Below are 520,137 nucleotides of genomic sequence, written 5' to 3'. Positions count from 1 at the left end.
GGGGCAGATGCTGGTGCTGTGCCCGTGCTCACCTCAGCTGAGACTGTGGCTCAGGCAAAAACAGTCTGTGCCCTGATGGTCCCCAGCTTCCTGGCATTTGGTGTTTCCTAAACCAGTGTTTATTCTCCAGGAAAGGGAGGTGAAATGTCCCAGCCCCCCAAGACAACTCCATCTCTGGGATTAGTTCTGTTCCCAGCCAGTTGTTAGCTTATTTCCATATAAAGTGTATTTGTGCCACTGAAAGCATCCAATCCACCTGAGGAAATGAGCTGTGTAAGAAATACTCTTGGCCTCAATGTGTGTGTTGAGGGCTCATCCTGCAGCCCCCCTCCCAGGAGCCGGGATGAAGGGACTAGGATGGACAGGATGTGCCTTTTGAGCATCCCATGGCAAACGGCCCCATTGCCCAGCAGTGGAAGGGGAGGCCGTCGGTGCCCGTGAGGTGGCTGGAGCACCCCTGCCACACACACCTCATTCTGCCTTCCCAACCCTGGTGCCCCGAGAATGGGGCAGGATGTGGCCCTGCCACCCCCAGCCCAGCAGCAGCGGCGGCGGCATGCCAGCCCCCTGCCCTGATTATTGTTGGGTGTCGAAAAAGACATTGAAAAGCAAGGAGGAGAGCTGTGAAGAGGGTCACTTTAGTGGCTCTTTTTTTTTTTTTTTTTTCCCCGAGAAGGAAGTTAGAAAAGCAGAGCCCTCAAAGCCGCATTGAAAGGGTGACAGAGACAGGATAATGCGTAAGATGGAGGGAAGGAATCTCAGAGCACTCGCCACGGTGTTTTAATGATCTGTTAACAATTACCCCTTTCAGGGGAGAACATATGGTAGATGGTTTGCTTTAAAAAAAAAAAAAAAAAAAAAAAGGACAAAAAAGAAAAAAGAAATTACTTCAGAAACTTAAATGATGGTGGAAAATGGTGGGGATTGCAGTGAAGAGCTGGGGGAGGGAGGTGTAGCCCCCAGTGTGAGTGGACGTCAGATGATGGGAGGATGTTGGATGATGTGTCCCTGAGCACGGGGGCTTTGCCAGAGCCAGGGACCCCCGAAAAGTGCCGGTACCAAGGAGTGGCTGCGGCAGGGTGCCTAAAGGAGCCATAGTAGCTTTGAAGAAATGTAGTAATGAAGGAAACTGATAAGGGTGCTGCTAAAACCTGGGAAGCTGCTGAGATCCTGGGACACGTGTGTGTATGTGGGGGAGGCAGCCCCGTGCCCCCCAGGTCTTCAGCGCCATGCCACCAACCTGCAGCAAGGTCTGGGACCCAGCTCAGACCCTTGCACGGCTTCAAAGGACTTGGCAGTGCTTCACAGGGCAGCTGGGGATGGTCTCCATCCCCGAGGGGTTTTGTGGGCAAGACCCCCGTCCCCCGTGGGCTGCCCTTTGGGCCGTGGACTGGAGCATCCCCCCCCCCCAGCTCAGGCTCAAGCCCGGCTGCGGGCAGGGCTGGTGCTGAGCTGGTGGTCCCTTCCCTGCAGCTGGGGGCTGGCGTAGCCACACAAATGGCTAAAACGCTCTGGATGCACCCAGGTGGGTGAGTGCTTTGAGGTTTCCCTGCTGCGAGACGACTGCCTCTGTCCCACTGTTACTGCCTCTTGGCATGAGGTTAGATCACGGCTCACCAAAATCGCATTGCCAAGGGCTGATACAGGCTGATGGTAACTTGTCTTGCAGAGCTGGGCTGCAGCTAAAATTATGGGTAACAATTGCACAGTGTTTTGTGTGGAAGTATCCAGATTATTTTTCCTTTTTGTTGCAAATACATCATTTCTCATTCAGATGCAGAAATCAGGCTGGCTGCTCACCTTCCCAGAGGTCCTGGCACAGGCTGGCAGGAGGGGCTGCACCACTCGTGGGCCCCCCAGGTTTGTTATACACCTCAACTCAGGGAAGAAAAGGATCCCTTCTGACCATAAACTTGTCTTCTCAGCACTGCAGTAGTGCAGAGCAGAAGAAGGCTCCCATTCAAAGGTTGGGGACTCAGCAGATGGACCCCGCTGCTGGATGGAGGGTTGGGAGAGGGGTACCAGCACTGGGAGCCGGGGTGGGGTGTGTGCAGGGGTAGCTGGGGAAAGCTGGGACGGAGCAGTGAGGCTGCCTGGCAGGGACACCAGGGCAAGGCATGCCAGGAGAGGGGCACAAAGGTGCAGGGGTGGGAGTGAGGGGATGGTGGGGCTGAGGCAGAGGAAGGTGGGTGAGGAGGGATGCTTCTTCCTGAGACTGGAAGGAGGGAGGAGATGGGAAGAGACCGGGCTGCTAGAAGGGGGGTTGGGGAGGGGATGGGGTCGCGCACTGGGGGTGTGGGCAGGTGAGCTATGGCAGCCTGTGTTGCTTGGGTTGGTGTGGGGGCTGCAACTCCTGGGCCAACTGGTACCAGAACTGTTATTGCAGCACTGCAGGCTGCCAGATGTATACAGCACAGCTGGGAACGGTGCTGGGAGGAGCGTGAGCTGGTCTCGGGGCCAGCGAGCAGAATATCCACAGCACACCTTTATGAGTCGCATCCCTCCTGCCAGCAGTGGTTTGGCTTGGGCAGTGACCCAGCACTGTGCTGGGCACATCGCCCAGCAGTGACAGCGATGTGGCAGCAATGTCAGTTTGCAAAGGAAGGGTCAACGCCCCTGCATCTTGCTCTGTCTCATGTTGAGGGCTTCGATGAAGCTCTGGAGAGGGGTTAGTGGTGTGTGGGTCCACTGGGGCACCTCTGCCCTTGTTTCCAGGCCAGGTGGGAAATTTCCTTTCAGACTCCTGACTTTCAGCAACTTTTTCACTTGTCAAAAGCCAGCTGTGGTGCTTTCTGGTATGTTCAAAGTTTGACTGGTGGAGCTTCTAAATCAGAGAGGAAAGCATATCTTTAATTATTTTTGGAGGCTGGGAAGCACCGTCTGTCTGATGGGCAGCTGGGGGGGCGGTGAGGAGTTTCAGAGGGAGTCAACGTGGCCAGTCTGCACCACTTAGAACCTCATCATGGATCAAAATGCCAGGAGTTAGCTTTTTGCCCTTACAGGAGAGAAGTGCCAATCAGGAAGATGAAAGTCTGAGATCAGCCTATCTACGGTCCATGACTATTTATTGATGGCCAATGGAGGGTTGATGCAAATGGTTATTGAAGTCTGCGTTGCCTGACAGTGCTTGAATGCCTGTTCAGCCCCCGTTGTGTTTCATTCAACCATCAGAGGAATGTTGTGGTGGTGATGGCTTCGGCAGGATCTCACCAGAAGCTTGTGAAGTTTAAAGCACTTGGAAAACCCGAATGGGAGAACGTGCTGGATGTGTAACCCATCCCATCTGGCCAGCCTCTCGTCAGGGTAGAGGAGAAGCTTCTTTCTGACAGGGAAAATGGGCTGGGGCAAGGAGCTGCTTGCCAGGAAGGGGACAGCGGGAGCAAGGCTGGCAGAGCTGGGAATGGTTGGAGGTGACTGACTCCCACGGAGGTGAGGGCCCTCTTTCCTTACCTAGACAGATACTTGGATGGTTGGATAGATACTTTAAGGTAACAGGTTTCACAGCACCCACCTGTAGGCATCACAGCCCATCTGACTGACCCTTTTGTACTTGGTATCTGTTCCTTGTCTTTCCTTTCCGTGTTATTTCTTTTCCTTTCCTCTCTCCTACCCAGAGATAATCCAGGTTTTTGCTATGCTTGAAATTGTTTCATTCTGACCCAAAATATGTTTCAGTGTCAGAACAGCTGTCTGCTCTTGCAGCCCTGTGAAGCCATCTCCTGTCAGGCTGTGTTTTGAGGGCACATAAACGTGGAGAGAGGTTTATTGCAGGGCAGGATTGCCCACTGGAAACTCTTGGGCTTGCTTTCCCCTGTGTGCTCTCAGGGCTTCTCCTCTTCTGGCACAGTGGCGGCATCCCTCACCCCAGGGCTTGGTTGGGCTGTTCCTGCCCCTGAGTAGCTTCAGCCCCCAGCTCTTGCAAGTCGGAGTGTGTGAGGTGCGGAGCCTGGCTCCCAGAGGGGCTGGAGGGAAACCCGTCAGCTCTGTCATGGATCAGGCCTTTGAGGCAGAATTCTGCAGCACAGGGGGGGCAAAGGCTGCTGGATGGTTATGGAGGGGAACAGTATTTGCAGCTGGTAGGATTTGTGCCAGCGCCAGCTCTAACCTTAGGCAGAGCTTTCTCCTTGCACAGCCCCTTCTGCCTTGAGCAGAGCTCACTTTGCCTCTGCAGAGAGGGACACCCGAGGTGGGGGGGACATCCTTTCTGGTGTCCCCGGCCTTGGCGTGTACTGGTTGCTCTGTCACAGGAGTCCACGGAAGGCACGGTTCACAGGCGGGATGGTTTACGGTGGCAGAACGGGCTTTGCTGCCCTTTCCCCAAGCGGCCTTTGCCGCTCCGCCCGTTCCCGGCCCCGGGGAACCGCTCGCTCAGCGCTCGCTGGGTCATTCCTGATTTCCCAGGGGAGGCTCCTTTCGTCCTGGCGGGGACCTCCGGCCCCTGCCCGTCCTGGCCGGCCGCCTCCCGGGTGTGTCCCCGGCACCGCGGCGCTCCCCTCGCCCGGGGCCGGCTCCCTGCCCGGAGCCGCGGGGCTGCGCCCGGCCGTGCGCCCCGTCGGGCGGCTCCAGCGGCCGCGCTCCCGGCGCCGCTTGTCGGGGCTTTCCTTTCTTCTCCTATTTATTTTTTTTTTTAAATACATTTTTTTTTTTCTTTTTGCGCCCCTTCTCCTCTCCCTCTTGTAGGAAGAAGGGAGGGGGAGGGAGGAATGGAGAAATATTGTTTGAATTCACAAAGGGGGGCATCTGGTGCACCTTGCGCCTGGCATCTGTGCTCCTTGTGTCCCGAGCAGCGCGCTCGCACCGGGGCGAGGGGCAGGAGGGGCAGGCGTGCATCTGTTGGGCGCCACAATAAAGTCACAAAACAGAGGCGCGGAGCCGGCCCAGCCGCGCTGCTCTCTCAAAGGGGGAACGCGGGGCTGCGGCTCCCAGGTATTATGCGCCGGGTAGGTAGGGCCGGGGCAGCAGCTGCTCCGGCTCTGAAGGGCTGCGCTCCGCCGAGCCGCTCGACATATGGCACCGCAAATCACGGTACCTCCTGAGCAGCCCCGGCCGGGGGGCGGAGGGGGGGGGCGGGGGAGGAAGGGGCGGCCCCGCCGCAGGTGCCTCCGCCGTGCGCTCGCCGCCACCGCCGCGGCCCCGTGGGGAGGAGGCGCGGGCGCGCACCGGCGGCCCCCGGGTAGGGCGGAGGGCGCGGAGCGGGCGGCGGCCGCCCCCCCCGGCCCTGGGGGAGCGGGGTCGGGAGCGGGCCCTCGGCCTTATCTGCCCTCCCCGCTCCCGAGCAAACAGCCCCCGGCGGGCGGGCGGGCTGCGGCCGAGCCCCGGCTCGCAAAACGTCCCCGACGCCTGGCAGGCGAGAGATGCGCCGGGGCTGGGCTGGTTACCATATGTTTTCAATAAAATAAGACAAATAGGGCCGGGAGATAGGGGTTGCAGTAAACCTGTTATAAAGCAGCATAAACTAGGCCAATGTAAACGGCAGAAGGGCCCCTCCTGGAAGGGCCGTTGGGTGCCAGCCCCGTGCCGGGGCGGCCCGGCCAGGTGTGAGCGGGAGCCCGCCGCGGTGCCCCCGGAGATTTTTATCACGTTTGTGGTAATATGGTGCTTGTTATGCTAACTATGAGTAAACATACCCGGCCGGGCTTTGTGGTGACAGGAGGGAGTTATCGGAAAGTGGCAGTGGGAAGGTGATTTAACAATAAAGTTGTCTTGTTTGCCAGCAGGTGATGTCTGCCCCCAGCCCCGTGATTAATGCTTCCCAAAGCACTCCACTTTACAATCTCTTGTAATTATTTATTAAACGAAATCTATTTATTATTATTTTAGCAAACAGCGGTACCAGGTGGGGCTTTCTTTTCCTCTTCAGCTTTTGTTTGAAGGACGTTTGAAGTGGGCAGTCTGAGGCTTGGAAACTCGCTCGCCAGATTTTTTTGTCATCCAATTGCACAGGCACAAAAAAAAAAAAAACCAACCAACCCCGCCGGGCCCTTCCTATTCATCCTCCCCTGCCCTCCGAGCCGCCCCTCGAGAAGGGGCGCCCGAGCCGCCGCGGTGGCCGGCCCCCCTCGGCCCCGCTCCCCCGCCCTCCGAGCGCCGCCGCCGCGGGGGAGCGGGGCTGCCTGCCCGCCGCGCCGCGCCCCTGGAGAGGCAGCGCGCACCGCTCCGCACCGCCCCGCACCGCGGCCGCCCCGCCGGCCCGGGAACCGTGCAGGGCCGGGGGAGCTGCCCCCTCCCCGCCGCCGCCCCGCCGGCCCGGCCCGGCCGCTCCCGGCGCCGGGATTCCCGGCCGGGATCCGCCGTGCCGCTTTGGTGAAGGAGCGGGGGGCTCCCGCCCCACCGGGGCTGCGCCCTCCCGGCGGCCCTGCCCGCACCCCCGGGGGGTGCCGGGCCGTGCGGGGGGGGCCTGCCCCGCCGCCCGCGGCCCCCCGCCCTCCGCCGGGGAAAGGTGTCCCGGGCCCGGGCCGGTCCCCGCCGCCCGCCGCAGCTGGTGCGCAAAAGTCCCCGGCACGTTTTGCGCACCGAGCCCCGGCGGCGGAGCTGTCTCCCCCGGGCCCAGGGCCGGGCTGGCGGGGCGGGGGCGGCCGGGGCCTGCGGGGGGGAGCCCTTCCCCCGCGGGACCCAGCCCCCCTTTCCCCGGGGGGAGCAAAGACACGGCGCGGGGCAGCAGGAGAACAGTGTGTCCCGTGTCCCCCCCCGGTGCCGGCGCTCGCCGTCCGCGGGGCAGCGCCCGCGGCTCCGCCACTCGGTGGCCGAAGGGCGGGTCGCGGGGCTGTCCCCGGCGCTGTGGGGGCGAGGAAAGGGGCCGCGGGAGGCGGCGGAGTCCCCTCGCTGCCCCCCTCCGGGAGCGGGGGGGTTGGGTGTCTCAGGAGCGCTCCGGGGCGGCGGGAGGGGGTTGTGGCTCTGCCGAGGGGAGCGGAGCCGGAGCGGGGCCGGGGCCGGGGGGATCGCCCAGGGCTGGCACCGGGAAGGGGGGGGGACCCCGTCTGGCCCGGCGGTGTATCCCCGGGCACCCCGGGGCCTGGCGCTGCCCCGCTTTGCGCAGCCGGGTCCTCGGAGCCCCCTGTCACCGGCGGGGCCGCCCGCCCCGACCCCTGCCGCAGCCCCCCCGCGGAGCCCCGGCGTGCGCGGCCGCCCCGGCCGAAGTGCAGCCCCCACTCCCCCCGCCCCTGCTCGGGGTCGGCAGCTCGGCACGGGGGTCCCGTCCCGGGGGCGGGGGCCGGGCCGGGCCGGGGGGAGAGGGGGCGGGCGGGGGGTCCCGGGGGCGGCGCGGCGCGGCGTGGGAGCCGGCGGGGTCTCGCGTGGCGGGGCCGGGGCAGCGGGCGGTGCCGGTCCCGGCACGCTCCCGCCGGGCTGATAAGATAAAAGCGTGCCAAGGGGTGGGTGCGGGCGGGGGGGCGCACACGCCGCCCGGCCGGGAAATCCCCATTGTCTGCCGGCCCTATATATATAGGGGCTTAACGGCAGTCGTGTGCCGGCCGCGCAACCCTTCCTGCCCGCACTCGAGGGAAAGCGGGGAGGGGGGAGCGGCGGGGGGCGAGGAGCGAGAGCCGCTCTCCCGCCCCGCAGCCTCGTCGGGGCTCAGCAGGTCCCGCCGCGGGAGAGAGGGCTACCCCCGGGCTTCCCCCGGGCCGGCCGCGGCGCCGCCGCTCGCCGCCGGCGACCGCGGGCTCGGGTCGTCAGGATGGCCCCGCAGAGCGACCGCTCGCCGGCCGACGGGCAGCCCTATTTCGGCGGCGCCGAGGCCGCCCCCTCCGCGGCCGGCGGCGGCTCCGCGGGCAGCCGGGGCGCCTCGCCGGCCCGCACCCCCCTGGCCCCGCGGGAGGCGGCGGCCCGCAGGAAGGGGAAGGCGCGGCGGGGCCGCGGCAAGGCGCGCAGCGAGGGGCTGCTCAGCAAGCAGAAGAGGAGCCGGCGGATGAAGGCCAACGACCGGGAGAGGAACCGCATGCACCACCTCAACTCCGCCCTGGACGCGCTCCGCAGCGTCCTGCCCACCTTCCCCGACGACGCCAAGCTCACCAAGATCGAGACGCTCCGCTTCGCCCACAACTACATCTGGGCGCTCACCCAGAGCCTCCGCCTGGCCGAGCAGGGCCTGCCCGAGCCCCCCCCGCCGCCGCCCCCCGCTGCCGCCGCCGCCGCCGCCTCCCCCGGGCCCTGGGACTCGCCCTGCCCCACCGCCCCGCCGCCCGCCGCCCTGCGCCGCGGCCCCGCCGCCTTCCCCGCCTTCCTCTGAGCCCGCCGCCCGGCTTGCCTTCCCCCCGCTTTTGGCCTTCAGATAACCGGCGGGGCGGAGGGGGGGTCCCCGCGCTGCGCGCCGGGGGGTGGCGGGCGCCCCGCTGCACCCCCCACCTCCCCCCACCCCGTCCCGCTTGGCTGAAGCGCAGCGGGAGCGGGTGGACAAAAACAAATCACGGTTTTGTACTCGGAAACGGTAAATTATATTAATTTGTCGCTATCGGTATTTATTGATTATATTTCGTAACAAATATATATTTTGTATATAAGAGTATTTTTGGCAGCGGTGGTCTGGCTGTTTGTACCGGGGAGGGGAGCCGCGGCTGTATTTTGGGTTTGGGTTTTGGGTTTTTTTTGAAGAAGGAGAATAAAGTGTGTCGCGGTCAGACCTGTGCAACGCCGTGTTTTTTCCACCGAGGGCTCCCTGGGGCTTTCAAAATCGCGCGCAGCCCGCGCCGGGGAGGGCAGCGCCGGCCCTGCGGAGACTTGCGCGGGGCCCCGGGCGGTGAACCCGGTCCCGGGGCGCTGCCCTGCGTGGGGAGGAGCGGCGATGGGGAGCGGCGCAGCGGGGTCCTGCGCCTGTGCGCACGCCCGTCGGGGCCCACTGGCGCATTTAAAACCAGCCTCCCGTTGCAGATGCCCTTTCCCCGCAGGGCTGGGGCCGGCCTGGGTGACACCCTGTCCCGCCGGGCAGCCGTCCCGCTCCGCCCGCCGCGTCCCGGTAAGGTGCTCCTGGCCGCAGCCCTCCCCACGCAGGCGGATTTTCGACGCCAGGCTCGGCGCTGGGGCTATTTTGGGTTTGTCCCCGGGGCACAGCGCTCCAGCTCTCGGGGCGGAGGGGGTGTCCCCGGCGCAGCGTTGCTCCAGGCCGACCCCATCCTCCCCGGGGGAGGGTTTAGCCGGGGCAGGCGCGGGGCTCCGGGGGCAGCGGTCGCTGTCGGAACCTGCAGCCCGGGGTGGGGGGAGCGTCGGGGCGGTGAAAAACGCAGGAGGTGGGAAACGCAACACCTCCTACGCCACGGCAAGGAGAGAGGAGAAGCCGCATGAATCCCGAGAGCCCTTCCCGGCCCTCTCCTCCCTGGGACTCAATTTGTAGCGGGTAGATTTACGGCCGGGCCGCCTCCCCGCTCCGCGCTGCCCCAGCGGGGCGGCAGTCGCTAGACAAAGCGGCCCGCGAGGCCAAAAGCCCATTGTGATGCTAATTGTTCTCAGCTGAGCCCGTTTGCCCGCGGCAAAGAGACGCTATTGAGGCAATTTGTAGAACAAAAGAAATTTGGTTACTCGAAACAAAGACGCACGCACAAACACCCCCACTTACCCCCCCCAACACCCCCCATCCCGCACCGCAACAAAAGAGGCGAGAGTGAAACCTGACCGGGTACGCGATCGCGGGGGCCTTATCCTGACTCCCCCCCCCCCCCAGCCCTCCCGACGGGGTGGGGGGGCAACCGCGGGGGCGCCCCCTCCATCACCCCCCCCCCCCCCCCCCCCCCCTCCGTGCTGCTCCCGCTGCCCGGGAGCCGTGGGGCGGGTTGGGGTGGGGGAGACCCACGGGCGTGGGGAAGGGATGGAGGATGGTGGGTGCGGGGCGCGGGGCGGTGCGCGGTGCGCGGAGCGGTGCGCGGAGCGTCCCCTGCGCCCCGTCCCCGGGCTCTGGCCATGGTGCTGAAGGCGGCGGCCGGGCCCGGGCCGGGCCTCCCCGCGCCGCTGCCTCCTCCCCACAACCCCCCAACTCCCGGCGCTCAGGCTTCGGGATCTGTCCTGGCGGGGCACGGGGTTATGGGGGATCCCTCCCCGTGCGGACCCCCGCCCCCTGCGTCTCTCTTCGGTCTCGCTGGACTCTGCCCGGGCGCAGGGTAGCGGCGGGGTGCTGCGCATTCCGGTGGGCTGCGGGCAACGTCGCCCAGTCTTGTGGCGACGGGAGAGGCCAGCTTGGCCCTGGTGCTAACCAGACACCCTGCAGCTCAGAAAACGCGTGAGGTTTGGTGGGTTTTGGAGAAGCAGTGAGCTGTTCTTGTGAGCTTGATCCAGTCTCCGTCAACAAACTGTCCCGGAGAGAGGAGCTGGAGGTGCCCAGTGCACCCGGGAGAAGGCAGCGAGAGCACCACGGTGCCAGTGCTGACAGGCAAGGCGAGCAGGTCTCACTTTCTACTTGAGCTTTATTGGAGATCTGCCCTTTCTGCTGCCTCCTGGGACCCGCTCATCCATGCAGAGCCCCACTACTTCGCCTATTCATTGCTTTGAGAAGCAATATGCACACTGCTGGAGGAGCACAGGCCGTGGAGCAAGGTTGAGGACTAGGAAAAGGCAGTGTGTGCCTATCTCTGTGTGTACCGTTGTAGTCCTGAACGTGATCTATCTGCGTCGTAGATCAGATAGGCAGAATGAAAGACCTAATAGTATTCCTCCCCCTTCCCCCCTTTCTGGCTGAATTGCGTATTGTTTTCATACTCTAACAGTCTGCAAGTGCTCCAAGGCCTCCGTGTGTGGCCACAGGCAAAACACCATGATTATTTAAGTGATAAAATCATTTAATATTTTCCCTGCTAGTCCAGCTCCACTCTGATATCTCCCTAGAGGAGATACCACCTTGCCCTAGCTATCTGCGTGCACTGTGGGACTGAGGAGGACAACACCACACTCACTTATTCTGCAAAAGGAGCATTTTTGCAAAAAATTACCAAAGGGAGTTCAGGGTCTATATGGGCAAGAAAAGGGGCAAGAAGAGCCTGAGAGTCCTGTGAAGAGCAGGTATTACAAAAGTCTCCAAAGATGTCTATACAGCTGTATTTTCAGAAAGTGGTCACTTTAGTGGGTTTTACAGCATTGCAGATTCTTTTCTCTGGAGGTTTAGGATGCTTCTGGTCTTCCAGCCGTGGGGCTGGGGGGGGGGGGGGGGGAGGGCGGGCGGATTTACTACCTCTGGAGAACTAGTGACTTCTTTAGGGGCTTGAATGCATTTTTTTTTTCTTTGCCTTCACATTATTAGGTTAATCATTGCTTGAACTGGTTGCTATGGTTTTGGCAAACCCATGGAAACTTGATAATGAAGACTGAAAGACTCCTTTTCCATTTATCTTTTCTCTATGTTTAGTGCATGATGGTCTCATTTCTCTTGACGGGGCTGTCCCAGAGCCAGTGCCCGGCCTTTATAACCACGGCTGCTGTAATGGCCTCCGGACTTTTTGATGTGGAAGAAACAGGTGGCCGCTGGGACTGTGACCGTTTCAGAGACGCAGGCTTGTGTCCTCGCAGGCAATGGGTTGAAAACAAACTTAGCCCGGGCACTGCCTGGTTTGGTTGTGGAAATCCCATGCAAAGCAGACTCAACTTTCATTTTTGCAGCCAAGGGAGACCCCCTTGCTACAAGCTGATATTTTTCATGCCCCCAACACTCAGTTTTAGGTTTCTTTCTGTTTAGACAAGAAGATGTTTGAAGATGTGATATTATCCTCTATTATAGAAATAAGGAGGCTTTAGATCTGTCTCCTCCTGGACCTTCCCTCTCCTCCACAGCTGCATTTTACTGATGAACTCTGGCTGTAGGGATATTCAGCAAACTCTGGCCATGCCTCTGAAGTGGAGTCTCCTGCAACTGCCTCACCAATGCTCTGCTCTGCTCAAGGTTAAAATGGGGGATTGAGGATAACAAACAGTTGAAAATGGAGCCTGTAAATTATTTGCAGGGCTCAGAGAGGTCAGGCTCATTGCCAGGGCCAGGGAAGGGGAAACATCGGGGTCCTTCCTCAGCGACAGGCTCGCCCCCCTCCTCCTTGCTCCTGGCCGGCTCCCTCGTGTCTGAAGGCAGGCTGGCGAGAAAATGAAGGTGATTCCCATAATCCCAGGGCAATTCCTTTGACCTCAGGCCTCTGCTCTGTGCTCTAAATACAGCTTTAAGTGAGTTGCCTCCTGCCCTCTCACATTGTCTGCCTCTGACATTGCAGTCAGGTTTCCTGGTGGAGGAGGCAGCCGGGGCTGCAAACCACTGCCTGCCTCCTCCATGCTGCTGGGAATCAGTGGGGGCTCCTGCAAGCAGACCAGACCCTCTCGCCTCTTCCAACGTGCACTGGGGTGCCCTGGTGCTCCTCAGAGGTGCTCCTGCACCAGGCCGTGGCAGGATGCTTGGCTGCGACTGCACGCCCGTCCTCCCGCACCGCCCGCACGTTTCGGTGTAGCCGTGCTCGCCGGCAGAGAAAAGGCGAAGAATCGGGATTCTTTCACATGGTCAGCCCTCAAAAGTCTGCCTTTCGCCCCCTCCTCCCAGCTATAATGACAATCCAAAGAGTTCCTGATAGGGTTTTAAAAGATGCTTATTCATTCACTGTCCACCAAGCATGAAAATCCAGCTCATTTGTTCATTTGTTGCCATTCTTCGCCCAAACGACCCCACAGGGGCTGAAGCCTGTTGCCGAAAACTTGTCACTCACACTTTTAACTTCTTTTTGTTGTACTTCTCTTTATTTCATTCTTCTGGGTCCCCACCTCCGCCACCACCCCACCCTCTCCTCCGGTCACAAAGGCAAGTCTGGGAAGCTCTTTAAAGCTGCAGTGCCCCCTTTTAAAAATCAATACAAAAAAAGCAATAGCTGAAAGGAGATCCCAAGTTTGTGTAAGGAAGGGGGAAACTCCATCCCGTCTGCACAGCCCAGACAGAGAGGGTGGGAGGGGAGGACGGTGTCGGGTGCCAGTGCCCCCAAGCTGCCTTTGAGCCCTGCCTGGGGTTCATGTTGTGCCCTCAGCAAAAGAGTTGGGCCTTCTGCATCAAAGGAGATGTAACCTGAGGTTTTAAGGGGCTTTTAAGGAGAGGGCAAAAGCATCAACCGAGCAGTGAGCTCCTGAAGGAGCAGCCACCATCGTGGCCTCTCTCCCTGCAGTGTCCTCTCCTCTGCTCAGAGCTCTGCAGCACATGACTGATGTGGCAGCTCTGCTTTCTAATGAGACCGGCCTGGTGCGCATCGTCCCTTTGGAGCTGTGGGCTTCCTAGTGCAGAAGAAAAGGATAAATCAATGTGTATGTGTATTTGGAACTGGGCTAGACTGCCCTGACTAACTGAGCAGGTCCTATCTGCTTGTGAATCCAAGTCCCTGGCTGGCAAGTTCTCAGCATAGACTATTTAGTGACACTCTCCCGCCCTGGAGGAGGAGGAGTGTGGTAACACCCATGGCATCTTTCTTCATTTCTGGACATGTCCTTGGGTGTGTTTTATGGCAAAAGCTCAGCGTTGGCTTTGCTCAGGTCATCCTGCCTCCCTGGTTGTTCTCTGGCCTGGGACGTCCCTAGAAAACCCATACTGGGGCAAGCAGGAGGAGGGAGTTTTTCCACCAGGTGCTTGCTGGCCCCTCTGCAGCTCCTTGCACCCTCATAGCGGTGTTCACTGGGACACGGGCGAGGGCAGGATGCTGGGGATGAGCCATTTGGGACCACCTCAGCCCCCTCACCATCATCACTGGGGCTCCTGCCCTGGTCAAAACATGGGGCTTCCCTCCCTGAGAGGGACACACAGGTTTTGTGTCTAATGGTCCCCACAGACATTTCTGATTGTGTTTAACCCTTGCAGCCAGGAATTGCGCAGCTGCCGTCATGAAGAATCGCTGCCTTTTGTTTTCATTTCAGCCAGAGCTGTGAGGCTTTACCTCATTTTCCTGGGGCCTCAGATGTGATCTTTGCCTGGACTTTGTGCAGCTCTGCCTGGAGCGAGCCCTGGCATGAGGAATCACATCTCCACCTTCACCCTGAAGTCTGTGGGTGAAATGTGGGCTCCTCGCCCAGGCTCAGCTTGTTATTTCAGATAGCAATTGCAAGGAAATTATCTTCCCTTCCTACGTGTGTACACAAGTGGAACTTGTTTCCTCTGTTCCTCAGAGCACCACATCCTCAAGTCTTCAGTACCCAAATTTCAGTGGAAAATGCTGCCACCAATATACCCAGCTATAAAGGCACCTGTTTGCCCACAGTCCCCTCTCCAGGGCAGGGGCCATGGCAGGAGCTAAAGAGAAAAAGAAAAACCCTTTCCCTGTCACCTCCCAGGTACCAATCCATCATCCCTAGACCCTGGGCACCAGTGGCCCAATCCCTCCCACTCCCTCCCCGGGCAGGTTGTTTCAGCCACCGAGACCTCACGCTCGCAGGACAGCAGGAAGATTAATGGGGCAGGTGCTGGTGCCCGGAGCCGGTCCTTGCCCTGATAAGGTGGGAGCTGAGATAGCGCTGGGTCAATACTCAGCGGTGGCCACCTGGAGCTGTGGCTGGAGCCACCTGAGGGGCTCCAGGGAGGAGAGGACACAGGGGGTCCTTCCCTTGGCGCAGGCCAGCTGCGTCCCATGGGAGACCCTGCCGCAGCCCCTTGCTCTGTGGTGGCAGGGACCCCCTGCTCCTGGCCGGACCCCCAACCTCCCCCCCGGCCATCTGCTCCCCCTGCCCGCTCCCGCCCATCAGCTTTCACCGTGCAGCCCGGCTCCCGGGGCAAAGCCAAGGTTTCAGCCTCCCCCGCCGTTAATAATTCCCAAGGGAGCGCGGCGTTCCCATTTATCACCCTTCCTTTAAAACCCAGCTGTTATTTATGTGCGTGCCCCCCCCCCCCCCCCCCCCCCCCCCCCTTGCCTTTCCCAGTGCGCTGCATCCCGCGAAGCCCCAGCGTCCCTCCCTGCATTTGGGCAGGAGGGAGTTTTGCACATGTGGGGGTCCCACCATCAGGTCCCCCCTCCCTGCTTTAGGCACCAGAGCTTGAAGATGAACAGTACCACTGGCTGCACGTGTTAAAACTGTGAAAGGGCACCTGTTGCTGGAAAAACCGCAACCCAGGGTTAGCCTAACACTTTTGTGGTTTGAAAAAGCTCCTCTAGTAATAAACCCTGATGTACTTCATCCTCAGCTGCTCCTGGAACTGGGTTTTGTTGAATACTTGGTGGTGGGTGGATGCCCCGGAAGGAGTCTGACAAATGTTATTAATATTTTCTTTCAGGAGCAGCATGCTCCTGGCTGCAGGTTATTTATCCCCTCTGCTCTCAGACTCTGTAGCTGGGAGATGCCCCTGCCCTGCCCGGCTCACTTTGGGCCACTTTAGCTTTGTCTCAGTGACGTGGGAGACTTATGGATGGGACCCTGGCAGTGCAAATAGCAACTGTCTTTCTAACTACATTTTTTGCATGCACTTCAGCAGCGTTACCGTCCTGCAGTTTGGCCTTTGCAGTAACGCAAGAGGGCTTTTTTGGAGGGTTTTTTTGTTTTCCCATGGTCTGTCCCTGCTCTGCAGCGGGATGCTGCGCCGTCCTGGCTGCCCCACGCCAGGCTGCACGGCCGATTAGGGACCCCCTTTGTCACCTAATTGGATTTTTCTCCCCTTGTTAGCCCGCAATGAAAATGTCATGGGTGGCAGGGAGGTGCCCATTCATCTCAAATTAAATTCGGTCGCTTCTCGGGCGAGTCGCGCCGCTATTCACCTCACAGCAGGCAGCTGCTGCTTGCCGGGGGATGCAACTGGGGGTTCTGCGCCTGCAGCCACTTTGGGGCCGGCTGTGATGCTGGGGAAAGGGGAAAATACCCAGGCTTGGACAAACACAGGAAAGGCTGGGGTCCACGCAGCCCTCGGTTTCTCTCTCTGGGTGGTCCCCATACCTTGCTGGGGGATTTCTGGCCGCAGCCGGTGTGTGGGTCGTGCATGGCGGTGCGTTGCCAGGAGGTGGTGCTGGGATCCCGCGCCCTTGGCCTTGGCCGGACATGGGCCAGGATGCTGGGCTTCAGGCACGCCGCTTTTTCCAGGGAGCGGTTGGTTGTGGGGGGCTGTGAGGAGAGGGGGGAGGTGATGCTGGGTCATGGCTGGCAAGGCAGAAGCCCTCTGCAAGGTCCCGATGGAAAACCAGGGAGCCACAGATCAGACTGGAAAGGACCCTTCGCCGGGACCAGCATATCGGGGAAGTCACAGAAAAGGACAGACCACAACTTATGCCTAAAGAGCAATATTTTGGGGAGGTTTTTGGTCCCTTGCTGCTTTGATGTGGCCTACACCTGCCCGTGAATGCCCAAACTGCGGTGGCAGGGCAGCGGGGGAATCCCTGGGCACACCGTGCTGCAGCCAGCACAGGTTAGAGAGGTGAGCTTTTGTGCTCTGGGCTGTGACAGAGTGTTTCATAAATGGCAATTAAAGACCTGTCAGCCCTGTAAATGCAGCCACAGAGGGGCAGCTCAGCTATAAAAGCGGGGCTCGGGTCAGGTCTTCTTGGCCACAAGGCACTGGGAGCAAGAAAGTGATATAGAGGTGGTGGGAAATGGCTCTGCCATGGGGTGGGTCTGAGCCGAGTCCTCAGGCCGGCCAGGGGTGAGCCCACATACGTAGGTGCTACGTAGTTGCCAACATGTGTTGTTAAATAAGAAAGAGCAGGGTTTTTTTGAATACACCATATGACTAGAGAAGGTGAACTTATTTGCGGCAAACAATGGCGTTGATAACTTTTTCCGTTCTTCGCTTTCCTGCGAGTAAACATCTATTCTTACTTTTATAAAAGCATTCAGTGGCCAGGATTGTTTCTGTCCTGACTGGATGCCTCCCAGCCGGGGAGAGAGCTTTCCTGTTGCCTGCCCAAATTCCTCCTCAGTGATCTGCTAAAGCCCAGGGCAGCTTTGCCTCTCCCTGACCGTGCTTGCACCCGAAAACCTCCCTAACCTAAACTTAGCAAAAAGCAGATGAAAGAGTTCTGGGGCTCCCCAGGGAAAATTAATGATCTGCAAACAGACGGATATTCTCAAAATGTTTTTTCTTGCTCTCCTCCCCTCTCCGCTGTTGACATATATATTTGGAGAGACGCTTGGAAAAATGTGGCCCTGGGCATAGGGTCCCTGGGGGAGCTTTTGGAGTTTGCAGGGGTTCACCAGGGCTGCAAGCAGGCGACGGCAGGGAGGAGGTGGAGGAGGAGGGGATCCATGGGAGCATTAGGAAAGGAAGGCCATTAAATTCCTGACTCGAATGGCTTCTGCCAAGGCTGCCTGGAAACTGGGGTCCTCAAAATCCACCCTATGGGAAAGCAAAGCCAAGCGACCCAGGTGAGCTCCCCGCTGCCTTGGCCCACAACCCGATTCCGTCAGTGGTTGAGCTGTGAAGCCGGGGCTTCTGCTCCAAGATATTTTTATTGCCTGGGAACCGGGTTGAGGAAAGGTGTGGCCTGGTCTCTTTTTTTTCCTTCCCTCCCCTCCCCTTTATTTGGCCGCATCCAGGAAAACACAGGGGATGGCTTATGTTTTGGAGCAGCGCGATGGGCTCTGCTCTGCAGACGTCTCCATCCAATTCACAGGGCCACAGAGATGCTGCTCATCATCCTCTTTCCCCCAAACTGTTATTTTTTCACATCCCCTGATGGCGTTAAAAATGAATGCATCTGGTTCCTCTAGACCAGAAGGTGGGGGAACCCTGGGGAGGCCCAGGGGGGGCCACGCTTCCCGGCTCCCTGCAGGAAGGAGCTGCTGCTGGCAGCCTAAAAAAAGGCTGGTGCGTCACGGCCAGCGGTTTCTTGGCACATGCTGGGAAACCCCGAATATGCTACGGGACAATACATCAAGAGGGTGAAGGAAAACAATAATATCTCAGGAAGTAGCCTGGGATACTGCAGGGGAGAAGCCTGATTTAGTCCGTTTCCTGGCCTGAAGGTCTGGCTGTCCTGGCTGTACCTGTCACTGGAGGGGCCGAGTCAGACCGTCTGCAGTTCTTTGCACACTTCTTAAGTTAGTTATTTGGTAGTTATTTATTATTTCGGCAAGTTGCTCAGTTTTTGAACTTGCACTATTCCCAAGCAGCCTGTCTCAGGCAGAAATGAGCTTTGCTGCTGGTGAGGGGGGAAAACCTGGAGGAGGCATCTGAGGGGGGAAAAAATATGCATTTCTTATAGCACAGGCCAAATTTGCCTCCCATGGCCACTCACCCTAGCTGGCCCCCTGATGATGCTGTCACCTCTCCTTCCACCCCTCCTGGCTTTGGCACAGGGACTCCCGTGGCAGGGCAGTGTGTCTGGCCCCTCTGTTGCCGGCATCTCTCCTGCTCGCTGCTCATCCCCAACTCTCACCTCTCATTGTTGCACCCAAACCGCTGGCCCCGGTAAGGCCACGATGATGACCTGGCTTTTCTGTAGAAGCAGGGATTTGCAAAAAGCAAATTAAAAATACAAGTGGGCGGGAGGGGAGGGGGCTACGCTGCCTTCCCCACTACTCCCCCTGTACTTTTCACCCGGGTGAGGTCAACCCCATAAAACACAGATGGGGGATCCCTGTGGCTTCTTGATTACTGTTGGTGTAACCCCTCGCAGGAAAATCTCACCAGTGGAAAGAGAGTTTGGCAAGGTCTGAAGAGGGGTCAGAGAGCAGCATCTGTAGGGGTTTTTGCTATAGGGCACTTTGGAATAGAGCACTGTTTCCACCCTTGGATCCCTGCACTCCTCTGGGATACTCCAGCACAGCCCTGCTCTGTAGGACATCTTGGAGGGGCATCTGCCAGGTAAGGGTTAGCCCAGCATTTTCATATTTCTAGAGGCCAGATTGTTTTCCCAAATCTTTACATATTAAAAAAAAATATTTTAAAAAATTAAGATTAAAAAAAAATTTTGACGATGGAGCCCGGCTCTCCGGAGCCAAACCACGTGGCCTCCACCGGAGCAACCGGGGATGGGTTCCCAACACGTTCAGCTCACCAGGCAGGGTTTTAAAGCCTTCATGGTTTGGAAAGAAGAAATAGGTAAGACAGGGGTACTTCAGCCAATAATGCACAGCAAGACACTTTTGATCTAGTATTTGTATTAAAATAGAAGTTAAAGAACCCTTCCTCAACACATTACTCTTTATATGGCTTTCTTGACTTTGTTAACTCCAGTCAGCATTCCTAAGTAGCTTTTTTTTTTCCTGATTTTTCAGCAGAAAAGTGTTTTCACCTGGACTAAATGGCTCTGCTCCTGCTCTGTGGGAGTCTGGGGGCTTGTAAAGGCTCCGACAAGCCAGTGGGCTGGGTTTCAGGACTGAGCAGCCCGTGGCAGGCTGCACCAAGCCTCTGCCAAGGGGTCCCCACTACACCTCCGCTTTGAGTGCGTGCAGAGGGGTTTCTTCATGTCCCCAGAGGCCAAGAAATGCTTATTGTCCAGACAGAGACTTTTTCTGCCCTGCTGAGATGGGATGGAATGTCCTTTCCTGTGGGGGGGATGCACCCAGAGAGGCCCCATGCGTTCCAGTAATTCCCCCCAATTACTTTAATTTCCCTCCCCACCCTTTTTCTGTAACTCTGCCATGCTGTTTGTGATGATGAAAGGTATTTTAATTCTCAAAGTAAAAAACAGACCCTGGAAATCAAAGTTTCTTTTTAGAGCTTCTTGGAATCGGAGTGGCTAGGGGCTAATAAAATCCCGAGTTATGAAGTGCCACGGAGGCTGAAACCCTCCCGCTAGTCCTACAACGAGGGCGAAACAGGGACCCATTCATCGCGGGGCCATCTTCTACGGAAAAGCCGAGAGGGGAACCCAGTGATATATGCGGCACTGGTGGAAAGGCGAGGAACAGGCTGGGCTTTGTTGGAGGTGCCGCAGCCCAGGCTGGGTGGAGAGGCAGCTTTGGTGATGCTGGGATGTGCTGGACCTGGCTGGGACCAGGCTTTGGATCTGCTGAATTGGTGGCAGCCGAGGGAAGAGCCGACGGTCCCGCAGTGGTGCCAGGGCTTCCTGTGGCAGGAAGAGTGGCCAGAGCAGCCGCTTTCCCTGCGCTTCAGGACTCGGCTTGTACCCGAGCTGAGCTTTATTTGCCTGACAGGGCAAATAAAGAGGCTTTTTACCCTGAGTCCCTGCCCTACAGTTACCGCAACAGACTCAACCTGCCAGTGAATACTCTGCGGTGCAAAGATAAGTTTTGGTCTGTGTTTTGAGGACAGGCAGAGAAAAGCTGGGTGCGTCAATCCTGCACTGGTTTTAATTGCCTGGTGGGGCTGGATGCAGGGTTAACCAGGGCACAGTGACATATAGTGCCATGAATATGCACAGTACAGGGGCAGACAGCACTGTGAGCCCCCTGAAGGCAAACTCCAGCAGGGACAAGACCCCTAGATCAGTTATTAGTTGCATCTGCTTGTGTTGAGCTCCGAGGGCACTAATTAGCCTCACCACACCCTTGGGCTGGCTCTATTTAAGCCTAGCCTGGGGTTATTACCCTTTTCCTGCCTCTGGCTTGGTGTGGAGGTGAGTTTGGGGAGAGAACTGAGCAGTCCCTCACTCCTGCTCCATGGAGGTAGGTCAGCTGCCATGCTGAAGGACTGTTCCATGAGGTCCCTCTGTCTCCTACAACCTAGCTGTTTTGAAGGTTAAAGCCCCTTCCTAGGTCCTTGTCAGCCACCTAATAGAGGAGCAGCTTTTTGGTGGGAAGAGGCTGGGTGGGGAAAAGCTATTGTGGATCAGTGGAGGAGAGGGTTTCATCCAGCAAGTGCATTTTTGGGAATGGCAAGCCATGCCTGATGTGAGGCCTGTGGTGTGGGGGAGCAGGCAGGTGGGATGCTTTGACTGGATCTTCCTCTTCCTACTCCTGACTGTGGCTGTGCAGGCAAACCTCTGGGGTGAGGATGTGAGGTCTGGGCTTGAAGCAGGATGGCTTTGCCTCTGCTGGCCCTGCTCAAGTAAGGATGTAGTGTGGGGAGGGGGGAAATGCTCATTTTTCCATTTCCTCCCCAGCCCTGGTTTGAGTCCCTCCTCTCTGCTTGGCAAAGGGCCTACCTGCCCCTTGCACCCAAAGGAACATGTGTAGGTTGTGTGTTTGGCTGCGGCAACTTGAGCCTGAAATGGATGAAGGTTCCTGGGGAGCCTTCTGTGGGGCGAAGAGCCAGGCGCCCAGGCTGGGCAGCCCTTTTCCAACCTGACCTGCTGTACGACTGCATTTCCACCATGGTCAGTGGAGATGGGGAAGCTCTCCTGGAGAATGGGTAGGACCCCAGGTGTTCCCCCTGAGAAGCAGTATTGCCAAGGCACCGCTTGGCTGGTGACCTCCAGGTTTCCTTTTCTGTTTTTTGCCATCTGCATAAACACCCAGGAGAGGTTTTCAGCAGCTTATCCCTCTGTTCCTGGTGTGCTCCCGTGGGCCTTGCCTGATGTGCAAGGAGCTGTGCTTTGAAGCAGGACGTAGAGGTAAACTAAGGTAACAACTTGTCAGTTGGGTTGACATGGTGATCCTCAAGTTGCTAAATTACCGTGGCTTATGATATCCCACTTAATGCAGGAGATTTACAGTGCATCAGTTTATATAACCACCTTTCCAGACCCTTCCCCATCCACCCCTCCTCAGAGCCAGGCAGTGCATACATGGGAATGGATTTGCCTGGGAAAAATGTTTTGTTCTATTGAGAACCCCAGGGGCTATATTTTTTTTTATTATTTTAGGACATGATATTTTTCCTATATTCTGTTTTTGGTGTTTTAGAAATTTGGCATCGGCCAAAGAACATCGCCTGGCCACGCTTTGCAAGGTTGAGCATGCCTCTTCTGGCACAGGGCTGCTTTCTATGGTGTGGATGATGCTGGACAAATCTGTTGAGCAGAAGGTGCCAAAGGAGGAATTAACCTTTAAAACACACACAATGCGCAGGCAAAATATTCCTCCCTAATGCAGCGCTTGGGATCTGGGCAAATGACAATAGCAGAGCAGTGGGGCTGTGTGGGATGCATGGCTGGCCTGACCTGCCTGTAGCAATGGTCCAGCCAACGCAGGCAGGGCTGGGGAAATGCTGGGAGCCACTGAGGAAATGCTGGGAGCTTTTTAAAATCATTGTATTGGCCAATGTGTCTCTGGTTTCCCGATGGGTCTGATGTGTTCCCCTATGGCTGAGCTGGACATAAGGATTTCATGAGCAAAAAGTTGGATTCACGGATTATTTTTTTTCCCCACTACTTATTGCATTAAAAAATTTTTTTGGTAGCAAGTGGGGAATGCTGCCTGGCTGAGCAGAGGTTGCTCTGCGATGTGCCCACCACCAGCAAAACCTACCTGGCAGAAAGGGTTGGGGGAAAAATTAAAACTGTTAAAACACACGTGTACAAAACACCACCTTGCAGGTGGGCTCAGCTCCTGCCAGACAGGCAGTGCCCATCAGGAACTGTAACTCGAGTGGCATTTGGGTCTGGTGACAAGGACGGGAATCCGGGAGCCACTCTCGTGAGGGGCTGCGGGGCAGGTGCAGAGGAGAAGCACCATATGTTAAACAGCCCTGAGGAAGCTTTCAAGCCTCTGTTGTAAAAATCTCCCGTCTTTCTCCCTGTATTTAATGCATCTTTGTATGGACACTAATTCCTCAAGTATCCACGCCAGAGTTGACTTTTAGTATGTTTGTCCAGGCAGGCTGCCAGCGAACGGTTCCTACAAGGCTCCCAAGCTCTGACATTTGTTAACGCTGCAGTAAATCACAGTGGCTCTTTGGGCAAGGTTTTTCTTGACAAAACGGCGGAGGGGAGAAAAAGAGAGAAGAGACCACAACAAAATGCAAAAGGCTTATTTAAGCCAGAGAAGAGTAACCAACCCGAATGAAGCAGATGGGGGACAATGAGGGAAGACTCCAGCTCTGTGCCCTCTGCTCCCCCCGTCTCCCCTATTCATCAGTGGGCAATAACTGAAAGGGGAAAAAGCATGAGGTTGGTACTTTTGGCTGAGGAATGTGATGAGGGAAGCCTAGCCAGCCAGGTCAGTCATGGAGAAATGTGTTGAGATGCAAAGGCCTCAGGGGGAAGTGACTGAGCTGAAGCTTGGGTAATGGTGGGATTATAATCCTAAAATCCCTTGTATCAAGCTCCTTTGGTTACTCTTATCCCCCTGCTGTATTTTGGGGGAGAATGTGTGACATGGCCCCTTTAGCAGCTGGGTTTTGGGTGGGAAGATGGTTTTGGGGGGAATAGCTCACTTAGTGTTATTGAACGGGAAGCTCTCACCCCAAAGCAGCCACCCCTGTGGCAGCATCTCCATCCCAGTGTGGGCTGCATCCTGTTCTGGTGCTGCAGCCCCTCTCCCCACGCCTCCCCCCAGTCCTGCTGCAGTGTAAGTATTTATTTATCCCTGCCAGCCTTCTGTCTTCCCTCTTTTCCCCAGCTTATTTATGGCCATTGCCTTTCAGCTCCTGGCCACTGCAGCCTGAACTTGGCCATTATGTGCAGCTCGTTGTGGAGGCCATCAATCTGCGGGGCCAGCACGCAGCCTGATGGACTTCCCTCATCATCATCAATTTTCCCCGCTGTGCTGGTGCATCCCTTTGGATCTGGGGCAGCTGCACATGTGCCACTGGTGGCCTCCCCGCTCCCACCCTGGACACCCGCCTCATCCTCACAGAAGCCTTTTGTCCCAGGATGCCCACAGGCATCAGGTGGGTCTGCTTGGTCCAGATGTCCAGGTGAGGCTTGGGGTAGCTTCAAAGAGGTGATTGGAGTGCATTGCACAGAAAAAAAATAATGTTATTTTGCTCTAAATAAGCATTGCAGAGCCCTGCTTAGCTAGCCTGACATTTAAGAAAATTCTCTATATAAATTTGGCAGGAAAGTTGTTCCTATTCTATATCTTGGGTGCAGGCAGAGGTGGGCTTTGCCTTTGCAGATTGATGCCTTCAAAGTGGCTGCAAAGCCGAAGCTGCTGTATTTCTTGCCCTCGGAAGGACTCCCAGGGTGTTTTGCCCATCACACCATGTGTGGGTGCTGTTGAAGCATCGTGCCCTGACATGCAAGTGGCTCTGGTGTGGGAGGTGGCAGCTCTTTAACAGCAAAACTACCCCCCACACCCCCCCCGCCCAGTTTCCGAGTGGTGTCGGGGAGGATTGCGTGGGTAACACTGGCTGCAGGGACGTGTTTTGGAGGAGAGGCGAGAGACACTGCTGAGCTCTCCCTGCCTGGCGCCAGCAATGCGATAGCTCTTGGACTGTGCCAGTTTTTGGGAGGTGCAAATCCCCCAGAGGAATGGCTCAGGCTGTTGGGAGATGACACCCAGCTCGGCTGTGCCATGTGCCCCCCAGGGCTATGGAGCGTTGGGGTGTCTAATGCCTCCCTGAACTGTCCCAGCCACCCATTCCTGATTGTTAGGGGCTGGAAAGCAGATGGAAACTTGAAGGTTATTCTCAGAGTCTGGATAGCTTTGTCCTGATTAACCCAGAATAAGTCAGACCTTGAAATAAGGCACTGTTCAATTAAAAAAAAAAATAAAATCAGGAAAGCTGCTCCAGCCAGGCTGTGATTGGCGCTCCACAGTTTGCTGGGTGCACTTGTCCAAGGCTGAGGGATGCTTTTTGTGTCTGGACATTGATTCAAACTGGCGCGGGGCCAAGGGCAGCTTTGCTCTGCGTGGGAGCAGTGCTCCTATGGGACGTGCTGCTGCCCCTTATCTCTACTAGCGAGTGGAGGCTGCAGCTTTTGGGGGAGCCAGAGAGGTGCCTGGGGTTGTTTGCCAGAGGGATCAAAGTTGCTCGGGCTAAAACAATGCAGGGTTGGCTGCTGATCAGACAGAAGCATTGCAGAAGCTTAATTTCATTAGGAGCGCTCGTCAAAGCCCCTGGTGTCCTGTGGATGCTGGGAGCAGCTCCTGGGATGCTGACCCTTGCCCACAGCCAGTTTGAGAACATTATCGTGGCGCTGCTGCTGCTGCTTTGCAGTGGGTGACACTGGACTGTCACCCTCTGACCCGTGAGGGGAGGTGTGAAAGCCCAGGCTGAGTCTCGCTCAGCTGCCTCAAGTTGCTGCCTCATTTGAAAATCACCGGGTGGCCATGGTGGCCTGGCTGGGGGGCGGAGCAGTCGGTGGCATGCCTCTCCTTCCCACTGGTATTTTTAGGGGTGGCATTTAGACTTGGCGCAGGTACAAGCAGCCAGAAAATGCGTGGCATTTCCTCTTCCTGACAGGCAATCTGGGGAGGCTGGATGATGTCTGTGGTCCTGCTGTGCTGGCTGTCCAGAGGTGACTGGTATGAAAAGCAAGGGCACTGAATTAATGTCACCCCCCTATCCTGCTGCCCAAGGAGGCACTGGGGCTTGGTGAGGGTCAGTGCTTGTGGGTCTGGCCAAAATGGGGTGGCAGGGTGTCCAACAGTACCTGCCACGCCTCTTCCCCTTGAAGTGATGCTTAGTCCCAGTGTGGGATATTGCATCAAATCACCAAAATATCACTGTTTTGCACAAGGAGCTTTTCCAGGGGGTAACTCTAGCTGCTGGCTGCTATGAAGAGATTTTTTGTTCTTGGTCTGGTATGAGCTGGGAACTCAGAGCTTGAGCCAGCTTCATGCCCCCTATTGAGCCCAACATCTGATGCCGTTGCAGCCTGGCCACCCGCCGGCCCCTCTGCCCAATGCATTTGCCGTGAGCAGAAAAATGTGACCTGCTGCCTTGCCCTTACCCATCTCCCCTCCTCTTCTTCCCTTCTCCTCTCTCCCTTCACCTGGAAAAAAAATCCAGTGTTGGAGACCCATCTGGAGAAGTCTTTTAGGAGGGGAAGTCCATAAATTTCCCTCTGGCTCCCCGACCTTTGGTTTCCTGGGGGAGGTGTGCAGAGGGGGAGGAAGCGTTTTCCCCATGGCAGTGACACAGAGGACTGGGGTCTCCCCTTGCTGAGCCAGATGTTATATAGATCTGAAAATCAGGACTGGTGGTGGGGAAAGGTGCCCAGAGCTTTGCCTTGAAGTCAAGGAGAAGGATGCTGGCAAGTGGGTTACCAAAGCCTTGCTCTGTTCTTCTGGGGACAGTACTGAGGGAAAGAGAAACCCCCTGGCTTTGACCACACACCCCTGGCATGTGTGCAGGAGGAGTGGTGGAGGTGAACCTGATCTCAGTATTTCCATTTCATACGTTATGAAGTACATTGTTGTTCTTCAAAGCAATGTAAAAATCGGAAATGATATTCTCTGGAGCCTGGTGGGGAGGAAACCTGTGGTCTTTTATCAGCCCAGGCTGTGCTGGCTGTCGCAGCAGCCTGTCCCACAGCACATGCGTTTGGGTTTCAGCACAGACGCTCCCCGTGGCGTACCTGAGCCCGAGGCTGAACAATACCTGCTTTCTTCCCGAGGAGCAGAGTGGGGCTGCCCTGCCTTTCCAAAGGGGAGATTTATGAGGTGCTTGACTGCAGGGGACACTGACACTGATTGCCTCTGCTCCTCCCCAGCTTGGGAAGAAAGGGAAGGAAAAGGGTTCATTTTCAGTAAAGGCTGAATAGCAATTGTCACAGTGGCACCTGGCTTTACCCCAGTCTGGGGTAATACAGTATGGTGCAGCACTGGGTAATGTCTCTATCCATAAAAGATGGGTTTCAAAGCTAAACTCAGCTTTGATTTCTAGCAATGAAGTGTTAATGCTGGATCAGTTAACCCAAGCCTTCCTGTCCCCTTCCCACAAAAACCAGGCACATCCTAAGGCAAGCTACATCCATCAGCTTTGACTGAAATCTGCTGCTCTGCTGGCTGCTGCCTCAGGCCAGGAGGGCTCGAGGCCCTGGGGTATTGTGTTGCTAATCCTAATATCACCCTCCACCTGTTTTAAGGAAAAGTGAGGAATGGCCAGCTAGCTGTGAACCTGAAGCCATTGCACGGTGCTCCCCTGATGAGTTATGTGGCTGGACAGGGCTGGGAGGTGTCCCCAAACACAGCCTGAGTAGTGGCACCTCTGACCTGCTTGGTGAGGATACTTTGTTCTTGCTGTAGTTGGCTTGAGGCTATAATGCTACCAGTGTCTTCCTGCTGTCCCTTAATCATGCCTTGGGAAAGTCTGAGTCAGGTTCATCTCTGCTTAGATGGTGACACCCTGCCTGGGGTGAGGGCAATAAACCACCCACCCCAGGCCATGCTTCTTTTTCAGTTTGCTGGAGGATACTGTGGCTCTGCTGAGGAGAGGGGCTCCGAGGAGGAGGATAGTGGTGGGGGGACCCTTCTGAAAGCATCAAAAACCTGTGGCAAAACTGCAAAACGAGAAGGCAGAAGCCCAGAGAAGAGAGAGAGCCTCAAGGCGCCTCCCCCCTGCGTGGGAAGAGTGAGCTGGGAATGAGGGCAGTGGGGACTCGACCTCATCACCCTCTACAACTACCTGAAAGGAGGTTGCAGAGAGCTGGGGATGAGTCTCTTTAACCAAGTAATAAGTGATAGGACAAGAGGTAATGGCCTCAAGTTGCACCAGGGAAGGTTTAGACTAGATATTAGGAAGTATTTCTTTCCAGAAGGGGTTGTTAGGTGTTGGAATGGGCTGCCCAGGGAGGTGGTGGAGTCCCCTTCCCTGGAGGTGTTTAAGAGTCGGGTTGACATAGTGCTTGGGGATCTGGTGTAGTTGGGATCTGTCAGTGCTAGGTTAATGGTTGGACTGGATGATCTTCAAGGTCCTTTCCAACCTAGATGATTCTGATTCTGTGATTCTGTGACTCAGAGTGGGCGGAGACTGAAGTAACAACGCCCAAAGCCCCTCATGTACAAGAGCAGCCCCCAGGGAGCGCAAGTGACCAGGGCGTGGTGGGTCAGTTTGCGTGGACAGGCCGCAGTCCATCTCCGGGGTCTAGATCTTATCTGAGCTAGTTTCATCTTATCATCCTCCACAAGTAGACTGAACCGTGGTCTCCACTCACGTCAAAACCACCACCAGAAAGAACGTGGTGACCCAGAGAGAGCTGCCATGCAAACATGCAGTGGTCCAGGTCCTGGGCTGCAGGGAGTGCCTGAGCCTGTCAATCCTGTTGGAAGGCAGCAGTAACAACACCTGTGTGTGCTGTGATCAGCTGGATGACCTGCTCAGCCTGGTGGTGGAACTCAAAGAAGAGGTCACAAGATTAAGAAGTATTAGGGAGTGTGAAAGGGAGATTGATTGGTGGAGTAGCACCTTGGCACCTGTGAAGCAACAGGAGCAAATGGAGGCTCCAAACAAGGCAGGCGATCCCTCATCCTCTTGCTACCAGGCAGAAGGAGGGGACCTAAGAGGTGGGGGAGGCTGGAAACAGGTCCGTGCTCAAGGAGGCAGGAAAATCCTCTCCTGACCTCCCTCACCCTCCGTGGTGTCCCTTCACAATAGATTCAAGGCCCTGGAACTTTTGAATGAAGAAGAGAAGGAGGAAGAAAATGAGACAAACAAGGAGGAAGACCAAGGTCCACCAAGTGCGGGTTGTTCTGGACCAGGTATTAAAACCAGTTCTAAAAAGAACCCCAGAAGAGTCATTGTAGTGGGTGACTCCATTCTGAGGGGTGTCGAAGGCCCAATATGCAGACCAGACCTGCTTCATAGGGAAGTCTGCTGCCTCCCTGGGCCCCGCATCAAGGACGTCACGGCAAAACTCCCTGCTCTAGTGAGACCCAAGGACTACTACTGTCTCTTGGTTTTTCAGATAAGTAGTGATGACATTACCAGGAGAAGGCCTAAAGCAATGAAGAGAGATTTCAGGTCCTTGGGGAAACTGATTAAGGGGTCAGGGGCACAAATTGTGTTCTCCTCCATCCCTTCAGTTGGGGGGATGGATGAAGAAGAATACAGGAGAACTCAACAGATGAACTTGTGGCTCCAAGACTGGTGTTACCGGCACGGCTTCGGATTTTTCAGTCATGGGTTGGTATACAGGGCACCAGACCTTTTAGCATTAGATGGGATCCACCTGTCCCAGAGGGGGGAAAAGGATCTTGGGGCAGGAGTTAGCTGGGCTCATTGACAGAGCTTTAAACTAGATTTGAAGGGAGAAGGGGGGAAAAACATCAGCCCATCTGAAGTGCATGTATACCAATGCACACAGCATGGGTAACAAACAGGAGGAGCTTGAAGCCATGATGAAACAGGAAAATTATGATGTCGTGGCTATTACAGAAACATGGTGGGATGTCTCCCATGACTGGATTGTGCCAATTGAAGGCTACAAGCTCTTTAGGAGGGATAGACAAGGAAGGAGAGGTGGTGGGGTGGCGCTGCATGTTAGGGACTGTTATGATTGCTTTGAGCACAAGTGTAGTGAAGACAGGGTGGAGTGTCTTTGTGTTAGAATCAGGGGGAAGGACAATAGAGCAGATCTTGTAGTAGGAGCCTATTATAGGCCACCCAACCAGGACAGAGAGGTGGATGAAATATTCTGTAGGCACTTAGGAGAAATCTCACAATCGCTTGCCCTTGTTCTTGTGGGAGACTTGAACTTCCCAGACATCTGCTGAGAATACAACACAGCAGAGCGGGACCAGTCCCGGAGATTCCTGGGCTGTGTGGGAGATAACTTCCTGACACAGCTGGTGAGTGAACTGACCAGAAAAGGTGCCTTGCTGGACCTCCTCTTTGTGAACAGAGAAGGACTGGTGGATGATGTGACGGTTGGAGGCTGACTAGGGCCCAGCGATCATGAAATAATAGAGTTCTCTATTCTTAGAGAGGCCAGGAGAGGGGGAAGCAGAACTGACATCCTGGACTTCCAAAGGGCTGACTTTGTCTTGTTTGGGCACCTGCATGACAGGATCCCTTAGGAGATGGTTCTGAAGGGTACAGGGGTCCAGGAAGGCTGGGCACTCTTCAAGAAGGAAGTGTTAATGGCACAGGAGCAGGCAGTCCCCAGGTGCTGTAAGAGAAGCTGGCAACAAGAAGACCACCCTGGCTAAACAGGGAGCTTTGGCTGCAACTCAGAGAGAAAAGGAGAGTTTACAGCTTTTGGAAGAAGGGGCTAGTGAGTCACAATGATTACAAAGATGCTGTGAGGCTATGCAGGGCAGAAATCAGGAGGTCTAAAGCCCAGCTGGAAATTAATCTGGCTTCAGCAATCAAGGATAGCAAGAAATGTTTCTGTAAGTATGTGAGCAGCAAAAGAAAGACCAGGGAGAGCCTCCATCCCCTGCCAGATGCGGGAGGAAACATGGTAACAAGTGGTGAGGAAAAGGCTGAGGTCCTTAATGCCGCCTTTGCCTCAGCCTTTAATGGCAAGACGAGTTGTTTTGAGGGAATCCAGCCTCCTCAGCCAGAAGACAGACTGGGAGAATGACCCCCCTGCATTCCGGGAGGAGACGGTCAGTGACCTACTGCATCACATAGACATACACAAGTCTATGGGACTGAATGGGATACACCTGAGGGTGCTAAAGGAGCTGGCTGGGGTGCTCGCCAAGCTGCTTTCCATCATTTACCAGCGGTCCTGGCTGACCGGGGAGGTCCCGACAGATTGGAAATTTGCCAATGTGATGCCATCTATAAGAAGGGTCAGAAGGATGATCCGGGAAATTACAGGCCTGTCAGCTTGACGTTGGTGCCTGGGAAGCTGATGGAGCAGCTCATCCAGAGTACCATCTTACAACACATGCGGGACAACCAGATGATCAGGCCCAGTCAGCATGGGTTTATGAAAGGCAGGTCCTGCTTGACAAACCTGATCATCTACGACAGGGTGACCCGCTTATTGGATGAGGGAAAGGCTGTGGATGTTGTCTACCTTGACTTTAGTAAGGCCTTTGACACCATTTCCCACAGCATTCTCCTGGCGAAACTGGCTGCTTGCGGCTTGGATGGGCACACGCTTTGCTGGGTAAAAAACTGGCTGGATGGCCGGGCCCAAAGAGTTGTGGTGAATGGAGTTAAATCCAGTTGGCGGCCGGTCACGAGTGGTGTCCCCCAGGGCTTGGTTTTGGGGCCACTCCTGTTTAACATCTTTATTGATGATCTAGACGAGGGGATCGAATGCACCCTCAGTAAGTTTGCAGATGACACCAAGTTGGGTGGGAGTGTTGATCTGCTCGAGGGTAAGGAGGCTCTGCAGAGAGATCTGGACAGGCTGGAGCGATGGGCTAAGGCCAACTGGAGGAGTTTCAATAAGGCCAAATGCCGGGTGCTGCACTTGGGCCACAACAACCCCCAGCAGCGCTACAGGCTTGGGAAGGAGTGGCTGGAGAGCTGCCAGTCAGAGAGGGACCTGGGGGTGTTGATTGACAGCCGGCTGAACAGGAACCAGCAGTGTGCCCAGGTGGCCAAGAAGGCCAATGGCATCCTGGCTTGTATCAGAAATAGCGTGGCCAGCAGGGACAGGGAAGGGATCTTACCCCTGTACTCAGCACTGGTGAGGCCGCACCTCGATTACTGTGTTCAGTTTTGGGCCCCTCACTACAAAAAGGACATTGAATGACTTGAGCATGTCCAGAAAAGGGCAATGAAGCTGGTGAAGGGTCTGGAGCACATGTCGTACGAGGAGCGGCTGAGGGAACTGGGATTGTTTAGTCTGGAGAAGAGGAGGCTGAGGGGAGACCTCATCACCCTCTACAACTACCTGAAAGGAGGGTGCAGAGAGGGGGGATGAGTCTCTTTAACCAAGCAACAAGTGATAGAACAAGAGGTAATGGCCTCAAGTTGCACCAGGGAGGGTTTAGACTAGATATTAGGAAGCATTTCTTTACAGAACGGATTGTTGGGCGTTGGAATGGGCTGCCCAGGGAGGTCGTGGAGTCCCCATCCCTGGAGGGGTTTAAGAGTCAGGTTGACATAGCACTGAGGGATCTGGTGTAGTTGGGAACTGTTAATGTTGGGTTAATGGTTGGACTGGATGATCTTCAAGGTCTTTTCCAACCTAGACAATTCTGTGATTCTGTGCTCCAGGCTGTAAAAGGAGATTTCTTTGCTGATCCCCCAAGGAAAGGTGCCAACCGACCTACTCCAAAGGAAGATGATGGGGACTTTTCAGAGGATCTCAAGTGGGCAGAGCCTGGTCTGTGTCCAGAAAAGTTGCTTTTCTCTGAAGGACACATCCCCACTTTGTCACAGAGGACCTACAGATGCACCCTAGCAAATCCCCCCTGCAACTGCAAGCTGAGAAAAAAGGTAAGAGGCACAGTCCAAGCCCAACAAACACCACAAATGACCTTTCTGCAGTCCTGTAGTTGCATATCCCGCTTTGGGCACCTTTGGGAGAGCAGCCCCTGTTAAGGCTGCGCTCCTGGGGTGGCAGCTGAAGTGCAGTGGTGATTTATTTGCTGAAGTAGCCAGAAGGGGCTCCCTGGGGCACATGGGGGTGTCCCCAGCTGGCTGTGCCCCCTCTGAATGGCTGCATGGGCTGAAGAGAGGTGTCTTTATCAGAGGAATTGCCTGTGAGGGTTTAACAGTCTTTACTGTGCATTGGTGTGTCCTCCTTCAGGACTGATTTATCCATGACTTTGGCACTCTGGTCCTGCTCTGTCCTCCCGCATGTGTGTGTCCATGCTGGTGTATATAACAGCTTGAGGCTCGGGGGGACATTGCTGGCCACTGTTTTGTAGACAACTCTGCACCTGTTTCTCCCCAACGGTTTAAAGCATAATAAAAGGATATAAATACTGCAGTGACGCTCACACAGGCCAGCTCACAGCTCATGGGTGGCGTGCAGCCCGCTGCGGGGCCATCAGCTGTGCCTTGGCGGGCGCCGTCGTTCAGGGAAGGCAATTTGAACCCCTCGGTCTTGCGGCATCAGGGAGAGATGGCTAAGTTAGGGGTTTTTTTTTAGGGAAAAATAATCCACCTGTTTGACAGATGTGTTTATGAAACATGTATCGGTGCCAGAGAGAGGCTCCAAGGACTGCGTTATCTCTGTGTGGACCTATGGAAGTAGCAGGTTATGTTTTGGGCAGCTGTGCAGTAGCCACAGGGTGCTGCAGATGAGAGGAGACATAGGGAGTTGCAGTGATTTCCCCCTCAGCCTCCTGACAGTGATAGGAGCCATCCTGCACCATTACCTTCTGTCAAAGGCTTTGATTTTGCAATCGGGAGGTGGAGAAAGCAGCCCTGGTGCCCAAGTGTTGCCCATGCCGGTTAAAAGTTACCGGGAAGGAGTGTGCTCCTGCCCACTGGAAGCCTGTGCTGAAATCAAGGGTGGCCCCAGCCCTCATCCCCCTGGACCCCACCTGCTCTCTGCAGCACAAGCATGTAATCCTGTTTGCTGACATCACCCTCGGTCATCAGGGTGACAGATATGACATCAGGGGGAGTGGGGATTAGGCCATCCCAGGAGCAGCAGGTGCCGGTGGCCGCAGGTCCCCTCTGGCATGTGTCCTGGCAGCCCCTGCATGCTCTGGCCACTCTCCAGGGAAGGAGCCTCTTTCCAGGAGATGGCAGCAGCTTTTCGGAGCTGGGACTGTGTTTCCAGTCTGTTTCTGAGGACCAGCAGCTGGGAGGCAGGAGGAATAATGGGGACAGAAGACCCGGCTGGGTGAAAGGGAGAGGGTGCTTGGGGAGCTGCAGCAGTGGCCACTGTGACAGCAGGCACCTGGGCTGATGGCAAGCCTGTTGCCAGTGATGCTCCTGGGGGTCTAACATGTCCTTTCAAGGCTTCCCCATCTCACAGGGACATCACTAAAGTTTGCAGTTATTTTTTTACAGCCTGAAGTGCTTTCTGCCTGAGCTGAACTTCTTATGAGATGACTTTGCTTCTGATTTTTGTGCATATAAAGTATTTGGACACTTTATGGGGCAGCAATTTTTTGTGCTTTGGAAAGTGCCACCTGAGAGCTCCTTACAGGCCCCTGAGGCACATAAGAACCTTCATAAAGGTGTAGGTAGGAGTGGAGGGATGAATACACTGATCTTACCAAGCTGCCATGCGGATGTTGGAGGAGGAGGAGGGTTATAATTTCTTCTAGCTGTCAAAAAGCATGTCGACAGGAGAACTGACAGACCCCAGGCCTGCTGGGAGGATGATGCTTGAGCTTTGCTCAAAAACTATCCCAGAGGTGGGAGAGGGAGCCCAGTTATGGGGCATCCTGCTGTGGAGAGGTCAGCAAATCCAGGATTTGGGGCAAATTGGGCTGGTGAGAAGAGCTGAAAGGTAAAACTGCTGCACAAACAAACTTCCCCCAAATTCCAGGGAAAACCTTAAAAAGAGAATAGCTTAAATAGCACAAGGATTGCATTTTACAGAGATTTCTTTTTAGCTTTTGGTGCTGCCAAGCAACTCCTTTGCTGCAAGCAGAAGGTAATGTTTCCTTCATTCCTATGAGCCCTTCTGGGCCAGAGGAGCAATGTTTTAAGAAACAATGTGGCACTCAAAGCTTCACCAGTGCTTTGAATTAATTTTAAGTAATTGAGTGAATGCCCCATCCAGCCCCCAGGCACACAGAAAGCCTCTGAGGCTGCCCCAGAACCTTCCAGCACAAGGCAAAGGGATTTCAGGGAAGCAAATGGAAAATGCTTTGGAAATTGGTCACAGTGGCTGGAGTTTGCTGTCACTGGGCTCCTCCTGGCAGGAGGAATTTTCTTGTCCCTGGGATGGATGTGACCTCAGCTAAATAAGGAGCTCTCACACATGGCCAAGAACTCAGCTGTGTTTCAGGGTGGAGGGTGGTCTGAGATGGCTTATAATGGCACTGTGGTCTTCACAGGCTCTTGTGGAGGTGAGGTTTACTCAGTCTTGAAGCCTCTACAGCCTGATTTTAAGCTCATTTGCCATGTGTATAATGCAGCCAAGCCATCCCCATCCATGAAAATTGTGTCCCTTCTGCAAAAAGGTCAGTCTCTACAAGTAGTTGCTGGGACATGGCCTACAAAACCCATTTGTGGGACTTTCCTCTGCTGAATGCTATGGTGTCCACAGGCTATTGCTCTCCCCAAACTTCCTGTGAGGTGGCCCCTCTTCCTGTGTCCATCCCTGCCACTGCAGTGGGGTTGTGCACCTCTGGCACCCCATTGTCTTCCCTTTACCTGGGCTGGAGAGCCCCGCTTTGCTTTGTTCCTGCCTGCTCCCTGCTTTGGCTGTTTTGCTTCTACTTTTCTGTGACAAGCAGGTGCCAACAGCCCCCGTTGCTTCCTGTGGCTGCCCTCCTCTTCCTCCTCTGTCCCCACTGGTTGAATGTGCAATAAGACCCAGGGAGGGGAGGGCTCCCCAGACCCAGCTGACACTTTCTGGCCTTGTGGCTTTTTAAGCAGCTCCAGAGACAGCTGAAGGCTCCCTGGGCTGAAGAGACATGCCCTGCTCATAAAAAACCCTGTCAGTCCTGCTGCCTGGATGCCTGTCTGCTGCCCTGTCCCCTGGACTGGGGGAAAATGGGGATTAACAGAAGGCTGGTTCCCAGCAGGGTGCCCAGAGCATCACTGCTGGATGCACCATGGTCCTTCCCTGGGACAGGTCCCCATGTGAATTTGGGCTCCTGTACCACTGTGGGCCTCCTCTGTGGGGAGATGGTCTCACCAGCCAGTGCTCAGGGACCAAAATCCTCTTGCAGCTGCTGGACTATCCTTTCTGGCCTTGTTTTATCACACCCCAGAGGTGGTCCAGGAGGAGGTGTGGTCCTGAGTCCCCCTGCCCTTGGACACATGCTCAGGTGGAGGGTCAAGAGCTCCTTGGATTTGCTTTTGTGCCAGAGATCTGGGTTTGTACCAGGGCAAGGAGGGCTTGTGGTGCTACCTGTGGTGGCTTTTGGAAAGACCCAGGGGGGGGATGAGTTCTTCCATTCTTTCTGCCCTACATCTGTGTGGGGAGATGGTTTAATGGGAAACTTTCTCTAGACTGTCTTATGGTTGGTGAATGTTGTTTGTTTTTTGGAAGTCGCTGCAGATGTGAACAGAATAAGCCTCAAACGCTGACTGAGAGGGACATGAAGGGAGGTAGGTGCTATGTGTATCCACGGGTCAGTCACTGCTGTCCTGGTGCTCTTGATGCCTTACAAGCTCAAAGGCTTTGGGATCGTGGCTTTTGTGTGTGCACGTGCAGTCATTTAATTGCTCTCTGCCTCTGTTTTCCCTTTTGTAAAATGAGGATAATAATATGGAAGTTCTTTTAAAGGGCTTTGAGATTTAAGCCTATGTAATCAGGGACTGCTACTGCTCGTTGTGATGAATCTTATTCAGTGCCCTGCCTTAGGTACCCACTTGTGCAGCAGGAGGTGAAGGTAATGGTTTGGATCTTGGGACCATCAGCAAATCCTTATGCCTTTGATAAGAAGACTAAAGCCCTGCCTTTTAACCAAACAGTGCAATCTGTGTGCCTTACAATGTTTCTTTTTAAAAAAAATTTAAGCAAGTGGGAAGAGAGCAGCCTCCCAAGTGGTGGCAGGGGTGCAGTGGGGCTGCCAGGAGACAGTTTGCGAAGCGAGGAGAGATAAGACGCCAAGTGACAGCCGCTAGTGAGCTGCTTCCAGAGGGCAGGGTATAAATAGACAACAAAGAGATTTGGTGTCAGAGCAGTGCTCGCACCTTCCTGCTGCCCAGCCTGGCAGGCGCGAGCAGAGAAATGCAGCTGGGGAGCTGCACTGAGCTGGTGAATTCTGCCCCAGGATTTAAGTGTGTATTGATAACGTAACGACAAGATAAGGAATTTATCAGCCTGTTATGGACCTCTGTCCATCCGCAGTGGACTTGCTCTGTGGTGCTGACTGCCCATAGCAGCTGGCACTTGGGTGGACCTAATATCTGCTAACTCCCCAGCCAGAACCTGGAGCTGCTGGCTCCTGCTTTAACTGTCCAGACTTTTACACAAGGCTGTTGCCACCCTAAAAAGGTGCCCTGCTTGTCCAGGTTCTATCCCTGGTAATTTAGGGTGTCATCTGCCATGTGCTGCCCCAGGTCCGGGCTTATCCAGCCCTAGCTGCTCTTCCTGCAGGGTGCCTGGGCTCTCTGTGGGGGGCTGGCTCATCCTCTTGCCCACTGGTCATGCTGGACAGACTTGCCTGGGCTTTTCCTGCCCTGTGTTCCCCCCCAGCTGGGCTGTGATGTCCCCCTGAGGTGCTGTTGTCCCCAGATGCTCCATTTCTACCCCATTTCCCACCTCTTCTCAGAGTGGGGACAAAACCCTCAGCCTAACAGTGGTATGGACATGATGGGTTGTTGCAATAAAGTTGTTTTGCCATAGCAGCACCAACAGTATAGGAGTACTGTTTCTTAAAATACTAAGGGTGGTGCATCAGTAGGCAGTAAGTCTTCTCCAAGCTTGCTGACTATTCTCAAAACCACCATAATTTTCATAGCATTCCCCATGGCAGCACTTTGCTGCTGCCTTTCAGGCAGCTTTGTGCCTTTTGGGGTCTGGGTTTGCTTCATAGTTTGCTGCTGGGGTTGGCAGGTTTCAGCTCCCATGATGTGCATGTCCTGCCCTGAGTAGCTTGCGTGGATGCTGCAAAGCACCACCACAAAGACTGCAAGGACTTGGTGAAAATAGCATGAAAAGAACAGATTTAGGCTGGGGAAGGAAAATGAGTGGAAAGACCCATCACAAAATCTGTGTGATGAAAAATCAGCCCAGCCTGCAAGAATTAGAAAATCCAGGTTTGTATAGCCTGTGTAAATCCACGCTAGCTTTCTCCGTGGGACAGTATGGGGAGAGGCGTCTGTGGGGGCATGTGTGGGGCTGCTGGGGCTTACAGTGAGCTCAGTTGTGAGGATGCTGTGGGCTGCAGTGCTAGGGATGGACAGACGGGCCGACAGCGGTATTTGGGGCTAGGAGCACAAAGCAGGGCTGCTCCCCTGTCTGTCTGTCATGTGAAATTCCTGGGATACGGAGGGTCTTTTGTGTGGGGATCAGCTGTCGGCTGGCTGCCTATTTTTAGGGTGTCAGATCCCCTGCTATTCGAGGGGAAGGCTGATGGTGAGAGAGGTGTGTGGGGACACTTGTGCGTGCCTCTAGGCAGACCTCACCTGCACTCCTGCACCTCAGGTAGTGTTTTCTACTGTCATTTATACTGCTCCATGCCTGGATGTAGGTGCATAATGGAGCAGAGCCTCAGTATTTATGCATGGTTGTGTCTGCTGGTGGGTTTGGCCAGCTTTTTACAGAAATGAAGTGGGATATGATAGCAATGCTTCTGTGCACGGGCCTCTGATGTGTCCTCTGCACTGGCCAGCTTCAGCCTGAGCTAAGGGCAGGGAGGGAGAAATCCCCTGGAGTTTTAAACTTTCTCAGGGTTTGGGAAAATACGTGGCCTCACAAAAAGGTTAAAAACAAAAAGACATCTTTCCGTATTCTGCTTGAGAGGAAGGCTGTGTGTCAGCACAGCTTGTATCAGACACTGGAGAGTCCAAGCCAGATGTCTGAGGACGTAGTAAATGGGGTTTCATAAATTCCACTGCTCCACAGCTGTGTACGACGACACATTATCTTCCTGTGCCAGTGGCTCTGTTCTGCGTAGATGGACTTGTTCTTTTATGACCAGGTGTATGGAAGTGCATCCATGTGTACAAATACAGCTTTTTGGGGTTTGTTCATTTGTCTCCAGGTGTGACCTGAAAGCTTTGCTTAAATGTAGCCAGAGACCAGTCATTCATTGAGCAAAACTAGACTTTGCATATTTTTTTTTTAGCTAATGTATAACATAAAGATGTTTTTTCCACTGACTCAGCTCATGGATTCATCATCCACACTGGTGATTCTGAGAGGGAGGAAAAGAGCTCATAGCTGCTCTTTTTAATAAGAGAGCCTTGCAAATGTTCTGACGGAGAAACTGTCTCTGCCAGAATCATGCACACTTTCTTTACATGTGCTAAACTGCTTGAGGTGCAGCTGAATTTCTTTAAACAAAAGGCATTTGTTTAAAAACATTTTGACAAAAGTGTTGCAAATGGATTTTTTTTTTCCATAGGAAGCAAACACTTATGGAAGTGTCTTTACCTGAAGGTGGGGTTTTCAGTTACATGAAATTTAAATGTACATGTTCATTTCTTCTCTATTTTTCTTACAAAAATGTTTGGCTTTATGTTTTTTAATTTAAAAAAATCCATATTTTCTTTTTTGTCCTCTTTCCAGTAGATTAAACAGAGAAAATAAGTACAAAGAAAACCCCTGCAACGATTCACCTGCCTCCCAAACCTGTTGCCAAACATTTTGAAGGCCCTTTCCTGTGGAAGCCTGCTTTCTTCTGCACCCAGCCCTGATTAGAAATTAGTATTCTTGAAAAGGATTTCCTAAAAAGGAAGACAATCGCCATGTTTCCTAAAGCTTCTCTAAAAATACACAACCAAAGGTCTGGGCTGATCAGGGTGTAAATGTGTAGCAACGTGCTATAGTGCTGCAGTTTGGCGAGCTGCTTGGTGCGACTCGGAGTAAAGGTAAGGAAGACTGCAATTGCTTTAATTTGCTAATTACATCCGTTGCCTATCAAGGCTGGAAAAATACTAAAGAAATCCTTTGCTCTCAGGCTGCAGTAATTCCTGCAGCAAGCAAGCCCTTGGTTTTTACCTGTTTTAAAGGATTGCTTATCAAAGGAATGACAAATGCCTGTGATGCTGGGACACAGCAGTGTTGTCTTGACTGCCAAAGCTGCGTGGGATACAGCTCCCGGCTCTGGGTGGCAGCGCTTGCTGTCAGCGCTCTGCAGTGTTACGTCGCATCACGGAAATCCTCCACGTTTGTGGAATGATGGAGGGGTTTTGCTCTCCAAAAGCTGCACTGTGAGGCTTATGTGCCTATATATGTACCTGCTCCCAGCTGGTGGGAGAGCAGCACTGATGGTGCATTGTCCCAGAGGCTCCTGAGCACCAGTGGAGTGGCCTCAACCTCTCGTTGCTTTTATTTTCTTGCTGGTTTCTGCCCCCATCCTGGAATAACCATGTGTATGGACAAGTCTGGAAAGAGAAAGCAGGCTCTGCACCTAAAACCTCTCCTGCATTGAGCCAGGAGCTCGTGGCACACATGTTCTCAGGGCAACTTCTGCAAGAAACAGGACCACCTGGGTGCTCCTTCCAAGCACATGCAGGTTAGCAGTAAAGTGCAGAGTGCTTCAGCAGCCTGCTGTGGAAGTCCTGACCTATGGGGATGTGATGGTCATGGATTGCAGACCCCCTCTGAATAATGCCAGCAACTGAAAACAATAACAGGGGGAAATTAGAACTTCAGGATGGCAGCTGCTACTCTTTAAAAAAAAAAAGGCAAGAGAAAAAGCCCCAAAACCCCAGCCTTGGTCTGGGCAAAGGAACAGCGAGGGCTTGCCAGCACCAGTGGCTTGCAGCAAAGTCTCAGTGTTTGCAGAGCGGTGGCCAGATTGTTACGTTTTTGACTCTAAATGAGGTTAATGGAAGTTACATGTACTCAAATCCCCGTGCGCTACTTTGAAAATGCAGGAGCTAACAGTGGTTATTTATTGATTTCATTTTGTCCCTCTGGCTTGTGTGGGAGGTTGAAAGTAAGAGAGCAGCCGCCTGTGTTCGTATGTGTATGAGAGGGAGGGGGAGAAAGTGTGTATGTGGATACAGAGAATGTGGGGTTGGCATGTTAGGAAGTTTGCAATCCCCAAATTTGGGGATTTTTCCAAGCACCAGTTCAGACAGTCCACAGGGGGCCCTGCCTCTACGTGCCCCTCCATCCTCAACCATGCCGCCATCCTGGGCAGCTTGCTCTGCTTCGCCTGCAAGCTGCCCAGAGTTGCAAAAATTGGCAGTGCAAGGAGGAACAAAGAGCCACTGGGTAAGTTCATTCCACAGGGACACTGGGTCAAAAACCCAGGGAAAAAGTAAACTTGAGTCAACTTAAAAGGTTGATTTTTTTTAAAAAAAATTTTTTTTCCCCCTCTTTCTAGTTTTTCAGAATTGCAGCCCATAAAACTTGGCAGTTCCTCAGGATGGAGGAGGGCGACTTCTAGTTTACATGCAGCAGTCAGTACCCAAGCATGCCCAAAACATCTGTCATCGGTGGAAATGAGCATCACTCTGGCAAGGCTCTTCTTTCTTTGCAGTAAAGAACAAGCAAATTTGCTTATTTGTGGTTAATGCTTGTTCCAGATGGCCAGAAATAATACATGACACACAGCCCCACTGTTGCCCAAACTATTGAAGCACTGTGGAACATGTTTGCAGCACAAAGACAAGCTGGGGAGATTGTTTAGCTTACTGGTCTCCAGTTTGGAGCGATTCCTTCAGCCACAATATAAATGCAGCCTCCCAGCAAGACTAAACTTTCTCATAGAAGAAAGCAAAATTTGCAGAGAAGAGCTGTGCTCCTCTGTCCTCCTCCACTTTTGCCAGTGTTTGCCATCGAAGGGGATACAGACCGTTCACTTGCCACCACAGACCATGTTTTGCCTCTTGTGTTGATGCTGTGAAGAGGTGGGTTGTATGCACTTTGTATGTCATACCTGTCCGCCACATGTATATGGGAATTTTTTCATGGGGTAGATACTTTTGGCAAAGTTTGGCCAACTTTTCCACCCGTGCTGATGCTAAAACTCATGGGAATGGGGGGGACTTCCCATCTCAGCGCCTCAATGTTGGTTTGATTTACCACTCCCCTTGTTAATTCAAGGTGGTTTTTGGTTTTTGCTGTGCAGACAAAGCCCTAACCTGTCAAAACCTTTCTCTGTGAATTTTATAGGCCTGGAGTAGAGGTCTCCAGAGGAGAAAGTTTGCCTTCCTGCTCTTCAGTTTGCCTGGCAGATCTATTATGACGTGAAAGACCTTTTCCTGTGTTGTGAACCGCCTTTGTGGAAGTGGTGATGTGGTGTGAATAGTCTCAGCCAGCATGTGGGGAGCAGGGGGCGTCTGGATGTGCACCCTTGGCCTGTAATGCCCACCTCGATATGGAAATGGGACAGTGGCTTTTCTGGACCTTGTGTCCAAGTCTTCTCTCTTGTGACCTGGAAAAAGTGACCCAGAGAGAGGTGTGATCTTTCAAAAGGGACTGGGAGGAGAGAGAAAGGGACAGAGATAAATATCATCAGTCTCTTATGCCTGAGAGTGACAGACACGTATGATAAACCCCTGACACCCCAGCATCTGTAAAATACAATCATTCTCTCAAGTGTCCTTAAATGAAGAAGCATTTTCCTAGTCAAGCCCTATCATGCCCTGACAGCTTCCAGAAACCTATTTCCCACATCGCCTCATGTGCAGCACCCTTGCAGACAAAGGGTTACTTGCTAAGATGCAGCTCTGTCTAATTAAGAGTAACAGCATCTTTCCCTGCAGTGAGATTTGTTTTTTGAGAATTTCTCACTTGGGAGCACGACCCTGAAATAACTGCCTGGGCCGGACTTGGGACCCTGAGCATTAACCCTTTGCTCCAGCCTGGCCTCTGGGACCTGCTTCCTTTTGCTCCCAGCTGAGTCCTGTGCTGTGATCCAGGCAACTGCCAGCAGCGAGCTGCAGCCAGGATGTCTCAGATGTGCTTTCAGGTTGGAGCAAAAATGAGGCGAAGCCTCCATGTGTCTTATGGTTTTGACCCCAAACAATACACTGAAGGCATAAATTAGGAGTTGGCTCAGGCTCACTTGAAGCTCAGCCCAGGTTTGCTTGAAACGAAGCCTAATTTCTCCTGAAAGCAAAGCTGAGTAGGAGAGGAGTGCTGGGTCAGGAAGGGGGTGCTCAGCAGGTCACAGCAGCCCAAAAAGCTGCAGTTTATCAGCTCACAGCAATTATCAGCCCACAAAAGCAGGACTGTTTTATACAGAGCCGTGCAGATGATGGGCAAAGATGCCTTTGTCAGGTTGGAGCGAACTGGGGATCGGTAGCAGCGAGGATCCTGGCTGCCCGTGGATCTGAACACAGGCACCTAAACATATTCCCCGGGAAAATCTTTATTTCCCCTATTGTTGCCTTTCCATACAGGTGCTGTGTGTCCTGGCCAGTGCCTGCACCAGCTCCTTTAGTTTTTGTGCTCCTCAAGGTAATTCTCATCCTCAGCAGCGCTGTAGCAGGAGAGAAGCAGGGGGCCATGTGGACCCTCATTTCCCAAAAATGGAGAAGAAAAATAATGGAAAAAACTTAGAGAGGGGCTTGCTACTCTCATAGTTAGCAGCTGGGCCCTAAAATGGGCTGTAATCTGGAGGGTCAGTCTGTATTTCCACGACAACAGCAAGCAGCCAAGCTGGGGAAAAGCCTGCAAGCTGAAAAATCAAGCAGAGCTGGTAAGTCTTCCTCTGTTGGTGGACTCAGTTCCCAGGCTGGGGCTTTCAAGTGGAGGTAGAAGGAAATCCATGGGTGGGAGGGCACCAATAGAAACAGGGGAGCTTGGCTCATGCTGCTTCAATGCAGGGAACGGGCAGTTGGTGCTGTGTGAAGGGTGCTAGTGGGATTGGGGACTGTTGGGTGCCCAGGGCAGAGGGGCCCAACAGTGTCTTTTGGCAGCTCTCGCCCCAGTAAAGCCCCTTCGAATTCCAGGCGAGCCTTTTCCACGGCCTGATTTCTGCAGTAATTTTGGTTTTATTGCCTTGGGGAGAGGGTTCCTGCAAACAAGTGAAACGCAAGCAGGGGTGATAAAAGGTGCAAATTGAACTGGCCTCATGCGGTCCCAGGGAAGCAGCAGTGGATGAAGAGACTTCCCACTCTTTTACAGCTCTTTCCTCTTTGTAGTAAATTGGGCTTGAGGTGTTACTGCAAGGAAAACAATATTTTTTTGATGGCTCCATTACAGTTGTGACCGTCCCCTGTGGAGAGCCCTATGGACTGGTGTTTTCTGTTCATTACACCTCCCTTTGCTAAGACCTGGTTTCCTGCTGGCAGTCTCATATCCTCCATCTTTGTTTTCTTTTATTTCCCTAAAAAAATAGGAAGGTAATTATTTTTTTCTTGCACCCTTGCTTATCTCCCAAAGGGCACCTTCCTTACCAATGGAGAGGTGCAAAGGTAGAGCGGGCAGTAAGGTGCACTTGAGTTTTCACCCCCTTAGATCTAGCCTTTCCCCTTTTTTTCTGGAGGAAAATTTTTGGAAAAGAGGAGGGAAGGAAGGAGAGGACCCTCTACCCATCCCTGCCCAGGAGACCCAGGGTCTGATGCTGCACCACATCTCTGGCAGGATGGGATATCTCTCCCCACTTGCCTTTGGCTTCTCTTCAGCTTGGGGTCCTAGCAGATGCTTTGCAGCCTTACCACAAATGTTTGGGAAGAGGAGCCAAAGTTAGGCTCTTCTGGCAGCATTTCCACAACAAATCCCTCGCTCCCAGAGAAGATGTATGTTATTAACCCAAGCTGAGTCCATGGGGGGTCCCCTGGCTGGTGCCAGGGGCTGCTGCTGGGGGCTCACCTCCAGCTGGTGGTGAAACTGGGGAGAAGATAAAGGCAGTGGCTCTCCCTCATCCTTGTCAGCTCTGGTTGTCCACAAAGAGCTGAAATCCTGGCTGTTCTGACAACCAGAGTGGCAGGAGTTCCCCTCCCTTCAGGGCTATCCGCTTTCCATTTAGTGGGCTTAAGGTCTGACTGTCTGTCCCCACTTGCCGTTTGTCTGACCTTCCCGATTTGGCAGTGCTCTTTGCTACTCCTCTTTGAAGGTCTGTGCTCCACCCTGATGAAGGGCTCCTGGTTTTGGAGGCAAGAATGTCCTTCCCGAGACAAGTCCAGGCTGCGAGGTCAACATTGAGACAATGAAGAGGTGACTCAGCTCTTTCAGTACATGTTTCCATGTTCCCAAATGCTGTAGGAAATAAACAGTAAGTGGTTAATATCAATAGTAAGACATATAGAAGAAAATATTGTCCTAACAACATTAGATCTATGGTTTAAGTTGGTCAATGGCAGGAAATTTGGAATTAAGGACAGACGCATGTCTCGCACTTCTCCATTTGCCTTGGGAAATAAAAATAATTCAGGCACAAAGTGAATGAAATGGCACTGGAAATGCCATATTACTGCATTTCCTGGCTTTTATGGTGGGGGATGAAGAAGGAAGAATAAATGAGGTCTTTTGTGTCCTTCAGTTCAAAGCGATGGCAACAAAATCCATCCAGGTCTCTGGAGTCAACAGAGACTGAGACCAGTTTTACTCAGTTTTATCATTGTGTTGTGTAGCCAAGACACTGGAGAGGCTCTTCCTTTGGGGGTAATTATTTTTGCTCTTTTAGTTGAGCAGTTTATTGGGGTGTTTTTGGTTCAGCTCCACTGGGACTACTTGGATGCCAGAGAACAGGTTCAGTCCAAAAAACCCTCACATTTACTGAGGTACAGAGACTTTTGAAGGTTAGAATTATTTCCAAGTCAAAAATCAAAGCAAAGCTATTGGAAGTCCATCACCTGCGGACACTGTCTGGGCAGAAGGTCTGAAACTCTTGGACTATGCCAATAGGTGTGTAAGTCACGTGTGTTCCTACAAAGTCACCTCCCAATGCTCTTGATGGCAAGAAGCATTTGTTCAATGATCAGTTTCATGGATGTCAGTGGGACTGTTTCAGAACATGAACTGCAGGATAAGAGCTAAGAAAGTCAACTGAATAACTGAAAGATTTTGCAGGCTTTAACTGTCAGGAGACAGGTATTTCTGGAAGAAGGTGCTGATCCAAAGTTGTTAAACAGTCCCGTTGACAAAAAGGTAACTTCTGTAGACTGGAAATGCCTTCTTTGTCTTCAGTTCAACAGCTAACCTGGGAGATTTCTATGAACAGCCCGGTTCAGGGCATGTTTAAATTGGTTACCAAAACCCAAGAGAGGGAATAATCAGGTTTGAAAAGGATGTTGGCTGGGTCTTCGGTGTTTTCTCTCTACGTGTCTCAGCATGGAGGAGGGGTGGTTAAAGACTGAACAGAGATAGACACAAATACCAGAAAGGCCTTCGGGCTGGAAATGTGGTGGGCCTGTTACATCGTTTGCTCTTTATCCTCTTTTTTGAAGAACAGTCTGTGGACATTTAGAGATTGTGCTGTTAGTTGAACAAACAAAAGAGATTAATGTCGGGCTGGTTTGTTCTTCCACCCTCCACTCGTCTTGGAATTCATTACTGCCCTGCCACTAACTGAAGTAACATGGGGACCAGCCGTGCACAGCACTGCTGCTTCTGTCCTAATTTCCCCATAGCGGCGGATTTGTCCATGGAGACTACCACGCGCTCACATACATGCACACATGGGCAGAGGAAAGAAGGAGCCAGATTTCCCCAAAACCAGGTTTTCTTCTAAGACAGCTTGGTCACACCAGGATCCCAAAACACAAGGCTAGCATCCATCATAATTCCTTTTTACCAGAATCAAGAAGGGCCAAGGGATGTTAATTTTATGTTTGCCTGTACGTATGTTTGCCTGTATGTATTTAAATGTCTGCACATGCACACATTCAAATGTACATATGTCTGTGGGAAAGGTCTGAGCCTGATCTTGTCTGAATTTTGGGCACAATGCCAGTTGAGTTATCCGAGTCTGCTACAGTCCTAAAAATGACCTTTCTGTGACCTGCTGTCCTTCCTGCCAGGGTCAATTAGAGGAGCTGGAGGAACCACCCTTGAGGCTCCTCTGTTCTGCCACCACACATTGGAGGTACCAGCCTGAACAGGAGCAGATGATGGAAGAGTTGCTGCACGTCTCCAAATGACAGGAATGATGAAAGCAAACCTGCCTCCACCAAGAAGCAGCTGATTTCCCTGCAAGTGCTACAGAGAATCCAGCCTGTCTAAAACGTCCCTCTGGATGTCCCATAGGTGTTAAACCCACAATTGAGTTTCAGCGGTATCCGCTGGCAGGGAGCACTCTGCCTTTGTGTGGGGTGGCAGATAGGCCGTGACATTGGAACCTGTGGGTCTCTGGTGACATAACTCCACACAATGCATGGAGACACCCGTCTCCCTCTATGGAGACCAAGTGAGCTCCTACATGAACTGAATCACTCAGCAGTCCACCAGAACCCCAGGAAGATCCTCAATATGTGGATAATGCACATTTTTTTTCATGCGTAACACCAACTTTCCTCTGCGCTGACCCTACCTGCAGCTGAACAGCATTGTGGTCAAGAAGGTGATGAGGTCCTGGAGACCAAAGCCAGCAACCAGCATGCTGTGGGGTGTGTTACACCCCGCTCCAGCGCTGGGGGCTGAGGTATGCTTCCTGCGCAGATCACCAGTCGAGAAGATTTTGGTATGTGATTTGCAGGGGTCTGGGAATTTGGCTGCCCCTGGGCCATGGTGTCTGAAGCGTTGGTCCAAACAATTGGTGTGCATGCACTCTGTGGCCGCTCGGAAAATGCTGCTGGTGGAGCCAAATTCCTTCCTTCAACTTGCACGCAAACAAGCCACTAATTTCACCAGCAGTTGAATGTGCATATCTGAGGGCAAAATTTGGCCAGAAGCCTTTGGGCAGAAGTTTTAGCATAACCACCAGAAAAAAAAAAGGGGGGGGGGGGGGGAGAATTGCAAGTGGCATTTTGCAGAGAAAGAAGAGGGGGAGGGGAAAAAATGAAATCAAAGCATTGAAAAGCTTTCCACTAACAAAACTCTTCTGAGTTCTTTAAACAGCACAATGGCTATTGATGGATAAAAAATAAAACAGGACAGCATATCCTCTTGAATTTATTCTGGTCCCCATGGACAGCCCCTGGCATTTTTTTCGGAAGAAACTCTTGAGTAAACATGTTGTCCAACGTGGAAAGACACACAGTATGTCATAAAAATAATTTGTAGTATGTTCTGGGAGACACACCAATGCTGTCAGGGCCGGGGAGCTGCTTAGCTTCACTTTGATTTACAGATAAATACAGTGTGTCTGGGGCTCCCAGTTTCTGACTGCGCGGGCAAGCTCCCGATTACGTGCTGTGTTCTAACTCCGTGGTATTAATTGGGACCACCTGGAAGCATGGCAGCAAGAGCGACCTTCCTGATTGCACATGGTTGTAAGAGCTAAGGAGGAGAGCTTGCGTAAAAAGGTGGGGCTCAGCTTCTCCCATCATGGGACTGAAGACCTAGAGTAACATGAATGATAAGGGGAATATTGCAAAATTAGGGTTTTCTGGATATTCCCACACAAGGCGCAGCTGTGAGTATTGAACGTGGCTGTATCTGCCTGGTTTTGGACCGTGATGCATGCTTTAGCATTTTTTGGGTTCTTTGCAGGCTATCAAGGTGAAGAATCAAAGCAGGTGCTCGGTTGAGATATTCTGATATTTTCTATGATGTGATGAAACCTGTGCGAGGACATTTGTCCTTCAAACCCATGGTGCAGCAAAATAAATGTGGGCGTGGGGTGGCCTGGAAGAAGGGATGGGGTTGTATGGAAATACCATAGCAGCAGGTGATTACATTTTGGGCAACGCAGCAGTTCACACTGGTCCTGGAGATTTTATTACTCACTCTGTTGGCTTCTGTGCACTGGTAACTCATGCAGAATGATTGGCTGGGTCTCTAATAGTCATTAATTGCTGGGCTTTCCTTCTGGAAATGGCAGGCATTTTTCACAGTGCTGTTGTACTTCAACATAGGAGCTGGGACATGGCAGGCGTGTGTTTCAAGTGTAATTAAATGTTAGTTTTTGGTACAAGGTGGATTTGGGAGAAAAGCTGGGATTGTAGAAAGGAACAGGGCAGCCTGGAGGATATACCATGGAAAATAGCTTTGCGCTGTTGTTTTTTTTTAATATGTCCCAGCAAGGATATGAAAAAAGTACAAGTGGATCTGCTGGAAGGGTTATAATATTGAAGAGAAAACCTCATGTCCTGCAGATGGAAAGAGAGGAAAAGAAGCTCTGTGTGTGTAGAATGGGGGTGAGGTGAAATCAGCTTGTAAGAACAAGAGCTGCTTATAGGCCATATTTCACCACATTGTCTTATATTGTTCACATGGCGCAGGCCGGCGCTTCCCGGGAACGCGATGGCATGAGCCCTTGCTAGTGAAGAGGAGCTGTTGAGTTTTTGGCCAGGGCTCAGTTTCTGAACCCAGCTTCAAGCACTTCCTGACATGCAGCAGGTTTGGATCCTGACCTCCACCTTGTTGTGGTCTCTGATTTTTCCAGCTCTGATCTTCAGCCTGTGATTCCTGTCTCCTGTTCCCAGTTTTGGCCGGGGAGGTTAATCCTTGGCCCTGCAGCTTGCATGTGAGCGCACAGCAGTGGGGATGTATGCGGTGCCTCTGTGCTTTCCCAGGCAGGAGTGTTGGTCTGAGGCCAGCACGGTCTTTGCTAAGGTTACTGTTCGTTGTTTAGCTTCTGCACTGGTATCTGCTGTGCTAATTCTAGGAGGGATTCTCCTTGTTTGATTTCATGCAAGAAAACACCCAAGGAAAGATATGGACCTTTTTTTCAGCATCCAGAAGTGAACAGAAATCCCTGGGAGAAATGACAGCTCACTGCAAGAAAGCGTGTATAAAGCCAAGAGAGCATCACCTCCACCCTTTGCTGCCAGTGATGCCGTGGGCTCTACAAACCTAATGCAGGAGACTGTTGACAGGGAGGAGGCATTTCAGGTGACACTTCAGGTTTCCAGGGCTTGGAAAGTGGTGTGTGAAAGTGCCCCATCGCCCCCAAGACACCAAACCATCTTTACAATTGTGTCCCTTTGGCCATTGGTGGTGAAGGTAATTTTCACCCAGCTTGGCCATGCCTTGGGCAAAGACTGGTTTCTTTCTTTCAGACCAAGCCAGCTGCCCACCAGCTTTGTTGCTGTTCCCAAATTACTGAACTGGACAGAAGAGCAGTGAGCTGGTGCTTAGCCATCCCCACTGTACTGCCCTGGCTTTAACAGCCCTTGAAGCAAGGGGCTATAAGGGACAGGGGACCAGGAGGATGCTGGTTTACAAAATGCAAGGAATAGCTGAAGTGCTTCTGCATGAAACTGCCATGGCCACAGCCATGGGGGCTGAAGGTCTGGGATTTGGGTTATTTTCTTTTTTTTTTTTTTTCCCCTGGCATTTCCATTTCTTGCAATTGAGCATCTTGGAGAGATTAGTCTGTGGGTTGCTATTCCAGACAGGTTTCTGCAAAGTTGCTCCACCTTTTATGAAGCTTCTCTGACCCCAGCCATGGGCACCCTCCTTGGCATGGTAGGCTGCACCTTGGAGCAGGAGCAGCCACGTGCAGACTTTGCAAGCAAGACCTGAGGTAATGGGGTGGGTGCTCACTGACTGCCTTCACCATGGCTGTCCTTAGCATCATCAATGTGAAAAATGGCAATGACACCTTTCCTCCCCCTTTCCTCCTTTTATTTTTTCTTCCAAAAAGGCTCAAAGACTATGTGCCTTCCGTGGGTCTCCTCTCCACCAGCTTACCTCCCTCCCTGCCCTCAATTGAAGACAGCTGCCAGGAAATATTTCTGCTGTTTGGCTGAAGTGAAAACATATGGAGGTGGGGGGAAAGAAAGCGCAGCATTTACAACTTAATTACTGTCATCTCTGGCAGCTTGGGTCGAGGTGGGGAGAGCGGTGCGTCAAGCATGCAGGCGCATGTGCGTATGGGGTTGCAAGCCCCTCAGAGATGGTGACTTTGGCCAGAGGTGAAGCACCGCGGCCCTCGGGTGGTCCCTGTGAGGAAAAGGCGGCTCGCCTTTGAGCGTGGGCACCGGTTTATCCCAGGTCTTCAGACCACGGAGGTTGGGCAGGTCCTCCCTGTGTGGGTATGGGTGCAGCAGCAGGGCGGAGGGGTCTCTGTGAGGAGAGGCGGGAGCTGCCCCAGGCACTGGTGGTTCCAGACAGTTCCAGGGGGTTCTAGTGACCCTCAGCCCTGCTGGTGTGATGCCTTGGGGGAAAATGATGGAAAAAGGATAGGAATGAAGGGAAAAAGGTGAGGAACAGCCCTGTGAGCACCAGGGTGGGGGGTGTGTGAGGAGGAGGGGAGTGCTGCAGGTGTCGGGGCAGTGACTTCCCTGCTGCCTGTGGAGATGCCATGGTGGGGCAGGTATGCGCTGGTGTACACACTGGGGAAAGGGTTTTAATTTTGCCTTTGTTTCTCATTATCCAAATCTATTTTAATTGGCAATGAACTAAATTAATTTTCCCCAAGTGGAGTCTTTTTTTGCCCTTGAGTGGTGAGGGATCTACCACCCTTGTCTTCACCCATGAGTTTCTACTTCCTATTTTCTCCTTGTCCTGCTGAGGAGAGGAGTGAGAGCAGCTGGGTGGGTGAGAGGCAGCTGGCGACTGTTGACATGCCATAGCTTACTCTTGGGTCACATCATTTATATGAGGAAGAGGAGAAAACAAGCACAGAAATGTGGGTTTCATCTGTGTGGCTGTGGGTATACGTGACAGACTTTGAGGTGTAGGCTCAAGCCCTGTGGACACTAGTTCAGGTTTCTGGGTCCACACAAGGTTTTTAGTTTAGTTTCTTCATTGAAAGCGAGTTACAGGAAGTGTTTGGGTGGGTTTTCAGTTTCAGAGCACTAGATACTTTGATGACGAATGGACAAGTTTGGCGCTGAAGCTCCCATCTTTCTTTAATCATTTGGAAACCCCGCAATGTGTTAATTTGCTGGGGCAAGAATGTGTTTTGTCTAAGTAAGGAGGAAGAAAAGTCACTTTGACACTTGCAACTGATAATGTATTTTGAGACAACCTGTTTTGACTATTTTTGACTATAAGACGTTTGATAGACGTGTGCAAAATTATCTGAAGATAATGTAATTTTATTGCTATTGTGATGTGAATTGAGATGCAGCTATGCCAAGAAAGGTATCCCTCTGTCCAGTTTATTGTAGGATCACATATAGTTTATGACTGTGCAGATTAGCTGGTTTAGGGCTAAAAGAGGGCACTGAAGACTACTTCTTTGTATCATTCATTGTGGTTTTGTCCTAGTGAGGCTTGGAGCATGAGGCAGCTTGTTGGGCTGCTTTGCTGTTAGCATAGCCCTAGCTTTTTACCAGGAACAGTATTTAACTACTTACTGTCTGCTCTCCCAAACACAGCTCCCCACATCAACCCTTGCACGGCTCTTTGGAAGGGCAGTCCCAAGAAATCAGCCAGATGAAGGTATTTATGGAATAAATTTCCTGAGGGAAGGAGGCTTTGATCCACAATGGATGCTTCTTGGCATGGTAGGGCAGGAGTGGAAAAAGGTATCAGGCTGCTGCTGCAAACCTGGCCCTGTCTTCATGGAGGCAGAGCAAGGAGAGAGACCCAATACCCTGTTGTGCGGCAGGCAACAGTGTGGCATTAAAAGATAGATAAATGTGCATGCTGCTGAGATCATACCATTCATACAAATTGCAGGCAATTAATATAAATAGCAGGGGTATGAGCTCCAAGCCAGGGCAGGATTTTTCAGTGACTGTTGCCAGCAATGGTCTGTGAGGACCCTCGCTGCTGCTGAGCGATGTTGAGCCACATCTGACTTAGACATAGCAGTGTGGCCAGCCAACATTTTTTGTCAAAAGACATAACTGTCTTATTTCATTTTTCATTATTTCTTTCTGCATTTGGGCATTTTTTTTTTTATCAAAAACATCACTGTTTTCTTTCCTTTTTCCAAAGGCACCAAACAAACAAGCCTTTAAAGTGAAACAAGCCTGATTTTTCTTTTCCCTCAGGAAACTTGTTTTCCATCTTTTCAGAAACCAGTTCTTGCTAGTCCCTGCTGCTGGGCCTCCTGATTCTGTGTGAGGGGAGCATCAAACAGGGGCAGGGGCCGGGGGGGAGTTATTTACAACCTGAGAGTGTTTGGGAGCAGTTTTGGGTTCACTGTGCTGCAGTTTTCCCACTTTCCAAAATGCCAGTTTCTAGGGAGAACTGCATGAGTTTGACTTGGATCCTGCTGTGTAGCTCCCTGGTCCTCGAGACTTTTTTTATCCAGTGGAGCAATAAGCATCAGCCCTGGAGCTCTCTTGCACACCTGCAGTTATTGCTCATAACTTAACATGTCAGTCCTTATGCATATGTTATTTTTTCACGTCTGCTTTTGCACACGTCATTTGATTTACTCTGCGAAGGAGTCCAAGGACTTGGCCACAGCAGCACAGGAGTCAAAGGCAGAGCCTGCTGGGACGGTAATGTCCCTTGTGAAGTCGGCCAGGGAAACATCACATGCCTGCAAATATCCCAAACAAACAGAGGGCAGTTTCAGAGAGATGTGGGCAGGGGAGTGAAACCAAAACAAACTACTCCTTTAAAATAATATACGGGCCTGGTCTTCGCTACTGTGGACTCTGTGCAAATGTTTGGGCCCAAGCTGAAGTGGCTGTAAAGTGCAGCCACTCAGATTTGATGGTGGTTTACACTTCTTTGCTAAACGTGTGTCCCTACAAGAGGTGCTGGGAAATGGAGACTCAGGAGATGTGTGGGTACTGCTAGGCTATGTAGTAGAGACCCGGTGGCAGGTCTGACCATCTCTGCTGTGTGCTGCTCAACACCTCCGCTCTCCCACATGAGAAATGTGCCTGGCTGAGCCTCTCCATCCAGGCCAGCCACTGTGGTCCTATTCTTGTGTAATGCAGTGCTCACTGCAAGGTCCTCAGGGCTGAGTCTACCCAAATGCTCTCAGCTGCAGTATTGGCTTTTAGGGGTGGGGTTCTCATTAAGCCTTTTAGGATTGATCTTGCCCATCTACAGCACAACTGACAATCTTCTGACCTTCCTTGCAAGCTCTGGCTGTTCACAGGCAATGGCCCCAAGGAAGCTTGTTTCTAACCTTTCCCCAAAAAGCTCATTTTGGTCACATGAATGTTGCTAGGCAGATGAAACCCCCCAAATCATGAAGAAATTCAGGAAGGACACAGAGGCATTACAATAGGATGGTTGTTCTTCTATCAGCATCAGACAAAGCATTAAGAATGAGGGAGGCTCACTCAGTGCTGTCCCTAAGGGCTTCTCGGGTCTCCCTCAGCATTGCTCATTGCATTTCCCTGGATGATACACAGCACATGCCTCTTGCAGGTGTGACCTGAACATAAGCAGGCTTCTCAATGATGCCTGCGTGACAGGAGTCTTTCCAGACCAGGAGGAAGATATGTTCATGGGCAGCATGGGATTCAGGACTTGCAAGGTAGGGGTTTGATAACTCCAGCTTGAAACGCTTTGTGGCTGTTTGTTAATCTTTTTTTCTGTGAACGATAATCCTGGTCAGCAGTTTATCTTAAAGAAATTTACAGAGTAGCCATGTTTCACTGAGGAGGAAAGGGATGAACTCAAAGAATGAAAGGCCACCAAGCGGAAGAGTGGCAGAGGAGGGAAAAAGACCAAGTTGTCTATCCACCAGGCCATACAGCTCTAAAACTATGTGACTTACAACAGAAAGGCTAAAAGGACAAAAAAGTGTCACAGGGACTGTGAGGAAACCACAGATCCCCTATCTGAGGCCATCCTATATGCAGGCTTACACCTGCCCCCGGTGCAGATGATGGACGCCTTCCAATCCTGTTTCTCTGGGGAGGAATACAAGCAAGAAGCCAATCCCAGGCATTGCACTTGCCTGAGAGAGATGTAGTTTGTGCATTTCAGCCTCATCTGCTGTTTCCAGCAGGTCTCCAAATTGGACACGTGGAACAGGACAGCTCAGAGACCTGCTCCCAGACATCTTTGGGGGCTGCCTCAAGGCGGTTGCCACCTCACCTTGCTAGCCCCCAACAAAGTAAATGACAGCTCAGGCTTGTTGCTGTCAATGGCAGCATTTTAACACCCTGTGGCTGTGAGCAATGTTAGCATCCCATGCATAATGTGTCACCAGCCAGGCCCTGGCTGTAACCTAAACCATGGTCGAACGTATCCTTGATTCTACTCTGGCAGGAGACGAGAGGATCTTGTGCCATCCAAATGTTTTCATGCAGGGCACTTGCTTTCTGAAAATTATTTTTGATTTGGGGTAGTGTTAAACAGGTTGAGCAAATGTAGCAGAGAGTCACCCTTAGAAAAGGCAACCTGAAAGGACTTTCCCAGGGAGACAAATCCCCAATCTGGCAGTTATAAAGCTGCTACAGCTGTCAGGATAGGCTTCTAGGAAAAACAACAGGACAGTGAGGCAGGGGTGACAGCTGAACTGGTACAGGTGATGGAAAGCGATGCTGCCTCACCAGGGACTGCGGTGACCATCAGCCTCTCTTAGGCTGTAAAAAAGCAAATTGTATGCCAGTGCATGCTTTGGACAAAGCTGATTTGGGAGCCGAGCGCACCGGGATATCTGCTGGTGAGTGCAACTGGATTTTCCATCTGGAAGGCATGACTGTCTGGCCCAGAAGCCAATTTAAAGTACAAATTAGATCTGGCTGTTTGTCAAAGTCTCCTCCCTGCAATGCAATAAGGACAGGGTAGTTATATAATATAAACCATTCTTGGTAATTTAGTGGTCCTGAAACAACAAACAAGCCAAGGGGGGAAAAAATGGTTTGCAGAAGAATTCAAAGCCGAAGGATTTGGGCTGAGGAATTCAGTCCATATGATCCGGCAGAGATGTGTGCTGCTATTCCTGTACGTCTTGAAAGGAAACTGCCACCAGATCCTCTGCTATTTTCTGTTCACAGGGCCCTACTGATAGGCGTGATATTTCAGCCTCCGCGCTAACCCCCGTGCTCCAAATATGCAGGGACAGTTGTGAGCACAGCCACTGTTCCCTGCTGCCGAGGCAGGGGCACCGGTGGGAGGCAGCTCTCCTCTCGCTGACACGCAGCAGAGCCCTCGAGAAAGGCAAAGCTCTGCGGATGATACGGGTTATGGTGGTTTTGCCCTGCTCCATCACAACATCCACTGACATGGGCAGGAGGATGGGCATTTGCAAGGTGGGTGGTGGGCAGCAGTGCCTGCAAAGAGGGGCTCTTGCGCTCTCTCCCTGCCCACCCCTCGAAAAGCAGAGAAGTGGTTTTTATTCATTGCATTGGTAGCAGCATATGGCCAAAGAAAAAAATAAGTTATTTTGAGCCTGAAGGACATGAACCACCATTACAGTCTAATGTCCTTAAAGGGAAATTGCAAGGGTGTGTTTACTACTTCTTAATACTGATCTAGTAAGTATATATACTTTATTCCCTGCTGTTTGTAATCAGCAACAGGCCTCTCAAATTTGAAGCAGGTACCAGTGTTCCAGCGTAACTTCCAATTATTTTTATTCTCATGCATACAAAGTGGATAGCACTCATTTATTGAGGAGAAAGGAGGGGAATGTTATAATGCATCAAGAGGTGGTTTCAGATGCCTGTGGTAAAAATGGGGGACTTGGATTCTCCATGTGGATACTGAGTTTTGTGGCCAGATGACCCAGCTCTTCCCTCTTCTTGTTGTGATCTGTCACAACAGATTCCCTTTTTGTGAACTATCATAAATCTGGAGTGACTACGCTGACGTCAAGCTGGTGTGAGACATAAGTGGCAAAGCCTAGGGAATCTAAAAAGAGCTTTTTTCCATTGACTTTAATGAGTCTCAAGCGAGAGGAATTGGGCTCTTTCTCTTAAAACAAGTTGCTTTCTTGGTATTCTGCTTTGGACATGCCCCTTGGGTGCCCAGCTTGATGAGGATGCAGTGCCTCGATGGAATACTGCAGCCCTGGGTGTGCCCTGAGCATCTCACATGTGAACTGGCCTTGCCAGGGGTGCCTCTGGTGTGGAAAAGCATCTTTCCATAGTCCCCTTGCGATGCTGCTAAAAGGAGACAAGCCCCCGGTGGCAGCTAAAAACCCAACAAGCTGGATGAGACTTCATAAATGGCTGAAGACTTACTGATAGACCTGTCTTTAATAAGGCAGGTTAACCACCCTGCCATGAGGGTTTACATCAGGTGCTGTGAAAGTGACAGTGGTGGGAGGGAAACCCCCGACGCAGGGAGCCATGCTGCTCTCCACCCAACACCATCAATCTGCTCCCAGACACGAGAGCTCGCATCCTTCCTGCTCCGCTTTTGCTTTGCTGTCCAGCCCGCTGGAGTGCAGGGATGAGCTGTGGGGAGCTGTGGCGTGGGAGGCAGAGGGCACGAGCGAGGGCTCTGCCCCATGCAGGGGAAGCAGTGGCGTCGCGGAAGGACATTAGCAGTGCTCCTTGTCTCCGGGCTCTCCTCTGCGAGCAATTTTCAGGGAAATTGAACCCGACTCCGCTCCATTAGCCGCTAACCTCCCGGTCGCTGGGCCTGTCTTTTGCATTATGACGGAGGGGAGCTGCTTTGTGCGCTGCTGTCAGGGTCTGAACAAGCTTTGATAAAAGACCAAGTGTTGGAGTGAAAGGAAGTATTTACCAAAAGTTGTTTTCAATTTCCTGAGCTTGCTGTATCCATTCCCCTTCACTTCTGGACTCTGAAACAATCAGTCTTCTGGGGGAGCCTCGCTTCATTATTTTTGCTTCCTCCAGTGCAGTTGACACTTAGTCTGGGTTTCCCAGTCCTCCCAGCTCTGATTCGCTAACTTCAAAGTCTGTACAAAGCTGCTGAGAGTTCCCTGGCTGCTTGCGCAGGCATACCCTCCTGCCCTGGCGTTTGGTTTCCTAGACAGAGCTGTGACACAGATCTGCCTGCCTCTGGGTAGACGCGTTTGGCCCCAGGATTTTGGGGTTTCCAGCTCACCCTATAGTGTGCTCACCCCACATGTGTTCACTGGTTGCCCCAGGTTGCTGGCAGCCTGGGCACAAGCCTGATCTACACCTGTCAAAGGTGAAGACTTTCTCTTGTCTTCTCTTGTCTGGTTTTCTTAGTGATGTGTATGTGTGTGTAAATAGGTAATGGAGGATGAACGGGAACTCTGTGCCTGGCAGAGGTGAGGGGGAGGCAGGAGGAGGGTGGGCTTTGGGGTGCATGCAATAGCCCAGCTGGGCAGCGAGGCTGAAGGCATTCAGCAGTAGCTTCTCACTAAACTATTTAATGGTAAATCCAAATGCAAATCAGTGCTCTGACTTATCAGTCCCATGCGTGCCAATGCACCATGGCGAGCACCTCGGTGCATGAGTAACTAACTGAGCATGCAATGCCTGAGCTTGGCTTTAATAAAGGGAGGTTTTCTGCTCAGCAAGGGGCCAAGGGGAGCTGCAGTGGGGAGCTGAGGAGCTTTTCCTTGGAGTCCCAGCCTTGTGCTGGAGAACATTGTGTTCCAGGAATAGCTACCCTTGGAGCTAGCTCTCCTGGTTTCATGACTGAAAATCGCACCCTTTTTTTTTCCACCTGTATGAGCAGATTTTAAGCATGCAGTCTGAGTGCCTCTTCACTGTGACTAACTCTTTGCACTGCTCTCGCCATGCTGAGAGCTTGTAGTGATGGTCTGCACCAGGGATTTCCCAGGGTCACCAAAATGACAAGTGTTTCCAAAGCAGCTTTCCTGGCATAGTCGTGAGCAAAACTCATCTCCCACAGGCTGCTGTGTGAATTTTTAGGCTAGCGAGATATGGGGGAAGAGTACTGCAGGGGTGGAGCCTTTTTCTGTCTTATTTGTAACAATGTTGTTCTTAATTACATGCTCTTTCCCACCCAGGCTCTGCAAGAACCAAGATAACGGTGAAAGTCAGGCTAGCAGAGATGACCATCTCCACAGACTCCAATGGCACTGAGCACAACCCATTACAAATCAGCTCCAGACCAGGAGGAAGAAAACCCAACCAAACCACTGCTGAAAAGAAGTAAAACTTCTCCCCACCCCAAACTTGTCTGTGAAATGATTCTGTTGGGGAAAAATGTTCCTTCCTCCATGAAGAAGGGTGCTGAGCCTGTTTTGCTCAGAGCCATTCGCCTCATCTTCTGACCAAAACGTGAGAGGTTAGTTGACAACGCAGGGAGGACTGTGGGCAGCTTAACTGTGCGTTCACCACTTGCTGCCTGGCACTCTCCTCCTGCAAAGCCTTTTCTCTGTGGGAGGTGAGGGAGAAGGGGTGGTCAGCCTTTAGGGAAGGTTGGCCCCAAACCGTGCAAAACCCGTGTTTGCTTCATCCTCCCTTGAAGGCTCTGACCCAACCTCTTCAGGAGCTGCTGGTGGCTGGGATCCCGCTCCTTCCCCTGGTGCAGCCCAGCTCTGCTCAGTTGTTGTCCCACAGCTCCGGGGACAGGTTCCCACCACTGTGGCTGCATGAAGCTGGTTTGGCTTTGATGGGAGGGAGGCAACAATGATCTCAGGCATTTTAGAGTTATAAAAATATAAAGCCCCAACCAGATACTACTAGCTTCACTTCTTCCTTTTTGCCCTTGCTGTTGTCAAGGCTAGGGGTTTATATCGTGCAGCGAGCGCTTTTGTTTTGTAGGAGACCAAGTGATTGAAAACAGCCATGATATTACTATGCACGGACAGTACATTTTTTCCATGTATTTTCATAACCCTTTTCCCAAAGGATCAAATGTGTCTTTATTCTATAACTCCACAATGGGTTAGAGCAGCTCCTCAGGCGGGAATTGTTCTGCTCCATAGGCTACTTACTACTTCCTATAAACAACTGCCAAATAAGGTAGGTAATACTCAATATTCCTGACCTGACCAGCAAAGTATTTGTAGCTGCATATCAGAGGAGAGATGGGGCTGGAGATGTCAGAGGTGAACTTGGGGTTAAAGATGAAAAAACACGGGCTGTATTGGGTTTTTTTTAATAAAAAGCAAGTGTATGTGTTTGGGTGCAACTGCATTTCCCTCAGAAGAAATGCAGGGAAGCTTTGATCTCAGACTTCTGTTGTACCTTAGGCATCTTTCGTACTGAAGCCAAAGTGTATCTAGTTGAGAATGGAGTTTCATCAATAATGTCATGGCTTATATTTTTAAGTATGCATGTACCTGCTTGCTTTTTGTGCCTAGTAACACTATGTAATTCTATAAATTTTGTCTAAACTTGAGCCATGGCATCAAGACTCCAAGTCAGAGCAGGACCCCTTGGTCCTTCACAGTCTTTGGGATGGGAGGTTTCCACTCTGCTTGCCCTTTGAGGAAGGGCTGCTTGGGCCAGACTGGGACACTGTGGTGTCTCCCATGGGGACTCTAGACCTTGCCCACCCTGTGGGTCCTTGTGGCAGATGCTGTCAAGCTGCTGGTGAGGTGACATTACCCTGCCATGAGCCTGGAAGTCTCCAGGACACAGAGCAAAAGAGGACTAGGTAGGTCCATGACCAGGAGAGGAAAAAAATCCAAAAATCTCTCCCCCCAAGTATCCCATTTTTGTGAGAGCGCTATGATCGTTCCTCATAAGAGCCCTGAAAGCACACATGAGTTTTTCTGTTCCTGCATTGCTGTTTCTCTCAAACAACCCCCCCCGAGATGTCCTGCTCTCGCTGCCTTGCCTAGGAGGGACATGGCTGCATGGGCCTTGGCCCCTTGCAGTGCTCCATCTGAGCAGCATTTTGCAAAGGGATGGTCTGCAGACCCATGCACTTCCACTTGCAAGAGTCCTTTTTTTCCCCCCCCTTTGTTTTTTTCCCCTCCTCCCTCCTCTCCTTTGCGCTCAGAAAACATCTGTTTCCAGATGTTGTTCTTGAGTCTAATAAATGCAGCGAAAGGCCTTGAGTTAATATATTTACAATAGCTGGAGATGTCGGCTGCTAGTTAATGGCTCGTTCGAGCACAACAAGACCCCCACATTTCCTGAGAGGAAAAAAAAAAGAAGAACAGAAAGAAAAAGAGAAGTGGGGTGGGGTTTTTGTCCCTAGTGAATGGCCTGAAAAGGGGAAGTTCTCAGGCAGTTTTGGAGATTACTGGTGGGATCCAGCGTACAGCCATCTCCATGCAGTTGACTTCAACTTCCAGTTAGTGACAGGAAGGGCACTTTTTTTTTTTAATTAAAGGCTTTGCTTAAAGAGGAGGAAAGTGAGGAAGGCCTGCTGCTGTTGCCTACCCCTTTCTAGGCCAAATGAAGACCTGCTGTAGATATCTTGCTGGTTTGAACCATGCACATAGAAGCGAGGACCTCATCCATGCCCAGCTCTTCCATTTCTGGGCTGCGGCGTGGAGTCGTTCATGCCCACAGTACCTACTTGGAGTCAAAGAATGTTTATGATCTCGTGCAATGAGACCACATTGTGGCCTGCGAGGAATCCTCACACATCACGCCCCTTTGTGAGCACTGTGTATCTATTGCAGAGTAGCACTGGGCAACCTCTCTGTAAGGCACTTTGCCCATGTACAAAGGCCCTGAGAAAGACAAAGTGCCAGTACCAGCTACAGACTGACAAACCTGGAGGCTTGAATACCTGCAGGTAACCATGTCCAGCATGACAGTTGACCCAGTGTCACGTGCTAGATGTGAAACACTTTCCTTTATTGTACAGAGGGGTTCAGCTGCTTTGGGAGGTGTATATTGCTTTATATTTGCTCCAGATTTCATTGCATGTTTGTGTTGAGGTCCATAACCGCCTGGGAGGACCTGTTAGAAGTGGTGGAAGTGTGTGGTTACTGTCCTTGTAAGGAATTGCATCAACCTCCCTGAGGAGAGAGGGATATAGCCTTAAGCTTGGCTTATCGAGGACAGTCTAGCTTGCTTGAAGAGTCACCAGTCAGTGAAATCGCTCCCTTTGACTGCAACCGAGCATCTGCTTTTACTCGACGAGTCTCAAGAGTCATGAACTTGCAGGAAGACTGGTTTCAGGCCAGCACCCACCTCCTCTGAGGTTTCTGAGAGAGCTGAAGGTTGGGTCGTGCTCAACTCAAGGAGTGATGAGATGAGTCTACATGCCAGGGCCCATTTCTGGAGGCAGCTTGTTTGACAAGCAGTGCTGCAGAGTCGACATGCGCAGTTGGCTCAGGTTCATAGCTAAATTAGTCCATTTGTATTGGCACGGGATGACAGGGCTCCTTAATGCCTCATGGATAGAAAAATTACGCTCCTGCACATCTGCAGCTAAGGCTTCCGCATGAAATGCGGCTGAGAGTGGCTCCCCAGCCTGCAGCAGCTATGACATACCCCCTAAATGAACAGATCAGCTGGAGAGGGGCTGGCGGGGAGGCAGGAAAAGGCACTTATAGAGTCATTCAGGCGATGCTTGTGTCTGGACAGCAGGATCTCTATCACAAATCAGAGCGAAAGAGCAGAGAGCTCTCCCCAGCCGGTGTGGGGAAATGAAATGTAGACACCCAGCAGATTTCCGTTTTGAGCTTAGAGGGCGCGTTTTTGTGATTTTAGTGCTTGGGCTGGTATAAAGGGGGGAGAGAGAGAGTGAGACAGCCTTGAGTGAAACTATGTGTAACACAGGCAGGTAGCTGCAGTCATCAGTAGTTCAACCCCCATCTTTAAGTAGAGCTCTGTAGGATGCCCTGCATCCCAGTTGCCAGCTGTTATTTCTCCGTGTAGATCTCTGCTTCCCAAACACTGTATCATCAGCCTCTAAGCATCTCCCCCTCATTTCTCACTGTTCGCTTGTTGTGATAGTGGATGGCATCTTAGGTAACTCCATGGACCACAGTTTCTCTCTGGCAGAGCCACAGCCTCAAAGACTCCTTTTCCATTTTCAGAGAAATAGGCTGCAAACACAGGCAGAGCTGGAAGAGACTGAGCAAGGGGTAGGAGAGTGGAGCGGCTGTGCCTCCCAAACAAATAGACACCCTGCGTGTGCTGGGTCTGTGGGTTACACAGCACTGCCCCGCTCATATGAGAAGCTGTTGAAAGGCTGCAGCCATCAGAGGGGTGTTTTCCGTGCGTGGCGGAGCAGCAATGCGAATTTGAGCAGAGAGATGACAAGAAACCTGCTAAAAGAAATAAAGAAAGGATTTCCTGCCTCGCAGACGCTAAAACCCCATTTCGGGAAGTGAGTGGCTGTGAAAGGCATGAGGCCATTCAAAGAATCGGGGCTGTGTGCTACTGGGCCCTCCAAGGGTTTGTCTGATGGAGAAGAAACAGCTCGTGCTCACTTTAACCTGCTCCCAGAAGGTCTGTTTCTTCCAGCCCTCTGAAACAGAGACTGGGCGAGAGATGAATATGAGTTTTCTCTGCCAGTAATTTCCAGCACAGACTGCACGCAAAATCTTCATTTAAAACGTGTAAATGACAGCGAAAGAGCCACAAGGGAGCCAGATTTTAAGAGACCAATTTGCTGCCCGGGTTTTAATGACTGTGCGCCACAACGGGCCCCGTGCTGCTTCGCTGCTGTGTACGCTCAAGAAGGGGATCAAAGGATGGACAGACGGACAGTCAGGGGCTCAGCAGATCCTGCGTGTCACCCTGGAGGATAAAATATTGTATGTCATGCTTGGAAAAATTGGGAGAGGTGAGCCTCCCTTGCTTCCGAAGAACAGAGAGAGGCTTTGTTTCCCAGGCGCGTGGCTCGGAGCTGCCCTACGGCACGTATTGGGGAGACTGTTCCCCGCCAAGGGGGTTTTCTGTTCGGCGCCCCGTGCCTGGCGGGACGTGGAGGAGGTGACGGGAAGCTCTGCTTCACTAGAGGGCCTCAGCAGATTAATTCCTCTGAACGCCCTTGGTGCGCCCCAGGCTCGGCAGGTTGTACGTCCAAATCAAGCCCAAAATGTTCTCCCCTTGTGCCGCAACTTGCCCGCCTGGGGTGTTGCTTCCTGCTGCCCTTTGCTTGCTTTCTGCAGAGTCCTTATCAGCCAGCTCTTGTTTCCAGACCTTTCCCTCTGGTTCTCACCCTGCCTGGCTGCTTTCCTCAGAATATTGGGGTCAAAATATCCCACCACTGGTGCCTCGGGACTGCCCTGGGGTCTGCGTGGGGGACGCGATAGCCCATTTGCACCATCCTGTAAAATGCCCTTCGGCTGCGGGGAGGAAAGACAGACACAGGCTGATGTGAGCCCAGCCTCTGCTTTACAATCTCTTTCCTGCCACTATAAATAACCTCGGTGAGAGTCACTTCAAAGGGAAGAGCTGGCGGCGGAGAGGTGGTTTGGGGACCAAGCGGGACAGGGGCGTCCCACTGCCCGATCCCACCCCGGCGCTTTGCATAAATAAATAAATCATGCAGCAAAGGGAGAGGTGGAGAGAGAGGGCGAGCAGAGGAGGTTACTTTGGGAAGCCGCGCAGCTCGCTCATCCCAGCCCCGTAGTTCGGAGGGAGTGTGTCATGTTACAGGGGAGCCACGATCAGCCAGAGCACAACGTTGCCGGAGCAGCTGAGAATTACCTCTCTCTAATGGGGACTTTCATGTGCGAGCTCCTGGCCGGTCTGCGAAGGAACTGAAACTGGCAGCTTAGAAGGAAACAAAAAAAAAATCTACCAGCGAGCCAAAAGACTGAAACACAGGAGGAAAAAAAAAAAATCCTGATCAGATTTTTTTTCCCCCCTCCGACTGTTTGCTGCAGTTGGATCCTTTTTTTTCTGCACGCCTCTTATGTGTGTGTGGTTTGTTTTTATTTTTTAAAGACCCCCCCCTATCCACTTTTGTCATTATTGCTGTTATTTGTTATTTGCTGGCACTGGGATCCCCTTGGACGCTCTTTTTCTATGCCTTCTGGATTGTGCTTCTCAGAGTAGGAGCGAGGCTTTATTTATTCTATTTATTTATTTATTGTTTCTCAGGACAGGGAGGGAATGTTGGAGGAGAAGAGTTGGAAAGGCATCGGCGAAGCAGCTTTTGACAGGGGGTGCGTGGCTCCCCCCAGGACCAGCGACGGGGAGAGATGCTGCCGCCTCCCTCTCCTGCTGGGCTCGGGGCTGCCCGGCGTCTCCCTGCTCTCTCTGGTGCTGAGCCTTCTGCTGTACTTTCGAACCTCCGATCTGCAGTCCCGGGTGTCCCACTTGGAAGCAGACAGGCCCACACAGCTCCCTGCCTGGCTCTCAGCAGACCAAATGGAGACAGCTATTTTGGGAAGAGTTGACCAACTGCTTGATGAGGTCGGTGTCCTTTCATTTAGCGTGTATAGTTTGCAGTACTATAGATTTGAGGCATGTGCATGCTCACATAGTCCCATTATCTGTTTTTTTTTTTTTCTCCCTTAAAAATGTATTTCTGCACAAGTGATGCTGCTAGATTGAATTTCCCATGCCTTCAGGTCCCTCCCACCTCTCAAACCTGCCTGGCGTTTGCTTCCCTCTGCCCCAGCCCACACTGTGCCTGAAGTCCAGCACTTTGCAAAGGGGGAAACCTCATCCCTGGTCCTGGCAGGGAGGGAAGAACCTGCAGCCCTCTCTGTTTGGTGACTGATGACATTGCCTGCTGAAAGGGTTAGAGCTAGAGGTTAAACCTGGGAATTCACTGTGGGTTTGAGCCCTGGGAGAGGGACAGGCAAGGCATGCCACAGCTGGTGTGGCTACGGGAGGAGGTAACTGCAAACACACCAGTGTTGTGATGGACTGGCTTTGCCGCTGTGCCAGCCCTGACCCCTTCCATGGCTCCTGGCTCAGGAAAATGAGACATGCTGTCACTGCCAGGATAGTTTCTGGTACTGCCAGAGCATCAGTGCAGAGCATATGTCTGCTATGCCCACTTGAGCCTCATCCAAACTCCACTGGAGCCAGTGGACTCTTCCTCTGAGGATGGGGGAAAGCTGTTGCTGAAGAAGCCTGAGCTTCAGCAGGTCTATATAGAGGGCCCAAAAGTGCAGATTTTTGTTGCTGACACCTTTTATTCTGCTGTGCTGATGCTGCTGGGGGCTGCCTGGGCTTCTCTGCCCTGGGCAGGATGAGTATCCTGCAGTATTCCTTGCCTCGTTGGGGCTTTGAAGTGGTTTTGACATATGTCAGGGAGCAGATGGTGGCTCACGTCTCTGAACTCTCCCGGCAGGTCCACACTGACCTGTTCCCACAGCTCTAGGGGACGCTTGGGGCTGCGATTCAGGGCTGGGGCTGTTTCTACCCACCTCTCCTTTTCTCTGTTTATTCCAGCCTTGGCTTGAGACAGGCTGGAGAGATCCCTGGGGCTAGCCCAAAAACTGTTTGTGTCTGAAAAAAATCTTGCGTGCTGCTTTTACCAAATGAGGTGAGGAGTGGGATGATCAGAGTGGTGGCTACTGGAACCTGTCTTGGGGCAATGCTGCTTGGCACCTGGGGGGACCTGGGGACCCCCCCTCACCCCCACTTTCTAGGAGCTGTGAAGGTCTGTGGTGAGGAGTTCAAACCTACAGCTGACAGGCTTGGCTACTGTTTACGGGTCTCGTGGGAGCGGTCCCTGCATCAGCTGGGATTTGCAGTCAAAAGTTATGAACTTCGAGTTAGCAAATGCCGTAGGAGCTCAGGGATGTGGTTTTGAGTGGCCTCTTTGGATGAGGAATAAGGGGGAGACAGGGTCCATGGGGCAATACCCCATAGGAAAAAAGCTTTTTGCGGAGGCAGAAGTGTTGCAAGTGGCTGGACCTGTGCCCCACGGTTGCACCCTTGCGCAGGCACTCCTTCCCTGCCACTGAGCAGAGGATAACGCGTAGCGGTCCCCTTGACGCTGCTGGCATGAGTCTCCTGGGAAGTCACAGTTTATCTCTACCAAGTGATTTGAGACGTGCCACAGGATGCCTCCCGGGACCGGTGCCCGGGGCCGGATGGCCCCCTGTGTCCTGCTGGCTCTGCTGGCCGCAGCACCTTTCTGCCTTTTAATAACCCAGCTTAGAGAGGAAATGGGGCTCTCATGATGCCCACACGCCCAGCAGCACCCCTGTTTTCTGAGCAGCCCCTCCTGAGCCCCTTTGGAGTGGGCCCAGCCCCCCTCACAACCAGTGTGGGGAGCAGTCATGGGACAGGAACCACTGCTTGAGGGGCCAGCACTTGCTCCCAGGTACCACCAGGGTTACGGGTTCCCTGCTGGGCCACAGCTTCAAAAATAGCTTGGAGAAAGGTGCCAGAGCCTGTGGAGGAGCAGAGATGCCTGGTCCAGGTCTCCTGTCCCTTTACACCTGGGAAGCTCTGCTGCCTGTGGGGGGAGGGAGGGCTGTGCCTCCTGGGGAGGAGACCCTCCCCAACTCCACTACACACTTCAGCTAAGCTCCTCAAACAGCTACTTCAGATCTTCACAACTCAGCCAGAGGTACTGGTGTGGGCCAAGCGGCTCAAGGTGCAGGGCGGGGGTCTGCTGGTGGACAGATGGTGGGGTGGCATATGGGGCTTTTGCTTAAGAAAGAAAAACAAATTCCGCTGGTCCTCCTTTTCATTAGGTCTGAAGTGGGGCTAAGTTGGATGGGTGTCCCAGACTGGCTGTTGAGGGACAAGAAGGATGGAGAAAAACAGGAAAGATTAAGGGGAGCTGGGAAAGGATGGGAGAAGAAAAATGAGGAAAATGAGAGACTGGTCTGAGCATGAGGAGAGCGTGACTGGGGGTAGAGGGGCTGTGGCCGGGCTTGCTGTGATGGACATGACAGCAGGATATTCATTCCCCCCTGCTCAGACCCTCACTGCCTCTCACTGCCACATCCTCACGGTTTCCTGGTGTTTCAACCTTAATGGGTTTCACAGCTGCCAGCTCAGTGTTATCCATCACAAAATAAAATAGCAAAGCTTTAAAGAAACCCCGGCTTTGGAAAGAGCTGGTCTGAGCCAGGCAGGGAGGTGGGAGGTGTGAGGAGCCACAGGCATGGCAGCACATTTCTAGCTCTGGTGGCTGTGAAGATCAGCTGGAGGGATGCGAAGAAGTGAAGTCTTCAAGGGCTGATAGAGGAGCTCTGAGGTTATGCTCAAAACCCGTACTGCTCTGTGCTTCGACCTGGAGCACATGGTGCCCTCCAGGCTGTGCCATGTTTGTGCCCAGGTGTGCCCTTGAGGTCCCCAATGGTCTGTGAGCAGCCATGAGGACACCGTACGGATTGCACTGAAAAGTGCAAAATGCCAAGTCCTGTTAGGTGCCCTACTTCCAGACAAGCAAAGGTAAAGCAGACTAGCAGGGAGAGGAGCTGGGTTGGTTTGTTTAAAATGTTAATTTAAAGCCAGCTGGTGGGGATGTTTTCCTGGTGTTGGAGCCCAGTTTTGGAGCACCTGCAGCTGGCTGTGGCAGTGTTACTGTTTTGGTTCAGGATGAGCAAAGAGAGGGCCACAGATGCTTCCCCAGAAGCAGCCCGACCAGTGCTGCTTCACTTGTTACTGTGTAAACCTCTGCCTGGTGTCAGTGAATAGCAGAGGGGAATTTTCTGCGAGGCACAAATTGACTAAGTTTTCCCACAAAAACATCTGTGTGGAATGGGCCAGAAGCAGGTAGTTCAGGAAGAACTTTAGCTCCATGTAGGAATTCCTCTGCATTTAGGGGATATCATAAAATCGTATGAAGAGCACAAATAAACTCACTACTGGCATGTGCAGTAGAGACAAAGCTTTCCAAAGAAGAAAACAAGGTCCTTTCCCATGCTGGGTAACATTTGGTACTGTTTCATTTGCCAAAAGCTCGTCAGGGTGGAGAGCAGGATGCATTCAATGCTGCTGCTGGGAAAAAAAACCACCAGAATTTGTGTGCTTGTGGAAGTAGAAGTGTGTGTGTAACACAACAGCAGTTATCCTGTAAAGCCTGGGGGAAGATCGCCTGCCCCTTTGCACTGTGATGAGTGCGTTCAACCTCTCAGGGGCTTGTGTTGAAGGTATTTGTTGTGTCTTTAGTGACGCTGAAGGGTTTCAGGGGCTGTGCCATGGATGGGGAGGGAGCATTGATCCTCACTGCTTTCTCAATAGGCTCATTTCCCTGGGACTCTTTTCTTACTTATGCAAGCAAAGAAGGGACACCTGAAAACTCCCTTTCCCTCCTGACCTAAAGTATTTTTTCCCTCCTTTGCTTCAGTGTGTCAAAGCACACTGCTCAATTCTGCTTCCCAGGATCAGCAAGATTGCTCTAGGCATCCCCTGCCTTGATCTTTAGCTTAGTGTTTTCCACCCCAAAGTAATGAGATTTTTTTTTTTTCTTCCAATTTCTCTGGTAGCCAATTCCTATTTCCTTTCAACCGTTTGCAATCCTTGAATCTAGATGGTGTTATTTCCAAGCTTTTCGCTCCAGCTGGGAGGGCTCACTGCTTGCTTTGCTCTATGCCACAGGGTCCTGCGATTCCAGGAGCTGGGCCTTTAAGAAAAAGCAGCGAAATTGGAGATAAAACAATAAGAGTTAACAAAACCACCCGCCCTTGAAATCCTCCTGATGGTTGTAATAGATTATCTATTTGAAACATGTTTCTTTTAGCTGTTGGAGATAGTGGTGGGAAATTATTTCACCTCCCCGGGTGACTGCAAACAACTACGTCTGTTAAAGAGCTATTAATCTGCCCCCTTTGAAGAAGTGCCCTCTCTTTCACCTAATCTCAAGTGCCCATCCAAAATAGACAGGCACTTGCAAGGTTTGGGAGGCCACAGCCATGGTCCTTTAATGTGAGAAGAGGTCTTGCTTTCACTGCTCTGTCCACCCAAGCCAGCCCTGTCCTGTCATGCTAGTGGCGAGTTAACAAAACCCACAGGAAAAGCCCGTGCTGTCTCTTGCCCATTCCAGCATGTGTTTCAGCCCGACCCTCCTGGCCTTGCCTTATTGCAGACAGAGGCTTTTTCCCTTTCCTCTGCACTCAGTGATGTGCAATAGCTCCCTAAATACACAGTCCCTGTGTCAGAGTCAGTCAGTTGTGGCCCCAGTGCCGACAAATGGTTTTTCAGCCACTTTCATATGTACAGGGGAAGGTGCAGCTGTTATGTCACCTGAAAACACGACAAGCAAGAGCAAGCAGGCTATGCTGACAAGCCACTCCTCTCTATAAGAAGTGTTTTCAGCACTTCTGCCAGGGCAAGAGGTAGCCAGTTGCTGCTCTGATGTTTCATGCTCTTAGGTGTCTCCCACGGTGAAAAAGCAAACCCAGAAAGGAGATCGCAAACACGATCTTACACGAGCTTACAGAAGTCAAGCTTGCCCTAAAATGGAGTGGTTTTCTGCTGCCTGGGAATGGAAGTTTTCTCTTGGAAAGGCCAGTTTTAGAGGGAAAGCCCTTTTTTTTTGCTGTCCAGAGCAAAGCTGGCTTCTTGTGTTGGACCAGGTGGTATTTTGCACGGTGGTAATGAGGGAACCAGAAAAGGCCAGGACTTCATTTCATTTCACCATCTCAACCCAGAGTTGAACTGAGGTCTCCAGAAGCCAAGGATTTTTTCTGTTGCAGTCAATGTTTGTTTAATAGATTGTGCAGGAAACAGAACTCCAGTGCTCCTAAATTCCTGGTAGGTTTTGCCTCCCACTGAAGGGGGGAAATCGCACAGCACCACTGCCCTTTGCACTCCCTAGGGATGTGCAGAGCTCCTGGGCTCCAGGGCGGCACTGCGACGGCCAGGGATGGAGAAAATACCGAATGCCAGTGAGTGCCCGATGGCTGCATGGTACCCGTACTTGGGGCTGTCCTCCCAGCCCTGCCCAGCAGCACCCGTGCCTCCCTCCTGAGGGGCCCCCATCCTTGAGAAGGCTATTTCAGTTGTCCCAGGTGTTTCCAGTACTCTGACCCTGCAGATAAAGCTGTGGGGAAATGCTATTGCTCCTGTTCCTCTCCCAGTCATACTCAAGTCCTGCTGGGTCATCGCTTCCTTGGTAAGTCCAGTTATGCTGCTCCTCTCCTTGTGAGCTGGCAGAACAACCCAGCCAAGGCTTCTTGCAGCAAGCCCTAATTCTGCCTTCCCTCCCCGCACGGTTCCCTCTTGGCCCCTAGGGTGCCTCTGCACTTGGCAGGCCAGGGATCTGTTGCATATTTCCTTGCAGATTTCTGTCCTAGAAAGGGCCCTGCTGCAGCAAGGGTGTTCGGACCCTTGCTGGTTAGGAAATGACTTTCTACTCCTGCCTGTGTGAACCATCACCCCTCCCTCCCCTGTGCTAAGCCTAATTCCCAAAGATGGGAACCCCACCCGAATGCAGCACTCTTGTGTTCAGACATTTTGGTTGGCACATGTGTAGATGGAAACAGGAATGCATATGTCTACATACCAGTCTGAGTATCCAAATAAAGGCTCCGCTGTCCTATTTGTGCCCATGTTTGACCATTAGCACAAAGTGTTCAATGCCAGGCAGATCTGCGGAGCAGAGCCGTGCCATCTGGGGGTGGCAGCTAGATGGGAACGTGCCCAAATGGAAAGATTCACATATCTATGCTTTTAAGCTGAGAAGATAAAATGCTATATGGGAACTGGCAATTCTCTTCATGTGAAACCCTCTCCTCACCCTGATATCAAATCAGCTCACTACCAAAACATTTCAGTCTACCATGCAAAAAACCCCTCTGAAAATATTCCATTTCTAGTCAGTCACAACAACCCTTACTGATTTTGACTTGCAATAAGGAAGCCAGTCCTTTCAAAGTGAAAAATGGAAGTGTTCCAGCCAGTTCTGCCTTCCCTCATCCCAGGAAGAAATACGTTGCTTTATTATTTTCCTCTCTAAAAGAAATTCTCCCCAAACTGATGCCTTCTTGCAGAAAGGTGCTCACCTGTGAAAATCGAGTAATTTCTATATGATCCTGGGCATGGGCTTCTGTTGAGGCTAACATAAGGCTCTTTCTTTCAAAATGTTGGCCCCAGTTGTGAAGTAGGTCAGACAATAAGAAGGTGCAACTGGGATGAACAGTTGGGCTTGAGGGTTAGAAGGGAAGAAGGAGTGATGCCTTAGCACAGGCACCCCGGCAGCTCAGTCTTCTCAAATAATCTCAAATCATTAACCAAGCACGGTTCACAGGCATTAATGAATAACTTATTTGGATTGATTTGCATTTTCTTCACTAAATCACAGTTGTTTAAGTCTATGAGGGGTGGTGTAGATGCTGTCCCTAAAGTGCATTTTGCTCAGGACATGGGTCAATTTTAATGACATTTCCAGTGCGGGAAGACGGGGTGGACTCTATTGCCCCTTTAAGAGATACAGAGATGGGGCCAGAGAGCAGGAGACTGACACGCCGGCACCATTAGAAATCCAAACTCATTGGAAATGAACATTTTGACATGATTCCACCTTCAGGAAGCTCTTGATAGGTTTTGTCTTGTTCTGCGCTTAGAGAAAAGTTAAGCTTCACAGCCTCTGAAGGTTTCAGGAAATGCTGTTGCTGTTTTCAGGCCACCTTCAGCTGCAGTTTTTCAGTGGGACCCTTTTGTCTGTCCTAGTGTCTCCATGAACATAAGGAGTCTGCCACAGAGGAGAAGAGTACCTGCTTCAGATCTCCATTTTTCATCTGCTGAGAGGGTCTTCTGAGAAACACGACTTTCTCATGAGGACTCAGTCACCTCTTTATTTGCCACTGCTGGCTCTTGATTTTGTAATGTCTGTCAGGAGGACCACATTTGGAGGCCATTACGAAACTCCCTCAGCCTGCTTCCAATCAAACCCCACATTTCTAGTTAAAGACTATGAACTTTAATGTCTTTCTTCGTTCCCAAACTGTTTTGCTCAGTTTTTCCCATCTCTTCCCAAACTGTTCTGCTCTGTCTCTCCCATCTCTACTTGGGCAGCATCCCCCAGTCCCACTTTTCTCAGAATTTGAGGCTTTGGTTTCAACGGTATTAATGAATCAATTTGCTCTTTTTTCTCCCTTGACAGAAATTAAAGTTCCACTTGCCAAGACACCGAGAAGTTCGAGAGACACACCAGCGATGCAACTGCCCGGCAGGTAGGGATCTGGGACGGCTAGCAATTTGGAAGGGCTTTTTTTGTCTACATCTTGTTGAAAGATTTTAAATATGGTGTGGTATTTGAATACAAAGTTACACATACTTGTGTAACAGTGTGCTTGAGGTGTAGAAAATCAATATGGAGATGTGTGTAACAAGTCAGGTACATGTGTAAATACTAACTCTTCATATGACAGAAACAGCAGGAAAAGTGATAGACATCCAGGTAGACATCTAGGTAGTCAATAAAGAGAGGAAGATACATCTAGAGGGCAGATGTTCCCATTCATTTTAGATATCAATTTTGAAGTGGGCAGAATGGCTCTTGGGAGGTGCATCTTCCTTGGCTGATTTGAGAAGGTTTGAGACATGCAGGCTAGACCCAACACCAAAGCTGAACAGCTAAATTTTGGTGAGCCAAAGTGCCTCTGGGGTGAGAAGATTTGAATTCCTTGGTGTTATACAACTATCCGAGGCATCTTGCAGAATACCAGCCTTCTGTTAGAAGCGGCCATTTATCAGGGGGTTGAATGAAGTGGTCACTCAAGGTCCCGCTCATATAACATACAGAAATATTATGGGATTGCTTAATTGCATTATGTTTTTAATCATGCTAATATCAAAAGGCTCTTTGAGACACATCTTCTGAAGTGGTTTCAATACAATAAGTGACAAATTGCTATGGAAAAAACATTTGTGAATGGCATTTCATTCCATTACTATGAATCACTCAGCCTTCCTCATTGTCTTTTGATGCATTTGGCTGTGTACAAAAAAATAGAGAAGTGCCAGCTACCACTCACACCCAAAGTCAGAGTTTTGGAAGAGTTTGAATGTGTGTACCCAAACTGAGTAACTGAAACTCATCTTGAAAAGAAAGAGGCAGAGAAAGTTGTGTCTGGATGAGCATCTGAAAGTGGCATTTCCATTTTCTGTGGTTCTTTGGTTCTCTTTGGTGCCCAATGTGTGGGGTGTTTGACAGTGTCCGGTGGTACACATATCAAGGTGTGTTTAAGTATGGTCAACAGTGGGATAATGGTAAATGAAGGGGGCTGTCTTTGCTGTAGGTAATGTTGTCTTGAGATCAATGTATTTAGACCCATTTACAGACATAGGAGGTATAGTCTCTTGTCAGACTAACATGGCTTTGTAAAGAAGCAGCTTGTAAAAGAGGCAAAGCTATACAGGTTTATGGAAATGAACTATATGGAAAAGAACTAAAGTCCAGGATCCAGACTTGTAGAATGTTGGAAAATGCCTGATTTGACTAGTCCAGATCAGGACTGTTGGACTTTCTTTTTAGTCCCAGAAAGAAACATGAGGAACTATTTTGTTTAATTTTAAAAGACAGTCCAAATGAAATGTCTTGTAAGTATCTCTTCTCCAATGATCAGATCACAACTGAGTTCAACTGTTTTTAAATTTCAACCCTTCCCTATGATGGGAACACAAATCATAGCACTACTCCATTTTCAAGTTCCTGCCTAGACTTGACATATAAATGCCATAAAACCACAGGAATGAATATCCTCCTGGTGTTTCTGATCCAGCTTGGAGAAGGAAACTTAGAACTTGAATGCAGAGCAGAGAAAAAAGAGATTCACTGATTTTTGAGGCCATCTGAATGTGACCCCCTACACCATGTGTGTGATAGATGAATTGCCCAAGTATTCCAGCATCAAGATCATAATATGTGGTTACAGATACCCACATCCCTAGTGAAGCCTCGGCAGCAGTCAGTGCTGGATTTCTTATAATGTTTAGGTACCTGCTCATTCTGTTAAGCTCATAATATTTCTGAAGGACCGCTTTAATTCAGGAGAACAATAATAAAAGATGTCTCATAAAGGTTCAGGCTTCCTTTTCTACCTGTCAAACTTGCTTGTCTTCATCAAATATCCTACAGATACAGAAACTATTTGTAAAAATTTCCCCCACCCTGCCAGCTAATCTGTTGAGGGAAATGAAGCTGTAGTCCAAAGCTGATGTTGTGGCAGGTGAAGTCTTTGGGCAGTGCAGAAATGAAGGCACCTTCAAGTAGCCATTGTCTCATCTCAGACCCTTTGCTCCAGGGTGTTTCCCTTTGGTGTCCAGGCTGATGCAATGCTGGCCACCTGAAAGCACTGTCATGCTGTTTCAATATGGTCTCTCTTCTTTATCCCCAATGCCTTTTTTTCCCTTGTGTTTAAAATGCCCTAAGGACCAGACAATGTGACCCTTGTGGGAGACCAAGGTATTCAGAAGCACTGAGAAGCATCAAGATGTTGCAAGACTTGGCGCATGCCCGTTGCTTCTCAGTGGCCCACTCTACTGCCTATAAACACATCATGTTCCTCACCAAAAATAAACGTTCATCAGAAATGACATTTGAGTTAAACCCTAACTGTGAGCACGGCAAAAAAGGGAAAAAGGAAAACAAGTTAATTTGCTGACCTGTTCAGTATGGATGTGGAGGTCCTGGGCAGGGTCACCCATTGCCATAGAAGACCTTCAGGACAACAGGGGGTTGTGAATGTAAATAGTTTGGAAAAGCTGGGAGTAGGGGAACAAGAAGACTGTGAAGTGTGTGACTGTGCTGCGGCTATCTGAGCACGTGTGATAAGGACCATAGGAATAACATGGTCAGGAAAACAACGCAGCTGTATTTATAACAAACAATAAGGAAATAAAAGTTTCCTTCAGCTGGGAAGCTGCTAATTCAGATCACTTGGACTAGGGCTGGGTGAGACTACCTGTGAGTGAGATGTCGCTCTTTGGCATTGTGTTTTTTGAGCTCAGAGGTTGCAATGGGCTTCTCCAGCGGTGTCTCAGTGGGGATGACACAACCCCCAAGGGTAATTACCCAATTCCTGGGTAATTAGACTCAGTTCCCTTGTCTGGCAGATAACCTGTGTGATTCCTTCTGTCCCCACCATCTGCCAGACTGATCTGGGACAACTTCATACAGGTTGGGAAAGGGTCCTGAAGCCTCAATGGCAGTAATGACTGTACCCAGCTATTCACCACGCCCAGACCCTGTGCCATGCTGGGGCCCAGTGTGGACAGGGAGCTCAGCCCATGTTTTGATCTGAGGTCATTGCGTGCTAGGATGAGACTTGGGGAATTTTTCTGGAACTGAGCAGATGCTGGTGAGACCATGGGTCTGATTTCTAGGATTGAGCCTCACTTCATGACTTTTGATCAGATGAGGGAAATGTTTCTTTTCCATATGGGATGTGGATGTGGCTGAGAGCTCAGGAGAGCTACCTGAGGCTGGAGGATCCTTTCACGGTCAACTGACCTCCCTTGGTTTGTGCCATGTAATAACAAAATGCTGCAAGGGAAGAGCATTGTGTTTGACGTTGACAGGGTGAAACCCTAAGTTTTCCTGGTCTAATCCAGACCCAATTGCAGGTCCAGACCCTGTCTGCCTGGACAGTCTCAAACAGCCAGGGATTAACACCAAAACCCCTTCCCACAGCCTTCCTTGTGGAGGTGGACGCTTGTGTATTTTGTATACACAAGCTCTTTATTAGACCTTTCCCATCTTCCTCTCTTCAGCTCCTATTTTCACAGTCCCCACGTGTCTGCTTTTCACTCTGCTGGCTCTCTGCTCCAGTCTTCAATATCCCTTAAAAAAAAAAAAAAAAAAGGAGGCTGGCTCCTTTCCCTCTGCCCCCGCAATGCTTGTTTTGGTCTGGTTTCTCCTTGGGTAGGTTGGGAGCCCGCAGCACTGGAGGCGGTCAGCCGTGTGAGCAGGGAATCAGCTCAGAGGGATGTCGAATGGCTTTTCCATCCCTGCCTGTGGCAGCACTCGGGGGCAGAGGAGGGAGCTGAGCTGCGGGAGTAGGCAGCTCCGGCCCTGTGGGCTGCCGGGGCCTGGGACTGATGGTCAGAGGGAGGTTGCACAACCCTGCCACAAACCAGCGTGCCTTTTGCTCTTATAGGGGCTTTGAGGCTGGTGTAGGGCAACTGCAAGGATTTTGGCATTGGCCAGGAGCTGGGGTCCTCTTGGCAATGTCTTTGAGGCGTTGCAAGGGAATGTCCCATGGACATTTCTTCTCATACAAAACCTCACCCACGTCCCCTGTCTGCCCCAGCCTGGGGTGCAGGGAAAGCTGCTTGGCCACTCTCTTCAGCTCTGATTGACCTTACAGAAATACCAGTAGAAGCTGCCACAACTCAAAAATGTTGCTGCTGTTTCCCTTCTTGCAGGGTGGCCCACGAGAGCAAAGGTGCAGCAGTAACCCCAGTTGCACCCCGGGGCTGTGGGCCACATGGTGTGCACGTTTGGTCCAGGCATCCTGCTTGCACCCTTGGGTGCACCCGTCCCGTGGTGGCTGGACCCCTCGGCACAGCGGCAGCTGCTGGAAGAGGCCAGCAAGAAACGGCGCGGGGCTGCAGCGGGGCTTTGACTCCCACCCAGGATGTGTCACCCAGAGGCGGCAGGTCCAGCTGGCAGGAGGCGGCAGGATTTCCCACCTCCCGACCCCTGCCTGGCCCTGTGGGCAGTCAGCAGAGGGAGGAAACGTCAGGAAGGGCAGGACCCTGTTGGTGGAAGAGAAGGTGGTGGGGATGGCTGCAGTGGGGCCAGACTCCTGGGCAGCTGAGGCTGAGCCTCGGGCAGGATATTGCATCTAAATGGGTGCATCCATTTCTCCCTTGGGATACTTACCTCCTCCCCAGATGCCTCTGGGCAGGTGAGCCAAAAGAGGGTCAGTGCCCAAGTCATGCCTGCTCACCCCTACCCCACATCCCAGCCAGGGTGTTCTGCCTCTTGCCAGGTTGTTTTCATGGCTGTTATGTTTTCTTGCTGTCATTTTTAATGCGATCCTTTTTCAGCTTGCTGGGACTGCTTGGACAGATCTGAGTGCTCCTGTGAGATTAAAAAGCTGAGCACACTGGTGAGCCCTGAGAGGTGGAGAAGGTGTTTGGGATCCCTGGCATGGGGGTGTGGAAAGGTCACCCTGGCTATTTAAATGCTGGCAGCCACAAGCCATGTCAGTGGCCCTGGCTCAGAGCCACGAGGAATGCGAGGTGGGAGTGTGCAATGAAACACCCATACATGGCCCTGCTGTCAGGAGGTGTGCACTGAACTAGTTGAAATGCTACGGTTTTGTGTTTGACCCCTTTTCAGGAAGATAAGTCAGCATGGCTTTATATGCTGATTATGCAAAAGGTGCTTTCTGCTTTAAAAGTGTCTAAATGCAGCTTTTTGACACTAACCAAAGAATCAGAAAAAAGGACATTTGTCTGTGTCTCAGGCAGCCACTCCTTGCCAAAAGCTTTGAGCTTTCTAAATTACTTTTTTCACTTGAATGCACTGGCAAAGCCCTTGTGGCCAGGCTGGCCAGAGAGCCGAGCTCCGGAGGGAGCAGTGCCTGGGCTGCCACGGACAGGCATCCGGCACCACCGCAGCCAGAGCAGCACGTTGCTGTGTCAGAAAATGTGATTTGCTGGCACAGCATCTCCACGGCACGGCACATCTGGAAGGAAAATTGCAGCATAATCATTGCTTAAATACTTCTCCTCCTTTTTTCCCCCATTATAAGAGATCTCCCTGGGAATTCTATTATTCCCTGAAATTTAAATATGTTGTCCCCATCCACATTTTTTGAGTCCTCCAGAGTATACACACACTTCAGCCTCGAAGGTTGCTCATGCGCCCTGGCCTACTGGCTGTATTTTGGGCTGGGGTTTGTTTGGTTTAGACATACTGTTGTTTCATTTGTTTTGAAGATGCAAACCACACAATGAATTCCACGGATTCTGTGAGCAGTTATGAATAGATGGGGATGAACAATTCAGGAAAAAACAAACAAACAGTTTGTTTGGTCGCTTAACTCTCTCTCTCTGAACACGTAGGCAGCTGTGCTCTTACACAACTGCCTGTAGCGGCTCGAGGGGTCACCCCCACCTTGGCTTTTTGTCACCTGGAGGTTGCCACATCCATGGCTGAGGGATGGTAAGAGGGAGGAAGGATGCTCCTTATACGTCTAAGCACCAACTCATCCAGCTTAGTCTGCATTTGGGATTTAAACTGACTTTATTAAGGAGTATTTAATTGATTTTAATGAACCTGCTGTTGTTGCCACAGTGCAGACTAGGAGGGCTCATGTAAGCCATTAACACAGCTGCAAGTGCTGCCCGGGCTGCAAATTGGCTGGAGGGCTAGCACATCCTTATGGTGCTACCATGCTGATAGAGTTAGGAAGGCAAAACCCTCTGCCTTTCCCTCTTTATCCAAAATATGGTTAGAAACAGTCAATGCATTAAAAAGGGGAGGTGCTGAGGCACAACGATGGGCACAAGTGCTCTGCAAGAGGGTGGCCTGTTTATTTACACCCATCTGCTTGTCTGTATAATTACTTCTTGCTATGTTCAGGTCTGTCTCCTGGATGCTTCAGGGCTTCTCTCTTTATCCTTTTATGTGCTTTCTTATTTAAAACTTGTTATTTTAAGCTTTTTTATTTTAAACTGGCTGGAAGGTGGAGGGAAATTTCCCCGAACACATAGAATTACTGTGGGTCTTTTTCTCTGGAGGCTGAATTCTCCCCAAAGGTGCAAACAGGTGAACCTTTTGTGTCCACGTGTGCATGAGTCCTGGTGGCACAAGCATTATCTTTAATGATGCTTGTATATTATATCCCAAATGTTATATCCCAGCCCTGGATAAGCCATGGCTGTTCAGTACGGCCATCCTCCATCCAAAACCAGAGATAAACTAACCTATTCCCCAGACAAAGGGGCGTAGAGAAAGACGTCGAGGATTAAATGCGTGGGAAAGAGATTTTGGAGGGAGGAATGGATGAGCAGCACAGCACAGATACCCACCGTGGCGGCTTCCAGCCTGAAGCACAGATTGACACAGGAGTAAAGCGTTGTGGCTGTACTGATTTATATCAGGTAACGGTCCCGCTGTGACCTTTACCATTCCTGCCGGGCTGCATCCCAATAACAGGCCCAGGGGCGAATGGCACCCTGCACGTAGACCGGGGCCTGACAGGTTGCCTGTGGGGCGCCTGGGATGCATGTCGAGGGCTGCAGCAGGGAGCTTCTGCATATTTGACGGTTTTGTGTACAGATGTTTGGTAGAAGTGTTTACACCATTGCGTGCCTCTGCTTACAATGTATATGGTACATATGGGCATAAATCAGCGCCTTGACAAAGCAAGGCAAAAACATCCCAGCTGGCTGGGGAAACCCAAAGAGCACATTGCACTGCTACTGTACGGCGACGGCTTTGATTCAGTGTGAGCGCGCTACCGGGGTGGAGGATTTTTCCCAGGCCTGGGCTGTGTGCACATGGCCGGGCTGGTTTGCGTCAGCTGCTGACGCACGTCCGGGCCCCGCGACGTGGGTCTCGCGTGTGCTGCCCATCCTGGCAGCTTTGCGGCGGCCGGAGGAATGAGGCCGAGTTGTACCGGCCGCCAGGCTCGACGGCGGGGCACGGTGCCTGGCGGCATCCAAGCCCCTTGCGCAAAGCGTGGGCGCCCGCCAGCCGGCGAAGAGCACCAAAAATACCCAGGATGGGCCAAGGGAGATGTTGCAGGCGCCAAGTGGCTCGCTCCAAAGCTGTTTGCAAGGGGACTTTGCTCCGGTGCTAATGTTAGCTGCCGCCGTGCTCTTGAAGACAATGGGGAGGTAAAAAGCAGGCTGCTGGCCCAGCTGGTGGCAGGGATGGCTCTGTTTGGCGTCCCTGTGGTGGGGCAGAGAGTGGGGGTTTGCAGCGGGGGCTGCAGAGGCCCAGGAGGACTCTTCTCTGGGGCATCAGGTTTCGTTGTGGTGATACCTGATTCCCTCTTGGCTCTTCCGGGCATCCGCCCGCGCTTTTGCCCGGCTGGTGGGTACCAAGGGCGAGGCTGATCCACTGGTGCCCAAAGGGTGTCCCAGGGTGCGTATCAACAGGAAGAGCAGAGGGGTGGCTTTCCTCCCCCTGGATCGCCTTTCAGCCCCTGTGCCAGGCTGGGGCCACAGGTACGGCTGATGGGACAGGGAGAGAGGCAGTGGTTTAAAAAGGAGAGGTTGCATCATGCGGGGCTGGGCAGCTTCGGGAGGCAGAAACCTCATCTGTTAAACACATACCGCCCGCCCCCCCCCCCGCCGGGGAACATTCAATCCTCTCTTTGATGGATGTCCAAGAAAATACTTCTTCCACATCCTAAACTTGTTAGCACCAGTTAATCATCTTAACCTTCTTCCCCTTCGAACACACACTCCAATGCGTTTCCCATTGCTGGCAGCCGTTAAAGACGCAGCAGCACTTTTTGCACCGGCCTTTGCAGGCAAGCATAGAGCCATTAATTATTAAACACCCCGGCTGTCTCCCAGGTGGAAGAGCAGAAACCCACGTCTCATGCTGAAGCTACTTCAAAGTGTGACTGTCCAGTTAGTTGCTTTGAGGGTGGCTGCCCTTAACACAGCTCTCCCCTTCCAGGAGCTGGACCAGGTCTCTGCCCCTCTGTGCACTGCCTCTTTGACATTCGTAAGCATTGTGAAACTTAAGCTCTGGAAAATATTTGCCTGCATTGGAGCAATGCTCCGACGCATCCCAGATTAATGCTGCAAAATGCCAGCAGCCTGACAATTGGAGGGTTGGAGAGACGTGCTCACGTGCAGGGTCTGTGCCGTGCAGCCAGTAAGGGGAGGGGAGGGGACTGTGGCATGGCACCTGCTAACTGGGCATCTCCCTTTCATTTAATCAGGCTGTTTCTCCCCCTTCCTATCTGGAAACCCCCTTGTTGCCCATTGCACGTCTTTGCTGTGCTTCCCCCCAAATAAGGTTTTGTTTCAGAAAGGGGAAAGGCGATTCCTTGATGCATCCTCTGCAGTGCCCGTGGCTCTGGTGGGGCAATGATGAGCCCTTTGATGCTGTTTGCCTCTTACACATATGGGTTTGGGAGGCAGCCTGCTTGCACAGCCTCCCTGGACCAATTCACCCCCTTGCTCCCCAAACCAGGGACTGGGTGATTCCTGCCTCTGCTCGCCCATCCCGTTCCAAGCTGGCTGCCGAGACTTGGTATCTGTTTCTTCCTCATGCGATGTCTTGGGCGAGCAGCATCACAGCCGGACTGTGCAAGCAGGAGGTAATTAAATCAGCATATTCCCCAGGGGGGCGGCTGATTAACAGCACATTTTCCCCACGCCGGGGGGCTGAGACACACACGGACAGTATCAATCCATCGCTTGCCTCACTCCTCTCCCTTAGGATGTCTGTTTTTTTCTTTTTTCTTTTCTTTCAAAGAGGAGATGAAGATTATATCAGCCGAACTGGAATCTGAACTGACAGAGCTTTGTGCGAGGGACTTGTTTATTATGATTTGGTATTGCTCCGGGCAGCGTGTGCGCTACGCTGGGGACCACCCAGCAGTCCCATCCACACCAGGCTCCCCTTGCTGTGTGGCTCAACCAGCAGCAGGTAGAGGACCTCAGGGCTGTGGGCCATGCTTTGCCTTTGGGAAAGGGTCTTCCTGAGGCCAAACTTGATACTGGGATATGGTGCTGGGTAGAGATGGCCAGATCCCAGTGGCTGCTCTTTGCTTGTCCTGCTGCTCTATCATCAGCCTCTGCTGTCCAAGGGAGGATATGTTGCTGGAGGCGACGGCAGCTGCTGGGAGCTGTGTGTTGGCCTCATCCCTAACGGAGCTGAAGCACACAATGGGCTGGGATTTTTTTTTTCCTTTTTTATTTAGCTTTTAAATATTAGCTCCTTATTAGAGGGATTTTGGCAGTAAGAAGGGAGTATTTATGTCTCCCAAAACAGCAGCCATCGCCTACAGATTAACTCCCCCTTAAACCCTACTGTATACAACACACATGAAAGAGGGGTTGAAACCCCAAAAGCACTACACATAGCTTATGGGTCTGTGGCACAGCCCTGGCCACAGTAAGGGAGCCACATCTCAGCCCTCTTCTCACCAGGGAGCAATGTACCTGGCACTGACCTGTCCAAACCCAGGGAGAAGCTGTGGTATTGCGAGGCTGTTTGGCATCCCCTGTGCAATGTGATTTAACACGGGCTTAAAAAAAGAAGGAAAGGACAGAGGGGGAAAGTGTGTTTTTTTGAAAGACATAGTCTTGTGTTTCTTAGTATACCTCCAATTCGTGTATGTGGTGATCTCTTGCTTATGGATGACCTGTGTGCTTGTAGCAAATGTTTTTGTTTCTGGGGAAATAGGAGGAGATCAGGGTTATTTGGTGTGGTTGTGAATATTTCTCTCCCTGAATTTCAAAGCCATTCTGGATAGAATCCTATGTTCTGCTATTGCGTTAACCTGACGCTTAATGGGCAGGAGTCCTGGAGTTTCTTGGGACAGTGATGGGGAGTGGCTCTCGGGTCCTTTAGGAAGTAAAGCTGCGAACATGTGACTTCTGGATTGAGGGCTGGTGTGGGGCATGCACTGTCCCTGGCCCGTGTGGTTTGGCATACATTCAGCTATTGCCGCCTCCTTCACATGGGTTTTTCCACGTGCTTTTCCCATGCAGCAAACTGCTGCAGACCTCAGCCCTCATTCCTCCTCTTTGCTCTTTTTTTTTACTAGAACAGTGAGGGCTTGCTGTTTTGGTAGGACTTGGGTCTCTTTAGCAGTGGCTGAGCAGCCCCAACAATTTTTATGCCAGGCGTGCAACCCTGCAGTGCATTCTCACCACACACCCCATGTATTTTGGAGGAAATTCTCTCCAAATATAATGCCCTTTTCCCCTCATGCCCTCAGGGCCTTTCCTTTTGGCTGGGAGGAAGAGCTTCAGAGCAACTAGTTCCTAAACTTGGTTTTCCTCCAAGTTATTTTTTCTCTGCTCTGGGGGGAGGGGAAAATATCTCTTTCCCATCTCCACTGCACTCTCTTTTCTTCTGGAGATTATCATGGGATCTCTCACTACCTTAAAAAATAATGACCTGTATGTTTAAATAAGAAGAAACTTTCAGTCATAAAGGTGGAGGTCCTGGCAGAGTTTAGCTAACTTGTTCATTGAGTCAAATTTGCCACAGTGAATAGATGAGAGAATACAGGTGCTTTCCAGACCATGCTCAAAAGGGAGACAGCAGTTGGTTGGGGTTATTTTTTGCCTTTCCAGTCTGATGGCTCTCTCTATAGTGTGTGTTGTGCAGAGCATCTGGTTTGGGCACCGGAGGCGACAGGGAAGGGATCTGCATGCTCAGTTCATTCTAGGTAAGGAAAGCCATGAATCCTTTTATCCCTGTTAGCCAACGCGGGTTGTCTCCATATGTGCATGCTGCCCCAGCCTGGCTCCTACCGGGCACAGCCCTGTGCAGGGGTAGCCAAGCTAAGCAAACCTCTCAGAGTTTGAGACGTGCTAAGAAAGCATCAGCTAGATTTGGATGAATGAATGAATACTCTCCTCTTCCTGTGCAATAAGACGTGCTGAGCAAACCTACTTGGGGTCAGAAATCCCATCACATTTTTCCTTATAAAAGGACTAGCATTAGCCCTGCTCTCCTCCACATGCTCTGTTTGGAAACAAGGCAAGAGCATCAGGAAAGAGCCTGAAGGAAGAATTTATGGTGTCTCTAATTAGTCAGTTTGTTCCATCCTTGAAGAAGAGGATAACGAGCGACAGGGATGCATTGCCAGCCTCTGGAGGAAGAGCACTGTGGCTAGGCTTATGTCCAACTGCTGATAGGGTAATTAGTGGTAACTGGGAGCTATCAATCATCTCGGGTGGAAAAATGTCTTGGTTAAAGGAAAGACCCTCCCAAACATTTTCATAACTCAAAAGGGTGTGAGACAGGGTCTGGAAGACAGTACTGGCAGTCTGTGAGGTATTTGAGGAAGAAGTCTATTAAAAGATAAATTAAACACAATGGTCTTTTGTTCCTCCCCGGGTAGGTGACAGAATTTGCTGTTATAAAAGTTGCAAAGTATTTTGGAAGGAGGAAGAAAAGAGTTAGCAGATGGAAAAGAGGGAAGAATAACAAGAATTAGGGGGAAAAAAAAGTAACAGTGCACTAGCTATTAAAATCAGCTGCTAATTGCAAATATGATATAGGAAGAAAATTAATCTATGCACTTTGACAAGTGAGTAAAACATATCATTTACATTTTAAGTGCACGATCAGATAATTTATTTAAATAATTATTAGCTGTAGTAAGTTCCACATTTCTACTTTTCCCAGACAACCACATTATGAGAGAGATTGTAATTTTCAACAGGAAGTAAAAGTGCCATGGATTTTGTTTTTTGCTTTACCCAGCCATGATTTACTTTGGCCAGTTTTTTCCCTGTGGTTCCTTCCTAATTCTGCAGCTCTCTGAGGAATAGAATGTTCAGGGCCTGAGCGAGTGCTGAAGAAGCGGTCAGCTCCTTGATGGAGGAATGTCATGAATTCTCCTGAATAACCACCTGCAGTTTTCAAACCGGTTTGGATCTACAGAGCTTTCAGACACGACCTTCTGTATTCTTGGCATGGAATATGATGTAGGGTCGGAGCTGCAGAGAGACTATCAAACATACACTCTGCCAAGAGTAGGGTTTTGTTGGAGTGGTAGCTTGTTGCCTTGGCATGTGTGTCTTCAGACTAAGAGTTGCAAGGCGCTTGTGGGAATGTCCAGGTGTTTGAGGTGAATTTCAAAAACACAGAAGGAGCTGAAGAATTAGTAGGGTAGAGCCCCTGGAGAGCAAGAGCTGGGGAAGAAGTTGAGGAGACTCTGCAGTCTGGCAGGGAAACTGTTAAAGGCGTGAGCTGCAATGGTCCCAGTGCCAAGGAGTTATAAGAAGGGATCAACTAAAGAAAATCATAAACGCCTCAGCAAGCTGAAATTCAAGACAGAAGAAGAGTAAAGATGGAAGAATTTAAAATGAATGGGGATGCAACATGAAAATCTAAAAGTCTAGGGTGAGGTGGGACTATCAAGGACACCAAGAAAATGCTGAAGAATTTCATTGTGAGGAGACCCCCCTCCTCACTGGAGCATGAAAGCCGGTCAACCAGACAGCAAGGACACCAGCTTCTTAGAGAAATGCTGCAAAAAATCTCTGAGCCTTTGAGGTCTCATGGAGGACAAGAGACATTTCAGAAGATAAGGGCAAGGCAGGGGTGGTGACAGCGAGGAACTCAGTTTCCCTCTGTGATTAAGACCCTGTGGATGAGGTAAATAGACACCATGTCTTCTGCCTTCACCAAGTTGTCTGCCATTGACTTATGCAGCGAGCTGGAGAGCAGGTTGCTGTTTAAGTACTACACTTCAAGAGGCAAACGGGCTGCTAAGGGAAGCAATGAGAACGACCAGAGGTCCAAAAACCATGGCCTCTTCAGAGAGACTGGAAAATTAGGTTTTGTTTAGTCTAAAGTCAAGAGAACAGGACAGCAGACTTCAAACACATTAAAGGTAACCGCAAAAAGGAGAGAAATAAAAAAAGCTGTTCTTCGAGTTTTCTGTGCATCAGAGGTCATTTACTGACTTAAACAACAACACTGGAAATTTTGGGTAGTCTCTAAGATAATAAATATGGCCTTATGAGTCAGGGCATGGGTATTGCCTGGACCAGATCACTAGGGAAGAGTGCGGTGTCTCCATCCCCAGAGGCCAGCAACAGGTTAGAGAAATATTTGCCCAAATGGGCTAGGTAGAGACTTTTTTTCCTTTGGTTGCTTTGAAGATGTTCCCTCCTTGACTTTGTGTCCCTCTCATTTCCTAGGAATCCTTTAATCTCTGTTTGGTTTGCTCAGGGGAGGCAGAAGGGGAAGAGAAAGGGGATAGTCAAGAGCAGCGGTTTTCAGCTGGCAGTTTGCATGAGCCCGGGGGCACACTGGCTCTTTGGCAGAAGGTGGTGGAGCAGAGTGAGCCTGCCACCATCCGCTTTCAATTTACGATCCAGGGGTCCGCACCGCTACTGGAAAACCCCGAGGGGCCCTCCAGATTCGAAGCGCGAAAACCCACTGGGCGAGCGGACCCTGAGAGCCCTTCCCAGCCCTGTTTTCTCTGCTTCCTGTGGTGCTAAGTGCTTCAGCATGACAGGGACAAATGTGATTGTTTGCTGCTTGGAAAGAGCTTGCTGACCCATGGATGCCTGCCCAAAACGAGCATTGTTCTGTCCTGTGTTGACCATCCCACCACCTCTCCCCCAGCAGTGCTGGAGGTGCTGTGTTCATCCCGGGTGCAGCCAGCACCATATGGGCCATCTGCTCTTGGCCCTTTCCTGCCTTTTGTTTTCACAAGGGGGTCTCCTGAATGTTTGTCAGAATATTTGTTTGTTTTTTGCTGAACCCACACCTTTGAGCACTTTAATCTGCCTAACGGGCTCGCTGCGGTTATGCCAACAGACCAGATTTTCCTTGTCAGGTTCTCCTGGCTCTGGAGGCCAATTGTCTCCTGTTGTCCTTATAGACCTTTCTTGAAACAAGAGGATTCTCGGAGATGCAATTGGAGTCTGTGGCTTAACTCCACTATTAGACCCTCTCTTTTATTTTTGAGACTACTGCTTAATCATGTTGATTTTTCTGTGAGGCTCTGCCTTGTTGTTCGCTTTGGGCATGGCTTCCCATGGATTTCTCCTCTTGGTGCTGTGCTTGAGGCCTTCTCCTTGACAGGGGCTGGTGGCGGTGGTGGTGCGCTGGGATGCTCAGAGTGCCTGAGCAGTGACTTTTATCCTCAACAGCTGCTGATATTAACTGCGGAGTCTCGGTGATGTCATGGGTTTGATTTCGGAGGCGAGCTTGAGTGACTGGCATAACCTGGTGCCTTAGCTTAGCGTTGGTCACATTTTTTGGCAGTGAATCCTGATCGCCTTTTCGCTGTCCAACATTTTTGCAATCCTTTGAAGAACCTCTTGCTGCTCTGCAAGGGTGTAGTGGAGAGGAGGATGTTTTGGGGACAGAGGGGCCTGGCCTTTGCAAAGGGCTCGTGCTCTCTGGAGGGAGTTATGCACTCAGTTTGTCTGCGATTTCTGACAATACCTGAAGCAAAATTTCTGGAGGGTGTGCTTTGGGTAATCACTGTTTTTTAAAATTTTTCTTATTATTTTGAAGATTTCTGTTGTCTTTAATTTCCCCTACAACTAATAATATTGAATTATGGCAATGCACGTGGCATTTGTGCCTTTTCATTGGCAGCTCTCTGAGTTAATGCTCCCTCCACCTCCCCTCGTATCATTTGTCCCCTGATGGAGGTAGGGAAGGTGTCTCTAAAAGACTGAATACACTGGATCTGTTGTGTGAAAACTACAGCACAGCCATCCTTAAAAAAGGCTAAACCCACCATCTGGGCTCCATGCACCCAACTGGGTTCTGCCTGCTCCAAAATGGGGTCATGCTGCGCTGAACACCCATGGACCCACGAACAAGGGGATCCCTGCCACCCTGGGTAAGGTCGTGCTCGGGCTGCTGACATTTTAATCAGCATTTCATAACTAATTGCCTGGCCACAGCTATCTTGTTTTCAATTAACATAGTCCTGAATGTCAGGAAGTAACTGTATCTCTCTAACTTGCTAAGGCTGCCTTCTGGGTCTGTGAAATGGCTGGATTTCTTCACAGGGATGGATTACATGTTTACATCTCCCCTTCTGCCGGAGTGTGTAGTGAGGATGACCCAAGGAAGCAACAATAACGTCTTTATGTTCCCTCTCTGTCCTCCTTGTCTTGTGTATGCTATAGAGCAGAAAAAAAATCCCTCGTATGTGAGCATTTGGAGAAGGCTGGAAGACACCCACATTGCGGACACTGGGCTGCCTGAATGCAAGAAGATTGAGGAAAAAAAAAATAAGCAACAGCATTTGAGAGCCTTTTAAGAACAGACACTTTTCCAGACGTCAGGAAATGCCCTTAAATGGATGGGATCTTTTCAATGATCCTATCAGTCCAGAGAGCATTGCTGCCTCTGAAGCTGGAGGATATCTCTGCTATCAGCAGGGGGTCTCACACCACACTGACCCACTCTAATACTGTCCAGCTTTTAAGATCTGATATTCTGGGACACGGGACTTTCCAGATTAGGATAAATATGACTCACTTACAAAACTAAGCATCCCCTCTTCTGAGCCCAAAGAGGCTACAGTGTGGAGGGTGGCTTTTTATCTCCTTGTGTGTATGAGGGAAAAGGGGTCACTGCAGTTCTGCTTTCGATAATCACTGGTTGAATGGGCCACAGAGAAGGACAAATGAGCAGAGGGCTCTGTGGCATGGCCCTGCTGTTCATCACAGGTGTGTCTCCTATTCTATATATGCAATAGGGTGGCCTCACCCTGTCTGCGGACCATGGCTGCTCGTTTGCTCACTTGGGCTACAGGAAAGGCAGAGCTTCTTTAAGGAAAGCTTCTATCTGCATAAAAGGCAGAGCAGCTGAGAAGGGACAGTACAGATGGTGCTAATTTCCAGAGGCCATATGTTTGAAAGGACCCTGCGTACCCCCACAAGAATTCTTTGTTTTCTCAATGTTCATTTTCAAAGGTGCTCTGGAGGTCTCCTCTTTGCAGGAGGCTGCTGCTTCCTCCCACTCGTCCACTCCTGACACGTTTGCTCCGTCCCCTCCTCCATCGCCCACTGCTTGACAAGCCCCGCAGCTGGATAAACAGCGATCGCAGTCGCTTACAGCCCTCCAGTGCCTTTCAGCAAGACACCGGCACAGAGAGATGCTTCCTGAGATGCTTGTCATGGGCAGACGGTCGTGCTGCAGCCCGCGTGCCAGCACCAGTATCGCTCTGGTCCCGGCAAGATCAGGTTCAAAACACACAGGATCTGGAGGTGCTAATTACAAATGTGGGCTCCCTGTTCTGTGTAAGGCTAAGGAATTTGGTGATCTGGGAGCTCTGGGTCTGTCTGCTGTCTGGGCTTAGCTATGAAATGAGCTTATAAATGTTCACAGTAGCTTTGATCCCTGCTCTGTTGAGTTGTTGTCCCTTCTCTGCTGGCTGATTATGGGAAGGGGGACTAGCTCATGTCCTAAGCAGCACTTGTCCCAAAAGAGCCTGCTGTAAAGATGGGAGAGGAGGAACCCCCATGGGTGTGATTTGCACTTGTGGCTGTCAAGGTTGTTGGCTCTTGGTTGTTTGTGGAGCTCTTTGGAGTTCACCACCATCAAGACTTGGTCCACCTGGGGGCAATCAGGCCTCCTTCTACACCGCTGCCCCCATCTGTTTTGGACTGCAGGAGCTGGGGAGCTTGGGGGACAACACGCAGTGGTGTTGTGGTGACTTTGTTGCAGTTCACATTAGTTTCATAAAGGGTCCCGTGCAGCCTGGTCAACTTGTAGGTTTGCTCCCTTGGCTTACAGGGTCGCCAGCATCCCTGACCAGGGCAGGGCAGCTCTGGAAGACCCCTGGCCAGGGGCAAGCCTGGTGCACTGCATGCAGCGCAGCCGGTGCTGCCCAGGAGGGGCTGGCTTGGTCCGGCCACCAGTGGTTAGAGTGGTTGAGAGCAGAGGCATGAAGATCCCCTCCCTCCTTTGCCCGCTCTTTCCTCTAATGTGCGTTAAATTACTTCTTGTTATATTAAAGACTGAGCCTCTTTAGAAGCTCTGCTCAGCCTTCTCATTAATCACCGTGACAGAACATGACAAATCCACTTTGCTGAAGCATTATTTCACTTTGTAAAATCCCCGGTGCTTTGCAACAGCTTATCCAGCAGCACCTCCTTCCTCCCTGCTGTCCTAGGGACATCTTCCCTCCTCCTCCTCCAGTCCATGCAAGATAATGGGTTTTTTAGAAGTAACTGTATCTGAGGGCTTTGCTTTATCCTGGGTCACACGGACAGTCCTGGCATTTGAAGCCCAGTCCCTGGATGGTCTCTACCGATTGACTTATTGCAGCCAAGACTGTGTCCCTGCAGCTCACTGATGTGTGTTTACACAAGACTGTGCAGCCCCCCCTTTACATAACCATTAATTTTATAGAGGGCATATAACAAAGATGGGCCTCCAATATGTCTCCTGCCTTTGATCTGTGTGGGGTGCGTGGCCTGATGGGCCCAGAGCTGCCGGCATTGCTGATTTACTCTGCTCTGCGGACATAGCTTATGGAGCAAAAAAAAGCTTATGTTTTCTCTCAGCGGTATTACAATACCATTACAGGCTGTGCTGATGTCTGGTCGCGTTCGGTCTGGAAGGGCAGGAATGGCTAAGGGTTTGCTTGCTTTTAAATTTTTCTTTCAACATTAGCTAAACAGTTTGGTTCATGCAATCCATGAGTGCCCCAAACCCGCACAGACGGGTAGGCGGGTTATTAAGGGTCTACAGAGTTGCTAATGGAAATAAAGTCCGTGTATTGGCAAGCTATAAGCATTGACCTTGTGACAGGGTGCTCACTCTGAAACAAAATCTCTCCAAAACAGTTCTCTCACAGAACTTTATTGTCATCCAAGCCAGACTCAGCAAACTCCCTTTTTTTTTTTTTCCTCCCAGTTTGGCATGAATTAGGATTCCTGGATCTCAGTATGACCTTGCCCTCGAAAATCAACTCTCTGATCAGAAACCCTTTTGTTGTTTAGACTTGGCATACCAAGTAGGATAGTGACCTCAGCACCAACACCAGTGATGGGCAATTGACAGACCAACCAAATCCAGGTCCCCCCTGAGCTCCTGTCCTAAATTTGGATGGAGTTGTTTTGAGTTGTTGAGCCTCTTGGCGGTGAATGTTGACCTTAGCTCTCTCTGTTGGTCATCATGAAGGTGCTAAACTTTATCATTTTTTTTATTTTAACCAAAAGGTACCCTTTAGAGGTAACATCTTTCGATCAACCATGATGAAAGCTGAGCAAAAGTCTAAGAGTGGCATTTGACAGTGTAATTTTAGGTCACCAAAGCTTGATAGCCAAACTTTGCCAAAGTCCCCAGTATGAAAGAGTCACACTAAGTGAGAGGTTTCTAGTGTGGGAAGTGTTTGTTCATCCAAAGTCTCCAGTTTCTTCTATGGACTTTCAGCCAGGGGCATTTTCAGGATGACGACGTATTCTGCAGGTGCTCACCGTGACATCCGCCTCCCGTGCAAAGAAGTGGTTGCTGCCTGTTATCTGTCAGCTCGCCTGTTATACTGCTTAGTTTTACTTCTTGGCGCTTTACGTAAAGAGAAAAAAAAAAAGAAAACAGAGTGTCTATAAAGTATGGAAAATGTAGAAACCCCTGACAGTTGTATGGTGTGTCTTGCTTCTCCCACAGAGAGGAAACCACAAAATAGTGAGTCCAGGGGTTTCTTTCCACACACACAATATCTGTCAGGATTTTGAGGAATTTTCTGGGAACTGATGAAAGAAATGTGTTCTTTAAGGCCTGATATATACTGTACAACTGTTCTGTACAAGGGATATGCAGTGCTCCACACTGACAGGTTCCAAAAAGCTTCCAAAATAAAAGAAACCCAAAGGATTTGAGGGAATTTCTTCCAAGAGGGCAGATTGGCTCCTATGGGAACAGAGCCAGAAGCAAAGGGGAAAATGTGCTTGTACTAAAGGGAAAAGGTACCTGATGTGTTTAATAGCTGTAGTTTCCTTGTTAACCTTTTCATGCCTCTACAAGATCACTGATGCTAGTGGAAAATGCATAGGCATTTTAGCAGCAAAGGGCTATTGCCTCCCCAGATTCAATTTTCTCAACCCCAAGGTGTGGGCAGGATGCAAGAGGGAGTCACACAAGTAATGAGTTGCCCATGCTCAGTGATGTCGTGCTCATGGAGGGGACCCCTGTGTGCCAAAGGACCAAAAATGAGTGTAACAGTGTCAAGAGCCCGACTTACATGGCCTTCCCAACACAGGGCTTTCAGAGGCTGCCCTGCACTCATGATGACTGTAAGCAGTGCTGCTAATTGTGGGGATACCTTAATTAATGAGCAGTGAGTTGGTGAAAATGCATCAGCAAATGGGAGCAGCATCAGGATCAACCCTAAAAGATGGTACGATGTGTTTATCTAGCCTTTCTTTCTGGGATTTATTGCATTTAAAAAAAAAAATGTTTATTTTTCTTCTCTCTTTCAGGTCCACCTGTAAGTACCAAACCTCTATGGTATTAGAAGCTGTTGACACAGTTTGCAGGGCATGAACTAGCAGTCTCCTGTCTGTGGTGTCTGATGTGGTAGCCACCTTTGCAGTCCTGGCACCCTGGGATCTCCCAAACAGCAAGTACTGCGGGTGCTCAGGACCCGTATTGGGGTGGGATTACTTTTGGTTATATCGCAGTTTCCAAGGGTGAGACGGAGGGAGCGTGGGGATGGGGACATGGCAAATGCGAGGGCTGCAGATATCTGCGTGTTACCAGTCGGCCCCACGTACCCTGGAGGAATTGACTGTATGCGCTTCACATGCGTTGGATGCCAGACTTGTTTGCGAAAAAGGGAAAGATAGATCGTAAACACATGGCGGGAGCTGAGCTGTAGGGACTTGTTCCCTGCTACTCACCCGGGCTTGCTGAACTGTTGGGTCTTCAAGTATAGCTGCACAACTATCAATTTCAGAGGAAAAATTGTGTTGACAGCTTCCTTTTCAAATGTTAGCTAATGCAAAACCTCAGCACAGACGATTTAGGCTTCAGAAAAATAGCTAGGTTATTGCAGAAGTTTTCTTACAGCTATTAAGAGACCCACAGTGAACCAGAAGCAGCAATGCAAGGAATGAGGCCGTGTATCGACATCTCTCAGGATTATAAAGAAACGCTATATTGTCTCTAGCACGGTCCTTCCAGAGGAAATGGTTTATATTCGTGTACAATAGAGTAACTATACTGGGTTTCTGTAAAGGAACATGAGAAGTTAAACATACGGTAGTCATCTTTTGTCTGTTCACACAAAAATGTCTTAAACAGTTTGCAGATGACGTTCTGAGGAGAAGTAGTTGCTGCACAACCTATTTTCCCCTTTCATCAAGTTGAAATGCTATAGACTGAACTCCCACAGATATATGAGCACAGCCCAGTTTAATGACAACAATCTTCCAAAAAGTTGCACCTTCCAGGCCAAAAGGTCTGAAAGCGTTTTACAGCTGGAAGCCCTGATCCACGCAAACTTTCAGTGATAGCTTTTCCCAGGGGCTTTCAGGACTGGCCGCTGAAGTGAATGTATTTCGGCGTTAGCTTTAGGTTATTGGGAGGAAAGCACTGCTCTGGAGGGGGCTGCAAGCAGAGTCCATCCAGGGCTGTCCCTGCCACTCCACCCTGAGCAAGAATATGTCAACACTAAAGGGATGGGGTGGGCACAAAATTGGTAGTGGTGTTGGTATTTCCATTACTGCCCTGAAATATTAGAGAGAAAACACAGACGTCTCCTGGAGAGCAGTCTGTGCCTTTGCAGGGTGAGGAAGACACACGCTCCAGGCTTTCTCTGCAGCAGTAAGGGTTAGAAACTTAAAACCGTAATGAAAGATTGAAGCCTGGCAGAAACACATGGGACCACCAGAGAAGTGCTGACAATATACGCTACCGTATCCCGGCTTATTGCGACCCCTGAACCTGTCTCTGCACGTAGACTTTCAGGACATTGAGGAATGCTACAGCCAATGGAAATAACAAGAGGAAGTCGGGCAGACCGAGCATCGTTAGCCAAAGTGGAATTTGTCTTGGGCTAACAGCACCCTCATCTCATTCTGGACCTCTGGGGTTTCTGATTGGCTGGTGAGTGAGACTGGCTCAGGCACCGTGAGCAAAAGTTCACCACTGAAGAGTCAAGCAGGATCCTCTATGTCACCATAGGAAATATTCCCCCCTCCCCCCCCATATTTCTTGTGATTAAAACCGCATGGAAACTCAACTTTATGAGCCACAGATCTGGGCTTCTGCCTGGCTGGTTGTCATACACATCATTCTAGATAGAGACCCCAAAGCACTGACAACCCCACATCTCTCTCCCACATTTTTTTCCCAGCTTGCAAAACACAATGTGCCGGGCAGCAGGGTTTAGCCCCCAGTGCCGATGTTGGCTTGAGTGTGGGGATGGGCAGAAATACTCATTAGAAACGCACCAAGCCCTGTTTGTAGTCTAGGGCAACAAGGAGAAAAGCCAGGGAAATGGATGTGGAACACTCCAGCAGCAAAAGGAACCTTCATGCTCTCCTCTTGCCCAGTAGATATTCCCACCATTATTCGTGAACTCAGTCAAGGCTTTGGTGAAGGCAAGGGCAACCCGCAGTCATGTAAGAAATTTGGTGAGATTGGGACTAAACGGGGCAAAGAAAGGAAGGAAATGATGAAATCGTGCAATAGTCCTTGAGGTTCCCGGACTCTTTTGCCGTCTGGACCACATCCGAATGAAAAGATCCTCTCACGGACGTTTTCTCTCCCATTTCTGAACATGCAACATTTCTGTGGCAACTGCAGCAATTCCATACATGAAAAAATAATATTTAGCAGATGGAAACTAAAGAAGAAAGTCAGAGCCCTGTAATTACCTCGTTCTCCATGGATTTGCAGATACCTTCACAGCCCGTGTGGAGAGCTGTGGGTAGAGCCATGCCAAAAGGAGAGTAAACTTCACAAACAGATTAGGAAACCGAAGCAATCAGAGCTGATGGTCAAGGAGCTGTGGAGAGTTTCTTAACCATTCTGTTTCCTAAACCCTTACATGTGATTTCGTCTCTTTATCAAGCCCTCCCTTCAGAGTTTGAAGCTAACTTTGGCCATTTCTATGTATTTTGTTTCAGGGCCTTACAGGAAGACCAGGGCTCCCGGTAAATACTTCATTCTTCTTTTCATTCCCTCATGCCCTCTGTCTGGCAGTACTTTCATCAGTAGGCCTCCAGGGTTTGTAAACTGGGAGAAGATAGTGATCTCGCATAGCAAACCTGATGTGGAACAGCATATTACAAACAGGACAATGGCTCATAACAGAGTAGGGACCACGGGAGCTTTGTAGGACCAAATTTAAGGATAACAGAACCCCTATGAACCCTCCTGCATGTGGGAAACACACTACTTTTGAAGATACCTTTGTCACTTGAGGGTCTGGTTGAAGAGGTGCAGCATGCAGTATTCTTGCTGATGGGCCTTGCTTAGTTAAGCAGGATTTAAAAGGCCTCAGTCACTCTGGGACAAATGCAAAAGTCAATAATACCAGTAGCTGCAACTGAGATAGATAGTCATGAATGAGGAAGGAGTGTGGTTTCAGGGTTACAGCTGCGTGCTTTCCTGGCGATGGCTCCCTGCTCCCCAGGCTGCTGCTCACCTGGAGACTACAACAGCCGTAGCAGGCAGTTTCCTAATGAACAAAATGCAAACTGTGGTGCTGGCTCTCCTCCCGACTCAGGACAGAGGCTGCTTGTTGCCTTCCATGCTACTCTAGCACCGAGGTGGGAGCTGCAGGCGGTTTTGCATGACCTTGTAACCAACCTACATGGTATCATCCACCCGTGAGTGCTCTTTCCTGGCTGCCTGTCACAGACAACCTTTCCTTATAAACATCTGGCATTTATTTGCTGTCGTACTGGGAGCTCCCCCTTCGCTATTATTGCTTGGAGGTCTGTAATACTGCGCAGTCACATACCAGACACGGTGCCGTCATGTACCGCTCCAACACCAGGTACTTGCTGGAGACCTGACACAGCTCAGCCCCGACCTCAGGCTCTTCCTGCTTGGGCACCAGCCACAACAGAGCCAGGAGAAACAAAATCAGCTTTTACCTCAAACCATGAGGGAGATCAGCCTGAGCTCAGCTCTGGAGGAAAACAGCATTTAGGGGACTAAAAGCACAGGAAAACTCAGCATTATGTTCTCCACCAGCCACAGAGTAATCCCAGGCAAGATGCTGACACCAGGAATTTTGCTCACTGCCGGCACACAGAGATAGGCAAATATTAGCAGGACTGAGAACCCGCCTAAAACCCTAGAAGAAAGCAGTTTTGCGTAATATATCATCTACAAAAATTTTAAATCAAGCAGCTGTTTAGTGTTTCATCCATCTGCAAGGGACGCTTTTGCAAAGCATATATTGCTTTTCAATTTATCAAAACATGGGCTGCATGGAAAGGAATGTCCCCAATACTGAACGGTTCCCCAGCTCTGTAGAGGGAAGCAGCTAAACTTTCACCAGGTAGCGGTTTGATCCCAGGCAATAATGTCTGAGTTTGGGATGCATGGCCAAAGGAGCCTCTGCGTACACCCGGCAAACAAATAGAGTTAAGTGCATTCCACTTCCAGAGATTTCAGACTACGTTCACACACGTTGGGACTGAACGTGGTGGAAGGCACAAAGAGGTGGCACCAATGGGACTGATGTCTCCATCTGCAGAAACCAGAACACCGGGTTCACGGCCAAGGACACACTGTTTTACATAAGGAAACCCCAAACATTGCTGAAAATAGAACTGAGAGATTATTATCATGTCATTTTTGCAAAATATAGAGGAAAAGTTACGTGACTGCTGAAGATATAACCAGCCAGATCCTTTGCCAACCAGCTGCTGTCTTCCAAATCTGCACAGCCTTCAGTTTTGGTGACCAGGAATGCAGAGGAAATTGATTTCTTTTTTTAATTTTTAATTGCATAGTTAAATTTAACTTTAAGAGGCAGAAAACTGTCTTGTAGGTAAGTGGCTGAACAAAATTGCCACCGGTCTTGTGTTCATGTGTTTACGAGGCTCTGTTCAGTGTTGTCTGGCCCAAAGTCATTCCCCAAACCACTGTTACGATCGTTCACACCCTGCCAATGCACTGCAAAGTATCTCAAAGGGGTAGAGGACACTGAACACAGCTGCTCATATGTCTTCTTCCAGACGTGCTTTTTCCTGTGTCAGCTTGTTTTCCCACATTTTTCTTTTGCTTCTGGACAGGACCGTATTTTCAAGTTTAAGAGAATCCTGTTTTAAAGTGATAACTCTATAAATAAATAGCTAACACACAGATGACTTTGGTAAAGAAAGAGAAAAATGTGACGGTTGGCTACTGCAGGAAGTCAGTTCCCAGGACCCGGATTTTATGAAGTGTTAGAAATTGGGATTATACTTTGTTAGGCTGAAAATTCTTGCCCTTCTTTTGCTGCCTAAATCATCATATGTAATTTCTGTTGCGAGATGTGCTGGTTTGTTGGATGCACAAGTGAACTGGTGTCTTATACATGTTATTAAATACAGGTTCGGGAAAACGCAAACACACTTTCCTTTCTCTCTAACTTGATCTCTCCCTCTCTCAAAATCCCTGGAGACTTGCACTGCAGCACGAAGCCACGTCTGTGGCATAGCTCATTTGTGCTGTTTTATAACCTTACCTTTGGCCAGTTTCCAATTGCCTCTGATTTTGTCTTAATTGCCAGGGAGACAAAGGTGCGATGGGGATCCCTGGGCGGCCGGTAAGTCGAAACCTCTTGCATGTGCCTTGTCCTCTCCATCCTCTCCCAACCCCTAAGATTTTGGGGGGGCTTTCAGGGTGATCCTTGGCAGGTGTCAGTGTCAGCAAAGCTACCCTCCCTGAGCCCCACACCTGAGGGCCTCTCCTTGTTGCAGGAGGGTGGCCAGCCCTGAAAACTGTGTACGTGTTTCCATCCCCTCTGCTGTATTGCTCAGGCCTTCCTCTGGTTCAGCATCCCCCGTAGCTGGGTGCCTCCTGCTGCCACCTCATGTGCCAGCTGGGCTTGCTAACCATGGGCTTGCTAACATGCACGCCTGCCTGCCACGGGCAGCTGCCCTGTCCAAATAACTCTGCCCTGAACAAAGCGGGCCATCCCCTGCCTGGCTGAGCTGCTTTTTGGAGCTGCTCTTTGCTCGGGCATCCCAGGGTGAGGATGGGGAAGAGGGCTGGGGCAGGAGCTGAGGCCACCCTACTCATCCCAGCCCCATAGCAAGGGTTTTGGGGTGGGGGAGTGTGCCCTTGCCGCTGACGCCTGTGTTGTTTGTGTCTTTCTCTCTCTCTCTCTCCCCCGCACCCTCTTGCATGTGGCTGCGACGGGTGCCACTGACCCAGGGACTAAAAGGGCAACCCGGAGAGAAGGTGAGTCAGCTCCTCCCAGCCCATAGCATCCCCAACTGTCCTCATCTAGGGCCAGCCCAAGCCCCCTGGTCACAGTCATGGCTGCTGCAGCCAACTTTGGGCTTTCATCCCCCCGGGCTGCCCCCTCTGTCCCAGCAGTGTGAGTTTATCTCCCACGTTCCTTCCAGGCCACTCAGCCTCCAAAGATGTTGCATTTCTTATTTATGACAATTTACTAACAGCGTAAGAGCCACACAGCTCTTTCTGAGGCTGGGCACACACAGCTCCCCCCGAGGCTTCCTGGGTTTTAACCACTGAGTTTCTTCTCCGCTGGCAGCTCTGCTTGCCCTAATCAAACTGCAGCTCCCCTCCACCTCCCAGGTTAGCCCGATCCCTGGTACAAGCCGTAGTGATGAAGAAAACGGCATGGCACGCTCCTATTTCTGACATGGAGGGACCTCTTCTTCCTAAGGAAAACTGATGGTGTGGTTCAAGTCTATGGGACACCATCTCACAAACTGTTTGCCATGCAGTGCATTGATGCTTTGTACCTGCAAAGAAGTGGTAGTTTGCAAAGCATCCTCCTGCTGGCCCCCATGTTTGGAAGTGTTTGACATTTCAGCGTTAGTGTATTTTCCCCAGAGCTGTGAGTACCTTCCACCTGTGAGAACAGTGAAATGGAGGTGTTTGGGGTGTGTGAATAGCTGAGTAACAACATGTAGAAACTAGGAAAGGGATGAATATTCACCTGATAGGGGGATCATCCATGCACTGCCATACCATGCCCATTTGCTCCTCTTCACAGGAGACAGAGAGAAAAACACAGCAAGGAAGGGCAAGGTAGTACAGAGATTCTCCTTCCTTGCTTTCAAGCTACTGCTTGCTCATTGAAGCCAACCAACATTACCTAACAGACCAAGATTTCACCGCCTGAAGCCATCCTGCTTTTTCTCTGCGTGTCCTTGCATTTCTCCCTGGCCAAAGCTTTCAACACAAAGGGACAGCAGATAGATACAAACAAACAAGGGAAAACTCTTAATTGCCCATGCTTCCCCAAAGCCTGCGTGAGAGTCCTAGGTCCTTGGCAGGCCTCAGCTTTGTTTTGCAGAGAGCTCTGCTTGCTCACGGGCTGCTTGGTTTATGGGACACTCCATCCCAAAGCTCCCCAGCCCTGGGTGCTTCTGGAGCTGCCTCTCAGGAATATGCCATGTTTTCCAAAGACAGGGACATGTCCTGCCCATCGCACGTCGTGGGTGGCTAGGATCTGGAGAGGCAGCTGTTTTCTTTTCCAGAAAGGACTTTACTGTTTTCATCCACATCCCAACTGAGTTTGAGAAGCACAAAAGCAAGGCATTTCTGGAGGCAGCCAGTGAGCTGCCCACAGCTCCCATTTCCCTGCAGCCCAGCACATCCCTCCTTCTTTTCTTTTTTCTGCAGGACACAGTCCTTCTGGACTCTCAGGAAGGAAACAGAAAAGTTTTCAGGCCATCTTTCACGCTTGTAATGGGGCAGATCCTCTGTTTTGCCAGAAAGTGTTTTATGTGTTTGTAGTTTTCCTTGCTGGGCAGCTTCCATTTTCTGTCACGTCTGAGTAGCTCCAAACAACATCTTTTCTCCCAAAGTGTGGGGCAAGAGCTGGGAGTGACCAGAATGGCAGCTGCCCCATAAGCCCTGAAGGTCTCACACCTTGAACACCCTCATTTAACCCTGGTCTTGATGGGAATATAATTGTCCTTGTATTTTTCTCTCCTCCTCACCCCTTTTCCTCTCCCTTCTCTCTCTGCAGGGTGCTCCAGGAGAAGCAGGCATGTCTATCATTGGGCCTCGTGGTCCACCCGTAAGTGGCCTTTCTCTCTATTTTTGACTGATGCAGGATGTGGGCAAGTTACAGGGAAAGACTTAGGAGGGGCAGTTAAGACACATCATCAGGTGGAGAGAGCAAAAACCCTCTATAATGTGGTTCCCATGCTGAGCCAGCCTTGGTTTTATACTGCTATTATATACTATATATAATGAAATTACAGTTCATACTCCAGAACAAATGAGCAAGCCTTCCCTGACAAAGAAACCATATTCATGTATTTAAAAGGAAGAAGCATATTTCCTTCTTGCAACAGGGCTGCTACCACTTTGGGAGAAAATACGCCCCTTGCCTGGCTGATCTCAGCCTTTGGTTTCATTAGCAGAGGGCAAACCCCCTGATTTTGCAGAAGAGTGGGATCAGAGTTAAGCTGGTGACTAGGGAACTCACAAAAATGGGTAGTTCAGAGTTGTTCAGATGTCTTTGTTAAGTACCCATAATCTTGGAAACTCTTCGACAGCACAGTTACCGCTATCTGGAAAGTGTAGGCAGGATTCTCCACACTCTTCCAGCAAAAGTGTCCCTGCAAGGTGCAACAAGTCAGCCAGACAAAGATTTTTGCAAGGATAGGGTCATAAAAAAAGACCGACATGAAGGGTTGGAGCATTTATGTGCCCTAAATGCTGGATGTTTCTTGCACTCTGGTTCAGGCATCAAACCTCTGCTTTTGTGTGGATGCAGCCAGTCCTCTCCATCCCTGCACAGCCTCCACTGGAGATTTCCATGAAAAACAACCCAGAGATTCAGTTCTCTCCCTCCCAGTGGGCGCTTCCGATTTTGATTAACCTGTGAAGAGCACCGTCCTTGACCTGCAGAGAGGATGGGCCGCCGGCAACTTTTGTTTCACAGCAAAGGTCAAGTGAGAGAGACCTAGGCAGTGTGAACACTTGGCTACATCTGGCTTTCCAATTAACTTTCCAAAAGCCTCCTGATAAGTGTTTCTAATAAGAAACACCTTTGCCGGTTCCCAGGCACGCTGGAGTTTGAGAAGTGACAGAACCAAAGGCCAGGGCACAGATGGGTCTCCCTGAGTGTTTTGTACCCAGTAGACGGTCCATGGCCACGTGGCCAGGCGAGGAGGAAGGGCTGGCAGATGTCTCCATGCCCAGCTCTGAGTGAGACCACCCTATTCCACAAACAGCAGATTTTGGAGGGTGAATGCCCTGTTGCTTTTGCTGTTTCTCACGAGCTGTAACTCTCAGCATTCTGGATAGTGTGATTAAAGTAATTGGAGAGAAAAACTGGCAGTCACTGTCACTGTAGGTCCTGCAGAGGCAGGCACCACTGTTTTCTCGAAGGACACATGCCTGGTCTGCAGGACAATTTTTAATGTCTGCTTTGATTCTGCTGTTTTGCCTCATTGCTTTTGCTGCTGTTTGAGAAAGTGCGGAACATGTTACACCTCCAAAGCAGCAGAAAATTTAGATGGCAAATCATATTTAAAATGGGCTTTTGCCTACACCAGTCAAAGCCCTGAGGTGCCAGGACTGGCACAACTCCACAATTCCACCCCCAAAGTCTACTGTGAAGATGATCCAGTTTCCCGGGGAGCTGGTGATAGGTCAAAAGGATGGCTGAGCACTGAAGACAAACACGGAAACCCTGGCCAAGGGGCCACTCGGAAAGACGTGGGATGACAAATAGTTTCCAGATTTTTGTTTCGAGGTTAAAGTTTTCGCTCGAGCTCAGAGCTGCTTAACTTCTGGCCAGAGAGGGACAGTGCACCGATAGTGGCAGAAACAGACGGTCTCCATGATTTGGCAGCTGCCGGGATTACATACGTCATATGATCAACATTTTAAAAAGAAGACAAGGAAAAACAGCCACCCAACAAAAACAGTCTCTTGGAATAGCTTGCTGCTGAACTGTTGTTTTGGCCTGATACCGTGCAAATCACTCTGCTGTCCTCCAAGGAGAAAGAGGCAGCAGTCTGTAGTCTACAGAGGAAGCCAAATTGCACCATTTCCAGGTTTTCTCCCTAATTCTTTTTTTAGCACTTCTTGTCTGGGGAGGTGTCCAACAGGGAACCAAAATTAATGAATTGTGGCTAGGCTCTTCTTGATTCTTGCCTTTTCAGAAACCAGCGGTGGACAGATCCTTTAATTTATAGCCTATCTTCCCTCCTGGTCACTAGCCAACAGGACCAGGTGGTTTTATATGTATCTTGCAAAGCAAAGCTGACCAAGTTCAACTTTGCAGAACTGAAAAAACAGTGCAAATGCGATGAGGTCCTGCTAGCATTGTGTATAAAAACATAACTGTTCAGTGCAACATGAGGCATTTTGTGGTAGGGGCATCCCTCAGACTCTGGAAAGAGGTTATTTGGCCCCATCCTCTGAAGCGGTAAACCTCCATTGAGTCTCTCTGCAGATAGAGGGAGGCTGGAGGGGACGTAATCTGAGGTGAAGGTTTTCCTTGCCAGTGTGACTCTGAGCTCTCTCCCAAGGGATTATCGTTGCTTCACTGTGGCAAACCTCAGCCTTGCAGCCCAGCAGGCCTGTCCCCTCCTTCCCCTTCCCTTCCCTCAGCTCCACACAGGATCGCTCTGGTTAAGGCAGAGGTGCATTTCTTTCCAGAAGCAAACCCTTGTTTAAACCAAGCTCTTTCCTAGCAAAACCTTGTGGGACTCAAACAGTCTGGTCATGATATCGCAAATTGCCTAAGAAAGCATTTTCTTCCCCAAAATGAAGCACAAAAGACCTGGGCTTTTTGGCATTGCAGCACAGCTTTCAGCAAAGGCAAGATGCCGTAGCGGTCACTCGATGAGCGTGGTACAGGATTTAGCTCATCCTGCTGTTTCCATCTACATGGGTATGCTTCCAGATCTGCTGAAGTCTGGTCCATACTGCTTCCTGACTTGGCTCACACATTCTTTGGGAAATTGAGATAAAAAATCCTTAAGTAAAGTGATATCTTTACTGGATACCCGCAAATCTAGGGTAACTGTGACCTGGGATGTCACAGGTCCCAGAAACTGAAGAACTATGAAAAATTGTCATGATTTTTTTTTTTTTTTCAGTGTTTTTAAGTGGGTGATGAAGAAGCTGACAAACGCATCCCAAGCCAGTGTTTGCTGTACCTGATCCCAAACTGGTAGCCAACACTGGCTAGCCAGAAAGAGGCAGGGGAAAGGACTTGGTGCTCATGTTCCTCTCATCACACTAACTCTCCTTTTTCTCTTAGCTCTCAGAGGGAAAAAACAGAAAAGAAAAAAAAAATCATCTCTTCTCCAGAATTGTTTGTGAGGAAAATGAATGTGCTGGGACATGAGATTAGGGGAGGAGGAGAAGAGGGATGGCTGTATTTAGACACCAGTGACCTGCAAGGTTTGTCTTGCACAGAGCAGCACCCTGCATTAAACACCTCCAGTTTATGGCTGCAAGAATTGCCATAAAATGAGCTCAGCCTCTGGAATATGCTCCAAAAGCCTAGTGTATGGGCTAGGGACACCCATTTAATTAATGTAGAAACTTCAAGGAAACTGCTTGCAATCCAAACTGGACCTGCTCCAGCATTTTCTTGGCCCTGTACAAATTGGAGTGGGGATGAGAGATTTCCCCTCCTTCCCAAGATGCTTTCCCCTTGGAGGGGAGTTAGGTCTTGGATAACTCTTCAGAGAGTTCCAGGATAAATAGGCAGAGGCTGGAGGAAAGTCTCCGTAGAGAGGACTTAGGGTCCATCAAAATCCAGTTTCTCTAAACTGCTGTCTCCGTTTCATTCTTCCCAGGGACAGCCTGGAACAAGAGGTTTTCCTGGATTCCCGGTAAGTGTAACTGCTAATTTATGAGGTACGGATGTGCGATGTTACCAGGAAGCCTCATTAGTGCTTGCTGTATCTCATCATTTCTGTCTGAAACCCAGGACCTGATCTGATATCACTGGAAAAAGTAGTTTTTTCTTAATTATTCGTTCTTCTTCTTTTTTTTTTTTTTTTTTTTTTAATTTTAAATGATACTTAGGGAAAATAAAAACCAACAACCCACACAGCTCCGAAAGGAAATTAATTTAAAAAAAACCCCAAGTGTTAAAATAACAGAGTTGAAGCCAGATCTGTTCGGTAAAAGAAAACCATCCTAAGAAATACCCCCAAAAAAAGAAAATAACCCCGAGGTAGGTGAAATTCCAACCTTAATTGAGCCTTTAGGTGATATTGCAATAGCAGCAAGCGCCTGTGATCCAAACAGGGCCCTGCGTGATGCAGGTCACCTGGGGACTGTGCTAGGCTGAAGACCCTGGTTATGCCAAAGGGAAACGACAAAAAACATGAGGGGGGATTCTTCTCCAGCACTGTCACAGATGGGCAAGAGAATGGAAAACAAGCCCAGGAGAGGACAAAGCAAATTTCATTTCAGTCCTACAGTTGCTGGCAACACTCTCTGAAGCATTGAGGCTGCTGGAGAACTGAAAGAGTTGCTATTTATTCTTATGAATTTATCCTGGACAACTAGGAAGCAAGCCTAAGGCAAACACAAACACCCCCTGCGTCCCTGCTCCCGCCAGGCATCTCAGCTGCTGCTGCAGGACACGCGATGTGCCAGAGCAGGTCTGTGGGGGAGACTCTCACGCCTGGAAAATGGGAGGAATTGGCAGCCTCCGAGCTGTCTGACCGGGCTCTGTGGCTCTGCCCTTTGTGAAAAGGGAGGCTGTGCGCTGCCCCTGGGCTGAGGAGAAGCAGATCTCTCCAGGCCTTTGTGGTCTTTGGCTTTTGGAGGAGCAGAAAACAAATCAGCCCAGCTCATGAGAAAGTGCCGGGTGGGACAGCGCTCTGCAGAGCCTGTTTCTCATCAAATAATACCTTCAACATGCTGCCAAGCTTGCATGTCACCTCTTCCCTGGGACACTTTTATTATTCTATCATTTGCAAAAATTCCTCTTCCCCCAAAGGTGGGTGCCTTTTTAAATCAAAGTCTCGAGAAAACCGCTGATTTTCAACTACAGAACGGTGCAAAATTTGAAATGCTGAGGTTTTTTTGCAAATTGCCCATTAATCCTTCCTTCCTTCCCTTCTTGTGTCCAGCGCTGCTGCTGAAATGGGCTGACAGTGAGCAGGTCCCTGCAGAAGCAATGAGGAAGCTGGGCTGGTACCTAGTGGGCCAGGGCCCTGCCAGGACTCCACGGGAGGACAGAGGGAGTCACCTCACCTCTGCGTCCTTTCCCCAGTCTGTGCAATCTTGTGATACATAGTGCTTGCTGGGTCAGATGGACAGACACCCCAGTGAAAGCATTTCTCATCATTTCTCCTTTTTTATTTCAGGGCCCTATTGGCTTGGACGGCAAACCGGTAAGCAAACAGCTTCTCTCAAGGCTTTCTGTCCTGGCCCCTGCTAGGTCTCACTGTCCTGCCAGCCTGCGTGTTATAGAGTGTGTTTTGAAGAGGATTATTTTGCAATGTCATGCACATGCATGGATTAAAAGAAAATTAGAAGGTTGGCAGGCAGGAGGATACCACAGATGCCTTGGGGGAGATGCAGGAGTCAGGAGTTTAGGGAAGGCAGAGTGTGGCTGCTTCCTTTCTAGGCAAATCTATAAAATAGCACTTCACAAGTGCAACAGCCTGGCTGCTGCAGGGAAAGTCTTAGCAGGCACTCCCACCCTGAATCAGACAGACAGAGCAGGTCCCCTAGGCACCAGCCCTCTGCCTTAGACAGCTGACAGCTTCATCTGAAGTTGACCCTACAGCTTCTTTCTCTTTGCTACCGTGCTGCAAAGAGTTGCAGTTAAAGAGGAAAGGACCCTAAAGATCTCCATGCTGTCCTTAGAGCTTCATTATGATCAGCTGTGTAGTAGAAAGAGAGAGACCTAAGTTCTTCTCATCCTTCAGAGAGCTAGACACAAATATAGCTACTTCCCTACGAACCCAACTGACATGAAACCCATAACTCCAGGCAGACACTGAGCCAAGTTCCCCACCACACTTCCTCTAGCCGTGCTGTAATGGAGAAGGAGCTGGTAGCACATACCTCTGGCACCTGATTTCCTACAGCAGGACCGTTTTTTTGCCATGAGGAACATCGCCCTCAAGAGAAAGCCAGCAGCGTCTCTCTCGTACTGCTCTGGGGACAGACACGTGAGCCCCAGCACTGCATTCAGCTGAAGCTGCTCTGCCAGCCTGAGGGGTGCTTAACCATGTCCCAGCCATGCCCCACAGAGCCTTTGCACCCCCTACTCATCCTCCAGAGCTTTGTTCTCAGTATTTTGGGTATCAGGGAGCGGTGTCCTGTTAAGGTGTGTGAGCAAAGCTCCACATGCACGGTGTGCATCTCCCTTGACAAGGTGTAGTAACTGCAGGTGCCTCCTGAAGCAGGGAGTAAATGGGTTAAGTCAACATCATCTAGAGGCTGCAGTGCCCAAAGCTGATGAATGTCTTCTTTCTTTTGCAGGGTCATCCTGGACAGAAGGGGGAGATGGTAAAAAAAATATATGTTTGTCTGCGGGTGACGCGTTGGTTTGAAATGACGTTGCCTCTCATCTGGAAATGAGCTTGTAGGCAGGGTAGCGATCTTAGTTCAGCTAATGCACTAGCTGCGTTCCTAATTCTGTAACTTCATAATAGCAGTGCTGGGATGCACGTCTGTAATTTTTACATTACGGCTATCAAATTCATCGTGTCACAACAGCAACTCTCTAGTTACGCATGGGATATGTTTTCCTTGCAGTTAGCAATTATGTTCTTTATATATAGGCTGGGAGCTTACATTTTTCATGGTTGGCCTCATAGCAGAAGTAAAAGTTGACGGAAAGATTTCTGAAAACCCATCTGGCAGCTTTCAATTTATCTAACAACAACAACAACAAAAGCGTATTTTTTGTATTAAATGTTTCTCCTCGCCTCTTGAAGGTCTGTTTCATATGTGCATCATACTTAAATGCTTTTGGTTGAAAATGATAAACTTAGGCTGCACTTGATGGAAGCACAAATGCGGTCTTGTTCCTCTCGACATCTCTGATGATGAAATCCCCCAGACATGAATATACCAAGCTAGCAGCTCTGTAGTCACCTTCACTCACTGAAACGCTGAATGTTTTCTCCTGCTAACTCCGTTTTTTGAGTCTGAGTGTCAGTATAACCCTCTGGCAAGCACATGTTGAAGATCCCCCCTCCCTGCTCCTCGGCAGAGGGGTGAGCTGACATCCCCCTGTTGCACAATCCTAGCTCAGGCAGTTGCAGCTCAGGCTTCAGTCCTGGCTGCTTCTGGTTCGATCCCAGTGCCTCGACCGAGGAGACGCGCTGTCAACTGAGGTCCTGGGAACAATAAGGGTGTGTTTTCCTGATGATTTTTCCTCTCTCCTTTTAATAATTCCCCCCCGCGGTGCAGCCAGAACATGTGTGCATTTTCACTCCTCCAGAGTAACAAAGGGAACCCAGATCTCTCTTGGGAATTTTCTCCACAATTGTTTTTAAAAGCTGAGTTTCCACCTACTGCATAAGCTGAGAGTTTTTGTCTTCTTGTCACTGTAAATGGGAATCCATCTCGCATTCACGACTGTGTTTCTTTAAAGGGTGCTGCAGGTCCCAGGGGACAACCCGTAAGTATCCCATCTCTTGCAATCGCACCTCTTCCTAATCCCTTTCCCCCTTGCATGCACTGAACTCCTTCATTTACTGAGGGCTTTTATATCACTTTTCTTTTGTAGGGACCCCCAGGACAAAAAGGAGAAAAGGTAATTTTAATGAGAGACGTGTTGAAAATTAAATGTAAAATGTGAGCAGGGAAGGGACTCGGTGGACTTGGTGCTGCTCGGTCTGACTTTGAGTGGCTGAGAAATACAGCAAGAACAGAGGGCTCTGGGGATAGGGGACAGGAGGGACGGTGCTTGTCGTGTGCAGATTGGCATAGCTGCACTGAATTCAATATAGTCACAATGATTTACACCTTCTGGATCTGACCCCGTGTGTCTATTTTGATCCTCTCTGTTTGTAGTTTAAACTCTTTCTTTTTAATCCCTTTCTTTCACAGGGTCAGTGTGCAGAGTACCCGCACAGGGTAAGTCATTAGTGTTATTATCGTCTGTCCCGTTCCTTCCTGCATGTTAATCCTCCTTCGTTTGAATGGCTTTTTGTTGGAAATATAGATCATTTCATTAACAAGATGCGTCATTGGGGCCCTGAGGGCAGCACTTGGCTGATTGATGTGTTTCACAGAAAAGCAGCAGATAACGTTTTCCAGGAGGGATGTTGGTTCTCCGGTCTGTTCCTGCCCACCAGGGTTGACCCTCAGATAAATGCTGTCACTTGTTTCCTGGAGACCCTCCCATGCTCCTTGCCGGGGTGGGGAAGGCCCGTGTCCTCACCCCAAAACCCTAGGGTTTCTGGAGGAGCAGAGGTCATCCTCTCACACCTTGTGCTGCTGCACCAGGTCCGACCTGCTTCCACAGCCTCCGCTGCAGTTGTGTGACCAGGAGTTTGTGAGATTTGTGGGGAAACTATCATCATTCCTCCCTGTTTCTTCTCCCTCATGCCAGTCTCAACAAGGGGAATTGTTGTGCTCCCTACCTGAAAGTAACCCTAATCACCCCTGGCCACAGTGCTCTGGCTGGTCCCTGGTGAGCTGGTCCCCATGCTGGTCCCTCAGCCTGGTGGGCTTTCTGCCTGCAAAGAAGGAGCAGAGAGGGAGGGTTGATGCCAGCAACCGTTTAATGAAAGCCAGGATGTTGCCCCACTTGCCTCTTCATCCTGGCCTGGCTGGCATGTACCACAGCCAAGAGCGGAGAGAGTACATCATGGGGTTTGAGGGGATTACAGTGGTAAAATTTAACCACCTCTAAAAACAAATGGAGTGCTGAAAATCCACTGGAAATGCATTGGACCGACATCATATGAAGTGGCTGGAATTTGTAATCTGGGTGTACAGGGAGACAGGCTTAAGGGCTTTCTGTTTATTTTTGATGGGCCTCTGGACAATTAGCTGGGCTCTGGTCCCTGGCGCTGAGCGAGCAGGGCCCTGGATGCTCTGAGCAGCAGAGGCAGGGGAGAGAGCTCGGCTGGCAGCAAGGGAGAAGGGGTCCGTAGGTATGTGTCAGTCCCGGTACAATAATAGCTGGTCAGCTGTGTTTATTTAGGCTAGCCGGCTCACTAGATTGTTATGTTAAAAAGAAACTAACAACAATGTTCACCCCAGTGGTGTCCTGGGTTCCTGTTACAGGCCCTTGGCTCCGACTGTCCTCAGTGCTCAAGGTGAAAAGAAGCGGCAGGACCCACAGCAGCACTGGGAAACGGAGATGCAGATTGTGCATCGCTGGGAGTAGCCTGGGCTCAGACCTGGAGGCAAAGGCACACTGGTTTGGTGGGGTGGGATTGTAGGCACCCCGGGGTGACACGCTGGAAAGGGTGGGTACAAAGCCTCACATCCCAGCAAAGCCTAGTGACGTTTCCTTGGCTCTTGTGGAGGTGCTTGTGGTCTCATGAGGCAGCAAGCTCAACATTTTAAAAAGTTCATGAGTTGTGCCAAGGCAGAGGCATGCTCATGGGAAGGGTGACTGTCCTCAGATCAGCTTGAGGGTGGGCTGTCCTGAAGGATCTGGTCACAGGCTGCAATTTCAGGAAGCCAAAGGCACAAATCAACCAACAAAGGTGCAGTTCTCTCTCTTCCTCCCAAAAAAACCCTAGGATGAGCCTTGTAAAAATGCTACACATTTGACTGAATTGCAATTTGCTCTTGATTTACTGGTTGACAAGGTCCTTTGTCAGATATTCTAGGTGACAAAATGAAAAACAACGTCCTGAAAAAACAGAGATGCTGTTTCAGTTTTGTTTTGTCTTTGTTTTCTTAGGAAGGAAATGTAAGGTTAGGATGTATGCTTTGGCTCTTGTTGTAGTTTCCTATTTTTTTCTGTATGAATGGTCTGCACTGCTGAGAGGGACAAGCCCAGGCGAGGGGCTACCCATTGGGTGTGAGCTGGCCACTCGAGCTACTCCAAAATGCCGCCCTGGGGAAGGGTGCTCAGATCAGGGAAAGGGGGGACCAGCCATGCTCCGTCTGCTCTCAGAAATGTTGTGTGTCTAACTGACCCTATTTGTGTCGTGTGTCTTCACTGTCCCCTAGGAATACCTAAGTACCACCCTTGCAGCCCTGCGCTCTAACCAGATCCTTACACTGAAGGTTTGTGGGTAATGATCTGATGGGATTCAGTTCTGATGCAAAGGCACGAGGATGCAGATCCAATATTGCATGCTGCCTTCTGAAAAAAACTTGCCATGGGACACAGAGGGGGCAGGGCAGGAGCTGGGTGGAAGAGGCTTCAGGTTTCTTCTGTAAACTCTCTCTCCCTTGTCTTGTCTCGTCTCTGTTTTCAGGAGTGCTTTTCTGCATTTTCTTCCTTATCCTTCCCAGCATCCTCATTCTGCTTCCCTGTAAGCTGCGTAGTATTTCAGACACACTTCAGCACTTGAGGACCCAAGCAAAGCCAGCTCAGCTGGGTCTGGGTCACTCGTACAGACATGCTAGGCACACCTAGCATGGGGGTGTGGGATTTACAGCAACATCCCCCTTGAGGAGATCAGCCCAGTCCCAAACGCTCTCCTGAGCTATGGGGCTGGCCTCCTGCACTGTCTTTTAGAAAGAGGAGGATTTCCTTCAGATAAAACCAGCCTAGCTGATTTTCCAGCAGCACTGCTTTTGTTGAGATAGCTTGTGGCTCTCTGGATCTGTACATTCGAACACAACTGCCTGATCACAGGGTGGCGATGCTGCAATATTGGGTTGCTGCTTCCCTTTGGAACAGGACTGGATCCTTGCTTTCACTGCAAACACGAGGAACAATGTTTAAAGGGATTAAAGTGCGCTGCTTGGATGTGTATGGTTACTATGGCGGGAGACCTGTGGGCACACCTCTCAGATCTGAGCGCACAGCTCACATGGGGAAACATTGCACACAGGGGCACATTTTTGTGCCTGAGCACAGTAAGCCTCTTTCTCTTCTCCCTGTGTAAATCAAGAGCAGCTTCAACGGAAAACTGATAGGAACAGGAAAGTGGATCAGGCCAGAGGAGCATTCCTGGGCCTGGAGCCGGCATGGTGGGTGCCAGGGTGACAGCAGCAAGTGGAAACTGGATACAGCAGAAGGATGAACAAATGCTCCTGAGCTTTAGTGCATTTGATTTCTGTGTGTCCGGGTCAGCTTTGTGCCCTAAGGCAGCATTCCTGGCTATAAGCAGTCAGAGGGTGATGTTACTGTTAAACACGGAAAAGCAAAGTACAGGCTCCCAAGGCAATACACTGCCCAGGGCTCAGGCACCGAGGCCTGGTCTTCCTTGACCATGATGGTTGTGTCAGCCCAGCTAAATGAACCATGCCAGGACCTGTTTGCTGGCTCTGATGCCTGCTGCTGACTCCAGCTAGCCTCTCCCCACTCACTCCCTTTCACATCCCGAGGAAGGACGAGGCCTGGAGATACACTGTGTTTCTTGTAAGGGAAGATGGATAGAACTGGGAAACCACACTTGGAAAACTTGGAGAAAATGGTCATTTTGATAGTTGCCTCAAATCTGATGATGAGAAATTAAGAGAAAGAGTCCTGTCACGGGAGAGCTTAGCAGAGCCAGTGGGGGGGATATCTTGCAGTAAATCCTGCCTGAGGAGATTGGCAGAGCTAAGTCAAAAATCCCCTGGGTAAGTTTTATTTCCAAGCAGAGAAAGCAGTAAAAGCTCTGGGAGCACCGGGTTGGCGAGTGACCACCCTGCACCCGCCAGGGCTGGCATGTGGCAAGTCCCCCTGTGAGCAACGCACGGCGCGGAGGAGCTCAGAGGTCTGCCGGCAGGTACCTGTGCTGCGCGCCCTCCGTGTGCGGCGCTCACGTGGGGCTTTATTTTCACGGCAATCTCTCTGTTCCCCTCTTCTCTGTTCTCTCCCCTGGCTGCTCTCTGACTCTCGGTGCCCTAATGGCCTCCTTTGCCCCACGACCTTCTGGTTTGATCTTCTTCAGCTGTTGCCTCTCCTCAATTCAGTGCGGCTGGCTCCACCTCCGGTCATAAAGAGACGCACTTTCCAGGTAGACTTCTCCTCCTCGTTGCCTGTTTCTAAGTTTACCCTGACGCTTGCAATTAATCAGCTTGCTACCTGTCTTTCTTCCCCTTAAGAGGGGTTTCCAAGAGGTTCAGGCAGAGCTGAGGGACTTTCTTTGAAGCGAAGGAAATCTTTGATGTGATAATGTAGCTAAAGAGAAATGCAGCGAAGCCAGTTTTTTAAACTAAAAGAAATGGGCCATGAAACAGTTCTCAGGACTGTCAACAAGAAGTCTCCCACCTTAAGGAGTCAGTTCCTGCATATTCAATCTCCAGGAGAGGTTAGAAACCTCTTGCTGAAATGCAGCTAATGTCTGTGAAATTTATCTGAGATGAATGAATAGGCAAATGCTTCTTCTAAGGGCTAGTCTGGTCTGAGACACTTGGGAAAATGTGTTTAAATAAGCTCTTATAATGGTTTCATTAAATTGCATTAAATCTTTGTGTAAACACATTTATTTTGGTTTCCAGGGCTATAATTCATGTTTAGTTTAGTTTATTTTGGGAATGAATTCATAAAATGAATTCTGGACGTATGAATAGTGAATAAGAGTGTCCATAGTCAGAGTTCATGTGGCTTTTAATGAGCCCACTTTAAGCTCCCTCGTTCCATCAATTGGGATTAACTTTCCCGTGTGGACAAACCACTGTAATTACCCCGGTGAAGTGTGCTGGGGACTCTCTATTAGTGGCTGGGTTTTGTCACCTCGCTGCCTGTCTAGACAGTCAGATGCTAGCAGGGAACTGCAGTCTGCAATACAGGCCTTTACCACGAGGTGCCTGGTCCTTGCCCAGCACTGGCAAAATCCTGACCTTATTGCTTGAGCCTGTGGTCTCAGTTCAGTTTCTATCGATTCAGTGTTTGCACCTCACAAAACCCCACGGCTTGCACTGGTTGCCCTTCAAAGTGACAGTCTGGAGACCCAGGCCAAGGACTGACCTCTTGGGAAGGCTTTGAAAGCTGAAGTTCGTATCCAGGATGAAGTGGGAAACTTGAATAGCTGCCCCGCGTCCTGTCGTCAGCCAGGGCTGCAAATTCCCTCTGTCCCCAGAGGCTAACTTCACCGGAGAATTTTGCCATGATCGGTTTTGCTGTTGCTGTGTTCATTCTCAAAGTGCAGCAAAGTGTAATCCACTCCTACAGATCTGCCAGCACCAGGCAATTCCAGGAGCCCAGCATGTGAATACTAAGAAAAAATGCGAGGCTGCAAAATAAATGTTAGCACCGGCGCCTGAAAGAGGAAAATGCTGCTGCTGCTCTGAGCACATCAGCAAGAGCACTTTGCCCAAGGGCTTGGGCTTAGCAGAGACATGGGCTGAGCCGAGACCTGTGTCAGGAGGCTGAATAAGCATCGCATTGCTGGGGCACAATCAGGGTGCCTAACTGGTGTTTAAAAGAACTGAAAAATAGCTCCAGTCAATGGCTAAAAATATAGAATGACATCTGATGAAAATGACACCTGACCTCCAACTTACTGTATCCACTTACCATCCAGTTAGATCTGTGGGGGTCTTGTGCTGAATGCATTAATGAGACTATAATGATGTGGTAATAATGTTTAGCGTGTTTAGGGATCTGCATGGACGGGCACTCACTTAGACAGAGCACGCTCTGTCCAAGGCAGCAAAGCAAAGGTGATGTCAATGGGAGTTTGGGTGAGCCCCTTCCAGCCGCTCCCCATGCTGGGGCAGGGCTCCTGCTCTCCCCAGCCCCTGCCGGGCTGCCAGCACCAGTTCCCAGCACCATGCTGCATTTTAGTGCCCTAAATCTGGAGCATGAACTGGGCTGACAGAGAGCACCTGAGGTGGGAATAGAGGAGGACGAGCCAAAGTGAGACAGGCAAAGTCCTCTTTGCCTTCCCATGGTGCACCCATGGTGGGGGTGCTGTAAGAGGCATGCACCCTTTTGTGCACTCATGAGTGAGGGTGCTATAAGATGCAATGGGAAGGAAGTCTCTGAAGCTGGGCTGAGAGGTCAGGGCAAGAGGAAGTCTAGAAATACACTCCAGTGTTCTCCAAACCTCATGTCTTAATTGGATCCAAATTCTTTGCTGAATTTGAAAGCTACGAGACCATTTACAGGATGGTTGAACAGCACTGAGTATGGAGGATAGGGAAGCTCAGGAAGGATCGTGTGTTCCCTTGCACGGGCCACAAGGTGAGTCAGGATCCACTTACAAAACGGGGGAAAGAGAGGGCACCTTTCCTGTCTGGCCCAGCAGACTTCCCAGCGTGGGCTGCGGGTCGGGCGACGAGGCGGCGGTTCTTTTAAGGAGAAGGGCTGTTGCTCCACACATGACTGAGCTTCCCATGAGCCTGGCCCGCGTGTTGGAAATTTTCTTTTAAATAGAGCTCATGGCAGAAGGGATGAAATTTGCCACTTATTACTTTCATTTATCATTCTAAATAAAGCAAACATCCCTGTATCTGCATGTTTTACTAAAGGCAGCCAGGATAAACAGCACACTTGGTAGGAACACATGCAGGGGACAGATTTCATGCATTCTCCTGCACATGCAAGTGCGTGAGAGCAGACTTAGCTTTACCCAGCAGCAGCGTATAAGGCTGTAGAGAGGATAAATCCAGCAGAGACCCAACTGCATACCCATTGATTTATAATTGAGAAACAATCATGTTTGATTTCTAGCTTCCCGTGGATTGACTAAGGAGAGTTTTTCAAACTTAAATTGGGTCACTAGGAGTAGGATGTCATGATATTTTATCTAGGGAGGAGGAATGGGAGGGGAGCCCATGAGACTAACAGCTTAGTGTGGGTGCCATGGTGCCTTAGGAGTTTGCTGGATTCATCAATTATAGATCAGCAGTCTGGTATTCGTATGTGGCGCTTCCAACCCACTGTCTCCTCAGCGCTGCTTGGTCCCAAGTCCAGGTCCTTTGGGCCAGATGACATTTCTGAGGCATGAGCCACAGCCACCAAATGGCTACTGAGGGGCCTGGGGAGGAACCGGCTGAAACGGCTTCATTTCAGAGAGCTTAAAATGGCAGGTGGCTCTGCACGCACTAGCTGCTTAAATCTTACAAAAACAGGCTCTGCCTGGCGTACATAGGCCTGTTTTGGGCAGGCTCCAGAAATGCCATGATGATCGTGTTATTTTCTCTTGGTTTTGTGGAGTTTCTACTTTTGGTCCTTGGCAAAACAGAGGGAGTGTTGCCCAACAATTATAGCACAGGCGAAAAACAGGCTGAGGTAAGACACTGTGGCTCTGCCTGGAAGCGCCATTGTGGTCATAGGAGGCTTTGCTTCACATGTGACTGTCAAGTGCTTTGGAAAGCGTCCTGAGAAGCTCAGGAGATGTTGGTCCTTGACATATAAACTGTACTTGACTGACTCAATGAAGAAAAAGATCTCTTTGGACTGCTCAGTTATCTGTAGATCCCTTTCAAAGAGAGTTTTGACAAGGTGGCCTCAGATGTCTTTGTAAACCGTAGGGTGCTGGCTCCTGCTGCCTGGGCAGCCCAGCCATCCTCAGCAGGGCTCTCCCTCACTCTCGGAAACCTCTCGTGGCACTAACCTGGGACGTGCTTCTACCTCTTCTGCTTCAGCCAGGCTAACCTGCCTTGGGCCCTTGGGGCGGTGGTGTGAAGGGTTTGCTCTGCCTGCCAATAACCCCTTGTTTTAACAAACCTCAGGGTGAACAAGGACAAGCGGGAATCCAAGGTCCCCCGGGGCCCCCTGGCCCACCAGGGCCCACTGGACCGGCTGGACCCGAAGGAACCCCAGGACAGCCCGGGCCAATTGGACCGCCTGTAAGTCCAGTTACAAAAAAGCCTTCTGCTTCCTCTTTCCCTAGAGCACAGACAATTTCCTCTGGTCTTTGTTGCCTCTTCTGAAGCCAAGATAGCCATGGACAGGAGATTTGCAGGGGATGTGGATGTGTGGGGAGGAAGAAGTTCCCAGGAAGGAGGGGGCGTGGGAGGGAAGGCAGAGGTGTTCACCCTACGCTGCTGCTATCTGGACACGCACGTGTGAGTGGGTGACATCAGGCCCATTTCCTCCTCCTCAGCCTCTGCAGACGGCCACGGGGAGGAAGTAGCACACAGGGTGTAATTGTCCTGCTCACAGCAGAAACCTGACTGATAAGAATCCCTGTGACCTCTTTGAAGTCCTGCCCCCGTCCTGTTCTCAGGCTGGTAGCAAGCAGCCAAAGAGGGCAAAACCAGAAGCATCATTTAAAATAATACCATTGCTAAATGGCAGGGGACAGGGCAGAAAATCCTGTTAATGTGCCTCTCTCTTTTGCAACAGGGCAGAGCGGGAGAACCTGGGAAGCCTGGCAGAGATGGAAAGGTGGGTACAAGAAACCAGCTCCATTCCTGGGAGCTACGGGTAGAAACATACCACGCTGGCCCTGCAGCGACTGCAGCGTGAAAGGAGGTTCCATCTCCAAGAGTTTTCAAGGCCTGCTAGCAGGACAAGCTAGTCTTGTCCTCTGAGGCAAAAGCACCTCTCCACACATGATAGAGGGGGTCGGGTGTCCTGCCAGCATCCTTATCTGTCTTTGAGCTCTGAGGAGCCAAGGGTGCAGTGACTAAACATTTGAACTGCCATAAGCAGGCAACATCAGGTGTGGTGTAGGCATCAGAGCATATCTAGAGTAGTTAGCTCCTTCCGTCTGCTCACATCAGGAAGGCAGCTCCTGCCTGGATATTTTGTTTATTTATATTTACATACACACATATCTGGTATGCTTCATGGTTCATATCAGGTAAACTGTTTGGTTATTTCTCCTTTAAAAACACAAGTGGTTCGTTTGTTAATATATTCTCTCTATTTAGCTTGTCAGAGGAAGCTGCAAATGCCTGGTTTACTCCAGAGCTTCACAACGGGCTCGGAACAAGTTTCCCAAGCAAAAACAGAGAAACAGAAAAGATTCTGGAGCACAATGCATAAGGCAAAGCAGCTTTTTGGTCTTCAGATTCAGCAAGACCAGGCCTGGGGGGATGGAGCACTATGGGCAGGAATTTATTTGGGTGTATGGATTAAGATAATATTAATTTACATGAAGAATAAATTGGGGATATTTGAGCTCACCAGTGCAAATCATCTCTGCAAAGGGGCATTTCCAACCAAAGCAGTCAGCATCTCCCATCACGCTGCAGTCCATGTAATGTTGTCTACATTTGCTGACCTCAGTGTCTGTTTTGATTTTATCTCTACAGGGCTTACCTGGGCCTCCTGGACCAAAGGTGAGACATCTCGCCTCACTTAGAGGTAGCAAGGTGGTAACGGAGGGGAATGCTCCCGGCAAGGAGAGATGTGTACATTTTGATGGGTGGAGGAGAGGGAAAGGAGATTACATCTAGTAGCTGAGAAAGATTTCTAACCCAGCTCGGTATAGCCTTTGGGGCCCGGCCCGTGTGCTGACTCATGGGTTTTGTCCAGAAGACATGTCTGAGTTGCATCTTGACTGAGCAAGGCACGCCTCATCAGCCCCTCTTGCAAAATTCTTTGCCACACACAGCTTTATTGGCTTCTTCCATTCTCAAAGCATTTACCAGCACTTCAGGAACTGATTTTGCAATGCTATTGTTAACTCCACCACAGTTTCCCATTTATTCACTTGCCAAAGTGCGAGTGGGGGGGTGGTTGTTGTTGTTTTTCAGCTGCAACCACCCACCCCCATTTGATTTTATTTGAGATATGTAGCCAGGGTGAGGAGCTAGGAACCACAGAGCTGGGGCACAGAGCTGGCATGAGTTATCCAGCTGCCAGTGCTTATTGCGCTTTTCCTGCTAGGGCTCAGTCTAGCGCAGGGAACAGTGACCCACAGGTCTGAAGGGTCAGGAACTCAGTGGAGTCACTCCAAGCAAAAGGTGAATTTTCCTCATGGAATGCCCTTCCATCCCAGTATCGCCCCAGGAAAAAGCGCAGGGATTTGTCCTTCCCAGGCCAAGCCTCACTTTCTTTTGTCTTTCTGCCTTTTGCAGGGAGACCCTGGGATTCAGGGATACCCTGGCAGAAAGGTAAGGAGGGGACCTCCAGTATTGTTAAACGAATTAAGCTGCACTGATGCCTTGCGGGATGACCGCTGTGAGTCTGTGGACTCCTCTGGAGTCCTCTGCTGAGGCCTGCTCCTGCCAGACACGGGGCTGCAACAGGCCCGCAGATCCCCTGCCATCAGCCACATAAGGAGAGGCTGGACTCAGAGATATCTTTAACTCTCCTGTAGCTATGGTACAGACATCTCCCTGTCTGCGTGCCTCTCTACACCCACTTCCAGGCTGAAATCTACCTCTTGTGCATCCAGACCTGAACAGGAGGCTGGAAAGGGCCAAATTCCTGGCTATGTATTGCTCTCTGGAATAAAGCAGGGCAGAGTCGATCCTGCTCCAGGTTAAAAGGCAGAAGCTGGCAATGCCCGAATGTCTTCAGCAGCAGCTAAGTAACAGCAGGGTTGTCAAGCCCAGAGGGTGTAATGAAGAGAGAGAGAGAGACAGGGGAAAGACACAAAGGAAGATCAAAGGGGAGAGAGGGAGTGAAGAGATACTGCTAAAGAGATGTCAGCTGCAGAAGGGGACGGCGAATGTTCCTAGCAGGCAGGAGTCCTGTGTCCTGTGTTATCTCCACATTGCTTTATGGGTGCTCTGTGAGCAAAATGGCAAGACCTGAGAGCTTTTTAATTAGTTCTGTATAAACCGAGAAGTTTTTGTTATGTCAGGAAGTGGAAATTATAGTCCCCGCGGACCACAGCCCACTCCTGCAGACAGACGCAATTTATTGCCGCTTCTTCCAGTGAACCATCGGTTTTTCCATTAAGAGCCCATCCTGTTCTGAGTGCACTGGGCGGGCGGCTCTCAGCACGCAGGAGTGGTGAGGGGGTCCCTGCAATGACCTCACAGTGAGGGCCTCTCCTACGAGCTCCTCTTACATGAAACAACTTGCCTGGCTAATTTACTTACCAAGTGAAGAGCCTCCACTGATCTTGGAGGAATGAGCCCGAGGTTGTGACCTTTCTCTGGCAAAGGTGGAAGGGATGGATGAAAGTAGGGGAGAAAATCCTCCCTGGTGTGTGGGTCAGGGGAAAAGGGAAAAGAGGGCAAAGAGTTGAACAAAGATGTGAGCTCTGGTATGACATAGGATTGTGGGACCACTCCCTTCAATCCATACATTTTGCACCCTGATTATCTTTCTTGACACAGAATGGTGCTCCTCTCCCAGAGACACTCTGTGTGGGACATTCCTCTCACATCTTTGATGACTTTTCAGGCAACCACAGGCTCCTTTTCTTGCTGCTTACTGTGTTTGCTTCTTCCTCCTTTTTCTTTCTTCTCTTCCTCAGGGTGAGGTGGGCGAGTCAGGCCTGCCCGGTGCGCATGGCCTCCCTGGAGCTACTGGCCCTAAGGTAACCCTTAAACTCAGAGTCAGTGGGGCCATCTCCCAAGGGCAGATAAGTGGCACACAAGCCTAGAGACACCGTAAGGAATACAAAAGGCCAGGGACTGGAGGCAGTTCTCTAGAGCCTGGTATAAACCACGTAAACAGAAAAATTTGCTCCTCTTACAGAGGGGCCTGGGCGATTTTTGGCTGGAGTGATTCCCTGCCGTCCTGAACCAGGGCCAGGTTCAGCCCTGCATGTTACAGAATAAAATTTACCTGACCTTTAGAGGCTTTTGCATTAAGGTTGGGAGAATGAGGATACTCTGGTCCAGGAAACGGTTGGATGGTTCATCTACACCCAAAACATGTAGGAAAGAATTAGTACGGGTGACCTCCAGCATCCACTCCAGCGACGTAAACTGCCTTGCATTCCCAGGAAGGGGTGGGCTGCAGCCAGTGTTCAGACTGCTACCACGTTATGATCAGGAGCCATTTCTCTCTGGAGACCTGAGGCTGCATTTAGCACATGCTCCCTCTTTCAGCTACTTTCTCTTTGGCCCTTGTTGTTAGAACTACACTACTTGCTCGACTTCTCTTTTATGCTCACTGCACCTCTCTGTTTCCTCCCTCTCTCTCTCCTTTGCTGGGCAGGGTGAAAAAGGGGATGCTGGCATAAAGGTAGGCATGAGAAATACGGGTTTCTAACGCGGTAGATCATCTGGGAGATACTGTTCCTTGGGCCGATGGGTTGTAAGAGGAAGTTGGGTCTGAGGCAGCTCTGTGGGGTATTTAATGGAGTACACATCTGTGCTCTGATTAACCACAGGCAGACACTCCAAGCTCAGGCAATAAAAGCAGCCTTTATCCATTTGGTGGAATTCGATTCTTACCAAAGGCATGTCTCTGACTATGAAGCTTGCTAATGATTTGTTACATCTCTCCATTTGATGGGCTAGGTTGGGGTTTCCTCATAAAATCTGGTTAGCTGACGCATCAAATCCTCTCAAACTCTGCAACTCAGGCTGAGGTTTGGCACCAGGCTTTTTTGTCTGTTTCTGGACACTTTTTACAGGCTCATATGGTCTATGCCCAGATGTTATCTATTTGACTGAAATTTACTGTACCCATATATTTAAAGTATATTACTCAATGTAGACTATGCTTAAAACATTACAACATTGGCAAGTGTTCCTGACAGTCAGAGCACACTGTCATGCCATACATCTTAAACATCATGAGAAAAGACTGGTCCTGTAATATTTTGAAAGGCATTAGCAGTGACACATACATTTCAAGTATTTAGTATGTGGCATGAATCTCATTTATCGTGCAGCATATACACTTTCTATATTTTTTCCATCTGGGTGGATTACTATTTGAAAGGATGAAAGGCCCCTTCAGAACTTAGTGTGGATGTGTTACACATCGAGTTTAAAGAAATGTTCTTTGGGAATGCAGGCTCTGGGTTCATAGTTGAATAGAAGAGCAGTGGTTGTCTTCCTACAAGAAAACTCCTCAGAACTACTGTGGTGCATGTAAAGTCCAAAGGTTCCCCCATGTCCATCTTCACATCAGTGTAATTCTGCCAAGCACAAAGGCATTGCTTCTGGTTTGTGCCAGTGTAAATGAAAACAGAATTGCACCCAGAACTAATGTGTTTTGGGGGCTAGGAGTTTGTTTGCTGCTGTTCCAACAGCCAGGTGCTCTCCCATTAAGTTGAACTGGAGGACTGAAGTTAGAGCATGGCCTGGGAGGGAGAAAAGGCTGGAAGGAGAAGTTGTGTTCCACCCCTGCTTATACTCCCATGTTTCCCTGCTAGCAGACACCTGCTCTGCTTGCACTCATGTACAAGGACTACTCAGCCCTTCGTCTGGGCTCTGGCAAAGGCTTGGGCTCCAAGTCTTCCAGTGATGCCTCAGGGTCATCCACAGGCGATAGCCTTCCCTGTTCTGTGTTCGAGAGCAGTGACTCAGGGCGACCCTGGAGACACACTCTTGCTACTTGGGCCCTTATTCATCCCACTTCATAAAGAGTGGAGATGAAACCCGCCGCGTTTTTTGTAGTACTAAATTGCAGCTCCAAAGGGGCACCTCCTCAGTCCCAAAGCGGCCTCTTCTTTCACACAGAGACTTCCATTTGTTATTGTCAGGATCACTTTTCTCTCGACTCCCTTTCTTCTTTGCTCAGAGGGATTGAAAGGGAAGTGCAGAGGTACCCTTAAATCAGCAGCCAGACATCACCCAGTAGCAGCTCCTGAACATCCAACAGCGCGTGCATTTATTGTCTTTGGAAAGTACTTCTTTCTGTTGTCCTCCCACCTAGGAGGATTCCTTGGAAGGCTTTTAATGCTTCCACCTTTGGATCCAGTTACCTGGGCTAGATTTTACCTCCTCTTCGTTTTGAGGAGTCCCGGACAAGCAGTATGATACATAGTTTAACTGTAGTGACCAATTTTACATAGCATATCACTGCTTCTGCTGGCAGTGAAGAACACTTCAGGCCTCAAGAGGCTTGCTGGTTTCTCACAGACACCTTGTTCACGTAATAACCTCTCCCCACCCAGTGACAGATGGGGCACAACATAGAATCTTTCTTAGCTATTTTATTCTGTGGCCACCATATGTACTTTGATCAGATTGAGACCTCTACCTGTGTCCTGTGAAGGTCATTAGACAACCAGTGAACGTGATCACCTGGGTCATTTGAATAAGCATTTGACTCACTGCCCCCCAGCCTAGCCATCACATTCAGCTTTAATGACATTCTTTCTTTTTTTTTTTGAAAGGTCCTTAGGATGAGGCTTTTTCTCATGCTCTAAGGAAAGAACAATAAAGAAACTGCCCACAGCCTTGCTCAGAAAGCCCCTCATAATCTGTCTTTCACAGCAAGGAGCAGCAAAGGAAGGGTCTCTGTTTTAATTGGCAGCCCATAGCCAGTACCACTAACGAGCTGATCTGTCATGATTGGCACCCAGTGGGTATAAAGCTGCTCACACCAGCTGTAGAGCAAGAGAGTGTGAGAGTTTCCTCTGTGTTGGAGGGGAGAGGTGTAGCCTAACTTTTCCAGAGCAAATGAAGAGGTATTTCCTAAATGAGCGTGAAGCTCAGGAGAACTGGGAGGTACTGCTGACTGCCTTCCTGGAGCCCACTGGGGATTTGTGCTAGGCATTTGGCCTTTTGTATCTGCCTTTGGTGGTGATTCCCAGCTTCTGGCTTGGCTACACCATTCCAGTGCTGGTTTTGGTGGGTGGCTGCTGCCTGGCTACGGCACCCAGTGCAGCCCAAAGGGCACCGGAGGACCACAAAGGGATCGGCCCAGTGGGTACTTACTGTGTTACAATGGCTTTCAAATGCATAAGGGTTTAAAGATGTTTGGGAGAGTTGCTTTTCCTGCTTATTCTCTGGCTCTGGGGCTTCTTCCTGCTCTTTAATGGTGCAGTGTCATGTTTGTTGCTCCTGCTCTCTAATTAGCTCTAGTGCTTGTGTGATCCTGCCGGTGCTAGTGGGGGCTGTGCAAGGGAGCTGAGGCTATCATCAGAAAATGCAGGGTGGGGTGGTTGCTCTGTAACTTGCCCCCTGCAAGGGGCTACCTGCCTCCCTCTCACTGAGGTGGCTTTGCTTTTGCAGGGCTAAATTATTAAACAGCTCTTCAGGCAGGCAGCTTTTTTCAGGAAAGTCTCTGGGATGGGGAATTACTTTCACATGGGGCAGCCTCTGAAAGCCGTGTGGGTGCCTCCCAGCAGAAAGCATTGGTCTTCTCTGCTTGGTCTCACTTAAAAAAAACAAAAAACAAAACCAAACCAGGAACGTGGTTGGGAGGGAAGGAGAGAGAGTGGTCCCCACTTCTCCAGTACAAAGCATTCATAATTATTGTTTTATTTTTCTTACAGCTGAAAGTACCATAGTTAAGTATGCTACATAGGGTGGGAGGGGCCCACACTGCTTGGATCATGTATATTATGGTGTTAGTCAGTATTTTACAATATGTTTTACAAAACTCTTCATGGGATGCCACAGTTACAGAAAGTGCTTTTAAAAAAAGCATGTACATATATCCCTGCTGAATAGTCCTTCCAAGCAAGGACTAAACACCCAGAAAAATGTAACAGAAGTATGCAGATTGTCTGAAGATGTTTTATTTTCCAATTACCACCAGAAAAAATTCAGGCTAACAATACAAGGCAACCCTCGGATTCTCTGTTTCTCCAGCTATGTTTGTTCATCCTATAGTCACTGCAGACTGAGTGACTCCCTATGCCCTGCAGAATGCCACGGTGTGGGATGCGGTAGCAGGGTACAGAGACTGTCTTTGCTCCCAGTGCTGTCACTGTGGCACTCCCAGGGCTGGTCCTGCTGTGCACAACAGGCTGGAGAGGTACCACTGGTGGGACTTAGCCCTGGCTAGGGCAGGCAGCTTGGTGAGAGCCAGGTGGGGAAATGGGTTGTGCCCCCTCTCACCCAGCAGGCTTCCTCATCGCCTGGGTGCTCCTCACAGAGCCCTGGGAGGACTCATCTCGTGTCTCTTCCTCTCTTTCTCTGTGTTTCTTGCTCTGCTTCCAGGGGGAGAGAGGCATGCCAGGGCTGCCAGGAAGACATGGCACTAAGGTACCTTGTAAACAGTGGAGTTACGCTTGTCTGCCTGATCTCACCCATACCACTCGACTGTCCCTGATGCGCAAGCATCACCTGGATTTGTGTGTGTGTCTGTTAGTCAGTGACTATCCTCAGGCTGAATTCTTTCTGCTTCTAAATTGCAAAATATAGGGCCTAATTTATGAAGGAAATGGTAGGAGAAGAAGTGTTTTACAAAGCAAATGGCATGCCCAGTCCGATGCTGTCTTGCAACATCAGGATCTTAATGCTTTATGCTAGTGAGAGCAGCCAATTGCTGATGTTTCTAGAGAATTGGCGTTTTGTAAATTGGGAGTCCCAAGTGACCACCGCGATGCGTGCTAGCCCACTGTGGTCAGTGGGGTTATACAAGTGTGAACCTGGACTAATGCAGCGATGAATCAGGGTCAGTGTGTGAGCAAGCCTGCATGTGTGTGCATTGCGGTTTTAGGATGAATACTAGAAAATAACACCATCTGCATTCACCGCCATTTAAAGGCCAAAGAGTGAGGAACAGGCATCCCAACTGCACTGTGAAAGACTAACACGAGCCACTTGCTGCATGTAATCCCTTTCATGACTCTAGCCCATATTCACTAAAACCTGCTGACCCCGAGACGATCTGGAATGCTTTTTTTCCCCGTTTATTGCATAGATTCCCTGATCTCCATCTTCTGTCCTTGTGTTTTTTAGCTTTGTCCCTGATTTCTGTTTCAGAAAGCTGAGAGGTATGATCCTGCTGCTCTCTGGCTCCCCACTCCTCCTTGTTTGAACTTTTCCAAGCTCTTTTCACTTTGAACTTGGCTCCCAGTCCTCCTCTCTGCCTCATGCGCTACATCCCAACCCCTCTCATTTCCTACCTTCTAACACTACTTCACCTCCTCCCCTCTTCTCAGACCTTTGTTATTCCTCATATTTGCTTTTGTAACTGGACTTTTTCACCAGGACCTAACTAATACTAACACAGGGCATACAGACATTTCAGAGCAAAGGGTTGATAGGGAAGACCTGCTTTTTGCATCAATGCTGTCGAGGGAAAAGTGACTGTCCTTGTGGGAGCAGCTGCCTCCTGGGGTTTTGAAGCACCTGTCTCGGATTGCAGGGCAGGCTGGACTCTGTGGTCTCATGGTGGTGGCTTGCTCTGCACTGCAGAATGACGCCTGAATCGCAGTGCTCGAAAGTCTTTTTTTCCCCTAAGGTGGCTGGCTTCAGAGCTCTCCTGAAAACACTTTCTTGCAGGGTTTGTCTTCTGTGATAAAAAAAGAATGAGGGGAAATAGCAAGACCAAGGCTCTGGGGTACGAGCTGGCCTTTTTTGGGAGGCTTGAGCTGATGTATCTGGGATCAAGCTCTGAACTGGGCGTTTGGTCCTCAGTCTGTCTTTACATTCCTCTGTTATTTGATGCTGTTCTGCTTGTTGGCCTTTGCTTCACCTGCAGGACTAAAACTGGGGGGGGGGGGGAAATGTGGTTGTCTTGACCGGGTTGTGCTCATGATGTCTGCCGTTGGAGGAGCTTTCTGGAAAGCAGAGCCACTGCTGTAGGTGAACAGCCTGCACAGGGAAGGAGGATGCGTGCTGTGTGGTGTTACAGCATCACTTCTGAGTTCTGGAAAGGAAAAGATGTGGATTTTGCCTTTTTAGTTCTGCGTGGCTGATACTATTTTGTTTTTAGAAGTTTGTGTCCGATTCATTTCAAACGTGTTCCTGTCTTTCCTCTTTCTGCCAGGGCGCTCCTGGGATGGCCACCGCAGGGATGAAGGTCAGTTTTACACTACACTGCAATGGCTTAAGTAGGGCACGCTTAAGAGCAAGGGCTGGAGTTAGGAGAGCGCAAGGCACAGGAAAATGGTCGGACAGCTCCCACTAAAGGGGAATATCAGAACTGCCGTTGCTTTTGGCAGTTGCTCCAGCAGCACCCCTGCTTCTCCGCACCTCTCTGGGCAGAGAGATTGGTGAACTTGTGATACTCCACAGCAGTGTCGGGATGGCAACAGAACAAAGGGCCAGATGCAGATTTAGGGGGCTAGAAGTTACTCTGTGGATCCAAGAAGAGGCAATGAGACAATGACCTGTTGTCCTGATTCCCTCCAACTGCTGGGAAAAAAACAGAAATAAAGAAGCTCTTTCCAAGGCTGGTGGGGAGAGTTTTCCTCCTTGATGCCACATTGATCCCATATCAACACAGCCTCCCCCCAGTCCCAGCTGCAACCTCAGCCTGCTCTGCTCCTGTGCACACAGAGCTAGGAGGAGGCAAACTTCTTAATGCCAGCAGATGAGTTTTGTTTTATTACACTCTCTTGTATCTGGTAAACCTTCTCTTGAAGTGCTGCAAGGTGGTTAGTCAGTTTTATAAAAGCCACTTGTCCGAGGCTTGCTGGTTTCTTACAGCAGCCTAGGAAATAAAACAAGCACCGGGCACAAATATGTGTTTAAATCATTCTCATGCCCTTATTTACAAGCCCAAGGCCTCCATAGATGAATGTTCTTTCCTCCACTCTGGTAGCTCTAGGAGGATTTGTACTCTCTCCTCTTGGTTTTTCACTTTATTTTCCTGTCTCTTCCCCACCAGGGCGAGCCCGGGACTCCAGGAGAAAAGGTACTCTCAGAAGGCTTTATTCTGGAGCCTGCACTTCTGGTGTGTTTGTGTATTTCTTTTCCTCTCCTGGAGCAGCTGAGGGAACTGAAGAATGGCTTTGTAATTCCCAGTGCCCAAATCCAGGCCCTAATGGCACCTGCCAGTGTAAGCAAAATGGTAGTAGCATACAGCGATGCCAAGTGAGAGAGGGAGTACACTGCAGATTCCCTCCCTCCTGCTCATGTCTGTGTTGATGGGAATACCCTCCGGCTGCCTTCCCCCTTCCCTCCCTACTCCACAAAGCATGCACAGCACACTTTGCTTAGCAAGTATGTTCCCTCTCCCCCTTCCCTTGTCACTTCTGCTTCCCAGTACTTCTGTGTCCACCAGAAGTCTTCCCCTGTTACTGCAGGGGGTTGTTCTTCTCTCATGCACCATATGAACTGCCCTGCAGAGTCTCCCCTGCCTCAGTGTAGCGTGACCTGGTCTGAGTTCCTGTGGTGGGCACAGTACAAAAATACCCCATCACTCTCCATCCCTAAGCAGCCGGCTTGGTTTCTGAGCAGCTGGCTCCTCTTGTTTGAGGCTCGCTGGGTTATGTTACAACATGCGACAGCCATATAACAGACACGTTCTCTGTCTCTTTTCTTCCCCACAAAGGGAGATCCTGGAGTCCCAGGGAGGATGGGCCCCCCAGGTTTGCCAGGGAAGAGGGGGCAGCGGGTAGGACATTGTGTGTTTGGGCTTGGTGTCCTGGCAGTGCTGTGCTGTGTTCCCTGCGAGCGGGAGCTGGCGGGAGCCTGCTTTGTTGTTGCATTGTCATGCTTGCAGGGGATTATGTGTCCTTTTCTGGCTCTTGCCCCCTTGGTGAAGCGTGTTTGTGTGTTCCTGCTTGCAGGAGGTGGGGGGCTGGTGGCAGGCAGGGCAGCATGAGATGCCTGGGATGCAGTTTTGTCCTGGGAATGGTTAAGGACAGTGCTGCATCTTTTGACTCCAGAAATAACACCCTAAACAGAGATTCAGTAATCTGACCTCCCTCCTCAAGAAATCTGCTTCTTTACACCATTGTTCAGGCAGCACAGGATGTTTTCAGTAGCTTTTATAGACATGTGTATTGAAAACTAGTCCTTAGATGAAAAGGCAGAATCAGGGATTCACAGAGGCCTGAGACAGGATTAGAGATTATATCCTCACAAAAACCTCAAAGGCCAAACTTTTTTTGGGTACGAGGTCCTGCAAATGTTTTCCTTCTTTCCAGGGAGGGAAGCATTAATTTACAGCAGCAATATGCATGCTCTGGCAGGGGAGAAGAGCCTTACAGGTGGCTGGAGGCCAAATTACCTTAGAGAAAGGGGTCACTGCACTCTAGAATTGCTTTAAAAAAAAAAAAAAAAGAATATTGCTGCTAGTCAATTATTTTCCACGGAGCCAACAGTGCATGTCTGTTCCTGGAGCATTGGTGCAAGCCCCCTGCATGTCAGATGTGTGCCCTTGAGCTCTGACGAGACTGGTGTGCAGCACCAGCCTCTGCAGGCAACAGCATGGCACCAAGAGGAACTCTTTGCTAGCCTTGCTGGTCTGGTGTGCTGCTGTTGTGGAGAGAGCTAGGCACCAGCTGGGGAAAAGAGGTTTTGAATTGTTGTTTGTAATCTGTACAAGTTGTTAAGTCTTGGAGGTGTGAGCATTGCAGGTAAGAACACACCTTTTTCTGATGATGCATTTGAAACATCTCTTCATGGTAACAAATCTCTGAAAACAGTCTCTGTCCTGGCAAAATGCAGACTCCTGAACAGAACACTGTAGCTGGATTGAATGGGCTAAATAGAACTTAACCTCAACATAAAGACCACTAATTGAACTCCAGTATTCAAAAGATGACCCAGATGTTATGGTAAACTAAGCAAAGTCACTTCAAGTGAATTCTGGATGCCCTCCATTGCTCACCGCCCTGTGGCATCCTCCATAGCCCATGCTGCCTCACACGGCTCAGCCTGCAGGCCTTGCTCTCCAGGCATTGTTTTACACCATCGTCTTTGCCATTTTTGCCACTCCTGTTTTCACTGCTTTTCAAGGCCAGTATGTGTCACAGAGCTTGGCTGCTAACTGACACTGCTTTTAAGAGCATGGTGAGACTGGGATTTGGAGTTAGGGAACAAGAGCAGGAAATGCCCCTTGGGAGAGGTGTGGGAATGTTGGTTGTGAGATCTTTGCCAAAGCAAAGTAATTCACAGTGTAATGGGGAGGTGTGAAAACTGGGATGGACTCAAGCAGTGGACAGTTTCTGTGAAAAGAGCTGAACTCTGCCAGAGCACGAAGAAAGTCCTGCACTCCAAATAACATTCGCCCTGGGCAACAACTTCTCTGGGTTTAAGGAATGGGGAGAGCCTGTGTTGAAAGACTGACAGGAAAAAGGGTTTAGCAGACCAGAGCGATAAGGAAGATGCATGGCGGGGGGTGGGGATCCTGGATCCCTTTCCCATTCACCTTCCCTTGGAGAGAAATGTCAATGATGTGCAGAGATAGTCAAAAGGACAGGAGACAGTGTTCACTGGCCTGAGCAGGTACTGCTGGAGGTTGACTAAAATCAAATCCCCTGGGGAAGAGAAGGAGGATTTGAAACAGGAGGAGCTCATCCTTTGGCTGCTCCTCCAGGGCAGAGAGCCTGCAGAGTCAGCTCTAACCATGTCTGTTTTGCCAACAGGGTGAGAAGGGACGGGCTGGTGACCCTGGGCTTCCTGGACTCCCTGGCACAAAGGTGTTTATCTTCTTTATTTTGGGGGGGGGCATCTCATCCCCTTTCCTTCCTCCCTCCTGTGCACAGCTCATGTGCTCTTAGGTTGCTGTCACAGCAGAGTTCTGCAGAGCTCAGTTGGATGTCAGCCCCAGCCAGGTGTCACACAAAGGATGCCCTTTTGTGAGGAACTGCACACCTTCATGCAGTGAGGGGGAGGCTGTGGTCCTGGGAACGTGACCACAGAGTCCTGTTCCAGTAGTTCCCATTTGAAAGCATGACCTCAGATGTAACGTGGCATTTCAGCCTCCCTCCTGCTCCAAAATCCATGTGTGAGGAGGAGATGGGCGTTTTGGGAGCTGCACGGCCGTGCTCCAAGTTGGAAGAGTAGCCTTGTGCTCGGAGAGACCGAGGGCAGGTCAGCTAAAGCTAAGCTCTGAAATTGTGACTTTTTCCCTGTGCTCCGAGATGTGGATAGAAATCACACCTCTCGAGTCAGGCTTTCACAGGGTGCTTTTGCTTTGGAAAAGGGGCCAGTGCACTGAATGACAGTGGCCATTTCAGGAAAGGATGAGGGTGTAATGGCAACTTGGTGCAAGCGAAGCTTGCCTTGTATCTGCTCTGTGAAAAGGATGTGGTCTGCGGGGCTGACTATCTGGCTGATGACTACAGCTCCAGAGGGAGACATACCAAAAAAGCCATCATCAGGTGGTTTTATCAGCTCAATTTCAACAGTAGAAGAAAACGGTTGTGTTCAAACTGGAGGCTGGGTAATGAGGCAGCTTTATATGGCCCTGGTGAATAAGGGCCGAGCAGCAGCACTGCAGCCAGAGGGATGACGATAGCTGTGACTGCTGGCAGGGCTTGAGGTGGAGCCTGCAGACAGAGCTATGTTGGCCTGGTTCCTGGGCTGCTGGTGGCTCTGGAGCAGTGATGTTTCTGGGTTATCAAGAGGCCAGCTGATGGACCTTGTCTTGGGCCCTGTCTCTCTAAGCCAACAGCTGGGCAAGTGAAATTACAGAGATGGAGAGACTGAACTGTGACACGTGGCTTGTTCTTCCTTGCAACAGGGAGAGAAGGGAAATGCTGAGAATGCTCTGGCGGGAGGTAAAGGAGAACCTGGCCCTCCAGGTCTGCCCGGGCCCCCTGGACCAAAGGTCAGTGGTCTTTCCTCCAGTGCATTGTGTGCTGTGAGGGATTGTGCCCAGCACAAGGTGTGTAGGAAGGTGCAAAGGTAGCATTCATCTGTGACCACCTCTGATTGCCTGCTGAAGGGATATCAGGTTCTGCACGGTGTTTTAGTTTTGTTGTTTTAAATGCTGACGGTGAGAGAATTTGTAAACTGTGCTTCTGGGAGGAAAATACCCTCCTTGTGTTCAAATAACTCCCCTCTAAGCTCTGTGAGAAACCAGTCACTCGGAATCAATGACAGCCTCTAGTCCCTGTGGTACCCAAGGCAGGGTGACGACGGGGAGACAGGATGGAAGCCCTCCAAGTCTCCCCTCCCCTTCCTCTTCTACCTCCTCAAGGAGCAGCAGCAGTAAAATCCTGCTCCTTGGCAAAGGACACCAAGAACAATTAAATCTGAGGTCCTGTCTCAGATGAACTAGGAACAGCCCTCCTGTGCACTTCCTTTGGATCTGAATTGGGTGCTTTCCTTCATGCTGAATACTCCCTCTGCACTGGGTAGAAGAGAAGGGTGTGAAGTCACGGCAGGGGATTAGGGTTACCTGACGAGATGCAGGCATGGCAGGGGTACTTGGCTGTTCTTCCTCCTGGAAATGCAAAGCCGTTAGTGGAGTCATGCCTCCTCCACACAATACAAACTCATCCCTTTCCCTTTCTCTTTCTCTCAGGGAGAAGCTGGTGACGTTGGCCGGCCTGGTGCTGCAGGGTCACGGGGGGAAAAGGTACAGAATGCTTCTGCACAGCCCTGCTCCAGGTTCAGTAGCTGAAAATTTGTTCCTCTATGTACAAAACTTAGTTAAAAGGAGTGTTTTAAAACCGAGCTGTCTAGTCCCAGGTGGTTTCAGAGAACAACACTTCCTGGAGTCTGAGCTAGTGAAGGGATGGGCTTTGCTAACAGCATGTTCTTCTTGTTACAGGGGGATCCTGGTTCACCGGGAGACCAGGGACCCATGGGCCCAAGGGTAGGTGTCCCTCCACTAACACTTGAAGAGTTTTAGCTCTTCAAAGGAGTCTAAGGATAGTGGGACTACACTGACAGTCTAGATTGGGCCTCTGCTTTCTTGACAGATGTTCTCACCGTCACTAAAAGCCCTTATAACTGGGCAATGGCTAAGTTTGAGACAGGCCATTTCTCCACTCCATACCCTCATCAAAAGACACCCCCACCCTAGGGGAAAAAGGTCTTCCAAGCCACCTCAGGGTAAATGCTCGGCTCATTCGTAGGAGGAGGTGGGTTTCTAGATCCCAGTCTGAACTCAGGCCCTTGATGTATCAGCAAAGGGCAGCAGGAGAGTGTTTGATGTGTGCCCAAGTCTGACAAAGAGTCATAATGGTCCAGTCCCTGGATTCTGGCCTCAGCTTCACCACTTACCAGACCTGCCAGCTTTGATGCTCATGGCATGGTGATCTGGGCTTGTCTGGCTACGCTTCTGTAGTGTTTCCTCTATAAAATGTGCTTTCAAGAGCTTTCTTCAACAAATGAAAAACTGCAGGTGGATGAAACAGGCCCCTCCAAGGCCCCTTTTTCAGGGCGACCCACAGCTCTGAGTACCCCATGGGAAGGGCATTCTCCAAGCCCTGGCTAAAGAGCTGGTATTTCGCAGGGCCCCAAAGGAGAGCCTGGGAAGGATGAAATGATGGACTACGATGGTAACATCAGTGAAGCTCTCCAGGTGAGCAACTGCCTTCCTGTCCTATGAGGTGACTGCTGGGTGCTTTACTGTTTCCCAGGGGATGCAGAAAACCGGGAACAGTGTAGGTCTGCTTCCTCGGCAGTAGCAGCAAAAGGAAGTACTTGGTTGTTCCATATGCCCCTACAGCCCGCAGCTCACTGCATGTAGTGTTTTAGTAAATACTTGTGCGCCTTCTTTAGTTGATATAGTAACACTGGTGGATGTAGAGGTCATGTGAATCCCCTCAGGAGTGGCCCGTGACTTGGGGTAGATGGTGAATAAACAGACTGCAAAGCTTCCTCAGAAGTGCACTGATGGTGTGTGGTGAGCGAGCAGCTGTGCCCAGCTCTAGGTTAGCATGGGTTCTACTTGAAAAAAGGGGAAATTGTGGAATAACAGCTACATGGGACAAAACTTGTTTGTTTTTTTACATTTGTTCATTTTGTAGGCTCTTTGCTCATTTGGGCCAGTGTTACATTAGTGGAGAACAAACCACCTCCAGGAAAAAGCTTAGTTTTCCAATGGCTGTTTTCCTTTTCTGATTTTTTTTTAAAAATTTTTTTTCTAGGAAATACGAACTTTGGCCTTGATGGTGAGTTCCTAGCTTTTCTATGCGGTTTTAAGCAAGTAGCTGTAAGTCCATCCGAAGCAGATGGCCTGACAATTTAAGTGCAGCTAAAACATTTGGCCTTTGCTGTTGGGAGCTAAAGTTGGGGCAGCTGACAGCTGAAGGAAGAGCTCATCTTGCCTTATGATCATGGCACTTGAATTCTAATCAGGCCCTTTATTTCTCTGCTTTAAGAGGTAGTACATGTTACTCAGAACAGGGAGTGCTCCAAAGGGGCAGGGAAGAACAAGGGGGGTTGACCAAAGCAGAGAAAAAGGAGGCCTTGGGTGCCTTGCATGAAAGCTTATACTGGCAGTCTGTGGTGGACGCTTTCTGGGGGGAGGACCTATTTTCACCATTGATAAATTGACAGAACAGTCATGTACAAAACTGATCATTTAAACCAGCAGTGACTACAAGCCCTCTGAAGACAAAGAGAGGCAAAGCAGTTATTTTGAACCAAAATAAGGGAGAAAGCGTTCCTGTATTTTGTTTCTCAGGATAAGAAACCTGGTTAGGAAAAAAGATGGATTTTTAAAATGCAGTATGACAGGGCAGCACAGGGGTAAGTAGCCAAACTGCTCCCTAGGTCTCCTTAAAGTGGTAACTGCCAAGACTGATCAGGAAAGCTGCTCAAAATGCTAGGGCCATTTAGCTCTGCTTAAGCTGTGCTCGGGCTCTAAGTCGTAGTGTTTCCTATGATCTCTATTCTAAAATATACTTTTGTAGATAGGAGGGGAAAACCTTGTTAAGTTCATCTCGGTTTCAAGAGCAGGTGGCTGTGGTGATTTTTGTTTCCTACTATGAAAACAAAGAAATACATACATATCTCTAACTCCCTTTGACTGGCCTGCTGCTCACTTGGGACTCTCCATTGCTTGGCTTCCCAAGCAAATACAGTTTTAGTCCCTGGGAAAATTCCCTCACAATTTCCCCTTGAACTCAGAAGATCTGTTTGGTCTCAAAACACAAAAATAAAAGCCCTGTTGATAATCTGAAAATGATTTTTTTCTTTATCTAGGGTCCCCCAGGACTTCCGGGTGTGGCTGGACCTCCAGGGCCACCAGGACAGAAGGTATTTGCTCAGTTCAGGGAAACACAGGAGCCATCCAGGCAGAATTCTCCCCCCCAACCCTCCCCAGTGCTCCTTTTCTCCCTGTCCAGCACTATCAGACTGTCCTGCTGGCCTCTACCACTCCTCCTCATATACAATATCCTGAAAATCTCTTTTCTCACAATGATAATGCCTTATCTGAAAGATGAAGGATCCTTTCTACTTGCCCTCCCCTTTAAGAAGCAGCTTGTGGGAACCGATCTCTGTGCAGGGATTGTGCTGGTTGGGGACTATGTTATAGCGCTGGGGCTGTGAACTATCAGTCAGGATAAACAAGGCTGGTGAAGTTCTTAGGCAGTCACACAATGTATTGTTTCAACAGAGGTTTCCATGTTTTTCTTCTGTGACTATTAGTTACCAGAGTCCTTGCAGACTATTTCTGTAATGCCCACACTTCTCATTGTAGTGCCACGCAGAAGGAGTCAGAATAGCTGCTTTCAAACTGCCAAAGTAACAATTCTGTGTTTCAGGGTGAAATTGGCTTGCCAGGTCCTCCAGGCCATGATGGAGAAAAGGTAAGACATGGTGCCTCTGTGGATTGCTCCTTCCTTTGGTGGTCTTATCTGGAGTTAGTATGTTCCATCTCTGTCACTGACATTGCACAGTTGCTTTTCCCACAGGGGAAAAAAGTATTTTTCCTCACAAAAATGAGCATTAACGGCTTATCAAAGTCCTAAATCATAGGGAGCGGCTGGGGTGGCATGGAAAATCTACTTTGTCCTGCCTGTGACTCCTCAAAGGCGTGAGAGGATGAGCAGTGAAAGAGGCTTTGGGCCAGGGAGTCACTCTGCAAGAGTAACCTTACTCTTGTCTGTAAATGTTTCACTTTGTGTGGATTTCTTTCAGGGACCACGTGGCAAGCCTGGAGAAGTGGGCCCCCCTGGCCCTCATGGGCTACCAGGAAAGGATGGACCACCTGGAATAAAGGGAGAGCCAGGCCATATCGGGGTCACAGGAGAGAAGGGAGATAAAGGAGAGCCAGGACAAGCCGGCTCACCGGTGAGTAAATGGAAGCCTCTTGGAGCACTGCTGGGTATCCAAGTTATGGGGCAAGGCCCTGGGACTTCTTGGATACCTCAGAGCCCTGCGAGGTGGGTGCTAGAGGAACCTCGCTGCTGCTGTATGAAGTGTGCCAATACGGAAGCGAGGTCTTGGCCCCCTGGCAGATGTGTTGTCCACCTTACTGGAGTGGCTGTCCCCAGCCACCTGCCCTGCTCTCTGGGCACTGTGTCACTTCCTCAGCTTGCTGTCCTGTGTATTGTTTAAACTGAAACGCCACTGTAAGCAAGCAGGCCTGACTGACCAGCACACGTGCCCTCCTAGGAGGGCAACTGCATGGGGTAACCCCCTGCATCCCTGCCACTAACTGGAACAGAGTGCCCACTCTCCCAGCTTCAGTCTGTCTCAATTTCTGTGTCCCCAGCACTAGCCGAGAGGGTTTTATGCAACGAGTTTCTGCCTCTCTACAAGATTACTAGGATAAAGCTCTCGCTGTCACAACAGCTGGCTATTGGGGAGTGCTTTCTAGCATGGACTCCAGCAAACTGCATAACCGTGAGCAGAACTTGGAGGCAGGAAAGCAGTACCACATCGCGCTCTGGGGACTGGCACATCCACAATGACAGGAGGATGTTCAGGCATGTGCACGTCTGGTTTCAATACTAGCAAAGCCCTGCATTTCCCTGGTCGCCTAATGGTTGTCTGGAGTTTTCAGTGTGTTTTTGGGATGACTAGAGCCAGCCTCAGCTCTTGCAATGATGTCTCATATGTCTGCCTGACATAGTCTTGCAAAAAATCCACAAATCTTTCTTGATCCATAGGGTCTTGATGGCCCCACTGGAGAGAAAGGCGAACGAGGTGACCAAGGGATGCCAGGACCGTCAGGATTGCCGGGTCCCATTGGACTTCCAGGATTGACAGTAAGAGTGAAAAAGACAGGCTGCTCTTTCCTGCTTGGCAAAGAGAAAACAGTGTAGAGCAACACACAAAGGGTTCCTTTCTCAAAGTGCTGAGTGTCTCGGGAGCCTCAGTTAGGTGTTGAGGTGTCACTGAATGTCCATCAGGTCTCCAGCAGCAGGCAGCGGCCACCTGGGCATCTGCTCCTGTTGCTGTCTGGTGGTTCTGGCTCTGGCAGCTGCCTGCAGAGCCTGTGTGGCTAAGTCAGCTGGGATGCTTAGTTTGCTGGCAGCATGACACCGTTGTCAACCTGCTTGTCATGCTCCCTCCCTTAGAGGCTGTAGTGCAGCAGAGATCCATCAGGCTGCTCTTGGGGAAAGGCAAAGCAAAGTCCTGTGGCACTCCCCTCGCACAGCCATGAGATACCGCTCCTGGGGGCCTCCCTTTTTGTAGGGTGTCAGAGGTGCAGGAGAGCCACAGGTGAGCTGTTTGTGAAGTACATGGTATGTTCCCACTCCTCTGCTGGGGATCTGCTGCTTGCTGGCACGTGGGTGGTTTACAGACAGTTTCTGATGGAGAGAGACTCCAGAGTGCAGCTGGTGGTGACAGGGTCTGTTGTTGTGTGCAGGGAGAGAAGGGTGAGCCTGGGGAGCGTGGAGACAAAGGAAATCCAGGAGAATCGGTAGGTCACCTTTCTCATGTTCCTTCTGCAATCTCAGCAGTAGGGGAGGGAAGATTTGGCAGCAGTCCTTGCTGAAAACGAGCACATCCCGCCCTCTTATGACACACCCTTCATTGAGGACAGCAGACTTCATCTTGAGGGGCTGAACTGCCAGCCACCTCTGGCTCCTGATGCCCTACTTCTCCCTTACACAAGAACAGCCTAGCTCACGACAAGCAATCAATAACGAATGCCTAGGGAAGAATAGAAGGTCATGGAAAGCATAACAAACATTTTCCTTGGCATTTGTGGTGAAGGGATTTTCTGAACAATACTTGCATGTATCTACATATATATATTTTTCAGTAGATTCTGGGTTCTTGAATTTGTTCATTCTCTCCTCAAAGCTCACCTCTAGCTTTTGTAGCTCCCTGCAGCAAGGAGTCCCGCAGGCTATCAACACCCTCTTCTCTTTGTGTGGAGCCAGCCACCTTCTTTCCTGTCTTTTGAAACAGCTGCTAGCTGTTGACCTTGTGCCTCCTTACAGGAACAGTGGTAGAGTAGTGGAATTGGACCCTTGTTTGGAAAAACCTCACTGCTTTCCCTCCTCCTAAATAACTGCATCTGCTGCATAACCCTCCCCAGAGTCCTGCTGCTGCTTCTCAGTCACTCTGTTCTGGATTGCTGCTGCTTCCTAACGCAGTCCTTAGGGGGAGTCCAGTTTTCCAAGCCTGGTAGAGCTCTGCTGCACCCTGTGCCCTGCCTCCCCTCTGAGCAGTTCCTCTTCACCTGCTGAGGGCAGCAGATTAGGACACTGACTTCTCTTGCATTGCTTTCTAGATGTCTGGCCCCCCTGGACCCCAAGGCCCACCAGGACCTCCAGTAAGTATTCAGTGATTCACCTGAGGAGCAAGGCACTGGGAATGAGGATGGAGCAGGAAGTGGCTGGAGAGGGTTCTGGGCAGAGAAAACAGCCAGAAACACTGCAGAGTTGGAACAGGAACATGCTTAGTATCACTTCCAAAACCACCCCCCAGGGTAGGTCAGAGCTACGATGGGCTGGGTGGGTAAAGAGAGAAGGTTATGTTAGTCTGAGATGAAAGAGAAGACAGCAGCAAGATGGGATGGATGGGATTAAAGGGATCAGCTGCAGAAATGGTCTTAATAGCAAGCCTGGCCCACTGCCAGGTTGTTCTTGGCGAGAGCCTCCTCATTACCAGATGAAAACAGTACATGAAGTGCCCTTTACACAAATAAAGAGGCCTTCGGGCTAAACATTTGTGCCCTCAGTGTGACAGAAAGCAAAAGCTCTATGCTGCACGCTGAACTGTGATACCTGGATTTTAAAGCACATCCTTAAACATTACTCATATCTTGTCTCTCATCCCAAATACAGGGTCTTCAGGGCCTCCCAGGACCGAAGGTAAGGCTGCAAAACATTGCATCCTGAAATTTTACTAGAGTTGTCCCAGGTGCAAGAATTCTCTTCAGTAACAACTTCCTAGCTTTCAAATGTTACTTCCACCTTGGTAAGAGGACAAATCCTTCTGGGTATTTCCTTGAAGGAAATGGATTAGCAGCTCTCACTTTAGGACCTAGAAAGCTGGTCATTCTCTCCAGTTTTCATGCAAAGAAGTGGGAAGTCACTGGCTCTTGGAAATCTTCCCATGAGAACTTAGTTGAAATCTTTGTCTGAAGGGTGAAGGTCTGTACAGCAGGATGGGCAGCCTGTCATACAATCCTAAGTAACTGAGCTCTAGCTTAAAATTAGCCAGGTTCTGTACCCTGTAAATTCTGCTGTAATGCCACTCAAGAGCTTCTCTGTTCTTGGTGATGAGAAGCTTTCTAATCTCCATCTAAACGGAGATTGGTTTGCCTGCCATAAAACAGTACCTAGATGAAAAAATATTTGAGTGGAAATGTTCAAGGAGAGCTGCGTTTTTCCTCTGGCATTATTGGCAAAGATTGGAAAATACGGAAAGTGTCTTAATTCTTCTGGTTATGCTTAGAATTTGGCTACCAGGGCTATCTGGGTGCTAAAGAGGATGGTATATTTATCCGGATTCATCTTTTCTCCAAGTGTTGATTACAGATACAGTTATCTGTCTTGTTTGTAACTCACTAGCCACTGCCATCAAGTGTCTGGGAAACTTCCGTAAAATCCAGTTTCTTTAGGGTATGTGCCAAACAGACACAGTCTGGCACAGCACAGACTGGATTCTAGGCAGAGGAAATACCACCCCACTTTCTCCTTGAACAGAGGATCCGTGTAGACTTAATTACCAGGTGCAATGGGATGTCCTGAGCATGGGAGTTTTTGTTCCATCCTTGCGAACTGTAATAAGTCTTTTTGTAGTGGGGAGGAAGAGCATTTTATACCCTTTGCAGACATGTCAGAAATAAGTAGCTTCTCCAGGAGGTTGCGGAGAGCTGGGGATGAGTCTCTTTAACCAAGTAATAAGTGATAGGACAAGAGGGAATGGCCTCAAGTTGCACCAGGGAAGGTTTAGACTAGATATTAGAAAGCATTTCTTTCCAGAAGGGATTGTTGGATGTTGGAATGGGCTGCCCAGGGAGGTGGTGGAGTCCCCATCCCTGGAGGGGTTTAAGAGTCGGGTCGACATAACACTGAGGGATCTGGTGTAGTTGGGAACTGTCAATGTTAGGTTAATGGTTGGACTGGATGGTCTTCAAGGTCTTTTCCAACCTAGACAATTCTGTGATTCAAGCCAAATAGTGCTGTATGGCAGTGATGCTTGGCTGTATGGAAACTGGAGTGCTGTAGAGTGAGCCAGCAATGTGGTGTCTTATAATTGCAGAAGAGTACAGCAAGCAGGCTTACTGTTTCTGTGCAAACTCGGTTCTCCTGACACTTTTATTTCAAAATGCAACCAAGATAATGTTTTAAAATGCCTTGTGAACAGGAGTGGAGAGAAAAAAAGCTGTGGGTCACGTTTTGGATTTAGGAAAAATGAGTATTTTGTTTAATATTGCTTTATAGTTAATAATACAGAAATTAAAAAATACAGTTGGAAAAGGAATGACGAAATTATTTTTCCCCAAATTTTGAAACTGATGCTTTTGCATTTACAAAAGTCTTTCCAAAAAAGGTTTCAGTATGATTTTTCTCCAAAGCTTATAGACACCTGTCATTCGCTTCCAGTGAATCCACATCTTAAAATGTAAGACCACCCTATCGGATAACTTCTGGCTATTCACATTTACCTGACACTCCCTGCAATAGTAGGGAGAGCAACACAGAAGCGAGCTCAGCTTTGACCGTCTTTACACACTGAGCCTGAGCCTCCTCTTGCTGCCATTGACTTACAACAGAGGTCATTTGACTGATACTGGTTTTTCTTCAGACGGGACTGAGAAGCAGGCGAAATCATTGCTCCGCTGCCCCTTGTGTTCTCCCTGCCGCTTCGGCTCTCTCTGCAGGGAGGCATGTTTGTTACGTAAGTGGTGTTACAGTGGGTTTATTTTCTGCTCCATCCTTCCTTTAGGGGGAAGCAGGGATTGATGGAATGAAAGGAGAGAAGGGTGCCCAGGGTGAAAAAGGAGACAGAGGGCCACTGGGATTACCCGTAAGTATCCAGGAAGCAAGCAGCACGTTATGAGCCAAACTCATATCAGCTGTAAAAAGATCCCTCAATAGGAGACGCATGCAGGGATTTGATATGGAAAGTCAAAGAATGAGATGATCTATAAATAACTGTGCCTTTGCTTTTTAAACTTAAACCCTCAATTTCTGTACAGGACCTTCCTCTTTTCGATCTGTTAAATAGATCAGTGATCACTTTAATTCTTCCCGTTTCTGGCAGGATTGGGAAAAACAAACAGGAGCTTTCCTGTGGGTTCTTTGCACTTCAGGGCAATTGGGCAAGACCAGAAACAGAAGTCAAAAAGACGTGGAAAAGGAAACACCTTCCCAGCCGTTTGTCACCTGGGCCAAGCTTTGTACAAAAGCTCGGTGGTTCTGAGTGCATCCGGCTTCTTCACCAGCCTGTCACTTCTGCAATGGAATCAATGTTTCTCCTGACATGGTAGAAGCGTGCTGTACAGGAACTCAGTCACATTAGACTAGTGTTAGCGTGCTGCTTAACTTAGGAAGGAGGAATTGTGGCAGAATTATAAAGAAGTTACAGGAGCTTTAGATACAAACTTGAAGACTTTGTGAAGCTCTTAGCTCACATTTGCTAAAAGCCTCTTCACCCACGGTCTGAGCTGACAGCTGATAATGAGTTAGTGGTAACTTAGTCCCACCCCATTGCTCTGCCAGCCCCCAAATTCTCTCTCCATAAAAAGCAGTGGTGGCAGAGCACACCCTCTTCCTTTGCTGAACCTACTGCCTGGAAACAAGCACTGCAAAGCGCATCTTGTGTACTGTGTGATTTTGTCAACCTGTGTTCGATCACCCAGATCCCTTGTCCCTGACTTTGCCTGAAATGTGCGTGTGTCTGTTTGTAAAATGTTTTCCTCTTTTAGTTGTGCTATATAGCAGTTACCTTCTAGGGCCTGGACGCATCTCTCTAGGCACTCAAGTGAGCTCATCATGAGTGTATTCACTGTGGCTCCATGCAGAGCCAGTGGGGAGAAAGTAATGCTTTTGGAAGGTTCAGATGCAAAGGATTATGAAGCAGTGAGATGCAAAAACCCAGTCCCCATTTTTCCCTGAGAAATGCACATGGAAGCTTTCTGTGTAAACGGTTATCCTCTCAAGTCTGTGGACAGAAGAAGGAGGCCCTTGTGACAGTCTGAGCAGAAAGTACCCCAGCAATTATCCCAGCAAGCTCATCAGTATAGCAGGGAATGTGCTAGCTGGTTCTCCTACAGCAGTGACCCCCATGAGAAACCAGGGTCCCTTGGCTTTTCGCATCACTCTTCCTGAGCTGTGGAGTGGAGAAGACTGGCTCGGAAGTGTCGTCTTAGAAATGTTTTGTCTTTGGATCAACAGTATCAGCTGGCCAACTAGGGAGCACAGTTACTGAGCTGTTAGTAAGAACAGAGAGATATTGTGGACCTTGTATCCCTCCTCAAGCTACCTCAGTCTCTTCATAAGTTTTCCATGCCTGATCCAGTGTGTTTTCAGCCTGTCAAACTAAAGGCAGTGCCAAAGAGGTACTGAAATATTTTGAAGACAGACTCTGTAAAATCCCTCTGCTGGATCTGTTGCCTTTTCATGTGTGACCTAGGGCTTGACATCCTGCCAGAATTTCAGCACATTTCAGCACTGATTGTCTGCAGTAGCCTTGGGCTTCTCTGTATGGCCAAGCTGAGGAATTTGTCATACTCAAGTGGAGGAAAACTCAGTATTTGTTACTTATATTCTACCAAAGCTTTCTCTCCTGGGTACCATCAGAGACAAGACACTGGGCTAGATGGGCCTTGGGCAGAACCACTGTTAGGTCTTATGGATGAGGAAATTCAGGGCAAGAGCCAAGCAGACAGAAAAGTGCCACTTAATCTGATGTAAATCTGCACTGGTGACACGGGAAGATGAGCCACCTGTTTTATAAGCCTCCAAACAACCAGATGTGGAGTGGAGCAAGCCTGCAGCTGACTACGTGTGCACCTACAGGATCTGAGTTTCTTGGTAGGAACTTGAACGGTTGATGGCTCTGCACTGCTTGTAAATGCCTCTGTGACCATAGGCCTCTGAGCCCCTGAGCCTTGTGTCTCATCTGTGTTGCCCAGTCTGCTGCAAAAGTGATGCAGGTTTCAACTCTGCTGTCACATTGTCCTTTTCATCACCTGTCACAGAACAGCTTCTTCCTCGGGGGTTTTCTTGGTGGCACTGAGAGAGGGAAATTTGCATTCTCAAGGGGATCTGAAAGTTGCAGGTCAACATTATATGTACTCAGTGTTTCTATGTTTTTGTTGGTTTGCTTGTAAGTACCATCACCTGTCCTTGAGATCTTAATTTTTGTTTATTGCAAGCATATGTTTGTCTCAAGTCACTGCTTCACTCACCTCTCCCCTCCCTTCTCCTTTCCCCCTCACCCTCCTCCCCTCTCCTCTTGCCTTGTTTTTGTTAATCCTCCCCCATCTGTTCAGGGTGCTTCAGGTTTAGACGGCAGGCCTGGACCACCGGTGAGTTCCATTTCTCCATTACCCTACGTTCCTCCTTCCCAGTATCGTGATTTGTCTCGTCTCTTCCACCACAGTCTTGTTTACACCAGGAATAACCTTCTTTTCTCCAAAGCAGGCTTGGGAGGGGGGTTAAACTTAGACTGAGAAGTGATGTCACATGCTTGTCTTTTTTGATGCTGCGATCCTGGGATCACAGCCTACTTGTTCCACTTTATCCAATAACAAGATGAATGAAACCTCTGCATGGTTCCACAATGCTCTGTTCTCCTGTCCTCTTTATTGTGAGGGGTCTCCATCCTGTCATTCTCCATGGTAGCCTTGCTTGCCGCCTTTTCACGACAGTAGCTCTTTGGTTTTGTCTTAGGCTTGATAATGCCAGTGTGTTTTGTCCTGTGAGCAAAAAGCTTTGTGCATTGTTTTTGTACAAGGCACTTAAGGCTGCGTTGCCATGGGTCACAGGTGTGCTTACAGGTATCTCTCCATAGAGGAGAGATAAGCATCTCACCACGAGAGGTTGCATCTAAAAGACCTTCTGCAGGCAGGACTAGCCCTTCAGCTCTCAGCAGCAGAATGCCATGCAACTTCCACAACTCTGCACATGCTTTCCTTAGTCCCAGATACCTGGGGGTGGGAGCAGTGGGGTGGGTTCCAGTCCAGTCTATACATCTGAGAGGTAGCGACATCTCATAGCAGAGCAGGAAGATGCAAGGGTCCCACCTCTTGTTGCTAACTCGCTGTGAGATGTGAAGACACGCTCCTTGTGCCTAAGCTTCTTAGTCTGTCAAATTCAGAATGAGACAAGAGATGCTAACCTGGTTCTGCAAACCATTCTGCTATTCTTGGGTAACAGCTTTTAAATAGGGGCCAAATATTTTTAATTCCTCTTGGGCAATCACACATCATCCATGTACAACCCATTCGGCTATTTAAAAAGAAAAAACAATTTCTCCTCCTTAGCATAACTGGAAATAATTCAGCTGCTCTGTAACTTCTGAACAGAATCTGAATGGCAGCTTATACACTAACTTGTTTTGGGAAATTGTAGATTTAATTTTATAAAGGTGCAGGTGCGATCTCAATGTATTTCATGATGCATATGTGCAGGCAATTAAGATTTCCATGATGTCAAGTCCTGTGCATGAATCTGAGGAGAGCCTGGTTTTTCTCAGTTCCTTCACTGCGTTGAAGTTGTGTGCTGCATGGACTACTTTTCCACTTATATTCTGCAGATCTTAACTTGTCTGAAAAGCTCTCCTGATCCACATGAGTCATCCTGCTCACATCAGAGGGGTTATTTTAGTGACTAAGGATTGAAAGCTCACATTAAAAAGTGCAAGACTCTTCCTTAAGGCTGTTTGTTAGGAAAAGACTTCCCTGTTCCAGAAGCTTCCTCCTTTGTTCTTCCTAGAAGGCAGGTAGTGGGCCTCAAAATTATCCCTTTATCAAGGCTCTGGGAAGGAGTTGTAGATCAATACCCAAATGGTTAACAAAGTTCTTGCCAACCTAAAAAAGTATGTGATGTAGGGTTAGGAAGGTAAACACCTATCTAAACTATATTTTTTAGGTAGGTGTACTGCACACTGCAAATTTGAAGGCTGTACTTTATCTGGACTGCAGAATGTGGTCTGGGAGAGCTGCAAGAGACCCTACCAACAGGGGATACTCCACAAGAAGTTTGAGGAGTCTATACAGAGTTGAAAGTGCCTGAATCATTTTCTTAGTCAGAAGGACTATTGCCTAACTGCTGTATTGCCCACGTTAAAGATAAGCTTCGGTTGGGCTTTCGTTCCAAAGCCCAAGCAAGTCTCAGCAGCACCGGGAAGTGGGTTTGGTATGCTAGTGGGAGATGGCCCCTGTGTCAAAGAGGTAGCAAAAAGACTGGGTTTTCCTGTCAGCTGATTGAGAGCCTGGTGGAGCAACGTAAATGGCAAAAAGGGAACCGAGGGACTGGGACTGAATGATACTCCTCTTAGTTTGCATCTGTGTATGTGTGCATCTGCCTTCATCTCTGCAGCATGGCGTCTTTCAATTTGCATGACTGACTGGCTGCCTGCTACCAAGTAACCAAATCTTTCGTTTTTGCTCAACTCAACTGACTGCAGGGGGGGAAAAGAAAATAAGAAATAAAGAAAAGAAAATTGCTTATCATATATCTAAATGGCCTTTATTCTGCTACAGCTTTCAGCCTTGTCTGACATAAACTAGAGAGAAAAAATTCTCTCCTGTGGAACTGGTAGAAATGCCTGCTGTAACAATTGTCAAGAGATAGCTTCAAAATTCAGAATAAGGCTCTGTAAAATGGTGCTGGTGTGATCAAACGTAGCAGTTCCCATGCTCTTCAAATTGCCTGTAACAACTACTTCAAATCCATCGCCACCAACACTGAAAGCTGTAGTGGTGCTAGATGCCTTCCACCACCAGACTGTCCTTCCCAGCTGTGCTTTTTCCTAAAGGAGCAGCAGTGTCTCCTGGCTTTAAGGAGGCCCTAGGATAAAAATGTCCTGATGTGTTTTCCTTCCTACAACTACAGGGTACTCCAGGACCAATTGGGGTTTCGGGACCAGCAGGACCAAAAGGAGAAAGGGTGAGTTTACTTCAGAACTGACCAATGCTCTGTAATTTCCTTGAAGATACCACAAGCTCTCTGGGCTAGAGAAGGTCTAGGTTTTTCAAGAGCTGGAACTGCTCTCTCCTTGTGCATATAAGACCCTCAGCTGGACCTCTTTGATTTCTGAGTATCTCATCCTTGGGGTTTTTAGGTGATTTGAAATGCATCCTTTACTTTTTTTTTGTAGTGCTGCTGTAGCCATTGCTGTGCTGCCTGTTTGTACTGAATAGGAACGTAACAATTTCTACTCTTTTGTCTCCATTTCAGGGCAGTAAAGGAGATCCTGGAGTTGTAGGACCAATGGGGCCAGCAGGGCTTCCTGTAAGTATGGGAGCGCTAGGAATATGGGATCTACAGTGCCTGTTTCCTTGATGTGGCTGATAGCTTAAGATGCCACTGTAATACAGCATGTGTGATTTCAGCTAGGTTAGGTGGTAAAGAACCAGCTCATGTACACTGTGGGAGCAGGAGAAAGAGCTTGGTAGCTTCAGAGCAATGATTCAGAATGAGTTCAATGAAGCTGAAGGGAAGCTGTTAATTCACCTGGGTCCTCAAACTACCAAAAGAAGCTGCATGGGACTCCCAGGATACATATCTCAGTCCAAAATGCTGCTCTGAGCACGCCTGCTCTGTTTACCTTTCCACAGCTTGGGTGCCTGCCTTCCACCTGTCTGAGAGGGCCTGGTCTTGTCATTGCAGTGACAAAAGCTGCCTCCAGTGAGGCACTCCACTGTTTGGGATTACTTTTTGCAAAATGGGGCAGGTGTTGGAACTCTACTTTTATGTCATTATGGAGCTGCTTCGTTGTTTCACACAAAAAAGAAAGTTTGCTGCTTTTTTCCAGGACTGCATTCTCTAAACTAGTTTGGTTTTTATCTGACGAACTCTTAGCGTAGTAGTAGTGGTGTTACAACCTGGATGGCCTAATGGAGGTGAAGAGGAGGCTGTCTGCTGGAAAAGTTCTGGTTTGTTAGAAGCGATTGATACAAATGGAAAAAAACAAACTCCTGGGCACACATTCTTCTTTTTGAGTGGGAATACAAAGGGGCCTACTTGTTTTAAAATATTTATTTTTGTGTTGATGTATTTCAGGGTTTACAAGGTCTACCTGGTGACAAAGGAATCCGGGTAAGTTACCAGGCAAATTTCTTGTATTTAGTTACTAATGCTGCCTTCACACAGTGATAGACTGGTTAACTCCTGAGCAACCTCAAGTAGCTAGCATGTAATTCTGTCTGCTAGACCTTCATATAAGTAACTTTACAAACTTGTATTTTAGAAGGTGATACCTGTAGCTCGTATTATCACCTGGGACATTGTGGTACATCTATCTGAAAGCTGTAACAGGGATTTTCTAACGTGTTCATTGTTGTCATAGCTCTGTTCTCACTGAAGCACGGGACTTCATGTGTAGTAGTTAGGCCAACGTGGCATGCTTTAGGAAATCCTGCTTATCTATTTACTGATGTGTGCAGGGATTCACATGAGGGTTAACTGAGGTGGAGCCAGCAAATCTTATTACATTACTTTTAAATTCCCCCTGAAGCATGGGGAAAAAAAAAAAAAAAAAAGGTTGCCCTCTAGCAACCCTCCAGAGAATTTGGAAGAGCAAAATTTGGAAAAGTTAAATTAAATTTGCCTACCTTAAAGGGTCAGACATGAAGTCTCCACAGGCATTGTCCTGAATGGATGTGATGGTGAAGAGTTGGGTCAAAACCAGTAAATGTGAATGGCTGCTTTTCTCTCATACCCCCTGTGTTACAGAAAGAGAAACATTACTAAAAAGTGCATGTTGAGCAGCTCCTTGCTTTTACATCAGGTTTTTCACAACATAAGGAATTTCTTGCCTGTTAAGGCTCTGAATCTTTTTGATAAAAACAGTTGAGAACTATAGTTGAATATAACTTATATTTAGAAATATAAATTACTTCTGTATTAGAGTCTTTGTAAGATTACAATCGTATAAATATGTCAAGCAGTTCAATGTGGTACACGTGTATGTCTTTATGCATGCACTCATAAATACACTTCCTCTTCATAAGACTCTGGTATCACCTAAGTTTATGTGAAAATGTAAAGTTTTATAGTGCATGTGCCCTTGCAGTGATTTCATTATATGAGTTTGCTTCTGATACATAGTGAGTGTTCTCTGTCCTTTATCTGCCAAGTATTTCTGACCTAACTCTGCACAGAATGGGCAGTTTTGGAAAGCAGTAGCCAACTGGCATCTTAAACTAGGGGAGAAAAGTCCAAGTTTCATGGGAGCTCCAAAGTTCTCCCCTTTTTTAATCATTGCATTTCTGGCTTTGCTTCTTAACTTCCTCTTCATTAAGATTCCTTTTGTTTTGTTTGCAGGGCTTCTAAACAAAAATTAACTTTAACTTAACTCCTAGACTTTTTCAGTTGGTTTTTAAACTGGCTATTTTATTTAAAAGAGGGATAGTTCATTAGCTGGAGATAGGATACATACAAGCAGATGAAAACTGGGAGAAACTGCACCTCCTTGTAGACGATGAGTTGGGAAGCATGAGTGGGAAGATTTGCTGGCCCCTTGAAGCATGCATGCACTTTGCCTCACTGCAACCAATATTTTGAAAAAGTGTGAGAAACCTGAGATTGTAAATGGACAAGTGCACTATCTTTGCAGGCGGGATCCTAGAAAATGCCGCTTTTCCCACTGAATCTTTGTACAGGGGCTTCCCCTCACTCCTGCCCCTCTTCAGAAATTGTGAACAAGTTACTAGTACTTACAGGAGTTAATACTGTTTTGGTGAGGCCCATTTATACAGCTGTTATGTCTGAATACCTCCATCCCTTTGAAGTCATTAGAGACATCTGACAAGTATCACTTAACAGAACTGGACTCAGTGCTGGCTCCCCAGGATTTGCTCTGCAGCCCAGTATCCCCAGCTGAGCGCTAGGTGTCCCCTACATTGGGACATACGGCTTCTGGGTCAGAACCTCCTCAGAAGTGAGGAACAGTCTCTCCCAACTGCTGGCAAAACTGTGGTGACAATCAGCCAGGAGACTTCAAAACGAACAAGAAGCTGTGAAGTGAAAAAGAGAAGGCAACGCTCCACTTGTGACCTGTTCCACAGGGGTCTGGGGTACAACACCCGCCTCTTTGGAAGTGGGAGATGTATTCATCTGAAAGGCCTCTCTTTCTTTTAGACAGCAGCAGTATGCACAGCACTTTGATACGAAGATTTTCAGTGTTGAGCACATTAAATGTGAGGATCCACTTTGTTAAGTTCCCAAATATCTTGCCCAAATCCTCTCTGTTACTTTAGGCAGAGCAGTGCTTTTTAAATCCCAGAAATGCTCCTGCTGCCCTTTGTTGGGATCAGTGTAGCTGGGCCTGGACACAGGCGGAGACAGTATGTGGCACTAGGTAGCCATGGGAACAGATGGCCTTTTAAGCAACCCAGCTGAAAAAGTGTGAACCCTGAACTCGTGCTACCAAGCTGATATCCTCACTGTTATTTTAATGCCTGTGTTTTTTTTCTTGTGTGTATGTGCGTCTTCCTCGCTCCTACAGGTCCACCTTTGTCCCCTTTATCCCTTCCTCCTCTTCCGCCTTTCTTCCTGGTTCCTTCCTCCTTCCTCCAGAGCAACCCATGCCGCATTTTCCTGGATTATCCTCTCTGTTCCAGTGCTTGGTTCTGGGTGACTTTTCCTCATTGCCTCTCCTCTCCCATCCATTTCTCTTGCCAGCTTTGGGTTTAACTTTTTTTTGTTAAAGAAGAAACAGCAACCTGTGCTGTCTGATTTTTATCCCTTAATTCCTTTAACCCTCCCCACAAAGACCCTAAATGTATTCCCTGTGCAGCAGCCCTTCCCCTGTTTTATGCTCAGCAGCTTTGAGAATTTCCTCTGTTATACAGAAAGATTTGGTACAGATGTAACTGTCAAGTGGTATGCTATACCCTGCCTTGGCTGACCTACTACGGGTGGGATGTACCCTCCCTTAGTGAGGAGGGGCAACGGGGCATCTGGGCATTCCCTCAGCCCCTTTTGTGGCTGGCTTTCATTGACATAACGCTGCCTCTCCACAAGACAGCAAGCCTCCTCTTTGGTTATGATTTTTTAATTTGTTTCCTTTTGCCCTGGCTCTGGTGTAACTCAACCTGGAGCCTGCAGAGAAATTGTAATATCAAACCATTGTAAGAATCGTACCTTCCTGGGATATGGTCTGTGCTTGCCAAACATGAGGGCCAGGGACTGATCACTGCCCTGTGGCAGTGCTGCTTAGGACTAGCAGGTTTTTCTAGCGGAGCACTACTCAGAGCATCCCAAAGGACAAGCAGGCTGCCGGGGCTGAGTACTGCCTCCATACTCTGGCTCTTTCCTGTTTAGCAATCTTGATGCACCCCAGTGCACAAACCGCTGTAAGACTCAGGCAAGCACACTCGTTCAAAGTAAAGCTTTGCTGTTCTGGGATATGGAAGTAATTTTACATCTTAAAAAAATAAAAAAAACCCAACCCCCACCCCCCTAAAAAAACCCGAAACAAAGCCACAAAAAAACCCACAGAAAAAAACCTACAGCTTTTAAGGAAAAGCTAGCAACCCTGGTGGCAAACTGTTCATTTAAGGGAAAGCTTCTAAAACCGCTCCCATGAATGTGAGTTTCTTTAAGAATGAGAATTCAGAGTAGTAAGAAAAGTACAATCAACACAGGGCACCTGTGCCAGCAGGAGAGCCTGCTTGGGGTCTGCTGCAGGCCTTGTCATCTGAGGCACCGGGCATGGGGGTGCTACCCCAGAGCTCCTGGGGCAGAGGAGGGGCCCTCCCAGGCAGCTGGAGATGGAGATGAGGTGGCACACTGCTGGCCTGAGGAATGTTTGCCCATCCTGTGTGTCTAGGGTCAGCCAGTCCTCAGAAAGTACAATTCAGAGTGAGAGGCACCATCCTGAATGTATGGGAAGCCCAGAGAAGTATCTCCCAGTGATGGTACTGATGGAGGAGGAGGAGTGCTCTGCTGGCTGACTACAGGCCTGTCCGGAAAGCTCAGGGACGCTTGTCATCCCTTTGATGCAGAGCCCTTACAGTCTCTCAGGGTGGGATTTTAACAATGGCCAATGTGTTTATGCAGCTAAGTAACAGCAGCTCCATACGTTGTTTTTCACTTAACATCTCAAAGGGAGATTTCTTTTAAAATGTTTCCTAAATGTTTATCCTTTTTTTAAACTATCGCTGACATTTGTTTGAAATGGATGATCCTAAAGCTTTTGTGTATTCTTTTTTTTTTTCTTGGACTAAACTATTATTTACAGGGGGAGAGGGGCAAGAAAGGCTCTAGAGGGTCTAAAGGGGATAAGGGAGACCAAGGAGCGCCTGGATTAGATGCACCCTGTCCGTTGGTATGTTCTGTTTCATCACATGTATTGTTTTAAGATTTGTTGATGGGGAAGAAAGAAGGAAATCATAACATAAATAATGGTCTTGCAAAAGTACACCACTTGGATAAAGCCGGGCCTGGTTCCCACTGCAGTCCATGGCAAAGCTGCTTTCTTCAGCGGGGAACCGCTGATCCTCTGAGCAATCAGGCTGTTGAGTGACCATGGTTATATTCCTTCCTCTTCCGGAACTCACAAAGGTTTGGGGTACATGGGGGTGCCCCATGTGCTGGGAGCCCAGGGCTTTCTCCCTTACGGATAGAGCCCTGTGTTTCCTTTGCTGCTAGTTATGGCTCTTCTCTAGAGGTGTTTAACGTCATCATGTCTACGTACAGCAAAGCCTGAATGCTGTTTTTCTTGCCTTGGAATAACAGCCAGCTGATGTGATCACCTGGGAGTGACACCGGGCACATGAGCTGCATTACCCAGAGGGAAAGTAAATCTCAGTTACTTTAAGTGGCCTATGTTTCTGTCAAAATATATTGTCTAGAAATCTAGACAAATTAATAAATACAGGAATATGTATACATTTTCATCTAAACTCATATGCTGCAGCAAATACTGCCAAAAATCTGTAGTACTGCCATAAATCCCAGGAGTACTTGTGGATCATGTATCTAGAAATCCAGCTGCTAGTGAGGATAGGAAGAATGGATGATTTCAGAACAGAGGAACCACCATTCCCAGCCTCTCAGATTTAACTCGTAGAAGTATCTCCTGACTCGTAGATAACAGAAAAACTGCGATTACTGATTATGCAGGCAAAACTAAAACTGAAGACAGCGGCCATCTGTGTTCTGGGTATGCAGCAGAGTGTCCCGCGACAGTCCCAGTGGGGGACTCGGCCTCTCCTCCCGTGATGTGGAGGTGACTGGCATTAATTGAAATAACGATAGTGGTTGATTTCATAAACAGGGTCTCCGAGGTTTTAAAGGCGAGAAGGGTGAGCCGGGGTTACCTGGGCTGGACGGCCTGGATGCCCCATGCCCATTGGTATGGCGTACCTTCCCTTTCCTGCATGCTCTTTTGCTTTTTGTATCTTGGTTGTTATTTTCCGATACCTCCAAATAGCTGCATGCCCTGGAAACACGTGGCAATTCCTTCCTTACCTATCTCCATCCTACTTCCTCACACTGCTGTGGTCAGAAACAGGCCCTTGCCTTCATGCTATGATTCACAGTTGCTGTCAGCATTACTTTGTGGCATGAGATAAAATGTAGTGGGAATGCGAATTTATTTCCAACTGCTTCAATTCCTCCTTTGCCTTCACTTTGAGAACTTTCAGTAGACTAACGTGTGAAGACCTGCCTCTGCACTGGCCTGGCTTTCTAGCAAGGAGCTGCAATGCTCATGTCCTTCATTAACTATTTTTAAGTGCTTGTATGTGGCTAGCACAGCCTGAAACTGCTCGGTATTCCCTCAGTCACCCGATACATTAAGATGACTGAAAAAAATAGCCTTTTAGCAAGCTGTCATGGTTTAACCCCAGCCGGCTCCTAAGCACCACACAGCTGCTTGCTCACTCTCAACCCCCCCTAGTGGGATGGGGAGAGAATCAGAAAAAAAAAACCTGAAGTAAAACTTGTGGGTTGAGGTAAAGACAGTTTAATAGGACAGAAAAGGAAAGGAAAATAATAAGAGAACAGACAAAAAAGTGATGCAATTGCTCATCACCCGCTTGTCCGATGCCCAGCCAATCCCTGATCTGTGGTGTCCCCTGACCAGCTCCTCCCAGTTCATATACTGGGCATGACGTCATACGGTATGGAATATCTGTTTGGCTTGTTTGGGTCAGCTGTCCTGGCTGTGTCCCCTCCCAGCTTTTTGTGCACCCTCAGCCTCGGCTGCCCGGGCAGTATGAGAAGCTGAAGAGTCCTTGACTTAGTATAAACACTGCTGAGCAACAACTAAAACATTGGCTTTCAACGACACATTGGTGTTTCAACATTGGTGTTATTAACATTATTCTCATCCTAAATCACACAGCACTATCCCAGCTACTAGGAAGAAAATTAACTTTATTCCATCTGAAACCAGGACACAAGCCTATGTGAAACATTAACTGGACGCTTATCTCCCTCGGTTCCTTATAGACAATTCCTATTTGTGACTCTCCACAGAAGTCAAAATGGTACCCAAGAAACCTGAATTTGAAATTGCCTGGTTCCCAATATCCATCTTACTCAAATATTAAATGATGATTATTGTATTAGTGCCTCATCTAACCCAACTATTGTAGGACAAAGGTATTCAGAAACACTTAACCTCAACTGATTTCTAAGTATCCCATTAACCATCACAAATTTATTAATTTACTCTGAAATTTTCTGAAAATGCAGCATTCTGGTGAGGTTTTTGCTCCCTACACAGTCTAAACAACTCCATAATACATGGAAAGTTGTACTCCCCTGCCCTTCCAACCCCTGTTTGGCATGATTAGGTTTGCTTGAGGATGGTCGTTCCAAGCTTTGTGCTCACTTAAAGGTGTTTGATGCCATTTACAAGGGATGGGATATCAGTTCAACTAGCTGGAAAAATGTGTCCCAGAGAAAAAAAAACACATTTAGTTTGGAAGGTTTTCTTAGTTTCCTGAGTAAACTAGCCCGAAATTGTTATTAAAAGCCTTAGTTATTTGGCCTTTGTGAAGAGCTACCATTAGTTTTCCTTCCGTCATTCCCTCTTTTGGGCGCTGCCACTGTCTCCTGGGGGCAGTGACTGTAATGGTGACCACTTGCAACATCTCAGTTGCTGCTCTGTAAACTCTGGGTAATACAAATAAATACATCTGCCAGTTCCACAGCTGAAATCATACCTGCCCAGAACAGTCCACAAAGGAGAAAAAACATTGAGCCATGTGCTTTGCCTCCCACTGATAACAGCCAGGTTTCAATGGAGTAAGTTTTGGCTGAATAAAACACCTAATTGCAGAGGCACAAGGATTCTACCAGTGCCCTGGTAGACTACCTTTCTTTTTTTGTCTCTGCTCTCAGTTAGGATTCACACCACATGGCCATGTTAGAAGGTACACTTCTTTTCATCACTATTTTTGCTAAGGGAAACTTGCCAGAAGATCTGGTGAAATACAGATGCCATTATTTTTTTATATATAGTGGTCTGGCATGCAAGCTAGCTTGGGAACGTGAATAAGCATGTTTTTTGATCCAACTAGGTTAAAAGCTTAGCATCCAGCTGACACATACATGTGTGTAACTTATGGAGGCTGTGAACTAATGCTTTACAAATCTGAGCTATGTGGAAGGAGATACTTGGTACTAATAAGCATGTCGCATTTCCGTTCTCGGCAAATTCGCCTGCAACAAACACTTCCTTGTGACCCTGGTCTTCCTTTGATCCCAAAGCTATAACTCTCTGGCCTCCCATTCCTTCATACACCTAACTTCCCTTCTCCTCCTGCAATGCACTACACCAGTCATTCCTACCACCACCAGTGTACCAATGGGAATGTCACAATTTACCCAGTAATTAACCTGTAACTCAGTATTTCCATATAGTGGGAGGGAGGGGGAAGAAATATCACAAGGAGACCACAGGCTAAAATATGCATTCCAAAACAATATGGTTGTAGCATCATGGCAACGTTCATTTCACCAGTCCCTTGGAAGTGCATCTCCTTTAAATAGTTTATTTCTCAATATACTACTGTGCATTTGCTTTTCTGTTTGGTTTTTTTTTTTCCTTTCCCCATCTCAAATGGGATGACATGCACTGCAGATTTCTCATGCGGTACTTGAAGAAGTGAGAACTGAGTCATTTGAATGAAGAAATGTGCCTGCATCCTGCATTGTACAAGTTCAGTCTCTGCTCTTGAGCTTTCCTGGGGAATAACAATAGCCCATGAACCTGACACACACTCACGGCAGAAGTATTTGATTTCTTGTGTCAGAGGTGTAGCTCCTTACATCTGAGTTAAGGTGCTCTCGAGCAGATGATCATTGACATAAATTCCTATTTTCTCACATCAAGTAGGGCTGTGCTGAGATGAAATTAATGGTAGTAATTCACAAAAGCATTTCCCAGCCATATAGTCTCAGTCTTTTAGTAGCACAGCCCTTAAAGTATCCAACCTTCTTCAACATCAAAAAAAATATCACAGGCCCACCTTGGGATGTGTAGCCCAAGACTTCAGGGCTGCAGAAGTGCCAGGGGATTTTTGCAGGAATCTCCCTGACTTTACCGAGGCAAAAGTCCCCTCTCAGAGAGTCATCTGAGACATTCTCAACCAGCACAAGCTCTGCCCAGCTGCTTGCCTTCCTCATTTCCGTGGAGCAGCATCTTCTCAGAGGCCAGAGGGGACAGCGGGGCAGTCTCTCACATGATAAAGCAAACCCTTTAACAGACAGGGCAGAAAGGAAATGGAGTTTTTTCCCAGACTCCCCTCAGAACCCGAGGTTAGTGCTGCCTCTCAGGTTTGCTTATAACCTCAGCGTTACAGAGTGAAGCCTGAGGATGTGGACCAGCCATCTCACGCTTATCACTGCCAACTTCCTGCAGTGTTTTTCTGGCTGAACGGGACCTCCTGTGTTCCCTCCATCCTTCAGGGAAGCCTGGCTAAGCACCTTCCTAGGCGAGGAATGAGAACCAGCCTGCAGACCTCGTGTACATAAGTTCCTTGTGTAGCCTGCAGGCAGCCCCCCTCTTCAGCCCCACCCTCGGTTCAAGCTACACTGGTAATGTCAGCCACACGTCCGGGTCACTCCAAAGGGGTGAGGAATATCTTTCAGACTATTCCTCCAGCCCTGGTTCAGACTGTTTGTTGCAGCTCTAATAGTTAACCCACTTCTTCTTTCCTCAATCTCTGCACTGTCTTCTGTGTCCTAAACTGCTATTTCATCCGTCTTTTTTGCAGGGGGAAGATGGCCTTCCAGTTCAAGGCTGCTGGAATAAGGTAAAATAATCCTGGAAATGTTGTGACTGTGCCAAGCTGGCAGTGCTACAGGTCCTGCTGATGTTCTTGAATGAGTCTGGCTAAGAGCAAAAGAGGTGTGGAGGAATGCATGGGATTTCCAGGCCCATACCCCTGAGAAGCAGCAAGCAAAACTCTCCCATGTTTGTATACTGCTGTTTAGTTTTATAGGCTAAAAGGGAGAGAATTGTATTTGTGGCCTGTGAGCTGCCTGGCTTTGAAGTGTTCTAATAGTTGCACAAAAATTAGTTTTCCACCTAGTCAACTCTGTCACCAGCGGCTGGGAGCTGGCACAGCCCAGGTGACCTGGGCGGACGGGGGGGCTGGTGGGAGCAGGGCAGAGGTTCACACCTTGCCTTCAGCAGCGTGAGGGAGCTGCAGCTCGGTGCCCCCGCATGCCCCGCCGGGCTCTCGGCACCCAGTGCTCCTGCTGAGGGGTGGCCTGGCAGCTGGGCTTGGGGCAGACCCCCCTCCGAGGGAGCGGGCTTGTTCGCTCAATTCTGGGCTAGCACTGAAAGGGGGGTGTACGTACCTCTCCCCTCCACTCTCCCTTTGTTTGATGGTGCAGCTGCCACGGGAGTCCCCTCCTGAGGTTCCCGCAGACCCCTCTGCCACTCCTCGGGGTCTAGCCCACCTTCAGTACCTGCTGAGTGCATTAATGCCAAGTACTCAAGCCACGGTGATAGGAAGAAAGACAGCTCGGATCAAACCTCCCACCCTCGCTGCCCAGGGAAGTGAAAAGGATCTCTGCTGAGATCCAGCACCATTTCTTTTCCTCCTGGAGACGCCAGAGCCAGCTCCCCTAACACTGTCCCCCTGTCCATCCACCCCACGAAGCGGTCCTTCCCCCCTGCTGAGCTGTCACTAACAACTGTTAGTGAATTGTCACTAACACCCACTTATGTTTTCTTTTGCAGTGATGATTCTAACCCTGGACTGGCCTGTGTGTGTTACTGTACATAGAATATTTATTTTTATACAGTGTTCTTTTCTGAAATTCTGAAAGTTATGCATTTTTACAAATTATCAAAAAGCTGCATATTTTTTGTACAGAAAATACTAGATCTCCCTTCTTCCCTGTTTGTCAGTTCTCTGTATAATTCTGTGTCTGCATTATGCTTGTTTTGTCATGGAGTACAGCTGTAATATTTACATGATATTTGTGCACACATGATGAATATAGGAACTTAATAAATTATTGCATTAAAAGTGCCCAAAGGAACTGCCCTGTATAGATTTAAAGGTCATTTTCATTTTTCAAGCTGGAATCATTCAAGAATGTTTCAAAATATTGTGCATTTTTATTAAAGTGAAATATAAACAATTTTGTTGTGACTAAATGAAGGTGTTGCTGAAAAACCTCACAGTAGCCACTGTACACCGGGAATGTAGAGATTCCATGATTAATAATTACCAAACAAAGTCTGTTTCTTGATCAGATTCAGACAGCCAAGTGCAGCCTCCCGCCAGCCCCTCTAGAGGCTGCTCCTTGGCTGTGCAGGAACGGTAACACCTCCAGGCGCTGTGGAGTTAGCGTGTACAAAGATATTTTAGCCTCTGGCTAAAATAGAGCACCTCCCATGAGCTGGAAATAATAAAAAATAAAAATAAAATAGAGCAACTCCTATGAGCTGGAATAACCCTCATGACAACGAGCCCTGGTTGGCAAGAAATTCTAACATCTTTCTAAATTGTAGGCCTGCAAGTAGCTTAATTAAAGCCTCATTTAAAATTAAGCATATGGCAGAATACCTTGATGATATCCTAATGAATGTTTATTAGAGAAATCAATCCACATGGCTTTTTAAAATGTTAACCAAATGTCGCATGCAAATTTGCAGAGCATGTCATTATAATTTACATATGTACATCTTAATTATCCTTCTTGACCTACCTTCGTTAATGTCTCAAGTCTAAACTACCCATCAAGAAAAATTATACTATCAAACTAAAGTGAACATCACAACATACTTTTCTTAGAAAATGAGCAGAGGAGTGGAAGCCTAAATCTGCTCCCTAAAAGACATCCACTTCCCTTGGTCCTTCACGTAAGGGGGACAGACAGTTTGCAACCCAGAAGTTTCAGGGGGATGGAGAAGCTATTGGTACTTAAAGATCCCAGCGGAGAAGCACAAGTGGTAATTCATTAGTTAGACTGATCCACTAAAGTCCTGCTCTTTGCATGATGTTGCTGCTACAGAAGGAGTTCAGCACCCTCTCCCACAGCATCATACAGTCTTTACCTGGAGTGCTGTATGTGCAGATCATGGGCTGTGTTCACAACAGCTTCTGGCTACAGCTGTGCCAGCTGAAGTGGTCCCCACCACCGCAGCCACCTCCTATACTCAGCTATTCAACCCCTATACTCAACGATTCATCTGTTTACAAGCTATTAATTGGTTATTTTTTTTCCAACTGCTTCCATACAGCCTTTTAGCACCATCAGAGTAAAACAATAGAGTCAGAGATGTGCTCTTGTATGCAGAGGAAAAGGCCTGTCAGGCACTGCCCAAGGAACTGAGCCCAGCCCCTGACTGTTGCAATCCATTTGTCCCCTCACCCTTTCAGAAATTTATTGAACTTCATCTAAAAACCAGTGAGGTTTCTACTGCTCTGTGTCCCTTGCCTCCCCGACCCGCAGGCCGTTCCCAACTCAGATCACTCTTGCGGTTAGGAAACTCCTTGCAATTTTCAACCTAAACTATCTCCTGATATGTACAACCATTTCTTATGTTAACATTGTCCTTTGGATGAAACTTTTCCACGCATGATGTTTTCATGAGATGCTCAAGGTACTGGAGCTGAAATGGTACAGAAGGAAAATAAACTGCAGCAAGGGATTCTTGTTTGTTTTCTCAGTAATATAGCTCATTAATAGAAGACCCAGCTCTGTGTCGTAAGGCTTTGCAGCTGTGAAGCTTAGCTAATTGGAACAGCATTTATTTAAGCTAACTCCACACAACTCTGGTGTTTTAATTACACACCTGTTAAACACAATAAAGACTCAGTGAGGGTCTTTAGGTTTTGGAAGGTTATAGTAGTGGCAGCAGTGAACTTCTACTCTGGTCTTGTAGCCTTTGGCACACAAGGTAGGTAGTTTGAATGCTTCAGCCTGTTCTAAAAATGCTACAGATCCCTAGAAGAACCTGCCAATGTCTCCTGTTCCCTTTGGTGTCTGTAGCGTCTTTTTGGTTTGTAACTGTTATTTGTGGTTGCACTGCATGGGATTGTCTTTGCTTGGGTTTGCCTGATCTAAAAGCAAACAAAGCACGTGGCTGTTGTGTTGTCTGGATGCAGCTACTGAAAGGTAAAGGCATCTCAAGGTGGTACTGTATCTGGTTTATTTCTTTGGCTGTTTTTCGACTGATATATTTGTAAGAGAGAAAGCTTTTGCCTGAGGCACAGGGGACCTTGAAATGCAATTGCCAGAACTCTTGAAAGTACCTGACTTGTGTCAGCAAAGAGGCAGGGGAGGAGGGGAAAACTGAGCAAAAGCGGTTTGATCTCCTTTACTTCCAGCTTTGCCCCAACATAACTGGTTTGTTATCAGTGGAGATGCTCCTGCCTTACACCAGTGTGAACCAAGGAGACACTGGTGCCACAATTTCCATAGAGTCAGATATTTTCTGTCAGCAAAACACAGATATACACAGAGAGTGTGTCAACACATGCCCTTATCCTTATTACCTTATTCTTCTTCATTATCTCAGATCATTCTGTTTGTGGCATTGGTTTGACTTCAAATTAGCTGCTGGACGCTTAAGGTGTTTATTGTGGGCAGTGGAGTTCCTGACCTCCTGAGACTTGTTTACCTTCCTTTGGTGTAGCCATAAAAAGCAGAACTTAATTCAGCAAAAGGCATTTTAAAACCTTTCTAAGAATAGTATTCTGGAGGAGAGTCTACTGACTTGAAAACTTGTTTACCTTCTACTTTTTACTCCAAACCAGCAGCTCCTTTTGCATCCTGGCAAAAGGGATTGATAGACTTCAGCTGTGAAGAAAACTCAGCTCTTAGACCTCGTTCTCAAGGGCACTGATGTAGCTGATTCCTACAGGTTTCTCTAGGAAGTGGGCACCTAAGTAGGAGTGGCATACCTAAAGGCTTTTGTGAGCTCAGCCGGTGACTCTGAACGCTGGCAGACGGTGCCTAGTGTGGGTGGGTATTTTGGTGATCCCACAGTGTCTCTGTAAGTTTTGCCTCTGTTGGGCATTGAGTCATGAGTGTCTGGCGCAGCTGATTACCAAGAAAACACACATCACCTCCCGTGGCATACATACAGAGAGAGGGAAAGGACCTCAGGTTATTTGCAGCAGTTGCACTAAGGTATAGAAGATGAAAGACAACTGATCTAGCACTGGGGGAAAGGTACGTGTAAGATAACTGTCGTAAAGGTTGGAAAAAGGTGACAAACGTTCCCCGTGGTTGTTGCAGACCACAGCCTGGGTTTTTTGAACTGAAGTATATCAGATAACTGTTTCAGATTGCTGTTCCTACAGCCCCTGATATTGATACAATCTCATCAGCCACTGGGGATAAACCAGAGGTGGTGAATCAGTGAACCTGGGGGGTTAGCTGCTCTTCCCAAACATAAGTGCCTTGCATTTCAAGAAAAACCCAAAGGGCAGAAGCTGGGTTTAAACACCCTGAATCTGACTGTTTAGTTTCAGGGTCCACCCCTACTAAAAGCTGTAGCTGGGTTGTCAATGACTGTTAATTCTGCCTGGCCATTTTCATGTAAAACCATTTGTCTGACACTTCAAGGGTCAAACTCCTTGGCTGATAGCCAAAAAGTGAGACAAGTCTGAGGGTGGAGAAGCTTGAGAAATGACAGCAGAATGAAAGGAGAAGGAGGACCTTCCTGAAGATTTGCTGGAGATGTTTTGCAAGTTCCCTCCCTGGAGCTCGGGAAGAGTTCTTCAACTGCACACCAGGAACCGGTGCCCAGATGCTGCCTGCTGGGGCTGCAGGAGCTCGGCGTGCCAACGCTTTCTGCTTTGCTGTCTGTCTTCTCCCAGAGGCCAGTGGCAGGGTCTGAAAATGACACCATTTATAGTCTTTTTCTTTGGTCATTTTCACTTCATTCTATTATTGTGGTCAGACTCTTCAGATGAAGAATTAGGCTCATTTTCCAGCAGCTGCTGTATAAATGAGTACAAGACTTAGGCAATATTTCGGGGGGGGGGATTCTTTGACTCAAGAAAGAAATCCTTCTTGAACAATTATCTTAAGAAAAATCAGCAAAACCCCCCATGTTCAGTTCAGAGTGCTGCTCAGAGAGGTCATGATAAAACTTTTTGCTACCGTTTCTGGTTACCGGATGACAAACTTTCACCTGTATCGTTGATGATTCCATCTTTAACCTTTTCATCATAAACTTTCTTCTCCTGTTAAATTATAAAGAAATGATGGGTTTTTTGCCAAAAAGGGAAAACCATACTGGATTTTGAGGGCATGAAATATCTCATCAGAGGAGGAAAATATGGAGTGTGGAAAAAAAAAAAATCTGGTTTCACTGAATAATTCCTCTGCTTCGTGTACTTCTGCTTTGGTCTCCACCATCCACACTGGATGTATTTTGTCTGGAGCCCTCCAGAAATATTATTCTGCTGGCCCATTAAGGCCCTTTTTGTGGGTACCTCTCAACAGATGTACTTCCAGATGGGGAAATAAGGATCATGAGGGTTAAATTCCACTGTTACATGTTTTAATACATTCACTGAAGGGAAATAAAGATTCGGCAAAGTGCTGAGGGGTGCAGAGGATGTTTTCCAGCTGTCGGAAGGGCAGAATATACAACTCTGGGTACTTTGCAGCAACTGCCGTGCAAATCTGGCATCCCTTACTCAGTTCCTATTGCTGAAGGTTAAATTCTGTTCACATATAAATTATAGCGTCTTTCCACCACAGCTCTTGCAATTTATTAAAAAAACCCCTAATATTAATTATTAAGTACATATCTTACAAACATGACTCATAACATTTCTACTTCATTGAGTGCACGGGGAATCCCATTCACCCAAGCACTAAAACACATATTTAACTTTGAGCATGTGATTCCCGTTGGCCCAAATGATGCTATTTGCATATTTAAGTACTCTGGTGAATCAGGGCTATTATTATTAGAGTTAATGAATGTGATATTATCTAAATCATTAGGCAGAACTAAATGATAAGCAATTCACATCACAGTTCAGAGAGAAAGCACTGATTTCAAGTTCAAAGTGATGTCTTTTAAATCAGGGCAAGTCCCAGAAAGGCAATAACCTTCATTCAAACACCCTCTGCCAACTCGGCTGGAATAATCCTGACCTTCTGATAAGGACGCCTGTACCCCGCACCCATCTCCTCTCACCAATGCAGTGAAAGTCTACTGTTAAAATAATTCCAGGGTTACAAAGATCAGGGGAAAAAAAATTCTACTTTCTGTTTCATCTGAAGAATTGCAGTTTTTTTCTTAAGACTTCCAACAGATTTATTCGGTCAATAGAGTAGCAGGGGAATAAATTGTTTCAGTTAGGAGCCAGGCTGATGAAAGGGTTAACTTATTTTATTTGTATTTTTTATTTTTACTTTTTTGTGGGGGGGAGGAGGGGAGAACATGACCAGAACTGCAGGCGGTAGGTGTGCTTTTTCTTCTTTTTTAATGAAAAATATTATATATATAGTTTGATAATGTTACTTTTACTTTTCTTTTTATTAATGATTTTGGGGGGCAATTTGTTTGCTCTTTTCTGTTTTCTTGTGTTTTCTTTTAGGTATATTTTTACTGGGCTTTTGGAATAAGTTTGTAAAAATTCCTCACCCAAAATGTCCTAAGGACATTCCGATCATGGTTTTTCTCCCTAAGTTCAGTAGTAAAACGGTGCTCTCCATAGGCAAACCAGTTTTTAGTGGGAATAAACATATCCACACAGGCCACACCTAGGGACCAGGTACCAGTGACCTCTCCCAGACAAAATGGTCTCTCCAAAACTCTCCATTTACATTTACAAAATTCAAAAGGGCTATGTTAGGGACCAGTTGATTGAAAATGGTCTCTTCTGATCTTAGGTGGTCTGTCATAAAGCAATTAGTCTGGCAAGAGTTGCTGTGTCCTCTTCAGTAGCATTCTACGGCCCGAAATCTGAGGTTTAGCTAGAAAGCTCTGAAATAGCAATTAAATGAAACGTTTTCTTGAAAACAGCAAGCTGTTGGTAGTTACCTACTAAAGTACTGTTGTCTCTTGATGTTGTTTTCCCTCCTCTAAATCCAGCAATGCATTCAAGTTCAAGCTTATCTTTAGGCTTTGCTTCACACTGAACCTACATGCAAATGCTTTGCTGAATGAGGGTCTCCCTTTCTTTTACACTTTTTCTGTTTTTTCCCCTTCCCGTTTTTGTCCCTATTGCTTCCAGATGTCTTCATCCCAGAGTGGTTACTTATTTTTCTGCGTTTTCAGAAAATCTGTTGGTCACATTTTGATCATTTTTTCACTCACTTTTATTACCTGTCTTTCCTGCTATATTTCCTCCCTTCTCGTACTCCTTCATTGTCAAACATTTGCCATGATGTTTGCATCAGATCAAAAACATGAATTAAGATTGTAGATGTTTGTTGATAGTTTTGGGAGTTGACTGTAAAGCTTCTATTGATTTAAATGCTAGGCAGCAAGACCAGTTTAGCTTTGTAGCTTTCTTATGATTTTGTTTGCTTGTTGAAGTTGTTTAATAAATTTGTTCTTTTTTAAACAAACTTAGAATTAGTCAGAATATTGCAGATTTTTTTTAAAGAAAAACCTGCTAAACTTTTTTTTTTTCCTGCAAAACATGACTTTGAACTGCTGTCACAGTTTAGTAGGTTAGGCATATTAATAGTAGGTACGAGAAGGACTGGTTGTGAAACTTGTGGAGCGGAACTTGTATTCTTGCTTTCCATTGCACGCCGTTTGTCAGTCCATTGTCTCTGGTGGGGGGTTGCTGGGAGTGTGAAATTCCATTTTGTGATAATTCCATTGTTTTCTCACAGTAATGTTTCAAAATATCGCTTCAGTAAATCTTCCCTTCTACACTCCTGCAAAGATTTGCTTTCACCCCGATGCTGCGCACCACTGGCAGTGCCACAGACCAAGCAGTTTCACCCTTTTGGGGAGCCTTCCCGGGGAAGCGTGCTACCTCAGAGGTGCATGTGGACCATCGGTCTGCGATGGCACCGAAGGCAGAGGTACCCCAGAGAGCGGGAGGGAGGGAGGTGGAGCAGAAGTGGCAAACAAGGCACCGCAGCAGAGGCCTCCCGTGGCCTCATCTAGGCTGCTTCTCAGCTGCAGCACCCACTTAGCCTCCATTATTCTTTCCGCTTCTCTAACTGAAGATGATTACTCTATTAATCCTTCTTGTTCCTTGCCATTTTAAATTTAAAGATGGGGTAAACTGGGGCAGAACACTGTCATTGTCGTCTTTCCCCCCACCCTAGCAAAAGGAGGATTGAGAGCATCCCTTTGATGCAGGGTGGAATGGCCTGACTCCACAACATTCCCATAGTTTTTAATGATGCAAAATTGACTCCAGATGTTGAACAGCACAGTAACGGGAGGGAGTTTCTGATTTATGGGGAAAACCTGCAGATGTCATGGGCTCTTCAGTGGTACAACTCGCAGGGCCTGAGTTACAGGCCATATCTACGTTACTGACCAGTGCAGTATGAGAAGAGTAGGTCTGAAGCACAAAACGGGTCCTGCCAAGGAACTGTCTTGTTTCAGGAGGCTTAATTTTTGTCTGCTCTGGGCTGGCACAGTGGTTAGTGAACGACTAACCCCTGCCATCAGTGGTTCGGACACATGAGGCGTGCTGCTGGAGCTCACCTTCTGGTTCAGTTTCATCTAGCGGGAATGCAGTTTGTATATTCAGAGACTGTTTTGTGCTGTGAGCCGAAGCACAGCACGTGGGCATGATCAGAGATTTGCTTTAAAGGTACTCCTTTGGTCTGGGACGCAGCGGCGATGCAGCGTGCCAGGCTACAGCCTGTGACCTGCTCAGGAGCACGTCTGTGAGGCACCACGCTGTGCTGTGTGAAGGGATTGCTCTCGGCACCCCGGCTTGTGAGGTGGGCAGGAGAGTGTCCCCATCTGTGCCAATTAAACTCAGATACCAGAGTGTTTACTGTTAATAATCAAAGGATATAACTAAGTACTACAGAAAATAAACAGTAGGAAAACCACAGAATAGTACACTTAGTTATTACTACATACAGTTAAGCAAGGCAATGCACCTAATCATTACTACATGATGGGGAGAATAGTGATTAAGAAAGATACCTCACCACTTGCATCCGTTACCATCATCCAGACCCGCAGTCGCTGGGGAGCCCCAGTTGCAGTGAAGATCTGGAGAGCCTGTCCCTGCAAGTGGGAAGTCCTACACGGTGCGTCCACCCCTAGGTGAGGCTTCCAAAGTCGCTGCAAGCGAGTCCAGCCTTATATACCTGAAATCAGCAAGTCAGAATGACTTACACTTTTCTTTGAGCGGAAACATCAGTTTTCATCCTCCTGTTGGATTCCCCCCAAAGCCTGGCCAGGGCTTGGGGGGGAGAACCAAGGGAGTTTCTAACAAGGCCAAACACTTGGGTTCTCAGCCTTGAACAAGGCTGAACAAGGGAAGTTGGATACATTCTCTCAGCATTCCATCCTCACTACTGATTATATTCTGTCTAAGCTATATCTTCCACTAGTGAGCATACATACTTTGTTAATGATCAGATACTAATAATTAATGCTAATAGTAATACAGATTTTACTAATTAACAGATACTAACAATAGATAACGTTTAGTCGTGAGGTTCATCTAAAGGTCAACTTTGTTTCAGGGCCTATTATTCAGGCCCTAGCACTACGCCATCCAGGCGAGTTTACTCGGCCAAGAAAGCTGTGTGGTGTCAAGTAGATACCCCATTAGCATTCGGAAAACTCAGAGCAACTGAAAACCACCTCCCTGATGTACTTCCCCACACCTGGAATGCTTGCGTCATTGGCACTGCCCCTGTTTCTCATCTTTATATAATTTGGACACCAAATTCTTTGATACTGGGACACTTTCTGTCAAAGATCTGCTCATCAGCCAGCATCAGTCAAATGTTATTGACCTAATCCCTGCAGGGGAATGATTTCTGAAGCAATTTGTTGTTGTTGTATATCTGTTTTCCTTGAATTTTACAAGAGAGGCTTTACTTTTTTTTTCCTTTGGTGGCATAGAATGTACAATATTTAATATGCCTGTAGTAAAGTGATGAGTTACGAGTAGATCCTGACAGGGCATTGTTTCTGCGCATCTCTTATAAAACAGTGATTGAGTGAGACATTTAAATCTGAATACACTTTTTACACTTTTTTTATATTGAACTTTTCAGCCTGTATATTAAATATCCAATGTTATTTGACATTCATTAATGTAAGTGCTGTAATATACTTTTGTGTTACCAGTAATTATTACTGTCATTGTGCTGATTCTAAGACATTATTTCAACTCCTTTTGACATAGTTTAGCTAGTGGAATTTTTTGGCCTTGAAGAAATTTCCACACTAAAAAATTGCTAGAATGAAGAGAACAAAGGGCTGGTTTTTTCCCCCCAATCTTTTCAACCTCAGTAGAAGCTTCTTCAGCCAAAATGAGCATTTGCTTTTTCTTATCCACTTTTTCCTGGTAGTATGATAACTATTTGCTTTGTCTTTTAATCCTGGAAATTCTGAATTCCATGTTGACCATTTCTAGCAGTATTTTAGAAAAGCAGAGATAGCTGTGCTATAAGGAGTTACTGATCATAACAGAATTGAAATATTGTAGTTATTTTGTTTTCTTTATAAATATTTTTTCCACTATTAAGTTTTTATGCAAATCTTTTCTCAGTGTGATAAAAATTGAAAAGACACTAAAGGATTAAACACTTAACACGTACGAGGAAAGGGATTCAGTTACATGATTTCCATCTGTATGAATGAAAAATAGCTGACAAATTTTTATGTCAGCACAAAAACTGTGCCTCAGTTTCCTATTGCCTGTGTCCGTTAGCTAATCCAGTGATTTCAATGAAACCACACCTGTCCTTGAAACTAGGGGTACACTTGAAGAACTTGTTGAATTGCAGCTCAGTAGTAAATAAAATTCAGTTTTGTAAAAGTAAGCTGCTGCTTAATTATAGTGCCTTTAAAGCATTTCTACCTTCTTGTAAAAGTTGGAAATTTTATATGTTTAATCACCAAGTATGCATTTATCAGATAAAGAAAATAGTGCTTATGTTATTTGGAGGTGCTGTTTTATATTATGATGAAAACTGCTACGCAAGAGCTGTATATTGCTCTGTTAAATACCTTAGCCTATTCACTACATCATTATGAGAACAAAGATGAGAGATTCCAGGAGGAAGTTAGTTTGGGAAATGGACTTTTGGAAAACCAAAGGAGGGCTAAAAACCCAGGCAAGAGGTAAGGAAAAATGTCTTGGGTTGACGCCATATTTAAAGTGTGATCCCACCGTTTTCCAAGAGGAGTCTGCTGAACTCCCCGTGCCTTGTGTTGAAGCTGTACTCCTTTGTGTCAAGGTTTTAGTGAGGTTTCTATTTTAATTTGCGTGCCATGCTTATTCCAGTACAATCAGCATTTGTTACATGTGATGTACATACTTCTACCTTTTATAAAAGTACCTGTTTTACTTACACATAGTTTCTGTCTTTTGTGAATGACAGCTGATGCAAATAATAAACCATAAATTCAGTTACACGTCGCCTTTCCATTTAGGGATGGTTTTTTAGGTTAATATCCTAAGGCAATCACGCCATCTGCTGTTTTCCAGTCAGCCCCAGTAACTAGGGAACTAGGTGGTGAATTTCAACCGGTTTGGCAGAGGGAGAGAAGTCTCAAAAATACTGTTATCACCAGCTCTGTGAAAATAGACGGCTGGGTAGAGGACAGAGCCCTACTTACTGTCTGTGCTAAGGGAAAGGCAGCAACATCAGCTGCATGATATTACTGGACACTGGGGAATCTGCATGGGAGAAAGACAGCCTGAACCCTCCCACTGCATGAACAGCCTTATTGGAGCTCCTCTTAAGACATGAATTAATCGACCATAAAACACAAAGCTACACAAATTATGGAACTGAGAGAGCACGCACAAACAGAGGGGACAGAGCCAACACCAGAGGAAAGTAGAGACTGACTCACTAGTTATGCCCATGCTGAAATGATCATCAGCTTTGTGTGTTGTCTTGTTTTTCTCAGAATTGAGAGACTCAATAACAAGGCGTACATCTATCTCAAAGTCCAGGAGTCGGCAGGTATTTGCTAAGGGACTCTACAGTAAAATGTCTGCTCAGTTTCTAAGAATCCCTGCTGATGCAGGAGAAAAAAAACCCAACAAATGAGATGACTGAACCTTTGGCAAATGGTTTGGGGACAGCAGAATCTGTCCTGTTCACTCGGTTTTAGCAAGGCACGGTAATAAGGGGGAAGGTGTCTTTGGCTTTGAATGCCACGACAGCACTACACTCCACAGTGATACGTCCCTCTCATCTAACTTTAAGTAACTGAAAATTAGACATCTGCATTGGAGCAAGTTTCCCTTGGCTCCTTTTGCAGCCAAAGGTGAGAAACAGGCAGCTCCAGGAACATCCATCTCTCCCTCCTCGCTCTGCTTAGAGACTGCTATTTACTCCTCCTCCCCTGTACACCTGGGTTTGTTTCTGTGTTAGCCCCAAGGGCACATGTGCACTGACACAGTGGTGATTCCTTGAAATGAAAGTGATTTGCTGAAAAACCTTTAGCTCTTGAGTTGCCAGACAGCAAAAGTGCGTGCCTTGCTCCTGACCTCCTCTGGGTATAGACATAATTAGCCTTGGATCACCAGGCAAAATCCTCAAGGATCTGGATGTTTAACAGTGACTGATGCATTATGTTATATAGAAAAATGAATGTGTTTGGATGCTCCAAGTTGGAAAGGAGAATGTGTTTGAAATGTATGATTTCTGTCATTCCTTAAGGCTTTAAGGTCACTTTTGATTTATAAAAATGCCTCCTGGATGTATATCGTTATACCCTGGGAGAGCAGTAAAATTTTGCACTTGTGCAATGAATGTATGTTTTGGAGGTTTACTGACTGCTGCTTCAGACAAACATGAGACCCAAAGATTTCAGTGCATCTTCCTATATTTATAGGTCACAGTTTGAGATATTTTTTTTTTTCCCCTGAGGGCTCTGTAGTTAGCAGGGAAAACCCAGTTATTTTAACAATGTAAATTGACTGTTTTAAATCAAACTGAGGAACAATTATGAAAGGAAATAAGCAGTGCTGTCCTGTCCTGTGAAGTTTCTCTGAAAAGAACTTGGAGCTTAGTGGTCCTATCCAGGAAGACAATGTGCTTGTAAATGTCACCAAAGAGAGGAAAGGTGTATCACAGCTCCAAACTATACCAAAGAGCGTAAATGCAAAGGGACAAACATCTTTACCAGCACAGGAAAAACTGATCTGACATAACTACAAAAAATCCCTTTGCAACATAGTGAGGATTATGATCTAGTTTTATACGTGAGATGCCAGTTTGCTAAGAAAGTATCCTGCAGTACATATCTGGAGTGATCTGTAGATGAACGACTTGATGATCAAGTTCTACAACTGCCAAAACCAAAACACAATTGCATCAGAAGTCCCCAGGCACCTCCTGGGATCTCTCACTTCCCCACTAAAAAAACTGTGCTATAGTAAAAGCACAAACATTTTGTTGCAAATACTTTGCTTCAAGAAATTCACCTGTGTTACAGATAGAGGCTTGTCTGCCTCTTAGATTGGCAGTGCTTGGTTATCATGTTAATCTGTGGCCAAATGCATCACTCACAAATATATCCCTTTATCCATCCAGCTTTCCTCAAACTCAGAAACTGGGATAGATTTTTTTTTTTTTTTACTAGCTAATATCAAAGTTGCATTCCTTTGGAAGCACAGAGCAACAAGCCAAGAGAATCAGCTGTGTCCTTTCTCGTATTGCCCCCCCAGTTTTCTTAGCTAGAAGTCCTAACCTTCAGAGAGGCCATTCCATATGTGTGATCACCACAACAATTTTCCCCCTACCTTACCCATTTCTAGCTATTATTTCTCAGCTGTGGAGAGGAATCCTACACTGTTCCTCAGTGGAACACAATGTTATTTTCTGGGGTTTGTTCCCTTATTCTTTTTTCCATAATTCTGAAAGATATATTTGTAAATCTCCATTTGTAAAAAACCCCCATGATTATTGTGAATAAACATGACTATTGTACTAAATTAGTATTTTTACTAATGACTTTTACTAATGACTAAAAAATAATTGAGCCAAGACAATGATCTCTGCAGTCTGCATTGATGTGTTTAAGGATAAGTATTAAGGATTAAATCACTCCTTTTTAAATAACAAGGATGAAAACAGTCTTTTAATTTTTTTAAGCTAATAAACAGCATTTAATTTTTACAATCAGTTGGTGTTTGGGCAGGAAAGACCTCTCTCCTTGCTTACATGTTAGCTAATCTGTGACTTCTGAAGACATCCTAACCATCAATCTACCTTAAACACCATGTCAGGACCTGACACACACAAAAATGTTTAATTCTGAAGTACATGGGATGATCTAATTTAAAAAATACTACCGTGAGAGAGTTCTCCAAAAAGTTAGGATTTAGCTTTTCTGTCGTCTTTAAGAAGAAAATCTCACTGTACACAACCTACAAGTGTAATAACCCCATGAGCAGTGTGGAGGAGGGGTTAAAAAATGGCTCAAAGAGGGGGGAGGGGGGGAAGTTAATACAGAAATATAGATTAAATGTAGAACTCAGTTATTATATCTGTTATCTACTGCCATAATATATACACACATCACCTTTGATTGTATTGGGTTATCCTAGTGACATGACAACGCTTACACTGATTTGATAAAATTCCTGGATTATACATGCCCATAAAATAGAGCTTTCAGAATACTTGACATTACTGTACTGCCAGGATGACCCTGGATGCCTGCCAGCCTAAGCAAGAGTAGTAAAGCTGTATCTCTTGGTTCTGAAGCTATGAAATATTCATTACGATGTTTGATATAACAGCTTCTGTCCAAAAGTGAGAGTGCCATAAACAGGCTGTTTTGCCAATAGCTGGAGAGTTAGGCAGTCAGCAGTCTATAAATGCTCCATCAATAGATATGTTGTTTATTTTGACAAAGTAACAGATTGTATTTGCACTTGGAAGTCAACTGGCAGATGGGCTTTGCACAACCTAGCGAGGGCAGACTCCGCTCCTGCTGACTGGGAAAGCTCTCTTTCAATCCAGCATTGCAAATTTTTGTATTGAAGAACGCCAGTTAGTAATAATTCCTCCCTGAACAACTTGATCTAAACGGCCAGAACATAAAGCTATTGTGACCAAAAATCTTGGACTTTCAGGCATCTTCTGCATTACAGAATTTGTGAAGATACCCACCCTGCCAATTCCTCACCGCGTGGTTTAGGTGACCTACTGCTTCACAACTTTTCCGTTGCAGCCTTAGCGTTCAACAACAAACTCAGAGCTGGAGAGAAAACCCCTTGTACCTTAATTGCTCTGGAAAAGCAGGCAGTTACTGCAGAACAGTTTATGTGTGGTAACTCTCTGTTCAAATGCTGCCTTGCTCTGTCTGTTCTGCTCAAAAATTTTTGTTCTCGTGTCTCAAAGCAACTCAGAATCTTCCAGAAATACTTGAAGCAACATAAAACATACATTAATGCTGTTACCGTTTAGGTTAAGGACAAACTGTATCTGCTGGAGAGATACAGAGGTGAAATTCAGTTTATAGTGGGACAGTTAAAAACCACAAAAGCAGGAAAAAAGGCATTACAATTCAGACATCTATGGCTGACTTAAAAAAGTAATTTAAGCCCAGTGGTACACTATGCAGGTCTTTGACCACCTCCTCTCTCACACTTCTCCCAGCACTCCCACTTCCTTCAGTCTCCTGCTGCGGGGAGGCCGCGTTACAGTTGGTGAGCTGATGGCCATTCCTTAGCCATGGCAAGGGTAGCCAAGCATCCAGCTTTTCCCATGCTGGTGCTGCTCCCTGAACACAGAAACTCTGCCCAGGCTGCAACCCCCAAGCAATAACGTAAGCAATAGCAGAAACCAGCTGCAAAATAGGAGATCCTTTCTCTCACACCTGCTCTACTGCCAGGAGCACAGTGACTTGCTCAGGGACGTGACCACTCCTGCGATGTACTGTTCTTACTGACCATGTGAAAACTGGTAGCAAGCTGGTGTGGGTGATAAAGAAGAAATTGAGGGAATTAGATTCTTATTTCAGGGAACACCAAAGCTGTATTAGGAGGCCGCAGCCCCGCACTCACTGGACGTGACATTTGATGACCATGTTCACAGAATCGTCTAGGTTGGAAAAGACCTTGAAGATCATCCAGTCCAACCATTAACCTAGCACTGACAGATCCCAACTACACCAGATCCCTCAGTGCTATGTCAACCCAACTCTTAAACCCCTCCAGGGATGGGGACTCCACCACCTCCCTGGGCAGCCCAACGCCCAACAACCCCTTCTGGAAAGAAATACTTCCTAATATCTAGTCTAAACCTTCCCTGGCGTGATTTTGTGTTATACTATGAAAGGCAAATGTGAAGAGGAGCCCCACCCGTACATCAGTTTATTTCACCTGATCCATCGAAAGGCACATACCTACGTGGTGGATGTGAAAAACACAAAATTAAAGCTGAAAAGATGCCTGAATGTAAGGAGAATGTTGTTTATAAACAGAAAAATGTTTCTGTAAACAGAATGAGTTGTCCTAATGTTGAAAGTTTGTCTCACATAGAAGATACAATTTTTTTTTCCTTTAAATACCTCCTACACGTTTGTGCTTGTTATCACACAGCAACTATTTGATGTTAATCTGTAACAAACCAGGGACGTCTTCAAAAATTCGTGATACTTGTCCTGTGTCATCTCAAATTATTTTTAATTACAAAGCTATGTATCACATGCATGATTGATAGGATTATTGGATGCAATTATTTGTATCTGGAAGCAGAAAAATGTAAATGCTCTTCCTCCTTTTTCACATGGGTTTTATTTACATTGTCGTTCATTTTTATGCTTTGAAAATCTTCTTCGTGTTCCTCCTACCCTCCCAATATGGTTCAATACACTTACAATTCTACAGATATCTTTTTCCTTTGCTAAGTTCAAAGTCTCAACAGGGAAGATCGAAGTAAGACTTCTCCTTACATGTAAAATAATTCAAATTCATACACATGAGTTTTTCTTCCATGGTTTCAAAGAATTTTGACCTTGCTTTCAAGAAGAAATGGGAAAGGGAATAGACTCCAAAGCCTTAATCCACAGAAATGTGTTAGATCTCTTACTCATTGAATGGCTTGCTTAAGAAGAGGAAAGGTATCTTTATTTCCATTTTAATGGCAGTCAAAATAGAGCTGTGGTTAGTGAAATGCTTTACCCAGGGTCGCCGAGCAGCTGAGAAAACCCTGGGTTCTCAACTCACGCCCGCTTTCTTTGGGAGATGGTGTGGTCCACAATTCGTATAACCTGAAGGAATACTTTATCACTTTTTTCCCTACCAAATGCAAGTCTATACAGACACAAAAGTTTACTTTGGCAGAGCCAAAGACAAAGTCCAGGAAGCCAGTGAATCTTTACGATTTTTTGCAGCGACAAAGGGAAAGCTGAAGGCACGACGGATGCTTCTTTTTATCACTCGGTTCTGTTGTTCCCAGCCACCCTCCTAAAGTAATTGTGGCACACGAGATGGAGTGCTCTGGGTTAATACTGTATCTCCTAACGCGTTACAATCACCCCCAAAGATCCTTCAGATGAAATCAGCACAACGATGCAAGATGTTTGTACAGGAATGATGATATAAACCCAATTCCATGTAAAAATATCCCCGAGATCAGTTTAAGAGGTGTAGCCCTGCACTCTTCTGTTTGCATCAGTCTTGTGATCACGTATTTGGCGCTGCCAACAGACATACTGTGAGACTCGTAATACAATCGCTTATTGCGAATCTTAGAGCTCAAGCTCTCAAATCCGTGCAACTGTGGGGGAAAGAAAACATTCAGCTCTCATTTAGAAAGCAAGTTAAGTTTGCAGCCCTCGTGGCCGAGTTGAAAAGCTCGCGAACGCCTTAAACACTCCAATGCAACAAGACACAAAGAGCTGCCGGTACTCTTTGTTACAGCCGTCTTAAGCCAGTTTGGGGATGCTGGAATATTTGGATTAGATGCACCCTACCAAGACGGGTGGGTCACCTTGCCTAAGGGATATAGGGATGGGCGGCTCCTTTCCTAACAAAAACCGGGCAGGGTGGGCGGAGGACCCCGCAAAACCCATCCTCGAGCGTTAGCCCAAGCTGGGACTCCCTTGAAAGCTCTCCGGCTCCAAACTCCTTCATCCCGTGAGCAGGGAAAGGATGGGAAGCCGGGCTTTCTTCCTTTATGCTCCCGACTAATGCAAGCCCAGCGGCTCCGGCTGACTGGGGTCAGGGGAGCCCTTTCTCTCCTGAGCGTGCGTGGGGTGGGGAGTGATGGAAGAGGCGGGGAGGGGGTGCCTGTGGGAAGGCGGCAGCAGCAGCCCTGGGGCCCGGGCAAGGAGGAGCGGCGCGATGTCTGGGAGGGCGGCAGCGATAGGGGGGTTGTTGCAGGCCCGGGCTGCAGTGACTCCTCCTAGAGGCGGTATGCGGAGCAGGAGGAAACCCCTTCCACCCCCCTCAAGAGGAGCAGCCGCCATCGCCATTGAAACATACAATACGGGAAGAGAGCCGGCGGCTGAGGCGGAGCGAGGGCGCGGGCGGGGGGTGGGGGAGCCAAAAAGGGAAGGGGGGGGAGGAGGGGGGGGCAAGGAGAGGAGGAAAAGAGGGGGAGAAAAAGGAAAAAGACAAGGGAAGAGAAGAAGGAGGCGGCGGCGGGCGCCGGCAGGTGAGGGGAGCGGCGGCGCGGGGGGCTCCGGGGCCGCGGCGAGGCCCGCTCCTCTCCTTCCCTCTCCCCGCTCCCGGCCGCCCGACCCACCTCCTACTCCCGCCGCTGCTGCCTTTCTCCGCAGCCGCCCGGGGTTGGGGGGGGGTGGGGGGGAGGAGGGAACCGGCCGTGGCCGTGGCGGGGGCAGCGGCCGGCCGCCGTGAGGGGAGGGGGAGGGGGGGGGGTGCGGCTGTGGGGAGGGACCGCCGCCGGCGACGGTTGGGGCGCGAGGCGGCGGCGCGCGCGGAGCCGGCCCCGGGGGGCGGATGGGGAATGGGGTGGGGGGGGGGGGGGGGGTGTGTGGACGCGAGGCTTCCCCGGGGCCTGCGCGCGGGCCCTGCGCGCCTGCGGCTCTCGTTCGCCGCCTCCCTCCCCCTTCGCCCCGCAGCCAGGCGAAGCCGCGGCGCTTCCCGTTCCGGGAACGCACTTGGCGGCGGTGGCGACGGCCACCACCCCTCGCCGGCGGCGGGTGAAGCCTCCGCGACAGCGGGAGCGAGCCCGCTGAGGGAAGGGTGGGGGGGAGCGTTTGCGCGGGAAAGCCAACGGCCACTCCCCCCCTGCGCCGCGCCTCAGGGCGCCTGCGCGGCCGGCAGCGGAGCGCGCACGCGGCGCCGCCGCGCACCCCCCCCCCCCCCCCCGCCCCTTTCCCGTCGCTCAGCGGCTGCCGGCCAGTCAGCGCGCTCCCTCCTAGCCCGGGCTCCGCTGGGGCCGCCCCGCCGGCAGGTGGGGTCGGTGCGCTGGCCAATCAGCGGGCGAGGCGGTGCCCGCCCACTTAGGGCCGCGCTCCCGGAGCTGCGGGCTTTGAGGGGGAGTGGGCGGGGCGGGCGTGTCCAGGCAACGGGGCGGCGTGCGCGGGGCGGGGCCGCCAGCGGCCGGTAACGGCCGCGCTCCTCAGCGGGAGGCCCGGCCCGGCCCGACCTCAGGTGGCCCCAGGGAGCCTGGTGGTTGACCGGGTTGGCTCACGCGAGCTCGGCAGCTCTCAGCAAGGTCAAAAGAAGACTCGGGTCGAGTCGATGCCGAGGCGCAGCCCCTCTGCCTGCGTGCTGTGCCGTGCCACGGAGGTCAGCCACTGCGGTTTGTCAGGGGAATCTGCAAGGACCCCCGGGTTTTTTCTGGCTTCAGTGTGCCCGTGAAGCTTCATTCAGTAGGAACACGCTCTGTGTTTGTCAGTTTGGTGTGGGATGGGTCCAGGAGATGTACTGCTTGCCCACTGAATAGCGCCATGTTTGCCCATTGGTTGTGCCTTACCGATTTATTCAGGTAACAAGCTTTTGCTTTAGGTCTTGTGAGTTATTTTCACACAGTGGCATTTGCATACGAATGCGCAGTCTAAGTTGACCCCTAGATACAGCATCTTCGGCTTGCTTATCAACTCCTGACTGTTCAAATAGGTCTTAAGCTGGAGATGAGGAAAGTGCAGGCGTGTTGATAGTCCTGCGTGTCCCTGATTTCACTCTTCGCCTGCTGATTTCAAGTTTTCTCAATATTTGGAAATCAAGACTGCTAGACGCCAAGCGCACATGAACCATCCAGAAAAGGTGTCCAGCGCGTCTTTGGTGAATAAATTCAGTAGAAAAGGTTTTGGTACAAAGTCTTGCAAAGGCTTGGGTGTTAATTCTGTGAGCAAGGATACTGAGATCAGCCTCCAGCTGTGCCTGAGCGTTTTTGCCTGTGTGAGCTTCTGGTGTAGCTCCCAGTGTAACGTCCACTTCAGAACCTCTAGTTGTCTGAGGGAGGGCACTTGGCATGCTGTGCTAAATTTTAGTCTGCCAGATGACGTAGCCATCTGTAAAGTACATAAGGATTAGCTGCAATGACAGCTACTTTAATCTGGCTGGGAATTTACCAAATCATTGCTCAAGTATTTAGTAATAATCAGTTGCTACTGTGTGTTTTGTATTTGGTGTAGCTGTTATCTTAGCTTGCCTCTGGCTTGTGTGTGATCTGCGGTGCGAAGAGGAACAGTCAGAATTTACTTTTCTCCACCAGTGTTGCAACAGTTTTGGTGCTATATTGTGCAAACTAAGCTTTCTTTACTGTTTTTTGTGATTTTTTTTTTTTAAGAGAAAAATTTAGATTTGATGTATCGTAGGCATTTTGTACCGCATTGAACTTTCTGATGTGCATCTGTGCTTTCTTGCCAGATCTTGATATGTTAATCTTGAAATTGTTTCCTGGCCAGCTTTTCAAGTTCAGGCTCACTTGAAGACAGCCCCTGTCTGCCGATTGTTCTTACTTTTCTAAAAATTATGTTGTGTCCTTACTGCCTAAAAATGATTATGAGATTTTGTTCTGAGTGTCTGCGTAGGAAGGACTGGAAAGTGTTTTTAAGGCTGCTTTGAGAAAACTTGATCCATCCGGATGTGGTGTGGGATGCAAGTTGCCCAACGGTGAGAGAAATGTCCCAGGGTGGTCCGTTGTTCCAGTGTCCTTGTGCAGCAGTGATAACCATTGGGGTAGAAAATGGGGGGGTGGTGTCTGTAGTGGAAGGACCCTCCAGAGAGTGGCAAGGTGGTAGAGCTCTTTTTCCAGCAGGCAGAAGGAAAATATTGCTGGTTGTTTTGGGCTCTGAAGAAGATTTAATTGACAGAGGAAGGCCCAGCTTGCAAAAGTCTACCCTATTTTCATCATATTGTAGAGATCTCCGGGAGATCTGGTAGCTACTAAATCCCCCATAGCAACACAGGGATGTTGGAGTCATGGCAGAGTAGGAGTGTGCCATGACCAATTAAGGGATTGGAAAAATTAATTGCTTTAAATTGCCCAAGCCTCATGATGTCGTGGTAGCCAGATATAGACGCAGTTCTAACTCAGCGAGGACAGACTTCACATAAATGGCATGGCTGTATTTTTTAATGGAGACTGTAGTTTATAAGGGCAAACGTAGAGACGGTGAATCAGTGGGCAGTGAGGGCACTGATGTGGGTAGACTCAAGCACTTTTCAACTGATAAGCCCTTGATGCTTAGCTGTGTCACCCAAAGAGAACAATTAGGACAGCAGTGCTCAACTTGTAGCTCTTCAGCTGTTGGCAGCTTTGGAGCAGTTCAGGCGCGTACATCACAAACTGCGTCAGGGCTGAGCTGATGTGCATCCTCCAAGGTAAACCAAACCCCAGCCTGGGGCTGGGGCAGCGTGAGCCAGCAGGAGCCGAACCCCTGGGGCCTCGCTGCAGAGCAGGCGTAGCTCTTCTGGGCGAGAGAGCTTCGAGATCCCACGGGCTGACAGTCACCTGAGCCTGTGATCCATTCCCTTAGTGTGCACCCTCCAAGGGTGGATAGTTAGCAACCCCATCATTACTGCGTTTCTTTGTCCAGGTCCACAGGAATTGTTTTCTAGCAGATGTGACTAAGCCATAGCTCGATTTTCCTACCAAAAATCACCTCCCATAGAAGACAAGAACATGCTGTTGTATTGTCATTCCCCAGTATACCCTGGTCCAGGTCAGTTGCAAAGAGGAGAGAGAGAGAGACAGCATTAGCAGAGTTTTGAAACCTCTTTTGTATTTAGGCTCTCACAAAATTCCGCAAACATACCTGATCTGTTACCTGCAGTGTATTTGGAAAAATATTTTGGGATTCTAAAGGTTGCCTTTGCAGCAGGGGAAAAATGGCTGAGACTTGTGGTGAGAGAGAATGGAAAAATTAAGGGGTAAACAGAGATGGAAAGTTCAGTGGGGCAACAGAAGAATGAGCCAGAAGTGATTAATTAAACAGAAATTTATATAATGCAACAGCATGCCCCAGAGCGGTGTGCTTAGTTATACAAATATGTTTTGATTTTTCTATCACAGAGATCAGGTGCAACCACAGTATTTTCTGTGGATGTAAGCTCATGACGTTTGCTTTTTTTTTTTCCCCCCATTGATTTATATGCAGTTGGGATTTGGTACTATAGAAGCAAATATGTGAGAGGTTAGCTTAATATGATTTTGATACATGGTTGGTTGTAGTGTACTCTTTCAGCATGGCTCTCTGTAGGGATTTTGGCGCAGGAGTGAACTCTCAGGTGATGAAACTGTCCTACCGGTATTGCAGGAATCAGATTGTAGCCTAGTGCATACATTTATTAAGTTCCACCTTAAAATGAGTTATTGTTGCTGGTATTACTCATAAGAGAAGGCTGTTCCAGAAGTTCGCTCTTCTGATGGCTAGAAACCTAATTCCCAGCCTACGTTTATTCATTAATTTGAATGTCAGTTATCACGAACTGAAAAGGACACTTCGTAAAGGTTAATCAGTAGCATAACATGAAATTGAAAGTTTATAAAGGGTTTGTCACAAATTACAAATTTCATTGAGCAAGAGGGCTGGAGGAAGGGATCTCAAGAGATCACCTTGTCCAGCTTCCTGTCCCAAGGCAGATCCAACGCTGCCTGTGCCATTTCTGACTTATATCCTCTAACGGATTTAGAGTTGTCCTGGAGGGACGATTCTGCCACCTCCCCGTCTGACCGAGTCCAGTGCTCCGCTCTCTTCCCCGCTACACAGCTTTTGTAAGAGCTGCTCTTCTCCTGGCACTTTTATGGGGAACGCTTGGTCCCTCCACCTTCGAAGCAGTCCTTTAGAGAAACACCACGATCACGTCTCCCCTCTTTGCCTTCCCTTTTAGTTTGTGTCAGACGTCCGATCATTCTTACCACCCTCCTCTGAATCCTCGTTGCTCTGCATGGCTGAGGCACGGTATCAGCGGTAGGACACAGCTCCTCAGCTCAGCGCTGGCTGTCCTCCTTACTTAAACACTTCAGTGCAAGGTTTGCCTTTCTGTAACAGCTCTTTTTTCCCCCCCGTTGTAACCTGCTGGTTCTAATCAGCGGAGCTGCATCCTGGCAGTTGTTCCCTGTCCTACACAGCTGGTTACTCCTGCATCAATGCAATTAATGCATTGCTTGGGAATTTTTTCCCACTTGTATCTGTTTGACATGGCCATTGCCTTTAATCCGCACTTGCAAGTGGCAGTTTATGAGCTCTTTTACCACCACTCGTGATTCCAGGCTGGCAGTTTGCAGGGAACTCGGAGTGGGACGATGAGTAACATCAATTTTGAGGTGTCTGTGTCTGATAGGTTTACTGGTTTAATCTTTCCCAACTTCTGTTATCATGCCCACATAATATATTGCACACAGAAAGAAAAAAATTATCTGGCTGATAGACAAGGACACGCCAGGGTTTTATAGATCACTGCAGACCCTGTGGTGATTTTATTTCCTTGATATCGTGAGTGAAAGCAGTGTTCAAGTTAGGTTATCATAGAAAATGACCCTTGACTTTGGCTGTTATGGATGAGCTGGTTTCTGTGAATGTCTGGCTTCATATGGGACAGGTGACACTCTTTGTACATGCACTTGATTGGTAATAAGCAGGGTAAGAATGAAACACAGATTTCTGTGCCCTCCTGGGATCAATATTGGTAGCTCCCAAGGGCTTGCAGTGGTGTCAAACAATTTTTATTGGTTTTTTGGAAGGCTATTTAAAATGCCAGTTGTGATAAAATTTAACAGTATCACCTAAAGCCATCATAATGTTTTCCCTCCTTTTGTTTCTTTGTTTCACTGAGGTGAATGAATACTGGGAATTAAGTAGCTGTGCCTCCATTGACAGAAATACCATCTGTGGCAGACATGCTCCTCGTTTACTTCAGAGGAGTAATCAGGGTCATAATTAGGCCACCAGGGCACCAATCAAAATGGTGTTAAAAACAATTTTTGTAAACAGGGTTAAAACCTCCTCATTATTTGATTGAGAGTGAGAACTAGGGGTGTAACTATGACCATGTGCACACTTTGAAGTGGAGTGGCTGACTCCAGGGTTTGTCAGCCGTTTACCTGCAATCTCTCAGTTTCCAGAAAAACAAGGAGAAAACGAGAGTTGTTTTCTTTGCTCCTATGTACAGACTAGATTGGCAGGGGAAAAACACATCTTCAGGGAGCTTAATGGACAGAAAAATCTGGTAGCTAGTCCTTTTAAGATGAGAGATTAAAGACCTTCTCTTAGCTCTGTGGAGGAAGGCTTCTGGAGCTCCCAGGAGCTGCCGTGAGGGTGATCTGGGAATTAGGAAAGCGGTGAAGCCTGGGAGCTGGCCTCTGGGGCTCAGTTCCTGAGGCCAGAGCAGTGCCAGGGGAGGCGCTTGAAGCATAGCTGCTTGCCTGCTTCTTCTCCTCTTCAGCCATGCATGTGAAATTCCTTGTATAAAAGACCTGTGAAGAAGCAGTGTGTTTGTAGGTAGGTTTTTCTCTTCTGTGCGAGCAGTATGACTTTACTTACAGGGGGCAACAGTATCTGGTTTTCACCTTATTTAATTTCACCTTATTTTATGCCAGTACTTCTCAGCTGTTTATAACTTGCTAAACTTAACAATCAGCATGCAGATCTTCCATGCTGTGTATGTCTGCCTTGGTGTGATTTGTTTGGGGGGGGGGGGGGGGGGGTTGTGTGGTTTTTTTTAAAGATTAATTTTGATTTTTAAATGTTTTTTCTTATATTCTCCAAACTACTTTTTCTGTGATACTGCTACACTGACAGTGCAGTAGTCAAAAGAAAAGTTACAGCATATGTTCCAGTTATCCAACTTTTAATGAGTAATACCTCAACTTTAACAGGTTTTGAGAATGGGTTTGGATTTTTTCTTCTGGAAGAACAAGATAATGTATAAAGATGTTTCTCACATGCTGAACACCAATCGTGTTTCTTTTCTCTTTCAGCTTTTGGATTGGAGCAAGGGGTTAAGAATCACCAGCAAATTGAAAAGCACAAAGCTGCAAGATGTCGGGCCGAAGTGGGAAGAAGAAAATGTCCAAACTGTCACGCTCAAGTAGGGCAGGCGTTATTTTCCCTGTGGGGAGAATGATGCGCTACTTAAAGAAAGGAACGTACAAGTACCGGATAGGTGTTGGAGCACCGGTTTACATGGCAGCTGTGATAGAGTACCTAGCAGGTAAACCAAGAACCTGATCCTGGAAGTGCTGGTCTCGCACAGAAGCCAGGGATATCCATGGGACGGGATCCGAACGTGTTCAGCACTTCTGAAAATCAGGCTCTGCAAGTGCAGGATTTGCTGAAATTTGCTTAAAATGCTAAGGAAATTAATTTGCTTCTTGAAGAGGCTGAGGATGGAAATTTTCTCCTTTAGAGGCACCATGCTTGGTTGCTAGCTGGAAGGATTATTTTCTTATTGCTTTGCAGAGTGAGGAGTCACATCTAGGTAGTTTCTGTCCAAGAGAAAGCTGATATGAATTAGTCCTTTGATAGATCTTTATGTGAATAACAGGAGAAAAAAGCAAACCCACCTTGTACATCTGTTGTGCTTTTTAAGTGAACAAATTGTTTTGCTGGCTGCATTTCTCCTTGCAGAACAGTGTCAAAGTGTTACGAAATACAGAGGTTGTTAATTTTTATTTTAAAATTCCTTTTGGCTCGCCTAAGTGTATAAAGGAACTGTTTCAGGGTTTAAATCTTCCCATATACCCTGAGTTTTCTTTTCCCTTCATTTCTGAAATTGACCTCAGAGGAAGGGGCAGGTGTCACATGATGATACAATCTTCTGTGGTGTATTGTAATAGTTCAGCCTGTCCTATGATCGTATCTGCTCAGTTTCTTACTTAATTGTGGGAAATAGCACCTTAGCAAATTGTTAACAACGTCCGGCGCAGAGAGGATTCTGGTGCAGGTTACTTAGGTGTTACAGATCAAGACTGAGGTGCATTAGAGAATCTCTGAGGAGTCACAAGCCTGGATGGAATTAGTTGAGTGGGTGGTGTTTCAGGAGCATAGTTTATTGCCAAAGTGGCATGGAAGAAGCTTGCAATGGAATCTGGTTGTCCATATAACAGCATATCAGTCTTTATCTAAACATTGCTGTCTCACTGCTGTCTTTTTTTACACATGAAACCCTGTTCTCACTACCAGACAATAAAAGCACTGTTTTCTTTCAAAGGTGTGGAGAAAATCTGAAATAGCGATAATTTCACTATTAAAATTAAATTTCTGATAATGCCTAATAGCATGTTACAGAAACTTCTGCATTTGTGATAATTAATTGCAGGATGAGAATCAATTTTTTTTCTGAGGCTACTTCTAGAATTGGAGTATTGCTTATGTGGAAGGCATGTAAACAAAATGTTTTAAGCTTGCATTTGTGTTCACCCCTAGCTCCAACAAGAGATAAGTCCAGAAAAGGAACTGGTTTTAAAATAAAACACCGCTGAAAAGCAGAATCAAAATCCAAGATTGTGAGCATCTCTCCCACTTGTTAGATTTTATTTTTTTTTTTACTGTGTAAGAACAAACATATTTATATTAAGATCATGTAATCATAGAGAAAGATCAGTTCTCTAAGTGATTTTTGAAGAAGATCTTTCACTTCGTTAAGAACATATGTATACTCATATTTGCACACTCCAGTTTCATACATTAAAAATGAAGTCTTGTCACTGCAGAAATCTTTCCCAGTGGAGCTGGTGCAGTTGTGCTGTACTGGGGAAGTCCATGACTTGCAGAGCTTATTTAGCTGTCTGCAACATGGCGTGCAGCTCAGGAGGGATGCTTCAGAGCCTGCAGGGAGTTAGGGGGAAAGATGGAGACAGGATTCGTAGCTCCTCTGCTCAACCACAGTGATTTTCAACCTTGTTTTTGTTGGTAGGCCCCTGTGTGTAGGGGGCCTGAACAGGCCTCTTCAGGAATGTCATAAATATGAATTTCTCTATAGCGAGGTGTGTTTGCTTTATTTTATCATCGCTTGTGAATTGCTTAGAAGTCATCTACAGGCTTCTGGATGTCTGGGTATTGCAAGGTGAAAACCACATTTACATGGGTTTTGGAAATTGCACTGACTTTTATAACTGAATAACGTGCTGCACAGTGACTCCACTGACCTTCAGTCTGGGGAGGAATACTTCTTTTCTTTTCCCACTCCACAGGGATCCATAGCATTCAAAGGAGTTTCTAGGATAAACATTTGGAGATGCTTGTTCTGAGCTGTGGCAATTATTACAAGGTGTAGTAATAAATTGTCAACAGCCCATCTGGTATATGCAGCACTTCAGCAGTGCAGACTGAGTTACGGTCATCTTTTTATAACATACAGTGCAGCACTGTTTACCTGTTATCTGAACTAGAACAGTGTATATCTTGGCTCTGCTTCTGGCTAGTAAGTGCAGTTTAATTTAAATCATTAATATGGTAAGGGCAGATTATGTATGGGCCTACACTTTGTTGTAGAAAAAAAGAATGTGTAGTCAACCAGGCAAGAAAATTGCTAGATGTGTAGGCTGGGGGCCCACACAAATTGTAAGAGAATGTTATTTTAAGCTGCATGGTTCAGCAGAGAGAACCCCCTCTCGCTGCAACCCTTTATATATTGTAATAGGATGGAGTAATGTTTCTGAGCAAACACCTATTGCTTGTGGATAGTGGTCTTTCCAAACCAAAGTTTCTGTGCTCTATCCAGAGTTTTGTTTGAAAAGATTACAAAGGTGGATAGTTCAATTAAAAACCGGTGTTGCCACATCTAACCCTGCTGATCTAGTTATTCTTAACATGTATGTGTGAATATAGTCTTTGGTTTTAGGAAGCCTTTAGAAACAAAATGTGGTTTTTCAAGGCTGTGGTCAAAGCGGGTATTATATATCAAACTGGTAACATTTCTTAATGTTATCTGATACTTCCTATTACAAATTCCAGTTTTCTCTCATGGACTTGCAACTATGAAATGGTGGCTACTGAGGCTGAAAGCCTGCATACAGGGGAACTGCTTCAGGCTAAATCTGGAAGGGTGAGAGTAAGGGAGTCTGGTTCTTAAACTGTTTCACAGAAGCAAGTTGAACCATGTTTTATTTGTGGAGTTAAAACATTCACAAGAACTTCTCTAAATGCCCGAGTGCTTCTCTGAGTTTGAGCAGAGACCTGATGTTTTACAGAAGGGGCAGGGTGGTCTCTACCATCAGGGATATCTGCTCTGTTTGGCCAGGCCGTAACTTTGGAAAATCACAGGTTGCTCATGCTCAGCAGAGACTTCTTTGATTTTAATAGCTAAAATTTCTGAAGACTTAGTCCTCACTGAGCATGCTGCAGCCTCGCTCAGCTCCCAGTGCTGCCCAGACTGCCTGTGCATCGTCCCCCCAGAGTGACGCAGTGGGCCTCAACCTCTCAGCACTGATCTGTGACAGGACTGCGCATGGGCAGTGGCTGAGCATGCTTCAGCCTGTGGCTACAGGTGCTCAAGAGCACTTCCCCTCTCACTGCTGTCCCCAGCTGCTCCTGGTCACAGCACTGAGAGCAGGGAGTGGTTTTCGGTGGTCTCAGCAGTACTGGGCAGCACAGGGGAGGAAGCTTGCTGATTTGAAGGCAAAAGCTGCACAGAGGCAGGTGGCAAGAGGTCTGGGACTGAAAGCAGGGAGTACATGAATAGGAGCTGAAGGAGAGGCTAATCCTACTTACTGTTCATGAGGTGGGAAGGGCAGGCTGGAATTTACTGGATAAGCAGACTGGGAGACTGGGAAGAGGTTCCACATTGGTCAGAGAAGGAGACTGGGAGCAGATCATAACATTCTGAGGAGACAATAGTTATGGGAGAAGAATATTGATGGTGGAGACAGAGCTGGGGATGGATCTGCCTAGTGCAAATAAATGGCAAAGGGTGTCCAGAGATCCTGCCAGGAAGCTGGAGAGTAAGTTGGAAAAATACAGGGCATAGGCCAAGGATTGGATGGAAGGAGTGCTGATAATGAAGAACCTAGAAAGGAAGATTGAGCCTGAGTATTACTACAACTGAGAAGAGTAGACAGGAGCCATGGAGACTGTCCAGGAAAGGCAACTGAGATAGAAGTCTCTGGTGTGGATTGCCAAAGAAAGGAGAATGGGCTATGGAGCTGGGAAAGCACGTCCTGTCTGGGATAGGGGCAAGGTGGATGAGGCTAGAAGGGTCAAACGGGACCAGAGCTGTCTGACTGCATTCATCCAGGGCCTAGCATGGACCAGCGATTCTCCTGTGAGCGATCAGCCGCGCACGTGGTCTGTTGGTGGCCTCTATTTATGTTGCCCTGAAGCACTGAGCCTCTTGCCTAGTATCATCCAGATGGTGCATATACATCTTGGGCATCCTTATTGCCATTTGCCATGTGGTTCAGACTGCCTTTGGGCTTTGGTATGTGCTCTGTGTCATGAGCTACTGGATCCCCATTTTTTCCCTTTGTATGCAAGATTGATTGTGGCTGCGCCCCACAGCCGTTAGCAACGCCAAATCTGTGCTTTGGCTTCTCAACTCCATTGTTAAAATGCCAGCAATCACCACAAAGTATCTCAAGAAGAGGTACTTTTACCTCAGCTCGTTAGCTGATGTGAAGATCTCATCAATGTTCTATGTCTTTTTTTTTTTTTTATATATAATCTCTCAGTGCTGTTTTATATCTTAGGCTTGAAAATGATACTGCAAAACGTGCAGCTTAATTCCTATCCAGAAGGTTGTGTTTGGTGGAACAGTGTTGGGCTCCACTGGCTTCACAGTTCAAACTCCGTGAAAAATTGACCTCAGTCCCATTGGATTTATGGACTTTGCAACAGATGCATGCCAGACTATGTTCTGAGTGTGCACAGGGCTGACTGCAGTCATCGTCTTCTAACTCAAACATCAACTGCATGTGTCCCGTAATGCACCTTCCCAAAATGTAGGCCAAGAATACAGATGCCTCTTGATTAGGAAGCAGAAGACATGTGAATGGTGTGCTGGTCAGAGGAACTCATGGAAGATGTCAGTGGAAAACCATCTTCTCTAAATTAGGGTGGAACACAACACCAGCAAATCCTTCCTTCTTCAAAGCACATCAGCTGGTATCCTCTTCTGCCTGTTGTGCTCATCTGCTGTCAAGAGACAAATCGAGCTGATACTTTTCCACTTGCAAAGGGAGGACCAAGGACTCCATCATCTGATATGTCTTTTCAGAGCAAAGGTATTATTGGTAGATCTGTATGTGGTAGCATAACCTACCCCAAAGGGGAAGTGGAAAACAAGATAACCTGTCTGAAATCTTTCTGATTCTGCTATCAGTAGTTCTCATCTATCTTTCTTATCAGTCCAGCTGAGCACTTCACAAAAGCAGGCTGAGCTCAGCTGAACAAATAGCCTTGGCCTGGCTACAGTACTTTTAGTTCCTAGACACTCCAAGTCTGTTGATCCATCAGCTAAAGAAGCCTCTTTTTCCTGTACGTCACAGGATGAGAAGATGCAGTCCCATTCAGGTCATAGCTTGGCTGCTGCTTGTGTCGGCTGGAAGACAGTTATGTTCTTCCTTGGTCCTGGGTGCTTATCAAACAAGAGGAAAGGCTCCTTTAAAGATGCTAGGTGTTATGTAGAGTCAGTGGAGAGTTCTGGGCATTACTCTGTTGACCAGCATTTGATAATTGTCTGAGGCCAAGGTAAACTGTGGAGTCAATAAATAAGCTGGTTTGCTTGTAGCCATCTGCACTGAAAATGTCTGAATTTGAAGTTATGCTTCCAGAGTGGAGTCATCTTTGTGGATTTTGAATCTTGAGGGAAGCAAGATTATTTCAGATTTCACTTTAATTCTTAATGCCTGCTGCTGAGAGCACATAAAGTAAAACCAACTTATGTCTGAGAATATCAAGATGCCTGATTTCAAGAGAGCTTGTTATGGTGTAGGACTTTATTATAGGACCTATATTCTCAGACTAGTCTTAGAGTTTAGGTAGCCTCAGCTGTCAAGATGTTTCTACTTGAAATGTAAAGCAGTTTCTTTAGGGATCTGATATTATCAGCAGGGGATGTGATAACTGAAGCCTCCAGATTTGATGTTGCATTTTGCAAGTGCCATTTTATATTCTTGAGACTATGAGTCCCTGCCTCCAGCATTAGAAGAATATGCATATAAGCAATCATTAGGAGGAGGTAAGGCAATTATTTACCTACGCAAGTAATTAGCATCCTTTAAGTTATATGCATATTCCACAATCTGCCATACATCATCTCTACCTCGGATTCCCTTCTTCCCGGTGTCCTGTGGTAGATGGCTGGCATTTGAGTGTTCTGCCTTTTTTGCTCTTAACATTAGGCAGAGGACATTTGAGTGCACCATCAGGATGCTGCTGGCCAAAGGACCCAGAACCTGGGGGAGTGGGGTGAGCACACAGGTAGCAGGATGTGCCTGTTGTTGGCACATCTGAAAGAACTTCAGTTACCATGCAGGTAAGTCTGTGTTGCTTTTTTTTTGGTTTTGTTTTAGTTTTCCCTGATGCAATTTTCCTCTGCTATCAGCACACATCTGCAAAACCCACTGGAGAAGTCTGGGTCTCTTTTCTTGCTTTATGCTGGTCTGCACAAGGGATGGCAATCTGTTCCTGCTGTCTGCTGCTGCGTTAGCTCCACTGGCAGAGGTCTGGGAGTTGGGTCTGAAACTTCCAGCCCTGCAGCCCCCCTCAGGGGTGAATATAGCTGGATTATGCAGGGTAGTCTCCTTCTTTGAAGTCCAAATCAAACGCTCCAAAGTTAGGAAATGCCAGACCTGAGATGGCTGGCCTAACTTTTAATGTAGGCCCAGTGTGTATTTGTAGTGTGTTATTATTTCTGATTGTTCAATCACATACTGCTTTTTCCTCATAGCACTGGCCTAGTTATTGCAACCATGGTTCTAATACTTCCTAAAATTTAAGTGCTTGTCTTCACAACTTTGATAATGTTTCTTGAAAGTGGTGCATGAATAGTTGTGAAAATTTCCAGCAGACACTGGCTGTCTCTTAAACAATTCACTGTGAACATGCACATAATTCTAAACAGTGGCTTTTACATCTCCATCATTCAGTTAAGTGTATAAGCCATATAGCAGTGAAAACTGGATGACAAGTATGCACTTTTGTTATTCTGAGTGAAAGTGAAAGCTTGTATTTTTCCCATGAACTAAACTTCTTGTTGAAATCCTTTGGATTTTAGCCAGAGAACATTATGTAGATTTCCACTAGACTTTTCATGAAAGTTCTTTTTATAAGTTACCGTTCTTTACTTGGTTGATTAAAAGGAGATATCATTAATGGGACACTGATGGGCTGTAACTTTCTTACCTCTGTTACTGACAGATGTAAATACAAAACCAGAAACCAGAAGACAGGGACACTGGATACTTTTAAAATAAAACAAAGTGTGAATATGATTTTTATGGTTATTTGGAGCAAAACATTCCTTTCTCCTTCCTTCTCAGTGCTTCAGTAGAGTTCTTACATGAGAAATAACTTCTGAGTATGGCCAAACTGTGTAAGTTAATAAATTATACTGATTGCTACAGTTGAAATAAACTCAAAAAGACGTGTCTGTGTTTCGTCTATAACAATTAGAAGAACATCAGTGACTTTAGTCACAGTATAAATGTTAATGCAAATTTAGAGAAACTACTTTTGAACAGACCTCTTCTTCCTGGAGATGTAGAAGGAACTTTCTACCCGTAGTTCACGCATTGAAGCTCTTATGTTGCCTCTGCTTGCCTCTTAAGTCAAACCTTTCATATCTTTTTCTGAAATGAAGCTTCTCACAGATTTTCAATGCACTTCAATGCAGAATTGCAGCATCACCTGGCTAGTTTGTTGGCTTTCAAAGTATTTCTTTAAATGCACCTCAGTCTTTGTCTTACCTGGTCCTGAGAATCCTTGCTGTTTTGTCAGAACTGTCTGTACTAGGTTTGGGGTTTCATTGCATGCGTTTTATTATTACAGGATTACTGCTAAATTTTGGACTGCTGATGTACGTTTTTACAGGGTGTTTCTTGGTTTTTTGAAAGAGAATTCTGACTTGGGACTCGTAAAGAAGCTATGTGAAACAAGCTTAGCATATTTTCTGCTAGCTATCCTTTGGGGAATTAGGAAGGACAAATTATTTTCTGTAAATTTACCAATACGTTGAGTGTGGTTTGGTTTGCCTTTCTGTAGCAAAGACCATATAAATCAGGAAATGCCCCCCCAAAGGTAAATGGATGTTAAGAAGGAATGTAAAATGCGTATACAAGGTGTACATAAGCTGCATTTTTGTTGCTCATTTTTATCTCAATGTGTTTACAGCTGAAATTCTAGAATTAGCGGGAAATGCAGCGCGAGACAACAAGAAAGGAAGAATTGCCCCCAGACACATCCTCCTGGCAGTTGCAAATGATGAGGAACTGAATCAGGTACCCACTCACATTTCAGTGTGAGAGTTACGTGCTGGGGCATGAATGAAGCTGTTGCCACGGAAGGTTAGAAAGAGTTTAGTCTGACACATGAATGAGAGCACAATTATTAGAGCAGAAGAAGACAAGATTGTGCCCGCTTGAATAAAAACAAACAAAAAAGAAGGTTCTGAGATAGCTCATCTTCAATCCTCTGGATATAAATTTTGCTTACTTTAGTAGCCTGTGTGTCTTGTTGAAGTGGGTAAACTTGATGCTTAATTTTTTCCTCGGGGACATCCAGTACTTAAAGAAAATGGGCCATATGGAAGACCTTTTTCCAAAAGCTGTAGAAATGTGTGTTTTCTATTATACTGGCTGTGAGGCCCATCTTGGGTAGGGATCTGGCTCGCTCTCTGCTATTGCTGTCTCCAGAACTGCCTCCCCCTCCATATACCCACATCCCATTAGCACCCAGACTGTGGTTTGCAGTGCTCTGACTCTGAGGATCACTTGTGGGATCACTTCAGCTAAACTTGTTGAGTGAGAAGAGAGATCATGGCATGGGCTGTGAATTGCAGCGCTCAGGGGTGCCGGAAAGGTTCAGTCAGCATCAGAGGATCTCTTCTTGGTTGGCCCCATGTGAAGATGTATGACATCATTCACACTTTGAAAGATTCCTGCACTTAATTTGACTGCCTTAAAAAATGAAACTGGTGCCCATGAAGTCATCTAGCTCTGTTTCCAGTCAAGGGAACTGAAAAGTCAAAACAGAGACCAGGAAGGAGGGAAAAGCATGGTAACGCTAGCAGCCCATTCCCTGCTCCGTGGCAGTGGTCAGCCTGTGGACTGGGAACTAGATCTCCTGTTGTCTGTTAGGAATTAGCCAGACTTTGTCCTCCCTGTAGTATCACAGCCCATTCCTGTGGTTCACCTCTGCAAAGCAGGTTCCTGGGGCTCAGACTTGCTTTCACTGAATCAGTTTCCCTGCCAGAGGGATCTGCGACCAGTCCTTCTTTGAGCAGGGCTGTGGTGCAATCATTTTTTTAAGTAGCCTGCAGGCACTTATTGTCTTCTCTTACCCTCATTCACTGCTTGTGAGTCACCAAGGACAGATGCAGAAAGATCACCACTGGAATAGAAGAGTGATTGATGAGTACAGGAACAAGTTCTCCAGGATGTGCTGGCTGACCTCACTGTCACCTGCCAGGTTTCTTGTTATTGTGGATTTTCTCCCTAATAGTTCTTTGGTCTTGTTTTGTTTGTTTGTTTGGGGTTTTTTTCCATGATAAAGGAACGAGGTGCAATGCTTTAGGAAGTGTGGACTCTACTTACGTATGTGTAATGTAGTTACCAAAAATAGCCTGAATGCAGACTAAGAGAATCTGTAATGTGCTCCTTTACACTGCTTCTCCTTGCAGTTGCTAAAAGGTGTGACTATTGCAAGTGGAGGTGTCCTGCCCAGAATTCAGCCAGAGCTTCTAGCCAAGAAACGGGGTGCCAAAGGCAAATCTGAGACCATTCTTTCCCCTACTCCTGAGAAGAAGGGAAGGAAATCCATGGTGAACAAAAAGAGTGGGAAGAAGGCAAAGTCTGCCAAGGCCCGGACACCCAAAAAGGTAAGCATGAGGCAGATGTGGGATGCCAGAGGTGTGGGAGAGGGAGTGGATCAAAACCAACTAAGGTTATTAGGAGGAATAAATTAGCACTCTGCATTGTCTGTAACAACTGGAAATGGGAGGTAGGAATTGATAATAGACACACCAGGGTTATTTTTTTCCCTAAACTTTAGAAATAAAGGCAAACACAGTATTTTTTAAAATAAACTTTCATAACAAAAACCTTTAAAACTTTGAGGGAAACTTTTCATATCTCTATGCCACCTTTGCAGTACTTTCTTGACAACTGTGTAGAATCTCTTTATCTCCACATTAACCGTGTGGCAGTGAACTCTTAACTTTTACAATAAAGGAAGCTGTATTTTAAAACATTTTCTACTTGAGGGATGTCATGCCCTTGGCCTTGTGCAGTTACCAGGTTACTGTTAAAGATTTTTCACCATGCAGAGAACTTGTCCTGACATGGTACATAATGTCATTTTGACAAGCTCTTTGTTTTATGTGTTATTAGGTGTGCTGTTGTTAATGGTTTTTAAAAGAGTTGAAAGAAGAATAAATGAATCGGACCTTGACCACTGCATCTTCCCTTGCAATTGCCCATCCTCTGTCACCATCCAAGAGGGTTTAATTTGGTAATGCAGTAACCCAGATCAGTGCTCTTGGTTTGTCATTCCAGAGTGTTTATCTTAAAACACTGCTGAATTTTTGGTTGGGTAGGATTAAACAATATTAAGCTTTGACCTAAGCTTTTTAAACTTGTGTTAAGCACATCTTTCTGGAGGCCTCTAAGCTTTAATATATTTCCATAGCTGAGAATACGCAGAAGCAAGTTTTAAAAAGAAAACAGACTTGCTTAATAGGATGCCTCTGAGTACTGATCTCAGCTAACACCTTCCTTTGAATTGGGCACATGCAGAATTTTGGACTTGTTAGGAAGAGTTAGCTTGTTGACATACCTTAAATCAAATATTGAGAGATGTGGACGTGCTCCTGCAGCCCTGGTAGGAACAGATTTCCTGCTCGTGGAGCTAGGCTGCATGAAGGAATGTGTCCCACAAAGGGGATTTTGCACTCAAGCTTCAGCTATTAGTATTTAATTTTGTCCTTCTGACTGCTTGTCTGGAGGTGTGATGGCTTGCTCCTGTCAATATGAATTCAGATGTATGATTTATTAGCTGAGGCTTATGACTTTTTTCGGATTATAAACATGTTTTTTCCTTCAGATTGGAGCATTTGACTGGGTTACTAAGTTACTAAGTTTGATTTAGTATGAGCTCTGCTCTGTGAGCAGCAAAAATAAACTAGCACACACCCACCCATAAATACAACCTTAATTGTTAGTAAAACTACAGATGGATGTGGGTGCCCCGACTCTTAATGTGACTACAAACGTATGTAATGCCTCAGATGAACCTCTGATGTTTTAGCATTATATAAACAGTGAAGACCTCTGTTGTTACATAATTTTGGGGGATTAAAAGGTTATGAATAATATATTGATCCAAGAAGATGTGATTTCTAGTAACTGATCAAATCTATCCACTACTGAATGATGGTAAATGTTGATTTTTTTTTTTTTTTCCTTTGAGAGTTCTTGCTTTTTTCTCCCTCCAAATAGAATAAACAAAAGGACAATGAAAAAGAAGGAGCTTCAAATTCAACATCTGAAGATGGACCTGGGGATGGTTTCACTATCTTGTCCTCCAAGAGCCTTGTGCCAGGACAAAAGGTAATACAAAGTTATAACGGATCGGGATCACAGCAGTAGAGCATAGCATAAATGGAAGGATGCTTTTGATCTAACACCAGTACAAATTCTTCTCTACGTTCTCCCCTAGTGGTCCCAAATTTAAGGCCAAAACTTGCTCAAGCCATGAGCGGGGTAGGAGGTCTCAAAAAATATGTCTGCAGATAAAAGATTTCCAAGAGTAATGCTGGTCAGCCTCTCTTCTCTATAGAAAGACATACTGATTCATTTCTTGGCCTAAGCTGTATTTGAGTTTTATTCAGTTTGGACTTGGCTGCGTTGTGCCTGGCATACTGCCAAACCAGGTTTAACCTTCTAGGCTATTTATTATTTATAAAAGAGTATTTCTGGGCCAGGTTCCAGGATCACCCAGAACTTCCACGTGTTGATTTGTGCCAGAAGCCTGGGTGCTCCATCTGAAAGTGGGCCGTCTGGCGCCGCTCTCTCACTGTTGAAGTTGAGGACCTCACCAGAGCTGCAGGGCGTGCCTGCTTCTCCATCTTGGCGCAGACTGTGACACTGTGCCTGGCCAGAATTACAAAACTGTCGCACCAAAATACCTGCATATCCTTGGTGTCCAGCCAACTGTTGGTCCCATTTTTTTTTTTTCCCCCCCCTTGAGGGAGAGATTTTTGCCTGCCTTAATTTCTGGACCCTTTGAATGAAGCTAGAGTTTTTCTTACAGATTTAACTATGGAGATACAGTCAAGATTTTTTTACTATTATTTTTTCAAATAGCAAGGGCATCTGGAAAAAGTGTTCTTCCTGAAATAGATTCTGTAAACTCCCTGTACTGATGGTGTATCCTGTTGTATGTAGCAGCACTTGAGAGTTCAGCCTGTCTGATCCTATCTCTTGCTAAAGCAGTGATCTGTAATGTGCCAGACACAGAATACATCCAAAAGATTGCTAAAAGCTTATAGATTATAGGCTGGGTAGATGAAACTTCAGTCTCCTTTATTAGAGTTCAGTCATGTCCTAAGTTCCTCCAGAATCTGTGTAGCTTCTCACTTTCTTCTCTAAAATGGACAGTGCTTATTGTTCTGTTTAGGACTTCAGTACTACAGCGTACTTTGGAAGAAGTGAGGAGTGCTGGCCACGTGTTCAGCAACTGTAAAATCTTTTAAAATATTTTTAGGGTTTCTGTCCTGTGTTGTTGCTCAAAGTGATGAGGCTGTGAAATCTAGGGAGCAGCCTTTTTTGAGCACCTTAAGACATCAAGTTTTGGGCGGTTCCTATATCCAGATCCATGGGTGGGTAAAGCACTCTGTATTTTATTTATGCTAGGAACTGAAAGGGTAATTAATTACTTGGGTGGTGAAGCCTTTGTAGATCAGGATAGTGTTCAGCCCTTCTCAGCCCCTACAGTAGTTTACTGAGTGCAAGTGTTTCTACAGGAGAAAAGCTTTTTAATTTAAGTGTTTTTCTCTTTAAACAAAAGCATTTCCAAAGTCGGCCTTTTCTCATCAAAGTGTGATGCTAGAACATTAATTTTCTAGCAGTAGGTTCCTCTGGAGCAAGCTCCCAAGCTGTAGGCATATCACAAAATAATCTGAGAGGTCTACAAATTAATTAATTAAAAGCTAAAAATCAGAATCCTGCATATCGAACACAATAAAACTACTGATCTCTGAAAGACTGAATCCAGCCTTCTTTCATTTTTGTTTTTTGCTATGAAAATGTTTTTGCACTTGGATTACTATGCTAATTTTTTTCTACTCCCTCGTTATTGTTTTACAGCTTTCTCTGACACAGAGTGACATCAGCCATATTGGCTCCATGAAAGTAGAAGGCATCGTTCACCCCACAACTGCTGAAATAGACCTCAAGGAGGAAATAGGTGAGGCTCTGCTACACACAGAAAAAACACATCTAGAGTTGGAACAGTAGCTGGTCTACTAGCTGCCTGCTGAGATCCCATCCTGTTTCATCTGAATCTTCCCCAGGCATAAAATATCACTTACAACACTTCTGAAAATCAGGCTGGATCTGACTAGGTATAACAGGCTAATCACTAATTTATCTTTTTTAACGATGCCTTACGACAATCAAAACACAGATAATTTGTTGAAGCACATGAGCAGCAAAGGTGTAAATAATCATTATTGCAGTCTTTATTGGATTGTTTTTACATTTGCCTTTGAAAATTTGTGACAAAAATTATATATTAATAACAGTTCTAATTATGCTTTTCATTGTAGGATTTTATGTACTTTAGAAATACGCATGTACAAAGCTGTATACTGCTCATGTGAAATAAGGAAATATTATTATTGCTGGTGTACAAATATGGAAATTGAAGCAAGAGGGAGGTAAAAAAGATAGGCAGTGAGTTGCATAGGGTGGCACAGAATCTAGTGGCAGGCTTTTGAATCATTGTTTTATAGTCACTCATCAAGACCTTCACTGGCATCCCAGCTGTGTTTATTTCAGAAAGTAGTAGGGTTTGTATGTTGAGTTGATTTTGGAGGCTGAAAATCTGAGTCCTGAAAATCCCACTCTTCACTATTGTAGCCACAAGTCAGATAGCATTCTTACAGATAATTATATTAAAGTAATTTCCAGTAATAACATCCAGGGGTTTTTAAAACCAATAAAAAGTAAACTTTATCTGTGGCTGGATAGAGTGGTAAATGTAACCATCAGCTGCTGCTGATAGAGGAAAATAGGATAATGTGTGTACAATGTTCTTCTTTTAAATAATGTAGAGTTCTTTTTTTCACACTGATACTTTGAAGCCAAGACCTTTTGCTCTGTGTCCTTGCAGGCAAGGCATTAGAAAAGGCTGGAGGGAAAGAGTTTCTAGAAACGGTGAAAGAGCTTCGCAAATCTCAAGGACCTTTGGAAGTTGCTGAAGGTAAAAAGGATACTACTCTCTCTTTTGGAAACAGCTCGTTTCATATCTTCTTTTCTCTGGGTATTCTGATCTGTTCTTGATTATATATGTACCTTTGCTTATATGATGTAAATGTTTCATCTTCGAAGCTGTTGCTGATATGAACAGCCTGCTTAGAGGAAAAAAAGGAAGAATAGGATACCTGTGTGCTGTCCACATTCTGTCTTTGGGCTTCTGGGTGCCACCATAAGTTACAAGCAGGTTGATGAATTTATCTTAGGTAGTTGCTGTCTGTGGGAGTCCAAAAATTAATGAAAACTTGTGCTGCCACCTATGTGCCATCTTTCCTGTCCTGTTTGTACTGCATTCCTTAGTGAGAATCAGAAACAGCTCTCAGTCTAACTGAGTCTAAGAGGTATAAGAACAGTGATAGTTTACAAATTATTCTGCTTTATGCATAGTTGATGAACAGTATAATCCAAACAATTACCTAACTCTGAACACAAATAAAGATGTGATACGATCTTAAGAACTGGCATGCTTTTTGGAAGAGCAATTCCTGCTCTTCTCCCAGGCACTACAGCTACATTATAGAAATATAAATTACAGAAGAGCTCCCTTCAAATGTTTAACACGTCTGTAGCAGTGAATAGTTTGGGGTTTGAGGTTATGTCTTCCTTTGTCAACAAATTAAACCAATTCACACGGTTTGAAGGTGGCTGGAAGGCGGATGGAGAGAAGTTACAACATATCTTCTAGTGCCTTATTTGTCTTAGTATCTCAATACTCAAGGAACTAAATCCTTTAAACAATCTAGTTTTGGAAAATTCCTAAATGAATAGCCCAGTTTTATAATCTCAAATATCAGGGAAATTTTCATACAAGCTATTTTGCTTCACTTGTGCATTGAATCAAAAATATATAACATAACATCAAAGTAAACTACTTTTCTCTGTCAACATCATTACCTAACTAGAAAATAGACCCCTTTTATGCTGTTAAGGCAGTCCCAGGAAAGAAGATAATCTTAGTTTAATAGACAGGAAGATGTATGCTCTCAAGCATTGTGTTGTGTTGCTGTGTTTGAAACGGCCCCTTCTACTAGTTTTGAGGCAAGTGATAACAAGTGGTTGTTAATCACTGAAGGTCTACTGCAGACACTTGAACTCCAGCCTAATGGGCTTGAGTTCAAGGCTGCTCACAGGATACCTGTGTTGTTTGCAGTCAATTTACTCCCTATGGTTAAAAGCCTGATGTTTCTCTTCTGGTTGAAATTTAAGTAGCACAGTGAAGTATTAGACAAAATTCCTCCATGCCTGCAACAGAATTCCTCTGTGATGGTGGATAAGTGAATAAATCCAAGTTTTTCATCCTTGGGTGTTAACTGCACAGCTAATTTCAGGGTGTTTAACCTGAGATTCCTGGGACCCAGATTTCCAGAAGTGCTAATGGTCACAACTGCAACAAAAGCAAACTGATGCCATGCTGTGGACTCTGCAGGTCCTAGAGAAATATTACACTTTCTGAAAAATTAATCTGATTCCTAATTGGACATAACTGGTGGAGACTGTCAACAAACATCTTTGATTTTCCATGTCATTTTCTGAAATCACCCAGCTGTGAAGTGGGTCCCTAACGCTCTGGAGCTGTAATGATGATGCAGGATACTTGTGCAAAGCATTCAGATAAGACTATGACAGAACTGCAGAAATGTCTATTGGGGGATTAATGATACTGTGTTCAGTGCTAGGTTTTGATACTTTGCATAAAACAAATCCGGAGGCCATGCTGAATGAGAAAGCTATAAAATATTATTGAATAACTGTGTGTTAACCAAATGAGCCCCAGGCTCTTTGGTCTCCAAAGAAATAATAATTGATCACAAAAGTAACGATGAGACAGATTATGATTGCAAGTGAGCCATTGTGGCATATTTTAATTCCTGATGTATTTCTTTGGAGAGGTAATATAATTAAGAAAGTATGTTGGATTGAGAGGTCATTGCAGGGTGGTTTCTATTCAAAACTAAATGTTATATTTTCGTTTGTGTTAGCTGCACTTACTCAGTCTAGCGGCCTAGCAGCAAAGTTTGTCATCCACTGTCACATCCCACAGTGGGGCTCAGACAAGTGTGAAGAGCAGCTTGAAGAGACTATAAAGAACTGCTTAACAGCCGCAGAAGACAAGAAGTTGAAGTCCGTGGCTTTCCCCCCGTTTCCCAGTGGCAGGTATGACTCTTTCTGCATAGGAGGATTCTGTACCGGGTAGCAATGGTATCATTAGCTGTCAGAGAGCTGCTGCTGTGATGGAGAGGTGCCCTCTGTTCTGTGGCATGAAAGGGGCTGACCCTGCCTCCAGAGAGGGCTGTGGCAGGTGCCATCTGACATTTAATCTGAGATTAAAGGAGCCTGAAGTGCAGTGCTTGCATGGAATGACCAGAAAGCCTTTATATAGATAAATTAGCTAAGCCACAGGAAAGCTGAGTGGACTTGCTGTGTTTTCTATTGCTAGGCAGTAATATTTGTTCCTCTACTATGGGCCTGCACCACCTCAGTTTTTATGTCTCTTCATTTTGCTGTGGTGGATCTTAATAAAACTACATTCATACTAGTAAGATTATACCAGCCTAATACTGAAGGCAAGTAACAGTGACACAACCTGAGCTAGGTAAATGTGGGGTGTTCGCTGAAGTCACCTCAAGAATACATGTTAAACAGACTAGTCACACAAACTGTTTTCTTTCAAAAGAAAATAAATGTTTCGCAAATATAGTTCTGCTTTAAAAAGGGAACTATAAAACCAACTGTGAAACTGCACATTTCTTTCTCAATAACTAGCAAATAAAATATGCTTGACTAAGAAATCCAAAGTATTTATCTTTTTTTAAAATTTTGTTCTTTTTTAAACCAACAGTTTGTTAATCTTGCTTGGTCTGTGATCGCAAGAAACCTTACACAAGCCCTTCTAACTGCAGAAGTCGTTCTTTTGTGTTGGATTTTGCATGCTTATGTTTCATTTGAAATGTAACTACTAATTTTGTTAGTAATGCCCAGAGAGTAGAGTACATTGTACAGTCCGGTTGTGTTGGCCTGGTAGTGAGTAAAATGAAAGTAAAACTGTGTTTTGATCAGTGAAATCACCACATGCCACTGAATACACAGGAAGTGAAAATGCCATTTTTACTCATCCACTTTTCAAGATAAAATAATATTTTTACGGATCAGGACAAAAGAATAAATAGAGGAGCAGTGCAATTTTTAATGATTTTTCTTCCTTTATACCCAGATCTTTTTGTTTATAGTGTTCAGTCAAAGCAAAATACAATACATTTTTTTACCACTCTTTAATAATAAAGTTCAGCTTTCGAAAATGAACCATAGCTTTTAATGCCAATGGAAATAGTGTCTATAGACCTCATATCTCCTCTGAGCGTTATCTAAGAATAATCCAATCTTGGAGCATTGGTGTTAGTGCAGATCCTTCTGCTGCTTAGTTCCATTTCACTCTCTGCTGCTCTTACTCTGTTTTCTGTTAGAGTAATTGTAAGTCTTACCAGGTGCTGCTGGTTTACACGTTATTTATGAAAAGACCTCAGAGTTGTCTGGAAGAAGGCAGAGTTTTCCAAATAAGACTTAATGGTTTTGCTGTCATTTTATCCCACCTACACGTCTGCACAAGAAATGCTGGTTTTGCGGGTGGATCAGGAGTTATGCTGCATCAGTTCTGTGAATTTTCATCTTTCCCGTGTCCCATCTTAAGGACTGTTTACAGAAACTGGTATAACGTAACAATAGATGGGATATCTCAATTGTGCCAGGGCTTTTCACCTCTATGGTCTTTTCATTAAAAAGCAGAGAAACGCAGTTTAGATGAAATTACTTGTGCTGTGATGCAGATATAAATGAACTGGAAAACATTTTCAAAAAGTCCTTATCAATAGCTTGCTGTGAGAAAGGTGTATTAGCAGGGTTGCTGCAGATGCTGCCCAGGGACTGGAAGTAGGAAAAACTGTTTGCTAACAATCATTTGGATTACAGTGAATATGGATACAGCAGTTGCTGATGACTAGTTTCCAAGCTCTTTTTTGGATGTTTTTTTTATATAAATATGATAAGTAGTCTGAAATCACTAGCATGAAATTGAGTAAGAAGTGAATAATACTAAACTTAGAAAGGGAAGTAAAAACAAATGCGCGTCACAGTGCTATCAGAGAGGGGGAAAACGAAAAACACTGCAAAGGCAGCTCTGGATGCTATTAAAAGAAATACTGTAATTTTTCAAGTGTAAGGCACTGGGATGGCTTATCTGTGTGTTCTGATGTAGCCCCATTACTGAAGATCTTTTAAGCATAGGTCAGACAAACTTTTTTCAGAAGCAGACAAGTTCTATGTAACCTGCCTCAGAGGAAGGACATGGGTTAGGTTGTGCTGCCCAATTTTTTTTGGCACGGATCTAACTTCCTCTGGAGCATTATCATGCAGTAGAATCTAAATAGGAGTCATTAAACTCAAGAGCAGCCAGCAGTTATGTCCAAAGACCCATCTGAAATCTCAGCTGGGTCTTAGCTCACCTTCAAACAATTCAGTATGTCCCAGTAAAGGCTCATCCAAACTCTTCAAGGTAGGTGGTTTCCTACACGCTCATGTCGCAAACGCTGCATCAACACTCTTCAGTGTTGTGCAGAATCAGCAGAACTATTACAAGCATTGTCAGGCAGTGGAGGAACTCCAGCAGAGAATTCAGGAGAGTGTTCCTCCCTCCAGATGTCAGTGGCAGACACACACACGTATCGCTTCAGGAAGGGCTGCTTTCTAGGTCAGGGAATCTGTTTAGTGTTAGAAAAGTAGAACAATGTGGAGACCGTCCCAAGCATGAGCATAATGCAAGGCAGAGTATTTCATTAGATAGGCATCAAGTTCAAGCTGTAGAACAGTTCTTGAAATTATGCCCAGTATTATAGCAGTCGTGTTTTTATATAAACAGAGATGCAAAGCAGCTGATCTTCATCGTAACTGTGCTCTTTGCGATGTGCTCTCAGCCAGTTCCCTTGTAGCACAGAGATGAGGGTGAAGGAACTGTGCTGCAGCTGAATGGTTGTATGACTTGGAAAAAGGTGTGTGAGAATGATTAAGATGGAAAAAATGCTGCTGCCAAGAAACTTGAATCTCAAGGATGTGGGCCAGGTGCCCCAAGAGATGTCAACACAGTTGAAAAGTCCACTTACTGTAAAGACTGGTAGCTTTTAGATTGTAGGTTAGAGAATATTACCATCAAAATGAATGAATGAATGCGTTTCGGCCTTAATTGGGCTTGGGGTTGTAATTTCAATTATTTTCACTGAAGTTTCAAGCAAAGTATTTTTAATGACAGAGTGAGGAAGGTTTGTTTTGTTTTGTTTTTCTTTCAGTTTTCAACCAAAAAAATAATCTTCTCTCGAACTTTTTAGCCTGCCCAGCATGGCATGGAAAAGTTTAATTCTGAGGGAGAGCATTAAAAACTTTGTGTGGTTATAAAAAATAGAAGCAAATAAAAACTGTAACTATGCCAGCAAGGATACTAATACAGCAGCAGATGAATATTGCTATCAAAATCTTGGGATTTGCTTCTGGGATTTACACATTGCAAAGCTGCAACTGGCACTATCTTAACAGCAGCCTGTAGTTGGTAGGGCTATGGCTTGTTCCTTTCAGCATCACGTGAGCATATGCTTGCACAGTTGGCTGACACTCACTTGTTCTGTTTTCTTCCCCTACCACATAGAAACTGCTTCCCAAAACAGACGGCAGCCCAGGTGACTCTAAGAGCTATTTCCACCCATTTTGACGGCTCCAGCTCTTCCTCCTTGAAGAACATTTACTTTCTGCTCTTCGACAGTGAAAGTATTGGCATCTATGTGCAAGAAATGGCCAAGCTAGACACTAAGTAGCAATGGCAGCCAAATGAAACTTTATTTTTCAACAAACTTGAGTAGCATTAAAAGCATTAGAGGTGGGTTTTATTTTTTCAATGTGGTGAGGAGGGGGAGTGGTAGTAGTGTGATGTGTTGTGACTTGATGAAGAGCTGTGACTAGAGATGAGAGGGGTTTAGTCTGATTTCTTCATGCTATCAGCATCCTCTAGCCATTTATATCACCTTAAGCAATTGAGTTACCATCTCTTTTCAGGAGTTTGTTTAGTGTCCCTTGTTACTTTAGTTTAGAAGTTTTTAAAGAGTAACCTCATTTTAGATTTGTAGTGATAAATTTTTCACACACACACACACACTTTAAAGAAAGCTCTTAAAAATGTTCAGCTCCCTTTTCCCCTCCCTTGAGGGTAGATGGTAAACTTCTGCCTCCAGCCCACAGAGAGAGGAAAAGGATTTTAGAAGTGATGCATGAGGAGCTTCTGTTTTGCTTTTAACTCACAATAATCTCTGTAATTACTGAAAATATTTCATGGTGATTTTGTTTGTTTTATAAGAAAAAAAGAAAAAGATGTGTCAAGTGTGGTTATTGTTATGAACCCTACTTTTGCTCTGGGAATTTCTCACCTAAAAAGAAGAAGAAAAAAAAGCAGCAGCACCTGTAATTAAGTGCTTGCTGTATCACACTTAGCACACAACTAACCAGCTCTTCTGGCTGAAGTACAGTGCTATAAGTGACATAATTAAAGCTGCTGTGGAGATGACACAAAGCTGCATTATATTCTGTTGAGTTCCAGGATTACCATAGCCTTTTCAAGGGTTTTGGCAAGCTTTCCCCAGGCAGTGCTGCGAGCCATTCTTCCTGCACGCTGCAGAGCAGAGTCCAGATCTGTAAGAGGCAGGTACTTTTTAGAACAACGAGAGTAGAGAAAGCCAGGGAAAAACCACATAACAAACAAACCGCAGAGATTTTGAAAACCACAGTGTTTATTGTTACAAATCAAGGTAAACCAAATTTATTGCTCAGAGCTATCTCAACAGGGAAGTAAAAGAAACATTCCTTCCCTGTTTTTTATCATTTGCAAAGTGCCTCCTTCCCCTTTACAGCAAGGCAGGGCATCCCTTTAATGCAGCATGCTGGCAGGTGCCTTTAGGAGTGCTGCAGGAGACAGTATCAGTCTGTCCAAGCAATAAAAGTGCACCCTCACCCTCTCCCAGTTGCTGTATTCCTTGCTGGTTTGTTACTGATCCTCTCTTAAGAGGGCATTGTCTGTCCCATTGTCTTCCAGCTCTTGGAGACAAACAGGTCCCGGCTCTTAGCAATGGTCACCAAGAGACGTCCCACATAGTAACCGTTCACCTGGCCTACGCCATCGTTCCTGCCCATTGAAAGCAGGAATGTTAGTGACCCTGGAAAGAAGATGTAAAGGCTTAAGTTAAGCAGTTTTGAAGCTAAGTATCAAACCCTACTATGTGTAGGTGTTGCACTTCCTCCAAACTTCCCCTTCCTACCCCCACCCCGCCTCATACCCACACGTACTGCTAAGCACAGGACCCATGTGCTGCATGACAAGAAAAGAAGCAGGCCCAAGGAGAACTACTCACAACTCTCTACCATCTGCTCTGCCTCTTTTGGTAATGAGATTGCTGAAGGACTGGGCTGTCTGTGTGCTTGGTGTAGAATGATTTCTCCCGAGAGGGACTCCAAGAGGTAGACAACAAAATTTTAAGTAGAAAGAAATGTAAATAGACAGGGCAGCCATTAAAAACCAAACTGCTGTCCAGATATCCTCCATCCATGTGGAACAGCTTTCAACATAGTTATGGTAAGTATTTAGTTCAGTTGCTTATTAATGAGATCCATCACCTAGCTGGATTTTTGAGACTAGATTGTTCAGTTGGTATTTGTTGCATAGTTTAAGGGGAGAAAAGAGGAGAAAGTCATCTCCTTGTTCCTAGGATTCAATTGGACAGCAAGCAATTTAAAGAAAAGGAAACAAGTTTGATGAATACCAGACACCCACCGGTAGATTTATCAGGAAAACAGTGAAGAAAGGACACATTGCATCCATAGACCGACACAGGCAATTAACGTTTTGGCAAGAACTATGATGAAACCTGAGCTATAAGCTTATCTAGTCAACCCCAACTGTGAGTTCCTGCACCTCTAATCAGTGTCCCATCAAGTTCTGATGTGTACATGTTAAACAGCGGTTCCCTGCAGACAAGCAGCCCAACAGCCAAGGCCAGGTGCTAGGAGAATACCTTACCTGGTTCGTAGGTTTTAAGAGGCTTATGTGTCAGGCTGTTGATGATATTTGTCACCGCGATGTTGGCATGGAGCCCAGCGTGGTAGGCCATCTTGGGTTCCTTCAGATCTGCACAGTCCCCAATGGCATAGATGTTCTCATAGCCTTCCAGCTGGAGGTGCTTGTTCACTTTCAGAGCACTGTTACTTGCCATTTTGTCCCCTGTTTTGCCAAACGGTAAGTTTTCAGAAGGAGATTCGTGTTGCTTGCTGCGGCCTGAGACCCCAAAATGCTGATGATGTTATCAAACATGTCATTGACACAAAGCGAGAAGTTGGTTTTTCACCCTCTTTTCTACATGTCAGGGAAGAGATGCTTTCTGCCTTGCTGTAGTTAATTATTGCAGTCTCATGCAATGAGTCATCCTTTGATATTTCAGTAGAAACATCAAGAAACATCATGAGCTGGCATACACAGCCTGAGAAGGAGACTGTAAGGGTGATACAGCTCCATAGTTGTAGTGTCATAACTGACATTGGGCTGTGAGAGAACTCAACCTGAAGATGTATCACCGGATAAATAGTCAGCTGAACACCCTGTGTCGCTGATAGTTCAGCAAGAACGCTGACTGTGCTGAGCCTATTCTTGCTCAGAACTCGGCAAGCTTAGACCTAGGATGAAATCCTGGCCTTGACAGCAGCAGTTACCATCAGCTTCTAGGTGTCAGCTGCCTCATGCTGAACTAGGACACTAAGATTCCCTGGAGGTATTAGCAGAAGGAGCTGGAGAAGACTGTTGGCCACTTGATCTATGGTCTCTAAGCTTCCGAAGGTCACATTTCACAGTTCAGTATTTAATGTGATGTTACAGCATTTGCTCTGTCCTAGAATAACCACTGCAGGTTGTATAAGGTTAGTTCCTAACCTCACAGTACTCAAGTACAAGACATTGAAGAACTGCGTTGCTTCTCCCCGCCCGGAGTTTTTTTTCACTTACCAAATGCAGCAGCATATGCTGAAGAGTTAATCTTTATCCCCGTGCACAGGATCACCATGTCAGCAACCACCTCGGTGCCCTTTTCTGTCCTTACTACCATGTCCTTCTGGAACCGGTTTGGCGTGAGGTTTTGCACGTTGCTGACCCTTTCACCTGTTGTGACAGAGAGCCCTGGGTGACAAACCTTTCCTAGGCTGCCATTTCCAGCCAGCCCAGACGTATCTAGAGAAACGGGAATTCAAGCGAGCCATGCTTAGTCAAAAAAGTCAGAAAGAGGGTGATAGAAAGATATGTTTTGGCTAAAGGAAGAGCAGCTTATAGAGCTTGAGAGTCTAGATCCTCATTAAGGCATCATTAAGTACGTACTTAATAGGAGGCGCACTCCTTTTCTGAGGAGAATCTTTTTCACCTCCTGACGGACGCTATCTAGCAGCTCCGCATCCGCTAGTGCAATTTTTGAGTGAATGAGGGTGACCTGTTGGGGACAAAACAGCAAAGAGGGGGACACAGGAATGGGACAGGACTCGACGCGTGCTGGGCTTCCTTTGACCCTGCTTAATGGCCAAGGGGAGTGAGCTAGTGCAAGGCATCTAGTGCCAATAATTGCTGGTGACAGGCTATAGGGCACTCTCGGAAGAGGAGGCAGTGGGGGTGAAGGCTGCCATTGTGTGGAAACTCCTGATGTGCAGTGAGCTCAGATACCTCCAGCAGCACCATCACAGAAGAACAGTCTCGGAAACAAGTTAATTGTAACTAATATGCTACTACCTCTTTGGCTGGGTACTCTGTTTTGATCTCTGCAGCCATCTCAACGCCAGCAGCACCACCTCCCACTACCAGGATGCGCTCAGATTTCTCAATCTTGAAGTAAAGAAGAAACTCATGTTACAAAAGAACTGTTAACGTGCAGGAAGTCAGATACCTTCAGCCACTCCTTGAACAGACCTTTCTGAGATACACCACTGGCCCAAGAGCAATAAACCACTTAGTTCGTTAAGGGGAAACAAAAAAAACGAGAACCCTGTGCACTCTTCCTGTGTACACTGTAACACTGTTGAGCATTTCAGATGTCCCCTTGTGTGGAGAGCTGATCTTCCCCTGGGGCGGGCAGAGGCTAGACAAGCTAGCACATGCTCCTTGGCCTGGCCTGTCCCTGCAGGCCTTGGGCTCTCTTGTTCTTGGACGCAGATGGCTCCAGATACCTATAATGGTGTCTGGGATGGGGAAGCTGAACAAAGGCAGGCAACGCTTCCTACGAAATAAGTTGATTCCTCACCTCCTTAACCATGTCTTCATAGGCCTGGATGGCACTTTCCATGTCGATGACTTTGTTTAACTTCCCAGGGAATGGCCCATCACTGCCTGTTGCAAGAATGAGATGGGAGTAGTGAAGCTCCTGGGAGGGCAGAAGGTGGAACGGGATGTTAGACCTCTGAAAAACGGAGCCTAGAACACAGTTGTTGCCTCCTAGGTACTATTCACTCATTCCCTCTCCTTCAGCCCTTGCTGATAACTAGGAAATACTTGCCACTGTCAGGAAGTGACTTTAGGAAGAGACCTGGTCCAGGTGACACCAAGTAACTGCCTTCTGGGTCTGAGAGAAGCACCATTCTTCAGGTGAGCTGAGAGCTTTGAAGAAATTACCATCAGTTTACAGGAAATAAACTGATATTTATGCCAGACACTGAGGCCACCATCACAGCTGGCTCCAGAGACTGACTTCTCTCCTTCACCCTCTTCTGAGCTGAGCTGAGATTCTCTGGCTGAAGAGAGTTATCAGAGCTGCTGCCCTTGTTTCTTCCTGCAGTTAGATAAAGACCTGAGCTCCAGGATTAATTGTGGAGCTTGAAATCAGGCTCTAAGCATAAAAGCTCATCTGAGCTCTAGAATGGGTGTGGTATTCACGGCACACCCACATCCTAACACAGCTCTAGCCCACTTAGCTTGGCTAGAAGGGATGATGCCATTGCATCCACAGTGCACGCAGAGAAAGATGGACCCTGTTGCCAAGCTCTTCAGGATGATTAAATGTTACAGTCTTTCCCCATGTTGCCTTTTGGTTTTAGATGAGATGGCTGGGGGCCTGCTTCTCTCTGGAGCAGCCCTCCATAGAACTAAGCCATTGGATTCATTCCTCTCTACCTCCTAGCATTACAGGGCCAGTATTAAGCTTGAGCATTTGTGTATCTGCCCACGGGTGGCAGAAAGCTAGAGGAAAGCAGTCAGTGACTTCCCCGAGGGCTTGGTCAGGAGTTTCAGCCAAGCTGAGGGTTACATCAGAGCAGAAACCCCGCTGTACGTGTGAACCCTGAGCCCGGGTGCGTTGGGCAGGTCAGGCTTTGTGTGCTCAGATGACCCACACTGCAGGAGATACGGGGTGTTTGCCACAACTCAAGGGCATTCCCAGCTCTCATCCAGCGAGGGCAAAGGTCCAGTTTGTTTATCCCAGAGCGTGATTCTGACCTGCACACATCCACCCCCTCCTCTGGGAGATGAGAGTTATGCTCCTCTTCCTGCTCAGAGGCACATTTTCTGTAGGTACCCTGTGGTCCTGCTCATCTCCCTCTTCCCCCCCCCCCCCGAGGGCTCCAAGCACGGACAGCAGTCTGAAACCTAAATGCCAAGTCACTTCTGCAACCAGACATCACCAGACAAAGCCAACACAGCCCAGATTTGGAGCACTGCATTCTCACAGCCATGATATGGCTGAAGAAAAACCCTAAGGAGGAGAGATTTGCCAGACACCCTGCTGAAGGCTCCCTCCCCACATTAGCAGGTGATCCCATAAGGCAGCCAAGTTGCTCATTGCAAGTTACTGCATCACCCACCTCACCATCACTGAGCAAGACTTGTTGCCTCTCAGGGTCTATGCCGACAACCTTGCCTTGTCGGAAGCTGTCCCCAAAGGTGACAGAGTAGGAGATGAAAGTCTTCTTGGCAAATCCTGTGGTAAGAGGAGACAACAGGGAAGACATCTCCCTCTGTGGAGGCTAACAAACCCCTCTTCCCTTCTCCCCTCATGCCATCCTTGCTCAGACAAAAGCATTGTATGCACATGGGACCACAGGCTGGGCCTCTGCTCTGCCCAGCAATGAGATGCAGGACCTTTGCCTCAGATTTGGTGACAAGATCAGCTCCTCAGAGGCCAGGTGACACCCTTGGCTAGATTGCTTTGTCTCTGCTCCCCATACAGAGTCCCCTGCACTGGTCTGCCAGTGGTCCACTGTGGTCCAGGGCATTTCAGGCAGGACGGCAGAGGCTTTTTGTCATATTATCTGCCTCTCAGACCAAGCTTTTGACATCCTTTTGATGCTTGTTTCCAGCCTTGAACGTGATATTTTCCCCCTGAATCCCCAGTGACTGGAGTAATGGGGTTAGCCCAGTCTCCCAAGTCAGATTCCAGACAAGCCTGAGCAGCTCACCCACAGGATTTTATCATCCAGCCTCACTGCTTGGCATTTCAAGTGCCAGATACAGAAAGACATTCATGCACCCCTTCCAGCTGCTGCTGGTTTTAGCTTAGTCACCTTCTAAACTCTTGAAATAAAAAAAAAAAAAAAAAAAAAAAAAAGGACTATCGGAGTATTTTTTGCTCAGTTTTCCCAGCAGACGTGCAATTAGCTTAACACAGACGGTCTGTGGGTCTTCCCAGAGCCAAGTATTTGTTTTCCAGACGGAAAACATCAGGTTTTTCACCATCGCTGGGGGGAGGAGGCACTTTCCAGTGTTCCTTGTTACCCGCCGAGTACCTCCGAGCTGCTGCTGCGTGGCTGGGGGTCAGAGAGCTGACCCACGCAGGGGAGGGCGGCGGAAAGCAGTGAAGCCCTTACCGCTCTCCACGGCGGCACGGAGGGCAGCGACGTTGTGATGGAAAGCGTCTCTCCCATCCACCAGCACGAAGGGGATGGCCCAGGACTTGAGCAGGCTGGCGGCCGCCGTGCCTCCGAAACCCGCCCCGACCACCACCACCCGCACGGAATCGTCCACGGACACGCGGGATCCCATCGTGAGGCCCCGTCCCGCCTGCCTGGGCCCAGCCGGTGGTGGGGTGACAGCCGGCCTCGCCCAACGCAACGCCCGCCGCCGCGCTCCGGTCTGCGCAGCCGCCGCTCCCCGCCTCTCCCCGCGGCGGGGCGAGTCCTGTTTGCTGGCTGAGAAGCTGGTGGCAGCCGTAAAGCTCCAGGGAGGAGCTGGGTTTGTTAAGGTCTAAGTCTAGGCTGCAGACCATGGCTCTCCCGGGCAGGGAGGGCAGCGGGGCCATGCCTCCTGCCAGGGCGCTGCGTCTGCCCAGCTGAGCACCAGACCAAGCACAGAATATATCCCTTTTCACCTTCCTTACTGTTTTGCTGATTAAGGATACCAATTAAACTCACACACCAGAGTGAAAAGAGTAGGTGTATTTTACTAGTGATAACTAAATAATATAACAGAGTAATACAGAAAACATGCAGTAACATGAGACAGAATGATGCACTTAAAGCAAACAAATAGGAAAAGACAGGGTAATGCATCAAATCATTACTACATGAGAGGGAGAACAGTGATTAAGAAAGATACCCCACTGCTTGCATCCGTTACCATCATCCAGACCCACAGTCGCTGGGCAGCCCCAGTTGCAGTGAAGATCTGGAGAGCCTGTCCCTGCAAGTGGGAAGTCCTACACGGTGCGTCCACCCCTAGGTGAGGCTTCCAGAGTCGCTGCAAGCGAGTCCAGCCTTATATACCAAAAATCAGCAAGTCAGAATGACTTACACTTTTCTTTGAGTGGAAACATCAGTTTTCATCCTCCTGTTGGATTCCCCCCAAAGCCTGGCCAGGGCTCGGGGGGGAGAACCAAGGGAGTTTCTAACAAGGCCAAACACTTGGGTTCTCAGCCTTGAACAAGGCTGAACAAGGGAAGTTGGATACATTCTCTCAGCATTCCATCCTCACTACTGATTATATTCTGTCTAAGCTATATCTTCCACTAGTGAGCATACATACTTTGTAAATAACTACATACTAAGCAGTTTCAGCTCAGGGCCTGTTGTTCAGACTTCAATACTTCAACACCTTAGCACTTTTTACATCAGCATAGGTGGTTTGTTATAACCTAGCACAATACCTACTAGCACAATGGTTATCAGTTATAAAATATACAAGATTCATCTATAGGTCAACTCTGGTTTAGGCCTGTTGTCCAAGCCTTAGCACTTCACTTCCATACATTCTCCATGTGAGAAGGGGACTGTAGGGATCTTACAACCCGAGGGCTGTGTTTTAAGGGCGATGAGCAAACACCCAGAGACCAGGAGAACTGCCCCGGCTGAGCCTGCTGGCCCTGGGGATGGCAGCCGCAGCCTGGCAGCAGGTAAGGATGCAGGGCGAGGGAAGAGGCTGTGCTAATGCTGAGGATGTGCGGTCAGTCCTGCCAAACCCCAGCATTAAGAAGACATGAGCTCATCTTTACGAAAAAACAAACAAAAAAGGAGATGGGTTTGTTTTGGTTTGGAAAGTTCACAAACATGAGTTGTCTGTCCACCTTGGCTTGTCCTTTGTCAGCTGTGCATGTTGGCTAAACGTGTGTTGGTTCAATGCCCCCTTTTGGGGGGTAGGCAGGAGCTGGCAGCAGAGGGGTGCCCTGCTCCTGTCCCTGCTGGGGGAGTTCACGTTTCACAGCCCTCAGTGGCTGTGGCTTGGAGGGGCTGGATGGGAAACCCACAAAGCGGCCAGGACTGCAGGCTGGGTGAGTAACGCAGCCAGAGGATGGCCCGCTCCCTTCACCAGGGGAAACAGCTCTTCTTGGAGAGGGAAATGAGGATGGATCTGCTCTGAGTGGCAGTGGGAAAAGGAGCCCAGCGGGGGCTGTGTGAGAGGGACAAAGACAAGCCCAGCATCACCGTGGTGGAGATAGTGAGATGTAAGGAGGAGCAGGGAAGGGCTGAGAAGGTAGTCAAGGTCCCTGGAGAAGGGGAGCAGGGAGCAGAGAAGGGGATTTACAGTAAAAAGGACATCCAGATCGCGTTCTTCCGCAGCACGGAAATTACCCCGAAGACTTTCGGCTCCTGTGGCATTCCAGATAAATATAGCTGCCGGCCGTGTGGATAAATATAGCTGCTGTGCACACTGCAGTGTTGTGAGCTGGTGGAGCTGCCCCCGCAGTCCCCTTCCCGTGATGGTTTGAGGGCTCCCCCTGCTCCTCAATCCTCCTTCAGCCAACGCCGGCCCCGTGCTGAAACCCCCTTCCAGCGGGGTCCCGAGCAAAAGTCCCCCCAACCTCGTGGGTGGGAGACAAGGAAGGAATTCACCTCTTTTCCAGGAAAAACAGGGCCTGGACTCAGCGTTGCCACCAGAGGGTGCAGCCGGCTCGGCCGTGGGGACATGGGACACGGGTGTCCAAGTCCAGCGTGTGTGTGTGACGCCGGACACCCTCCCCTCCGTCCCAGGAAGGGCTGGGGAGCAGGGAAGAGGGGTGACAAAGGGGTTGAAAACAGGGGGGCATTTCTGCTCGGCACGGGAGGACTCTTCAGCCTGGAAGAGAGCTGGGAGAGGAGGGATGGAACTGCTGACAGTAAAGCCACGAGTGGAGGAAGGTCAGTGGTAGGAAAGCCCATGGCCTCAGCTGGAATAAGCCAAGGCCAGGTTTGTGCTTTTTGTCATACAGGACTTGGATGGAGGATGCTAAAATTTTCAATGGGGGAAAAATAATTTTGATTAATCTAGAGAAGAGAACTCCTCCAGAGCTGCTAAACACAGAGGCCAGGAAGTCCAGGAGCTACGAATGTCCAGAGGCTGGGAAGCATCCCCAGGGTAACTGCTCCAGGTTTGCTTCCTGCCCTCTCTCCTGGTACCTGCATGGGCACGGCTCTGTGAGGAGGCCGCTGGAACAGCCTGGTGATGGTCGGCTTTGGGAAAGCATAACTCAATGCAAAAATTGGAGAAAAACGAACCCATCTCCATTTCTAAGGGGGTGAAGTCAGCAATCAAAACTTGATTTAAGCCCTTCCCTCAAATTACGTGGACAGGCATGCTTCACACCCGGTGTGTGTGAACCCATCCCCTTCCTGGCAGGGTTGTCCTTACCTGCATAAGGGGATGCTTGGGATGAATCTCCACTTTCCATGTACTACTGCCCTCTCCCCCTTCCCTTGCACCTTTGTGCCCAGGTCTGGCTTTTACAGAGGCAGTTTTTGGCTTTTCATACCAGGTATTTGCATATATTTTACAGCACATACCCACTGCTGGGAGAAATCATTTGCTTCAAGAGTACTCCCCTATTTTCCCCTATCACATGATGTTTTCCCCCTCAGGTATATATTGCACCAGACCTGCCACAAAGAAAAAGATCCTGCTCCTGCCCTAGCTCTGCTGCTCACAAGACAAATGTCTTCACCCTGCCTCCGAGACAAAGGCAAAGCCTTCCCAGGCACTGCCAGCCATGGGCTTGGTTGTCCTTTGCTTGCCTTCGATTTGAGACAAAGTCAGTGGCGAGGACAGCCCTCCACAGAATTGCTCCCAGGCCATGAGGGTGATCATCAGGTGAATCGGGTTGTACACCAGAAGATCAGGGTGACCTTTCAAAAAAAAGGGTAAAAAACCTTTTGGGCTGGTGAGTTGAAGATGCACCAACAAGTAAGACAAGGTCAGTGGCAAAAAGAGTGCCCAAAGCAAACAGGGTGGGTAAAAGGAGCCTTTGTGAAAACCTCACATCCAACTCCAGGCAAACAGGAAGAAACTCCAAATGCTCAAGACTGTGGTCGGAGGGAGCCTTCTGCACGCAGGTGCGCGCTCAGCATTGGCAAATATGCTGTTTTGATATTTCTCCGTCCGGCTGCAAGCAGGCAGCTGCAGTAAAAGCTGGTCGGCTTCAGAGAGGGCTTTGTCTTCTGCTGGTGATCCATACAGCGGAGGCACGTGGGGAGGCTGGGGGCAGCGATCGGCCTGCCTTGACTTCTTCCAGGCTGCCTGGCCTTTTCATTGTGCCTGCCCCACAGCCCGCATGCTCCCTGCGGGGTGGCAGGGCTCCGGTGGGGAGGAGGAGGTGTAGAGAAGGGGCTCTGCGGGATGCTCCTGCCCCACCTCTGCAGTTCTGAGACGCCCCGCGGGCAGCATGGGTGTACACCCGTCTCTCTGTCCTCCCCTCCTCAGGTTTGATCCAACACCAGCCAGAGCTAATAGACATCCCTCTGAGTATGATAAATCAAAGGATGGGCACAACAGTGCTGCATGGGAAAACCTTAGGATGCCACAAGAGCCCCTGCTCTGCGCTCGCCTGGACTCCCCGTAAGCCTGTGCCGCCTTGTCCTGCCCACCACGAGCATCAGGGCAGGTTAGTCTCTTTAACTTTGCAGTAGCCCTCGACAGGCTGGAAGAGCGTTAACATCCCTCCCTTCACTCTGCTCTCCCTCCTGGGTCAGCCTGAAGGCCCCATCCCTCCCAGCCACGTCTGAGCTGCTGGAGGGGTCCTGTTTGTCCCCCCACTGACAACATCTCTGCTGTGAAACCAAAGGAGACTCGTCCCAGCTGCAGCCCTTCCTGGCCACAGCGCAGGAGGGAAAACCATCCCTCGCAAACACAAACAGGTGATTCAGGACAATAAATGTCATCGAACTCGCTGCGGAGTAATCGCTCCCAAGGAGACTCTGTTACTGTGCGTCTGGCTAGCAGCTACCTCTGCAAAACCCGATGGTTGTGCTCCTCTGTATCAGCAGCCTCCTGCGCCACATTCCCTCTGCCGCAGACGTCGCCTGCACATCGTCCTGCGACAGCCCCAGCAGCAGAAGCAGCAGCAGCAGCGTCGCTGCAGCCCTCCAGCTGCGCGGCTCGAGGCTGCGCTTCAGGGAAAGGGTATTTCTGTGTCTTCCAGGGCTGAGGGGAGGGATTGCTCTCTGCTAGACGAACCGCATTGCCCATCCTTGGCACCTGGCTTGGGGCTCCCCGTTTTGCCCGGGTGATCTGATCACCCCACACAGCTTGGGGATCTCTGCTGCAGCCGGGGTGGAATCGGGTCAGCCCAGGGTAAAGAGTTGCCCAGAAAAAACAATTCAAACCAGTTTTTGGCTGCTTTTAAACATCAACACTGGCTATTTTATACCTTATAAGTAAAATTTACTTTTAGTAAAAATCAACAAGGTCCCGTTGTATTTATTCTCTCCCCAACAAACCTCATTTTTCATTTCCAGTTTTTCAGTGACATCAGCTTGAGAAGACCAGCTGCTGGCTGCTTCCCATAAACCACAGCACCAAAGTCACCTTATTTTGGTCAGGCTGGTCCAGCCAGTCACATGTATTTATAGGCAGTGCCTCTGTATGTGCCAGCCCATAAACTGGTCGCAGATCGCACCCAGAAAAGGGATTCAGGAAAACTCCAAAGGTGAAATTCAGTGGTTTCTGCGATTCAACTGATCTTTGTATCCGAAAGAAGAGCCGTGGGGAGCTGGGGGTCTGCTCTGCCCCGGGGCTGTGCCACCGCACTCTTCTCCGTGTTCCTGGGATCGAAGCGGGCTCTGTGCCGAGGTGCTCCCCAGCCCCTCTTCCCCTGCGCAACACAGCAAGGGCACAGTGAAAAATCTCACTTCCCACCTAACCCGCTGCCACACACAGGATGAGTTTGCCAGGCTCGGCGTGCTCCAGCAGCAGGGTTCTTCTCACCTATCATCAGGCACCTACAAATCAGGGCTCTCAAGAGGCTCACCCCAGTGCAGGTTTTGGGGAACCGAAGCATGGCCAAGCTCGCGGCACAGGGTGAGCACGGGCAGATCCAGGGCTCTCCTTCCCCTTGGAGAAAACCCCTGCTCAAACAGCTCCAGCAACTCCTTTGGTTTTTGCATGGGGTAAATCTTCCTTACCCCTCCAGAGCCAAGCGTGTGGCAGCCATTAGGAATTTTACGGAAATTCTGTTTTGTGGGAATTTGTCCCTTGTTTTGCTGAGATCCACAGGCAGGTGCAAAGAGGAGCTTAATCAGCTTTATCCAGCTTAGCCGACTGGCTATAAGGATTGCAAAGACCTCTCTGGCAAGGCTCTGCTCCTGTGGCAGAGGAGCCCGTGGCTCAGCAGTGGGGTGGCACCTTTCTCTTGCGGGACAACACAGAGAGAGGTTTTGTGGCCTTAATCCGTATGGGGTGGTAGAGAAGCAGGAAGTATGTCAGTGGTTGGGTTTTCCTCAAGAAAAGGAAGGGAGAGGGTTTGAGCAAGATCCTTCGCTCTTGGGGCAGGTTTTGAGAAAGAACAGCTTTTACTCCCAAATTGTGGGGAGTTTTCTCCCCCTGTCCCCCCAGGATTTCATTACAGTGAAAGCACAGCGTATAATAAAACTGTGTCCTTAAAAAAATCAGTCTCATAGACAGGCAGCCTTTGTCCGAAGGTGTAATTACAGGATAAATATGGGATGCAGACCAAGAAATGTGGTCTGGTCAGGCATGCAGTCTCTTAAAAAAACACAACAGAAAACAAGGCTGTCATTTAATGCTGAAATGTCCACGTGTGCTGCAGCCCCCGGTCCCTCGCTGGCCCGCGGGTCTCCCCGCCGCCCCGGGGTTCGGGTGATGAGCCGTAGCCACGCACCAGCTCCCTCTGGGCACCGCACCGAGCCCCGCAATGGAGTGAAGGGCGAGGGCAGATCTGGCCTCAGCAGAAGCCAGCGGGGCTGGGTGAGGGCACACGATTGCTTGGGTGATGGGTTTCTCTCCAACCCTGGTGCAGAAATCCCATCTGGTGGGGCTGCGAGGGGACACGGGGGATTAGCTCCTCCGATCCCATTAAATGGAGCTGGAGCAAGCGAGAAGAAGGGGGTGGGGGTCAGGACGGCTGGCAGAGCAGCCATGAGTTCTGATGCTTGGGACAAACCTCATGCCAAGCTGGAAAAAGGCCTTTTTAAGCATTTCTGTGGGCCAGCCTGGCAGCTTGGCCTCATGGCCTGGCAGACATCCACCGTGCCAGCTGCTGGTAGCAGTTTGCCACCTCGGCCATGCGTTAAACAGCACGGTGTCTAAGGTGGTGTTTCAGAGACCTGTCTGCCTCAACTGCTGTCTTACTTGGTGGGCACCGGCATCTTCTGACTCAACGGCAAGCCCAGCAACACCAGTATGGCCCCAGTGAGCCCTGAGTGTCTCCGAGAGGGAGGCAGAGAAACAGCAGGGTGTACCTGCCGTCCAAAGTCAAGTCTGGATTAGACTGGTGGAGGGAAGCATTAACCAGAAAGATCCCATTTAGAGGGAAACAGTACATAATTTATGAAAGCTCTCACTGGTGCTACATCATCTCATGTCACCTGCAATAACCCCAGGGAGGAGAAGCAGGCTTTGGCTGGTGGCCCAGTCCAACGGGACACGTGTCCCCTTGCTGCTCTGGGTCACTTGCAGAAAATGTCTCTCTGGTGACAACAAGTATCACCACAATGTGCCCAAATTCCCACCAATGTGGCAGGCTGAGCGGGTGAGCCTGGAGGCAGCACAGCTGCAGGCACTGACCTGCTCAGGGCGGGTAATAGAAGGGGCGGGAGCAGCCTTGGGCTGGGGAAGCAAGGCATGGGAGTGGGGGGTTCTTTTATTTGTTTGCTTGGTTTAAGGCAAGCCTGATCCTTTTGGGAGCTGTTTTATTTTGGAAAGCTTGAATCCCTTGAAAAGAGGATGGGTTTCTTTGGCACTGGTGTGGACGGAGGAAGGGTGAGGCTGCATCTGTGGTAGTCCCTGCTGTGAGCTTCCTGCGTGGCCTGTCTGAATGCAGGTATGTCCTTGCTCTAAGGCACTGCCTCTTGCTGTGGCTTTCCCAATACCTGCTTTTTCCCCCAAATCCATGTCTTTCCTCCTATAAGGAAGGACCGGGACAAGGCCTGGCAGTGGCTGGGGCAGGGTGAGCAGGAGGTGCCCCCCCTGGGAAAACAAACCTCCCCCCAGGCATCACAGGGAGAAATCAGCTGCTTTAGTCTTGAAAGCAGCCGTGTGTCCCTCCCTCACGGCTTCCCAATGCATGTGGAACCGCGTGGGAGTCCCGGCTCTGCGGGTTTAATGGGAGCAATTAGTCCCTGCAGAAATCTGCATGGGTCGGGGGCGCGTTTTCTTTCTGTCCTGTGACATTTTTGATGGGAAGCTGGAGGGTGTCCAGGAAGAAATGCTTGTGCTTAGCTAGAAATGACAGGCTGGAGCCAGCCGGGGCCGAGGCCATGCAGGCAGCACAGGTAAGAACGGGTGGTTGTCACCGTCCCCGCTGGCCTCAGCTCTGCCCAGTTCCCCCTGCCCTCGCCGCTTGCTTTGTACTTCCATTTATTTGTCTGTCCTTCCCCCTAGCCCTTGCTTTGTCCAAGCCCCGAGGCTCCTCTGTGCAGGGTGGCACAGGAAGGGGCAGGGAACACCAGGCACCCCTCTGGTGTCCCCTTCCCAGCTCTGGCAGCTGAGCAGCTGTTTAGCCCTCCTGCTGTTTTGCAAACCAACAATTTAAACTTTGCTTTGCAAAAGCTGACCTAATGGGTACTTTTGCAGTAGCGCAGGAGAGGCGTTTGCCCTGCATCCAGCCACGTTCCCCCTTGTGCTGACCGAGCTCCGTGGACTTTTCCTGGCATGCAGCCGTGGGGTATCCAGCTGACCTCAGCGACCCCGCCGCTTTCCCGGCGGGAAGCCTCCAAACAAAACCTGATTCACTCTGCAAACCCCAGGCCGCTTAGCGAGGCCGAGAGCTGCCTGTGAGACAGGGAGGGGGCTGACGGCTCTCCATCATCTGCAAGTGAGGAGGGTATCGCCCACGCTCCTCAGTACAAAGAAAACCCCACTTTTGCACCCTCTCCCCAGCCGGTTGGCGTCGAGCACCCTGAATTCACACCTTGAGGCCAGATGCTCCCCGGCGAGCGAGGCAGCCGTGCTCGGAAAACCTCCCCAGCCGGCGCGGGCGGGCGGGCGGCCGCCCAGGGCTCCGGCGTGGCTGCTCCCCACCGACCGGCCCCGCGCTCCTCAATGCTGCCTCTGTTCTCCCTCTTGGGTCAAAAACGCGGCTTTTGTGAGCTCGCCCCAGCCGCGGCTCGTCGCCGGAGCCCCGGCGCGTTCCTCCCGGCCGCCCTCCGCCGGCAGAAAGACAGCCCAGCTGCGGCCAGCCGCCGCTGCTGCATGATTTTACTTATTTATTTTTGCTTTTGGCCAACAGCTCTGGCTGGGGAGAGGCGACGTGGGGCTGCTGGCTGCTCCTGGGGGGCAGTGGGAACCCCTCAGGGCTCCCCCAGCAAGTCTCTGGCACAGACAACCACTACCCTTAACCGAAATGCCTGGCTTCTCCCTCGGGTGGCTGCCGTAACCCAAAATACATGGGGAGTAAAAGGATGTGCTGCACAGTGAGCTAAAAATAGGCATTTTAATTCATTATATGTGAATTGGAGGGGGCAGGTCAGTGCCAGGCTGTTGCTGGGTGAAATGTCTGCATGTGGCAAACACCCTGAAAGTCCCCGTGCCTCTACCAGGTGTCGGTCACCCACCGATGCTGCTGGCAAGTATCTGGGGCTCTGGGGGGAGCCCCGGAATACCAAGGAGACAGGACATGAATACCAAGGAGACAGGAGATGCTTTGGACTCCGTGCTGTTGTATTTTTGTTTTTAATTAAATAAGTCCAACTGTCTTCTGGCAGGCGCCAAGGTTCCCAGTCGCTCCCACATGGGGTGGGTGCAGCCCCGGCACTGGCTGTGCCCCACTGGGGCTCTGGGGGGGTTGTAGCCCGTCGGTCCCCGGGGGCTCTCCCGGGATCATGCGGCAGGGCACGTGGTGGTCTCTGGCCGAAATCTGACCTCCACCACCTCGGTTCTGGGTGTCTCTGTTTCTTTGTGGTATGTTGTGCTGCTCTGATTTTTGGGCTTAGCTCCTTGACCCGCCTCCCTCTTTTTCATGTAATAAATAAATAAATTCACCTGGCGACCCTGGTACACAAATACACAGGAAGAAAAGGAGGAAAAAAAACCCCACCCCGCCCCAACCCAACTTTGAAGAGCACCAAACCACAAAGTCACCTCATTTCATTGCAGCCCAAGTGCCAGCCGGGGCTCTGTGGGCAACTCCTGCCCCGGCACGCCTCTGGGGCAGTTCCCAGTCCGTGCTGGTGTATGAAGGCACTAAACCAGTAAGGCCTCTGGGGCCTGGGTCCTTGCTGGCACCCCGGGGGTCTCATCCTTGCCTCGTCCTAGCTGGGCCAGGTGGCAATGAGGAGGTGCTTGGTCCTGTTGCCCTCTTTCTTGCCCTCACCCTCCTCTTCCTTGGCGCAGCCCCCAAGCTGGGGAGGTGGCCCTGGGGCTGAACCCCCGGCTTTTATCCAGCGCCTCTCACCTTTGTGATTTCCCCGTTGCCAGAGAAATTGTGTAATTCAGGCTCTGTAGGACCCCGGGGTCGGCTCTGCCAGGATGCTCTGGCTCTCGGGGCTGCCGATTTCCACCTGGCAGCAGTGAAGAGCATCTCCAGGAGCAGGGACCCCCGGGTCTTCCCCGGGCCGGCCAGGAGCACGGCCGCAGCCCCTCGTTCCCCCCCCCGCCGCCGTCCCCTCCCACTGTTACGTGACCCAGGAGGGCTGTGCCTCCTCCAGCAGGCTGAAGGAGCGGTTAGCCAGCGCGGCAGGGCTACTGGCCAGCTTGTAGCCAAAGAGGCGCATGGCCGGGGCGCAAGCATCCTGCACCACCTGTGCCAGCTTGAAGGGGATGCTGAACCGCCACTTCTCGAACTGCTCAGAAGAGTTTTTGCGGGTGGAGTAGACGCCGCTGCCATCGCGGGGTGCCTGCGTGTTTTTGCCGATCCACTCCTCTACTTGGTGGGTGAGGGGGAGCCCGGCAAAGCGGTACATCTCCTCCGCCTTCTGCAAGGGTGCCCGTGCCACGTCCTCGTAGCGTACCAGCATGTAACGACCCCGCAGCCAGCCCGGCCGCCGCAGCCCCAGCTCGGCCGACAGACGGATGCTCTCGCAGTTACCCCGCAGCCGCTGCACCTCCTCCTCGTGGAGGGGAGCCTCCCCTTCGGATGCCCACTTCTTCCAGGTCTCGTACTTGCCAGAGAAGGCCACCATGCGGGAAGCCAGGACGGCCCGGGGGTCCCGCACCAGCTGGATGATGCGCACATCCAGCCGAGGGTCCTCTACCAGCGGCTGCAGGAACTCCAGCTGCCGGATGCGCACCGTCTTCAGAGCCACGTGCTGCTTGCGCCGGCACGCCTCGGCGGCCAGGGTGATGTTGAGGGGGCCACAGCGGCGGTTCTTGCAGTGGTACTTCTCGAAGACCTTCTTGGCGTTGGGCGTGCAGACGGGCTCCTCACAGAGTGAGCGGCTCGAGCCGCGCCGAAACATGAAGGGCGTCAGGTGGCCCTCGGGTGCCGGCAAGATAAAGCTCTCCAAGATGTAGAGGTCGCAGAGGAGGAGCTGCTTGAGGACGTCCCGGTAGACCAAGGCCGAGCCCACCGCATTGGCTCCCCCCGGCTCAAAGGTCACCGTCCTCTCGATGTGCCAGAGGGGCTCGAAGAGGTAGAAGATGCTGCCTTGCTGGTTGAAGAACTCCCCCACGAAGGAGGAGCCGGTGCGGGTGGTGGCCATCAGCAGGACGTGCCGCCGTGGCCCGGGGTCCCCGTCACCCTCCAGCTGCAGGGTGATGTTGCGCAGGTGGGACCTCAGCTGGGAGAAGGCGGCATCCAGCTCTCGCAGCGAGGCCAGCGAGCCGTTCTCAGCCGGCGCCGGGCTGGCCTCCGTGCCGTTGGCCTCTGCCAGCGCCTGCGGGGACTGCTTCAGCTTGTCCGACACCCTGCAGGGAGACCCAGCCCAGCCTGGAGGAGAGCGGGACCACCCCTGCGTCCCGGCGGGGGGTTTCGGGGGGCTCCCGCTGACAGAGCTCGGGATGTGGGGGAGAGAAAGGGTGAAAAGCATGGGGTGGCTTAGGTACCCGCTCCCTACCTGGAGATGAAGTTGTTCTCCTTCTCGATGATGACGAGGCCGACGACAAAGACCAGCAGGACGGCGTACTTGCTCCTCATCTTCAGGCAGTGCAGCAGCTCCCGGAAATCCTGGGGCAAAGCACGTCGGATCTCCATGGCGGGGACACACACGTCCCTCCCACCTGCTGGGGAGGTGTCCTGCGCTAGCTGCCCAGCATCCTCTGCCTCGCTGGCCCTGCCCGGGGCGGCCCTGCCTGTGGGGAGAAGGAGGGTCAGCGTGGCAGTGGCTCTCTGCAGGCAGCGGGGAGCAGGCAGGGGTTAGAGGCTGGCCCTTCCCACAAGGGACGACCAACAAGGTCTTGACAAGAGCAGTAAAAAGGGGCGAGCTCCTCCCTACTGCTCCCATCCCACCGGCGAGGAGCAGCTGCCCGAAGCCCCCATCGGCTGCTCCCCCTCCTTCCCGAAATACATCTGCCCGACAGGACCCCTTGCTGTGCCTCCGCCGGCCGCCCCTGCCAGCCCTGAAACCCAATCCCCACCGCCCCGCCAGCTGCCTGCTCCCCGCCAGCCAAAAACCTGCTGCCGGCAAGGGAGGGCCCCCCCGGGTATGAGAGCAGCTCCTCACCCCAATCCATGGGGCATCGTGGCTCCCAGCCTCTGGAAAGAGCTACTCTGGGAAGGGTTGCAGGCTCCCCCGTAGGGCCCCGGCGTGGGGCTGTGCGGCTTCCGCCTTCCCGTGGCACAGCAGTGGCAGTTGCTCAGCCACGAAAATGAAACCCAGAGAGTTTCCAGGAAGGACGGCGGGCCGGAAAAACGCTGCTGCTGCCACCATTCCCACTCGGGGTGTAAAATGCTCCTGGAGGCTTTTTCTAAAAAGAAAACACCCCAAATGATGGTGCAGCTGCTCGGTGCGGGATGTAAAACCCACTGGGAGACTCAGCATCCACCCTCCCAGCAGAACAGACTTCCCCTGCAGCCCTCATCTTCCTCCCAGCGCCGACGAAATCAGGGTGATGGCAGGAGCTGCTCAGAGTTGCACCAAACCCACATCCCAGTTGGGACATAGTGGAGATTCTGGGGGCCAAAGCCACTGTTTGGGACCCCAGGACGGGTCCCCAGCATGTGTCACGTGCACACTGACACACGCAGAGCTTGCCAGCGCCTGCTACCTGGCCGCTGGTTCGCACGCCCGGCGGCAGGCTGGCCGCGTGGGTGATGCTGTTTGCTCATCCTGCTTTCTTGGCCAGACTTTCAGTGACTCAGGGGAAGTCTATTTAGCTTTGGTTTGGCTCCCGCCAGCATGACCCTGGCAACCTGTCCTGCCCCTGCTTTCAGGGGTGAAGGAGGGGGGAGCCCGGCAGCACCCCGTCCTTTGGGGGGGCCCCCGGGGTTTTCTGGAGGGGAGATGCCCCGGCTGAGCAGCGGTACCCGCAGCCTTCGGCAGGGTGTGGAGCGGGGAAGCCCTGCCAGGCATTGCATCACGCCCAAACCTCCTCAATGCTGTCTGCAGCCAAAATGTGCATTTTTTGGTGTTGTTCACTGTATGCCCCTCCCGCTGGGAAGGAGGGAGCGCGGGCAGGAGGAGAGGGATGCGCCCCACAGCCAGGGCAGCATCCCAGCACCCCTGGTCCCCAGCCCTCTCTGTGGGAGCACCAGGAGTTTCCCAGCTTGAGCAAACCACTCAGCTCCCAGGGCTTGGCTTTGAGCCACCTCCTTCCCAGCAGAAGCCGCTAAAAAGAGACACCCACACCCACACACCCAGGAAACCGGCGCTTCGCTGGGACACAGGGACCTCGGAGAGCCCCGGTGGCTCCCGAGGCCTCTGGTGGCTGCCCCTCAGTTCCCCCCTTCCCCCTGCAGCGAGCAGCACCAACATCCCCCCGCACACGTACGTGTGTGTGTTTAACAGCCCTGTTAGTTTAGTTTGTCAGCACACTGCTCCTCGGGGACAGGCCAGCAGCCGGGGCAGGTGTCTTTTGCCGCGCTCCCCCCCTGTGTCCCCCCCTCCTCGGTCCCACTCAGTGCCCCTGTGACGACAGGACTTGTCGGAGTATTTGAGCAACTGAGAGAAGAAATAAAATATACAAAGCCCTCGGTGTGCGGCCGCATCTCTCAGCACCCGGCAGAGCCGCCAGCTTTGCTGCTGCAAAGGACTTTTGGGTTTGTGGCATCCCAGGGAGCGGCGGCAGCGGTCTGCATCCCTGCCCTCTCCTCCCTGGCGCAGGGGACTGTCCCCTCACTGCCTGGATCACACACACAGTGGGGGGGGTGGCACCAATTGCTTGCTCAGACAAAATCCTTGGGCAAAGCCAGCCCAGGGTTTCGCCCCTCTAATGCCCCCAGCCGACCGACCACAAATGAGCCACAGACCAGGAATTATTCACCGGGATGACACAGAGAGCCATTTCCAGCAGCGCTGGCAAAACCCCTGATTCACAGGCCCAGGGCAGACATAATTCATTAAATAAACAGCCGGCTGCAAATATCCTGCGCGGGACCCGCAGGGCAGCGGCAACAGGCGCGGGGGCCCTTGCAGGGCTGAGCCGTGGGGCTGGGGGACACATGGGTGACCCGGCGAGGCTGGCTGGGGCTGCTCAGCATCCTAAAACTCTTCCTCGCTGGGGCCTGCCCGGCGCAGCCCGGCTGGGGCAGTGAGCGAGCCACAAGCGTCCCTTTGTGAGCGGGAACAGAGGGGCTCTGTGCGCCCCGTGCGCGCTCCACCGGGCCGGGGGGTGCGAGCAGAGCTGCCGGGGTGCTGCTACTGCCCTGGGGGGGCACCGCCAACTGCCACTCCCGCCGGTGCGAGCAGACGGACGGACGGACGGACGGATATCATCTCTGGCAACTGCAGGCAGCGGCTGGCCGATGCTCTCCTCTTACTCTGCACATCTCAAAGCAAGGCGGAATAATTTCCACGAGCACTAAACCGAGACACCCCCGGAAGGCGGCCCACGTGGCTTGGGGGAACTCCCCCGGCGCTGCTCCCTGCCTTTTCCTATCCCTCAGGCTGGGAATGCTTTTCATTTCAGCAGGGACGGCTACAATTCCCACTGTCGAGATGATAAAAGGCTTTGCGGATTTCCCGGCTGAGTCCAAGCCAACAAAGGGGCTTTTTCTTGTGGGTGGTGGTGGGGGTTTTGTTCCCATGCAAAGCTGCTCGGGTGGATATCCGCCACTACTAGCAAGTTAATTTAACCCTGCCACAGCAAGAAGGAAGGACTCGGACAGTAACAGAGATGCCAAATTGTTCAAGTCTGCTGCAGCAAGCCAGCTCATTGAATGGATGCTCCCACTGGTGTTGTAGGTGGGGTGAGAAGAGCAGCGTAGCCTCAGGGCAACGATGGCAAGGTCCTGTGGTGAGAGGAAGGAGGGAAGGGATGCTCTTGTCGCTCTTCTGCAGGGCATTTCGCAGGACTGCCTGCCTGGGAGAGTGAAGTTGGGGTTTTCTGCTTGGTTTTAGGAAAGGGAGGGTCTTTCACAAAGACTTGGGTCTCTCATCCCCCTCCTCTGGCTGCCCTGAACACCTACCGGGTGGGATCCAGGAAAGGAAAGACGCCTGCGGGCTGGCGGGGGAAGCCAGCTGGAGGTGCGACTGGATGAAGTCACATTTTCCTCCGGTGACTCAACAGGCAACAACCGAGCTCTGGACGAGGAATGGCAGCAAAGCACCTACTTGCAAGCTCCCTCCCTGCCCAAGATCCCTCTGTCCATCCAGCCCCTGCCTCTGCCCCCATGCATCCCTGCCGGGTTCCTGGAAGAAGGGAGCTGGTGGGGACCTGCAGCTGAGCTCGCTTCCCCCAGAGTAATTCCCTCAGAGATGCTTTGCTTAATCAGATTAACAGCGGCAAGTGAGCCAGCAAAACACAGGGATGGAACAACAAAGAGATAAGGCACAGGGGCGCTTCTCTGCTCTCCCCACCGCTCTTTGTCTGTAACCTGGGAAAAAAAACAAAACAAAACAAAACACCCTGAGCTCCCTCTGTATTTACTCTATCAACTATTTCCGCTCCCGACTTCCTCCAGAGGCTGGCCTTGGGAAACGCGCCACCGATGCTTCCCGCTTTGCTTTCATCTCCCAGCAATTTTGATCCTGCCCCTGGCTCTTCTGGCTCTTCTCCAAGGCATGGCACAAGCATGGAACCACTTTGGTTTGCCCCCCGGCACAGCTAAGGAGGCTGCCTGGGCAGGTATTTTTTGCTTAAAAACATGTGTATTCAAGCTAAAAAAGGGAAAAGAGCAGAAGTCGTCACCTCCTACGACGTTTATAAAGTTGCCTAGAATAGCTCCAAGTCTCATCAAATTGAAGCCTGGAAACTGCCCATCGGAGGAGAAAGTTGGGAATGCAAAGTCCTGGCTCGGGCAGTGTCAGGGCGCCGGCGCCTGCAGCAACCCCAGCCTGTCCCGCTGCCGTGCAGAGAAACCCCGGTGTGATGTGTGAGCGGGGGTCCTGAGCCCTGGGGAGGGCGGGAAGGGAGACACGCTGTCTCCCTGGCTTGGGCAGCCCTGCGGGGTCATGACCGGGGGTTGCTCCTCCACGTGTTCGGTCCCTCAAGTTAACACAGCGGCTGTGCTTGTGTCTCCTCCCCGTTCCATTCCCAGCTCTGCCCTTCAGTCCTTCAACCCGCCTTGGCTTGGTCCGCTGCTCTCCTCCTAGCTGGGCACCCCGGGCAAAGCCCCCCCCCCCGGCAGCTGAATCATGCAGGTGAGGGCAGAGATGGGAGGTTACGCTCAGGAGGAGCAGCAGCGGGCGTTGGTACAAACAAGCACCACTTAAACAACTTGTTCTTGTGCTCTCAAACTCCAGGTGCAAGAGGTTGTCTTCTGTCCACTATTTATTATCCCCCCGAGGAGGCACACTGAGCTCTGGGATGACCCAGATGAGCTGTTCTTGCTCCTTGTGTCCCAAAAAGAGCTGCCCAGAAGGGATTTAGAGGCGGGTGTTGGGCACAGTAACGCCGGTGACAGGACCAGCCCAGGCTTTGTGGCCAGGACAGAGTGCTCTTTGCTTTCCCGCACCTTGCCTGGTGCTGAAAGAGGGTTTTTCTCCAGACCCAGGAGAGAGGAGAGCTGCTGCTGCCACCTGAGTCCCTGCTGAATGCAACGGGACCTTCAGAGACGTCAGTGTTGGGCACGGGGGTGAAATGGTGCATCTGCAGGCGCGCCAGGCTGCGCTGCCCTGGTTTGAGCCAGACTGGAGACCAGCTGAGCTGGCTAACAAGCCTCTAACCTCGTAACCAACTTGCTGGAAACCACGGATGCTAGTGGGGTGGGTTTTGCAGCACCACCTGCAGCGAAGGTGTGCAACCAAACACACCAACCTGCCGGGCAGCAAGGGGGTCTGGGAGAGCAGACCACCGAGATGGGCAAGCCGGACCCCCCCACAGCTCTGTTTGCTCGGCGCCGGCGGCACAATGCCGGCCGCTGTGCGGGCCGTCGCCCCCCGGCCGCGCTGGGAACCGCAAAGGCCCGTCCCTGCTTCAATGAGCCCTTTCTCTGGGGCGCAGAGCCCGCGGTCCCTCCCACCACCCCGTGCTCCTTCTCCCCACCGCTCCTCGCCAGCCTGGAAGCTCCTCCGCCAAACCCACCCCAAAAACCTTGCTCTGTGCCCCGCTCTGCTTCCCTCGCGCCCTGAGACTGGTGTCTGTAGCCCTCCGGGGACCTCTGGGAGGTACTGGCGGTGAGAGATGGTCACTGGGGGAATAGGAATCCCCACTGCCCTCGGGGAAATGCAGGCTGTGCCCGGGTCCTGGCAGCGCGGGGAGACCAGGGGGTGTGAAAACGAGTCCTGTGCTGAAGCAACTCGGTAGATGTGGGAAAAATTGCAGAGTTAAATCCCTGTCCTGGTGGTGTCGTAAATCGTTGACTGTGGGGAAAAGGAGACACTTTCCCCTGGGGACTGAAGCCAGGTCGCGTGGTGCAAAGGCGGTGGGGTGTGGGTAACTGCCCCAAACGTGGCCGGGAGCGGCTGCCAAAATCCCCACAGGCGCTGAGTGGGGGCTGTGCCCTGGTGGCCCGTTCCCCCCCCAAGGTAGCCCCATGCCAGCTGGGGCCCGTCTGGGCGCCTGGGGCCCGTGGGGTGCTGGCGGGATGGCCGTGCCCCAACTCTGGCAGAAAAGCCGCTGGCTCCTGGTGGCCGGGAGCCGGCCGAGGGCCGGGGTGCCCCAGCAGCCCCGAGGCAGGAGGGGAAAGGGTGAGGACAACTTTCCAGTGCTCCATGGTAGGGGCTGACAGGCCGGATGATGCAACTCGGGATGGTTGTGCGAAACTCTCCTTTTCTCGACCCAGACGCGCTTCGCTCCGGACGGAAGCTCAGCGTCACAGATGGAGAGCTCGCCCTTATTTTATTTCTTATTTTCTTCCTCTTTTTTTTTTCGCCGAAAGAAAGCAAGGGAGCGAGCTGCTCGGGCGGTCCTGAGCCGAGAGGACTTTCTCTCCCAGGGCAAGGCGCCGGGCCCCGGCTGCCCCGGCCGGCGGGGGGGGGCATCGCCGGCGCTGCCCCGCTGCGGGAGCGGCCGGCCCGGGCCCCGCACGGAGACAAAGGAGCGGCCGCGGCCGGAGGGAGCACAAAGGAGCCGGCGGAGCCCGGGGCCGCCCCCGCGGGGGAGAACGCGGCCGCGGAGCCCCCGGCCTCCCCGGGCCCGGCTCCGCTCCCCCTGCCCCGGGGCGAGGCGAGAGGGGGGGGGGGTCGGGGCGGTGGCCCCTCCTCGCCCGCCCAACTTCCCGCAACTCCCCTCCGCGCCGGGAGAGAAAGGCCCGACCCCCGCCGCCATCCTCCCCCTCGCCCCGGGGGTCCCGCTCCCGGGGGTCCCGCTCCCCATCGCTCCCGGCCCCCGGCGGCGCTCTGGCCCCACCGGCCCCACCGGCCCCGGCTGCACCTACCCGGCGGCGGCCGCTCCGTGGGGCGAGCTCGCCTGGTCCTGCCGTGCGGGAGGAGGAGGGCAGCGGGTCCCCTGCTTTTCTTCACGGCGCTGTCATCCTCCCTCCCTCCTTCCCTCCTTCCCTCCCTCCCCTCTTCCCTCCCTCCCTCCCTCCTTCCTTCCTTCCTTCCTCCCTCCCGGGGCGGCGGCGGGGGGAGCGGTCCCGGCGCCTGGACGCGGGTCCCGGGGCGGAGCCGGGCAGGGTCCCCGGGCCAGCCTCCCCGCTGCCTCCCCGCTGCCTGCCCGCCGCCTCCCCGACACGCCGGGGCTGGAAACCGGGAGTTGCCGGCCCCCCGGGATCGCCCTGGCCTGGAAGGGGCCGCCTGGGCGCTGGGGGAGAAATGGGGGGCTGGGAGCGCACAGACACCCCGCGAAAGCGTCCCACCGGGGCCAAGGCGAGTCCCCTCCCGGGCACCGCGGGGCCATTCGGGCCGCAGGCTCCTGTCCTGCCCAAAGCGGGGTCACACCAGGGTGCTCAGGGCTTTATCCTGCAAACCTCCAAGGACGGAGCTGGCACAGCCTCTCCAGGCAGCCTGCTCGCTGCCGGGCTGTCCACGGGGGGAAAATGTTTCTCCTGATATCCACTCCAAACCTCTCCTGGCCCAGCTCTTGCCCTCCCACCACATGAGGAACCTGGCTCCATCTTCTCCGTGGCCACCTCGCAGGCATGGGAAGGCTCCGGCTCCCTCTCCTTATCCCCAGCCAAAACTGGCTCCAGGGTCAGCACCTTTCTCCCCAAATTACCGAATCCTGTTTTCTTCCCGTTCAGGAGCTGTGGTTGAATTTGCCCCACGCAATGGCCATACACCGTGGTGTGCCATGCCGGTGAGCACACGCCTGTGTGCCTGGGGAGGGCAGGGAGGGAGACCATCTTACTGGGAGCAGAGCAGAAGCTCTGGGGGACACCGGCTGTCACTGTCCCCGCAAGGCGGGCTTGGGGTCTGGAGCATTAAATCGTATAGAAACAGCTATTCTGGCTTACGCGCAGAAATTCATACAGCTCCTCGGAGCTCTGTAACGTTAGACACCGAGGAGCTGAAAGACATCTGGCTTTGCAAGCAGAGAGAGATCCGAAAAACTAGTCCTCATAAAAAGTTTCAGCCCTCTTTTGCATTCTTGGCATAGTTTTTCTGCTACGCATATGGCATAGGCAAAAAATGCAGGTTTTCTTGGCATTTGTGTGCGCTGACCTGCATAGCTCGTTAGTGGCTTCCTATTAGCGAAGGTAATGAGTACAGGTTTACGTGGAGAGTGCCAGCACCGTGCTTGCAGCAACAGTGGGTGTGTGCAAACGTATACACGTGTGTATTTGTATCTATGTAGAGATGTATATTAACACCGGGATGTTGTGGACCTGCCCGGTGCTGCCTGGAGGCGCGTGGGGCTCATGGCACAGTTCGTATGCCAACATCAAGGCAGGAAAGCCTGAGTGTGATGTTTATGGCATAGCCTCCAGCCGTCCATACATCCTTCTTCTACTTTTTCTGGTTTTAGCGGGCATCCCGCAGTCAGTAACTCTGTGATCCGGCTGCAGACAGGCACGGTAACTCCGGTACACCCCCACCGCGGCTCTGGCTCTCGCAGCGTCGCCGATGGAGCTGGGGCGAAGGGCAGCGTCTTGCAAACTCTGCCTAAATGAGGCAAAACCAGGGCTTGCAGGATCAGGCCTGTGTAGGCTGTCAGGTTAATCACGTCAAAAAGAGTGGGTAAGTCTGGCTGGCCACACACCGCAGGAGTTTCGTGGGGTTTTGAAACCTCGCGAAGCATTTTTAAGCAACTCATTTGTTATTTTGATCGAAACAGGGAATTCTGCCTCAGATTTTGTGGGCAGAAGAGATCCTGCTGAAAATATATCCTTAATATGTAAATAATTCTGAGATGAGGGCTGAGCTGAGCCCCGGGGCGCGCTCCCTGCCTGCTCTGGACACAGGCAGAGCTCCACATGGGGATCGCCTTCCCGCTTCATCAATAAGTAAAGCTGGCACAGGGAGGAACAAAGTGCTTTCTCCTCCCTGCAAACTGTCGAGAGGGAGGCGACGGGAAAGGCAGGGAGTTGTGTTTCCTCCGCCCTTTGCTAGCTGCAGGGTCACATTCCCTTCGTCACCCACTCCTCTTCCCCCAGGGGTAACAGACTGTTCTCCTTGCTCTCTGCGTTGCACACGCGTGTGTACACATGCACACACGCCTGCCGAGGCAGGGGAGTGGTCCCCAGAATGACATCAGGAGCAAGGAAAGGGGGACGTGTCGCTATAGCAACGAGGATGCTCTGGGGTTTCGGGGAATAAAGGCATCTGACGCTCATTTTCCACCCTCGGCCCAAGCTGATGATGTGGCGGTGACCAGGTTGGGCTGATTTAAAAGAGCCTCCATTGGTCTTTGCTTTGTTAAAGCCAGGGCAGCGTCTGCTGAGAAATCTGCCTGCGGCTTAGATGTCACCAAATTCTGTCTCCACGTCCCTTCAAGCACTGTCCAGTGGCATCTGGCAGCGGGACATGGTGATGGGGCACCTGGAAATGCTCTGCAAGCTGCAGTGTAAGGGACACCCAGTTCTCCTCTGCTTTGCTGCTTCCCCTGGAGGTGCTTCAGGATTTTATTTCCCAGGAGGTCATGATGTGTCTTGGAAACAAGAGACAGTGGAAGGATGCCTGTTGTCTGAGGTTATGAGACGGAGAAGGTGTCGTGGCTTCCTTTCAAGTCTGAATCTGCAGGGACTCATTTCAGATTTATTTCTTGTGCCCCAGAAGGTTGGAAACCTGTTGGCAACCTTCCTGCTGCTTTTCGTGGCCAGGTGCCCATGCCGTGGCGAGCTGCTTTTCAGCATGTTCCTTGGAGAGGTGACAGTGCACGGCTGGGGGATGACCTGCCAGGCACAAAACAAGATTCACAAACACCCCACTTTCCTTTTGTGCAAGGGCCTTTTGCAAACACGGTGTGGGAAACAATATTCTCCAGCAGCCGAAGGGACTTGTGTGTAGTGGTTTCAGGTGACAGGGCTGCACAGGCACCTGCAAATGGCAGGATTTCCCCCACCCCCCGGGACAGCAGGGCAGCTGCTGATGGGACCTGCTCCTGGCTGGGGCTGGGCTGGGGACCTCCTATGGCTGCATGAGCTGGCCTGGGAAACGAGGACCAATGTCTGAAGAAGGTCTCTGCTTTCTCTAGTCCTGTGGTTCCTCTAGTGAAAGGGATGGGGAACCTAAAGCCACACAGATGCTCGCACTGAACTGAAACGTGCAAGACGGGTCCTAGCGCAGAGCCAAGCCAAGATCCGCCTCCAAAGAGGGAGAAGGTTCCTCTCAGTGCCAGGGTGCGGGTGTATCAGCCTCGGAGCTGGGTGGTGATGCAGAGCCAGCCCAGAGCACTAAGGCTAGCTGTGCCCCGAGGGAAAAGCAGGCAACACCCCACTCCATCCGAGGAAGAGCCTAGTTTTCCAGCTGAGTGCAGTGTGCCTACCCATAAACTACACCTGACCTTCTCAAGAAAAGCACTCTCAGGTGCTTTAATGACAGCTCTAATGACTCTCCGGCTGTGGGCTGATAAGAGGGAGGCATCAATGTGAAAATCCTGTTTTTCTTCCAAGGGCCAAATGCCATTTTCAATCAGCTATCCAACAGTCCTTGGACTTTTCCTCTTGGATAACCTTCCCACATAAACTTCCCAAGGGTGTTTTCATCCTTTCTGCCAAGACTAGCCTGCTTACCAGAATGCAGAGCTATTAGTTGAAACTTTTCCAGACATTTTTTTTTTTAATTTTTTAATGATCTTTCAACAATGAACCACAAACCCACCGGGGTGTCTCACCCTCTCTGCCGCCGACAGGTCCCACGGTGTAAAAGAAAAAAAAAAAAAACAACCCACCAATCTTTGAAACGAGGTGCTTTAAAAGCGTCCGTCAGGCAGCCGGGATGCCATTAACGGCTGCCCGCTGCTCGCTGCCTGCGGCGGGCTCCTGGCGCCACCTGCCGGCTCTACGCCGGCCCCTCGCCTGCTCCTTTGCAAACTGGTGCCCAGTCTCCCGGCCGGAGTCCTTACTGGGAGCGGGTGCTGCCTCAGCGCCGGCTTTGGTTTGGGGAAGGGGGGGTTTCCCCTCTCAGGGAGCCGACCCCCGCCCCCCCCGGCAAGCCGAGGCAGGGGGAAGTGACCGTGGCCAAAGCCCGCATCTGTTTTTTCAGTTTCTCCTTCCCCCTCTCTTTTTTGGATGAAACAAAAAGCCTCCAGCTCCTGCCTGCTCCCTGCCCAGCCCTTGCCTTTCCCCCGTTCCTCTCTTGGCATCTCTGCTGCCACCAGGAGCATCTCTCTTAATTTTAATGCCTCTCCTTCCTGGAGAGCCCCGCCCGGGGGGTGTTTCAGACCAGAGCGATGGACCCGACACCACGATGTACAGCCTGGGTACATCGGCTTTTGAGGGGAAGGTGCTGCCTGCTTTGCCATCGAAGAAGAAAAAGCCAAGTGCCCCTGAAGTAGTAGAAGAGCAAGCCCAAAGAGCAGCCCTGTTGGCAGGACCCAGGGGCTGGGGGAGACGATGGCCAGCAAAGAGCGTGGAACGGGCGAGCCGTAAACCAGGAGCTGGAGGCTAGGCCAGGCTCACTAACAACATCTGGGCCTGGGGCCGTTAAAGAAACTAATTCTTTGCTGCAGGGGCGGCAGGCCAAGTTCTCTGCAAGGGAAACGGCAGCACGGTGCTCACCATCCGGCACAAGGGTGCTTTCCCACGGGCGGCTATTCAGGCCATCCTCTGCTCAGCAAATGAGCCGAGGAAGGAGTCGCTGCTGTCCGCGGCGAACTGATACTTGGCCAGTTTCTATCCAGTGTCTGTGACGGCGGCTGCTTTCTCGTGTTTGCTTTCCTAAATGTCCTCTGGAGGCAAACCGGTTCCTGCAGCCCCAGAGGGATTTTCAGTTGATCTTTTTTTCTGCCCCCCAGCAGGTATGCTTAAAACAAGCAGACATAATTAGGGTGGGAGCTTGGTGGGAAACAGTGTGGACAGCCAGCGTGCTTTTGACTGACCTCTGCGCATCCTTCCCTCGCTGCCTCCCGCAGCCCCCACACACAACGTGTGCAAGATCTTCAAACACCTCCGCTCTGCATTTTCTGTTCCCTTTTCAGTTCTGCTTCTCTAAAACTGTTGAGAGCGAAATAAAGAAGTTAGCTTGTTTCTAATCATCTCAAATACTTTCCAAACCTGCAATGCAAAGATTCACTTTGACATGATAAGAGCAGCCAAGCCAGGGGGACATCTGGCAAGAAAAGAGGCTGGCAATAAATAGTGACACTGGTAGAAAATGCCTCTCATGTCCCCATGCCGGGGACAGCCAGCAAGGCCAGTCTGCTGCTCTCCCAGGTGAGCAGGAAGCCTTGCACTTTCCGGGTTGGCTTTTAAAGTCTCTGGCACAGAGAAGAAAGGCGAGAGAGAAGAGAGCAGGGATCACATGCAGACTGCAAGTGTGTTTGTACCAGTGTCATTGGCTTTGGAGCTGCACTGCTGCAAAAAAAATGTCAGCAGATGCCTGTCAGCATCTTAGTAAGGTCAGCAGCTTCCTCAGCCGGGTAAAATCTGGGTCTTCCTGCTCTCTACAAACACAGAAAACTCCCCATCTGAGCACCCCACTTTCCCAACACACCATTCAAGGCAGGGAGCTCTATTTAGGATCAACCAAATAAAGCTCCTTTTGCCTGATGTTCACATCTGGAGGACTGATCCAGACTCATAGCAGGCTTTTCTTTCTGACCAGCCTGCGTATGAAGAGAAACCCCCTGCGAAAAGGAGTTGATTGTGCTAAATGGCACCAGTTACCCACTCTGAGCCTTAGCAGGAGTCTGCAAAACCATGACTTGTTCCATTTTCTCCCCTCCGAAAGAAGGATGTGAGAACCACCTTTTACCGAGTACTCAGCACCGAGAAAACCCCAGGGGTGACTCAGGTTTTTGGGTGCTCATCACCCAGTGTGTGCTGAGCTATTCAGCCGTGTTGCCTGTTGGGTTTTGCTTTGCTATGTGGCGGGTTAGTTGCTAAGTCCTCTTAAAAGTGCCATCGGTAGTGTAATACGAGGGCACAGGCACACACCAAAGTGTGTGCCAGAGATGCTCTCTGCTGCAGGGTGTGGTTTTCTCAAAACGTTCCCAAATGTTAATGAAACCTTTAAGAAACCTTAGGCTGGAAGATGGTCCTCAAGCTGAGTGCTCTCATTAGTGAGGTTTATTGACGCAGCTTATTTCCTTACCCTAATGTGTTATTTGTATCTCATCTTTTCTATTGACCTGCAATTTCATGATGTGCTTAAATCCACTTAAGACAGGGAAGAGAAGAGACCATCCTGTGCTCTCTTTCTGTCCCTGGCACATGTTCCCTCTCCCTTCCTTTGTGTCACTTGCAGTAACGTGAGCCTGCAAACTTACTGCTTTTCCTTTGCAGGGTGAGTTTCTAGTTGGATGAGGAGCTGATCAGATCTACTCAGTGTCAGTCTGTTCCTGGACAGGGCAGTGGCAGGGCCGCAAGGCCAGGGTGCAAGAGCCAGCAGGGCAGCCCCTTCCAGCATCCTGTTCAGACACATGCTTTCACTCTGAACATCGCTGTGGGCCCACAGAAACCTGATTTAGCCCTGTCTGGACAGACACACATTCATCCTACTCTGAAACACCTTTCAGGTTTGAGATTCCCCAGCCACTGGCTGAAGGATCGAAGCTCACTCTTGCGCATGACTGCTACTAGGTTGCTTGACTGCCAGTTTTTTTGGAGGGGGGTGTTTTAATTCTTCCCAGAGCTCAGCCACTGTTTGCAGAAGGGCAGATGGTGGCTTCTGACAATCCCCTAGTAGTCACACTGTAGCCTTGTTGGTCTGCTTACAAAAGGAAGATAACACCTCTACCTGGAAACCTTGTCTCTCTTGGTGATAACCAAATCCTTTTGCTACTTAACACACAATAAGGGTACCAGGACTTTTGAAGCCTTGCTCGAAACGGGGAAGGGCCTTTCCAACGAAGAAGCTGAAAAAAAAGCACCAGAACAGATAATGAACAGAGAAGTAGTATCTGCCCAGAAGCCAGGGGACTTCACTGGGATGTCCATAGGGTCAGCCAAGTCCTGCAGCTGGAATTCTGGAAGATCCACCTCTAGGAAATGGCACTGTTGCATCCTGGGAGCCTGCAAGGATGGGACATGCTTCTCCGCCTTGGCAGCTCTGGATGCGGTGGGTCTCATCTGAAGGGTGTGTTCTGGAACGAGAGATGGTGTGTGACACAGGGCAGGAGGCTCCTGGTGTAAAACCCATAGGTCTCAGAGAGAGAGAAGGACCAGGTCCACCTTGGAGATCACCCGCTTTGTGTGGACACCTGTAGGAGGAACCACCATTACATGATGGTCTTTGAGTGCAGCAGGAGAACAATTCGACCTGTTGGCAGGGAGGCTGTCATCAGACGGGCTGTTCAAAGCAAGCTAGGAAAAGATTACGGGGAAACCCAGATGCTTTTGCTAGAAATCACTATAAATTCCACATATCTTCTGATTGCCCCAGGCAGCATCAGGAAAACCAAATAAGAGCAAAATCTGTTTGCTTTCTAAGCTTCCCTGTGAAGTAGAAGCAGCTCAAACCTGATAATCCTCATTTTTATGGAAAAAGAGTTTTCAAATCTCTCAGGGTTAATTAACTCTCATTTGCAGATCTGTTAGCAAGGACAGAACATGGCTCTGAACCTTGTCCAACTAAAGGAGCACAGAGAGAGATCAGTTGCAGCTGAACAAAAAAAATTACAACCTGAGGGGAAGCAGCTGTTGGATAAGTTTTAAAGGGCAGCTGCAGGGTGGCCTAATGAAGGGAACTGGAAATGGGAAGATTCTTTTTTATCAGGTTAGTGGCAGGCTCTAGAGAGGTCCTGGGTCAGCTTCTCTTTCTCTGTCCTTCCACAAGTGGTGGATTTGACCCAGTGTGCTAAGCCAGGAATGACATTTGCTGTTCTTTACAGAGTGGTTTCCTGCATTTTTCTCTTTTCTCTGGGCTCAGCCATGCTTTTGTTCTGCAGCTGGCTGGATCACAGTGCCCAGGGTTGAGAGCTAACTCCTACGCCTCTGCCCTTCCCTGGGGAAGGATAAGAGGGGTTTTGTTTCTTCTCTGATGTTCACCATGGCAAACAAAGCTCAGCAGAATGGGGAGTTTTGATCTAGCTATTTCCTGGCTGTAGCTGAGCTTGTGTGGGTAAGTGATGCTGGCTTTTCTCAGGTCTGTGATTGACAAGTTGAGGGTTAAAATAAGCCTTTATTGAATCACTTCATTTTTGGGAAGAGGTGAAGAGCAAGTCTCAAAGACATACAGTAGGTGATAATCATGGAAATTGTGATCACCATGGAAAACCAGGCTGCAGGCTGGCAATACTTCATTAGTCACAGCACTGCCCATGGAATCCATAAAACATCTCTATCACCCTTTGTTTGATGTTTTGAGGAGATGTTCAAATGCCTCCCCAACTGCTGTTGGGCAAATGGTGGGAGGGATATGAAAGGGGAGGTTGCTAGTAGGGAAAGGTGCTGCTGAATTCTCCTCTGAACTCCAAAGGACTTGCATTGTATCTGTCTGCCCTACTCGTGCTGCAATCCGGCTGGCTTTTTTTTTTTTTTCCCCCCTGACGTGGAACATGCTTTTGCTCTATGAAACTGGAAGGTGAAGAAACAGTAAAAGAGGCTTGGGCAGTTTGACATGGGATTTCTCTGTCAGACATGGAGCATGCAAGGATGAACACTGCAGTGGGCAACTTGCTCCCAACCATTTAAACCTCAGACTTAGCTGGGACAATGGAAGAGGGAGATTGAGTCTCTGACTGTATTTTTAGCTTTTTGTACAAGAGGGCAGAGGGCAACTATTTAGATGCCCAAGGCTCTGGGTGTGGGCTGTGTGCCGCTGGTGACCCCAAGACAATGAAAGACCTTGTGGTGGAAGCCACAGTAGCTGGATTTGCCACTTCCCCCACTGTGTCCTTGTGACTTTGATTAATCCAAACTCACGCCAGTTTTGGCCAGTGGTTAGCTGCTGCTGCAAACTTCATTGAAAGCCACTGCCTGGCTTAAATGTCCTCGACCACGAGCGAGCAGCTGAGGCGAGATCACGTGTGAGGAGGTGCTGCCTGATGCCTCCCGAGTTTGTGATCTAGAAAAGGGATTGCAGACTTTGCAACAGTATAGTGACCAGTGAGCAGGCAAGCAGCGGTCCCTGTGTGGTCCCTGCCTGACTTCTGGGGCTGCTTATTAAGATCTTGGACTATACGATCTTACCAATCTATTCCCACTCTTTTCCCTACACACCAGCTAACACCCTATTTACTCATCCAAATTTTTGAGGACAGCTTACTTGGACTTTTACTTCCAGTCCAGACTCTTCTGTTTTGTACCTTCTACCCCAAATAATATGTTCCCTTCAGTGCCTTCCCTTTTGCTTTGGATAATGAGGGAAGAGAAAGCAAGTATTTCAACAGCGGAGGAAATTGTATGAAGAAAGTCAGGGGGACGGGTGCCTTCTCAGTCTGGTTCCTTACAAGAGCCCTCGTAGGTTTTTGTCCCCTGCCAACTCCTATTTTTTTTTTCTGCAAAGCCTGTAATACTTTGTGCTTTTTCTTAAAGCCATGGCTCCCAGAGTCCCGTGATTATCTAATCACTTCCGTGTGAGCTGAAACGAGTCAAAGCAGATTTTCCGTCTGCTCTGAAAGGGCTGGACTGAAATAGTCTGCACTGCTGAAAAAGCCTTTGGAGCTTCCAAATGTAATCCTTGAAAACCTGCAAAGCAGAAAGCAAAGAAAAGGAACTCAGCCCTGTATTTTGGAAAAAGCTTTTTGGTTTTGGCAGGCAAGTTTTGCCCATTTCTGGCTGACAGTGCTAAAAGCAAAGGGGTGGCATTTGGAGCTGCTGGTCCTGTGTGGAGAGCTGAGATGAGCCCAAAGACAATGGACAGGTAGAGGAGGAGGAGGTGGAAGATAATGGGGAATGTGTTTCCTTTTACCTTGGAGTGAATGCATGAAAAAGAGGAATATCGTTGCTCTGTGACACCTGAGCAATGCTCAGTTCTGCTCCCTGAGGACATAAATATGTGGTAGTAACACTTGCTCTGCCCAAGGGCTCTGTGAAGGGAAGATATTCTCTACTCCACACCAAAAATGACAGTGAAAGAGAGACCCCAGTGTACTCTCTGGGGTGCATGCAAACTCCCTGCGAGTGCCTCCTGTGGGAAGCTGACAGAGCTGTGGTCTTCAGTCGTGTGCCCCAATGCCACCCTGCTGATGCCCCAGCAGCCTGCCAGGGGATGCATGGTGGGTGTCAGCCAGGGCTGGGTGTGGTGATTTCTTCCTTTAGGCTTTGAAAATCCAAACTAAAAGCTTGCTTACTTTTGCAATGCCATCCTTTGAGAGGGGCCAGCTCTTAGAAATGGGCTGGAATGGTTTCTAAAAGGTTGGGATCTTTCTTTTTTTTTTTTTTGATAGAGGTGATGCACTAAAAAGCACCTTCTGGAAAGTGGTTCTTCTGTGGGATAGATGAGCCTGAGAAGAGCTGGCTGCTCTACAAAATGGTGGTGAGCTTCAATGCAACAGCACAATGCGACTGAGGGAGGGGGAGCAGTGCTAGGCAGGAATAGGTAAGGGCACTCTTCTGTTCACTCCTATCTTGTACTGCAGAAATCCTAAAAACCATCAAGCCTGCTCGTCTTATTGGAGAGGATTGTAGATCCCAGTAAGCAGCCTGAGTCACCTGCTTTGAATCTTTATAGACAAGCTAGGAAAGCAAAGAGGTAGTGCTTCCTGGGGGCTGCTGGGGAGCTTTTTCTCTGTTGTAGGGAACCAAAGGTGTCTTAAAATCATCCTCCTCTTTTGCTGGGTCAGACTTTTATTTTCTTGGAATTTCTGATATATATTTTTAAATCTATTATTTGTTTTCCTTTATTTTCTTCCTGGGTAACCTAGATGTATATTTCTAATGTGCTGGGGTTTTTTTTTTTGGGGGGGGGGAAGTAGGATTTACAGAAAAACATATGACTTTCTTTTCATAACTGGAAACGATAATTAAGCTGTTTCTCCTTCAAAGGTTGTTGCAGAGGTTTGGCCGCTTTCTTACTGCTTACAACTCTGAAAAGATGACACAATGAGAGCAGGAACAGGATTCTGCATCTTTGTGCATGGGCTTTACGAAGTGATGCTGCACTGTTGATTCTCCTGTTGATTTAGGAGGAATCACCTGCTTTTCTGGCGACTCTGTTGTTGTTCCAGGTCTTGTTAGTGCTGGTCAGAAATCCTGGTTCATGAGGGCAAAGCATTTATGGCTGCTGACTCTCTTTGTGTTGATTTACTTGGTTTGAAGTAACAGTTGCCCTGGGATATGGTCTGCCTTGGAATAGGGGTCTAATCCCCAGTAAGTAGTACCTAAAATGCTGAGGAAACCTTAAAACAAAATCCAGCTTGTAACTAAAATGTAATGCTTGTGACAGCTGACAAAGGAAACACTGAAATGAGAATTAGCTGCAGTGATTGGAGGCTTTATGTTATGCTTTGCTTGGAAAATGCAGTGCACTCGATGTGACCCCTTTTGATAATTAAGTTGTGGCTGAGCTGAACGTGGGAAGGAGCGTGGCCGGTGATCATGCCAGTGTTAATTGAGAGCTCTGCTGTGGCATAGCTGCCAAAAAGGGATGGTCCTCAACTGCTTTCACCCCGCGCTGCCACAAGCATTCAGACAGCGAACTGGATCCAGGTGAAAAACTGCCCTTGGAGAGGAACGGATCACTCCTAAAGCCAGATGGGTCACCGGGCTGGGCAGAGTGCGTGGCTGTTTGTGATGATGTGAGGGGCTGAGAGGCTGGAGAAGTGTCTGGTTGCTGCTGTCTCGCTCCCACGACTCAGCTGGCTCATCGCATGGTGCTCTCTGGGCTGATTCAGGCCACTGATGCAGTAAAGAACCATCTGCTTCTGTGAATCAGGGTTTTTTGCTGTGTTAGCAAGCCTGGCACAGGGGCTGGCGAGCAACAGTGCCAGGAGAAGGGGGACATGCTGCTGTTCCACCTGTCCTGTCCACTCCTGGTGTCATTGAACTGCAGCTTTGCCCTCGGATGCAGTCCCTGCAGCATCGCCTTCTCGTTTGGAAAAATGCTCTGATGCTTCCTGCTCTGAGAAGTACGTCAGAGTGGGAGCTATTTCTCTGCAGCCTGTTAGTGGTGAGGAAGGGGGTGTGTGGTGGGGAGTCTGTCTCTAGTCCTGCTGGGACCCACAAGCCAAACCATTTGGTGAGTCACAGGGAGGCTGCTCTTGCTTGGGCTGGAACAAACTTCAGATGTGTCCAAGGCTCTTCCTGAGGCTGCCAAGCTGTAATTTGTGGCTGTCTTTGTTTCCTCTCTGACAGCTTGCTGCAGTCTGAGTGGAAATGCAAAATGGTCCAAAAGCTAGGCTGCTGCAGAAAACACCTCTATTTGTTTATTTTTTTTATTTTTTTGCAATAAGAGCACTTCTCCCACAGGGCTGGCTGCGGCAGGCTGCAAAACCAGAGCCTGCAGGGGCCTCTGGCTGGCCTCCTGAGATTGCCAAACAGAAATGTCTCACGTGCACCATTTATGCAAAGTAGGGAATTGGGCGTGAGGAGGGCGAGGCAACGGTGGAAGGAATTTATGTGCCGTAGGCATGACAAAACCAAGCATCAGGCTTTCTGGAGCCAGCCAGGCTCTGGTGCCAGCCCAGTCCAACTGGTTGATAGGGGAGGCAGGGCTCCTGGATGGCAGCTCCTGGAAAGTGAGTCATGTGTTTTGCTGCAGGAGAGTCCTTGGCTGCAGCTTTCCAGCCTGAGGGAGGACAGAATCTTCCTACTCTCCTTTTCCATGCAGAGCATGTGCCTCCCAGAAAATGGGGCTAAAAATCAAGTTTAGGCCGGGAAGGCCCCCTTCTCTCCCAGCCACATCACAGTGACTCAGCTGTATGTGACTACTGACAAGCCATGGCCCTTCCTGGGAAGCCTCATCTGACACCTTATCTGAGAGGTTTATCGTCAGGAGAAACCCCAAATCTGAGCAGAATCTCACCAAAAGCGGAAGGTGGTAGGCAGACGGCAGACTGCTGCAGTTCGCGCCCTCAAGTGCGAGGTCTCTCTTGATGCAGTTGGTCCTCACATCTCTGAGCTGGACCTGGTCTCAACAGGCTGAGCTGCCCTCAGGTTTCCCACTCTTGCAAACAATCCTGTTGTTGATGGCAGACGGTCAGTGCTTGAACTCTTGATCCCAGTTTATTTTTTTTTTTCTAATCCCATTTTTAAGTGAGAACTAGCAGGCAGGATGGCTAAACCAGGAAAGATATGTCATGGTGAAAATTTGTCAGGAAGCTGCTGGCTAGATATTATATGCTCTGTACTTTGGAGGAAAAAAAAATTCCCAAATCAACTGGAATTGGAGAAGCTCTGGGGAAACCTGGGTTATCACGGGCAGTCTTGTTGCCCAAAATGAGAAAAGACTGGGGGTGGCACTTGTTATCTTGATGCTAGTCCTTCCTTACCCCTCTCCTTCAGTTCCCAGAAGAAAACCACCCTGCCTGCTGAAATAGCTCTCCTGTTCCAGACAGTCTTATTTAACCCCCCTTTTAAATATTCTTTACAAAGCTGGGTTTTTTTGTGTTCCTAAACTAGTAGCTGACTGCTGGTTAGAAAGTCGAGATGCCTTGTCAACACTTTGTGTGCACTCCTGAGATAAGAGAGGCATGCTGAGCCCTGCCCAGGCAAGGTGGCTTTAGCACCAGAGTAAAGGTTGCTTGTTTAGTCTGGCTAAAATTGCTGTTGCGGGTGGCTTTCTGCCTGGCTGATTCAGTCTGGGTACTTCTGGCTCCAGTTTGGGAGTTACTTAAGAGCCCTGGCCCTTGATGGTAAGGGGATAGCAGAGGCTCGGGAAGCTCCAAATGAAGCTGTGCTGACTGGCAGGGGGCAAAGGCCCTGTCTAAGCACTGAGCGCTCCTGCTGTGTCTTGCAAAGAAGAGTGAGATAACAAGCCTCCCACAGTGGTGTGACTTTTAATTTTAAGATGATCTTCATAAGAGGAGAAATGCGCATTACCCTGTTTGGTATAGACTGTCAAAGTGAAACGGAGCAGATCCACTTCCTCCTAACCTTCATACTGCAAATAAACCTTAAATGTTATCAACAAGTCTGGTCCTTGAAAAATGAACACGTAGGTAGGGATCTAACATGTTAACACCATGTACGCCCTTGGATGAAGGGCAATACCTTGAAGATCCTTACGAACTGGTCAGGATAAGCCTCACAGATTGTGAGCAATTTGGATGTGAAGTGATGAGTCTTCCAGTTATGGTGAGGCTGCAGGGGATATCCAAGAGAGGCTGAAAGAAGCACCTAGCTTATTGGGACCCTTCCTCCAGCAACAGAAAGCCCTGAGTATGGGTTTAAAGGAAGAGGGAAGCTGGTCTAGCAGCTCTGTGCTGTCCTGGTGAGCCTGGCTTCTGCCTGTGAGGGACTGGCTCTGGCCCTCAGCTGAGCTGGTTTGGTTTGTTGATCCAGTGGGAAAACACTGCATTTTTTTTTTTTCCTGGGTTGGTTTTGTTCCAGTTGGCTGAATCAGTGCAAGGGATGGGGCAGGAGTAAGAGGCTGGGAGATATCAAGTCAATTCAGGCTTTCTTAATCGTACTTTTAATTGATGTTCCTTTGGACCACAGATACCTAGCTGCTCAGTGACAACAGGGAGCAGGAGTCTGACAGGCACACCAAGGGAAAACAAGCACTAGCCCACCTCCTAACCCCAGGCAACAAGATGGGCAGGCCGTGGGTGGGAAGCTCTGCCGTAGCACACCTTACTGCTGTGCACCTCCAAGAGATGCCACTGGCCGAAAGCAACTGGGGGGGGGGGGGGGCTATGGGGGCCCTCCCGCCTGTGGCGCTCCCACCGCCCCGGGGGCACTGCCTGTGGAGGGCCCCGGGCCGGCGCTGTGCAAATCGCCTTTTGCGGCCTGTGGGGTCTTTCCTCCGGCCAGGCAGGGCCGTTTCAAGCGGCGGGGGCTTCCACTCCCTACCCAGAGAAGCCCGGGGAACCAAGGCCCCGACGCAGAGCAGCCTCCGACCGCCGCCATTTCGAGCCGCCTGAGGCGGCGGCGGCCGGAGCATGCGCACGGGGGGGTGGGGGTAGTGAGGGGCGCGCGCCCCCTCCCCCGCGCATGCGCAGCAGCCGAGCGGGGGGGGGGGGGGCGGGCGGGCGGTGCGGCGGACGCGCATGCGCAGTGCTGGCCGGCGCAGCCTTCATATAGGGGCGGGGGGGCGGCGGCGCCGCCGCATTGCAGACGGGCGCGGGGCACCATGGCGCGGCAGCTCCTCTGCCTCTTCGGGCTCCTGGCGGCTGGTAAGCGGTCCTGCTGACCCGGCCTCCGCCTCCTGCTCCCCTTCCTCCTCACGCTTAGCCTCGGCGGTCTGGGGGCGGCGTTCCCTCGCTACCGAGGGCCTGCCTGCCCGAGCTGGCTGAGGGCGGCCGGCGCTATGAGGTGGCTGGGGGGGGGGAGGCCGGCCTAAAGCTGTTTCTCTTCTCTTCTCCCAGCAGGAGCTGCCGGGCCTGGCTGCCGAAAGCGCAGGGAGCGGAGGCAGCGATAAGGGAGGGTGGCGGGCGGGGGGAGCCTCCTGCCAGGGCCCCGGCGGTGGCGCAGCCCGATGTGGGGCCTAACGGTCCCGCGGGGGGAGCGAGCGAGAGTTTCGAGGGCGCTTTCGGGGTGGCTGTGGTGGAAAAGCTAAGTTTGGGGTGGGGGAAGTCACCCAAGAACAGCGATCAGGTAAACGCAGTGAGAAGTCCCCATGAGAAACCAGCCTTTCCCACTGCTGGTAGGAAATGACTTCTTGATGGCACTGTGGTAGCATCGGGTCAGTTTGTATCCATATCTGACGTTAATCGGGCAACTATATCACCTCATAGAGCCAAATAAGGGCAATTGGTTTTTCTGCCAGCATCTCTATCTTTGGTACTTCAGGGGTAGATGGGTGCTAATCCTCTTTCAGGTGGCAAGAGGTAGTCTTTCTGTTGTGTGCTTTTAGCAGCTTCATTTCATTAGGGTCTCCTGCTCCACATGGAAAATTCCACTAATGTTGCTGCTTGCTGCCTTGTTACCTGTCGTTGCTGAGATGGAAGTGGTGGTGGGAGTAATTGATACTCTGCCTTTAGCGTTAGGACGAGAGGTTAGAAAAGGCAATGCTTGTATTTTGTGCTTTGCAGAAGCTAGACAGAGCTACAGAAATGGGTCACAGACTGGCTGGAGGGTCAGTACACCTTCAGGTTGTGGTATGCAATGGGTAGAAACCCCAAGGTTGAAGGTCTAGTACAGTGATGCATGAGACTTTTCAGAGAATTTTCCTTTAAATAAGACAATTTTAAACCTAGAGCTTATTTGCTTGCGAGTTTAATCTGCAACATTTGACAAGTCAACAAAAAAAAAAGCCTGACTAGCTCTTTAAAAACCATAGGAATAACCAGCTGGCAGCCTACAGTAGAATACGCATCTGAGATCTTGCATGGTTGTAGAGTAGTCTTGTACTTAAGTGGAGTTTTAATATACTGATGTGTCGTCAGTTTAGTGGAGAATTTCAGACCTCTCAGGCTGGAAGCAAGCAACTGTCAGCTTTTACTCTGCATATTTATCTGCTTTAATAATATGACTTTTGTGTCTGCACTGAATTAACTGCAGTCAGTTATAATTTCTGTTGGGACTGTTTCCACTAAAATCATTGTAGTTTCTTGTGCTTTAAAGGTAAAAAGGATTTGCCTTGAAGATTCCACCAGGTTTCCCATTAGTGTATTTAGGGAAATTGTAATGAGAAACCAGTTCAGCAATGAGAGTTAGCTTGGCCTACCTGTTAAAGGCATGTGCATGCAGCTGAGCATAGCAGAAGACTTGTTAGGCCTGTTTTTCTTTAGGAAGTCACTGTTTTTAACACAAATAAACACCTCTCTTTTCTTCACCAAGGTTCTGTTATGAATACTGACTGACCTACAGTAGCATGCAGATTGTTCTGAAGGTTTTGCTGTGACAAACTGAAACACCGTTTTTGTCTACTAAGCTAACTAATTAGCTGTATTAAAACCTAGCCACCCTTGGCGTATCCTAATGGAGCTGCTTGGCAGGGTTACAGCATGGCTGGTAGGCCATGAGGGTTTTTGGTTGACCTACTTACAGTGCTCCTGTGCATCTTCCCTTTAAGGGAGACACGAAGAAATTACAGCAGGGTGTACAGGACTCAGGATCTCTGGACTACTGATATGCAGTTTGATTATTGCTTGCCTTTGAGACCAGGAAAGGAGGAAGGCTGGGTGTGCAGCTAAAACAGAAGTCAGTTTGTCTTGAGCTGAGTTTTTTTTTTTTTTTTCCTCTTGGTAAAATAAAAGTTACGCTGGGAGTGGAAAGTAAAAAGTTTGAGGATGTTAGTATGTCACCCCTCTAAAATAGTAGACTTAATCTTCCTTTCTTCCAAGATTTCAAACTAATGTACAATTCCTCTAGCAAACACTGGTCAGAACATCTGGGGAAAGGAAAACTAAAGACTGAGTTAGTCTGACTTGAATTTTCTGGCGAATGTGAAAAAAACAGATAATTGAACTCTAGACTGTGTCCTATAGTTTGCAGGCTTGGTCTTTTTGGGAATGTGGTTTCTAACAAAAAAGTTAGGCTGGCGCAGCCCACTACTATAGGTTAAGTTTGTCTAATTTATATCTACAATGTGTGTCCCTGTTCCCTGTTTTCTTAGAGGAATAACAGGGAGTGCTGTGGGTTAGAGGCACCTTACAACCGTCACACAACAAAGCGGTGCTTCGGTAGCGCACCAGTCATGTGGCTTGTGTAAACCTGCCCTTGCACAATCTCCTCTGTGTTTGCAGAAGAGGTATAAATAGAAAGAGTTGTTCTTGGTTGTGTCTGGAGGAGGTGCACAAGCTGTTCTGCCTGGTCATGGTCATGCTTGGCAAAACGCGCGATCGCATCTGCAGAGCTTCTGAAGTCTTATGTGGCCTTTTTACAGTCTCAGTTTGTGCTATTCAGCATACCGCAAAGAAGCAGTTCTGGGAATCTCTGAAAACCGAGATGATGTAGGGGGTGGAACAAGGGAGTGTGAGCTTGTCAGCAAAACTGAACTGCATCTCCATCAGGTGACGTTGATGTCAGTTGGGACTCTGGGAGGTTGGACTGTGCTCTTTCAGGGAGGGTTTTTCTGGTATAACATGAAGGAAGATTTTTACTTTGTGGGGGAAGCAGGACCAGCTAGTGCTGTCTGCCAGTGGGGTTTTGCTTCAGTTTCATGTGCATCTGATTCCTCAAAGCAGGTTTGGGGCAATGCCTTAGAACTACGTGACAAAAAAAGGGTTTGTGTTTGTTTTTTCTTTAAGGATTTACTTGCAGTCTATTTTCTGTTTTTTTGTTTTTTAATATAGCAGCTTTTGTATGCAATTAATTTGCTACTATTAAGATATTGGAGTTCCTATTGCAAGTTAAAAGAGGTACTTCTGTGGTCTTTGAAGTGTGTGCATATATTTTGAGGCAATGTTTGTCCATGTATTTGGTCACGGAGCAATGTTTAATTTCAGATATCAGTACTTTTCTTTCTCTTGGAGTGAGGAGTCTTACATTTACACTGTTTAACCTGACTGGTTTTTAAACTTTGTTCTCTATTTCCGTAAAAGTCTGCATGTAGAGAGGTTTTCCTGAAGATGTGGAGTAAACTAATCTTGCAGTGAGATTTCAAGGCTTGTTTTTTCGAAATGTAACAGTTTAAAATCCTTTAACAATGTTCACACTGGGATGCAAGCTATTAGTATGAAGAGATTAGGGGTTAACACTTTCTCCCTTTCCTGCTATCAGCTGTGTCATCACTGTACTCCTGGGTAGGTTATTCTTTCACCTTGTACGCTACAGTTTCCCTTTTCAGGGCTCTCCCATCACTGACTGCTGTCCTTCCAGAAGCTGCTCTTTAAAATGTCCCTTTTCATCCCTCTGGCATACTTTCTCTGCTCAGCTGCTGGTGTCTGATGTCTTCCCTTTCCCTAAGGGAGCTTCCTGTTGAGTTGTCTTCCATATCTGGCATTGATTCTGCATTAAATCACTTCTCTGGCAGCAGCATGAAAAAGAGCTTTGCTCCTGAGACTATTCTTCTGTTTCTTCCTGGTGGTGTCTTGAACTGCCCTTCTGTTGTCTGAAGTTTTTAGAGGCCTCTGGACTTCACCTGTGCTTTGCTGGGACTGCAGTGTAACTTATGGCCAGGAACTTTTGTCTTCTCTTACAGACATGGCTCTCTGCATAACTAGCAGACTTTTCCGTTCTTTGTGGTGTGAATATATTTGTCTGGTGAAAGGAGGATGTTAAATACAGAATTTCTGCAGACTTACATTAAAAAAAAAAACCCAAAAAACAAAAACCCAAAACCAAACCAGAGGGAATGGAGATGGACAACAAGTATGTTCAAAACATTTAGGTGTATTTCTACAGGGATCTGCTGCAGGGAAAAATGCTCCTCATAACTTCTTGGGAGTATCTTCACATATTGTATGGGACCGCTTACTCCTTGAACATCCAAATATGTTTTCTAAATTCTGTCATAGAAGAATCTTGAGCAGGAGTCAGGGCTTGCTTGGCAACCTGGTAGCAAGCTCTGGTCAATGTGGAAATTATTTTCTTGCAACCTTTATAGTAACTGGGTCTATTTACTGGGACAGTAGAGCTAATTTTACTGTCTTGGCTCATTCTGTTCTCTCCTATCTTTATTGTGATTGATCGTACGTACACAAACTGCTTCTTCTACCATGCTTGTCTTCTGGTGAGGGCAGCAAGGGAGCAGCTGAGGCCAGAACAATGTTTTACAGCAGAGGTAGCGTACCAAAGTGAGAATGCGTTCCCCACTTTGAGAAAGAGCTCAGTCATGGTGTTAACTCAGAACTTATTTCTTATGAATTGCACTAGTTACAAATGTTTCAAGCTTCCTGGACAGGAAGACTCTGATTTTCAGCCAACACCTACAATACTGATAACAGCTAGCCAGATTTCATCCATTTCTTCTGCAAATTGCCTGTAATCTCTCAAATACTGTGGTCATTTTACTGCCCTATTAATCCAGAGGCATAGTAGACCTTTGGCATGAGTTAGTAGTACTTGATGTGACTACAACTTTTGAAATTTTATTTAAACTTGCTAACTGACTAGAGAGCTTGTGGAGTGTTGACCCCTTCAGATAACACCAGGTTGAGGTCACTCCCTGACTTGTTGACACTTTGTAAGATTCGATGAAGAGAAGTTGATCCCTCTTGACTTCTTTAACTTAAATATGCTTTGTTTTTGCAGTTCTCAGAAGAAATGGGGAAAAGACCGTAACTAACTGAGCACAGAATGGCAGACACTGATGCATTCACTTGGTCTGTGGGCTGGTTTTGGGAGATTCAGAATGGTCTTTTTTTTTTTTACCATTGCCAAGTGGGACAGCCTGAGAAAGAGCATCCCTCCTGATTAATATGTTAATATACTTGGAACAAATAATAACCCCAAGTTATCTTCCACATTTGACTTCAACCCATTAAAGTGAACAGCAGCTCAGCACTTTTCTTGCCAACTGCAGGTTAATTTGTCTGTAAAAATGCTGCTTACACCAAGGTTTTCCTAGCAGTTTGGCTTGGAGGAGGCTTGAGTCTTCAAGCTGAATTTCTTTGTGTTCTGGGCGATAGTTTTCTCGTTTATCCTCTGGCTCTTTAGGGGATCTGGTCTGGCTCACATAGAATCCCTGTTCATAGAAGCTTATATAAGGTGTGAACTTTTAAGCATGATCACGAGAGTCTCATTAGTAGATTCAATACAGCTTTGGAAGGAATTGCTTAAGATATTTTTCTGAGAATCTTGGTAAGAAATTCAGGCAGACTCTCCCTGGAAGAAGAATAACACAAATGCTTGAGGGAAGGGAAGGTTCTTCTCAGGAAAGGTAATTACTGACCAATTTTCCAGTAGCTGTCCTTGCAGAATGGTAATCCAGCCATTATAAGTTTCCTTTTAGGTTCCTGTTTCCTGAAGAGGTGTGAAGAACTGAACTGTGCTTTCACATGCATGGCTCTGTAAGCTTTCCAAGTAGAAAAGGGGATGTTGTCTGAGCAGACTGTTGCCTCTACTTCCCTAACTTCTGACTGTATGTTAGCATTTCCACTCCAGATGCCTAGTGTCGAGGAAGGAGGTGATAGCATTTGCTGCTTTGAAGCAGAGTCCATGAGTAATGCACAGTTGCTGAAGTAAGTAGGGTAGCTGTGGGAGCGAGTTGCGGGTTTCCCTTTATCTTCACAGCCTTTAAACTGTTTGTTGTGTGAATTCCTGGCAGAGCCCCATGCGATGTGCAGTAGCTGTCACTTGTCAGGACTGTGTTACTGGTGTTCTGGCAGTGTTAGGTTGCTGGCCTGGGCCTCAAAGAAGAGATTTCTCCTTCCTTTTTTACTGTTGCCCTTCAGCTTTTGGAGTATTTTGATTATGTTGTTGGGCTTCAGGCTGTGTTTCTGAGGCAACGCTTGTTCTGGGAGAAGACTTCTCTTGTCTGTCAGACACGAGCATCAGAGAGGTCAGAGTGGGTATGAATCTCTCCTCTTTTTTTTTTTTTTTTTTTTCCAAGAAGCTGCAAGTCTATGCAAAGATCCTAGGGTGCCTGTGGGCTGTCAGCTTGGCTGGAAGCCTGAAAGCTGAAGTCTTACACATCTGAAAGATGTACCCTTTGTACGTGGATTGCATTTCTACACCCCCTTCTCCTTCCTCCTCCATTTTCTTTTGCTGCTTAATTTAGGAAAAACTTGGTGGAGCAAAGACTGTTGCTTCTGAAACTGAAGAAACTGAAGGGAGGAGCCAGTGAAGAGGATGACTAAAGAAACACCCTGGCCTGCACAGATAAACTTGTCAGGCACTGTAAAAATAGCAGCTTGCAGAAACTTTGGGAAAGGGGGGCAGGTTTGGATGGGCATGATGCATGACTGTTGAGAGCTAATCTACAGAGAAAGGAGAAATGTATTTAAAAATGGATGACCTTAGATAAAGAGCAATTTATAAAATGAAGGGATGCCAGAGAGAACTAAGAAGAAGAAACCATTGGGATTGTCCGGCAAGTGTTAAGAGTTCTGTGAGGTAGCTGACAGTGTTTTGTTTTCTCTTGGGTTGCTGCTGTGCTGGGGGTGTGAAATACCACATTAAGGTGTCACTCTTCTTGCAGCAGAGGCTATTTTGAGGGAACAGGAAAGATAACTGTTAAGACTCAAAACTGTTCCTTCTGTTGTGAAACAGCACAAGGTCTTAACACACTTCACTGCCATATCTGCTTTTGTTGTAAGTTAATACATGAGGAAAAATACTGTTTCATAATTAAACAGGAGAACAAGCTAAGCGGAAAGAGTGGGAATAATAAAGGATTTTGGGCTATTCTTTCCTGAATCTGCAAGATCCATATTAGTGAGGAGTTTTTTAGTTTTGTTTCTGTTTTTCCCAGGGTATTCAGAAAGGGAGGGTCCATACTGTTGCAATGAAGGTGCGTCCTTTCATATTAGACATTGAGTTATGTAATAAAAATATTTCAGCATAACACAGAATAAACTAATGCAAGCTTAACTGTATTGAAAATCACTATGGAAGATGGAAGAAAAGAAGCCATGCTTAGTGCACATCATCTTTGTTCTGTAGCTGCTTTCTAAAATGTGCCAGCAATGTGTGGCCCTAACAAACAAATTTGCCTACTTGTTTGACCAGAAAGATCTGTACGGAAAGCATCAAATGTAGAGTTGTCTTCCCAGAAGGAAAGGACTTCCCCAGTGTCCTGTGTAACTGAAAGGACACTGCTGTTTCTCCATTTTCTGTTTTCTGTAGATAAGTGTTCATCCTCATGGTATAGCTGATTCAGGTTTCCTGAATCTGTGGGCTTTTATGATGGAAAAGTTATGTAGGCAAATTGGCATTTCATCTTGCTCTGACGTTGTGCGGGAGTGAGGACTTTAAATAATACCAGTGGGAAGGTGTTTGGGGTGCTTACTTGCATCCTAAAACTAGTTTTCTGTGTTCACTGGCTTATAAACAGTTTGATACTTCTCATTCTTCACTGTCCCTGCTGGTCTCCAGCTCTTCGGAGATTTTATCTATTGCAGATAGCATTAGTGTCCTTATTCTCAAATTCAAAGTGACTGTGTTCTCAGTGGCAGTCCTTTGAGCAGAATCTGAACAAAATATGGTTGTGTACGCCTCTTCCAAGAAATTGTTCTTTGCTCCTTCCAAACTGGTGGGACATAATGCAGGGAAGCAGCACAATCAGGAGGCATCAAGTAGTTTAACATACTGTCAAAAATCAATTGAAATTTAAAGACTTTTTTTCTTTCTGAACAGAATTATGTGCAACCTGCACTCTGCTGACCTCAAGAGATCTCAGTAACCTGACAAAACCCTGCTGCCCTGCTGATACCCCTTGCTGTGTCAGAGCACTGGTGACTGACTCTGTGTGAGCATCTGTTGGATACAGAAGCCATGCAGCAGGGAATTTGTTAAAGACGTACAGCCAAAAAAGCTGATAAGTAAGCATCAATCAGAAGCATAGCATTTCTTTTGTCCTGCACTTATAATGAGCAGGTCAGAGGCTATGAGGAAGAAGGAACAAAACCAGCTGTTAGACATTCTGCTGAAGCTGGTATGGATCTGAAAAGTCATACAGAGAGAGGATCTTAAAGTGAAAATTAGTCAAACAAAAACTGAAAGTTCATTAAGAACTAGCTCAAACCAGTGCAAGTTACAGAATGAATTCCTCAGTTTCGGTTTTAAGTGGCTTCTTAGATCAAAAGTTTGAGAAACTGCTTGGAATAACTATTGTAGTTTTACAGTTTAGTTTTGCAGTTTTGCCGTATGTTTCAAACGGGAGGGGGAGTAATTTTCTTTTGATTTACAGAACTAGAGGCATAGGTTAAAACCGGTACTTGTAAATAGTTGGAAGCCCTTAATTCCACTGTTTAAACTCAAGGTCTTGCTTGACTTTAGCCTGAGTTTGACTCCACCTTGCAGAGCCTTCCTACCACTGTTCAATACCAGTATCTGAAAGGGAAGAATAACACTTTCCCTCAACCACGTGTGTACTTGGTTATTGTCATCCTGCCAGAGCTGACAGCTATTTGGCTGACCAGTCTGACTTTGAAACTTACCTATTCTTAGTGCTTCCAGATAGATAACACTGTAATTTAGAATAGGCTGGCTGTAAATATTTTGCTCACTGTACATTAGAAGCTTTGAAGTCTTATTTGTATGGTCTTACAAGCAGTTCTAGTGTGCTGTCTCGTTGAAGAATAATATGCAATTTAGGCTTTTTGCTGGGAGAGAGGGTGACAAAGTTCAAGCTCTTGTGTAGAAAATTAAGTATGCAAAGCACATTTTTCTTAAAATAAATGGGTCATTCCTCTGTAAAATCCAGTGTAAACAGGCTTTATAAATTAACAGCTGAGAAGGCTGCAGAATCCCACCTATAAAGCAGTGTTTATCTGGCTCTGTTTGATGTGTAGTGACAGTGTACCTAGAGGATGCACTGGAAATTCAGCTGTTAAGTTGATTCTCTAATTGCTTAGAAGTAAGATGTGAGAAATGGAAAAGTGGCTGTGATTGTTCATCTGTCATAACCTTACTAGAAGCTTTGTAGGAATCAAATAGCTGAATTCCTGCTTCTTGGTTGACAGTGTGATTTTACAGCATTTTGTGATGTGTAAACAGCATTGATGTGGAGATGATGGCTCTGAAACAACACCTATACAGCTAAGACATTTGGGTTTTTTTCTAAAACTTTGACAGCAGTGCCTTGTGGGCTTAGACCATGGCAGATTTCTTTGGAGCTTGTCTGCTGTAGGATTTTAGGAGTTGTTTCTTCATAGGTTAGTGCAACATAGGAGACCGACGGCTGAAGAAACAGCCTACTGACAGGATGGCTTTCTAAAACTGGGGAGAAGTTGGGTGTCCGGATCAGACAGCACAATAAAAAAAAAAAGTCAAAAATGCTTGGAAAGTCATCTAGAAGGTGTGGTTGATTAACTTGTCCTATTACTTACTATTAGTGCAGATCTTTTACACTTCTCTAGGAAGTCTGTCTAGAAGTGGTATTCTGTATTATATTTCAAAACTTTATAGGTTGCAAGACAGTTCCACCTGGGGTAGGAGATGATGTCTAGACAAGGACTTAGTGTCTTTTTTAAAAATTATTTTTCCCTCACAGATTTTTCTGTATACAGTTGAAGAACTGACCAAGAGGAAACAAAGTCTAAATAGATTTAATGGGTTTAAAAGCTGCTTGACAGAACATGTCTCACATTGTTTTCTGTCCCTCTTTTGCTTTGACTTGAAACTTTCTGTTTGTGATCAGTGTTTGGTCTGTACCTGCCTCAAGTCCCGCATGTAATGTGTGTGTTGTGCCCTCTAATCCAATTAGTTCCCTAGCTCTTGCAGTTGCTGTAGGAGAAGAGGGTGGTTGACCTGGGAGACAGAATGCAGACAGCAATTACAAGCTAGATGTGACTGCTAGTTGAGAGTTGGTGAGTGCGAGGACAGTAGGACAGGAGAAGAGGTGGGGTTGTAGCTTTGGGAATCAGCTGTCTGAAGTGTGGCCTTCTGCAGTGAGCAGTTTCTCTGTTTCAACTCATCTGGTAGTTCTTGTGTGCTAAGCAAAGTGGGGGGGGGTTGTTTCTGCTCTTTTTTTTTTTTTTTCCCTAAAAGGTAGATGATGGGGCAATGGACTGCTGAGGTTCTCAGGCACTTCAGTAGGGAAGTTCAACTGTGTCGATTTTTCTGGAGTTCTTTGGCTGGGTAATCCGTATTTGGAATTCATTCTTATGTTTCAGGTAGAAATTGCTGGATTGAAACATACTTAAAAATATTAGCAAACCTAAGTGGCCTAATAGAAAGTTGTGGTTATAGCTTGCAGCATTAACCTGCTTGCTTTGGAGTGGAAATCATTCAAATGTACAACTGTGAAAGAACAATTCTTTCTTTGGCAGCTGTGGCAAGCCCCGTTTTGTGGCAGAAGGACTGTGTGAAGGGCCCGGAGGTATGGTGTCAGAGTGTTCGGACAGCATCGCAGTGCGGAGCGGTGAAACACTGCCAGCAGAATGTCTGGAACAAGCCTACTGTAGTAAGTATCGACTACTGAGACTTCTTCCCACCTGTAGTTGAGGTAGCTGGTTTCCATATGCTGATGGAGATTTTCCGAGTCTCTGATCGGAGTTAAGTGCTACATCTGACTGTGCCTTGGTTACTGTGCCTTAATTTGGGTGCTAGATAAAGCTTGCTTTCCACTTCTCTGCCTTGCACAACTTGTCTGCTGACTTCTCCTGTGACCTGTTGCACAATCACCGAGCAATGTGTGGAATGGAGTTAGTGGATTTCAGACTCGTTCCTCTTTATTAAAACAACTCCTAATTCCTAGAGCCTTTTCTTAACTTGAGCAATGCCAACCTCATAGGCTTATTACAAAAAAAGCTGCATGCTTCTTTAGGTCTTTCTCATAAGTTAATGTTCCACAAAAGTGCAGCTAAATTCTAGAAGCTATGGCAGTAAATAATGGTCCAAATGTAACATTTAGTGTGGCTTTTCAAGTTGCATTTGTACTAAATGTGAGTGCTGCTTTACTAGATGTAGCTGTAATTTGTGGTATTGTTTCACAATTTTCTAGGGGAAAAAGGCATTTTTACTTACAGATGCATTCAGTCCACCTTTGCTATATCTGCGCCGAGATGTTTCAGTTTGTGGAAAAGCAGGGGAAGGGAGGAATGTCAGAATGGCAGAGCACAACTAAAATGAGTGAAGCTGCCTGAAAAATTCTTAGATATTTAGTAAGTGTGAACTCTTTGAAGAGTAAGGTACAAGGTTCAGGAGAAGGCTTCTCGGGGCAATATACTTTATACTTCAAGGGAGGTGGGACTAGGTGAAGTAAGCAAGTGGTAGCATGCCTGCTTCTTCATGCCATGTTGATTTACTGAAGAAACTGGAGCTGGAAATGCTTGGAATAGTCTCACTCTTTATTTAAAAATACCTCTTCCCGCCCCAGCTTCAGCCTATATTTCTTCCTTAACTTCAATTCCAAATGTGATGCTTGTTCTTCATGTTGTTATTCACACACTGCATTGACAGGTGCTTAATTCTGTCTCAGAGTAACTCTCTACTTCTTTCTCCAGAACAGTATTCCCTGCGACTTGTGTAAGGAACTTGTGACAGTGGCTGGCAGGGTTTTGAAGGATAATGGCACAGAGGTAAGCAGAGCTCCTGTCTCCTTGCCCCAAGGCACCATTTGATTTCATTATCTTAACAAGATTGCAAGGTGAGGGGGTGGAAGAGTAGTCTGCTGATGTTTTCCCAATTTAAGCAGCAAATGTTGAAAGGGGCCAGAGTGCATGGGAAAAGGCTTTTAAACAGTCTCTTCTGGTTTAGAGATTAGCAAATTCTAGAGCCTCTACCACTCTAAAACATCCCTGATTGACTGTAGATTCTTCAGAAGATTGTTCTTGTGCCAGTGGGCCGTTGATCTTAAAAGGTGGGATACTGCAGTCTCTAGAAGTAGATGATTACACCAAGTGGACTTAATTTTGGTTGTGGGCACTTTGTCCCTTTTTCTTTTGTGAACCTGGGAGTACTGTGTATAAACAAATTGCTGTTCCACCAGTCCATAATTTCACTTTCTCTTCTTAAATGTAATTGTTCTGTGCTGGTGAGACTGGGGTGTGCAGGCCTTGCAGGCAGTATTTCATGTTTTCACTTTGGCAGGGTCTCATCAAAGTCCAGGACTGGGGAAAATAGACCTGTAATATAAAACCTCATTCTAGTTTTGCTTGCCAACTGCCTGGACCTACTTGAGTCCAAGGGGCTTTTTTTGGTGTTTGTATCGTGTGGTTTGGGAATGGAGAGAGCATTTGAGGGAGAGATGTATTTTGATAGTCTATAGCCCACCTCATCTTTTATAGGATGAGATCCGCTCTTACTTGGAAAAGACGTGTGAGTTTCTTCCTGACCAAGAGCTGGTCTCTGAGTGCAAAGAAATTGTGGATTCCTACCTACCAGTTGTCATGGATATGATCAAAGAAGAGCTAGTAAGTAGATAACAATTTGAAACTGTTGGAATTAAAAATTGTGCTCCCATTGATGCCTGGAGTTCTACATAAAATTGTGCACATGATCCTTGAATCCTGTATGGATTGCTGGTGTTGCAATTAGTGGCGTAAATTTGAAGACTGCTTCCTTGCTGTGAATCATTTTCCCTTCTTATGCTTCAGCTGAATGACATTCTACTCAGAACTTCATATGAAAGTGCCGTCAGTGTAGAGCTTTATGTATGTGTCTTATCTCCCCTAGGATAAACCTGAAGTTGTATGTAGTGCCCTCTCATTGTGCCAGTCCCTTCAGAAGCACCTTGCAGCAATGAAACTTCAGAAACAACTCCAGTCCAATAAAATACCAGAGCTGGACTTCTCTGAGCTGGCATCCCCATTCATGGCTAATGTGCCTCTTCTCCTTTACCCTCAGGACAAACCCAAGCAGAAGTCTAAGGTAAGGGTGCAGTGCTATTCCAGCATGTCTGCTGTGTTTTGCTCCAGAGCTTCAGTGCTCCTTAGCGTAGGAATTTATTGATGATTCTTGGTAAGGGGTTGTTGTGCTGGACACAGATTAAGCTGGTGTGCTTCACCTGCATGACTGTCTCCTATTGAATTTTGTGCTGTGGCATACAGACAACTACCTTTTTCCATCACCTGTGAATTTAAAGCTAAGTAAGGTGATAGCTGCGGCCCCTGTGCACCATATGTATGATCTTGGATTAACAACTGCAGTCTATAAAGACAAGTCTTGTGCTGGGCTGTTCCTAGCCAGGACTGCAGTAGTCAAGCAGGTCTTACTGGAAGCAGTTTCTTCTGAGAGCGAGTTTGGCAGTAGGGTTCAAAAGAAGAATAATTCTCTCACATCCTGAGTAATCTGCTAGCTGTGCCCTTCAGGGGAAGCATTCCTCTCTGAATCCAGAGGTGACAGACTGGATCAGAAAAGAATAAATAGTTGACAGAGGGGAGTAGATGAGACAATGAACTTGCGAGTAGAGACTGAATCTTGATAGCAAGCCTAGACATGGGAGTTAGAACAGTTGGGTGGGTGGAGAACAAGCTGCTGTGGGTGGGGCAGGTAAGATCTACCCCAAATTTAGAGATTTTCCCACTGTGGTCTGTAACAAAACCAATAGGTTTTGGAGGTGGGGTATCTTAAAGTTATCTCAGGTTTCAGAGCCAAGTAGGTACCTAATCTCCATCTAGTGGCTGGTGCACATACTGGCAGTAGCTTTTCTATTTGTATTAGCTCAGGATTTTGAGTATTCTATAGAGTGTTTATTAAGGTTTGTATATGTTAAAATAGTTTTTAAAACTTGGTAGCAATGGAAGCTTCTAAAACATGTTATGTGAAGATACATCAACTTAAGTTTCCTTCCACTCTTTGTCCAGGGAAGTGGGGAGGTGTGCCAGGATTGCATTCAGCTGGTTACTGATGTTCAGGAAGCTGTGAGGACAAACTCATCTTTTGTAAAGTCTTTGGTTGCTCATGCCAAGGAGGAGTGTGACCGTTTGGGACCTGGAATGTCTGATATGGTAAGCTATTTTTTTTTGTTTAAAAAAATCTGTTCCTGTATGCAAACATGAAATAGTTTAAGTGCATTAACCCTCTCAATGTAATCTCTATTTAATAAAACAAAGGCGAGTGTGTCACATGTGGGGTATGTTACACAGTGTAACAATAACAATGGTGAAATCATAAAACTTTCTGGTCAAGAAAGTTGGGTGGGGTGGGGTGTATGGGTCTGGAGAAGAGGAAGGAGACTCAAGATTGCTGCTAGGCCTTAAAGGCCTTTTTCATAAAAATGATCTGGCAGGGTAATGTGGTGATATCAATGAGGGGGAGAGTGCTTTTGCCCTGAGAGGAAGAGAAAAGCGCTCATCAGATAAGCAGCTGTGTGTGCAGTGATTGTGTAATCTGAAATGCCTATCTTATATTTGGGACAAGCTCTGAAAGACAACAGAATAGTTATTAAGCAGACCAGGTAAATTAATACCTTGAGATGTATTAGAAAATTCTAGATTAACTCTACAGCTTAAGTGGTTTGATATTTACAAGACTTTCTTTTCCCACTTCCTGCAGTGCAAGAACTATATCTCTGAATATTCTGACTTGGCTATCCAAATGATGATGCACATGGTAAGATCAGTAGAATATAATATTTGCTCTCAGTTAATTTTTCTGCTTTGTGTAGCTAACTTATTTGGAAACAGGAAACACTTACTGCAGTAAAAGTCTGGGGAGAGCCCGTGCTCTGTAAGTCTTGGTGTTAACGCTTTGAACTTGGGGTTTAATTGGGTAGTAACTTCAGTCTCAGAATGCTTTCTTTAGCACCTTCCTTTTCTTTCCCAACCACTTCAGCGGTGCAAAAGGCACTCTAATCCTTTGAAACACAGGAGATGCATTACATATGTTCCTTTATACGCTTTTATCTCAGTCCTGTACTTACACTACTTCCCCCCTCCTCACCAAATACTATGTTAAGCATATTAGAGGTGGTCTTTCTCACCGTGTTGCAAAATTGGTTCAAGTGTTAAAGATAATGTCTGTTTGAAGCAAGACTAAATGTCCTTCTTCTGGAATTGCCATCTTAAGACTCCTGCTCTCTGGGCTCTTGATAGGAGCCACAGAAAGTGAGTGCTACTGCACCAGCTCTGGTCTGCAGCAATATACAATATATTTTACCTCTGACCACCTCCATAGCACCTCTTTATCCAGAGATCTCAAAGCCTTTAAAAAAAAAATGAGTAAGCCTTTCGTTAGTAATGCAGTGCCTAGATGCCACAAATAACAAATTATAGGTGAATTTATGAATAGAGCATGTGGCTGACTTGAACCTGAATTTGACAACACAGTGGCCTCTTGTTTCCAGTTGCTAAAGGCTACTTAGAAGCTTATACTGCTTCTTAAGCATTCGGGGGGAAGCAAACCTTTGTGCCAACAACAGTTAGTTTCTCATTTTAAGCATTGCAATGCGGTGTGTTGTTAATACCGGAAATTGGAGTATGACCACACCTTGCATCCGGCTGAGTGTTGTTCATGCTCTTTGGAGGTAGTCTTACCCAGGATGCTTTAATAACTTCAAATGAATAACGCTGGTTAGCACTGGGCAATTAAATGTGAATTGCTGTAGCAATGCTAAAGCTCTTTGGGGTGGGGACCATGTCATATTCCATCACCTTTATGGAAAGACTATATGCAGTTCCAAGTGCTTGATTTTTTTTTTTTTTTCCTCTTAACTGTTATCTTTAATTTCTTCTTTCTTCCTCTGTCTCCAATCTCCCCTGTCAACAGAAGGATCAGGTAGGTGAGCAACTTGCCTGTGGTGATAGCCTGCTTGTAGTCACTTCTTGCTCTTGAAGGGCTTGTAGTTCACTTCTTGCTCTATTAGCTGTGTACATGTGTGATTGTACTCGGTGTTGACAGATACAAGGGATATTTATATGATTAAACCAGAGAAAGACTATAGACTTCTTCCAGTGGATCAATCCTACTTTCAGCTCCAGATACCAGTTTGTGCTACTAAGATTTCAGCTTGATTATGCTTTGACCAGTGGAGCAGAAAATATGCTCACTTCCATACAAGAAGAATTAGATGTAGAAAAAGCATGCTGGTGGCTCCTCACAGCATCTGGTTTAAAGTCTGGGCTCAAAAGGGCTTGAGTGAAGCTGTCCCCGGGTCTTTTCTTGGTTAACCTTTAAATCTAGGACAACGCTATCGATGTTTGGAGTATATGAACTGAAAAGAAGATGCAGGAGGCTTTTAGGCTCCTGCTTCCTAGAGTTATTTGGTCTTTTAATTTAACCAGTCCTGGGAGACCTTGTGTCTGTCATCTCTCTGTGAGAGAACATGTTGTGTGCATGTGGGTGTTGCTGTAACATTAATATCTGGAAATGCTTCTTACAATGCATGAACCAAAGGGCTTGACTTAAAGGTACTGCCTGGAGTAGTCTGAAGCAGCACTGTATCTTTGAGATACTGCTTTTGCCCGTGCATGAGGTTGTGGCATGATGTATTAACAGTTGCATAAGCCTCTGCTGTAAGAAGCTTGATGCCCTGGTGACAGGGTGGGGTGTGATCTTCTAATTACCCATAGGATCAAAAGTAACTTTTTTTAGCTTAAGTAGACTTCAGGTGGGAAAATTCAAGTTTTGTGTATTACTCTGTATGGCCTTTCTCACTTTGTGTGGATATAATGTGGCCTCCTTAGAGCAGTTTGCCTCATGTCTGGCATTTATTTTTGCATTTAGTAATGTTTGTTTCTAAAACCTTTGAGGAAGACTTAGCCTTTTTAAAGCCTTTGTTTTCTGTTTGCTGTTTTCCCTCTTACTGTGAAAAGAACACTTGAAATATAGTTACTGCAGATACTGGTAAAAAGGGTTAAGCTTAGGTTTTAACATGGTTAACTTTTGTTTCTTATAGGCTGTGTTCAGTAATGAGAGAATCTGTTTCTGTTTGCAAAATGTGATGTTACTGGCTGCTTTAAAGAAGGTAGTTTGTGGATGAGAAAAGGAGTTCTTCTAGGTGTTTCTTTCAGCTTTTGGGTGAACTCTGTAGTCAGGATAATAAGCCTCTTCTGTGATTACTTCAAGCTTTCAGGGAAGGAGCTTTGCGGATGCAGGTCTAATGTGATGCTGGTGGCCTGTTTTGGTGTTGGTAGCTCTTAAGTCAACTCCTTTGAAGGGCTTGCATCAGCTCATGGTAAATGGGGTTTTAAAATGGATGTGGCCTAACCTCCTCTTCTTGTAAAGGAACTGCTAAATTTCATCTGGTAGTTGTCCTGCCTATAACCGTATCAAATGCTTTGGCAATACTCGAAGTAGAAGTAGTCAATGAAACTTCTAGTTGTGTTGGAGCCTTTTAAAACTTTGTTCTCTGTGCCCGTTCACAGGCTCCATGGAAAGAACAGAGTCTTCTAGACTTTTAAAAATTGCTTATACCTCTCTTTCCAGCAACCAAAGGACATCTGTGCCATGGTTGGGTTCTGTCCTTCTGTGAAATCTGTTCCTCTTCAGACTCTGGTGCCAGCTCAAGTGGTTCATGAAGTGAAAATGGAAACTGTGGAGGTAAGATGGACTCTTTGTACTCAACAGCTTTGTCTTCTGTTTTGCTTTAGTGTAATGAACTAGGTGAAACAGAAAAATACGAGCTTTTATGTGTAGAATAATCCAAGTCTGCCTGCGTATAAATTCCTGGCCTCCTCTTGTTTCTGATGCTGATCTGTGAAGTAGGAGAGCTGACTGATTTGTAAGAATAGCAGAGCCTATGCTAAACTGAAGCTAAAGGGTAATACTTCAGGATTGAATGGGAACTCTTGTTCCAGCAGTGGAGTATAGCAGCCATTTAAATGACACCTCAAATGTTAGAGGGCAAATTGATGAATTGGAGCTTTGCTCTGCATTTGGAGTTGTGTTTTGATCCCTTTTAAAAATGGGACTGCACTCTGCGTGTGTAGATGAGTGCTCAGTCAGAATGCTGAAGCTCTGAGTTTGAAGAAGCACCTTTAGCTTCTCATGGGCTGAGGGTTTTTTTGGAAAGTCTCTTTTGAGGACAGTTAACTTCTGATTATCAGGCTCCAAACAATTTCCCCTCAAGTCCCTCAATTTCTAGGTTTATTTTGCAAATAGGAGAGTGCTCTCAATTCTAGTAAACTTTGTCCTCAATGTATTTCAAAAACCACTTTGTATTTTCCTTGACTCCAGTCACTGTGGGGCTGCTTATTTTTCCGTGTCTACTAAATTCAACTTTCCTCCTTATACAACCTGGGGATTGTAGTCTTAATTAGTCACACAAAATGACTATTCATTCAGAAAGGCTTTTTACTGAGACCTTTAAGGTTGGTTTTGGGTTCTGTGTGATCTTCTGAATTCAGCTCAAACTGTCCAGCTTGGTAAATGAATTCATGTGCTGCACCTGAATGTGAATGCTGTTAGACTGATCTTTTAGGAATTGTCCCTGCCAATTGTGGTCAAGTGCTGATTTACTATTTTGTATGTTTCTTTTGTGTACTCAGAAAACCTCAGTTCAAGAGAAAACTTTTTCCTTGTGTGAAATATGTGAAACCATGGTGAAAGAAGTGACTGGCCTCTTGGAGAGCAACAAGACAGAGGTGTGTAAGTGGTGGAAACGGTACCTCTTCCTAGGCTTTGGCTAAAAGGGGGCTGTATGGGAGGGGGAAGGAAAGTTAATTTTATTGCCTGTTGTCGTGAGAGTGAGATTCCCATCCTGGGTGGGTGGGAGTAAGAAAACGTGTACCTTTGAATTGAGTCAGTTTTCTGTTCCTCATTTGCCTCACTTCACTGTGTTTCAGGAGGAGATTGTGCATGAAATGGAGGTGGTCTGCTACCTGTTCCCAGCAAGTGTCAAAGACCAGTGTAAGGACTTCATAGATGTGTACGGCCAGGCTCTGATTGACATGCTCTTGGAGGCAACGAATCCTGAAGCTGTGTGTGTTATGCTGAAATGCTGTGCGACCGACAAGCCTCCACAGCAGCCAGGTTGGTAACGAGGAATCAGTGGTGTTGCAAAATGAGCTAGTTCACCTATGATTATCTCTTTTGAGGACATGTCCTTTAGTACTTTGCTGATGCTGCCTCCTTTCTTCTATTTGGGGGAACTACCTAAGCACTGATTATTTTTTTTTTTCTTCTCAGTTTTAGTGAAACCTGCAGGTGGCTTCTGTGATATCTGCAAGATGGTGGTAGCTTATGCAGACAAAGAACTAGAGAAGAATGCCACGACAGCTGAAATTGAAGCTTTACTGGAAAAAGTCTGTCACTTCCTGCCAGAGTCTGTCAGTGATCAGGTAAAGTGCTTGTGTAGGAGGCAGGATAAAAAGCGATGGTCTTGTTGATGGTTGGGAACTGTCCTTGCTAATTCATTGGGTTTACGTAGGTCCTACAGTGACAGTTAAGCTTACCTTATTTTCTGAGTGTTTCACCTGATACTCTGTCCACATGCTAATTTTAGATCCGTCTTGCAAGTGTCTCTACTTCTGCTATAAACGTCCAGGTACTCATAATAGAGGTCTCTGTGTTTGGGTGACTGCCTTGGTCTTTGGCTGGAGACAAACTGTCCGCAGGTGCAGCTGGGTCTGGCTTGTGTTCAGCAACCTGATCCTTCCTAGGTTTCTCCCTTTGCTAGTTAGCACTGAAGCATAGCAGCTTCTCATGTGCATCAGAGCAAAAATGAGGGAGCAGGCTTGATCTGAGGCAGCCAAATGACGACGCAGGCCTTGCTGTGTGGCAGCCTGCCTTCCGCTCGGAACAAGGCAGGTGGAGGTGAACAGAAGGTCAAGATGTCTTGCAGAGTATTTGAAAAAACTAGAGAGCAGCATCTCTTGGTGGTTTTTATAAGAACAGTCAGTCTTCCTCTGTGCGAGGCTGGAAGGAGTTTGGGGTGCAGGGGCATTAGGTTTTCGCTCTCCGCATCCTTGAGGGCTGGCAGTCCTTTGAATAGATGGTGACTTTTTAAGGGCCTGGAATGACTGACTGGGTGGTTGTACTAATTTGCAGTCAGTAAAGGTTTGCCTGGAAATCCTCTGAGAACAGTGGGTGGGAACAGCTGAAGGGTTTTGAAGGTGTTTTTTTTTTCTCAACACTGATCCTGTTCAGGGGATTAACAAAGTAATTGGAAATAGGCTGGCATAATTCCAGTGAGACAGCAAAAAGCAACACCTGTTAGGCCACTGCTATCAAGATTTACCTGGAAATCTTATTAGGTGGCTGCTGAGTGTCAGCAAGTGGCAACTGCTTGTAAGTTTACTTAGGCGTACAATATACAGGCTTAAAGCAGCTATGAAACACTATTCCTGCTAACTGCTGTGGGGCTGTTTAATAGCTGTGGTTTGCTTATTAATCGGTGCCGTTAGTCCCTGCTGAGAAGGCCAGTATCTGTGTGTGCTTTGGAGATGGCCTCCCCACTAGAGGGCTGGCTGCTACCGATGGGAACTGCTCGTGCTGCTGCCTGGACTGAAGCGAATAGCGACTACTTGGGCTAAAACTGCTCCAGAGACATTCCTGCATTGCTGCCATCCTGTTCAGGACGTTTGTCTCCAGCTTGTTCAGTGTGCTTTCCTCTTGAGACAGCAGTGATCTCCATGATTAGAGGTTAAGCGTTGCAAATCAAAGTGTGTCCTGCTTGGTTCTTTTTCCTTTTGACCCTTTTCTCGTCATAACCTGACAGCTGCAGGCAGGTATGAACTAGCAAAAAATGAGGTAGTTGTGATTAGTGTGATGCTGAGTCCTTTTCTGTCTGCAGACCTCAAGCCTCTGGTTTATCAGTTTGGAGTGTATTTGGAGTGTAGTGTACAGGCCTGCCTGCTGCAGACCAGATCTTCCTCTTCTTTCTAAAGCTTCAGTAAGAGAATCTCTTAACCTGTGTTTTGTTACAGTGTGTTCAGTTTGTGGAACAGTATGAACCTGTGGTTGTGCAACTCTTGGCAGAGATGATGGATCCCACTTTTGTTTGCACCGTGAGTATTGCGTTTAGTTCTATCGAGCACGGGCTCTGATGCAGTCCTGCCTACTCTTCTGTACGCCTTTCAGTGCCTAGCGTGCGGAAACTCTGCTGGAATAAAAATCAGCACGCTGAATGCTCGGAGCAAATGTGGTTGTGCAAGGCCTCGGGCTGACTGAATGGCCAGCTGTCTGACTGCCAGCCTTGTGCAAGGAGGGAGAGAAGAAAAGAGCTGCCAGTGGTTATCCACTGGTGAGGTTCAGTAGCAAGGTGTAGTGCACCCTGAATGCCGTGAGAGGAAGTTAAATGACATTTCTGGAGAAAGCTCTGTTTCTCAAAACTTAATATGAAGAAGCAGTTGCGGTAACTTAATTCTTCCTTGTGTCATGTTACTGCTTTGTGTCTACTTGTTCAGCTGCAAGTGTGACCGTAGCTGTCAGCTCCTGAAGTTACCTCAGTGTCGCTTCCACGTTCACTCAGGTGGAAGCTCGGATGTAAGGCTGGACTTGAGACCCCTTGGTGCAAATAGAAAGATGCTGACTCTGCTGCTCTTCTTTTCACAGAAACTTGGAGTCTGTGGATCAGCTAAACAGCCTCTCCTGGGGGATGATGCTTGTGTCTGGGGTCCAGGCTACTGGTGTAAGAACATGGAGACTGCTGCTCAGTGCAACGTATGTAAAGCAGGATTCTGCCTCAAGTTCCCTCTTGACCTTTGATAGCTCGTTATAAGCTACTTCCCCGGCTTCTATACCGCACTTTCAGGTGGATGAATTCCAGGTTCAGGAAGCAAAAGGATACTAGCTAGAGGTGCTTGAGTTTGGTTAGAGGGTCTTCCGTAGCCCTTAGCTTGCTTAAAGCAGACTGTTTCTGCTCCCTTCCGTTCCTATCTCCCACCTGCCTGCCAGCATTGCAGAATCTGTAGTAAGGTACAACGTGAGCTTTATATTTAGTCTGTGTTCCTGCAGCCAACATTCCATGTCACGACCTCTCCTCAGGCTCTAAAAATTGGCTGCCAGCATTGATGTGGGCTGATGCTTTCTTTGCCAGGCCTTAATGGCTAAGGGTCATCAGCATTCTTTCCTGAAGCTTCTGGGTGGGGACGAGGATGTTATTTATTCTAGTCCTTTCTGGAATCACTTATTTTAAGAAAAACAAATTTGCTCCCAAGATCTTTGCTCAAAATAAGGCATTGAATTGTATGTGTAGATACACACTTGCTTGCAAACAGGCTTTTTTCCACTAACATATACTATTTCTTTCCCTTTAGGCTGTTGATCACTGCAAACGTCATGTGTGGAACTAGAAGAAGAATTTCCAGTTCTGAAAGTTTGCCATGGCTCTTAAAAATGTGGGCCAAGGTTGGCGGAGAGCTGTATCTCAAATGTCCCTCCTCTCTGCCTCATTAACAATTTGACCTTCAAGTTCCTTTATTGTAACTCTTCTGTAGCAGTGCTGCTGTTGAAGGATCAGATCTTCATTGTTGACTTAACAAAGATATTTCTGATTGTACAGTTTAACTCATTATGCTCCTAAAAATAGTCAGTGTGTTGTAGATTTTTTTTTAATTGATAGGCTGAAGTGGTTTTTAGGTGCTGGGAAGAATGGCAGAGAAGGTGAAATGAGACAACTATTATCTTTTAATTTAAAAAAAGAACAAGATAACGACTAAACTTTCAAATGTCTTTCTGTAGTCAGCATTGGGAGGATTACATGCTTTGCTTTTTTAACATCTGGCTGGAATATTAATTTTTTGTGTAACTGTAGGGGAACTCTAAGGGATAATGTTGAATCTGGGAATCCCTTTGGCTGGAATTTTCAAACTCTGCAGATGCAGAGGAGGGGACTTTGTGTGCCCAGCTACCTTTCAAAGTAACTGGTACCTAAAAAGATGCATTTGCATTCAAGTGACCATGTTTTTGCATTTGGGTGACCACGCTTACGGCTCATGGTGTTATCATAGCTAAGGAAACCCTCAGCCTTTGATCATGTCCTTTTTATTTCCTCAGACTACTTGGTCTAAGCATGGGTGTTCTACTGTCAAGCCCTGTACAGTGGGATTTCAGTCTTCTGAAGCATGCTGATGTCCTTAAGGAATGGCTCCATTTTTTCTTCTTACCCTAGTTGCTCAATTCTGCTTAGTCTTGCAGCTTCCTACATGCAGCCAGGCGGGTGCCAAGGAGGTGGAGTGAGCTGGGTTGGTAGAAGATAGAGGGGAAAAAGTCAGCAGGGGCTGTGCATATGTCAAAGTGAGTTCAGCATAGAGGGCAGAATGCATGGAAAAATGATTTTTATTGTAAACTGCTGTTTGTTCCTTGATCTTTTTTCTCTCGTGGCATATTTCAGTCATCTAAGACGTCAGAGGCGCTATGAGACTTGTGGGGAGTTTCTGTTGCTGCCACCCATTCTCACTGATGCTCAAACCATTTGAATTAGTTTGAAATATTTTTTTTTTTCCAGAGTTCCCATTTCTGTTGGGAAATGGGTCTGAGTAGCACGCAGAGGTGGCAGATGGTGAGAGCTCTGCAGTGGGTATTTGGCAGCTCTGCTGGCATACCTGACAACATGCCTTTCACATGTCTGCAGCATCCCACTGAAACGGCCTGAGCTTCTCAACAAAAAAGCCTTTCAGGGCAGGCTGCTGCCCTGGAAACAAGTCAGGCCCTTGGGGTGTAGGGGCCTCGAGAGTGAGAATCCTGCTTATGTTGCTTGAGATGGACCTTGCATCCCCTACCAGCATTTAGTGTGTAGTTCTGATCAAGTTAACCCCTAAAATGGAGGCACCAGAGTAGCTCTGAGGAGACCTTTGGGAAGGAGGAGCTGAGCAGAGGTGGAGCTTTGAAAATTCCAGTCCTGTTCAGAAAGGTGCTGGCAACTGCTACTGTTCCTGTGATGTCTCGGGCGAGGCGGGAGCTCCAGTTACAACGCTTTAGCAGCAAGCAAAGTAATTTTCATGCAGTTTAATGGAAAACCACTCGACTGCAGCTTTTTAGCTATTTACGTGTACATACTAAATATCTGGGCAGTCTTGACAGATAGCAATACCGGTTTGTCTTTCCCATTTGCATTTGTACAGAACACTGAAGCACTCATGGCTTAAAATAAGAAAAATAATTTCTCCTGAAGATGTAAAATACCTGCAGCTTTGTCTTGACAGGCTTGTGCAGTGGCTCCAGCAGTGTATCCCCGTTGGGGTAGGTAGGAAGGAAGTGGGCTCCCTTCAGCATTGCTGCCCTGGAGGTACAGGTTGTGTTACAGGCATGTAGTCTGGTATTTGATTTTTTTCTTTTTTATTAAACTGAATGGTGTTCTCTTAACATGAATTTTTTTGGGGGGGGGTGGGGGGGGTGGGGATGGATTGACACTTGCTCTTACAGGTTGGCAAGGTTTTAATTTTCTTGGGTTTTTAGTAGAGAAGGATTCATGCTAGTGAGCTGTCAGGCGAGGTGGACCAGGGGAAATCCTGTGCTAGCACTGGGAAGTTTTCTCCCTTCCTGTGGACCGTGGCACCTGACCCACTTGAGTTACGCCGGGGGGGGACACATGCAGTTGCTTTCTAAAGAACATTGTCTTGATTTTGCACAAAAGCTTCCTTAATGAACAATAAAAACTTCTGTAAACCATAAGTCTGTGTGTTTCATTTCCTTGTTGTGTGCTAGTTGCTGAAGGATCGTGTTAGCTTCCCCTTCCCTGCAGAGCCAGGAGAAGGCACGTCCCAAAATGTCACTGGGAATCTGGGGCTGAACAGCAGGAATTGTAATTGCCTTGCAGCGTGCGTGTCCCATCAAGCCTTTGTTCTGCTGAGGGCTGTTGCAGGTTCGAGAAGCTTGCCAGGGATTGCCACCGCCGCGCTCTTCCTCGGACACACGCAATGCCTGAGGTGAGGCAACAGCCCTGTGTTGCAATTGCTGGGCCTTGCGCAGGCTGCGGGGAGTTCCTGCTGAAGCCGCTTGATATTCTGACTGGCATTTAATGTGGCTTTCCTTTTGTCTTCATTCCTTTATTTTGAATAAATGTCTTTTAAATGCTTTAAGCAAACACCTTGCCTCCTACTTACACCATTAATTCACTTGTCCTAAACTTACTGGTCTTTAATACCCCTGCACTGGCCCTTTCTGTAAGGGATGATGCGCTGTTTGGAGAAGAGCATGGAAAAGGACTGTGTCCCAGGGCAGGAGGACAGTTCTCCCCAGCTGTGCCCACCCTTTGCAGTCAGGAGTGGCGAGGATCGCGTCAAGCAGCAGGTTCTGGGCTGGTTTTAACTTCCCGGGAATACCTGCCTGGCTCGGGTCCCTCCCTCCACTTGCAGGCTGGGGATGATTTTATAATCAAGGTGTAAGGAGAGGGGTGTGGTAATTGCCCTGCGTAGGTGTGGGTTCTCACTACTTCTCCCAACCCCTCCACGATTCCTCAGACTGGGAGCAGCACAGAAGAGGAACCAGCCGCTGAGGACTATCGTAGGAACGGCATGGAGAGCAAATGGAGGGGCTGGGCGCTGATCCTCGCGGTGTGCCTGGGCTCCTACCAAGGTAAGGCCAGGCCTGAGGGCAGGACTTGAGGAGAGCCAAGAAAACCCCTCTGAACCCCAAAACTATTCCCAGCTCTAGTGTTTAAGCTCCGTAGTGTGATTCCTCATCCCTGCGTGTGTTGGGAGTTGGGCCGGAGGAGAGCTCAGGCAGGCGGCACCACCGGCTGCTTTACCTCTTGCCCACCCGGATGCGAGTGTTGCAACTTCTGCCCTTAAAAATTATCTCAGGGCAAAAAGGGGTTTGTTCCCTCCCTTCTCCAGACAGCGGGGGTTCAGGTGTTTTGCTGGGTATGGAAGGAGGGAGGCCGGTTGATGGGGGAGAGGGCTGCTTTGTCTGCTGCCCTTGGCCTTGGGGCCTGCCTGCATACGTGTGATCTGGGTGAAACCACCTTGTTGTCCTTGCATGATGGAGTGACCATGGTGCTGTCTGAGCCTGCCCCTTTCTTTAGGGGCTTCGTAGGAGGTGCAGGAGGTAGGAAGCCTCCTCTGCTGTGGCTTGCCGAGCTCCAGGTATGGTGATGGGGTGCAATGCTGCAGCCCTGTGCACCTTCGGAGACCTCTCATCACCGGGACTTTGGGTATCTGTGAGCAAATCCTCCTGCAGATGAGCTTATGCTGCCATCCCCTAGGCATCCCCCCGATAAGAGTGAGAAAGTGATAATCAGCTCATCCCCCACCCATCCCCACCAAACAAGTTGGGAAGAGCCTGTTTCCAACTCCTGGTCCTTGCTCAAGGGGAAATTGCTTATTCCAGGGGAAATTTCTCTGGGGAAGCCACAGACCTCTACTGCTGTAGGCAAAAAAATATAAAAAATAATACTTTTAGAGGGGAGAACCCCTTTTGCACCCTAATTACCCCAGGCTCAGCCCATCAGACTGCTCGGACGTGACCTGTCCAGGCGCCAGCTTTGTGGTGGAAGAGTCGTGACTGCACAGGCTTGGCCTGGTGGCAGGGGGGACATGCCGAGGTGCTCCAGCCAGCAACAGGCAGAGCAGGAAAGTTCACCTACACTTAGCACGTCTGTCCTTGGGGTGATGCCTGCCCTGGAAGCCAGCAGCAGCTCTTGTGGTGGTGGCTAGGCTGCCCGGCACAGCGTGGCTGGTGTGGCTGCGGGACCAGGGGCCACTGCAAGCCTCGGAGAAGGATTTTGATGCTGGGAAGAGTGTATTTACCTTTTTTGCCATAACAGGGGCGTGCGCCAGGCCAGGAACTGGGGCGCCGGGGCCCACGCCGCCACCTCCGGGGTTTACATCACAACCTGCTCGCCAGGCTCTGCCGGCTCGGCCGGCGTGCTCTGGGGCTGTGCGTAATGCCGGCACAGCCCTGCCAGATCTCGAGCTCAGTGCTCCCCCCTGAGCAAAGCCCACCCCACCCCGGGGGCCTGTCAGCTGGGGATAGGGCAGTCCTGGCTGCCCTGGGGTCACCACGTTGGTGTGGGAGCATCCCCACCTCTCCCCACACTCTGTGCTGGGGCTTTGCTGCAAATGGCATCGTCCGATGTCCCGCTGCCTGGGTGCCCGTCAGCACAAGGTGGCTATGGCACAGCTTTGAAATGTGGAGGAGAGCTCACAGGGCATCAGTTGTCCTGGTTGCTTGCCCCGTGGCAATGCTTTCCACCTGGGGAAGCTCCCCCTTCTCTCACCAGTTGGGTGTTATGATTAATATTAATTATTTTTGTGGCTCAGCACTTGTTGCCTGAGTTTCAGCTTGAGCAGGGTGAGGAGTAAGCACCAAGCTGAGCCACCATGAGCCGGAAAGGTGCAGGTCCAAACCACTGGGGTCTTTCAGACCAGCCAAACCCCCCCACGCTGTTGCTGGCAGCATCCTTAGGCCGCTGGTCCAGTCTCAAGCACGGGGCTGTGAGAGATGCCTCTGTCCGTGGGTCAGGCAGGACCACCTCAGAAACAAGCTGTGGGGTTGTTGTCTCCCCTCTCCTCCTTTTTTTTGGTGCTGTCCCTTAACGCTTCCGCTGACTTGCCATTCCTGTTCGCCCTGACGCTAGCGCCAGGGTTAAAAAAATAAATATATCTATCTCTCAGCTGATGCGGTGACCGTGGCATCGCGCTGCTGGAGAGATGTGTGGGAAGCCGTGCATGGGAAACCGGGGGGACTCGCCCTGCCCCCGGGCTCGCTCCTGCCCTGGTGCTGCCGTCAGCCCGATGGGGTAATCGGGGCTGAAACACCACCCGGCACCCGCCAAGCTGCGCCAGCGCTTTTGGGAGCAGGTTGGGGGGGGGGGGGGGGGCTCGGGACCCCCCTCCCCACAGCTCCCACCCCCAGGGACTTGCCGGGGTGGCCCTGGGCATCTCAAGCCACTGCCCCAACATGTCCTGTGGATGAGTTGAAGGCGTTGCCAAAATCTGGCATGCAGGAAAAGCAGCGTTCGGGGAGAAACCTGATAAGGGCAGGGTGGTGGAAGGAGCAGTTTCTGCCCTCAGCTTTATTCCTGCTGTGCAAAATCCTATGGCCAGGGTCAGGTGGTAAAAGTTGGATAAAAATGCTCTGGAGGGGGTTGTTGTGCTTTGCTTAGAAATGCCAGCTGCAAGAGGCTATGTGGCAGAGTCTGTCTGTCTGTTCATGTGCTGCTCCCCATGTGCCCTCTGACTTTCTGGAGCACCTCCTGGCCTAAGCAGGGCAGCGAAGGGCTTGGGTTGTGCCAGCTCCTTGCCTCCTCTCCAGCTGCATCCTGGGTGGACGCAGCCCCCAGTGGGAATAAACACTCGCCCCACTGTAAATGAATCCTGACACGCCAAGGTGGCAATTAAACCGCCGGCGTTGCGCCATGCCACTGTGCTGCCCAGGCGGCCAGGGCGGGTGATGCTGCTGCTGCCACCGTGCTGGGGATTTGCAGTCAGGAGAAAATGCTGTCGTTGGGAGGAAATGAAAAAAAAAAATCCACCCAAAACTGGGGTTGCTCAATCATTGCCAGGAGCCACGGCGTGGCTAACCAGTTGCTGCGTGGGGCTGAGCACTGGCACCCCCCAGTTTGCTCATTTTGCAAGATTTATTGCAGTTTTTATAAGCAGCCACCTCCCCAGCCTGTTGAAGGGCTCTGCAAGGCTGAGGATGATCCCCCAGATTTGTTTTGCATTTGATGCTGGCCCAAAGCTGCTGCAACATCCTGTTGAAAAAGCCGGCGGCATGCAGTGACCCAGCAAAGCTCGGCCTTTGTTGTGCTTAAAAAATCATAGATCACAGACTGGTTTGGGTTGGAAGAGACCTTAAAGATCATCTAATCCCAACCCCCTGCCACAGGCAGGGACACCTTCCACTAGATAAGGTTGTTCGAAGCCCCGTCCAACCTGGCCTTGAACACTGCCAGGGAGGGGGCAGCCACAGCTGCTCTGGGCAACCTGTGCCAGTGTCTCACCACCCTCACAGGGAAGAATTTCTTCCTCATATCTAATCTAAATCTGCCCTCTTTCAGTTTAAAACCTTTACCCCTCATCCTATCCCTACACCCCCTGATCAAGAGTCCCTCCCCTGCTTTCCTGTAGCCCCTTTAAGTACTGGGAGGCCGCTCTAAGGTCCCCCCGCAGCCTTCTCTTCTCCAGCTGAACACCCCCAACTCTCTCAGCCTGTCCTCACAGGGGAGGTGCTCCAGCCCCCTGATCATCTTCGTGGCCTCCTCTGGACCTGCTCGAGCAGGTCTGTGTCCTTCTGATGTTGGTGCCCCAGAGCTGGACGCAGCACTTCAGGTGGAGTGTCATGAGAGGGGAGTAGAGGGGGAGAATTCCCGCCCTCACCCTGCTGGCCACACTGCTCTTGATACAGCCCAGGAAAAAAATAATTTATAAAATCCAGCAATCACACCACCATTGCGAAAGTTGAGGGTGAATCACAGTGGGAGGGTGAGGAGCATCACCCTCGGCTTGTGGGGCAGGGCTGGGGTCAGGGTGCTGGTGGGGAGGTTGGTGTGGGGCGGGAGATGGTCTTGGGGTGCCTCAGTGGCTGACAGTCTCCCCCTCCCCTACAGCCGGGGCCAGCCCCCTCCATGAATGTGGCGAGCGGCCAGAGGACTGGTGCCGCGATGTGGCTACGGCAGCCAAGTGCGGGGCGCTGGAGCTTTGCCAGATCACCGTCTGGGACCAGGCCCTGGGGGTAACCGTGCCAGGAGGGGGGATGTGGGGGATGGGGGGATGTGCCCATCCTACCCCCAAAATGGGGGGCTGGGGGGAGAATCCCAGCCTTGCCACCCTGACGCTGGGCACCTAGAGGAGCATCCACTGTTGCTCTTGGGCAGCAATGTGTCTGCAGGGTGAGGGGCAAAAATGAGTGGGTACCCCGGGATATTCCCAAGTGCCCCTTGGGGGGGGTGTTTTTGAGATAAAGGGTTGGGGTTTGGGGAGCAAGTGGGGGTCTGGGTGCCATGGCAGCATCCCCACACACCCACTTTCAGCAGAAGGGGATCCCGTGTCACCTGTGCCAGGTGGTGGTCTCCGTGGTGGGCAAGATCCTGCAGGACAACCGCACCGAGGTGGGTCATGGTCGGGGGGGGGGTGTGTGGGGCTGGCGTGTCCCCCTGCTCCACCATGGGGCCAGCCCAGCTCTGAGCTCTCCCCTTATCACCTAGGAAAAGCTGCGGCTCTTCTTGGATAAGAAATGCCAGTACCTGCCCTTCCAGGACTGGTCTGTCAAGTGCAAGAGGATGGTGGACACTGGCATCCTCATCCTCGTCCAGCTGGGCAAGCAAGTGCTGGTAACTGGCTGGGACGACCCCCTTGGATTTACATTTCTCCATGGTTTGGGATGTCTTGGGGGCTTGCAGGGCAAGGGAGGCTATTGGAGCCTGGGACAAAAACCTTTGCAAGATGGAGATGGGGATGGAAATGACCCAGGGATGGGGGGGAGAGCAGGGTGATGGGGCAGATGAAGCCCCAAGCCCCCACCCCTCTGCTCCCCCAGTCGGACCCAAAGGTGGTGTGTGGGACTATCAAGCTGTGCCAGCCCCGAGAGAGCCCCGCAGGGGCCCTGAAGTTTCAGAAGCCGCCGCCGGCCCCCGCAGGCCCCGCTCAGGACTTCGCTGACCTGGTTGCCCCCTTCATCGCCAACGTGCCCCTCCTGCTGAATCCTCAGGACCTGCCTCGTGGCGAGGCCCAGGTACCATGGCACAGGCGAGAATGCCATTGATGCTGCTTAAGGGTGAGAATCACCTAAGCATCACCTATTTAGTAATAATTTAAAAAAATATTAAAATTATCACACAGCTGAAATGACATCTGGTTAGGGGTGTCACCAATTTGGGGCTGGGATACTACAGGATGCAGGGGGGGCACCAGAGACATGCCAGCCAAAAAGCTGCCCCAAATTACAACCAGCATTTAAATCTCAGCCCTGCAACTAATGCAAACGCCTGGGGAGCTCAGTTTTATTTTTGCGGGGGGGATACCCATGTGTGCCTGCCCATGTTGTCCCGCAGGAGATGGAAGAGGTGTGCGGGGACTGCCTGCAGCTGGTGGCGGCCGCGCAGCTGGAGCTGGGGACCAACGCCGCCTTTGCCCAGGCGCTGGTGGCCCACGCTGAGCGGGCGTGCGAAGACCTGGCACCCGACTTGGCACACTGGGTAAGGGTTCCCACATCACGCTGGGCTCCCTCCTCCTCCTCAAGGTGGCATGGGAGCATGTAAGTTTGCAGACGACACCAAGTTGGGTGGGAGTGTTGATCTGCTTGAGGGTAGGGAGGCTCTGCAGAGGAATTTGGACAGGCTGGAGCGATGGGCTAAGGCCAACTGTATGAGCTTCAATAAGGCCAAATGCCGGGTGCTGCACTTGGGCCACAACAACCCCCAGCAGCGCTACAGGCTTGGGGAGGAGTGGCTGGAGAGCTGCCAGTCAGAGAGGGACCTGGGGGTGTTGATTGACAGCCGGCTGAACAGGAGCCAACAGTGTGCCCAGGTGGCCAAGAAGGCCAATGACATCCTGGCTTGTATCAGCAATAGCGTGGCCAGCAGGGACAGGGAAGGGATCTTACCCCTGTACTCGGCACTGGTGAGGCCGCACCTCGATGACTGTGTTCAGTTTTGGGCCCCTCACTACAAAAAGGACATTGAATGACTTGAGCATGTCCAGAGAAGGGCAACAGAGCTGGTGCAGGGTCTGGAGCACAGGTCTGATGGGGAGCGGCTGAGGGAACTGGGGTTGTTTAGTCTGGAGAAGAGGAGGCTGAGGGGAGACCTCATCGCCCTCTACAACTACCTGAAAGGAGGGTGCAGAGAGCTGGGGATGAGTCTCCTGAACCAAGTAACAAGTGATAGGACAAGAGGGAATGGCCTCAAGTTGCACCAGGGAAGGTTTAGACTGGATATTAGGAAGTATTTCTTTCCAGAAGGGGTTGTTGGGCATTGGAAAGGGCTGCCCAGGGAGGTGGTGGAGTCCCCATCCCTGGAGGGGTTTAAGAGTAAAGTTGACTTAGCGCTGAGGGATCTGGTGTAGTTGGGAACTGTCAGTGTTAGGTCAACGGTTAGACTGGATGATCTTCAAGGTCTTTTCCAACCTAGACGATTCTGTGATCTTTGGCAGCTGCCTGCTTTCAAGCAGCGCCCAGGGCGGGGCTGACAGGGTGCGGACAGGGTGGTGGGGTGTCCTTGGGAGCTGACACCGTGTCTCCCCCCCCCGCACAGTGCAAGCGCTACCTGGCCAAGTACGCGGACATGGCCACCCAGCTGCTCCAGTACGTGGTAAGTGGGTGAGCGGCTCCCCGGGCTGCCGGGGGAGGGTGGGTGCTGGCGGGGGGGGCAGAGCAGCACAGCCAAAGGGACCTCATCAGCAAATGTGGGGCCCTGCTCTCTTGTTTTTTAATTAAACCCAGTGCTTTATGTTCCCACAAACTTTTAAATATTTTCTCCCCCTTCTCTCTGGCTTGAAACTGCTGTAATTATTTTTCATTTTAATTTTTTCTTGCCATTTTCCGGCTTCTCCACCGGTAGCAGGCTGAGGTAAGTGAGACCCATGCCCTGATGGGCTGAAATCCCCCTCCATGGGGAATTGGGGGGGTGCAGGCTCACCCTCCCGGGAGGGATGCCCACCCGATTCAGGCTGTCTCTCTCCCCAGGACCCACAGGAGCTGTGTGGCCATCTGGGACTCTGCTCCTCCGCCTCGGTGCTGCCCCTCCACATGCTGCTCACGAAGAAGGTGACACAAGTCCTGAGCGTGCTGGGGGTAAGTGGGAACACCCCCCCCAACTCCTCTGTGCTCCTTAAAATCCAAACACTGGGAAAGGGGAGCCTTATTTTGCTTTTTTTTTCCTCAAGCATCTCCATTTTTCCAAGGTGGGGAATGCCTTTTGTGGGGGTTGATGGCTGGGTGGGTGGGATGCGGGCGTCTCTGAGGGGGCTTGGCCTGTGTCCCACTGCCTTGTCCCAACAGGATGGGGAGGGCACCACGCCGCTGTGCGAGGTGTGCCAGTTCGCTGTGAAGACGGCTGAGAGCCTCCTGGAGAACAACGTGACAGAGGTGAGTCCCACCGCTGCGTTACAGGGAAGGGAGGGACTGGGAAAGGGGCTCAAAATGGGCAGCAAGGAGCTGGGGTGTTTCCCTTTACCTGCCTTCTCCCGTCAGGAGCAACTGGTGAACGACATTGAGAAGGTGTGCTACATGCTGCCCCACGGCGTCATCGGGCAGTGCAAGGACTTCGTCGACTCCTACGGCAAAGCCGTGGTCATCATGCTGCTGGAGGCCACCGACCCGGCGGCCATCTGCACCATGCTGCACTGCTGCCCCCGGAGCAGGGACTCTGGCCGAGGTCAGCTGGGGGGATCCGGGTGGGCACCCAGATACCGGGTCCCTGGGGAGCCGGGTGCTGGGTGGGAGGGTGCTAATGACCCCTCCTCATGTCCCCCAGGGGCTGCCGCGCTGGAGCAGCTGGCGGTGGGTGCGGGCGCCTTCTGCAACGTCTGTCAGATCGTCATCACCTACTTTGATAACGAGCTACTGAAGAACGAGACGCTGTCAGAGCTGGGTGACATGCTGGAGAAGGGCTGCGAGCTGCTGCCCCCACCGCTCACCGGCAAGGTCAGCTGGGGTGGGGGAGCACCCAGGCCGGTGGGGACCCCCCCGACCCTCGCCATCGGGCTCACCCCCTCTCTCCTTCCCAGTGCGAGGCGCTCGTGGTGCAGTACGAGCCGGCGGCCGTGCGGCTCCTGGTGCAGATGATGGACCCCACCTTTGTCTGCACCGTAAGTGTCCCCGTGCCATGGGTGCTGCACCCGCTCCCTCCCCTGGGCAGGGCAGCCCGGACCAAGATGGGCATCTTTTATCCAATACTGGTGGGGTTGGGAGAGTGGAAGTGGGGTCAAAGGGTGCTCATGGGGTTTTTTTTCTTCCCTCTCCCATCCTTTTCCTTCGCAATGCAGAAAATAAGAGCCTGCGACTCACCTGAGGAGGATCTCCTGGGCTCGGACCCCTGTGCCTGGGGCCCGCACTACTGGTGCAAGAACATGGCCACGGCAGTCGAGTGCCACGTAAGTGTCAGCTGCGTCCCCTGCCCTGGGTCTGCAGGGTGCCGGGGGTCCCTGCTTCCCCCCCCATCCCTCCCTGTCTCTCCCACAGGCCGTTGAGCACTGCCGGCGTCACCTATGGAACTAGGAGCCACCTCGGCAGCCGGCTGGGCTTGCCCTGCCGTTTTGGTTCAGGATCCCAGAGCCCCTCTCTTGGGATGTGCCTGCACCTGCGAACGGCGACAGCCAGAGTCCACCGGCCTCACCACCCTGGCGGGGGCTGTGGGGTGCCCCAGCCGCCTCTGCCACTTCCTTTTCCACCCCTGGGGCTTGGATTTCCAAATCAGGTTAAGGGACTCATTTCTCAGGACTGGGGATTCAACCTTGCTGTCTCTTAGGCTGACTGCAAAATCCCACTGTCTCTCCCCATTCGCATCCCTCTCCTCACCCCCATCCCCATCCCATCCTGAACTGCTCATAAAGCCAGATCCTGCGACGTGGATCCATCCCCATGGGCTGGGATCGTTTCTGTTGCCCGAATGCCAGCACCCCAGTCCTGCCTGCTGGCAGTCTCACACCGCAGGTCTCATTGGCTTTTGGCAAGCCCAGCTCTTTGCTGGTCCCTGTTCAAATTGGGGTGGCTTTTTTTTTTTTTTTTTTTTTCCCCCTGGTCACCAGTTAAAGAAAGAAAGTGGATTAAATTTACCTGCAATGCCTGGCTTTGCATGACATTTGCAGTGTACTGATTTTGTGTCCAGCCGATTGCTGGAGACAGTTAGATGTAGTTTAAGTATCCCCTGAACAAAAAATGTGTGAGTTTGGGGGCAAAGATTTCCTTTCATGCACACATCCCTGCCGGGAGGGGTCCTGTGCCAACCCAGCCATGAGGCAGTGGGGCGCTGGCTTGTCCCTTCCTGTTGCAGGAAGGGGGACGCTCGCAGTGTCCAGTCCTGAGCATGCACGGGAGCATCTCACTGCAAATAAACTCTTCCCGTGAGCCTGGCTGGTTGTCTCCCTCCTCCTCCTGGGGTCCCAGGGGGCTGACAGAGTGGCAAGAGGGGGAAAACCTGCAGGAGGTTTAATGCTTCCCCCAAGATCCAGGGTGCAGCAACAGCTGGGGCAGCATCTAATGAAGGTGATGGATTGAGGGGGGTGAATTAAGGGAAAAAAAGGGGGTTTTCTCTTCAAAAGGTGGTTTGAGTATGATGAATCCAGCGTGGCGCGACTGGGGAGGAAGGACGACAGACAGGTTACCCAAAGCCATAGACAGTGTATTTCTGAGTCCCGTAACAGACCGTGCCCGAAACTCTCCACAAGGTTACGATTGGAAACAAACCCCCGAACGAACAAACCCAAAAGCAAGAGAGAAGGGGAAAGAAAAGGGCAAGAAAAGACACGCACGAGCACTCCACATCCAGAAGCCCCAGTTATTGTCAGTCCCTCTCTTTGTCAATGTCGCAACATGTTTTGGTAAAGCCAGCAAAATGGAGAAATGTCTTCTTTTTTTTTTTTTTTTTTTTTTTTTTTTGGGTCTTTCCTTGCCGGAAAGGTGACATTAATGCCAAATGGGCTCGGCCTCTCCCCGTGCTGCCCCGGCCCTCCCCGTGCCCGTGGTCGAGGTGTGATGGCTGCTTGTCCCCAGCCTGCGCCTGGGGATGCTGCGGTGGCACATCATCCGCACCTTCGCTGCACCTTCACCCCTGTCCAGCCTGGACTCATTGGATTCGTTTAGCTTTTCTTTTTTTTTTTTTTTTTAAAAAAAAAAACCTTTTTTTTTTTATAAGAAAAATAAAAAAAATTTAATGTTTTCATGGATAAATGACAGGCGAGTAAAAGCATACCGGTCCTGAGAGCCCTTTCTCGGGGCCAAGCTCTCCAAGGCTGCCGGAGTGAACCGCACCGGTTGGCCTGGACTCCTTCTGCAGGGGAAGGGGGGCCAAGCGCCGGTCTCGGGGTGCCCCCAGCCCCCATCACAGCTCCCCTGGTCCATGCTTCATCCCTGCCGGCCCCGGCTTGCCTAGAGGAGCACCACCACCACCACCACCGCTCGTCATAACTCGGTGATCTCCAGAGGGCTCTCCATGATCACCTCCCGCATCTTGTGCAGGGGGGTGGACTTGGCCGACTCGGTGCGGGCGTTGTGGTCACTGTAGCCCCCGCAGTCGGCAGTCAGAGTCTCCAGCGAGCGGCCCAGCACCTTCTGGTCATCCTCGGGCAGGCTGTTGAGGTCGGAGGCGAGCAGCGTGCCCGTGCTGCCGTGCACCACGTGGATGCCGTCGGGACCTTTCAGCTCCACCGGCTGCTTGTGTCGGAAGCGGAGGCTGCCCTGGCTGGGGCTGCGCTCCTCCTCCTGCTCCTCCAGCTCCTTCTGGATCAGCTGCAAAAAGGTCCATGGAGTGGTGGGGAATCACCACTGCAGTCAGAGCAGATCCTGGCTTCCCCACCTCCGAACCTCCTGCAGTGCTGGAGCCCAGCGGGAGGGATGGGACCCTCTTCTGAAGCAACCTCAGAGCACCATGATGAAGATCACCAACACGATGATGATCTCTGTCTGGATCACTTGCTCATCAGGTGGCCGCCCTGGGTCAGGCACCAGCTACCAGTTGGGTGGTGTGTCCCACAGCAGCCCCCACAGTGGCCAAGAGAGGGTTTTAGACCCAGGTCGGGATTTGGGGTTATATGAGGGTGGTGGTGCAGGAGGCAGACAAGAAAAGGAGTTGAGGAAAGGCTGAATGGGCTGGAGGGGGATAAGGGCAAGAAGGGATGATCGGGCAGAAGGGCTGAAAGCTGTCTCCTGTCCCTGTGCTCTCCTCCACTCTGTTTGTCCCATGTTTTGCCTCCCATGAAGAGGGGGAAGGCTGCAGGAGGAGCTGCTTCTCCCCACACAAGCACTCCTGCATCAAAACCCTCTGACCCAGCCTTTTTGCCTCAAAAACCTGCTGGGTTAATAAGATCAGAGGAGCAGAGGGGAGGGAAGATGTCCCCATGTGTGTGCAGGAATCCGCAGCTTCTTGGCCAGCCTTGGTAGAGAGACAGAGAGGTGATGGACAGAGACCACCCCACAAAGAGGGGGGGTCCTCCTCCAGGGTGGGAGAGACCAAGGGAGAAGGTGCTGCTGATGCTCAGAGGAAACATGGGGGTCACGAGAGCTGATGCACTGTGGGGAACTGGCAGCCTCAGTGGAAAACCAGCATCTGGCTCATTTTGGCCAAGCAGAGAATGAGGGGAACCACTGGGTGACGGGGACCGCGGCCGTGGGGAGCGACCACAGCCTGCAGAGCTAGGAAGACACACTGCATCCCAGAGGGCACGGCAAGCATCTCCCCACGCCCATGCACACCCCATCTACCTCTGAGACCGAGGAACGGTCCCCCTGACTGGCGGTGGCCTTATGCACCATCCGCTGGGCAAAGAGTTTTTTCAAGCGCATGTAATCATCCAGGACCACCTTCAAGAGAGAGCCCTGGGCGGAGGGGGAGAGACGGTGGGTTACCAAAGGATATGGTTTGGTTGGCAGGAGGCTGACCTTGTCCCAGATTTTTTTTGAGCGATACCACCCTCCGGCGCTGCAGCTGTGAACCTGGAAGCCATAGAGGTAGGAGAAGACCCCCTTGGTGAAGGGTGCCCGCAGTCAGCACTCACCTTGATGGGTCCTTCCCGCATGATCTGCCCCAGCTTGGCAATGTTGTCGTATTCCTGGATGGCTGCCCGCAGGTAGCGGTCATCCTCAGGCTTGGCTGCAGAGGGCTCTCTCCCGAAGGTCCCCTGCGGGAGGAGAGAGTGGCTGAGGAGGCGGTGTGGGTGTTGGGCGTGGGGAGGAAGTGTCCCGGCGGCTGTGTCTTACATGGGTGCGGGCAGGGCTGTTCCAGAGGTCGGTGATCTCGCTCAGGTTCTCTGGCAGGTCATCCTCGTGCTCTGCCTGTGCCGCCAGCTCCATGTTCCTGCAGAAGGGGTCCAGCCACACCGGGTTGGCCCTGCCCAGGGGAAGAGGAGGAGCCCTCAGCACAAAGAGTGGCAGCATCCCTAATGTCATCCAGAGTCTGGATGCTGAGGTTGCGCTGCCTCCTCCTGCCCTGTGCAGGCATGAATTCATCTTCTCTGGATCCAGATATGTGTTGACACCCGACCGTCATCTCTGCTTACCGCAAGCCTGGCCAGTATTGGCAGAGATGGATTCACAGGAGAAGGCACAAGGTCTTTTGACTTTGAAAGCTCCCAAGACATGCATGCATCCCAGGGCCAGAGTCATGTCCCACACGGCATGCCTGGCCTCGTGCCTCCGCAGAGCAGAGAGGCATTGCATGTCAACCTCCCGCACCTCCCTGGCTGCAAAACACGGGCGTCCCTCTCTCAGGAGCAGGCTGCGATCCTGTGAGGTGGCAAACCAGGCAGGGCAAGGAAGGTGAGAACTCACCCATCAAAGGAGTACTTGTTGGTGTTTGGCATGTCCATGATGTCCATGAAGCCTCTGTTCCCTTAAAAAGGCAGAGGTGGGGGTTACAGGACGGGGGTTACAAGGCTGCACATCAGCAAGCTGAGCAGTGAACCATGGGGAGGCTCTTTATTGGAGAGGGAAACTTGGTGACCAAAAAGGCACCGGTGGCATGAGAAACATGCTGGGATGCAGCTGATAATGTGGAGCCTAGATGCTGAGAAAAGCCTCCCCATCATGCCTTGCTGGGCAAGATTGCTTCTGATTTACGCCCCACTGACATCCCCCGCGTCTCCCTGTGCACCCCCTCCATGCTCTTCATGCGCCCTGCATGCAGCTGGAAAACCCCAAACACTGCTCACCGGTGGAGCCAGCCACTATGGCTTTCAATTTCCGTTTGTGCCTGCAAAAGAAATACAGTGAATCAGGGAAGAAAATAAGGAAAATGCTCGAAAGGAGATGGGGACACAGATCTGCAATAACCCTGCAAACAGCCCCTGTATCTATAAGGATGGTGTGTTTGGTGGGAGAGGCACTATTAGTATTAAAACCATTATATTTTGGGGGAAGAGGAGCAATTTCCGAATCCAGGCTGAGCCCTGCCGCAGAAGGTGTTGGGAAGCTGATGCCCTCCTTTGCTTGCTGGCATTGCCAGGGCCAGGAACAGCCACGTGGGTCCCCCTGGCCCGTGGGGACATTGCAGCTTGTGGGGCAGAGCCTGGGCATTACTCACACTGTCCGGTAGTACCAGTTCATGAGGATGAAGAGCATGGCAGCCAGGAAGAGCAGGACGGCCAGCACGATGATCACCATCTAGGAGAGACAGAGGGGTGGTTGTGACCTCTGGCATGGAGCCAGCACTCGTGGTGGGCACCTGTATGAATTTATTTGGGTGAAACATGTCTCCAGGCCATGGCAGGCCATGGAGGATGGGAAAAGACATCGCCCCACCTGTGAGCAGCAGCCATCTCCAGCCCCAACTGGGCTGTTACCTGTAGAGCCGAGAGGTCATCTGGGGCCCGGGTGGTGATGGCGGGCTGCACATCCAGCACATTATAGTTCCTGAAGAGGTTCCTCAGCTGCTCCTTGTTCTCGTCTATCATCTGAATCACCCTGGGAAGAGAGGGTTGCTTGGGCATCTTGACATTAATGAAGCTCCACGAGGAGTCAACAGGCCAGGCAATGGGCTGGGGGATTGGCCAGGTGACGTACCGTTCCACGTCCAGGATGCGGTTGGTCTCCCTGTTCACCACGTGGATCAGCAGCTCTGTCTGTGCAAAGTTCACTCGACCTTTCTTGTCAACATGGAACTGGGGAGACACAGCAAGGTCTGCAGTGTGGGAGAGGTTTCTCCTCCTGGGGCATCTCTTAAGTCTGCTCTGAGGTGTGCTTGTGTGGCAAGAAACCCTCAAGCCTGGCATGGGGTTGGTCTGGACTCCTTCATTACACCCCAGCCTGGGGTGTATTCGTCACCTTCAGAGCTCAGGGGTGTCTATGGTTTGTACAGACAGCACACCCTCAAAGGAGATCTTCCAAGCAGCATGTGGAAGGTTATCCACCCCTCAAAGCAACGTCAAACGTGGATAGTTACCTGCACGTCATCTGTGTTGACAATGGCACCTGTGATGTTGGAGAGTAGGCTGATGAACTCCTCCTCGAACTGCCTGACTTTGTCAGGGATCTCATTGATGATGATTTTGACCCGCTGATCATCCCGTAGGATGTAAATCCCCACAATGGCCGTGTCATTGTGGCCCACCAGGTCAGAGGCAATGATGTCCACCACGAAGTAGCCGGGCTTGTAGGCCGTGAAGAGGTCAAAGGTTCGCAGGATCCCATCAAAGGTTCCTGGGGGAAGAACAGTCACAAGCCCAGGACTAGTGACCCTGGCCACAGGGACATCTCTGGCCATGGCCCCATGCTCCTGTGACATGCAGGGTACGCACCGATGCTGAAGATGTTGGCCACCTCTTCGGAGTCGTTGGAGTGCTGCTTGATATAGCGGATGCCCAAGATGTTGTAGAGGACCAGGCTGTTATTGCCCACATCAGCGTCCACTGCGACCACTCTGATCAGCTCTGATCCCACCTTGGCGTCAGTGGCAACCCCTTTGAGAGAGAGATGGGACAGGGACCTGGGGCTGGGCAGGATCTCACTGCCCCTTCATCCAACTGGATATTCCCTGGAGCATCTCTGGCTCCTGGTGCCCCTTCAGCCCCCGGCACCCCTTACCCGCTGTGTACTCCGACTTGGTGAACTGGGGGGACTGGTCATTGATGTCATCCAGAAAGATCCGCACCTCCTGAAGGGTCAGGTCCCTGCTGAGGTCCCAAGGCTGTGTTCTGCCTGCCCACTGGCCCTGGGGAGGGGACCAGTTCCTCTGACTGGATGCTTTGACGATGATGGAGTAGTACGGCTCCTTCTCCCGGTCCAGGTCTCGCAAGACCTGCAGCTTCCCCTCTCGGCTCAGCTGGAAGTTGCCTTCCTCATTCCCAGCTGGGTGCAGAAAGGAGTGCCCAGTTAGTCCCCTTTGGGCTCAGCATTTCTGGAATGCTACCTCACCCAGTGACCAGGGCAGAAAAGCAGTGAAGCGATGATGGGAGTGACAGACGCCTTGGTGAGGGGTGTGTGAGGGAATGCAGAGCTGCCCATTCCCTCCCTGCTTGGCACCCACCTGCTATGAAGTAGTAGACGATGGCGTTGGAACCCTCGTCTGCATCCACTGCCCCAGTGACGTTCCCCACCACGGTGCCTGGCCGCGAGTGCTCGGGAACAGAGAGTGCCTGGTACTGGGGACTGTCCCTCTGCCAGAGATCCCGGGAGAAGGGAGAGTTATGAGTATTGAGGTGGCTTTAAATAAAAGCACACAAATCCCATTGTGCTCCCCACCATGGTGATGCCCAGCGGTGTATGCTCCATCACACGTTCTCGCTGGCATCCCTGTCCCTGCATCCCCTGTGTCCCGCTCCCTCCATCCCGGCGCCTTACGGGTGGCCTGAGGAAGACGGGCTCATTGTCATCGATATCATCGAGCGCGATCTGGAGGGGCTGCATGGTCTCATAGGCTGGCTGGCCCTGGTCGCAGGCCACGATGATCAGCTGGGGAAAAAGGCAAAAGGGCCGTCCTGGGCAAAGCCACGCAGGCCAAGAGACATTGCTGAGGCAGGGACAGAGAGGACAGCTGGGTGGCGGTGGATTTTTTTTGGATTTAACAGGGAACTGGGAGTTGGTCCACCAGGATGCAATTCCCCTATGGTATTTGATAACCACCCAGTTCCTCTTAAGGTGTGACATCTTCATGACTGTGGCAGCTGACCCCGTCCCCACCACATCACTTGCATCCCTCCAGCCACACACTGGACCCGCAGCCTCAAGGACTGTCCCAGCCACCCCGCAGGTGTGCTGCTGCCTGGCTCACGTTGTACACTGCCTGCTTCTCCCGGTCCAGCCGCATGGCCGTCTGGATCAGCCCGCTGACTGAGTCGATGCTGAAATACTCCCAGTCTTTGTTTCCTGCCCCGGTTTTCAGCAGGCTGTAGAGCACCGCTCCGTTGAGGCCCTCATCTTTGTCCGTGGCGTAGACCTCGTAGACGTTGGACCGCAGGGGGATCTCCTGCTTGCACATGTGCAGTCCCTCAGCCCTGTCATTGGTCACGAGCCCCCTGCTCCCCCTGCCCCTCCAAACCCCCTTGTATCGGGGTCAGCAGGCTCCCACTGCCCAAAACCCAACTAGGGGCTGGCAACATGGAGCCATGATTCCTTTCAGCAGGGTGGCTGCTCCATGCACATGCTGGGGACTGGCTGAGCCAAGCTTGGCTTCCCAGAAAGGAGAAACATCTTAAATGTCAACATTTTGGCCCTTGTCTATAAACAGGCTCAGCATGCAGTGGCTGGCTGCTTCCTTATTTTGCATGCTGCCAGGGTTTCTGTTCCCCAAGGCTCCCCCAGCATCCCCCTTGTACGTATGGAGAGGGCCTGTTGTTGACCGTCAAGTCCCATGACCCCAGCCTTCTTGATACATGTTAAATCAAGGTCTTGTTTCATCCCTGGTGGAGATGATGGAGAATGGATTTTGCCACTGGTAGTCAGGAGCTCTCCTGGGCACAGTCTCAGTGTGCCATGACCCCAGTCCCTCTCAAGGGGTTTACCTCCTTGATGTGCAGGATGGTGCCGTTGGGTGGGCGGACGAAGACGGGGCGATTGTCATTGATGTCGATGACATCCACATGAAGCATAGTGGTTCCCCAGAGAGGGGGGTGTCCCTTGTCCGTGGCCACCACAGTCAGGTTGAACCTCTCATAGGACTGCAAGCGCCGCCGGGACGTGATGAGCCCAGAGTCTTTATTGATCTTGAAAGCCTCTGGGGGTAGAAAAAACACATCTCTGGCTCAGGACACTTGTCACCAGACAAATTACAACTAGAAACCAGTATACTAACTGCAGCACACCCCTCACTAGTCGGAAATCCCTGTCGAGGGATGATGCAGCAGAGCTAGCTGCCTGAGGCCAGAGGTGTGGATGGTCTCAGCATTTTCAGAGCATCCCTGCTTACTGCTGCTTCCCTGCCACTGGGAAGTGCCACGGGCCCTGCTCCCAGGCCACCCCTGGCTGTGTTTCACCCTTGCCCAGGCCAGCTACACTCGCCAGGCCAGGGCAGTAGTCATAGGAAGGTCAGAGGGACCCATGGGTCTCAGGAAAATGAACTTTCTGCCATTCCTCTCTATGTTTATGCTGGATTTTGTTTGGTTCCCATTACTCCTCGGCATGCAGAGATATACTGGACTTCAGGCACTATCACTACCACCCACAACCTCCTAGCCCTACTTAGTTTTCCTCTAAAGTTTGCTCCAAGACACACCTATGTACATAGAAAGTCCTGCTGAGGTGGGGGATATAAGAGGATAAACCAAGGCTGGGCTGCAGGACGAAGGCAGGCAAAGCCGTAACATGCCACGCCACAAGGAACTGGGAACAGTGGAGCAATAACGAAAGCTCCACGCTTTCGGTACTGCTCCTGGGAGTGCCTGCACAATCTTGCTCCAAATCAGCCACAGGACAAGGGATGTAGGCTTGGCCCCTGCATCTCCTCCAATTGCTCCTCTTTATAACCCTCCTCGTTGGGGAGGAACCCCCCCACCGCTGGCACCTACCTGCTCCAGGGCCCTCAATGCTGTAAGTCACCACACCATTATCTCCTTCGTCCAGGTCGGTGGCGGTTATGGTGATCACCGATGTTCCTGCTGGCTCATTCTCATAGACGCTGGTGCTGAACTGGCTCTTGCTGAACTGGGGCCTGAAGTCGTTGATGTCCAGGACTGTGATCAGCACCTTGAACGAACCACAGCCGGCTGGGTGACATGAGGCTGGAGACAGCCAGGCAGCCCCTGGGGGCTGTACGTCTGCCGTGACCTGCAGCTTCACTGCAGGAGTGCTGTGCCCTTCCTGCTATTCGTTCAGCTCCGCTAGCTGAATTCCTGACTTCAACAATGGGGGCTGCCACAGCCAGGGCACCCATTCACGCCAGATCACTTGCAGACAATAGTGTCGCCCTCCCCTGCCCCTCCTGTTCTGTCCCCTCCTACTGACGCATTGTCCCCATGGCACAAAGTCCCCTGCACCATCCACCCCCCAGCCCCTGGGGTCATCTGCTCTTCCTTCTGCCTAATTCCTCCCTGAGCCACCAGCAAGCCCAATGGGGATGAAAGCCTGAGGTTTAACACCTTCTTGCTGGTGACAACCACACGAGGGGTGTTGGGAGGAGGAAAGCCCTACCTGCACAGAGTTCTCCCGACGGTTACTGGAGATGTCCCCAGGGTTGTCCCTGGCCACAGCAGTGAGTGTGTAGTGATCCTTCTTCTCTCGGTCCAGGGCTGACAGAATGTAGATGTCACCCTGTAGCACACAGAGACCTTCAGGTGGGCCTCGTCTGGCAGAGCTGGTACTCAAGAGGGGGCAGAAGGTGAGGTGTGGGAGCAAGACACAAGGTGGGACCATCTCAGCCTCCCCTCCCTTTCTGCCCTCTGTTTCAGCCAAGGTTGGCTCCTTACCGTGTTGGGATTTATCCCAAACTTGCCCTCTCCATCCTGCAGGCTGTACTGGATTAGAGCAAAACGCCCAGAATCTGCATCCGTGGCCTGGACGCTCAGGACAACTGTACCCAACGGCACGTCTTCAAAGACAGCTTTCTGCAAACAAAGGGAGCAGGCAGGACCCATTGTTTCATCACTTGCTGTTTTAGCGAGCAGTAACCAAGGGTGTAGGGTAGCACCCAGGGGTGGGCAGAGCTGAACCCAGAACAAGATGTTCACACAGAGTACGTTGGTAGGCTGACCATCTTCATATGGTTCAAGCACAGACAGAGGGAAGAGAAGGTGTCCCTGAAGAACCTCCAGTTCTGTGCCCATCCTCACCAGGCAGGCACTGTCCATATGGACTTGAACCGGGGAGCCCAGCTCACCTGGTAGGATGGTTGGCTGAAAACAGGATTGTTGTCATTGATGTCCACTATCTGGAGGTACACAGGGATCTCAGCGGATCTGCGGGGAGAGCCGTTGTCGGAAGCTCGGATGGTGAAGTTCAGCCACTGCACCTCCTCATAGTCCACTGTCCTGTTGGCCACGACCTTCCCTAGAGGATGGCAGATCCTGAAATGAGAAACCTGCCCCAGGCCACCGACCTGCCCCAGACTCCCATCTCCCCAGGCCACCGACCTGCTGACTGGTCTTCGAGGCAGGCGTAGCCTTCTGGGGAGAGGTTCAGCAGCTCATAGGTGATCTGCCCATTGGCACCTTTGTCTGGATCCACCGCTGAGATGGAGATGAGTGTGGTGCCCTGCGTAGCTCCCTCCAAAATCCTCTCGGTGAAATAGGTGACCCCAAAGGGGCGGAAGCGGGGTGTGTTGTCATTGACGTCCAAGACATTGACGGTCAGCTTGGCTGTGGCCGTGGTGGAGACCACAGGGGATGAGATGAGGAACATGACAAGTGAGAAAGAGAAGAGAAGAAAGGATGGGAGAAAAGAGGGTTGTAAAGATACAAGCATGAAACCCCAGGAAAGCCAACTAAATGGAGCTGGTTCATCAAGAGAAACAGCAATATTCAGCAAAGCTGCTATGTCCTGTGAGCTGGCTGTGGGACAGTCTCACCCACTCCTGATCTGTGTGTGCTTTCTCACACATGGGCCTGTATTTACCAGGAGCAGGGTGGCAAGACACGATGGGGATGGTAATGAAGAAATGGGTGTCTCCCATGGTAGAGTTATGGGCACATGGTCCTCTCCATCCCCACTGCAGCCCTGGGATGTTCGGGCCATTCACTAAAGGAGGGCTCAGAGGAGAACCTGAACCTGATGAGAGCTGGTCCAGGACTGCAGGAGAGTTGTCGGCTACTCAGAAGCTGCACTGGTGCCTGGGAAAGGCTGTGCCAGCCCCCGGCAGCTGCCAGCCCCGGGCCCATGCTCCCTGGGTAGAGCCCACGCTTACCGTTGGGCACGCTGACTGAGCGGTCGATGACTTCGCTGGCATTGTCGTGGACGGAGATGGTGACCTCGTAGGTGGCTACCAGTTCCCGGTTGAGGGGAGTTTTGATCTTCACAGCTCCTGGGAACGCCAAAAAGATGGGGGTCACAGGCTGTGCCTGCATCCCCGCCCCAAGGACCCTCAGCAGACCGGTCCGTACCAGCCGACTGCTGCACCCTCTGCTGCACTTGCTCTCCTCTCCCCAAAGGCTAAATGGGGAAAACACTCAATAGCTACAGGAGGAGACAACTTCTCTCACCCTTCTCTCCATCTCCTGCCTTCCTGCCTGCTCTGCCCTGCCCAGCTAACAGGTTCTCACACTGCCCCAGCCAGGGTAAGGGTTTGGGTTGTGTGGATGAGAGGGGTTTGGGAGCAACTGCTGCTGCTCCCCTGCACGACCCCATCCACCTTAGCTCAGCATCTGGGTGTCTTTAAGAGTCTTGTGCTGTATCCTTTCCAAGAAGGAAGTTTTTCTTTCCTGGATCAGCTCTGGGCTTCCAAAACAGATGCAGGCAGCTCCTGGCCCTCCTTCCCCGAGGACAGAGCCCACCATCTACCACAGAGTCTCCGCCTTCTCCCCCGAGTGAGGGTGCCCAAGTCCAGTCTGTCAAGGCTGAGCAGCCCCCGGCCCACAGTGGGACTGCCTGTGATGGAGATGGGTGACATGGGGGGACGCAACGGATGGCACAGAAAGAGAAATGAGCACACACACACAGACAAACCTGGTGGGCTAAGAGCCAGAAAGGAAAAAAAAGGGTTAGTTAAGGCAGTCGGCCGGGGTAGAGAGGACAGGGCAGGGTGAGATGGGGCAGCTGGAGGAGGACTGCGGGGAGGCAGGAAGGGAGCATCATCTACCCATGCCTTAGACACCTACCTCCAGGCAGAGAAGAAGAAGAAGCAGAAGTGAAGAGAGGGGTCCGCGCTGCCCGCGCTGCCCATCCCGCTCTCCTACCTGTCCTAAAATCCACAGCAAATGCTCCCTGCTGTTCCGGCACCAGCGCATCCGTGTCGTCGCGAGCCACGATCTCCAGCAGGTAGTACTCCAGGCGAGGGTTGAGGTCCCGGTCGATTGCAGTCACCTCGGCCACCACGGTGCCGGGGGGGGCTGACTCAGGGACGCTGACTGTCTGGATGGGGTTGATGAACTCGGGCCGGCAGTCGTTGACGTCGTCGATGAAGAGGCTGACGGTGGCGGTGCCTGAGAGCGCTGGAGTGCCCTGGTCCACAGCCACCACCGTCAGCCGGTAGGCATCCCTCTCCTCCCGGTCGATGGTGATGTTGGCCACACGGATCACCCCCGTGGCAGCATCAATCAGGAACCTGTCCTGGCCACCACCCTCAATCCGGTAATCCAGCTGCTGGTTGAGGCCACTGTCGGCATCCGTGGCCATCACCTGGACAACGGAGAAGCCTGGAAAGGGGGAGACAGCTCTCTCAAGTGAGGGTTGGGGGGCAGCAGCAACAAGCCCCCAGTCCCAAGGTAAATACTGTCAAGCAACGTGGGCAGCCCCAATTCCCAAATTTTCCCTTCAACATCACCCTGCCAACCCTGACACTTGGACCTGGATCTTCACAGTCCCAGGGGGACACACAGATCTCCCCATTGCCCTCCCTCACATCCCGTCCTGTCCCTCTCCTGACCTGGAGGGCTGTTTTCCCGCAGCCGTGCTGTGATGGATGCCGGCTGGAAGATGGGGCGGTTGTCATTGTCATCCAGGATGGTCACTGCCAGGCTGGCAGTGCTGTTCAGCCCCCCTATGTCACGAGCAACCAGAGTGAACTCCAGGCGAGGGTCCAGCAAAGCCTCTCGGTCTATCACGCTACCAGGCTTCACTGAAACAACACCTAGAGAAGGGGAAAAGCTCAGTGACATACCCCCTGGCTGCCTGCTGTCCCCGGGCTGGGGACGGGCTGAGCCACCCCACCTGTCCTGTTGTCAATAACAAAGAGGTCTGGGGATGCCTCCAGGAGCTGGTAGGTCACCACAGCGTTGCTGCCCTGGTCACTGTCCAGAGCTAGGATGGGTCCGTTGAGCATCGTGACCAGAGTCCCTGGATGGGATGATAACGATTAGGGAGGGTGGCAGCCCCCTGCAGAGCCCCCCCATCCCCTTCCCGCCCTGGGGACACATGAGGGACGGCAATGAATGGATGGAGGAGGTGACAGAGTGGGGCCTCGAAGGGCACGAGGCAGTGGGGGGGCAGCTGCTGCAGCCTTGCAGACCGACTCGCGAGGCCCAGGTGAGGCGGTGGGACGTCCGGCTAAAAACAAACAGACAGACACATCTGTCAGATGGGTGGCACCAGCACCCTGTCACCGAGGGCATCACCTGGAGGCACCCAAACCCTTTGCCTGGGATATCCCTCGATGGCAGGACAGGGAGGTACCTGAGGTCTTGAAGCAGGGAGCGATTTAAATGTCAAGAAGGCAAAAAAAAAAAAAATTCTAGCTCTTTGGATGGGAAATGTCTACCTGGACAGGCTGGACTGTTTTATCTCTAATCCTTGGAGCAAAGTGGCTCCAGGTGCTGGTGATGGAGAGATGGCACCCCATCCCCTGCAGGGACGCTGGGCAGGTTGATGCCCTCAAAGCTGCCCCCAGGGCTCAGCTCAGGCCATGGGCACCCCTTGCTGTGTGCAATTGAATAATTCCCAAACGGGGCCGATTTCTCGCAAGGTTGTGCCTGACCTGTGCCAGGAAGGGTTTCCATCAGCAGCATGGACCAAAGCTACAGTCTCCTCAAGACTGACCTCCCCAGGCAGGCGGCAGGAACCCCTCATAATCAGCATCCTTGTCCTACTGACCTGCAGCCTTTCCCTGCTCAGCATCGTGTCTCCTCCATGACAGCCGGGAGACACCTCCCCTTGACTGATCCCAAAGGGAGTCTCCAGGAGCCATGAAAGGGAGTGAAGGGAGACCTACCTGGGGGTGAATTCTCCATCACCTCAGCCTGGTAGGAGCTCTGGGTGAAGAGGGGGCGGTTGTCATTCTCATCTGCTATGGAAATGACCAGCAGGTCAAAATCCTAAAGGAAAACAGGGACAAGAGGGTGATGACCGCAACGTCCTTTCCTTGAGCTCACCTCCTGCCTCTCCCACCTCCAGCTTGGTGCTGGTCAAAGCTGGAGCCCTGTGCAACCATGATGCTATGCTCCCTGGACCACCCTGGAGGGTCTGCAGGGACCTTCACCCTGGGACTGGGCATCCCTTCCCAGCCTGTACCCTGAAGGGTGATGTGTGGGACATCTTGGCAGGGCCAAAAGATGCTCCAGTGTCACTGTGATTGTCCAACTCTCCAGCCCAAGTTTGTTTCACCTTCCATGACATCTACTGCTGTTGCATGGAGTCAACGTACAATGTTGGACTTGACCTAAATCCTACCGGTCCTGTTCTCTGCTGGGGAGGGTGTTGCAGCCTCCTCCTTATGACCCCTGGATGCTTTTGAGGGACAAGGCTGCTATTGGAAATGCTGCGGGTAAAGGCACTGCCTGGTTTTGGCCACAGCAGGAACCCCTTCTCCCATTCGCCCTGCCGCCTTGTCGCTGGAGGCCCCAGCAGTGTCTGTAATTACCCGCCTGGCATTGCGTATGTTCTCGGGGTTGTCCTTCACTGTGATGGTCAGCCTGTATTCTGCCACCCGCTCCCTGTCCAGTGGGCGGTTTACGTAGACGATGCCGGTCTACCGAGAAAAAAGGGAGGAAATAGGTGCAAGGGACATGAGTGAGTGGCACTACACCTGGGGCATCTCCTTACAGGGCAAGGATGCCAGATGGCCCCCATGGGTGCCCAGGGAAGGCAGGGCTCTGGGGCCAGGGGTGCCCACCCTCCGTGTCCCGGCATCCCACCCCCCCAGGGGCATACGGTGCTGTTGATGTAAAAGGCATTCTCCATGTTGCCCGCCGTTATGTCGAAGGTCAGGAGAGCATTTGGCCCCTTGTCTGCGTCCCGAGCGAGGATGCGGGTGACGAAGCTGGACACAGGGGCGTTCTCGCTGAGGGTGAGGTTCATCGGGAGGTTGAGGAGCACGGGGTCATTGTCATTGATGTCCAGCACGCGGATGCCCACTAGGATCTGCCAGGGAGAGAAGTGGTGCAGGCACGTGGCACCTATTTCCATCCCTCCCATCTTTTTTTGGCCTCCCCGGGCAAGAGATGGGCTTCCCCACTCAGCCCACTACGGTCTGGAGGAGGAAAGCGTCAAGGACGAGGGGAAGGAGGAGAAGGGGAGGAGAGCGAAGGCACAGACCAGGAGGAAGGAGCTGGGGATGGAGAAAGGCAGCCCGCAACCCCCCATGCCACCCCAGGGGACTCACTGTAGAGCTGAGGGGGGGCACCCCCCGGTCACGGGCGGCAATGGTGAGGTTATAGAAGGGGATGTTCTCGCGGTCCAGTTCAGCATCTTTCCGCACCCGCAGCTCCCCTTCCACTGGAGAGATCACAAACTCCCCTGCCGGAGACAGCGGGGCCCTGGCTCACACCATGCTGCTGTGAATGGCCCGGCTCCCCAGGGGAACGGCTTGGTTTGGAGCCAGGCACAGGCACCACAGCAGGTTTAAGGACAAAACCCTGCCCCACTACTGCAGATATAGGAGGACTGTGGCTGCCAGGGACTATCCTGGGATGTACCCCCAGGTACCAGCAGGAGCGGGGGATGGGTTGAGTGGCTGAAGAGGTGCCTATGCCCTTGCTGGGCCTTTCTGAAGATGCCAACAGCTCTCCAAGCACCTGCCTGTGTCCCATGATGGCCAGAGCAGGGTGGGCTACATCGCATGGACTCCCTCCGAGCCGAGGTCTGTAGCCTGGAAAAGCTTTGCAGCGGCATCAGCTGGGAGATGGGGCTGGGCTCTGCCTTCCAGATACCCTAAAGTTACAGAGGGACAGCCCTATGTCCCCATGGTTAGGGATGCCCATGGCTCCTCTGCCACCTGCTCCAGGATGCTGGTGGGGCTGGAGCTACAGCTTCACCCCAGGTTGCAGAGCAACTCAGTCCCCAAATGCCCTGAAAACCCCATGGGGGTGAGGGGATGGGGCTGTGCGCTTGCAGCTCTTGGTTTCTTTCTGCGGTCTGTTTTTTGCCTTTTTAGTTTTTTTGCCTTTGTGGTTTAGCAGATTTCTCCCTGCCCTTGCGCAAGCTCCAGCCACCCCTTGGCTGGCGACGAAAAGGTTAAGTTTCCGGTTGCTCAAAACAGGATTTCCTGGTGTCGAAAGACTAAATTCGCAGAAGCACTGGGAGGGAGGATGGCTTTTCTGAAACACTCCTGCCCATGCTCCCGTAAGCCAGGTTACTCCATGGGGCAGCCAGGAGGAGAGGTGATGTCCCCACATCCCTGCTCACCCAGGGGGTCCCCGGCGATGATGCTGTACTCCACTTGCCCGTTGGGTCCTGAGTCGCCATCGTGGGCCAGGAAGGTCCAGACGCGCGGGCCAGGCTGCCCTTCCGTGATGTCGAAGGGACCCTCGTAGGGCCGTGGGAAGGTGGGACAGTTGTCGTTGATGTCATTGAGGTTCACCAGCACCTGTGGTCAGGGGAAGAGGATGGAAGGCAGTGAGAGGAGAGGGATGGAAGGGGAGACTAACCTGCTGGCCGTGAGTGTGGGAAGTCATGGATGGGTGACATTGTGAAATACCTCCCATATTTCTGTCTTTGCTCTGTTCACCAAACATCCAGCTCACAGTTCAGAGACTCAAACTGATCATGCCTATCCTACAGTAACACTATGAAACTCCAGCCACACACAGATGGGGCCCTTTTCAACCTCTGAGCCACACACCATGATGGAGAAGTCAACGTAAAAGCCAAATGTTTTCCACATTCACATCCTGAAACCCAAGCTGGATAGACAAAAACCACAGACACGGATCTGGCCACCAAAGCCATGAGTTTGGAGAGTCCTGATCTCTGCAGCCAGCTGCACACTTGCTCACTCCTTTTCCTCCACCAAGGGCTTCATTCCTAATGCTGAGTGAACTTTAAAAAACCTGCAGCTTGTGTCCTTATCCCAACACAAAACACCACCAATGCTGTTGGCACATTTCCCTTCTTATGACAAAGTCTGGCTAGAGATCAGTCCTACAGATCTCAAAGTGGGAAAGTATCAACAATTTTAGGACAGAGTACACCATGGGGCTGCTGGCGAAGCTGGGGATCCAACGACCCTGAGTCTTGCTTTTTAACTGAGTCACACTATGCAGAAGACATTTATATAGCACTATACTATACTATATTGCAAAGAGGGTTAGCCCTCGGAGAACTTGCACAGCAGAGAAACCCTGCCTGAGGAGAAGTCTCCAGTGGCTAACAAAAGGTTGAGCTTTGGTCGTACAGGTGGTTACAAGAAATCTACTGAAAATGAGGAGCTTTCTGACCTCCTGGGTTAAAGGATAGTAAAATCCATCAGATGGACATTTGTTACTGGCTAAATCTAATCTTTACAGAACAGTAGAATATCTGAGTCTCTGCTCCATTTCCTAGCAGTGGAGAAAACAAACACTGGCACACCTCATCAGGGTGATGGATTTCCCATCACTCGGGATCTTAAGTAATCACTAAAACTCCTCCTAAAAGCTATGTTTTCAGACAGTGCTGGCACACTCCCTGGGCTGAATAGGGAGAGTGTTTCCTATCCCTTTGAGCTTCGGTACTTGTTGCTGAAGGGGTTTCCAAGTTCATGTCTCTGCTTGGGCCAAGAGCAGGGAAAGCTCTGCCTTTGCCTGCAGCACGCCAGCAGCCGCCGCCTTCCCTGCTGGCAGTTAAACCCCAGGTTTCGAGGTTTCCGCTGCACTTTTCCTGGGCCAGAAGGCATCTCCAGCAGTATCAGATGTACACATCTGAAGTCTTCCCATCTGCCCAAGTGTGGAGCACAGCGCTGCCAGGCTTGCAGGGACAGATTTTATCCACGGAAATCTCCCACACTGGTATCTCCCTTTCAGTTTCTCTTTTTTTCTTTGTACACAAGAACTTATCTCCTTTTGGGAGACTACAGAATCCTTGGCTCAATATCCGGATCCACAATAGGGAGCCACAGCAGAAGGTCTAACTGATCTCTTTCACTTACAGACCCCAAAAATCAGTCTGGGCATGGACAATGTCCGCCATATAACCTGTCAAATTTTGGTTTCAGTCACAAAAATAATCTGTGTATTCTACTTCTGCAAAGCATTTGCTTTGGAGCTGATAGTCTGCCCTCCCCCCACTTTGAGCAGTGTACTGAGTTCTGGTGACTGCAGTCCAGGAGAAATTGAAGAGGTATAGTGAGAAGCAACAAAAATGACTAGAGGCTTTAAATAACATCCATACAAGGAAAGAAAAAGGAATTTAAAAAGCAGATAAATAATCTGAAAAGATAAAGATGAAGCAGAAATTAATGCTCTTAGCAATGCTTTACTAGCTACTGTCCCTTTAAGCAAGAAGAACCAAGGGGACATCTAAAGATAATATAATGCAGCTTAAAAGCAATTGCAGGAATTTCTTCTGTTTGTGTCTTTGCAGGACCAAATAATTGGGCTAATTAACCCACAAGCGTCCCTTGTCCACGTCCCTGTTTTGCCATCCCTGTGAGGGAGCGCGGGGACAGCAACTGGGCAAACTGGCCACTGGTGGGAAAAGCAACTGGTGACCACTGGGAAGGAGATATGAAACTGCTCGCAGGGGGAACTCGTCAACCCTGAAGAGGCTGCAGTGTCACAACCCTGTCGGCAGCTCCCTACCGTGGCAGTGGACGTCAGCCGGCGCGAGATGATGGGGCACTGGTCAGTGGCGGTGACGATCAAGGTGTAACGCCCATGGCTGATCTCATAGTCCAGCTCCTTCACAGTGCGGATCTGTCCCTGCAAGATGAGGGGAGAGTGGTCAGGAGTGAAGGGAGCGGGACAGGGACATGTCTGGGATGGGGCTGGCATTACTACTGACCGTGGTGCTGTTGATGTCGAAGGTACCCAAAATATTGCCTTCGGTGATGGCGTACGCAACTGTGCCGTTGGGTCCCTCATCCTGGTCCACAGCCTGCACGGTGATGAGGGTGGCATTGAGCGTGTCAGGACCTTCGTCGAGGGTCACCTCATACAGCTGCTGCTGGAAAGTGGGAGCGTTGTCGTTCTCATCCAGGATGGTGACGTACACTGTGGTGGTGGCCTGTGGGACATGGGGACATTGCGTTAAGCACCATAGAGGGATTGGCTCTCCAACTGCTTGAGCTGGCTGGAGAAGGCTGGACTTGTCAAGGTCAATGACCAACGTGGGCTCAACCTTGTCAAGAAATACAAGCGGGATGCAGGGCTCAAAATTAAATGAGCCGTGGCTGCAGACACATCTCCAGGTAACGGTTGGGTACAGAGATAAAAGTACAGAGATAAAATCACATGCTTGTTCCCAAGCAAAGCATGTCTCTGCGGGATCCCTCTCATTTTCATCCAGTTTTTACCACTGCTGGTAACACCAGGGAGCAGCCCATAGCAGAGGGAAAGCCAGGGGCTGAACCCCATCGTGCCTTGCTGCCTTTGGACAAAGCACATGTGAGTCCTCACCTTGACACTGGGGACACCTTGGTTGCTATTACCAGGGGTGGCAATGTGGTAGGATGGAAAATACCTGGAGATGATGCTTCCATGTCTCAGGGGAGGAACAAAAATGAGCATTTTGGACAACTGGCCTGACCTCCTGCAGGTCCCACCACCTACATGCTGACCACAGTTTCACTCCTGGCCAGGCTCAGCCTGTCCTGACCCTCTTTCAGCTGTATCTGTCCCTGCACAGGCCCTTGGGTGTCCTTACTGAAGGCTGTTTTCTGGGTGTGTCACCATGGGGGCACACCTGGGGACAGGGAGGTGACAAGAACATGCCACCCTGCCTAAGGGCTCAACTCAGAGGTGGGGTCTCAGGATGATAAACCGTTTTCTTGGAGTCTCTGGACTTTGTGCCTACACCTTCACCCAGCAACAAATTTATTCCAGCCAGACAAGGGTTACATTTTTGACGTGATGATCACAAATGTGTTGTTTGCTGTAAAAACCACAAAGCCACAGGGTAATTAGCTACTTTTCTATTTCACTGCATGCTCCAAGTTCAGAGCAGGTTAGCAGCAAAGTTTTCTGCAGTTTGCAAACCTCCAGGCTCCACTTCCCAGGGAACACTGCTTTGAATCGAGGTGGCCCTCAGCCGCAGCTGGAGATTTTGTTGATGCCTTTTGAATTCGAAGCGAAGCTCCAGGAAGAGTTAACGTGAGTCAGCCCTCAGTGTTGCTTTGCTATTCGAGGGCAGAGTAAAGGTCTCCCCCTGTGTAAATGGGCTGCGGGAGGGGGATCTTTGTCTCCCCTTTTTTTGGGGAAAGCTCCGTTCTCTTCCCTGAGCCGGCACTGCTTTGAGTTATGCTTCTCTGTACTTGTCTCCTGTTCATCCCAGGAGGGTTTCTGCTTGCTTGATCCTCACAAACATGGGAAAAACAGTAATTACAAGCAAAGTGCACTTTAATCAAGCAAGCTGGAGGTTGGCCCCAAGGGATTCTTTGCTCCTGCCAGGGAAGAAATGGGGACCAGCACCCAGCCCCTCGTGGCTGAGCACCCATATGTCCCCCAGCACGGTGAGCATCCTCCTCGACTACCTCTTGTGCACCCCAAAAATGCACGCAGGGGGCCCAGCTTGCTCTAAGCTAACCCTGCAATGCTTTAAGGAAAAAACCCAGCAGCTGTACCCGCTGCTGCCCAAACGGGTGGGGACTGAGGCATCGCCCGCCGGCGGGGTGCCCGGTTGGGGTGCAGCCCGCAGCTCCCTGCCGCATCTCACCTCCTGGGGGTGCTCGCAGTTCTCTCCATTGCTGCGTGTAATAACTCAATGAAATTTCCTGTGTGTGCGAGTCCGGCTGCCGCTGCGGGGCTGCTCAGAGCTTGCGGGCGGCTCCGCAGAAGCGAGTTCCCTCCGGCTGCCCCAGCCGCGATGGAGGCGATGTCCCACCGGCCTGGGCTGCTGCTGGCCGCGCTCTGCCTGCTCGCTTCCCACGGTAAGCTCCAGCTTGCTTTCCTCTCCTCCCCGCTCAGAGAAACTCTCCTCACTGGAGCACCGCGTTTGCCCGGCTGGGGCTGTCCCTTGGCATGAGGAATTTGGGGCGTTTCGGGGGTTATTTACTTCCTCACCCTGTGATTTTTGGAGTGGGGGGGCGGATCAAGCCAGTGTTTCACACGATGCTGGTTGCGTCGGGGGAAAGGGGCTGCAGGGGAGCAGCTGTTTTAAAACTCTGGGGTTGGGTTTTCCTCCTTCCTCCTTCGCCTTGATCTAACGTGTGTGGAAGGAAAGCAGCACCCCCTGTCCCTGCCAGCCCCCTGACAGGGATCCCGGGGTGGAAAAGCTGCCCCATTCCCGCGTGGCACTTTGCCCCGGCATTGTGGAGGTCCCCAGCCACACCGTGGTGAAAGGAGCCTTCCCTCAGCCCTGGGGGAGCAGAGAGAGGTGGTTTGTGTGAGCAGGGCTGGGATGCCCTCTCTGAGGATGCTCTGCTCCACCATAATCGCGGGGATGTGCCAGGCAGCTTCTCCGGGTGGGCAGCCGGGACAGGATCATTGTGTGCGGTCACCGAGTTTCTCTTCCCCTGAGTGAGCACTTCCCGGTGCTGGAAGCTCACCGGCTGCTTGCCAGCACGGCGGGGGGATTGTCTGGGAGGAGGGGGGCCGCTTCATGCCTGACTCTGCAGGCAGCATGTCCGTAACAGGGCTCCGGGGTCAGGCAGTGAAACAAGGGCGGTGGCAATTAAAACAGCAGTTTGTCTGTCGCCGAAGGGTCAGAGGATGAAGCTGGGAAGGACCGTAGTCCCTCCTTGCCCTGCACAGGACGAACATCCTATCAGGCTTGACTTCTCCCTCTGTCCTGGGATGGCAAAGTGACTGCCTCTAGGACATCCCCAGGAAGAAGTGATGCTCCCCTGCAATAAGGATATCCTCTCTTCTCTGGACCAGCAAGGCTGGTGAGGACTGGAGTGTGCTTTGCTTCTCATCTGAGTCTCTTGACATCAGGGAGCGATTCCCAGCATCTCTGTGGGGCTTTGGATTATTTCATTGACAGGTCTGGGGTGCTTTCTGCAATGCCACAAGCTTGGACACTGATGTTCAATGTGTGCCTGGTGCCAGAGGAACTGAGCTTTGTGCAACTGTGCGCCTGCCAAAACTTTCTGAACCCCTGGCTAATTTTAGCAGGGCTTGATGGAGAAGTAGAGCCTCTGGAGACATCCAGCTCCCACGCAGTTTGGGGACCCTGGCAGCTAGGTGGATGGGGAGGCAGCTCCTCTCCATCCAAGGGATAGCAGCTGAGCTGGGCTTTCCAAAATCACATCCCAAGTGCAAACTCAGTGTTGTGACCCTGCCTCTGGGCCAGGGCTGTGCTGGAAGAGGAGCAAGGCAGGACCCTCCAGCGGGTGCAGTAGCTCCAGGCTGCTCTCCCCACAGCCTGGATGATCGGTACCCAGGGAAGAGCCCTGCCGCTGAAAAGCCATTTGCTTCCTCAGGGTACAGAAGACGAGGGCTGTTAACTGGCATCTTCTTTTTAATTTCCTGCTGTAAGTACTTGTGCTGAGGTGTGGATGCCCCAGCACATCTCACCTGGCTGATAACTCTGAAGCATAATGACAGCACAGTGGCCTTGGGGCTTGCAGCACTTTCATGTGAGTCCATTACAAAATCTCCCAGAAGAGGAATTAAAGCCGGGTTCCTCACTTCAGCACTGAGCAGCTGCTCTCTCTCTGACAGCCCTCCTCTGCTGTGGGTGAACCCCTCCAGAGGCTGCAGCCCTGCCACTCAGATTTCCCTGGAGTGGAAAGAGGTGGCATGGTGTGGAAATCACTTCTGTAAGCCACAGGAGTGTAAATCAAACACCTACTTGCCAGAGCAGGGGACCAAAATTAGGAGAAGCAGCCAGGAGAGGCTTTTGGTCACCGACACAGAATTTGGCATGAGATCCTGTTTTATTTAAGCTGTTGGTTGGCAAGACAGGCTCCTTGGCATTAGCACTTTTTTGCATTTCATTTTCTCTGAAAGGAGAGCTCCCAGGTTTCAAGCTAGGCAGTGGCGCCGGCACCGGGGATGTACCAGCGTTGCATGGGGCTCTGTGCCGCACTGATGCAACGCCGCGGGTCAGAGCTGAAGATACGGAGGTGCCAAAGACAAAGAGGGGCACTTCTGGCACCTGCTTGAGACCTCTTCTGTCTTTACCAGATGGTGACAAGACAACAGCTCTCGGCTCGGACCTCGACGGGTCCAGGCTCTCTCAGCTGGAGATGCACAGAGACGGGCATCTGGCTTTATTTTGACACTTGCCAGCAGTGCTGACTTCAAAGGGAATGGTCCGACTGGGATGGGATGGAGCCAAACCTGGGGTCTGGGCATGGAAAAAGGCCACAGCACCTGGGGGAGATTAAGATCCAGGAGCTTTAGTGTAAAGACGCCGACAGAAGACATTTCCTCCGGGCACCATCTGGCATCTAGCATGGGTTTAAAGCCTCGTTACATCTTGGGGAGGGAACAACAATTTCCCTGGCGCTGCTGTGGGGCATGCTGAGCCTTGCCAGCTCTCCTCCCCAGCTGTTTTCTCCTCTGCTCGATGGCTTTTGGAAGCTGTCCCCTGCTTGGGAGAAAGAAGGGAAGTTGATCATGCTGAAGGCTTCGCACATGTGGTAACCTCTGTCCCTCCCCACGGCTGGGCGCTGCTGCCGAAAGCGTGGGCTGTGTTGACTTTCCATCCAGACGGTTCCCATCAAGCTCCGGAGGTGGAGGCTGGAAGTTTTAGTAAGGCAGTGCTTTGCAAACTGTGCGGGGATGAGCGGGACGGCCCTGTTTTATTTGAGGGGGGAGTGTGTGGAAAACAAAGACTCCCGCAGATACTTTTGCAAGGTGTTGGAAGTGCGGCTTCCTCCAATAGAGCCCTGGCTTCCCTTCCCCTGGCTCCCAGGGGACCCCCGATGTGAATGGGGCACTTCCCGTTGTGGCAGGTATTGAGAAACACATCTGAGGTGCCTTTTGTGCTCGGAGCACTGGCAAGGAGGTGGGCCACCCGCTCCGCTGTGTGCCAAAAACCCAGCCAGCCCGGCCAAGCATCCCAGCCCCAGCAGCATCCGAGGATGAGGAGAAGCCAGGGCTTGAAACCAAGACCAAATGAGGCAGCTTTGAGCTCGGGCCACGCAAACCTCTGCCCCAGAGCAGCCCTGGGGGATGTGCTGCTTCTCGTGCAGTGAGGAGCAGGCTGAGGAGGCTGCAGGAAGGTGGAGCAATTAGCTGGAGTGGTTTAGCAAAGGTCACGCCATCCCGCTCTGCGGGGGACTCGCTGCAGATTGGGAGGGGCTGGTGGGGCAGATCCCCTCCCCAAACCCCCCTCTCCCTGCAAAGCACCCTCAGGGAGGCTGCTAGGACTCAAGGGCTTCACGGCTGTTCTTACGCTGCCATCCTAACAGCCGTAAATAGCAATGAGGGGTGGAAGGCCCAGGGGATGTTTTCAGTTTCGCTCTCAAGCAGAGCCTCGTGCCGGGGCAGTGACACGGTGACCCTGCACAGAGGAGGATGCTCTCCGGGCAGCCCGGCGATGAGGAGCCTCTTGCCCGGCTGGATGGCTTGCGGGCAGGCACAGCACACCCCACCCGTGATTGACGCCTGCTCGATATAGCAAGTGAAAAACCTCAAAGCGAAACAGCGGCGGAGCTAATGGCACAACAGGATGTTACCAAAATAAAAGAACACCTTTTCCTCATACCATCTTCTCTGTTGCAAACCAGCCCCAGGAACCTCCTTTGCTCAATAATTGAAAGAATATGAACCCAGAATTTGCTTTTTCTTCAGCTTTCAAAGGTGACGTATGTACTTCTGCAAACACAAAGCAGCGGCAGGGCCAGAGCACCAAAGACTGACCTGTCTGTGCTCTTTTCTCTCCCCTCATACACAGCTTCCCTTACCCGCCAGTACCCTCCACTGGCGTGCTGCGATGGGACCAGTAGCGCTGCAGTACGCCCCTCGCTCCTGCGCCTCTGCCAGGCCTCCCGCCCATGTTTCGCAGCTGACAGCGGTCAGGGATTTCTTTCTGAAAATTGTTTTCATTTTCAAGCAGCTCCTCACAGTTGGTGTTGGCCAGTTCCCCCTTTTCCTCCCCAGGGGCTGAAAAACAAGCAGGGTGGGACTTGCTCCCCGCCTGATCTCGGGGGGCACAGGCTCCTCCTAGCTATTTTCTTTTTATTTTTTTTCTCCTTTTTTTTTTTTTTTCAGCTGGCTCAGCAGCGCTTGTATTTCCTCATTCACAAGCCATACCCCACTGCCCCGCTTCTCTTCTCATCCTCTGCATGCCTTGCAGAGGTCTGGTGCTCCGTAGAAGCCCCCCGCCTCCCTGCCCCACACCTCTGCCAGCCCCGGGCAAACTCCTGCTGCTATTAAAAGCTGATGCTCAGCTATATTTAAAGCATGTCTCTCCTCCAGGGCTTGTTTTAGGGTGAAGTTTTGCCCCCAGCCCTGCTGGAGCGTTGCTACAGAGCAAGCGAAGGGGTCTCCCTTGTCTTGGGATATGGGGAGGTTTTCTTGCCCTAAGGGCATGCGTGAAGTCTTTTTTCCCTCTGCCTGCAGGCTGATATTGATGATCTCTGATTTCTCTCCTAGCCATCTCTGCCAACATCAGCGGTGGGGTTTGCAGTGCTTGTTTGGGGAGGGATCCCCGTTTTGCTATGAACTCAGGGTAAGCCCAGGGCTGTAGGGTCTGACTCGGCCGCTGTGCCTTCTCTCCGGCAGGAGGGCCAACAGCTTTCCTCATCACCACCCCGTACTCGCTCTGCATCTGCCCCGAGGGCCAGAACGTCACCCTGACCTGCCGGATCAGTGGTCCCCTTGCCGACCGCCACGACCTGTTCTACAAAACCTGGTACTTCAGCAGCAACGGCGACCAGAGCTGCTCTGAGAAGAAGCACATCCGCAACGTCACCGAGAAGGAGCTGCACCACGACCTGGGCAGGCACCACGAGCCGCTGGGCAACGGCACCCAAAAATCCCCCCTCGGGGGGCAAGGCAGCCATCATGGGGTGGAGTTTGTCCCTGACCACCACGGTGCCTTTCACATCATGGTGATGAACCTGACGCTGCAGGACAGTGGGAATTATTGCTGCTATGCTGTGGAGGCAAGGCGAGAGCATGGCAAGCCCCACACCCTGCAGGTTGCTCATGGCTTCGTGGAGCTACAAATCCAGCAAGGTGAGGGGGGGGAAAGGGGAGCTCCTGCCAGACCCCCATTCATGCCAGGGTGCATTGGAGCAAGGTGGTAGAGAAGGGCTGGTGGGGGGATGCTGGGGTGCAGTGCTGGGGCTGGGGAGAGAGGGTGTGGTGATGCTGACAGCCCAAGCCATGTTGCAAGAGTCAAAGAGCAGCAGATGTTGAAAGGGTTTGAATTAGGGCCAGAGAGTGTTGGAACATTAAAAAAAAAAAAGAAAAAAAAATCAGGAGGCTGGAACGCAATAAAATCTATGCTACATAGTTTCACTGATCTTCTTCAACCTCTTCCTGGAAGAGAGGAAAACAAACCTCAGCATAAAAGAAGCTGGCTGGTGGTCCAAGCCCCAGTGAGGACTACAGGCATTGCTCAGGATGCAGGGCGTGCAGATAACCTCAGGGCAGCAGCCCAGGGGCAGAGCGGCCCAGGGAAGCACAAGATGGAGGGAAAGGCATCTCCTGCCCTTGATTTGCAGCGTTAGGGTAGATAATTTTTCTTTTAGACAAAAAAAAAAAAACCCAGAGCCTGCATGGCCAGGGATGGGCCCTGCCGCTGAGGGAAAATGGGTCTTGCAGCGGGAATCTCAGAGTAAGCTTTTGGGATGCTCTGGGCTGGTTTTCTCAATACTGGTGAGCAAAGGCAAGCAAACCTAATGGGTGTGGGAGCTCTGTGGTACCTGAGCAAATCGCCTGAGATCTAACACTCCTCTCTTCTCCTCTGCAGGCAGAGAAGGGCTTCAGAACTGCACATTTCATACCACCAGCAGCAAAGGTAAAGGGAAAAATCCCCTCTCGCCAATGTGCTGCTCATCGTCCTGGCCCATCTATTTCGCTAGGGACAGCTGCTTGCTACAAACACACTGGTGTCCAGATGCAGCCTCCCCCACCCTCAGGTGTGCAGAGGGTGATTTCTGAAGCTGCCCCCATGGGGTGCATGTGACAGGCACATCCTCAGGCTGAGGAGAGCCTCCTTTGGCCTTGTCACCTCGACATGAATGTCCTGAAGCCTGTGGAGAGCATTCACCCTGTAGTTATAAAGCACCGGATCCCACCCAAAACATGATGGGGGATTTACCAGCTGCTGCCACAAGCAGATGGGAAGGGACTGAAAAGTAAAGAGTTGCAGGAACCTCTTGCAACACCCTGCTGCCATCCCAAGCCCATGCCACCTCGCCCCGAGCAGAGATGCTCTAGCAGGGGAAACCCAAATCTTGCTTGAGCGCTCAGACAACATGAGGCTCCCCCAGCAATGTGTCTAGACGCTGGAGGTACCCACACTTCGCTATGCAGGTGGTTTCTTGTGGGTCGTGCTGTCTACCCCGGTTTGCTGGCTGCTAAACGGGCAGATTTTGCTAAAATTGGTTTGCAGCATGGTTGGGGCCAGCCCAGCCATGGGAAACTGTCCCCTGCTCCCCACAACAAGTGCTTTCTGTCTCAAACCCGCAGTCTCAAGTGCTGGGACACCCTGTCCTGCCAGGCAAAAAAGAAAAAGAGAAAAAAAATCCCACCCCGCACAAAACACACACACACTTGGAGCAAAAAGCTGCCTCCCCAGATGGATGTGCAGGAAAGGAGGGCTTGAGCTGAACCTGCCCTTGATTTAGGCAGCCCTTGACCCTGCCACAAGCTGTCCCACATGGACCTTGATGGCCACAGATGTGCCTGCAGGTGGCCAGCCTTTCTGGGGAGCCTCCGTGGGCAGTGTTCTGCAGGGGCATGTTCGATAGCAGAGACCTTGGGCAACGAGTCCTTTGATGCCCGAGTACTTTAGGCAGCCTAATTTTGACAAGCTGGCCATGGGTCAGAGTCAGCACTCTTTGAAATCACTGGGAGCCTTTCTGCTGACTTCAGAGGGTTTTATCAGGGCCCCTGCTTCTCTCCTCATATCTTGAATACCAAAGAAAGACCTTGGGATATCCTCCAGCAATGAGGGACTTTGGTCAAGGTCCTAAACCAATGCCTCAGGGCTTATCTCCGCAACCAGCAACGTATCCCATCACGAATCCTGCTAGGAGCGGACTGCCAGTGTGTGCGTGATCTGTGTTTCATCAGACATGGGGCAACACTGGTGTTGCCCTGTGCTTCTGCTATGGCTTGAGGAAACTGAGGAAATGCAGGGTGAACCCCCCTCTCCCCCGCTGCCCACTCCAGCTCTGCCCTCTTCTCTTGCAGATATCACAGCCGCTGCACTGGCAACGGGCGCCTGCATCGTGGGCATCCTCTGCCTGCCCCTCATCTTGCTCCTGATTTACAAGCAGAGACAAGCCGTCAGCAGCAGACGTACGTACCCTTCCCTTGCCAGCCACTGGCGGGGACAGCCATCTCCTGGGCTCTGCCAGCATGGCCTTTATGGAATGGGATGTGTCCTGCTGGGGTCAGCTGATTCAGACCCTGAGTCCCACAGACACCTTGTAAAGTGGCCCAAAGACAGGTCCCTGCCAGGTGCCTCCTGCAAAACTGTCCTGGGAAGGACCGTGTGTGCCTGCAGGCTACTAGAGAGGAGTGTGGGTTGGGAGGGGGGCCTGCAATGCCTGCCAGGCACGCTGGGACTGTGCTGGGGACACTGAGACTGCAAAGATGCTGTCAGACCCCCTCCCCACTGAGCCCTTTCCTCCCTCTCCACTGCAACAATCAGCTCATTTACTCATCCCTCCCTCCTCCACTGCACAGCTGAAATAGAAGCTTTGCCTTCTAAGTGCTAGAAGAAAGCATTATTCGTGCTTTTTCTCCCCCCCTCTTTAAAGAGACCCCTTATGTGTCTATGACAATAGGACTGCAGCAAGCCAGGTCTCCCCCCACTGCCAGTGATTTCAGTAATTAAGCAGAAAGGGGCACCACCTTAAGTGGCACAGCTATTTCATCAGGTCTTGGGCAAGCCGGGGGCCCTGTGGTTTCTCTCACTGAGCTTGGTGGGCAGCTGTGTGGCTCTGAGCAAACCCTTTGGAGAAGTGGTGTTTGCAGCAGCGGTGGGCATGATGCCAGCCACAAGAACGGGAACTGTGCTTCTGACATCCATCCCTGGCCAAAAAGACTGGCCGTGTGCCTTCATGCATCTGTTTTGCCATGGCTGGGGTGCAGTTCCCCCACCTTGTGCTGCAAAGCATCACCTAGATGCTACGTAACCCAAGAGGGAAGGCAAAACCCAGGGGGATTTGTTTTTGGGGTGTCTCAGACCAGGTTAGCTACAGGTTATTTCCACTGGGCGCTTTCCATTGACACAGTCTGGGCCAAAACCTGTGCATCTCGGCTCGGGATATTTGCCATGCAGCCATCCAGCACACCCAAGTAACAGGCTGCAGGAACTGCTGTGGCTGTAGCAAAGGGGATGAGGAAATAAATAACAGGGTGCTGCCCAGACAAACACAGGGGCAGCCAAATGCCGGGGTGGTATTTTGCAGAGCTCTGGGAGGGTGTCAGAGGCTGGTGGTGGGCGCATACAGGCACGAGCAGGACCGGGCTGCAGCCCAGGCGCCGCAGCTGCGCCTCACCTTGCCCCGTGCTGGCAAAAGCTTCTCTTTCTCTGTTCTTCAGAGCCTGTGGTTTCAATTTGTGAGGAGGCTGGGCTGCAGAGGAGGTTTGGGAGCAAAGAAGAGGCTGATGCTAAAGAAGGGAGGGAGGAATGCAGAGGAATAGGAGTAATTGGACATGGATGAGACACCAGAAAACAGTGCACGCAGTGGGTCTGGGTTCGACGCTGGGCTTCATGCTGCCAGCACTGAAGCCAACTGTTTTGTCTTTGGCAGGTGCCCACGAGCTCGTCAGGATGGAAAGGTGAGGAAACCCACATGCTTCCAGCTCGCCCCCACCCCCTCTGCCCACATCCCTGATCCTGCAAGGGTCTTGTCCTCTCTTCCCCTCCCCTTGAAGCTGGAATGTATCTTTGCCGGGTGGAGTGGGGAGGGTGCTGGCAGCACCCATGCCCAGGATCCTGTCCCTTTCCAGGCAGCCACTGTTTCTCTTCCCTCCCTGCAAGTGGGAAATGCCTCCTTTCTTTTTGCCTGTGCCAAGGGCATGCATCTCACCATGCTCCAGGAGAGTTTGAAACCACGGTGCCTTTTGGCTAAGCTTTCCCCACTGTGCCGGGCTCCCCGCTCACTCTCAGCAGAGGTGCCACCATCTGAACCTGCTCCCTGCCCTTCCTGGTCGTTCCCAGTGCTCAGCCAAAATCCTGGGGATAAAAAAGGCTCCCGAATGAAAAATGCTAATCCCCACCCCTCTCACCCTCTCCTCTCCTGCAGCAGTGCCCAGGGCATCGAAAACCCCGTCTTTGAGGCGGTCCCCTCGGCAAGCACGGAGTCGCGGCCCCGACCCCAGCTCTCCTACATGGCCAGCCGGCAGCCCTCCGAGTCCGGCCGGCACCTGCTCTCTGAGCCTGGCACCCCCCTCTCCCCCTCCGGCCCTGGGGACTGCTTCTTCCCAACACTGGGTGAGTGACCGGCAATGCTGAGCCCCCATGGGGACCACTGTGCGAGGGGTGGGAAGGAAAGGGGCAGCTAGGAGGGATGAACGGGAAAGGGAGGGTTAAATATCAGCTGCAAACTTTGCATTATGTGGGACGTCATGTCCCAGGGCTTTGAAGATGGGAAGGACCCAAAGCCTCTGTTTTATGTGCAAAAGCAGAGTTTGGCTGCTTCCCGAAGCTTTTCCCTGCAGCTGCAAGCTGGACTACTAATACCCTCGGTTTGCCCTTTTCCAGATCCTGTTCCTGACTCACCAAATTCCTTGAAAGCCTGAAGTCCCCGGAGGAAACCACATCCCCCAGTCACAGCCGGGAGAGGCCAGGCAGCCACCGCGCCATGCTCGTCCAGCCGAGGCCCCTGGGAGGGCAGCATGGCCATGGGCAGCAAAGCATTAAAAAATGAAGCTGCGTGCAGGAGCCCTGTCCCTGCCTCCTGTCCTGGCTCTGCCCTGGGGCTGGAAGTGAACCTCTCTTGCCCGGACTCTGGTTTTTAACTACTTATTTCTATGGAGAAGAGCTCTGTATTGTTCATGTTTTACAGACTAGCTGAAAATTGGGGATGCAGGGAAGGAAGGATGACCCATACCTGCAAACCTCCCCGAGGTTTTAACTTATTGCCAGGGGTTTAAGCTGTGCAGCATCAACCTGTTTCTGCATCTCTGACTGAACATCCTCTCCGGGTAAAGTACTTTATCCACCGTGAGACAAAACAGGGTCACCGGCCAACCTTATACTATCTTTTTCTTTGCAAAACAGGAAGAGGAGAGGCTCCCTGCAGCTGATGGAGCCCTCCTTCCCCACCAGTCTTTTGAGACAGCCACGGACTTGTGAGGCTGCCGCGTTTTCAGCTGAACACATGTCGGGAAGAGCCTTATTTCTGCTGCAATTTTATCCTCGGCTTGGGATCAGGGGAATTTGTCTTTCTGTTTGTTTCATTATCAGTGCTGATTAAAAGAAAAAAAGGATGTTTATAGGTTTTGTTTGTTTGGGGTTTTTTTAAATGCCTGTAATTTAGAATATTTATCTGGAGGGTATTGGAGGATGTTCCTGTGACGTGGCTGAGAGCCCCCGTGGAGAGGCGGAGGCACGGGAGCACACAGTGGGTGGTGGGAAACTTTCTGGCTGACCTCCCCCCATCCTCCAAGGGGCATCACACCAGAGCAACCATCCCTGGGGCCACTGCCCTCCTCCATGCCCGAGGACCTTGGTATGCCCCAGGGGACATGGGTGCCCTCACAGCATCCTCCACCCAAATGCAGCACCCTGGCATCTCTTATCCAAAAGAAGCCATGGGTCAGGCTCTAGCGTGACTCAGCCCCTGGTGAGGAGATAAAAGCTTGTGGTAGACTCTGTTACTCAAAGGATTTGTTTGGTTTTTTTCTCTTGCTTCTGTTTTTGTTGTAAAGTGGGGAAAAGATTGCCACTAGACAAACATAAACATTACTCATACCAAAACAGTGTCAAACCTGAGCAATAGCCGTACCAGGCAGCGTGCCCGCGCAGAGCATCCCTGGCACCATGCCGAATTTTCACACGACGTGGCTGGAGGAAACAGTGTTTGCCTCTGCAATGAGCTGGGGACACCCTGGATTTGACTAACCTGGTTTTGGCTTCAGCAAGAGCAACTTCAAGATGGTCTGGCTACAGGACTGGATAAAGGAGAAGCCAGCACCAACGCCCACATCATGGACATAACTTCCTGAACACGGGACCTTGTGCTTTATTGCCAGCCATGGCTCAGCCCCTTTCCCGGCTTTGCTGGGGAAGCTCGCCCAGTGCGCACTTCCCCGTCCCAGTGGCTGCAGCTGGAAAGGCACATGGAGGATTTGTCTGCCTGCAGGTCCTGCTTTGAAACCCTCCGTTTGTTAATGAATGCACTGTTTGATGACAGAATAAAGCTTTGTTGGAGACAGGTTTCTCTCTGTGCTGCAGGAATCCCATCTTTTGGGATGCCCCGTGCCGCAGGCAGACGCGGCGGGCAGGCAGAGGTGAGCTGAGCAGTCGTGTTCTCTGCCAGAAGCACTGGTGCAGCATGTCGGGGCACTGCGTGGCATCAGGGACTGTTTCCCAAATGGAGAGCTCACCAGAAGGCAAACTAAAGACTTTTAAGGGAAAGAGGCGATGGCTACCCAGCCTTCTACACATACTGGAGCAGGAGCCCTGGCACGCTGGGTGCTGGCACCCCACCTTGGTCCCCATCACTGATGAAGATGGTGAAGGTGACCCAGCAAGGTGCTCATGGACCTTGCCGGGTCCCACCAGCTCTTGCAAGCACCTGGCTTGGGAATGCACATCGAGCTGGTGCCCCGCTGCTGGCTGTTTTCCGCTGCATCAGCACTCAGGGCTTCGCTCATGAGGAGGGCGAGGAGCTGCGGTGCTTCACCTGAACTCTTGTTTCAGAGCGGGCGGACGGGAACAGAAACTGCAGAGGCTGAAGCAGCCGCGGCTGGGGGCGGCTGCAAGACAAGTGTCTGGGAGGTGAGGAGCGGCTTTGCCCATCCACCCTGCCTCTCTGCAGGCACCAGTGCCTTGGTCTGCGGGTGCCAGGAGGAGCCCTGCTCCGGCACATGTGGGTGCCGCAGCTCTCTTGGGCAAACATCCTCCCTTCTGCTGCAGAAGTGCCCCAAAGACTCCAGAGCAGGGCCAGCCCTTGGGGAGCTGCAGCTGCAGGCTCGCACCAGGGTCAGACAGAACCTGGGTCACTCCCGAAATTCCCAAGTAAGGACGCCAAGACCTTGAAGTTGCAGCTCACCAGCTTGTGAAGGTTTTCTTCCCCGCAGTGCTTTTTGGGGTAAATGTTTTCCTTTTATCATCAGCATTTTACTCTTTTGCCCCTGCATTTCCAGCTCCCAAGAGGACGGCCAGTCTTCCATGCACCCTTGCTGTCCTGGGTATCACGGATCACCACAGGACTTCCAAGTCCTCTCCCAGCTCTGCCTCTTCTGCTTCTCCCATACTCAGAAAGCCAAATCTTGAAGCACATGAAGGGACGCATGAATTACAAATAATAATTCCCTTTTGTGCATCATTGCATCAGCCTAGTCTTGTGAAACCAAAGTTTCTGGTGGGTGACAAACTCCCGACAGGCTTCATTTCATCACCCAGGCTTGAGACCAGCAGTCACTGAGCGACATGCAGGACAGCCTTTCACAAGATCTAAGTGTCCTCAAGCTCCAAAAAGGGCCAAAACTCTTCTCTTCGCTCAGGAATCAGGTCACTGGATGCTTTGTTTCACTTCAGCATGGCGTGATTTTGATTGTCGTTGCTGGCATAACTTGCGCTGGTGACGTGGTGCAGAAACCCTGAGGACAAGTGAGGCTGCTGGGACGCTGCTTTGGCAGCGTGAAGCGATAAACTGTGTCACTTGTCCTCTGCAGCACCGGGAATGGAAGAGGGCATTGCCATGGCAATGGGATTTGCTGGCTTGTCACATGGCATTCCTCACCACAGCAGCATCAGTGATGCTCCCAGAGTGCAGGGGCAATGGGGACAAGTCGGAGCTGGTGATATCAGGTGCTGCAGTTACATGAAGCTGCCTTCTCTCATTTTTGGGGAAGACACTTACCTAGATTTAAGCCGCAGTGGCAGCACAGCTTAAGAAATAGATGGTGATGCACAAGCAGGCGTGTGAACTACCCGGGAGGGAGGAGTTGAGAGTGCAAAGCCCGAAGCGAGAGTTGCAAGCCACAGTTTGCGTTTGCTGGCTGCAACCTGTTTCCTCAAAATGTAGAGCAGGGCTTTGAAGCGAGAGCTCTGCTGGGAGATCAGAGAGATGGCAAGAGATAGCAAGTGGAGGTGGGTGAGAGGAAGGATGGCAGGGTGTTGCGCAGGGTGTCATTCCTCCCCATCTCAGAGTTTGGGCTTGCTTTGTGCACACAGGCGCTCACTCACCTCCCCACAGAGTTGTATGGTTAGGAGGGACTCGGGGCTGGAAAGTGCCCCAAATGTTATTTGCTCTTTTGACTCTCCCACACCACAGTCCTCCTTAAAGCCACAAATAATGAGACTTGTTATTCACAGAGCAGGGAAGGTGCGAGGGAGAGAAGCCAGGCTACAAATGCAGTTTCCCACCAGGCACTCCTGCACACTCGTAGCTAAAAAGCAAGGCGGCTGCCTCCCGAGACTGAAGGATGATGGACGGGGTCTTGTATTGGCCCCCAAATGCATGGTCAGACCCTGCTCACCACGGGCAGGGCGCTCTGGACAACAGCAACGCAACTGAAAGGCTGCCCAAATCTTGCATGTCAGGGACTGCAATGGCTATAGCAGTAATTACCAGAGCTCTTCTCATTCGCAAGCACCAGAACAGACACACATGAGTCCACGGTGAGCTGAACCATGTTTCCAGCAAGTCCCTGCCCTGAGATGGGTGAGCAACATCCCAAGACCTTTCAGACTCAGAGCATGAGGAGCCGGTGGGCAGGACAACTCCTGCAGCCACCAGCACACTTGCCTGTTGGGATGCTATTGATATTTTTGGCATTTACAGATGGGAGATGGCAGCTCCCCCAGCGACTGCAAGAGAGGGTCTCACAGAACCAGGCGCTGAAGGAGGCTCTGAATCAAACTTGTACGCAGCAGATTTGGACTCTGAGTCATAACCCAAACGGCTGGGTCACCAAAACATCGCACCCTGTGCCTGTTCCCCCCTTCCATACTTGACTTCTCAGTGCTAAGTTCGCTTCCACAGTGCTGCCCAGCTCCATCATGCCCCCCTGAAAAGCACATTTTGGTGGCTCACCGACAAGGAGGGGTTGCCCTCGTCCTCGACGGTGACCACCAGGCTGTAGAAGCTCTGCCGCTCGCGGTCTGGCGGGGAGGGCCGGGTGGCGATCTCGCCGGTGACACGGTCCATGCGGAAGGTCAGGTCCTCATTCCCGTCGGTGATATAGTAGGAGAGGACGCTGTTGAGGCCGATGTCCCGGTCGGTGGCACGTACCTGGACTACTGCCGTGCCGCCACCGACGTTCTGCAGGGTGAGACGGCGGGATGAGTGGCAGAGATACACAGCGTGAAACACATGCACCTCATAAACATATGAAATACATAAATAATTACATTAATAACATAATTTTAATATAGAGTGGGGGTTTTCCAGGTGCTTGAGCCTCCAAACTCTCCCCCAACACCCAGCAGCCAAGCAGAAGGCTGCTCTCAATCACCAGTTCCTGGATGTTGTTTTTGCAGTGCTTATTGCAAATGATGTTTTAGTAATAGATGCATCTTCGTGCAAAAAATTAACCAAGGCTACTTGCGCTGCCACAGATAGCTCAGCTGGGAATCAGCCAGAGGCTTAGCAATGGAAAACTCTGCCCTTTCCTTGAGTGCTCAGATCTTCCTGGTTTGAAACTCTGAAATTAAATGTATTTTCTATATTAGCTTTTAAAAAGAAATGGAATAAAACTAACACGTGACATTTGCTGGTAGGTCACCAAAGACAGCTGTCACCGTATGCTGAAATTGCACCTCTTTTTCCTTATGCTACAGCATCTCCCATTTTTTGTGATGAACCAGTCTGATTCCCTGCCGCAGAAAGCTGTGCATTAGGTTCTATCTAGGCTGGCACAGCCTGGAAGAGCATAAAAACCAGTGTTTGTGCAAAGGTGAAGGCTGTGTAATGGACTCAGAGCTCAGCTAATTATTTTTGGATAGTCCCATTACAGGGGAAATCAAAACAGAAATTCTGTTCTTCAACCAGCTCTGAACATGTATTAAATAGATAAGAAAACCCTAACAGGGCAATAACTTTAATGCAAAGCTATTAATCATGAGCAGCACTTCCTCACAGCTAAGTGTCACTGGCTATTACTTGTATTTCATTTTTCATCATCAAATTGAGAACCCCCCCTGGTCCAGGAATTAAACTGTCAGGAAATAAGTTGTCTTTTCTCACGCCTGATTGTGTTTTATTGCTTAATTATCTAGCTCTTGCCGAGCTGCTTCCTGAAAGCAATTTCTATTCTGCACCGTGCTGCCTCTTATGTCACTTCGGTGGCATTTCCATGGGTGTGTAGCCACTTCTCCTTCCTGCTGGTTCCTGCAGCCTCATGGGCTTAAGTTGCTTGCAGCGCTCTCTCCTAGCCCAAAACTAGGAGGCCATCACAGGTGAGGGCTTGCAAGGGGCCAGCAACTTAAATCACCCAAGGTGAGGCTTGCAAGGGATCAGCAACCCTTAAATCACTGAGGGTGAGGTCTGACCACAAGGTCTGTCTTGTGGTCAGACCTTACCTTGGGAGGATGGAAGGAGAGGAGCAGGGCTGGGTGCTCACCTCGCTCACGCTCACGTTGTAGCCGAAGGGGCTCTCAATGACAGGGGGGTTGTCATTGACGTCGAGTATGTTCACTCGCAGGGTGTGCTCCTTCCTCCGGGGAGGCACGCCACCATCCGAGGCTTGGATCTGCAGTTGAGGACGTATTTTTAAAAAAATGCTATTTTTTAAGCTCACAGTCCCAAGAAAACAGCCTTGATGCTCAAACCAGAAGAAGCCCAAGGAGGTAATCGGTGTGGTTTGGTGCTTACCCGTAATGTGTAGTGATCCAGCAGCTCCCGGTCCAGTGGCCGGGCCACAAACACCTCACCATAGGTGTTGTTGGTGGTACGGATCTCGAAAGCCCGGCCAATGTTCCCTGATGCCAGCGAGAAAGTCACCTGGAAGCATCACAGGGAAAGAAAAACAGGGCAGGCAATGTGATGCTGTGAGGAGGAGGGAGAGAAAGGAGACCCTACAATAATAAATCCAGAATCACCTTTCGAAGTCTGAGCATTTTAAAAGGTCTGATGTGTTGGGGTCCATGGGTGTGCTGGCTTATTGCAGCCACCCCAAAGCAAACACCCATGGGCCAACCCTGGTCTCAGCCACAGCGCTCCCATGATGCCAGCAAGTTTTGGTATTAACGGTCACAGGACTTCATTAATGCCTGTCTGTTTGGTAACGAGAATAACAAATGTCAGAGAGCTTCCTGCTCAGCCTGCCAAGGGCTTCGCAGCCATTCCTCATAGCGTGAGAGACCACAGCTGGTTTTCAGATTGCCAGGCTCCTTTTGACATGCGTCCCGCAGTGCTCTTTGCCCCAGACAGCCCAAGGACAATGTTTTTCCTCTCCTGTTGTGCGCCTCGACTGGGGCGTGCTGGTACCCACTGAGCAAACACTCCCAAAATTGCTGGCATCAATGACCAGTTTGCTCTCGCAGGGGTGCAGAGGAGGGGAAGGGGTTGGGAAGGTGCCGATGGAAACATTTCTGTATCAGTGAAGCATTACCCCAGCCTTATGGACAGCCCCAACGCTGCTGTGCTGGCCTCCCTACCTGCCCATTGCTGCCTGCATCTGGGTCACGGGCCAGGACCATGGCCACCCGCTTGCCGACGGCACTGTCCTCTGCCACACTGACGAAGGAGTCGGAGGTGATGTCGAACTGGGGGCTGTTGTCGTTCTCGTCCAGGACCGTGATGGTCACCTGTGGGCATGGCACAGGGCTCAGGCAGGGTGCAGGCAGGAGCTGGCCTCCTGCCCACCTGGCATCAACAGCCATGCTGACACCCCCAGCAAACTCCTGATGCATTGCACCCCTCTGAGGTGCCAACAGCGTGAGTATTGTCCATCCCATGTGAGAATGGGTGCAGGTATTTGAGCCCAAAAGCTGAAGCTACGTCCCTGTCTACAGATGAGGAGGAGAAGGAAGGATGCTTAGAGGCCAGAGAAAGCTCACAAGGGTGCTGCAGCTCTCAAGTGGATTTTTCTATGGAGCATCCTCTGGGTTTTTATCCTCCAAATAACTGGGCACAGCGTAACTCCCACTGCTGCAGGGTGACCCTTTCCTGCTAAGCTTTTCCCAAGCAGTGATTTCATCCGTGTTCGCAGCACCAGAGGTTGGGCAGGGCTTGCTTTAAAGCTAGACGGGCACAAAGAAGACAGAGCTGCATGCATTTAACTAAACCAGGGTGAACTGGGCATAGAGAAGACCTGAGCTCCCTCCTGGGAAAAGGCACATGGGCAAGTGAGAGACTGGGCAGGACACGCTCGGAGGGGCACTCCACCGCAGGCAACTAGGGACTGGGCTACCTCGGCCACAATTAGCCAGAGGAAATGCTCTCATCGCGTTTGTAATCAAAGATCTGCAACGCGACACAGAAATGAGAGAGGAAGAGCCTTTCTGTTCCCGGGGCTCTATTTATGGGTGCCCCAAGCCCCCAGGTGTGGCCAGGCTGAATGCGACAACATCCCGGAGGAAGCCGGGGAGTGAGTAGTGCTCCTCAGGGTGATTCGTTTATTGTTGCTGCTGAATTCAAAACAGAGAACCAGGAGCAGGGAGAGCCCATTCAGCTGCTGTGAGGGATCCGGCAGCTGCTGTCCCAAGTGACAGATCGGGGTGCTGGGATTTCTGCTCGCCAGCAGCAGGGTGGCTCACAGGTGTCGGCACCACATCCCAGAGGGTGTCACAGAGTCTGGTGCTGGTGGGATGGGGCTGGAGACTTTCACCCCAGTCCCTCCCTGCAGCTCAATGCAGAGTTCAGGATGGATCCTGGTCCCCAAGATGATGCCAGCATGATGGACACGCTTACCTTCTGTTGAAGGAGAGCAGAGGGGGAAGCAGAGAAAACAAAGAACTGAGAGTTAGTGGGGCTGAAGAGGTGTGGGCACACGCGAGGGGCAGTGGGCTAGCCCTGCATCCCACTGTAGCAGTGTTGGGGGCTGAGGGTACCCCCCTGCAGTGATTCAGAGGCTTCTCTGATGGTGCATCCCTTTTTTCTAGATAAGCTTGGTGGATTTGCCCCTCGCCTTGGGAGAGGCTCAGACAAGAACACGGCAGTGTGCGGAGAGCACAGCCACCGGCACCCGTGGCTGGGGACAGGCAGTGCTTGCAGCCTCACTGCCTTTGCCATCCAGCATCCTTTTTAGAGGCAACAGATGCACCAAGACACAAGACCGCTTGAAACACTGAGCGCTGCCCATCACTACAGGCCAACCTGTGGTTTCAAACCCCTCCCTGAGGCCCCACTCCTCCATCTGGCCCAAACCAGCAGAATTGGGTTGTGCCAGCCAAGCTGCCCCTGCCCACAGCACGGGGACCAGGCTTGCCCTGCACCCGGAGTGCCTCCTGCCCCAGCAGAGAAATGCAAATCACCCCCCTGCTCAGCTGCCTTTGAAAGTGCCAAATATAACCTCTTAAACATAAACCACAGCGAAGTATTTCAAGGCCCCCAAATTTACCTCCCTCAAAACTGTTTTAGCTTGGCAAGTGACCTGCGAACTCTACAGTTTGGGGTGGTTTGTTTGTTTGTTTTTTCCTGAGAAATCCCACCCTACGACATGCAGAAGCTAAAAGGCGCTAGTCCCTGCTTCTGCAAATGCAGGGTTTCCCCCAGATCAGGGTTTCCAGATACCAGTGGTGGGACCAGAGAGGACAACTAGGACATGCTGTACCGTGCCAGAGGAAGAAGGAGCTCTGAGGTCAGCTCTGCCCACACAGAGGTTGGTGGGGAAGTGGGTAGAAGCTACTCACCACTGTGGAGTCAATCTTCGGTCCTCCATCATCGGCCACCACTGTCAGGGTGTAGAAATCCCCTTTCTCTCGATCCACCTGGCCTTTGACAGTGATCACACCCTGCCAAGGATGAACAACAGCCATGTTGGCCCCCACCACTTTGGTGGACAAGCAAGCCAGGAGGGACCACACTGTGGCTACTTACAGTGATCCCGTTGATTTTGAAAAGGGAGAGTGCCTGGGCATTGGTATTGGGGTCAAACTTGTAGGTGATCTGATTGAGGTTGTCGATGGAGCGGGCCTGGACCCGGAGCACCTCAGAGCCCAGGGCGATGTTCTCCATGATCACGGCTTCGTAGCTGCTGTTGGAGAACTGCACGGCCTCATCCAGCTCATTCAGCAGGCTGACGTATACGTTGCAGAAGCCCTGGTTGTAGGGGGGTGCCTGGTCTGTGGCAGAGACGTTCATCAGGTAGCTGGTTTTGGTCTCGTAGTCCAGGTAGTCGATCGTCGTGATGAGGCCCGTGCTTTCATCAATCTCAAACTTCCCTTCAGCGCCTGACAGGATTTTGTAGTTCACCAGACCGCCGTTCCCTGGGACAGGAGCAGGAACCATGGTGCTGGTTGGACCAAGTATCCCAAAGAGACAGGCACCACCGATGCCGACACCGACCATGGAGCAGAGCCCATCCCATGTGAGGGTTTCAGCCCAGCCACACTAGGATCCATGCAGTGGCTGATTTCACCACTTCTCCCTCAAGCTGGGTGTTTCTCATCCCCAGCTTCCTACCTGTGTCTCGATCAGTAGCCCGGACCACCGCCACTGAAGTCCCTATCCCCGCCGTCTCCCGCAGCCCCAGGCGGTTGTACTGCCTCTGGGTGAACACTGGCACCTCATCATTGACATCTTCCACGTAGATGATCACCTAAGAAACCCCCCGGAGAAACCATGGGTGAGCTGGGCAGGCTTGTGAGCCCTTGCTTACACTTGTGAGGGGAAATATATCCTTCACAGCACTCATCTGCTGCACAGGAGAAATGTTACCTCTACTACGAACACCACGTGATGGAGAGTGAACACACACAGTTTAACATCATAGATTTAAACAAGCCCTGTGGTCAGAGTGACTCAGTCCTTCCCTGGCCGGAGGGAGGTAGAGTCTGTATATTAATTCCTCTGTACTTTGGGATCCCCTGCTTGAAACCTTGCAGTTAAGAGACGCTGCAACGTAGAAAGGCTGACGACTTGGTGGGAAATTTTGCTCAAAGTTCAGCGGGTTGAGCTGCTGTTTCCCCAGGGAACATCCTTTCTCCTCCTGCTTTGCTGGTTGCTGCTGGTGCTGCAGGCACGTTGTGCTCGGCCAGAGCCCACCCCACCAGTGGGTTTAAAAATAGATGCTACCAGAGGACTGGGTTCGTGGGAACCGTGGGAAGCTGGCGTGTCACTGCTAAAGATTATTGCCACTGGGTCCTGGCTTATTTACATAGATGCCTGGCCAGGAGACATGGTTTTCAACTCCTGGCAGCTGAGCTAAGTCTCACCGGGTGAGTGGGACTCCCTCTGACAGCAACTGCCACACCACTTAGCACTGAAATGTCACAGGAAAAAAGAGAAAAACAACAAAAATTCCCCCAACAAGCTCTTCTCCACCCACAGGCAACCCCCGGAGACTTTCTGTCAGCATTTCCATGCCTGATCTCTCAAACTTCCTGCACGCCTGCACGGGTTGGAAATGACTGCCCTCTGATGAAGCATCCTGAATATTTTGCATGAACTACTCCACCTCCCAGCCCTGCTGCCCACCCCTGGGCAGCTGCAAGGTCCTTACCCGCACGGAGCTCCTCATGGGTCCATGCTCTGTGTTGTAGGCCTCCACCTCCAGGATGTGAGAGGAGTTTTGCTCCCTGTCGAGGTGCCGCACGCCTCGCATCACCAACCCAGTGCTGGGATTGATGCGGAAGTGGTTCTGCTCGTTTCCTGGCAAGGGGTAAAAGTGAGATGGATGCTGCCCACTGCTGCTGCATCAGTCCTCGTGGTACGCTGAGCCCTCCCCAGGGGGCTATCTTGGAGGGAAAATTATTGAGCAAAACTCAAGCCCCATCACCTCCATCTACATCAGGCTCAGCTACATCAGGGTTTGGCCCTGGTCAAGCCAGGATCTACAACATCTAGGTGTCCATCCATGATGAAACATCCCCTGGCAATTAACCTTAATGCTGAAGTTTTGCTCAGGACTGAGGGAAATGTTTCTGTGGGCTGCAAAGTGTAAAAGGATAGAGAGTGCAACCTCCTAAGGCTGTGCGTGCGGCTGGCCAGAGTCTGGTGCAAACCCATCGATGCACAAAGGGGCACCTGGACTTACCCTTGACAATCCTGTACCACACTCTCCCATTAATGCCTTCATCCGCATCTGTGGCTTTCACCTTCATGAGAAAAGAAAAACAGTAAGGGTGAAGGGCAAAGATTTCCAGACTGTGACAGGTCCTCCCATCCTGCCAAGTCTGGACATCCTGCTCCTCCACCTGAGCCAGGGAGATTACCAACTGCAAAGCAAAATAAGTTACCCTCCCCTCACCACCAGACAGCAGGGATAGCGGGCTCAGGAGCCCTTGGCTACCAGGTTAGCTGCAGGATGGGCTCAGGATGAGAGCTGAGCCTGAGGACCATGCCATAAAACCTGCGGGTCAGCGCCCTGGTGGAGGGGCTTCTACTGGTCCTGCCCTGCACACACAGATGCTTGCCCTGCCAGGGACGGAGCCTCCCTCCCTGCAGAGCTGGCTTGAGCTGGGCAGGGAGAGCTGCTCCCACGCCTGGTGGGCGTGCAGCCCATGACACGAGGGCAAGTCACCCAAGCAGCAGCCTATGTAAAAATTACCAAAAGAAACATGAATGCAACAAGCTTAGAGCATGCTGGTGGTCTGGACGCTGGTTTGAGTCCTCGCAAGACCCCGAGCAGTGGGTGGGAGCATGCCTTAGCTGCGATGCACTGCACCGTCCATGCACGCACCAAATGAGCCGTCCACCCTGGGAAACCCAAGACACGGGTCCCCTCTGGTGTCTCTGAACAACACTGCAGTACTTTCCCAGCAAACCCTAGCCAGAAAGCAGCCCGCCGGCCCCAGCAGCTGGGAAGCAGGACCCAGCGAGGGGCAGCAGGGCCCAGGCTTCACCCCCGGCTGGCATTGAGCTGCTGCATCTCCTGTCCGCAGAAACCGCTTCCCACAAAGCATCCAAACCACAACCGCAGCGGAGGCCGCTTGCGAATCACCGAGGTGAGAACATGGGGAATGCCTTAGCCTTTATTCTCCACCTGCTTCCCCCAGCAAGGCATCTTCTGCTGTGTCTTCTCCCTACAAATATTACTCAGCAGTATCCTTTTCCCGGGCAGGTGTGGGTTTGCACCCAGACTTGCACTGAAAAGAGAAGGGGTTGCTGCAGAAGATGCACGTGCAGCTGTAACAGTGAGGCCATTTATAGGGGCTCAGCTTTAAAGCCCTGGGCTGGCTTTCACCCACAGCCCCATACAATGCTTACAGGAGTCAGATAGGCTCTTCTGAAATGCAGTTTTGAGATGCCTTGAACTGCTCTTTTTCCCTTCCACCAAATCTGCCTGCATCAGCAGAAACCTTAGAAAATGCCGACCCCTGCACTTGTAAACTAGCTGGACTTCCCATCCCTGTGCCTCGAATGTTTTCCTCTCTCCCAGATCAGTTTGCATCTTGCTTGTGGCTGGACACAACCCTGAGCCTTGCTCTGTATTTCACCGCGGACCCAGCACCTTCCTTTCACAGGAGAGAGCTCTACATCTCAAACCACCTCTCCCACCCTTGGGGCTCCCCAAGGCCATTTCTGGACTAGAGCTGGGCTGTCTCCTCTCCCTTGTGATGGATGAGCCCCACACCAGCAGGCAAGCGATGCCCAGGCAGACCGGCTGCCTTGGCATGGCACTGGCTCCCTCCTGGGAAAAGCTATCATGTCAGCCAAAACACTGTGCTGGGGGCGGCAGCGGTGGGAGGGAAGCCTAAGGGACTGGAGACAAATCTTTGCAGCTTTTTGTTCCATTCTCTGCTGCTCTGTACCCAGGAAAATGAATTCCAAGGCAAGCAAACAGGAAGATCTTCACCACGATGAGCAAACCATCCTGCAAACACCCCCTTAGCCATCCTTTTCCCAGCTCACCCCAAGCATTTGCTGCAGGCAGCTCTGGCAGATAAACCAGGTGAAAGGCATCAGCCCAGGTATTTGTTTTTTATTAAAAGAAAAGTAGCTTGCAGGAGTTAAACCAATGCATGCTCCTGCCAGCCTGCAGCCTGGAAAAAGCTCGGCTGCTGCTGGTTTGACCCACTAAGGTCCCAGAGGAGATGTGGTACTTTGACAGACTGTCCCAAACTTGGGAAAACAATTGCACTCGAGTGCAAGTGGTGGGAGAAAAGCTCTTTCTGCTGCAGGGATAAGGCATCTTGTGCAGCTGAGCGCTGGGTGCCTCCAGCTGGCTTTAAACCCTTGTTAGAGAGAGCGGGCTGCAGGCAGAGCCAGCCTTTTGCAGGCCACCTTTCAAACACCCCCAGCTACTGGAAAGGGGACAGAAAAGGAGGAGGAAGGGGGGTGGGGGAATAAAAGGATGGGAAAAAAGCGGAAAGGTTGGCGTAGAGTTGCTGGGACAAAGGGGAGCAGGCGTGTGGAGGGCAGCCCGCTGCCCCCTCCCCTGTGCGGGGGGCTCAGCCCACGACTGTACCATTCAGCATTCCCGCAGGGGCAAAGCCCCGGGGAAACATGGCCTGGGGGGGGCTCGACCCCTCACCCCAGAGGCACACAGCCCCGGGGCACTGCTGCACTGGCAAAGCCAAAGAGGGGCTCGGGGGGCCCGTTGGCTTTGCATGCTGGGGCTGTTGCCAGCCCCGCTGCCATCACTCTCCCACCCTCCCTTGCCCTCCAAAAGGCAGGAGGGGGCTGGCAGCTGCCAGAGTGAGTGCGAGAAGCGGCAAGGCAGGCGTGCGGGAGGCAAAGCCCAGGCTCGGCCGGCCAGGGAGAGGTAGGGAGCCCAAGCCCCCGCGGCAAACCCACCACCACTGGCCACTCATGCTAACCCCGAGGGGCGAATGGGTCAGACCAGGGATGTGCTGCCGTCCCTGGCTGCAGAGCTGCTTCCCAGGAAAAGGGCTGCAAACGGGATGGGGACATGCAATGTTTGGGGTGGGTTTGAAGTCAGGCAGCCCTCCTCCCTTTCCCGTCGCGTTGGTTTGTCTGTCTCGGTGATGGGAGAGGGAAAAAGTCCTGCGGATGCAGCGCTGCTGGTTAACAGTGAGGGTGATGGGGTACAGCATCACTCAGAGCCCTTTGCTTTCGGTACCCAGCTCTTCGGGTTGGTAAACTGGGTGTTTGGTACCCTCCAGCATTACCTCCTCCGGCAAGCAAGTGGAAAGACTTAGTGCTTTGGAAAAAAGCTGGGGAGCTCCAGAAAATTGTCGCTAAGCAAGACGGGGAGGGGAAAGAGCTGCTTTTCATCTGAGCTGTATTACAGGCACAGCAGTGCCTGAAGACAGTCTTTTCTTTGCAGGAGTTTGAGAAAAGGGAGGGAGAGCATATGGAAAAACTGCCAAACTAGGCAACTGTGCCAGGCCAGGCAGGCAGCGCCCAGTGCGGGGCGGAATAACGCTCACTGTCTTCTGCTCATGCACAAGAGTAATTTCTTTTTCCTCTCCACTGTCCTTGGGAGCATTTTGCTTTTTGCAATTTCTCTTCTTTCCCTCTGATCCTCGGCTGCCTCATGTCCAGTGCTGGGTCCCGAGTGCTTGTGGGAATGTCTCTTGTTAGAGCTGATCAGCCAGGGATGACCATTCTGGGGAGGTTTGCTAGGCTGGGTGCTCCACAGCAAGCCTGTGTCATGGTTTGAGCCCAGAGGTGCCATAAAGGTGCTCACTCAGCCCTTTACCCTCAGGAATGTGAAGGAGAAAATACAACAGGCTCGAGAATTGAGATAAGGGCAGGGAGGGATGGCTCACCCATTACAGTCATGGGCAAAAGACAAAGTAGAACAGTGAGAAGCATTACCTCATCTTAAAAACACCTTCCCCCCATCCTTCCCTTCTTCTCGGGCTCAGCTTTCCTTCTGATTTCTCTACCTCCTCCCCCCAGGCAGCACAGGGGGCAGGGGATGGGGGGATGCGGTCAGTCCCGTCGCTCCTTCCTCCTTAGGGAGGACTCCTCGCATTCCTCCCCTGCTCCAGCATGGGGTCCCTCTCACGGGAGACAGTCCTCCACCAACTTTCTCCGACGTGAGTCCTTCCCGCAGGCTGCAGCACCTCCTGTGCTGCTCCAGTGTGGGTCCCCACCATGTGTTGCAGTCCTCCCAGTGCCGAAATACAACAGCGGGGGCTTCTTCCCTCAGAGTCCTGGCCTTTTCCGAGTGCAGCCTCCTGCTCCGGTGTGGGGTCCTCCACAGCTGCAGGTGGGTCTCTGCTCCACTGGTGACCTCCATGGGTGCAGGGGCACAGCCTGCCCTCTCACCACGGGGTGCAGAGGGGTCTCTGCACTGGCACACCTCCCCTCCTTCCTCCTTTCTTCCACTGATGTCAGTGTTTGCATAGGTGTTCTCCTTGTAGCTTCTCACAACTCCAACTCCTCCTCCCAGGTTCCCCTTCTTAAATACGTTATCACAGAGGTGCAGCCACCATCGCTAATTGGCTCAGCCTTGGCGCAGAGGCAGGTCCAACTTGGAGCCAGGGGACCTTAGAGAAGGTTCTCACAGGGGGCCACCACTGTAGCTCCCTCCCCTAATACCAAAACCCCCACCACACATACAAACCCAGCACAGCCTGTTATTAACCCAGCTGGATTGCACAATGTGGGGCTGGGGTGGGACCGCAATGCTGGGAAGGGGTGACGCTGTGAACAAGGATGCAGGCAGCAGCTTGGCCGGTGGCTATAAAATGCTGTGGGCAAGTGGCCCATTGCCACGCTTCAGGAAAGGCACTGAGCTCCCACCCCATGGGAGGGAAGCCCTCATCCCTGTGCATGCTGTGGCCACGGAGAGTGCTGCTCTTACCGTGCTCTCACCTTTCTGCTGATAGGACCCCAATTGTCGTGGCTTTTGGCTGAAATTCTGCTGAAACTGCTGTAGCTCTGTCTCAAGCAGGATGTGAGGAGGAAATCCCTTTTGTCCATGTTAATATGTTGAAAACTTATTGGCCCTAAAAAAAAGTCACCACTCACATGTACTCTACAAAGATTTCCCAGATTTTTAGCTGCACTTTTTCTGGAAGGACTTAAGAAATCAGATGAGAAGCAGCCCGGACCTTCCCTGAACCTGCAGCTCTGCCAGCCAAGCTGGGTGTGAGGAGAGGATGGATGGGAAGCAAGAGGAGAAGAGAGAATGTCTGGTAAATCCTGGGAAAACATTAGTGTGTTGCCTCCTGACAGGTTTCTAAGGGACACTCTCAGCTGGATTTAAAATAAAAACCCTACAGCCACCACCAACGGAACAAAAAACAACCTGAAGAAATTGCCCACGCCTCCCAGCTCGCTCTTAATGAACAATATAAGGTCACCAAGCCAACCTACGTGTGGTTAGTAAATGCCAGAATTAAGGTAGCCGTGGCAACCTTGATGTACACGGTAAGCAGCAGCCTTGCCTGCTGGTTTTCAGGCCCTGGCCCAGGGCAGTGCACAGGAGCAGCCTGCCCATGGAACAGGGGTGTCCTTGGGCCGGCTGCAGCTGCCAGGGGCTGCTCTGCTCCCAAACTGGAGGGGAAGGGGCTGAGCCAGGCAAGGAGAGGCTGCATGATAAAGAAATGCTTTTGGGGTGAAGAAGTGAAAACATCACTTTGGAGGAGGGGATGAGAGTCCTGGTCCCTGAGCCTGCTTGCAATACACATGGGGATTCACCTAAGGTGCTCTCAGATGCCAACCCATTTATTTTTTGCATTTCCCATTTTCTTAGCACAGACCTGTCTCTGACCCATGGAAACAGCCACATCTCCCAAGAGCCTCTGAGCTCTGACCAGGCTGACCTTGCCTTGAGGCTGCCAGCATCACAGCTTTGAATGCTCAAGCCCAGGCGATGCAAAGCATCCCAGAAATAAATCACATCTCCCAAGTGCCTCAATCCAGGCACCCAGCTCTAGTGAAAACCTCTGACCTTATTCCCTCTGTATCTCAGCTCATTGCCTGCATGGGGAGAAGCACAGATCCTGCAGGAGTGATCTGCCCCCTTCGGGATGAGGCAGAGTCCCAGCAAATCGGAGCTGGGAGCTCACCTACCTAAGCAGGCATAGGCACACAGAGGGTGCGGCTGGGGCACAGACAGCCCAGGTTCAAGGGCTCCTTAACCTCTGGGTGCTCGGCCTTGCAGCTCTCACTGTGTTTGCTTAAGGTTGTTTCCTCCTGCGTAATTTGGAGGGTGAGCGTTGCTTGTCTCTTCTGACGCAGCATCTTGCTTTCCACTGGCCTCGTCTCTGCTGGGGCATTTCATAGTTTCCAATTAACGATTAAAGACATTTCATTGATGTCTCCTCTCCCTTTTTTTGAACGCTTTACCAGTGAATGTCTGGCTGCTGCCTACACAAACCTGTGTGGCTTTGGGATGGTGGCTGCAAGAACAGACCCAGAGACCTTGGCAGTCCCTGCAGCCCTGCCTTCCCCCCCCACTTAAACTCTTAATTTTAAATTGGCTCAATCCAAATCTGTAGCTGCCAGAAGACTGCCCGGCCATGGACCAGTCTAACAGCTCTCCATCACTCTTCTAAATCCCACATCTCTGTAGGAAAGTCAGAGTAATACAGCTTTACCTCCAGCATACAGACTAGAGCATCAAGGGCCAAGCCAAGCTGTCGCATTGCAGAGGGTTGGCACAGCAATATTTATTTCCCCAGCCTTCATCTCTGAGCTGGGGAGATGCCTGCCTCAGGCACAGCCCATCCAGGACCAAGAATGGACGCAGAAGGGTGCACAGAAACAAAACAATGGGTGCAAACTGCTCTGGGGATGCGAGCTGGGGCCAATCCGATCTGGTGGGGAGAGGAGAGGCCAGTTGCCATCAGGTGTTCGGTAAGAGCTCTTCCTGATGAGGCTTTGGGAAGTTGGTTTGCATCACTGCAGAACTGGCTGAGAAACCCATGACGTGTCTGAACCTGAAACCAGGTCAGCAAAACATCTAACACAAGAAGATTCTCAGCACAAGCAGGGTGAGGGCGTTACACTTCACCCCTGAAAAAAAAAAAAGGCAATGCTAGTGCAATACTGCAGCTTGATAGGGACTTATCCGGGTCAGGCTCAACCAACTATTTTCTTTGGTGGAGAGGGAATAATCAAAAAACCCCAAATGACAGTCAACTCAACAAGCCCACATTTCTGGGGAATAGAGAAGAACCAAACTCCAGCAGCTCGGGGGGAAGATTTTGGACCTTCTCTAGCGTGTGGTTATTTATCGCTTCCAGAAAAGCTTCATGTAATGTGCGTTCATGTTCCCTACAGGTGTCATCACCAGGGCTGTGGTACTACATGTACGTAGTACTACCTGTGCTAGATTTCTCTGCCAGATGGTTTTCCACTTCCGTTCAGGACAGTATTTTGCATGTAGAAATCCCACCTCTGTGCTTTGCCTGCTGGCAAAGCAGACAGACTCCTCCTGTCCCTCTGTGTCAGAGAAAACATGGCCAGGAGGACCTTGCACATAAAGGCAAGACAAAAATCCATCAGGCTGGACAGAGGGTGGCTGTCTGTCCAGCTTCTAGGTGGTAATCACCTGTGTTGCTTCTCTATGTCACCTTATGCACTGCAGGGAAGATGAGCACAGAGGACACTGGCAATGGGACCTCTCCCACCCCACCTCTCCTTGGGCTTCTAGTTTCAACCACTGAGCTTGTCCTGCCCAGCCCTGCATCCCCTGAGAAGGCAGACCCACTGCCCATCATCGTTGCGCTCATCTGTATCTTCGTCCTCCTGGCGACCTTCCTCATCTTTGTCACCCTGTGCAAGCCAGTGGCGCTGGAACAGTCCGGGTCCGGGCCCCAGGAGTACATGCCCCATCACCCGGTGGATGCCAGCGAGCCCCAGCTGAGGCTCTGGAAGCGACTGGGCTCCCTGCGATGCTCCATCAACACCTTCAGGAGGAGTCGGCCAGTGTCCCAAAGCCAGCTTGCCTGCCCCAGGAGCTCCCCCACTAGCCAGGACTGGGATGTCATAGAGTCCACTAAAATGTGACCCTGCTCTGCGGGAACTAACTCACCCCACACCGCTATTCTTTCCCAAGTTTTTGGTTCAGGCTCTGTTCCCTCCTCAGGCATCCCCTGGGATCCTGGACATCCCGGCAGAGCTCCTCTGAGCAGCTCATTTCCATGATGACAGGAGATTTTGCTATTTCAGGTTCCCGAATGCTTTCCAGGTTACTGTTTCCTGGCAGGAAAGGTGGAGGCATCTGAACTACACCCACACACAGCTATCACCAGGCAGTCCAAAAAAATATTGCTGCTTAATTTCTTTTGGAAAACATTGTGCAAGTTGAGTGGCACCTGAACAAACAGCCTGGGTGAGAGCAGAGCAACCTGGCTGCCTAACAAAAACCGCCTTGAAGAGAGGCATCCCGGGGCAAATGTGCTCCACTAAAAGCAAGCCTCAGCTGAGATTGCCCCCCGAGATGTGCTCCTGAGCAGATGGAGGAAGGCTCATGCCCCCCACATGCTGCCCAGTCCCTGTCTCCCCCCTCCCCATGCAGTGAGCCGTGAGTTTCTGCAGTTGATGCTTGGAAGGATGCATGCTACAGCTGTCTGCTGGAAACCTGCTTCAATAAATGAGCAGCGGGAGCAGGTAAACATGCCTGTAAATACATTAAAGAGGCCCTTTGAATCTCGCAGCCGCTGCCAGCTTGGAAAGCCACCATGCAAGGCTGAGCTGCGTGTTTCTGCTGGGAAAGGGTACAACAGCCAGCAGGTAATCCGACGTGCTTGAAGGAATCAATAGGAGAAAGAAAAAGTGGCTTAAGTCTTCCAGGTCTGCAGCTCACACTACGTTCAACCATCAAGTTCACCCCTTTAGGTGAAGTCTCTGTGTCTGGTGAGGCCCTGCAGTGAGCACCAAGCCCCACGTCTCTGGATTTCACGTGGTTTCTGACCCTCACAGGGAGCAGCTCTGCATCAGGACCTCCCTGGGCTGCCTGGGACATTCCTGCTCTCCTTCAGCTCTGGACTGCCTGGCTTTCAGAGAAGAGGATGGGGAAACCTTCAAAAACCCTCTTGTTGCCATGGGAATGTGGGGATGTATTTGAAGAGGGAGACCTTCAGTACAAATGGTTCACACTAAAAGTGTAAATTAAACTAAACCCAGGTGATTGCCCATTTCCGTTTCACCCTGATTTTTTTTCTGTGGAAAACTAACTTCCCCCAAATAACACCTCTCCTTTGCCACAGACTTTCAAGGGCACACCCCTCTTTTGGGAAGCGTGCTCTAAGAAAAGGGGACTTTGGTGTCAGACTTGGCTTTCCTGCATTTGATTTGCAAAAATGGCTCAGTTTTAGGAGTCCCTCAGCAGGGCTCCTCTCCAGTTGCATAGTTCCCCTGCACACCTCCACCCGGGGTGCAGGGATTGCAGGCAGATGCCTGACCCCAGAGACAGGCATGGTGCCACGGGCATCACGTACACCGTGCTGTGGCACAACAGGTGACAAGGAGCCGCAGGGCTTGTGCCTGGGGACTGGCCACCCCGAGCATGATGCACGGCTCCCAGCAAACCTTTGTTGCAAGAGGCAAAAGGCTCTTTTCTTCTCTCCCGGTGACTCACCCTGCCCGCGAGAGCCAGGGACAAAGCTACCCCTTTCCCTGTGACGGGAGAGGTATTCAAGGCAGGAGGAGCCTTCCCAGGGCCCTCTGCAAAGAGCCTTTGGTGCCCGCTCCAGAAGAGCCCTGGGTTTGAAGGGATGCTGGAAGCCCTCAGAGGCTGAGTGAATGCCCGCATTCATTCAGCACTCACTGAGCCATTCAGCTCTGCCCACCGCTCCCTCAAAGAGGAATAAAAATGAAAGCAGAGTCCAAATGCTTTTTTTCCTCCGTTTTCCCCCCCTCTCAGAGCATCTCTTTGCATGCACTCTTCTCCCTCCCCCTTGAGATCTCTGCTCTTGGCCCCTTCTCTGTTGGGAGGAGGGAGAAAGCGGGGATGCAGACAGGCAAAGGGGCCTCGCCAACACAGTACTTGGGTTTGCTCCTCTCACCCCCTGCAGAAATGGGATGAATTTCTTATTTTTCTACTGTGCTTTGCTGTCTTCTCCCTGGTGCTCACAGCCTGGGTTAACAAAGGAGCAGAGGAGCACACAAGCAAGAGCACATCTTGCCCTGATCCGGGGGACCAGACCACCGATGGGAAGAGAAAATCTGCCCTGGGCTTCCTGCAGCTCACAGCCATAGTGCCAGGGCAAGGAGAGCAGGCGACCTCGCTCACCCACCCAAAGGTCCCAGTGGAAGAGAGCCACATGCCTGCACTATACTGCTGGCGGCCGGGATGTCCTCAGGGACACTGACTTCATAGCTGCTCTGAAGGAAGATGGGTCGGTTGTCATTGACATCCAGGACAGTCACGTACACGGTCGCAGTCCCGGTGCGCCGGTTCCCTGTGGGGCCGTTGTCTGTATGGGAGAGAAAGGCAAGGGGAGGTTTGGTCACCTCCATCCCCTCCTTGCACAGGTGATGCTCAGCCTTCAGCTGCTGAAAATAACGGGACTAAAATTTCTAAAATAAAATCCTCCATCTTTTCTGCAGCTTCCCAATCTCACGCTGAACTACAAGGGGTTTTTTTCATGCCTATCCTGAAAGAAAAAGGAAAAGCCAAACCACCCCCAAGGTCTGCCACGGAGCCACTGCCTAGCAAGGCTGGAAATGCAACCGGTCATTAAAGAGGGTTTGCAACTCCATAGACACACAGGGTGTTGTATGCTGGAAGGGACTGCTGGAGGTCAGGGATTTGGGAGATGAAGACGGGCAGGGGTCTGATGAGTTTTCTGTAGACCTGGCTCAGCTCACAGCTGAACAGCACCAGGACTGGTTGGTGTTCAGTAGATAAGGACATGGCAGCACTGCTCTTGGTTTTGCCATGAAGGATGAGGCAATGGGGAGCATAGGTTGAGTTAGTTCTTTCCAACATGCTCAGAGAGCACTGAACCCACCCAGCTGGGATCTGGTGACTGGGGAAACACAGGCAGCCTGATACCCATTGGAGAGTCAGAATGGTCCCTTTACCACCCGGGATCCAGTTCTGTGTGCCCGGCTGGTGCAGCATCCCTGCTGCAGACTGTGCGGCACCTGCAATGCCGTGCCCTGAGATTTCTGACCAGGCCACTTATTTCTCCTTTCAAAAGGGACATCCAAGTCTTCTGCAAACAGGCACATCATTATAAAGCTCTGGGGATGACGGCCAAGATGCGTTTGGCACGCGGGTGCTCTGCCCGTGCCAGGTGGCTCTGGATTAATCGGCAGCCCCTGAGCCAAGGGCTGGCATGGCATTAGGGGAACGGTGCTGTGGTGCTGGAATTTCTGGGTGGAGGTCTGACCCAGGCAGCACGGAGCCTCTCAGGAAACAGGGCAGGCCTTGCCTTCCCTGGGGGAAAGCTCCGGGGCTGGGTGAGCCTGAGGGGTGAATTTACTGTGGGTAGAACCGGGCCTTATTAAAACACATGGGTTGTGGACTGCTAACACCAAACACAGGCTCTGGTTTATAGAGCACCCCAAAAGTTGCTGTCTCTCTGCTGCATTGCCAAGGCAGGTCAGCACATGCACGGCCACCCCGCCTGACTGTGGTCCCATAGGAATGGTGGGAATTCCTTACCGATGGCCTCCAGGATCAGTGTGTACGATGCCACGGTCTCCCTGTCCAGACTCACGACTGTCCTGACCACCCCATCCCTGAAGCCGACGCTGAATTTGCCATCCTGGTTCCCACCTGCAGCAAAGGACAAGGACCAGGTTACCCCCTGTCTGGATGCAGGGAGCTGAGCCCACGCTGCGGGGGATGCTGCAGCCTGGGCGCGGAGTCAGCCCGGCCATGGAAATCTCAAGCGTTCAGCTTGCCTTCCTGAAGGGCTGCATTTTACAGGGTTTTGAGCAAGGCAAGTGTAGGGCAAGCTTGTATCTCATCATAGGCAAAGCTTTTCTGCAGCAAAAGCGGTCAGAGAGCCTTCTCGCCACCACATCAAATGCTGTGTCTGCTTCACAGCGCAGGCAAGGGGTGATGGTTATAGGAAAACCTGAATCATATAAATGCCAGATTGTTTCCTGAATGCTTCAGAAGAAATCTGGGGTCACTTTGCATGTGGCCTGTGGTACCTGTGGGACAACACACACCTTTTCTCTTGTGGGGCTGGCCGGAGGGGCTGTGAGATGAAACATGAGGCTGCTGTTGTGAAAAAAATCTCTGGTGACGCTTCCGTTTTTGCCCTCTTCCTGAGGGCTAAATGCCACACGTGCAGTTTGCAAGTCAAAGCGTGGCCAGGGGCTTCCCCGGCCTCCCGCTGCAGGTGCTGCAGCTGCGGTGTGAGCCAGGCATTGCCCAGGCTGCATCGCTGCCCGCCTGCTCCCTGCCCACCCAAAACCACCTGCACGCCGAGCTGTGAGACACCCTAAAACTTCAGAAAGGCTTCCAACCGTAAATGCACATTACGTGAATGCTGCCCCAGCCCTTGCGCCCCAGTGGTGTTAAGCCCATCCTCATGCTTTTTCTGGCTGCATCCCTGTGGTGTGAGAGGACGGTGGATGCTCAGGATGCTCAGGGACGAGGGTTCACCCCGAGCAGGACAAGGAGTAGCAGGGGAGCGGTCAGCAAGGCGGGGAGCCGAGCGGGGGCTGTTCAGCAGAGGGCGATACCGCATAAGGTTTGGAGGGGCTGAAAAAGGCAGCGCTGATGTGCAGAACACCCTGGCCAAGGCCTGGGGCAGCCCGGTCCTTTCCACAACTGAAGGTCCCCTTTGCAGCACTTTGCAAGGGGTTCATACCGGTGATGAAGTAGCTGAGCTCAGCATTCAGCCCAATGTCGGCATCTGTGCAGTTGAGCCGGACCACTTTGAAATCCCGGGCCACGTCTTCAGGCAGTGAAACGTTGTAGATGGCTGGGAAGAAGGTGGGGTTCTCGTCGTTCACGTCCAGAACTGAAAGAGGGAGCAGAGCTGAGTGTCCCCCCAGGGCTGCCCCTCCTGCAGATGCCAGGCTGATGTCCACCGGGCTCCCAAAACCCCCTGCCTACTGCTCTCAGCACCCCAGGGAATGCTCTGTCTGCTGCTCCCTGCCCTCCGTGTGGTGGGGGTGCCTGCAGACTGGCTGTAAGGACTGATCCTCATGGCTGCAGACTGTATTTGGTTTCCTCTGATACCTACAGATCACACCCCATATGCAAAAAAACCCTACATAACCGGTGCAAACACTAACTTTAATCACAGACTTGTTTCTACCCCCATTCAGAGGAAAATCTGGGGCTTAAATATAAGCTCAGTATTTCCTGGTATATGGCAGAGGGCTCTGGGGTTACAGGACCAGAAACTTCTTTTTCCAAACCTAGGCCTGAGGGGAATCCAGGGTAATTTTTTTCCCAGATGATGCTTATCCTCAGCACTAGGCTTGTGTGAAGCCAGTAAATAGAAATGCATCAAATTAAAGACAGACCACATAATAAGGGTCTCGGTGTGTCTCCTATATAAACCACATCTCTCCCCGGGTGACGTGTCCTTGTCACCCATCTTTTTGGGACCGGAGGGAGCTCTGCAGCTAGGAAGGAGTTGGAAGGGGTTTCGGCACACCCACCTTTGACAGTCAGGGTGCTGGTGGAGCTCTTGGAGGGCACACCAGCGTCGCTGGCCACCACTCGCAGGTAGTACTCGGCAATCCTCTCCCTGTCCAGCACGGTGGTGGAGGTGACAAGCCCGCTGGTGCTGTTGATGAGGAAATCCATGCGGGGCATCCCCACCTGCATGCGGTACGTCACCTGCCCATTCGGACCCTCGTCCAGGTCGATGGCCACTACCTGGTGGGGAGAGCAGAGGGAAGGGATGAGCATGGGGGAGCCCCATCATCTCCTGATGATGAAAAACACAGTACATAAACCCTGAGTGTTTCTTTGCCCCCAGGGATGCTGAGCTGAAACAAAGGGGCCTTGGAGCATCCCCCCTGCCAGAAGCAAGCACACAGGGTGGGGTGCCACAGCCCCTTCTGCATCCCCTCAGTTGCATTGGATGGAGAGGATGCAGGGGATGTATTTCTAGCCTGCTTTGCAGAAGTGGTGACAGCGACAGCGGCAGCAGCAGCTCCCAGCACGGGGCATGGAGGCAATGGAGCACGCTCACCTGGAAGACAGAGGTGCCTGCCGGAAGGCCCTCAGCGATCTCGGCGACGAAGGGCAGATTTTGGAAAGTGGGGTCATTGTCGTTCAGGTCCAGCAGGTTGACGAAAACCGTGGCGCTGCTGGTAGCTCGCAGGGGTGGCCTCCCACCTGCAGAGGCCAGGAATGGGGTCTCAAGGTTAATGCCTCGAGCTGTTTCCACCCCTCTCCCCTAAAAAGGAGCCCTCCCTCCCTATGCAGACAGTAGGGCAGGATGGACCTGGCCCCTTGAGGCATTGAGCTGTCCGTGTTACCCCTTACACTGCAGCCCATCGGACTAATGGCACAGCCTCCTGGCAGGGGAAATCTCTCCCTGGCAGCAGGCATGTGAGGCAGACCAATGGCTACCAGTGCATGCAGCTGAAAAACAAGAGCAACACCAGTCTGTGGTTATTCCTGTCTCTCTGGCAGGATGGATGGGATGATGGCTTTAGCACAGTGCAGAGGTGACACAAAAATAGAAAAGGGCAGAGGTAAGGTTATACGTGACCCCTGGCTCTTGGAAACAGGCTGGATAATAGAAAATTGTCTTCATAGCTCTATCTTTTTTCCTAAAACTATTTCTCTAAGATTCTCTTTCCAGAGAAAAGTACATTTCACCACTTGATCAGCTCTTTACCCCCCACCTGCTCGGTTGACTTTCCTAGATACTGGTGGAGCCAGACTGAGAAGAGGGGGAGTTAACTGCCTCCCAGGCTCATTGTCAGGACTGCTACAGAAATGACTGCACTTGCATTTTGAAGGTTTCTGGTTTGTTTTAGCAGCAGGTTTTAACCTACTCTCATTTTGCAACCTGAAAAACATCTTTGCAACTTATGCTCAAAACAGGAAAAAAAAAGAAACTTCCTCATAAAGGAAAAATCAGGCTGAGTAAAGTTCAACTCAACAAGTGAAAACCATCAGAGAGGGAAAGCGGAGGGTGGGGAGGACGATGCTTGTGCAGCCTGAGCCCCAGCGATTTCTAGCTACAGCAGAGCAAGACAAACCACCGTGGCAAAGAGGAGAGGGACCAGAGCGGGGCTTACAGTCGGTGACCGACACCACGATCCTCCGCATGAGCTGGGCCTCCTGGGCATTGGGGTTCTCACGGTCCAGCAGGACGCCACTGGTGCGGATCTTGCCCGTGGTGCTGTTGAGGGTGTAGAACTTGTTGGGGGGTCGGATGCTGTACACCACCGTGCCATTCTCCCCGAGGTCCGGGTCGACAGCCACCACCTGCCACGGAGAAACAGCAAAAATTAAAGCAGAGCGATGGGAATTAACTCCCACAGTGCATCCCTATGTAGATTCACCAGTGTCTAAAAATGATGCTGAGCCCCCATGACAGGCTTCTGCATACCACCAGCAGCAAGAAGTTCTCCTTCCTCCACACAGCTGTATATTTTCATGATACTTGCAGGGATTTTGTACCCTCGAGACCTCTACTACGGTGTTAAATCTCACCAAAATTGGCCTGCAAGCCCGGGAGGTAATGGCATGGCAAGAGAGACACGAGCACACAGCAATCAAATGGACTTTTCTCCTTTTAAATAAAACCAGCTAGAAAACAAGCACCCTTCAGAAAAATAAAATAAACAGGACAAAAAAGCATGCTGAGAAACTTGTGCTCCCACATCGGAAATGCTGGAAATAATTCACTGGCAGAGTTCTCCTCCACAACAGACATTTTGTGCTTTATTGTTCTCCCTGTGACATTTTTAATTACAGGGGACATTTACATTAAAAAAAACCCAACTTCATTACACTCGTAACTTCCCCGGCCCCCGCTGCTTGTCCCGCAGCTGAATTTACATCGTATCGGTGACACAATAATTATTTTCCCAGCAACTAATTGGGATGTCAAAGGCAAGATGACTTCAAGCAGGCGCCAAGCAGCGGGGTTGATGCTGCACAGAAGAGAGAAAACTGCCATGCTCTAGCTCAGGCTGTGCTGCCAGACCTTTCTTCCCCCTCCCAAGTCCTTTTCTTTTGCAGCTTTCCTCCTTATATGATTTTGTGGATTCTCTTCACTTTTCCCTCATTTATTTTCCGTTTCGTGCCCGTCATTTTTCTCCTGGCATGATGGAGTACAAGCCTCCCTCTCTCCTTCTCTTTTATTTCACCAGAGGGACTTGAAAGGCTGTAAATCAATGTCTTTCAGAGAGGTCCTTGAAGGAGGTCACAGGCAAGGCTAAGAAAAGGAGAATTTGGCCAAAACCCACACAATTTGGGGAGAAAAAAAAAATATCCCAGCAGAGAGGAGAAACACACGCGATGGGCAGCAGCAAGGAAGCTCAGGAGTAACCTTTTAAATGGACTTCTGCAAGTTGATGCTTGACTGGAGATGACACCAGTTAGGAGGTGACACTGGTTCGGAGGTGATTCCCTGCTCCAGCCAAGCGGGTAACAACCTCGCCAGGTGAAAGGAAGAGGCTTTTAGAGCAACAGCCGCCTTCCCTTGCACGTACCGTGGTGACGTCGGAGTTGGGAGGGGTCATTTCTACCAGATTAATGAAGTATGGCTCATCCTTCCACGTGGGATAGTTGTCATTGATGTCCAGCAGCGTGATGTTCACCTGCGAGAGAGCAAGCAAGCAAGGTGGTATTGGTACACAATGCGTGTTCACCCTTTGGAGGGAAAATCCACAGAAAAACAACCTCCTGCATCTTCACAGCCAAGGTTCCTTGTCATATCTAATCTCGGTTTGGCTCACGTGTACTTATTACCTTGCAGTTAAAACAACCGCAGGGGCACAAGGTGTGTTTTCAAGCAGCTACTTCACTGCGGGGGAGATGCAAATCTGTCACAGTGCTGGGGGAGAGGGTGCAGCAGAAGCATGGCAGGAAAGGAAGGAAAAAACTGAGTGACTGGTAAAAAGAAAAAAAAAAAAAAAAAAGAGATATGGGAGACAGTATGGTAACAGGGGATGGGAGGTGCAAAGACAAGAGAGCACGGGAGAGGTTGGTGCCCTGAAGTGTTACCTATCTTCATTTTCAGTGTGAGAAAAGGCATCTAAGTGACAGTAGCAAGCCTGTTGGATGCATCCTATTGTCTGTGAGTCTCTCACCTCCCCAGATCACCCGTTTCAGCCTGTGAATCTATAAAGGTGCCTGAGGGAAGAGCTGCGGTTCAAGGGAAGGGGGGCAGAGGTGCAGGAGGGAGCCCTGGCGCTTGCTACCCCCACGAAGGGTGTCTTGGTGGGGCTTCTCCAGGCGTCTTCCCTGCTCCCAAGTAATCGGGTCCTGCCTCTGGACCAGGCTGAGCTGCTGGGGCCACCCTGTGGTAGAAGAGGTGAATCTGGACACCACAGTCTCCCGGGACAAGCCAAGGCACCACCGTGGTCCCTGGGGAAAATTGGTGACCCCCCCCAAGCACCCCAGGCACTTGTCCATCACCCGGGGACCTTCCAAAACCCCTGAATGGACCCTTATTCCCAGATCAGAAGTGATTATAGGGAACAGTTCTGAGTCCTGGGTGTACATCCTTGCTAATGACAGCAGACAAACTTAATCGGCCACCCACTTCTGACCGAGTTTTAATATTCTTTACATTTTTAGGAACCATGATGCATTTTTTTTTTCCTAATTGCAATCTGTGTTGCAAAATCCTTGTTTTGCCTTTCAATAAAGCTATTAGGAGAACATAATCTCATCTGGAGCCTCAAAGGGGAACCCAGCATCTGATAGGCCATGTTGTTGCCCTGCTAAGGCTGTCATGTGCCTCTGGGAGGCTCCATAGGGAGCTTCTAGTCTGCTACTCAGATCATACACCTCCTGATGGCCCTCAGCAGTAGTGACAGTTATTTTAGGGATCTCCTCAGCAGAACCACAATATTTCTCTGCATCGCCCTCTGTTGCACAGAATCCTGGAATCACAGAATCATCTAGGTTGGAAAAGACCTTGAGATGTTGCGTGGAACATCTCTCCTGCAACCCAGCCAAGTGTCCCAGGAACAAAAGCACCCAAATCTTATGAAATGTTCAAACAGACATGGTGCCATGAGCAGTGAGAGATGGATCCTTGCCTTCTGACCTCCTGTTATTTTCAAAGACTTCTACACACCCTTTGCAAACAATGGGTCTCCCTGACATCTGAAAAGGCAAGGCAAAGCAGTAGGTTTCAATCTGCAGTACAACGGTCACCAGAAACTTCTGAGGAGCCCAGGCATCACAAAGCAGTTGGAAACCCTTGATCCAGGCAGTATGTGAATAGTAGTCACCAGGAACAACTAGGTGTGCCTGCAGGCTCTCCAACTAAACATTTTCTCAAGAGGCATGAACAAACGGAGCTGTGCTGCAGGTGAAATAGGTATCTGTTACCACCTTTGCACGGAGAACTGGAGATGTAAAACTCTGGAAGCTGAAGTGGCTTCTGGATGAATGGCTTGCCAGGAAAGGGAGCCTGATTTCAAGGTCTACAAAGCCCAGACAGCAAGGGCTGTGAGCAGCAGTGGGGGCAGCTCAGAGGGCAGACACCACCATATGCTCTTTACCCATTTGCACAGCTACACTGAAACACTGCTAGCATGGGGAACTGATGCATCAGTGCCTGGGCAACCCTCCCCAACACCAGTCCCAGGTGGGCACCGGTGGCTCAAGGAGATGGGAATTGCTCCTTCACACACTCACCATAGCAATGCCTGTCTTCTGGTGGTGGCCCACGCCTCCATCCACTGCCCGGACAATGAGGATGTATTCGGATTTGGCTTCCCGGTCCAGCAAAGACGTTGTCGTGATTTCTCCTGTAGCCACAGGAGATGAGAGGGATTAGAGATGTTGTATGGCAAATAGGGGCACCGGTGAAAAAAGATACACTCAAAATGAGAGACAGGATCCTTCACAAGTGGGTCCTTTCTTCTAATTCAAACAGATGGACCCTGGAAGGGCCAGCTTGTCAGAAAGCCCCTGCAAACTTCATATTGTGTCTTCCCACAGGAGCCTGGGTAATGACCACCTGAGATCCCTTATGCTTGTTCCTGCCCATAATGAACTGAAAAAGATGCCAGCAAGGGAAGGCAGGCAGCAGCTCCTTAGCTAGTGTAAGCCCTTGCAGCCAAAGCCTTTTCTCAGCTGCCAGTCCCACCAGGAGCTGAGCTTCCACTGATGCCTCTGCCAAAGCTCTCACGGTGACTGAACCAGTGTTGGTGGCTGAAATCTGGCAAATCCCTTAAATTTTCTGTTTCCTAAGCAGGCTGCTTGGGGAAAAGGAGGGAATAACAGGGGAAGGAACGAGGGTGAAAGAAGAAAAATGATTGGGAAGAAAACCAGGGGAAATTCGGGAGAGGGAACTGAAAGGAAGAGCGTGTATGGAGGCTCACCTGAGCGAGCATTTATCCGAAAATGTGAGGAGCCCTCCAGGGAGTAGATGATCGACTCCTGCCCATACTCTCTGGACCGGTCCATATCCGTGGCATTGAGAAACAGCACTGTAGCTCCTTCAGGGAAGCAGAACTGAGGGCAGTGATGAGGCATTCGCAGCCTGGAGCAGCTGTCCCCAGCTGCCTTGCCCCCCACGCTGCTCCTGCACCCACCTCAAATGGGTCACTGGGCCAAGGGGTCCCCTCACCTGCATGCACAGTAGGGCCAATCCCCCAGACTTCATGGCTATGAAACTCTGTCAAGGTCTCTGTCTTTTGCTCCCCAAAAGCCATCACCTACCCTGTTCTTGCTGGAAGACCCCCCAGGGCCCTTCTGCTAGCCTGGAGAAGGAGCAGGGGCATGCCCCGTACCTGCCATAATGTCCTCCACGACGGTTATGACATAGGAGGGCTTGCTGAACGTGGGAGGATTGTCGTTTTCATCCTGAAGCAAAGAGAAGGTTGAGAGGCTGGTTGGGAAAAAGGCAAAATGGTCAAGTAAGCTGCAAAAGTCTGGTATTGGGATGCTCCTGCCCAACTGCACCTCAAAATGTGACCAGCTCAAGGCATCAGTGTGGGGAAGACGGCCTTAGGGGTAAGGCACCGGAGGTCTGAGTACACAGCTTCACTGCAGAGGCAGCTGAGGTTAAGGTAAGTCATTTGTCAGTGACTTTGCTGAGCCATACAGTGCGGAAAACACTGACTATCTCGTTATCCAGCATCCTGGGCAATACACAATAGGTCTAAGGAACCGCAGCTGTTTGCAGCCAAGCATCCTCTGAGCTGCTCCTGCCTTCACCGCAAGCCCCGGGAAGACTCAAACACAGCACGAAGCACACCAGCGTTGTGCACAGACCCACTCCTCCCTCTCAGAGCAGCACACTAGTGGCTTAGTGCTCCAGGTCACCTCGGCCATGAGGCCACCAGGCAAACTGGACCAGTCAGGGGAGATGCTAAATTTTTGCTGCATTTGTTTAAGTGGAGGAATGCTGTGGGTGTTTGCAGAGCAAGCAGCTACAGCATTTTTGGGGGGAAGCTGGTTTGCATAACAACATACTCCCTCCAAACCTGTCTCTGCCAGTGACTACAGTCGGCCTGGTGAAACCAGGCAGGAGCAATTGCTCGAAACATCCCTCCAAACAGATTTTGGACCAGTTTAAAGCTCGCCCAAGGGGGCTTTAAATGCTGTTTAAACAACGTTAAGAATCTGCCTTAAATGAACCAAACCCAGTTGCCTATGGAGGGAAGGATGGAGCCGCCAGGACATTAAAACACCGTTATGGACTTCGCTGCTTCCCTGGGGCTGCTCTGGAGATGCTCTCTACCTGGAGGCTGCTGATGGACCTGCAGGCTCGGCTGCTCCTGCTGCCACTGAACTTAATATTTGAGGCAATTTCACATGCCAACGATGCCCATCGTACTGCAATTAAATTACCATCCTCCGCTCTTGTTACTGGAAGCAGGTGGTCTTTAATCAGCCTTTGGACCACTCAGCTTTCACTGCGCCTCCTCCGAGGGTAGCGAGGAAATTGCCAGCTGCCCGGGGGTGCTGTCATCACCATCCCTCCTCCTCCTCACAGAGCTGGGTTGGGGTCATCACCCCAGGGCAAAGCCAGGAGGTCTGGGCAGGTTAAAGGCAAAGGAAACAGAGAGGCTGAGCATGCATCCACATGCCACCTGCAGCTGAATCCGGGTGAGTTGTGCCATGGTCCAGGCTGGGTGAACACAAGACAGAGCAGACATCACGCTGTTCATTTAGTGGTCCTGAGTTCATCAGGCCATGCTCAGCACTGCCACAGCCCAGCAAGCTGTCAACCAGGGAGGCAGGGGCTCGCCCCCGGCCGGCTCTCCATCTTACAGAAGCTGCCATGCACCTGCCTGCAGCGCAGCAAGTGGCTTTTCTACTCGAGGACATTTCCCACTTAGCAGCATGAACTCCAAACCTTCCCGCGTGTCTCCTGCCGCACCTGCAGCGATGCCAGACAGGACCCGGCACGCTTCCTCCACTCCCACGGGAGAGGGCATCCAACTAGCCAGCTAAAAACAGCTTCCCATGTCCCCCAGACCCTCGCCTTCCTCCTTACATCCTTACCCTCAGACAGGCGTCATATCATCTTCAGGGATGCTGAGAATCACAGATGCTCACGCTAAGCACACAGCCCCCTTTCCTCCAGACATACGCATGCTGTAAGTCGCTGGCTCATTGCCCTGAACAGGGCGTCAGCGGCAGGGAGCGAGGCAGAAACTTATTAGCGGTGATATTTCCCCGGATCCTGGCGTGGCGCGCACTATTAGTTCTGATTCGGCAGCTCCCTCTACAAAAGCGTATTGTCCCCTAATGGGAAATCTACAAGGCGAGTTTGACTTCTTTATTAAAAACCAACAACCAAAGGATGAAAAAAAATTACCTCCCTCCACACTCGCTCTCCTTCTGCCTTTTCACAGCTCTTGTTCCTCAAGTGCTGTCGTGAAACCCTTCCTCCTCATTTTCTTCCTATTTTCTGCTTTTTTCCCCCCTCCTTTTTCCAGTTAAGAGAAAAGCCCTTTGGTTGAGAGTGGGAAAAGTGACAGCTACTTAAAACCCACCAGTGTACAAACTCAGCCCTGAGGAGATGACCCACTGAAGTGTGGTCTTTAGAAAGAGGCGTTTACACTTCTATAGCACAGCATGGGAAAGATGTATTTAGCCACCACTAACCCCCCCAACACTGCCGTATTCCCCCTGTCCTGAGCACAGTGAGGGAGCTGGAGGAGAGGCACGCTCATGGGACTTCATTCCCATCCTACGGCACCATGGACTTCATCTTCTTCGCCTTCCCACACTGATGCTGCCACCAGCTCGGCTTAGATCCCATCACCGCGAGACTGACGGGTTATCAAGCAAACTGTCTCCATTGCTGATACTTCCCTCCAGACATCCTCAAACCACAATGTGCCTCAAAGTGACAGTCCGATCTAATCTTCCTGAGGAATGCTGAGATGCTTTGCCTCTCCCAGCAGCAATCCTTCCTCAAGGGGGTCTGCACCTACACAGGTGTGTGAGATGCATGGCAAAGCTTGTAGCCCAGCTGGGACAGCTGGCTTTGGGGAGATAAACAAACAACTGTCCACGACGGATTCAGGGGCTGATAATTTCTGACACTACAAGGGCTAACGCACAGCCAAAGCTCTCTCCTCTGCACCTGAGCTGCAGCGAGTGCCTCTGGCTATGGGCATGGAGAGCATCCCAGCCGGGAGTTCCCTGTGAGATGAGAGAAGAGCTCACCGGGCACTCAATGAACCTCCCCAGTCGAAAACAAGGGCAGAGGGTAGGTCTCTACCCCATCCCCAGCTCTGCTGCTGTCCCTGTGGTTAGCTGTGGCTCCTACCACCTTACTTCCAGTGGCTTCCCCATGCATCGTGCATGGCCAAGGAGAGGGAGGAGGTGCGTGGGGTCAGGACAGCCCTCAGATATACTCTCACTCACCTTCTGTCACTCAGACCTTACCAAATGTCAGGCACAGCGTTTCTTTAACCAACACGTGTGACACATGTATACATGAGACATGTGGCACATATATTTATATATGAGACACATGTAATTGCAATCCACATGTACACATCCATGGGTGGGACAGTCTTGCTGGGTTATTGATAAATTAATGGCACTGCTATGGAGCAATCATAGGGAAACCACAACAGCGGCAGTGGGTGCTGTACTTACAAACACCTCGATGGTGACGGGGACGGTGCTGTTGAGTGGTGGGTTGCCAGCATCCTTGGCCATCACAGTCAAGTAAATAACTCCATTGGCCAATTGCTCGTAGTCGAGGGGGTGGTTCACGCTGATCACTGAAAGGATGCAAAGTGGGGCGGTTAGGGGAACATTCACACAAGCAGGATGGCAGGCAGGCTTGGGGGGTGGCCCATCCACACCACCTCCCCAGGGCCAACAGGGCCTGTTCGAGGTGGCAGTGCCCTGAAAACACAAACGCTGGGCATTATTGAGTTCCTTGCATCAGCATAACCCGGAGTGAGCTGTACACCCATGGAAACACGGCTCTGCAGCAGCTTGGCTCAAGCCCTGCTACAAAGGACCATGCTGCAAGTGAGGTGAGGACATGCAGAGAAGCTGCCAAAGCAGCTTCTTAAAGCTTGCTGACATGACTGCTTGCAGGACTGTGAGTGCTGCCCGAGCTGCTGCTGCTTGTTAGGGGCACCATGGTCCCAGGACAAGCGCTTACCTCCATACCCTTCCGACACCGTGATGTCAAAGTAGTCACGGAAGGCAGATGCCTGCACAATGCTGTATGTGATCTGGTTGTTTGGAGGGGAGTCCTCGTCAGACGCCTAGGGTGTGAGCAGGGAGAGTAAATGAGCATGGGAACTGTGCTAGTGACATGCAACAGGAGAGAGCTGAAGGGACGGGAGGTGTAGGCTGGGTGCAAGGAGAGTAGAAAAGTGATGGAGAAAAGATAACTCATCAGGGGCCCGAGGGGGTTTGTAAACCAGCCTCTCCTCCCATCCCGCCTCCCTGGAAGGACTCACTGGGTCCCCCTCTCCTGCCTCCCTGTGGCACTCATTCAGCCTGGCCCCACGGAAGGAAAGTTGTGCTTTTGCATCATGGCAAAGTTTATTCTTGTGCTGGAGGAGCAAACAATCTTCCCTACCTGCCTTCCCTATGCAGCATAGGCCTACAGCTTCACCAACGACAAACAGAGCACCTTCCCCTTGGTGCCTGCTGACTTTATTGAGAAGACCAAGGTGATACAGAGCAGAGCCTGTGCCCTAGGAGAAGCCCCTGGTCCTGGGGATGCTGTATAGACATGGGACTTACAGGAGAGGAGGAGGAGGAGGGAGGCAGCCCATGGTTGCAGCACCACCCAGTTACACTTTGCAGTAAAGCACAAAGGCATTTTCAGAAGGATGGCAGCAGAGATGGGCAGGGACCTAACTCGCTCCCATTTCCCCACCACGCATCCTGAGCGGAGGAGCCACTCTGGTCCCTCACCCGGAGCCGGACCACCTGGGTGACGGAGGGCTCATTCTCCCGCAGGGCCCCCAGGTATGCCTCCTTCTGGAAAGTGGGGACGTTGTCATTGACATCGAGGACATTGATCCTGACACGCCCCGTCGTCTCCTCCCCGCCGCCGTCCCGGGCAATGACGGTCAGGGTGTAGCGCTGCATGGTTTCGAAGTCCAGCCGAGCTGTCAGAAGGATTATGCCCGTGTCCTTGTCCAGCGAGAAACTGAGGGGACATGAAAGGAGGGGGAAAGCCCCAGTGACCACACGCTGGAGATGGAGAGACGGAGTGGCAGCAGCCTGACAGCTAGCACCACGGTGTGTGAAGTTCGTGGCTTTCTTCTGAGGGATATTAAGTCCCATGGCATTTTCAAGAGCGCGGTGCAGGTGGTGCTCTACACGCAGAAAAAGAGGGCTCAGCGGCCCCCAGATCCTTTCTGCTGGGCAGCCCACATGCATCCCCCAACCACCCACCATGAGCGGGTTGCATGTGATGCTCTGGGCCAACAACGTGCTGGCAAATGCATTTATCGATCCCAAGCAACGCTGGTATCTGTAGGTCCCAGTTTAGCAAACTGATTAAACGTGCTGAACATCAGGCATGTGCTGAAGTTAACTCACCCCTTTGGGAGACAGCATAGTGAGATTTTCATAAGGTATCTTGCAGGTAGGACATAATAAATGCCCTTAATTGTCATGTGATTTCTTAGCAAGGTTAGAAGAGGATTTTGAAGAATCAAAGTCATGCCTGTGGTTCAGTCACACTTACCGATCAGGGTCATCGCTGAAAAAATAACTGACTTTCCCGTATGTGCCCACGTCATTGTCAGTTGCCTGAAAAAATAAAAGCTAATTAATAAAGGAAGGTATTCATGGGAATGTTGCATTACACACACTGGCGAATCCATTACATCCCCTTTACATCCTTCTACTCACTTGCCAGTGGGCTAGCACCAGCGCAGACCTTGTGTGCTGCATTTTATCACCTGAGAGATGCAGGGCTGGGGCTGTCTGTGCTTGCCTGGGTTATCCAGCAGATCCTTGACTTGCAGCCTGCTCTAGATCACAGCCCTCCACCAACATCTCTCACCATCGCTTCCAAAATCTCTGGCATGGAAAATTTTATGTATGCATACTTTCCCTGACATACTGAGCTAATCTGGGAAGTGTGCATAAAATAAAGGTCTTCATGGACAATTCTTGCAGGCCACCCATCCTGGCCCTGTGAAGCCCAAAAGGTGGGACCCTGCGTTCACAGCTCTTACTGTTCCCTGCCCGTTCAGCACTGACAGCATGCCTGGGGCTGCATGGAGAGAAATAAAAACCTATCCTGCTTCAAAACATCCCCACCCAGGCCAAAAAACAGACCAGAAGAAGCAAGGAAAGGGATTTAGACCTTGCTTTCCACAAGCAGCTCCTGCCAGATAGCCCTTCTGGGGGTGCAATCTGCTGCAGCCCCATTGACAGACCAACGCCTCTTGGGATGTTGCGGTGTGGGTGTGCGATGCCGGCTCTCAGCCAAGCCGCTGCCGGCGGCAGGACGGGACACACGTACACTGCTGGCAGCTGCCGAGGCTGGAGCGGGCTGGTCACGGCTAAGCAACCAGCACCTTCTGGGGAAGGTGTGCGAAACGCAGCGTGTCAGCTCTGGATGAGCAAGGCAAGATTTATGCGTGTTTTAAAGTCTTTCCTCTAATGAATATATAAAATATGCATGAGCGGCGGCAGGAAAAAGGAACAGAAAATTTTATTTTTAGGTGAGGAAAGTGGAATGCAAGCCCCAAAATATCCTTTTTCTCCCCCAGTATATTTTCTAAATTGAGTCCTGTCTGGATTACTTAGACACCAACAGGTCTGTGAAAAAGCAGGGTCAAAGACACATTTTATGTCCAGATACCATCAAAAGGCTGTATTTTAAGACTGGCATGGAACACAACCCGTTCCTGAAACCTCCTTGATTTATCTATGGCCTTGATTACCCTTGACAGCAGAGTAGGAGCTTGAGCACATCAAACTGCTTTACCCCTTTGTGCCGCTTACCTGCCACACCACAGGGTGGCAGGGAGGAAAAGGCATGGAAACTAACCAGGATTAATTCACTTTTTTCTCCCCAAGCACTTCCCCAGCTTGAGTGGTAAATTCATAGAATCACAGACTGGTTTGGGTTGGAAGGGACCTTAAAGATCATCTAATCCCAACCCCCTGCCACAGGCAGGGACACCTTCCACTAGATAAGGTTGTTCGAAGCCCCGTCCAACCTGGCCTTGAACACTGCCAGGGAGGGGGCAGCCACAGCTGCTCTGGGAAACCTGTGCCAGTGTCTCACCACCCTCACAGGGAAGAATTTCTTCCTCATATCTAATCTAAATCTCCCCTCTTTCAGTCTAAAACTGTTACCCCTCGTCCGATCCCTACACCCCCTGATCAAGAGTCCCTCCCCACCTTTCCTGTAGCCCCTTTAAGTACTGGGAGGCTGCTCTAAGGTCCCCCCGCAGCCTTCTCTTCTCCAGCTGAACACCCCCAACTCTCTCAGCCTGTCCTCACAGGGGAGGTGCTCCAGCCCCCTGATCATCTTCGTGGCCTCCTCTGGACCTGCTCGAGCAGGTCCGTGTCCTTCTGATGTTGGTGCCCCTGAGCTGGACACAGCACTGCAGGGGGGATCTCACAAGAGCAGAGTAGAGGGGGACAATCCCCTCCCTCGCCCTGCTGGCCACACTGCTCTTGATGCAGCCCAGGACATGGTTGGCTTTCTGGGCTGTGAGCGCACATTGCTGGCTCACAGTCAGTTTTCCATCCACTAACACCCCCAAGTCCTTCTCCTTGGGGCTGCTCTCAATCCACTCATTGCCCAGCCTGTATTTGTGCTTGGGATTGCCCCGACCCATGTGCAGGACCTTGCACTTGGCCTTGTGGAACTCCATGACATTTGCACAGACCCACCTCTCCAGCCTGTCCAGGTCCCTCTGGATGGCACATCCCTTCCCTCCAGCATGTGACCGCACCACACAGCTCGGTTTCATCAGCAAATTTGCTGAGGGTGCACTCGATCCCACTGTCCATGTCACCAACAAAGATGTTAAACAATGCTGGTCCTAATACCAATTTCTGCTGCTTTATGCCAGCTGAAGGGTGTGCTGGTGGAGCCAGCCTTTCAGACCTACTGACTTTCCCAATTTTCCTCTTCACTGCTAAGATACAATTTACTTTTTGCATGCATTGCAATTGCATTCAGCAAAATGGAACAAACTTGCCAAAATCTGCCCAGAGACATGCCTGTTGAGTGAGCAGCACCTGCTCCTGGAGGTCCAAGCCCCCTCTGGGGTGCATCTTGCTCCTTAGAGGACACCAGGGAGGACATCTATGAAGATGTCCCATCCCAGCCAGAGCTTGGCTGCTCTTCTGAATGGAAACATCTGGGGAGGAGATGGGTTAATCTACGTTCTGCACTCCCCAACTTCCCTCAGCAAATTAATAATGGCATTAGTTCCCCATCCTAAAACCTGTCACCAGCCCAGGTAGCTGTGAGTTGCAGTGTCAAATCCCCAAAGCACAGCCGGGGCTGTCCAACAAAAGCCCTGTGTCCTCTCTCCTCAAAACTTTGAGCGCTTTGAGCATCCTCAGCATCGCCTGGTACGAGCTGGTCCTCAACCTCCCAGCCAGGATTTTTCCCAACCATTACTTCTGTGCCCACAACCTCTGTGAACCCCTAGGTACCATTAATCCCTAAGTGGCTGGTGTGAGTGCAGAGCCCAGAAAGGCATTTTCCATGCACCTGGATTGGCTGGTGATGAGATAATGATTTACAGGAGGCCTGACAGTGCCACAAAGCACAGGCAAAATTAATTCCTTTCATTTGCCCCTGTACAATTGCACTTGTAAGTGCTTATTGAGGTGACAGACAACACTGGGGAAGTGTAATTTTCTTCTGCTGGGGAAAAAAAATATAGGGAAGGACGAATGTTAGAAGAAGGTTAGCACAGAGTCACTCAGTGTGGGAGGCAACGGGGCCCTGGGGAGCTGAGCCAGGAGGGAGGGCTGGACCCTGAGCTGTGGTGATGCTGGGCCAGCCAAAACTGCCAGCAAGGCAAAGTGACCCACTCATAAGGAGCCAGGAGGCCGGGCAGCCTAAGTCTGTCCCTACACCACCTCTCCAGCCAGGCTAATTAATTACCCTGATTTACACCAGGGGAAGTGGAAGGTGATGCCTGCTTAATGGCTTTCCTGGCAACTGAACATCATGGACATAATGCAGGGCAACGGAGCAGGTTACTTGAGCGTGACAGGGAATATGCAAAAAGCAAAACCATGCACGCTCAGCATATTTAATTTTGGATCTACGCTTGTTTCTGCATTACCAAATGTTTTCCCTCTAAGGGTAAAAAAAATGCTCAGTTGCTTGAACCCCTGGGGAGGCGACACACACCCCCTTTGCAAAGGAATCCTGAGGGCTCCCAGGGAGTAGAATATCTCAAATCTCACTGAGGTGATGGCTTTGCAGGGCCTTTCACAATCCCTGAGTACCAGCTGTTTTTCTGCAGCTCACCCCCATTGCCGACTGGTTCCCCCTCCCGGCATGCACGCATCCATCCCCACAGCTGGGGGAGGAAAGGCATCTGGCTGGAAGTTTCCTGGGGTTCCACCTGGAGAAGCAATCAAATGGCTTTTACAGCTGCTCCTCTCCTGCCTGGAATATTAAAGTGGGATTTGCCCACTGGACCCTGCAAAAGGGCAGGATGAAAACGCAAGTCCACATCTGTACTTTTATGAGCTGTCATCGGCGCAGCCCATTTCTAAAAAAACCACATTTGCACAGATAAACTCCAGGAGAGTGGCAGGAAAAGGAAGGCTGGATAACCCAAAGGATTAATTTACTGAGGTGCAGCACGGTGTGGGCACCCAGCATGTGAATTACAGGCGCACAAAAATACCCACGGCCCAGCTCTCCATCCATCTCCATCCCCCAAGCACAAATATTTCAGACATCTCCCTTTTTTCTCACCGAGGGCCATCATGACCATCCTTGCCCACTTGCTGGCAGGCCAGCAGAGCTGGAGACAAAAGCGAGGAGCCAGTGAACGGTTCTGCTCTCATGGGCAAATCTGCAGGAAAGGGCATGTCGTCCAATTTGTTCAGGAAACAATAGCAATGTTTGACATGTCATCAGGATTGATGGAGCAGAAATTTACATGGGAGAATTCAGTTTTAAACAGCTCCACGGAGCTTCGCCGGTAATGGTTTCGACATTCATCATCCGCCGAGCCCCACTCAATGACTCCTTAAACTGCCCGAGATTAACTCTACTCACAGCAGCTTCAGGGAGCACGGCAGGAGGAGCGGGAAAGAGCTTAAAGAGCCAAGAAGAGCCTTTCGGGGCAGCATGGATCCCTGTGGAGCCCCTGGGATGGCAGTGGTCCCCCCTAACCTGCTGGGCAAGGATGAGCAGCTGGAGGTTGGTTGCAGAGGTGAGCAAAGCATGTTGGAAGGATGACTCGTGGTTGTCTGATGGGATGGGCTGCCATGTCCTGCCTGCCTGAAGATGGCTCTGCCAGCACCAAGGGAGCCAAATTCTTCCCACCTTTCCATCTGCACGGAGCTGCTGGAGCACGTCCCAGCTTGGTTTGCTCTCATTTGCCCTCTTTGTTTTCCTTCGCATGCAGAAACCAGGAAATAAAAATTGATGGAGAGCAAATTGCTCTGGCCAGAAGCTCTCTGCTTAAAAGAGTTGTAGTAGGAAAGCAATTACTGAACGTCAAAAAGCTGTCAGGGTACCAGAGTGACCGGGTGAGTCTCGTCGCACCGCTGCCTGCCTGTTCCCCTGGCCATGCCACATAGGCAGCAGGGAGACCAAAATCACTCCAGCAACACACATGGGGTTTGGGCCAAGGGAGAAAGCAAATGGAAGGAGGATTCCTATCTACTTCCTACTTTTTTTCTGGTTTTCTAGGAAAATGAGGCAGGTGCAGTTGCTCCTTGGGGCAGATTGGGCAGCCATGGGTCTCTCAGACCATGGTACAAGCAATCCGGGGTGGGGAGCCATGCTCTGTCATTACACCAATTTTCAGAGCCACCTAAACCTGCATGTATTAAACAGCAAGCATCCCCTCTTAAATGCAGCCTATTGCAGTCTTCAGGTCCCAGGGCAGTAACAGCTAACCTCTGGTATCTGCCCAGGTTGGAATTTGATTTGTGATCTGGGGGAGAGAAATGTGAAGAGCCAAGAGCTTCCATTAGAAGCTACCGCCGTGCTGTAAAACCACATCAAGAAGACCAATGGAAAACCTACTTAAAGTCATTATGCCCCTCCCAGACGGAAAACAGCTCTTTCACCGGCATCGCCTGCCCCGACCATGCTCTTTCCCAGGCCTTTAAAGAGCAGCTGCCTGGTGGGAGGTGGCAATCAGGGGCGAGCGGAGCCGTCAGCTGGCCGGCATCTCTGCGCTGGAGCCCAGTGGCTTGATTAGCCAGGAAGGAGGGAGGCGGGAGCGGGGAACTGGGGTGATGCTGGGGTACCGCCACCGCCGCCTTCCCCACGTGACGAGCCGGGAGCTCAATCGCCGCTAACAACCCCAGAGGAGTGTGCTGAATCTGGCTGGGGGGGAAAAATAGCCAATCAACCCCCCTGGGAATCGCAGAGCTTTTCCCCACCTCTTCTGCCAGCCACCAGGGAAAACAACAGCCTCCTTGATTGTGTTTTATAACAGCTGGCCCTGCAACATCAGCTCCTTGCGAGCAAGGTTAACACTTGCCTGGGCAGCCTTGATTTAGCAGGGAGTAATTTACTGTAGCCAGGATGTTGCAATGGCTGGAGACCAAGGTTTAAAATGTGAGCCGACAGAAGACAACCCTCGAGTGAGAGAAGCAGGCATCTTGAGCGCGCGTTTCCACTGCGCAAGGTGACACCGAGACCGTTTAGACACCCACCTTGGTGGATTTTACTGGAGCTCCGCGCTGGAGCTGGGCTCAAGTACTCCACTAATGAACCGTATTGATTTCATATTCTCCTGTTGTCCACCTAAATGGCAAGCGGCACATCTGATAGATTAAATAACCACACAATTGCCTGGCTTGACATCTCAATCACTTTGCTGTTGGGTCTCTAATGAATTTTACAGCCCAGCAAAATGGAAGAAATTAAGGTCAAAGTCTGATGGAGGAAATATAAATCCCCAATGATCTCTGAAGTATTCGCAAGAGCTCCTGGAAGCCAGTCACGCCTCCCATCATCTGCAACTCCATTTCATCCAGGTGACAAGCATCATCTGGGGCACAGCAGAGAGAGGGGGGACAAAATCAGAGGAGGAGGAGGGAAGAGTTGAATCGGTCCTTGCCTGGAGATGGACACAAATATATTGCATCCTGGCCTGGGGAAAGGGAACGGTAATTCCCAACCTTTGTCCGGCAGGAATGAAGATAATTCACCCTGAAACTGGATGCAGCTCGTGGTTGCTCCTAGCGTGAAGCAAATCCAGCCAGAGAGCAGGCTTTTCAGTTTGTCAGCAAGGGCTAGCAAGCCCAAAACACATCCCTGCCAAGTAGAGGTATTCCCAGAGAGAGCAACAGAGAGCTCCTTGTTCAGCCCAAGGAAAAACATGGTCCAGAAGCACACAGGCTGAGCTCTAGGAAGACAATATCCTTGCTCCCCAGGAGCTGGAAACTACACCCGAGTCCCAGTCAGAGAGCAAGCAGCCACTTCTTAAGGGTCTTTTAGGGGATGGAGAGCCTTAGGCTTTACTTCTGTGACTGGAGATAGCCAAAAGAGTTTGGGTTACAGGACACAGCAGCCAGCCATGGGAAGATGAAGCAGAGCCTATGGCTTGAGGCAGAAGTGGCCTCTGGGTGGTGCAATGGATCTCAAGGAGGTTGATGTACACATCTCATAGCTCCCCAAATGCCCAGTTTAGGTAAATTAGCCTGCCTTTAAACACCCCAAGGGTAGTTTGTCAGCAGCGTGAGGGGATGCACAAGGTCATCTATCCACAGGGTGACCTTTCCTCTGTCACAGCATCGCTTCAGCTAAAGGCACCTGCTGGGTGCCGACTCACATGGGAGCTCTTTGCTTGAGAAACAGAGCCCTGGCTGTTTCAGAAGAGATGTGGGTGCTAAGGGCACAGGGGGAAGCCAGCTTGGAAACCAGATTAGAGTCCCAGGAGCAGTGGCTCTGTTGGAGCTTTGTGGACATGACAGAGTTGCCCTTGCTCAGAGGTGCTGAGTCTGGGAGAGGATGTGTTGAGGTGAAGACAGTGATTGCCCTAAAGGGACTGCTGAGAAAGACGTGTAAAACCAGGGTGTTCACATGGCAGCAAGCACCACCTTGGGAAAAATTCTCCCTTGATCTCCCAGCTGTCTCCCAAATCACCAGCTAAAGCCAGCAGCAAGGGAAACCACCCAAGCCCGTCTCCTACTGGGAACACTGGGAAGGGTGAGGAGAATCCTGCTGCCCAGATTGTGCTTTGCAAGATGCAATTTGGACAGGAGCAGGTCTGCATTTGCTCCATGTTTTTCATTCTCATCTCACGGGCTGGATTGACTTTTTTTTGGGGGGGGGGTTTGTGATGTTGGGTTTTTGTTTGTGTTTTTTTTTTTTCCCCACCTCTGCGCTTTAGCTGTGCATTTATCCTGACAGCTCCATCAGGACAGGGAGCGGCTGCAAAAGCTGCAATAAGTGTCTCTCTCCTCAGCGCTCAGGCTGTCATGATTCCTATTCCACCCCATTTCGGTCTTATGGATTGATATTTAGATTAAAGAGATAAACACAGCCAAAGAGCACTGGGCCCTGACAGAAAGACGAGGACTTCAGATCCGTCAATCACGCTGCTACCTGGTAACTCCCTCCTCCCCTTCCCTTTATTTACAGAGCTGGATTGATAAGAATATTTAACAGGGACAAGGAGTGCAAGTATATATATATATTTTTTTTAAAAAGAGAAGCATGCAGGAAGAAGACAAGCCATTCATGTTTAACTTTCCAGGCAATTTGGAATTGTCTGCTTTGATTATTTAACTATTTACTGTTTCATGTATTTGCAGTTTTCTTCTCCTCTTGCAGATAAAGGATTCAATTTTCTTTTAAGCGGTGGGGAAATTGAAAGAGATTTTGTTCTGTTTAAGCATAGCTGGAGTTGGAGCACCCTGGAGGATTGAGAACAACAAGATCAATTAAGATGCTAACGGGGAGGGGTGAGCTGTGTGGGCCTGGGGAGGGGAGAAGGGCTGGAAGGAGTGATGAAGTCCAGGCTTGGAGGACATCAGAAATGTACAACTAGGAGTCCCTCTCCTTCTCCAGACTCCATGAGCTGCTGCTGAGCCATGCTTTCATATTCCCATCAGTGTCCTGTGACCTCCCTCCTGCTTTCTTAAATGTCCTGTCCCCATGCCTGAGCCCATCCTCTGCAACACCACCTCACCTTGGATATTTGGCTGGCAGTCCCCCATTACCACCTCCCTGGTGTTCACTCTCTCCAGCAAGGGCTTTCCGATACATTATCCATTCACTTCAAGTAGAAAGAAAGGATGGAGGCTGACCTGGGAGTCCTGTTCTCCCAGTGTTTGACCATCCTGTACTCCCCAAACCCATGTGGGAAGGCAGAGGAGGTGCAAGCTACTTCTAACATAAGTGTGGTAGGTGACTCCCTGCAGAGCAGGGCACAAACTCAACCTCCTGCTCAAAATTCAGACGGCCAGTCAACTGGAAAAGTTGAGAAGCCCTGTGTTATCCTCATAGCAGCATCAGGGAATGCTGTCCTACTGACCACCAACACCCTGTGAGATGACGGACTGCACCACTCTCTGGTCCTAATGCTGGGAGAGCACCCCAGGTGCCACGAATGGGGCAGGGGATGGTTTCTCTCCTACCTGATTCCCCACAGAAGCTGAAAGTATGCTCCTCCCTGGAAACCTTTTCATCCATGCATTGATTTGCAAGGTATTTCCCCACCCCACCCCCTGCTCTGCCTGGCTATGTTCCTTACTCCATGCAACCTTCTCAAAATCAGGGGCAACATAGGCTCTCCCTCAAAGCTTGTCCACACAGTCACCGTCACCATGTGAGAGAGAAACGCAGCTTGGGGTGAGCCCCTTGGCACAGCACCTCGCCCACCAGCCGCTCAAAGCTACAGCCAGCTCCTCCTCTCAGCCTCTACAACTGCTGCCTTTTATCTCTGACTATTTCTGCCTCCTGCATTCACTTTTTCTCCAAGAAAAAGGAGGGAAAGAAAGGCTTTGGAGATCAACAAGAAACAAAAGACAGCAGCGGCTACGCAGATGTTAGGGGATAGTGAGTTCCCTTGGCCAAAGGGATGGAGGGATGCAGGGTAAGGTAAGACCTGAAAGCTACACAGGCAACTGGAGGAAAGCCCCCAGGTTTGTTAGCAAAGCCCCGTGTTGGCCACGTACACTTGAAGTGGGACAAACCAAGAGCAATGCAACCCTCCCTGGTACCCCAAAGCTGCCCCAGGATCGCTACAAAGCTCTGGGCCAGGATGTGGGAGCCCACGGAGAACAGCATCCTCATGGCCTTGCCAAACTCGAACCAGCAGCAGGTTGACAACTGATTGAGAAAATGATTTGCATTTTAAATAGGTGCTTATTGATGTCTGCAACTCTCTTTCCCAGGGTGGGAAAACTACATTATTACTTTCTTGTTGACTGGCGTTTACAGCTGGCTGAAAGAACGGGAAAGAAAATCAAGGTGGGATCGATTTTCCCGTCCCCGATGTGAGGCCAAAGAGAGATCGAAGAAGCAGAAGAAAACTGACAGCTGGGTGGTAAAGGAGAGAAACTTTGCCAACCAAATTAAAGGTTGCCTTAATGAGGAGAGTAATGGAAGGTTAATTAGTGCATTTACTTCATTAGGCTCTTACTAACAAGGCTTCTCCCGAGGAAGTGCAGTGGCAGGGAGGGGAAAGATGAGAATCCAGGTGAATGGATGTGTTAGGGATGATGATCAGGGAGGGGACAACCCATGGAGGGTAGCAGAAAGGAACTATTCAAGAATGTGAACCAGAATATATATATATAAGAAACCTAATATATACACACATACATATATATAAAAAATATATAGTCGAATGCATTTGCAAAAAAAGACAAAGGGACCTTCTCTTCCCCCCCCCCCCCCTAAAATAACCTGAAACTTGGAAAAAAAATGAAAAGCGGTGTTTTTTAACGTGCAAGACTGTGTTACAGATTCAGGTTATCAAACCCCGAGGGAACACGTTGCTTATTTTACCTGCCTTGCTGCATACTACAAGCTACAAAAAATCATTCCCACGCTGAAATCGATGCCTGATGGTTGAATCGGGCACTGTAGTTTATAGTCTGAAGTCTGTGGACTGCTGGAGATGCTCAGACTATTCCTGAGGGTCTGCAAAAGATAACTCAGGAAAGCACACTGGTTGTGTGTGTGGGGAACATTTCAAAGCTCTGCAAAGTCTCAGCATTCCCTTCAGACTTCTTGAGGGTAGTTGTCATGGGGAGAAACTCATCACCATCCTCAACCAGAGGTATTTCTGAGTAAGGAGGACACCAGGCAAGGCAAAGAGTATAACCTTGCAAGGATGTGGAAGGATGAGGTCCCAGGGAGAAAGCAGTCACTAACTCAGCAAGGATTTGGGACCAATCTCTACACAACCATCCCAGGGAGACATTGATGTTATTTTTAAAGTACGGCTGGCCCGAGAGAGGTGCCTGAATGGGCAGCTGTCTCATGTGACCTGGCCTGAGCAAGGAAGAGCTGACAGGAGAGCATTGGGAACCGCAGGGGTTAATGCCTCTGCTGGGAGACGCTTGTGTGGGGGTTGAAGGTGCGCAGCCCAGCCAAGTAATGCACTCCCTGCAAACCCCTCTTCGTCCCCCCCTCTTCATCCCAGCCATGTGGCAGGGAGCACAGGCTGGGAGGGGGCTACGCAGCAGCAGCCTCCTGAGCTCGCTCCTACTTGCCAGAGAGCTGATGAAGCCCGCAGCAACCGATCCCAGCCTGTGCAGCCAAGCCAGACCTGGGTAAAATAAAGCGGAGAGGAGGGATCACAGAGCTAGGATTACTTTCCACACTTCCCTGGAGAACCATTTTTCTCCAGACCCTTCAAGGCAAATCAAATGCATTGTTGTGTTAAAAACAAGTTACTCTTGGTTTGTTTGGGCTTTAATGATTTTGGTTATCAGAGCTTTTCAGGAGGACTTCGCTGTGCAGATCTGTAGTGTACGAGGAGCTTAAGGAGACCTCCCACCCCTTAATTCTTACCTCCCACTGGGTCGTCTTAGGCCCCTTCCCCATTCCTCCAGGTCTAGCAAATACATAGTAACAGAGAGTGAGGCACGTGCCTACGCCACTGTGCAGGTCCCTGGCTTTTGGGAAGCTGGGACCACGCTGACACCAGCTCATGGCAGCTGCTGTCAAAGCAGCAGCGTCCAAAGGCAGGTTTGGAGGGGCACTGTGCTCTCCGTTCCACCCATCACAACACTCAGACCCTGCAGCCTTGCAAGGCAGCAGGACCTGGTCATGCCACAGGCTCAGTGGGACAGGCGCGAACACAGGCTTGCACCTTCCCTGCTCTTCCCAGCCAAGCATCCTCCGCCACATGTGAGGGGCACGGCTGGTGCCAGAGCCCTAGTGCATCACCAAAAGGACAGGAGAGGATGCTGGATTGAACTTCCCTGCTCCTCTTCCTGTTGGAGGGGAGCTCGCTGAATGCTGGGTTGAATCTTGGTGACCCCAGAAGTAAAATCATGTTTTCAACTTACACCCCAGAAAGTTTCCCAGTTGAAAGCTCCATCTAGGGCCAATGCCTCTCCCCCTCCCCAGATTACAGAAGAGCTCCTTATGGGACCCCCACCACAACTAATGGATGCGAGCCCAGGGGACCGCTTTCAAACCTTCCATGACTGGGAAAGGAAGGAGCAGAGACCTGAGCAACTAGGTCTGATGCCTGACCAGCATCAGTCCTCTTCACAGCCACTGGGCATGGGACCCTCAGACTTTTCTTTCTCCTCCTGTCTCAGCTGATGTGCTACATGAGGGCTTGTGAAGCAGCAATACTACACCCTGCTGCCAGCAATGAGGCAGGACGGAGAGTAGCAGCAGCATGGGGACACACACCTGAGGGCTTCTGCTGCCTCTGGACTCAAACAGGACTAATGGACTGGCCCCACCAGGTCCTCCCTAGTCCTGGACCTTACCCCCTGCTCAGTGCTCCATCCCAAAGCAGACGGAATTCCTTCTGGGTCTCCCCCCTCACTCACTGCTCCCACACACCTGCTCTTCTGCAGTGGGGATTTGCCCTGGGAACATCACCATTGGTGACAGACCTCACTTTCTGCAAAGCTTGTACTGATACTGTTAGATAGTGCTGTGGATGTCAGACCATGCCCTTTTGTCTGTCCCTCTTTCATCTGCCTATTGATTTGTCCCCCTCTGCAATAGATTTATCCTCCATCTGGTCTGAGATCTGCAGATGTGTCTCTACTCTAGCAACTCATCCTCTCCTCCAGCTACTGGGCTTCTCACCTGGGAGAGACAGGGCTGGAGACGTCCTCTCTCCTGCTTCTCTCACCCCAGGAGAAAACCAGTTGTTGGGACCTGCTTCGGAAGATGCTTGCTAAACCCATCACAGGCACTGATCATGGCTACAGCTGGACATGGCCATTCATCCACCCTAGCACTGTCCTGCCCCAGGGCTTCCTATCGCACACAGCCCTGGGCCCCGTGCCCCATGCCAGAACCCTTGCTCACCACACTCTCTCCAGGGCACAGCTTTCCAGCCCACTCCCTGCTATTAGGAAAGCCAGTGCCCATCGAAAGCCACCAACTGCCAAGGCAGCACTTGGCTGGGGGTGTCAGAGCCCCAGTTAATTTAGGGTGCAGTATATATTCTTGCTGCCTCTCATTCCTGGAAGGCATGAAGTTATACTGGCTGCCTGCTTGCTCAAGAAGTGTGAAATTCTTTCTCTGACCTTTTCTGTTATGTTATTAAAAGGCTTCATGGCCAGTTGTTTCAGAAAAAAAAATAATATTTCAATATCTGTTGGTAGCTGGGGCAGAACTTGCCCATATCTTCAGGCTGAGCTCTGGTCACCTCCCTGCTTCACCCCAGCCTCACAGAGGGAGCTTGCCACTATGTGGGACCTCTGAGCCTCTCCAGCCTGGTTCTCCCCTGCACAGCAGGGCCTGGGGCAGGGGAAAAGAGAAGTTTGCAGTGGGAGAGGTCACTAACAACTGCAGAGCCCCAGACAGGCTCCTCACCCCTCTGCTCGGCTGTTGGGTTGCAACACACACATAACTCCAAACTGCAATGATTTATGTTACAGGTCAACCTGGGAGCTTTCACTGGAGTAAGGACCCCTTCACACCGGTCTCCGCAAAAACAAGCACACAAGCAATCTCTGGCCTAAGGGGTTTTTCACACAGGTAAAGAGCATGGAGACAGGAGAGAAGGCTGCCTTTGGGCACATTACAGGCTCCCTGCACATGGCAGGAGCCATTCCTGTGAAGCCTGGACTCTCCAGATGTTCTTGTGCAAGTAAATGACTACCTGAATCTATATGATAAACGCCTTAAATGGACAGAATTAAACAGATGGATGGATGGATGGATGGATGGATGGATGGATAGACAGGGAGATGGAGGGAATGTAAAACAGAGAACAAAGAGCAGACAAACAAAATCTTAGAGGGTGGACAAGGCTGTGCCATGCCAGTGAAGTAACTGAGATTTGCCCAGGAATCTGTAGGGGTGCGTATCCGAGCCCACGCATCTCTGGGCAAAGGCAAAGAGGCAGAAAGCGGAAAGCGGGCAGCGGCTCTGGGTCCCTGCTGGCTGCCTGCACTTCGGGGTGTTTTACAGTTGATTTATATGTGTAACAGGCAATGTTTCTCTGCTGTCACTGACATTAGAAGCTGAAATGCTGCAGAGACAAATGGCCATTTGTCACCGCAAATGAAGTCTACTTGTTCTTTTTTTTGCCTTTCCATTTTCAGCTGGCCAAGCAGAGGGCAGTGGGGAAAAGGCGGCAGTGAGGAGGGTGCTTGCATGGCAGGGCAGGCTCACTGCTCTTCCTGGGTCACGAAGGAAACCCCTTCCCCTCACCTACACCCACCTGACTATGCACAGCCAAGGGGGCTAGCAGGGAAGTGCTTGCTGGAAGATGGGCAACCAGCCCAGGGTCTTCTGGGCTGCTGGAAGTAGCGTCTCCTCCTTCCCAGGATGTCAGGCTGGGCAGAAGATCAGTGTTCTCCCATTGCCTCGGCCCCTGTGGTTTTAGCTGCTCACCTCCCTGCTGGGAAGGAGCTGCAGGCACTGCTCTGCCCTGCCAGCTGGGCTCAGCCATCTCCAGCAACGGCTGGTGGGAAGCCACCCATTGTCCTTCAGCGACTGCTCACCGGGCCCACGCGCTCTCCTGTTCATCGCTATCTCATAAACCTCCTGATTTATCCTTAGCACCCTGGAAAGCCATTGCCCCTCCAAATGCATGTCACAGAACCTGCACTTATTTGTACAAAGGGGCATTTTGCAGCACCGAGCAAGGAGGGAGCCAACAAAAGTCTCCTTTCATGACGACGTCATTCAACGGCCACCAAAGATATGGGCGCTCCATGTGGCTGGCCAGACTCTCTTTAAAAATCAGCTCCTAACCCCTGTGGGGTAATACCCATAAAGAGCTCCCAGGCAAGTGAAAAAGAAGGAAAAAAAGAAAAGGAGGAATTTATTAGCAAGGAAAGCAGACTCTTTCTCTGTGGCACATGGGACGGTTGGAGAGGCACAGTGCAGACGGGCAGTGCTGTGGAAGCGAGCAGAGGGCAGCATCTCGAAGGCGAGAGGCAACAGCAGGAGGAGGTGGTACTTTATGAGCGTTGTTAAAAGTTTGGGATCAGCTGGGAGGGCAATCTGGATTTCAGCGCTAATTACATCCATTCTGATTTATCATAGAAGATTCAACTCCTGGCATTTTGCGTTCCCTATGAAATGCTGGCATAGCTGGAAGTTGGGGAAAGAGGAGACGCAGTAACAATCTCATTGTTTAGTGTCTGACGGCCTGACTAGCTAAACATCTGCTTGAAATATTAATAACTGTCAGATGGGAACAGCTCAGGGGCTCTATACAGTTTCACACCATCTGTTTGTAGAGTAAACACACTTACGCACAGGCGCATACACCCAACCCTTTTGTCAGGGCTTTTATTCTCTGGATCAGCACGCCTGTGACCAGCGGCTGTGTCCCAGGAAAGCGGAGGCAAGATGGGGGTCAGGAGAACAGCAAATTCATCTACAACTAACTATAGCAGTAGTAACACACCCAAAACCTAGCATGGGTTTTGATGCTTCCCCCTTCAACATTTCCCATCCCAGAGGAGTTTTGCTTCCTATTTTGATCATTTTTTCAACACAGGGTTTTGTTCTGGTTCTTGCTGTGCCCCACACTGCCACTGACATCGACTGATATTGCTCTCATTGCTCTGGGAAACATATCTTCTCACCAGGGATTTTGGGTGCTCCCACCAACCCACATGGGAAGGATGAGCCCTACGGAAATGCCCCACTATCGTCACCACTTCTGCTGCACCACTGTTCTGCTGCCAGACGTTTATACCACACTCTGCTAAACACAGTCATTCCCCTCTTTCTCTATGCTTCACCCTTTTATCAGCTCAGCTGACCTCAGTTTGGTTGAGGAAGATGGTGCTTCCAAACAGGGCAGTGAGAAAACCTGCACTGAAAGATAAATGCCAGGTGTTTACTCTCACTGACGAAGTGACCAGGTTCAGTAGGTACCAGAGCATCTTTTCCCACAAGAAGTAAGGTGAGAGAGAGGCAGTGAATATGCGATGGGACGCAAGCCATATACACAACTGAAATACTTAGTGGACCCCATGCAGTGAGGAGCAGGAAGAAGCACGATTGTGACCGCTGGGATCAGTATCTGCAGGAGAAGCTGCTGTCTGCAGACGAGACCTTTCAGTGCAGGATTCTCCTTGAGTTCCTGCTGTGGTGGGAACCACACACACATATCCCAGAGACCAGGAGAGGTCAAGACATCTGCACCAAAAGCCCATGGGAGGGCTACACCCCACTCCACTGCCAGCATCTCACATTGCTCCATTCCCAGGTGCCCCAGCCCATCCCTCGGTGATGGGCACTGCAGAACCACATGCGTGCCACTTGGCAAAGAGAGCCAGGGTGCTCCTACTCACATGGACCTGGAGGACAGTGGTGCCCACGGTGGTGTTCTCAAAGAGGCTGACGTTGTACAGGGCCTTGCTGAAAATGGGGCGGTTGTCGTTCTCGTTGATGAGGTTAATCTTCACGCGCGCGAAGCCAACGTGGTCCGGGATGCTCTCATTTGCAAAGAGCTGGGCAGAAACGGGAAATGAAGGGGAGGATTGGAGACACTGTGAAGCTTGGGAGAGCTATCTATTCTTCTTTAATGGAGAAAACAATGTTCTCCTGAGAGCTCCCTCACCAGATGAGGCAGCTCAGTGCTAACCACCAAAGCATAGATGCTCAAAAAAAGAGAAAAGAGCCCCTTCTCTCTCACCCTGCTCAGCTCTGGGTGACCTCAGCCCCTGAGCGAGCCAAATACCCTGCACCACCTGCCCCAAACAGCCCCAGTCTCTGTCTGGCAAACTGGGGAACCAGGACCTGCCACCCCACCGCAGCTTGGAGCAAGAGTAGGAAGGCTTTTGTTCATCTTTCTCCACCAATGCATGAAAGCCCCTCTGCCAGGACTAACACCGCTAGTGTGGTATGAACCTGCTTTGCCTCCCTCAGGCAGAGAGCAGGACAAAGCTGGAGCAGGAGGCTGGGGAGAGCTTTGGTGCCTGATAGGTGCACTTAAAACAAAGTTTTATGCTCTATAAAGCTTTTACAGCCCTGTGACAGAGCAAGGGAGAACATGCTCTGCTTAAGCTCTTGCAGCTGAGCCTTCGGATGTTGGAAAGAGAGAGAAGGCGCAGAGCAAATCTCTTCCCCACTTCTTCTTTTCCTGTATTATTATTTCAATTTTTTGGCCATTTTGTAATACTCTGGAGTATGGATTAGAGAGAGGAAGAGAGAAGCCTGGTTAAAGGTCACTCTTAGGTCACTCTTAAAAATATGGATGTCCCATAGAGCACAGGGGCGCAGCCTTACCGAAAATTCGTAGCGAGGAATGGTCTCAAAGTCCAGCGGCACTGCCACACGGACGCGGATGTCTGCCTTCCCCTGGATGGAGGTCGGCGAGATGATGAAGTGGTTGGAGTTGTTGCCCACCAGGTAAACCTCAAAAACGCTGTTGGGTCCCTGGGAAGGGAGAAAGGAAGGTTGACAGTGACAAAGGAGGAAGGACCCAGCACAGCGGCTGTGTAAGGCTGCGGGCACCCGGGGCCAGCCTGGCTGGGAACGCAGGACAAAAGCACCGACTGGACTGCAAAGCCTGTGCATTGGGTGCAAACGTGCCAGTGCCAGCATCTTGGGCACAGCACTTTGCCTTCAGACATGTAAAAATGCAATTACCGGAGACACATGGGAGTGTTTCTCTGCTTGGGTTTGGTTAACTGAGTCACAGGGTTTGTCACCGACCATAAGCATCCTTTGTTGCATTTTATTATACTTACTGGGTGTACAGTGCATGTGGTTTCTGTAAATCTTCTTTTCATGTGCACCCATTTTATACAAAATCCACGTGCATATGAAAGGAATGCATCCCTGGGATGAACCTGCAGAGCACACAGCTGGAGGGAAAATCCCTTTTACTGTTTCAAGATCCACTCACTGCGCAGGTTATCACACACTGGGAATTCATTGCCTTGTGCTGCGGGGCACAGCACGGGTGCCTATCCCATGCAGAGGACTCTTTCCAGTAAGACAGCTCAAACTGGGAAGGGGGAAACTCCTCCTCTCCCAAGACCAGGCTGGCAAAGCAGCAGGACCACTGACATACCAGCGGCAAGACTTTAAGGACCCTTGATCCAGGCACAGTACCCTTTCCCAAAGCATGGCTCAGCAGAGCACGTGAAAATCAAGTTCAGAAGCTGCCAGAGCCGAATTTCCAATTTTCCCCGAATGACCTCCCTCCTATCAGAAAAAGGGACCAATTAAATGCACGAAGGGACACTAATAGCAAAAGCTGGCTAAGCGTGACTGCAGGGAGCTGGCGACACGAGCAGAATCTCTGCTTGCCCTTCTCCCCACACCCCCCAGCAGCCCATGATCTCCAGCGGAGTCATGCAGCAGAAGCAAGCCCTGAGGGCACCTCAGGAGCCACACAAGCAAGCCCTGAGGGCACCCACCACCCCAGGAGCCCAGCAGTGCTCAGTTGGTGGACGGTGGAGAGGGAACAAAAGGGACCCATCTCGGGGCAGACTTAGCTCCTTCCAAAAGCTGTTTTGCTGGCAAACTGGGATGTGCCAACACTGGCACGAGTGAGGGATGTTCCCTGATGCTGGTACAGAGCCTAGGAGGGAGGGAGCAGAGGATACAGAGAATGACAGGAGGAAGCATCGCTCCCTAAGCTGTTATTTCGCACCCTGTACTTAAGATGCCAATTTATAACAAACAACCATTTTCCACCAGCACCAAAAAGCCATTTCATTGAGGAATTTCTGCCCAGCTCTGCTGCTGAGCCCTTGGTGTCTCTCCCAGGGCCCGGTGCCCTCCCTGCAGTACACGAAAGCACCTTTCGTGGCGGCAAGATGCGAGGGATTTTCTTGGAAACCGGAGAGGAGTGAGTTTGTTGAAGGCATGAGATAAAAGTTAAAACATCAAAAGAAACCCAAGTATTTGTCAGAAGAGAGCCGGGTGGATTAATTCCCCTCCAGCTGGGGAAGGAGATCAGCCTCCAGATACCCACCATCCCTAATTAGCAGCCCCTCGAGTGCCTCAGTCTCCCTATTTGAGGTCTGGAGAAGGGGAATACATCTGCCTCTCGGGAGGGCTGCTGTGAGTTGCCATTTATATATTTATTCAGCTATTTATTTTTTTGTTTCTGCCCCCATGCTGCTTTCCTTGCTCCTAGTTCCCGGAGCCTGCGAGCCCCCTGCGGATGGCTGAAAGCAAATCTGAATATTCAAATTGTTATCAGCTGCCCAGCAGAAGGGGCTGGCTCAGCCCGGCTCACAGCTAGTACCCCAGCTCCGGAGGAAGCCACAGGAAGCTGCTTACATTTTTCCTCACCCCTTCCCTACCTGCTCCTGCCACCCAGAGCAAACAACAGATCTGAAACGTGTTCACGAAGAAGAAAAACAAGCATTGTCTCCCCAGGCTCTCAAAGGTCCTTGTGTGCAGTGGTGGGCCCACGGCCGAGCATCATCTCTTTGCAGTGCTGGGGATGAGCACGGGATGCACGGGTGTGTGATCAGTGCACGACCTGCTTTACCTGCTCCTTTCCCCCCTTCAACCTCCTACCCACCAGCTCCTGTACTGTTTGAGTTTTTTTCCCCTTCACTGAAAATGAATTGGCTCCTTTGCCTTCCTTTAGAGGCATAAATTAATGAGCAGCCTGCCAAAGCTTAGCAACCCTACAATAATAAACCCGTCTGCATGCACCCTCCATCCAAAACAAATTGAGCCATAAACAGGCTTCGGAGGGACGTTCGCTATTGCACAAAGCTGGGACACGGCTGCATGTTTCCCAGCTCATCTCATCCTGTGCCAGTGCGCGGGGCCAGCGCTCGCTGTGGCTCGAGGCTGCTGCCCGCTGCCTCCTTCCCGGCAATCAAACCTCCTCCCAGCCGTAGCCGGCGCCGCAACTGATGGAAATTTCATGTCAATTCAGCTAAAAGACAATCGTAGCTGCAGTTGGGCATAATTATTACTTTGTTCTTTGCATGTGTATTACTCAGAGCGTGTAAAAGGGGCTGCATTGTGCCCCTGCTGCCACAACGCCAGCATCAACCTTGTGCCGATACCTGACTTCCAAAAAAGCGACGGCTGACTGATCTACCCCAAATGCTTCATATTTGAACAATTTGTGATGGACCTGTTTGCCAGCCCCACGTGCCCAATATCCTTCTTAAATTCCAGGGGGCTGGAGCAGTGGGGAAACTGTCCCTGGGCACAGATAGCACAGCATGGACCCGCAGGCAAGGGCAGAAGCTCTGGCGTGAGGCTGTGAGATGCCAGGAGGTGGGTATGTGTGTCCCCTCCAGAGGTCCCAAGCACCACGTGGGACCTGCTTATGCACCTGCTATGAGTCACGGCCAAAAGTTTGCTCTCCCAACCCACAAGACGAGCTCATGGAGCATGGTTCACCACAGATCAGGGAACACCTTCTCACATCAGGAGGCCAGGAGCAGCCACATCAGCTGTTCCAGCTTTGACTGAAGATGGATCATAAGCTTTATCCCTGCTTTTTCACCCAACATCGCCCACTGGCTTCATCCATCACTCCTGTTCCCACCCAGCCCCTTCCTCATGGGAGTGCACATGGAAATGTTTCAGAAATTATTCAACCTTCCACCAGTCTAAGCAAGTATTAAGCATCACTTAACAATGGCTACAGAAAAACTCAAAGGAAAAAAAAAAAAAAACCCAAACCCCAAACCCCTAGACAAGAAAACAACCCTTCCTCAACCACACCACTCCCTGAAAACACTGAGGTGCACAGGTAGGTTGGTGGCCTGCCATCATTTTCAGCAGAAAGTGAGCTAGATTTTGGAAAAGCAGCCTGGGATCCTCAGTTTCCTTCTCTTCATGCTGACTGGGTACAGGACTGCCTTTGGTTCCCTCTACCCTAGCTCAGCTGCAGCTTGTTTTTACAAAATGGAGAGCCCTACCTTTCTGAAGCACAAAATCCAGCGTAACTCCAGCTTTCCTCCCAGCCCCTTTCTAGGCACAGGCTATTATCTACAAAAATATGAGGTGTCTTTAATATCCCGCATTCTGGCAAGTTTGCAAAGAAAGGAAAGTGCTAAGAGTTTGGGAGTGGTGGAGAAGGAAGAGGGAAAAAAAGAGATTTTTTTTAAAAAAGCAATTAGTGCTTCTTTGTACGGCTTGGATACCTTATGCCTGGTTCTAGCTAGTCAGAGACAAATAATGCGTAATCCTTCCTTTGAAAATACAAGGTATAAAGAGGGTTATTCTCTCCACCTACTTCAAGGCATTTAACTCAAGTGCTCTGAATAGCTTCTCCAGAGTTGCCTGCCTCTCTCCCACTGCCCAGCCAGCCTGCTCAGGCTCCCAGCACCCATTGCTCACCTAGCACCTATTGTCCACCCAGCACCTGAGCACGACAGCATCAATAACCCTTCTGAGGGCTCACTGGACACGGGTGCTTGGTCCCTGCTTCCCTAAGGATCTCACTGGAGTCATGGGTGATGCAGGATACCTGGAGAAAAATGCTCCCCAGCCTTTCTGATCCTCCTCCCCACACCGGCAGCCCTTTTCTCCCGTCTTTCCGTCCGTCCTAGGTGTCAGTTCTTGCCCACATCCCCTTTCCTGAAGGAGTTTTCTCCTTCCCTGCTCTCCCCAGGTTATCTGCTGAATTCCACACACGCCTGCACAGACGGGATCAATCCGAGGCTGCCTTGCCTTCAGCTTATCTCTGCTCCAAATGATTGATTTTCCCTCTTTAAGGGTAATTTGCTGGTGAATTCCATGTATTGCAAAAACCCCTGTGAAATCTAATTCAGCCCGACTGGCAGCTGGCACTTTTGGGAGAGAATACTCAAGCGCCGTCAATTCCCCTCACAGTTCCTTGCCGTGTAGATCATATTTATAGTGTGCGTGTCTGTCATATGCATATATATGCTATGGATGATTCATATATTGCACCTGCACACGCATGGGCACATACGATATCCCTGTGCGAGTCTCTAATGTAGCTTTATGCAACAAATACTGTGTATTCCCATGGCCTAGATTTTCTTTTTTTAAATTCCCCATTTATCTTCCTCAATATGCTTATTTTGGAGAATTGTTTCAAAATTATTTTAAAATGTCAGACCATCATACTTGTGCTTTATACAGCCTCTGCCTTTTTCTTCCTCTTCAGTCAACCGCGTCAAGGAAAATCAAGTGAAAACCACGGTAGAAGAGCTGATTTCTCTGGTGTGCCCTGGGAAAATACACTGCCGTTTCTCTGTGGATACCTCCGTGGATCTTGCAGCAATAGGAAAGCTCAAATGGGGGATGCCCTGAAGGATGCCCTGCTCCTTTTCCTGCATGGCCAAACCCTTGCCTTCTCCCTAAAATACCACATCAAGCCACCAGGCTGTAAAATGCCAGCATATTCAGAAAGGATATCCATGTCCTCCCCCTCAGCCAGCCTTGGGCAGATGACCCTGAGCTCACCGGGCCCCTGAATTAAAGCAAACTTATTCCATAGCTGAGGGATCTTGCTCTCAACCTGGAAACAAACCTTGCTGCAAAAGTGGATTAATTCAAGGCTTTAATCTTCCGTCTCAAACACAGGATTTATTCATCCCTGCTGCTCTATTGCAACATGAATGAGAGGAGAATCTAACACTAGCCTGGGAGTGTATATGCATACCGGCATGCTGCGGTGTCCAGTTGAGTATAAGATCAGTCTAAATACTGGGAAGCTTTCACAGAATTTCATAAACAGTTCTCAAACGGCTTTGGAAAGGTATTCAAGTGGTTTGCTGGCTATCTGGCAGTGAGAGAAACTCAGCTGCACAGAGGTTATACTTTTTTCTTGGTTCATAGAAAGCCTGGTTCAAAACCCTGTGCACTGATTTCTCCTGTGTTCAAGAGTTTTTGATAAGCTGTAGAGAATGCGAACAGAAAAACCAGCACACTCAGTTGAACACCTCTTGGCTGCACCCTGAATACACATCTGGGGTCATCTCAGCTCAACCCAGGTGTATCCTCTTGAGATGCTCCTCGTCCCACCTCACACCCCAAGCCAGCTCCTTTTGGAGCAAGACCATGTTTGAGGGATGGCTGCTGGGAGTTTGCAAGGGACGGACTCAGAGAAACAGGTTTCTCCTTGGAGGCACCCTGCTTAGGTACCTTGTGTGAGATATTAATGCCAGACAAGCTCCAGAAAGGCACTTAAACACAGTGGTAAATTCAAGCACATGCTTTCAAGCGCAGTCTTGTGTGCAACGTAAATACATTTTTAAGTGCTTTGCTGAATCGTTTAATCTAACTCCTTCAAAAAGCAATCATTTAAGTTTGTGCAAAACACACCAGAAGAAAGACCAAAACCCCACCATTTAAAAAGGCCACGTGGGCCTGGTTACAAAACACCTTCTTGTTTAACAGCCTTGGCAGCCCACGCAGTGTGTTTTAAGGGCCAGACCCATGCAACACCCCTTTCCCCAGCTCTACAAAGACACAACTGGGGTGCAACAGCAGGCAGGTTCCGTAAAGCCACCCAATCCCTGCTTGGGGCAAGGTTCAGGTGTGGGCTTCTCCATCCAGGTAGGACCTCAACAAGTGTGAAGGCTGAAGGAACAGCATCAAAACTTGCTGGAGGGGCCAGAACAAGGCTGGAGGGCTTGGCTTAAGAAAGAAACCAACCTGCCAAGGGGCTCTCCCAGGACTTAACAACATAGGCTGGGAGACAAGAGACAAAACTTGAGCAAAATGATCTTCCCAAAGAGTCTACCTTTGATTTTATGTGTCTCTATCCATCTGCTCTCATTTATTTATTTAGCTGCTTTCCCCAGAGACGTGTGTAATTCTCTTCTTGTTTTTCTTTGCCCCTTACATAAATGAATTGTGTCGTCTCCAGCATGAAGGCCGTATTGCCGAAATAGCTTCTGTCAGCCATGTCCTCAGTCACATCCCTGCCTGAAGACCTCAATCCTAGCTGTCCCATCCCTCTACCCCTGCACCCACAGAGAGCCAAAAGAGCCTGGCACCACCTCGGCTACCTCAAATCCAGGTGGTCTGTAAAAGCCTTGCAACTCTCATGAGGTACTTGAGCATCCAAAATATCACCGTCAGGCAACTGTCTTCCCTTTCTGTAAGTTTTTTGCTAAAAGTTTGGGGGTCTTGGTACTTCTATAAATACACTGCCCGGGAAGCAGTGCTAGAACAAGCCTGGCTGCAGATGCAGTTCCACTTCTATCTCATAGACATCTTTTTCATGACCTCAGTATCCTCTCCCCATTTTTTTCCCCCAAAGTGCTACCTTGATGGTTAATCCAGTTGCAAGCACCCATGAAAGGAAATAAGAAAGATCCACCGCAAGATAATGCAGGAAAAAAACCCCAACTGCTTATAACTTTCCTCCCTCCAGATATACCAAGACATCAGTTCTCCTGTGCTTCTTATCAGTGAAAATAATGCTACAGTCAAAGCAATCCGTGCTAATATGACGGTCTCCAAAGACACGTACAGTAAAACTCCTTCAGCCTCCCTTAGCGCAAGAGGTCCTCTCTCAGCAGTTTTAAAAATCTCAGCCAATTCTTTTGGGGAAATCTCAGGAAGTTAAAGAAATACATCAATAGAATGAGTCTATTTTTTGCTGGCGCGATCGGGAAGGCAAGGCTATTTTTTATTCTCCCATTTTAAAATTAGCAAGGCTGAAAAGTGAATTCTTGAATGGGAGTCACTCCAGTAAAATGAGCTTTTAACCAGAAATAATGACAGATCCTTCATCCTTCTGGCACAAACAGAAGTGTTACAATGCCCTTCAAGAACAGATCTGCTGACATCTCTCAGAAAGCACGACAGTGGCTCTATTCAGAAACTATCCTAAGCATCTGTCATACCCATATCTTCTTTATTAGCAATTGACATTTTCAAGAAAAAACAGTCTCTTTATCTGCTTAATAGCTCATCTGCACCTCTTCAGGCTGAACTCATAACTCTTGGATGGTGACATCATGTCACAAGGAGATTATTAGTTCTGTGTCATAATCACTTCACATGAAAAAAAATGGGATTTCTGGGTGGCTTTACGAGATGTGGTGAACTCCACCCAGGGCTGGGGAAAATCAAATTCATCATTTCAGCCAGCAAAAGCATCTTAGAAAATGCGCATTTTAATTGATCCACTGGGATTTTGGGGGGTGTGGGGAGATGTTCCGTTCTGTATTCCTCAGTGCTATCACATCGTTTACCTGAAGCATCAGGAAAACATCCTGACAATGCCATTTATACTGACAAATCCTCTCCCCTCATCTCTTGCTCAGCCTGAAGAGGAATAGGGATGGCAGGACCCTGTAGCCAGAGCCTTTCCGAAGGATTTCAGAAAGTTCACCATGAGGTGTCAGCACTTGTTTGAAGCAGACACCATGCAGCGTGTGGGGTTGGGGGTACCAGCACACAGAAGCAGCCAGACGTGAACTGCACAAGTCAAATAATCAGAGTAATTGAAGGCTGCAAGCCCGAGGCTGGAAAACATGCTGCAATCCCTACGTGGCATGGATCGGTGCGTAACAAATAGAAGCTCCATTAACACGAGGGAGGAACAAGCCTCCAACGCTCCCAGCTTGTTTGCTGTGATGAACTGGTATCCCAGTCCCCCCCATACTTCCTTCAGCCCCATGCTGGCAGGTATCTCTTACCTCCACCCTGACAGTGGCACTACCCATCCCCGCTGGGGCAGAGAGCCCAGAGGTCCTTTCTTTCCCCTCCCTGGCAGGTCCCCTGGGAGTCCAGCAGAAAACCTCCTCCCTTTCTAAAACAGACTGGCAAAGGACTGCCCAACAAGAGCCCTTGGAAGCGGGCAAGAATCAGCATCCCACACAATCCTATTTTCTGGCTCTCAGTGGCCGTGCAATCCTAACTGCATTAAAGCACATGCCGTGCCTGTGCTCTGGGGAAGGCATCTGCATTCGGGGTTCCGAGCAAGAAGAGCAACAGTAGAGCAACAGCAGCAGTGAGAGCTGAAAAGTGGTGACGACATAACCATTCACATCATCGTGTTCAGCAGTGACCTATCCTTCCCTGCACCCCCAAAACCACACCAGTGCTACCTTACAAAGAATGGACAGAAGCGCCCGTGGCAGGGAATACCTCACCTCATCTTTGTCCTGCACCTGGATGAAGAGGGGAAGGGCAAAGCCCACCTGGGCCAGCTCTGGGATGGACACACTGTACTCTGAGCTGTTGAACTCGGGTGCGTTGTCATTAACGTCTATGACTAGGATGTTGAAGGTGGTGGTGACGGTGGCATTGGAGGGTGTGCGGTCATCATTCAGCTCTGTCCCCTGCAAGGATAGAAACCAACAGGGCAGTCTTTATTTTTCAAAGAATAAATGTAAAAGAAAGCGTGCATGCCATGATTAGAGACTCTTGCAGGTTTTGCTTCCTCCACTTTGCCAATGAAGGATGCTCAGTTGGTTCTGCCATTGCCCCTTAATCTTGAGCACCTTTCCGCACTGCTGACACAATGTCAAGCCAGCTCTTCCATCACCCATGCCTCAGACCCATAGCACTCTTGCAAACCTTCTCAGGGGTTTAACACTTCTCTTGGGATGCCTGTGGCCAAGTTTTCACTTGCCCCTATCATGCAACAGGTTGTCAGGACTCGGAGTCATGCTAGGGAATGGGTAGGCAATTTTTCTGCCACAAGCATTTAAATCAAAAAGTTGCCTTTCAAGATGTGGGGGACAGTCCTCAAGATAAGGAACGCCACAATGGAGCAAAAAGCACTCCTATTTTCTCCTCTGCCATCTTCTGAAGTGGGACCAGGAGCAGGGAGCTAACCATCATAGTACTACTGAAAGGACAGAAAACTAGGGCAACAGAGGAAAACAAGATTTAAACCTTAAAATAGGTTTGGCAACATGTGTCTAAATACAGCGCTGAGTCATGACTCCATATCACACCTCTGTCTCAAGAAGGACTTTAATTTTGCTTTCCCCAAAGGAAAGAGTGCAGATTTTATTGCCAAAGAAGCAAGACTTGTGAAACAGCCTTTTCAAGTAGAGTCCCTCCTCTTGTCCTTTGGAAATCTTACTTTGCTGTGGGCACAGAAAAGCAACGCTAACACGACCCACACGGCTCATTGCTATTCACCACTTCTGCACACAACAGCAGAACAGGCTGATCCGAACAAGGAGCAATCCAGCTGTATTTTCACTGCGTGCTCCAGGACAAGAGCAGAAGAGAACATTTTGGGTCCCGGGGATGCGGGACGCAGAGAGTTGGCATTTGCGGGAGGATGGAAAGTTTGTGGAGAGAGGAAATAAAAATCTATCGGATCAACAGAATATAGTTGGAACTCCATTATCATGCAGGCAGGAAAACGGGCAAGTTTTCAGGTTCACAAACCTTTCCAAGATTAAACAGATATTTTTGTCCCTATTAAAAACAGACAATCCTCCCTCTCTTGATTTCTACTGAATTTAAACTATAAAAGCCCAAACAAAGAGATACTAGGGATGGATGCAGATCTCTTCCCCATGCATAAAGACCCACAGTACGACCTGTGCCTGGGAACAAGAGGGGTAATTTCTTGTCCCCTTTTCCCCCCGACAAAGCATTACACTTGCCAAAATGAGAAGGTGATGTGCTGGCTGCTGTCCTCTCAATCAATGACCCTTCCTACAATGCTGATTTTTCCCCACTCTGGCCCAGCAGAATCTATACTTCTAAATGTGTTTCCAACCAGCTGCCCAGCTTGGTATTGATTTTAATTACAGGCCTGCGAGCAGAGCCGGGGAGCCACTCTCAGGTGGGGCTGCTGGGGTTGGAAAACCATGCTCCAGTGCATTTTCTTGATGAGGCAACTTTCAGTGTCACTCCCTCCCCATGCCTGTGCTGGGCAGATGCAGACAATGCTCAGTTACACCACCGTCCGCTGACATGACAATATGTTCCTGTTCTTCCAGGGGTTTTTTTGGGGAAAGGTGGGAAATAGACACAAGTGGACACAATTCTGGTGCCTGAACGTAGGTGTCTTGTGCTATTTGCAATCCCAGGGCATCTGCATGCTGCCAGCAGATACGACCGCAGGCAGATCTAGTTAGAGACCAGGCAGGGTGCCAAAAATGGCCTTATACAGCCATACAGAGGCAACCACATTTTGGGCCACTGTACAAGGGGGCTGTGTTAAACATCATGGCTCTGGATGCCCACAGAAGCAATATGTCCCAGGTTTGCACCTCCACCTTGAAGGAGTTGTGCCCGAGCAGGATGCCCTCCCCATCCTGCTCTGCCAATGTGCTTCCCGGATGGAGGAGGTCTCACCTTCACTGTGAGGATAAATCCAGCGCTATAGAGGGGGTTTTCCCGGTCCAGTGGCCCATTCAGGGTTAAGGCTCCACTGATGTAGTCCAGTGCAAAGATGCTGTTGGTGTTACCTGAGAAAAATAACAGGCAGTGTGAGCACAAGCAGCTGGTACAGCCAATGCCAAATGGTGCTGGGGGTAATGCAGAGAGGGAAGTGAGAGGACACGAGCCTCTTCCCCTGCCAGTCTCCATGCATGACTGGACCCAGTGCTTGAGAGGTTTTACAGAGCAGACTCGCTGCCAGGCCAGGACGACTCGCTGCTCAAAGCTGGGCACAGACTGCAGTGGGCTCTGCAAACCCTGCACATTATCTCAATGTGCTTTAAAATGTAATGGCTGTAATGGTCCTCTTCTCCTCTCACCTGCCCCAGCTCAGGGCTCGAAACAGTGCTTTCCTTCCAACAGCCAATAAAGTTGAGAATGCTACAGGCAGCTGAAGAATTTCAAAGGGTTTTGGTAATTAAAATATGCAAGAGCACAGCTGAAACCAGGGTCGAATCCAGGTGCTCCTCTCTGAACAACCACCGTCATTCGCAGGGCACCGTGTCCCTGGGGTGGGCATGGCCTCTCTCTTAAAATACAAGAGCTTAAGGGACATCAGTCCAGGTTAATCAGAGGAGGGTGCAGACAGGCCAAGCTCACAAATAATTCTACATATAACAAGCAGTCGTTTAACTGTGAGGCCTCTTGCCAGAGGATGCTGAGGATGATAAAAGTCCACGTGTATTCAAGGAGAGACTGGGAAGGTTAATGAAAGAAAAAAAATAATCTATCAAATAACAAGAAGCCACATTCAGCTCAGGAATTTTCTTAGCTGGATGTATTTAGAGACAGGGAGAGTATTAGGGTAAGTACTGTAGGCACTTGCCCTGCTTTTATGCTCTTGCCAAACGTGTTGACCCCATGCAGCTGCCTTTATTTTCCTCTACTTGAGCCAAATTTGGCCTTTGTGCCAGTCCTTATGTGCAACCAAGGACACAGGGTGCCATGGAGGGCTGTGCTGCCTCCACCGAGCATCCTATCCTCAACTTGACTCCTCCTCTGCAATTAGACACCCAGAGAGGATTAAGACAATACTTGAGTCTCACAGCCAGCACAGGCTAAAAAGACAAATGTCCAGCACTGGGAATGCCCTCACAACAGTCCCAGGTGCTCTCTCTGTCAGCCAGACAAAAGAAAACAGTTGGTATGTGGAGCCTGGGATACCTGACACTAGCCTGACACAATACCAGAGAAGGCTGCTGAATTAGTGATAGCCAAGGAGATTAAGGATGGGCGTATGGCCACCCACACCATTCCCCTCGTTGTCTCACAGTATGCAGAAACCCCTGATCCAGCCTCAAATGGGAGCGAGGAAACCCTGCAAGTACGCTATATTAATCCCAGCCAAAAATAAAAAACCCACTGTCTTCTCAATATATCTCAGCATGAACGAAACGCACACAACATTTGTCATTTCCCTGGAAAGGAGCTGCAAGACAGATCTGCTGCTGCAGAAGGTTGTTTCCCATCACTCAGCATCCACCTCGCTCCCTTCCAATCCCCCGTTTAACCACAGCTGTGCCTTTCGTGGCACGGCCAAAGCCTCCAGGTCCGGCTCTCCCCTCCCTCCCAGCCCCGGGAGCCACCCTGGCCTTCACGAGCCGCTGGCTGCCAGCATTTCCTCTCTTTCCCAGGGCCCTAAGTGCTATAACACCTTTCTCTCCCATTACTGAGCCTTTATATCTTCCTCTCAGACCGAATGCCTCCCATTTCTGTCCTTGGTCCTCTCTTCTCTCCATCCGAAATGGCCCATTGACTGCTAGCCAGCTTAATGAACTGATGCGCGGCTACTTAAAATATTAGCAGCAGCCTTGCTTTTTTTAAATCTAACTTTCACTGCCATACATGAAGATCTCTAGTCTCCTCCATCGGACAATTCCCCTCTTTTCATCTTGACTTCCCACCTTTGCTCTGTAATTTACGGCTGACTCTTTAGGAGACTTCTGATACCAGCTTTGAAGGACACTCCACGAGATGTATTGAATTGTGCTGCAAGGCATTTAAATGCTCCAGGATGCCATGTTGCCATGGTAAAGTTTATGCATCAGGGCGATCTTGGTACACTCCCCCTAATATAAAGCGTAATAAAATACCTTTTTAATCACAAAACACTGTTCTGCTAACACAAATCTGTAAATGTGGACACCAATGGATTTTAGTGGAAATAGGTCAATAGGGCAGGAATTTGACACAAAGGACTAAACACAGCACAGAGCTCTGTGTCCTAACAATGGTTTATGTGTTTCATATTTGACCACAGTTACTTTTGAAGGGTGGACGAATAAATTAGGGACCGAAATACCCTCCCAGGCTGCACATCAGAGACTTTTCTCTAGCTCAGCCTCCCCAACACCGCTCAGATGGCAGATATGCATGTGATGCCCTCCGGGGTGCCTTTCTGCTAGCAGAGAATTGCTGCCTTTACAAATTAGCCTCAGAGGGAAAGAAGTGTCTCCAAACTTGTCCCTCAGAGGCCTTTCATAATTTCCTCTACAATGGCCCTCCAACCACCGCTTCATTATTACTCTGACCAGTGATCCCCACTGAAGTACTCGCACTGCTGAACAATGCACATTCCCCTGAGACACTTTCTTTACAAAAATCTCTCTAATCATCTTCATACGTCTTCACTTTCCTCAGAGCAAGGAAAAAAAAGAAAAGGTGGGGGAAAAATAGCCAATTTTGTCTTTCCCTCCCCCCAGTCTCTCACTCTCCCCACCTCTGTATAATTTCTTCTCCTTGGCAGGTTCTCCCGTTACCTCTTCATCATCTCCCTGACCTAGGAAAAAGCCGAGCCTGGGTTAAGCACAGCTTAGTCTGTGGCTGCTGGTGCAGACAGTCACACCGGCCAATGGCTTTCAAGCTGTTTGTCCACTCCACCATTGTCCCAGTGCTTGCTCTGTCCTGCTCCCAGTTGCACTGGTCGCAAGCTCCCCGCCGGGCACCTGCAGCCATCTGTGCCCGTGGTGGCCTCAGAGGCAGGTGGATGCCATGAGCTGAGCCAGCTCCTCATCATGCTGCCCCAACGCTCTGGCTTGAGTGGCCAGTGGCCAGCGCTGCCTGTCGGGCACGTCAACAGAGCAAACCACAGTTTGCTTGTTTTGAAGCAATACAATGCACAGAGGCGTGATGGAGAACACAGAGGGGATGGAGAACCTTTGCAGGGATTTCAGACCCAGTCAAGATACCCAGATAATCCTGTTTCTTGGAGGATGTGGAACAGCACAGACCTTTTTGTCTTCAGTTTTGCACTCTGCAAACTGTTTTCATGACACAGACAGGAACTATTGTGGCCACACTTGACAGGAAGCCAAGTGACCTTCACCTGTGCCACCTCCCCTCCTCTGTGTCCCCCTCAAATGTTTCCTCATGAGCAGTGCTCATGCTGTGGCACACACAGCCTTCTGCTCTGCACCAGGCAGGCAACGAAACGATCGCTGACTTGACTCAGGAGTTACCACCTGCTGGTCATGTCCCTTCTTGAGCCATCTACTGCAAGTCTGCTTTGAACCATCAAAGCATTTCTAGATGGAGACTAAGGACTTCATTTCCACACCTCTGGCTTGAGAAGGGAGCTCAAGACCATGGTCTGGTTTCTGCTAAACAGGTTTACATGTCCTCCACCTCCTTTCCGATTGCACAGAGCAGGCAAAGCAAAGGAATAAATGGGTCTTTCGTCAGCAAAGAAGGAGCCCTGCTTTCAGGTGCTGGGAAAGCAAAGATGGCCTTAAGAAAGGCAGGGAGCAGAAAATAAACACGAGGCTGCCTAGGAGGTAGCATCCACCAGAGAGGAACACCCTGTGGGAAAGCATGCTTCACTTCTACCTCTCTGCTACCACAGCAAACCTACAGAGCAGGACACAGCACAACGTGGGGGACAGCAGGAGAGACCGTGAGAGACACCCAGGGTAGGAATCAGATGGGGCAGAAATTAAATGATGGGAAGGGAAAGGCTGAGCAGCAAAAAGGAATGCAGAAAGAAGAAAAGCTTAGCAGAGAATGTTTTTAAATACTCAGAAAGACAGGGGAAAGGTGAGAACAAAAAAAGAAAAAAATTAACTTTAGGACAGCAATATGAATGCATATTTCTGGCTGACGCCCTGGTCTCACCTGGCAAGGAGGAGGCTTGCTCAGGACATACAAGCCCAGATTCTTGTTGTGACGTGGGTAAAAGGAGAAGGAAAATTGTCCCAACCCTCTGTCAGTGTGTGGGTACAGCGACAGCAGCAGCTCCTATATCCACTGTGGCTGGGCAGGGGACCGGGAAGGCAGGGACCAACACAGTGCTGGGTTGGGAGCAATGGGATGGATCGCAGTAGCCCATTCGGAGTGTTTTTCCAGGCTCATTGAGGAACGGATGGTGGCATAGGCATCATTTTGGAGAAACACTGCTATAACGAGGGGTTTTATAGATGAGGGCCATAATGTTTAATTGCCCTCAGCCAACACTCTCACATTTTAAAAAGGCCATTAAAAATACTGGCTCAAACCCAGGGAAAAAAAGAAAAGAAAAAAAAAAAGATATTGATGTCTCCTCCTTCCGCCCTACCCCTTTGGCCTTTGCGCATCATTCAAATCCCTAGGAGGGAGAGATGCAGCTATTACCCAGCTCTAGAGGAGAGCTACCTGTCAGCCAGGAGAAGCCGATTCCCCTGTGCAGGAGAATTTTCCCAGCTCCCTCTACACAAAGGGCCATTTGTATCGGGGAGCCGCATCCTCGAAAGGCACCGGGCTTGCTGAGCCACTGAACTTGGAGCGGATGACTTTCATGAGATGTGAAAGGGGAACCCATCACACACCTTGAGCCGGATAATTTATTAATCAAAATGTGCTCCGTCAGGGCTCCTCGGCACCGAAATAGATGCTGTTGGATGTGGTTCATAGAGTCAGCAACAGACACAGTTATCATCGTATAAATAGTCCATCAGCTGCTGTGGCCACCTCGCTGCTCTTCACCTTGAGTTTTTCCCCCTGTGGGATATGCAGGGAAGCACACCAGGGCAGATACCTTGCCCCATGCTTAAATTCAAAGGGAACAAGTTATTTCCAAATGAAAAGGTGTTATTACAACCCGAGCTTTATGTCTTTGCTCTGTGTGAAGTCAAGATGCTCTAGAAAACTGTGCCCATTTCTCCTGCTCTGGACTTTGGTTTGCTCTTCTTCCCAGAAGATGTAACTCTCTCTGGAACAACTGATTCAAGCCCAAAGCTGCGTGCCGGCACTCCTCCGCACACGCCTGCTCTGCAAACAGGCATTTTTAGTATCTTCCCCAAAAGATTTAATTGCCCGTTCTAGCACAACTGGCAGAATTTCTGATCTTGCAGAGCCACAAAAGAAGTTCGCATTAAATGCTCGCATGGCTCCCTTTTTTAGAACCGAACGTACAGTACAAGAAAATAAAAGGAGAGATTTATCACCCGAGGTGCAATCCCCATCCTGAAGCCCTCGGGAACCACAGCTGGGTACCAGAGAGGAGAACAGAGCCCGCAGAGTTTAAAGGTTCCTTCTCTGAGTGTAATTCATCACACGAAAGGATGCTGAGTCTTGGACCACAACCACCACATTCCCCCACATCGTCTGAAATGAGCTTGGTGGCTCAAAGGGAAGGCAAATCACCAACACTGCCTGGCTTGTCTTTTTTTCCCCCCAGCCTTTCATCTTTCATGAATCTAACCCTAAAACCTGCTACGGGAGAGCAGCCAACAGCTGGATTGTGAGTCAGGACAGCAGAGCAACGCAGGGAAAACTACCGTAAATGTTTATTTCACTCATTTCTGTAAATGCAACACTTTAACCCTCTCACACTCTCAGCCTGCAGCCGATGGATGTGTACACATAAAACTGGCATTTTCTTAACGGCTACTGTGCCTGGGCTGGATTGAGACACCCACAAATCACCTCTCCTGCCTCTCCCACAGCAGTAGGCAGACTCATCAGGAGAACATGAAAGGAGTACACTGTAATATGCCTGGTAACAAGTCTGAATCAGCTTTTAACACAAACCCCATATCTCCAGGCTCAACACCTTTCAGAAAATCTTCCATTAAAAACCATCTCAGAACTCATTGTTTTCTCTATCCCCAACATGAACAGGCACAGCGCAGGTTCATCTTTCTCCAGTGGTTGCCAATATCTTGAATCCACATTAAATCCCAGCAAGTTAAATAGGATGTCCCAGACATTAAACAAAAAATATGCCTTTGTTTCATATTTACACATAAATGGGAATGTATAGTTTTAATTACCGAAGGCCATTTGCTGGGGGACCACCTGCCATGCAAACCATTATCCCAACTGTATCTCTTTCTAGTGATTTCTGGATTGCCAGGGAGCCAAAGCAAGGTGCCAACATGATGACGAAGCATCATTAGCAGCAGGGAGGAAGACGGGGAGCAACTGAGCCAAGAAAAGAGGGCTGTGGCCACAGCCACCATCTCTTCTTTGTGCTGTCTCACCCCCTTGCATTGGCAAGGTGGAAAAACAGCCTTTGATGAATAACTCGGCGTGAGGCACTTTTCCACCCATCAGCGTGTCCTCCTACAGAAATGTTCTGCTATGATGACTGCCTTTAAATCACACTGGAAGGCCCTCCCAGCAGGTGTAATTTATGAGGACTTTAACACCCTAGTAGTTCACCGAGCAATACGAATGTGGGAAAAAGCCGGCACGATGTAGGCCAACTGGCACTGGGAATATTAAAATTAGCAATATCCTCCCTGATGTCTGGTTTAAGTGACTCGGCGAAGCGGTTTGCTTTGTCTTGTCTTCTTTGTTAAATCAGGCCAAAATACGAAGGGAGGTGTCAGCAGCTGAGGGCTGGGAGACCTCTTTGGCCACTTAACCTTACCTCAAGGGTTCGTGCTGCACTTTCAAAAGTAAGGCAGTAGGGGACTCCAGATCTGTTAAGACTATGCGAAACATGTTCTGAGAGCTACTGCACTGATTTTAACATATATATATATATACGATATTTTATTCCTTAGCAGGAAAACCAGAAGAAAGACAGAGAACAATTATTTTCAGACACGCTTCCCTCTTGCTTTTGTAACTCACGCTTCTATTACATTGTCCAAATAATGATTTTTAATCCGTGCTTCTCTTGAGATGCACTAGCTTTAGGAATAGAGTGCTTTGCCAGAAACTGCATCAGTCTCCTGAAACAATCAACTGGGGGGGAGGGGGGGGGGGGGGGGGAGATGCCCTAAGGGTTTGTGAAGAGCCCTAAGGACCGTCTCACAGACTGAAAGCCCCATGCTCCCTCCCCTCTCTCCTGCAGGACTTTCCAAGCCCCAGGAAGGACATATGGATTACCCTTGTGCAATCTCCCCTTGCCTATTCATCACCACACCTGAAATGTGTCAGGCAGGCAGAGACTGACATTTGGGCATCTTGCAGAGCCCCAGGGCCCATTCTCTGGTTTAACTCTTTGATGCCTGCCCAAGTAGCACAGGTCGTCTTCACATCTTCATGCCAGGAGACATGAAGTCTACTGACTGTCCTGGAAATAAATGAAACCCAAAGTTTACTGCTAGCTAGCAAAGCACGAGACTGCAGTCATATAATATGTTTTCCTAACAAGAGCTCACAGACCAAAGTCCCCTCTTGCCTATTAATTAAATTGCCATTTAATTCACAATAAAAATCCTTCTCTTAAAGAACCAAAGGATTCCCCACACCCCAGGCGATGTGCAGCAGCAGCAAACGTGAAAAGACACTGCCGTCTGCAGGCCTGATCCTGCCGAGAGCGCCGGAGCCCTCCATTTCCACTGGGAAAATCAATCTCTGTTAGACCAGAGAGTTCCCCTAAATGAAAAGCCTTATCTAGAACAGGTCGTGTTATACAACAAGTCACTCGCTTTGCCTGGGAAATGAAAGATGATGAGGCAGAGTCCCCAGTACAGAGGCTATCTCCATAAATCTGCCAAAAAGGAACTGTCGATTACTTTGCTGGATTAATTATCTGTCCTTCAAACAGAGTCCTGACCTCAGCGGCTGAGCATCTCCAACCTGTCAAAGGAGCCAGGGAATCAGGGATGGAGGGCTTTTGCAGGGCACTGGCCACGGGCTGCCCTCACCCTCCTTTTCACCTGGGAAAAGCAGCAGAAACACCCGTCGGAGCGATGGGAGCCCCGGCACTGAACAGCCTGTCAGCACAAGGGGCTTGAATTGCGAGGCCTCAATTTGGATTTCTTTTTCAAAAGGCCTTTTGCAGGGCAGTCATCCCACTCCTTACAAAGGACAGGGTGAAAAAGTGCATGCTTTCACGGGGTTAAAATGAAGGAAGGGGGAGAAACAACTGAATGGCTTTTCCCTATAAGATATGGAAATGATTCCCAGTGCAGGCAGCCAGGCAGGCAGCAGACAGGCTCGTCTTCCCCGACAGGACAGCTAGCCAAAGCCGTGACACAGCTAGATCAGCACTCCTCCATCATTTCAGGCTTAACAGCTTTGTAAGCTGGCGGCATAAAGTTAGATCTTAAGTCTTATTTTATGTGGTTATGGTTAATCTTTTAGTTTTATTGTTTTCCTGTCACAGGAGGACCTTGCGCTGGAGATAGCCATATAAATAAGAGCTGCTGCAGTATATCCCAAGGCACAGCTACCCGAGGGATGGAGCTGAATAGGACACCGGCAATTCCAAATTAATTTTTATACCCCGCCTCCAAATCATACCAATGCTTTAGGTATTAATACTGAAGGAATGATAAAAGGCTAGGTCACTTTTCAGCTCTCTCGCTGCTGTATATTCAACCCCAGTCAGTAAAATCAGACCAGCCATGTGCAATCCCTGTGCTCGAAGACCTGGAAGAGCCGGGGAGAGGCATCATATATCCCTGCCATGAAATGGGAACAGCATCACCACCGCCTCCCCTCGTGCAAGTAAGCTGAAAAGCCAGGTATAATTACTACCTTCACCAGCCATTTTCACTTTTGCTTACGGTTGGTTTCTAATTTAATTTGCTTCCCCATTCCCATATGTTAGACCGTTTTTTTGCAAAATTGCCATAAAAATTTACCAGCTCAGGCACAAATCTGCTTGCTGACCTTTACCATCATGATTGAGGATAATGACAAATTAATTAGGCTTTACCTGCCTGCCAAAAAAAATTGCTTGCCTTGGGTGAGTGGGATTTTGGAGGCGCGCTATCTGCTGTTTCCTGTATCTGGATTCTCAGACATCAGAGGGTAACATCTTTCAAAAGCAAGAAGCGAAACATGGAAAGTATAAGAGAATGCCTTGAGCAGTGTGGGGGAGGCATTCACACCCTTACTAATTTCAGAAAAAAAATTTGTTTACCCCATGACCATGTTTTCTTTAAAATTTGCCCTCAGCCATGCACCTCAGCCACAATCCAGCAGCTGAATGGAGCTGGCAAACTCTGGCTCTGGCAACAAACTCAATTCCAAGTGGAAGCAGAGTGTCCTGAAGCCTGGCTTCAGGGATTTTGGAAACCTCTGCCTTAAGCCAAAGGATGGAGAGGAGATGATAGTGGGTGTCTGCATTCGTCCCTCAGTCCATCCACAGACTGATCCTTCCCAGCACCATCGCTCTGCAAGATGCTGGTGCTGACAGAAGAAGGTCTCCTGGCCAGTTATGAAAACACTCTGCAATTCTCATGTTTGGGGAAAAAAAAATATATAAATGCAAAGTAGTTTAATCACTCTTTGATGTGTTCTGCCTGATTTTCCGATAGGAGAGCTGCCCCCCACCAGGCGGAACCGGGGGCAGGGATTAAGCTCTTGGCGTATGCAAGCAGATGCGAGGATGTTTGCACTGATCTGCCTGTCTGTCACTCCGAACCCCTGATCTGCCTGCCTGTCACTCCACACCCCGCCGCCACGGAGCTCTCGGAGCATGTCTGGCTCCCTTCCACCACCCCTCCACCCGGCCGTAAGGGTCAGGATGATGGCTACCCTGGCGCCGAGCGGGGGATGCTCGCAAAGGGACGTCATGGCTATTTCACAGGAAAACCAAAGATAGACATGAAAAGAAGAGCAGGCATGAATACTCTGGGTAAAAATCCAGGGTCCAAGGTTTTGTTTCCTTGATTCAGCAGAGTAGCCGTGATCATCCAATGAGCAGAAAGCCTGACGTGACCATGAGCGGACGGGTGCATTTAGCAAAGTAACCCTCTATAGATTGCGTGGTTATTTCTGTAAGTCTAAGCCATCAAATAAAGGCTCTTAGAAACCCAGAGCTGTTTGTATTACACTGGTGTTGACAAGGGAAAATTAGATACCTACAACATAAACCATACTGAGGCAGAAAAAGGGTCTGTGGCCATCAGCATATGCCCAAAGGAGGGTGTACGAACAGGACAAAGGTGATTTCCCAGCTGCTGACCATCTTCAGGCTTTGGGCTGAGTGAGCTTTCTGTAAGCTGAAGGCTTTCACCATCCTCATGGTAGCTCACCATCCTCTACAAAATTAGTTTGAGGTTTCAGTCCGGACTCCAGTGAAAAAGGACCCATACCAGGCAAAAGAAATTCCCTGCTGCACTTTGGCCAGTTGATACATGAAATCTGAGGGAATCTCTCATTTAATTCATGCCTTGGGAACATTAGAATAAATTGCAGAGGGAATTAGAGGAATAAATAATCCTTGCATCTTCAAAGGCAGACTGACCTGCATACTTGCAGTCAGGATCAGTGGACTTGAAAGTTAGGGTGAAATTACCTTGACCCTAGAGGTTGATTAAAAGAGCATTTGAAACAGCTGGGCTTTGAGGAAGAGAAACTGGGAAATTATTTCTGCACGTGTAGCTTGAAGGAGCTGCCAGGCAGCACCCAAAGCATGTGGCACAGCAGGGAGAGAAGGGACTACTGACATTTCTTGCTGTGATGATCCCCCCCCAAAACAATGTCAGAAATAGGGTTACAACCTAGACCCACCAAATTGGTCCCTCGTTCCTGGGTTAACCCAAGTAGTCTGTCTGTCCCTGGGACATACCCCACCAAAGCAGCGTCCAGGACCCTGCCTCCCAGCTTGCAAAGCTCCAGCAACGCTTTGGGAAGCCAGCCCTCGACACGGAGGTTTTCGGGAAGTGCCATGGAAACAGCCAGGAGCTGTTCAGCCCGTAATCAGTCCCATTCTCTCCCTAAACAATAACCACTGCGCCGCCAGCAAGAGTTTTACACCCGGCTCTTTGCAGGTCCCCTCCATGGCATTGCGTGAAGCAGAATTGTTTGTGACTCGGTGTTAGGACTGAAAGGTTTCGCTATGAGATATTGTCAAATTTGTTAGAAATAAAGTCCACTGCCCAAGGAAAGGGAGATGCCATGAACAATGCATTCCGACAACGCCGAAGGCAAAGAAAACTTTTCAGAGGAGTGAAAGCTTTCAGTCATAGCAGTAGGCTACACTAATTAGTGATGCCAAATCAAAAGAGCAAGCAGTACAGTCGAGGAGAAACTTAGCCAAATATGATTTCCCAGGCATGGGATGTACAAGAACTTATTGCAAGGCTAGCTCCTCCATCCCCACTGGGATCCCTACCACGTGCCCCTGTGACTTACCCGATACGATGGTGTAGCCGATGCCCCGGGGACGGCCCCTGTCCTGGTCGATGGCTGTTATCATCCGCACGGTGGTACCCTGGGGAGGGAGAGGAGACACATGTTGCAGCCACCTCAGCTGAGTGCTGTGGGGGCTCCTGGGGTGCCCTGCCAAGGCCTTGCACCTCTTACTGTGGGCCACGTGCTTAGGAAAACCTGTCCAAGGGTAAGGCATGTCACAGAAATGTCCCATTGCCTGCTTCTTGGGACAGTTCAGGCTCACCACTCCTCACTCACGTGCAAGCTGCAAAACTCTGCTAACCCACCGCAGGATGCATCTGCTGATGCTGAGGGCATGATCAGGTGGACATGTCCTCTAACTGAACCACCGAGCAGGCTGAGCTTGACTGTGCGGTATGTTTGTACCAGGGCAAGTGTCCTTAGGGACTGGAGAGAGCACCACCAGCTTCATTCCCTGGGCTGCTCATCCTGTGCCCAGAGGAGGAGGACTTGAAACAAGGTCAGCGTGGTGAATACAGCTAACGGTGCTTGAGGAAGAAAAGGAAGGAGGAGCTGAAGGTGCAGCACTAGCAAAGCCAGGACATGCCTCATCACAGCATCACAACTGCACAGGTTCTGGCTGACAGGCAAAAGCACGCATTCCTCTGCCACAAAGACTTTCACTCTGCAGTCCCTCAAGAACCAAAGGCAACAATTCCCTCTCACCATGACCTTCAGCACTGGTCACTACACCAGTTCTATCTACTACTGGCTTCCCAGTCCTTTTCTCCCCCTGTATTCTTCAAATGAGGCACCCCATGCGACGATGCTCGTGATGGCCATTGGCATCCAGCTGTGTAACTAAGTGAGCTGCAGAGATTTTAATTGAAACCTTGAAGGAGGAGAAGGGTTGGACAGATGCTGAGAACAGGGAATTGCCCACAGGCAGGAGCTTCTGCAGTTGCCAGCTCATCCACCTCATCCTCCATCATGCAGGACAGACCCATTTCTTATAGCCCAGCAGAAAGGTCCACAAGGCCAAGAGTGCCCAAAAAACAATGGAGAAAAGCGACCCAAAATTCTTGTTTAGATCTTTAAATAAAAACATCATGCGCTTATGTCAATTCCATAAGTTGTACTTTCCCCGCCGCACTGCAGTGAGCCCACGTGAATACAAACACACGCGCATGCACATAATTAATGTAGTGTGAAAAAATTTACAACTCAGCTGTTCTTGTTTTCATTGGTTTATTAACAGTGGGAAAAGAAGCATTTTTTTTTTTTTGCCCTCAAAGGAAATGTCAGCAGAGGCGTTTGCATATCTAACGAGGGAGCACAGTGGGATGGCAGCGTTGCGTTTGCCCTGCAATCCATCAGCTGAAGGCCAAAGGAAAAGCTGCTGTAGAAATATCACCGGTAGAAAGCAGATACTTGCCATCTTCCCAGCTTTCAGAGCCATGCCCCTGCAGGCTCGATGGAGATGCTTTGGTGCTGCCGGCCATAAAGAAAGCTCCTGGGCCAGGCAGACTGCCCATTCCCTGATCTCCGAGGGCATTTCAATGGACTCCTTAAGTAAATCCACGTTATTAACCGAGAACATTAGCCATAAATCCCAGGTCACTGGCCTTTGAGCAGCACTCGGCTGGTGAGGCTCAGCGGCCACCAGAGAGCCTTTAAATCACCAACAATAACTGTGCTTTCCAAAGGAGCAAGAATAGATAAAAAGCACATGAAAAGTGGGAAAGGAGCAGGTGGGAAAGCAGAACAAGGGATGTGGAAAGGAGGGCAAGGCAAAATGAAGAAAAAAAAAAAAAAAAAAAGAGGCGTGCAATCCAGCATGCTCTCCCCCAGCATACTCTGCTTTAATCTGCCCTCCTCTGCTCCCTGGCAAAATGAGAGCTCCTCCATAACAGGGGTGGTGGGTGAAGGCACTTGGTCGATCTGACAGCTCGCTCATTGCCTGTCAAAAAGCGAGGGAGTGGCGCAGAATGATAAGTGTCGCCTGCCGTGTGGCACATTTCAAAAGAAAGGCAGCTGCAGGAGAAGGCAGGGCTCCCATGATGGCCGAGGAATAGCAATCGGCCCGCCAACGCTGCGGCCACTTTATCTGCACGAAAGGTCCCTCCCATAGGAGCCAAGGGGAAGAGCTGTTGGGAGAGATAAAAGGATGAGCACAGATGTTGCAGCAGGGAAAGTTTGAGAGGAGAGGAGGGGGAGTCTCATATAGATATCTCAGCAGCACGTGCCATAGGGACATCCATAGGAAAGAAATTATCCAGATATCTGATCACAAGAATGAGGGCTGCTAGAGAGCACACTAAGGTTCACCTGGTCCTTGACAGGCCCATGATGATGGCTTCCACATTGCTGTTTTCTTGAGACTGAGTCTCCCCCTGTTGTCCTTGAAGCCTTGTGTGTCTCCTCCTTCTCCACCAACCCCTTCACCAATCCCTCCTAGGATGAGACACACTTCACCAGTGTCCAAGAAACACACCCCAGAGTGAAGCCGAGCTCCCTACCATTCATGGATGCCGTCTCCTGGAATCACGGCAAGTGCAAGGACCTGGGCACCTCTTTGCATTCCACCTGGTTTCCATCCCTCCTACCAGGTCCCTCACAAGAGTCTTCCAACATCCACAAGACTAGCAGATCCCAGCTCCTGGAAATGGACAATCCCTCCCTGAGCACCCACACAGGGTTTAGGATCAATCTTGATCCTTCTGGGGAAGAGGCTGAAGAAGTGCCACAGGATAGGCATAATGTTTATCCATGTCACTAGGGGCAGTTACTGGTTTTTCTAGGGAGTGGTAACAACTGATGAAGATGGCCTCGGAACATGATCGCTAAGAATGGTCAACAGGAAGGATTATTCCCATTTAGCATATGTTGGAGATGATGTGATGCTACACACAGGCTATGCTCATCTCTTAGTACCTGTGATAATCAAGAAGTGCCTTACCCACCACACCAGCAGAGATAACTAACCAGAGAGGACTAGAAACGGGAAAACAACTCAAAGTAAAACAAACCCTTGGTCATGGCCATACCACGATGGCAAAGATTGACCTCTCACCAACCACATCTCAACAATTTCCAATTTCTCTTCCAAAATCCTATCGGACCACAACACTATTCCTTTTGCTATCTAGGTCTTGGCACAGCAAAGGCAAAAGATATTGTGCCCTGGCTCCCTGAGGCAGCCAAGTGTACCCCTGAATTGGAGGGGACTCTTCCACTGTCTCTAGCCAAAAACAGCTGTCAAGGCTTCCACTCTTTCATGCAAACCCTAAGTTGACTTCCAGTGTTAACAGCTCTGCCCAGGGCTTACCCCAGTATTTGTGGCACGAAGCTGCGGCTCTTGGAAACTCCCAAATATTCCTGACATTTCTTAAAACAAGTAACTCACCTGCCTGCCACAGACAATGGTGGCTGCAAGGAAAGGACTTGGCTGGTGGGTATAGGCCAGAGCACAAGAACAGAATAACTCTGTCCCTCTAGGGAAGGAGGAAGAAGGTTTAGAAAAGTAATAATCTGGAAAAGCCTATGCTTAAAAAAAAGGCAAAGAAAATAAAGAATGGCACATTATCCAAACAAAATCTGAGGGTTTTTTGAAGAGGGGCAGGGGTAAATCAATCCTTTTTTAATAAAAGCCTGAGCTTTTAATAAAGTGTTCACACTGATGGGCTGGAAATATTGTAAGAAAGAATTAACTTGGAGCTATAGAGACTCTAGGGCAAAAATAGCACTGATTCTACATTATTTCTTCAACCCAAGGAGTTTTTGAGGAGAAGGGGGATGGTGCTGAAGAATTAAAACTGTTTTAATGATATTTGACACATATCTGTACCATGCTATTACAAGGGAATACAACTGTTGGTCTTGGGACCAAGTGCCAATGGGGTTTGCCCCCCTTGCCTTTGCGTGGCTCCCTGTGGGGTGAGCACACTTTCATTGGTCTCAGCTGGTCTCTTAGCAAGTAGATTCCTCCTCTTTCACCCCCAAAGTGAAGCTGTGATGCTGCCTGGACCATGGACCATCTGAGGTCCAAAAGCAGGGGCTCACCAGACCAACCCTATCTCTGCAAGGGGAAATGGCTCTGCTCCTCCAGCCTCTATTAACTTGTCTGGAGAACATCAACAATGCTATCCAGTCTACAGACTGTGAGGACGGACACCCAAAAAGACTGAGGATGAAAAATACAATGCCGCTAAGCTTTGACACAGCTGCAGACAGTGTTGGTGCATTTGGGTACCCTGGGAGAGATGTCTGAGGCACACTGGGATGATAAAGTGTCAGGAAAGAAGATACAACACCTTCAGGGACAGTAAAGTCTCTCCCCACTGCGTCATCTTCCTTTGCCCGATAAGAAATTTCTTTCTTCTCTGTGTCTGAATAAGCATGTGCCTAAAACGCTTCTAAATTATGCTACCAGATTCCATCCTGAGAAAAATAAGAGCTACAATGACACTTCTCTCCCCTCTCGTGCCCCTCCACCCCTTCTTCTTCTTCTTCTTCTCTTACAGGATTAGGGACTTGAAAGGCAAAGCGCAGCCCAGCGTTGCAGCAGGAGAAGGAGGGGGGAGCACTTCAGAAAGCTGCCACGGCAAAAAAAATCCTATTTCTCACTTCTTAATTCCAGTCAATTCCAGTCAAAGGGCTGATAGAGATCTGTTTGCGGTAATTTGCTGCAGTTTATCCACTCTTTTCACCTTCTATCGGCTCTTCACTGACGGGCTGGCTGACATGCTGTTACTCGAGTGAGGAAATTAAAATTTGATGCAATAATCCCAAATAAGAAGGATTTTATTAGGTAATGTATACACTTTAGATGAGGTATTCTCAGTTGATACACTGATAGAGGAACACAGACATGCTGTGCACCACAGATAAAAAGAGAGGCAAGAGGGACGGAGAGCGGGCACGTGGAGCAGCAGTGAGTCTCTGCTCTTTAGTTTTGGGGCTGGGATGAGATGTCTCAAGCACATTTTGACCTGCCGAGCCTGACAGCAGGGCAAATGTCACCCACAAATGCACTGCAGCCTGTTGGCTTGACCCGGAAGACTGTTTTGGACAGGAATTGGCCAAGCCCCGACTCCTCACACAAATTTGCTGTTCTCCTTTTGGTAACCAAGCTGTTCTGCAGGGTGGCAGTTTCCACTCTGCAGGTGTGACTGGCTCCCTCGGGTGGTAGGGCAGAGCTGATGAGAAGACTTCCCATGGAGAGACGAAAATGCACGTGTTAAACCCTAGGCTTGCCCTAGCAAACCATGCCCTTGTTTCAGTAGTGAAGGTTTCTCCCGGGAAGGATGGGACTTTGGGTCCAAACCAGAGTGCAATACCGTTCAAAGTAGCACCCGCATTCAGCAGTTGCCTTCTTCACTGTGGCTCTGGTGGCACCTATCTTGGACATTATAATGCCTTTGGAGATGTTACATGGGGCCAAGAGAAATTAAAATCTCTAAACCCACCAGAAAACGGCTAACAGTTTGGTGAGCACTCCTTCATTCATTTCCTATTGCAGGTTACACAGCAATTATTTGCTGCTTTGCCTACTGCAAACAGTGTATGTTCTGGGAATCACCACGATACACATCGGTGTATCAACACAAAGAGATTGTTGAGCTCCAGCCTTAATATATATCATTAATTTGAGAGGGATTCCCTTTCCTCGATACCAGGTCACTCCACGAAGGTGATGCAGTCTATAATTTTTGATACTCACGGGACTTCCATTTCTATAATTTTATCTAAGGCTTTTCCCCTCTATTTAAATGTGATCTAAGCAGTATTTTTTCTTCCCTGCAGCTCATACTGCCCACAACAGAAATACTCCATCTCAACAGCATTGAAACACATTGGAACTTTCACACTTCATGAAAGTAATTCATGAAGCCATTTTTTTGGCCATCTTCGGGCTGGCAGACAGGTAATATGCTGTCTGACTGCAGGTTTTGCAACAGTAGGACTCAGCCCTATTGATCCAGGACTCTCCATGCCATCAGAGCCAGCAATTTGCTTCAAAGTGAATAAAAAGGCATAAACTGAAGCGAACTGGAGTTCCCTCTACCACTGGATGATCTGAGTCATCAGGTGTTTTGGATCCAGTGCACCAGAGACATTAAAGGATGCATGTGTAGTATGGATGCCTACAACACCACAATTTTAGGACAGAAAGTTTTTCCATCTGTATACAAAAATATTTGCCCTATAGACAAAGCGATGGGATACACAGCTATGCCTTGGGAAGGTGGATGCTGCTGCTGAGAGTTGGTGCTTGGACTGAAGGTCCTTGGGCACCCTTGCTGGGAGCAGAGCTAAGAGCTCCCAAAGCCAAAGCTGCCCGCCACGCTCCCCATCGTCTGCTGCGGGGAAAAAAAACTCTGCTGTATTTAGAGACCGGGAGACGTTTTCCACAAACAGTGAGTTTGCTGACAAACTGAGTTTCAGAAGAACTAAAATGATTGGATCAATTTGGCAAAACCTGAGGGAAAATGCTCGAAGTGCTGAAATGGCTGATGATTCTGGCATTTTCAAAACTGCCTCATTTCAGAAACGTTTACATTTTTCTTCAACTTTTCTATTAGAAATGGCATGCGTATACACCATGGGTAGGAAATAGGGTGACTGTGTGCTAAGAAAAACAGAAAGCCTTTTTAAAATATAAGAAAAAAATCTTTAGGAAAACTTTATTTAGGTTTCAGTCTTCCTAAACCTTCTTGCTTAGGCTCCTTTTTTTTAAAAAAGGGCAAAATATTTTGGAGCTGACTTGAAACATGTTGTTTCAGAAAGGAAAAGGTTTGTCTCTCTTTGGATGTCATTTGGATCTCACAATTCAGAGCATTTGCACTTCAGCATGGAAACAGGGCTCCTCTTTGCACCCAAGGCGCAAATGTCACGGCAGAACAATACAAACCTGTGACGGATGGAAGGAAGGACAAATATCTCTGCAAACAGGAGGTTTTCCTCCAGCTCTTTTGGGATACCTTGTGCTTTCTGTCCCATACCCTGCTCCATCCTCCCTTGGTCCCCGACGCAACACCGTGGTCATGCATGTAGGAGTGAAGCAGCAGCCCTTACCGGAGGTGAGTTCTCATAGATGTTTGTGCTGTAGGGCAGGTTGATGAAGATGGGGTCCATGTCCTGTACGTCCGTGATGGTGATTGCCAGATTGGCCAGAGTAGACAGTGGTTTGTTTTTATCTTGGTCCTTGAAAAAACAAGGGTTGGGTGGGGGGTGAGAGAAAGGATTTCTATCAGAAAAATAGAATTATTCAACAGTATTAAGTCTCTCACAGCTGTAGCTGGGTCAAAATTTCTGAATAGTCCAGGTAATCATCTCTTTTTCAAGCTACCTGCTGCAATTATTGTCCACTATACCTCCATCTAAGCTGAAATACAATACGCATTTCATTCCAGCATTAGCCCTTTAAAATAGAGCAAGCACCAATTTAGTTTTTATCACACTTTGGGTGGAAAAGAAACAACACTGTTCAACATATATTTCAAAATATACATTCCCTCCTAATGCAGATACACCCTAGGGCACCTCCACACCGTGAGACCCAGGTGGGGTTGCCAGCAGCCTTTCATACCAGCACATCACAGCAGAGCATCTCATACCCCCCAGCGCTGATGCTTCTGCACAGCTTGGGCTCCGTTGGCTGGAACACGACAAAGCCCACCAGCTCCCTTGCATTTCCACTGCTCTTCATAACCCTGTGGGCTGCATTGCAGTCACAGCTTTATTCTTTTCTGTACTCGCTGCTCTGAGCTTTGACAGAGGGTTTCATAAGATACCTCAGCTCTCGCACAAAAGGCAGAGTGGAAACCTGAACCGCAGGATATGTCCTCGCAGTAGCAACCTCCTTTCTACTGGGCTAATGGTTCTGGCTCCGATAAAGCACAAACCTCTCCTTCCCCACCTTGCACGGGGACTGGCAGGATTGGGGTAACCAGGAGCTGCCTTTTGATGCAAGCTAAGCTGCCTCCACAGCTGCAGGGTGGTGGGGAGCCATCCCTCCCTGCTCTGCAAAGCAGATCACAAGCACGGAGCAATCTTACAACGAGCAGCAGTGGTCCTTGAACGTATCAATGCTCCGAGCAGGAACATCATCTCCCTTACACCCCATCACGATGGAGCCGCAAACAATTTCCCAGAGCAAGACCCTTGTCCAGCAGTCAACGCAACAGCAGTATGCGCTGCCACCAGCTTGTCCTGGCAGTGCCCTGCTGCCACTGTTTCTCTTGCTGGAGCCATGTCCCATGGGTACTCAAAAGTGACCCAAATGCCCACAGCCCTTTGCTAGAAAGGCGAGAGCAAAGCAGATAACACACGAAGGGAAGGAAATAAATCTCTCCTTACGCCCTAATCAAGCACCGTGGTGAAAGGCAACCATTAGAGGTTACCGCACACTTCTGCAAAATGGTTCTGAACAGTGGCAAGGACTGATTGCCAGAAGATTAATGTTAATTTAAACCGTATTCAACAACACAGCTTGTACATTATCCTCTTAACCTGCAGGCCTCAGCGTTTATGGCCTGGATGGATGCGTATTTCTGACTCGCACTCTGCCGTTAGCATTATCAGGTTGAAGTCTTTTGTTTCTTCAGACAATGTTTTTCTCCCCTCCTGTTCACCTCTTAAATTTTGGTTAAAGTATTACAGATAGCACTGAAAAAGCAAGCACGTTTCAAGTTTCCTCACCTACCGTCTCTCATGCTGCCCTTTCCAGTCTTTTTCTGCCCTTGCTGCTTACATCCCTGGGATCAAATGGCTCCTGCCTTGAACAGAGGTTCCATGGCTCTTCTTGCAGCCCTTGTGGCCACCCCGAATTCACCATCACCCCAGCCCACTCTGGACCATGCAAACTCTTCATCAGACAGGCAAGACACTGCATTTGCCCTCGCAGCTCCTGCTATGCTGGTGCAACTCTCATCCTTCTTCCTGGGCTGAGCTTTGCCCTGGCGTTTCTCATTGCCTTTCTGCTAGAAATTACCAGCGTCCTGCAACCGAGCTGAGGAGATATTCCCACAGCTGCAATCAAGCCCAGTTCACAGACTTAATATTTAAGTCTTTGAACTCCCTGAGCTGGAAATCACTAGAAGCCAGGAGCGTATTAGGTAGCAAATACCAGATACAGCCCCATTTTATCTTTGCTGATAACTGCACCTGGGATATGGGGCTAGATGGAGCTGGATGGTGGCATCCATGTGTCCTGGAGGAAACCAGAATCAGACATGGGAAAGAAAGGCATGTTTTCTTCAGGGCTTGTGTTTGGTCCCATGTTTTGTAACCCACTAGATAGTTCAATAGCATGTCCTGGGAAAGTGTGTGGGTGACAGAGACCAATAAGGAAACAACAAAAATGGTGAGGGCTTCTTATCACTGGATTATTTAAAATAAGATGAGGTATGTTTCAGAAAAAATAAGCTTCTAGGGAAAATTCCACGGCCTTGAACAAGTAGGGACTGGGCTGAAAGATTGAGCTGCTTGCCTGGGGCCCTGCAGTCTGCGAATGCCCAGCCTCTGTGGCTGTGGAGAGCAAAGCAGCCCTATGCAGCCCACCCTCATGACATTTGTGGTTCTGCATCAAGGCAATGATCTTGATTAAATCACATGCTTCAAGAGCTCTAACCGGCTGCCTGGAAGGGGCAGGAAGGGTTTTTCTCCCCCTCTCCTGAATGCAGAGTTGGTCAGATGTATTGTAGGGCTGAATCTCACCTTCCTCTGTTGCATCTGACATGGGAAAGAAGGCATCGTGCAGAGCGCCTGCTTGTGAGGTGCTCCTCATTCACATGTTCCCTATCAAGCTCTTGCTAGATTTGACACCAGGAAAGAAGTTTCCCATTCAGGTGGGGCATAAATTTGCCATGGTGGCCACCTGGACATACATCTCCTAGGGGTCCCCTCCCAGTACAGTGGTATTGACTGTAACTAGGACCTTGCTTTCTCCTCTGTCCACCAAAATTTTAACTCTTGATATCTGAACTCAGCTTGTGCTGAGTGAGGCTCAGGGGATTGAATACAGGCAATAGCCTGTAATAAGCCATGGTGCACAAGGAATGAGACCACAGGATTTAATGGTCTGTATGCCCTGTACTGGCTTTCTTCATCAAGGGAGCTGGTCGCCTTTATGCAGAAGCCCCTGACATGTGCGATATGCTGTTGGAGAGGTGCAGCTGTGCTTCATGATTTGAAACTACCCAGGCACCACATTGCTATAATGCTTTTCTAAGTGGAAAATGCTGGATGTGCCTGAGAAGATGCCAGACTAGGGCAATAAAATAAGCAAGCAGCAGCTCCTTCCCCATTGCAGTCCCTCCAGAATATGCGTCCTCCCCTGCAGCAGACTGGATAAGACTCACCGTTGCGTTGACCTGGAGCTGGTATGCCTGAGTCACTTCATAGTCCAGCTCCCGTATCACTGTCACGATGCCACGGCCACTGTCGATGGCAAAGAAATCGGAAGGAGGCTGGAAGGAGTAAAGCACGCTGCCTCCTGCCCCCTGGTCCGGATCCGTGGCGTTCACTATGAAAATCGGTGTGCCCACTGGGGTATTCTGGAAATAAAAAAAAATAATATACTGGTAAAATTGTGCATCAGCCTATTTTCCCATCAAACACACATCAGCAATTTCCTTTGCCCACCAGAAGGAATATCTAGAGTCCCAAGATCTTCAGTCCTATATTTTCAGGACATTTATAAGTTATACAGCTGTTTTCTTTATTACAGTATTGCAGTAGCTATAATAGTTGTTACACACTTATAATAATAGTTATACAGCTGTGGTCAAGATGGCACTCTATCATAAACCCTTATTTTCCCAGACATCACAACTTTCCAGAAAAATTACTCTCTTTGCTGAAACTTGTTTTCTGCCTAAAGGCACTTTTATTTTCAAAGCTGATTCCCTCTCCATTTTCACCACAAGGCATTAAATGTAAGAGACCCTCAAAAAGACCATGCATTAAATGCAACACAGAACTTTACGTAAAATTCAAAGTTATAGTTTCCACAGCAACTACAACCTGGCCCGATTAATGCCGGCATTAACAGTTAAATCGTCATAAATCTGGAACTAATCTACATGCATAAAATATGCAGCTGAGTGCACAAAATCAGCAATGGCAAATGCAGTTTGGCACTTCTTATTGTTTAACTTCACAGCAGGGAGAACAATTATCCATTTTTGGTGGAACAGCTGCATGTTCCTATGCAAATCTTAAATGCATATTCTTGTCTCTCTAAAGGCAGAAGCACAGACCGCAAGCAAAAAGGCTTTGCTGGGGATCCAGACTGCAGGTATGCACAGATCATGACTGCTTAGGCAAGTCCATATGTTTGTAACACGTTTACAGCCACCTTAAGGGTTGACGAAGAGCTAAATCTTGAAAGGGAGACAGCAAAGGTCAGAAGCGAGATGTGACAGCGGCTGGTTATGGCCAGTTGGGATAATACGGATTATTTCTGCCAGCCTCTTCCCAAGCCTCTGCGTTTTATTGTGAACTTCATTCGTATTAAGTTATTCATCCTCAGTTCATAGAAAAGTATCATGAAGTGCTGAGAAGGTGGAAAGGAGACTTGAGGAGAGGCAGAGTTTAGTAGATGGGCCACTGCTTCCAAGTGGAGCTCTTCCTATAAATCCTTGGACAAAGCTGAGCAACACACTGAGCCCTTTTAAGGTTTTTTGGAACCACAAAGCTTGCAGTGAACTACAGCCAGGGCTTCAGCAAGGCTGTCCCAGGCCACCACCTCCACTGGAAAGCACGAGAAACCAGAGCTCCATGCTTAGAGATGTGATTTCACCAGTTTAATACTGGGTGATGGCACCAGAAAAAAAACCAAAACATCTGAATTTCCCTAGCAAGACTCAGGCCAGCAGAAACTTGCCTTTGAGGCAGGTGGCATGATTTGCTGTGAGCTTAGTCTGACAGAGCAGGGAACCCAGGGCACGTCCCACAACTTACATGCACAAGTCCGAGCCCCGCACATGCATCGCGCACGTCCCTCATGCCTCCCTGCCCTCGCATCCAGTCACACGACATTGCAGGGATGCTCTGACATCTAAGCTCGCCTCAGGCTCCAGCAGAACTCCACAGTCTTTACTTCAGTATCACTTCTGCCGAGGTGCGAGAGGTTGCAGTTCCCACCTAAATTTTTCATTCGCTTTCTTTTTTTCTCCCCTCTAAATCAAGCTGCTAAAGAAAGCCTCACAGGGCATGGCCTGAGGATTATTTTTTAAAGCACCTTCAAGTTTTTTTGTGATCAGCAGTCATAAAAGCATAAAAGATATAGCTAGAAGGGACCTCAAAAGAGAAACCTGTCCCCGCGCTACACCTAAATCATTCCCATCCTTAAAGCCTTCTAGTGTTGGAGACACCACATCCTCCCGAGCCCATTTTCCCCAGCAGTTTGCTACCCTTTGCCTTACAACTGCTCATTTTCTGGCACGCTTAACCCAGATCTGCCCTGCTGCCATGTAAGCCCTTGACTTTGTGCCATGCACACAGCACGTTAATCCTGGCTTGTGCGTTTAGACTGCTCAGGAACCAAGACTTTGTCAGCCTGGGAGGCACGTTGAGGTGAAGTCCTTTGTGGGGAGCTGTGGTGGGTGTTTGCTTTCCTAGCACTCCCAAGACACCTCCTTAGACAGTACCAGAGCATCTACCCATGTCTCTTTGGGCTACCTGCCTCCCCCAAGCCATCATCAGCTGGGAGCTGCCCCAGAGCATCCTGCAGCCCTCCCCTCACTGCTGCCAGAGCACTGCTTCTACCACCGTGGTCCACATGCTCCAACAACTGCCTTCTCAGATTCCTCCCCGAGAGCCACCAGGATATCAATGTCAGGACAAAGAGCATTACAAATTAACCATTAATAGAGGGAGGAGGGGAGAGACAGCAAAAGAGTAGATGCAGGGTTGTACGATGAGGTCTGGGGTACATTGTCCCCAAGAGTAATAATATTCATAAGGATAAATCTGAACACGATGAATATGTTTCCTCTTCTTTTTAAGTGCCCCTAGCCACTCCTTTTAACATGCAAATCCGCTCTGGTCACCCGTGATTATGGGGCTGCACCAGGCCGGCTGTGAAAGAGGAGAGCTTGATTTCCCCGCATTGTATTTCATACAATAGCCCAAAAGCAGGCTTTGAAGAGAGTTCATCTCCTTGTCCTTCCGAAGGAGAAGCTGCCTGGAGGGATACAGAGGTCACCAGCTTTGGTGTTGTCAGCTCCAGCCCTTGCAGATACCGCCTGAGCTCTGACTTGGCAATTACTGTATTTTTATCCTTATTTTACAGCTTTGCTGACCATGTCCCATTATTGGCCAGGGTAGCAAAAGTCACACAAGCAGGGTATCTGCTCTGGACAAAGATCTGGCTGGGCCTGGGAAACAGTCACCGGCATCTACACCAAAGCATCCAAGGGGCTGGGAGGGACCCCAGGATAGAACCTCAGCAGGGAGCAGTGGGCACCTGCAAGCATGACAGTGGGTGCGTGAGCAAAGCACAGCACGGGTGAATTTAGGAGGGGAGCAGAAGGGCTCCCAGGCAATAGGAGGAGCATTACAGGAGCTCGAAGAAGAACAGCATGGTCACAGAGGGAGAAATCTCCGGTACTGCCTAAAGTGCACAGGTCAGTTGGAAAATTTCACTACCAAATTCATGCTCTTATTCCCAAAAGCACACAGGTCAAAGGATACAGACCTACCCAGTGCTCTGGGTAACGCACCTTTTTCCCTAGCTCAAATTCAGGCAAGAAAACCCCCCAAACCTCTGGCAAGGCAAAACCAGATGTGGGATGCAGATATCCCATATCAACAGTCCTCCAGGAAAAGAGGTCTCATTTTCAGTGTTTATGCCCAGGCAAGACACAGTCAGGACTCAGAAGAATTTCAGACCATCTGCTTTAAAAAGCGTAAGTATGTCTTTAAAATCCTCTTGCCATTTTTGGGTCAAACAGGCTCAAGATATTCCTCAGCAGGAGGCTGACGTCTTTATTTCTCAAAAGATGCGGCCCATCATCTAAACAATGGAGCAAAACATCTGTATAAACAGAACTGGCTAGGGCTTGTGTTTGATGGTAAATAACAGGCAGAGAGCACGTCCCAGGGAGATGCGATTGGTAAGCCCTGCGCCAGGCCAGCTCAAGATGGACCATGTTTCTACATTTTCAGCATTTGGCCCATTTATAGGGCTCTTCTGCAAGTCCCTCATGGCTGTGCTTCATTAGCAAAGATTAATTGTGCTTAAGTTTAGTTCACTGACAGGCAAAATCAGTAAATTCTCTATTTTCTGTCCAGAAAAAAAGAAATGCAGACAGACGACAGCCTACAGGTGCTTGTGGCAAACAGGTGAGTTTTCTACACGAGTTGCCAAATTTTGTCATCTTTTAAAGCTTTTGACTCTCTCCAGCAGCCAGAGATGAAGCTTCACTCACTACAGAAAAAAGAACCGGTGACAAAACCGTGTCGTACCATTAAATCTTTGTTACGATACCAGCAGATGTGAGATAAAAATAAACATGCAGACAGATGCCTCCTGCGGAGGAGGAGAAGGGCAAATGGGAGTGGGATCCACTCCCGACCTGTCTCCAGCACCCCATCCTTCATCTGACAGCTCAGCAGGAATGGGTCCAGCACCCAGGTCCCCCTCAAGCAGCTCAGAGAGTTAAAGGGCTGCAATACTGCTGAGCTGTGTGGGCTGGGGATGCTGGGGTGCAAGGTGGGGAGACCATCTGTCATTTTGCAACAAATGAATAAGAAAGGTTCAAACTGTTGTAAAAGTCTTATAGGAAAAAGCTCTGGGGGTCCTGTTTGCTGGAATACTGAATGGTAATGGTGTGTTACACGTGGCTACTCAAAGCACCAGGAACACTAAACCAAAAGCAGTGAGGTGCAAGAGGCACTCCATTTCAGTGCATCACCAATAGCAAGGATAGACTTGGATTAAAGTAAGGAATGAACAACTGTAAAATCCCTGTCCAAACACAAAAGGATGTTGCTGCACAAGGCGGAGACAAAGGAGAGAACAAGATCTTACCTCTCTCTGCCAACACAAACATTACGACAAGGCAATACGTGTGTTCGAGTGACCAGCAAGAAGTTGTGTTTCCATCCAAAAGCTCTCCTGGGTTTGGACCTTGGCCCACTGCACCAAACACCTTCCCTGGCATGGGCTGTCACCTCCTGTGCAACCCTCCAGCACGAGTGATGAGGCACATACATGTCCTGTGTTAACCCTGACACAGTGACAGCTAGGACACCAAAGCATTATGCCATATGGTCTGCAAAAGGGCAGCTAACACTGAAGGAAAGGTTATCAGAAAAGGGTCTTTTTCAAATATTTACACCTCACTCTCTGGCCACACCCGTAGTCTTCAATGTCTTATTATGAATCCTGCTATAAAATACATCAGTAATAAAATTTCTGACGGATGCTGCTCCAATGCAAGGTGGCAATACAAGGCGGATTACAACCCGGATGAGATGCAGCCTCCAGAGGCACAATGTGCCCTACCAGACAGATTACATGGGCGCAGCTGAACACGAGGGGTACTGGGCAGGACTCCCTAAAAACGTCAGAGCACAATCTCCTCCTGTCTGCCACCAAATGGTCCCCAAGGGCTGCAGAGCCAGCTCCACTGGGGTGAGGGCTGGCATCGGAGAAGCACCGGGGACCAAAGCATCGGCAGGAGCACACCAGCACAATGAGGACCAGAGACAAGCTGGGTAAGGAGCTCCTGAGGAATAAGACTCAAAAACCAAGGAAAACTTTCAGGTGGACAGTTTTTAAGCCAGATGTAAAGCTATGTGAATGAGCTCTTCTTTCACACAGGGCTAAAACAAAAAGGCTGTTTGCAGAAAAGCCAACATTTGTGCCATTTCACCAGGCCCACGGCGCCTGCTCTGAGAGAGCACAAAACCCTCTGGCTGTCAGACAGCCATTCACCCTGCTAACGGAGCAGATTTGCACGGTGCCTTTGAGAGCTTTCCACCATAGCAAAACCATTTCACGGGCCACAGGTCGCCAACACCTCGAACATGCCTTGATCTATCAGTCTCGTCCAAGTGGCCTGACACCAGGCACCCTGCGGGCAAAGGGCTGAGAGGGGGAATATGTGGTGCTGACTTTTTTACAACAGGGTCAGAGTCAGGTAGAAGTAAAGGTGGGAGATGAAGCAGAGGAGATCTGGAAGTTAGTTTGAGATACACCCCTCCCTTAAATGCATCCACTTGTCCAACCCACAGACAGGTTGAGCACTCGAAATGTTTATTCGGGTTGATTTGGGGATGGTCCCTCCAAGCCTGCTCCCCATCTCCAGTGGCTGGCCACGTAGAGGACCTCCATCTGACCTCCCAGGGCAAAGTCACCCAGCAGTGCCCCAACAGAAGCTGGTAGAAATGATTAGGATGCAGATGCGCACATGCTGTACCAATACAAATAATGTGGAAAAACGGCAGGCAATCTGGCTGAACAGCTGTCTGAAGGTCGATGAGATGAGAGGAGGCAATGCAAACGGACTAGGGGGCATACAGTGATGGGCACGAGGGCTCAAGCAGCAGGCAGCCTACTGAGCTGCCTGCGCCGTGATCTTCACGTCAGCATTGAAACAGTCGCGCCAGCCCTATTTCGGGTCCTGCTTTTTTCCCTCCCCTGCGCTGCCTCTGCATCAAGGCAGGAGCTGACCGCTCCCATCAGGAGATGCTTCGCTGCTTCACGCTCCTGTTATATCGCAGGTCAACCTATTACTCTTAAATAATTCCCTGCTGCTGTTCCTGGCGGCTCTCTTCCCTCTCCCTGCCTCTTGCCACCACGCAAGAGGGCAGATAAAAGGAGCTCTGCGCTCTGCTAAAAGCCTGCTCAGACATCCCTCTGCTTGAGTCAAAGGTGTTCCCACCAATCCCATCTCATCGCAGGGCAGGAAGGAGGGTCCGATGTCTCTTGTTTGAGGCAGGGCATCTCAGAGGTGCTGTGTAACAGAGCTGACACTGAACCCAAGTGCTCTTCTGCTACAGCTGAAATCCTGACTCCCTCGTCCCTGGCTTGCCCAGGACAGATTTAAGTCACCTATTCCTGTCTGGGTCTCATTTGCTGCAGGAGATAGCTGCAAAAGCAGAACCAGGACAAGTGACAGCCCCTCTCTTCCAGACTCTGCCGAGAGGAAAAACCAGTCCCAACTTTTGGTTTCCCCCCCCAGGCTCTATCTCAGAAGCGGCCCGACTGCCAGACTGGGTCCGTTGCTCGTTTGCCAGCTCTAAATGCTTGCACGGATGTGCGCAGACTTTCAATTCCTGTATTCTTTATTACACTTTTAATTACATTTATTAATTGCATTACTGCTAGTCCGAGCCAAGCAATTTCCAATTTCAAAGTTTGATTTAAAAACCTGATAATTTCCTTTTTTTTAAATTTTTTTTGTTGAAATTCACTCCACCTTTCAATCAGCTCTCGTTAATATGTATCTCTTGTTGCTATCTCTATTAAGTGACCTCCCTCATTATTGGGTGACACTGGCAAACGGCCACCGCAGAGCTATAATTCAATTGAGGGGCTTTTGAAAACACCATAAACACAGCTGGAATAGATGCATTATAGGAGCTGGAGACTGAATTAGCGACTCGATAACCACACTTGGAGCTGAGAGTGCTTATTCATGGCAGATACAGCCCAACCCAATGCACGACGTTGAAGAAAGGGACATCACAACCAGCAAGCCCATGGGGGAATTTGCCACACTGGAAGGACAACAGCATTCAGCAGGCAGAGGGCAATCAGCCACAAAGGGGAGAGGATGCTCTGGTATACCACAGGATAAAGCTACTTGATTTTTCCAGCCCAGAGCTGCCCCATTTCCCACCTAAGATAACTCTGTCCTTGCCAGCATGGGGCTCAGATGTCTGATTTATGGCACGGTGACCCTGAAAGCTGGGTGCAGGGCAGCTCCACCACCTCTCCTCGTGGCACCCACCACTTCTGCAGCACAGGTCTTGAGAGGCAAGCCCGGGAGAGGCAGGAGAGGGCAGATAGGAGAGGAAGGAAATACTAATAATGAAACCCACAACATTCCTCCTCTTATTTATAACTCCCCAACTGGCCCTGGCCACTGTCCCTTCCAGGCAGTGACATAAGTGGGACCTGTCACCCCCCTGCTCTCTGCTCCCAGGAGCAGCAGAGTGGCCGCACGGCTCAAGCACTCATCCAGAATGGAGTTATATTCAAAAGAGAAAACGAGGAGGGGAAAAGCACCACAGAGCAGAGCTTTAATTTGCAGCTTCAGGGGCAAAAGGAGCTGCTTGCCCTAGACTGCAGCAAGCACAAGGCCTGGGCTTGCACAGGGGCTGCACCATGACCTCCATCCCCAGTCAAACCACCAGAGCCAGGGGACTGCTTCTCTCTTCCTTTCCTCTGAACCTTGCCTTCATCTCGGTGCTCAGTCTCTCCCCATCCCCAGCCAGCCCTGCCCTGCACACCCACCCATCCACCGTGTGTGCCAACAAGTAGGCAGAAAACAGCCAGGTGGGTGAAGCACCAGAAGAAACAGAACAAAGAGAAGAAAGCAAGTTCCACACCAGCTTTCAAGAAGCCATCCCACCTGCGCTGTCACAGGTTATTTAAGCAGACAGCCAGCTTTGTCTGTTGAAGCTCATTTCCCTTGACATCCCCTATTTCGAAGTGGCTCAAGCTATTACACTGTGCCCTGAGTTTGCGTTTGCTGCCCCGGATCTCTAGAGACCATGAACGGCTTCTCACAGCTCCACGAGAAGTAATGAAGAGGAACAAAGATAATGCCAGCAGGCTTACATACTCTGTGCAAGGGAATCTTTGTGGAAACCTTTCCAGCAACCAAAAAGTCACTGACGTGGACTGCTACAAACATACAGCTACAGGAGAATCAAGTTGTCAGCACAGAAACACAGTCTGAGAGATCAGAAAAACTTGGGTGGGGCTGATCAGTCCATCTTCAGAGAAGAGGTGGGGAGAGCTCTAGGAGGGACAAAGTAGTCTACCTTTATGTTTTCAGCTTCTTCCAGCAAGACACATCTCAGTCAGCAGGTCTGATAACTCCTGCCGAAGAGTGTTAAAGGTGACGGCCAAGGCGCTCACTGAACCATCCCTGATGGTTTTCAGCAGCCCTGCAAACACCGAGGAGCAGCGGTGGAGTGAGCAGAGCAACCATCATGCTGTCAGGATTTCTTCAATGGGAGTGACTTCAGACCTCTCAGCTACATCAACTCCAAGCGAAATAACTAAACTCTCAGCGTAGCTCTTGGCTAATAGGGAATTAAAGGGAAGTAGCAGCATTAACACCTCTCACAATACTGACAGACAATAGATCCTGCTCTATTCTCTCTCTCTCGTCTTTCTACCAGAGAACAATCTTGGTTGCAAACAGCGACAGACTCAAAGTCACATACATCATCTTTTCTAAACCAGATGACTTGGTGCTCTGTGAGATTAACAAAGAATAATTCAAAACCAACACAGACAGCTAGCATGTATCCCTCAAAATACAATTGTAAACAAGGAATATTATCAGGCAAGCATATTTTTAATGGATTCCTGCTGGGAATCTGCAGGTATTTGCCCATTATTTGATGTTTTTACCTGGAAGAGTGAAAGCACAGAGATTGGGAGATGGTAAACAAAGGGTGCAGACTATCGACATTGAGCAAATTGTTAACAACTGGCTTGAACCAATACATATAATTTTATGTGTAAATGCTAAGTCCTATAGCTGAACCAAAAAAATATATCTCTCCTAGGAACGGGGATCACCCTGTAAAATAGACTGTTTCCTACTGCCCTAGGAGAGGACAGAAGAAAGAGAGCAGTGAAACAACCACCACCTTCACTAACTCAGCTCCCACAGCCAAATCCCGTTGGAGAAGCCACGTTTCTCTCCCATTTCTGTCCATTATCCATCTCCAGCCTTTGAGGAGCAGGACAGGGCTGGAGAAAGGTCTGGGAGGCAGCCCATACTGCCCTCCTGGGCTGCTATTATGTCAGTCCTGATTTCGGATACAGCAGATGGGAACCCAAGATGGTCTAACAAGACATTTGAAAGTCAGAGGCAAATGCCGAGAATGTGAAAACCTGTCAGTCAGAGAGCTCCTGGCTTCAACAGCACCGCTTCGATCCTGCTGGTGTGATTTTCCTGCTGGAAGAAGGCATTCGGAGCAAGGGCATGCATTGCAGATGGCCCAGCACCCCTTCGCCTGTAATCTTGCTGGAGATGGTGGGCATGGACCGGGTGGATCCAGGTGGTCACAGTCAAGGTCTCCACTCCTGTCTCAGCTATCAGCACTTGCAGAGGCAGCTTTTGTCCAGGGAGGCAAAGGCAGCCCCGATCCACAGCAGCCAGTGAGATTTTCCACTATCCCTCCCCTCAATATTAAAATTCAGTAGCAAAGTCAAATCACCAGCGTGATTTACTGCTACCAGCCAACATACGTTGTAGGGGGAGAGGAGAAATCCCTTTTTTGATTTCTGCTCGGGGGTGATACCATAAACTGGACAGATCCTATTTTTTATGTCCCATTTTATTTGCAGTCGCCACTAACTTTTGCTTTCTAAGCCCAGGGAGAGGTCAAGAAGGTGGGTTAAGTTAATGCACCAGCCTTTAAGTCTGGAATGAAGGATGTCTGGAAGCAGCACACTGACCTCCAGCAGCTGCCTGTGCCAGCAGGCTGCCGTGCCTGAGCCCAGGCAGTAACGAGGGTTACTCTTAACAGGAGCCTGTCCCCATCGCTATGTCTGGGTAACCCTTGCCGCAAGAGGCACAAACTGGCACCCCCGAGGCAGCCCATCGGGTGATGCTCCGCATTGCAAATGACTTCCATTAAGGCAGAGCGTTAATACAATGCATTACAAATGAAACCCTAATGACAGGACACTGGCAGTATTGCTTCTACTTGATATTAATTGGGTGACACTTTCTTTTAATGGTACATTAATTAATGAGGAATATCAACGGAAGTCCACGACACCCGCATTAATACAAATGAATTCATTATCATCGGTGTTATTACAAGAAATGACAAATAAATCTGTAACAGTGGGGCCCTTCAAATAATAGCCACGAATCATTAGGTATTGCATTCATTTATACAGCATACTGCAAATATATACATGCAATCTGTGGATGCTTATCTATTCACACGTTCCTCTCCATGCCAGTATCTGTTCCTCCCTCTCTCTTGAGCTGTCCTGAACCACCTCGGAGGAGGACCCAGTAGCCAGCCCAGCTGGCCAAGAAGAGACTGGGACTTGCTTTCACATCAACTCACTGCCACGACTTCTCGCTAACTCCTTCTTTTCTCTCACACGCACTCAACTACCATCTCGAGTCTTCAAAAGGCCCTCTGACCTAGCACATGTATTCCTGTAAAGAGGATCACCTTCCTTTCCTCTATCTCTTGTGCTACCATTTTAGCCAGGCAGATAGAAACCTGCCTGTTTTACCACCTTATTTATTTATTTTACTGCTTGTTTATCCCCTGTTCTGGTAGAAAAGGTAAAAGCGCCTTTCACAGCACAGAGTGCCTCACTTCTGACATAGGTGGAGCAAGTAATTTGTCGTCAGAAAAGTAGGAGGAAAAAAAATCTCTCTTTGAAGTCTGGGATTTGTAGGTCCCAAAGATCCATCAGAAAAGAAACTCCTGCGAGAGCCTCGGCAGCAGCCTGGGAGCAGGTATCACTCTCAACACAAGCGAAAGCAAAATCCATACAGCTGTACTGATTCAAAAAATATTTTCCTGTCTTCCCACAGATGGCTTTATTAGCAAAGGGAGGATCAATATCAGTTCAGCTCAGGTCTCCTTGTCAGGCTTTGCTCCTGCCGAAACCCTCATGCTAAAAGAAGCAAACTCCAGCATGAAGCGTTTCTGTCAAGTCCTGTCGTGACATGGTTCCGCTGGAGGGACTCCAGCAATGTGGATACCTCTCTCCCACAACAGCTAGGACCCCAGTTTGCTGTCTCCCACCACCTCTGCTGTGCTCACAGGCAGAAAGAGCAGTTACAAACCTGGGACAAAAGAACGTGTGGGGAATATCTTTTTTTTAAATACAATATATGAAGACTTAACTGACTTGCCCTTGAACCGCTAGAGCTGGAAAACCCAGCAGAGAAGCTAAACCAAACTAATTAAGACATATAATAAAGACATGAAACCTAGCAACCCAAAGGAGGAAGAAACAGGAAGAAAAGCAACAAGTCTCCCAGTTCATGCAGCATCCCAGTGCGACAGTATAAGGAATGGCATATATGTCACATGCTCCAAACTCATCTCCGCTAGCATGCATGCTATGAAAGATGGGTTTATCAACACACAGCACTCTAGCTTTACCTGCTTTGACCTGAAAACTCCCTGCTTAGCACTACTTGCTGCACCCACCTGCAGAGCAGCTTTGTCTCACCCTCACGCTTGATGCCACCTGCCTGCATTGAGGATTAGGCACCCTGAGGACAGAGCCTGCCCTCTACTATAAGCAGAAGATGCTTATCTTACTCTGCACAGCACAGTTGTTTTTTTCACACCTTCTTCTGACAGTAAGGTTTTTTCCACCTGGGAAGATCAGAGGCAAAGAAAGGCAGGAAAAATTACACAAGAGGGCCAAGGTACATGGTAAATAAGCCACTGGTCCTAAAAGTAGGTACCTGAGCATGGAGCATCAGGAGCCAACCTGCCTGGAAAGGAGAGGAAAAGGGGCAAGTGGGAGAGAAACAGAAAGGTTTGTAAAGGGAAGCAGCACCTTGTGTTGGACCAGATGCTGATGCTCAGCTCTGGAACAATAAAAGAGCATCCTTCAACGCCCAACACAGACTGAGGAATAACACTCTGAATTTGCTGCGACTATGCTAACCACGAAGACCCACACAGCAGTTATTTGTGAAGTGGAAAGGGAATATTAGCATGAAATGGATCGATAGTATCATCAGCCTCTTGAGGATGGAGAGAGAGGCAAGTAATCATTGCCTCTGGCTACATGGTGGGGGAAGTTATAAAGCATCGCAGAACTAGTAGCTTTACTGAAGCTGTAATTTTTTGACATCAGATTAAAAGTTTTAGATCCTGCCCTGAGGAAAGGATGGACAGATCTGCTCCCAGTACTTCCCTCAGCAAGGCTGAGGGTTTCCATGCAGGTGATAGGGAAAAGACAGCCCTGAAAAGTGTTTTTCCAAGTTACTTGCTTCAGAGTTCTCCAGCTAATTTCCTTGCAGAGGCAAAACTCTGCTACAGGAGCATCCCATGTTAGCGGCTGTGCTGCGAGAGCAATGCAGCCAAAATCCTGAAGCAAGAGGAAGGATTCAAACCATCAGATGCAGCTTTGTAGCCACATCGCTGGTGTGTTTCTTCGCCTGTCCTGGTCAGCAACATGCCCTCCAACCTGTGATTTAAACATAGTGGGCTCATGTGTGGCAATAAAGCTCTTTGAATCATTCAGCTTCTGGGCTGTTTTGTTTCAGTTTTGCTTTTCTTTAATCCAGGCTGGGATCTCAGTGCATCAGCTTGGATGTTTGTGTTCATGTCGCGCCGTTTCCTCATCTAGCAGGGTTCCTAAAGAAAAGGGTTTTCCCAGAGGACTCAGTTCACTGGCTGCATTGACTGACACATCTGGATGAAATGAAGGAGCAATGCTTTGGAATTCCCTTCATTCACTTTAGGCCAAAACCTTTCAGCTCAGGGCAGCATCTGCGTGGTGGGAAACAGGCACAAATCCAGCTTAATCCCTCTGAACCTTGCCGGAGGAATGGGGTTAAGTCTATTCTTTTCACTTGGGTCACTTCAGTTCTCCTCTTCCCTTGGCTTTGCCCTCATTCACAGCTGAGAAAATGGATTATTTGCCCAACTTTGTTTCCTTAACATCCCTGGCTTATAGGTTATAAACTTAAACAAAACTCACAACAATTACAAATAAGTCAGGGTTTTCCCTCTCTTCTTTCGCTGTTTCTCACCTTCACTCACCTCCTTGTCATCACCATCAGAAGTTTATTGCCAATGTCTGGCAGGGACCTACTGCCTGACAGTCTTAGGTGAGCTCAGGTTTCTAAGCCCACCTAAGTTTCTCTCTCCATCGACTTCACCCTAGACAAGCCCCTGGAAAGCAAAGGCAAAAACACCCCAAAGCTAAGGTGCACGCTCTGCACCCCAGATATGCCCAAGTTCTCCTTCAGCTGACTTGAAACTCCAAATGAGGCATGTGAGCATGGGCATCAGTCACCCTCAACCTCCAGGCATGACCTTGAAGATGTTCAGGTGACTCATTTTGGCAAAAAGCAGGGCCCGGGGGAGAAGGGCAGCGTACCCCTTCTCAGCATGATGCTGTTGCACCAGGAATGCCATCAGCCAGCACAGACCCAACTAATCATACCTCTGTTAATATAGCCCCAAAATAGGGATAAGCTAAACAATCCCCAAATGAGATGTACTTAGGGAATAACATTACCATCCCTTGTTTACAAGGCCGAGACATTACAAACCCTGCCACCAAAGCACAGCACACGGATTCACACTCTGGCACCTGCTCTCCTGATTTTAAATGAAGGCTGGAGGAGTTGCTTTTGAAGAGGTGGCCTGAAAGCAAGCAGGCACCGATGCCAAGCTGATACTCTGGAGGAACTGCATACCATGGCTTTAAATACCTGCTCCTGACACGATGAACAGCTTTGTGCTACTGAAGCTTCGGACTACTGAAGCAATGAAATCAGCTATTTTTGCCTCTAAATCCCCAAGGAACAACCTGATGAGGAAGTGGGGAGATCTTTCAAGCCTCAGCAAAGTCTGAGGCTGTGACAAGGCAGTGAGGTGCAGAGGATATGGCAGGAATATCAGCACGGGACATGGTCAGGGCTGGTCACCTCATTGGTTAAATCACAGCACAGTTTTCAAAACCTCAGGTTATCAAGTGGACCCACAAAAGCAATCATGCTGGACATGGCTTAGATGCATCCTCACATTAAAAATAACTTTATTCTTTTCTCTCTTATTCCTTAAACCGCTCATCCCCAAGAGCAACACAAAACACCCAGAAACACCAGGAGGAGCAGAGCACAGCTTTTCAGAGACTACCCAGACACTTCCCTCCCAGCCTCCACCTTGCCACTACCCATACTCTGCATGTCAGGACATGGCAAACTGCCTCCATGGCCACGTGGAAGAGCAAGCACACTTGTCCCTAATGCCAGGGAGAAGTGGTGAGGTAAGCCAAGACATGAATTTTTGTTTCATACTATTCATTTCCAGACTGAACCTGGAGGCATGAAGTTGCACCCAGAGCACTCGGCCTGAGATACATCCATACTTCTCTTCCATAAAAGACCTTGTTAGGTAGATCTACTGTGGCAGACGAAGGGCTGACCCACATGACCACAAGCTCGTTATCCCTCGCACATTACTCTTCATAGGAGCACAAGGCAGTCACTGTGTGAGGCTCCCCTCCCCTTTTTCCCTTCTCCTCTTTGGAAGGACCACTGGCCCAGGGATGCTTGTGATGCACTCCTGGACCTGCTTCCTCCCGTCACCCCTGCTCATCACACTCTTTGCACTAACCAGGGATCAAACCTTTGTCAGGGACACACTGGTGCCTCTCTACTTGCAGAAAAACTTTGTGGATAAACTTTAATACAAGCAAGCAATTATAATACCGCAGCTCAGTAATGCTACATTAAACATCATCCTAAATTGTCAACACACTCCGTGAGTGCTCCAGAGGTTATCCTTGAAGGCTCCTATACTAACAGCCAGGGGAACAGGACAGGCCTTGCATCTAGCCTTGAGAGCCCTCTCCTAAAGTCTTCCATTTCCTCGCAAGCTCTTTCAGTCCCAGCAGTCCTGCCCTCTGCAGTCCTGGGTTGCATTCGGCACTGTTAGGCATTCAAACCTTCCCCTGGCCAGCAGAAAGCCTCTGTAAGCACTTGCAAAGCCATCAAGTTCTCCTTCAAACTACTCCCTAACCTCAGTTTTGGAAGGGATGGTAGCAAAAGAAAACCACCTTCTGCTTGCATGTTACAACACAACCTGAACCAGTTCCCAGCCAAGCAGGAATATCCCAAGCTCTAACGAGCACAGGAATCCCCAGCTCCTTGCTCAGCACCAATGGTCTCTGACTGCCTCCTCGCACCCCTCTCGGCTTGCAGCCTCTTGCTGGTACCTTATCAGCTTCTGGGGCAAGGATGACGCTTTTTGCTGCAACTCCAGGCACCTGCCTGAGGCTTCATAACCTTATATTAAGGCAAACAGTTTTTCTCTTTAATTTCTAATAGCGTTGCCAAAGGAACCAGCCTTTGCAATATAGCCCAAAGAATCGACCAAGCATACTGTGAAGTCACGTTGGAAGAGGGGTCAAAGCAATCAGTCAGTGACATCATGTCAAGTGGATTTTAAAAATACCTTAAGTGTTTTTTTAAAATACCTGGTGTTTTATTATAAAAGTGCTCAGGATAGGGTTGCGGTTTGTTTTTTGTTTTTTTTTTTTTAAAGGGGCCACAATCTCTGAACACCCCTGGGAACATCACAAGAACCAAGGCAATTGGGTCCTACAGCCCTGCCATAGCATCTCCTGCAGGGATAATACACCTGTAAAAGGCTTAGAAAGCACCGGTGTGGAAAGCACATTCCAGCAAGGGATCTCTGTGTTAAAATACAGGGAGGGAAGGTGGAAAAGAAGACAGAGAGAGAAAACAGAAAGGAGAAATGAAAAAATCTGCATTTTGGCCCTTCTCTAGAAACACAACTCCCTCCTCCTCTCTCTCAGTTGATCACGTCTGTTTTCATCCAGCAGAGCAGATCCCAGCTCTGCCAGTATCCTTGCCATGTCCAAGGAATTAGCATGGGTTAAACCTTTGGCATTACCTGGGGGGAAAAAAACCCAAGTAACCACATAAACCAAACCTCACACAACCCTGCAAAGCCTTCTCTCCTGAAACTGTTCACTTTGAGACACTGTCTGCAGTCAACAGGCACTTCCTGACCACTGACATCCCTCCAGCAGAATCAGACTAAGCCTTATCATATCGATGGGGGCTGCGGATGAGGACCAGGAGAGGGCCAGGCTCATTTGCCAGGGCAGGGAAAAACTAACCCTGCAGCACCACAGCCCCCTGAGTCCTCCTGCTATGGCTCCCGCTCCCCTTTCTGCACTGATTGCAAAAGCTCGCCCTTCTGCTGATTACAGCTGATGGTCCTGGCTGGTTTTTGCCCCTCCAGACCAGACCCTCTATTATCAAGGGTCTGTTTTTTTTAAAAGGTTTGTTTTTTTGACTGCTTTTTCAGTTCAGCTAGCAAGTTTATTTTTTGCTTGGGTTCCTTCCTACCCTGTCTGGATGTGGTGATGGATTTTGGTGCTTGCCAGAATTCAGCAAAACCAGGCTCGCTGGGTAGTATTAACTTCTAACCCCTATGTAAAAAATAGCTACAATAAAGCAGAGTGAATAATATAAGCTTCACATAATGTAACTTTGATTAAAAAACACTGCCCTCTTCATCATTCCTAGGTGGTAACTCCAGAGAAACGTCCTTCCCGAGGTCTGGAAAGCCTGCAAGGTCTGGGGAGAGAAGAGCCGATATGACACTGATATGGCACATCCCAGAGCTGCTGCTGAGCCCAAAAGGGAAGGTGGAGGGAGCAAACTCAGAGGAAAAGACAACAACAGAAAAAAAGACAGATTCCTCCCCCCTCCGCGTAGCAGAGGCAGTCAAAAGGCAGCTTAACAAGGCAGCCCACAGACCCTCCCAGCTTTAGCCTGGCTGCAGGACCAAAGCACCAAGGTCCACGGCAGAGAAACATCATCCTTTCCCTCGTGAGACCTTCCCTCAGATGCAAAAATCTCCATGTATTTAATTATTCTCCCCTTCACTCCTGGTGCCGGCAGACTGTGGCAGGAGCTGTTTTGTTACAGCATGCAGGAGGAAGCAGAAAAGGTTTTAATTTCACGCCTTGCACCAGGCGCTGCAATTTTGGACACTGTTTGTTATCTGACTTCTGGCCCTATCTCTGGTCCTGATGCTCCTCAGGCAGCCGCGGCCAGTTGGCTTTTTAATTTATTCTCTGCTAGGATGGGGATTCTGTTCAAGTGAGAGCCCTCACTGGCCAGGCGTGCTGTTTTAATAACAAAATGCCTTCAAGTTTGGAGGTGTGACTTTGTGCCAGGTTAAGTACAGCACCTGCCACTTCTGGGGGGCTGCAGCTCCTGTGCTGCAGCAAATGGGGTTGAAAGAAACCCCACTGCTGTAAATCACGGTTTTCTTCAACTATTATACACCAGAAAAGAAAAAAAAATAAAAATTACCTGGGACTAAACCCAATTTCCAAATCTCCCCCCTTCCCAGATGGCTGAACTGTAACCCTGAATCAAAGGACCACCTCCCAAAAAGTGAGAGGAAGCTCACAGCTGCTGCACTGATATGTTCATCACCATCAGAACTACACAAGACTGAAATTCCTGCTCAAGGGCCTAAGGTTGAACTTTTTTGTTTGTTTGTTTGTTTACAACTGTGCCCCTGTCTTTAGGAAAACCTGCTGTGGTATAAAAGGCCTCCAAAACACATGTTTGCAAGTATTTGCTCTCCCTGGTGACTCTTGGGACCTAGAAATGTCAGCATGAATCTCTGCTTTTATTTTTTCAATGGTATTTTCAGCCACTTTCCTTGTAATTCAGACTGGAAATGTAAACAGATCATGAAGATTGGAAGGTGCCTGTTCTTTTTGCCTGTAACACTGCTGGTCCATGAGCGCCCAGTCTCCAACGCAGCCCTGCACTGCTGTGTCCCTGCTCGCCAGCACACCCTGCAAAGCCACAGCCTGACACCTCCAATGCTTAACAAACCCCATCCTCATGCACAGCTGCTGGCAGCATCTCACCCAGGTGCTTACAGGATTTCTCAGGTTGCCCAAAGCCGAGCCACCATCTCGGGTGACAGGCGAGGGTGATCTCCATGCATATGAGGCACCAGCTTAATAGCACAAGAGGCAGCAAGCGACCTAAAACCCATACCAACTGATACTAACCACTTCTGTCAGAGGAGAGACATCTAAGCTTTCCACCTTGTTTTCTCCATTAGCACCCCAGCCCTGCTGCAACTATGTGCAGACCCAAGCTCTACAGAGCAACAGCACGGGGAAGCTTTTGCCCCAGAGCCCTCAGGTAGACACAGCTGCTGATTTTGGTCTGCAGTATGATGCAACTTGGGCTTTTGTTTACCCAAAGCACAACTTGCTTGGACACTTGTGCCTGGTCTAACTTGGCGTGGTACCTCTCTATAGCAGGTCACAGCTCATGCAGATGGGTGCTTATTCCCCGGCAGAAGATCAAGGATGACTTGGGAAACGGCTGCCCCCAGCTCTCCAGGCTGATCCTTTGCACAGCAGCAAGGTGAAGGATTTCCTGCGTTTTTAGTATGAGCAAAAAGCAAGGCATAAAGTCACATTTACAAGGTGGGGAGCTGCGGCATCCATCTCATGTTGGATGACAAAAAACCAAAAAGACTGAGCACCTTCGAGATGATCGCACCCCAGGGGAAATTCTCCCCAAAGTTTTTATTGTATAAAACTTCTTCCCAAACCCCAACCCCTCTCTTTGTTCCAGGGTGGTTTGTCAATACAGAGTTTAGATCTCTGGCAAAGGACTCGGGATGAAAGAAATCAAGAGTAGGTAATTGCCGCGTGAAAATGACAGCGCAGCGATTTACACAGACAAAAATGGACCGCGGAATACCAAGAGGCAGCCAACAGCGGAGAATCAATACCTCCCAAGAGGTGGGATTATTAGGGAGAGAAAGGGGCTTGAAAGATCCATAAGTGCCTGATGACTGACTATTTCCAAACGACCGTCCACTGAATGAAAATTGCCTTCGGAGGGATGCCAGGCCCTTTCTGAGGGTGTGCATTTAGCTTGGGGATGCTGCCACATCTCTGTGAGGAGCTGCAAAGCCAGGTGGTGAAACGTGGCCATCACTCCCCCCTACCCTTCCAGCAAAGGCTTGAGATCCCACTGCAAAAGGGAGCTCTTCTCTTTCTGGGGTGCACCCTTTTCTGGGGGTGGAAGGTGCCAGGTAACATCCCAAGAAGGATTTTAGGTAAACCACGCTCATGCATTTTGGCCTGTGCACTGGCATTTCTATCAGAAATGCCTCAAAAAGAGGCAGCAGGAGAAAATGTGGGTTTACAATTCTTCTTTTGTTTTTGACAGCATACCCGAAACATCCCTGCAGTCATTAACAAATCAGATTTGCCAATTCCCCTTATTTCCTATAAAAGACAGTCATGTTCCATCAGTATCTTTTAAATAGCCATTTCCATGCTTTGCTCAACATCTCCGTGCTGCAGCCACACGCAAGGTCCACCCTACTACAGACATCCCCAGAAAATTATATCTGTTTTACACCTCTTCATAATGCCATGGGAATCCACCAGGATCTCCTCCAGCACTTCCAAGTGACGATTACTTCTGTTTTCAGCCCCAGCAGAGCCCATTACCCACACGAGCCATCCTGTTCTCCAGGGACAGCCAAGCGTCTGAGCATCCCAGCAGCTGAGACGACAACACAGGACAATATCACTTTGCTTTTCCCTGGTATGGCAGGTGCATGCCTCCAAAAGCATCCATAGGACCTATCTCTTGGATAACATAAATTCACACACCTCCAGCCAAATATCTGCCCTCCAAACACGGAGGGAGCTCATTTTTAACAAGCATGCTTCTGGGCATTTCAGCTTTTCATCGAGCGCAGGTTTCACACACCCAGCAGCTCTCTGCCAAAAGCAGGCTGCTGAAAACACAGGCTGGAAGCTGCTCTTGGTGGCTTGGGGGAAACTCATGTTCGATTTAGCGTTAAGTACACTCAAAATACAAAAGTTGTCCCTAGATGAAAGCAGACAGGAGACCCAGGAGTCTCATTTTCTCAGGGGATAGCCAATTGCTCACAGCATATCTGGGTAGGAAAAATGAGTAAAAGCCAGAGCAGCTATCTCCTCTCTGATCACCCTGCAGCTCCAGTGTGTGCACATCTGGTTTTGGTTTTCCTTTTTTTGTTTAAACCATTTTTCAAAGGTGAAAACATAAATAAGATTTTCTTTTAGGAGGGGAGAGGAGGGAGATCACAGTGCAAGCAAGAAAGGAGTGAGGAGGACCCTAAAAGAGCAATTTCTAAAATATCAGCAGGAAAGAATTTGTCCAGGGACAGCTTGGATGTACTATTTCTTTTGCAAAGGAAGGTAAAAAGAGCTGTTCTATCTCTGGTTTTACACCATTTAGTTCATCAGCCTGGACAGGAGCTATACAGCAGGAGAAGAGCATTGCACAAGACATCATCTCTGAAACCTTCTTCCAGCACAGTTTCTTCTATTACTATTTATTTCTATTAAATGTATACAGGAGAAACCGAAAATGAGGTTTTGTTTTGTTTTTTAATTGAAGGAGCTATTTGCTAGCACTTAGCTCAGACTAGGGAAGAAGGGTCAAAACCTAATGATTCTTGAACAGGAATAGAGAGGGAAATACACGTGCAGCCTCCGTCCTGGACCAGCTTTGGCACTCCTGGCTCAGCACTGCTGGTGCCACAAACAGCACTTGGAGCTCCTCTGGGAGGATGGTGAAGCCCGGGGATGAAGGACAAAGGACAGCAGCAGAAAACTCTTCCATCCAACCCCATGTTGGCCAAGAAAACTTTTCCATGCAAGCTTTCCAGAGAAATGACTGTTCTTCACAGAAAAAAAAAAAAAAAACCCAACCCAAAAAACCAGAACAAAGAAGAAAAAGGCAACTCAACCCTTCCATTTCTGAGGTTCATAAAAGGCACAGGATTTAACCTTTACACACACATAGGACTACCCAGTGTCTGCTGAGGGCCAACAGACTGAAACAAAACAACAACCGACATTAAAAATAAGGAAAATTCAAGTAGGAGCAGGAAAAACAAGCTCTAAGGAGGGCTCATTTTATACCAACACAGACCTTCATGGCTTGTGGTACTCTGCATCCTCTGACTGTGAGCAGACATCGTGCTCTCCTAAGCACAAGAGCTAAACAGAAGCAGTTGGTGCAGTGGCCACGGTTGGAGAAAGCACAGGTCTTGTAGGAGCTACCCGTGACCTCAGCACATCCAGTTTGCAGACCTCAGTCTGCATGAAGGGCAGCTCACATTGTTGTATTTAAAATTATAATTAAGAGAACAGAGTAAATAGGCTTATGTTGGGTTCACATACCTTCACTGTGATTTTGAAAGCACAAAAATGAACAAAAGGTGTCCTTGAATCAGAAAACCAACGAATGAGACTTGTAAGGAAGCCCAACAGTCCAAACAACCCACCAGATACCAGCTATTTCCAAGATCCTATCCCTCCCTCAAAGCCTGGATGAGAGGCAGTGAATGAACACTCAGCAGCAACAGATGTGGGCTATTTTGGGCCAGAATGAATGCCAGAGCTGGAATGGTGTAACAGTGTCAGCCAAATAACCGTAGTGACATCGGTTCTGGAAACGCTGTGCTGGAGGCAGGATTTCATCGCCTGACACAGCATCAGCCCCCAGCACAGGCAGTGGGAGCAGACTCCCCACAACAGCACACTGTCTGTCTCTCTGGCCACCTCTGCTTTGTCCTCCCAACACCCCAAAATGGAGGCGATATGGACCAACCACCTCACATGGTCCCAGCTAGAACAACTTCGCAGCAGGGAGAGCGATGTAAAGTCACAGAACCATAGAATCATTTCTATTGGAAAAAAACCTTTAAGATCACGGAGTCTGACTGTAAACCTAACACTGACAAGTCCACCACTAAAGTACGTCCCTAAGTGCCGCAGTCAGGTAGCAAAAGGATAACAGAAGGGAGATATAGCAACAGTAAGCGCTGTTAATAGTAAAGAGCTGCTAAAGGTAAGCATGCCCACCGAAGCAAAACACTGAAGTCAAAAGAAAATTCACCTGGATGAGGATAACCCAGAAACAAATATTCAGGTTGCAGCCCAAACTGCACATACAATTATGAATAAAAACAAGAGAGAGGACTTTTGATATCTTGGTGTAGTTCTCGTTTTCTACACATTCAGTGTACGCTTGGTTCGGGTCTTAACCAGGAAATGAAAATAAAAGCACCTTGTCAAAGTCATGATAAGGAGGAGGATTTGGGGGAACGAATGATGCCCGTTAGTTGTCAGTTGTAGCCAGTCCCCCAAGAGGTGAAAGAAGAAATGCCAACCTGGCACTGGTGCAGTATTTAACCCAACTGCAGACCTGCTCCCATACGCTGTTGGTGCCCACCTGCTCTGCCAGCAAAATCCCATTAAAATGGAACAAGCAAAATGATGTTTCAAGAACAGATCTACTTCAAAACAGCTGCACCCAGCAAACATTATGTGGCCTAAGACTCAAATGTTCTTCTTCTTCCCATCAGTCAGGCTCGGTGAAGGATTTGCTGTGTGGGTTTTGTTTTGTTTATTACTTCTAATGACTTTCTCATTATCATTTTGCTGTGAAACATAAACGATGGTTATGGGAGAAATCATATTATTTGGATGGCTTTATTAAATTAGAGAGCAAATCTGTGTATATTTCTGGCTCAGGATAAATGTTTGAACTTTGAGAGGCCAAAATTCATTTTCAGACAAAGCCATTTTCAGAAGCTCTGGAATCAGTGGTTAAATTTGCCCTCAGCTGCAAGGGAGATGTATGGGGGTATTTCTCAATTTAATCCCTCCTAGCGATTTAACCAAATCACTAAACCAAAACCCCACTTCTAGATCCATTTATGAGAAGCTAGAGACTTGTGGAACATAATGGAGAAATAAAGGCAAAATAGCACTGAAAAAAAAATAAGTCATCCTGCCTCTGTGCCCCCATTCCCCTAGTCCTCATATGGGGACTTCATTCAGCTCACGCATTTTCTGTGAGTGAAATCACTGTCTTCACACATTCACAACAAGAGCTGAAAAAGTGTTTATTTCTACAGATACCGCTATGGCTGATAACACAAGTACAGCTCCACCAGAAATAGTAACAGCAGCCACCAGACATGCAAACGGGTGACTGCGCCAGTACAGGTTACCTGCAAGAATTAGAGATGCGCCACCTAAAATATACACGGAGACGTCTGGCACCTTATCTGCACTAGGGTTCCTGCAGGACCACCGGCAGGACTCAGCTGGTGGTGACAGTGGAAGAAAAGTGAGTGCGAAACACACACAGGACGAGAAAGCTGTTGCTAGATGGGCAGATGAGGTTGCAGTTTCCTCTTCCATCCATCCATCCTTCCCTCCCTCCCAGTCCCAGGAGGGGACCAGAAACCAAATACATTTTTCAGGCATCAAATCAAAGGGCCCCCCAGCCGTTTAAAACCAATACCTGACACTGGAATAAACCTGTTAAAAAGAATAAATTCCCCCAAGCACACCCAAAGGGAAAAAGCAATAGAAAATCGACCCTGATAAAAGGTCTGTTAAATGAAAGCATTTTCGGCATGCCAACACAAAATCTACGGCGTGCAACAAGCAAGCTTTGTGAGAGGAATCCCTGCTGGAAAAAGACAGCCAGGAAGAGGAGGGGAAATGTTTGGGGTGCTCTATTCACCATTATGGTAGGGAACGTGATATGAACTACAAGGGACAGGCTCTGAAGCAATCAGACACGCCTGTGGACCCCAGGACCCCAAAGACAGACAGTCTCAAGAAGCCCAAGCATCTGGTGGGAGTACCGGTACCCAAGGATGAGAAGAGACACAGGCCAGGACTATGCCAAGCTGGAAGCAAGTAAGATTTATTCTGCTAATAATTCAGAAATCAGGAGCAAAGGGACTTGGGGGAAAAAAAAAAAAAAAAAAAAAGGGAAAGGGGTAGTTTTTCAGGCAGGGGCAGCTCCACGGCGTTGGCCATGAGCAGCTGTACTCACAGCTGCTGGAGGATAGAAAGCAGGAATCAGTCCTACCTGTACCCTGTTCAGGGTAAAATACAACTTGCCATCTTTCCTCCACAAGCTGGAGACAAGTAGAAGTGTTGCCTCAGGCATCCCGGCCAGCCCTGGACATGCCTCACCCCCTCTGCTCCAACATCACACGGTCGGTGGGCAGCAGGAGCTGCTCCACCAACTCCACAGCCAAGGGATGCCCACTCCTTGCACAAGGCAAAAGGAGGGGAATAAAAAAGATGTTGAAAGAAACTGAGGCAGGCAAACCCAGGACAGCTATGAATCCCTCTGTCTAATCCTTTCTTTAAGAAGGAGCTGCAGGAACACAAGTACTCTTGTTTCACAGCGGTGCAGTTTCCTTGGGAGAGACTCTGGTTCATCCTGGAGCACACAGTAGGAAACACAGGACCACCACATCTCCAAGTCATCCTAAGTGCCCTGGGCAGCAGCCCTGCCAGTCTTCCCAGAAATTTGCACACAGCAACCATGAAGGAAGGAGGCCAACATGTAACTGTCTGAGGTTTTCCTGCCAGGTCAGGTTTAGGTTCATGTTACAGGAGGATCCATTTGAGTGTCAGATGTGCTAAGGGCATGTAAATTGTTGCTACTTCATCCGGTTTGATTCCATCTTATCTGGCTGTAAGTCACTTTTTTGCAAGACTGTGGGTCAGTCTCAAGGGTTTGGAGGGAACTGTCATCATCTGTTGCGTTATTTTGTCTGTGTTATTTTAAATCTTGGTGCTCTGCTGGAACAGCAATCACAGCTGCGACAGACCTTATGCAGGTGGTGAGATATATGGCCACAGAAGCATGTTGTCTGTGGATATCAAACCTGTGGCTATTGTTTCACCTAACGCCAGCCCGTTGTCCTACATGGACCAGGAGAAGCTGGAGACTTCTTTCCCAGGGACTGTTGGACAGGATCCAGCTCCCCTGCTGCTGACCCCTCTCTCACTTAGTAAACATGTCATACAAATAAATGCAGAAACAGCTGGATCTGCAATGAACTAAAGATGAGCAACACCCACAAAAGAACAAGTTAAAGCCTCCTTCTCTCAGACCCTCTGGGAGCTGCAGGTCACCACCATGTGTCACTGCTACCATTTCCCCTTCAAGGACTCCCACTGGACTGCTAAAAACCCCCAAACACTCAAGAGCATGCTGCTTCTCCTTTTCTGCGAGTGAGGTACTTTGGTACTTGCAGGCAGATTTTTTTCAATGAATGCCAGGCAGCTCCTCTTCTTCCTCCTCTATTTTCTTCCTCCTCCTCACGCCCTGCCAGGGTGCCTGCTGGCACAACCTAGCAACTCTCTGGGTTTTCTGACACCTGCCATCCCCACCAAAGCCACGGTCCCACCTGGGACCCAAGGAGCAGCAGCATGGCATACAAGGGGCTGGCAGCTTGTGGCAAGAAACCCAACAAAGATCCCTTGCTAATTAGCAATGAGACCTGCTCAGCTGGAGCACCGAGTAATGCTATTAGTTTATTCCCCCCTTCAAGGTGAGGAACTTTTCTGGGTAGCTGAACAGCTGGAGATTAACATTTCCTTCAGTAAAGCATCTCTGCTCATTATTTGTAGGACATCGCTACAACCAACTGGCCTAGGGCAGGCCAGAAAGGCTATAAACTACACCGGTTTTCCCCAGGTGTAGTAATGAAAGTGATATAAATGGGAGTAAGTCAAATGTGTGAATCCTCCTCACAGTCCCAGTGCAGAAGGACCTAAACCAGAAGACACGTCTCTGCATCGAGGCTGAACATCCTGGCATCCCCTATCCTCCCGTGGTATTTAATCTGCGGGTAGAGAGGGGAGCATTCACATTCCTGAGCTTGTATGAAAACACTAGTTGTGACCATTTCTTACTGTAGGAGTCTGGGCCACGCTGGGAGAAAGTTAGTGCAGACAGAAGAATGCAAGGACGAAGACAAGGCCAGCAAAATAAGGCTGGCAAAACCACACAAGACAGCAGATAAGTGAGAAACACCTGTGGTCAGCAAAAGCACACAAGTCTGAGCAAAACAGGGTATGAGATAAGGGAGTTTTGGCAAGTTTTGGGCTTTACGTGCTAATTGCAATTAACCAATGCAAATGCTTGTAGAGGTGCGTGAACAGCGCGTGTAGATGACCTGTAGCCTATTAGAAGATAGATGAGTGCGTGTACGGAACTTAGTAGAGTATAAATGTAACCAGAAAAGGAATAGAAGATAACAATAATATATAATAAAAAAGATGGACGACCTGATCATCATATTGGTGTTGCGTCGTTTCTGTTCCCGCACGGAGAAATAAGGACCCCGGCTAACGGTGACTCCGACATCTTACCTTCCCCGCAAATGCTTTAAGACAACTCTTGAGCTGAGACTCAGGGGGGAGGAGGGGTGCGTGTAAAAAACCCAATCCTATCGACCCTGACAACCCCTTTTATTCCATACATATCCAGTGGTATCATATTTCTAAACCCACAGCCAGGCAGATGTTTCAGCTGCTCAAAAGGAAGTCACGGATGTAGCCAGGAACACACAAGTTGGGGTGTGGTGCCTGAAAACAGCTTCCCAATGCCTGTGCAGAGGAGCCTGCACTGAATAAAAGGTTCAGCCACAGTGGATGGCGACAAGCAATACCATGTTTCACACACCACCTGCATAGCACACCTAGGAATAGGGTTGCAACACGAAACACATTGATGAAGAACTGATGTGACACTCTTCCAGCAAACTCCTGTGTCCAGGCACAATGTCCTACTTCTTACAACAAAAAGACAGAAATCCTATAAACACATTTACCCTTTGAAAAACATCTCTTGACACCAAATCAATGGAAATAACCTGCACCCTTTTCCCACAAGAAGCTGGTAAAACACTTGCTTCAAGCTCAAGGAGGAGTCTGTGTTCCATTCCCCCTCTCTTCCAGTGCTTATCACCCCTTTCATTCCTGGCCACACTGTTTTCCAGAAGCAAGAGCACCCCAGAGGATCCAAACACCCCACCAAATGAATGGGGAGACAGAGGAAAAGGAGAAGAGCGACTTTGCCAACCATATTTTTCTGAACTCCTAGAAAGGAAGAAAGAGAGAAGCCAAGCCTCCTTGGGAAGCAAAGCCTTTAAGTTAAATGTATCATGAAAAAGAAAACTTCTGTCACTGCTTAAAAAGGTTTTTGACAGGTCTTCATTTGTAACCCACAAACAAATGCAGTTTCTCATGCTCCATGAACTCTAATATCACTTCATAGCAGACCTGAACCCAACTCTCCATTGAAAACCCAGAGAAGCAACCACATTAAAATAGCTCTCTCCACTGCTTTTGGGCACACCAGAAATCTTTCATTTCAGGAGCTGCACTTAAGTGCCTGGCAGCACAACCTGAATAGATAGAAACGGCTGCTCAAAATCATTTCAATAGCTTTGGGTGGACCAGTTGCTGTTAAGTCAAGCCTAACAAACAAGGCATTATTATACAAGACAAAAAGAAATAGTGCTTTGCCCTATTTAAGCTACAGACAAGTTTCAGAAACACCTTTTGTGATTTAGTTGATGAGAGACTGGCCATAACGCAACAGTTCAGACCTGCATGGCCATCTAAGAGCCCCCCGCTGCCTAGGAGAAGGGGTACAGAAAGCAAAGAGAAGAGTCATCCACCGCACACCAGGGTTAGGGATAGAGGGGAGAAATAAGGACCCACTCCAGACCAAGGACTTCAAACAGCATGTGACACAGCAGGTGGGACAATCTCCTCCATGCCTTGCTCTGTAAGAAGGCAGTTGTCCAGAGAGGCAAACCGAACAGGCAGCTTCTCAACACGTGTGTCTGTGGCAGTCTGCCTCAAAAGCAACATCAATGGGCATGATGCCAGAGTGGTGCCAGCACAGCACGATGCTGAGATGCAGGCTCTTGTCAAAAACTATATTTGAGAGATGGCCAACAGTCACAGAAATGCACAAACCAGGCCCCATCTCCAGGAGAACAGAAGGATGAATGGAAACAAAGAGAAGACCATCTTCTAAGTGATGGAGAAGCTGAAGAACCAACGTCCCACAACAACCCAAAAGATGTGGATAACGTGTCCACTGGCCACAGACTTTGCATCCAGCTTGAAACCTCAAAACTAGCTGCAAAAACACTAAGATCAGTCCTTGGCTACCTGCTCCACAGCTCACACCTTTCATCCTTGCTCATACATTTAAAAGTTTAGCCAGCATGACCTGTGTACTCAAATAGTCCCTTTTAGGAGATTTACAACCCAGCTAGGTGTGGAAATTTATATTCCATCTGCACAATGCAAGCAGTGCATTTTCACCTCTTAATTTTTTGTTAATTTTGGTTTCGTGCTTTCTTTCTGCAGAGTTCCCAAGATTTCGTGTCAGCTACTAACTCACCCCTCCTTCTGAAAGCAGGACGAGTGGCTACAAAGTCCAGGTTTGTCACCAGCCAGAGGAATCCTCTAGAAAGAAAACCTGCAGGAGAGAGATAAGAAGCATCTCCTCCGCTCATCGGAATTCAGGAAAAAGACCAAAACAAATATTAATGAGAGGCACTTAACTGCGCCTGTTCAGCAATCAATAATGCACAACAAGGTATGCAATCGGGCCGTGCACTTCACGCCGTCGCTGTGCTGGAGGTCCCAGATGGAGGGGTCTTCTGCTAATCCCTTCCTTGAGGTTGTATCGGCAGCTCTCCAAGCCCCCATCCCCTTCCACTGTCTCCCTCCATTAGAGAAGCAGGGGACCAGAGCAGTGACTAACATCTCGCGGTTGTGTTTAATGATTACATTCATCCCAACTAGCCATATTCCTCTTTTTTTTTTTTTTATTAATCTAGTCCTTCCAATTATTCAAACGTATCACCCATTTGGCCATGCCAGTGAACACTCTGGAGCCTTTCTCCATGCATGGGTGGCATTTGCACAACAGGTGTCACAGGGAGGGGGTGCGGGACTGCTTGGTGGGGCTCCGCTCTGACACCCTGCACAGGGAAGGGGTGCGGTGGGAGGATGTGATGATCACAGATGGACGCAGAGAAATGCCGTCCGAGCTGCAGGGGCTTGTCTGGAGAGTGGACTGATGCCTGCAAGAGTGGAGATTGCAGCTCAGGAACCTATTTACCTTTCTGTGCCTGTTTCACACAAAACCTTCATCTGTCACTAGTCCAGCTTCTCCTCCGTGTCACCCCTATAGGGACCATCTCCCACCCCTGCCCACAAGCACCAGGCAGAGGAGGGTGACTGGGGGGAGTCAGTCGAGGGGGTGCTCCCCTGACCTCCCACTCTTCCAACAGGATTCCCGGGCTGGCATTTGAGGGCGCTTCAGCGGGTCCTGCGGTGCAGGCTGCGGGAAAAGAATGGCTTTCAGCTCAATTACCCTTCACATTCCAATTCCATAACGCTCTGATGAGGCTTTTTTTAACCACCCCCCCACCCCTCCCACCCCCAAAAAAGCACGCCTGCCGCAGCCCAGCCTCAAGCGCAAACGTGCAGAAGGGATGCAACTCGCAGCCCTTGGAGCTGGTGTGAGGCTAGGCTCTCCTGTCCCTGCTGCCCACCTTTCCTGAAGGTCTCCTCTAGGCTGCCTTTTCCTCTCCTTGCCAGGCACCCTCCTGCCAGAGACTGGGCTCCTTCTTGCTCTTCTTCCAGCTTCTGCTTGACTCTTGAGCTCCCAAGACCAAAACACCAGACACACAGAGATCAGGCTCCTCGGAAATTTATGTTAGGTGCAAGCAGAAAGCACCATCGCCACTGCTTGGGCCACCAAACACTCCCATACACCCCACAGAGACAGAACAATGCCACACAGCCACTTACGCTCCTCTCTTCAGAGATGCATGCAATAAGAAAATAAATGCAGTGAAAGATTCACTGCTTCATACGACTAAAAGTGAAAAATAGGTCTGCTATCTTCCAGAGAAGAGTTGACCTCCTCCTGACATCATCTAAGCAGGTCAAAAGACGACGTGCAAGCACACAGCAAGACACTAGTTAAGATGATGAGGGACTGATGATGAAGGACATGTTCTGGGGGTGCAACCTTGCTGAAGAAGTACCATTTGCCCTACAGATAGGGGTAGGTCTTGTGTTCGAGGTCCTCAGAAATGAAGTCATCAAGGAAAAGCCTTGCAGAGAAGGCCTCCTGTGAAGTGTGGTGGGATACCTGGCTGGCCCACCCACGTTAGGAGGGTGCAGGATCCCAGCTTTCTCTCAGCCCATCCCCTGAAGCTCATGCAGCCCTCAGACCTGAGGAGGAATTTGCACACAAGGTAGATGTGCTCAGAGGCAATGTGCAGCTATGTCCTACAGGGCAGAGACATCCCCCCCTTGCATGATGCCTGGTCTTTAGCCCCAAGACCATTTCCCTCCCTGCTGATTGCAAGGACTGGGATGAACTGCAGTGCTATAGTCCTCAGGGGCTCGTACCAAAAGAAACAGCCTCTTTGCAAAATTTCCTTCCCAAATGCACAAGTTATATATAGGAAAACAAAATACCCACCTGTCCTGTTATTTCACCAACCAGCTGAAAACCCCTGTGATGCTTCACGGGCCATCAGCTAACCACTGCAGTGGAACAGTTTTATGCTTTAACCCTCTCAGCCTACCTCAAAGGCAAGGCACGGGTAGCACATCTCGGAGAGGGCAGCGTTTTCTCCTGGGAGGCCGAGAAATCTGCACACGCACATCTGGCCATGTGTTTCCAGCATGTTTAATAGAATGATTTTCCAAGTGCTGGCTCAGTAGCTCCTGACCCGTGTAGGTTTGGGGTCCTCCAAATCACAAGCGCAGCAGAAATCATTCCCCATTCAGGTTGCTTATCAAGGTCTGGTTATGGTATGAAGCAGAGGTAGGTCCCATTTTCTTCAAATCTTAGAGGGCTGTGTTCTCAACTTACCTCTAAATAAAGATTTACTAATTAGTGGAAGTTATTTACATCTTCCACTCTTGGTAATGAACTGAGAAGTGCTAAAAAAAGCATTCCTATGGGTAACAAACTCCTTCCTTTCTCCTTAAATATGGAGGTAGTGCTGGTGGCCACCCTGGCACAAACAGCCAGACTCTAGGTCATCTAAGCAGGAGGTGCCTCCAAACACATGAGCAACCAAGACTCATCACACGCAGGCTGAGCAGGAGGCGGCTAAATTAATTAATACCTCCTCTTCTCCCTTCCCTCCTTCTCATTACCCTTTCAAGTTTGATTTACAATCGCAGGCCAAGCCTAGCTGGAAGTGACGTATCAACATGATGGAAGACTCAGTATAACCATCACCTGAGCTCAGAGGAGATGGACAGGCTGCGGCTGAATGCATCACACTGGCACCCCAGTGAGACCCCCTGGACCACACTGAATAAGCTCAGTCCCTGGAAAGAGAGGGACAAACAACTCCTGTCCCTAAACCAGGGGTGACTGATGGTCTCTGCAACATAGGGTGACAGCCACCAGCTCTCTCCTTCTACCAGTGCACGTCTTCACACTTTCCTTAATTGTTTGGAAATGTACTGCACTGGGACAGGGAGCTGGCTTGAACGGCTGTTTATCGAGACCCTTTGCACGCACGTGCAAATGCATGTGTGCACAAAACTGCCTTGTGAGCTGTGCATGTTGAAAAAAGAGCAGAGCCTGACATTTGGACAGCAAGGCAGAGCGGCAGAAACACAGCAGGAGTCGGGAAAGCGGCGGTGGAGAGGCAAGAAAACTGCAAAAGCGTATTTGCAAAGCTCATTTACTGCACGTTTGCTCAGTTCTGCTACTCGGAAGGGAGGGGGCCTGATGGCAATACTGCAGCAGTGAAGACTAGCTCCATAGGTGCCCGGCAGCTCAGCATGATGCTGCCCCAGGCCAAGCCTTCCCGCACGACATAGCTGTCTGAACTCACATAGACTCGGATTTGGTTTGCATCCTCATTTAGGGGGAAAAAAAAAAAAAAAATGCTTTTCAAATCTCCTGTAAAACAAATCCTGAAAACCAAAAACTTTCAGGTTTTTTTTTTTCTTGAAACAAAATTGCCTTGAACCCTATATTCAGTTTTCCTGCTCTCTTCATTATTCACACTAACAAAATAAATCACCCACATTTTAGGTTTCAACAGCAATTAATAGTTGAAATCAAGAAATGGCTGCCTAATACTGATTGAAACTTCTTCTTAGATTAAAATTTCTTCCATTTGTAATGAAAATAGTTTGGATCCAATACAAACAGTTCAGTTCACATATAAATATTTAAAAAATATAGAGAAACTGATTTAGTCTATTATTTTATCACAAAGTATGACCAGCAGGAGAAAGCTTATTATACATGACTGTCACTCACACATTACAAACTAATAAAATACAAACTGCAATTCTGAAAAAGAAATTGGAATGAATCTATTGCAAGAGCGATTTTTATTGTTCTTTTGAAACACTATTTCTGCCCAGCTTTGCTGTCAAAATGGCAACATTTTTCCTAAATATTTCCATCTTAATTAAAACCGGCGTTTTTATAGAAAAAGTGCTTTGGCAAGCCTCTTCTGCCAGCTCTAGCCTCACCTTCCCTAGCTGCCCTGAGCGAGGATGCTAACATGTGCCCACCTTGCAGGTCTGCTGCTGAGCTCAATTATTTCGGGTTGAAAAGAGCCCGTATCCTAAAATGGTAGTGGCTGGGGCACCATCCGCCAGCACGGCGCATTTCAGTATGACCTTAATCATACTTTAATTTAGGCGGCACAATTGAAAAAGGAGCCCAAAACAACAAACTGCGTGATTATACGGATAAAAAAAAATTTCACTTTCAGTGAAGGCTCTTTTGCTGCCTTGCACTGAGCAGTTGCTACCCGCACGCTGCCTTCGCAGCCTGAACGCGTTAATAAACATTTCTACAGCCAGGCACGCTCCTGCTGCTGACTTAAAAGATGATGTACAGAGAGTGAGGTAAACTAAACAGGGATGCAAAGGGAGGGGATGCGGCTTTTGCTGGCTGGCACGAGATAATAAGTTACGTCCCGGGCTTCTGGGAGAATATCGTAACCAGAGGAAAGAGAGATAAAACAAAACTAATTGCTAGCAGGTCACATTCATTAGCTCCTCGCTTCTCTGCCTGTTTCTGGCAGCAGAGAGCCCTTCCTCCTGCCGGGGACAAGGAAGAGACCTTGAAGCCATCTGCTGCCCAGATGTGTAAGTGTAATTATTCCAAAAGGGCTGGGCTCAAATGCCCCATGCGGGTGCTTCCAGTCCCCGTTAGAAGAGCAGCCTTTCAGCCCAAGCCTCAGTCGCTCCTGCAGCAAAAGATGCTGCGGGACCACAACTGGTTGTCTGAGCAACCCAGCCACTTGCTGTCAGCGGGGCCGAGGGGATCCCAAGGAGCCGTCATCACTTGGCATTGGCCATCCTGTGCTCAGAAGTTGTCCTGACCTTGGAGACGGGTCTGAGACAGACACCTGTAATAAACTCAGAGCTCTGAAAATCAGCAAGGGACGGGAAGGTACTGGGTCACAGCACCCATACAAGGAAACTCCTGCAGAGCGCTGGAGAGCATGCCTGCATCCTGGGGTTGTTCAGGAGCTCAGCGAGTGAGGATGTTTTCCCTTGTCCCCCATTTCTTCCAAGAGGAATGATTATTGATTTGTCTAAGTTACCTGTCCCCTCTTCATCTGGCTGCTCCTCACTTGGAGAATGCTTCTGTATACTTTCTCTTCCTCTGCCCCAAGATTATTTCTTTGGCTCTGGGAGTCTTATTTTCCCAGCACGATGGCTCCTCCACAGAGGCACCGAATTGCTTGCTGCCCCACACTAGCTTTCCTTTCAGATCTAAATCTGCTGTTTTCTCCCCTTTCTGCTTTCCCCTGTCCCCCTCATCTACCCCAGCATTATACTGGTCAGAACAGCACGACTATTTCTAATTTTCAGGCTGCCCCCCCTCCTTGCTGCACTATTCTTCCAGAAAGAGCCCAAGTTTTGCCTGGTGGAAATGACTGTTATCTCCAGGACACTTTACACATTACTTCCACGCCATTTGGAGTTTTCCGCCCCAGTAGTTTCTGTTGCGTCTCTCATTTCACTCCTCGGGCACGTGTTTTAAAGGACCAGGGTCTCCTATTCACCAGTGAAGCCAGACGAGTGACAGGACTGCTAGAGGTGGAGACTTTCTTTCTCCCTAGGATGTCAGGACATCACTTGAGACCCTTTGACATTCTCTGTCTGGCGTCACAGTATATGCATCAGCAACAATGACAAAAACTTGAACACAGATGACCTTCAAGAGGGAGGGATGCTTCCAGGTCTGAGCACCTGCTTCATCACACAACTTCCTCCACGCAAGCCTCCCAGCCCTGTGCAACCCCCCATACCCAAGCCATGCCACTCAAAGCCCCCATGTCTTACCATACAGATGCAGCATGACTCTTTAATAAGCACCTCACCCCTTAGAAAAGTTTCTGCCTAAATCCCACTGACATCTCCAACGTCTGCTGTGCAAACCCTTTAGCCCAAATGCTGTTTCAATGCACTGCAGCCTGTTTTGTTTAAGCGTCTTTCTTCGGTGCTGGCAGAAAAGAGCGGGGAGAAGATGGCAGCTGCCGCCTGGTGTGCTTCCAAGCTCTTGCCCGAAGGAACCTCCAGCATCCGAAAGCCAGAATGAATGCCCAAGACAGCGCCTGAACTTCCCTGCACTTAAACAGTCCGTTTACATTGTGCTTGCATGTGGAAAGTGGGGATCTTTATGAATATTTACAAACTCGCCCCAGAGCCAAATGTAGCCAGCCTGCCAACACACATGGCATCCCCCCCGTCAGAGTAAACTCAGCCTGATGACTTGTGCATTATTCACATCCCTCAGTCCCCCTTCTTTCTGCTCTTCCATGCCAGTGCAAGGCAGGAGATGGGCACTTGCACAGCCTCTCGATTACTGATGGGAAAGGGCATCCCACGGCACTGCTGGCAAAATCTTGACTCGGCAATTTTCTCTATGTAAAGATATGTTTTAACATTCAATCTTCCTAGGCAATATAGAAATAGCCCCATCTTGGTGGATCTTGCAGGCTGGGGTTGGGAGAGGAGGGGAGAAGGCATAATTTCTTTGAGGGATACTATATCCTACCTAGTGATTACAGAGCAGATGAAACCCTCTCAAAAGGATTATCTCATCCAGCTTAGAGATGGCTTTTTAATAGGTGGACAGTACGGCTGTACCTAAGACTATTGGAGGGAAGGCACACCCTTCACAATGTGTCTCTGCTTCCATGAGTTTGCTGGACAAAATTGGAAAGTAATTAAAGGTTGCTCAAAAATAATAATTTTTTAAAATCTGGAAAGAAGAAACGTCAAAACAAATGCATGATGACCAGCTCTGTGAAGCTGGAGAGATGATATGGAGACCTAACCTGTTATTTTGTCAGTCAATTATTCCCTCAGGGTTCATGGAAGCTGGCTTTGAAACTCAGCAATAATAAAGACAATTAAAAAGGAGGATGCTCGGGAAGTTTGGTAACTGTTTCACCTGCTGCAGATTATCGCCGCGTACCTGTGCAACTGAGACCCTCTCACTGCGGTGAGCACCAGTCAGAGCCTCACTTCCCACTTCTCCAACAGGAACCAGAGGTGAGAGATCACCCTCAGTCCCCAGCGCCAGCCACACCAATGGGATGTCAGGGTGGAGAAGAGATGGAGGTGCTTGCCTACCCAGGAGAGAATCGGCTTGCTTCTGGCCAACAGTATTTAATGAACATTCATTTAATGAATAATTAGCTACTTTTTTTGTCACCTCTCTAGGAAGTTTTTTTTTTTTAAAAAAAAAAAAAAATCAACAGAATATCACAGCGTAAATAAATAAATAAAATTGTATCTGAAGTGCTGTGGAGGAGTTCAATACTCCTGCAAATTTTGTGTGTGCAAGGGTGGCAGAGGGAGGGGACGGCTGGATTAGTTATTCATCGTAAATTATTAATCCACACAGAAGCATAAGGGCATGGAGAGAAGGAAAACAGTCAGTGAGGAGAAGGGGGGAAAAAAAGGAAAAAAAAGGAAATAAGAAAGAAAAACAGCCAGAAATGATTATAGGCCATTTTGCAATGTGGCTGAAACATCTTTCTTATCAGCTCTGTTATCATTGCCTTCAATTTAAAGGCTCTTTATTTAAAGGAGGGGAAAAAAAAAAAAACAAACCAAAAGGTGCCTGGGAGCATGCAAGGGAATGGCTAATGTGGCTGAAGTGGGAGCTCACGCTCGCTGCAGCTGCTTCGTATGCGCAGCATCAGGCCTTGGAGCCATCGCAATAGAATTATATGAGCCCCTGAAGACTCCCTGGCAGGATGGCAGGGAAACTGATGTAATTACCGACATTATTACCATTAAAGCAAAATAATAATTTTAATTACTGCTAGGGCTTTTGAGGCTTTCTCTGATCCTCCCTGCCCCTGCTCATCATCTAGCATGGTCTGGTTCCAGGATGTGTAATGGGACAGGGCAGTGATGGTCCCCTCCTTTCCCTCGCCCTCCCCGCCAAGCACTTTTCTGCACAATTAAAAAAAAAAAAAATCATAAAAGCCACTATTTCAACTACACCACCATATTAAGGATGGAAATGGTGACCAGCAGCTTGTGAAGGCTCAATCCCAAAGGCTACTCCCTGAGCAGAAGGGACCACTGTTGATGGTAAGTGCCCGCCTGCCTTCCAATTAAAATAAATTGCTAAATCAGGGCTGAGTTTAGAAAATGCGATACCTGCAAGCTGGACTGTAGTTGCCTAGCTGATGCTGTGTACAGCCCAGAAACTTTCCTTTCCCACAGCCCTGCCTCTTACTGGTGCTTGCTTGAACAGAAGACGAGATGAGCACATTCCCAAGGCGGATGGTTGTGGTTATAGATGCACAGTGGGGGCCTTTTGAAAACAGAGCCCTGTTATAATTAATATCTCCTGTCAAGTTACAGATACTTTTTCATGGTGCAACTGTCATCTCATGAATGGTTGGGGCGCTAAATGGCAGTCTCTGGCCTAGAGCCTGGCTGGGGACAGCTTTTTGCTGGAAGATGTAACCCAATAATACGTATTACTTTATAAATCACTCAGTGTGTTAACTGTAACAGGAGGAGTGAGGTGGGGAGAGCACCAAAGGAGAGAAAACCCCACTGGAAACCTCCTGAGGGAACATTCAGCAGAGAAACCAATAATTAAGTGACCTTTCTGTCAACATGTGAAGACTGACAATGCTCCAGGGCTAAGAGAAGGTCACGGATGGTTTGAACTTGATCAGCAGGCTCAGGATGCTGGGGGGTTATGAGGGAAAACAGCTCTTCAGAAGGAGGTACTAGACTTGGTTACCACACCACACAACAGCCTCAGTGTTTGAGGAACCTCTGCAGGATCCAAGATGTGGTCCTGCAGACGGCATAGCACCTGGAAGCAGCAGATACAGAAGAGAGGCTTGCAGAGCCATGCTTTTTAAGCATAAGCTTAAAGGTTGTTCACTTCAAAGGCAACTGGAGGGCTGCATGCCCCAGAGGGTCTCATGTTTGGAAGCTGGGACAGAAAAGCCTAGCAGGTACCCAGGGGGAACAGTCCGTCCCGATCCCAACACCACACCAGGTACCACAAAACCAAAACGGGGGCTTGGCTCCACTTCCCTTGCTCGCTTCACGTAAAAGAGTTGAACCATGACAACCCAACAAGACTGCATTTCCCACAGACCCACTCAAATGGAAAAATAGATCAGATAAAGCAGATCGGACTTGTCAGAAACTGAGGCATCGCCACAACAGCCTGCCACGGGTTTACTAATATATCTCTCCTGATTTAAAAGCCAAACCCTGACACTCCCAGAAACATGGTACCCTGGGGCTGGTTGAGGATGAGGAGGGCAAAAAAGAGCATGTGCACGAGGTGAAGTGCAAGGGATGCGTTCAAGAGAAGAACAAACCCTGAAGGTCAGAGTAGCAAGCACATGAGTGGCTATCTAATGTACTACAGCAGCACCACAGGGCACAGACACAGGCACACACGTCCTAGCAAACTGGAAAGCCATAAAAGTCTATTATAGCAAATCAAACAGCAGTCAGCATGACAGCCATTAGCCTGAAATAAATACACGAGAACTTAATGAGCTCTGTCGAGGCCAGCTTGGTGAATTAAGTTGCCAATTCTAGCAGGATTCCCCTTTTCTTTACAGACTTGAAAGCGTCCGCACCGCCTCGTTGCCTTTTGACAAGCAAATCACGGGGCGCCCTTGCCCAGACGGGACGGACGATTACACTGGAGCAACGTCCCTCTACTGACACGCAGGCCCTCACTCAGCTATTCCAGGCAGGTGCCGGGGATGCGATTAAGACACAACAAGCACAGAGGACCAGTGGCATCAGCCCAACACATGACCCGGTCTGGGTATTCAGAGCTGCTGCGACACAGAGGAGGCCACGGTTAAACTCTCACCCCTCCCCATGCTACAGAGGAATCAAGCCCGCAGCACGTGCCCAAATAAATTCCCATTCTCAAATCAAGTGGACTGCGTAAAATGCCAGGACGGGTATTTAAAGTCAGTATTGTTTTTAAAGGTCAGTTTACTCCATGTTCCATTTATTTATGCACACTCTTCTTTTGACTTTCCTAGTGCCACACAATAGCAGCGAGGTTTAAATAGCCTTTCTGTTGCTGCTCCATTAGCTAGGACAACTGCAAATCGATACATCCATTTATCTCAAAATTAAAAAGAGAAAAACCCTCATTAGCTGCCAATTCTGCACAGAGCCAGTTTATGCAAAGCTGCACTAGCACTTCTGCTAGCCTCTTCTCCGTACCCAAGCTCCAGTCCCTCTTTATTCATTAGCTATAGGCCCTTTGGCTTGCACTGAGTGGTCTTTGAGGCAGATTTTGTTACCCGTGCCCTTGCTGCTCACCCTGGCCTGAGCTGTCTAGAGCATGAGGGTAACCTGGGGATGCTCTCATCCCCTACCATGACTGGTTTCCCAGCCTCAGCTGCATCCCAGGTGTCCCCTGGCCCTGGGGGCCTCAGCTTCTGAAGGCACATCTCCATGCCACATCACCTCCAGCTTCAAGTACTTGGGGACAAGCAACAGGAACAACCCGTGGCCCAGCAAAACTCTCAAAGCAAGAGGGGTATCTCTTCCTTGAGAGCCATGCCAGCACACACAGAGTAAATTCACTGCTTGCATCTCTTGTGGGCTGTAGCCCTTGGAGGGTCCTCCTTAGGTGGTGGGACCCCATCTCCTCTTCTCACAGTGCCTGACAAGGAAAGGCTGTCTCCCCAGCAGAAGAACAGAAGCGCCTCCAGGATGCTGGCTGAGCAACGAGTTTGTGGCTCATTACCTTTGATTGGTGCCCTTGGTTAAAGATCATGGATAGAAACTGGAAACTGGCACACGATGCCTCGTAATTAGATTAGGCCAACCTCCAGAAAAGCACAGCTCTGAAGGCCAAGTGCTAGAGCGGGTGCACAGGGGGAAGCCCCATGCTTGCTATACCCCAAATAATTAGACAGTCGTGGAAATCCCTCCCAGCAGAACTGCAGCTCACGTGCACAGCGTGACATGTGAGAGGGAGGCTCTGGGGTTCAGCTGCTGCTTCTTTTATTTATTTTTTGCCCAGGTCACCTGCCCACAGTTCCCTTTCCTCAGCCAGCCTTAATTTTCAAACCAGCACTGCACCTTTGCCCTCCCTGCTCCCCAGGCTTGACACAGGTTAAGATCGGAAATGTGTAAGGCTTAAGACTTGCAGTATCAGCTCTTAAGGCAGAAGCGACAAACAAGAAGAGATATGGCACAGCTGCTCCAGATATATAAACACCAGGGCTTAACACAGCACCAGTTCCCAGGGGAGACACAGAAACCCACTTCCCATCTCTCTCTTCACGTGCAGAAGGGAGTCCTCTGTACCAGGTGCTGTAAATAGCAAAACCGAAGGTAAATCTGAGGGCAGAGGAGAGGATGCTATTCTCCTTCAGTCCTACTGACATTCCTTTTGCTTTGCAGACCTCTGCAGATAGATCATCACCAGGAGGAGCAGTAGCAAGGCAAGACGGCCACCCATCAGCTTCCAGAGGTCCGAGCAGAAAGGCGAGAGCGAGGAGTAGCTCACACAGGTTTTGCCAAGTCATTTCTGCACCATTCGTGCTTTAAAGAGGAGAAGAAATTACTCTGACCCAGTGTCATTCTCAAAGGGAGGTTTCAGATGACTTGGCGCAAAGATGAGACTAAAACTCCCGGATCATACATCACAAGCAACTTAATGAAGAAACCTCATCCTCACAGCAGAGGGACAGGGAAAGATCAAAGCCCAGCACGGCAGGGCATCAGCAGGCAGCATATTAAATAAACTGTTGTAACACAATCGTTTGTACCTCTCAATTACCGAAGACTGCTTGATTTCACACACACAGACACACACTTGACCTCATCCACACCCCGAGGCATGCTCTGGGAAAAACAGGCTCTGCCCTGGCACCAGAGTGCAAGAGGGAGAGGTTTCCTCCGCTGGAGGACATGAAATGCCCTACTAATCCCCTATTTCAAATGTAATACCTTGACCTTGTCCTCCTAGCACCAGCAAGCACCTTTCACTCCACATCTTTTAAGTCTAAACTCACATCAGATCTGCAAGTTCCTGGCGTATTTCTGCCAAGCTAAGCTCTAGGTGCAGAAGCTCTCCCTGATGATATGACTAGGTTTGCCTCCTTTGCAATGGCCAGCACAGAGAGAGAGTGGCGGAAGGTTGTGGAAACTGTCCTTGGAGATATTCAACACTTGGCTGGAGAGAACTGAGCAACATGATCTAGTATGAAAATCCTCTCTGCTTTAGTGGGAGCTTGGGCCAGATGATCTCCTGTGGTCCCTTCCAATCTACTTTATTCCTAGGACATCATGGGACAAGTCCTGCTATGGAGCTGCTAGAAAAAAACACCAACAAAGGCAGAAGCCTTTGGTCAGGACTCTGCCAGAAATCAGGAATTTGGTGAAATATTTAATCCTGCCTCAGGTCACACCTCTGTGACAAGAGCTGCACATCCTCCCTGGCTCAAACGAATAGAAACAGATTCCCATGTACAGCTATTGTCAAACTTCACATTTGTCATGGGAAAGATGACCAAGGCTGTAAAGACTCTGAGCTCCAAACCTCCTCTTCCACCTGCCTTCCACCAACACGTGGTCACTTTGCTTCGGCCCATTTTCAGGCAACAATAACTTCCAGAGGTTTAACCCTCCCCCCAACCCCAGTGAGGGTCCAGTGCAGGAGGACAATCCCGTACTTCGGTGGCCTTCACACAGCCAGGCGGACAGCTCTGCAGTGGCAACCAGACAGCAAGCATGGCCACTGAGGAAGAGCCAGAAGCCAGGCTCCAGGGAGAGGCTGCAGCAATCCCTACCTCTGGGATGCGGACGCTATAGGGCTGGTTGTGGAACTGCGGAGCGTTGTCATTCACATCTCCAACTTGGATGTTGACTGTCCCTTTGATCACCTGCAGTCAACAACGATAACAACAGGGAGTAGGCGTCAGCTTTACACGTGGATTTAAAACCTGAAGCAAGATTGTGGCTGTGTTTTCTGACTTGGGCTTTTGGCAAGTGATGGCCAGGGGGAACCCTGGCTCCCCAGACCCTTCAGGATGATGCAGAAGGTTCCCCAGCAACCCACGGTCATCCTCTCCTCTTCCCTCTGCCCGTGCCACAGACCATGAAATGAGAAGCCACACTTACCCCTTCGCTGTCACTGACAGAAAATTCAACCGTGAATTCTGACTTAGTCTGAAAGGGAAGGAGAAGAAAAACATATAATTAAAGATACTGTAGTGTTTATCTGCAGATGTCAGGCTTGGGATTTTTAGCCAATATTATTACATGCAAAATGCTTCCAGGACCTTCAAGAAGAGAAGGGGCGCTTGAGTGCAATTACCTACGTTGAGTATAAAATGCTGAGAAATATTAATGCCAGCAGGGCTTCGGTGTATTTCACAGGCGTGGAGAGCTGCGCTGCCCTGGGTCAGGAGGATGTGGGCACTACGGAACCAACTCCACAACTAGCAGCCAAGCTCTTTAAACAGACAGCTAAGCTAAAGTAGATGAGAGCAGCCCACTGCTTAACCTTCTGCAGTGTGCCAGCAAGCCCTGGCTCTCTTTGCATGCCCGCCCGGTCCCCAGTGCTGCAGGCTGCCTGCTTGTAGCATCAAGAGGGAGTAAGTGGAAGGCAGAGAAAAGCAGTTTACACCCATGTTGTACTGTGATCTGACACCATCTCCGACTGCAAGATACAGGGATGATGCAAAAAGAGAAGAAAATCCAATGAAAAAGCTGTGTAATTAGCTTTTGTTCAAGACGACAATACCACACAGTCTCACTGAGACATTTAAATCTTGGTGTTGCTTTCCCAATTTACCTGCCACGCAGCAGTTCTTGGGATATCACATAGCTGGGAACACTAGGATAAAGTCCAGGGTCTGTAGTAAGAACTGGCTGAAATCCCATAAGCTCATTCAAAAAAATGCCTGTGTAGCCCTCTCTGCCGCTCGCTGCCTTAACTAAATTAACAGCTTGGTCTTAAATGGTAATATATTAAAGTCACTGGTTGCTGGGGTGAGGGACAAGTAGGGAAGAGGGGATTATTTCAGTGTCAGTGCAGGGGGATATTGCTAGTGGAGGCAGACCTCTTCCTGACCTTTCTTTTCCATCAGCAATCGTTTTGTTCATGTTTTACCAAGGAATCATACAGGAATGGACAGCAGGATTTGGACCAACGCACCTATTTGGTACCTGGGCTCTACCTGGTGTTTTGGTTCCCCCAGTCCCAGCGATCCCTTCCTCCCCCAGCATCCTTTCCCACCCCCAGTGCCCCTGCCCTGCCTGAGCTGCTAGAGCACAGCAACTTCTTGTTTCCAAGACATTGAATGACTCAAGTGTGTCCAAAGAAGGGCAACGAAGCTGGTGAAGGGTCTGGAGGGCAGGTCTTATGAGGAGTGGCTGAGGGAACTGGGGGGGTTTAGTCTGGAGAAGAGGAGGCTGAGGGGAGACCTCATCGCCCTCTACAACTCCCTGAAAGGAGGGTGCAGAGAGGGGGGATGAGTCTCTTGAGCCAAGGAACAAGCGCCAGGACAAGAGGGAATGGCCTCAAGCTGCACCAGGGAAGGTTTAGGCTGGCTCTTAGGAAGTATTTCTTTCCAGAAGGGGTTGTTGGGCGTTGGAATGGGCTGCCCAGGGCAGGGGTGGAGTCCCCATGCCTGGAGGGGTTTAAGAGTTGGGTTGACCCAGCGCTGAGGGATCTGGTGGAGTTGGGAACTGTCAGTGTGAGGTTCATGGTTGGACTAGGTGATCTTCAAGGTCTTTTCCAACCTAGGTGATTCTGTGTGATTCTGTGCAGGAAAGGCTGGAAAGCAAGCCTGAAATGGCTCTCCACGCTGCAGATTTGGTTGATTTATTCCTAATAAGATCAGCTCAGGGACAGGCAGCAGCCGCTAGTGCCCAGACCAGGTGCTCTGCTTGCACCAGGATAGCAGTTCATCTTGGAGAAGAGTTTGGGGAACAGCTTACCAGAGCATGCACCCCTCCTGCCCCCGCATCTGCTCCCCCAGGCCCCTGCATCCAAATATCTGGGGAATTCAACCTGAGAAAGCCTCTCCTAGCTCCTACCTTGGAGCAATGCTTGCAGGCAAAAGGAAGAGTTGAGATACAGATGGAGAGGAGAGCCTCTCCTCCTTGTGACATCCCACCCTGCTACGTCAGTGTTTTTCACCCCTTTCCCCTTTAAGCAACGGTGCAACCGTGAGGGACAAAGCAGTTGGGAGGAAAGGAAAAATAGGAGATAAGAAACAACCTGTTGAGCATTTATATTTTAAAAACTTGATAAAATAATCAGAGAAAGCTGCCACATGTTTATTTCTGTCTCCACCCTTCATTTCATCATAGACTTTTTTTAGACTCTGGATATGTCTTTTTTTTAAAAAAAACTGTTTTCCTTCTAATCTTTGTGGGAGTAAAAAATCTTTTTAAATTTGTTTTGCCTCTATACATTCTCTCCTTTTTCTCTATTTTTCCTTTTCCTGCATCATTTACCTTACTATGACTCCCTCTCCTTTTTCAAGTCTCTCTTTTTCTCCTCCATTGTACATGAATTGATCTCTTGCTTTTCTTTCCCCACCATTCTTCTCGTATGGTTTCTCTCCCCCAACTTTTGATTGCATCCAGGCCAGTGTTCTCTGCTCCCTGCACTCTGTCCACCTCCATCCCTTCCCTCCTATCCCATCCTGCTTTCTCCACCATAAATTGTCATTTACACCTTTTCCCTTATCCATACTAAGCTATGCAGATGTCTGCCTTCACCCTCTTCCACATATTGCTTGATTCCACCATCAGTTGATGGGTGCAGGCTCTTCTCCCGGTTCAGCCCAGCCATGCATGCAAGCTCTGCTCAGCTCCTTCCCTTCCCACCCTCCATCAAAAGCCACCTAAAAATCTATTGATCACCTCCTCAGCTTAAGACTGTTATCATAAGTATTGGGAAGCGGTAAGCATTTGAATAAGAGAAGATTTATGACTCATGCCAGCAGCTGTTGGCACGGAGAGGCGGAGGGGAGAAGGGTGAAGAAAAATGCTTTATTTTTCCAGAGCCTCGCTCTTAATGCTGTGAAATTGGGTTTGCCCTTCCCCAGCCGGAGCAGCATCCACCACCCCACTCCTCCCCATCCCACATCTGGCTGGCTCTGACCGGCACTGCTGGTGCAGACTGTCAGTACCTGAGGTCTGTTAATGAGTTTTATCTTCATAACGCTGCCACTGGCAAAGGAAGTGCTAAACACAGGCAACAGAAATACAGGGGAAATGAAGTACGTTGCCCAAGTTGTATAGTATTTTCCCAGTCTTACAGAACGCCTGTCCAAGCGCCTGTACTGTGCCTTTCTCCTTGCTCCAGGAATATAGCAAGGCCCAGGGATTTTTTAAAACAGGCACCAGGATAGGATACCATCTTTGCACACCAAAGCTACCATGGAAAATAGGGGTGTAAAACAGCTTTGAGGCAAGAATCTTGCCAAATTCAGCACCCAGTAGCCTGAATCCATGAGATGATCAAAAGTCATGATGAAATTGAATAAGCAAGGATACCTCACATCCCTTCACACATTGTTCTAAGTAAAGGATTTAATCAGAATATAGGTTTAAAGAGGGAGCCTATAGATTTCCCTGAATGTACAAGCATCCCGGCTCTTCAACAGATCATTTCCATTTACTGTTTTCTTTCCTTCCAGACTCACAGATATTATTCTGGGATCCAGGAAAACCAACAAGTCAGATCAGACCAGAGCACCGTACTTATTCCCCGTGTCCCCACTGAGCTGGGGACAGTGACAAGGTGGCTAGGCACAGACCCTAACGTGGACAACACCTGGATTCCCAGCTCCATGTGGGAGCAACACCAGGCTGCATCTCAGCTGCCACAGAAGGTGGAGGGTCACCATTTATCTGAGCAGAAATGTTGGGCTTTTTCCCTCCCCTCAGCAGAGGATGCTCACAGCAGCAAGTGGCATTACCTCTCTGTCCAAGGGCTGCCTGAGCCAGACAACACCAGTCATGCTCTCCACGGCAAAGAACCGGCTGGCCTCCTCACCGACCACACCAAAGACCAGCGGATCGTTGTCCAGGTCCCGGGCCAGCAGTTGAGTGATTGAGGAACCTGGGAGAGATGGAAAGGAAAGAAATAATGAGCAAAATGGGGCAGAGAGGAAGAAATCCTGAAAATATTCAGCTTGTCAGGGAATTCAGGTCTTCTGCCTTCTTCCCTTAAAGTCATCCCCAAACTTTTCCCATGGTGCTACAATGCCTCAAGCAGCAAGGGGAGTCAAGCTGTGCATGGTTTTACTGTTCTCCCTAGAACAGGTAAACAAACCACAGCTCATCTCCTTCCTCACCCTTATCAAAAGAGAAAGTCACATGATCTCAGCAGAAGTATGGCCATTTCGGGCACTAGTGGAGAAACCCATGCCCCTTCTCAGTAAGTGCCTACGAGCCTCCCTCACACTCTCCCCCACCAAGGAGCATCACCAGCAGATACAACATTTCCAGGTTAAAAGCAAACATCCCAAGGCCAAGAGCACAGACGTGATACCTGCAGGTGCCTCAAGGTTCAGGGATTCAGTAGGGCTTGGAGCCAGACACAGACCTGGGGTTTGTTTTAAACACAGCAGCTGCAGCAAGTGCTGGTCTTTCTGGCATACATGGAGCCCATGCACCCAGAGAGCATGAGAGGCGCTGGGCCAAATCCATCACTACCTTCTCTAAATCACATTCGAAACCAACTTCTCCAGTATCCTGAATAACTCGGACAACAGAGGCCTCGCTCAGCCATCCCTTGTGGGCATGTAGTTGTAAATGTCTCTTCCTAACGGCACCCAAGAGGCAACCCAGACCCTCTGAAGTTGCTGCATGGGGCCTTGTTTTCTCTCTCTGATCTCCACACCACTCCTGGAACAGGATGACTTCTACTTCTCCAAAAGCAAGGGACAGCCACCCCACCCCCACCCCCTTGGAGCCTTATTTCAACCCCATAAGAAGCTCCTAGAATCATTTTGGGCCTCTCCATGACACCTCTGAGAGCAAAGTCTGCTGTGGCAGGTCAACCATGGCTGGCTGCCTGTTGCTCACCCACTGCTCTCAGTCCCCTCCTCAGCAGGATGGGGGAGAAAATAGGAGGAAAAAAGCTGGTGGGTGGAGATAAGGATGGGAGATCCTCTTGGCCGCTTGGTCTCAAGGATGGGAGTCAATCCGCTATGTGAGCCATCTTTAGTAATATGAGAGCACTCCGCGACCCCAAATCATCTGGCCAAGGAGAACAGATGCCAAAATTTCATCCATCTGGGAAGAGGAGAGAAGCTCTGGCAGACTAGAGGGAGAACACAGCAGCACAGGTTGGCGAGCAGAGCAACCTGGGCAATTACCAACCAGTTGGCCTGACATCAATCACGGCAGAAATAATGGAAAAAGCTGATATGATATTCCATTAATAAAGAATTAAACGATAGGAACATAATTAATGCCAGTCAACACAATTTTATGGAAAATAGGCCTTGTCAAACAAACCTGATTTTATTCTTTGATGAGATTACAATTTTGGCAGATAAAGGTAACTGCAAAGAAATAATAGATTTTTGTAAGACATTTGACTTAGCACTGTGTGACTTTCTGATTAAAAATTTAGTGCTGTATGACAACGATGAAGCGCACTTGAGCAAGGACCCAGCTGCCTGGCAGGTCCCAAGGCCACCAACTGTGGTCAAGGGAACATCCTAGCGCAATGTAAAATTGCTGTCAGTACAAACTCAGATGACAGCATGGCAAATAACAGGGAGAACCGAGCAACCAGGTGAAGTGCTTGGTAATTTGAGCTTGTTTGGTAAAAATCTGTTTTCATGACCCTGCTTCAAATGCCCTTAAAAAAGGCTGGTGAACCACAGCTGCAGAGGAGAGCACCCCAAACCCAGCTGTTCTGGTGGGCCTGGAGGTCCAAGCACACAAGGACCTCCTTCCATGACCTGGTTGGCAGAGCCACAGTGCTCTTTGGGCACTCTGAGGAATGATTTTAGGGCTATGTAGTTGGTTCTGCCAAGGCTGCAATTCTGCAAGCTGCTCATCTGGCCTCATCGTCTTCAGGACTGGATGCAAGAGGGAGCCACAAATGTTCAAGAGCTAGCAAAAATGCTTTACACCTAACAAGGACTTTAAAAGCTTGAACTGCTTCATTTATGACAAATAAGAGTAAGATGACTCAAGCCATCTCAAGCACATTCAGGAAGAGGACAAAATGTAATACTTAAAGATGAATATTCCAGAGCATGAAAAGACAGCAAGAAATCATTGCCCAAAGCCAGGCAAATTTCTATTTGGAGAAGGAACAGCAGTTGTTTTAAAAAGAGCAACCACAATTAACCACTGGAAAAAACATTCCTTCCACCAACACAGGTGCAAGCAAGCGACGGGTCACAATCAAAGACATTTTGGACAAAGACCCAAAAGCAAGAGTCCTTATCCAAACCACTGTGATCAACTGGTTCATCTGCAACGTTCCCACCTCATCAGTGAAGCCAACACCAGAGATACAAAGCGAACCTACACTTTTTCAAACCTTGGAGCCTTGATATGAAACAAGCTACTAGCTTGATTTTATTTTGGAGGACATCTGAAGCCACCCTTAGAAAAGGTTTCTTTGCCCCAGGAAACAAGCAAGACTGTGATGGTCACCATGGCAGTGAAAGCCAGTAACTAGGACAAGATAAATCCAGGGTCATACCTCTCTATTCTGCCAGATTTAATGGGAGAAACAGACTTTCTCCCTTTACATCTCATTCAAAAACCCTAGATTAACAGGGTATCTCCAGTTCCCTCTGGAACTGCAAATACTTCAAACTCCAAAAGGTCTCAGTTGCATCTCAGTAGAAGGAAAACGATCTTAAAAATCCTGCTGAATAGGAAAACCATGGCCCACCCAGTTCTAATCATAGTAGCATTCATGGCTTGTGTGCTGCAAACCCACTTGCAGAAAAAAAAAAAAAAAAAATCAGCCACCAAATGAACATTTAACTCTTCTCTGTCTCTTTGCGTTACAGCTATCTCCCACTGTCAGGGAATTTAGTTCCTAAATTCAGGATAACCCGCAGAACAAGGCAAGGCATTTCTAGGCAGAGTGCATCATCCCACCCGCATTTCTTACTCCTGCCAGCTTGCAGACGTGCAGAGTTATTTCCCTGTGAAACAGCACGTTGAGCTTGACTGCTCTCTGGTCCAAGAGTATCAAAATCAAGGACAGATTTAGCAGATAAAAGAAGAGGAAGGGAAACACATGATGAACATTGAGAGCCTACACCCTCCTCAACTTTTCTGTGTTAGAAACAAGAAACTTCATTAGGACATACATAGGGCAGCTCAGAGCATTAAAGCGTATGCTGCACCGTATCACAAGAAAATACCATCTTAAACCCTCACAAGTGAGGCCCCAAACCCTAAGAGGTCTTTACCCATCCCCTTACCTGTCTACCAGTCAGTAATCACCATCCTAACTTAAGAGCACCTCCAAACTCATTAAATGAGGAAAAAAAAAGAAAGCATAAAATACAGATCAAAATAACAAATTTAATAGAAGATAATGAGAAACAGACCGCTGAAATAAGAAATGAGACTTCACAATCCTTTTGTCATTTGCCGTTCTAATTTTTGCAAGCTTTACCCCAGGGGAATGTTAAGCTTAGGTGCGTGGTGTAAACCAGGCGTGCAGGATGCAGCGAGAGAGGACTGCAGCAGAGCACGCTGGGCTCCTTCACCACTACGACAAAAGTTTGTGTGAGGTACATTCCACCGATTTCCTCAGCACCAAATTATTGAATCCTACTTTTTCTCCCACATCTTTTTCTCCTCTCAATTTACTGCAGCAAGGGAGGAGGAACAGACTAGCTGGATAGCACAAGGCGAACACACAGCTGGAGCATCTGTGCCACGGTCACCGTTCAACAGACCACAAGAAATCCCATTTTCCAGGGTGATCACAGAGAAGGTGCTGTTGTCTCACCCATAGGTGAAGCCAGACCAAGGGAAGCACCCGACCCAGCAATACTCAGCTCTGCAGCTGGACTCCACACTCCCCTTCATGGAAGCGACACAGGAATTGCCAAAGGATTGCAAAAGCAGCGCTAACACCCTCACATACGTGTGTCTGTATCACATCAAAGAGCAGAGGATCCTGCTCAGACAGGGCATGCAGAGCCTAAGGAGTGCCACGTCTGTTGGAAACCTCCTTCAGTTCAGTTGCCTGCCCCACCTCTCCCCAGGCCCACAGTGAGGATGCTCTGTGAACCACCCCAAGCCCAAGTGCCAACCTGGCTCCAGCGAGGGCTGAAGAAACAGGGACAAATTATCCTTCTGCAGTGCAAAGTTATAGGCTCCATTTGTTTCCCCTCAGGAATCAAGCTGGGCAGTTAAGTGTCTTGATTCCACCAGATAATCACAATTTATTTTGTCTCCTTTTACCTCCTTTCTCTCAATCATGGCTACTTCTCCCTCTTTCTCACACATACACAGATTTTATTCTTTCTCCAAGTCTTGAACTTTGATTGACCTCAGGAGCTTGTTGTTGTTGTCTCTTGTTTTGTTCTTGCTAGGATTTTATAAAATTTTTTTAGGTTTGGCTGCTTTATGAGGTGTACTCCCCCCCCATACAGGAACTCCCATCTCAGCATCTTGCTTGCAGCTGTAAACCTGTATATTTTTCTTGCCCTTCCATTTTGCCAAGGAGGAAAGTAGACAAAAGGAATGTGCCTTCCCAGTTCCTCTCAACTGGTTTTGCTTTCAAGAGGGAGATAAGAAAGGAGGAAAAAACCAACTCTCTGGGAGGATCCCAGAGCTCCTGGAGGGTTTGGGAAGCGCTGAGCCCCAAGGCCAGGGAAAGAGTCGGATGATAAACAAGCTGCCAGAGCAAGATGCTGACATCCTCTGCACAGGAATGGGGTGAGGTGGGATGGAGGGCACTGGGATCCAACGGAAGGGGCAGGTTTCTAATTAGTTGCTTAATAAGATGCTCTCTTAAAAGGTCTGATCCATACCCAAGTGGAGCTAATAGGAATCTCTCCGTTGACTGCACTGGCTTTTGGGATCAAGACTTCAGGCATCAGCTACAGTTTAATATTGAAAGTGTTTTAATCCCTGCTTTTAAAAGCCAGTGCCTGTTTCTCCTTGGCTCATCATTTCTCACCCCTCCCAAGCTCTGGATCATATCTGTGGGCATAGTCACCATGCAGCTTCTTGGCTCCCCGTCTTCTGCCACTGTTACCGAGAGCAGTCTGGAGCCTGCCAGCAAAACGGGCACCCAGCTTACAAGCAAGGGGGTTTACAGAACAAAAAGCCAGAAATTTCTAAGTAGCAGCAGAAGACAGATCAGAGGCAGCGGACATGCTGGGGAGGGAAGCAGCAGGGAGACAGCCCTTGTGCCAAGAGCAGTGCCTATGGTCCTCAACAAAGGTCGCAAGCTGGCACAGAGAGCCCTCAGTAGCTATTCAACTTCTCAAACCAGCACAAATGTATTTACATAAAAATCATTTTAGCATCCACACCTGGCAGCATGGGGCCCCCTTACATGAAGGCCATCACCATGCTTTTGCTCCGAAGTAGCTACCACTAGATTTCCTTTGTTTCCCCTCCTTCCTTCCTTGGAAGGGAGATGGGACAATCACGTCCCATTCCCTTCTTCCACAACACTCCTGTTGCTAGCTGCTAGCCAGCAGCCCTGCCTTTCTGCCCCAGTTACCCCAGCACCAGCATCTCCAATTAGCCCAGTTCATCGCAGCAGGCTGGGCTCTGATGTACTTGGTGTCAGGATTTGATGGATCTGATCTTGAAATTCGAATCCTGCTCTTCTCATTTGTCACCTGCTCCCTTTTCTTTGCCTGTAATTCATTTTCTCTTTCACCTTTCAGAAAAAAATAAATGAAGAAAAAAAGTCCTTCCGTGATGTTTTCCCAAAGATTTTTTAAAAGAAAAGACGAAATGCCAATATTTCTGTGCTGCTGAGCAACCTCTGAGCAACATGAGGGAGAGGAAAGGACAGTGACTCCCTAGCAAAGAAAAATCTCATTTCAAACAGGAGGCCACAGCAAGTGGGAGCTGCTCCCATGTTTGGGATGAGGCTTCATTGTTTTCCCAGAGAGGGCGAGCCCAGAGCTGGGGACAGAGCGTACGCAGGAGAACCCATCTGACATGACGCGGGGAATGAGAGTGCGGACACAGTGCAGGTGGCTGGGAGAGAAACCAAAGCACGCTTAGGCTTAGGAAATCTCTTGCAGGCATCAGGGTCTCTCCATCTTCATTGCTGCCTTCCTCCCAGTTGGTCCCAGCCTCCTGGAGCAGTTTCCCTGTCCGTGACACAGATGGCCATAGCTTACGCAGAAGATGTGATCTTCCAAAGGCTAACCACCACACGCTCCCTACTGCTACTGCTGGGAAGACCTTACTCCTCGCAGCTGGAGCATGCCTTGGATGAACAATAATAGCAGAACTCGTGCCACACAAGCATGTTGAGCTTAAACCCTAGCCAACATCATTCAGATACACTCAGGGATACCTAAAAGCACACCACAGGTACAAGGGCAAACCACTTATCCATCTCCAAGGCTTTCTCCCACAGCAGGTGGCTGCCAGCTCATTTCATAAACACAACCTCAACAGATACTCTCTGGCCTCCTTCTCAAAAAGGGCTCAATCACTTGAGCCAAAACTTTCCAGAACGACTCGGCAAAGAAAGTTTCCACTCCTACAATTCAAGTCGAGCTCAATGTTACACACTTCTCTTTCCAGGTGCTAATGGGAAGCATCAGCTTACCACACCACCAAGGCTGCCTTCGCTCCTATTACTGTGTTGCACAGTGAGTGAAAAAGGGCAGGGAGACACCAGCACCTTTTAAAATGAGTGTCAGAATAAATAAATGAGAAAAGAACAGTTTCTGCCATCAGAAAAAACAGGAGGTCTCCACCAATTATGGCAGAAAAAGCCCAGGACAAGCTGGTCCAGGAACCACGTGCACTACTGCCATCACCCATCACATACAGGAGAGAAAGGTGCCAAACACAGAGGTGACAGAGAAGAGAGAAAACAAATCTGTGCAGTCAGAACCATTTCTGAGGGAGTTTATCAAGCTGGGAAGTGAAAGGCAGAGCAGAGAGGTTTTCCTAGCTCCTCAGGTGCTCAAAGCCAGAGCAGGAGACAGAGCCTGTAATTTCTCTGCTACATTTAGTTATTTTAAGTAGGAAGTCAGTGTCGAGACAGAATCCATAAGCAGACCTGACAGCCAGCGATAAACCTCAGAAAGAGGCGTTGCCTGCCTTCGTACCCCCCAGCTCTCGTAAAGATGGTTAAAAGGGTGTTTAAAGCTGTTTAGAAGGAAGAACGCAGCAGCGGGTGAAGAAGAGCCAGGAGTTCACACCAAGAGCAGCTATATCACAGGGCTTTTTTGGTTTACTTTGCTATTTAGCAAGCACTTCAGTTAACTTTACAAGAGAAATGAGAGGGGGAAAAAATACAAAAATCAATGGTATATTGAACTTTCTTGACATTATCATTAAAGTAAACAGAATACCTGAGGCTCTCCTGGTTGATGCTGTGCACACAGTCACTGGGCTGCTGGCACGCAGGCAGGCAGAGAAGTGGCATCCTTCCAATTAAAGTCAACACCTATATCAACACGGTTAAGACAGAGCAATTTCCCTCCATCAAGCTTCAAACAGGCCTCGCAGCAACGCAGATATCAAGCAAGCTCTCCAAAACCAGTTTCAAACGTATGTCTTCATGCCAGTGCTGTCTCTTTGCAGCGGATGGAGGTCACAGCCTTTGCTCACTCTCTGGCACCTCCTTGGTTTAGAGACAGCTGTTTATTAACCAAAACTCTCCAACTGGGCTGGTGTATTGCTGCTGAAATCACCAATATGCCTTAGTATCACTGTGGCATCTCCAGATCTGCCTGGAAAAAGGGATTTAAAAAGTGCTCATCCCTGGGCAAACCCCTACGAACAGCAGCGGGCCTGCCTCTCCTTTCTCCCTGCCTGCTCAGGCAGGGGATCTAGTGATTCCCTGCCCTCCGGTTCACTGCAAAACCCACTGCCCGTCCCTGGGACAAGGGAGAACATCGATAGTTTGCAAAAACTGAAAGGACTTTTGTTTCCTTTTGTTCGGGAAGGAATAGGCTGTACCAGCATGAAAGAGGGAAGTAAATAAATTGCATCAAAAAAACCCCAGGAGAGTAAAATAAGAAAAGAAACACTTGTAAAAGAAGGAATCTGAATCTGTTAAGATATTCCCAGTGTGAAAAGGGTTCCCGCACTTAAAAAGCCCTCTTAAAAATAATTTCCTCTCCAAACTGCCTGGGAGCCTCATAATTACCAACAATGATCACAGACCCATTCATTTCATCCTAAAATTAATACATCATGTTCAGAACGATATCGCATTAATTTATCACAAGATTTATGAAACTTGTACTTTTTTCTAATGAGTTTTATGCAAATTCTGCTCCATCCATTGTTTGCGCCATAAAAAAAAAAAGTTCCCTTGCAGAAGCTGCTCTGTCAAAAAGTCTCATTCACTTTTATTGATATCTGTCCTTCCCTCTTCAATCCCAAAACAGGAGGGGGAAGGAGAGGAGCCAGTTCTAGCTGGGATGCGCTCCTGTTCCTAAGCAGAGCCTAGAGCACAAGTGAGGAGAGCATCACAAGGATGAGGTCTGCAGATGAACTAACTATTCAAGGCCCTTAGTTTAAAATTAATTTTAAAGGAAATTAACTGGTGGTTCGCTCACACCTTTGAGAAGGGTCAGAGAACAAGCGGAGCAGCGGGGAATTGTGAAATTAAAGTATTTAGACTTTTCAGAGTGGAAAGACTGTGCTTGGGAAACTTACAGAATAAATACAAAAGCGGGGGGGGGAATAAACACCATGGAAAGCATAAGCACCAAGCGTGGGGTTATAAAGGGGGAAATCACATAAGATTAACTTGATATTTTACAGCAGAACTGTAACTGAAGACAGGAAAGCACAAGATGCTCCGTCAGCCCAGAACAGCACTTGGTGTAGCGCCTTACAAAGCCAGAGGTTTCCTGAAGACCAGAGCAATTCTCAGGAGCATAGGCAAGATGGTATAAAGCAAGACCATTTTCAATTGAACCATGGCAGGAATAATGCCTTCATTTCTGCCAACTGGAAATCAGACTGAGCTCTTCATCAATACCCACACAGCTTTGCCTAGGAGGCTAGGAAAGGGGATTCTTGAAAAACCCTAAATATTAGATGCAGCCTTGCTCCTTGGAGCTGCCCTCAGGCAACTATTAACAACTATTCATGAGACATACACATGGGGGTGGGAGGAGGCAGGATGAACTGAAAAAGCAAAGGAAAACATAAATCTGGGGTTAGCAGAAACATCTCAACAGTGAAATCTACTGAGGTGTTAAATAATGGCAAAAAGCCCCAACATCGCCTGGGGGCTTTAAAACTGGCCTGGAAAAGGTGTTCCAAAACCGATCCTGAAACAGACCCAGAAGCACTGACTAGATGAGATCCAAAGCCCGATTTTAGCAGCTCCAGGGAGCGAGGAGGAGGGCACTCGCCACCTGTGAAGGCAAACCCATGCCCTTTGCACGGCCGAGCTGCCAAGTGTCTCCGTGAGCACTGCTTCACAACGAAACACCCTGAACAGACTGTACGCTCCCCCACTCACTCCTCAAGGAAAATCTAGCTAATGCAGTCTTGATTAACATTTCTGACACAAAGTTTAAACCTTAAATCCATAGAATATCCTTTTCTAATTAATTTTTGAAATAAGAAAGGGCCCAGAAAGCCCAACCGCCCCACCTCCCTCCAAAAAAGAAAAGAGTTCAGGTTTTAACTAATTAAACACGCATAGGTCAAAAGAAACTCTGTTACAGGTACCAGGCGGAGGGAAACACCACCCAGTTCTCCCCTGCACAAGTATCATGGCCCAGTAAAAGGCAGAAAAACAAGATCATCAGTGATGGTGAGACCTTCACCCTCATCTTGTTTTCTCACCAGTGCCTGGGCACTGGGCAAGCTCCAAGGTGGAGACCACTGGAGGGGACTCAGGACACCTGGTCACTGGTGAGATATTTAACTGAGTCTACTCAATGCTGGGGAGAGGTGTTCACCACTAAACCTGCCCTTACACTACTCACACTTTCCTACCTTATCAAAAGGGCCCATGACACACACACATATCCATCTGTACAAATCTCAGTCATCATGCAGCACCCCCTTCCCCAAATGCCATTTCTGAAGGCAGCTTTTTGAGGTACCAACACCTACCTTGATGGCCAGCTTTTAGAGGACCACACTTCTTTGGAAAATGAACACAAGTGTAGGCAGGACACCCAGTTTATTCAACGATCCAGCCACCAGAGACTGCACAAGTACTTTCACAGTAGGCACTCCCAGCAATGACCATGACCATCCTCTCCCCAACAACTCAGGACCCTCCCTGGCAAGTTACAGCCAAACACAGGGGAAGGATTTGCACCACAGAAAACACAGCATTCCTATAAGTTTCACAAAAATAATAGCTGAACTAAGGAAAGCCAAGCATCCCTCCTTAAGGTCACAACACTTTTTCTTTAAAAGACATGGTTCCCTGCTGTCCCATCAACATGAACCAGCACAGGCAGGGAGCAGGACATCCCACCTCTCTTGGGACAGCTAAAGGTCCTCATGGACACAGTGAGGAGACCTTCCTCTCAGGAGTTTTATTGACTACACACAGAAATAGGGTTTTGGGAAAACTCCTCCAAAGCAATCATTCCAAGCTGTTCCTTCAGATGAACTCTAAATTAACATGGATCTTGAGGTCAGAACCACATGGCTGGGGGCTTTCTCTAGTGACTGCTGTTCGTGTACATCTTGTTTGGTCAGTTGCCATAATTTTTTGTTTCTGGGAGCACAGTGTAGAGTCACTGTGCTCTCAGAAACAAAAAATTATGGCAACTGATCAAACAAGTTGTACAAGCAAGCAGAGACTAAACCAACAGCAGCACAGTGCTGGGGTCAGTCCCATTTGGGGAGCCAAAGGGCAGAGGACTATTCTTCTAAACAGCCAGGCAAGCTTGCATTTGACTGCCAGCTGGCAAGAACAGAGATAACAAGAGACTCCTGATCCTGCCAGAGAAACCATGACACCATGCAAAGAGCTTCACAGGTCAGAAGAAACCATTTCAATAGGCGACTTGTTGTGGCCTCCCTTTTTGACTACTGAGAGGTGTCCTGCCAGCTAAAACCAAGTAGCAGCAGGGCTGCTGAGCGCCCATGTTTTCAGAGGTATCTGCCAGTCGGACATAAAGACAGGGTGGCCAGCTGAAGTAAGGCATGCCCTCTCACTAGGAAAGATTGGACAACGCTTGCCTAGGGGATAATCGAGCCAAAACATGCCATCAAGACAGACAAGATGTCGCCATCCCTTCCAGAAACAGAGATCCAGAGCAGGTGGAAGACTGAGAGTTACCATGTGTCCAGAGAGTACCAACCAGCTCTGCCAGCTGGGACAGTAGTGAGGACTGAAACCAAATCCTAGCTCCAGGGATTACTTTCTACTTAGTGGATGCAATGAACTAACAGGAGCTCCACTGAGATCATTCAATTGGGAGTCACCTCTCCTCAACTTGGAAAAAGAGGGGTACATGCCCACTGCAATCTCCCACTCAGCACAGAAAGCAGAAGGGCAGAGGAGACTAGAAGATGCAGCTGACCCATCATCCTAGAGTTCATTGTTTCTCTTTGGCCATAGCAAGCTTTCTAGAAATACACCGGGGCAAACAGAAGAAAAGCAGGACCCCAGAAATCTAGTTAATGAGCTGCTTTGCTACATGGTGTAAATAAATGATTTACGAGTAAGATGACACACGGAGTAGTTTGCATCTTTCCTGGACAAGGTAACATAGCTTTGTGTTAATTAGAAAAGATAAGCTGTTCTGCAATTAATATGAGGTCAGAGATAAAGCTCATTAGATTGCAACACCTATGGACCAGGTCCCAGGACTGTCCTGGCATTGAGCAGGACTGAAAGACACCCGTAGGGTGTAAGACATCCTCAGAACAGTCAGGCAACGATGCCAGCAATGCTAACAGAGAAGTCGTGCAAACATCAGTGCTGAACTGCTCCATCAATGGTGCATCGGTACGACACCAGCTGCGCTCCAGTAACAGGGATGAGCCAGAGTGTAAAATGCCACCTCTGAAACAGTGCTGCCTGCGAGCTGCTTCCTCCACCAGCAACCCCGTCAAGCTGAGGAGCTGATCAATATGAATGGGGAAAAGAAAAAAAAAACCTGTCAGCAAATTTTACTTGCGCAAGTGAAGTTTAAGCGGGATTCATTCATGTCTTGTTTGAAATCTCATCTGCGCTTTACAAAAGATGCAACATCCTCAAGGCTCTCAGTCTCACAGGGAATACAAAACCTTTAGTGCTACAGCTTGCCTAGGGCCCAGCTGCTCCGCTCTCTGAATGGTTCAGGGGAACAAATAAATATAGCCATCCTCATCCCAGATATCGCAGAGTATTTTGCTCCAGCACAAGCATGCTTTGGTATGTGCGTCAAAGTCCCAAAGCCAGAAGTAAATGGTTCCAGAGGTCAGATTTTTGTCTGCAGACTTCAGATACATAAGCAAATTGGCCTTGGACTGTCACCGTAACTCTCTGAGGTTTCAAAACATGTGCTGGGTGATGAATTCTGCCTCGTTATAATGAAGATGCAGTGAAATCCCTTCTTGATTTATCTCTCTGGAGTTGAGTTAGCACCTCTTGATCTCCAAGATATGGTTGCAGTAAAAGCAAGACTTACAGAAATGGGCCAGAAATTTGAAGTCCAAGGCAGCCGGTTTTGGAAAAGTTACATTTCCTGGTCCTCTCACCCCTTGAAAAGCAAAGTCTTTAAGAGAACCAAGAGAAACAACCAGATGCCTGGAAGACTCTCCACAAAGGTGACAGCCTGGGGAAATACAATATGTGCAACTCATTAACCCCTTCAGCCATCAGCCCTGGCCTTGAAGCTGCCTTCTTCCAAGCACAACCCAACTCCTTAGGGCTGGCAATGACTGCCACATCTTGCATGGAGCATTTTCTGCCATGCCTCCCTCCCTCCCTCTTCCTCCCTTCTCAAATGCCAAAGAGAAGGTGGGGAGAGACTTGGCAGGTGGTGCCTGGGTATCTGAGGCACAAGCTTATCTGCGTCCCCGCCACAGCACCACAGTAAATTGCTTGTTGATAAATGAGGCTATTTAGGAGCAAGTGATGCCAGCATTACGGTTATTAATGATGCCGACGTGGAGAGACATTTAAGAGCGGCCCCATGTTCTATTGTCCTCTCGCCTGTGAGTAATGGGGCACTTCAGCTACGGGCTTCAAAACCAGCTTGGGCTGTTTAACAACAGAAACAAAATAAGACTGAGGGAAATGGATGGAGCGCACTGGACTGATGACTAACGTACTGATAAAGCCAAGTTCCTTCAGTAGAAATTGGGCAAGCCTCCAGTCTTTAGATGAAATTAAACCGAGAGCATTCCCCATTTCCAACCACCAAAGCTCTTCCACTCATCTCTGCAAGCTCCTAGCAGACATGACACAAGGCACAAGCATCTTGTTCTCCCAATCTGCAGTCCTGTGAAGCAAATCCACCCAAATAAAAGGGAAAAGTCAAGCCGCAACAGCCTAAACTGGAAGCATCAGAGGTCCAGCTGTACTTGCAACATGTGGTACGCACTGGAGCACAGCGAGGGTGATGTTTGTTGAAGCCTGGGAGGCCTTCACAGGGCCATTACCTCACTTTGCACGTCACAGATGTCTAAACATGGCCAGGAGGACAATGAGCAAGAAATAAAGAGGCTGTTTATTGCAAAAGGAAACCTTGGAACAGAGCTCTAGAGTCACTGGTGGGAGTGCAAGGCAGAGCACACAAGCACACAGCTGTAAACTTGTTTCTGAGTTAATATACCCACGAGTGTTTTTCTTTTCCTATGAAAGCATACTCTTCTACAAACAAACATCTGGAGATCTCTGTTACAGCTGGATCATTATCCCTAGTGACTAAAGCATTCAATTAGTTTAGCCTTTCTCATTTGTGAGTTGTCTGCAAATAGACCTGGATTTGCAGGAATTTATTTGTTATTTGAATATGTTCAGTGAATGGCTTATTAAAAACATATTTCAGACAAAGGATTTCTTGCTAAATGCTCCTACAACTGTTGCTCTGAGTGTTGGCAACTGGCTGTTTGCACCATGTAAATGGTCACTGTGGTCAGGTGGGAATGCCTTTGCATCTTGATGGAATGCAATGTACCTCCAGAAAGAGCTTTCCAAGGGTCTGTGGAAACACCTGCATGAAAACATATCCTCACGCAAATGCACAGCATTCTGCCTGCCTGAATTACCTTAAAAAACACAAAACAACTTGCACAGAAGTTGTCACAAAGAGAACAAGAACAGAGTTGAACACTGGAATTCACTGACTCTATGCAGAACACCAGTGAAAACACCTCTCGGTAGCTTCCACAACACCTTGCAAGGATCCATGGGGCTCCTTTTTCAGGATCCTATCTGCCCAGGTGCATTTTGTCTCAAAACTCCAGGGGACACTTGCTGCAGGAATTTCATTGCAGCAGCAAGAGAAAATGAGGTGAGAAAGGAAGTAGTGAAGGGCTGTTTCCAAGACTGATGTAATCCCTCAGGCATGCAACAAGCCCAGACTCCATCTTGCCTGTGTACTACAAATTGTAGCCTATACGGTACATGTGACATGTCTGAAATCACAGATCCTCCTACAAGAACAATTTTAGTCTTCTACACAATGTTGCTCCAAGGCAGCTGTCTCCCTTGTTGCCCCCAAGCTTTGCTCCAGAGATCACTGCATTTTGGCAGAGAGTGAAGGGTGACACAACACCCTAGGTAAATCTTTACTGTTTAAGAACAAGTCCATTTTTATGTTTTGGACAAGTGAAACAGGTTTTTCCATGATCTTTGTCACCATGTTATGAAGATAGAGGAGCAAATGATGCACAGGGAAGTGGCGATGCTTGCAAAACCCTCATGTTGCAGACCTAAAGCTACGTGGGGTGAGGTGGATGAACAGCAGCAGGCAGGACCCTGTCCCAGGGATGTCAGGAAGGCTCAGTTTTCATTCATCACTTACTTTTACAAGCTCCCATTTGTCTATAGTGTTACATTCACTTCAGGGACATGCAGCAGACCAGCCAGATGACCCAACTTTAAGAGATACCAAGTGGAAGACCTTGCGTTCCTGGTCCTTTACCCCCATGTTCAACAGTAGACTTCTCAAGAGTTCCACCTATTCACCGTGTCAGTCACCCCAGCAGGACCTGCAGCCTAAGGCACACATTAGCCTGGGACATTCCCCATGGCCAAGGTGACCTGCGACAGCCTGGCTGCATGCAGCTCTTTCTGCAAGCTGGGTTAGAACTCCAAGGGCCACCTTTTGGAGCTCTGTACCCCTCCCTCGTCTGGTGTCCAGACCAGCCAGTGCTCAGAAAAACTCCCTTACTCATATGTAAAAACAATTAAAATTTTAAAATCCAAACTGAAGACAAAACTCCATGCAAAATCCCAGCTGCCGGGTTTCAAAAAGAAAGCAATCACTGAGGTTTCACAGGCTGTTCTAAAAGTGGAAATCTATGAAGAGAAAAGTGATCCAATAAGTCACAGTTTTAGGCTTTTTCTTTCAATTGCTCAAAGTAAAGACTTTCAAAGCTTCTCTTTCTCCTGAAGTCCTGATTGAGGGAGAAATGGGTATTGACCACCGAATTCAGCATCTATTTGCCAACAGCTACTTGTACACATCACAGAAGTCCCAGGCACCTCTGCCCCAACAGCTGCATTGTGCACGTTGAGTATTTTTCTAGCCCCTTTGGCAGCACCAGCCTCTAACTTGCATGCAAAACCAGCCCCTTCACAGCATCTCAGAAACTTCCTATGCTTCTCAAGTGCCCTCTCAGTGATCTACGCTTACACTGCAAGCTCCTGTGGGCAAATTCATCTTCCTTCTCTGCTTCTTTCCTTCTCTCCCCAGTGCTGGGCTTTGCACAGGACTGCGCTGAATAGCTCTGCACCACCAACACGTGTCAGAGGGGCCAAGGACCTGGAAGTAATACCTGCTCAGAACAACATTCCCATGAGGAAAACCAGGGTCTAAACAATGTGTGCCTTCCTCCCCAGGGTAAATGGAAGCCCAGACAGGGCAGCTAAGGGGTTTAACTGTGGAAAACCCGTTCGCCAGAGCTAAACCTTTCCTGTGTTATTTGACCATCTCTTGGACGAAGAAAATCCACCCTACTCTACTCTCTCCACCTGAAACTACAATTTGCAGACTGTGAGTCCATGGCCAGCCATTTGGTCCCTTGGCTCTACAGAAGGACCTCATGGGGGTGTGAGTCTTAGTGCATCAGACCTGAAAGGATGGGCAATCCTGCAGCCCTGGGGACATTACCCCAGTAGCTGGCAGGTGCTGGCTATGTCCACAGCATTAAGACACAGCTAAAAACCTCAAAGAAAAACCCAAACTATACTCACTCCACCAACCCAACCACACCACAAGCACTCACATACAGTGCTTCTTCATGGTCAGTGAGCATTTTCCTGCCAACAGCAAGAAATGCACCTCTTTTCCTCCTTCCCTTTAAAGGACAGCCATTCTCCTTCTCTTTTGGTTGTCCTTTATTCTAGCCCTTGTCCTTGGCAGGATGCAGAGGGCCCCCTGGCCTAGGTAGCTCCCAAAATTTCCTCAAATTTAGGCTGAGATTATATCTGTCATTATTAAAGAGCGCTAATAAGCCTTGTTAACCAAGAGTGAATGCAAAAGGAATAAGGGAAGGATTTTCCTAGGACCCAAAGAGCAAAAAATTCATAACTAACTTAATACCTGTAACAATAAGAGATATTCATGCTGAGTCTTTTAAAACCAGTCTGACTCCTTCCATAAGAAAAAAAAAAGAGACACACTCTTTTCCTCTTTCAGAATTAATCATGAAGACAGTCACAAAAAAACAAACAAAACAATGTCACCAGTGCAACAGAGGTGTCCTCCTGCAGCGGGTGGCAGCTGGCTGGATGCTGGCATTATTTGCCACTAACACAGCACTGAACTGGCAGCGACCCTTGCAAAGGCAAGCCCGGTTTGGGTGTGCACAGCTGCACGCCAAAGGAAAACACACGGCTTCAAGGGCAGCCTGGTCCTGAAGGGCACAAAGCAATTTGGGGTATAATGGAGAGACTGAGTACTGAAAAGGGTAGAGGACAATGTGGTCGATGAAACCCCCCACTATGGGGGGCTATGGGGCTCAGGACCACCGTGCAGCTGGACCGATCCCATGGAGGTCTCAGCTATTCAACAGTGATGATGAGACTTCCAGGGCTCCAGACCTAAGCTTCCCCACCCCAGGTATTTTCAAGCGGTTAAAGACCTCACATAAACCTCTTCCTCTTCCTTCTCTTCCAACTTGGCGTCTTGCACATGACATAACCCCAGCCTTTTCAGGTTTTGGGATGCCTGTGCACGCTCCCAGCTGAGGATGTTCTCCCATTTGTCCCATGTACCTCCTCCAAGCATTCTCACAGGTTTTCTCCAACTTCCCTGCTTGCAGCAAAAGCTTTCTGACATGCCTCCGAAATGACTGATGAGTCGGTACGTTGTTTTTGAGCAACTCACGTGCTTTGCTGGCATGCGGGATGACAGACCTTGGGAACCTGGGCATTAATACTGGAGATTTATAGTCAAATCTGTCACGGTTGGGGAAGCTTTTTCCCCAAGAACTACTCTGCCTGAAGGTCGCTTTTCCTGGGCAATAAGTGCAAAGAAACTTTCTCAGCCACCTTGGCCCCCACCAAAGGGCACGCAGGAGAGCAGGGGAGGGGGACAGCCACCAGTAAAGATGCTCAGTCTCAGGCTGCCCAAGAGTCCCATAGATCCCATCTGCTCAGTGGGAAAGCACGTTAAGCCAGCAGAGCCCCAGCTGCAGCCCCGCACTGAGGAACAAAAGCACACCCTGGTTTGAGAGCCTCCCCCGTCCCAAACTCCACATCCTCAATGCATTGGGTAAACATACACATACAAAGAAACACAGGGTCTGCCATCGGACCCAGCACAGCAAGTCACACCTGCTTGTGTACAGCGAAGATGTTTACAAACAAAATCCACTCCCTCCAACCCTTCCTTTGCAAGGATCGGGAATCCGTTGCCACAAGACATTTGATGCATGAGGCTACATCTTCCTATGCACAAATACCATCAAGGAGTTCATGGATGCTGCTGTTTGCTTATATTTCACTGTCAGCACCACACTATTATTTTTGTAGCGTGACTGGTACTGCAACTCCAACAGCCAACAGTTGCCGCAGAAATCGGGGTAAACCTTGAAAATACAACTTCATCCAGCACATTAACAAAACCCCACATATTTATCATCCAAAGACAGCACAGTCACACCGCATAATCTCTCTAGGATGTGATTTCCCCCCTAAGATTTCCCAGGCATTTCTCTGGTGCTGGCAACATACTAGTGAGCTGTGCCTTTTTGCTCAAAGCTGGGTCAAGCAGTGGAGCAGCTCTCCATGTTCCTTATCTACAGTACACGCTGGTTTGTTACTCTTCTTGCCAATGCTACAGATAGCTGGGCTGGTAATGGTGGGGGGTGTCAAGAGGAGGAAAAAAAAAGTCCTGGGGTTCACACAGCAGAGGAATATGTTCCTAATTACTGCTTCTCAGATTAGAACTCACCTGCAGGGGTCGGCAAATTTAGCTAAGAAAATCCTAATGGGGAGTTTTCTCTGCCCTTCAAAAGTTTGCATTGCCGACTTCCCAAGCAGAGCTCGGATCTGATCAACCACTGGATTTGTTCTGGCCAAAGGAAACACTGGACTACACGTGCCTCTGGGTAGGATGCACATACCTATCAAAGGCTGCAAAAGCACATAGAGGACCTATATGCAGACTTATTTTGCACAAGTAGCTGGCCACAAAGCTCAGGCCCCATCACCAGAACTGCACCACTGAGGAATGGGCTACCTCCTGCTCTCTGTCCCTTATTCTTCCTCCATTCTAACTTGTTTTGAGAACAGGCGTTTGACTGTGGTGTCAAAGTCTCCATGAAGAAGGTAAAGAAGGCTGTAGGAAAGTCTATGGGCTCACAATTTGTGTTTTAAGCTATAAAGGTTTGGGGGACCTGCTTACCCAGAAGTTGCCCTTGTCCCTGTTGTAGACCAAAGCATTTGGGACAAAGAGGGGAACACTGACCCTATAATTTCTAAGCATGTCAAGGACGTGGATATGAAATCCATTCGCAGCCTTTCTGCACACCCTTCTCCCCACCAAGGCTGGTGACAGGCACAGGAGGAGCTGGTGAGGAACAAGTCAGGAAGCCCAGCCATTTGCGAGTGCAGCGAGCCTTAGAGCAGGTAGAGGCAAAACACCTGCTGGGAGCTACCACGGGTTGGGTGGCAATTTCACAGACCAACAGCTCAAACAAATCAAACCGGCTCAAGCCAGGACTAGCTAGGGAGCTGCATATGAACTGGCAGCAAAACCAACTTGGTGGGCTGCCAGAGGCAAAGCCCACCATGCATACAGACAAGAGCCAGGACCATAAGTAGCTCCCACTTGATCCTCACGAGATGCCTCAGAAAGATGCTCTCCGTGAAACGGTTTCCGTGAGAGGCTCTTTACACATCACTTTCCTGTGCGAGTTTCTCAGGGCATGCCTAAAAGCCAAACCCTTTTCTAAAGGCCTCAGAAACCCTGAACAGGAAGATGTCTGTTGGGAAAGCTGCCTTGGACAAAGCAACAGCTCTTCTGCCCTCCTTAAAGTGCATATCAAGAGGGTCTGATGGTGCATGTGTTGCTCTTCTTTTTGCTGGCAGACAGGATCAATTCTGACAAGCAAGGCTCCAGAGGTTTATAATCAGAGCAACCTGAATAAAACCAACGAATCATTTATTCAGTCAGTTTTGGCCACCCCTATTAATGAACTGTCTGAGAGCAGAGCACAAATTTCTCTAGTGCATTCTTACTTAAAACAATAATCTCTGTGGATAATTCTTAGTCTCCAGATTGTTTAGAAAGCACAGACTATAAAACCAGGCCATTTTAGAAGGATACAATGGACAGCGTACCCTTTTTTCCCTTGCCTGAATCATCAGATCAGGTTTACAGGACAAACAGGGATAACTCCACATCAGAAATTTGCTTTCTATTAGTACTGTTGGCAATGTCCATAGAATACTGGCAAGCCGCCAACCTGCACGGCACACAAGCTACCTGGTAAAAAATTCAATCCCCACAAACATGTCTGTCCTTTGCAATGCTTGTCCAGCTTGTCACAAAATCAAAGACCTGCAACAATACTCTATCAGAGAAAGAGACTCCCTAAAGTGAGCCAGAAGACTGTACGGATGGTGACAGACAAACTGCTTCATCATTTTGTACTCAGGGTGGTTTCCAGCCTAGCTTATGTGCCCTGGCATACAGCAGTCATTTGGATAAAAGGTATGGAAGGGAACAGGGATAAAAGGTACAAGCAGAGGCTTTTTTTTAAAGCTCTTTTTTCTCCCTCACTGCTTTGAGCTGAGCTCCAGAAACCCTCTCATGCTTTCCCAAGCAGCCAGCGGGTCGCCTGCCCACCTCCCCCTTGGCATCAGCCTGCTCTGCCCGGCACTGCCAGCTGGGCAATGCCGTGATGCCGAGTCCTTTCCGTCTCACCTGATCAGTCACTCGCCTGCTCATTCCTTTCAGATTGGACCAGACAACACCTGCTGCACAGCGCAGCTCCTGGTATGGCTCCTTCCCTGCCTCCCCAAGGTATCTCCCCCATCTGAGGAAGGCGGGGGAGCCGCACACATACCCATGTCCCCGCAGACGACAAGCCACCCAGGTGACAAATGCATGCTTGGCCAAGACAGAAAGGGAGAGCAGAGAAGAGGCAGATTTGCAGGCTCTGATACAGGGCGCCTGACCCCCTCCTCTCTCTCGTTATGGATGAGGTAAATTAGCTGTGACATTCATTAGCTGCAGCTCCTAATTAGTGAAAATTAATATTGGTTTTGATAGAAGTGTTGGCTGAAGCTCTCCCAGGCAAAGGCATTATTGACCTTGTTATCCCGTTTAATAGCAAGTTACAACACAGAAACTACTTTTCGTGGAGTCGACAGACTGCAGCCGCCTCCCACCCTCCACAACTCCCTTCCCACCACTCAGAGACATGGCCCTAGCCCCTGCCAGAGCACCCGCAGCCCCACTGGTGCCTGTGCCCATCCCTGGCAGCATCCCCAGCTCCCTCCCCAGGCACATCCCAAACCCCGTCCCCAGCAGCAGCTGTCTCCCTTGGCCAGCACTTTTTCCACTGTAAGGCAACAGTGTTTTGAATAATTTTCTCCCTTTCAGCCAGGCAATAGTAAACGGTGCAAACTTATACCCAGTTTTTAGGGCTATAATAATCTCTCTGGAATGGTGCTAGCCACCCCTCCCTGCCCATGGATAATGCTTCTCCCAACTGGCCTTTGGGCAAGACGGTCCCTAGCCTCCCATGTCCCATCCCATCACCCCTCCCATTCATCTGAGTAACTCCAGGCTCACTGGAGAACTTGCTTGCCACCACCTCTACTCACAGTTCAAAATAATAAATAAATGAGAAGAGCTGCAGGCAATGTCAATTACCATTTCATAAGGAAAGAAATAGGAACAGCATCCCTTGACCTCAGGGATCCCTGCCCTTGAAGTCTGGAAATCTGAAGGTGGCTAACCAGCAAAGTAACAGGCACTACTAAACAAAAGGAAAACATTTGCTACCACAGTTATGTATAAAAAAACCCACACTACGTTATTCACACATTAATAATAATAAAGATGTCAAACTGTCAGATAAGAAGTTAATCTCATTCAAAGCACAATTAAAGATGCCATTATCCAACCACCTGGGGCCACTTCCACTTTTACAATGCAGTGGGTTTAACAGATAACAGGGATGAGACCACGCCTGGAGAAGCAGCTCACCCAGCCAAGCCCCTTGTCACCACCTCACCAGCACCCTCCAGCCAGGGCAGCCAAATACTGATTTTTCTTGCTCAAAACATGCAGTGTGCAGATCTTTGCTAACAAAGTGGGTTTTTTTTAGTGGGGGGGGGGGGGGGGGGGGGGGCATTCCTTTATTTATGCGATCAACATCCCAATGAAAATTGTCCCTCTGCCTGCCTGGGTGATGCCACTGGATACAGGGTGCAGGATACCCAGAGGGCAAACCAGAACTGAATCATCTGCAGTATTGCTGGTCCCTGGGGTGAGCTTATATTTCAGGAGGAGTGGGGGGAATGACCCAATGCTGGAAAGCAGCATCTCCAACAGATTCCAGTTGATTTTACAGCAGGATGCCCACCAAGCACAGCACTTTTGGCTTTTGATGTGAACTAATGAGCTCTTTTGTGAACAGCAAACGGACCCCAAGCCTTTTTTTCCCCCAGACTGCTGCTGCTGTTTAAAAAGCTGAGGCCAGAAAAGCTGAGCACTTGCTGCTGAGTGCAAAGCCACAACCATCAAATTCTGGCCATTATGGAAGAGAAGAAAGTTTGCAGAAAGAAAGCCTCTCCTGATGTCCTTATTGAAGACATTGCTGGCCATGTCAGCCCAAGCACTAACCTGCTACTGCCTGAGGGATGCAAAGTCCAAGACAGGCTGCTGACACTACACACAAGGAAACATATTCTCATGCAAAATGCCCCAGTTCTCCCCGAACCCAGGGACCTTTGTACCATTTTATGGAGAAAGGCCAGCAAGAGCATCCAGATGCTAATTGCTATTTATACTGCAGGACAAGCCAGCCTTCCCCACCTTGGTGTAGCCTGCAAAAACATACAGCTCCCATACACTTCTCCAGATCAGCAGCCCAGCAAGATAGACCAGGTTTCTGTAATATTTAGCATCACACACATGTGCTACTGCCATGCTTTTTCAGTCTTGGATAAGAGCCAGTATTTTAAATCTAGCCACAAAGGACAAAGTTAAAAAAAATAGTCAAGGGCTGTCCTGAAAGCAAGACATTATTCTCAAGCTACATTAATTCCATTCAAGACTGTTACACGTGTCCCATGCAAGCCCCTCACAGGGTTTCCTTTTCCACTGCATACCATTTGACATTGTCCCCCATGACATCCTTGTCTCTAAATTGGAGAGACATGGATGTGACAGATGGACCATGCAGTGAATAAGGAATTGGCTGGATGGTTGCACTGAAAGAGTTGTGGTCAACAGTTCGATGTCCCAGTGGAGAGCAGTGACAAGTGCCATTCCTCAGGGGTGGGTGTTGGGACCGGTGCTGTTTAACATCTTCGTTGGTGGCATGGACAGTGGGACTGAGTGCACCCTCAGCAAGTTCACCGACAACACCAAGCTGTGTGGTGCTGTCACATGCTGGAGGGAAGGGATGTGCCATCCAGGGGGACCTGGACAGGCTGGAGATGTGGGCCCATGCAAACCTCATGAAGGTCAACAAGGCCAAGTGCAGGGTCCTGCCCATGGGTCGGGGCAATCCCAAGCACAAATCCAGGCTGGGCGAGGAGTGGATTGAGAGCAGCCCCAAGGAGAAGGACTTGGGGGTGTTAGTGGATGGAAAACTGACTGTGAGCCAACCATGTGCACTCACAGCCCAGAAAGCCAACCATGTCCTGGGCTGCATCCAGAGCAGTGTGGCCAGCAGGGCGAGGGAGGGGATTCTCCCCCTCTACTCCCCTCTCATGAGACCCCCCCTGCAGTGCTGTGTCCAGCTCTGGGGCACCAACATCAGAAGGACACGAACCTGCTCGAGCAGGTCCAGAGGAGGCCACGAAGATGCTCGGGGGGCTGGAGCACCTCCCCTGTGAGGACAGGCTGAGAGAGTTGGGGGTGTTCAGCTGGAGAAGAGAAGGCTGTGGGGAGACCTTAGAGCGGCCTCCCAGTACTTAAAGGGGCTACAGGAAAGCTGGGGAGGGACTTTTTGTCAGAGACTATAGGGGTAGGAGGAGGGGTAAGGGTTTTAAAATGAAAGAGGGCAGATTTAGATTAGACATAGGGAAGAAATTCTTCCCTGTGAGGGTGGTGAGACACTGGCACAGGCTGCCCAGAGCAGCTGTGGCTGCCCCCTCCCTGGCAGTTTTCAAGGCCAGGTTGGACGTGGCTTTGGGCAACCTGGTCTAGTGGAAGGTGTCCCTGCCCGTGGCAGGGGGTTGGGACTGGATGATCTCTAAGGTCCCTTCCAACCCAAACCATTCTATGATAATGTATGAGGCTCTGTGCCATGGGCTGGGGGTGAAACACAGCAGAAGCAAGGCAGGAGACAGAGCCCACTTCCACCATCCCCCCCCTCCCCCCCAGCAGGATCCCAAAGCAATGCACAGGGGGGTCCCCAACAACTAGAGATGCTATACTGAGGGCTACAATAAAGTGAAGGGCAAGACTAGAAATGGAGAAATGAAATCACACAGCCAACTAATGACTTGCTCAGTCCAAAAACTCTCCAAGCTGATAGCATGTTTTTGAGTGAAATTGAAAGAATCTGGATTTTTCTAACAAAAGAAAAATTCAAATCAGCAAATTGTATTTAAAATGCTCCCTTTCCACACCTTGCAAGCTTGCTCTGCAACCAGAATACATTGTCTCTTCTGCCTTGAGGTGTGAAACAAGTAACATGTGAAGCAAAATAAAAAAAAAAATACACCTCCGACTTATAACGTTGAATGCAAAACCAAGTTCCTGGTTTAAAAATCAAGGGAGGCAACAGCCTCCCCTGCCTCTTTGGAGACACCTTTTCTACCTGCCATCTGCCAGAAAATGTCTGAGAAACATCCCAGCGCCTGCAGGGCTCATCCTTCTCTGTCCCTTGCTGTCAGGGTTGCGTAAACTTGGAGGATCCTGCCAATTCTTATGGTTTCTGTGAGATCATCCTGTTCCAGCTTGATGATACCAGCTTGGGAATTTTTTTTCCCCCCCTCATCCTCTCTAGTACAGAGCCTTAATTTATGACTAGTTCCCCCACCCCACCGAAGTATGCGGGTAATGGCTTCTGGCTGATGTGCTTTCTGCAAGCTGTCACTCCCAGCTCCGTACCTGATGGGACTGCAGACAGCATCCCCAAGACTGCAACAATTTTTTCCAAGACAAAGAACAACTTGCAGAAGAGACAGGACGATTTTATATTTTTTTTTTTTTTTTATCCCCCACCCTTTATGCTGATAGGAAAGCTGCTTCAGGGATGGTGGGAGAGATACATACTCAGGATGGTGCTTTCTACATGGTCCCTTCACTTGCTTGCCTTACAGTCCCACTACATCAAGTTTTACATCAGTGCTCTTTTGTACAGAAATATTGTTTTATCCAGCAGGATGTGTTTAATTTGATGCAGCTGTCATATGGGAAAAGGTGCGTTTCAAGAGTCAAGGTTTTCCGCAGTGCCGTTACTTATTTTACAGTCTTCTGCCATATCTATTTCTTCCCCTCTATTTCCCAAAATCATTAGTAACAACCATTAATCTCTGCCTGTGAGAACGCTCCTCGCTTCTCCCCATACCCTGAATTGTTAGTCTCCCTTGGACTTTCTACATTTTAAAGTATTTTCCCCTCCTATTTTCAAATTAACTGCTTGAAACTGAACAGCAGAGCAAGAAACAAAGCCACATCACAGTTTGTGAAAGGGCATTACATTCCATAACATGATCTCTCGCCTCAAACCTAATAATCAATTAGAAAGAAAAAAGGAAGAGGTTCCTCTGGATTCAGGTACCGAATCGCTCTCCTAATTGAACACATGCAGAAAGACAGCCTATGCAATACCAGAGCCTCAACAGAACAGGCATTTGACAAACCCATGCAGATGAATGGAATAAAATTGAGTTACTAACCATTAAATGTCAAGTGTTTGAAATCTTTCCCCCTCGCGTAAAGAGCAATATTAATAAATCTTTAAGAGAGGGAGCACACAGAGCTTATTCACTCTTCTGACCACCGCTGCAAATTGAACAGATGTTTTCATTGAGTTGTCCAACAATGCTGTCTCCAGCTTTTTCCCCCCCACCCTCGAGTGGTTACAGTTAATTCCAAAGCAATCAATGTACGGGAGCAGTTTGACAGGAGGAACCAATTTATTAACTCCCCCTGCCAATCAAGCACATTAAACCATTCAAAGGCAGAAAGGTGCATTAGCACACGCCAGCGATAAATCGGTTTAAAAGCCAGGAGATGAGGAGGGAAAAGATTCACGTGACAGCATCGAGGTGACCACCCTGCATGTCCTGTGATCCCCAAAATTGCAGAAACCAGGATCAAACAAGCTTCCCGAGAGGCAACCCTGCCACCCAACACAGCCAGGGCAGTGCAACGCCCACTGACACCCCAGTCCCAAACAGGGGATGCTCACGGGGACAACGGCAGTTTTCTGCCTTGATGCTTCCCAAAAGTGGGAGTTTTATTCCACCATCTCAGCACCATGAAACGTATATACATTTCCAGAAGGGTTCTTTTCTACCTGCTTGTTTTCATACAAGAACATGGTGTTTTTCCATAATGAGGACTAGCTAAGTAAAATTTCACTTCTTAATTGCTCAGATGATTTTGATGCAGGTGAAGAGAAGCTGGACTTTTAAAACCTTTTTGTCCTGGCTTTTTATGACTTTTTACACCAGGAAGCAGCAACCACAAACTGGTGGTGGTGGTGGGGAATAGTTTAAGTTTTTCATTTTTTTAAAGACAAAGTAGTACTTCCACAGTGACCAATTATGGAAAGTTTAATTAAAAGGTTAATTTTTTACAAGGCTAAAAGTCTGAAAACTGTGTAAAGAGAGTCACTGAGACTATCACGGGATACCTTTTGCAGCAGCACAGGAAAGTGCCTCGAGCTGTTCTCTGCTGACCCAGCTGGCTTGGGAGCTGGATGTGTGCCTCTGCAGCATTTCATTGATAAACTTCAAGGCATGCAAGCAGCTGGATACCAGCCTATCTCGAAACCATCTATTCCCAGCACCCTTCACTCAATGCACCTCCCACTTCACCGCAGCCCCAGGCTGGATGGCAAAGCAAGTCGAGATGCGAGAGCGTAACTTGTAATGCTCCAGCATGGCATGAACTTTGCCTGAGTGTTGTGTATTGCAAGGGAATCGCCCTGACTCCTCTTACGTGTTCCTGCTTTGCTCCTCAGTCAAGAAAATTAGCCAGAGAGTGGTGGAGCAGATCCAGATTGCAGAGATCTCAAATGAAAACATTGTGTGCAAACACAGAAGTAGAGGGTAATGGGGTGCACTTTTTTTTTCCTTCTTTAAGCTCACAAAACCCAAATATATCAAGGTCCTGATGTGACAAAATGCATAAGCATGTTTACCACTGTTTGCACCATAGATTTTTTTCTAAGAGGTCCCATTGCTAGACTCAAAGTGAAAACACAGCTCACCTTCCCCACCAAAAATAAAAATTATGAGTGTATGTATATGCAAGTATTTCCCTGCAGTACAGGAAAATACTCTTGGCCCATAATACATTCCCTTAGAATATTAATACCTCCACAAAGATATATATATATAGCCTCCTAATTTGAATATATACATGCATATATACATTTCTCCCTGCCCTGTGTTTTTTGCTTTACCAAGCTTGACTTACATTGTTATCCCTGCTCTATATCAAGCTTGTCACCCATGCTAATGCCTCCAACTGGCCAGGAAAAAGGCCCAATTTAACTGAGTTGGGACAGTATGGACATCCAAGCCTGGACACTCCTGAGTAACAAGGAGCGTTCTGTTGAGCACAGCCGAACACCCAACCCACAAATAAAGCTCCTACAGACGGTGCTGTAATATAGATAATTAGTGTTACCAAAGTGATCTCAGACATAAAAAAATCACCCCAGACCTCATTACCACAAACACACATCTTCCTCCATTTCTTAGCCCCCGTGCAAGGGCTCACACACTCGAACGTGAAAGTTGGCAAGATCAATCCTTTAGATGGTTTGATGAGGCAGTTACCTAAAGCAAGGTTACCCTGACATGTTAATTAGTCCATATTGCAAATATACTTTCTTCTTTCTCCCTCTCTCTCTTTCCCTTCTTAAACATAAACATTAATGTTATTGCCTATTAGCAGAGCAGATATGAAAATTTAAGTGATTGATGAAGTGATTAATTTAATGACGGAGGGTTAAGGGTTTGGGTGAGGGGGAGCTTTTTTTCCTCAAGTTTCCTGATGTTGGGAATAACTGATTTTCTAGCCTTAAGTTTTCATTAACGATGCTGTACTTTCTACAGCTCAACAAGTAATTTCATCAATGGGCCTTCCAACAACAAAAGGATAGAAAAAGGGCTTGAGTTGCCAGGGCTGAAATCCCCTTCTTGAAGTACTTCTCAAATACTGATGTTCATTAAGGTCGTTACCACACTTAGAAACAAAGCTGCTCCTTTGCAGAGCACTCAAGAAGCCTGCAAATTCAGTTTTAAACAGTAAATAGCCATTGGATGATAACACTGCTTTCAATTAATACTGAAGATGAAAGTGACATTTCTCTAGCCTCCCTTTCTAAAGGGGAATATTCACACCCGCTCTCAGCGATGCCTGTAACGAAGCTCATGAAACAGGTTTCCTATTCAAAAATATCTCAATCTCCTCGCAGTCAGAGACTAGCTTATTCCTCTGGAATTATCCTTTGTAAAAGGCCAAATCAATTCTGCTAGCTGCACACACGCACACACCCCATCAGGGTGACGGACACGTAGACGCTCGCACTGTCAGCCCGAAGGGACACACTGGCTCCTGCCTTTGTACGGAAAATAGGCTGCACGTACCTGCCGTAACAGCAGCCCAAAACACAAGGTGGTAGGAACCCCCCAAGCTGCTCAGATTAAAGGCCATTTGAAATAGCTGGGCTTCACGTGACTGCCAGGGACACACAACCTTTTGCTGATCGCTGATGGCACCAAATTCCGTCCAGTTGAGGGGATGTTTTTTAAAAGCAGAAATGCTTCCCCAGACCCTACCGTAAGTAGCAAACTACTTCTGGCCCTGGGAAGATGAGTTGCTCCCCTCTTGTCCTTTTCTGAACAGGACAGATAACCTCAGAGGGACAAACTCAGAGCAGCACCCGCTGAAAAGCCTACGGGAAACATCCCAGACTGGATCCTGGCTGGGATTTAATTCCTGCTGGTGTCCTCCCCTGTGGTCTGTGGCTAAGAACATCCATCCAGCAGCAAACCAAGGAGCCTAGGGTCTACCTATGTTTGCCAACTCACCTTTTGTCTGCCAGATAAACAACAAAAAAAATCTCTACTGGGTTTTTACCATTATGAAACCCTTGCACCCACATCAATGCTAACAGAGTGAGGTAGCTGGGACACCTGTCACACAGTCCCCAAACTCTGTAACCGGGCACAGACCAACTGCCATCATGCACTTGCCCACTTGTTTCTCTATGCATTTGCCCTTCCAGACAGGGATTATTTACATACAGCATGCAGCTGCATAGTTTCATCATCGGCTGAGGATGATCCGAGGCAACACCATGGCAAAAGGATAGCATCTCTTGCACCATCTTGACTCCTATGACTTATATGTCCCCCTGATCTTGCAGCTCTACCATTAGCTATGCCTAAATGCTGGTCTAGCTGAAAACTAGCTTTACAGACCAGAAGAATAATCCTTAAACAGATAGATGCTAGCTGCACCCTAAGCATGTAATGTTGGTGTAACTGGAAAGGTCCCATGGGTGTTGAGCTTCCCCTTCCTCCCACTTGAATCTTCCCACCTTACCTTCCTGAAAGGGAAGTGCTTTTCTTTGGAGCCTTTTTGGAGCCGTTTCTGCAAACTAACACATAAGTACAAATACAGGGATAGTTTACCTGCTAACTCGGCAGCGCAGCAGCCCTGCAGGGAGGGCAGTAACACATGGCTGGAGCTGGTGAAGCTGGACAGAAGCTAACCCACCACACAGCAACCTTGGATGGAGCACCTCTAAAGGGAAGGTAGGTGGTATGTTTAATTAGACCAAACACGGGCACATAGGTCCTTCCCCACAAATTCAGCCAAGTATGCAACGAGAAGGAAGTTCCTGGCAGCACCAATATGAAGAGGGCACAGCCACTGCTTTAACACACATTTCTTACAAAAAGAAGGCTTTCCCAAGCTCTCTGTCTACTTCACTACCAGTGCCACCACATTTTCCAAAAGCATCTTCCAACTTGCCAAATTTTGCCAAAGGCCTGCCTACCTTGTACCGTTCAAAAGGCTCTTGCACTGCCCTCGACTCCCAGTGCACCCTGTGCTGCCTTGCTCCTTTCAAGGAGTTAACCCCAAGCTTTAAAGCCATGCTCTGTGCTCTCCTGAGTCACACCTCCTTAGTACCCAATTAACACCTCATTAACAGTATACCCACAATGTTTTCCGGTTTTACCAGGGTGACTTTTAACCCTGTGGTACACAGAGATTAAATTAATTTTCTCTTTTTAGACTTCGTATTTAATTTTAAGCAAGGGGGACACAACAGCAGATATGCTAGGGCAGCCCTCCCTCCCCTGCAAGCGAGGAGGGAGGCCAGGAGACACCAAAAGGACACCCACAGTCTCCCCTCCAAAGCTGTCCCCGACAGATGGCCCACAAGCCTCATGCATGGATATCCGGCCCAGACCCTCTGAAACAATTTAATCAGTCCAGAAGTACACAGAGACCAAAGCCAGCACTTTTTTTTTTCTTTTCCTCATTCCAGTGATGCATTAGGCAATGCCATCATGGAGGAGCCCAGCCACCGCAGATGTCTACAGCTGTGGGATCAAACGAGCAGGCAGGGTTTAGCCGAGACAGCCCATGCTCAATCACACACAGATAACTATATCTTCAGCAACAGCTTGAATGGCCTGGCACCCCCAGGGACCTTACCCGGATGCCAAAGCAGCTGGTTGCCCAGGACCAGAGCACTGCAGTGAGAGGCTGCCGTGGAAGAGATGACTGTTTTGGAAGCTACAGATACAGCACACAGAGGATGGCAGCCTTCCCTGCCTAGTGAAAAAAAGCCCTCTGGCCTTGTCCTCTCCTAGGATGGAGAATCAAGTCATCCACAAATATCAGAGGGCCATGCTGCCTCAGACCCACGTGCAGTTACCAGCAAGCACCCTTGCCAGCTAAACACCAAGCTCCTCTTCCAGTCCTCTTGCAAAATAACTCTGTCCCAGAAGGCCCTGAAAGGCAGGAGGTAACACACACCAACCTAATTACTTTAATCACCACCAGCCAACAAAGTACACCTACACTGCAGCAATACTCCAGCATCCCTGGCTCCTCTTAGGCTGCAACAGCTTGGGGTGCAGAGCAAGAGCCACAACTCTGTGGAAAATGTCAACTGCAGCCCATTTCAGTGAAGTAGGTCTCAAAGACCAAGGTTCAGCTCTGCCCCTCAGAACTTGGTGGAGAAACATCCATATGTTTAAGTCCCTTAGCTGGTGTGGGTTTCCCCAGGAAAAAAAAAGCCAGCTTTCCTCTCAAATTCCTCATGCCTTCTCCTGCAAGCAGAGGAGGTCATCTGCTCAATATAGCCCACCCTGGAAGGGCTCCAGCTTGCCCTGGGAAAGCATAATCCAAGTTCCCCACTGCAGAAAGTCAAACCACACCATCAGAAATTTGTCAGACAGCAGAACTCTCCTGTTCAGTGCCAAGAGCCAGACTGGGATCCTCAAACATCCAGTAGCATGGCCAACACACAAGTGCCCGAGCAAGACTTCTACATGCATGCTCCCCAGCAGAATTCATGACTCGGTCAACACCACCAAGAGCTTTGGGTGTCTCCAGCAATCACCCTCTTCTACTGTATTTAACTGAAATTCCTGCAACAACATTTGGAAGTCACCATCTGCTAGTCCCCAGACAAGCAGGGTTTTTGTAAGCTCACAAAGGCATACCTACCCTGTTCCCAAAGCACAAGCTATTTATGGTGCATTTACCAGCTCAGCAAAAGTTGCACATAGCAAAGGGGGGCAGAAGCATGTAAAATTCCCCCCATCAATCATCTGTCTTTCTGAGCACATTGGACTCAGGCAATGGAGAGCACAGCCCATGCCTCCTGGGAGAGGCATAGAGATGAAGGGAGGGAGCAAGGGGGCTTCAAGCAGAAAAACTCAGCCCCGTGCATTACATACATACTCTTATGATTTCAACCCACCCTCTGCCTCCTGTCACGTGCACATACCCACCTCGCAGGCGCTGTGCTCAGCATCCATCGGCCACCCATCCCTCCACATCACAGTGGCACCAAGCTGCTGAGTCAGGGAGCACGCAAGGCCTTTAGCCCAAAAACCCTGCACCCAGCCAGGCTCCAAGTGCTGAGCCAGCACTGCTCGGGGCTGTCACTCAGCAGCTCTGACCACAGGACTTGCTGAGTTAGAGGTTCTCCTTGGCCCTACGCTGTGACGGGTTAAAACAAGCAGGAGGACATGCTGAGGCAGCCAACTTTGGGGGACCCGGGGCTGAGCATCCCACCAGGTGCTGGAGGCATCCCGGTGATGCTCACAGGAGGGCATCCCAGCAAGCTGGTGGAGAGCCAAGAGCCTCAGCTGCACACTCTCCTGCCCAGAAATAACTAAGGGAATCAAATAGCAGGCAGCCTTGGCAGAAGCCCCAGGGGAGCCCAGCCTCCCCACCTGCCAGCCATCCCAGGTGCCTTTCCCAGCTTCACCAACATCCTCTCACACTCACGTTGCCCCGGGGTGGGGGGGTAGTCAAGCATTGCAACTAAATCCTGGCAGGTTTCCCCCTTCTGTCATACACTGCTTAACTTCAGCAGGCTTTACAGAGGAGATCGGTCTTCCAAATTTAGTCCCCTCTTCTAGTTTTAAGCAGGGCATGCAGGACTAAGGGCTGATGGGCAGGAGAGATGCACTGTCCCCAGCCCACCTGGGCAACCATGCCCCTGACACAGCGTGGCCCAAGAGTGAAGCCAAGTGAGTACTATCAGCTCGGGTGTAATGATTAAAGCATTTCCCACTCTTTTAAGACAACATTATTCCAGCGATGCTAAAATGTTATCGCTAGGATGAAGGGAAAGTGGAATTGCACTCATCTGAATGGCCTCTTTTGTCATGCATTTTGCAAGGTATTGAGGCATGAAAGCTTTCAGAGAAATTCGGGTGAATCCAAGCTAGGTGGTTATAAGGCTAGTTACAAACCTGACATGATGGATCATCTTCATTTTCCCATTCCTGTCCTGCATACAGCAAATCCATTTGCTGGGCAATTAGACTCCAGTCATTACATTATGCTAAGACGACGTTCCTTTTGCAGCAGAAGGGACCCCAACCAAGAGAAACCCAGAGCACTGCCTGCCCATCCCCACCTGCTGACAAATCCAAGGCTGCAGATAATCCCACCTGCAACAATGCCACCTCCCAGGCACACCTGTGAGCATCACACCTTACCAGAGACCTCCAGCAACTCAGCTGGCACCAACATCCATGCCACCCTCCCTTTCCCACAGCCTTCTGAAAGGTTTGGGATTAAACGAAATGGCCCTTGGAATGATTTTGCTTAAGGCAGCGAGCAGCACAATAAAGACAGACAGTCCCTCTTCTACAAACTCTTCTTCTAAGGGCTGTTAATCAGACAATACTCCTACTTTTGGAGTAAAACACATAGTGATCTGGCCCAACCAGTCATTATCCCTCCTCCTCTCCAGGCATCTCCCTCCTCTACTGCAATTTTTTCCCTGGTCCCTTCAATCCTTTCCTCAAGCTCACATCTCCTATTCCCTCCGCGTGCATACACGTGTGTGTGTGTGTCTGTGTTTCCATTACTTCTGGGTGAAATAACTGACTAGAGGGTCAGTCCACCTGAAAATTGCTCTCCCCGGACCTAAATGAAACAGATGGGCATTGATGATGTTTTGGGAGAAATTAATCAGCCTGGACCAGCGGCAGCGCCAGCAGCTCCCTCGGACCAATCTCGCCTAATGAATTCTGAGCTCTCTGTCTTAATAGCTCCTGACAAGACTAATTTACTCTTGTAAGTGATTAGAGGGGGAATGATCTCTTAATTGTTGCTTAAGATTCCTTTCGGCATGGCAGGCAGCATGCAGGGACTACTCGGTTTGGTGCGAGGTGAGGCTGTGCCCAGGGATGCCGCAGGGAGCTGCACGGGGGCCTTCGCTCAACGCCACAGTGATGGGGCACTTCTAACAGACCTCAAAAAGAAGCTGCATTTTTTTCTAGGTAAGAGGCACCATATACTCTTCTGCTACTTACACCCCAGTCAGGATGTAAGAAAAAAAAGCATCGTTTGGAGACATCTTTATCTTTTTTTTTTTTCCCCAGATTTTTTTTTTTTAAGTGAATAAGCCAAACTCAGAAAACATCTACCAACAGCAGGAAACACAGAAACACTGTTTGTCAACACTTTCAAGGCTGACATTTCCCTCTGGTGCATCTGGAAACAAAATCCCAGGGTGCCAATATTCTTAAGAGTGAATTTCATTTCTGTACAGTGTAATACCAAGTTTAAAAAAAATAAAATTCAACCCCCAAAGTAATTCCAAGAACAATTTTACTCACGCAATCTCTCACTGGAAAGCAGACTGTCAGAAATCTTTCCCCATTTTCTGCCAAAATAGGAGTTCAGTCCAACTCCCATAAGGTATTTCAAGCTTAAGTACTTTGAGAACCATGTACTTGGTGAGGAAGCATTTCCATTAAGCTGTTCCCAGCCAGCTCTCACTCCTGCTCTTGCACAGCTGTTTCCTTCCCTGGGACTTGTCCGGGGCACATCCAGCACTAAGTGTGTTTGCAGGGACACTGGCAATCAAGGGGCAGGGAGCATACCAAAAGCAATGCAAGTAAACCCAGTGTAAAGTAACCTGTAAGGGGTAGGCTCACTGAAGAAGGCTGTGAAAAACGGCATGGATGCAAGTCATCAGGGGAAAAAAAATTAGAAAACAAAATTACAACAAAGTCAGGTCCTTCCTTTCCTTACACTGTTCACAGATTGCCTTCTGCTGTGCTGTGAGTAAAGGCACCTGAGCAGTGGTTTTCAGTATTACTTCACATTGCAAATAAACCTGAGCATCACTGCAAGACAAAAGTCCACAGGCAGACAGCTGCGGCTCCAGCAAACCTTCTCCTGAGGACACAACTCTACAGAGAGCTCAGCTACCACTCAGGGTCCTCCACGGCGTCTATCCAAAATGCATGACCAGGACTCCACGTCCTGCCTACTTGCTCAGATGCCACCCCAAATCCCACAAGCAGGACACCATGGGCTACAAAAGATGCAGCTGAGGGGGCCTCCAAGATGAGACAGAAGCCTCAGCTGGAAGCCTGGGTTGAGCTGAGCAGTCACTAGAGGAAGCCTCTCCAGAGTCCTCCAACCCTTGACAGCTCTGGTGATGACTTAGGTGCTACAAGAGCCCTTTTTTAAGGGGGATGCTGCTTGGGCTGGGTGGTTGAAGGCAGCAGTAGATGTGAGAGGGGGCCTCCGTAGCCTCCATCCCAGCTGCCCTCCACTCCCAATCGATTCCTCCCGCATTAAAAGCCAGTCACGAGCCCTGATTGAAGAGCACAAGTTTAATGGACTGAGAGCCTGGAAAGAGGCCGAGAATGACCGGGTCGATTTCTGCATTTACTAAAAACCGATCCCTAGCTAAATAAAGAAAGAAAAATAAGCTGCATCTGTCAATCAAAAGAAAAACATTTCTTTAATGCTCTTCCACGAGAGAGCCGGCAGCAGCAGCAGACCCCCTGCCCACAGACATGCCCCACTTACCCACAGGAGTATCCTCATTGATCAGCAGGTAGGTGTCGAAGAAGTAGTTTATGAAGTACGGCAGCCGATTGCCCTGACCTGGGAAGAGAACAAAAGCAAGGTGTTATTTCCCTGGCATGTTGTGCATGGGCCAGCAGGGCTGGGAAAGGCTCAGGGCACAGAGAAATGAACACAGAGGACCAGGCTCACCACTTGGCATCATGATGGCAAGGGGTAACCCCAAGATAAGGGCTAACAAGAGGGCAGAGAGCACTGTGTGGTTCCCTGTAGAAGCTGGTTGGGGAGCTGCTTTCCTCCACCAGCCTTTCTTTTTTTAGTATTTTCTTTTGCAGGATGGAGGCAGAGGGTAAAGGGGAAGCCAACAGCTCAGGGACCGGGGACATCAATTATTGTTTTAGCGCATGATTAATACCTTTGCTTTGTTCCCATGGTTGAGAGACTTTTGCCTTGTCAGCCATCCCAGCAAAACCCGGTGCGCCTCCCCTCTCCCATCAGCCGATTGCCTTTCCCTCTAATTGCCTCCTTTCACCTTTAATAACCAGGCTCACTTCTTTCTACTCCTTTTTTTACGGAGCTGGAAGCTCGCGAGCCTGCCCCTGGACCGCAGCCTCATTAGGTGACAGACCTGAGTGCAGAGCACCTAGGAGAACAATGACTGCAGCCTGAACCAGGGAAAAAGTCAAACAGGAAAGATTTACCATTAGGAGGATGCAGGAAAAGAGGTGGTGAGAGAGAACACAATGATTTTCCAAGAAGGTTTGGTGTTGAGAGGGTTGCATCTGAGGGATGGGTTTTCCTCGATACACAGCCAGAGCCAGCCAAGCCTGCAGGCTTTAAGGACTGCAGTTCAACTGCCAGGCATCAAAATCAGGGCTGTGCGCAGGGAAGTGGAGGTTTGAACTAGTCTGCCCAAAATAGTTCATGCCCATTGATGGTGAGTCCGAGGAGGGGAAGAGACTGGAGTGGGATCCCAAGCGCAGCCCCTCGCAAGGAGACTCACTGGCAGCAACAGGGCAGTGCTGTCCCGCTATGACCCCTCACAACTGCCTTAGATGTGAGCCGAGCCAAAACCCAAGATCGTAAAAGTATAAAAAAAAAAAAATCACCAGCAAAGTGGCAGCGTGACACCCCCTCACAAACCCCCACCACACCAGATGCAGATCCAGCCAGGCTCCTTTCAACACAGCCATTACAGAGCATCACCTCAATTGTAACCCCAACTGTGCTGCAACAACAAAGACATTGCTTTCAGCAAAGGCATAGCAACCTCCAGATGAGATCAGGTGTCCAGGTTTCCCTCCTGACCGTGCTATGCTTTCCCACCACCCTCATCCCCTGCACTTCAGCATCCCACCTTAAGAAACAAGAACCAGACCAAGTTTCAGCATCCTCTTTGCCTGCCCAAGCTCCCAACGCAGATCCCAGCTGTGTTCCCACACAAACCTGCTCAGCACCCATGGGAAACCTGCTCAAGGTGGGAGCATGGGATAGGGAAGCAGCCTGGGCTCCTTTGGGGCTCCCTCCGTAACAAGACAGGGATTTTCAGCACTGCCCTCTTTCCCGAGGCACCAGGTTTGTTAAACACCTCAAGAAGGGGGAAAGCACTAGAGGCAGCACTCTCACAAAAGCACATTTAAATCTCAGCCTCCAAAGTTAAGTACCTGGAAAGAAAATGAGAAGGACCCCGACAAAATGGGTTATTTAGAGCTAATGGCATCTCCAGAGGCTTCGAAGCACACTCGTAGCTGGCTGCTGTGCTGGGGCCAGCAGGCTTTGAAGGGGGCAGATGTGGCTAAAACACACCAAGCAGGGCTTACCACAGGGAACTCACTTCTGCAAACCCCTCTATTTCAAAATACATTTCTTAATATCACCACTATACTAAAAAGAAGTTGCATCTTCCAAATTCAGCTGCGTCAGGTGCTGGGAGGGATTCGAACCACCAATCTGCGAGCACACAGGATCCGTGTGTTAAGAGAGAAGGGTGACTGGCACCTGAGGGTTGGGGAAAACTGAAGGAGGGTCTGGAGGCAGGACTCTGCTTTGGGATGCAAATCCCAGGATACAGAGCAAGGCTGTCACCACACTGCCGGGCTGTCAGCGTTCAAAAGGGAAGTGCATGATAGAAGGGGATGGAGAGAAAGTGTCTGAATGGTATAAAAATGTAGGTCAAAAGATGCACACTATGACAAATGGAAGCCGTCCTCCCAAAAATAAAAAAGGGATGCCATGGCTGAAGCCACAGTCCCATGAGCCCTGTTCCCCTGGCCAGCCTCAACACTCACATCCCAACCACAGCTATTTCCACCTCCCCCACAGCCCGGGCTACTGCCAAGGGCTGCATCCTCAGTGCACCTTCAGGAACCTGAATAAGCTCTTATTCTCATAACACGGGTGCTGTTGAAAAATGCCTAGCTAGTCTTTAAAACATGCATCTCCCACACATATCTTAGTCTAGGATGACCAGACACTGTCCTTTCACATTTAACCCAGGACTGTCAATGTTTTGTTGGCTGTGAGCCCACCTTCCACACAAATTAATTTGGGAATCACAGCCACGCTCCACATACCCTGAAAGTGAGTTCACACTTCCCTAAAGTCATCACTGTGAACCAGCCATCATCTGTGGCTTCATCCAATGGATGATCAGCTGGATTTTCCTTCTGCAAGACTGCCACAACCACCCGTCTATACCCTGGGGATATACCATCACTTTATCCCTCAACACTACTCTGGCTCATGGCCCACCAGCAAGGTGCATGGCAGAAAGCCATCGCTTCCACCACACTCTCGTAATCTCCTTTATTCCTCCTTCACGTGCTACCAACAGGCTCCAAGGAATCACCATCAACATTGTTTTGATGTGCTGGGAGATTTTCTACCCTGTGTGTGTCTTCCATACCTGCTCCACGTTATTCCTGTAAAACCTGCTGTGACTTTGCCCTTTGAAGTCAGTACTCGCATCCTTGACCACTGCTTATGCAAGAGCATGGTAATCACAGAGCCGTTCTTCTAGTTAGCATCCCTCGGTCCCTCCTAACCTGGAGATGATGAAGCTCTCTGCTCATCTCCAGTGACTGCAGTGGTAGCTGGGTAGGAGCAGGCAGACTGTACTGCCATGCCACGCTAAACCATCCTCTTTCAAACACACCAAGCCCACTCAGGCTGCACTTCTGCATTCACCCGAGCTAATTCCTTCACCAGGAGCTTTGCAAGTCTTCCATCACCTGCAGTCCCCAGGGCGTATGGCAGGGCATCCACGCACTTCTCCTCCCCATCCCAGGGACAAGAGTTGTGCCAGCACTTGCGTATCGAGGGCAGGCACTCCTCAGGGAGATGACAACTGAGTTCTGGGCAGGGCATGGTTTAGGAGAGAGGGGCTGACACACTGCTGATCTGAAAGTGCTAGTTAAGGGCCTTCAAATCCCCATTTCCCTGCGCTGCCTCTCCAAGGCTTTGCAGCTTGCTATTGCAGATCTGCTGTGTCCAGCCAGGCACCTGGAGCAGGGCTGTGCACACACTAGCTACGGGTGCTGTGACCAACCACACAGGGAGGGAGGAAGGAGCAAGTCCCCAGCCAGGCAAGCAAAACCCACCATCCCACCTCCAATGGGACATACTGGACTCATGGCAAGTGATCTCTCCAGGGGGCAAGTTTTAGGAGGCTCAGACTGGGGCAAAGGACTGAGTTGTCTTTTTTTACTTATTTTTTTCCCCTTCCAGAGGAGTGACAGGGCAGTTAACTAGTGAGGCTATACTTGATCCAATACGACACCAGAGGGAGATTGACTGCGCTTGTCAGTCACAGCTAATGTCATCCACTGACTGCTTAATCAGGCTGCCAATCTGGGCAAGCCATCTTGAGGCTTTAGTAGGGGGAAAAAAAGAAAAAAAAAACCTTTATTCCAAAGGGCACAGTGCTATCAAATGGACACACACTCACTATTGTTTATCAGCAAGTGCCACACAGGCACACAACCCCCAGCCTCCCTCTCCCCCCACCAGCACCCAGGGGCTTTAGCCCATTCATGCAACAATCCCAATTTTCACGGGGCTTTGCTGTATGTTTACAGTACTTATGCATCCTGGATATGCCAAAGCCTGGCTCAAGAGGCACATTTGCTACATGAGAAGGTAGTTGCCCCACAGCCCATACAGAGGCCAGGCTGGACTCCACGGCTCCCTGCCAGAAGATGACCAAGAGCATCATGCTCGCGGGGCAGAGCCCAGCAGTGGGAGGAAAGCTGACCACAGAGGCCCTGCCTGCCCAAAGCCCTGCCCTTCCCTCCAGCTGGAACATGAAAAGAGGTTTTGCAGCTCAGAGGGGAGTTATTTCCTGCACAGTATATATTAAAGCACAGTTTGAGTAATAATTTTGCTGCTGAAAGCACAGGGAGAGCCCTGTCAGTAATACCTCTGCTGCTGAACAGCTAACAAGCTTCTGGTTTACATCCTTGCCTTTTTATCCACACCCTCTAATTTCCTTTAGGTTTTATTTACATAAAATGACCTAATACGACATCTATTGCCAGGTCCACCACCAGCTTTGACTTTGTGAACCCATATCTGGAAGCTGCCAAGGTCTTCCCACTGAGATACACCAGGAGCATCAACCACCATTGGGTTCACCAGTGCATCCTTCTCCTCCAAGCCTCTTCCCAGTCCCACCTCTCTCTCCCAGGAAGAGCCATCAGATGTCACATGTGCCCTTTTCCTGACTGCAATGAAAGCGGCTGCACAGGAGCACAATGTACAGGTCCCCAGGACTGCATCTGATAGACGTGGGCAGCCTGCTTACCCATACCAGCCACATCTCCCCGTCACCACAGCAATGCTGTTCTACCTTTAGATATTCACCAGCAAACCCCAAACACAGCAAAAATTACCCTTGTACCTCACAAACAGGAGACCCAAGCAGGCAGAGGAGGGGAGAGAGAAGAGCACGGCATGAACAGACAGAAAGATGACTTACCTGGAGAGACCAGCTCCAGGAGCAAGAGGGGAAGCAGAAAGTTGCCAGCAGTAGTGTGACACTTCATGGTTCCTGTCAAAGAAGAAAGGCAGCGTCAAGTCCAGCGCTTTATGGATATTGCCTTGTGTCCCCACATCAGGCTTAGGGACACAGCCCTGCCCCAGCTTACACTTTAGTGCCCCAGTGCTGCAGGCACAGTTGCTCAGGCAGTCAGGGAACACCCAGGAGATCAACATTTTGTTAACACTTGGCTTTTATACAGGCACTTCACCCAAGTTTGCCACTACTACCACTTTCTTGGTTCATGCAGCCCCAACCATCCTCTTGGCGAGCATCAAATTGAAACCAGGATTAACCTCGTGTAGGTGATACATTTTTATTTTCCACTTTTCAAAGCATATTTGTTCATCTTGCATGAGGGGATAAGCCACAGTGACCTCTGTGGTCAGGACCAGAGCAGAAGCAGCCCCAGCTGAGATGAGCTGCTCGAGCACAGAGCAAGATGTTGAGGGTAAGGAAGAGCTGCGACACGGCAGCAAGACGTCAGCACCGGGATTTAAGATGTTTTGGCAGAGCTACCTGGGAAGCTTGACCCAGAATCACTGAAGAGGCACTGGGATTTCAGAGGACAGAGCCCCTCAAACTTCTCGAACCACCCGGGCAACTGAAAAACAGACACTGCGAGAGCATTGGGAGCAGGCAGGCTTGCAAACATGCTCGCATCCCGCTCTGCCTCTCGAATTTCCCCAGCTTCGCACTCGATGCGGCACACGACTCCTCACGATGTGGCAACAGAATAAAGCAGCAACAGGCAGCTGCTTCATACGGCCGTATCCTCACATGGTTTTCAGACCATTAAATACAAAGCTTTTTCCAAATTAACCCCACAACGAAGTCCTACTTTGCAAGGAAATTCATACACGTGGTATTTTAAAACATTCCACCCCAGAGGCAAGTATAAATCATATACGTTACATACAGCATATAGGCACAACAGAAACCCCCAGGCAGCTCGCACAGAGCCTGAAGCAGACAGGACATCTCAGTGACCCATCTCCAAAGCTCTCCATATTTCTGCAGGTGCTGTGAAAGGTGCGGGTCAGGGGAATATTTTCCTACCGGCTCAGTGCATCCACACAGCAGCAGACCCAGGGACAGAAAAGGCAGAGAGCATACGTGACAGCCAGCCTTTTGGGCAGCAAACACTGAGATGAACTGGTAGTTAAATGCACGAGCAGCTCCCGCTTGAGATCTAAGCACTGACCTGAGCCATGAGGGCCGAGTAATAAATCATATCTTCCATTTACCAGCCTAAGCAGGGACTCGTTACACTTGCGACTGGTCATATACACCACAAGTTTTGGTTCACGCAGCGCTCACAGCACTTGGAGGACAGATCACTAAAGCAACGGACCTGAATAAGCTGCTGTGACATGTGTGATTCCTACCCAAACAGACAGCTCATCCATAAACCCAGAGTACCAGCTTCACCCACCATCTCTCTCCTTTTACCCCAAAAGCTCAGCCTTCCATTTACAGCATCCTGCTTGATACACACTAAACACAGCGATGGCACACAGAGTTACCCCAAAGCGTGGCACTGTGCTGGGTACAGGCTGCAGCTGTGAGCACAGCTAAGGGTGGAGTGGTCTGCACCCCACAATATACATGGGCACCCCACGGTGTGGTCTTACCTCTGCGGGGGAGCCTGCACCCCAGCAGGAATGAGCAGACCCTCCTAAAGGAGCTTCAGAGCAATAGCTACACATATTTTATTTTTACTGATGGATGTGTCAGAGAGGACCATTCATAACAACTCTGTGACCATAGAAAGGGCCCTAAATTCTAATTTTTTCAGCTGTTTTGCCACAAGAGAGTCTCTGGAAGGAAAAGGCAAGAAAAATGGTGCTGTGGTCTTTTTGGTGCCTCTTTAAGGAAACTCAGCACAAGCCTGAGAAGACACTTGGGATCAGCACTGCTTAACGTTTAGGTGTATCATGCCAATCTCCCCAGAACACACAGGCAAGGCAGGAAAGTTCAATCTTCCACCCTATGCCAACAAGTTTCTGACTTCTGAGTGTTTGGTGCCAGAAGAGCATCCAAAAACCCAGTTTCTAAACAAAAATTACCTCTTCCCCAGGAGCCAGGCACCTTAGCAGGCCTTTTAAATCTTTAGATTCAGCCAACAAAAGCCAAATACATTCTTCTAACAAAGAAAAAACCCAAACTTCTCTATTTCCCCCCTTCTTTAATAGGTTTCAGGGAAGAGAAAGTCTTGGACACAGACAACGCTGCTGTTTCAGGCCCCTGCATCCCCCTGGTCAGCATCAAGCCTGGGGTGCAGAGCCAAAGCTTGTCGTGCTGCTGCCAGAAAGGATGCAACGGAGACGAGCAAGGCAGCCCAAGCCCGAGCTCTTCCTCCACCTTCTGCTGTGCCAAAATGCCATTGAGGAAAACGCTAACTTTCTTCTAAAATAGCACCGCTATCAGCTCAAGTGAGCGGAAACATTATTTTCCGGCTTCGCAGACCATGTTTGAAAAGCAACAGGGCAGTGGAAAAACAATTTACGTGATGTAGAAATAAAGGCAGTTGACAGCATCCCCTTTCAAGTGTCATGATAAATCTAAATATTGTATATTCCAAGTCAGTCACTTCATTATGTAAGTAATTGCCTGAAATGTCATTTTGATTTTGTCTGTCTTCATTAATATTGCAGCTCTTCACTGGTTCTCCGAGATGGTTCACTCGAATATTGCAAATTTAGGAACGGGATTGAGAAATCTCCTGGGAGAACTTAAAAATTGTGACTAAGAGCATATTAAATTGCACCTTCTGCCTGAAAGAGGCTCTTTGTAGGAAGCGTTCGGTGCAGTTTCCAGCATAATAATGTATCTGGGCAAGTCATCTCTGGGAACTTAACTCTTGTCTCCTGGCTGCAAAAGCACTAATGTTAAACCAGAGATTTCCCAGTCCGCTGGCAACCGCTCCCCAAGGCACGGGAAGCAGCAGACAGAACTGCATTAAATGGTGATGGATGGGAACTGGAGGAGCCTCTACCACTGAAACACCACTCTGCAAAGAAGTCCGGGGCTTGAAAGTTTAGGAACTGGCTCAGGTCGAGCAGAGGTTTTGCAGCCTGCTTGCCTCAAATACCTTCTTCCCAAGTCCAGGAATTGACTTTTTTGCTGCTTAAAACAGCATCGCTCTATCCCTAAGTATGTCAAAGATCCCACCTGCTTGGCTACGCAGACAGAGCCCAGCCAGCGCATGCTCCAGTCCTCGGCACACGTTAATCCAAGTGAAGTTGGCAACGAGGCTCCGAGAGCCTTCTAGATCTCACCTCCATGAAACACTACCACTTCTCAAGCCTGGGCCACATATTGCTCTTGGGGTGCTTCAGCATCGGCTTCCAGGCTGTGCACCTGTATTGGTTATTTTTAAACGCACTGTTGGGGTGCTTGCATATGAGAACAGCTCACACACACACACAAAACACACTTAATTGCCTCCATCGGAGCAGTGGCAGCAGTTTCTGTGGTGGCGGTGCCCTGCTGGCAGAGATACTCTCACATTCGAGCTGCTGCATCTTTAATCACTCCCCAAAGCACCAGCCCCTCTCTCCCTCAACCTGGTCTTCCCTTCCCCAAACAGCACCGCGACACTTGCACCTCCAAATTTATAGTGTCAGCCTCTCTGTTTGCTCTGCGCTGTTCCAGGAGCATAAAGAAGAAATGAAAGTGTAAATCAAAGCGTCTCCCAAATGGCTTCCATGTGAGGCAACTGTATGCGCCTTCCCAAAAAAGGGCCTTCTCTGGCAACGCAGCACAAATGATGTCCTCCGAAGAGGAGAGCCTGGCAGCCAGCACTGCCCATCCACAGCATTTGCTCCTTCGTAGGCTGAGTGGAAGTGTCTGAGTTACTACCAGGATCCCACCATGCCAGTGGCATCCAGCCAGTCACTGGAAGACCGCTCTCCTCCCAGCACGCCACCCGTGCCCACTCTCCCCAGCTTCTCCATCACATCGGCCACCTCGGAAGAGCAGCCAGGAGATGCTCCAACAAGGGCCACCACTGAATGTGCACCAGAGAAACCACCCCACCATCCTCTTCAGCAAAGGCACCAACCCTCACACCAAAACACAGCGGGTTGCAGAGGCACAGCAGCTCCTGCTTTCCCAGCTTTTCTATCCCTCTGCTCCTCAAATGGAAGCACCGCTAGAAATTCACCTTTTCTTCTTATTGCTTCCTGGCCAGGTCTTTACAATAAGTGGGATTCAAAATGAAAAAAGTTAATTTTTTTTTTTCCCCCCCCACATACTGGCATGAGCTATACACAAATCATAATTCCTAAAAATAACAAATTGCAGAACAGGGTAATCAGAAGTAAATTGATATTGATAAATAAGCTTTTCTTCCATGCGGTAGGTGGTTTATTTTAATCTAATGAGTTTTATATTTTCTGAGCTTTCAGATTCCATGATGAAGAGCCGTCCGCGCTAGAATTACGAAGCACTTTGAAATATTGTAATTTTATGGCTCATTTTGTCAGGACTCTTGAAAATGAGATTTGTTCCCAGTGAAAAAATTTGCCCTTTTTTTCTTCTATTCCCTGCAGTGAAGGAAAAAATTCCCTCGTTAAATAAATACAGGCCAGTGTATTTGTATGTGTGGGGGGGAAGGATGGATGCACACAGAGCAGGGAGCAAGGGGGCACGGCCGTCAGCAGCTGCTACAGCCCACCTAAGCACTGAGACAGTGCTTGGAGGAGAAAGTGTGAAAGATGCTCTCTCCCTTCTTCCTCCACCCCAAAAGCAAAGCTGCCGTTGGAGACACGGCTGTTTTTTTCCCCACCCAGCCCAGGGGATGCCCACAAAGCCGACACTGAGTCCGAGCTGCTCCGCGCATCCCAGCTAGCACCAATTGCTGGTATTTAAACCTTTCTTCTAGCAGAGAAAAAAAAGCTAGAGCTGTTACTTACTACCAACTAGTAACATCAAAGTTTCCCACATTTCCAGCAGTTTACTCCCATTTCAACACAAGGACAGGAGGGGAAACATTTTGTTTGGAGCCTTGAGAGATTTTGCTTTCCCATAGGAAACATGCGTTAGCTCCAAAACAACATTAACGCCTTGTTTAACCAACAGCCCTAGATCAGAAGAAAATGTCACGTTTGAACTTCTCAGTCCGTGCAGGAAAACTTTGGGTTGGAAGTGAAATTGATTTTCCAAGTCATTGCAACCACTGTAAAATAATCCCGATAACTGCCCAGCTCTGCATTAGCAACACGCAAACCCTCCGCTGCAGCACACCCCAACCACGGTATCCCCGAGGAAAGTAATTTAGCGTTACAAGTACAAGCATCCAATTCACCTCTTTATTCATGCAATATTAAAATAACACCCTGGGGGCTTTGGGAAGGGGGACTCCCACTCCCCGCTGCAGCAGGCATGGCCACCCATCCTTCCATGGCAAAGGCAGTATCTTTCTTGAGTAGATGGAAGAGGAGATGCTCGATTTTTTTTTATTCTTTTTTATTATTTTTTTTTTTTTAGTGGGGCAGTGCTGGCTCTACTGAGTCTCCAGCACTAGTTGCTATGATGCCTATGGTGACTAGCAACCATTTTCCATCACAAAACCTCACTTAAGCTGGAACAGCAGCTCATAAACTAGGAGGCAGACTGGGATGGGGTATGGAGACCAACTCAACAGGCTCCCATCTCCTGGTTCCTGGGCTGCACCGACAGAGAGCCCAGCACATAGAGGCAAGGCAGCAAAGGAGCAGCAGGGCTACAGAGCAGATGATGCTAGCGTGGGATGAAAAGGTGGAAAAGCAGCCAACAGCAACAGAGCTTGGCTTAAAGAAGAAAAAAAAAAAAAAAAGAGGGACAGAGGAAAAGGAGGAGGGGGAAAAAGGGTGGGAATTATTCCTTTAGGAGGTAGAAAGCTGAACACAGTGAAGTGGCATGCAGTCTGGTCTCACAAGACAGGAACCTCTCTCCAAACTCTTAAAAAATATATAGGCAACGGACAAAGTGGCAAATGTAAAGATGCTGAAGGCCTGACCCAAAGCCCGCTGGTGAATGGGAGTCCAGATGCTTTCTTCTTGTGCCCTGCCTGGAAGAAGGCAGGCTTGCCTGCTGGCCGACGTTGGGCAGCAGCCTGGCTGGACTTCCAAGCACCACTATCAAAACAACACAGGAGAAGTGTCCGACATCCTCAGGCTCTGACACAACATCTCTGAGTGAGTTTGTAACATTGCCACGCAGCCTGTGCTTACATATCCTAGGGCCCTCCTGCCTGCACTCCTTCAGATGCAAGCACACAACTTCTGTTTGATTTGGGGTTTTTAAAGGAAAAAAAGAAGAGATGACATCTGTGAAGTGGAATTAAAGAAGAAAAAAAAAAGTGTTCATCTAAATATTGCCCACTCCATTTACAGAATAATAAACAGACTTAGCAGACATGCAGTAGACGACTATTGCTCGAGCCCTCTGGCTCAGGCTGCCCCCCCCCAAGCGCAGGAGCAAAGCAGGGGGCTCAGCAGGGACACTTGCAGGGACAGGGAGGGACTGGCACAACACCTCCCTCCTTGCCACCCTCGGGTGCAGCTTTGAACATGAGCATCACCTTTTTGCAGCAGCAAGAGGAAGCACGCTGTAAGCTTCGCTCTAAGTACACCCGTAAGGGTGTGAGCAATGCAATAAGAAACTAAGCATCAACTTCAAGAGCAAGCCATCAGCCACAGAACCAGGAGCTCTTGACAATCAGTAACCAAACTACATGTCAAAGCCCTGCCAAAGAAGATGGGTTAGTTCACGTCATCTTCCTTGGCAAACACTTATCGCAGCAGACACCACTCCAAGCCCCCATCAGCACAGGAGCCCCCGGGATCTCGTTCCCATCTCCCTATCTCCAGCTTCTCCTAAGTTCCAAGCCAGATGTTTGCATCACTGAAAAGAAGTAACAAGGTTATTTGTTCAGTCCTCTGGTAACTCAAACTCCAGGCTGGAAAGGTAGATCTTCAAAAGAGAAAGAATAGGGGTGCTTCAGAGGAGCAAAAAAGCCAACCTGAAAAAACACCACCCTCACAGTGAGCAACCTAAGCTGCAAAAGCTCTCAGGCCATTTCTCACCTCATCCAAATCAAGAGAGAAGTGTCCTTGCTGCTTTTGCACAAAGCTCACTTAACTTTCAGCAAGAGGCACTTTGTGGCAACAGACCTTTTCAAGGCCCACTGGCTGTTCAAGCTAATAAAAGCGAGGCTTTGCCTGATGGAGTAACACCGTGAGCACGCTGTGGCTAATCACTCCGTAGCTGAAATTTTAGGAGAGGGATAAAAACAAAGTGGTAGAGACAGCACAGGGAAAGGAAGACAGGGCTACTTAGGAGGGAAAAAAAAAAAACAACAACCCAACAAAATCCCTCTATCCCAAACAGCAGTCCCCAAGAGCAGGGGGTCAAACAAAGACAAAGGCATTCAGCAGAGATTAAGTTATTTGGATTAATGACAGTAGTTCATCACCAGTGACAGGCTTGTTCATGCAAGCCCTCCTAGGACCCCAGCTGTGGCTGAGGATCTTCTAAGCTGTCCAGTCCCTCTCCTACATGCCCTTTTCAAATGTGCAGCAGCCCAGGTACCAGCATATCCCCCTATCGCCATCAGGATTTTGCCCCCAGTAACTTTCTCCCCAGCATACTCCGAGCAGGACATCTTTCTCCCCTGGAGATCAGCTGTTACATCAAACACACAGATCAGGGCAAAGCAATTCAGTCTAAGGATGGGAAAAAACCTCACTGCAACGTTGGCTCGGCAGAGCCTGGGGAGGGGACATTACAGCCCTCCCACACCCAGCTCTGAGTTTCCATTGCAAGACACATCCAGCAAGGTCCTTGGCCACAGGGCACAGGTTAAAGCAGATGCTTCTGTGGAGCTGTCTAACAGAAAGAGAGACAATGTGTGTCTGGAACGGCCCCTCTGATCATTTATGGAGTACACCACAGTAAAGCACCCACCAGAGCCATGTGCTAACATCTTCACGGACCAAAAGCCACCAGGCTCCACGACCAAAGGTTTCCTGCCCACATTGACCAAAACTTTGAGCTTGGCATGCTGCATGGCACAGCCTGTGCATAAATGTTAGTCCAGCCCCCGCTATAGTGTCCTGGTCATCACCAAACCACAAGCAAGATCCAGGACATCTGCAAGGTTTGGGTGAGTCTTAATCACTGGGATTCCCCAGCTGCAAAAGCTGCATGCTGAAATAGGGTCCGGTAGCAATACAAGCACAAAGGCAGGAATTTTCATGTCTGTAGGTCTTGTAGGCCATAAGAGCCCCAAACTAACCCTCATTCTCCTGTAACATTATTAAACATCTTATTGCAGGAAGCAGGACACTGTAGTGGGGAAAACACGCAGAAGTTTTGGGATGCACTTTGAACTATTTCTGCTCACAAAGCAAACCTCCACCTAAATTAGCTGGGCTGCAATAGCCTGGCTGCGAGCAGCTGGGACATTTTACACTCTAACAAAAGGCCACAGGCCAGCCCCTCATCAAGCCAACCTCATATCCTAAAGCTGCTTAAATTTAAAAATAATCTCTGCTCAAGACCATCTGCACAGAACATCTAAGAAACTTCATAAATTAAATCCTTTTTAAGATGTTCTCACCACCCCAGCTGCTCCTGGGGTATGCTACGAAGAGGATTGCAATGCCCGTTTTCTTTACATACCTCCATCAGGTCAGCAGAAAGGCTACCATACCATGGACATTATTTTGGAGATTATTGCAGCTGGGCAGCAGAAAACATTTCTGGTGCTACCTACCTGCTGCGTTCAGGTGATGCCCCTGGGAGGGACACGCAGCCTCTTTGCACATGGGCTGGGTGCCCTTACCAGGCCCAGCTACAGCAAAGAGCCAAGCCATGCAGCTCCCACCTCTTGTAAACGTTGTTTCTCCCACTTATCACAAAAAAAAGAAAAAGGGGGGGGAGAACATCAATTTTTACAGTTTCCCCATAAAGGGAGTGTTTTACAACTTGGTCTTAAAACAAAACATTGTATTTTCATGACACAATCTTGACTTGGTGCTACAAAACCTATAGTTGGCCTTCCAAAACAAGAGAGCTTTGTGCTGGGGAGGGAGGTGGAGAAGGAAAATGGAATTGCAAAGGGATTTCCTCCGCTCCTTCCCTAGGACAGAGGAGAAGGAGAAACGATGATAAAACTCCCTCCCTTGAAACACCCACCTGGATTTCAGCAAATGCAAGTTTCCCGTGGGAATACCTTGTTTCACAAAAAAAAAAAAAATATATTTGTGCACCAGCTCTATCCCGTAGCGCTATTGTGCACCGAGCCACACACACGAGGCATCCCAGGCTGCTGTGGGATGTGTCGGGAAGACCCCAGGAAGCAGCCAGGCTTGTTGTGTGCAGCCCAGCCACGGCGGGCACGGGGAACCAGCAGCTCTGCCAGCCCTCCCGATCCCCTCAACATCAGTTGTGCCCAAGGGATCTGCTGTCAGACAAAGTCTTTCCCACAGCACAGGTAAGGGAAAAAAAACAAATGACAACAAAAAGACATGCACCAGTATAGAAAACTCCCCATTCCAGCATGACCCCCTCCCTCCCCAGAAAACACTGGTTGATACGAGAGGAGAGGTATCTTGGGGAACGGCAGAGGCTGGCAAGAGGGTGCTGGCAGCACCCTGGCATGGGATTGGGTTTGGATTTGCCCTTCCCATGCAGAGTACCTAAGGGAGAGTCCCAGACTGCACCCCAGCCAGCTCCACTATTCACCTGCAGATAAGCAGCACATCGTCCCGATCTCCGCATCCTTTTATTTGGCCAGATAAGCTCCCCCAGCTCTGCTTCTCCTTCTCCCTTTATTTATTTATTTATTTATTTTTTTAAAAAAGAACCAGTGCCTTTTCTATCAACAGCCTTATTAGTTTCTTTTTGGACAAGTCTTTACTACCAACACCACAGATTTTGTATTTTCCCAATCAAATGCCAGTAATTAAGATCCACACCTGTATTTCTAATTGCAAGCAGGCATAGGCTATTATTTACCTTCATGTAGCATCCAAAAATTGTGGATCAGAACAAAGAGGCTGGTGCCGGGTAGATCAAACCGAAGAATGACACCAGGGAAAAAACCTACCCCTGCCACAAAGAGTGTACAGCCGAAACACCCCTGGCAAACCCCAAACTCTGCGAGTTAAAAGGATGGGTAGTGTAATTTGGCTGGCTGGTTTTAATAGGGACCAGACTCTTGAAGTTTGAGCATTTTCTTTAAATAAAGACTCCGGCGACGACTCCAGGCAGTTCAAAGCTAAAGATGTCTGGGCAACGCCAAGTTGGTTGTGTGCGGGAGTCGGTATTTGAGGTGGTCAGGAAAACATTTATTTAAATAAAAGAGGATTACAGGTTTTGTCAGAGATTAAGGAGAAGAGAAACAAGCCAAGAAGTGGTGGTGGTGGGGGGGGAATAATCTCAACTAAAGCGTTTCCTCAAGAAATAAAAAGAAACCACTCAGGGCAAGTTTGTCATTTTGAAAAGCTGTTTTCTCATTTAATATGTTTTTGAAGGGATTTTTTTTTAAAAAAAGCAAACAACCAAACAAAAATAAAACCCACCCCAACACGTCTTTCATTGCAGTTCAGTCCCGCTGCACTGGGGTCAGAGCCGCCTGCCTGTCCCCACGGCGGCTGCAGCGTGGCACCCCGCGGACCCCCGGCACCCCACCTTTGAAGAAGTTCAGCCCCGGCTCGCCCGAGAAACTTTGCAGCTTCTCACCGCCTCCTCCTTCCAAGCCAAACTCAAAACGAGAAGCGAGGATGGGTTTGGGGACGGGGCTTGCTCTTTCAAGGGGCAGGACAGCAAACACCACCACATTATTTTTTTTTTCCCCCCCCTCTCAAAGGGAGAAAGGTTGGGGGGCTCCCCTTCTTCTGCCATTAAAACCACCACGCTGAGCGATATTTACCCCACCCACCCCCCCCCAAAAAAAAAAAAAAAATAGCAGCGCTCACCCCAAAGAAGTTGTCCCATCGGTGGAAGAAAATAAAGGAGGTTTGGGAAGGAGGAGGGCGCGCAAAGCCGCCCCGGAGCGGCGGCGGGTGGGGGGGATGCCAGCGGCTCCGCTCCCGCGCATCCTCCGCGCACACCCCCCTCCCTCCCCCCCAAAATAAACGCGGAATAAAGAAAACTCGCGAGGGCATTACCTGTGGCGGCCGGTCCCGGTGTCAGCGGCGACCCCCCATGCCCCCCCCCCCCGCGGCTGCCGGCCCCCGCCGCCCTACCAGCCGAGTGAGCCGCCGCGGGAGGAGGAGGAGGAGGAGGAGGAGGAGGAGGAGGAGGAGGAGGAGGAGGAAGGGGTGGGGAAGGAGCCCGAGCGGCGGCTGACGCGGGCGGCGCAGCGCCCCTTGCCCAGGTAACGGGTATTTCAGCGCCGGCTCCACCGACACCCCCCCCCCGCCCCAACCGGGGACTCCCGGTGCGCAGCCAGACCCCCCAAATCCGGGCTCACCCCCCGGGCTGGCGGGGGGCACCCCTGAGACAGCGGTTACCACTTCAAATTAGAACTTCAGCCCGAGGCACGCAGTGGCCGCATGAAGTTTAACTGAGCCTATTTGGTTTTAATTTTTTGGGTCATTATTATTTTTTTTTTTTCTGACCTTTGTGCAAGAGCGGCTGGCAGGCCCGGGGAGCACGTAAATCATACATGAGTGGGAAAGCGATACGGGCAGCGCACTGGCAGGCACACCAGGAGAGCCGCACGGCAATTATTCCTCCCCAGCTCCTCTTCCTCCGGCACTCGGAGCCTCGATTTCTACAGACACGGCGTTAGATTTGCTGTGCCACCGACGCACGCTTCCACCTAACCCGACACCCTCCTACCACCCATCCCCTCCGACCCCAGGTCCTCCCAGCTTGCCTAAGCCCAGCAGGACATCACGGGGCAAATCCCAGCCTCCAGTCCAAGCCCTCCCTACAAGCAGCTTTAGGAGAGACAGCCAAATGTCACCGCTTTGCCCTATTTCTTGCCTTCTCAGAGGTAACCAAGCCATAGCAAGGAGCCTGCAACAACACCAGTCCCCACACCAAGGGGGTGATGCAGCCCCCTGCCGTGTCCCCCAGCCCCAGGAGGGCCAGGACTTTGGGTCCTGCCCAGCTACACATATACACAACCCTCCCAACCACTTGCGGCTATGAGGAGCTTTACCTTCCCCCCAGACCCCATCCCGAGCAGCTTTAATTAAAACACTAAACAAGTGCAGTTTGTGCTGCTTAAGCCCCTCCGGAGCCCTGCCTGGAAATGTCGGGAGCCTTCCCATTCACTCACCTTTGCATCCCTCCTCGCGGAGCAGCAGTGGGCAAGTGCCTCTGCAGGAGCAGGAGGGGATAATTAAGCCCTTGCCTCTCTTGAGCAGCTTCTGCTAATTACGCAATTACCACAGCTCCTGGGCTGCTTGATTTGAATTGGGCAGAGGTCTGCTCCTGGTACCCTCACCTCGGCCCTGGGAAGGGGGGATCTGCAGTGGCCTACCCCCCTCCCTGGTGCTGGGCAGGGTCCTCTCCCAAACCTGGTTAAGCTGCAGGAGGGAGCCGAGCCCGATGTTGCACCCCAAAGCCAGCCCTGGCACACCTGCAGCTGCTTTGGGGTTGCAAACAAAAGTCTCTGACAAAGAGCCGAGTGCGATGAGCTGCCTGCAGGTAACGAAGGTGCTGGCAAATAATTTCCTCGGGTGTATGGGGTTTGCTATGGATTTACCCTGGGTACCTGAGCTTATCCTAAAGTTGCAGGTCACAAGAAATGCAAAGGGCTCAGGCGTTACCAGTACAGCCCTCAAGTATCCTGCTGAGCTGAGCCAGTGCCAGTCTGGGTGGTTTATCTCTCTTGAACTCTTCATCCCTCCCTTGTCCTCTTCATCGGCACAGCGTGTAATGCAGTCCGGGTACCTGTGCTGTGCTGATCCCAGCCACATCCGTAAAATCAGGGAACTAATTAGGGGAAAAAACAACAAAAAGGAGAGGGAACAAAAGCAAAACCTTATGTTAAGCAACTTGAAGACACATTTCACGCCTGGTTGTTGTCTATAGCCACTCTGACTTTGCACAAGTGATGTCTCACTTAATGGCTCTCATGGTAAATTCAGGTCAGTGTTTCTATTTAAATAGAAGCACACCTCTGCTTAATCGCTGCCTGGTCCCTATGCCTTGGCTTCACACCACGGCTTTCAGACCACATCTTGACCACTTTGAAGACCTGTCACCTCTTTTACATGTCAGCTCTAACGAAGCTGAGTTCATCCTGGCCTATGGGTTTGGCTTGGACTCCTGGACCAATTCCCAGTGGAGCGCAGGCTGCAGCCTTCCCCGTTGGGGCCGGGGGTGAAGGACTAGTGGGATTTCACTGCCTACGTTCACAAAACCCACGGGAATTCAGTATCTTACGAACTGTATCTCCCTGTCAAGCCTGGTTTAAATCAGACAGCAACAGCAGTAACTGTGTGCAGGCTGGACCTCAAACCAACTTACTGAGTTGACGTTCTCAAGCTCCTGTTTGAAGGAAGCAATGTCGCCCTGAGACACAGCCCGCGGGGGACGCGCCATCGCAATTGCCTTTTAACGAGCTCAGAGCTGGGGTAAAAAGGGACTAAAATGAAGTAATGCATTGCTAGCAGAGGGATGGTCCCAGTTGCCATTGGGATCGGAGGGACCACAATTAGTGCCAACCCTACAAGGCAGGGAGCAGGGCAGTTAGCAGGAGGGCTAGGATAACCTCCCTGCTATCCCAGCCTTTCTCCACAGGCTCATTACTGGGAAACCTTTTTTTTTTTGAGCCAGATCCCATGACCTCCCCTCTCCGTCGTGGCTGCGAAAGCAGAGCAGCTAGGCAGAGCATTCGCAACATCCTGGCACCACTCGCTCAACCTTGAAATTGTACTGCAAGGCTTCTCCCCCTCTCATTTTCTACCTAAGCACAGAACATTTCCCCATCCAACTATCCCCATGGTGTATCACTCCTCTCTCTGCCTTTCCCGGCCCTTCTGCTGCAAGAGATGGGATCGCCATTCATCTCTAAATCTTTAAAGAGGTGAAATATCACATGGAAAGCAGGTAAAATGCAGGGACGTGCAAAATCCTGCCCAGCTAAGGTACTGAATTATCTCTGCTTGCCACGGACCACGTACTGCCATGGACCCCAGGGTCTGCATGGACATCAGCTGCCTGACAACCAGCGCGTGCAATATTGTACCATCAGTCATTTCTTCACGCCTCCTTTTCCCCAGAAGTCTCCCACAAGGATCCCTTGATGTGCTTCCCCAAACTACCATCCTTCTTTGGTAAATAAAACCCATGCAAAAGCGCAGGAGGGCTTTTTGCTGAGGGAGAAGCATCCCCTGCTTTCACTTCTTGGGGGACACGGTGGTTCTGTCCCCCCAGACCACATGACGCTCAGGGATGGTGGTATCCTCCACTGCCCGTGGCTTTCCAGTACCCTGTGTCGCAGTGTGGGTTGGGATGGCAGCACAAGGGAGGCAGCTCCCTCCCGTGTTACCCTCTCACGCGAGTTGCAGGATTAATTTGTACAGTGGTCGCGGGGTTTTCTTTTCGACCACCTGTGCTGTGGCTGATGGTGAGCTGGTTTTTCCGGTGTGAAATTAATTTCCAGGTCCATTTCACACAGAATTTTAAGGCCAATATTAGGATCATGCTGTTTGTTTAGGAATTTATAAGTGAAGGAAGCTGGAGAGGAATCTGAGCAAAGTTAAGGGATTGCTCACATTTTCTTTCTGTAGAAGAAAAGTGCTGAAAGAGCAGCTGTTCTCTTTTTTTTTCCTTTAGAAATATCAAAGTACTGCGTTTCAGATTGCCTCTAGTCCATATGGAGGGTAAAGCAAATGTGTTTAAAGATGATGGGAAGGTCAGGAGCTAGGCACACATTTGTAGCACATGCCCAATTCATGTGGCATCCTTCATCGGGGATCTGCCAGCTCACATTTAGAGGTGGGTCCAGCTGATCTACCCTTGGACTGAGCATCCCCAGCTGGGCCAGGGCAACAGGCACTAGATAGCCAGAGCATGGTGATAACATGCAGCCAGAAGGATCAAGGTGTGAGCTCCAGAAAGCCTTGTAGGACCACCCCAAACAGACCTGCCCGAAGCCCTGAAGCTCTGCCCTTTGCAGACCCCAAAGCAGCCTGTTTGCAAAAATGCAACGTCTCCCTTCGTAGCCCAAGCTGTACTCATGGAAGCGGACAGGACATGTCCCCTGCTAAGGACACTGAGAGCACCCAGCGGCCCCTGGCTGGGCTTGTTGTATCCAGAAGGGGTTAATGAGGATAAAAGAAAACCCAACCTTCATACCAACTCTCCGAGCAGCTGGGGGTGCTTTTCTGGCTTTTGAAACAGCCCTCGGTGTAATTTCCTACTGACAGGGAATGTCAGTAAATTCACAGAGTAGCGACTGTTTGGCAATGATTGTGACAGGCAATCTTGAGCAAGAGCAGTTAAGGTGAGAGGGGACAGCTTTGGGAGCCGGGTCCTTTACTCCCCGGGGATGATTACCCTGAGACACTTCATGCCACGCACCAAAGGCATCTTTCTCTGAGGTTTGAGCCCTACCTTACCAGCCAGTTGGTTTTTTTTCCTTTTTTTTTTTTTCTTTCTTCCTCAGCAGAGGCAGAGTAAAAGGTGCCATCTACAGGCACAGCATCCACACGACAGCCCTCTGGATCTCCTGCCCAGGCCGGGCTGGATGTGTCCCCCTGCCCCATGCCCTCTGCCCCTCCAGTTGCTTTGCCACCCGAGGTGGCTGGTGCCTGGGCCCCTGGGAGAAGCCACAAGCGCTGAGGTTGCAGGAGGTGGTGGCTGGGACCCTCAACCTTGCATGAGGGCCCCAAGCAGTGCGACACCTCTTATCCTCCCTGGGTGCTTTGGGCAGCAAGGACAACCCAGTGGCAGGCCAGCCAGCGTGACCCCTGCTCTAACGACCTCACAGGAGCACCACAAATCCTCCGCTGCGTTTTGCTGGGCAAGGCAGCACAGGGCTTCAACCCAGAGCTGGCGGCTTCAGCGCCACCCCCCCCTCACGCAGCTTTTCTGCATGATTTTCAAGTGGTTTCTCCATCCTGTTCCCCTTGACATCGTGAGGTACAAAGGCTGAGCACAGGCAGCAAAGGTACCACCATGTACGGAGCTGTGCCCTGCCACAGTGGGCTGAGCACATGGCCAGGCAGTCAAAGGGGGACCTGGGGACCTCAAAAGTCAATGGCTGGTGGAGCCACCATACCCCCTTTGCTGTGCTGGCTTTGCACAGTGCACGTGTCACCTTCCCTGCAGTGCGGTCTCTCAGCTGCATGGCCAGGTTGTCCCCTTTTTGGGGTCAGGGACTACCCAGAGCGCTATGCCAGCTAGGGGACAACCTCCTTCTCGGCCAGCTCTTGGGCACCCCTGTGTGTAACCTCGGTGGTAACCCAGGGGATCAGCAAGACAAAAACACAAGGGAAGGTGATCACCATTTGCACAGCTGGGAGGGAACGAGCAAAGGGGACACAAAGTAAATTTGGTCACACAGTTGCCTCAGGGGAAACTTGGAGGGCACCTATGGTGCTTGCCCAGTGACCCAACTTCCAGTCCCATGGTTCTACCTGAGCTGCTTGGCCCCACATCATATTCCTCTTCTGCGTTGCTCTGCTCTTCCATTTGCCTCTCATTTAATCCAATTGGCCTGTAATTTAAGGAGGTAAGCCAGGAAAATAAGAAACTGTAGGAAGAAGTACAAAAAACACCTAATAAATTCTCCTCTGTGTGACTACAGGATAGTGAGGAGTGACTCCTGACCAGCTTGAGTGAGGGTCCATACAAGGGAACACAGGCTCAGCATGGAGGTACTTGCACTTTGGCTGTGAAGAGCTGCTGCTGCTGCTTAAGGTCAAAAATGAGGCTAGCAGGTCTCCGAGGGGATGCGTTTAAAATGGGAGCCACGTCCTAGAGATGAAGATCCAACAGGCCAATCCCATGTTGCTGTTGAAGCTCCCAAGGTTGCCCCCAGGAGAGGTGCAGGGGAGCTCTACCCACCTCACCAAGCCGAGCGCTTGCCAGGGCAGCAGAAAAAGGCGATGCCAAAGAGCAGAGCTACCAGCAGGCATGCGCGCTCGCTACTCGTATGCAGCCACAAGCCTGGAGCTTGCTCCCGCTTTAAAGCCCCTTCTCAAACCCAAGCCTTCTGCTTCATATTAAAAGCATTTGTCAAAGCAGACGCTCCATCCTGCGCTGTTGGGTACCCGAAGCTGTGCAGCACAGAGAGAGGCGGGGTTACAAAATCTGGAATCGAAGCAGAGCGGGGAGGGGGGTGCTGTGTGCGCCCCATCCATCAGCAAGCAGGGATGGCAGAGGGAGCAGACCCGCTGGCTTGCTAGGCTTTGCCCAGACTGCTATGGGCACGCTGGAATTCGTGCTCAGCCAGCCCCAGATACTCTACCCCCCCACCATGGCGTGATAAATTAGGAAGAAAACTTTCTCAGCTCAGTTTGTTCTTACAGTGCCGTCCAACAGAGCACAAGCCTGTCTAATCAGAAGCTACAGTCCTCCACCATCTGTTTAGAGCCTAATTACAAATGCAGAAAAATAATGTGCTTTACAATTGCACCAGTAAATGCTGTAAATGATTTAAATGCATGCATATGTTCCCTGCAGAATTCAGCATGCATCTGCGACTTCTTCTTCTCACATTAGGCACACAAATCAAGGGAAAAAATACCCAGATCTGATGAACAGCATGTCCCTAGGATGGTGATTTTTATCCCTTTTTTTCCCCCTGCTGGAATGGCAAACAGGGCTTTTTTGTAACAATTCATTCAACAGCGTTTTCTTCGCTTCCATTTTAAAAACTGTTTATCACCGTCGTGTAAATATAGTACAAATTACTCCATAAAACATGTAAAAGGAGAACAGCAGCCGGGCAAGCCTGCAGCTGGCTGGCGAGGTTTCAAAGCTGAGGTTTTTTTTCTCTGGGGCGCCTGCGGAGGGGCAGGATCAGCTCAGCTCATCTGCTGGGGACCGTGGCCCTCCCCGAGCCCCCGTTGCAGAAGATGACCGCCGGCATTTCGAGCCCTTGGCTCACGTGCCCCTTTTCAGGAGGATGCTCACCGCAAAGCCGCAGAGGTTGGCAAGCTTCAACCCCGTGCACGCAAGCATGTGAGAAGGGGAAAAAGGGTCAAGAGCTAAAATACCCTGAAAGTACCTTTTCCATGGCTGCGGAGGGGGAGGAGGCAGCGTTTTGGAGGGGCAGGGGTCAGAGAGCACCACCTCGTCTGTGGCGGGGTGACAGCTCTGTGCACGCTGCCCAAGCAGCCGTGCAGAACAGGGCACTGCCCGGGGACCCTGCTGCCCATACAAATGAAGCTGCCACAGGGCAGTAATTAAGAACGAGGTCATGCACGCTGGCCCCTAGCTGGCCACGGGGACCACCAGAGCTCGTTAGGAGCTTCGTCGGGATGCTGGGGACAGGCACAGATGCAGATGCGCAGGGACGCTCTGTGCTGCCAGGCGGATGGCCTGCTGGGTACCGTGTACCACCACCCTAGAGCCCCTGCTCCCACAGTCGAGTCACCAAAGGCAATCCCACTTCAGCTGTCTGGGCTTTTGACCTGCAGTGACCAGCAAAACACTGAAAGGATGAGTCCTGCCCCAAAATACATGCAATGGAGTAGCCAAAAGGCAGCAGAGCTGCTCTTCGGTCACCACCAAGGCAATGCTGAAGGATAATGAGGTTGTTTCAAAGATGCTCCCACCTCCCAAAGGGTAATAGTGCTGCACTAAAGCCTCTATAATGCAAAGGCTGGTATCACAGATGGAGAGGTGGCAGCATTTCTACCCTGTGGGGCACTCCACTGAGAGGGGACAGGCTAGGCAGAGCTTCAGAGATCAGAGAGAAAGAGGGAAATCCCCTTGCAACTGATGGGAGATGAGTATCACTCCATAAGGAAAGTTTCCTTTCCTCCTAGAGCACACACATATTTGCTTTAAAGCCCCGAATACCTACATTTAAATGCTCCAGCTCAAGCAGGAAGCAGTGGCTGGCACCATGAAGCTGAAAGAGAGGACAAAAAAAGGTCGAGCATAGGCTCAGTTAGTCTCCTTTGAGCAGAAGCTGCAAAAGATGTGTCTCCTCTGCTTTCTGCCCTTTCATCCAACCCCCTTCTGCTCCCCGCGCCCCCCATCTTGCTGGTGTGGCTTTGCCAGTTCGCAGCTTTCATCTCCCCTCGGCCAGTTGGATTTAACACCAAAGGCCGCCGGAGAAGCCAGCGTGGGGCAGGCGCAGCGTCCCGACCGCGCCGGGCTGCCAGCCCTCCGCAGAGCTGGGGGAGCGCGGGGGCTCTCCGTCCTCCGGGTCATTTTGCCAGCGATGCTGGGCAAACACTGGCTCTGCCTCTTGGCGCCGTGCAGGGATTCATGCCCATCTTTGATTTAGTTTCACTTCATGGGCCCACCCTCATGAATTTTGCAAGTGCCTGCATTGCTCATTTTACACCCACTGGTGAGATGAGGCCAAGCCCTGCAGAGAACACGTGGTCCTCCCCTCCGTCGCCCAGCTCACAACCCACTTCCCTTGGCTGGAAGATGGTGAAAACATTTACAACCCTGCTAGTCTCTCTTAAGGAGCTGAGGGCATGGTGTTAATTAAAGAGGTAAAATTTGACAACGCTGTTTTGGACAGGCAAGGAAGACCCACAGACCCAAGCTCAGCTCACAACTCTGCCCACAGCCAAAGTCTTCCTCTGCACCTCAGGTGTCCCAGGTCCCAAGACCTGGGGATCAGCTCCCTCTTGTAAAGCTCCTAGAAGAAAAAAGCGTAATCCCCTTGCTAAATACCATGAAGTAGGTTTTGACCCCCACAGCATTTCTGCTGGCTGTGCCACCTCGATGCTGGTGCAGAGGGAGCACACATATTCCTGAACTGGAAACTGGGGTTGACGGCTGCATTCCTTATCAAAGATACATTATTTAAAACCGTCAAAAAATAAACCATGGTTGCATTTTGACTAATGCATCTGAAATACAGCATCCTTCATTCTGCCCTGCATCCACTGTTTTCCTCATCATTCTGCATTTTCTTACCTTGAGCTCTTTGATATGGCCCATGCAGAGCATCACATGCAACTTTGTCCAGACAGTACACGGCACTAATTACTTCCCTGCCATTATACTCAATACCCTACAAACTACCCACCCCCTTTTGCAGGGGGATCACCCGCAAGCTCATGGCTCAGGCTGCCTGTCAGCACCCACCCCCGTATCACGGTGCTCACACCAGCAGTCCCTGCTTTATACCCAGACCTGATTCTTGCCCAATTTGAACCTGTATTGATTTTTCCCCTCATTTCTCTTAACTTTCCTTAGCTGAATACCATCAAAGACAAAGGATAAATTCCCTTTTTGCTTGCTTCCCCCTGCAGATGCAATAAGTATGCTCTCCACACCTACCTGCAGGTCATTTGGAGATATTAAATTAGAATAACTGAGCTCTCAAAGCAATTCTTTCAGGGCTCCTTCACCCGGCCCCTGTCAGTGATTTCTCTGAATTTACAATCCAAGCTGGGAGAGAAGGAAGAACAGAAGGAAAAATGCAAGCTAAAACTGCATGCATCAGTGCGTCTCCAAGAGAAATCACTCCAGACACCAGCAGTTGCACAGTACCAAGAATTAACTTTATTAGCAACGGTACCGGATAATTAAGTTCTGTCTCAGGAGGTATTTGGTCTCTAACATGAGGGAGAGGATCAGCAGAGATGCAAAGCAGTCAGCTAACGAGCAGAACATCATCATACCTGGGACTGGGGGAAAATGTATGAGTTGAGAAGAGCAGACCACGCGTCAGAATCTCAAGTGGGAAGCACCGAAGGCCACAAAAGGACATTTCAGTTGCCCACACGAGGTTGGCTTGGGCTTTTCAGCCATGACTGACTACTGCATTACTCCAAGCAATGCTCCAGCGCCCGTAGAGGCGATGGGAGTGCTCACCCCCATGAGCAGCACCCAGCCAGCTGCCCAGCATCACTACCCTCAGCCTTTGGGCTGCCCTTCGAGCTGAGGTGGACCTTCACCTGGGTCAACGCTGGGCAAAGCAGCCCCTGGCCAAGCGCTGGGGATAGAGGGCTGCAAACCTACCAAAGCAACAGGATTAAGAGCCCGCATGTGCAAAGTCATGTGCCGTAAAGCTGCTCCTTGGTACCACACACCCTGCAAATTTTCCACTCATGTCTGGATTTTACAGTTAAATAAAAATCAGCCGTAAAGCAAAACTGTGTGTGTATGGCCAATGAGCCCAACCTAAACACCAGAAAGGATTTATATAATAAAACAACACCCATCAAGCCTATGTGCCACGCTGTGGCAATAACGACCGTCAATCCTGCTGTTCTCCCAGCAAAGCTGGGGTGGCTGTGGGTAGAAAGGCACCAGCCCCACATCCTCCCTCTCGCTAACCACCACATCCTGCACAGCAAGGAGATGGCCTGGCAACCCAGACCAGCAGCTTCGCCGCTACTCGGGCAAGCGGGAGATGCTGAGAGAACATCCCACTAACAGAGCATTTGCTAATAATCCAGTCTTAAAGGAAGTATTTTCAACAGATAGCATCCCCGAAGCATCAGCTGCAATGCCAAGTTATGCCATTACATCTTTCCTTACCAGTTCACCTCTCCTAGGTCATAAATCCACCCCATTTGAGAAAATAAATACAATAATTGTATTTAGTTCAGGCTGCATTTGCATAGGGAAGTTTAAGTGACTTTAAAAGCCAGTTCTCTTTGGGTGGGCCGTATTTTTGGGTGTCACAGTAGCTCACCCCTCTGAAAACATCTGGAGACCATATGCCGCCTGTCTATGTAAATTAATCAGCTTTCTGCTGTGAACATCACATCAGAGCCTCTCTTAAGACCTCTCCTTGGCTTTTATGAACCTTTCTCACCACAGAGTAAAGGCACCTTAAAAAACTTAGGTTAGGACCACTTAGCATTTCACTCTCCTTGGGGTTCAGCTGCAGACAGGTTAAGTTGGTGTCCACAACGGTCACACAGCAGTCACAGCAGGAGAAATGGTCTCAGGTTGGCCATGACATACAGCCCTGGGACTAGTAGCACCATGCTGGGAGGTGGATGATCCCTCAATTCAATCTCATCTGGAAAAATTAAAGCAAGTAGAAGTCTGAGTGGAGATGTTTCCCTTACGTACGTTTCTTGGGGCATGAAGGTATGAAATCCCCCCGAAATGGTGCCCTGCTCCCTGGAGTGGCTGCTACCCACTCCCAAAGCTTGCCTGAAGGTGCTCCAGGACTCAAATTCCCTTTAGCTCAACATCACCATCACAGCTCGATGAAGGGGGATCCCCCCTGAGACCACCAAAACACTGCAGGGCTAAACTTGTAACAATGAGGCAGCAAAAACCAAGGCGCTGTCAAAAGCCCTGGTTTCAGCTTAAAACCAGTGTGGTGGCACCAGCAAGCCACCCTTGCCCACTGGCACCGGGGTGAGGGACAGGTTTCCCTGTGCACCTGGTGCTTCCCTGAGCTCCCTGGGGAGGACAAGGTTTTTTTGGTCCATTTGCTCTGGTCAAACCCGGGAGTGACAAATGTCTGACAGGACCTCCCAAGCACAGGGGACACCCCTTCTCAGAAGGGCTTCCCCTTGGATGCAAATCCCCCCTACCCCAAGACAGACAGCCTGCCCCAAAACCACAGCATGCCTGGCTGCTTGGGGAAAAAGCCCTAAATACCTGACAGCAGCACTGCAAACCGAGGGCATCCCCCCCGGCTGCTCCTCTACATGAGGTGGACAATGAGAACAGAGCAGGCGGACCCCACAGCCAGCCCCAGCATGAGGTAAAACGTCATCAACACCCCCGCCGCCTCGGCCAGCTCTTTTGGCACAATCTTGGGGCCGTAGACAATGACCAGCGTCCCCAGGTAGCCATTGCTCAGCCCCAGCAGCACCGTGAAGACCACTGGGTAGACGTCTTGGTTGAAGACCACTGTCCGGATGTGAGCCCGGGGTTGGTAGTTACTGAGGATGAAGAGAGGGAGGAAGATGGTCCTGAGGAGGACGAGGGCGGGCAGCATCTTGCTCCTGGGGCCGGGCACCTGGATCCAGGCAGTGATCTGCCTGCCGCACCAGTCAGCGAAGTTGTACAGGAGGAAACTGGTGAGCGGTGCAAAGTACTTGGTGCTCCACAGGCTTCCCGAGGACTTGCTGACCGACTCGATGTTGGAGGAGAGAGAAGGGAAGATGATGATGGAGATGAAGAAGACGTAAAAGAGGCAGAAGCCGAGGAGGGCGGTCTTCTGCAGGATGGGGCGGATCGGGGGGATGCCAGCGCTTTTTGTGAGGAAGGAAGTATTTGTAGTGCCTCCCAGATCTGCCTCATCCTCTGCAGAGCTGTCAGGTGGCACGGGAGCCAGAGACGGGCTCTCCTTCTGGCTGCTCATGTAATACCTGGAAAAAAGAGAAGGAGGGAAATTTTTAGACATGTGAGTGTGTGGGAAACGAACAGATTAGGAGAGAGAGCAAGGGGGAAGTTGGTGACGCAGGAATATCTATGCTGGACCGAGCAAAGGTGGTTTGCAGCGATGCCATTGCACCTCCAGCTCCCACCTTGTACGGAAAGGTGACCCTCAGGGACCCACCACCCCCTCTTCCACACCACGGGGACCCCTTTACCCCCTTGGTGGTTCACAGAGGGGACTGACTGCACGCAGGCATTTGGGGGTTGCAAGCACCAACAAGACCAATGGGTCACGCACATAGGTGCACGATGTTGCAGATACAGATGCCCTACAGGAACCCACCTGGCTGGCTGCTGCCAGATTACAGCTCTGTGCTGATTTCATGCATTTTGGAAGCCCCGGCGTCAGCACCCCTCTCCCCCGGGGAGGATTGCCAGAAGCCCAGCACGTGCCAGGGCGGGTGGTGCTCAGTTTGTCTGTGGTTTTGTTCAAATGGGGAAGCATGGCTGGCGGCAGCAGAGCGCGTGGGGATGCCGGGGGGTGACAAGAGCAGGGACTAGCACAGCAAGCACCCCATGAGTCTCCCCAGCAACCCGGCTCGGCATCAACAGTAGCAAATCCTCCCAACCCGTGCTTGTGGGATGCCTGTGGCAGGCGGGTGCACACACCTGGAGTACTCCAGCCTGGGAAGGAGGAGGTACACCATGACGCAGACGACGAGGAAGATGTCGGCGGTGAGGAAGTAGGCCAGGGCACTGTCTGTAACATCAGCCGCTGCTGCCAGATCTATCACAGAGGCGATGGCGCTGATTGTGCCGCCCATGGCCTGACCTGTGCAGGGGACCAGAGAGATGGAGCTCAGGGCCCAGGGCTGAGCCTGACCAAGATGGGCGCAGGTGAGGGGCATCGAGGTGGCAGAGAGCAACCCACAGCACCTCCAGTGAGGACTCTGATGGAACCCAGAAACAGCAGCATCCCCTTCTTAACACCTCCTGGCGTGCACAAATCCCCTAGGGGAAGCAGCTCACCCTCCCTGCCCCACACACTAGTCCTCAAACCCAGCTCTGGGTACAACTGCACACACCACCTCATCTCCATTTCCACACCTTGCTGCAACACAGCTATTTGTGGGGCTGCACTGCAGCCCAAGTCCCATCCTGCACCCCCTTCCAACACAGGGGCAGCACTGCACAAGGGTCAGGATGGGACCCAACCTGGGCTTGCATGTGCTGAGTCCTGTAGAGAAGGTCTAAACCCTGCCCAAACCCTAAACCTGGATTTCTACTGGCACACATATAACCACCTCTCTTCTGCACTCCACCAGATGGGAATTCAAGCCAGCAGCAACAGGTATGCCATCTTGGGGATGTGGTGATATCCCCCACTGGGCTAAACTCATTAAAACACTCCTGTCTCAGCCCTGGGCAGAATTTCTCAGTCTTGATTTTTTTCCCCTTCTCCTCTTGGTTTGTCAGCCGTTCCACAGCCCATTTATAATGTTATCAACCCTCCAGGGAGCTCATCACTCACGGCTCCCAATGTGCCCCTCATCACTCATGAAAACGCATGGAAATGCTGAACGGAAAGGAGGAGACAATGCAAAGTTGAAGATTCCTCCAGCTGCAAACAGAGGAACTGAGGGATGTATCTCTTTCCTCCTTCTCCCTGCACAGAACAAACAACAGGTCAAGCTGTCACGCTGGCTGAGGCTGCTCTGCAGGGTGTTTGCCCCTCGGGCAGGGATGGCGAAGGACTGCTGCTCTCCTCATCTCCGCTGAGCCCTCAAACACTTCGGTTTATGGGTATTTACAGAAACAAAAGCAACGGCTCATGTGACCAAGCATGTTCTCCTTCAGCAACTTCCCTTTATCTTTAAGGCAAAGTTAAGTTTCTAAAATAAACCCCCATGTGATGAAATCCCAGATGCAGGAGGGAAAGAAAACCAACCACCCAACCACAGAAAACCCAAGAACATGATCCCACCGGGACGGCGTGGCTGGGGGTCACCAACCTGAGATCAGCGCCTGCAAGTTCTTCATAGGGAAGCGGCTGCTCAGCCCAAAGATGCTGCTGGTGAAGATGGTCGAGGCGCTGCTGACGATGATCACACAGCCGATGGTGAGGGCAAAGAAGCGGGTGGTCCAGGCAGAGGTGTCAACCTTCACCAGCACCGTGATCACCAGGAAGACGGCCAACATTACAAAGAGGGAGGACAAGATCCGGACGCTGGCGGGCACCCTGGGGACAAGGGAAAGGAGAGACTCCTATGTTTAAAACTATAACGTGAAGGCGTGATGCAGAGGACACCAACTCCTCTGCTATGAGAAGGATCAAAGAAAATAAAGAAAGGTGGGGGGAGATGAGGAATAAAAAATAATGATTTTTCTCAGAAGCCTCTAGACGTTAACTCTGCAATTTCCACTTTTGCCATCAGTAGGACTATAAGCCCAATGGAGCTGTAAAATACCCATTTCTCCCAGAAATCAGGAGCTATCCCCATCGCTGGAGCAATGTACAGCTGCAGCAATAAAGCCTGCCTGGGAAACATGGCTGGGTGGGTGAAAGCAATCCCAGGCACGGAGGGGGCTTATCGCCCAGCTGGGAGAATGGATGGGCTGGAGTGGGGGCAGGATGGAGGGGGCAAGGCCCAGAGGTGGGGAGCCAGACCGACAGCCAGGATCTAGAGATTAAGCACACAAATGCATTCCCCTTTGCCTCCAAACATGAAGGAGTTTGATCTGGGATAAGGAACGGTACAAATGAGGGGAGGTGGCTATTTTAGGTTTAAGTCAAGCTTGCAATGAGGCAGAGATGGTCCATCAACCCAGTTCAGCTGCTGATAGGACCAGAGCAAGGCATTACTCCTGCCTGGATGAGCCTAGCCCTCATCAGCCGGTCCCCAACGATGGCATTTTTAAGAGGAAAGACCATTTGCCAAGCAATTAACCCAGGAATTTATTAGGAATTTATTTACAGTGGTGCAACTCAAGCCAACTCCAGACACGGGTGCTGCTGGTGGGGAGCAGAGTGCCTCACCCTGCTTCATCTCAGCCGGTTGCGATTCAGGCAGGAGTAGATGAGGGGATTTTGGCTGCACAGGGAAGCTGTGCTCACGATGCCCCGTGTGCCCCGTGGCTTGCCACCAGAGGAGGGGAAGGCTGAGCTGGGAGCCACAGCTGAAGCCAGAGAAAGGCAGAAGTGACGCAGGCAAAGCCGGGGAGAGCAGCAGCTAACAGACCCGTGAACAGAGCAGCACTTACTTATTGACCAGTAAGAAGTTTCCGATCAGGCACAGCACCGAGGGCACAGTCGAAGCAATGGAGATGTAACTCTCAAAAAAATCCTGCCAGGAACAAAAAACAACAAAGAAGAAAAGGTAGGGGGAGAACAACACACGAATTTCGGCTCCTAAATATGGCACAATACAGCACAAATGGGGAGTTATGCTGTAGGCATCCACCTCATTGCATTGCGTTGCAAAACTGCTCAGGACAACAGGCAGCAGGAATGGGCTCCCGGGGCTTTTTTGTCCTGCAACAGCCCTGGGATATTTCAGGAAATTAGGGACATAACAAATTCAGAAGCAAAAATGGTGAAGGAAACACCTTCCTTACTACTGCACCGGCCCCATGGGGCAGCACCTGAAATAACGAGGTCTGAACTTCTCCAGCTGGCTTCAGCATCCTGGACAACCCCCCCTGAACATTTTCTCTTACTTGAGCTCCGTGAGGGCTGTTTTTCATAAATCAGGACACAACAGCATTAATACTATTAGTTACCTGCCTCAAAAGCCCACAATGTCTAGCAAACCTGTGCATCCCTCCCCATGCAAAGTGACTGGGACACCATGCCTGAGAACATGCTCGAGCAAAAGCAGCCTGAGTGGGGACACAGGGACATTATTCTCCCTCCCACTTTCCCTCTCTGCACGCGCGAAACTCATTGAGAAACAATATTGAGACTCAACACACATTCACTCCGGGGACTCGTATATCATCTGAGCAAGTCAGCTGCAGCATCAGTCAATATTCACCAGTCCACCTCGCACAGAGGTCAGGCTGTGCACGCAGAAAACAATAACCACAGCAGAGAGAGAGAGATTTCTTTGCCAAGATTGCAGCCAAATGCTTACATTTTCAATCCATTTTATGTATTAGGCTGTTAAAGCGCGTCTGCTCCCTCTCCTCCCCTCAAGGTGCTTAATCCCCTGTTTTTTCTGCGGGAATCTCAGCCAGAGGTAGGACAGTGCTCACACAAAGAGGATGACCTACATATCCACCCCCATCGCCATGGGCTTTCATTTTCTGCAGTTACCTAGCTACAGAGACAGGGCCACGTCGCGTCCAAGCGCGAGAAGGTACTTGGCACGTTTTCTCTGCACGTTACTTTTTTTTTTCTTTTTCAGCTTTGCATTGTAGTCTTTTAATCAGTTTACAAGCGTGTTCATTTATTCTTCCCTATCAGGAGCTTTACTGTAAGCAACAGGAAATAGAATAATCGCTCCTAGAGGGTCCATATATGCAGAGACATAAATGCCTGCACTTACAGCATCAGCTTGGCGAAGCAGGAGGCTCAAAGCTCTACAGCCATACAATGAATTATAGGAGAGAAGACAAAGCAAAATGCAAAGTTGGTTGCTAAAACTAAGACTTATTTACCAACCTACTTAAAACTAACCCCCAGACCAGCCTGGGAATATTTAATATACTTCCAAGTTAATTTTCTTTTTCTTTTGGGGAGGAAAAAAGACTGTATAACGCTTTCCACCAAGCAGAAGTGTACTTGAAGTAATCCAGCAGAGATGCTGCGTTTCAAGCACCCCGGGGAAACATGCTCACACCAGCGGTGGGAAGAGAATTAGGGAAAGTATTTAAGAAACTGAGAAGCCTGTACTGCACTGGGAAATTTTACCCTGCCTTACCCACGGCCAAACGCTGCTGGAAAAGAAAAGCGAGGTAGAAGTGTTTCAATTGCTGTTGTTTCTGTGAAAAAGGAAAGCCCTCACACCACATGTTTAATGCAGCAGCAGAATGGTGGGTGGCAAACTTAATCCATGCTCAGATCAAGGGAAAGTATCAGGCTCCATACCCATCTCACCTCTTCACTCCTGCTTGTTAGGTGTTAATCCAGCTCAGATGGTAACTCTTCTCCCTGTGTGGGTATTCCCACACATCACAGACATGCTTTCAGAGGAAGTTTTTGGCTATGCAAGATATACCTAGTTCTCTCCCTTTCTGCTGAGCCCTCCCTTACCAGCTGGCTCATCTCCTCTGGGCATCCCTTGCTTGCAAAGGCTGAGCTCCCTATCGCTGACATGGTTTTAGAGGAGAAACGCAAACACTGAAAGACTGTCACCCCCTTCCTGGCTAATAATAAATAATAATAACTCCCTAAGCAAACCCAACATCTTCCTCCCTGTCCAAAGTCGCCTTTCTCCCACCTCTGCCTCTCACGAGGAAGGTGTCATCCCTCAGCCATGGAGCTGAGGCACATAATGGAGGTATTTGACCCTATATTAACTACAGCATCTTCAAACACGCTGCCGTGATCGACGCTGTACGCTTGGTACCTTAAAAAAACCCCAAACAAGAACAAAGCGTCGCGGTGGCAAATTAGTCACCAGCTTCAGCCGGCGTTGCCAAGATGCTTTTGCTAAGTAGTTTTTATGCTGCTCCAGTCCGGACTCAGCAGCTGGGCTCCTGTCGGGCTGGAAAAGCAAACCAGGCCCACGGTGGGGCTGAAGGCACCGAAGCGTTACCTGGAGCATGGGGCATGAAATTAGCTGTGGTGAGCAGGCTGGAGCCAAGAGCAGGCTGCCAGTCACAGATGCACCTTTCCAGAGTCCAGCTCTGTTTGCAGGTAAGCCCTCCTGCTGCAGCACCGTGGCTTGCCATCCCAGTGCAGAAATGGGTCTGACAGGTTTATTTTTGATCAGGCTCGACCGCCACGGAAAAGCCGGGTTGCTTTTCACAGGAGGAAGTAAAAAGCATTGCACCACAGCCATACAGAAAGAGGAGAAACATCTTTTCGTCCAAGCAATGGCTGATCCAACTGGGAATACAGTTGTGCAAGAATTTTTAGGAGAAAGACATACTTACTCTACTTGAAAACAGCTTTATCAAGAATTGCCTTGGATAAGCATGACAGAAGCAATGAGGAGCAAGTGGGATGCAGGGAATGTCAGAGGACACATGGTAGCAGAGCACCCTTCGCCCCCTCTCTGAGCACCCTTGCTAGCGCAGGGGCACCCTATTTGTGATGTTCGGGCACCACGGGGACTTGGTCTCCATCAGTTTGATCCACCCAGTATCTCGATTTACACGAGCACACTGGTACTTCAGCATCCTGGTACAAGCACCGTTGGTGACACTTTGCTTCCTCCCCATCAAAAACGCAGACAGCTTAACAACCATTAAAATTAGAACAGCCGTGGATGACGTACTGGTGTGAGAAATCATAGAGAAAACGTGGGCGTCACACCTGGCTCTGTGCTTATATAAAAATAAAATATGCCCAAACCACTTGAACAAGCTTGGCAACAGGAGGAGGACAGAACACAGCCTCATCACACAGACACTTTTTCCAGCCGCAAAGAAACACCATTGCTTTGTCAGGGGGGCACAGGGAAATAATCCTGCCATGGCAGAAGGAGCAAGAGAAGGCGGCTTTTTGGGGGAGAAAAAGAGAGGCTATCAAGCCTGTCGCCCCACGGCCGGCTCATCAATCGCCCCGTGACAAGCTCTTCATCCCATCTGCCAAAAGCCAGATGTTTATCGCTGCAAGGAAATACTCCAGCCACACTTGACAGATCTTGAAGGAAAAGCAGTAAAGCATCTGGAGAGCCTCAAGACTATCAAAAGCCACCGGCTCCAGGGCTGGTGCTCATGCAAAGCCCTGCTGCTGCCTCTGAACGACGGGCTGCACCAGCCAGTGCAAGGGAGAAAATGCCTAAAATGCGTTCGATGCCTCGCCATGGGGCCAGAAGCTCAGAGCAATTTATCTCCCGGCCCGCAGGGAGTTGCAGCCAAGTCTGGCTGGGACAGCACAGAGTCCCGTGGGACATGGGTGCTCACCAAGCGTGAAGGACAAAAACAACCACAGAGATTTATACCTTGCACCACAGAAATTGTCCTGTGAAAGGCAGCCTTGCTTATGGGACAGGTTAAGCCAAATTTTTTAAAGACACCTTAAAGCTTAGCACTTCAAATACAGGTAAAAGATCACAAAGTGCTACGGCTCTTAGTTTTAAGCATCTTTCTTGCAAGTACTTGTGCTCCCCAAATAAACCTCTACCCCTGATTTGCAGCTGACAAAACCCTAGAGGACGTTCACTCACGTTCTGGGGAAGTGGAGGCGAAAAAGAGCAAAGTAGGAAGGAAATCAGCTTTTTTTTTCCTGCCTTGAAAGCAGCACACTCACCCGCAGATCTGATGCCGCCTGTCCGGCCGGGCCTGCCTGATCCGAGCAGTTTTGCAGCTTGTACATCCAGTAGTGTTTTGCTGTGATGAAAAAATTCCAGGGCAGCAGGGTCCCGATGCCCAGGAGGAAAAAAATCACGTAGGCCCCATGTAAGCGGTCGCTTGGCTTTTGCCGGCTGTATCTGTTGACCAAGAGCTCCTCGATCAGGGGCTCCTCGTCTGGGGGAAAGCTGCTGGCTGCTGGGTGCATAGCGCTGGCACGCTGCAAAAAACAACCACCAAAAAAAGATATTATCACGTCAGGGTTGCAAACCGTTGCTCGCAAGCTGCTGTGTGTGGCTCCCTTCTTCGGCCTGCCGGCAAATGCCGGGTGAGTGAGCTGAACCGGCTGAGCACAGGGGTGGCTGGAGCCCCGAAAGGCGTGGGAGAGGGGGCCAGGACACAGCGGGGATGGGCTCTGCCACAGCAGCACCCCTGGTTCTGTCCGTAATTAATAATTAACCCGTCCCCTTGGCCTTGCACAAGCAGGAAACCTCTCAGCTCAGCCAAGGCTCCAGAAAAAATTAACAGCTTGTAAACAATCGACGCCAGAGCAACCTGTAAACTAGTATAACACCATCCGGCTTTCTAAAATGACTCGTAAATTAATGCAACACCAGCAGGCGTTGCAGACCGGCCTGTAAACTAATATAACGCCATCGAGGCTTTGTAAAATGACTCATAAACTGGCGTAACATCATCGGGTTTTGGAAAACGAGCTGTAAACTAATCGCCACACCCGCAGGCTTAGCAAGGCGAGCGTCAGCTGCCGCAGCAACGCCGGGCTTTGCAAAACGACTCGTGAACGGTGCCGGCCCCGCCCGGGCTCTGCAGGGCGGCGGGTGAACTCTCGCCGAGCGGCCGCGGAGAAGGGCCCGGCCAGGCGCCGGGGGAAATGCCGGAAATCAGGGGGTTTGCAAAGAGCCTTTAAGTTCAGGCGGGGGAAGCGCCGCGTCCCTCCGCGCATCCGTCCCTCCGCGCATCCAGCCCCGCTCATCCTCCCGCCCCCCCCCCCCTCCCCAGCACTCACCGGGCCCCCGCCGGCGCCTTCCCCGCCGAGCCGGGCCAGGCCGCTCCGCCACGCCCCGGACACGCCCCCGAGGGGGTGGGCCCTCCATAAGCCACGCCCATATAGGGCGGGTCCCACCACAAGCCACGCCCACATGTGCTGCCTCACCTCGACCACGCCCCCATGGGTGGGCGGTCCCTCCCACGACCACGCCCCTGCCCACGCCCCACAGTGCGGGGAGGGGCGGGGCCGTGCGGCCCAGCGGTACCCGGGCACAGCCTGCCCCCCCCCCTTTTTTTTTTTAATTTTTTTCCTTTTTTTTTTACCCACCCACCCCCCACGCTCCTTTTTTCCCTCCTTTTCCCTTTTTTTTTTTTAAATATTTACTCCATCTGACCTCTTGCCGATGCACCACAAGCCGCGCTGGGGGTCCCCACAGTTTTAAATGGCAAGCGCTCTCCTAAAAGCAGCGGGATCACGGCCTGGGCTACGGCCTGGCGAGAACAAAAGCTTTCCCCAGGGCTTGATTTTTGCTGGACGTCACCAAAGCGCGAGTGCGTCGTCCCCTCCTGAGGGTGGGGAATGGAGAGATCTGGAGGAGGCCCAGAGCCAGGACACCAGCTCCTCCTTTACTCACGTCGCTTCCAGCAGTGCCACCTTAGGATGAATTTCACTGTAAAGTCCTCAATTTCCTCCAAACTACACTCTTAACACCTACCTTGAGGGCACCATGGGACTGTGAAGGAAAACATCATTAGCCTTCTTCTTCTCCCACACTCTTCTTTCCCTTTTTCCTTCAAAGATGCGTTTGGCTCCTTGGCACATGGGCAGCCACACAGGAAAATGATGAACTGGTGGGGCCTCAGTTTTTATGTAACCCTACTACTATCAGACATGCTTTGTTAATTTGCTTGCACTTGTGTTGGAATTAGTGGAGTTTTACATCTTGTTTGCTTTTGCCAGCTGTTTGCCTTTAGCCTTCTACGTCTCCAGTATCTAAGGTCCAACCTGAGTCTCTTCCTTGCTTTTTTCCTCCATCGCACGTGCATCCAGCCTTTCTTCATCAAACCGAAATAGCATCCATTTTTTTCTAGAAGGCCCCAAGATGCTCTAGTCTGGATTGTTTCTGCATACAACTGCCTATGAGACAAACACAGACAGACCCAGATACCTCACCTCCCAGCAGCACCAGTGCACACGCAGCTGGCCACCGCCTGGGAGCCAGGGCCAGCCACCACCCATCTCCAGCTCTCTGAGCCTTCGAGGAGAGCACACCAGGCAGCCTTCGCCACCCAGATGTCAAAACAGCCCATGACACATCATGCATGCTCTATTTTCCTTTTTTTCCCTCTTTCATGAGCAAACAGGCAGAAGCATGTGACAAACCCACGGGCAATGTGCTGAAATGGAAAGGCTTCAGATGACCACATGGGTTTCTCTCCAGAGGTTTCTCCTTGGGATTTTCATCCGCGTTGACATGCCAGGCTAGGAAAGCACCTGAGGAGATGGCACAGCCTATTCGAGTCAGTAACCCATCAGCTCAGAGGGATTCGCCTGATATTTCCGACCTGCTGCTGTCTATCATGTCAAAAAACCCACTACTGGAGAAGAGCCTCAGATCACATCAGCACAAGGGACCGTGACATCCGAGCAGCAGAAACAAAGCCAGTCCACGCTTAACCGAAGCTGTGACGGCCCCTCAAGTCAATATTACCCACACTTGAGAGACCTTCCACAACGCAGACCCACGCATGGGCTCAGGGCAGATTCTAGGGACACCCCAATGCTCAAAGCGGGGTTTGGGCTGCTTCACCTGCACCCCAATGCCACATACAGGGCCAGCAAGACGAGCTGTGCTGGAGCAGAGAGGGTTTCATGGTTATCCCGAAGGAGTACCGAGCATCCTGTAGCACTGCTTGCCCTCGCCATGCTGGAGGTGTAACAGAGCAAAGGGCAGGTAGGTAATGGTTAAGAGATTGAAATTTGTTAACCAGGATTTACAGGGCAGCTCCCTCCACTCCTCCATACAGCTTGCTGCTGTACAGAGCAGCTCATGGCAAGTGAATTGTAAAATCCAGCGAGGCTGGCCCAAAGGAAATATTCTAAACACACAATGGGAAAGTCAAGAGACCCTAATGTGGGCTGCTCTGGTGCTCCTGGGTGCCCTCTCTCTGGCAGAATAAATCTGTCAACACTTAGTGATGGCATGGCAGTCACTTTTGAACCTGTCATGGGGTCTGAATTCAATATATCAACTGCAGAGATTGGGGCCAACTTAATTTTAAGGGGAACTAGCAAGCTGGGTGTTTTGATAGGAGAACATCAGATGAAATCGGGCACCAGTTGGTCAAAGCTAATCACAGATTTGGGCCCTTGGAAAGATGGGTTAGTGCAAAAGGTGCCCAGGGAAAGCAACTTGGGGGACTGAGGTTAAAGGAATTAAGGTGCAAAGAAAAGAAAAGCTTATCACTTCTGAGAAGGTATCTACCTCTGCAGCGGATTTGTAGCTGGAGAGCCCAGCTGGGAGGGTTTTGCATCTTTGTGTGGCTGTGTTATAATTACTGCGGTGACAGGACAGCAATTTTCTCCCCATTTCTTTCACTGGTTGCAGAGCAGGGACAACGTTGCCATCTCCTGGTGGCACCTTGTCCCCAGGAGCTGGGCAAGGCGAGTGGCCCGGGCAGGGCCAGCGGGACCCCCAACTCTCCCTGGGACCCTCGCCTCTCCCTGCAAAGCCTTCTGGCTTTGCTTACTCTGGCAGAGCCAGAGCGATGGGACAGAAGCAGGGGAGCTGTGAGGTGGAGGTGGTCCCAAAGCGAGGGATGGGGCAAGGCGAGGAGGCAGAGGCGCAAGGTGGGGGTTTGAGGAGAGATGCCTGAGTCACGGATTGCAGCTTGGTGCTCCATTCCCCACTCTCAGATTAGGCACCCCGCTCCTGGTCCTTGCTGGAAGGGGCACTGTTTTCTGCAGGGCTGGCAGATATGCCTCAGGGAAAAAAAATGAACTGCTGGAGATGGTGGCTTAGCCCACAAGACATGGTTGTAGCACTAGGCTCCTGCCTTGTAATCACCCATGCAAGTCCAAAACAAACCATAAATCAATCTCTACAGCTTACCTCCATTAAGGACTCCGACAGCAACATCCTCCCGCTGCCAGCACGCCTGCAGCATCCAACCCAAAAACAGGTTGGAGGGAGGCTCACGGGCGTCCCCACACTGCTGCTGCTGCTCGAGCTGGACCCGAATCCCTGCAGATGCTAAACCCAGCAGGAACTGTTGAGTGATGAACATGAGAGGAGAGAACAGATTGTTTCTTTTTTTTTTTTTTATTAGACTAGGAAATATAATTTATTGCATAAAAATTAATTTGTTACAATAGGAATGCTAAACTTTATTTACAGTTCTTTACAGAATAAACAGATGCGGTTTTAGAGGATGCCACCAGGCCCATCCCCCGGACATATAAATATGGAAACAGATTGCGGAGCAAGAGACGGACACTGCCAGCACGACACAGACCGCAGGTTTGCCTTTGCCAAAACGCCTGGCCGGAGAAATCCCCGGAGGGGGGCTCCTGGGAGCTGGCACCCATGGGAGATGGGCGCAGGCGCTCAGAGGACTGGCGTGGGGGGAAAACCGTGCCTTCCCCCTGTCCAGCTCCCAACACAGATTCCCTGGTCTGAAAAACGGGGAGAACTTCCCCAAACACGCACCTCAGCGGATCCAGGTGGCTGCTGCACGCCAAAAGGAAGGCGAAGATGAAGGCGGACAGATGGGGATGGGGGCAGAGGGACCCGTGGGCGGGACAGATGGATGGACGGATGGACAAGTGCGCGTGCCGGCGCAGTGATCCATGAACCAGAGACAGCAAGAATGAGAGCGAGAGATTCAGACGCGACCCGAAAGAAGAACATCTCATCTCACGGAGAGCACTGCGGCACTGAGAAAGGAGCCCTATAAAATGCCAGCAGCCGGTTTGATCCATCAATTCCCTTCTTTCCTAATTTTCTTACTCTCCCTCAGCTCAGAGACGGGGTCAGATGAGAAATCAGATGCTCAAATGCAACCTAAAGGATGGATAAAACCCTTCCTACGTGTCACAGGAGCTCACCCGGCAGAAGTCTTCCCATCCAGCACAAATGAAAAAGATCCCCTCTCTCCCATAGCCTTGAAAACCCAGCAAGAAATGACCCCGAAACACAACAGGGAGTGACTCTATGCATTCAATCACTGCTTCAAGAGCTGCCGAGAGGAATCATACCCATGCCTGAGCAATACTGAAAACTCCCACCGAACCGCCCTGCGAAGGCGATGCTCTCGCTCGTGGCAGGGCTCCCTGAGTTTGCTCCGGTCCCCAGCACGCTGCAGGATGCTGCAGGCACCCCGTGACACCGGGCCAGGGCTCTGCAGCCAGGACACTGCGCATCGCAGCCCGAAGCAGGACCTGCTCTCAGACCCTGCTCTTAATACTTCTACTGATGGAGGATCCACAGCCTTGCCGTGTGATCTAGTCTAATCCTGAGCTTACCATCCCCTTCCTATTTATTTTTTTAAAAACCAAATTTCTAAGATACAGCACTCTGAGTAACTATTTCTATATGCAGGCAATCTAAATTTTTACCTTCATTGAGACACCGTATCTTTTGTGAGGAACCTCGTTCCTGCCTACTTCATGATTACTTTCCATTCATCCCACAACTTCTCCATCATTATAAAAAGTCTATTACAGGGAAAAAAAGGCGCTGCAATGAGAGGATGGAAACCCGATCACTGCTTACGATGCCATCTCTTGTGTGAAAATGCTCAGCCTGGCTTGCAACTTGGAGATACTGAGGTCTCCCTCTCCAAATCCTCACTGAAATACTGCATCAAAAACTGGGTGTGAGCGCATGGACCCGAGACCGACGTGATCTGCGAGGGGCCGCATCCTGGCCCGCCAGTGCTCTGCTCTCCCCGGACCCCTCCACAAGCTGCTCATCACCTCCCTCTGACCCCCGAGCCCAGGTTTGGGGTGCTCACTGCAAAATCCTGGTGGGTTTAAAACATCCCCCCTTTGGCCTGTGGATCAGTAGGTTGGTGCAGGACTGAAATCTTTGGTTTGTACTGAAGTTATGTAAATGAAGGCGTAGTCATCCTAAAAAGCTCCCCCAAATGATGCCAGGGAAGAATTCATTAAAAATACCCATATCTGGATGCATTCCCCCCCTGAACCCTAAATGCAGGGTGGCATCCCTCACCCCTCCTTGCAGGTGGAGAGGGAGCCCTCACTCTGCCGGGCACTGCTGCCAAGGAAAGGGGAGTTCGCAAGGAAAAAATCTTGGAGAGGGTCTCAGCTGGCCCTGAAGCAAAGGGGCGTAGAGGCACTTCACCCTACGGACTCCCCGGGGGTCCCAGGACATGTAAACACATGGACCGCACGCTTTTCCCTACAAAAGTGTGTTCATTTAAATCTCTCTCTCTCTGCCACCCTGACCAAAGCAACGCTCTTGCTCTCACACACAAAAAGAAATTATAAATCTTTTTTTTTTTTCTTTTCTTTCTTTTTTAAAAAGGATTCATCCAAAGATCTGGATAATAAATTATTTGCGTTTCCTAAGAAACTTTTTTTTTTCCTTTTTTCTTTCTTATTTGCCTTGTTAAGCTGTCTGAAGCTTTTGACAGAAGCCATTCGTCTAGATTGTACTCGTCTCTTCAACGCAGAAATGCTATTAAAGGAGGAG

The 520,137-nt window shown here is 49.7% G+C and overlaps 12 protein-coding genes across 34 annotated transcripts; 8 read left to right on the top strand and 4 right to left on the bottom strand.

The window, feature by feature from the left end:
• Nucleotides 1-7,675: 7,675 nt before the first annotated feature.
• Nucleotides 7,676-8,227, top strand: NEUROG3 (neurogenin 3). Its single transcript, XM_074830002.1, has one exon. It carries the CDS (start codon nucleotides 7,676-7,678, stop codon nucleotides 8,225-8,227), a length of 552 nt encoding a protein of 183 aa, XP_074686103.1.
• A 55,206-nt stretch (nucleotides 8,228-63,433) lies between these two features.
• LOC141926201 (collagen alpha-1(XIII) chain-like) lies at nucleotides 63,434-76,266 on the top strand. Its single transcript, XM_074831624.1, has 4 exons — nucleotides 63,434-63,862; nucleotides 64,054-64,363; nucleotides 71,970-72,039; nucleotides 76,235-76,266. Coding segments are annotated over exons 1-4 (414 nt in total). The 5' UTR covers nucleotides 63,434-63,860.
• Nucleotides 76,267-91,942: 15,676 nt separating this feature from the next.
• Nucleotides 91,943-156,451, top strand: LOC141925753 (uncharacterized). 13 transcript variants are annotated; one of them, XM_074830251.1, is made up of 42 exons: nucleotides 91,943-91,947; nucleotides 97,195-97,230; nucleotides 97,842-97,868; nucleotides 99,634-99,684; nucleotides 103,436-103,471; nucleotides 104,963-104,989; nucleotides 106,089-106,115; nucleotides 107,209-107,235; nucleotides 107,344-107,370; nucleotides 107,667-107,693; nucleotides 111,632-111,697; nucleotides 115,362-115,478; nucleotides 115,978-116,019; nucleotides 116,892-116,918; nucleotides 117,660-117,695; nucleotides 119,012-119,074; nucleotides 119,701-119,727; nucleotides 123,609-123,653; nucleotides 125,386-125,418; nucleotides 126,229-126,255; nucleotides 126,895-126,957; nucleotides 128,936-128,989; nucleotides 130,036-130,122; nucleotides 130,822-130,875; nucleotides 131,071-131,115; nucleotides 131,758-131,826; nucleotides 132,395-132,418; nucleotides 133,455-133,508; nucleotides 134,018-134,062; nucleotides 134,394-134,546; nucleotides 135,368-135,466; nucleotides 136,072-136,125; nucleotides 136,945-136,986; nucleotides 137,501-137,527; nucleotides 139,611-139,691; nucleotides 142,162-142,197; nucleotides 144,728-144,781; nucleotides 145,073-145,126; nucleotides 145,898-145,933; nucleotides 150,081-150,167; nucleotides 155,071-155,109; nucleotides 156,045-156,451. In XM_074830251.1, the coding sequence occupies exons 2-42, from the start codon at nucleotides 97,210-97,212 to the stop codon at nucleotides 156,045-156,047; spliced, it is 2,013 nt and encodes a 670-aa protein (XP_074686352.1). In that variant the 5' UTR covers nucleotides 91,943-91,947; nucleotides 97,195-97,209; the 3' UTR covers nucleotides 156,048-156,451. The 13 variants fall into 13 exon arrangements, with proteins under 13 accessions (XP_074686352.1, XP_074686349.1, XP_074686350.1 ...); XM_074830248.1 differs by lacking the exons at nucleotides 150,081-150,167; nucleotides 155,071-155,109; nucleotides 156,045-156,451 and adding an exon at nucleotides 151,119-155,059; XM_074830249.1 differs by lacking the exons at nucleotides 111,632-111,697; nucleotides 150,081-150,167; nucleotides 155,071-155,109; nucleotides 156,045-156,451 and adding exons at nucleotides 109,752-109,808; nucleotides 151,119-155,059.
• A 17,128-nt stretch (nucleotides 156,452-173,579) lies between these two features.
• Nucleotides 173,580-201,935, top strand: MACROH2A2 (macroH2A.2 histone). Of its 4 annotated transcripts, none has more exons than XM_074830244.1 (9): nucleotides 173,580-173,645; nucleotides 180,821-181,053; nucleotides 189,171-189,277; nucleotides 190,678-190,875; nucleotides 192,494-192,604; nucleotides 194,363-194,462; nucleotides 195,390-195,479; nucleotides 197,512-197,686; nucleotides 201,219-201,935. In XM_074830244.1, the coding sequence occupies exons 2-9, from the start codon at nucleotides 180,882-180,884 to the stop codon at nucleotides 201,382-201,384; spliced, it is 1,119 nt and encodes a 372-aa protein (XP_074686345.1). In that variant the 5' UTR covers nucleotides 173,580-173,645; nucleotides 180,821-180,881; the 3' UTR covers nucleotides 201,385-201,935. The 4 variants fall into 4 exon arrangements, 3 of the variants coding, with proteins under 3 accessions (XP_074686345.1, XP_074686344.1, XP_074686346.1); XM_074830243.1 differs by lacking the exon at nucleotides 173,580-173,645 and adding an exon at nucleotides 173,872-174,082; XM_074830245.1 differs by lacking the exon at nucleotides 173,580-173,645 and adding an exon at nucleotides 175,161-175,182.
• A 113-nt stretch (nucleotides 201,936-202,048) lies between these two features.
• Nucleotides 202,049-208,688, bottom strand: AIFM2 (AIF family member 2). Of its 5 annotated transcripts, none has more exons than XM_074830238.1 (9): nucleotides 208,439-208,688; nucleotides 207,437-207,552; nucleotides 205,885-206,004; nucleotides 205,377-205,469; nucleotides 204,975-205,083; nucleotides 204,609-204,761; nucleotides 203,634-203,834; nucleotides 202,572-202,773; nucleotides 202,175-202,252 (listed from the first exon to the last, which is right to left on the bottom strand). In XM_074830238.1, exons 1-8 carry the CDS (start codon nucleotides 208,611-208,613, stop codon nucleotides 202,619-202,621), a joined length of 1,122 nt encoding a protein of 373 aa, XP_074686339.1. In that variant the 5' UTR covers nucleotides 208,614-208,688; the 3' UTR covers nucleotides 202,175-202,252; nucleotides 202,572-202,618. The 5 variants fall into 5 exon arrangements, with proteins under 5 accessions (XP_074686341.1, XP_074686339.1, XP_074686340.1 ...); XM_074830239.1 differs by having other exon boundaries at nucleotides 202,219-202,268; XM_074830240.1 differs by lacking the exon at nucleotides 202,572-202,773 and having other exon boundaries at nucleotides 202,049-202,252.
• A 10,415-nt stretch (nucleotides 208,689-219,103) lies between these two features.
• On the bottom strand, nucleotides 219,104-227,419 carry CHST3 (carbohydrate sulfotransferase 3). Of its 2 annotated transcripts, none has more exons than XM_074830001.1 (3): nucleotides 227,344-227,419; nucleotides 220,484-220,718; nucleotides 219,104-220,334 (listed from the first exon to the last, which is right to left on the bottom strand). In XM_074830001.1, exons 2-3 carry the CDS (start codon nucleotides 220,618-220,620, stop codon nucleotides 219,104-219,106), a joined length of 1,368 nt encoding a protein of 455 aa, XP_074686102.1. In that variant the 5' UTR covers nucleotides 220,621-220,718; nucleotides 227,344-227,419. The 2 variants fall into 2 exon arrangements, with proteins under 2 accessions (XP_074686102.1, XP_074686101.1); XM_074830000.1 differs by lacking the exon at nucleotides 227,344-227,419 and adding an exon at nucleotides 221,090-221,171.
• A 15,198-nt stretch (nucleotides 227,420-242,617) lies between these two features.
• On the top strand, nucleotides 242,618-267,537 carry LOC141925747 (prosaposin). 2 transcript variants are annotated; one of them, XM_074830235.1, is made up of 14 exons: nucleotides 242,618-242,726; nucleotides 253,371-253,504; nucleotides 254,547-254,621; nucleotides 255,330-255,455; nucleotides 255,718-255,912; nucleotides 256,848-256,991; nucleotides 257,539-257,595; nucleotides 260,410-260,523; nucleotides 261,471-261,566; nucleotides 261,768-261,954; nucleotides 262,111-262,262; nucleotides 263,850-263,930; nucleotides 264,478-264,585; nucleotides 265,182-267,537. In XM_074830235.1, the coding sequence occupies exons 1-14, from the start codon at nucleotides 242,684-242,686 to the stop codon at nucleotides 265,215-265,217; spliced, it is 1,548 nt and encodes a 515-aa protein (XP_074686336.1). In that variant the 5' UTR covers nucleotides 242,618-242,683; the 3' UTR covers nucleotides 265,218-267,537. The 2 variants fall into 2 exon arrangements, with proteins under 2 accessions (XP_074686336.1, XP_074686335.1); XM_074830234.1 differs by having other exon boundaries at nucleotides 257,539-257,604.
• Nucleotides 267,538-268,322: 785 nt separating this feature from the next.
• Nucleotides 268,323-277,877, top strand: LOC141925594 (prosaposin-like). The gene is made up of 15 exons (XM_074829999.1): nucleotides 268,323-268,440; nucleotides 272,417-272,541; nucleotides 272,843-272,917; nucleotides 273,014-273,139; nucleotides 273,346-273,540; nucleotides 273,860-274,003; nucleotides 275,060-275,116; nucleotides 275,366-275,374; nucleotides 275,491-275,598; nucleotides 275,806-275,892; nucleotides 275,998-276,181; nucleotides 276,281-276,450; nucleotides 276,534-276,614; nucleotides 276,792-276,899; nucleotides 276,988-277,877. The coding sequence occupies exons 1-15, from the start codon at nucleotides 268,380-268,382 to the stop codon at nucleotides 277,021-277,023; spliced, it is 1,566 nt and encodes a 521-aa protein (XP_074686100.1). The 5' UTR covers nucleotides 268,323-268,379; the 3' UTR covers nucleotides 277,024-277,877.
• A 248-nt stretch (nucleotides 277,878-278,125) lies between these two features.
• Nucleotides 278,126-493,684, bottom strand: CDH23 (cadherin related 23). Its single transcript, XM_074830236.1, has 69 exons — nucleotides 493,666-493,684; nucleotides 482,444-482,515; nucleotides 477,472-477,549; nucleotides 441,682-441,824; nucleotides 437,864-437,911; nucleotides 437,533-437,625; nucleotides 395,679-395,873; nucleotides 392,392-392,520; nucleotides 385,336-385,414; nucleotides 373,735-373,847; nucleotides 371,562-371,750; nucleotides 362,776-362,925; nucleotides 361,839-361,997; nucleotides 345,427-345,491; nucleotides 344,646-344,883; nucleotides 343,879-343,984; nucleotides 343,359-343,486; nucleotides 340,028-340,100; nucleotides 339,617-339,733; nucleotides 338,928-339,040; nucleotides 336,767-336,874; nucleotides 335,345-335,534; nucleotides 334,285-334,430; nucleotides 333,746-333,965; nucleotides 332,944-333,096; nucleotides 331,782-331,895; nucleotides 330,437-330,585; nucleotides 320,337-320,397; nucleotides 319,803-319,951; nucleotides 318,764-318,899; nucleotides 318,179-318,567; nucleotides 317,992-318,093; nucleotides 317,051-317,053; nucleotides 315,796-315,945; nucleotides 315,011-315,139; nucleotides 314,760-314,888; nucleotides 313,232-313,459; nucleotides 296,731-296,952; nucleotides 296,529-296,648; nucleotides 294,157-294,337; nucleotides 293,135-293,268; nucleotides 292,684-292,893; nucleotides 292,394-292,501; nucleotides 291,746-291,848; nucleotides 290,749-290,874; nucleotides 290,465-290,668; nucleotides 289,776-290,234; nucleotides 288,788-288,904; nucleotides 288,018-288,242; nucleotides 287,765-287,934; nucleotides 287,355-287,492; nucleotides 287,080-287,199; nucleotides 286,458-286,635; nucleotides 285,456-285,667; nucleotides 284,726-284,920; nucleotides 284,296-284,406; nucleotides 283,982-284,111; nucleotides 283,540-283,803; nucleotides 283,254-283,415; nucleotides 282,899-283,155; nucleotides 282,520-282,617; nucleotides 282,300-282,420; nucleotides 282,041-282,120; nucleotides 281,670-281,710; nucleotides 281,290-281,350; nucleotides 280,720-280,849; nucleotides 280,518-280,640; nucleotides 280,225-280,338; nucleotides 278,126-279,252 (listed from the first exon to the last, which is right to left on the bottom strand). The coding sequence occupies exons 2-69, from the start codon at nucleotides 482,508-482,510 to the stop codon at nucleotides 278,926-278,928; spliced, it is 10,080 nt and encodes a 3,359-aa protein (XP_074686337.1). The 5' UTR covers nucleotides 482,511-482,515; nucleotides 493,666-493,684; the 3' UTR covers nucleotides 278,126-278,925.
• On the top strand, nucleotides 298,610-309,461 carry VSIR (V-set immunoregulatory receptor). The gene is made up of 7 exons (XM_074830246.1): nucleotides 298,610-298,813; nucleotides 303,561-304,016; nucleotides 304,756-304,803; nucleotides 306,204-306,311; nucleotides 307,775-307,802; nucleotides 308,270-308,457; nucleotides 308,728-309,461. The coding sequence occupies exons 1-7, from the start codon at nucleotides 298,648-298,650 to the stop codon at nucleotides 308,763-308,765; spliced, it is 1,032 nt and encodes a 343-aa protein (XP_074686347.1). The 5' UTR covers nucleotides 298,610-298,647; the 3' UTR covers nucleotides 308,766-309,461.
• C7H10orf105 (chromosome 7 C10orf105 homolog) lies at nucleotides 322,989-328,263 on the top strand. Its single transcript, XM_074830247.1, has 2 exons — nucleotides 322,989-323,006; nucleotides 327,753-328,263. The coding sequence occupies exon 2, from the start codon at nucleotides 327,758-327,760 to the stop codon at nucleotides 328,172-328,174; it is 417 nt and encodes a 138-aa protein (XP_074686348.1). The 5' UTR covers nucleotides 322,989-323,006; nucleotides 327,753-327,757; the 3' UTR covers nucleotides 328,175-328,263.
• A 9,454-nt stretch (nucleotides 493,685-503,138) lies between the features above and the next one.
• Nucleotides 503,139-514,492, bottom strand: SLC29A3 (solute carrier family 29 member 3). 2 transcript variants are annotated; one of them, XM_074830231.1, is made up of 6 exons: nucleotides 514,440-514,492; nucleotides 513,372-513,632; nucleotides 509,213-509,295; nucleotides 507,964-508,190; nucleotides 506,621-506,783; nucleotides 503,139-505,941 (listed from the first exon to the last, which is right to left on the bottom strand). In XM_074830231.1, exons 2-6 carry the CDS (start codon nucleotides 513,618-513,620, stop codon nucleotides 505,272-505,274), a joined length of 1,392 nt encoding a protein of 463 aa, XP_074686332.1. In that variant the 5' UTR covers nucleotides 513,621-513,632; nucleotides 514,440-514,492; the 3' UTR covers nucleotides 503,139-505,271. The 2 variants fall into 2 exon arrangements, with proteins under 2 accessions (XP_074686332.1, XP_074686334.1); XM_074830233.1 differs by lacking the exon at nucleotides 514,440-514,492 and adding an exon at nucleotides 514,149-514,233.
• Nucleotides 514,493-520,137: the final 5,645 nt, after the last annotated feature.

This window comes from Strix aluco, chromosome 7, assembly GCF_031877795.1.
Source record: "Strix aluco isolate bStrAlu1 chromosome 7, bStrAlu1.hap1, whole genome shotgun sequence".
Classification (NCBI taxonomy): Eukaryota; Metazoa; Chordata; class Aves; order Strigiformes; family Strigidae; genus Strix; species Strix aluco.
The sequence above is the reverse complement of the archived record's forward strand: the minus strand, read 5'-3'. Positions and strand labels throughout refer to the sequence as shown.

Coding starts and splice junctions, on each gene's coding strand:
- NEUROG3 (XM_074830002.1), top strand. CDS start 7,676: ATGGCCCCGCAGAGCGACCGCTCGCCGGCCGACGGGCAGCCCTATTTC.
- LOC141926201 (XM_074831624.1), top strand. Junction 64,364..71,969: donor TTGACCAACTGCTTGATGAG/GTCGGTGTCCTT, acceptor CTCCCTTGACAG/AAATTAAAGTTCCACTTGCC. Junction 72,040..76,234: donor GCGATGCAACTGCCCGGCAG/GTAGGGATCTGG, acceptor CCCTTCTTGCAG/GGTGGCCCACGAGAGCAAAG.
- LOC141925753 (XM_074830248.1), top strand. CDS start 97,210: ATGGGGATCCCTGGGCGGCCG. Junction 104,990..106,088: donor TTGGCTTGGACGGCAAACCG/GTAAGCAAACAG, acceptor TTTCTTTTGCAG/GGTCATCCTGGACAGAAGGG. Junction 142,198..144,727: donor ACGGCAGGCCTGGACCACCG/GTGAGTTCCATT, acceptor CTACAACTACAG/GGTACTCCAGGACCAATTGG.
- MACROH2A2 (XM_074830244.1), top strand. CDS start 180,882: ATGTCGGGCCGAAGTGGGAAGAAGAAAATGTCCAAACTGTCACGCTCA. Junction 190,876..192,493: donor AGGCCCGGACACCCAAAAAG/GTAAGCATGAGG, acceptor CCCTCCAAATAG/AATAAACAAAAGGACAATGA. Junction 194,463..195,389: donor AGACCTCAAGGAGGAAATAG/GTGAGGCTCTGC, acceptor GTGTCCTTGCAG/GCAAGGCATTAGAAAAGGCT.
- AIFM2 (XM_074830238.1), bottom strand. CDS start 208,613: ATGGGATCCCGCGTGTCCGTGGACGATTCCGTGCGGGTGGTGGTGGTC. Junction 206,005..207,436: donor TCTTGCTCAGTGATGGTGAG/GTGGGTGATGCA, acceptor CTGCCCTCCCAG/GAGCTTCACTACTCCCATCT. Junction 205,470..205,884: donor ATGAAGACATGGTTAAGGAG/GTGAGGAATCAA, acceptor CTTTACTTCAAG/ATTGAGAAATCTGAGCGCAT.
- CHST3 (XM_074830000.1), bottom strand. Junction 220,335..220,483: donor GAGAACAACTTCATCTCCAG/GTAGGGAGCGGG, acceptor GTCTCCCTGCAG/GGTGTCGGACAAGCTGAAGC.
- LOC141925747 (XM_074830234.1), top strand. CDS start 242,684: ATGGCGCGGCAGCTCCTCTGCCTCTTCGGGCTCCTGGCGGCTG. Junction 256,992..257,538: donor GACCTGGAATGTCTGATATG/GTAAGCTATTTT, acceptor CACTTCCTGCAG/TGCAAGAACTATATCTCTGA. Junction 263,931..264,477: donor ATCCCACTTTTGTTTGCACC/GTGAGTATTGCG, acceptor TTCTTTTCACAG/AAACTTGGAGTCTGTGGATC.
- LOC141925594 (XM_074829999.1), top strand. CDS start 268,380: ATGGAGAGCAAATGGAGGGGCTGGGCGCTGATCCTCGCGGTGTGCCTG. Junction 275,893..275,997: donor TGGAGAACAACGTGACAGAG/GTGAGTCCCACC, acceptor TTCTCCCGTCAG/GAGCAACTGGTGAACGACAT. Junction 276,182..276,280: donor GAGCAGGGACTCTGGCCGAG/GTCAGCTGGGGG, acceptor CATGTCCCCCAG/GGGCTGCCGCGCTGGAGCAG.
- VSIR (XM_074830246.1), top strand. CDS start 298,648: ATGAAATTTCCTGTGTGTGCGAGTCCGGCTGCCGCTGCGGGGCTGCTC. Junction 298,814..303,560: donor CTGCCTGCTCGCTTCCCACG/GTAAGCTCCAGC, acceptor TCTCTCCGGCAG/GAGGGCCAACAGCTTTCCTC. Junction 304,804..306,203: donor TCATACCACCAGCAGCAAAG/GTAAAGGGAAAA, acceptor CTTCTCTTGCAG/ATATCACAGCCGCTGCACTG.
- C7H10orf105 (XM_074830247.1), top strand. CDS start 327,758: ATGAGCACAGAGGACACTGGCAATGGGACCTCTCCCACCCCACCTCTC.
- CDH23 (XM_074830236.1), bottom strand. CDS start 482,510: ATGAAGTGTCACACTACTGCTGGCAACTTTCTGCTTCCCCTCTTGCTC. Junction 373,848..385,335: donor CGGCTACACCATCGTATCGG/GTAAGTCACAGG, acceptor TATTTTTCTCAG/GTAACACCAACAGCATCTTT. Junction 279,253..280,224: donor ACCGTTCCTCGGTCTCAGAG/GTAGATGGGGTG, acceptor ACCTTTTTGCAG/CTGATCCAGAAGGAGCTGGA.
- SLC29A3 (XM_074830231.1), bottom strand. CDS start 513,620: ATGCACCCAGCAGCCAGCAGCTTTCCCCCAGACGAGGAGCCCCTGATC. Junction 509,296..513,371: donor AGGCGGCATCAGATCTGCGG/GTGAGTGTGCTG, acceptor TGTTCCTGGCAG/GATTTTTTTGAGAGTTACAT. Junction 505,942..506,620: donor CCCAGGCTGGAGTACTCCAG/GTGTGTGCACCC, acceptor TCTTTTTTCCAG/GTATTACATGAGCAGCCAGA.